Source organism: Manis pentadactyla, chromosome 2 (assembly GCF_030020395.1).
Source record: "Manis pentadactyla isolate mManPen7 chromosome 2, mManPen7.hap1, whole genome shotgun sequence".
In the NCBI taxonomy this organism is placed as follows: domain Eukaryota; kingdom Metazoa; phylum Chordata; class Mammalia; order Pholidota; family Manidae; genus Manis; species Manis pentadactyla.
In genome coordinates, this window is record NC_080020.1 from 195983210 (window position 1) to 196559925 (window position 576716).

The 576716-nt window shown below is 38.9% G+C and overlaps 5 protein-coding genes across 17 annotated transcripts; 1 reads left to right on the forward strand and 4 right to left on the reverse strand.

The window, feature by feature from the left end:
* The first annotated feature begins 135652 nt into the window (after window positions 1-135652).
* LHCGR (luteinizing hormone/choriogonadotropin receptor) lies at window positions 135653-191395 on the forward strand. Of its 5 annotated transcripts, none has more exons than XR_008995850.1 (11): window positions 135653-135888; window positions 152945-153016; window positions 154999-155073; window positions 158082-158156; window positions 160224-160298; window positions 160387-160464; window positions 169094-169162; window positions 174177-174251; window positions 177970-178155; window positions 180611-180699; window positions 181288-181330. XR_008995850.1 is itself a non-coding variant. In XM_036925876.2 (11 exons), the coding sequence occupies exons 1-11, from the start codon at window positions 135746-135748 to the stop codon at window positions 186632-186634; spliced, it is 978 nt and encodes a 325-aa protein (XP_036781771.2). In that variant the 5' UTR covers window positions 135653-135745; the 3' UTR covers window positions 186635-186754. The 5 variants fall into 5 exon arrangements, 4 of the variants coding, with proteins under 4 accessions (XP_036781771.2, XP_036781770.2, XP_057353213.1 ...); XM_036925876.2 differs by lacking the exon at window positions 180611-180699 and adding an exon at window positions 186586-186754 and having other exon boundaries at window positions 181288-181368; XM_036925875.2 differs by lacking the exon at window positions 180611-180699 and adding an exon at window positions 182509-185819 and having other exon boundaries at window positions 181288-181368.
* GTF2A1L (general transcription factor IIA subunit 1 like) lies at window positions 172161-231605 on the reverse strand. Of its 3 annotated transcripts, none has more exons than XM_036925880.2 (8): window positions 229123-231605; window positions 228810-228933; window positions 209202-209242; window positions 207212-207296; window positions 205423-206012; window positions 199299-199550; window positions 198514-198603; window positions 172161-173102 (listed from the first exon to the last, which is right to left on the reverse strand). In XM_036925880.2, the coding sequence occupies exons 1-8, from the start codon at window positions 229228-229230 to the stop codon at window positions 173094-173096; spliced, it is 1299 nt and encodes a 432-aa protein (XP_036781775.1). In that variant the 5' UTR covers window positions 229231-231605; the 3' UTR covers window positions 172161-173093. The 3 variants fall into 3 exon arrangements, with proteins under 3 accessions (XP_036781775.1, XP_036781774.1, XP_036781773.1); XM_036925879.2 differs by lacking the exon at window positions 172161-173102 and adding an exon at window positions 178173-178326; XM_036925878.2 differs by lacking the exon at window positions 172161-173102 and adding an exon at window positions 191493-192325.
* A 12843-nt stretch (window positions 231606-244448) lies between these two features.
* Window positions 244449-296935, reverse strand: STON1 (stonin 1). Of its 3 annotated transcripts, none has more exons than XR_005032777.2 (5): window positions 296841-296935; window positions 258034-259986; window positions 252947-253149; window positions 250162-250814; window positions 244449-248046 (listed from the first exon to the last, which is right to left on the reverse strand). XR_005032777.2 is itself a non-coding variant. In XM_036925872.2 (5 exons), the coding sequence occupies exons 3-5, from the start codon at window positions 259937-259939 to the stop codon at window positions 250740-250742; spliced, it is 2184 nt and encodes a 727-aa protein (XP_036781767.2). In that variant the 5' UTR covers window positions 259940-259986; window positions 296150-296208; window positions 296841-296898; the 3' UTR covers window positions 248151-250739. The 3 variants fall into 3 exon arrangements, 2 of the variants coding, with proteins under 2 accessions (XP_036781767.2, XP_036781766.2); XM_036925872.2 differs by lacking the exon at window positions 244449-248046 and adding an exon at window positions 296150-296208 and having other exon boundaries at window positions 248151-250814; window positions 296841-296898; XM_036925871.2 differs by lacking the exon at window positions 244449-248046 and having other exon boundaries at window positions 248151-250814.
* A 14775-nt stretch (window positions 296936-311710) lies between these two features.
* On the reverse strand, window positions 311711-381635 carry PPP1R21 (protein phosphatase 1 regulatory subunit 21). 4 transcript variants are annotated; one of them, XM_036926043.2, is made up of 23 exons: window positions 381413-381633; window positions 381086-381247; window positions 372645-372713; window positions 366093-366239; window positions 363886-363984; window positions 362584-362748; window positions 362341-362399; window positions 361242-361336; window positions 356771-356823; window positions 356116-356265; window positions 354675-354776; window positions 354501-354589; window positions 352288-352424; window positions 342199-342291; window positions 338086-338213; window positions 336832-336984; window positions 333531-333623; window positions 330075-330317; window positions 322365-322397; window positions 321099-321215; window positions 318847-318945; window positions 317706-317834; window positions 311711-312348 (listed from the first exon to the last, which is right to left on the reverse strand). In XM_036926043.2, the coding sequence occupies exons 2-23, from the start codon at window positions 381137-381139 to the stop codon at window positions 312319-312321; spliced, it is 2337 nt and encodes a 778-aa protein (XP_036781938.2). In that variant the 5' UTR covers window positions 381140-381247; window positions 381413-381633; the 3' UTR covers window positions 311711-312318. The 4 variants fall into 4 exon arrangements, 3 of the variants coding, with proteins under 3 accessions (XP_036781938.2, XP_036781939.2, XP_036781937.2); XM_036926044.2 differs by lacking the exon at window positions 381086-381247 and adding an exon at window positions 366342-366405 and having other exon boundaries at window positions 381413-381478; XM_036926042.2 differs by lacking the exon at window positions 381086-381247 and having other exon boundaries at window positions 381413-381630.
* Window positions 381636-429157: 47522 nt separating this feature from the next.
* Window positions 429158-530188, reverse strand: FOXN2 (forkhead box N2). 2 transcript variants are annotated; one of them, XM_036926040.2, is made up of 6 exons: window positions 530019-530188; window positions 475542-476092; window positions 457687-457811; window positions 448637-448701; window positions 435762-435830; window positions 429158-433509 (listed from the first exon to the last, which is right to left on the reverse strand). In XM_036926040.2, exons 2-6 carry the CDS (start codon window positions 476076-476078, stop codon window positions 432986-432988), a joined length of 1320 nt encoding a protein of 439 aa, XP_036781935.2. In that variant the 5' UTR covers window positions 476079-476092; window positions 530019-530188; the 3' UTR covers window positions 429158-432985. The 2 variants fall into 2 exon arrangements, with proteins under 2 accessions (XP_036781935.2, XP_057353215.1); XM_057497232.1 differs by lacking the exon at window positions 530019-530188 and adding an exon at window positions 529109-530000.
* Window positions 530189-576716: the final 46528 nt, after the last annotated feature.

The window sequence follows — 576716 nt, forward strand, 5'->3', positions numbered from 1 at the left end:
AGCTCAGGCCCGACAAAGGGAGAAAGGCAGAAATATCCACCAACTACTTCATTGCCATACTTTGGTTGTATCGTAGTCCATAGTATTGACCACCAAATCTAATATCAATCATGAACATGGCTGTCACCCTAGGGGGAAGAGCCAGAGAATTTTCAGGGAGCTTTTGTTCAAAGGACTGCTGAGAGAATCAAATGAGAAGAGCTCACAGTCAGCTCAGTACTGGTTAAACTCGTCCGTACTGTGTTGCCTCACCTGTGGACATCTGGAAGAGGACTGAAGGAGCAGGCTCAAAGGGATTCACTGCTGACCTGGCAAAGTCAGGCAGGAAGAAAAGCCCCCTGAGGACACATGTTTTGGCCAGGTGGGTTTTTCAGGGCTTCTCAAAAATCACATCCCAGAGATTACTGTCTCTTCATCTTTTTGTAAGGCTGTATCTGGGATGAATTTTTAAGAGAAGTTGATTCAAGAAGAAAAAAATTTTCTCTATCATGTCCTACCAATTAAGCATGACCAAGTCTAAATTTTATTTCCCAATTTCTCCCTAAAATACCAACTGAAACACTGATTTGTAGTCTTGTCTTCTACTATTTGACAGTAAGACAATAAAGATTTTTTTTCTAGAGACAAAACTAAGGCCTGATTGTTATATCCTATAATTAAGATTTCTTAAAAATGAAGACTACTTGCCAGAGTCCAGCTCCAGCGGGGTGGGTGTGAAGCCCAAAAGGATGAGACGGAGTCGGCGCGTGGAGAGACAGGACACGGAGTCAGATGGAGGTGGTCTCTCGACAAAGTACCAATGACAGCTTTATTTATACTATTTTGCACAAGGATATGATTATTTTTTATTATTCTGATGATTAATTAGTATAGGCAGTTGGTTAATAAGTATAGGCAAGCTTTTTTCTTTCTTTTACTTTCTAATCTATTCATGGTTGGTCAAGCATTAGACAGGTGATTGTTTTTCTGTTTTTTGACCAAAACTTTTCCTATCAACATGTACTCTATTGTGTTTTACGTTTCTATGCAACACAGTTTCTAAGTAGTGCGTGTGACTGTAGGAACGTGCAGTATGTAGCAGCGACTATGGAGTCTATCAGCTCAGGGTGAAATACAGGTCACCTAGTGCCACAGTTAGCTAGGATTCTTTCCCACAAAAATATTCTTAGAGGCTTTAATAAATTTATAATCAATCTAAAATCATAAACTCATATCTTCATCTTATACTCCTTTATAGGGCACAGTAGGCAGCACACTAAATTTCCCCTTTTTATCTACATTTCTCTTTCTTCTATGTGGATCCCAAAATCTCCTTGACATATGCTACACAGGTTTCCATGACTCCACTACTGCAGGGACTAAACAAGTTCTTACATGGTGAACAATGCAAGAGCATTCATATCATAGAAACTGTTTCTGTTTTAACTACAAACTTTAAACTATAAACAATTATGTCAAATATAATGTATGATTATTCATTTGATTTTTATACTTTATATGTGAATCTAATAAAATGTTAATGTAGTAGGTAAATGCAAGATATAGATAGAAAGCATGATTTAGAACTGTAAGAAGGCAGGTGTAGATGATCAAGTTTGTGCCTACAGACCAGGTCTTAATCCAAGCTGAACAAGGGCAACAAAACATCCACAGGTGTAGAAGATTTCTCTCAAAACTGGGGGGGTGAGGTTCTAAGCCTCACCTCTGTTGGCCTCCTTTTTCTCACCTGATGGCCCCCCTGCAACTGTGCCTGTCTTAGGTTGTTCCTCCCTTGAGGAATCTTACCTGTCTCTGGCTAACCAGTCATCTTACGGGGCCATACAGGGAGATGTAAAGCTGGTAAGTGAGAGAGAAGTAATATTCTTTGAAAAGGTTAGTTTTTCACTTCTTTGCAGATTTATGCTCCGTGGCTTCTATGCCCAGCACTTGTTTTGAGGTATCTTTACTTCCTGGAAAATTATGGTACTTGGTAATTTCTCATATGAGGCACAAATTCTAGTAAAGGGCCGTAATTAGGAAAGAAGAGAAACAAACTATAGAAGTAGTAGAGGGAAGAAAACATGAAATGATTAATTAAGTGTCAACAGAGTTATTCTATTCAATATTTTCTCATGACTCTATTTCTATAAAACTTTCCATCACTAGTTTCACTAGCATTGTAAACAAGGGGGGCATTCTCAGTGGAAATGGGGTGGTCATTGTTTGACTAACTAACAGCAGGTTTTGGTACTTTATGCTAAGATCACCATTTGGCCCCTGTGTGTTCTATTCTTCAGGAGCACTGTCCTGAAAAGCTTCTGGGAAGTTTATGTTCTCATCTTTTCTGTGCTGCTTAGCAAAGGTTAGCTTAATCTTTGGCAACAATGCAAGTAAAAACAAAGCCAATAGTATAATGGAAAATAACAAAATCAAAGTGGATAATAGAGGGAGCCAGCTGTGAAGGCCCCGGATTTGTTGGGGTCTTCCTCCAACCTGAGCTTTGCTACACAGCTTGAGTAGCATGGCTCCCAGCAACTACTGATGCAATCATTAAATGCCAGCTGAAGTGGGGAAAGTGGCAGAGCAGTGACGGGCCCCCATCTAAGCTGGCCATGCCAAGGGACATCCTGTTACTGCCAGATACCATCCTTCCTGTGTCTCCTATGGGGCAACCTTGAAATTATAATTTGAACATAATGGAAAAGATAAACATTTCCTTATTTTCCTGAAAACTGATACCATATCAAACAACAGTTGTAACTGAGAAGAGGCACATATATATATATATATATATATATATGTTCTAGAGAGGAAGAATCAGATGCAGCTTCCAAAAAGTGTGAGACAACATATAGGTGACGGGTGCATGGTGAAGGGTGTACACCATGGTGTAAATGTTAGCTTGTAATAGGAAGGACAGGGATAATAAACTGGGGGTATACCCATGAGACCCCAGAAATAGAGGAGGCCAAGATACATGAGGGAACCACCTGTCATCTTTCCAGTCTATCTCTAGCATCACAGAGAAAGAGAGTCATTCATTAAAAATAATAGTAAATAAAGAGCAACATAGCCTTTTCTTCACTGGGTGAAAAGAGGGCAAGTCTAAATGACCTCACACACAGAATCATTAAAAAAAATTCAACTGAACAGCTTTGCCTGTTCCCTTGTACATTTAGTGGGTCAAGAATAAAGTTGAGTGACTTAAAAAAAAGCATAAGATCTACAAAGATAATGTAAGAATTTTTTTAAAATGATGAAAGGATTAAGAAAAGAAAATGGCAATGAAGAACACAGAACAGTGTTGCTGTGGAGAAAGTGGAAATGGTGATGGAGATTTAACACATCTAATAAAGCAATTCCATCTATTAAATGTGAGTACAAAGCACAGATGTAAGAGCTTAGGGAACAAATGGCACAAGAAAAAGATTAAACATGGACTGGAAGCATTCAGGAATGAGTAGAAAAAATAAAAATAAAGCCATCACAAAAATAAGGCAAAAGAGCAGAAGGAAAAATGAATACCAGCAAACACATAATGTGACATAAAGAGAAAAAGAGAAAGTTAAATGGAAGTTTAAAAGGACTTGAGAGAAGACGGTTGATATGGAAGATAGTTAAAGGATAGCCAAAGTAAGCATAATTAGAATGTCAAGGAAGAAAACTTAAGTAATGGGAAAACTAAAAATTGAGAGACTGAATAGCCAGACAATATCCAGACCATACATAAAAATACAACTATGATTCACTCTCTGCAGCACAAGAAACGAAACAACCGCTTTTAAGTAATTAGCCCAAATGGCCAGGACTTGATCGATACCTGTCAGCTTTCTAAATTTTTGCCCCTACTTCCAATTAGAAACAATCAGAGAAAGCCAAATATGCTCCCCAAAAATCAATCACACAGGATGCCCCACTTCTAGTAAGTCTACCCACAGTTTCCTATGCCTATACCATCCTCCGATCAGGGAACACCTGAAGCCTTCACCTTTTTCTCTCCATCATAAAGCCTTCGCATGCCTCTGTCTGCCTCTGAGTCTGCCAGACTCAAGTGATGGTTGCTGACTCCCTTGTACAGCAAGCTCTGAACAAACAGCCTTTGCTTGTTCTCACCTGGGTGGCCTGAGTTATTTCCACGATATTGTAAGATGTGATTTTAAAAAACCTTGAATCTATCTACACAAAGGGTATACCATATCCTAGAGATAAGTGACTGAACAGCCAACACCAACACGTAGCCTAATAAAAATTCCAGACTTCAAAGATGAAGGAACCTTTTGGGCAGCTAGACAAGAGTCAGAAATTCAAAAGGGACACCAGCATGGTCTCAGACTTCTCAGCAGTGTTCAGCAGTAGAAAAAGAGAATGGCACAGCACCTATGAAATCCTCTTCAGCAGAATTGTGACTTAAGTTTAAATAAAACAAACAGGGTAATTTGCATAAGCCCTTCTTAAGGAATTTAGTAGAAGCTAAACTTCATCTAAACCAAGCGATTACAGGAAAAATTATGGCAAGAGGACTGGTAAAGTCACTATTCTTTAAATGAATCACTAAAACAAATGTGAGTTTAGGGTAACAAAACAAACTGTAAATGTTACACACTGGGACAGAGGAGGGAGGAGAGAAGATGAGAAGCAGGGTAGAGACAATGATTCTGCTTAAGATAATATTATTTAAGCTTAAAAAAAGGGGGCAAAACCAAATTATACTCAAAAGTACAAAGGCAAACAGAAAAACATTTAGACTGGGTTGCAACATGTAGTTCAAGTCTATGCTGAATACAGATTCCAGAAAAAGTGAATCGACAAAAATAAGTTATGCAAATGATACCAAAAAAAATCACACTCTGAATATTATACAAAGGTAGATTCAGGTCAAAGGGTATTTAACAAAGGAAGGGTATTCGTAATGCCAAAGGGGGAAAATCTTATGATAAAGCAGTGTGAACATCTATGAGCTCCAGAGTAATACTGATAAAACAAAATCTTTAGGAGATTGAAAGAGAAGTAGGGAAAAGCACATTAGTCTTTGCATCTCTAATCTCAGTACATAACAAACAATGGAATGAAAAATAAGGTTATAAAAGCCTTAAATAACATAATAAAGTAGATCTAATGAGACATTATAGACATACACACATACACATATGCATGTATATGTAAAATTTCTATTCCCTCAATATACACATATCTTCAAGTACTTATGAAAGGGCTATAAATTGGTTTGGTCACAAAGAAAATGTTAATAAATTCCCAGAAGTAGAAATAGTATAAACAATATCTTCTGATCCCAATGCAATGAGAAATTAATTTTTTAAAAAACAGGGAAAATCCTTTTCCCTAAACAATTTTTGGTTAAAGTAGAATATCCAAACTAAAATTGCAGACTATATAGAAAATGATACATATCAGAACCAATGAGAAAAACTAACCATGCTCAGAGGAATAACCATGCCTTATTTTTATTTAAAGGACAAAAAAATACAAAAGCAATATATTAATTTTCCTTTCCTTTTACCTCTGAGAAATATTAATTTCTCAAGCTTCCAACTTGAGAAAATAAAACCAAGTAGAAAACTACAAAAACAAAGAAAAATAAAACCAAAGAAAACTAGAGAGAGAATAAAAATAAAGGAAACAAAATAGGAATTAGAATATAGAAGTCAATACAGTGGCACAGAGCTGACAAAGAGTTAATTTATATCCAGACTAGATAAGAACACCCAAAATCAATAAATAGAAAAACAACCCAATATTAAAAACAGGGAAGGAACTTAAACAGTCACTTAACAAAAAAGGATATTCAAATGGCTAATAAATATATGTAAAGTTCTTAACCTCATGATCCCTTAGAGAAATTCAAGTCAAAAACACAATGTCATGTCAATTCATTCCTACCAAAATAGCTAGAATTAAAAGACTAACAATATCAAGGGTAGCTGAAAATAAATAACAATAAAAACATTCATATCTGGTTGGTAAAAGTGTAAACTTTACCAGCTACTTCAAAATAAGTGGTATGAAAAGATTTATTTAAAATAAGCATGTTGGACACACACACATGAAAATACCAAATATATGAAAAAAGAAAATCACATGTTTAGGCACCCAAAAAAAAGCAAGCCAATGATCTTAAGGATCCTTAAAGAGAACCTGATAGAATTTCTGGTTGTTTCTCTCCCAGTGAAAACCTCAGCCAGACCTAGGCAGTTGTTCTGGGTTTTTCCGTTAAGCCTTAAGTAAGATACCCATTAAAGGGTAAGAGAGTGGCCAAAGAGAACCTAACCCATCCACCATGTTCCCAAACCAGGGATGGCATATTCTAGGATATGGGAGTCAGGTGCAGAGTCCTCTAGGTGAGAGCTGGTCTCCCCACAGGGAAAACTCAGCAGAATAGGTTTGTGGAATAATGATGAAGCTAGACTTCCCAGTCTCCGTTTCATCATCCAGTTTTCTTGTACCTTGATATTATGGACTGTGGATAAAATGAGAGTTCCTATGGCCAGGATTCTCACTTGGCCCTGGTTGACTAGCTCACTGAACACCTGTGGGCAATACATGGCTGTTGACTCTATATAAAGAGCTCTGCCCAGTGCTCTGGGCACAACATGGTGGCAGGGCTGCAAGACTGCAGGAGAGCAGAGCAGAGGCTGGAGTGGTGGCAGCGCTGAGGACAGAGGCCCAGAGGATGGCTGTGCGGGACGGCTGTTCGGACAGAGGGACCCAGAGGCAGAGACCAGCTTCCTGCATGCAGACTCGCTCTGAGTGAACAGGATTTTAGTGACTGACCTGCCACCTGGAAATAAAGTTGGGTATAACCCTTTCACCCCAAGAACGTTTTGCTGTCAATTTCTTTGGTCACACTGAATCCATAGCGAACTTGCCCAGGGCTGAAATCCATTGGCAGGACATGGACTGAACTGCGTCCCCCTAAAACTCTTACAGTGAAGCCCTAGTTTCATAAAACAGTGTAACAGTTTTGGGATTTACGGCCATTAGGGAGCTAATTAAGATTTCTTAAAGTCATAAGGGTGCTGTCCTAATCCAGTAGAACTAGTTTCCTTATAAGAAGAGGAATAAACACCAAAGATCTTGTTCTCCCTCCTGGTGCACAGAGGAAAGTGCATGTGAGGACAGAGAGAAGGCTGCTGTCTTCAAGTCCAGAAGAGAGCTCTCAACAGAAATCAAATCAGTACCTTGCTCATGGGCTTCTAGCCTCCAGAACTGTGAGACCTGCCAACTAGACAACTGCTGTTGTCAGATCATCTTCAGGCAAAATCCTCCTCCCTTGGTGGTATTTGCATTTTTAAAGGGAGCACTTAGGGACCCAAAAGTCTTCAGTATCCAGGATGCTTGATCCCTAATGGTGAAATTCCAGGCACCACAACACACTTTGTAAGGAGTTATGTGTCAGAAATCAACTGGCAAGTTTGGATGAGGACAGATCAGAGAACCTTAAATGTCCAGCTAAGAAGTGTAGAATTTATTTTAGAGACAATGGTGAGTCACTGAAAGTTTTTTTGAGAAAGAGGTATCATAACCAAAGCTTGCCCAGGGCTGAAATCCATTGGCAGGACATGGACTGAACTGCCTTCAGGATGATAACTCTGCCAACAGCACAAAAGATTTTTATTATTACTATTAATTTCAGTGACTTTTATAATAGCTGGCATTTATTGAGCACTTACTCTTTGCCAAGCATTCTATATGCATTTTCTCTAGTAACTGTCGGAAAACTGTGAGAAAAACCTTGAAATGGACCAAAAAGATGACTGGGTTTTTTCAATAGAAAACTAGGCATGAATTGGGTTACCTTTCTGAGCTATTACACAACTCCATAAGATGCAGAAAACTGATAATGCAAATAACTTTTTCAAGTGAAATGCAAATGAAATGTGCCCAGTGGAATGCAATTGATTATTGCCTCATAGATAAACTCGGTTTGCACTTATTTTTAATTCTGGCATTTCTTATTGTCCATATGGTGTATGATTCTTTGAATTCTCCTTTAAGCCAGTTGTATCATCTTACAGGTTCCCTCATTAAAGAGTTTTTTTAAATTTTTGACACATGTTCATTTTATATTTGCATGTCATAATTTTACCTTTTCATAATTCTTACAACTGTGAAAGTGGTAATATTATTATCTCTAGCTTATAGATAAAGATATGGAGGCTTCAAGAAGGAAACTAACTACCAAGGTCACACAGTGACCTTCAAACTAGGATCAGGATGGAAGATTACTTGCCTTTTCAGACCACCAGATTGCCACCTTAACACCAGATCCCTGGAGCTTGTCTCTAAAGTCCTTCTCTGCTGAGTGAGAAGTCCCCCAGCTGCACCATATTGTTCCACTGCCCACACATTCCCACCATCATCTGAACCATCAGACCAAGTAATCACTGTAAACCAGTAATGGGAAAGCAATAGCAAGAATTAACGTTTTATGATGGGGATTTAGGGAAACAGATTCTCCATCTTTTCTGCATATCTGCCAGTCACCACCTTTTGGGCATGTGTAGGTAGGGGATGGCTGTGGGACAGAGGAAATGGACAGCATAGATGACCACTTACTCTGTCTGCTAATAAGCTAACACTGTCCACCACAATAAAGGTTCTGCTTCCAATAATGGCATTGAAAGTATTAAAGATATTGTTCATGATAGTGATTCCTAATCACTCACTTTCACATAACCCCAATAACAAGGATTTGTGAAAATACTGTCAGCCTTCCAAAATGAAATCACATGGTGACAAAGATAAAGTGTGCAATACTTTAAGTTTAAAGCCCTTTCATACTATTATGAAATAGTCTTGAAATAGGCCAAATTTATATCATTATCTCCATTTTAGAGATAAAGAAATTAAGTTGCAACAGGTGAAGTGACTTCCCCCAAGTCTGCCAGTAAGATAGTGCAAAACCTGGATTCCTCTCAGTCCAGATTAGGGCTCTTTTCACTATCCGGTACTGCCTTTCTCCCAACCCCTCTTTCTTCCCCCTTCCATGCATGTGTGTTTGTATATGCACAGTATTAATCTTGGTCCATGTCTATGGACCAGTACACACATCCTCTCAGCTGTCCCTCTCTTATACCCCCAGCCTCGCCTGCAAACCCTACTGCTCTAGGCTGGTTGTTCCTCCTCCTTTGGGATTTAATACCACAGGTCCCTTTTTCCACTGTCCTTGACTAGATCAGTTGTCCCTTCCAACGGCTCCCATGGTGCCCTACTTTTTCCCCAGGAAAACATTTGTCACACTATAATGTAATTGACTCTTCACTTATCTGTGTCACCTAGTAATTGTGAACTCTATAAAGGCAAAACTGTGGCACACTGGAGATGATCAACAAATACCTACTGAGTGTTGAAAAGAACCCAGATGTTGCTTCAGAATAGGTGCAACTCAGGTTAGACCCGGGTCCTGGCTGTGAGCTCCCACGTGAACCAACAGCTGGGCTCGACTTGGCTTTCAGTGAAGCTGAGCAGGCAAGCCTTGTGAATTTCCAACAAACTGTGTTTTCTAAAAGAAAAATGTCCCCCCTCAGGGCCAGCATTTCCTCAGGCTCAAATATATTCCCAAAGAGCAAATTAAGCTCTTCAGAAAACTGTTTTCCAGATTGTAGGCATCTGGGGAGCTGCTTATGCCTTTAGGGAAGTCAAAGGGTGAACAGTTTGCCTTGGCCGTGTCACCAATGAAATGGGATGAGGGGGCCTCCTGCCTTGGCTGGGAGGGAGCATAAATTTGACCTGAATTGTCTCTCGCCTGATCTGAGATCCGGCTTCTGACTACCAAAAACCTGACTCCTCAGGAAAAACAGCTAATATTTGTTGAAATCTTCCTATATGCTAGGCACTGTTCTCAGGCACTTGAGATGTACCAATTCATTTAATCTTCACACCAATCCTATGAGGTAGGTAGTATTGTTATCCATATTTTACACATGAGGAACTTTAAGCACAGAAAGATTAAGAAATGTACCAAGGTGACAAAGCTAGTAGAGCTGCATTTCAAAGCTAAACAGACCTTACAGACCAGGTCAGGGTTGTGGTCCTACAAGAAGCTTGACCAACCCAGCCCAGGTACAGACCCTGTGTCTCCTCTGTACAATTTATTTGATAGCTGGTTCCCCACCTGGTGTTCTTATATGGAAGTCAAGGCCAAAAGATGCTCTCCTCTCTCCTTCCCTCAGACCCAAGTTAGGACTTTGGTTTTCACCATGCATAGTATTTTGTCTTCACAAAGGGAACAGAAGGGGTGGAAGGTCAAGGAAGATGGGTTAGATGTGTGAAAGGAGAGCTAGATCATTACTGGCTAAGAGAACACTTGTCCCCCAGCAGAAGAGGCTGGATATATTCCTAAGGAAAATTTCTGAGAGATCATTCAGCAAGTTATCTCAGATCTGAGAGGAGAGAAACCTCAAATGCTTCTCACCAACTCAAAAAACCAAAACCAAGACAAAATGTACCTTGTCCTCTGTTAGACAGGACAAAAGCCCCGGAGCACCATTAGGAGGCAATAGAACAAGGAGGATAAGCTCTGGGCTCAGAGCCTGTTTCCTCATCTCCATTTGATAAACACTTCATAATTAATGATGTGGAGATGACAAATCTCTATCCTATTAAGCCAATTCTTTTGCAGAAATCAATAGCCTGTTAGAGGACATCCTTTTGGGCAGAGACTGTTTAATGATTTTCATTATCATCATTATCATCATGATAGGTAACATTTATTGAATTCTTATGTGCAAGGCTCTGTATATAAATTATCACATCTCATCCTCCTATTCTTAGAAAACTTTATTAACTATTGGATGGCACATGGTACTGATTCTTCACATTTAACCAAGACAGTGCCTGTCCTCGGAATGTTCATTTCAGGCAGCCTAATAGAGGACCCATAGAAAATAAAACCTCTGTCATGCACATTATTAAAAACAAGGTTTCCACATAAATGGTGGTGTGATTTATAATGGCCTAAGGAGTGGGTTCGAATCCTTCTTCAACTATACACTAATTGTGTGATTATAAGCAAGCTATCTAATCTGAGCCTCAGCTTCTCCAAACATAAAATAGAATATCTTAGGTGGACTGTGATGAACAACTGATACAATGGCTAAGAGCACCTAACTTAGTAAGCCCCCAGGAAAGGCTCACTCCCTCCTCCCCATGCAGGCATCCAGCCCTTGCCCTTTTACAAGCCAATAATTTGTTGACCAACTTCTAGAGAAATCTAAAATTCTTTCCTGACTTATTAAACAGAAAAAAATATATTTTAAATTGTTCTTGATATCCCCAGTCTTAATTTTATTGCTCTTAGTCTAATCTTGATATTGATTATTCTATGGTATCATAATTTCAGGAAGAAATAGATTCTTAAATAATCATACTGTTTTAATTACTATATCTTTGTAGTATAGTTTGAAATCAGGGACTGTGATATCCCCAGCTCTGTTCTTCTTTCAGGATTGTTTTGCTACTGGGGGTCTTTTATGATTCCTTACAAGTTTTAGGATTGCTTGTTTTACTTCTGTGAAAAATGCCATCGGAATTTTGATAAGGGATTGCATTGAAACTGTAGGTTGCTTTGGATAGAATGGACATTTTAACAATATCAATTCTTTCAATCCATGAACACAGAATATATTCCATTTATTTGTGTCTTCTTCAATTTCTTTCATTAATATTTTATAGTTTTCACTATATAGTTCTTTTACTTCCTTGATTACATTTATTCCTAGGTATTTTGTTATTTTTGGTGCAACTGTAAATGGGGTTGTTTTCTTAATTTCTCTGGTAGTTCACTATTAAGGTACAGAAATAAGATTTTTGTGTATTAATTTTGTATCTTGCAACTTTACTGAATTTGTTTATTAGTTCTAACAGTTTTTGATGGAGTCTAGGATTTTCTATATTCGATATGACATCTGCAAATAGTGACAGTTTCACTGCTTCTTTTCACATTTGAAACTTTTTTCCCTTGCCTAATTGCTCTTGGTAGGACTTCCAATACTTTATAATAACTTTTGCTTCCCTTTGGCCTGAATTAGTTATTCAGTTTCTAAGCCTTTTTGAGGGAGACAGAAAGGAGATGATTCCCCTCTTTCCTCGTGCTCCCAAATACTTGGTACAGGCACATGCCACAAAATCTGAGTATAGCTCTGAAACCTGTAACAGTTCTCTCTTTCAATGGCAGGCAAGTCCTGGCTGAAATCCAAAGCAAAAAGAGGTCTTTTTAATAGTCCTCCAAATAAAACTCATACTTCTAGGCCCAATTAAAACCCTGACTCTCCAAGGAGCTGTCCCTGACCACCCCAGTACACCCTGATCAGCCCTCCTCTGAAATTCTAGCTCTTAGTCTTTATGCCATTCAGCTCAGGTTCTCCTCTAGCTCACTTGGCAATAGTTTTATGTGCCAAAGTGAAAAGAAATGTACAAGTACCATCTTGATCAAGTTGCCTCCTATTGGTAATTAATTCTTCAAATTGAACCTTTCCTTATTGTTTCCCCCTCCTTCTGACACATAGAGCTTATACTACCTGCAAATTTTACAGTTAATCTTCTTCAACAACGAATTTATAGAAACATCTGTCCCACCCTCACCCCCTGTATCTATTTTCAAATTATAGAAACAGGACTTTCTGGTTCAGTCTATGTAGAGGGGCATACCTCGGTGGCTGCACCCTGGGGAAAGAGGATCCCCCAGCTCTGTCACACATGTACACCCCCACCTGTAGACCATAACAAAAGGGAAGGCTGCTAGCAGCTGAAAAGCTCTGGCCTCCAACTGGCCTGCTCTCTCCAGAGGGGAGTTATTTAGCTGGCTTGGGTACACAACTAACTTTGAATCAAAATGATACTGCAGGCTTCTGGAGTGTGAGGAGCTAATAAATCCTTAGTGAATAAGACTTTGTAAATTGAGTTGCTTTTATGAGGTAATCTGTGAGCACTTCTGGCTCTTTGCTACTAGAACAGCAAACTACAACTATAAATATTAACAAGATGGTAGGGTTGGGGGTGTGGAGGCAGAGAATTGGAACTCAAATTTGGTTGCCCAATTTAATGGGGTTCCTTCTCACTGACCCTTGCTCACTAATCCAGACTGCTTTTAAGGAAATGCAATTCCAAGAAAGAACAACCTGCACTCTGACAGAATAGCGCATCTCACTGTGTAAAAACCACAGAAGCATGAATATTGTTAATTCTGTAGTTCATTAGCAATTGTATGGTTGAATCTGTCCCCAGAACAGACTCTCCCACTACCTGGTTGCCTGTGGAGAGAGAGAATGTGTGTGTGTGCATGTTGCTGTTTTGTGCTTTTTGTTATACAATCACACAGGCCACATTTTCCTTAAATTTTAAGAATTCAAATAATTTAATGTTTTCATTTCAAATAACTCACTTGGCAATAGTTTTATGTGCCAAAGTGAAAAGAAATGTAGGGAGGCAAATAGGAGACACAAGGCCAAAAACAGCAAGTTCAAAAGCAGGAGCTGAGTGTTTCTGAACACCAAGTACTATCTTTCTGGATGTTTCCACAAAATTTCATAGAAGTATTGGTTACAGAGAGAGAGTTAATGTGCCACATGGTTTACATATATTAGCTCAATTAATCATGTTGTTCTTACTCCCACATGGCAGATGGGAAAACAAAGGTCCAGAATAAAGTCCTTCTCAAGGTTACACAATTTGTGATTTAAATGGTACAGATTCAAACCTAGGCCACCTCACTCCAGGGGTAAGGTTCCTAATCCTTGTGGGGTACTGCTTTCCACTGCAAGGAGCCAACAGACTAAAGCAAGGAGGTTCTGAAGGAGTTCAAGAGCCTCCTCAGGGCTCTGGACTATGGCCACACTCAACAGAGAGTAGAGCTCCCCGCTGGCAGAGTGCCTGCAAGACAGGGGGCATTTCTTGTGGGCCCTGCCCCCAAGAGCTGCATAAGCTCAGCCCATCTTTATTATTGATGTCTACAGGACAGTGATAGAACTCACCAGAAGCTGAGAAAGGACCAAGTTAACGCCGTGAAAGGGGATGTGCTTTAAGCATTAGCATCTCAGGAAGCCCCCTCCTCTCCTACATGGGCACTATGCCCTCACCAAGTGCCTACAGGTTGGAGATTTGGACTCATGCCCATCCAAGGATTATACCCCAACCCTAGGAAACTGCAGTCAGCATGCATGGGGTCAAAGCCTCAGCCAAAAGACTGTATCATCACAGGGGACATCAAGTGCCCTTTCCTCCATCCACTTAACCCCAACCCTGTTCACCTTTTCCCTTTTCAACTCTGCCACCCCAAAAACCCACTGCTTTGTGGTTGGTGTGGTGGGGAGCTTTATATCAATCAGTGTCAAGTCTCCTGTGTCTTCACTCAGCAAAGCAGCCTACTTGAGAAAAAACAGTCAGATTCAGATCGATCATGCACAGGGAATTAGAACAGCACTTTCTGCTGTACCACAGATACCAGGATACCAAAGGAAATGGATGGCAGGCCTCTCAGGCAGATGCACATTGTGCAAGAATTTACAAAGGGAATGAAGGAGGCTCTGGTCCATGATGACTGACCCCTCAATAAGATCAAGGATATGAAGCTGGGTTAGAGAAGGATTTTTAAGAGAAGTTAGTTGGAAGACTTCTTTTGAGTGAGGAGTTGTAGGCTGAAGTTCCCCACGCCACTCTCTGTTCAGGGACAGGATGTGCTGCCTCCAAGTTACCTAGAGAAGGGCTCCAAGGCAACCACTCAGGATGCTTTGAAGTGTGATTTCTGCAAATGAGGGATGACGTTTTGTGAGTCGGATTAGTACCTGACTCACTCCTAGGAAGACCATGAGGACTGTACACTGAGGTCTGCCTCCTGCCCAGGACATGCTGAAGTTGAGAAAAGAGCAGCTGCTTGGTGGGAGCTGAGAGTGGCTGCTGCGCTAGGACGAGCCTGCATTCCGGGAAATGTGCACTCTCCCATGAGCCACATGGGCACCACCCAGGAAAGAAAACGGACATAAGGTCATTGTGGGCCCTGAGAGGTGCGCCTGTAAGGGTGGGGTGACTTCAGCTGAAAGAGGCTGGATGTGTACCCCAAATCTGGGAGCTAAGGAAGGACTCTCAAGGGAATCCCTGGAATATCAGGACAGGAAAAGGGGCCGAGCAAGGAAACCTCAAAGAGCCTACAAACAGAGTACCCAACAAAGACTTAGCTACTGTCCAGGCCCAGAAAGAACACAGCCACCCAGCCAATGAAAACTCACCCTCCACCCCCCACCCCACTGCCCCATTCTTCTCACACCAATAGGGTGAGGGTGGGGTGGGACCAAAACAGCAGCAAACAAAGGACGAGGAGGAAAGGAGAAAAAGCATAAGGCAAGGGCCCCATTCCCTCCTGAAGACTTCCAGCGTGAGGCAGGTCCAGTCATGGGGGTGGGGCAGGGGACTATTTCATGTGGGCCAAATTCAGAGTTGTAATATATATTTTGAACTGGATATTCTAATTCCTGAATTGAATAACTGACAGAGTCCATTGTACCATATTTCCTACAGGTGAGCATAAAAGCCATGAGGTCTACCACCATGTTCCTCCAGAGGCAGAGAGATATCTCCCCATTGAATTAGAGATCTCCCCCACAGAATCAAATCTAAATGTAGGTAATGTGGTGGTCTCTTTCCCACGCAAGTTCCACTTCTTCCCACTTCTTCCACATGCTGGTTATAAATCAAAATAAATAGACCTGTAATCTGGTCCAATGGGTTCCCTCTCCACTCCAAACAAGGTCTTCAGTGCTTCATTTCCCCAACCCCTGTCCCAATCCCCTGGCAGCCCCGCCATACACACCACCCGAAAGCAGTTTCCTGAGGATCACTCATGGAGACAGTTGTCACCTGGAGGGTCAAGAAGGGGACTGAGGACTCTAGTTTCCCCAGTATGCTTTCCAAACCCTTGCTGGGCTCTGTGGGGTATGATTTGGGGGTGCTTCCAAGGAACCTCTGCTTCTTAAACTTCTCTTCCTCATCTCTCTTATTGGCCTGCCCCATGGTAGAAATCTATCATGGCCACATTTTAAAATTAAAATATTCTGAGAAAGGGCAGACATTTTATGTTCATCATTCATATCTTATTGTGAATTTTTATATTTCTCAAAATTTTAACTTATAAACCAACATTTTATGCCTGACTTTATTACTTAACAATTTAAGTATCATGACTAAAACAAACCACATACTGAATATGCTTTTTTAAAAAAATACACTCGCTCTCCAGAAATTCTGATACTTTCATCTCAGAGGGCTCACACATCCACCACACCCCATCACCCTGAAGGAGTCCCATCTTAGAACCAGGTGAGAGAGTAACTTAGAAGACAAGAAAAGGGAAACTACTTATAGTAAGGGTTGGTCAGAGGGCAGAGGAAAATGGGAGTGGGCTTGCTGAAGATTGTACCACAATAATGGAGTGCCATCTAGAAACTGTGATCTTAGGCCAAGGGGACACAGTAAGAATGTTGGGACCTTAGGTTTTAATTTTCTAACTACTGCTACAGACCCATAATTTTTTCCAAAAGAATAGAGGATGATATGTTTGGATTCAGGACTGTAAAGATCTGCCTCATAAAAGAGCATCCCAGGTCTTACATATAATAATTCATTGTTCATCAACAAAGGTGTTTTAGAACCAGCTGGGGATCAGAGCAGGAAGAAAGCAGCTTTGAAACCAGACCATCCAGCTCCTCTTAACAAGCTGCATGACCCTGGGCACATTCCTAAACTTCTCTGGGCCTGTTTTCTCATCTATAAAAATGGGATAAAAATACATGCCCTGAATGTCTGCTGTGGAGCTTGAATCATCATTAGAAAATATGCCAAGCACAACACGAGGTGCTTGATAACATTTCCAGCAATTTGTCTGAGAAATCACATAAGCTTTACCTGCAAACTCTTGCATACTAGCGGAGACAAAATGATGAAGGCTTAAGGACTCCAAAAAGTAAGTCATGAGGGAAACAGGGATTTTCCCCAGGGATACTGATGATACAGTCCTGCTGCCATCTGCCTGGAATGTGGGAGCCCCGTCAGCATCAACCCACCGGCAGTGGCCTCCATGCAAAAGGTGCTTCATCTTTACTGTCTTAGGATCCTAGGAGCTAATCACCCTACAGAAGCTTGGATAATCGCAGCCCCACCTCATCCAGGCCAACCCCCAAGAGAAGGGGTTGTGGGACAATCCAAAGGTGTCCAGGAGCTTTGGAAAGAGTTGTGAAGAAAGGAAATGGAAAGCCCCAAAAAACTTTGTCAGTTTCCTGCCCCAGCCTCTCTCCACCCTTTGCCACTGCCCCACACCCACCACAACCAGATGTATAGAATTAATTTAAGTCACATAAAGCCAGTCTTGTCACACTCCAGGATAGAAACTGACAGGCTATTATCTGCACCCAGCTATCCACAAGCACTCACAGGAAGGCTACCTGCTACCTCGGCGGTCTTCCCTTATTGACAGGCACAGCTGCAGCAACCCCCAGCAGGATGCCTCCAGCCAGGCTCAGGATGAGCAGCCCAAGCTGCCAGGGTTCTGGGGCAAGGCTCCTCCACAAGGGGGAGCTGGGGCTGGGGAATTCCAGAGGGAAGAGGAGGGGGCTCATCGCCTGATGCCCCTGGACTGAGAGCAGCTTGATCTTCACCCTCCCAGGAGGTCTGGTGGGGGACACCAATCCCATTATTCCAGTATGATAGAAGTGGGACCCTGACTCAGTTTCTCAACCTAGCAGTGAAACACAGCCTCTCTCCTTACTCCCTGATTCCCAGCCACTGCAGAGAGGCTTTCCTTCTCCCTTCAGTGAGGAGAGAAAATTCAACAACATTCCACCCCAGCCCTATGCCTGTCTATCCAGCACCATAACCAGGTATTATCTTATTTAAGACAAGGTAAGGACCTTTGCATTATGATTATAAGACCTTTCAACACAGGTGTAATTATATATATTTTACATTTGGGAAAAGTGAAGGTTACACATATTAATTAACATGCCCCAAATCACAAGTTTAGTAAGCAGTAACTTAGGATTTTAACCAAGTTCACCTGCCCAAGAAGTCACTCTTCATTACAGCCACAAACTATCTCCTAGTGCCAGGACAATGCGGGGACCATGGCTCACAAATCCAAAACAATTAGGTGGTATTCATTCTTCTCCCAACCCCCAGGAAAGACTCTTTGATGGACAACAGCTCCAAGCTTTGGTGCCCCAGATTAGGTCTTGCAGGATCTGAGGAAGTCAACCTGTTGGTTCCTGGGACACAGATAAATAACCATCCAAAACGCTCCCCTGCCACAGTTATAGCCATTGCTGGTAAAGAGCACCCAACCCAGGGCTCTATCTCACAGCCTACCTGACCCGCAGGGTGGTGATACAGCTCTCTTGCCCATGGAATGTGAGTTTAAGCAATGTCCACCAAACATGGGCTGAGGTTTTTGTGAAGTAAATGCACTCTCTTCTCTCTTTCCCCTTCTCATGGTCAAAAGTAGAGGATGCCAAGATGTGCTGGTGGTGCTTCAGCCTCAGCTACACATCTCAGTCTTAGCTATACTGTGCCTTAAAAAAAAAAAAATCCATGCGAAAGCCACACCAGAAACCAATTATATCAGAATTTCTGAGGTGGGAACCAAGGACAGGTCCAAAATCTCCACAGGTGATTCTAATGATCAGCTAAGATCGAGAACCACTGCCCCAAGGCAGATGGTGAAACCACAAGCTGGAAGAAAAGTGCTTCTAAACAGTGTAAGGGGAAAACCCACAGCATACATTTGACTATTAATGAGTGGGAAATAAACATCTAGTATTTTAAGTTACTGACATTTAGGGGTTACATTTCTTACAGCAGCCAGTATTACCCTAATATTACCCATTAGGAATCTAGACTTAATGAGGAGTTTCACTTTTTATGCCAAAGAAAACTCAAGATGTTCTTTGCTGGTACTACTTACCTAGCCATATGATGGGGTTCAATCTTTGATGTCTGGAAACTAAAGGGCACCTGTCTGTGTCCAGAGGCCCATGCGATCCAGCCAAACTGTGATGAAAAGGAAACATGCAGCAGTACTCACATTGTATACATGTATATTGCCTCAAATACCTTCTCATGATCTTGTTTTATCCTCCTAAGAGAGGAGGAGGATCACCTCCTAAGTTATCACTGTGATGATATCACTACAAACAGAAAAACTATGACCCAGAAAGGGAAACTGACTTGTCCAAAATTTACATAGCCATTGAGTGGCAAGACCTGGAAGTCATAGTCAAGTCCCTGGTGATGTCAATGATGTCAGTGTGGCCCACACCCAATCAGCTTTAAACAGTAACAGGATCCCAGTCAAATCCATTCCCTTTAGCAATGCAGTCTGTTCACAGTTTACTGGGCTGTGCCCTAGCTCTCCAAACAGGTCACCTGGACCAAGAAAATGCATTGGGAGGTGCCCTTAGAGGCTTTGTCTAAATTATCTCCAATTTTCCCAGCTCCTAGTGAAATGAATCAGAGATGACCTTAAAGGCAGCTGCCATAGGGCCACCACATTGCACAATTATAATGGCACCATTCCCATTAGACTACATTAATGGCCCCTTTTAGAGTTGTGCTGTACACAGCCTGAACAGCAAAACACTTACAGCCTCACCCTGCCTGCTCCTCCTTTTTGCAGGAAATTGTACTCCATCCAGCTAAATATAAGTTTATTCTAAAAGACAGGAATTTGCTAATTGAAGAGATATCAGGTGACAACACTAAATGAAAGTTAGGTAGCAACCCCTCAAAAACAGAGAGGTGCCCCCTCTACTCACCCCAGCACTTGGCAACACTATTAGACACATAATATTGAAATTGAGTTACTGGTTCACAAATTTGTTTCCCTCCTCAGATTTTGAGCTCCCCAAGGTCAGAGACTCTATCCTACCCCAGAATCTGACACAGAGTCTGGCACATACAAAGTACTCAATACACCTTTGTTGACAGATGAATGGATTGGTGAATGGATGCATTCATTTATAAATTTGAGTGCCTATTTTATACTAAGCACTGTTTGTAGGCACTAGGCAACAGTAAGTAAAATAGGCAATAATCTCTCCCTGACCACATGAAGTTTACATTCTAGAAATTAAGTGACTGACTAATAAATATGTGAAAGCAGTTGCTGAGTGCTAACCACATGTCAAGGGCTGAACTCTCATAATCTAGGAGGTGGTATGATGAACTGGTTGAGAGCATGGCTACCAAATCATACTGTCAGAGTCACTCACTCTGCCACCTTGCTAACCATGTGATCTTAAACAAGTTACTTACAGCGATGCTAACATCACTGAGCCTCAGTTTCTTCTGCTGCCAAATGGGGATATACAGTTGTTGTAAGGGTTAAATGGTATAATTCCAACAGAGATCACTTTCACTGGTTCCTGGTAAACACTAAGCAATCATAGGTAAACAGTTATTGTTACTATCCCATTTAACCTTCACATAAGCCCTAGGAGATAGGTACTGTAGAATCTTTCACTAAGAATTAACTTTATTGAAGATAGAAAGTTAGCATAAGTATAGCTATCTTAAAAGCTTAGACACTATTTTCTAACTTAGAAGGAAGAAAATAGGAAAATATTAGAACTTTGAAAAACAAGTTAGTCAGCCAGCATTGATTGCAGTGACTTTTAGTTAGCTAACTTCAATCAGTTAATCATACATACCAAGCTTACTTTACTAAGAACTACTTTAACATTCCGAGGGTGATCTTATTTCACTAGACCCCCAGGATGTGGCGTCAGCCAAAATGTATGTGTTTTTTTAGAAAAACAATGTGATGTGTTTGTAGAAAAATACTGCCCTTTTTGAAAATGCTATAAAAACCTCTGACTCTAAGTGCTCGGGGTCCTTGTTGAGACCCGCTGTGTCGGGCTGACACTTAGACCCCAGCTAGCTAGTCTCTGAATAAATTCCTCTTGCTTATTGCATCAAGAGACGCCTTCTGTGAGTGATTTGGGGCGGCGCTCTCCTCTGGGAGAATCCAACATTTGGGGGCTCGTCCGGGATTGTGCGCTCGCCCCGTTTCACTCCTGAAAGTCGCCCTTGGAGGGAGAGGTAAGACTAAGTGGCGCCTTGAGTTGTCTGTGTTCTGTGTTCTGTTTCTTGGTAAGACCGGTCAGAATTCTGAAAAGGGGTACCCTTGTCTGGCAGTTGTCCCGATCCCGTAAAGGGATCGAGACTGCGGTCGGTAGACGTACTTGGAGAACCACAGGCTGCAACCCTGGGGGACGCCTCAGGGAGACTGGAGGGCCAGGGACGCCTGGTGGCCTCTCATCTGTTTTTCCGGCAAAGTGAATCTGATGAGATAAAGTTGATATTCGGGCGCCAAGAGTATCAGCCCACTGATTCTTTTCGGTTTTTGGTCAGAAATCTGAAGAAAACTAAGTGCGGCCGCTGTGTGTCTAATCTCTGTGTGTCTCTGTTTTTTGTGCTCTGTACGTGTCTAATAATTGTTATACTGACCATGGGACAGACGATAACGACTCCAATCAGTCTGACGTTAGATCACTGGACAGAAGTGAGAGCGAGGGCACACAATTTGTCAGTAGAAGTTAAGAAGGGGCTATGGCAGACTTTCTGTACCTCCGAGTGGCCCACTCTTAACGTAGGGTGGCCCCTCTCCACTTTACTTGCAGTAAAAGCTGTTGTTTTTCAGAGTTCGCCTCAAGGACATCTGGATCAGCAACCCTATATTGTGGTCTGGCAGGAGTTAGTGGAAAATCCACCACCCTGGGTAAAGCCCTGGGTGCAAAAGAAAATGAGCTCTCGAGTCTTAGTGGCCCAGGCTCAACCTCAGAGCAAGGAAAAAGAGACTACCAAAATTCACCCTGACACTCAAGATTTACTTATAGTTGATGATCCCCCTCCCTACCCTCCTGCCCCAGCCCCGGCGCCCTCAGCCCCGGCGCCTCCAGCCCAGGTGCCCCCAGCCCCAGCGCCCCCACTGCCCCTAGCTTCAGGCACCGGGGCAGTGGGACCGCTTCCGGGACCGGCCCAGGGAACTCGATGCTGCTGAGGGGCCGCAATAGACCCAGCGGGTATTTTTCCCCTCCGGTCTTACAGGGCCCCCATCCTCGGAGAGGAAGGGGACCCGCCTTTCCAACCTCTGCAATATTGGCCATTCTCCTCTGCTGATTTATACAACTAGAAAGCTAACCACCCTCCTTTTTCAGAAGAACCACAGAAACTAACTGGACTGATAGAGTCCCTAATGTTTTCTCACCAGCCCACTTAAGATGACTGTCAGCAGCTTTTACAGGTGCTCTTCACCACGGAAGAAAGAGAAAGGATCCTCCTGGAAGCACGAAAGAACGTGCCTGGACCTGACGGACGACCATCACAACTCCCTCATGATATAGAAAGGGGGTTCCCACTGACCAGACCCAACTGGGACTTTAATTCTCCAGAAGGTAGGGAGCGACTAACCATCTATCGCCAGGCTCTGGTGGTGGGTCTTCGCGGGGCCGCAAGGCGCCCCACCAATTTGGCCAAGGTAAGAGAGGTCAGTCAGGGAGCCACTGAGGTGCCTGCAGTGTTCTTAGAATGCCTGATGGAAGCCTTCAGGCAGTATACTCCCTTTGACCCCACTTCCGAGGAGCACAGTGCCTCAGTGGCTCTTGCTTTTATTGGGCAATCAGCACCCAATATTAGAAAGAAGCTTCAGAGATTAGAAAGCTTACAAGATTTGTCGCTGAGAAATTTAGTGAAAGAAGCTGAGAAAGTTTATCATAAGAGAGAGACTGAGGAAGAAAAGGAATTGAAGAAGGAGAAGGAAAGAGAAAGTAAAGAGGAAAAAAGGGATAAGAAACATGAGAAAAATTTAACAAAGATCTTGGCCGCAGTAGTAGAAGGCAAGGGACGCCCGCCCTCTAGCGGCAGAACTAGAAAGGCAGGGCACCTAAGCAACCGGCCTCCTTTAGATAAAGATCAATGTGCATATTGCAAGGAAAAAGAGCACTGGGTAAAAGAATGCCCTAAAAAGCCACTAAAAAAGCCTCCGAAGAAGGTGTTGTCCCTGCTGGAAGATGAGGATTAGAGAAGACGGGGCTCGGAGCCCCTCCCCGAGCCCAGGGTAACTCTGAAAGTAGAGGGGCAACCCGTTGAGTTCCTGGTAGACACCGGTGCTCAACATTCTGTATTGACTCAGGCAAAGGGCCCCCTCTCTGATAAAAAATCTTGGGTAATCGGGGCTATGGGCCAGAAACAATATGTGTGGACTACCCGGAGAACAGTGGATTTAAGAGTAGGACGAGTAAACCACTCGTTCCTTGTCATACCGGAATGCCCCACACCCCTGTTAAGAAGAGACATCTTAACCAAAGTGGGGGCCCAAATATCCTTTCAAGCCAGGGAACCTCTGGTGACCAATCAAGAGAATAAACCTTTGACCTTAAGCATCCTGACTATAAGATTAGAAGATGAATACCGTCTTTTTAAGGAGCCGGAGCCCTCCAAAATTAGTCAGGAATAGTTTGACCGGTTCCCAGGAGCCTGGGCGGAAACGGCCAGCATGAGACTCGCCAAGAACCAGCCCCCTGTAGTCATAGAACTAAAAGCTTCAGCCTTACCAGTAACTGTGAGACAATATCCAATGAGTAAAGAAGCCAGGGACAGAATTAGGCCGCATATCCAGAAGCTTATGGAACAGGGGATATTAGTAAAATGTCAATCCTCATGGAACACCCCCTTGCTGCCTGTAAAAAAGGCAGGAACGAGAGACTACTGACCAGTACAAGATTTAAGAAAAGTTAATAAAAAGACACAGGACATTCACCCCACTGTGCCAAATCCTTATAACCTACTAAGCTCCCTGGCCCTGGAAAACACCTAGTATTCAGTTTTAAATTTAAAAGATGCTTTCTTTTGTCTGCGCTTGCACCAGAGCAGCCAACCGCTGTTTGCTTTTGAATAGAAAGATCCCTCCACAGGAACTACTGGACAATTGACCTGGACTCGTTTGCCACAAAGATTTAAGAACTCGCCCACCCTCTTCGACGAGGCTCTACATCAAGATTTGGCTTTCTACCGAGCTTCTAACCCACAGGTAACTTTGTTACAGTATGTTGATGACTTATTGATAGCCACCCCTACTCGGAGAACCTGCCAAAAGGCCACTGGAGCCCTTTTGGCTGAGCTTGCCAAATTAGAGTACAGAGTATCTGCTAAGAAAGCACAGATCTGCCAACAACAAGTGACTTATTTGAGATACTCCCTGAGAAATGAGAAAAGGTAGCTTACTGAAGCCCGAAAGCAGACTGTGACGCAGATTCCGGTTCCCACTACTGCACGCCAGGTTCGCGAGTTTCTGGGGACAGCAAAGTTTTGTAGACTATAGATACCCGGATATGCTTCTTTGGCAGCCCCTCTGTATCCCCTCACTAAAGGAGCAGCCCTGTTTGTTTGGGGATCTGAACAACAACAGGCCTTTGATGATATCAAAAAGGCCCTCCTCTCGGCACCCGCTCTGGCATTGCCAGACATAACTAAGCCATTTATCCTTTTCGTAGATGAACAGAACAGAGTAGCTCGAAGAGTATTGACCCAACAATGGGGACCTTGAAAGAGACCTGTCGCCTATTTGTCTAAAAAATTAGACCCCGTGAGTAGTGGATGGCCCACTTGTTTGAGAGTAGTGGCAGCTGTGGCCCTCTTAGTTAAAGATTCTGACAAGCTAACGCTGGGACAAAAACTCACTGTAGTTGCTCCTCATGTGCTAGAAAGCGTAATTCAACAACCACCTGAAAGACAGATGTCAAATGCCAGAATGACTCACTATCAAACCTTACTCCTGAATCGTGATCATGTAGAATTTGCCCCGCCTGCCATCCTAAACCCGGCTACTCTGCTCCCCGATGTGGGAAAAGAAGTGCTTCATACCTGCCAGGAAATCCTGGCTGAGGAGATGGGGACCCGTCGGGACTTACGAGATCAGCCCTTAGAAGGACCGGGACTCCTGACCTGGTACACAGACGAGAGCAGTTACATCATGAGAGGTAAGAAGATGGCAGGAGCTGCAGTAGTAGATGATGACCGAATTGTGTGGGCCAGCGGACTCCCAACGGGCACTTCTGCGCAGCGGGCAGAGCTCGTCGCCCTGACTCAGGCTTTAAAGATGGCAGAAGGTAAGAGACTTAACATCTATACTGACAGCCGTTACGCTTTTGCCACTGCTCATATACACGGGGCCATATATAGACAGAGAGGGCTGCTGACTTCTGCCGGGAAAGATGTTAAGAATAAACAAGAAATCTTAGATCTGTTAGAAGCCATCCATAGACCTAGAGAAGTAGCAATAATACATTGTCCTGAGCATCAAAAAAGTGACTCTCCAATAGCTCAAGGAAACAGAAGGGCGGACCAAGCCGCAAAACAAGCAGCCCAGGGAACGAACATCTTACCCCTCCAGGTGTACCCGGAAGCCACATGTAGTAAGAACTTTCAGTATACCCCCGAGGATCTTGCTCGGATGGACAAGTTGGGGATCCAAAAATCCCCACCCCTTGGAATGTATAAGTCAGAAGATGAGAAAATTATCCTGCCCCAGAAAAAGGCAGGAGAATACTTAAGGCAATTACATCAGTTGACACATTTGGGGGCCAATAATCTAAAAACCCTGGTTCGAGATTCCCCTTATCATGTCATCAGTTTAAGAAAATTGGCAGACGAAGTTGTAAGAAATTGTGTTCCTTGCCAATTAGTAAATGTGAACAGACATCAAGTAATATGCGGAAAGAAGCTTCGAAGAAATTGGCCAAGAGCCTACTGGGAAGTTGACTTCACTGAAATTAAGCCTGCTAAGTATAGATATAAATACCTCCTAGTTTTCCTAGACACCTTTTCAGAATGGGCAGAGGCGTTCCCCACCAAAACTGAGACAGCTCAGATAGTGTCCAAAAAGATCCTTGAAGAAATATTTCCCAGGTTCGGGATCCCAAAAGTAATCGGCTCTGACAATGGTCCTGCCTTTGTTGCCCAGGTAAGTCAGGGATTGGCCAAGATCCTGGGGACAGATTAGAAATTGCACTGTGCATATAGACCCCAGAGCTCAGGACAAGTAGAAAACATAAATAAAACTCTAAAAGAGACCCTGACTAAATTATCCATAGAGACTGGTTTATGTGATTAGATAGTCCTCCTTCCTTTCGCCTTATTTCGAGTCAGAAACACCCCCAGCCGTTTTAAACTAACACCTTTTGAAATAATGTTTAGAGCTCCAGCTCTGCTAAATACAGCTCACCTCCATACATCCTCTGAATGTGTGACTAATAAGTTTCTGCTTGAAAAGTTACGGGCTCTGGAAGCTGTGCAGAAAGAAGTGAGAGCCTCTATCTGAGAAGTCTATCGGCCAGAGGACATCTCAGTACCTCATCAATTCCAAGTGGGAGACTCTGTCTACGTGAGACGACACCGAACAGGAAATCTTGAGCCCCGGTGGAAAAGACCCTTCATCGTCCTTTTGACTACTCCCACAGCTGTGAAAGTAGATGGCATCTCCTCCTGGGTTCACGCTTCACATCTGAAGAGAGCACCTCAACCAGGCCCGGATTGGCGAGTAATTCGGACTGATAACCCTCTTAAACTTCGCTTGTGTAAGAATGATTGTGTCACTGGTGATTCTGATAGCCCAGCTACTCCCCACTCTTCAAGACCCCAACCCCCACGAACCTAGACTACTGACATGGCAGGTCTGTTCCCAAACAGGGGAGACAGTATAGTCCATTTCTAAAGTTGCTCCTCTTAAAACCTAGTAGCCATCCCTTCACCCTGATGTTTGCGCCTTAGTCGCTGGAATAAGAGGCTGGGATATACCTGAGCTTAGCTGAATGCAGGCAAACAGGGTCAGGCCCGCGACTTCGGCATATTACGTCGGAGGAAAACAAGCCCAGAGCCAAAGTGGCTTATAGAGCTTTGAGTGCAGAAATCCGGCCGCACGCCAGCAGATAAAGACAACTACTTTCTATGTCTGCCCCCGTGACGGACGAACCTACCAACAAACCCAACAATGTGGAGATTTGCAATCTTTTTATTGTAACTCTTGGAGTTGTGAGACTACGGGTAACGTTTATTAGAATCCTGTGTCTGACTGGGACCTCCTTAAAGTAACCCAGAACCGCACATCCCCCAACTGTGAATAGACAGGACTGTGCCTCCCCTTAAATATCACGTTCAGTGATAAGAGACGCCAGTATGACGGGTAGATCACTGGACGGCAGTGGAGACTTAGATATTACAAATATAGATATGACAAGAGCCTCGTATTTACTGTCAGACTTAAAGTTGAGACCCTTCCAGCTGCCCCAATCGGACCTAATTCTGTCCTAAGAAATCAACCGCGTCTCCCAACCTCGATCCTGAAGCAGACTCCGGTGCCTCCGGTAGACCCTATCACTATTTCTGCTGCCCTCACCCCTGACCAAATAGCCCCCTTTCCTGACACTAGACAACGCCTCTTCAATCTTCTTGAGGGGGCTTTCCAAGTTCTAAACACCACCAACCCTAATACTACTAAATCCTGTTAGTTTTGTTTCTCCTCTGGACCTCCTTACTATGAAAGATTAAGGCTGTTAAGAAATTTTAACAGAACGACCAGCCACAAGATCTGTAGCTAGGGAAGCCATAAGAAGCTGACCCTGACCGAGGTGACTAGAAGAGAAAAATGTTTAAGTTCAGTTCCCCCCACTCATGAAGCTTTGTGTAATAAAACCATATCCGTAAATTCCTCAAATGAAAATGAGTATCTAGTCCCTCCTCCCGAAGGGTGGTGGGCCTGTAATACTAGATTGACCCCATGTGTCTCTACTTCCGCCTTCAATTCTTCCCGCGACTTCTGTATCATGGTTCAATTAGTACCTAGATTAATGTATCATGATGATTTCTCATTCGTAGCTGAATTTGAACCAAAACACAGGTATAGAAGAGAGCCAATCTCGCTGACCTTAGCTGTATTATTAAGAATAAAAGTCACAGCTGGAGTAAGAACAGAGACAGCCGCCATTATCCAAGAGAACCAACATTATGCGGGATTGAGGACAGCAATTGATGAAGACCTAAAGACTATAGAACAATCCATTACCAAACTTGAAGAATCTCTAACCTCCCTGTCTGAAGTAGTCTTGCAGAACAGGCGAAGATTAGATCTGTTGTTTTTAAAAGAAAGAAAATTGTGTGCAGCCTTAAAAGAAAAATGCTGCTTTTACGCAGACCATTCTAGAATAGTAAGAGATTCAATGTCAAAACTTAAGAAAAAGTTAAATCAAAGAAAGAGAGAACGGGAAACCGGCCAAGGGCTATTTGAGTCCTAGTTTACTAGATCTCCGTGGCTTACAACCTTGATATCCACCTTGACTGGGCCTTTACTTATCCTTATACTACTCCTCACTTTAAGACCCTGTATACTAAATCGGCTGATAACTTTTGTTAGAGAAAGAGTGAGTACCGTTCAAGTGCTAATATTGAGGCAACAATATCATTCACTCGCACAACAAGAAGACACAAGCATTCCATGATTAGAATGTTCCTTAAAAAGAAGTAGGGAAATGTAGAATCCTTCACTAAGAATCAACCTTATTGAAGATAGAAAGTTAGCATAAGTATAGCCATCTTAAAAGCTTAGACACCATTTTCTAACCTAGAAGGAAGTAAATAGGAAAATATTAGAACCTTGAAAAACAAGTTAGTCAGCCAGTGTTGATTGCAGTGACCTTTAGTTAGCCAACCTCAATCAGTTAATCATACATACCAAGCTTACCTTACTAAGAACCACCCTAACATTCCGAGGGTGATCTTATCTCACCAGACCCCCAGGATGTGGCGTCAGCCAAAATGTATGTGTTTTTTTAGAAAAACAATGTGATGTGTTTGTAGAAAAATACTGCCCTTTTTGAAAATGCTATAAAAACCTCTGACTCTAAGTGCTCGGGTCCTTGTTGAGACCCGCTGTGTCGGGCTGACACTTAGACCCCAGCTAGCTAGTCTCTGAATAAATTCCTCTTGCTTATTGCATCAAGAGATGCCTTCTGTGAGTGATTTGGGGCGGCGCTCTCCTCTGGGAGAATCCAACAGTACCACTGATATTTTGGTAATACAGAAATGGAGGCTTAGAGAAGTACAAGAAGGTATCTAAGGTCACACAGATGGGAACTGGCAAAGCCAGATTCAAATCAAGCCTGTTCAATTCCAAAGTCCATGCTGTTAACCATTAGGACTTGTACAAGGCCCGCTTTACAGAGTAGGCATTACAGAGGGCCTGGACAGGCTCTGGAAAGAGCCTCCACCCAAAATATCTCCCATGAGCCAACCACAGTGCCTATTATCCCTTCAGGTAAAGCATCTCACACCAAGCTCTTTCTATATAGTAAGAACTCCCCCAACACCACCCCAGACTAATCAGTAGATGGCCAGCTCTGGATCACCTGAGAATGGAATTCTGAGGTTACTGACTTTGTTCTAAGTTTTATTTTGTTTTAGAGGTTGGACTGGAAACCAAGGAGTCATTTCAGACGATCAGGCTTGGGCAGGAGTTATACTGAGCTGGTAACAAGAGGGAGAAGTATTAATAGAACAGAAAATTATCACAAGGCCACTGCATGTGGTGGGGTGTCACCTTTTTGAACAATCTAGAGCAGAAGGAAAAGGAGGTAGACAATGGTGAGGAGTTGGTGCTACTGGGACACACATGTGGGCATACTCAGTGCAAATGGGCCCTAGAGAATTGCCTCTCATGATTGGTTCCTTACAATGACTTGCAAAGAGGGAAGAGGTAGGTTTCCACCTGCTTTAGGCACAAAGCATCCCAATCTTCCATTTCTGGTGTGGCAGGACAGGCACCAAGAGCACAGGGGAGAAGGAGACTGACCGGGCCCAACCCTCAGCTCTGCTGCGGACACCATTCATCCTGACTCCTGAGAAGCTGAGCTGGAGGGGGCCGGCAACTTACCTCTAGGAGAGAGCAGTGGAAGAGGCAGACAGGAGGAAAGAAGGAAGGAGGGAAAATAAAGGGATAGAGAAGGACCTCTAATTAAGCCCTGACTCCAAGGACCTCAGAACTAAGTAACAGGCCAGGCTGTTTTCTCCTTCTGTTCCTTTGGATAACTTCACCCCTGCACATCTTCCATATTACCCTTTTCAGGGTCAAAAATGAAAGCCCTATCCATTAAACAGTTCATCTGTTTTTAGACCCTAAATTAGACCCTCTCGGCTCATAGATCACCCACCCACATTAAAGATAATAATCACTATACTTTCTACGGACAAGGAAGTGATCAAGTTTTAGATCAGGTTCTGGGAATAAAAAAGGAAGGCTGGAATTGTTGAAGGAGGGGAAGAAATGAGGGAGGATCTGAACCTCACTGCTAAGGCTTGAAAAACATTTTCAGAGCTGGCAGCTGATCTCTGAAGACTCTGAAATCCCTCTTCTGGGTTATTTTCCCAGGGGCTGCAGAATTAAGGGGAAAAGGTCTGAACGTCAGTATCAGGGTTTAAGGACGCTTGCCGGTTTTGCTCCAAATAAAATTTCCTTTAATATCAACTGGGTATTAAGATTTATAAGCAATGCTAAAAAGTCTCTGTTCCTTAGCCTTTCCTAGAAAAGGCATTCAATAAATGTTGGAGAGGTTATATGTGGGCCAGTGGGTAGATAGGTAGATGGATGGGAGAATGAATGGACAGATGGCTAGGTAGAGGACATAAATGGATCAATGGATGGATGGGTGAGTAGAAAAGTGGGTACATGTCTATACCACATACAAAAATTCATCCTTTGTTTTCAAACAGCAGTACTTTAAAACAGTGATATTTAGGAAATGGTACCATAACTAACTTAGCTTTGTATGTCATTAAAGTATATTCAGACTAACCTGTCAGCCTCATATAAGGACTTAATTGTTTCTCATCAAGTCATAGTCTTTGGTTATTCTTTTATCTTCACTGCACTCTCTCAGATATCTAATTTTCTACCACCTGCTGGAAGAAAACTCCAGAATCCCCACCCCCAGCTCTAACCTCTGTCCTGATCTCCCATCCTTTCCTAGACACTTGCTCTATGTGTTTATCTGGATGCCCAGTATCACTTCAGTCTCAACATGCATACACAAATGTTGACATCTCCTCTCCCTATCTCAATCCACCTCCTTTATCTAACTCCTCTATTTCTAAAGACTTAATATCTCCATTCTCCAACATTTTAATAATAAACTTAAAATCAGGTTTTTAAATTATTTCCTTCCCTCCATATGTGATCAATCACCATGTCATTTCATCCCACTATTACAAAGGCCTTTTGAAAATGCTCCCAGCCTCTGATTTCTCTTCTTTACAGTCAGTGCCATGCACATATTTATTCATTCATTTGTTAATTAATGCTATTCAGGGTATTCATTCCTCTTTATGCTCTGTGCTGAGCTCTGCACTAGGGATTCAAAGATAAATAAAACACAGTCACTGACCTGAAGTATCTCCAAATCTCAATAAATACTTCATAAAGTAATACGTTTACTATATCTATCCCTCCTCAAAATTTTTGGCAGCTCCTTATTGCCAGGAATCTATAATCATTGCCTAAAACCTATCTTGTCCTTGGCCTTAGAGGCTGGATTTTAGTGCAAATTCAATTCAGTAAAATAAAAAATAAAGCAAAACAATTACTGTGAATTGTAAGCAGCTGTATTAGAGCCTGGGCCTATACCCTCTATTCTGGGCTCTCCTCTCAGAAATATGATCTTTAAGGCTTGGAATGCTGTCCTGAGCCTCAAAGAAATAGCAGAATTGGCTAAATTAAAATATTGGTGATAAATTAGATAGTCACTTAGAGCTAGGAATGCTGATGCTGAGAGAGCAGCAAAAAAGATACAAACAATAATAGCAAAAACACTATCCTGGAGTGTAAGAAATCAAGAGCTCGCCCTCAAGTTAGCAGGCCTGGCACTCCTCAACCACAATGCGCACAGACCCTAAAAACATCAGAACAGCTCCTAAGATGACCTCCATGATCCATCCTGCTTAGCATTCCCTCTGATGGGGTCGCATAAGAAAGATCTCAGTAAAAACTGCTTGGATGGAGGGAAGTGACAGGAAAGGAGGGGAAGAAGAGGAAAAGAAGAAAGGAAGGAAAAGAAAGTTGCCCCAGTATGAAGCCTGAGTAAATTAAAGAGGCAAAGTAGATCTTTTCAGACCAATGAGAATTTCCAGTCTCTGGAAAAAGCATTCTGTCTATCATTCTGAAACTCAAATCCCAGAAATTTTAAGACTGAGGGATACAGAGGGAGGGGAAAACAAAAAGAGAACATAGTAGAGAATGTAAATCCTGACAGCCTGAAGTCCCCCTTCCCTCCACACTTCGGATTTTCAGCTGCATCAAGGACTTTGGGCAGGAAATTCTCCAAGGACTGTGCTTGAGGCTGCCAACGGGAGGGAACTGTTGAACTGGGCAAGAACCAGCTTCCACAAACAGAAAATCTATAGACGAGCAGCACAGGCTTTGAGCTTCCCTTCCCAAATGGGGGCACGGAGGCCAGGCCAACTTGGATGATCTGTCACAGAAACATAGAATGTAAGAACTACAGAAGATCTTTGCATTATGTCTGAAGAATGGGGACCTAATGGATGAGGACTGGAGCCCCAGCCTGATGGCTGCCTGAATAGTCATTTCATTTTTTCCCATTCTGGACTATCTTCCAAAAAGAGATTAATCTTAGTTTACTTAGCCTTCATTAAAATCCAAATATAACCCAAAGGATTGGATTTGTTGCCCTTTATCTCTTTAAGACCTGTTTACTCTAATCAGATTTTGCTAAATTTTTAACGCTTGGTCCTGGGAGACAATGGGGACTCTCCCCAGAGGTATGGGCTCCCAGATACCATGGAGGAGAAAGGGCAGAAGCAAAGGTGGACAGGGGTCTGAGACCATGGGCTTCAGAGAAAGACTTCAACCCTAGCTTTGCCACATGCTCAGCTGCTGGATCCCAAAGATGCCCCTGACTCTCTCTGAACCTCAGATGTCCCGTTTGTAAGTTGAGACTCACCTACCCTGCAGGACTGTTAGAAGAATTAGCTGAGGCAATGTATCTGGCACAGTTTTGCTCCTATTGCATTCCTTTCCCTTCCTGATTTGAGAGCCTCCCTACAACTGGTCCCACTTGAACGTTGCATCTCTCCTGCTTAATTTTGACCACCTTGTTGCCCATTGAATATTGAGCTAATATATAGTTCTTCCAGTGACAATGAAGGAGATAGATTTAATCTTTTTGTTCCTTCCCAGCTGCAATTTCTCTCTTCAAGAATATGAAGACAAAAAAGAGGAGACTAAGAATCTGTATCATCTGCTGGTTGGTAGTGGGACCAATGAGAGTATTCCATGGCCAACAGGCTACCACTTTGATGCTAGAAGATGCCTTCTGCCTCAACCCAGCCCTTTTATCCTGAGAAGTGCCTTGACCACCAACCAGGAAACCTGAGTTCAGGTCCACGCTCTGCCACTGACTTGCTAGATAATCCTCAGCAATTTATTGGTCCTCTGAGAACTCTGTTTCCCAATGCATAAAATGGAGATAACAATACATCCCCATTCTGTGTGTGGCCCACCACACAGAGTAGTGACAAAAATCACACCAGACAACAGATTTTAAACCTAAAAATGCTTCAGAAGCATAAAACCTTATAAATGTTATTTTTATTTGGATGGCTTGAGAGAAGAAATGAAAACAATTTCAGGGAGAGAGTACCAACTTCAAGAGGAGCCTGCCTTTATGAGATGGAAGGAAGAAAAAGAAGAAAGGGCTTGGGCAAACTTCATCCCATGAACTGACAAACTGCTCTGTTTCTAAATGTGCCTGGGAGAGTTGAGAGGATCAGAGGAAATCTGTGTATTTATAAGCTAAGCAAAGAGAAAAATGCCACCATAAAACTGAGGGGGAGGGATAATATAATAAAACAATACGGAGTGTCCTATAACCACAGAAACAATAACAACGCTAAAACAGAAATAGCTTATTAAGTTAAAACAACAGTAAATCTGTCAGAACAGCCTATAGAAACTCTCATCTCATGATAGTAAAAAGCCTCTTTTAAGTCTATTGTCTTATACTTTCATTAAACTACAGTTTTATAAGCTAAATTATTGCCAATTCTTACCCCATTCCCAGAATGAAATCTAGTTAAACTCTTAATTTGGGAGATACATCTTTTGCAATTGACAGACCTTAATGGACAGTTTCCAAAGCCTGAAGACTTGGGAATGCAGGAAACCAAGGCACAGGAGAACTGAGCCCAGCAGTTTGATTTGAGATCCCACCCAGTGTGGCCAAGTGTTACCACCCAGAGGGGACTCTCCAGGCTATTCTCTTACCAGACCTCCAGGCTATTTATTCTCTTACCTTCCTTCTGACCATGGAAGCTGATGTTTCCCTCCTCCAGCTAAGAGGATTCAGATCTCAGGAGAAGTTGAGTTCAGAACTATTCCCTTGTTAGCAAATCAGGTCTACAGTTGCTGCAAAGTTCCCATTCCCACCTAGCACTGTGTATACCAAGCAGCAAGTAACTAAGGAATTTTAGTGTGCCCCTACTTGTTAAGCCTTTGTTTCTGAACTACTTACCCTAATTACCAAGTTCCTGAGCTGACTTGTTCTCAATTCTCCTTCCCTCTGAGTGGATGGCTTGCTTGTTTTGTTGTCTGTTCCCAACTTGGTACTGACTATAATCATGGTTTTCCTGCCACCATACCCTGGGGGTCTCCTGCCCACAAGCCACCTCCCTGGTCAGTGCAACCCCAGGAGACTCTGTTGGGCTCTGCCCCCTGAGAGGCCAGTCCTCCCCCTCCCAGGATTAGCCAGACCTGTTGGGCAGAGGCTGGCCATTAGTACTTGCATCACAGAGGAAGTGATAAAGGAGGAGTGGGCAGGGATTAGGGTATTGGGAGGGATCTCAGTGACGTATGTTGCCGCAATCCCCAGTGCAATGAAGAATTGTGGATTGGCTAAGTTAATATGAAGGAGTGTACTTAGCATAAAGTCATCCAAGCACCTGTTCATCTATGACAGCCTTGATTTTTTCCTGGCATCTGGTGGACCAGAATTTTTGTGGCAGTGTCTCAAGAAAGCATTGTTGTTTTCTGTGCGACCCATATGCCCAGTTTTAGAAGCTAAACCATTTCCACTACTTTAGAACTGCCGAGGATGAGCTCAAGTACTTGACATAGATAGCTATGTTATTTCTCAAACGACTTAGCACCCCATACAATAGCCCCCAACCCCTCTTCCACACATCCAACCTCAGCCCCGCTTCCTCCTCCCTCTTCTCCCACCCACCCACATGCGGGCCCAGTGCCCCCCTGGCCCCACTCCCTGCACTGCAGTCCTGGCTCAGGCTTTCCCCTTTGCCTGGATTGACCTTGCCTACAGAGCAAACTTCTCCCGTCCTTCACAGCTCTGACCAAGTCCCACCTCTTCCTTGCAGCCTTCCCTGGCTATTCCATATTCAAAGTTATGATATTGATTACATGTGGCTATTGAAACCCATGCTTGAAACCCCCAGGCACTTTGCTTCCAGTCCCTTTGTAGCCTTTATCCACGTCTGCCTAGAATAACTAGGCAAATTATTAAGAAAGAAACTGGTGTGAACATTGTTTTCCCCAATATAAAAATTATTAGTGAGATATTTTACTTTTTTTTTTTTACTGAATCTTTGATGTATTTAGAGGTATATTTTACATATGCAGCTAGCTCAGTTGGGACCAGCCACATTTTAAGTGCTCAATAGCCACATGTAATCAAGAGCATAGGAGAAGGGTGGATAAACAAAGCCACCTCAGGATGAAGAAGCCAACACTGCTTTTTTTCAAGCTCTAATTTGACCTTTACACACACACACACGCATGTGCACACAGACACATACACAGGAAATTCATATTTCAGACCCACTGAGGAAGTTTGAGCTGGGGTTGCTGAAGGGCAAGCATGGAATCGAGTGCTGAGAGGAGAGGAAGAGAAGCCACCCAATTGGAAAAAGCTAAGTTTCCTTTGAGACGGGGGTTAAGGCGACATGCCAATGGCTTCACTTGGAGGCAGCGCCCTGGATGGGTGGGGATACATCGGGGGCTGTTGGATGGCAGGCTGAAGTAATGGAAGGAACATCTCTGGGACTTCCCCCAGAGCATCAGAACTGGGAGACAGAGGGACAGCATCACTCTCTATGGGGCTGCTGTGCAGGCAAAAGGACAAATGTGAAAAAGGAAACACTATGGCCCAAAGATCTGCATCCCCCCACCCCCAGTTTAAGGCACCACGTAAGCCCAGAATTTGTCTACAATCTCATAGAGTATGGAGGGAACCCCAATGACTGAGATCTAATTTCCCACCAGACAGGCAGATGGAGACTCATGACAAATAAAATTTGATCTAGAGAAGTAAAGGATTATGGCATTGATTGTATTAAAAATTATACTTGATACATTTGTGTTAAATCACTCGTGGGCATGCTTGCCTTCCCCACTGGATTGGGAACCCCTGGAATCAGGAGTCTTTTCCTCCCTCATCACACCCTTCCCCGCCCCACCCCAAACTTTCCTAATCTAAATTATTGAAACCAATCCCTGAGGTGGCAAAATAAAAACTAAAGGAAATGATGCCATTTCAGTGGGCAGTTTGCAGTCCACAACCATTAAAGTGAGTGGCTAGGTCATCTTTCAATAAATTCCCAATTCTGCTGGAAAAGCAAACGCAGGCAGCTAGGGAGCCAGGCTACAGCTTTGTTTTTGCAACTCTTTCCATGGCAGTGCCCTTTATATATGCAGCCCGGGTGGAATGCATCATAAAAGGTGACATTTTATCACAGCAGTTTGTAAATTTTACAGAAGCAGTCTCCCTGTAAATCACCCAGCTTATTCCCTTGCTGACTTTATTACACCAAATCCAGTCATGGATAAACTGTACACCAGTTTACTTGAAATTTATCTTTTTTATTCAAGCTGAACTGAGTCCTTTTAATATTCTTCTCTCTTCTAATGATAAGGCATAATCATAACCTTATTTTCTATTCAGACAGCTTTAAGGACTCTCATTTCTCTGGAAATGCAGTTCCTATTCAGGGCCTCTTTTCTGCAAAAGCCATTAAGAATTTGTTCCTTGTGTCAGAAAATGTGGGTGTAACTCCCTGCACCAAATCTTTTAAGTGTCTGGAACTTATTTTTATGCCTCATTTTCTTACAGCATGTCTGCTTCCTCAGGTCCAGAGATTTTCTCTCCTACAACAGCTGTAGTGAGACCTCTGTCTACCCACCTAGCCCACTCCCCAGGGAGTTTTGTCCTCCAGATCATACACTTAAGAGTAACACAACTCCAAGGAATTGTTTATCTACCCCTCTCCTATGATATTGATTACATGTGGCTATTGAGCACTTAAAATGTGGCTAGTCCAAAGGTGAGTTAGCTGCATATGTAAAATATACCTCTAAATACATCAAAGATTTAGTAAAAAAAAAGTAAAAAATGTAAACTATCTCACTAATAATTTTTATATTGATTACATGTTTAAATAATAATACTTTAGATGTATTACATTAAATAAAACATATTAAAATTAATTTCACACATTCCTTTTTACCTTTTTAATGTGGTCACTAGATAACTTAAAATGACATTTGTGGCTTGCATTCATTATATGTACTATTCTTGGCCCATCCTCTCTCCTTGCTAGATAAAGTTGCACCCTCTCCAAGAAGGCTTCTCTGGTCTCACTCACCACAAGGTTCTCTTTCTCCTTTAGCTTCTATTTTACTTAGAGAGATCTCATTTAGCAGGTGATTGTTATTTTTATCATCCTAAATCCATAGGTTTCTCCATATAGACTCTGAGGCTCATGAGAACTGGGAGAGTATTTTTTTAGAGACTTGAATTCCTCTTAGTGTCTTTGACAATTCTTAGTGCCTGATGACGTGCTCAGAGAGTATGTATAAATGAAAAGATATGGAACCAACAGGCAATTCTGGAACCTCAATGGCACAGAGCCAGGAACACAGCTACTTACTAGACTGCAATCTTTTTGAAATAAGGTTAGCTATCCTGATTATCTTCATATCCTCTACAGAGCCTAACTGAATGCTGCAAACAAAGAAGTGCTTGAGTAGATGTGCTGAATTGACTGAAGACATATTGCACCAGGGAACCCAGCCCAAGGCATAGGGTTTTCATCAGGCCCAAGAGCAAGCGGGGCAGACTCTAAATTGGGTTCCCAGGATAGGAACCACAGCCACAGATTAACTCCTTGACTAATACTACATTTTCTTTCTCTCTTTTCTAGACCATTATATAAACCTCTATCCAAAACTATCTTCTGAGAACAATGCTTACATGATATTCCTGCCTCATTCAAGAGTCTACCATGGTTCCCTGTTGTTCAGGTAACAGGACATTGTCTGAACTCTAATATGTGGGTCTCCTTCTCCACCCCCATCTTGCACTCCCTGGTATGTTCCTTCTGGTTAGTCTCCTGCCTGTTGTACAAAAATTCCAGGATGTGTGTCCAGGATGATCCGGCTTCCTATATCAGCCTCCCCTTTAATCTCTGCCCATCTAACTTCTACCTATGGCTGGAAACTTAAAACTACACCAGCTTCTCCATGAAGCCTAACTCCTCCAGCCCATTCCAGTCTTCCCATCCCTGAACACCTACAATCCCATCTGGAATCCCAATTGAGTTTAATCTATTAATATTGTGTTTCAGCAATCAGATGGAAAGCCATTCATCTGCAGGAATCATAGCTCTTAAACTCCTGCAGAGTGCTGGATGCACTGTAATGCTGAATGAACTTAGGCCAAATTGAGTTAAGCCAGTTAAAATATTACAACCCTGAAAACAGTAATACCTAGTGGCTCCACATGACCAGGGGGAAGGAGGCAAACTCTTGAAGTGACACAAATGCCAGCAGCGGCTGTCCTATGGCACCCTTGAGGGGAAGAACACCATCTTGTGCCTCAAGAGGGGAATAAGCAAGGCTATACAAGGAGCCATGTTTCAGAGGATCTTTGGCAAAGGTGATTCTGAGGCCAGTATGAGCTTTCTTCAGGCCCACAGCAACCCTAGCCAAGTTGTAGGAACTTAAAACTATAAAGGGCCAAATAAATTATCTAACCTAACCCCTCATTTTTAAAGGTGTGAAAATAGAGGCCTAGGACAGGGAAATCAATCTGCTAAGAGCCCTGAAGTAAGTGGTAACAAGGGTCAGCCTTGATTGCAAGCCTGATTTAAGGGTTTTTTTTTCCCTTCTACACACAAGTTCAGGAGGCTGGTCCAAGAACCAGCTATATCAGCACCACCTAGGATGTTTTCTAAAAAGACAGGGTATGGGGGTCCCCATCTGCAGAGACTCAGAACTACTAGATGCGAGTGAGGGGAATCAGGACTTTTCTAAAGTTTCCCAAGTGACTGTACACATTACTAGGTCAGAGAGTCACCGAGCTCCCTTGTTTTTGCTGGTGTCTTCATGGGATCCCTGGGGAGCCCTGCGGTCTTAGGGTGTCCCTACTGTGTTGAGACATGAGTGTTGAAGCAATCCCTGCCCAGAGCTCACTGGCTGGACTTCGCCCCCAAGATCACACAGAGACCACAGGTGTGGTCAGGAGAAGGTAGTGTTGGGGAAGGGAGGCGAGTCAGGAAGCTGCAGAGGCCCAGGACCTCTGCCCAGCCCCATGAGGCCATTTCCTGGTATTCACCACAAACCTGAACATGTCTTTTGGTTAAGAGCTCAACACCCCAATCAGGAGAACAATGAATAAATATTGGGAAAGGGCTTTAAAAGCTATTAGTTTGTAGAAATCATAGTGGATTACATGGTCTGAATAATTCAAAGAAAATATAGAGCAGGTGAAGAACTCTGTGAACTTTACAACATACTTCCATTTAAGGTGTCTTGTCTTCCAAGGGGCTCTCATCAATTACAGCCAAACACACCACATACCCTTGAATGCCTTGAATGCCTCCTCCACAGTGCACTTAAATGGAAAGCATTTGTGGTAATTCAGGGTCTGTGGCCTGTTTAGGGTGTTAGTTCTATTCAGTCAACAGAACTGAAATACCTTGACCTCAGTGTGGTGGATAAACTCAGGATATGGAATGAGGAAAAATGAGTGTGAATTCTAGCTCTAGCTTATTATCAAAAAGTTTATCCTTTCTAATCTCAGTTTTCTCACCTATAAAATGGAAAAGAAAAAAAATCCTGTCTCTAATGTAACATGTTCAGAAAATATCAGTTCATTTTCTGGATTCTTTTTCTAGGTAAACAGCATTTGAAGAAATTCACATATATGTATACAGAGACCCTGATCACTAAAAATTATCTAGACATTTGCTACTTAAAGTGTGATCCATGGAGCTGCAGCATAAATATAACTTGGGAGCTTGTAGAACTACAAATTCTCAGGTCCTTCCCCAGACCTCAGGTATATCTCATGAATGATAAACTTTGAGAATCCCATTTCTATAAGGCTGATTGGAGCCAGAAGTTGGACATAGTTGAAGAGGCTAGGGGCATGTTTTAATATTGAATTTAGGGGATCAGAACGAAATCCAAAACCTTGACTTTCTCAGTACCCTGTTTTAATATAAGGGGCCTTTGAGTGACTCAGGCACTAGGCTAACCAGGCTTCAGACCAGTGTGATCCACTCTATTCCCAACTGCAATCCAACTGTAAGCTGGGTGAACCCAGGGCCTCAGCAAGTATTGTCTCCTTTCAAATAAATCAGGTCACACTCTTCCTTCTGCATAGAATGGATATTGGGTTTTAATATTAGTTCAGGTAGGAAGATGTACTTGTCCTACAACTGGAAAGAGTGGGTATCTGATTGATGATGTACCCTTGATGAATTAGTTTGTGACATATGAGAATAATTTCATAAAGATAAAAAGGAGATGAGGAAGACCACTCCAAAAGCAGAGGAAGACATAAACAAAGGCCATAGTGAGAGACTATATAGAAGGGAAAGCCAGCGATGAGAAAATCAGTTATGCCCAAGTGGAGATTTAGAAATGAAGAATTGTAGAAAGGGGACAGATAATGAAGGGCCTTGAATGCCAGGCTAAGGAGATTAGATTTTATCCTATAGTTCATGAGGGGTCTCAAATATTTAGTGCTTATGTACTCTTGGACTTTGATTATTTATTTGTTTATGAGAAAGATGTTTCTTACAGATATGCTGAAAGATAATTCTCCATGAGTCTCGTGTTTATCCACATCTCAGACTATCTCTTGAAAGATATCTGAATAGCAAACAACCTTAGAAGCTAGAGATAGTGTATCCCTCCAGGTCAGAGGAAGGATTTGTTTCCTGACCAATGTAGTGAAGCTTAAAGACCTCTCCCCAAAGACATTCTAGGGTAGTAGAGACTTCTCCTAGGGTAATAGAGACTTCTCCTTCCCAACCTAAAGAAGATGAGCTTAATTTTCAAAGAAAAATTAAGATCTCTGTCTCTTAGAGTAAGAGACGAGCAGGTTACCAGAGGCCCTATATGAAATCAGAACTTGCTTATTGTGGGGTTCCTCTCTGTAATGCACCCTACCACATGGGCATTCACCATCTGGCCCTCACCATATCACCTCACCACGAGGAGACTGGGCCTCAGAGAACTGGGGCTAAGAAGTTGCACTTTTTTCTGTGCATAATGAACTTGTCTTTGTCTCTGACCCAGAGGTCTTCTGCCTTCTGTTAGTTTGCATATATACATAAACACACACACATACATAACAAACTGTGTCAGGATAACTTATTAGCTTTCATGTAGAGTAAAATCTCAGACCTTTCACAATTTCTGATTTAACAACATAGTATAGTGGGTTTAAAATAACTAAATGGAAATACAAAACCCTGGGTAGACAAAATATATGATATCATTGTTCGTGAAAACCAGATGATAAAAGAATTTTTTTATAATCGAATGCTCTTTTATAGACAATGATTAAACTTCCCGGCCATTGTTCTCATTCGATCAGCAAAATTCAGGGAAACCTCTTGTTGCCACAGTGCAAGTCTGAACAGTTCAGCCTTGTGCAAAGATGCAAAACCCAACAGGCCTTCCCAATACTAGGTAAGTGGGAGGAATTTTTCTGTAGTGTGTATTAGAAGTTCTAGCATGACATGGAACAGTAGGAATAGGAATTAAGTTTCAGAGAAGCAGTACATTTAAAAATGCAGTCTGAACTTAGATACTTGCATGCAAAGACAAGGAAGTCTTCTTAGTTGATATTAAAGTCTATCATTCAATATAAAAAAATTCTAACACAGTTTAGTAAGGGGTAAAAACTACATAGATGAGAAATTAAAAATCAAGGTGGTAAAAGAAAAACTATATAGAAACTAGAAATGTCTAGAATTTTTTCCATTTCATAGTAAGGAGAGACAAGGTAATGAAAAAACCCCCATACTTTATCATATTTGTAGTTCAGCCTACAAGTTTTACCTAAGTTAACTCCTCTGTAAATTATATCTATTGCAGGGAGTGAGTTCAGTCATCCAAAATGAAACCCTTTATCATCTGTATCAAATCCTAAAGGAAAAGCACTCTTCCCACCAATTCTAAGAAAAAGATCCTGAAGCAGATCGACAAACCCAACCATCTAAGAGTTAGCAAGTGGTAACCACTAAAGGCTGGAGAAATAAAAAAGCATATTATAACTTACATTACAGGAACATGCTAATTAGAGGTCTTATAGACCATAGTTCTGTATTCACCACCCAGCTGCTCTAACCAAAGCCACAAAACCACCTCCCTTCATAGGATAAAAACTACTTGACACCCAACGTCTGCTGCAAAGCCCTAATAACTTCTCTCCCTCCATACAATCTCACGTCCCCAGACTACCACCACGACACACTGTGTAAGGCAAAGCCAACTCACCCTATGCTTTTCATCTTCAGCCCAAATTTTCACAATTCACCCAAGAAAGCTTTGCCTCAGTTCACCAAATGTAATGCTTGCCTCCTTCTGTCTTTCAGGTAAAGGAGCTACTGAGAAGCATCATCATTTAGATCTCCTCTAGGGAAAATATCAATATGAGAAAGAGTCTACTGTCCTCTTAGAGATATATCAATGAGAGTAGTTGGGTCCCTCACTCCATCCAGTCCTCAAGGACAACTTACTGTGATTGGAAAGGGCACTTGTTTGGAAGTTAAAAGAAGGCATTCTAAAAATAGCACTGTTACTGCCTAACTTTGAACCTTAGATAGACCACGCGACCTCTCTGGACCTCAGTTTCATTGGCAAAATGAGGGTATTTCATCAAAGACCCAGCCAGTTGTAACGTAAGTTGTAATATGCTTTTTTATTTCTCCAGCCTTTAGTGGTTACCACTTGCTAACTCTTAGATGGTTGGGTTTGTCGATCTGCTTCAGGATCTTTTTCTTAGAATTGGTGGGAAGAGTGCTTTTCCTTTAGGATTTGATACAGATGATAAAGGGTTTCATTTTGGATGACTGAACTCACTCCCTGCAATAGATATAATTTACAGAGGAGTTAACTTAGGTAAAACTTGTAGGCTGAACTACAAATATGATAAAGTATGGGGGTTTTTTCATTACCTTGTCTCTCCTTACTATGAAATGGAAAAAATTCTAGACATTTCTAGTTTCTATATAGTTTTTCTTTTACCACCTTGATTTTTAATTTCTCATCTATGTAGTTTTTACCCCTTACTAAACTGTGTTAGAATTTTTTTATATTGAATGATAGACTTTAATATCAACTAAGAAGACTTCCTTGTCTTTGCATGCAAGTATCTAAGTTCAGACTGCATTTTTAAATGTACTGCTTCTCTGAAACTTAATTCCTATTCCTACTGTTCCATATCATGCTAGAACTTCTAATACACACTACAGAAAAATTCCTCCCACTTACCTAGTATTGGGAAGGCCTGTTGGGTTTTGCATCTTTGCACAAGGCTGAACTGTTCAGACTTGCACTGTGGCAACAAGAGGTTTCCCTGAATTTTGTTGACCAATGAGAACAATGGCCAGGACACCTGTGTGAGTAAGAGAAGCGAGCAGTGACCTAGAATAGAAAATGAAAGCAAAAAGATCCCCTGAACCCCCAAATAATAAGAGAAATTAAAACCTAATACAAAGACATGCTTTATAGTTTTCTTTTCCTTTTTCCATATCCTTTGTCCATTTGACCCTCACAACTAAAGAAAATAAAAGAGCCACTTTTTAAGTACATACCCCAGGTGAGGAAACTGAAAAGTCATAATGGTGAGCAATGGTAGAACAGCTCCAAAATTAAGTGTGCTAACTCCCTGCCTAGGACATTCTGTCTACCTCTTAGGGGCTGCACTCAAGTTCTAAGGAAGGGGACATTAGAAGCTGTATCACTTCCTTCAATGCATCTCAAATGTGAGTCACTATTTATGGTTTTCTACTCCCCCAGTGCGACAGCTGCCCCCAGGTCTTAGCCTGTTCACACAGTAACAAGACATGCTGCTTTCTGGAAAAGGAATGAAACATTCCCCAAAGCTTTCTCAGTGCTCCTTGGAGAATTATTCTTGCAAATCCATTTGAAAAACTAGGGATCTTACAAATCTGGCACATTCCTATCATCTTGGATGCAAATAAGATGCATATAAAATACCTGGAAAATTAGTCAAACTCTAATTTCAAAGACTGATGATGTGACTTCAATGTTATTCATGAAGTGTTATTCTGGATTTACTTTTCTAAAATTCAAACGACTGTTTCCAAAACCTGCCACCTTCTATTTTGTGTGATCTGAAATGAAACTAGAATTTCTTTCCTTTCATTTCTCAAACACCTTAATTGATTTTTGAGTGATAAGTTACTTTAAAAAAAAAGTATGAAGGAACTGTATTTTAATTCTGTAGCCAAAAAAAAAAGCTTGATTTGAAAATCAAATACAAGGCTTTTGTTACCTGATAGAGGAAAAAATGTTATTAATAATTTACAGGAATAAAAAACACACATTCAAATTGGGGTAAAGTGAACATCTTAAATGACTTGTGTGTAGATTTGGGGAAACTATTAGACAAAACAGAATAAGAACTCCAAAAGTAGCACTGTATTTTCAAGTCTCTAATTACAGATATAGTTACTTAATTACATAGTATTGTTAGTGCCTGATTACATAAATCAGCACTAATTTTGTAGTTGTGTTTAGTTATGTTAAGCCAATAACCCACAAAATATACAAAGAATTTTGCATGAAGAAAATTCTTAGTAAACTGGATTATACTTGGCAAGAAATAGCCTTTTAAAGCAAAGCTGTTTTTCATTCTTGTCTACAACCTCCCAACCTTTAAATATTGCCCCAAAGTGTGACTCTACACAGATCCACTCCCAGTGGCAGACTCAGTCATAAGGTGAGAGAAACAGTGACTTAAAGCAAGAGAAGAAAACTTTGAGATCTACTCCAATTCTTTGCTGTACTACAAGGGAAATTAAGCCCCAGAGAAGCTATCCAACTTGTCCAAAATTACACAACTCATAAATGGAAGAACTGGACTTAAAACTCAGTTTTCCAAAAATTCCCAGTTCAACGCCCTTTTGCTTTACTTAGTCTTCATACAGGAAGCCAAAAATGCCTCAGGTTTGAGATTTCAGAGTCTCTGAAACCAGAACATTTGAAAATATTGACCTGACACATCAGAGCCAAGATCCTGCTTTTTCTGTTTAATTCAACACAAATCCAAATAGCAATGCCTTAGCAAGATAGGGATTTTTTTTTCACTCACATAACATAAATCCAGAGGAGATAGGTAAGAGCTCTGTAAAGGTTATCTGGACCCAGGTATTTCTAGCTTTCTGCTCTGCCATTCTCAGGGTATGAACCTTGTCCTCATTCTTTCAGAATAGATGCATGATCTCCATCCACGATGTCTGTATTCCAGGCAAGAGGAAGAAGTAAAAGGGGAAGCATGAAGGGCTGGTGCTTAAGTTAAGAAGTAGAACTTTCCCTAGAAAACTTCAGCTTACTTCTCATGAGCCAGAACTTTGTTATATGGATACCACTAGCAAATGAGGTTCTTTAGCTGAGCATATGCCTCTGAGAACAAACTGAGGTTCTATTAGTAAGAAATAGAGTATGAATATTGGTAGGAAACCAGCAGTGTCTGTCACATTCAGTCTGTACGTCCTTAGGAGTGTTAGAAAGAGAGGAAACAAAGAGATGCCAGTCCTGGTACCAGAAAGGATACTATGTTAAGAATCAGGGAAGCTGGGCCTCAATTTCTTTACTTAAAACATAAGATGGTTAAACAGGATCAGTGATGTCCAAAATTTTTTTAGCAAATAGAACCCATCTTTCAAAAGAACTCTTAAACAGAATCCTAACTGTAAAACAAATCAAAGCAGAGCTGCTTCTCTCTCAGTGAGGCTGGGTGGGGAAACAGGGAAGGAGATGGGGGGACATTGCTATGTGCTACCAATCCCCTAAGGAAAGACTTACTGCCACAGCTGCGGGGTTGAGGACAACAGACAGGCTTTAGCTGTCAGCCCTTCAGGGACTGCCACAGCTGCAGAGTCACTTTAACCAAGACAATACTTCACCTCTGAGCAGCCCACATTTAATGATGGCCCACTCGTCTTGGCCCAACTCAGAACTGTGAAGAGCCATTCTCGTTCCAGACTCCTGCAAGGTTAACTAACACTCTGGAGAAGCTGGGGTGCCTAGGAATAGACCCTCCTGTCCCCATTCCTGCCCAAGAAGAAATTGCAGGCCAGTGTGCAACCTAAGGCTAAAGGGTTGCCAAGGGTTGCTCCAGTAACTGCCTTCCAGGTATGGGGAAGACAGAGAGGGCTCCTTCGAATCAAGAGTATCAAGACTGGGAAGGACTTTAATAATCACCTCAAGAATCATAAACACCCTTCCTTGACTTGACTCTGCTTCCCCAGATAGATCTAAACAGCACTAGAAATGCACCAAGGCAACCCTATTCCACTTTTGCAAAGCTCTTGCTTATATTGATCCTAAATATGTCCTCCCATAGTTTCTACACATTGGGGCCAAAACAATCCAATTATGTTATTCCATGAAAAATAAGTTCATACCTCTTTGACTATCAGTGGAATCTTTTCCCCTCACCTCCACCTAAAGACTTGCAGTTTGTCCTTAAAACCCAGCTCAAGGCCTTCCAGGAATCCAATTACCCTGTCACCACCAGCATCATCACCAAGTTGTGCCCCTGGTGTTCTGTGTTCAGGATGATACAACCATCCTCATGCATATCAAGCTGCAGTCCCCACTAGATTATGAGCTCCTTGAGGGCAGGGTCTGTTTCTTTCCTATCAGTATCACCAACATATTGCCACATTAATAAATAAGTGTAAAGAAATAATTTCTTAAATAATGAATAATAAAGGTTACTTCTAAAACTTCTTCAGACTAAATAGATGGCAGTCACCTTTCCTGTGCTGAATGATGTTGAATTTTCTCACTGTCCCAGGCATCTCCTATAGGCAGCTATACGAGCCTTCCCATGCCCCAGCTACAGGGCATTTCGTCAGTCAAGAGCCCCAGCTGCTGCCTCAGAAATCCACCATCATGTTTGCACCAAGGCTATGCTTTCCCCGGGCTGTTCTCAGTCAATGATTAAGTGCATTGGGGATGTTAAATCCTGGAAAATGCAGGATGTTCAGACAGCTAACTTTGGCTGGAGGACTCCCCAAAGGCTTACATGACAGTTTAATATGCTCTACCCAAACTTGCTTCCCTCTCTCTTGCAATTGGAGTTAGACTTCTACTGTGGCCTAATGGCTCTCTCAGCCTTCCCTGCTCTCTCCCTAGTATTCTCTCCAGGCATTTCCTTTAATAAAATCATTACATGTTTAATCCCATATTGGAATCTGCTTCTCAGAGGTCCCAGATTAACATATCCATCCAATTCTACAAGTACATCCTCTTGGAGAGAGATGCCCTCATCTCTACATAACAACTCTGTAGTCAGGACAGCGCCACATGACTTTGTCCTCCTTCATTCTAGATGCTTCCATTAATGGGACCTAACTGCCACTTTCTGAGTCACACTGTTAAACTACATCATATTCAGTATAGCATATAGCAGCCTACTTTGGAATAGGACTAGTCCTAAGCCTAAAATCCTCCTCACCTTTGCCCCAGCCCATCCCTACTCTTGGTTAAGATCCAACACAAATTTCCCTTCCTCTGTGCTTTTCTGATGCACACTTTCTTTCCCTCCTTCCTTAGCATTCAGTATGTACCACTATTATGCAATATTGTACAAATTTTTCTTTTAACTTCTGTCTCCACAGAGCATGACCCTGTCTAGCACAAACATCATGCATATATTAATCTTCCCTTAAGTCCAGTGCCTAGATGGAAGAGGATGGCTGTCTATTTGATAATAAAGAAATGTCTTTTCTCTTTAGGTAATTTTAAGGCTCCTTGGGTGCAGAAATCAAGTCCTTATCTCTTGAATCCCCTACAGTGCCTTGCTCAAGGATGAGTGCATGTAGATGTTCAATAAGTATGTATTGCACTGAACTCCTGAAAGACTTTAGGGACACCTCAGTCTCATGTCAAACCCCAGATCAGAAAGGATGCTCAAGGCAAAAGAACCAGAAAGGAAAGAGGTTGGATGTACTGGGCTTTTCTCTATGGATGGGAGGATCTTGTCCCCAGAATGCCATCTAGGGCACACCCCTCCCACCTCCATCTGGACTCCATAAAATAGCTATAATAAACTTTCAAAATAATTTTTCACAATAATCTTTTCAAGAATCAGGTGGTGTCACTCCTTTGTTCAATCCCCTTTAATGGCTTCTCATTGCCCGAGGACAAAAATCTAAACTCAGCTCCAGGGTCACAGGCCTGCATGATTTGTATCCAGCCACCATTCCAACCTTGTCTCATGCTACTACCTTCCCATGTGCCACAGTCCAGCGCTCTGACCTCCTTTCACTTCCCAGGCTACTCTTTCTGTTCCCAGAGCCTCCACATATTGTTGTCTCGGTCTAGGACTCCTCCTCCTGCATGAATGCTCCTTCTCCACCTCCCTGCCTCCAGCCTAACTGCCACAGAGGCAGCCCATCACCCCTGTGATCTTCTCTCACCACGCTCGGTGCATCTCCCTCATGGCACTCCTCACGATGGATGACTGACGGCCCATGCTTACTTTCCTCAGGAGCAACTTGCTATTGCTTCCCTCAGCACACGCAACACCAGGGTGGCTCCCAGACGATTCGGAGCCCCTCCATCTCAGCCGAGGCCTTGGCTCTCCCTGGCTCCTTGACCCTCTCAGACCTGGCCAATCCTCCCTCAACTTATTCTCATACCTGGAATGTCCGCCTTATAGCGTCTGATTAGGCTTCCTGGCCTATCTCAGGATGAATCCCTGTCGAATCCATCAGGTTTTGAATTGCCAGTTAGCTTTTAGATCCTCTTCATGTCTCACAGGGACCGAATGAGACTTGGAAGGAAATAGAAGGTAGATATCTAATGAGGCCATCCTTTTGCCTAAAATTACTGTGCTGACAGTTTGGAAGCTGCCTGTTGGAGCAAGGCACCCTGCTGAGCCTCCTCCTCCCAAGGTTCCCCTCAGAAAGTAAGGTGTGTGACCCACTGAGTCTCAGGTCCCAAACCTACCTAGGAGCTTCTACTTCCACCCTCCAAGCCAGGGCCGAGCAGGATCCAACAGCAGTTCTAGACTCTTCCGCTCTCCTCCCCCCATCCTCTCCCTACAACATGTCACCAACAGTCCGGAAAGGATTCTTGCTACAAAAACTACTCGGTCACTGTCATGCATTCTGTCTTATTCTGTGCTTTAGGATTTAAGAAAACAAAAACTCGAAGTCATCCACATATCTTCCTTAATATTCAAGGCTTTTGGAATTTAAAAACAACAATAACTTTCTCCTCAAGCTCTTGGCTCTGTAAAAATTTTGGGCAAGGAGAAACAGTATAGGAAAAAGAAGATGGGGAGGGTGGTTCATAAAAAGGTAAGATTTGAGGCAGACTTTGCAGACTGGGTGAGACCTACTAGGTCGGCTGATGCAGGCAGAGGGGTGAGCTCATATAAATAACAGATATGGGGAGGGCATGACTGATATGGACAGTGCCATTTTAGGAGAGCAGGAAAAGGGACTGGAAAGATGTGAGATGGGTAGGTCACAGGACACACAGACTGCTGGAAGAGTATGGGCCTTATAGCAGAGTCATGGGCAGACCATGGTAGATGCTGGAGCAAGGAGGGGTATCGGGACTACAGGATCTTAGGAACATTAATTAGATGATTCTGTGGGGTGGCCTGGATGAACCAACCATTCAACTCCTTCCAAAGTGATTATGAACAAACAGACAGTTACCACATTGGCTAACAGCCCAGTTGTAAGATACTTTATGCCGAATTTGGTCACTGAAGCAGCGCACTAATTAGACACAGGCAAAGGTTATGTGGGCATGGACGGTCTGTGAAAGAGGGAGCAAGTGCAGCACAAAGCAGGAAAAGGGGGGAGATGTAGACAAGACATTGGTACAGATTGTGCAGTATTTTTTCAAAATAAAGGGCTATCACTAATCATAGGTAATAGCTGACTACAGTTCTCAGATTGGAAGGGCCCTTGCTCCCTCCAGAGGCTAGATTTCCAATTCTCTTTGCCCTGTTTTCAGATTCTAATTGGCCCATAATTTAAAATCACAGGGCTTCCTCACTAAGCCTCTCAGCTCATATTTAATGAAGTTTAAAGACCATCCTTGTGACTGCTAAGGAAAATGCTTGCCTAGTAGCCCATCCTTACTCTCCTTTAGCCATAAGGTCCAGCCAAAGAGCTAGTATAAGAAGGCTTTCACACTGAGCACCATGCAGTTTGCAGGGAAAACACAGCTTGATCCGTGGCTTCCAAATGACAGGCTGGCTCTGCCATCCACATCTACCAGCTTTCAGGAGCCATCATTTATACAGTTGTCTGATTGCTTGTAAACACCCCGCCCCACAGTGGACTTTTGGCAGACAGGCTCAGTAAAGGAACATTCATTTCTTGTAACGACAGCACCCCACATGGATTTATGTATTTGAAAGCACTCACACATAGGTGGTAAATGCCTCTGACAACAGGTAAAATGTTATTAACCACTTCTTTCATCCCTGTTTCTTGACATCCTTCATGCTCCTGAGAAGAGAATCTTCCAGGGCTTTGAGCAACTGAAGGACTTCAAGGTGGTTAATTCTCCTGACACATGCCACCAGGGAGCCAGCTATGCAATACTCAGAGGTGTTTCTAGCACACACAGATTTGGAAACCAAGGTGATTTCTTCTGAGCAAGAATGGGGGTAGGTTTAAGGCAAGCTGGGAAGAAGAGGAAACAAGGAGCTGAACTGGATCTGGGGCTGCTCAGTTCAGCCCCCTGTCCCTCAAACCTCTTTAAGAGGACAGCAGGGGCTCCCTCTTCCCAACACACAAAGGGGATTTCAGGGACCAAAGGCTCATGAACTACCTCTCTGCCTGAGGCTAAACAGACATTCAAGGTTATCGCTCATTTGCTACTGCCTTTAGCTTCTTCCTTCAGTCTTACGCATATTCATAATGTCAAATCTGGAAATATAACTGGACAGTACTTGCCTTCATGCTAACTTTCTAAATTCCTCTAGGCATTCAGTTTCTTGGAATGACACCAGGAGGAATACCCTCTCTCCCACTTACTCTCTCTTCCTTTTTCCCCTGGGTACATCAAAGATACTGGACAAGCCTGCATTTCACAGAAGTACACTATGATAATTAGTAGAAAATACAACATTACACATATTGCCATCCCTGAGGATTATGCTGCAAAGACACATGAGAATTCTTGGGATTCATCAGCCTGGAAAGTCCATTCCCCTCCCTCACATCTGGAGCAGGCAGAAGCACACAGCTTTTTGAGTCGCTCTTTCTTTAGAAATGATGTCTTCCAGGGTGAATTCATCTCTCACAGCACAGGCTCCTGTCTGCTGTAACTAGCACTTTACTAGTGGATCTAGGAATCATGCCTCACAGTGACCTGCTTGCTGCTTATCTCAGTTTATGACTTTTCATCATTGAACAAATCCAGTGGAAGAAATGTAATCCCCTTCATAGTAATGCTCTCTCTTTTCTCTACCCTTTCCTTCTCTTGTCAGAGAGTCCCAGTCTCCACTGGAGCCACTGAGGGGCCCACTTCTCTACAGTCTCCCATTTCACTGTATTAAAGCAGCCAATTCCTAGGCATTCTTGGAAGCAGTGCCCAAACTGCAGTCTCTGCTCAAGGGAAAGACATAGGTGGCCATGTTTTTTTCCACAAGTGTCTTCCCCAGCCATCCTTTGGCCATAGCTTATGCAGCCAGAGGTGAACTCCCCAACCAAAGACAACCAAATAGCAGGCTGGACAGCAGCCTATGCAAAACATTTTTTGTCCCTAAAATTTGAACTAAGAAACATGGAAAAGACTGCTCCATGATTAGTGGGAGTCAAAAACTGAAAAATACCTCAATGCAGAGATGGGGCCAAGTGAAAGCCCACAGCTATTAAATAGGAGAAACAATGAGCAAAAAAAATAGAGGACCTAGTGACAAGGAGATAGAGCAGTCATATAAGGGAGGCAATGATGTCATATAAAAGGAGAAGAAACTTTAGAGCCCATAGTGCTAAGGAGCTGATCCCTAGGCCTTGGGATGTTTTCCATTCACTGTGAGGTTCAGGTAAACCTGTCTCCTTATTCTTTTTCTTCTTCATTGGTGCTCTGCTCTTTGTAGTCAGAAGAACCATATTAGACACAGAGATACACACACACACACACACACACACACACACACACTATTATGTAACTCCTATATTTTGGTCTTCCAATATCCGCGTGTTCACATATGTCAATGAATTGAAATACACATACACGCTCCTGATTTGAGAGATGTGTGCATGGAGCTGGTTCCTGTTCTAGTAATATTATTAGATCAGCTTTAGTGCCTGGATGAATCCAATCTTAACACACAACCTACTGCAACAACACCTTCCTGGTCAAGCACATAAGGCACAAAGACTTTTTAAAGAATTTAATATTAAATACAAATTTAAAAAGTGATGAACTTACGCGTAACTTAAAATGTGTGCTGTCTGTGGAATGCATGTTATATCTCAATAAACAAAACAGTTTTTAAAATAATGAACCCAGAGATGCCACCAACTCTTTAGTAATATCAAAATAACACCTTATCTTTCTCTCACATTGTAAACTTTCTTTGATAATTTCACATTCAGGTACTACCAATTCTTGAGATTGCTTGCATCACCAATGTGAGTCTTGGTTTTAGAACAGAAAAAGGGTGACTCACTTGGTATTTTGGTGGAAGATTCTGCATTAGAAACTTTGTCTCCTTCAATTCCCAATCCAGTAGCAGCATTTTCATTATTCTTCCCTGGGTGATCCTAAATTGAATGCAACTCAACAATGCAGATAATGATAAATACATTAAATAACTTTTTCTTAAGAAAGATATTTCCTAGTGATGGCATAGATGTCCTGACATCCAGCTTTATGATTTATGCTTAGTATATGCTGAACTGCACACTTTTTTTTATCTGTCTAGGGGGTGTGTGTGGAACCACCTCTCACCTAGCTGCTTCATGGCTTTCTGGTTCCTGCTATAAACATCTCCTGGTACTGGATACCTCAGATGGCCTCAGATGACAACTTTGGCAGCTCCATAGCCATTCCTAACTTCCGCTGTCACCGTTAGAACCACTGTCCTTGCTAGAGCTATGATTCTGCAATGAGCTTCAATATGATTAACTACCTATGGTATGGATAAATGGAGTTATGTGTATATTGAGTTCCCCAGGTGAGAGAATTGTGGGTAGCACACAATTTTGAAAAATAAGAGATAAATCACTGTCAAAAAAAAGAGCAGATTTATTTTGGAGGAGAAACCAAATGTTGCTGGTTTTATTTTTAAAGTTTTATTAAAATAGTGTTGATTTTGAACCGGGTTTCTGAAAGTTGGGTATCAATCTGAAGACTGTATTGCTTTTTTCCAACATGCCTTTGTATAAAAACCTCACCTAAAATAATAGTACTGTTTGGATTTGGATCAAGTTTTTCCCATAGATGTCCTCCATTCAGTTTCATTTGACCCTCTCAAAGACTTGGAAGATGAGTACCATCCCCAGTTCACAGATGAGAAAACCAAGGACTAAGAGATTCACTGTCCTGTCCAATCACTCAGCCTACTAGTGGTAGATAGGAACAAAATCAGGACTCCCACTGAGTAAATATGTGGTGTTGGGCTTCTCCAACAATGCAACAAGTTATCTCTAAACCTAATGACAGAGAGACCTTAAAAATAATAATAGATTAAAGCCTGAGGCTAACGTAGGATCAGCACAAGCAGCCAGCAACACTACCATCTCTGGTGGCAGTGGAAACATATCATAGCCTTCCACAGGAAGAGCCCTGACATTCTAGAACAATCCTCAGCAAATATCACAAGGAAGGAAATCAGATGCTGTCCACCATGTACTTGGAGAGAGTCAGCTGAGCCTCCTTAAACATTTCTTCTGCCCCATACATGAGAAGAAATGGTTAAACTTTGAGGCCCTGTGGAGACACTATCTTGGAAACATGCTATTCACATCCTCATTAGATAAAAACGTTGCAATTCTTTTAGGGTTTGGGGAAGGGGGAATATCATATTGAGGCAATAATGACACAGAGGGACATTAGTATTTCTGTTTTTTCATTCAGTCCACAGTTAGCAGCAGCCAGTATCAATTTATAGATATGGCAACCCTGCTACTTAAGAGTCAAGGTAAATGAACCCTTCTGTGTGCTTACCACAGGTAAGCACAGAGCTGTAACTATATGCCTACACATGTATGTGCCTAGTGAATTAAAATGATAGCTTTCCTTGCATCAGTCTTATCTCCTGGCTAATGCCCATGATATGACATAATCAGAAAGTCAACAGCAAGTTCAAGTTGAGCCAACAGTTGTCAGTGACATATGGACATTCTTCAGATTGTTTTAATACCACTTCAGATAAAGGTAAATAAAATCCACCTCTAGATTTTATATAGTAATCAAACACTTGTCAACTGTTTCAAAATCAGCCAGATGGGCTTTAAAATTTTGGGTTCTTGAGCCCCAGCCCAGACCTACTGAATCAGTATCACTGGCAATGGGTCCCAAGATACTGCAGTTTTAACAGGAGCCCAAGAAATTCTCATGCCTCTAAGGAAGAGCTGGGAAAAGAGAGAGATGGCTAGAACCAGGGCAAGGCACAAGGAGACACAGAGAGCTGAGAGAGAGACCAAGAGAGAAGTCCAGTCATTACCCCAGCACACCTTCCCCAGTTGCCTCTAACACCCTCTGTCCCCTACAGGTTGAAGGTCAGCCTTGCCAAGGCCTGTGTCCACAGGAACCATACTTGGTGATCCTAGAGAAGCCCCTCCCCACCATCAAGTGGAGCCTAGGCATTGTCTGACTCCCCTGCACCTGGCCTATAACTTGGGGGCGACAATTTTTAGCCCCTGCACACCTACATGAGCATCAGACTACAAACACCCACCCTGTACTCTTGGGGGTGGCCTATCCAGTCTAGGCTCTCCTTCAACCTCAACTTTCCCACAAGGAAGCTCTTGACATTCTGCCCTAAACCCTGCCAGCCTCTCCTCTGACTGAGATCCACTTTTGGTTTCCTCTGTATCACCCTCTGGCAGCTGCTTGAGCATGGGAGAGACATCAGCTGCTACATGTGGGCATTGTCATTATGTGGATGTCATGACCATTACCTGGTCAGGTCTTACAAAGACCCCTCCCAGTGTGAAAGGTCAGGGAGCTCACCTACAGGCTAAATCACTCTTGGCTTTAATTAGTTGGGGATGTGACAGACTGGCTCTTAAATTGGAAGCCTGAGTCCTTAGGCTGCAAACAAAACAGTAAGGTGGCTGTTACCTATCTTAGAGGAAGGTATTAGTTGTCACCTCCAAGTGAAGAGAAATAAGGATATTGGAATAAAGAGCTCACACCTGAAAAGCTGCACCAATCCTTCCTTCCCTTCCTACTCCCCAGCCTCCTGTGTACACACACACACATGCACGTGCGCTCACACACACACACACACAGCTACAGTGTAAATTACTAGGAAGGATCACAGGACAGGTCCTGAAAGGCTTGAGTACAAAACAACTTAGGCCAGGATCATAAATCTGAAGTATGTAAACTATCCCTACTTCTGTTGCCCTAACACTTAGTAGTGCTTGAAAATGCCAGCTGCTTCAGCTGTACTAAGAGAATCAAGAGATGGGACTTTTATTCTGTTGGGAAAGATGCCTTCCCATAGAATCTGCTTAGGTCATGTACAAGTCAAACTTCAAAGCTGAGTGATGAGTGTATCCAGCTTGGGATAGGTAATTTAAAGTCAGAGGATGGAGGAGAGGAGGATATACTCCTGAGGCTGGTAGTGGCAGCAATCACTAAATTATAAGACCTCAAAAGGAAAGGTGAAACACCAAGCAGAATTTGAGCTTCTTGCTTCAACTGCCTCTCCATCACCCGCAGAAAATTGTGTTTTTTTCTGCTTACTAAAAGGGAATGAGGAATGAGGCAGCCAGTTGGGGAAGATGTGTGTGCCAGTGTAAGTCCACTGGTTTTGTTAAGTGAAAGAGGCAAATCCCCTTATACTCTGATTAGAAAAGAGAGAAAGAAGTTTACTGAGAACTAATAAGGTGTCAGGTATTTTTATAAAACTTCTCATACATCATCTCTTGTAATATATGCAAAAAACTCTGGAAAGTGGGTATTAGTATATTGATTCACAGAGAATACTGAGCCTCACAGAAATTTTAGCAAAAATAAGCCTAAGTTCAAACATCCCATAAGTAGTAAAATCAAAATTCAATCCCTGGTCTGATTCCCTAAAGTGTTCAATATGTTATATGGCTTCTACCAGGCACAATCTTAACCCAGAGAATCAATGAGAATCACTGCTGCCTGCCTTGGCCCCTAAATCAGAGTGTTTGGACACTGATGGCAGCCTGGATGGATGTGTGGTGGTCAAAATGCCTTGGATCCTCTGGCCTGCAATGCTGACTTCTGCTGCTTTAGTCAGCTTTCCTGAGCCCACCCTGTTTTTCTTGGCACGCGATACTAACTCACCCACCACCCCACTGAACACCTCATGCTAAAACTCCAGGAACAGGCAGTTTATGACACATAAGATGGTTTCACCCATAGCAGGGCTTGAAGTTCTTCCACAAATTCAAACGTACATATATGATCATGTTCTTCAACTTTTCTAAAACCATGACTAATAGGAAATTTGTTCTTACAAAGCTTGAGTGCTGGGTTGGTTGGCACTGTTTTTAAGAAGAGAGCCAATGGTGTGCAGCTAGGTTTTCTCTGGCAACATGCTTTCCTAGACAGTCAGCCAAGACCATGTGGAAGCAAAGAAGCAAAGATGCATCTGACTCATCTTAACTGACAGCATGCTCCCAGGCACTCATCTACCAGACAACCTACAATAGAATTCACCTTTCTTGCCTTCAAATCTAGGAAGAAATTTCTTGCTTTGGCTGAAAAAGGTAGGTTGGACCTTTCCACTTTGCTGCACATTTGCAGGAACCATCTAGATATCCACTAACTCATATGTTAAGCAATCAATACACTCACTACGCGGGAGATGCATTTCTACACTAAGGCCATACTGCACACACTCTCCCCAGGCTGAGAGCCTTTGCTTTCAGCAAATCACCAAGAGTCTGTGGACTCAGGGGTCACCCAAGGCTCCCCATGGACTGTTTTCCGTAATTTGTGCTGTTCCCCGTGTGCAGATGAGAGTGCTCCACAATGTGGGTTTGATAGTCAGAGCACATTAGGTGTGGTACCTTTGCAAATGAATATAGAGGAAAGTGGAAGTATGTGCATGGTGCTCAGGAAGTGAACTATCCTAGATATGTCACACATGAGACCACTCTCCCAGCTTCTCCTCCAGCTAATGCTGCTCAGCTTCAGCCCCTGACCTAGGGAAGTGGTGCTAAGGCTGACTTAGCACAGATGTGACTGCTGATTGCATCAGAGACCCAAGGGCAGCACATTCACATTCTTCTTAGTGGCCTTTGACTTGGCCTGGCACAAGATTCTGTCCAACCAGGGACAGTAGTTATTAGGTAATTCAGATAGAATAAATTCCTCATGAATTTGAATTGGAAAAACATAGAGAATTGGTCATTGTAGTAGCACAGAATTACACTCCCCCAAGTCAGTGGGCTTTATTTATGAGAAGACACGAGTCCGTGAACTCTACATGTGGTCAACTTAGAGCCTCACCGGAGCCTTCCAGTTCTTGAACACATCTCAGTCTCCATAAGGCCCAACAGTGTGATGGCCCTGTTTGTAGAAAGATTCATATTTTCTTATTCTTCCCTGTATCCTTACATTAAACAACCCCATTACTAAAGGGAGTTTGGAAAAAGCTGAACACTATGTCATCCTACTGGGAGATTCACAAAGTCAAACAGTATACTAAAGGCTCTGAGAATTCCTTCAGGGGAAAAAAAAACTACTTTTCATCTTTAACTCACCATTCCCCAGGGAAATTTGTTCATAATCCTTCTCTGCTGCTCTTTCTTTATCAGAATAACTATCAGTGTCTAGTGAAACCAATAGAAATCCTTCCTAAAATAACTGGATAATACCAGCCTGTCGGTTGAAGGTAGGGACACTGGTTCTAAAGAAAACTTCCAGGGATAGGTGGGGATAAAAAGGACTCTTTAGACCATCATGGCACAAAAAAGGAAGAGCATGAGCGGAGGCAGAAATGCAGAGATGAACACCACTAAGAGACACAAGCAGGGGGAGAGGAAGGATCACCCTCAGAGACAAATCAAGCAGGAAAGAGTGTGTCCAAGCCTTGCCGTTAGTGCTGCCATTATATCCCCGATTCATCAAATAATAGTCTTTTAACACATTTATGACAAAAAAAGCCCCTTTCTTCATTTTAGTCTGTATTCATGTCCCAGTTACTGTTTTAAATTCGCTGGGGATAATTTTAAACTAATTTTGTAATCTTTTTCCAAGAGCCCTCATCAATAACAACGGAAAGGATGAAGAAAATAACCCTCTGTGTAGAACAAACTAAGTCAAAATTACCACATGGAGTAAATTACTCTAACAGAGACATAATATCAATGCCATCATTTATAAATGATCTGTTGCCAAATGCTATCTCAATTCAAAAGTATGCCCAGGTTGTAGCCTGGCCTTTGCTAGAGTATCTGGGGAGAAAACAGATTTATGAGGCCTGGATTTTTGTCTCCATTGGCCCACCTGTGTTGTAGGAAAGACAGGATGGATGAAGGAACTAAAGTACTGCACCAGTGAGGGAAGCCCTAACTGCCTTCAAGCCTAGCTCTGTTCCGTAAACCCAGTCGCTTTACCAGCTCAAATCAGCCCCAGTCCCTGAAATGATCCCCAAGAGCATTCAGCCCCTTGAAGATGGTGGCTAATGTTGAGAGGTGAGACTGGCACAGTGAACACAGGTATCCATGGCCTCTGTCAGTGGACAGAGATTGTGCTGAGGCTGGGAATGGCTCCCCACAAGAGTGCTGTAGGCATGCTTCACACCAAAGGCTTCTGGGCTGCAGATAGAGCTACTGGGGGTTAGCAGCAAGCAAGGCAACATATGAGATGTATAGCAGCAGAGCAGGGAGAGAATAAAAACTGAGAGACCTGACAAGTCATGTATTTCATTCCCCTAAATTTGCAGAATGAGAAACTGAGGCCCAAATTGATTAGCAATTCACCCAAGGTCACACAAGCTAAGGCCAGAGATAGAGTTCTGCCTAAAGCTAAGATTTCCCACCCACGTTGCTCATAATCCCAACTAGATTGCCATGCTTGGTTTCACTCCCTATTCTGATCCTAAACATCATTTTAAATTAAAGCGCCCTCCTGACCCAGCCTAGGGCTACTGGATGGTCAGTGCGATGTATCTCAGTGAGACCAGGGCCTCGACTTGCCAGGGCTTGACAGGCTGACCACAGTGACCTACTGGTCCTCCCCATCCTCCCAGACCCGCTGAACTGTTCTGAAGCCTCAAGGGGACATGGGCAGGTTACAGACAACACCCAGCAAAGGCAATCTTTGTACCCTCGGTACTGGCTGAGGATTCAGTCTTAGTGGGAGTTAACAAGCCCCTAAAACAAGACATTTCCTCCTGTGAGGTGGACAGAAATATAAGGTTGAAATGCAAGCAGATATTTCAGGGCCCTAATCAAGGGGAAATATTATTTAATAATATAAGGTAATCACTGCCCTCTGAGAGCTTAAAGTCACCTGGGTGGGTGGGTAGAACATAAGACAGGAACCTGAACAGAACCAGGGAAGAGCAATGGATGGCCAGTGAGCAGTGCAGGCCAGTGGGTTATATTTGTCTACGATTCTATGGGGCTGGGTTTTCCTGTTGCTCTTTGTTCTTAAATCACTGTTGAATGTGTCAGACAGTTGGGGCTCAGACAATGAAAGATGTATTTATGGTCATGGAGCTGTGCCACAGCAACAATTCTAACCCATGTGTTCTAGCTTATATCTTTAAATCTGTTTCTCAAAAACGAGGTGAGCCAGACAGCATTTTATAAATAGCCATTTATGGAATATTCCAGTGAACTGAGGTGTCTGGTACTATGGTGGGATGTACAGGTTTGGAGGGCTGCCTCATGTCTGCCCTCTGGCTACACATCATCTCACCACCACTAGTTTCCCCATTCCCCTTCGCCATGGATGCCAGTGCATATACAAGCATGTGTGCACATGAGCACACACACATAAATACATACATATGCAATTATGTGGGGAGGAGCAAATTCTCAAATAAAACCTTTCCTGAGTTGGGACTCCCTGGTTGCATCAGAATGAAGGAGAGATGCTCAATTATTTTTCAATGTGAGAACTGATTTTCAAACATGCACAGTGTGTATGTGTTATATGATCAAAGGGAAGGCCTTTGATCAAATTCCAGATGAGAAAAGAACAACATGGTGGCTTATTTTAAATGATGTTCAATTATTTTAAAATTATGAGCCTGTCACAGGAGACTCTTGAGTATATAATTAATTTTCTTCTGGTTTTTTGGTTTGCCAAAATATTTGTTATTTTAAATAACAAACTCAGAGACACCTGATTTGCCTATAAAGAATAAATTAACTCAAAAGGAATTTTGAAGAGATACCCAGAGAAGGAAGTATATAGCCATGGAGTCAGAAAGTGATGGGTTCTATTCCAAGCTCTACCACTTACCAGGCGTATATCCTGGGTACATTAACCTTGAGTCTGTTTCTTCATCTTCACTGTGAGACTGGCAATGCCATGAGATTGTTGAGGGGATTAAAGGACAAAGTGTATATAATATCTGGTACATTGCAGGTTCTCAGTGTTGGTCTCTCCCCATTGATGAGTCCCTACATGCCCGTACCTGAGACCTTTACTTCCAAACTTAGACTTTATAATGCCCCAACCAATGTCTCTGGCTGCAGCTGGAATCAATTTGAAAAGCTTTGAAAAATCCAGATGCCCAGACTCCACTAGAAATGAATTAAACTAGAATCGTTAGAGGTGGGTCCCAGGCATAAGTATTTTCATATCTCCCCAAATGATTCCAATGTGCAGCGAAGGTTAACAATCACTACCTAGATTCCTTTTCCTGCACAATCAACCCCTTGCCAAAAGAGTTACATTATCATCCTAAATGATATTAAAGTTAGCTTTCCTCGACGTTTTTACTTCTAGAGAAATTTCTAGAGAAGCTGACTTTTACCTCCATGATCCCCTACCCTTCCAAGCCCCCAGTACCCAACCCTCTCCTCCAGGCCCCATCATAGCCATCCCAGATCAGGGAAGGGCAAGATGTGTCTGGACTGGGGGTTGGGGAGACGGAGAATTTTCACATGAAGAGAAAAATTTGGGGTGGCGTTTACTGGGATGCACAATACTAAGGAATTCTTTACTTTTCAAAAATATTTCTTTAAATATCTTTCCTAATAATAACTGTGGTTTAAGTTACTGCTAGGTGTTTTACAAAGGTAATGGGTATGAATCTCAGTTCAGACTTAAAGGTAAAAGAAATATTGCATTTTTTATTTTCTATAAACTAATTTAACTTTTGTTTTGAGCTCTTCCTACCAGGATGGCGGGAAACTTCACCTCCGTCATCTTTGGGCCTTTCCACCCCAAGAGGCCATGGTACTAGGGCCCTCTGGCTCGACCACCTGTGCACACAGGCGCCTTCAGGACCACCCACTGACCCAGCCGGCATGGCCTTTCAGGCCCAGTGACTCACTGCACCCGCAGAGGCACACTGGGTGGGGCCCGGGGCTCTCTGCCAAGGCAGGTAAGCCCGAGGAGTGCTTCACGCACCTGCAGCCGCTCTTCTCTGGGGACCCACCGGGACGCTGCTCCAGGGCTTCTGCTGTCGGAGACATGTAGAACCTCTCAAGGAATCTGGGGAATCTCCTTTTAGTCTGAGGAAATCCTCTCTTCTTCTTGATTTTTCTAACCACTTTGTTTCTTCCACAATCCCTCTTCTCTCTTCTACCACCTCTTGAACTTCCATGTTCTCTGACAGGCTCTGGTTTTGAAAAACTAAAGCTGGAGGGTCTCTGCAGACTACTTCTCCTTCCTTTCTCACCACCTAGCTACTGTTGGGCATTGTACTGTGCTTTAGTGGGTAGGAGGCAGGGAGGTAGGAGGAGAAATTTAGGCAGGAAAAGACATAAATTAATAGTTCAAAATATAATCCAGCTGTACATGTATTTCCTTAAACGTTAAAACATCATATGCCCCATTTTTACCAGTGGGGCTCAGAGCAGTTCACTTATTTTCCCAAGGCCCCCAAGCAGGCAAGGATGCTATAAATCCTCACCCACCTGTCTCCAAAGCCTACCCTCCTAACTGGTGCAGAGAGGGCAAACAGAGTCCACCTCATGGGCCCGCTCTGATTGGCTGGCACGGCTACCTAGAAACTGTGTTGAGAAGATTCTGATGCCAAAACTAGCTCACTGGGAGACAGTGCCATTATGGACTAGCATGACTTCTGTGAGTACAGAAGGCATATGTATTGTGAATCCTTTTACTAGAAAATAAGCCATTTCTTATATATAGAGAAATTAAATGAAAACAATTGTTTCGAATTTGTAAAAGTTCCCTTTACACAAAATTACAGGAGTACATCTATCTTGTGCAACATATCAACAGAACCATGAAGAGACCCCACAAGGAGGGTCTCCTAAGCATCAACAATCAGTGGCTCTTTTAGTCTTTATTTTAACTTTATGCTTCTTTTATTCAAAAGGTGAAAGAAGGCAGCCATTGTGCCTGCCTGATGTATCTTCCACTAGGAACAACCTTAGGAAATAACTTGTGGAACCTACGTTCTCTCGTCCTCCTTGCATCTCCTACCCACCCGCTCAACCAATCACCGGTCCCAAGGAAAGCAAACCAGCAAAGCATGGATTACTTCACTGCATTCTTTTCTTACATTCTCCTTTCAAAAACTCTTAATGCCCTTCCTTTGAGCATCGTAGGTTTGTTGCCTTTTGTTGATTTATGTGAAACTGGAGATCTTTAACAGTTTAATTAAGGAAAAAATTACACTGGTATATGTGCTTGTCAACTTAATTTTTAGGATTTGTCTTGTTTTACATCATAAACTTTGGGAACAATTTGTCCATTTGTCCTGTCTTTAATCAACACTTGAAGGTTTTGTTTTTCTTTTTCTTCTTTTTTTTTTTTTTTTGGCTTATTTGCTTCCAAGACCAATATGGACAAAATTGCTTCATATTTTCCTTTGTTTTATAACCAGTGCTATCATGTTTACATTCACTTTGCTTTGAAGAAAAAGGTAAACCATTTGTGTTTTTATTAGAGGAAATACATTGAGCACAATCTAGACAAAAATAAGTTCAAAGGGCATTGAACAGAGTCAAATGATCTAGTTCTAGTGCTCTCTCTCCCCATTTTCTGGGTTGCCTTAGTCACATGCCTTCTCTTTTCTGTAAAGTGGGTATAACTGAATTTCACAGGCTATATATGAGGGTCATGCTCACTTTGGAATTTATGGATCCTGCGTTAATGTGTTTTGGTTGCAAGCAACAGAAAATCACCCTGGCTAATGCCAATAAAAAATTGAAAGGAGCCTGAGATCACTTACAAAATTGCAGAAAGAAGTGAACTGTCAGGCCTACGGAAGACACAAACCAAAGAAGTACTGGAAATCTGAACCACAGAACTTGCACACCCTCACTCAAGGACTTTACCATGGAGTGATTCCACTCTAACAGCCTTCTATCCTCCCATATCTTGGCTCAAATTTAGAAGTCCCAGGAGAGAGACTGCAATTGGTGCAATTTACATCTGGAGCCAATATGATACTATTTAGAGGCCCAGCCTGGAACAGTGTCAAATATACAACTGTTACCAGAAGAAGGCATGGGAAGGGGTGGACAAGCATAATAGGCAGATAAAAATAAATTGTGACTTTGTTCCAATGCTTGGTACACAAACACACACACACATACACATATAGTTCTCTAGGTGCAAAACTCCTAGAAAATTTCATCATGACCATATCTATATGATAGCACTTATAGATTAAATGACAAACAATCCCAAATAACCTGAGAGGAAGAGAGAAAATGAAAGAAAAGAAAAGTGGTTTTTATATGTTAAACAGTAAGCAAGAAGATGCAAGTACAGGCTCTAATTTCGTCTCCCCAGTTGGCCATAAAACTACAGCTGATGTTCATGGCTTGCTCCCACCTCTAATATCCACTTCATATTCCTCTGACTTTGAGCAGAACCTCTGACAGAGCCAAGTGAGGTTCTTCCATGAGAGGAAGAACGACTTTTCTAAAGGATCTGATCCCCCAGTGGTCTTTCCTTTAGAGGGATATCCCTGTAGAGGGATACAGCAATTACATAATAATCTTGACAGCTTGGCATGGCACAATAATGGCTTCCTTAGATTGTACCCATTTTCTTTATTTAGTAGCCACCTGAATTCACCTTGATAGTCAAGGTGAATCACCCCAGTCAACTCCATCACCACCTTTTCCTGTTCCCAAATAGTGCGAAGAGCCTAAAATGGCATGGCTGGGTGGCAATGTCAGTTTCCAATTCAATGGATCCATACCTGCCCCTGATGAAAAAATACCACATTTAGTTTCTAAGACCTCTAAACCAGCAGAAGCCAGATTCCCAGAAACAGAGACTACAACTCAGAAAGCAGGTCACTAGATAAAATCATTCGATACTCCCCAGAATCATTAGATACTCCCCATTCACTGCATGAACAACAATGAAGGATGTGAATTAGGCAGCTAAGCATAACAAAACCTCACATAACTATACATGTAAGCAAGACAGGAATATATTCTCTCATGTAAAAGCTCAGGTAGGTGGCCCAGGGCTAACAGGGCACTCATGTCTGCTATCATGGACATCATATGCTCTCTCATGTCCAATAGGTTCCTGATGGTCCAATAGGTTGATGTGGTCCAAGCCAACATGTCTGAACTTTAATGAGTAAGGAGAAAGGAGAAGGAAAAGGGAAAATGCCCTCCTGAAAGTTGTACTAGTCACTCATATCCCATTTGCCAAAATGCATTCATATGGTCCCACTAAGCTACAAGAGAGCTGGAAAATGACACCTTTATTCTGGGCAGCCACGGACCATACAAAAAAACAGGAGTTCTATTTCTCTGGAAGAAAGGGAGAAAGGATATTAGGGGTAACCAGTGGTCTCTGCCACTGAGAATGAGTGGGAATTGCCAGTTTTCTCCCACAGGACAAAGGTCCCTGGGTATGTCCTAGAGCAGCGTGCAGATCTAGATTCTCCACATGCCCAAGATCCTCTTGGAGGTCCTCATCTCAGCTGTCCAGATTTCATTCCTTCCCAAACAATGTTCTAACTAGCTAGAGCCCTGACAGTGGTTAAGTCCAGCTCAAACTGTCATCCAGCAACCAGAAAATCTATCTCTGTGTTTTATTTTCAACATTCCCAACCCTGCAGAGTTAACAAACAGGAAAAGATTCTTTCATCATGACCACATAAAACCTTCAGATTCCACTCCCTGCTTTGTGGTAAGAATTGTGAGATAAGTGCTTATCAGAAGGGTTGTCAGAAGAAACCACCCAGGCCCCAGATGGGACATTTACCATCCCCCTTGCCTGCGTCTGTGCCAGCAGCTATCCTACCCATTCCCCACAGAGCTTCATCCTCCAAGAGCATGCAATCCCAGGAGAACAGTGCTGATAACTCAGTAGCTCTTTCATTATTTCATAGTCTAACTTATAGTTACCATCCTAAAATACAGAGGAGGAAAACGTCTCATTCCCTTTTGCCCCATCTTGGTCCAGAAACAAAGTCAAAGTGGTCCCTATGCTTTTTGCTTGCAAGCCTCTTGCTGGCAACTACTTTTGGCATCCAAGTGTTGTAAAGGAGTGTGGAGAGGAAATATCCTTGAAAAATCTTGCCATTGACCTCTATACCTCTCTATCCTTTCTGTACTGTCATTTTCTGACCTCCATATCAACCCTTCATTCACTGAAGATTTGGACAACTGGGCATCCTGAAATGGATGCAAAATTTTGTGTGTATACTCATATATTTTCCTTGAGAGGGAGCCTATACTTTTGATTTTATTTTTAAGGGACCCCAAAGATAGTTAAGAATAACTTTCCTAGATATTAAAATTGCCCTTAGGGTTTTCACCTGTGAAATCATTCATTCTAATGTCTTATTGCCAGTCCCTGCCTCCCATCTTTCTACCTGCTTAATCACAACTCTGGTAGCTGGGTCTCCATCACCTCTTCAAAGTTTCACTTTAATCCCCTTCGAACTTATATTCCATGATTCATTCTTTCAACAACTCTTCATTAATTTGTCAATTCATTAAAATAGGAAGATTATCTTGGATTACATTGGGTGGGCTCACAAGGGTCTTTAGAGGTGGAAGAAGGAATTAAAATAATCAAAGGGATGGCAGCTTGAGAAGGAGCTGACTCACCGTTTCTGGCTTTGAAGGTGAAGGAAAGGGTCATGAGCCAAGGAATTCTCCAGAAGAAACTCAGCCTTGCCAAAACCTTGATTTGGGACTTTTGACCTCAAGAACTCTAAGATAATAAATCTGCAATGTTTAAACCTTTAGTTTTGTGGTGATTTGTTATGGAAGAAATAGAACACTAGTATAGATAGACTGATAATTAAATGACAATTAAAATAGACTAAAAAATGAGTAACTGCCATGAGATTGAGGAAAACTGTTCAGGCAGAGGCAAGGGTATGTGCAAAAGCTTTGAAGTGGGAGATAGCTTGGTGTGTTTGCAGAACTGAAAGTAGACCTATGTAGCTAAAATGCAGAAACTGAGGGGCAAAGTTGCATATGGTAAGTTTTCGAAACTTGGGGCAAGATCCTGCAACTGGATCACATAAGGGAGAGTGATTTTTCTAAGACACATAACTGACCATGTCACTCTTCTGTTTAAAAAGCCTTTCAAGCCTTCCCAGAGTCCCTCAAGTTGATCCATATTTCCCAACATGTTTACTACCATCTGGCTTCTAGCCTGGCTTCTGCACCACCCCACTTCTTGTGCTCCAGTCATTTTTCCGCCAGCCTGCTCACGGCTCCATCAACCTGGGACGCTCCTTCTCCACCTCACAGCCTGCTTCCTCCCTCAGCGTCCACCTTGGGTGCCGTCTCCAGCAGGTCTGGGTTTGGTGCCCCTCCCAGGTGCTTCCTTAGCACCCAGCCCTTACTACCATCCAAGAGCTTATCATGGTGCTTTGAACCACTGACGTCACCTTGAACAAGCACCACTTGATGAATGAATCGTCGTTATTCTCTGTTTCCCCCTGTTCCTGAGAAGTTTATCATTGGAGAGTTTTGCTCCTTCCACTGTATGAAAAATCTCTGGCAGGCCCTCTGATATTTTTCATTCCTCTTAGGAAACAAGATGTAATTTAGTCACAAGATGTAATTTAGTCACTTTAAGTGGTAAAATATAGTCTCAATTGAGAAAGTCTAATTTACACTCCAATGTATTAATCCACATTCCTATCTTGGTTCATAGTTAAGACCTCTTTCCGTTTCTTCACCAGCGAGAAACCTCGTGCCTTAGAGGAAGAGTGTGTGGTTGGCTTCACCTCCCTTTCCCTTTCAGGAGCAGGAATCAAGGAGAGAGAGTGGGAACAGACACAGAAGGTTCTTACTTGGCTGGTGTGGTCTTGTATTGATGCCTTTCTCTTACTAGACTAATGTTTTAAGTTTGATTCATTCTTTGTGAGTGACTTCAGGGTCCTCTTGGTGTTCTCCAGCCGGGGTCCTGACTGACAACTCCAAGGATGGGGGAGGTGCCACTGGTCCATCTGCTGTGGCTTCTTCTCTCCACCTCAGGTTTTCTGGCTGTCCCCACCACCCAGACACTCTCTTCATCACTGACGTCTTCTTGCCCTGAAGTCTATTTGAACAGGAGTGAAAATAGCTCTAGGCAGGTTTTCTCGACTGCATGACCAATATCTAATCTACATTCCTTTGCCCTACCAAATTCTGGGAGTGCCGGCCAACCTCAATCTATTCATCCTTGTTCTGCTGCCACAGAGTCTTGTCCTTTAGATTCCTAGGACAAGGGTCAAACTCAAGTGTATAGTGTCCACCAACTACAGAGAGGATACATACAGCTCCTTTCAGGTTATCTTACTGATATCTTCCCTTCTCTAGATTTAAGGTGATAAGACATAATTAGTTTAGATAATATTAGCTATCTTAACAAATAAATCCACACAAATCTCAGTGGCTTAACAAAATAGAATTCGTAACCTGGGGTGAAAGGAAGTTCTGCTCCATGAAGTCATTCAAAGCTCCAGAGTAATGGAGGCTCTGCCATCTTCAACACATCGCTTTAAAAGTCATCCTGACTATCAATATCTTGTTAGCCAATGAGGGGAAAGGTTAAGGCTCATGCAGAGAAGTTTTTATGGACCAGGCCTGACTGTGAGCATTCATATTACCCATATTCCACTGGTCCGAACTCAGTCAAATGGCCAAGAGAAATTGGGAAATGTAGACTCACTTGAGCAAGAGGAAAGGAGTTTGGTGTGTAGCTAGCCAGTCTCTGCCACAAGGGAAAGCACACCTTGGCTTCTATCTGGAGAAGGGAGTGGTGATCTAGGAAGACACCTGGACTCAGAATTGGTACACTTGATTTTAGTCCCACTATTGACTGTCAGGTCTTGGGCAACCTAGTTCACCTCTCCCTGAGTTTTGGTTTCCTCATCTATAAAATAAAGGATTGGACTAGAGAATCCTAAGGCCCCAGCTCTCTTGCTCTGTGAATATATGACCCTTAGTATCACAGCTGAAAATGGGGCAAAGCCATAACTCTAAGGGCAGCTGTGCCACGGCAAAGGTGAGGGAAGATATTCTAGTCTCACAGAGTGCTATTGCCCTCAACAATGTCTTTAAACTGAAGGACAGGGATCTTGGAAGGTAGCACATACGGAAACTAAAATGAGAACAGAAAATTTAAAATATGTTTAGAATCCCACCTTTCTCATCATTTTCATCACTATCAAATTCATCTGAATCACCTACTCTCTCACCTGGATTATTTCACTAGCTTCCTCACTAGGGTCCCTCTATGCAGCTTCTTTAAAAGTTTTACACCGTTGAATTGCTATTGCATTACTCCAGATGATACTTATTTCAATTTAATTCAAAAAGCAATTGAAGAATGCACTATTCTTATTTCTCCCACCACTCAAGCTTGGCATACTCACCTACTCCCCCTCACCTGGATCTCTGCCATCAACTTCAACACATCATTCAAATCATCCCAGAAATAATTCCTGGAGAAAGTTATCTTCCCCTCTCTCAAATCCTACCCTTATTATTTGTCTTCCACTATATGCTCCTATATTAGAGCCTTGTTAGACATGTACATCTTAACTTCTCTATTAAATTGTAAGTTCCCTGAGGGAAGAGAGCATAGATTATACTATCTGCATTTGCACCATGCTAGGAACTTAATTATTTATTGAATGAATGAATGACTAATGACTGTAGAGAATTGTTAAAAGGCAGAAGCGAGGCAGCCCTGTTGGAAACAGCAGTGAGCCTGGTTCTGCTTGGCAAGTGCATTGCTTTCTGATTGTTTTTCTCAGAATCCACTGTGGTTGCACTGAACAATCTGTAGGAAGAACTGTAGGTGTGAATCTTCAGCCAAGATAATGATTGCAGTGGGCTCTGATTCAATTCAGTCTTGCCCAGGGGCAGTATTAGGAAGCAAGTTAAATGAGAGATCATATTCTGTCAAATCCTGAGAAAATGGCTGGGAGCCTGCCAAATGAGAAATTGCAGCTGGACAGTAATTTTTCTCTCTTTCTCTCTTTTAAAAGTGAAGCTGTGTGCTCAGAAACAAAACAGAGCAGGGAAATGAGAAGTTGTTTGAAGAATTCAATCAATGTGGACAATTCTTCTAAATTCAGACAAAATAAGTCTTTTTCCCATCAGTAACAAAATTATAAGCTAGTTATATGAATCCATGTTTCAGCCTCCATTTCCCTTTGGCCTGCCTGAATCAATGGTCTTAAGCCAGCTAGCTTGGTTGGACAGAGCTTAGAGTTGGCATCATGTCAGTCATGAGCCTGGTGCTCCTGGGGCCCCTTAGCTACCCTTCCTCCAATATCCAGATCATGCCCCCAGCCACAGATGTACAGCATACCATGGACGCATGAGTCCAGGTGAGGTAAAGGCTCAATATGAACCCATCCTCACTACTAAAGAGACAGCTTGGATTCAAATGGTGCATCCTACCAATACTGGCAGTACTTCTTAACAGTACTCGGCACAGTAACTTGCCCCTAATAAGGCTGTTGTAAGTATCCATCTGATCAGGTGTTTACCACAATCACCTTCAGGAAAATAATAACATTCCGTTATTGAGATTCACCTCTGGACCATGCATAGGCTGAGGTATTTCACAAACATTGTTTCCAGTCTATACACCAATCCTGGGAAGTAAAATCTAACCCATTTTGTTGATGGGGAAACTGAGGCTCTGAGTGGATCAGCACATGGTCCAAGGCCACATAGCCAGCGTGTGAGAGAGTCAAGATTCCAACTGATGACCACCCCCCAGAGCCATGCATTCTCCCACCGGAGCTCACTACCCACACTTTTTGCTGACACTACCCATCCCATTCTTGGGTCATGGTTGTAAGGGGTGCTCAGCAGACTGCACTGCTCTTTCATACATGTGATCTCATTTATTCCTCCTAGAAATCTGGTGAGGTAGATAAAGCAGATAAAACTCCCCATTTTATAGATCAGGAAAGTCAGGATTGGATGAGAAGTGAGGACTCAGTCCCAGTTCTGTCTCTAGTTCCTTCCCATTGTTATTTGATGTGGAAACTGAGGCACAAGCGTGAAAATTATTTTCACTTTCCCAACGAACATGTTACACTTCCCTATTTGAAAACCTCCCATGGTTTTCCATAAGTGTAGGATTCAATGTAACCACATTGCTGTATCATATAAGGCCTTAATGAGCTGGCATCCCCTGCTTCACCAGTCTCCTCTCAGCTCTCCTCCTGCCTCTCTGTTCTTACACTGCCATCTCAAAGTCAGATGTCATACATAGTGTCACACATCCCAGTCTTTGCCCCTCTAGTCCCTCTGCTTGGAAAACTCCTCACACCTGCAGACTCAGCTCTTCCTACTCCTACTCCCCCAGGCAGAGCTGGCTGTCCCCAGTCAGCCTTGCCACATGGTCCACATGTAGGGCACTGAGTGGTGTCCACCTCTTCACGAGACCTCCCCACTAACAGCGACTGTCTCCTCGGCTCACTAGCAGTGAGAGCTGAATGCCTCAGTGAGGGCCACACAGCACTGCACACGCTCTGGCCATGAACGACAGTACTGAGCTGAGGGCCCTGCCCTCCTCTTCTCTCACCTCCCATCCTGCCTTCTCGCTCTTCTCCAACATTCCAGACAAGTTATGACCTCAGAGCCTTTGTTCTTGCTCTTCTCATTGTCTAGAGTATCTTCCTCCCAAGCAATTCACAAGACTGACTCTCTGATGTGTGAGACCTTCTCTGAACTCCCTATAAAATTGCTACCCTTACTCCCATCTTGATGCCTTTTATTCTCCTTATGTTTTCTTCAAAGCATTTCTCAGGATCTGACAGACTGTATCTATTACATTTCTTTAAAATCTTCTGTCTTTGAATGAATGAATCTTTACAGCCCTAACTCCTCCCACCCACAATCCAGTCCCCAGCATGATGCCTGGCCGTGCAGTTATCTGGTGCCCTCCAGGAAATCCTACAGGGTTCAGCAAGCCCATTTTGTCTTATGGGCCAAGACAAAGCTAAAGAACCAAAGGCAAATCACAGTCCAGGGAGAGCTCTGGGTCATGGCAGGCTAACTGCATCAAAGTAGTGTCTCCAGCAACTGAGTCCTGCAACAATCACCCTCAGGAGCAAAGGTGCAAGATCCAGGGAGCCCAGAGCCATGGAAGATGGCAGAAAGCCAGGGACAATGAGTCAAATCACGCCGGGAAGAAGACAGTGTGAGACAATCACAGAAATGGTGGGCTTTGACATGTGCCTGGTGATGACTTCCATGGGAAGACCAGAGCTGAGAGAGAGGTAATAAATGCTATATAAATGAATAATCAGTGGAAAAGCCAAGGACAGTCCCAAGCACCTAGTTCTTAGCTCCTCCATTGAACAACCTTCCTGTGTGGGAGCTGTGGTTTGCATCCCAAGAGGTGCAGGTGCCATGCTAGGGCCAGCCTCTAATGACCATGAGCCAATGCAAAGCGCTGCAAGTTCTCAGAGTAAACTATTCATCTTATTCATCTTTATTCCTGGGAAATAAGGCCAACATCCCCAAAAGATTTCTTTGGCAGAACTCTTCCATTTGGTAAACGAAGTACATGGGTCAATCGAGCACAATTTAAATTCTGAAAGATAGTAAGAAATCAGCCTCCTAAAAGTCATCACAGCTGCTACTTTTTGTCTACTTTTTGGTTAGATTGTTCATCTTTTGGGGGTAATTTAAAAATGCTAAAATGCTCTCTTTCTCCTACTTTCTTCCCTCTATACATTAGAAGTTTATTTTCACAGTGGCTTTTTTCTCCTTCTTTCTTCTTATGAGTGGATATATTCTTTCTGCTATGTTATTTATACTTTTTTCACCACTAATACTTACTGGCTGCCTACTATGGATATGTCGTATACGGCCCCATGTCCTCTGGCACAGATGCAGGCAGAGCCAGCACAGTGAACTAGACTCTCGGTCCGGACGCCAGGACTCAAGCTTCATCTCTCCCCCAAGAAGCTGGAGACTTGGTCAAATCTCATGATCTCTCTAGTGTCAGTGTCCTTAGTTAGTCATAACCAACTCCCAGAGTTGGATCTACTAATATAAACACAAATTTCTATAATTATAGGTCCAGTTGCCTAAAAAAGCAGATGGCACAAGTTTACCTCATATCTGTGTCTGTAACACCTGCCCTAAGTCTCAAACTGAGTTTTGTTGCCACAGCTAAACTCCACATAATTACTTGCAGACTACATTTATGGCCCCTAATAAATTTGAGAGAAACTTGAGAACAGTAACTATGCCTTACTGCATCATAAAAGAAGAGATACTTTCATAGTTTTTATTTGTGGAGAGGAACTTCCACTTCAACTTCTGTTTCATGCCCAAAATATAATGTTCATAAGTCTATAAAATAATTACCATTCTTTTAAGTATTAAGAAATCAATAGTCCTCAAAATTTACAGTTTAGTTATACAAATAATAAATCAATGCCTATGATTTAACAAATTAAATTTTCCTCAACAGTCAAACATTGAATACAAATATTTTTGCTCAAACTCTCCTAAACATTTAATTATGATCACAAATCTGTCATATTCTCCAATATGCTTTAAATATTTTAGGAGTAGACAAAACCTTACAAAACATCATAGGTATTATAGAACTTGTTGTTAAACTTAAACTAAAACTACTTTTAGTGTTAATAACATTAATTTAAATTATATATCTTCCCAAGTTTGCAGTAAATAATGATATCAAATACACTCTCCAAAAAAATCTCAGATGAGTTAACTGAGTTTGCAAGTTCTGTGTTATTGATCATTTGGAGTTTTGGGGGGGACTGGGGATTGTTTGTTTTGTTATTTTTTGTTCCTTTTTTTGGGTTTTCTTGTCTATTTTTGTTTGTTTTTTCTATTTTAGAAATTAAACTTCCATTATTATGTCAATAAGACCCTAAGATCACACTTTTCACATAGATTTTAGTATCTTCCCTTGAAATAATGCACTGCACTCCTTAGGTTTCACTGGGTCAGTATGAACCTTTGTTCTAACATTACAGCTATAATGATCTGGCATATTAGCATTATTAGAAAAGCTTATATTCCTAATTATTATATTATTATGATTAGTAAGGCCATACAAGGGTTCTGTTTCCTAGGAGATGAAAGATTGAGTCTATGCAATCACTTCTCCTCCTGAGGATATCTGGACAATGGGAAGCCTTGCCAAAACAGCGGGTCAAACCTCTCCCTCAACCTAGTTCCTGTGGGTAATCATTGTGCCAATTCAATCTCAGACCCTCTTTCTATGTCATTTTTATGTGAGACAAGGGATGCTGACCACTTATTCCTCTTCTTAAAATTTCTACTATTTCTTCACAGACTGGAAATTTTTAACAATATCTCCAAGATGCTGTAAGAACAGATGCATGCTTAATAGAAGAAACAAAATGCCCATATATGTTAACACCCCGATTTTTTTGATGCTTAAACTGCTACAGCTGGACTCTGTATCCTGGTTCCTTTGTTCTTTCAGTGCCACTTGACATCCTTGAAAGTGCATTTTTTCCAGCAAACACAGAATATTCTCAAATTTTCCTGTGCCAAGACATGGAATCATTTTCACTCTAGCAAGCTTTGGCTCCTGTTAGGGGCTAGAACTTGAGAAATTAAGTGTGCAGGAGAGTCAGCAATGGCCAAAAGGGCTGCTTCTGATGCTGGGCCATTTTTGGAGGTGACAGAGCTGAAAACATATTCCTTTTTGACGTCATGTGTTCAATAAGATTTTTCTAACTTAGCACATTATGCTGATATACCCTACTTTACTTAGAGATGACTTTCTACCACCTTGACAATAAATACCCCTCCAAGGTCTAGAAAGATATTTATTCCACAAGTGCTTGTTGAGCTATATTAAGTTGTCAGTTATGCTGCACAAAGGTGTGGCTTCCCATCATCCCAGTGTCCCTAAGGTAAGGCTGATGATTAGTCTAAGTTCTCCTTATCACATGCCTCCCCACCTCAACCTTACACCAGCTATTCTCCATAGTTCACAAACAGAATAGAATCATCCCATCAAATAACTAACCTTCCACTGGGATATAATAAAAGCATCAATATCAGTTCTCATCTTTAGAAATGTGTGGCACAACCCATGTTTAGCTTGACTGATTATAGGTGGTCCTCCTTTCTTTCTTTGCCTTCATCCTGCCCCCCTAGGGAGCCCCACTCTAGAGACATAACAGAGTTGCCCCAAACTCCATGGCCATCCAGATGTATCTATTTTTGGACCTTCTGACCACCTTCACCCACTTTCCCTATGCACACACTCCACCTCTAACAACCACCAGTCTCTTCTCTGCTTCTGCGAGTTCAGTTTTTACATCCCACTCCTTTAGGCAAGTGCAGAATCGATTCACCTTAGCTCAGAATAGCTATGGCTAATGAAGAATTAAGCTATTACTTTTCCTGAGAAACTTAAGAACCCTGAAAGGAAGGGGAGGGGGTAATTTCTTGCCACAAATTCCATCACAATTGAGCTATCAACTTGGCTTTTATTTAGAGCTAGCACATAAAGTAGGCCCTTAAAAAAAAAAAAAGCCAAGGGAATGATCCCAAAGAGTCAGGTATAAAGATGGTGAAGACAAGGGTGGCAGGAAATGAGACTGGAGCGGGGCATCTTCCTCACAACCTATAGTAGCATTTTTATTTAATGCACAGAAATTTGTATTTTATCCCCTCAGAATAGGACTCTATTGAAGGTTTTTTAGTAGCTGGTATTTTCAGATTTTTATTTTAGAAATACTACTTTGGGAGTTATGTGGAAAATGGGCTGGTGGTGGTGGTATACAGGGCAATGGTCTAGACTAGAAATGTTAACAGCTGAACTAGAAGTGGAAGTGGAAAAGAATCAAGGAATTCACACTATATCTAACAGGGAGAATCAGTCAGATTTATACAGTTGGCTATGGAAGAACAGAGGGACAGACATGTCTAGGGTGTTTCCCAGTTCTCTGATGAGGGTGTCTTCAGGGATGGTGGCCCCATTCATTACAATGGGACTACATGAGGAGGTACAGGTTTGAGGAGAAAACACAGATTCAGAATTGGAGGGTTTTTTTTTAAGTATCATTGATATACAATCTTATGTTGGTTTTAAATACACAACACAGTGGTTCAACAGCTAACCATATTATTAAATTCTCACCCCCTCTAGTGTGGTCACTATCTATCAAGATAGTAAGATGTTACAGAATCATTAACTTTCAGAATTCAAGTTCTCAAGTGACATAACCTATGGGTTTGTGGCATGGAATTGAAATCAGATTTAGAGATGTGGATTTGGGAGTCACCCACAGGACTGGACACCATGAGACAGATTAAAGAGGAGATTGGTTATGGCCTAGGATGTAGATGAATGGCTTAAGGAGGATAGTAAGTAAAATAAGTTACAAAGTAGGCCAAAGTCAGAGGTTTGAGGGTCATGGCCAGAAACAGAAACCAGATAACAAGGCAAGCAATTATGACGTGGACAAGTAGTAAGAATGTCCTCTTCTGTGAAGAAAATATAACTCCTTTTTAAATTAATTCACTGGCTGATACTCTAGCTCATCCTTACTAAGAGAGTTTGAAGCAGCTTACAAAATATAAGACAATTTGGAAAAGAAAGAGAAGTAGGTAAAGGGATCAGAACAAAGAACGAAACAAGGGTAGAATACTATTTGAAACTATAAGCAAATTAAATATACAAAAAAAAATGGACATCAGAAAGTCATTTTGCAAAGGTTAAATGTCCCAGGTTCATTTCATGGCAGCCAAACCTAAAAGGGAAACATTATTAATTACAAAAATTACTGTGAACACATGATTTATCTAATTCAATTTGTTCAAGAAAAAGGTAGGCTTTCCTAGTATTCATATGTAGAAAAAATGTTTCCTATGGATTCTCCTACAGGGGCGTGGTATAATCCAGTTGGCAGTTCCCTCACCAACACTCCACTAAGAAGTACAACAGGCAACTTTGATATGTAGCATCCTCCCTGACTGACCCCAAAGCACACAGTTCTTTGATGGTTTGGCTTGATCTGGGTATAAATTTGGGGCTGCTGGAGGAACTGATAGCCTTCCAACAATCCTCTTAAGAGTTTTATTTCTCATAATTGAGCTCTCAATAAGAACTGGCCAACAGAGTTCAAGGTCATGGTATCTGGCAGCAAACTGGAATACAGAAATGATGAGAAGACCTGCATCCTTCAACAATCCACTGAGGTCTCCTCTTCATATATCTCTTCCATAAGAGACATTCTTTTATGAAAAATAAAGAGCCTGAGCAGGACTGAACCTGAAAAGAGGGATTCTCCTTCTCTCCCTATCCCCTGCCAAGGAAGCACAGTAAAACAAAGGTCCTTCCTCATCAAGTGAAGATTGTCCTACTGCACAAAGTAAATGGCTAATAAGGGCTCAGTATTCATGTAGGCCATATTTCACTGTGGTCAAGAATTCTAGTAACACTACATTCAGGTAATGTGACTAGATATTAGAAACTGTATGCTACTAATGTTGGATACTTGGTTTTTTGCCCTTGGAACCCTCAATATGGAGAGACAGCAAGGAAGGTTGAGGCTAATAAAAGTAGGAAGAAACTGTCTAGGTAGCAAACACATCAATTTAATACTGGAAAGATGATTGACAAAGAGGAAAAGGAATTATTTCCTTGTCACTAAAAACTGTAGTACAGAAAATCCTAACAGTTCAGCTCAGAATCACATTGATTGTGTTCCCCTCATCTTTGTAGGCTACACACACATTCTGCTTTTCTGCAAGAAAAAGCTTAGCAGCAGGCCCTCATTGGCAGGGGCCTACAGCCAGCTGGGACCAGACGAGAAATTCTGAAAAGTCTACTAGCTAGTAATCTAAGCTGTATATCTTCAATACAGATTTATCAGTAAAGCTGGCAAATGATCATCGTTCTGACTCCAAAGAGCTGCATGAGAATAGAAGAGGGTTACTTACTGGCCCCTGAAAACCTTGATGTAGGATGGGGATGAGAAAGGTGGTGAATGAACTCATGGATTCCATGTTCAGTCCTAGTAGACTGACAAACAACGGGAAGTGGTTACAGAAGCTGAAGCCCTACACCAGGAAGACAGTGGCTTAAATTAGCTGATGAGCCGCTGGCTGCTCAAGCACAATTAGGACAAGGGACATATGTGTACAGCATTTCGTATTCTTACTAGAATCTTGTAATGAGGGCAAGGAATCAGCGTTCTCATTCTTCAAACTGCGATTCAAGGTGACTGAGCCATAAGCTTTGTTGCTGCTTGCAATAGGCATGTTCTCCACAATCTTTGCTGCCAGTTTTTAGCTACTATTCTCAATTTAGGACAGGAAACTCTAAAGTTACTCAGAAAACTCCATGCACTGATAGGTACTGATAGGTCAAAGGAAGCAAAGGATAAAACCTTCCTGGTATTCCCAAGTATAAATAGGTCCAAGAAGCCTCATTAGGAGCCTTGCAGCTTTCTTCTTCTGAAGCACACAGATTGCATCTCAGTCTTTACTTGACTCTCAAGGGAAAAAACCAGAATACATTAATAGACTTGCCAGTTTTCTGGAAAAATCTTCTAAATCTCTCACTGGCACCCAACCAGTGCCAGTAATCTATACTCAACCCCATGCCAAAGACTTCAAAGGAATTGGCCTTTGTTAGGGGAAGTATTCTTGTGCCTTTTCCTTTAGTTATAGAAAAAAGAAATCAGCCTCATCAATAAGTTGCTCAGGACATGAATTCTGAAATGCTCTAGTCAGAAGGAACTTAGAGAACTATGTTAGCGCTTGGTTGCAAGCAACAGAAATTGACTTTGGGTGACTTAAGTAAAAAGAGAATATTCTGGAAAGCCATGGGGCAGTTCACAAGATTGAAGGGAAGACCAAGCTTGGAACAGACAGGTATGAGGAAGCTTCAGAAGGTTTTGCTATCAATTGAGTGCTGGCCTCACAGCTGGAATGATGAATTTCAACAGTTCCTCTGACCTCAGGTCACTCTACTCAAGATTCAAATCCTAAGAAAGAGAGAAACTAGTAGACCAAGCTTAGGTCCTATCCTGCCTCTTGCTGTACCTAGGCTGTAAGAGGAAGGTATGGAAGTGCTGAGCTTGGAGGGTCACAATTGGCTGCCATAATGGGACAGCTGGAGACTTCCCTACCTATCACAGTTGCAGCAAAGGAAAGAAGTAAATGCCCCAGGAGGAAATCAAAATGCTGTTAGGATGGGGGAATGCATGTTGGGTATTAAATATAAAAAATGTCCTTGAGAATGTTAAGGCCAATTCTCTTCTTTCACAGTTAAGGAAACTGAGATCTAGAAAGGTTAAATGAATAAAGGTCAATGAACAAGTCTGAGGTAGAGATGGAACAGAAATTAAGATAAATGTGACCCAAAGTACGGCCTATGGCACTTTATCACCAGGAAAGTGCAGACTCCCAGGTATAATCCCAGGCCTACTGAATCAGAATTTTCATTTTAACAAGTTTTCAGGGTGATTCACACGTACATTAAAGTTTGAGAAGTGCTGCTCTATGTTTATAGGTTCCAACCTTTGTGTCACCCAATGGTGTTGAATCCAGGTTTTCTTCACCTGAACTTGATCTATGATGGATGATATTTCCTCAGTTCATAGAAAAAAACTGACATATGTGTTTCTTCATCTTATTCTAGCCTCTGGGCCTATTCCTGTGTGCTAGTTAGCACACCTGACCCTCTGGCATCTTATGTAGTCACCAGAAGCTTACCAATAGGGTGTGTCCCTAAGTGAGACTCCAACACAGTGATGGAAGGAATTCTTAAACTCAAGACTTTATGAAGGCACTGTTGAGAATGACTAATTCGAGTATGAAATAAGAACCAAAAACCTATGATATAAATTGCTCTGTGGTACATGGGTGCAGGAAATACCACATTTCTTTATTGTTCTATATCAAATTAAATCTTGTTTGGTCCCACCTGGTGAGCAGGAAATCAAGTTGCAGTTACTTAGGAGAGGCCCTCCTTTCCTTGGTTGAATCAGAACCAGAAGGCCTATATAGTTTGACAAAAATCAGAAGAGGACCCTTTGTCCTCAGTCGGCCATGGCCACTGACTTTACCATCAGCCCTTCTACTCAGAGTCGCTGCTCTGGGAGGGTTGCAGGCATACCTGCTGTCCACAAACCTTCTCTCCCTGCATTAGCAGGCCACAAAAGTCATCCTCCCTCCAGTCCACACTGAGGTAATGTGCTTCATTTTGTATTAGAGGAAGTGTGCTTTTGATAGTGCATACATATAATATAAGCATGATTTCTGACAGCAACATGCTCCTTGTTTGCTGCTGGGGCAAAATATACCAACATTTTATGGTACTCCATAAAGAACAAGATGCAAGTAAAAAGCCCCAGTTTGTCTGGGGGCTCTGTCACCTAGACTAGTTTGAGGGGTACTGCTCTTGGCTGTCTGTAATATATATATAGCCTTTGCTACTATTGAGCTTTGTAATTCAAGCATTCCTACAGCTGTTACTCCTATACCAACTCCTAATCTTGAACCATAACATGTTGCTCATCCAGCTTCTCACTTCTTCCTACTATTGCATATTCTTTCTCTGCTGGAGAACATAATAACAGCGTGATGCAGCTTTTATGGTTCAGATTACTTGGGGAACCTGGAAAACAAGGGTTTCCTCAATTAATGATTAGTGTTATTAAGATTGTATAGACCGATTATACAGAAGCCAGTTCCAGCCACACACACACATTTGTGCGTGTATGTGTGTGTATGTTGGGAGGTGAAAAGGATGGAATAGATGTTAAATTACATGGTGTGATTTTTAGGTATAAGCAATTGGCCCCCTAAATTCTCTTCATATTATCAGATGTCAATGCCTGGACTATCTTTATGAGAAAACTAAGTTTTTCATACCATAATTAGAAATAAGACTTTAACTGTTAATAATCCTAGAATAAAAAATAGAGAGGTTGTCATTCAGACTAAGGCCTAAATAATTTTTATAGCGAAGATTTTCCTGAGTACAAATTCAGGTTAGGAGAGTGAATACCTGAGGCACATAATATCAAGAAAGAGGAAGTCTCAAGAGTAGAGAGAATACACCAGGAATGCACTCATTATCTTCATAATTTTGCCAAGATCTTAATCTAAGTGCCAATCCCTTCATTGCATCCCAAGATGCCCTTAAATGTCAAACATGGCCGGTTTTCTTCACTACCTCTGTATCATAAATTTCAGAGCCAGTGGCCACTCTGGCAACTACTCCAGTAACTTAAGAGATCAAGAGGCCTTCCAGAGTCATTAAGTTCTAACTGACTCATTGGACAGCAGAGGTCTCTGTAGAACATGTCCTATAGCAACTAGACAGATGAAGGGAAATCAGCCCATTTCATTCTTCTATATGCCTGATTGTATTCCTGCATTCTTATAGTCAAAGCAACATACACTGAGCTACATACAATTCCAAGAATTATGTTACAGGGCCTTATCTTCAAGGAGCATTCCATTTATGGGGAGAAATAGAGTATGTGCATAGAAAGAAACTAAACAATACACAGTGGCCTTTAGGAAGCACCAAGTGTATGGAAGTGACCACAATTCCAGTGGAGTTCAGGTGACAGAGGAAGGGATAGGAGAGTTCTCATCATTAGCCAGAATGATTTAGTAAGGCTTTACAGATGATTGGGGATTTCAGTTTGACCTTAAATGGATGAAAGGGATTCTGGAGGCACTGAGACAAGAAGTGATAAAATTTAATGACTTTCGGATATGGGAGGGAAAAGGAAAGAGCCAAGGAAACTCAAAACCCCAAACCTGGATGCCTGGCTGAATAGGGAAGAGTGGAGAGAAAGCTGGTTTCCAAAACGAATAGTGAAGACTTTGGCTTCAACATGAAATTTGAGGTGCTGTCCCAGCAACAGCTGAGACTCTTTATCAGTGATGCCAAATACACACCCAAATATAAGATCAGAGCCATACCCAGTTGTGTTCTTCCAGCCCAAAGCCCCCTATGCTAGACAACTGATTTGGTCTGATTTCTTGGGGATTCTGCACTGTTAACTTGAGGCTGCATCATTTTTGTTTTATATTAGCAATCTCTCCTAAAGCATTTTCTCTGAATGACGTTACACAGTGTGATTAGGAGACATGCAAGGACATAAACATTCCAGTAAGATAAAAGCAGGTCTGCTTTCCCTGTACTCTCACAGCACTTCAACTTCATTAGGCTCATGTTGTTTCATTAGGTTCAATGCCATTTAAATTTTTATGTTCATTTCAAGGCTATTTGTTTTGACAAAGGATTTTAAGAAAATGCAGTAGGAACTTCTGGGTTTTATTTAACTTTATAACCATCTAATTTACTCACCAATAAAGGGATAACTAAGCATTCCTGTTATGCTGCTAAAAACCTCTTTGCATAATTCTGAAATACAATGCAAGGCTTTGCAGAAGGAAATTCATGCCAAAGAAATGCTGACACAAGCTATACAGAGTTTGGTACTGGGGTTTAGGGACCCATCATTTCCTCTCTTCATCAGCACACACACAGCCTGTAAGACCCAAAGACATCTCCTCTACTTATCTTTTGTCATTTTTCCAAACAAGTGTGCCTGACCCTTCCACATACAGGATGATGAAGCCCAGGCACAGAGTTCCCCACAGCACAGGAAATAACAATGACTAACAAAGGACAGGGTGATTGAGAAGGGAGAGAAGCAGGAATGTATGGATTGCAGAATCATTTCTCATTTCTCCCCAAGATGACACTAGTTCAGACAGATCTTCTCACTTGCCCCATCATGAGTTAAGCAACTGCTCATCTCTTTATTCTGTACAACATTCCCATGGATGGGCAGGACTTCCCTTTTGTCTGTCTAAATGCAGCGGATCTTTCAATACCCAGGGTAAATTCTGCCTCCTCCCACAACCTCTGTTGTTATTTTAGGTCCCTAGACCATTGTCTTCTCTCAATTATTCAGCCAACAAACACTTTGGAGCACCTACTAATTGCAGGCATGAGTGTCCATTTTACTTACTCAGAGCTTTTTTCCTCTGAGTGATGGAGAATGTTCATCTCATCACTCTAATACAGATGATTGTTTAACTTCCTTCATATTTCTCACAGGGACAAATCAATTCCTAGGCAAAGGATTGATTAACACTCATATATTAAAATGTGCCTGTGTGCATGCTAAAAAAAAAAAGTAACAAAACCACTTAGCCAAATCCAGAACTAGCTGTCATTTCAGAACAATTAAAAAGAAAACCTAAAGTAATTAAAATACATATTTTTTAAACAAAAGGAAAAGAATGAGCACATTGGAAAATGTTTCTAATACAAAAAGCTAAGGAATGTGATTGGATGCCTATGGGAAGTAAGAGAAGGGAGCTGAACTACTCCCCATTCGGATCTCACAAAGAGTTACTAGTCCTGAGGGGGTGGTGTGGCTCAGGCTACCCTTTGGGTATGGCAGCCACTCATTCACCTCATCTACAACAGTGGATAGATGCCTCCAAAAATGGGCCTGAGATTCACATGTTCTAAAATTCATGCCCAGTAAACTTCCTCTGAGGTCACCCTCTAAACATAAAGTTTGAACTACCTAGGAAAAAAAAAGATCATAAGCGAAGAAAAAGTCATTATCCTTAGAATAAAAAAGATACTTTGAAAGCAGAGAGAGGTGCATGTTGGTGGATCCTCACATTTAGGTTTTTTCTAGTTATGCAGTCAGCGCCACTATACTCTTTCCCCAGTACAGATGAGGGTCTCTTTTTTATACTTCGTGGCTCCTAAGCAGCTCATATTAGCCTAGAGGAAGCAATAAATACCCACCTGAACTGCTAGCTTCTCATACAACATCTGGCAAGTTTTGTGGCCCTCTTAACTATTGAATTTCCATATCAAACACATTTTCTATTTAAATCTTTTATTTATAATACTTTTGTGTAAATCCAAACCAACAGAATATACTCTGAGGCAGAGATTTTAGCAGAGGAATAAAATTTTTAACATTTACTACTTTCGTAGCATGATTTTTATAACTCAGGAGGAAAAGCAGGGCAATTAAAAATATCGTCTATGGACTCAGAAGGAAGAAAAGCCTTTATTAAAGTAGCTACTGAAGAAACATGTCCTCAAACACGTGATTTATCCTTCTCCCAGAAGAGAGAGAAAAAACCATGAGTGTGCTCTTTAAATTAGAGGAGGGAATCTCTGTGAAGTGGTCCCAGAGAAGCTTATCTTTGGTTTCAGCTCTAAGAGACTACCAAAATTTCAATGATTAGTTGTGGACACTGAGGAAAAGTTTAACAACACATATTCCTCTGGGTTGTACAATGGTATAGTCATGGGGTCAAATATCAACTTCATGTCAATATTACCTGAAACAGACCCATTTAGTTTCAGCCACATGGTCTGGGTGACAATTGGAAAGTTTCACAGCCTCTCTGAGCTTCATCTGTTCATTGAAGATAAAAACACTAACCTTACAATACTGACTTGAGGATTATACCATAAGATCATATGTAATCTCTGGTGCAGTCGCTGGCTGTCTAACATACAATAGAAGCTCAATATTTATTGAGTTTTTCCTCCCTGTATCTTCATACCCCTTCTCCCATACTATAGGCCCAAACTGCTCAGAAATTAGGGATTCCATTCACATGCATCCTAATATAGCATTAAAAGCATCCTTGGGGTAACTATTCATATCAGTTTCTCCATCTATAAAATGGAAATATTACCTTCCATACCTACTTCTTTCAAAAACAGGATTTAAAAAAATGTCAGTTAGAAGGAGAAAAACTCTGGGCTGACCTGGATTCTAGTCACATGCTTTTGGGCAAGCTTCTCAGCTTCACAGTCCTCATTTTCTTTACACTTAACATATACATAATGATACCTACAGTTACTTATCTCATAGGTTGTAGTAAACCTTTCTTTTCCATTATCTATCTTGATTCTCACATCTGTGAAGCCAGAAAAGGTTTGGCTTATGGTCACCCAGCTATTATTTAAACATAGATTTTACACCATGCCTGGAGTCCCAAAGTCTTACTTTCCCCAAACCAGGACATTGACATTGAGAAGTAGCATTATTTCAGAGGTTAAATTCTTTAAAGGCAGGGACTATGTCTTTTTGCTTGAAAGCTGCACTCCTACTTCAGTAAGGATCTATATTGTACCTTACACAAACAAATGCCAAAATGTATTTTTCAAATTGATTTTAATGTATTCTCACTGAATATAAAAATTTTCATGCAGAATTATGAATGAATATTCATGCAGTTCCATACACTGAGGGAGTATAGTATATTAGTTACAGCATGACTTAAAAACCAGAACAGCTAAATTCAAATCATAGTTCTTTCCTTGCTACTGTGTTACCTGGGAAAGAGACTACATCTCTCCAAATGGTTTCTTTATCTATCTTTCATGTGGAAAAAAATAGGCCTGCCTTATAAGGTAGTATAGAAATTAAATGAGATACCAAATGCCTGTAAAGAAAACAACATTTTGTATTTTCAGATTTTATACAAGGATGGGGCAGAAGCAGAGAGCACTACCTGGAATGTAAGAATTAGAAGTTTGGGCAACCAAATAGCTCCAAGAAAGCCCAGAGGAATCAGGTGAGGAGCAGAGAAAGCTTAAAAGATGCTGGGGAGGGAAACAAAGTTAAATCTCATATTTCTACAGTGTTCAACCCAGCTCTCAGGGTTTCTGGTTTAAAGCAATGAACTGACAGGCCATGTTAGAAAAAGAAGGAAATATCGCATCAAGAGAGTATTCCCCCCTAACCTGCAGGTTTGCTTCCCTCCTCTTCTCTGCCCTTCTCCCCACACTCTGACTCCTTACATTCACCACTCCAGGTCTATTCCAGTTCCTCAGCAAACACACTTGCTCTCATTTTAACTAACACACACACACAAATTCAAGAGTAGCCTCACAGATACATAAAGAGACACAAATATATACAAATATACATACATCCTTTACTCCTGGCTCTTAACCCCTAACCAGTTCAAGGAACCCACATCCAAGTAGTAGGAATTGATTATATTCATGCTAGTTAAATACAGCTGATAGAGCTTCTAGTTATTGAACTCTGTCAAACTTGACAGATTGAACATGCACATTTTCCTCTACTTCTCCTAAAGTCCCATGAAAATGATGGGAATGCTTAAATTGTGGATACTGAAAAGTAGATGGATAGTAGTAAATGACTTAGACCAGAAAAACTGGACCTAAATTAAAAGGTGAACTGGTTGGTGCAGCAGACCCAAGAAAAACAGAACTAGAGTTACCAGGGACCTCTGAAGATTCCTCTAGTGCAAAAGAAAGGAGAGGTTTGTACAACAGAAGATGGATGAGTCACTGCATTAAATGCAAGAGGATATGTCCATTACACCTCTGTAAATCTGTTAAATGAAGAAAAGCAAAAGAAAGTCTACCCCCCTGCCAAGAAAAGGAAGAGTAAGTGGAAATCAGATTCAACAGTAAGACTCCAAGATACCACCCTACCCTCAGTTCCTAGAAACATTACAGCCAAGCTTATAACTCCAGGCAGAAAATACAGAGGGTTGTTCTGCAGAAATGAACCAGTCCAGGAACAAAAAACTACAGATGGTGATATTTAGAATCTTCCAGTGAAATAGCTAAGTCCCCACATTATTATCCATCCCTTGGTACAACCCTCTCCCCTCTTGCACATCTTCCTCTCATGTTTTTTAACACTTTCTTCTTAAATAAAATGGAAAGCCATTTGAAAGAAACCTCCAACAAAAAAGAGAGATCAAAACAAAACAAAAGGAAGTTGAAAGAAGAGATAATGCATGGAACAGAAAAAATTTCAACCACAATCAAAAACACTATCTCAAAGGTACTGTTAAAAGTGTTCCTACAGTGTCAAGAAAAAAGCATGGACAGAGTAGAAAGTGGAATCAAAAGAGAGAGATTTATCCTTTATTACCTTCAAGTTTGTGTGTATGTTTATGTATGTGTGTGTGTTAAGATTATGTGTACTGCATTGTTTTTAGGTATATTATGCTTTACCTTGTACTTAACTAATAGTCAACATAATAAAGATAATTAACACTAAAAAAAAGGGGGATCCAAATAAGGCATCCATGAATAAAGAACAAAATGCCATAATAATGTAAAGATAGATTTTTAAAAATTTAATAGATTGGAAGACAAAGTTGAGAAAATGTCTCTGAAATTAGAATAAAAAGACACAGATGGAAAATACGAGAGGAAGAAAACAGAGAACCAGTCCAGAAGATCCAGCATCAGACTTATGCAAGCTCCAGAATGAGCACAAAAAGTTCACAAGAAGGAAAATGATCAGATATAATAGAATTTCCTGAAGTTAGAATACCTGAGTCTCCAAGTTGGAAGAACCTAGTAAGTATCCCATGCAATAAACAAAAAAGATACAAACTATCCTTATAAAATTTCAGAACATAAGAAGAATCATATCTGATTTCTCAAAAGCAGCAGAAGCTAGACTACAAAATTCTGAGGGAAAATCATCTCTAGCCAAGAATTCTGCACCAGCCAAACTATGAATCAAGTGGGGAGGTCAAATATAGATATTTCCAAACATGCAAGTTTTTTAAAAAGAACAAAAACATATTGTTTCTTAGAAAGTATCAGAAAGATATGCTGCAGCCAAACAACTGAGAAGACCAAGAAATAAAAAGACATGGGGTCCAGGAGCAGGAACTCCAGCACAGGAAAGAAGCCAAAAGAATCCCAGGGCAGCAACTGAGAGGCAAACTACAGCAAACAGAGATAGCAACCAGCGCACACGGAACTGAATGGAAGGCTCCAAGGGAGATGGCTCCTAAAGGGAAAAAATTACCATTTGATTATTTCATGTGCTTAAATGGAACAAAAAGAGTTTTACAGCTCTAGTGGATTATATGGTAATGAATTATTGATAGATACATAGAAAACTCAGCAAATGAAAAAGCAAGTCAATTTAGCCAAGAAAAAAGTTGCAAAAGAGAAGTGGAATTTTAGAATACTATATGACTCATCTGTGAGTGATACTGACAGATTCATGATGAACAGAAATAGTGGGATAGCTGTATTGAGAGACAGAAGAGACTTTAGGGAGGCATGTAAAAGGAATGATTTAAGAAAGCAAAATCCTCATCTTTTTACTTTAGGTGTTTAGTTGAATGGCAGAGGAAAAAAGCTAAAAGTTGAAAGTGGTTCCCTATAAGACGCAGAAAGAAGGATGAATAAGCATGAGGCAAGGGAGTACTACTTTTTTTTTAAGATAAATTAATAAAGTTATTTTCAGCTACTGGCAGCAGGAAACTGGGTGGCTTCTCACATAAAGGCATTTGTTGGTTACCTAAAAATATGTGCAGAAGTAGATGGTCCCAGCATTGATTTGGAAGCTCAGTGACATCACTGATAGCTCATTTCTTGCCAACCTTCTACTCTACCACCCATGGTGTGTTTCTTTTTATCTTTGTTTACTCAGAGTCACAAGATGGCTGCCAGAGCTCCAAACATCATGTTTTCGCAGACAGGACATGGAGAACTGAACAGCAAGTGACTGAGGAAGAGACTCAGCTCTTATGTAACTCTCTCCTCTCATTAGAGTATTGGGATTAACCTGCTAATAAGGAACAGAGACTCAAAAACGAGTGGTTAGAACAAGGCAGAATACTGCGTCATGTAGAGTCTGGAGACAAGTGATGCAGGGCTGCTGTGGAAGTTCTGCATGTTATCTCCGAGAATGAGGCTCCTTCTCTCTCGGTGCTCCACTAGGCACAGGCTCCATTCCCAAGCTCACCTCATGGTTCCAGATATTACGCCAACACCAGTCATCATGTCAGTAATCCAGACAGCAGGAGGGAGGAATATGAATAAAAGGGTGTCACAGGAGAGCTTTCTTTTAGTGAAATTTCCTGAAAGCTGCCACCAAACACTTCTGCTTTAGCCTCTTGGACAGAATTTACTCACAAAGCCGTAAGTAGCTGTGAGGGAGGCTGGAGAATGTAAAAATGAGAGGAAGAACAAAAGAAACACCTGGCAGTCTCCACCACAATTAGAAAGGGAAAACCTTTCCTGGAAGATCCTTGGCAGAGTGTGTACATCTCATTGGCCAGAACTGGGTTACCTGGCCACCTTTAGCTGAGAATACCTAGTAAAGGCAAGGTCTGGATTTTTATTCTCTATGGTAGGAAGTGAGCAAAGGAAACATGGTTGAGAATAGCCAACTGGCAGAGCCTGCCTCATAAATCTTGTAGTAAAATTTGACCTTAAAAGCTACAAACACATATAACTCCTATTTTTTAACATATAAAAATAATAAATAAATTTAAGTTTCTATGGGAAAACTGTCAAAAACAGCTGCCATACCTCCCTCCATCTTCTTAGTAAATAAATACAAAGAGAAGAAAGTTATGAAGTCAAAATATGTACACATAAATGATAGCAAAAACTGCTCAAATAGTGTGTCTATTTAGTGCTTTGCCAGATTCGTTTTTGTCATTCATTCAACAAACATTTACTGAACACCTGATATGTACAAAGGAGTATGGACATGACTCAGTCTTGGTCCAGAGATCACACCTTAAAAAGAGAAAGAAGCAAACTATTTTTTACAATACAGCATGATAAGCACTATGATGAGGGATGTACTGATTGATACCTCAGCACCCCAAAGCAGGGCTGTCTCAGTTAGCCCAGCAGACAGGGAAGGCTTTTGTAAGGAAGTGATTTTTTGAGATGAGGTTTGAAAGATAGAAATCTGCCAGGTTGATGTAAGAGGCATGCAAGGTAATCTATCCCACAGAAGAGTGAGTACAAAGGCATGGATCATATGACAGCTTGGAAAAACAGGCCACACTGGTACCTTGTCTATCACAGATATGAGAGGCTCAGTACAGAGTTGGCATGCAATAAACATTTGCTGGACTGACACATGATGAGTAGAAACTCTCTTAATTTACCTCAGTTTACCAATATTCTAGATCAGGGATTGGCAAACTATAGCCCTCAAGCCAAATCCCTCCCAATGCCTGTTTTTGTAATAAAGTTTCCTTGAAATATTTCCACACATTTGTTTACACATTGTCTATAGCTGCTCTTGTGCTACAGTGGCAGAACTCAGTAGTTGGCAATAGAAACTGTATAATCTACAAAGCCAAAATCATTTATTATGTGGCCCTTTGCAAAAAAAAAGTTTGCTAACCCTGTTTAACACTACTGACACCTTCCATTCCCTTTAAAACAAACAGCACTCAGAGCTTAAAGCTAGTAAGCAATTAGCACACTCTTTCCACCCACCAATTGCATTGAACACTTTTAAAGAGTACTGTTTATTCCAAATGTGTTTTACCATTTATTGTGTTAATGTATTTAACATGGAAAATTAAAGTGTAACATTTAAATATCTAATTCAATGAAACATTGTATGTATTGATAAAATATGAGTGTGAAAAGAAAGTCATTTCTATAAAAAAACCTAAAGCAGAATGTTTTGAAAAATCTCAATCATAACATGTTAATAAAAACTGGTATTGAGTTAGATGTGAGTGAGACAACTACAAAAGATTGGGGGGAATGGTTAAATTTTAATATTCTACTTTACAAGTAGATACAAATTTCAGTCTACTTTTAAAAACCCTAAAACTAGAAATCAGATGATGCACTTGTGGGGGAATGGTTTATACGAGAAAGACAACACAGAAATCTAATCAGCAACATGCCTTCAAAAGGAGTCTTGGCCTTACTTCCATAGGCTGGTGTTCACCTGAATGTTCAGGTTTAAATGAGAATAAATATTTTAAGTAAGTGAATGATTAAGAAAATAAGGAGCTAGACAAGTAAACATTAATGCATATTTGCACCTTTATTTTTACAATTCCCTAATTTAACCAACTTTCTTTCCACTGTGAGGCAAGTTTAAAAGGAGGTAACTACAAAGTTTGTTTGTGCAAATAAGACACAAGATTACTTCTTAAATTTGATGGGGCCAACCTGGTTCTGCTAAACTCACCCTTCACTAACCATTGCCTTGGTGGTCCAGCCTGTAGGCACACATTTGAAAGTCTAGTGCTGGTCCCAAGAAAGACACTCATGTTTATGGATCAGGAAGGAAGGATAAGCTGGTACTGGCCCTGGTAAAAGCAAAGATTAATTAAAAAGCTAGCCTGAAAATGCCAACTCATTAAATCACTGAGCTGACATCTAAGTTCTGACAAGCCACCCTGGGAATAAAATAAATAAAGTAAGACAGTCTTTTTCCCTTTACAAATCCCACAAATTCAAAGTTCAGAAAACCTCTGATTTCGTCTCTTTGCCCATCTCCTCATAGAACCCTGAATTTACCGGTCAGTCTGAAACTTCAAACAAATTGCTCCTTCCCTGGGTTCCTAAAAATAATTGTGTTCCTTGTGGTGCATTAACTCTTCACAACAGATAACCAATTACATTTAATTAGTTCAAAATAGCTGGTTAGTTATCTCCTTGAGATCCTTGATTAAACACTGTTTTTTCAGAACTCACTTGTTTTGTTTCCTAGCCAATTTATCCCTTGCACCCAAAGATGATCCCTTCCAGGAAAAGAAAAGGGCTTCCTTGTTCAGATTGTGTGCTCCAGGAATCCTGGGACCCACAGGAAGTCCCTGAGGAGAACTTTATTCTTCAAGGTCACCACTGGCTCTTGGCTTCTCCACTGCCACCCACTACAGATTATCTTCAAACTGCTGTGCAATAGGGGAACACAGTGGCCTTCCCCAAATTCAGAAAACTATACAAATAGTTTTCATTCCTTTCTGATGTTCCAACTGCTTCAAAAACAAAATAAAAACTAATGTTTCAATAAATAATCCCACTACAATTATTTTCCCCAAAATATTCAAGAAAATATTTATGCCCCCAAAAGGATTACCATTCTTATCTTAGGGCTCTAATTCCACCCACAACACACATATAGACCTCTATAAAAAGCTCAACAGTGGGGAAACAGGAGGCTTCCTCATAGGAAACTATATCTCCTAACTCTCCCCTCACTCTATTACAGAACACCCCAAACAACCAACCATGAGACAGGCATTACTGAAATAAGGTGCTGCTTCTATGTATGATTAAATGGAACACGGAGATCTTTTCTTCAACCAAAATATCTCCCCTGTGTTCTGCAACAATGAGTGAATTCCACCTTTAAAACTTGACTCATTTGAGTTGAAAACACTGTTACTCCAAAGTTGAATTACCCATTGAGCTGTTTTTAGCCAGGAGCACATTCTGAAAGTTCAGCTTACCAGTTCTTTCCTAACAGGCAGCTTATTGAAAAGAGAGTCTGGGATTCATATATGAGTGCAGGAAGAGTAAGAAAGAGATTTTGAACAGCATCAGTAAAGGCATCTTGATGTAAAGTTCAAGGCAGCCACAGGGACAGAAAGAAGTAGAAAATGTCTCCCTTTACTATAAATGTGATATGACTATTGGGTTATGACAATATGCCCTATTATGCTTATTCTGTGAAGACCAGCAGGGATGAAGGAACCCCTGGAACTAGATATGGTCTCATGAAGGGTCATTGTTAAATCCAGTATTAGGGGTATAGGCTAGTCCTTGCAGAAGAAAAAATAAGAGCTCAAAGGTCTAAACATCAGGGTCTAGATGCACAGATCTTTTCCAAGGGTCCCCCAAAATGGAATAGAAACAGTCTGAACTCAAGAGCGATATATTGTCTAGACTCACAGTTCTCTCTCTGTGGTAGTTTTTGACCCTTGTTTGTGGTATAGCTCAAGTCAGTTGAGCAACTGCCTGGAGTGCCCCCCTAGAAGAGGCTCACCACCAGAAATGCCGCAAAGTGGCAACTGTATTTACTGAAGCTTCTGTTGAAGAGAAAGTATACTGACTGATAAATCACTTGGGAGGGAAGGGTGGGGACAGATCCCTGAGGGTCAGGTCTTCCAAAGATGGTAAAACCAGTTAATTATTAAATTTTTGATTTGCTGGATGGGATATGAAAATTTGGGTTAGTGGTTAAATTATTCAGGGATCATCAAGGAAAGGCCAAGCTCTACTATCAGAAGTATTCCTGTTCCCCAAACATAACACTTGAAAAGGGTACCAGGTTGAAGGAGTATCCTGCTACAATCCTCCTGTTGGTGGGTTTAGGTCTACTCCAGTCCTGCTCCTGCGAAGATCTGCTTGAATGTCTATTCTTGGCTTGGCTCAACTACTGAGAAGCAAAGGAAAGGACATTTGTATCTTACCTTGGTCAGAGTGCTAAGGGGAAGCAGTACTCCTGAGGCCCACTGTGCTTGTCTCAGCCAAGAAACCTCAAAAGGAACATATATCTATGAACAAGCCAGCCCCCTCATCCCTTCCTTCCTCCTTGAGGAGATTCTCCTCTACTTGGGGCCAACCTCAGAAGAACTGGAATTTGTCTGTTATGAACTGGAAGGTATTATTTCCTTCCAGGGGACCACTGGCCATCCATGACAAGAGAGGTCACAAGAGAAGATAGGAGAACTTTGGAGATGGATAAAGGTCATCTTGTTCCAACATTTTTGGACACCCCCTGGGCACAGACTTACTGTTTAGAAAGTGCTGTCATAATGAGCTTTCTTAAAAATGACAAAGGACTAATATTTCAGCTGTTCTTCTCCCCTCTTAACAAGTGAGGTTAATAAATGAGGAGGAAAGTTGAGGACTGGCTCAGGGTATATGTTTTTCCTCTCCAATGACATTGCACTCCCACTTTCTGCTTCTTCCGCTGGCCCCATTATCAAAAGGCACCAGATCTGAGATCCCGGGATAGCTCCTCCCCTTTTGTCCCCAAAGCAGACAGCCTCCGAATAAAATGCCCAGTATCGGGGCTTCCAAAGTAGCCCATGCCCATGTAAATTTTTCATTTTTTGATGGCCACCTCTCCTATTCCTAACCTTATTCCTAGACTAAAAATTATAACATTTTCAGAGCTTAAAGGGTCTTTAAAGAACATCTAACTCATCATTCTCTTTTTATACATAAAAAGAGTCACGTCTAGAAAGGAGCAGTGATTAGTTAGCTGTGGCCTCCAGCCACCTTCTCTGAAGGACTTGCTCAAGGTCACACTCTCTAAGAACACCCCAAAATTCTGCCTCTGAGAGACAAGGTGGTTCATGAATCATTCACTAACTTCCTAAATTCAAGGCTCCTAATGGGCTCTCAAGTAACATCCCCTTATACAGCTAGCAAAATTGGTCTTCCTTTTAAAGGTCAGCTCAGAGGGGAATAACAGCCCCTTCCCATACAGCCTGAGGTCACCACTGAAAGACAGCACCAGGCGAATGGAGTGGAAGTTAGCCTGAGTGGGAGACTTCCACAGAGCAAGTGTAGTCAGACGAAGAAGCATAGAATGAGGTGTGGGAAGATTCCAAACACAAAGCCTCTCAGGCCTCTGAGTATATAGCTTGGCCTGGATTAAGGTATGAAATTCCACCCTCCACATTTGATCTCTAGCTTTAAGACTTTCGTCCCTGGGAAAATGCAAATACCCCTGTCAACTTTCTCACAATTCCAGAGCATCAGCAAATGGAGAATCACAGAACGCAGGTGAAGAAAGATGGGGAGGAAGAGCGAAGAGCTAAGGGGCCTATTTGGGGGACAGCGAGGACGAGAAGGACAAAAGGGGAAAAAGAGTGTCTGCAGAAGCTGGCAGGGCAGAAGACAAAGCAAGGAACCCCAGGAAAGAGGGTGCCTCACTCACCCCTCATCATTTCCACTTCTCTTCTACAGATCAGGTTGCCTTCCCTCCTCAGGCATTCACAGTAACTTTAAAGAGGCTGAACCTGCAACCCCTGTGGCATTTCCATTTGCAAAAAAGGGAAGAAGCCCAATTAGCTCCATTGGGAGAAAAGAGGTGGAATTATTTCACATTCATCCCCACCTTCACTCTCCCACCCTAAACACCTAGAGGTGTAGGCAACTTACAAATCCTAGAAAAATAAATCTATCAAAAATTCTAAGCTTTAAGATGCAACAGAGGAAACACAAAAGAAAAATAACTTCCTGTTTTCACCCAAGTTTGTTTTAGGAGAAACAGAATTTAAAAAAAAACTTTTTTGGTCACCTGGGTTTCATTGTTTGACATAAATATTTCTGCTTTCTTTTTTTCTTCCTGATATCCTTTTATTTTTTGTTTCTTGATAGACTACAACAGTGGGTGAGACACACTACAGTCTCAGGATAAAGTCCTCACAAGTCTTCTCTCACTTCAGACACCAGTCCCAAGTCTGGAGGCCCTCAGGGCCACTCTAACTTCATACCAGCTGACTACACATACAAGAATTCCCACAACTCTCTGGTTTGATAATTTACCAGAATGATTCACAGAACTCAGGAAAGTGCTATATTGTGGTTTTGTTAAAGCAAAAGGATACAAATTAGAAGCAGCTAAAGGAAAAGAAGCATAGAATGAGGTGTGGGAAGATTCCAAACACAAAGCTTCTGTCATCTTCAGAGATGGGTTACCTCTTGGCACTGATGTGAGGCAATTCACACAGAATATTGCCAATAAGGGAAGCTTACCCTGGCTCACTTACACTTCACTGTCCCAAGTTTTTACTGAGGTTTCATTATGTAGGCATGATGGCTTGAATCATTACCTTTTCAGTTGAGTTCAGTTCCTAGCCCCACTCCATTCCCTGGAGCTCAGGCTAAAATCACCTCCCTTAAAGCCCCAGCCCTCCTAATCACATGCTTGGTCTCTTTGGTGTGACCAAAAGACTCTACCCTGAGTTACCTTGTTAGGATAAACTACCTAGGAGTCCAGCATGAGTCACTTCATGTGCATAGACTATCCCAGGTGGCCAGAGAGGCCCCCTGTGAGTATCAAAGACTCTTCTATCATTTGGGAATTCCGAGGGTTTAGCAGTTCCCTCTCAGTAACAGGAACAAAGCCCAGACTTCACTTTGGGTAAATTTACTTCTTTCCATGTAATTTTTTTTAAGGAATGTGTTAAAAAGGTACAAGTTACTGAAATCAGATGGGAAGCTCAACTGTATTTTAGGTTTAGGATTTTGATAAATGTCAAACATTCATTGAAAAAATGTATCATCCCATTACCTATGTAGAGCTTTGGGAGTGGAAAATGACCTGCTTTGGTCAACTATATACAGGGCTTTTTTTTAAAAAAGGAGAATCAAACCTAATTCTTCATCATTGACCTCCTAGATTAGTTAAAAGGGATGGGGATGGTAGAAGAAAGGAGCATGTGTTTCCTCAGAACCAAATAGTTTGTTTCACCTAAAATCTCTCCTAAAATATTCAAAGATTCTCTTTTTCTTTCTGGCAAAAAAAAAAAAAATAGCATTAAAATATGAAAATCAAATTACATGCCCCTTGTGTTGATACTAAGGAAAGATTCCAAATGTGTCCTGTCAGGTCTTGGAAACTGCAAGTTCATTTGCTCTGTGCCTAGGCCATCCATCACAGCCTCTCCCCCAAGGTCCTTTCCCTGCCTGATGATCCACACAAGAATATCGAAATTCTTGTCATGATAGATGCTCAAATTAGAATGCTTTTGTGAGGAAATGCAGCAGCACTGAGGAGCATTGCTTCAATGATTTCAAGATGTATTCTTTTTTTGTTTGTTTTTAAAGAAAAGTAATATCCCAATACTGCTTTCTTAAATACATCTCCCTCCGAGTCTTTCAAAATTTCAGTTCAACTCAATTTATATGATGTCTCTAACACTCTACAAAGAATACTGAGGAGTCACATAGAAAGAGAAGATACAGTCCCTATCTTCAGGGAGTTTCTGATCCAGCTCTAGAAATAGTACTAGCATAAATCTTGTATCAAAAAAAGTAGATGATGCAATGAGCACCTTAGGAATTCAAGGTGAGAAAAATTGGTGCTCAACTGAATGCAGAGAAAGGCTTCTCAAAGGATGTCAAATTCAAGTTAAGCTTTGAAAAGCTATAGGAGTCTTAGCCCATGTTGGGGTAGGGAGACATTCTAGAAAGATGAGCTAGTACAAGGAAGATGTAGACATAGAAAGAGGAAATTGTTTGATTATCTGGTAGGAAATTTTTTTAGTGTAGTGTGATAGAGAAGTATAAAGTATTGCCCCTGACCCTGAGGACATCAAAGTGTGTATGTGTGTTATTTTTTTTTTAATATTCAGGTTAGAGATAGAGGGAAGGATTTTTAATTCATTGTCTTAGTACTAAAATGGATGTGCAAATGCTTATGTGGTAGAAAAACAATGAGCAAATATTTGAATATGTACTTGAATAGGACTATATCCTGCCATTCTATTATGAAGAAAAATTACTTCTTAGAGAAACTACATTCCTTACTTATGTGTTAGCTCAGAAGATACTTTTCAGACTCCAAAATCTTGCTGTGAAATACAATATTGGGTGAAATTCAAACACATAAACAGATATTCACAAGGCAAATGACATCACAGGAAAAACAACTTACAAAGAGAATTCTAATTTGACAAATGTCCGTCAAAGCTCTAGTCACACTGAGTATAGGCCAACAACTCAAATTAACAGTGCTTTGATGTCACAAGTCTGAGATGGCCAAGAATACCCTGCGTGACAGAACTGAAATCCAGAGTAAAATACATGATTTTATGATGGCCCCAACATAATTGTATATACTTCAACAGAAATAAAACCAATTTTAACTAGGGGGGGGGGGGGGGGGGGGGAGGGGGGGGGGGGTGGGGGGGTGAAGTGGGAACATAAAAACTAGGAGTCACAAATATAATGTGGTTACCCCCAAAGAGAGCAAAAGCAAATCTGGGCTGTGTTAACAGCAAGTTGGTGCCCACAAGTAGGGAGGGGATTGTCTGACACCTTCTGTACAGGTAAAATTACCTAGTGTCACCACATACTTTAAATAAGGGTTCAGAGATCCAGAAGTGAGTATGAGAGCAATCCCATAAGACTGGAATCCAGAGTAAGATATGAGTATCAGCCCAGGGAAAAGAGGGACATAATGATCGACTTCAAGTCTCTGATGAGCTGCGCCAGGCAGAGGCATTAGATTGGTTCCCTACTGTGCAGGTCCCAAATTTCCCAAAACAAAAATCAGGACACATTTCATGACAAAGAGTAGTTGTGCCACTTCTAAGTTTGAAAGGCAACATAAAGCATGTGATTTGAATACTGAAAATGGAAAATTTCTAGGACCAAGTGATATTTTATAAAAGCAGTAAATATTTGAAATCAGAAATTATGTTCTATAAAATCTGGGGCTTATAGTTGAAGAATATACTTACAGTGAATGAATACAAATTCTAGGATGATAAATTCCACCATTTTCCAGTATTTCAATAGAAAGAGTTATCTAAAGACCAAATATTCTATCTCATCAGCAGGTAGAGATTTCTGCAATATTTATTGTGATATTTATTCACAAAATTGTGATATTATTCACAATAATATTTTTTGTGAACCTGTTGTGCAACAAACATAATCCTGCCCCTAAGTCATTCAAGGTCTAGAGTGGAAGCCAAACAAAGGAACAGGCAATTATAACGCCCAGGGTGAAAAACTGTGTAATAGAGGCAAGAAAACATAGGCCAGAAATTTGGGGTGTAGAAGGTAGTGGGAGCAATACTTGAGTTTAATCTCAGGGTTTGGTTGTAGAATAAAAAACCAATTAGACTGTGATTACCCAGAAATCAGAAATACAAGTGAAGAGGATACTGCCGTAACACAGGAAACATACAGCAATGACCAGAGCTGGGGCAGAGGCAGGGGAGAGAGAGCAATGGGTAGTTTTATGAATCATTAAAGAAATAGAATAAATAGACTTGGATTGGTGGGTAAGGAGGAAGGGCGTCAATGATACTGGGATTTCCTTGAAAGTTGGTATTACCCAAGACAGAGAACAGGTAACAAGCAGTTTTGCTGATGATGAATTCAGTCCGGAATTGGTTGAATTTGAGAGTAGATATAAAACACAACCAACCACATGCAGGTATCAAGCAGGCAGGATATGTGGGTTTAAAATTCAAATCGAGAAAAGAGCTTTAAAGGAATGTTGAGAGTATCTCCTCCTAGTCACCTCCAAGAGAGGTGTGCGCCTAATTGCTGTATGGGGCAACAGAGAGAAAGTCCCATAACTGTGTTTAGAGAAAGGAAAATGGCCTTCAGGAAACGTGGTCTGAGATAGGTATGACACCCTTGTCACCTAGGTCGAAACACTGAGCCAAAATGAAATAATCCCAATAAAATTCCATATGCTTTGTAAAATGTGATGCTATTGACTTGGAAAATAAAGGCTACTTTGGCATCTAGAAAGTTGAACTTTTTTATTCTACTGAAGTAACAACCTTTGTACCAGTTTTGGTATCAGAGAATTGGCAAAAATTTCTTCAAACTTTGACCCTTCATCAGAGACATGAACCATATCCTTTTATAAATAAATAATAGTAAGGGAACACCAGAAAAATACTGTAATTATTCTTATTTTTCAAACCCTTATATGCACAGCCACATTAATGTACTTTACTAATAGTAAGTACAATTATGGTTAGTTTGAAAGAGAAGATGTACCTCTGTAAATGCCATTTTTCTAGCCTTTCTCTGTGGACACTGACCTATACCTCAAATGACCTTATATATCTCCTAGTTTCCCTTATCCACAAATCCCAGGGACAGGCTTGGCCTCTGACCCAAGCAGGGTCTGATCCCAGCTCACTCTGGCAGGACTCAAGGTCCTGGAATCTGTGTTTCCATGACAACCGGCCACCATTACAGAGTTTACAGCTTCTTTCTGGAGAAAAATGAAAGAGGAAAAGGAGAGGAAGGGAGAAAGAGAGAGAGAAGCAGGTGGGAAAAATAAAGGACAGAAACAGGAGAAGAGGAAACACTGCCCTAAGGAGGAGGTAAAAATCCATTAAATATGGAACCAACACACCAAATAGCCTTGAAAATATATTAACATTATTCAGAAGCAGAAAGACTTTGGGGAACCTTTCTGTATGATTATTTTCCTTTTCTTTATTTCTCTCTCTTCACACTCTGAATTTCCCAGCACCCTGGCTTTTCTCAGTGTTTCATCTCCATGAAAGTCCTCTTGGAATTTTAATCAACCAGCACTCTTAAGTTTTCTCCCTTCCCTTTTTAGCACAATATATAAAAATGAGCAAGGGTCAACTATACCTGGATGAAATCACTAATCATTACAGTGCTCAAATTGCAGCCCCCTGGTGTATAGAAAATTACTTTTCACTATGGCTGAATGTGTGAAGGGGGCATCCAGAGCCTTATTATAAAAGGAAGTACAGATATTTGTCATGCCACAATCTTGCCGGCAATTTTAGAAAACTCATGAAATTGGTATGGCTCTTCAAGTGCTGCAGAACCAACACACACACACACACACACACACACACACACACAGTTTGTTCTCTGAGCAGTTTCCCCTGTCACTTAACAACATCCACTCTTTCTCCTTTTTTATTTATTGAAAGTGACACAGTGTTGCTCCAAAGTTCTTTAGTTCTTCATTTCCACTTACAAGCAATTACTTCAAAAACTGTATAAAAATTGCAATGAGATATTGCTCCATTCTTGAGAATCTGTTACTTCTCTTCTGAGGGAAGGTCAGAGTATAGAAGAATGGAAAGCCAAACTGGCATTCTCTTCAGAAATATCTGTGCTAATCAGTGTGAGATGAGAAATAGGCACCTCACAACTCGTAACAGTTAATATTCTTTTCAATTGTGTCCCTTTAAATTTCCAAAGAAACAGTGAGCTATTTTTCAACCTACTTATGTTTGGTTTTACATAGAAATTCAAGGACATCTGATTTAATGATAAAAACAAACAATTTAGGACCAAAAAACCCATTATGTTATGCTCCAACTTTCCTCTCCTCTCATACAAAAGTGCTGCAGAAATGTAAATGAGAAAGACAGACTGGGTGTTGTGTGAATCTACTCCCACCCCAGCCTCCTCACTGCAAGCTGGGAAATCACTGAGTCCAACCGGGGAAGAGGCAGGGCAGTAGGAGATGAGAATAAGGAAGAGGTGGAAGGCAAGTCCTCAGAGAGTCTGAGGAGGGTGAGAAATAGTAAGGAAGGGAGAGAAGGTAAAACAGAGCTATTAAAGGTAGGGGCAGGGGAGAAAGAACATGGACTTTTTGAGGGACAGAAGGAGGAAAGCAAAGTGGAGAAAAGGAAGGAACAAAGGGTGAAAGAGAAAGGAAGCAAATAACAGTATATAGAAATAGAAAGAAACAATCCAAAGAGAATGGAAGTATCAGGCAGTTGACATTGAATCTCCGACACATCCATGCATTCCAGTAAGGCCCTGCCCTCATCTAAAGTGGCAGGCACAGAAGCCTGCCTTCTTTAGGTGCCTTTGAATGCCTGAGCCAGCGCCCCTGAGGATGATCTGATTAATGAATTGTGGCAGGACTTCACTGCATCTTAATGATTTAGGATTTTCCTTTCACTTCCTGCATGTGGTTATAGATCTTTTATCTGCGTTATCTTTGGAGCCTAATGAATTCCTGTTAAGTCTTTATAGCAGTTGTCCTTTGCACTTAAATCTTCCCCCGATCCTATTTACCAGAGTTTACAGTTCAGAGTGTTATGTGCTAAATTGTTTGTGTTTTTACAACCATCGCTAAATAAATGCTGACTCTGGAAGGTGGTTAAGTCTCCAGGAGGAGAATGAGCCTGGTGGCTTGGTAGCGCTTCCTGTCTTCCGTCTGCTGTTGTCTGCCCTGAGTGCAGAGAGTCAGCATGCACTGAGGGGGCTTCCTAGGGTCTCAACTTCCCTAAGTTTTAAAGGGTAGGGAGGTCAAGGAAATGGATTAGCAGTCAGATGGTCTAAACTTGTCCCAACCTTGCCATGACTAACTAGGTGAGCTTGGGGGAGTCATTTAAGCTTTCTGAACTTCAGTTTTCTCATCTGTAAACTGGGATCCGTATACCTCCCTCTTCTACACCAAAGTTGGGCAGGGAACCTGGTATGACTGGGGAATGATAACAAGTGTGGTGTGGAAGGTGACACTAAGACATTGAAGATAAAGAGGAACAGGTAAGCTGCAGAGAGATGGCTTGAGTCTCTCTGTGCCTCTCAGTTCCTCACCTGCAGTAATGTGGGTAGAAATCATGCCACTTCTCTTTATAGGCAGGTTGAGTGGCTCCTTTGCTATTTGGATCAAAAAGTGCTAAGGAATCCAGAAGGACTGTGTCCCTGTTCTAACCACTGCAGCCCCGGTCCTTGAATGTCTTGTCCCTGGAGCTCCCCTAGCCCTGTAAATAGTCCTGTCTCTACTGTGGCAAAAGTATCCCCAAGGAAACCTCTGGCTTCTCACAGTTCCTCTCACCACAGAATATTTTGAATCATTTTCTCATGAGGTCCAGGATCCTTAGAGAATGATGCCAAACACACCTCTGTCAGATAGATTTCTACAAATAAGAGGCCTGTTAAGACAAAAGAGCAACATTTGGGAAGACTGCAGTATTTGGTGTGCTGTCTTTCAAGACTTTCTTTCCGTCCTTGCTCAGAGATGATAAAACTCTCAACTCTGGTGGCCACTTTGAGGCATTCCACTGATAGTGAAATTTTCAATAGGGAAGACACCCTGGTAATGTGACTTGCAGCATGCCATTCAAGATCTTACCAGCCCTGTGTGTTTAGGTTCAAACCCACTGGATAAAATTTCAGGAACATCAGCCTCATAATATTCTGTTGCTTAATTTTTAACTGTTAAATTAAACACAGTTTCTGGAACACATACAGGCCCACAAAAAATATCCATTGATATGAAATAAGGGAATGAATGATTGAGTGGATTTAGCTAGAATAAAATGCAAATTCCACAAAGAATGGTAACTCATTGAACATTCTTATTAGTCTTTAACACCTTGTTATGAAGACAAGCTTTTAAAGATACAAACAACAAACACTGAGAATGTGCTATATGTTTAGTGCTGTGTTAGACATGTAGGATTATATATTTAATTCTCACAACCACCCAGAAGGTCATTACTACAATGCCTATTTTGCTTTTAAGATGAGGCTGAGTTTATATGACTTGCCCATGGTCACAAAGTTGGTAGAAATGGGAAAAGTTGGAGTAAATGGTGGAAATGAAAACTAAAAACGATAATCTTATATCTTACACCTCTCTCTTATTCCACTCACAAAAACTAACTCCATATAAATTAAAGATTTAAATGTAAGATCTGAAACCATAAAACTCCTAGAAGAAAACATACAGGACAAGCTCCTAGGTATTGGTCTTAGGAATGATTTTTTGGACATGATGCCAAAAGTACAAGCAACAAAAATAAAATAAACAAGTGAGACTACATCAAAATAAAAAGCTTCTGCTGTGCAGAAGAACCAGTCAACAAAATGAGAATATAACCTACTTAGTGGGAGAAAATAATTACAAATCATAAATCTCAGAAGGGATTAATATCCAAAATAGATAGGAACTTATACAACTCACAACAAAAAATAGGCAAGGAACTGAACATTTTTCCACAGAAGATATACAAACGGCCACCAGACATATGAAAAGGTGCTCAACACCACTAGTCATCAGGGAAATGCATATCAAAACTACCAGCTCTCACCTCACACCTATTAAAATGGCTATTAACAAAAAGAAATGAAAACACTAACTCAAAAAGGTATCTAAGCCCCCATGTTCATAGCAGCATTATTTACAATAGCCAAGACATGGAAACAACCTAAGTGTCTATCAATGGATGAATGGATAAGAAGTTACGGTATACATGTAATGGAACATCATTCAGAAATAAAAAATGAAGAAATCCTACCATTTGTGACAACACAGATGGACCTTAAAAACATTATGCTAAGTAAAATAAGTCAGACAGAGAAAGACAATTACTGCATGATCTCGCTTATCTCAAAGCAAGATATGCCATCACTGAACCCTTTGATGTCATAGCAGGTAACTGAAGGGTAGCATGGCCAAAAATTAGGCAAAAACCTGTCAAGAGTTCTAGTGTCCTTCCAGGATCTGCTATCTAATGTGTGATTTGGTGCTTGCTGAGTGCTAAATCTCATAAAGAATGACCAATGTTCAGTTGATTCAAAGGAGTCATCATTGGGGCATTTCTATCAAGTCTTGTTGAATTTGTAAAAATCCATGTAACTGTCAGAGAAAGAATAAAGTTGTTGAATGAAATTACTAATATCTGAGTGAGAAAAATGGAGTTTTTATTGAAGCATCACACTTGGAAATCTCTACTTTCCATTTTTATTTAGAGCGACAAAGACAAAATATACCATGTTCCTGTTAAAATGTCACCAATAACTTAATTGCTTTAATCTTATTGTGGCACCACAGATTACCTACTAAGTATTTGGGACTCCAACTTGCACTAATTTAAACCCAGTGTTTTCATTTGGTCATTTGCTTTCAATCATGCTCTACAAATGAACTTGATTACCTTGGGTATTAATAATAGTGATCAACTTACTAATGACTTTTTTTCCCTGTTAGGATGCAAGATTAAGCACAGCCATTTAATCAGACCCATTACCATTTTTTCACTGGAGAAACTAAGTCAAATGTAAATGTAAGAGCTCAGTTTTCCATGCACATCCACACAAACTTGTCAGTAAATTTTTGTACTCTTTTCTTGTTTTTCCACATTTATCTCCAGGATCAAAGCCACCTACTGTACTCTCCATAATGCACTGGATCCTATGTCAGATAATCATCAGGGGAGAGTGAAGGGCTAGAGCATTCATACCATCATAATCATCATAAATTACAACAACAGTTGCTGTTGAACACATATTGACCAGGCACTGTTTATAAACTCCATATAATCTCAGATAAAACTTAAGAGTTTGATACTCAAAGTATTTCCATTTGACAGATAAGGAAATAGAGACTTAGAAAGGTTAAGTAAGGGGCAAAAGGCAGAGCTCTTGTTCTCTGAGTTCAAAGATGGTGCCATTAATCCCTGGACTGCCCCACTCACTCATTAAACATTCATGTTAGGTCACAAAATCCCTGGCTGTAAGCCCTTCAGAAAGGAAATGTCTTAGGCCAAGAGGTGCCTTGAACTAAATTAAGTCAAGAAAAGGGATGCTATTCTAAATCTATCCACAGTCAAGTTGGGTACCAGGTGGAAGGACCAGCTTCTGGTACCTAGAGGTTTCTGACCATCAGCAACATAAGCCTTAGAAGAAGTAGTTTCTACCCACCCAGTCCTTGATTGAGCCACAAAACAACCCAGCTGCCAGAAGATAGCTGCAGGGAGTATTCACGGGTTGAGAAAGACCCAGTGGCTGGGAGTGAGATATTGAGAGAAGTCTAGATCACTCTTGATGAGAAACTGGAACCACAATCTATTGAAATCCTAGTCCCAAATGAGTGGTATGGAATCTCTAAAATAACACTTCCTCACTTTCTACCTTGTCTTACCTCATCAAGTGTCTCCCACTCCAGTCTACCTGTTCTGCATTCCACTGTGCCCCTGCCCAAGATGGGCACCTGCCTATGAATCCCACTCACATTCAGCCATGAGCTTCAGGACATTTATGATTTCCTAGTTCTAATACCTTTGGCCATGCACCAGATCTAGCCCTGCTAATTCAATTCCTGATCCCTTGAACAAAACAATTGCTCATCTTATTACCCTCTGTCTTAGACCTTTCAGGCTGCTATAAAAAAAGTATCTTAGACTGTGTAGCTTAAACAATGCTTATTTTGCACAGTCTGGAAGCTGGGAAGTTCAAGATCAAGGTGCTACAGATTGAGTATCTTATGAGGACTCACTTCCTGATTCATAGACCACTCTCTTCCCCTGGTGTCCTCACATGACTAAAAGAAGTAATAGCGCTCTCTGGGATCTTTCATAAGGGCACTAATCCCATTCATGAGGGTTCTACCTTCATGAATCAGTCACCTCCCAAAGGCCCCACCTCCTAATGTCATCACATTGGAGGTTAGGGTTTCAACAGGTGAATGGGGGGCACACAAACATTCAGCCCATAACACCCCCAAAAGATACATAGCTATCAGATCCCAGTTTCTCCTGAGAGTGAGTCCCAGGGCTTGGCTCAGCAAGATATTTATACAGTCACCTTTAGTCTGAGCCTAATTCAAAAGTAAAACCCTGAAAAGCAACAGAAGACAGCAGCCAGGCTTTTCCAACTTTTTCATGGTCTTAGTGAAAAGCAAATGGGAGTTGCAAAGTTGGTTTAATATCCATATTAATAGAATTAAATGTAAGAACAGCACGATCATCTCAATAGATGCATAACAATTATTTGACAAAATCCAACATGTTTTCATGATAAAGCTTGTTACAAAGTATCAAGACAGTGTGGTACTGGCATAGGAATAAATGTACATATCAGTGGAATAGAATTGACAGCCAGAAATAAACTATCACATTTATAGTCAAATGATTTTAGACAAACATACCAAGACAATTGAATGAAGAAAGAACAGTCTTTCAAAAAATAGTCCTGGGACAACAGAATATGCAAATTGAACCCCTACTTCACAGCATCCACAAAAGTTCATTCAAAATGGATCATAACCCTAAATATAGGACCTATAATTGTAAAACTCCAATATGAAAATATGGGAATAAATATTCATGACCTGGGGCTACACAATGGTTTCTTATATATGACACCAAAAATACAACCAACAGAAGAAAATATAAGTAAATTGGATTTGATCAAAATTAAAAACTTTTGTTCATCAAATGATACTATCAAGAAAGTGAAAAGATAATCCAGAGAATGAGAGAAAATCTTTTAAGAAATATATCTGACAAGGAACTGTATCCAGAAATCTCACAACTCATCAATAAAAAGACAAATACCCCAATTTTAAAATGGGTAAGGAATTTGAATAGACACATTTCCAAAAAGATATACAAATAAGCCAGAAACCACATAAAAAGATGCTCAACAGCATCAATCATTAGTGAAATCTGAATCAAAGCCACAGTGAGATGCCTTTCCACTTGTATTAGGATGGATATAATCAAAGAGAGCCAATAAGGGTTGGTGAATTGTGGAGAAATTGGAAACCTCACACACTATTGATGGGACTATAAAGTGGCACAAATATGATGGAAAACAGTTTGGCAATTCCTCAAAAAGTTAAGCATAAAATTACCATATAACCCAGTAATTTCTCTCCTAGGTATGTACCCAGGAGAAATAAAAATGTATGTGCACAGAAAAAGTTGTACACAAATATTCATAGCAGCATTTTTCATAATAGTCAAAAAGTGGAAACAACTCAAATATCCATCAAATGATAAACAGATAAACAAATTATGGTATACCCACTCAAAATAGTATGATTCATCAATAAAAAAATAAAGTACTGATACATGCTCTGATAAGGAGGAACCTTGACATTATTATGCTAAATGAAGGAAACCAGACACAATAAAAACATGTTGTATGATTCCATTTACATATAAGTTCCAGAAGAAGTAAATCCATAGAAACCAAAAATAGATTAGTGCCTGAAGTTGGGTAAGGACAGTGGTGGGAAGGAGCAATAATAAAGAGTGACTGTTAATATGTATACAGTTTCTTCTGGGGGTTGTTCAAAATATACTAAAATTAGATTGTGATATGGTTTTATAAAGTTTTTAATTTAAAAAATACATAAATGAAAAAGGAAATGTAAGAAAAGTAATTGATGACATGCTGAACTTTAGGTTTTTCCACCAGACTGAAGACAAGGAACTAGACAGAATATGCAAAAGAAGACCACCATTTTACATTTAAGCACCATATAAATCTATATGGACCCACACTACATAGTCATTTGCTTTCCAAAATTGATAGAATAACAAACCAACTTGGGTCCATCAGGAATCTGAAATCTAATCTCATCACAGTTCGCTGTAAAAATTGTTCACATTAAAATTTGTATATCATTTCCTCATTAATACCTCATCCCTGCCCTGTGTGCCTGTACAAGAGTCAAATAAGTGGATATGGAGAAACAAGTGGAAACCTTTCATATGTTCTGAATACCCTGGACTAGGACAAACCCATCTAAATGTGCCTGAACAGTTGGTGAAAGAGCAACCAGGGTGCACTTGCCCAAAAGACCTGAGTGTGGTAGTGCACGGGAACAGGCTCACTCCACCTCCCAAAAGCCAATCCTGCTCCTCTCTTCCCTACTCCGTGCTCAATGACTTCACATTGAAATCAGCCTTAGTGGATGTTTTAGAATGATATCTATTTTCTTGGCTTATCTTAGTCCAAGATGCCTCTTGGTTTGTGACATTTCTTTTCTGAGGGCCTTGCAACTGGTAATCTTGTCAGTGATTAAAAGCATCTGCTTTGTTGTTAGCGCAACAGGGGCCCCTAGTCCTGACTCTGCCATGTGCTACTTAACCTCTTCTCTAGAGAGCACAGGCCTGGCAGCACAGGTATCATGGTTTACAAGCTGATTTAAGGACCATGGGTCAGAGCCTCAGGAAGGGGCCACTCTGAATATACAACAGTGTCTATCACTCCAAATTGTCCTCCAGCAGCAACTGAGTCCTGGAGAAAGAGGTGCTGTGATGAGAAGGTGAAGCCTGAAAAAGCCTTATAAAGATCCATGAGCCACATGGAACAAAAGCCCAGGTAGTCCTGGGGTTCCTTCCTGGGTGTGTAGGTAGCAGAAGATGAAGAGCCTTGTGGAGCACTCTGCACAAGTGGACCCCACACCAGCTTATTTATACCAGCCCACATTTGGAATGAATGGAAAGAAAAAAAGGAGACAGCCATTTATAGACCTGTGAATCGGTTTGCACATCTACATTATTTATTTTAACATGAACGACCTGCTTTAAGGGTCTACTGGCTCATTCTTATTCTGTGGAACTCTTCCAGCCTTTCCTCCAAAGCCCAGGAGACTCTTTGAGCCCTTAGATCAGGTGGTTGATTCTTTTATTGTTTAATAACAGCCTTATGGAGACATAATTTGCATACCATACAATTCACTCTTTTAAAGTGTATACTTTGATGGATTGTAGTATATTTACAGAGTCAGATAATCATCACCACTAATTTTAGAACAGCTTCGCCACCCCAGCAAGAAACCCCATGCATATTGGCACTCACTCCCCATTCCTCCCTCTCCTGGTGACTACTAACCTACTTTCTGTCTCTATGGATTTGTCTATTCTGAACATTTCACATAAGTAGAATAATCCAACATGTGCACTTCTGTGACTGGCTTCTCCCACTTAACACAGTGTTTTCAAGGTTCATCCATGCAGTAGCATGATATGGTCTTTCATTCACTTTAATTGCTAAATGATATTCCATTATACAGATATACCACATTCTATTTATCCACTCAACAGTTGATGTATATTTGAGTTGTTGCCACTTTTTAGCTATCATGAATCATGCTGCTATGAACATTCATGTACAAGTTGGTGGCCCACTCTTCAGGCATTTGAATCTCTTTCCTGGTTGTGCTCCTGGCCAGATGAATGCACTTGCAATAACAGGCCTCTCTTAGGCTCCCCTAGCACTGCCTTCTTCACTCTGTACTTTTTCAAGGAGATGAGTTTGCCCTCCTTGCTGCTCTCCCTACCTCCAAACTCTCTCTGACTACAGTTCTCCACATATTTGACACTAGTTTTACTTTTCTTTGCATTGATCTTCATGGTATCAATTCCAAGCTCAAGGTCCTTGACTAAGGCCTTAACACTCAAGGCATGGCATCCTCATCCTGAACCAACAACTTCACTCCCTTCTGTATTTTGTCCTGGCTACTGGATTGATAGTCCCTGCATCTTGACTCACTCCTACCTTCATCCAATCCCTATCTACCAGGGGTCACCTTACATATCTCTCTGCTATCTTATGCCCATGTCTTCATTCATCTAGCAAACATTACTGAATTCCTATTAAGTGCCTAGGCACAGTGCTAGGCATTGAAGACATCAAGAGATAAACTAGAAAAGACCCCCTGGCCTTGAGAAACTCATGATCCAAATCTGAGTGTAGCAGCACTGTGGTGGGGAGGGGGTTAGAGAGGGTGAAACTCATGTTTCAGATCTGAGAGCAGCAGCACTGGGTGGGGGTGGGGAGAGCGGGTGGAGAGGGTGAATAGACCTGTTAACAGACAATAAGAAGTAATATAGTTATGCAGAAATGGCCTATTTATCCAGTCCTACCAGTGATTCATCCAGTACTTGCAGAGTCTTTTTCTCACTCTAGATGAAGCATTTGATAAGATTTTTTGGTCCATGCTTTTAAAACTGAAATTTTAAGAACTCCTTTTTTGCACAGATTACAAAAAAAGGATTGCAGGCCCTATTTGCCCCAAGCAGTGGCTGAGGCTACAGAGAGGGAAGCATTCTTGGATTGCCCCAGTCAGTCATATCTGCGCCTTATCAGGATTATCAAAATTGCCATGACAATGACCAAAGGCTCTTCCTTGGATAAAGTCCATAAACACTCAGCTGATTTCAGCCAGACCCAACTGCATACCCTTGAGTTTTGTATTCTGTAAGAAGATGGGGAGGAGAAGAACCCAAAGTAAAGGAGAAGAGGCCAGCCAAGGCTGCTCAGCCTTGGAATAATATTGAGCTCAAATATGAGGAGAGCTCACTTGACATCCTGACTTCATCTTCCTTTAAAAATGTTAAGGTAGAGCTGCAACTAGTTCCAGATCAAACTGCAAGTATCTCAAAATCTCAGAGCCTTTTCTCACTATCAATCAGAGGAGGATTCACCTATGGAGAGGAAATAGATAATACAGAGTTTAATTCCCTACAGGTTCTTATTTAGACCTTATATCTAGAGCTTGGTCCCTGGTAGATTGTGATGTCATTACATTTAGTCTTCAGAGCTCTGACCTCTAGATTCTCAATGCTCCCACTCTTACCCTGGGCCCTGATTCAAACTGAAGATCAATTTCTCCCCATCATACAGATGGATATACTGAGGCCCAGAGAGCAAAAAGACAAGATACTCATCAGTCAGGAATACTGTACATGAAATGCCCTCATCAAAAGAAATGTAGACTAGATGACCTCTAATTTCATCCCAACATAAAGGCTCTACAAGTCTAAGACTTGTCCAAAGGAACCCAGCTACTCAGAGGCAAAGCCTAGACCAGAACCCAGGTCTGGCCCCTCCCAGTCCAGAAGCCACTGGAGGGTGAAAGGATGAACCTCTGGTCATCTTTGCCCATGAGCTCGTCATAAATTTGCATTTTTCAACTCAGAACTTAAACATCTGTTAGGCACCAGGTACACATTATCTTTGCCATTTTCATGGAAAGAGGAGATGGGTGGAAAAACAAAGAAAGAATAAAGCAAGAAAACATGCAGAACTCCCTTTTTGTAACATATTTTCCTTAAAAGCTGAAAATACAAATACATTTTGCAAACCAAATTCCACTTTTAAATGAAAGGCAACTGCTCTGTAAATAGATTTCACTGTGAATTCTTATAAAGGGAACAATCTTTTTTGTAAAGTGAATGATCACTTTTGTAAAGTGTTAATGGAGGATGTTTAGATGTTTGCATTTGGTTTTAATTAAAGCACTATCTATATTCTTGTGGTCATTTTATAAACAGTAAAACCAAGCTACAAGAGGGAGTTACGTTTAGTCCAAGAAAGCTCTGGGACAAACTCAGCAGTATAGTGATTTTCAAATCCCTTCCCCATCCACCCAACCTCAGGGCCTAGATCTGTAAGCAACTTCATGTGATCTTTCACCTTGCCAACATTAGAGCCCAGAGCTCCAAGATGGCCGGAATTTGAGATTTTTTTAAGCAAAGCTTTCAAACAACCTTGTGCTGGAGACGGGCATGGAAGAAGAGACCCAATGTCCCTGACACACAAAGCCACTCTGAGTTTCCCTAATCCCCAAGCAATCCCCTGCCTGCTGGGTCTTACTGCTTAAAAGAAACATAAGCTCCTTTGACACTGACCTAGACAAGAGCTGTGTATTTGGGAAAAAAGGAGAAAAGGACAAGCAGAAAACATCTTTTAGCGCATTATCAGCTTGCTTGATTTCTGCAGGCTGATCCAGTCAGCCTGACCCCATCTCTGGAGAAGGGACCCTTGAGACCACAGGCTGGCAAAGCATGGTCTCCCTGGAAAGTGGTGAGATGCAGGAACAGGACGTTCCTTTTCTCAGAAAAAGAAACATGAAAAAAGCATTATTTTTTTTCCTCTCATTTTCCTTTAATGTTACCACCATAAAATTCATACTGCTTATTGACCAGGCCATTCATTTGCCAATTAAGCACAAGTGGCAGTTCTTAAATTACTGTCAGATCTGATGATTATGTCTTATAAGGGTACTTAAATTCCTCCTAGCTATTTGACTCCTCTCTCCAACTAGGCTGCATGCTCTGGCAAGACTGAAGTAAAGCCCTATATGTCTTTGCTATAACCATAGAGAGTCTTGCTAATGTCTGGGATACAACTGGCACTTAATAATCTATAGATGATAATTTTTAGGGGTTTATAGCCATTATGAATCTCAATCCACAAACTAAAACATGCCAAAAAAAAAAAAGCAAACCCTTCTTTCGTTAAATCAAATTAATTTCTATTTTGAGTTCTTGTCCTCCTAGACTTGTGAGAATTTCAATCGTAGGCATTACTGGGGTCTCCTTCACCCTCAAGATCTCCCTAGAATCAAGCAGACTTCCATGGTACTCAGAAAATCAGAGCAAGAGTCTGTTGTATCCTCCTGTCCATCTTGATTACTGCTGACATTCTCATTGTCCCATCCCACAGTGAAGCCTTGAAGTCTGATATCTCTCTGCTTCCATTCTCAGACTGAAGAAAAGGAATTTTTGCCATTGAGAACAAAGGAACCTAAGGTCAGTCTTCCTAGGTTCACCATTCGTCCTCCCCAGAAATTCTGCCAACATTTTGGGCAAGGGGGCTCTCCCATTGCTGAGCCCAAGTCTCTCACAGGCTTTCTCACTGGCCCTCCCTGGTGTCTTACTGAAGTCTGAAGAAAATCACTCTCCCACTTTTCTTGTTGCTTTCTATGACATGCATCAGAGTCTCTTAAATAAGGTCACCAAGGTCACTCAGGGCACTTGGACCATAAGTAGGAAGTCAACCTGATTGCTAAAAGTTGTAGGAAACAGTCCTTTCCACTTTGGGGCAATGGGGTGAAGAATAGAAAAGTACAAATGTGGAAAGAAAAGTAGAGATACTTTATATGCAATTGGGTTCTTTGGTTGTAAGCAATTCAAACTGACTCTAAAAACATATACAAAATAATAATAATAATTTATTAGTACAAGAGAACACTGGGTAATGTCCTAGAACTGAAGGAAGATCTGAATAAGCAGTCCTCAAGAAGGACAGGAAAAGAACGGTTCCAAGAATTTCAGCCAGAATCTCAGAGGAAAGAATGACTCAGCTCCAGTTGTTGCTGAGTCATTCCACTGAAGAAAAAACTCCCTGGAGAGAGTTTGGTGGGCCTAACCCAGGTCATGCGCTTGCCAGCTCTTGGGCAAGAAAGTTGAAGGCCAAGGACTTAGATCAACAGGTTAAAAAACACACTGAAGAGGAGAAAGAGAGTTCCTTTAAAAGAAAAGCAGAGTGTTGCTATCAAATGAAAGGGTGACTAGGTAAGCAAGATAACTAGAACCTATCACAGACAGAAGTGAGGCTTTCGAAGCTGCCAGGGGCAATGCATTGTATATGGAGGAGAGCAAGCATTCTCACCAACATTAGTGACACTTGATACTTATATAAACTTGGAAAATTTGCAGATGGAAAAACCAAAAGCTGGCTGAGTAAAAATCATATAAGTATTAATATAAGGAAATGATCAACCACAGAGCAGACTATGTAGAAAAAGAAAAAAATAGGCTACAGTCTACAGGATCAGGGTATTTGGAAACAGCTAGAGAAGAAAACTATGAAACAGTCCAAAAAGAGGACTGTTTTCTTAGGAATAAAGACTAACAGTTATCTTGAAAGGAGTAATTTGAGATTTATTCAAGAATCTCACTCTAAAACCATGTGTCATTGCTGTATAAAAGTGTATGTAGGCTACCTATGAAGTAAACTATGCAAAATTGTCAAAATTATGTGAGTTCAATTATTGTTAACCAATTTATTTATGGTCTTCACAAAGTCCCCAGTTAAGGAATCCAACCTATTATTATGAAATACTGCTACCTTGATTGGATATCATTCCAGGGAAGATTCTGAACACCAACATGGGTAAAACCAGGTAAGCATGGCCCCTTGGAGATGGCACATCAAGATTTATTCTCTATGTGTGTGCACTGCATTGTGCATAGAAGTTGAAATGTAGAAATTAAAAACAGAACAGATAAGTCAGGGAAATACTTCTCAAACTAGTATCTTACAAATTAGCTCCTTTGAGATTTTCTTTAGTTAAAAAAAGAAAGAATGGGGTTCCATGAATTAAAGGGAGCAGAGACTAGAATAAGAAGTCTCCTATTAGCAGACCACTAGGTAGTTAACTGGCCAGGTACTGAGGACCATGATAAGGAAAGTGACCGTGAAAGCAAAACAAAAACAAGAAGATATGGAAAAGCTAAGTGAGATATCCCATCTAGGAGGAAAAGTCACCAAAGGGGTATCCAGCAACGACTGAGGGATCTAGAAGTCACATCTCTTTGTTCTCAACTTTAAGCTTATCTTTCCTTTTCAAGAATAAGTAGTTCATCCTGAACACATCTCCTCAGGCAAGGGAAACAAAATAAAAAATGAACATGTGGGACTACATCAAACTAAAAAGCTTCTGTACGGCAAAGGACACCATCAGCAGAGCAAAAAGGCATCCTATAGTATTGGAGAACATACTCGTAAATGACTCATCTGATAAGAGGTTAACATCCTAAATATAAAGAACTCATATGCCTCAATACCCCAAAAACAAATAACCCAATAAAAAAATGGGTGGAGGACCTGAACAGACATTTCTCCAAAAAACAAATACAAATGGCCAACAGGCATATGAAAAGATGCTCCACATTGCTAATCATCAGGGAAATGCAAATTAAAACCACAATGAGTTATCACCTCACACCAGTTAGAATAACCACTATCCAAATGACAAGAAACAATAAATGCTGGTGAGGGTGCAGAGAAATAGGAAACCTCCTACACTGTTGATGGAACTGCAAATTGGTGCGACCACTGTGGAAAACAATATGGAGGTCCCTCAAAAAACTAAAAAAAGAAATACCATTTGACCCAGTAATTCTCCTCCTAGGAATTTACCCAAAGAAAAAAAAATCCTTGATTCGAAAAGATATATGCACCCCTATGTTTATGACACACTGTTTGCAATAGCTAAGATATGGAAGCAACTAAGTATCTATCAATAGATGAATGGATAAAAAAGATGTGGTACATGTACACAATGGAATATTATTCAGCCATAAAAAGAAAAGAAATCCTCCCATTTGCAACAATATGGATAGAACTATAGGGTATTATGCTCAGTGAAATAAGCCAGGCAGAGAAAGACAAACACCACATGATTTCACTTATTTGTGGAATATAAAAACAATGCAAGACAGAAAGAACAAAATAGCATTAGACTCGTAGGCACTGAGAAGTGACTAGTGGTCACCAAGGGGGAGGGGAGTGGGCAGGCAAGGGAAGGGGGAGGGGGACTGTTGAACCACTGTGATGTAAATTTGATTAGTTTTTTAAAGTTATACAATAAAAAAAAAGTTCAGCAAAGACATCAATAAATCTCAAAATAATTAGGCTGAGTGAAAGAAGCCAGACAAAAAAACAATATAAGTTGTATGATTCCATTTATATAAAATTCTAGAATATGCAAACTAATCTACAGTGACAGAAAGCATATCAGTGGAGCCTGCGGATGACAGGGTGGGACAGATGGAAAGAGGAGGGCTGAATTACAACAGGACAGGGGAAACTTTTGGGAGTGATAGGTATGTTCACTTTCTTGATTGTAGTAATAGTTTCACATATGGTGATGTCAAAACTCATCAAATTGTATACTTTAAATATGGACATGTTATTATGTATCAATTAGAACTTGATGAGTCTCTTTTGAAAAAAACAGTAATAATTTATGAGCTTTAATCTACAGCAGAACTTCTCAACCTCAGCACTACTAACATTTGGGGCCAGATAGTTCTTTGTGGAGGGGTTGGGGGGATGTCCTGTGTATTTTCAGATGTTTGTCAGCATCCCTGGCCTCTACCCACTACAACCCAGTAGCACCATCCCACTCATAATGATAGCCAAAAATGACTCCAGACATTGCCAAATGTCCCATGGCAGGAGGGGGAAAGGGGGAGGAACACCCCCAGTTGATAACCACATGTCTATAAGGATTTAGAAGATTAAAAAGGAAAGGAGGTAAAGGAAGAGACTAACCTGAGTCTGTGGGAGCCAGGTGTGCAGTCAGACCTAACAAATCAGTGCTGTGGATTGAACAGAACTGCAAGCTAGATGGCAGGAGCAGGAGGGTGGCTGAGGGGCATGAGGCTCTTAGGGAAATGCCATGGAACACCAAGGCCAGAGCTGTAGCAGCAGAGAAGCTTAAAAAATGGCAAAGTCTGACTCCAGGGGGAAGTGAAAAGTTTTTCAATAATACCTTGAAATTTATTTGTATTTCCCACAGAATATTTATTCATATTATCTTACTGGGTCCTTACAAAGTGCATGCAAGGAGAAGTGGTGTAAATATTGCTCTTTCTGTCTTTCATACCCAGAAAGAGAGTCCATCAGCCTCCTAGTTCCTAGGTCTCTAAGCACAGTTAGTAAAGGAGAGTTATATAACCCCCTCTTCTAGTTAAAACTTCCAGATAAAATTCTGAAAAGCTATAATTAAAGATCCTTAATCTCTGATGGAAATCCAACAAGAAACAGGCTGTAAAGCTACAAGTGAGGAATTAATTTAAGAAGTTTAGCTTAAAAAAGCATTTCTGGGGTGAGTCTTGTCAGACAAAGAATGTACAATTGAAGAATATTGAAGAACATACTCTTCTTGTGCTTAAAAATAAGAGAAACTTATTTTCCTGGAATTAATTACTTATCAAGGTCAGGAGAATAATCAGAAGGCCATGCCCAGGCCCTTCTAGCCCTCTGATTCTTTGCAGCAATAAGAGGAGGGGAGAGAATCAGGAATGAGGGACCAGAGGTCATTTGAATTGGGAACCTATATTCATCCTCAGCACATTTAGGAAGGGGCAAGATTTCAGTGTATCCCGCCTCCCTTTTCTGTAACCTTTCCTTTCACAGATTTTGAAAACTTTCCTTTCAAAAGACAATTGTTTACATAGTGTGAAGGTCACAGTGCCTATCCTTGAACAAAAGAAAGCCTTGCTCTAAACTAGTGTCAAAATAAAATGGTCTCTCCTTGTTTTAATGTTGTACAGACCTAATTTTTCATAATTGCAATAAATGTAGCCATATTAAGGTTTTATTTTACTTAACATTACAGAATCAAACTTTTTTTTTTTGCATCCCTCCCTCATTTACATATTTGTAAAAGGTAATGTGATACTCAGTTTTTTATCATACCGGATTATTTAAACAAATTGCCATGGTTTGGTTACTCCCATTGATTTTTCACCGACAGGGAAAAGTCTTAATAGGAGTATTATAGTTATCTCCCAATATTTTGCTCATTCATTCATTCATTCATTTGTGGAGCAAGATGGAACAGAAAGATGGAAGGATCTTGAGTCCTTGGCAGCATCTTATTACAGGGACATACTGGCGCTGGACTGCCTACTACCTAAACACCTGCTTATTTAAGCCACAGTAGATTATTTTCTGATTCTTGAAGCTAGAAGTGATCCTAACTAATGCCACTAAAACATTATTTCATACCTGCACCTCCCTCCTTTCCTTTCCTAGATGTCAGGTCACTAATGTTAGAATTTTTTGTTTAAATACACTCTCCCACCCTCCCTACAAAAAAGGAATCATTGAAAGGATAAAGACAATGAGAGAAGAAATCATTTGAGGCAGCCATGAGACTGCTCAGGCCTCCATGTATGGGACTGTAACTGATCAAGTGCCCCACTTTGGCTTTGAAACCCACCTAAAATCCACAACTGAACTTGGGCTCAGGCCATGCCTCCCTGAGGCTGCTCCCAACTAATGACTGAGCATGGCAAGGACTGAGCATGTCAAAGAACTAAGGAACCCCCATTAATGACTAAGCATGGCCATTCTCAGGAGGCACAGGACTCCTAAAACAGCCAGCCTTGGCTCAAGGACTCCTGCCCAGTCTTGCTGAACACCCTGAGGTTGCACTTGGTTTTGGACACTGCCATCCAGCCTTCTTTCCTTCTCTCCTTCCTTCTCACCTCAGTCTGATGTTCTCTCAGCCTTTTCTGGCTCCCTCCCCATTTTCTCTCACACAGGCAGTTCCCTAACACAATCCTTGCACACTGAATATCATCTTGGAGTTTGCCTCTTGGAACACCCAGCATGTGAAAGATTTCAACAAATATTTGGAAGATAATAAGCAGATGGAGGAGGAGTACCTGATGTAAGCAGTGATCCAAAAGCCCAGCAGAAAGGGGTGTTGATAAGCATTAAGCCAATTCCACTAGCAGATCCAGAAAGTCTCAGGACTTGGAGATGCAACTTATTGCAGAAGGTGAGGAGGTACACTGTGGAGCTAAAAACAGCTCTGTTCATTGAAAGTCTGTATACAGAAAGATTAGGTTACCAAATCCTCTAAGCTAAGCCATGCTCAAACTCCTCACCCACAGAAACTGTGCAATAATAAATATGTTTTGTTTTAGGCTCTTAGTTTGTGGTAATTTGTCACACAGCAATAGGTAATTAAAACAAAGTGCAGTAAAAGTATATTATTTAGAAATGAAGAAAATGTCAGAACTGTGGAGGAGGAATATGAGAAAGTATTATATTTTTCAATATTAGGTGTTGAAAGCCATTTAGATAATTTCAGCAGGAACATTTATTTGATGCAAATTGTTTTTTAAAGTAAAAACTTAAACACATTATAGGATTGTTGAGGTGGGTGTTATTACCTGAAATTGTCTGAAACTGTGAGAGCCAGTCAACAGCAGAGTCTGAGGAGAAGGTAAGAGTCAGGAGTGAGAGAGGCCAGATGCTAATATAAAGTGCAGAGGGTCAGAAGTGGCATCCTAAACTCCATAAAGAAGCAAAAGATGAAAGGAAGAGCTAGAAACCAAACCAATGAAGAAAGTGACAAGGAGAGGGATTAGGAATTACAGGGCTATCTTGGCCCTCTGAGAACCATGTAATTGCTCAGGATACCAACTGATATCTGTGGCTTACTTTACAAGTTACCAGGTACACAATGCAGGATGCACTGAGCTGACTTAGAGGTGCAGGACTGGGACAAAAAATGACCTTCAATTTTTTTTTCTCCTCAAAGGAATATATTTATATTTATATTATGAGACTTGTAATGTAAATGTTACTTTGTATTCTTTTTTTCTTACATATCCAAATTTTGTATGTCTCCAAATTAGTCAATTATTTTAAATTACTGCATATTTCATTAAGTGATTCAGAATGTCTTTAAAACATTGTAAAGTTGCTGAATATTCAGGTTATCTCAAATCTGTCTATAACTATAGACAAATAGTTAACTATATTGAACATTTTCATTCTCATGGCATTTTTATTCTGTTCAATTATTTTCTTTGGAAAATTCTCAGTTCTAGAATCACTGGATTGAGTGGTTTACACATATGCCTGAATCTATACATAAATTACCATATTGCTTTCCAAAAAAGGGTTAAGACATTTTAAATGCATAAGTGTATTTGTTTTACAATTATTTCTCTACTACTTGGTGTTCCCTTTAAATAAGGTTTCTCTTGACTAATTTAGTAGAAGTCATACACAGCATTTCCTTTGATTTTCAAATCTTTAATTTCAAGATAGAAAAAATGGTTCCTTTGCATTTGCCTGTCATTTGTTTCTTGATTGACTTCCCTCGATTTTGCTTCTTGGATAGTCTGTTTCCTCGATTTTGTGCATGTCGAGCTCTCCTGTATCTCTCTGATGGTTCCTCTGATTCCTCCCCCTCCCTAACGCAGGAATCCTGCCTGCTGTCCTGAGCCCACTTCTCTTCTCTTCCAGCCTTCTCCCTCTGGGTTTCATCTGTCACTCTGAAACAGTGCTTCTCAGAAGGTAGACTGAGGTCGCTTTCCCAAGAAAAGCCATCTGAGATGCTTTGAAAATGCATATCTCCTGTCCTGATGCCAAATGTTCAGAAGTAGAATCTCCCAGAGTGGGGCCCCTGAATCTGCCTCTTAAACAACTTCCCCAAAGTGATTCTGAGAGTTTGACAATCACTTATGTTGGATCCCAACATTTGTCTCTCCCACATCAGTGTTTCCCTTGCTCTGCCCCAGCTTAGTTCAGCAGCTTCCTGAACCTCTCCAGCCAGATGGCTCCTCATACTCTGCACGGCCTGAGCACCACTTACCCTGCGGTGCTCCCTGCCTCCCACGAGCACCCAGCACTGCTGCCAGTCCATGCTCTCTGCTGAAAACAGCAGCACCACTGCCCCAGTCTGCAGGCTCCATGAGCACAATTCAGTTGACAGTTGTCTCCAAGTTCTTCTTTGAAGGAAATTTCCCTTTTGAAAAAGGTAATGACTAGCCTCTCTATTTGTCTGCATGCCACATGATGTCCAGAAAGCATAATTCAACATGACAGATGATCAGTGACAGACAGATGTTGCACTTCTCAGTGTTTCTCTTTCAGAGCCACACCCGAGCAACCAAGCAAGAGATTTCTCAGAGGGCCTGAGAGGACACCATGCATGCCAGCAACAGGATGAGAGCAGGAGGGTGAACAAAGAGGCCTCATGCCTCCACACGAAATAGCCAGGAAGCTATTGACTCTCTTCACTCTCCAAGCCCTACTCTGTGTTCTGGATGCATTTGAAGGGTCTGCCACTGGCACAGCTGTGCTGGGAGGAAGCTTCCTGTGGACTCCTTCCTCCCTCAGGTGCATCCGCCTCTGAAACCCCACAAACCCAGGGTCTTCACACCACCTCAGGCCTTCAAAAATTATCCAGAAAATAATTCAGATAAAGATACAATCAAATCAATGTGCTCCCATTCTAGGCTGTGTTTTCATTTTTAAAAAGGACCCTAGGAAGATGACTGGTTAGCCAGAGACGAGTAAGATTTCTCAAGGGAGGAACAACCTAAGACAGGCACAGTCGCAGGGGGACCATCAGGTAAGAAATTGGGGATCAACAGAGGTGAGGCTTAGAACCTCATCCCCCCTATTTTGAGAGAAATCTTCTGCATCCGTGGATGTTTTGTTGCCTTTGTCTAGCTTGGATTAATACTTAGTCTACAGGCACACACCTGATCATCTACATTTGCTCTCTTACAACACTAAACTATGTTTTCTACCTTTATCTTGCATCTACCTACCACTTCAGCATTTTATTAAAAATAATAATAATAATAATAATAAGGGAGAAATGTGGGATTCACATATAAATCAAGTATAAAAATCAAATGAATATTCATATTTGACCTGATTGTTTATAGTTCATAATGTGTGATCAAAACTGAAAGTTTCTGTGATGACTGCCCTTGCACTGTTCACCATGTAAGAACTTATTCACTATGTAAGAATTTGTTCATGATGTAAGAACTTGTTTGTTATGTTTCAGAAGATCGGAGACTGATGAGAATTAGGCTTGGGGTGGATTAATGATTGTGCATTGAGTCCCCTATACAGAATTTTATTGTTGTTAACAACCATTTGATCAATAAATATGAGAGATGCCCTTTCAAAAAAAAAAAAAAAAAGGACCCTAGGGAGGGCAGTGCTTAGCCTATTGGAATATATTGATAGTGTTGGGATTTCCAGACCTTGAGTATCCACTTCAAAGGATGGAGGGAGAAGAAGAGGGATCCAGGCAGCCTTTCCTCCCTATTACCATCAAATCCACACATTAGTAGGGTATATCCGTGCAAAGACCAGCTCTGTCTTGCAGTTCAGTAAAGGGGTTCTTTGCCATAAAAGTCAAAGCGCTTAAAAATTTGTGAATAAATCCATTTTCTCAGTGTATATTCCCAACTCAGTATTCTCAAAGTGTGTCCCAAAGAAACACCAGTTCCCCTGTACATACTATGGCCCTCTTAGAGATTTAGAATGTCTGTTGAAAGTTCTGTGAAATTGTCTAGTAGAGAGACATGTTTGACACTTTTAACCCAATTTTTCCCAAATTTCTTGAGCTTTGACACCTTCTCCCTACTTACTGCTAATTATCATGGCAGGCAACCAGTGTCCTGTCATACACACTTTGATTAAGTCTACAACAGTTTTTTGAAAGTCAAATTCTGTTTCCTTGTTGGCTTATTTCATCAGTTCAGGAAGTTTCTCTCTTTCCTTGTGTTGACTCCGCCTAACATTTTTAGCTTGAAATTTTATTTCCAACCCAAGGTCACAGTTTACCTAAAATGGAAATAATGGTTGGTGAATTATTTAGCAAAATGCAGCTTCTCTAAAAAGAAAAGTAACATTCTACTACCTCTTTGTTTACTCATTCATCATTCATTCATTCACTTGCTCAACCAGTTTATTCCCAGAAGCACAGGTGGTAAATGTTGCTGATCAAAGGAGGAAAAATTCACTGTGTTTGTGATGAGCCCTATGATGAAAATAAGAATAAAGAAGCCCTATTTCTTTCCTAGCTGAGAACAGGTTGGGAACGTAAGCAGATCAAATAAAGGTCACAGCAAAGCTGAGAGGAGAGTACAAATTTTGGTTGCCAGGTGCCTTGCCAATGGGTTTCAGCCTTAGGCAAGTTTGCTATGGATTCAATGTGACCAAAGAAATGACAGTAGAACATTTTTGAGGTGAAAGGGTTATACCCAACTTTATTTCCACAGTGGCAGGTCAGTCACTAACATCTCGTTCACTCAGAGTGAGTCTGCATGCAGCAAGCTGATCTCTGCCTCTGGGCCCCTCTGCCTGCACCGCCGTCCTCTGGGCCCTCTCGGCCCGCACAGCCATCCTCTGGGGCCTCTCGGCCCGCACAGCCGTCCTCTTGTCCTCTGTCCTCGGTGCTGCCACACCTCCAGCCTCTGCTCTGCTCTCTTGCAACCCTGCCACCTTGTTGCCCAGAGCACTGGGCGGACCTCTTTATAGAGTCAATAGCAACTTACTGCCCACATGTGTGTAGTGAGCTAGCCAACCAGGGCCAGGTGAGAATCCTGGCCACAGGAACTTTAATTTTATCCACAGAGGGACTCAACTCCAATCAGATTAAGCAAAAGAGAGAACGTGTTGGCTCATAGTAATGAGAAGCCCAAGGGAGATGCTGGCCTCATACGCTATTCACCTCCATCTGTGTCTCATCTGCTTCTCTCTTTAGTCGTTGCCAGAGCAGACAGGCTTTTTCCCTGAGAGGAGAGCATCCCCCAATTCATTCACATCCTTTCAGCAACATGCCTGGAAAGGCAAGGCCCCTGCTCTCTCTCTGGGAGGACTTTCATGCCTCAGACCTGTCCTTGCCTTCCATTCCCAGACCTGCCCCTATGGCCAGCAGCCTGCAGCTTCAAGTTAGTTTTTCTTTTCTTTTTTTTTTTTTTTAAATAATTATTTTTTATTGAAGGGTAGTTGACGCACAGTATTACATTACATTAGTTTCAAGTGTACAACACAGTGGTAAAACATTTATATACATAATTCTACGTTCCAGCTATCACCCTACCAAGCTGTTACAATATCTTGACTATATTCCTTGTGCTATACATTACATCCCGGTTACTTATTTATTTTACCATTGGAAGTCTGTCCTTTTTTTTTTTTTTTTTTTTGTGAGGGCATCTCTCATATTTATTGATCAAATGGCTGTTAACGACAATAAAATTCTGTATAGGGGGGTCAATGCTCAATGCACAATCATTAATCCACCCCAAGCCTAATTTTCATCAGTCTCCAATCTTCTGAGGCATAACAAACAAGTTCTTACATGTAGAACAAATTCTTACATAATGAATAAGTTACATAGTGAACAGTACAAGGGCAGTCATCACAGAAACTTTCGGTTTTGCTCATGCATTATGAACTATAAACAGTCAGTTCAAATATGAATACTCATTTGGTTTTTATACTTGATTTATATGTGGATACCACATTTCACTCTTTATTATTATTATTTTTAATACAATGCTGAAGTGGTAGGTAGATACAAGATAAAGGTAGAAAACATAGTTTAGTGTTGTAAGAGAGCAAATGTAGATGATCAGGTGTGTGCCTGTAGACTATGTGTTAATCCAAGCTAGACCAGGGCAATAAAACATCCACGTATGCAGAAGATTTCTCTCAGAACGGGGGGGTGAGGTTCTAAGCCTCACCTCTGTTGATCCCCAATTTCTCACCTGATGACCCCCCTGAGACTGTGCCTTAGGTTGTTCCTCCCTTGAGGAATCTTACCCGTCTCTGGCTAACCAGTCATCTTCCGGGGCCATACAGGGAAATGTGAAGTTGGTAAGTGAGAGGGAAGCCTTATTGTTTGAAAAAGTTAGCTTTTTACTTCTTTGCATATTTATGCCCTGTGGCTTCTATGCCCAGCATTTGTCTTGAGGTATCTTTACCACTTGGAAGAATTATGATACTCGGTAAATTCGATATGAGGCACGAATTCTATTTAAGGGTTGTAATTAGGAAGGAAGAAGAAAAGCTATAAAAGTAGCAGGCGGAATAAAACATGGGAAGATTGATTATTTCTTTGACATATCTTCTTGTAGAGTACTTCAGCATGTATAGGTTTTAAGCTACTACTTAAATTGCACACACACATTAACATAATAGGAGTATAGTTACATAACCAAAGCATATCTGTAATTACCAGCCATCTCCAGTGAAACCAAGAAAACCAGTTAGGCACCTTAGGAATTTGTGAAAACTTATCTATGATATGGTGGATATTGTCCAACTGAACTTGAACCGTCTGAGAAAAATCAGACACATTAAAACAACCCATTCCTGGGGAATGTTCACCTCCCTTATGTTCTTTTAACAGTAAATAGTCTGTAGTTGTAAGATTTTGGAGCGCTACAATTTGCACTTCTCCTAATTCTTGGTTGAGTTCCAACAGTATAGATCCAGTCAAATTTGTTGTTTTACTGTATGCACAGGCCAGCTTAGATATCTCCTTCATCATTCCCATGGCAAGTCCAGGAACTGGTGGGATGAGTGCATCTACAGCTGTGGCAGTGCGTGGATCTTTGTTGGGGTTTTTTGATGATCATCTTCTGGCATGAGTCTTCCAGAGAGTGCAGATGTTGGAAGTTCTTTTTCATATCGTATCTTAGTTCATTTTCGGGGTAGCCCAATTAGGCTTTGATCCTCTGTATAAACACAAACAGACCCTTTGCCTACACTTTTATATGCCCTTTATACCCTTGTGTAGAACTCGTTGGAGTTTACCACACAGGAACTGCCCTTTTTTTTTTTTTGCTTTGTTTTTGGTATCACTAATCTACACTTACATGACGAATATTATGTTTACTAGGCTCTCCCCTATACCAGGTCACCCCTATAAACCCCTTTACAGTCACTGTCCATCAGCATAGCAAAATGTTGTAGAATCACTACTTGCCTTCTCTGTGTTGTACAGCCCTCCCTTTTCTCCTACCCCCCCATGCATGTTAATCTTAATACCCCCCTACTTCTCCCCCCCTTATCCCTCCCTACCCACCCATCCTCCCCAGTCCCTTTCCCTTTGGTACCTGTTAGTCCATTCTTGAGTTCTGTGATTCTGCTGCTGTTTTATTCCTTCAGTTTTTCCTTTGTTCTTATATTCCACAGATAAGTTAAATCATTTGGTATTTCTCTTTCTCTGCTTGGCTTGTTTCACTGAGCATAATACCCTCCAGCTCCATCCATGTTGCTGCAAATGATTGGATTTGCCCTTTTCTTATGGCTGAGTAGTATTCCATTGTGTATATGTACCACCTCTTCTTTATCCATTCATCTATTGATGGACATTTAGGTTGCTTCCAATTCTTGGCTATCGTAAATAGTGCTGCAATAAACATAGGGGTGCATCTGTCTTTCTCAAACTTGATTACTGCGTTCTTAGGGTAAATTCCTAGGAGTGGAATTCCTGGGTCAAATGGTAAGTCTGTTTTGAGCATTTTGATGTACCTCCATACTGCTTTCCACAATGGTTGAACTAACTTACATTCCCACCAGCAGTGTAGGAGGGTTCCCCTTTCTCCACAGCCTCGCCAACATTTGTTGTGGTTTGTCTTTTGGATGGCAGTCATCCTTACTGGTGTGAGGTGATACCTCATTGTAGTTTTAATTTGCATTTCTCTGATAATTAGCGATGTGGAGCATCTTTTCATGTGTCTGTTGGCCATCTGTATTTCTTTTTTGGAGAACTGTCTGTTCAGTTCCTCTGCCCATTTTTTAATTGGGTTATTTGTTTTTTGTTTGTTGAGGTGTGTGAGCTCTTTATATATTCTGGACATCAAGCCTTTATCGGATGTGTCATTTTCAAATATATTCTCCCATACTGTAGGGATCCTTCTTGTTCTATTGATGGTGTCTTTTGCTGTACAGAAGCTTTTCAGCTTAATATAGTCCCACTTACTCATTTTTGCTGTTGTTTTCCTTGCCCGGGGAGATATGTTCAAGAAGAGGTCACTCATGTTTATGTCTAAGAGGTTTTTGCCTATGTTTTCTTCCAAGAGTTTAATGGTTTCATGGCTTACATTCAGGTCTTTGATCCATTTTGAGTTTACTTTTGTATATGGGGTTAGACAATGGTCCAGTTTCATTCTCCTACATGTAGCTGTCCAGTTTTGCCAGCACCATCTGTTGAAGAGACTGTCATTTCGCCATTGTATGACCATGGCTCCTTTATCAAATATTAATTGACCATATATGTCTGGGTTAATGTCTGGATTCTCTAGTCTGTTCCATTGGTCTGTGGCTCTGCTCTTGTGCCAGTACCAAATTGTCTTGATTACTATGGCTTTATAGTAGAGCTTGAAGTTGGGGAGTAAAATCCCCCCTACTTTATTCTTCTTTCTCAGGATTGCTTTGGCTATTCGGGGTCTTTTGTGTTTCCATATGAATTTTTGAATTATTTGTTCCAGTTCATTGAAGAATGTTGCTGGTAGTTTCATAGGGATTGCATCAAATCTGTATATTGCTTTGGGCAGGATGGCCATTTTGACGATATTCATTCTTCCTAGCCACGAGCATGGGATGAGTTTCCATCTGTTAGTGTCCCCTTTAATTTCTCTTAAGAGTGACTTGTAGTTTTCAGAGTATAAGTCTTTCACTTCTTTGGTTAGGTTTACTCCTAGGTATTTTATTTTTTTTGATGCAATTGTGAATGGAGTTGTTTTCCTGATTTCTCTTTCTGTTGGTTCATTGTTAGTGTATAGGAAAGCCACAGATTTCTGTGTGTTGATTTTGTATCCTGCAACTTTGCTGTATTCCGATATCAGTTCTAGTAGTTTTGGGGTGGAGTCTTTAGGGTTTTTTATGTACAGTATCATGTCATCTGCAAATAGTGACAGTTTAACTTCTTCTTTACCAATCTGGATTCCTTCTATTTCTTTATTTTGTCTGATTGCCGTGGCTAGGACCTCCAGTACTATGTTAAATAACAGTGGAGAGAGTGGGCATCACTGTCTAGTTCCCGATCTCAGAGGAAATGCTTTCAGCTTCTCGCTGTTCAATATAATGTTGGCTGTGGGTTTATCATAGATGGCCTTTATTATGTTGAGGTACTTGCCCTCTATTCCCATTTTGCTGAGAGTTTTTAACATGAATGGATGTTGAACTTTGTCAAATGCCTTTTCAGCATCTATGGAGATGATCATGTAGTTTTTGTCTTTCTTTTTGTTGATGTGGTGGATGATGTTGATGGACTTTCGAATGTTGTACCATCCTTGCATCCCTGGGATGAATCCCACTTGGTCATGGTGTATGATCCTTTTGATGTATTTTTGAATTCGGTTTGCTAATATTTTGTTGAGTATTTTTGCATCTACGTTCATCAGGGATATTGGTCTGTAGTTTTCTTTTTTGGTGGGGTCTTTGCCTGGTTTTGGTATTAGGGTGATGTTAGCTTCATAGAATGAGTTTGGGAGTATCCCCTCCTCCTCTATTTTTTGGAAAACTTTAAGGAGAATGGGTATTATGTCTTCCCTGTATGTCTGATAAAATTCGGAGGTAAATCCATCTGACCCGGGGGTTTTGTTCTTTGGTAGTTTTTTGATTACCGCTTCAATTTCGTTGCTGGTAATTGGTCTGTTTAGATTTTCTGTTTCTTTCTGGGTCAATCTTGGAAGGTTGTATTTTTCGAGGAAGTTGTCCATTTCTCCTAGGTTTCCCAGCTTGTTAGCATATAGGTTTTCATAGTATTCTCTAATAATTCTTTGTATTTCTGTGGGGTCCGTCATGATTATTCCTTTCTCATTTCTGATACTGTTGATTTGTGTTGACTCTCTTTTCTTCTTAATAAGTCTGGCTAGAGGCTTATCTATTTTGTTTATTTTCTCGAAGAACCAGCTCTTGGTTTCATTGATTTTTGCTATTGTTTTATTCTTCTCAATTTTATTTATTTCTTCTCTGATCTTTATTATGTCCCTCCTTCTGCTGACCTTAGGCCTCATTTGTTCTTCTTTTTCCAATTTCGATAATTGTGACATTAGACCGTTCATTTGGGCTTGTTCTTAATTTTTTAAATATGCTTGGATTGCTGTATACTTTCCTCTTTAGACTGCTTTTGCTGTGTCCCACAGAAGTTGGGGCTTAGTGTTGTTGTTGTCATTTGTTTCCATATATTGCTGGATCTCCATTTTGATTTGGTCATTGATCCATTGATTATTTAGGAGCGTGTTGTTAAGCCTCCATGTGTTTGTGAGCCTCTTTGCTTTCTTTGTACAGTTTATTTCTAGTTTTATGCCTTTGTGGTCTGAAAAGTTGGTTGGTAGGATTTCAATCTTTTGGAATTTTCTGAGGCTCTTTTTGTGGCCTAGTATGTGGTCTATTCTGGAGAATGTTCCATGTGCACTTGAGAAGAATGTATATCCCGCTGCTTTTGGATGTAGAGTTCTATAGATGTCTATTAGGTCCATCTGCTCTACCATGTTGTTCAGTGCTTCCGTGTCCTTACTTATTTTCTGCCCAGTGGATCTATCCTTTGGGGTGAGTGGTGTGTTGAAGTCTCCTAGAATGAATGCATTGCATTCTATTTCTTCCTTTAATTCTGTTAGTATTTGTTTCACATATGCTGGTGCTCCTGTGTTGGGTGCATATATATTTAGAATGGTTATATCCTCTTGTTGGACTGAGCCCTTTATCATTATGTAGTGTCCTTCTTTATCTCTTGTTACTTTCTTTGTTTTGAAGTCTATTTTGTCTGATATTAGTACTGCAACCCCTGCTTTCTTCTCACTGTTGTTTGCTTGAAATATGTTTTTCCATCCCTTGACTTTTAGTCTGTACATGTCTTTGGGTTTGAGGTGAGTTTCTTGTAAGCAGCATATAGATGGGTCTTGCTTTTTTATCCATTCTGTTACTCTGTGTCTTTTGATTGGTGCATTCAGTCCATTAACATTTAGGGTGACTATTGAAAGATATGTACTTATTGCCATTGCAGGCTTTAAATTCGTAGTTACCAAAGGTTCAAGGTTAGCCTCTTTAGTATCTTACTGCCTAACTTAGCTCGCTTATTGAGCTGTTATATACACTGTCTGGAGATTCTTTTCTTCTCTCCCTTCTTATTCCTCCTCCTCGATTCTTCATATGTTGGGTGTTTTGTGCTGTGCTCTTTCTAGGAGTGCTCCCATCTAGAGCAGTCCCTGTAAGATGTTCTGTAGAGGTGGTTTGTGGAAAGCAAATTCCCTCAGCTTTTGTTTGTCTGGGAATTGTTTAATCCCACCGTCATATTTGAATGATAGTCGTGCTGGATACAGTATCCTTGGTTCAAGGCCCTTCTGTTTCATTGTATTAAATATATCATGCCATTCTCTTCTGGCCTGTAGGGTTTCTGTTGAGAAATCTGACGTTAGCCTGATGGGTTTCCCTTTATAGGTGACCTTTTTCTCTCTAGCTGCCTTTAACACTCTTTCCTTGTCCTTGATCTTTGCCATTTTAATTATTATGTGTCTTGGTGTTGCCCTTCTTGGATCCTTTCTGTTGGGGGTTCTGTGTATTTCCGTGGTCTGTTCGATTACTTCCTCCCCCAGTGTGGGGAAGTTTTCAGCAATTATTTCTTCTAAGATACTTTCCATCTCTTTGCCTCTCTCTTCTTCTTCTGGGACCCCTATAATACGGATATTGCTCCTTTTAGATTGGTCACACAGTTCTCTTAATATTGTTTCATTCCTGGAGATCCTTTTGTCTCTCTCTATGTCAGCTTCTATGCGTTCCTGTTCTCTGATTTCAGTTCCATCAATGGCCTCTTGCATTCTATCCATTCTGCTTATAAACCCTTCCAGAGTTTGTTTCATTTCTGCGATCTCCTTTCTGGCATCTGTGATCTCCTTCCGGACTTCATCCCATTTCTCTTGCGTATTTCTCTGCATCTCTGTCAGCATGTTTATGATTCTTATTTTGAATTCTTTTTCAGGAAGACTGGTTAGGTCTGTCTCCTTCTCTGGTGTTGTCTCTGTGATCTTTGTCTGCCTGTAGCTTTGCCTTTTCATGGTGATAGGAATAGTCTGCAGAACTGGGACGAGTGACGGCTGGAAGGACTTCCTTTCTTGTTGGTTTGTGGCCCTCCTCTCCTGGGAGAACAGCGACCTCTAGTGGCTTGTGCTGCGCAGCTGCACGCAGACAGGGTTTCTGCTTCCTGCCCGGCTGCTATGGAGTTAATCTCCGCTGTTGCTGTGGGTGTGGTCTGGCTCCGGCAGCTACTCCAAAATGGTGGAGTCGCGTTGGAGCAGGAGCTGCTGGGAGGCTATTTATCTCCGTAAGGGGCCTCCCTGCTCCCTGCAGCCCAGGGGTTAGGGTGCCCAGAGATCCCGGATTCCCTACCTCTGGATTAAGTGACCCGCCCTGCCCCTTTAAGACTTCCAAAAAGCACCCGCCAAAACAAAACAACGACCACCAAAAAAAAAAAAAAAAAGAAAAGAAAGTTTTTTTTAATTAAAAAAAAAAGTTTTTAATTAAAAAAAAAAAAGGTGGTCGTTCGTTTTTCTTTATTCTCCGGTGCCAGCCTCAGGCCTCTGCTCACCGGTCTTTCTGCCCTGTTTCCTTAGTATTGGGGTCCCTATCCCTTTAAGACTTCCAAAAAGCGCTCGCCAAAACAAAACAGCAAAAAAGCAAAAAAAAATGGTCGCGCGCTTTTCTTATGTCCTCTGTCGCCCAGCCTCCAGTGCCTGCTCACTGTTCTTGCTGCCCTGTTTTCCTAGTATCGAGCGCCCTGCACTCTGGCCCGGATGGCTGGGGCTGGGTGTTCGGCAGTCCTGGGCTCTGTCTCCCTCCCGCTCTGCCTGCTCTTCTCCCGCCGGGAGCTGGGGGGAGGGGCGCTCGGCTCCCGCGGGGCCGGGGCTTGTATCTTACCCCCTTCGCGAGGCACTGGGTTCTCTCAGGTGCGGATGTGGTCTGGATATTGTCCTGTGTCCTCTGGTCTTTATTCTAGGAAGGGTTGTCTTTGTTATATTTTCACAGATATATGTTGTTTTGGGAGGAGATTTCCGCTGCTCTACTCACACCGCCATCTTCCGCCCCCCCAAGTTAGTTTTTCTTACAGCTGCATAGGAACCTCAGGGCACCAGTGGAGATGGCACAGCTGATCACATCTCTTATTTCACAAGACACAGACAGTGAAATGGAGGAGGGAATTTCTAAGCAAGCAGCAGAGAGGTTGCATGAAATTTCAGAGTGTAACTCTCAGGGGTCATCTTTTTGTTTTCTGTTTTGTTTTGTTCCAGGTGGCAAAGTGGACAGCTCACAAATATAACTGTATTTTTCTTTTCTTATACTTTTTTTCTTTTGCCCTACATTCACCTTTTCCCCTGAGAAAAAGGTAAAACCACTGCTTTTGAGAGACAGAAATATCAGTGATGGTATAGCAGGTATGTATTCAAAAATCAGAAAATGTTCCTATTCTACTTGAGGTATTTTTATTACTTTGCTCACTTCCTCCAACTCCAGTGTCTTAAAGTGACATCAAGTGCCATTGAGTTTTGATCTAGCGAGGCACAAAGAAAAATAGTATCCATGATGTTGTGAAATTGCTCATTACCGCCCAATTTAAAATATATTGCTCTTTAAAAAGAAAAAAATCTCAACATTGCAACCAATCCAGCAATTTTACACACACACAACATATGTGTGCGTATGCTTGCAGACATCGGGTTTCTTTTAAAAGGCATCAAAATTCCTAAGCTTCATTCAGAGTCCTTAGTAAGGATTCTTGAGCTTTGTCTTCCCAGGGCAAATTTGATTCCAGAATTTCCATTTTAGTGCTTCCTAAATTATGCTCTGGGAACCCCATGTATCAAAATTACATGGGGACTTGTTAAGTGCAGACTCCTGTATCCCACTCCATATTAACTGAATCAGAATCTCTTTGGGAGAGTGTCTCAGAAATTTCATTTTTTTTAATTTCCAAATGATACTTCTGTACCATAACATATGAGAAGCCGTCTTCAAGAATTTGGAGAGTTTTATTAGGATTTCTGAGTTGTGTCAGATATTTTTATACCTCTAAAGTAGGATGAACTTGATAATTTGTCATAAAATATAATAGTAATCCTTGTGGGTCATGTTCTTTTGAAGCTCTGTGATAAAAGTAACTATAAGCATAATTATATGACGCAGAAGTCCTTCAGATTTGAAAATATTCACTAAATAGGTCACATGTTAATGAATATGGTAGGTAAATTCTATTGTAACAAACTTTTGTAATTAAAACAAACAATTCAATGTGATTTGTTTTGATAGTTACACTATGAAAACTAACATGATAATTAAGAGCCAACTGAAATTAACTACAGGTATAAAAATTTTATGAAAACTCATTATAGTTGTGAGTTTTGTCTCCAAATGAACAACTTCACCTCTTTATAAACAGGATCTTGTTTCCAATGCAAGACAAGCAATAAGAATTCAATGTATACAATCTAATTCCTTCTACCACCAGTACAATAGGAATTGTCCACAAATTCCTAGCAATTTAGAGACAGAAGAGAACCAAAGCTAGAGAAGGCACATGGTTGATGTCAGAACAGGAGGAAAATGCTGATGTCCTGACTGCGCAGTCCTTTTCCTGCTGGACAGGAGGATAGATACCCTATCCTGCTTGGATATCCTCCGAACCTACCCTAGCCACAAGGGTACCTAAGCTCAGAATCAAATGGTTCTTTTGGGATGAGTGGAAGCAACCATTCTTTTCACATAACAGATATGCTATGAAATAAAAAGCCACAAAAACATAATACTTGAAATAAATACCACAGAGCCACCATGAGTTACTGATTCCTTCTCTGTTGCAATTCAAGCTAAATGGTGGAAATATTTGAAAAGCCCAGTGCTACCCCAACTTCCTTACCAAATCTGACAAATTAAAAGAGGAGAGAAAATGTGACCCCAAAGTAGTCATAGGCAATTACTTGATACCTATCCTGACCTGGTATGGTTGAGAATAAATCAAGCTAGGCTGTTAAGTCCTCTTAAATGACTTACTAAGCATCTGCTATTGGTCTGCACCTAGGTTTCATTTATTCATTCTGTTATTAAGTAGATATATACCTACCTAAGTATATATACATACTTATTGAGTACTAGTTGTTAGAAGCTATGACATGTCCTAGCAATACTAAGATAAAGAAAAGTAAAAGTAAAGCCATAATTACAATGTGTTATATTACAAGTTATAGAATCAAGTGCTGTGGGCACAACTACTCAGCTAGGTTGGGTCAGAGAAGCATTATAGTGGAAATGACATTGCGCTGAGTCTTAAAAGACAACGAGTTTACCTAAAGGAATGTGGGTAAGGAAGAGGAAATCATTCCAGGTAAGTGAATTTAATTTGCAGAGGTATAAAAGAATGAGAAAATTAGGTAAGCAGTAGGATAGAGGGACCCAGAGAAGAAAGTCAGTATTATAGATGTAGGCTTTGTTTTTTGGGCCATCTAGCAAAATGTGAGCAAAGCCAAATGATTTTTTTTTTTAATCTACCTTCCTTGGGCAAAAGACTACAAGAGACTACCGAATAGTGACAGCCAGTCTAACCTTGAGAGTTGGCTTCAAACCAAAAGGAGAAAGAAAGAAATCTGTTCTTTTACTTCCTGTTTAGTCTTAGACACCTTCCCAGCTCTCAAAGTCTACCTTTTCCAGCAAGTCTTCTAGGATTTCCAGAGTCCCTGGAAGGAGGAAAAGAAAAGTGTTTTAATGATGAACTAAATAGGGGCAATTTTGCATCCCTATGGTTAACCATAAAATTTTGTCTCCTTTCCAAGTCATTGGTATGCAGAAAAATAGTCATTTTTTGCATTGGTAAGAGAAAGTGTGTGATAGACATGAGCTCAGACAGGTTTTCCACTACTTAAGAGCTGTGTGACTTCAGGGAAGTCATGTAATCTCTCAGAACAGCACTTCTCTTATTGCAAACACCCTGCTAGTTTACTGTGAAACTTAGACAATGTGAGGGAGAGCATCAGTTACAGGGTCTAGCCTATCCTGGGCCTCCCGTTGGGGCAGCTGCTGTACATTATTACAGCAGTTTCATTTATTAAACAAATCTTTATTGAGTACTTATCATGTAGAAGTCAGTAACACAAAACTAAATTTGAACTGGATTTTTCTCTCAGGGACCTCACAACCTACAAATCGCCACACAATAAGGAAGAAAGTGGTTACCACCAAGAGAAACACAGAGAGATGACTTGGGAAGTTGGGAGAACAGAGACATTAGTTGGAGAATGAAGGGAGTTGGTGGGAGAGAAAGGGAAATGATTTGGGGCTGAGAGTGAAAGCAGCAGGGGACCTGGGCACTTTCACTCCTAATGTGGGTATGCAAGTACCCATCTGCCCCCTCACAGCTGAAATCATAGAAGTTCAGGGACTCACTCAACTTCCCACTCAGTTACAGCTGAGCCAGGACGAGAATTCACAACTCCCCACCCCTTATCCTATCCAGAGCGTTCACCACACTATCTCCTATGAGGGTCACTTGCAGACGTAGCGGGCAGGGCAGCGGCAGCAGCAGAAAAGAGGGACGGGGTCACTGGCCGCTGCAAATACCCACCGCGGGCGCCCGCAGTCGGGCAGAGGCGAGCCCGCGCGGGAGCGAGTGGGAGCGCGTCAGGGGGCGGGGAGCGCGGCGGGGACGCGGGCCGCCGTGCGCCCCGTCCGCGGCCCGGGCCCCGCTGCGAGAGCTCGCGCTCTGGCTCGCCGGCCATGCGGCTCCCGGCGCTGCTGGCGCTCCTGCTCCTGCGGCCGCTGACACAGGCGCTGCGCGGGGGGCGCTGCCCCGAGCCGTGCAGCTGCCTGCCCCGCGGCGCCCTGCGCTGCCCCGGCCCGCGCGCCGGCCTCGCCAGACTGTGAGTACGGCGCCCCCGCCTGGGACCCTCGCTCGCTCCGGGACACCTAGCATCCCTACTCTTTGCTCCCCTTAATCTGGAAGCTTGGAGAAAACGCTTCGCCATATCGAACGCCACCACCTTCTGGGATAAGGAGAAACCAAAGCTTGGGACTCTTTGCCGTCGGTGCCCCGCACTTTGGTTTGGCCCTGCCCGCTGGCGCGCCCTCCAGCCCCTGGCAGCCCCACGCCCGCTCTTTCTCCCTACCTGGGGCTGAGGCAAGGGGCGTAGAACTGCCCAGAAGCCACAGGGAAGGCCTTACTCCCTGAGGCTGAGGGAAGGAAACACGTATGATGCACTCAGTCAGCGGCTCTCTGCCCAGAGAAGTCTTGCGTGGTCTTTGACGCATGCGCCCACCAGACTGGCGAAGGTTACTGTGAGCTCTGGCACCCTGTGGTCCTCTAGGAATGGGGTATTCAGGCTCCATGGCAAGGGGTGCACCGGGTCACTCACTGTGAACTGCTGGAGGGCTGCCTCCCACAACCAGTGCCCACCTACACCTTAGCATGTAGGCCACTGCTCCACCCCTGCCCCAGATGTACTTGCGTTCCCATCTAGATGTCTAATCAACGGAAGGCCTTGTGTCCCACCCCCCTGCAGACCAGCGCAGCTTCTGCAAGCACAGATGGTTAAGGGAATTGTATGGAGGGCGTTGTTTGCTGAAGTGATGGGGTGAAGAGGAAAAGGGGGCACTTAGTACCAGTGTATCAGAGTGTCACCAGGTCTCTTTTCTTGCATTTAGAGAAAGGTACCACATATTAAATGATTCTGTTTATATAAAATGTCCAGTTAGAAAGTAGAAGAGTAGTCAACAGGTTGGGGTGAAGGCCTGGTGGCTGCTAATGGGTGCTGCTTTTTGTGGTGATGAAATTATCTAAAATTAGATTGTGGTGATGGTTTCACAATCCCATGAACACATTAAAAACCATTGCACTGTACATGGTGAATTTTAAGGTATATGAATTTACATCTCAATAAAGCTGTTTAAAAAAAAAGAAAGAAAGAATACCATAAAAGTATCCAAAAGACATCAGGCTGGCTGAGGTCTTGGTTATGGTCTAACCATTAGAGGTGATAGAAGGTTATGTTCTTCTATGCGGTGGGAAGAAAGAGAGCTCCCCATTTCCCTGGGCCCCTACAGCCTGTCAGGAGCCCACTTCATGGAGGGAACTGCCCCTTCCTCCTGAGACTCTCCCCTGGAAGAGTTACTAGGCTTCAGGGAACATTTGCGGTTGACAGACACAGTTTAAAGGTTGAGGCGTTTATATTAATTAGTTTCCATTAATTATCTTGTCAGCTCAGTTCCCTGAATGTGAGGACAATGCTGATAGAATTGGTTTCAATCAAAAAAATCAGTGGAACCTGTCTTCCAAGTCCAAGCCTTTGTCCTTCCCTGACACGCCTCCCATCTTGATCTTATGAATGACTATGCCACTAACAGCCTTTCTCATTTGCCTGGAACTTAATATACAGATTACAAGAACCTGAGATCCAAAGAGATGGAATAACCTGCCCAAGACCCCACAGCTATTGAGTAGAAAAGATAGGACTTTATGTGTTGATTATCTTTTTATATTTGCTTGTCTCTGTAAGAAGATTACCAGCTTCATCAAAGTTGGCACTAAGTGGAGGTCTCCCTGGGGGAAGGCAGGAATGAATGAGCCAAGTCCCAACTTCTTTCAGATTCAGCTTTTCAACTGAGACCTCTCAGTAGTTCCTGCTGCCACCCCATGTTGGCCCCAGGAGAGTACCTCTTACCTGGAGAAGGCTTAAGTGAAAAGAGCAAAACAAAACAAATTGCCTCACTGCCCCACAGCACAGTTCAAAGAAGTCTAGAACCCCCTCAATAAGATTTTATAGGGCTGACTAGGTTTGGGGGTGGAGGTGGGAAGCAGGCACACTGTAAGTACTGTTCACATGCTGAAGCTGGCTAGTCTTACTCCCAGAAAGGAGCTAGATGTCTAGGTTGTGAAGCCCTTTGCTATTCCCACAGGGATTCTGAAGAATCTCTGATGACTCCTTTCATGGGCACTATCTTGGCATCCAGACCAGGAGTGTCCTCTCCTAGAGCTTTAGACCTCTTAGGTCAGCAAGCATGCTGACCCTCACAAGGGGATCACAAAGGGATTCCTGAGGATCAGATAACTAGAGATGATCTCATCCCAATCTACTGAATCAGAAACTCTGAGGATGTGGTCCAGCAACAAGCTCCCCAGGTGATTCTGAAGCACGCTTAAGTTTGAGAACCCCGGTATTGCTCTCCATGGATGATAAATCTTCTGGAAAGTAAGAAGTGTGTTTTAAACTTCCTTGTGCCATATACTTATCCCCTCCTCTCCACACAGACATACAGATACACATACCTGTTTATTGCAAAAGATAATTATGATCAAATTAAAACCCCAAACTCTGAGACATGTGGAAAAGAAACAAAACTGAGAAAAGTTTCATTTTGTTTTGTTTTGCTTGTCTTCAGAGAGGAATAGGAATCTATGGAGAAGAACAGACTAAAGATACAGGGGATGGAGAGGAATGGTATTTGATGGAGTAAGATCTCAGTAAGGGTGGGCAGAGATCATCAGTCTCAGATCATAAGGGTTAGTCTTAGAAAGAGGATACTTCTGAGTCCTGGAGGAAGAAGACAGATAGGTAAAGGTGTAACTTAACATTGAGGTGAAGGACAGTATAACTGAATGTGTTCATATTGAAATCCTTTTTTCTTGACAATAAATGAAATGGTAAGCAGTAACTGCAAGATAGAAAAATGCTATAAACAACAAGTTGTCAGGAGTTCATAAAGAGAAGAGAACTGAAATTATGAGATAAGGCTTCCCAGAAGAGGGAAAGAGGGATGTGGTCTTGCATTAAGTTATCCACAGGGTTTGATTCTGCAGAGAGATGGGAAGCACCCTCAATTCTGGGGATTGAAGGAGGCAAGTGCCACAGATCATCATCAGCCCCTCCATAATTCCTAGTTTATGTTTTAATCGTTTCATGCCATGGTGGTCCTGCCCTCTGAGACTTCCATCTGAAGTCTACTATTTGGTTTTAAAAGAAGAGAAAGGAATGTGGATTACAAATTTTTATCATTGACAAGGCTACTGCTTGCAAATTTTGAAAATGTCATTGTTCAATCATTCATATCTTTCTATCCCTTCCATATTTTATGAAAAATTTAGGTATTTAAAATATAAAATATGACACAAAATATAGCCTGCCATGTGCTTCCTTGTTTAAATGCAGGGTGTGTTGGGGGGGGGGGGTTTGGGGGAGAGTAAAAGAAAAAAAACTGATTTAAAAATTTTCCTTTTCCTTTTTTTATTAGTTCCAGACAACTGCAATGAGGGAGAAAGAAAAAATAATCTCACCTTACCCATGGTTATATAAAGATCTTTATCTCTATGACAACAGAAAGGTTGATCTGCTTGATATGGAAACAGCTTCTGAAAATCTGTTAGGAAGAAAATGCTAATAATAATAATGGCAATTTATTTTTGCATGTTGTGACTACTGAGCAGAGATTAAACTTTTAGACTTTATTGTTTAGACACAATTCAGAGACTCTGCAAGGATAAAATGTGCTGTTTCCATTAGTCTAATGTCACAGGAAGATGTTAGTCTCCTGACATCGTTCCTGAATGTCTTTCTCCTTCTCCCACCTGCAATGGAAATCAGGGTCCAGAACAGTGTTAAATGCTGTAGAGGGATTTACAGGTGGAGGGCATGGTCCTTGCCCTCGAGGAGCCCACAATCTAGGTGGAAACACACCTGTGGGACTGGTACAGGCAGGGAGAGAGTCAACAAAGCTCTAAGGAATTCAGGGTTTGAACCATGAAGGAGAGAAGGGAAGAAGAGTCCAAGTGGAAAAACTAGAGGTTAGAATAGGCTAGAGAGTCATGCTGAAAAGCAAAGAATAAAGTTGAATGAATTCCTCCCTTTTTATGCCTCTCCCAGACTCTTTTTTTTAAGGGAATTTTTTTAAGGGAAAATACAAAGTCATCAGAAATATCTGATTAAGTAATCCAGTGGGTTTTACAAAAAGAAAAATCACAGTATATAGTTATTTACCCGTAAACTTTCAAGGTCATCCTTGGACAGTTGATTACAAAGGCGTTAAGTAAAAATCATGATTTGGAGTCACTTAACCATGATGCTCTCCCTAATGTCCCCTCCCTCCCATACACAGTTCTTGCTTTGATACTTGGTACTTTTATTTTGCACATACCCCACTATAATGTAACTATCTGATGGGTGCCTCTTTTGTTAGACCAGGGTTTTTCAACCTCAGCACAATTGACTTTTGGGGCCAGAAAAATCATTTGTTGTAGAGTGATTTTGTACCCTCTAAGATGTTTAGTGTATCCCTGGCCTCTACCCACTAAGTGCCAAATTATGTCAATCAAAAATGTCTCTAGACATTTGCCAGATGCCTCCTAGAAGCCAAATTCCACCACCATCACCTCCTTGGTTTGGATTCATTGTGCTAAAGTAAGAACCACTTGAGGAGGTCTTCCTCAATTCAGGATTCCCAGAATGTCACAGATAGTATAATTAAAGTGTTATTGAGCTGCATGATAATCAAACTGAGTAGATACCTGAATACAAACAATGAGCCAATGCAAAAGGAAGCACATATGTTAGTTAGCATGTACCACATCTAAATGTCATTTAAAAAATCTCCATCCTAGAGAATGGGAAGGTGAGGAGATGCTAGGGGTAGTAGAGGCAGTTCTTTGTGTAATGTCAACATCCAGGTCCCAGATTTTGCAGACCCCCCACTCTGTGCTTTGAATGGGCCATAGCAAACATTATCAGTTTCAGAGAAGACTGGAAACTTACCTATATTAGTATATCCCATCCAGATTGTTTTAATTTTTGTTTATTTTTTAAACTCACTCATCAGAGAAAAATTGATCCCCAGCCCAGTGTCCATTAAAACAAAACAAAACCACCACCAAGGCGGCATGAATTGAGACCAATGGTTACCCAGTCCAGGATACCAGGTAAGCATCCACAGGGCAGAGAGAAGCCTACCAAGCTCTTGCAAGTAGGACAGCTTGGCCCTACCCTCAGCTTCCCTGCAACTGGGCCAGACCAAAAACATGTCAGAATTCTGAAAGCTTGCGTCTCACCTCCCAACCCAACCCCCTCCCCAAACAAAGCAAAGGCCCAAGGCAGTGGTTGATCTTGAACCTCAGTTCTAACTCAGCTCTCCTTGCAATAATTTAGGGCAATTCTTAAGCCTGGCTGTGCCTATAAATGGACTTCTTAGGGAAAGCTTTGCAAGGACCAGATTTTGTTCATATAAAAGTCATTCTTTCAGGGAAAGTGAATGGTGGATGCTAAAAAGCAAGCAACAAAGTTCCCAAAACCTCAGTGGAACTGTTGAGCCCAAAAGGTTCACACACAGATCCCTTTGGCACTGGACCCAGCTCCCCCCTTGCAGAGCAGTAATTCCTTGAGTTTTTTTTCTGCCCAATATTTTTATTCCTAAAGCAGTAATTCAGATTAATTTAGGGCTCTAGTTCTATGCCTTTATCTACCTCTTTTTCCCAAGCCCCTTAATTTGGCTTCTTTTCATGTCTTAAAAGGAGGCACAAAAGCTTTCTTTCTAAAATATAATCTCCCAGAGTAGCCGCACCAAAATTGTCATGGCCATATGAAACTCTGATCTTAAACATGGAATTTTAAGGCCAGTTGAGTCATGGTTGTGAAGAAAGGCCCTGCTGTTCACTTCTAGAGCTGGGAGGGCTGGCTCCATGGAGCATATGTATTCTGTTCTGGAAGCTCACCTTGGTGTGCAAAAATCAGATTTAATGCAGATTTTAGCAAATTTCTCCCCAGCTCTTTTTTTTTAAGAAGGACATTAAAATAATCCCACCCACCAGACAGGTGGGCTTTCTGACTTGTTGGGCAGCTTCTAGCAGTTTCTCCACATGGTTCTCATTTACACCCAGCTTCAGCCTTACTGGGAAATAGCACTTCCTCCCAGCCAGCAAACCATTCACAGCTGCTCTTTGCAGCCCTGAACCACAGCTCTGTAATGCCACCTAAACCAAATTCAGACAAGTCCAATTTATAACTAAAAATCAACTTCCAGAACAAAGGTTTTATCCCTTGCTGCTGTTAAATTTGTCCTTGACTCTGATGAAATGAGGTGACTCCTGGGTCCCTAATTCTACATCAGGAGCAGCCACACACAGCACTTCTGAGCCCACAGGGGTGGGAATGTGTTAGTGTGACAGGGTAGGGTTTAACACAGCCCCCAAATTACCTGAATTGATCAACAGGACAGAGCCCAGGCAGACCTGAGTTCTAGCACCAGGTCTCCTTTCCCTAATTGGCCCTGTGGGTTCAGGCTAGTGATAAAACCTCTGTGCTGTCTGTAAAAGGGGTGTGATGATTCCTGCTCCTGAATGGAGCTGACTGTGGTGAAAATAAATGAGATAGCAGAGCTAAAAGTACTTCGAAATAAAGGTTTCACATAACTACAAAGTATTATTGGAACTATCTGATGATGCTGAAACTAGAAAACCCACTGCCCATGTATGAGGTTGAACAGTAAATATCTATCATGCAAGGGGCAGGCTTGATGGAATAGTTTTATCCCTGGAAGTTGTTAATTGTAGAAAATGACCCATGAGGTCTACTAAGCCTGGAAGGTGAATAAGTTAGAATTCCAAAATAGCAGAGCTCATTATTTCCTGAAGTCTGATATGCTGGTCTTTTCAGCCCAGGCTGAGCTGCTTCTCAAACATGCCACCTAACATCTGATCACAGGCTGTCTTCTAGTGTTCAATTACGTCAGTCCTATCTGCTCAGCTAAAGCACCCAAGCCTATTCTGAGTCCTTTCTTTCCCCATTCCACATCCCTAAGCGTCAGGCTGGGTACATAGAAAACCTTCAGGCCAGACTTGCTGACCGTTTAGGAACTATGTACTGAAATGTACAGGACAACATGCAAGATCCATTGACATGCCCCTGTTCCCCAAGAGTTTACTCTCTTCTGGCCACAAGAGAGAGAGAACTAGTTCTTAGATGACCACAGACAAGTGCAGGATATATAAAAGCCAGATGAAGGTTACAAAGTCTGGTAAGAGTTCAGAGGAGGGAGCCATCCCTTTTAGCCAGAATAACAAAGAAACCTTGGTGAAAGTATCATTTGGGCTGAAGTTTTTTAAGCCTCACTCTCTACAAGGGCAGCCAGGCTAACATGGTTATCCCAGAAGCTCAGTCCTGGTCTTGACACTAAATTACAGAGGCCACAGGGAATCACCATCCAAAGCCTTCTAGTCTCTAATTGACCACAGCACATGCTCCATCTGTTATGAATCATCAAACAGTGGATTGCTTCCCCCTGAAAACCTTGCATGGGGCTCTGAATAAGGCTTTTCTCATTTGCAAGCACAAGAAATCAACTCTGACAAATTTAACCACAAGAGGTTAACTTAGAAGAATAAAGAGGTAGGAGGATATGGGCAAGATCAGAGAGAATTTAGCATTTTAGCAGCAAGAGGTCAGGGAGCTTCTCTTTAGATTCCACCTTTACAATGAATCAGCTCCAAACACTCCTGTTTGACTATTACAAGTTTTAAATCTCCAAAGAGAGAATCTGATTGCCTCATACCCCACCCTGAAGCAGGAACATGGAGCCCAGTCAATGAGATGCTTCTACTCTGATGCAACCCAGCAATGACTTCCTTCCAGAAAAGACTTCTTTTTTTTTTAAGCCAGGAAACCATACAAATTGGTGTCTGAATTACTGAAAAGTGAAGGTATATGTGCCAATACTTTCAGGCACTCAAACCCATCCTCAGAAGAACTAAAAGTATGTGGTATATCGACTGCAACCAGGTTTTTACAGACTCACTAAAAAAAGAAAAAAAGTTTTTAAGTGTCTGGAAAGAGAAGCTTGTAGAGAAAGAGCTCCCTGAAGCATTTGTGCAGTGTCACTGCCCTGACAACATAATATGCTCTACTTCTAAAATATATTCTTGAGAAATCATTACAGATGATGCAGACATTCCCCAGGGAGAATTCAACATGTATTTTTATTTACCAGAGTTTTTCTTGTCATGTTATATTATTGCTAGAAGAATTCTAGTTTAGGGGGTAAAGATTGGGTCATTTTGCTTTGTGTCCCTAGAAAACATTAAATGGGTTTTGAATAAAGGCTTAGAAGTGTTTACTTTTTTCCTCTGAGGCTTTATGTTTTTTTATTTAGTTATTGCACAAATGACTTGGAAAATCCATTATCCAAGGAATCTTCTTGAAAATCTTGGTTCACGTTATAATTCATATACTCGCAGTTTCTTGGGTGCTCTGGAAAGGCTGTCTTGGAGAAGAGTCACTCAAATCGCACTTTCCAGGGAGAGTTCCAACAGACTGAACTTTTCCAAATCAGTGAGCAAATGAGAACTCTGCAGAGTAGCTCCCTAGAGTTGAAATATTTAATGCAAGTTTGTTATCATTTCTTTAAAAGGCTATCAGGTGGGGCCTATAAGAGATACCTGAGCCCAAAGGCAAAGTACCAAGTAGAAGTGTTTTCCCTCCCTCTCAGTTGTTCTGTGTATAATCAGCAGAGAGTCAGGACTCAGGGACAAGTTACAGGCATTTTATAGACTTGAGAGTGACCCATGACAAATAGGATTATGAGTCCATTCCAAAGTACTGAGCCCACCCTGTCCCATCCCCTAACCTCCTGCCCCAAATAAGAAAGTAGTTGTCACCAGGCATAGCTCAGGTAGCTTGAGTCCTTCACAGTAAGCAGCTAAGAATTAAAAGTCCTTACTGAGCTCTTATGCTATATTGGTATTATATAAACATTTTCTTATTTAATCTCAAAAATCCCTGGGGTAGTGACTTTCATCATCGATTTATAGATGTGGAATGAAGCTATGACTGGAACCCAGGCAGTCTGGCTCTAGAGTCTGTACTCTTCGCTATGCCACTGTCCTGCTTCCAGAGAGAAAGCACCTGTGATTGGTGGTGAAGACACATTCCATGAAGTCCACAGCACCTGAGACAGAGGTTTTTAACCAAGGGTAGAATGTGCCCAGCAGACTGAAGTGAATGAAAGCAGGAAAGTATGGAGCAAGTTCAGGAAATACAATAGTCTGATTCGTCCAGGTAGGGAGGCACTATCTAGTAGAAATATGTTGGTCACATGTAATTTTAATTTTCTAATAGCCACATTTTTTTAAAGTTTTTAAAAGGTCAAATTAATTTTAATAAACTTTTTAATTTAATCTAAATGTACAAAATATTATTTCAACATATAATCAATATAAAATTTATTGAGATACTTTACATCTTTTTTCTTGCCAAGCCTTTGACATCTGGTACGTATTTTACACTTACAATGCATCTCAGCTTGGACTGGCCATATTTCAAGCACTGAGTGGCCACATGTGCCTAGTGGCTGACTTACTGGACAGCACAGGTTTAGTGTACTGGTTATGTCAGGGGAATGGTGGGTGAATAGTGGCAAATGAAGTTTGAGCCTTTATTTGGAGGGCCTTGAGGGCAAGGCTGAGACATTTTTAGACAAGCAGACAGGCCAAGGGAAGGCAAAGAAGATACCTGAGTATGAGAGTGACCTAGACTTGGCAGGAGAAACCTAGCATGGGGTGAGGGGAAACCAATTCAGTGGCTATTAAAGAGTTAAGATGGAGAAAAGAATGGCCAAGAAGAGTGGCAGTGGAAAAGGAATAAAGGGGCTTGGAGCAAGAGACAGTGTTTAGGCAGAATCTACCAGGGGCTGGGTGTGTTCAGTGAAGGAACAGAGGAAACATTCATACAGGGCACCTGGCACATTCTCCAATAATAGTGCAGGAAAACCCTGCATAATCACTAGTACTGAGGAGTACAGAGGAGAGAGAAAACCACTCTGCTAGGCTCAGATGCTTCATGGACAAACTGGAGTTTGAGCTGTGTCTTTGAAGTCAAATTCTGTGAGCACATGCCTTCAAAAAGCTGATGGCTCTGTTAGAAACCTAGGTTTTCACATGCTAATCAGGGGCCTGTGTAGCAGGTGTGTCAACAAACCCCTAAAGGAACAGTGCTGATGTCATTTGATTAGTGAAGAACACAGCACTGGACTAGGAATGGAGTGACTTATGTTCTAGCTGAGATCTGCCCCTGAATTTCCATGTGGTTTCAGGGAAGTCATTTCACATTTCTAACTTAAGATTCTTCATCTGTAAAATAAGGAGTTGGACCAAACCACTTGTAAGCAGCCCTTTCACTCTGATTCCTTCAGGCAATACAGTAAGTGCCTAAAGGAGTGGTCAGACAATAACAAAACCACCTGATGTACTTGTGAGGAGTGTTCCTATTTTTTCTGATGTGCATCTATGCTGACTTGACATTTTGGTTACCACCTCCACCTCAGCTCCCTCCAGGCGAGTGCTGAAGAACAAGAGGCCAATACATGAAGACGTACCCAGTAATGAAGTTACTAAAGAGATCAATACATTTGAAACCACAAAGATTTAAAATCATCTGGCAAGGGGAAAGCCACTTTGATTTCAATTCCAAGAGGTTTATTATAATTACTGAGCAGCTTTGAAAAGAACACAGAAATTCTTAAGTATCTGTTCAATGTAGAACAAGGTATTATGTAATAAATAAAAACATTAACATTCTCTTGAATTTAAATAAATTCAAAAGAAAGTTTTGACCATCTCTGATTTCTGTTTTTCCCTCCCTCTGATTTTGAAGTGTTTTAAAATTCGGGGGTATATAGCTCTAACAACAAACTAATTGTCTGTGAAAGATGGATGGATGTTCATAGCTTTCTTAAATCAATAATATAGATGGTTTTCCTAAACAATTAGAGGGAAGTGAATAAAAGTATTTCATTGATACCGTGTGTCAACTACCCTTCAATAAAAAATAATTATCTAAAAAAAAAGTATTTCATTGCTGCTGTGCTGGGCAGGAAGTAAAGGCTACAGCAAAGTGACCGAAGACCCCGCCCAGGCTTTGGGGACTTCAGACTGATGCTGGACTGCTTTCCTGGCCCTTGTCTCTTTCTAGCTGCACTCAGCCTATGGGCTTCAAAAGGCGGTCCTGCCCCGGGAACCATTACGCACTCCAAGCTCTTAAAATCCAAGGCGAGGTGGGAAACCTACAGTTGTGACTGGCTGTATGCAATACCTGTCTTTAAAAGGAGAGAGTGTGTCAACTGAAGCACATTTCCCAGTTAACTAGGTAGTTTGCTATTTAAAGGAATCTTTCATAGAATCCTCTATAGAACAAAGAGCCCTCTGATGATGCAAATGCCTCCCAGTTGACAGGTTTTTATAAGCGCAGATTTCCAAATTTTGGATTTCTTTGAAAGAGGCACAGTGCTCTCCTGCCTCTGAAACTCCCCAGCTAAGATTATTTTGAGGGTTCATTAACAAGACAATGAACTAGATGAACTGGCTCCTTCCAAGGTCATCTGCATTATTAAACTCAGAATAAAAAGCAGGGCCCAGGCTCTACCCTTCAGTACTGAGACAGTACAAATAATTAGGGAGGACCTGATAATGTGGCACCATCCTCTTCAAGGTGATTAGGTTTATCTGAATGCTATTTACTTATCTATAGATTGTCCCATTTCTGAGCTCTGACACAAGATGTAGAGTGGCTTGACAATTGGGGTTGACTGGGAAGGGGAGTGAGTCAGGGGGCTGAGGTGAAAGAGTTAATGGAAAGAGGTGGGATGGACCTTCAGAGTATCCCATCTTGAGGCACAGGAGCAGGGTCTTTATTCTGTGCATTGACCAGTCATTGGATGTTGGCTGCCCAGGAGAGAAGACATGATCTTGGGTGACAATCTTATGTTGAGGCAATCTTATGTTGAGGGTAATTCCAGGAAAGCAACTCAGCTGAGAGGTTCAGCTGCCCTCTCTCTCAGGAGCTGGCAGATAAGCGCCTCAGTTCTAATGTGTGATTTTGGCAGCTCACACAGCATCCACTACAGGAACTAACCCAACTGTACTGGGCAACCCCAGCACAGGGTCCCCATTCCCGCCAGCAGCCCAGTCTGAAAGTCAGAACCCAGCAGTGATAGATACTAGGGTGATCCTAACCGACAGCAACTAGGAACTGTTCTGGATCAGCAGTGTCTTCTAAGAGACAGAGATACAGAGATCAAGATCTGGTGATTGAGAAGAAGGGAAGGCAGGGGCATCATTCCCAGATGACTCTGGGAAGACCAGGCAGGTTACAGGATAAGGAATCAAGGCAAAAACAAGCACCAGCATCAGCTTGGTATGAGCAAATGTAATTCAAGGCAGTGCAGCTGCACTCATGCCTCCAAATATTGTTGGATTTAGTGTAGACAATGAAGAAAGACATAGGATTTCACCTGAGTAAGTTCATCTAGCTCACTGGTTTGTTCATGAACCTTCAAATAATGTTTAAGATTAGAGACCGCTTCCATGTCAACTTTAACCAATAACTGGAAGGTTTGGGACTTGCCGACAGGATTAATGAGAAGCCTTTGTCATCAAACCTAAGTATTTGTTTTAAAGGCACTTGGGCAAGGTGGGATTTGGCCATTATCCAGTGTAACCTGGGTTGTATCATCCATTCATTTAAAAACCAAAGTTTAAAATTGTAAAAAGGATGGTCAAAAGTAATAAATACAAGTAGCTGAGGGCTCCACACCATATACATCCAAAGCCGTCTCACTTGCTCTTCAGGAGGCACAGAGAACTCTCAGTCCTGCCAGTCTAACCTGCATTCGCCCAGAATCCCTGGTTCATGACACACATTTGAGGTGAATAGTTTGGGGGTGTCAGACTCTTCATCTGAGACAGAAAAAGCTCTGCCCACCCCTTTCATTTTGCTTTGCTTTATGAATAGCTTTCATTCCATTTTTTGACCCTGGACTGCAGAGCTGCTGAACTGTCCTTGCCTTTGGCCTTTTTTCCCCAGTTATCCTTGGCTTCTGCTCTTTATCAAACAGTATTAACTCGATCTTTCCCCAAGAGTTCCTGAAGTTCACAAAATTCTTGGGGTACATGTAGGCCTAACTTCAAAAAGAGAAAGGAAGAATAGGAGGAAGGAGGGAAGGAAGGGAAGGTGGGGGAGGGGTACTCAAAACACCAAAATGAACATTTTTTCTTTTCCATTTGTCTCTCAGGTACAGAGGATCAAATTGATCATACTTCTTCATTCAAGGAACATTAGCATTGGTCCATTCAAAGTCTCTCTCTGTTTTTAGTTATTTATTCTCTCTCTTTCCCTTACTTCCTTTCAACTCACCAAAGGCAATCATCCTAATGTATATTTATGTTTTATTTTAAAATGTCTAACATTTGGTGTGTATATATTCTAATTCTATAAGTAATATTTTACATATATCATTAATTTCTCATTTTTCTCAGCACCATGATTCTAAGATCCACGCATACTGCTCTGGTGTGCCTTTAGACTCTTGCTTCTACCTGTTTACCTATTACTTAGGGATGCACTATCCACCCTTTACCATTCCTTCACTCAGTAGTAGACACCCAGGTTGCCTGATGCCACAATGCTGTGAAGAAAATTCTTGTATAGGTTCCCTTAAGTATCAATGTGAGAATTTCTTTGGACTGCATACAGGAGTAGAATTGCAGGACTATTGAGACAATTGTTCACATTGCTAAAAGTTTTATGACTTCATGGAAATAATCACAGAAGCATTCATTCATCAGGGAAGGGAGCCTCTTCAAAGGGAGTACATGCGAATGGTTATTAACAAATCACAAGCCACATAGACAAACATTTAAATACAGGAGGCAGATACTTGAATGCTTAGAAACTGCTGCCTGTTGAAGGCAAAGCAGAAATGAAGACATGGCATGTCAAAAATAAAAATATAAGTCAGTGGGAAAAATAGTTTTTAGATTCATAGAACCACACTCTCCACATCACTTTATGAAAATATATCTGTTCTGAAAAGCTTGATGCACCTGCCTAACCCTACTTCTCTCCCCATTTTCTGGCCCCCAGGCCTTCTTCTTGCTCCAGCCACATCCACAAAGCTATCTGCTAGTCTCCCAATGGCTCTTACATGATGGGAACTCTATTTTTTACCTCCATCACTGCTCCTTTTCCTGCTCGGCAGCATCAACATCAACTCTGAAAAATTTCGTCTTGCACTAGGGCTGTTCTGTAGTCACTGGGGTCGACCAGTGCATGATCTACAGCTTCTCTCACTTTTGTCCAACCTTTGCTCCTCATCTCTCATCCCTACATCAATCAAAGCTCAGGCAACCTCCCTGGTCAAATCTGAGCCAGAGTGCTCTACTGCGAACCATACTGTACTCCTTTTTGGAGGAAGAGGCTGCCTGTTGAGTAGCTCCAGCTTCTGGGCTCCATTTGCATGAATAAACACCTCTGAAGAATTCAGCTAAAGCTTTTATGTAAACACTCTCCAAAATATGTTCTTCACTGCATTATCCCCAGCAATAAAGATTCTGGAATCAGAATTTGGCTGTCAGTTTTATTGATGTTGCATGAGGTACAGTAGAATATAGCTTTCCTTCTGGAAATTTATTGACTTGGCAGTGCAGAGAGCAATAAAACTGTGTTTTTAATCAGAAAGCCAAGCAGACATGATTCCAGAAGAAATATAGGAAGCAAACATGCCATCGTAAGATTTCTGCCCCCCACTGTCCCTGTTCTTCTCAGATGCCCTGTTAAATAAGTTTGGGTATTGAACGATGTGTTTGGTGTACTGCCTTCAGGATATAAAATCAGAGAACCGAGTTTAGATTACTTCCTCTAGGTTATACCATCTCTAAGAGACTGTTGAGTAAAAGCATTTTTCTGAAATGAAATTTCTTTGCATTAGTCCCTAGAGAGGAAATGCTGGTAAGCTGCTTTGCAGGAGGAATAGCAAGAGTGAGCCTGCCTCCTCTCAGGAGAAGCAAAGTTACAATACTTATCCCTCCACCTTGCTCACTGAGAGAGAGAAGACTACCTGGGTATAATATCAGAAGGAAATGAAATCACTGTCTCTAAGAGATATTTGCATCCCATGTTCATTGCAGCATTATTCAAATAACCAAGATATGGAAGCAACCTAAATGGATTAATAGGTAAAGAAAATATGGTATACACACACACACACACACACACACACACACACACACACACACTCAGAATATTTTTCAGCCATAAAAAAGAAGGAAATCTTGCCATTTGTGACAGGATAGATGAACTTATAAGGCAGTATGCTAAGAGAAATAAGCCACACAGAGAAAGACAATACTGTGTGGTATCACTTATATGTGGAATCTAAAAAAGAAAGAAGAAAAAACAGATTTCATAGAAACAAAAAATAGAATGGTGGTTGCCAGTGTAAGGCAGGGTAGAGGGAATAGGGAGATGTAGGTCAAAGAGTACAAATTTTCAGTTATAAAAAAAGCAGGTTCTGAATCTCTGATGCATAGCATGGTGACTATAGTTACTATGATATTGAATACTTGAAAGTTGCTGAGAGTAGATTTTAAGCATTCTCACTACAAAAATAAAATTAACTATGTGAGGTGACAGATGTGTTAATTATCTTGATCTTTTAATCATTCCACAAAGTATGCATATATCAAATAATCACATTGTACACTTCAAATAAATACAGTCATATTTGTCAATTATTCCCCAATAAAGCTGAGTGGGTTAGGAATCACTTACTTTGGCCCACTATTACACAGTGGAAAGAACATTTGGGCTTAGTCTGCTTATCCAGTGTCACCTGTTCAGGTTACTTAATTTCTTCATGATCAATTTCTTCTGCTATCAAGGGAAATACCCACATCACATCACTGTTGAGTGTATAAAACAAGGTTGTAGTTGGGTGTGCATAACCCACACAGCATCTTATACCAGTAAGACAGGTCTGTAAGACATGTCATTGATTCAAATCTGTTCTTCATGGAGGAGGTGCTCTTTCCTAGCAGCTGAGTGAGTCTCTACTGCATAGACACATGAAAAGCAAAGCAGATCTCCCATCTATGTTCTCATAGTCCTGGTATTCACTTCTAACCTAAGATATCCTGAACCACTCCCCTCTTCTCTGCCAGTTGCTGGGTCAAAACCTTGAAACATCACAGATACTTGACAACTGCTGGTTGAACATTCATCCCTGCCTTCTAGATAATCTCTCCTGAGTTACCTTAACCCCAGGTTCCTTTAGCACTCATACAACATTCTGTTCTGATTTTGCTATGGTTGCATTAAAGCTCTATTCTCAAACTTTATATAATACATAACTTTGATCTCAATTCAAGACACTTAGATCATTCCTCTGGATTTAAGGGAGTGCCTGAAGGAGATGCTTTACAGATGTTCAGAAATGGCATGAGATGCCCATGTGATTTAACTGTAGGAGCAAAGTGATCTGATTGGGATAATATTGAAATCGCCTGCCTGGGGAATATAGTATAGATCAAAATAGGAGCAAGATCTTAATAAATCTTCCCTTCTCTGCCTGCCTGGCTTCCAATTGTATTTTCACCATTCAATTCTCTTCTTTAACCAAAATAGTTTCTTTTCCATCTTCTCACAACCAAGCCTATGGGGCTACTCTAGAACTATTCATTAACTATTTACTTGGTGCCAAGCCCTGTCCTTTACACAAGTTATCTTGATTAATCATCACAACAACATTGTGAAATAGGAATTATTCCAATTTTATAGAAGAAGAAACTGAAGCAGAGATATCATATCTCAGGGTCACCAGCAAAGAAGTGGGAGAGTAGGGAGGCAGAGAGAACCAGGTGTGTCTGATTCCAAAGTTCAGGATCTTAACTACAAAATTACAAACTCTTTGATAAAGAACAAGAATGAGTCATGGCATGTCTCTTTATTGCTACAAGATAGGATTCTTAACCTAATCCAGTTATTGGAACTCTGTAGTCACACACACATACACACACACACACACACACACACACACACACACACTTAATTCATGAATTTAAAAAGCACCCACTCTTATATCTTAAATTCTTAGTTTTCCTTTTTTCTTTTCTAGATCACTCACCTATCTCCCTATTAAAGTAATCCCATCTCAAGCTTTCAGAGGACTTAATGAGATCGTAAAAATGTAAGTAAGATACTGCATATCAAAAGAAATTCATAATTGGAATAATAAAATTTCTTCTAAGAAAAAACATAGTTAAAAGGGAATCATTTTTTTTTCTAGGAGAGAAACTGTGTTTAGGAAACCTTGGTATTTTTATCTTTACAATACAAATAATAACTAGAGACCTTTGAAGAAAGGTATGATTTTTCAAGAGTCATTAAAATCCAGATAATTAACCTTGCTTCAATGAACTGAATGCATTTTGATAAGTGATGATAAACTTCTCCAGTAGAAAAGAAAATAGGTTCCAATCATAAAAATTCTGCTAAAGTAGCTATTCCCTTGTGTCACATTTTTAGATAACACCCACACAGAAGAAAATGTGTTAGAAGTTTATTGTACATCCGAAGATAATCTTTGTATCTAAAATAAAAGTGTAAGACAGAAACAAAGTATTTGTAGCTGTACTGATAAAAGGCATTTATCAAAATTATAAAGCAGCCTGACAATGCAGGGTGATCTCACATTTGTGTCAGATGTAACTTCACTCCTTTTTCCCAGGTCTCAGCTTCTAGGGTGCAACACCCTACGTGTGGAGAGAGAACTTACTCATGAGTCCCAGTATTCGAACATCCTCCTTAATGTTAGTCTGAGCCAAAGGACCTCAGAGTCCATTTAGTTCCCAGAGAACATCTCCATCTTAACAATACAGTGGGATTTCTAAGCAGATTTGCATCTATAAAGAAGATGCTAAGCTGTGATGTTAGCTCCTTGGGGAACCCCTCACTGCACTTTAGGGTATTAGCAAGAATGAGGATCTTAAAAGTAATTCCACAAGAATGAGTGCATATTATAGGAAATTCACTGCAGGTTACAGAAATGACAGTTTGCTTGAACCTAACACTTACTCTTCTGCTCTCAAAGTTTAACTTCAGAATTTTGTTAACTTTTAACACATTAAGACCTCTTGGTGAGAAAAGCAACCATAACTAAATAAGTAAATCATTAGGTAGGAATAAAATGAATAGGCCCAGGAACAATCCATTACTGTGTTGTTCATAAAAGATAAAAGACATTAACTGCCTTAAGCTCTGCCTTTCTGTGGGCTAAAGCTCTTATCAAATCTGAAGCCTTCAGGGAATGTCAACCTTAGAAACATGCAAATGTACCATTTGTGAATTTGAGACTTTCTTCTCAGCTGTCAGCAAATGGTAGCTTATGTTAGGAGTTTGGAGTAACATTGACATTACTTACATGTTTGGGAGTGGTATATGGCAAAGCTGGTTCCTTTATGTTTGAGTTCTTTTAACAAATCTATTTATTCATTAATCCACTCATTCATTCATACCCCATGTGCCAGGCAACATGAAGTCACCAGGGATTCAGAAGTGAATAGGCATATTCCTTGTCTTTAATTTGCTAGCAGAGTGAGAAAAACAAATAAATAGACAGTTACAATCCAAGAAGGACATTGCAGGAGTTGACCCTTTGCAACAGCCTCAGAACAGGATTTTGGGAAAAGGGTAAAGAGTTACGAAGCAATTAATGCAACCCAAATTAAAACCTCACTAGAGTGATGGAGTTAGGAACACAGACATCTTGATCCTGGTCCTGAACCTTCCTCTAAGAACATTTGCCTGTCCTCTCAGATCCTCAATTTCCAAAGCTGTAAAACAAGGGAATCTGACTAGATTTTCTCAAAGGGCCTGTCCACTTCTAATAATCTGTGGCTCTTGAGTCATAAACAAGGAAAACACCTGTCACATAAACAGGTTACTGAAATGTGCATTTCAACAGCACCTGGGTTTTAGATGCCATCAGTGTTCTGAAAAGGAGATGCTGTTAGCACTTTATGATGCGAGGACAATTTATGGGATCCTTGTTCTTTTTTAAAAGGGCACAACGGAGCCCCCAGTTGTTGGGTCATACACACAGTTTATAATCATGTGGATATGGTCATTCCATTCATGTTTCTTCTTATACTTTTTTTTTCTCTCCCCTAGTGAAATCTCTCAGAGTGATTCCCTGCAAAACATAGAAGCTAATGCCTTTGACAGCCTCCTCAATTTGTCTGAAATGTAAGCATCAGCTAACAGTAATTATTGCTGTACATTATTACCTTTGCTGGCTGGAGCCCACTCAGTATTTGTGTTCGAGCATCCACTGCTAGGAATCCAAGAGGAAAAAGACTACAGCAATCTCTAGGCCTGGGCAGTCACTAATTTCTCTCACTGTAGTGGCCTGAAGGTTGCCATAGTGACACCCGCTTCTCCCTGGGAGCTGAATAAACTCTGAAACATCACAATACAAAGTTGGAAATTAAAATTGACATTGTGGAGTCCTGCCAAGGAGCTCTTACCTTATGGAAGGGAGGGTATAGAGTACTTGGGGAAGTGGAAAAATTTGGAAAGGAGCTTCGAGATCATGAATTAGTTCATAGGGGAGGGACTGTTTGGGCATATTGATTTATTCAGAAAATGGTTCTTGGGAACCTACCATGTAACCTGTGTTGGGCGTGTGTATAGTTATTGTTGTTACTGTGACGTTTTAGAATTAATTCTTAAAAATAATCTTTTCCAAATTATCATTTTCCTCCAATTTACAATTTCCTCTGAAGTATCAATTTCCTCCAACTGGCTCAATTCCATTTTCAAATGATGAACCTTTGGCCCAGAGGTTAACTGACTTGCCTGATGTCATACATCAAGTTAGTTGCCAGATCTGGGACTAGGAATCAGGTCACATAAGACACCAAGCTTCTTACTGCTGTTTTATTTGTCCCAAACCTGAGCTTCTACAAAGTTCATCTACATAGAAGTTTCAAAAGTTAAGAGAAGGAGAAAGATGATAGCAACAAATGTTTTCTGAGCACTTGTGCTTGGCATTTATTTCCTTCAGATTGTGTCATTTAATCCTCACAGCCACCTTGCAAAGTGGGATAATTGCGTCTTTTGTTCAGGGGAAGGAATGGAGGCTCAGAGCGGTTAGTAATTTAACCAATATGGCACATTAGACAATGGCAGGGCTGGGATTAAACCCTGGCCTTTGTTCAAAGCCTGTGCATTTCCCCCTATACCACAAGGCCTCCCTATGAATGGTCCAATTCACAATTATCTGAAGAGAATAATTAGTTGCTAAGTATGTGAGTACCCACCACATGTCCAACCTGCTAGTATACAGAGGAGGTAAAATAGGAATCTCCCCCTCAGGATGACAGTGCAGCCAGGCTGATGAGACTAACTCACCGAATGATCATGCAGAAATAAAAAATAAAGGGTATTTAAGATTAATACTAATTAATAATCAAAACTAACAAAAGGTATAGTCTGGACTTGGCTGTGAAGTAGAAGTTCATGAAGGGTTATTACTATTATAGATGAGAGTCTTATTCCAGACCTGGAAAACTGCAGTTTTAACAGACTTCCAACTGGTGCTGAAGCACAGCTTATACTGAGAACCACCGGAGCAGCTTAAGATAGATAAATAAATCTGCTCATGATGCAAAGAAACATTTATCAACAGAAAGAAAAATAAAGTGCTCTAAGGGAAAGTTTATGAACTTTTCCCAAGGAAGGCCCTGAGGCTAGGATGTTAGCTCCATACAGGCTCTTTGCTTTGCTTAGCTAGGTGTATGCCCAGCACCTAGAACAATGCCTAGCACTTGTAGGAGCTCAATAAATTTTGTTGAATGAGTGGATGGATGGCTAGATGAATGGATAGATGGATGAATAGGTGGATGGATGAGTGGTCTAAGGTCAGACCCCAAAAGATCCTTAAGAGGTAAAAGTTCCTTCCATCTTACCTACATGCTTTATGTGGCCCATAATTGCTTGACTCAACTGTTGTAAAAATAATTGCAACAAAACAACACTCACTTATAATGAATCAAAAGGATATACAAGATGTAAATAGGCAAATGACAAGTAACTATAGTAAGGCGGAATAAGCACTAGACTTAGATTCAGAAAAACTGAGTTCACTTCTAAGTTCTGCTGCCTCTCAGGTGTGTGACTAGAGACAAATCACTTCCTGATTTCAACTATAAAAATAATTGTTACCATGACTGAGGCCTTACTGTGGACCAGATATGCTTATTTACTCTACAAAACTGCCCTATGAGGAAACTGAGCCTTAACTGGTATATCCAAGGTCAGACAATTAGTAAAACCATATATATAACCATGCTGACTCCAGAGTCTGTCCATCTAACCACTACACTGTATTTTCTCTATAGAAGGGTAATTATCTTTTCCTCAGGTGGTTATTGCATGGGTTAAGAAAGCCAAAGGCATTTACCAACCTTTTACTGAATCTAAAGTAGACATGATCTGGCAAACGTGGCTATTTCTTAAAGGGTCAGGTCACTGGGGAACTAGGAAGAAGGGTACTAAGACCACTATGTTGTTATGGCTGTACTTTTATACTTTGCAAAGCCCTGCCTTGTACATTATCTCTACCTATTCTATGACTCAGTACCTACCAACCTATGAGTTAGTGAGAGTACGTATTATTATTCCAATTTTACAGAAGGGAACACTAGCTCAGAGCAGGCATTATCATGAAACAAATTATCTTTAGGATGGGTGTTAAGTCCCCAAAATTCAAGCCTCTGGACTCTGCCTTGGGCTATTTCAAAGACTGAGTGCCCATCTGGATAACTGGTCAGTGTGGCTGCTGGCCCAATAGGAAGACCAGTTGGCCTTCAAGGGAGAGTAGCCAATCTGCTCATCTCTCCTGGGAGCAGAATCTCCCATTACCCTCAGGTTCCATGGCAGAGCTGACTTGGCCAGGAGCCCTGGGTATTGGTACAGGCTCCAGATCTGGGGGTAGGGGATGGCACATACTGCCAGCTATGATGCTCACACCAGCCTCAGAAAGAGGTGGAGAGCAGAGCTTGCAGGCAATAGCCAACTGTCTCTCACCATGCCATTTCCATCCCATTTAGAGGGTCTCAGGTGCTCCTCTAAAGCATATGAACGTCACTTGACTTTGTTGATGCCATTTTCAACCAGCATCCATGGTCTTGTAAATTCCAAATAATACACATCTATTAAACTGCTGCCTGTTTTTCCCTCTCTCTTTACAGACTAATCCAGAACACCAAAAACCTAGAGTACATTGAGACTGGAGCATTTACAAATCTTCCCCGGTTAAAATATCTGTAAGGAATTTTCCTTTTTAAGCAACTGGGGAGGGGAATATGAGAGTCTGATGAAAAAACAATTAAAAGGTTGGAAAAAAAATTAAACTATAAACTTAGCATTATTTGTATGTGTGCTTCAGCAGTCTGATTAAAATTAAATCTGTATTTCCTGTCAGCCACCAAGCTGGGTGCTTTTGAATATGTCTAAGTGGTTCCCAACATTTTCTCTGTCCCAAACACACAAGAAGAATATCACCCCTTTGCAGTGATTTTTAAAGCTGTTGGTGGGAATGGAGTGGGGAGGTTATAACATTTTAAGAAGGCTAAGTCAGAAACTCTAAGGTAAGGTGGTCTACATCTAGACAGAGCATAGGTGAAAGTGGGAGAGTGAAGTCTGGTATGACCCCCATCCCTGGTTGAGAATTACTGATCTCCTTTACCTCATTTGATCATTCATTCATTAACTGAAAACTTTTTAAGTATTTCATTGAGGTAGGCAATGTGACATATAAACTAAATCATTTTTTTCTATTTCCTATTAACTCTTATTAAGACCACTAGTAAGAATTCTAAGTTAAATACCATTATACTCCAGCAAAACCAAAATTCCTGAAACTTGATATAATCCACAAATTTACCACTATGCATCTTCTCACATAACAGGTAATTACTTATTCACACACACAAAATTTAATTCCCTCTAACATAGATGTCTCTCTCTCTCTCTCTTCTTCCTGATAAATTTCATAAAGTCTGCAGAGGATGGGTAGTCCACAACTGCTACCACTTGCAAAAAAAAGAGGGAGACAGGGTCGGGGGGACATTTCTTTGGTGTTCCATGTCATCTGCACAGTCTTGCTCTGGGACCCCTATGGGAGCTGCTGCTGACACGAGAGTGGCTCCTTTGTCAACTCTAATGCTGGACTATTCCTGACCCAGGTGTTCTGCTTTTCCAGACCTCCAAGGGGTCTACAGGACCCATAAGCATCTGCAGCATCAACCACCATTTCCATCCCCAGGGTCTCAGGACCTCCTCTAAAGAAAATCCCAGAACCAAACTTAACTGCTGTAGCCCCTAAGAATCATTGTCTTTATTAAATAGCATTTTTACCCCCAAAACCGGATATTCCCGTAACTCCAGTATGCCCTGCAGTCTAAACGCACACTGCTGTCACTGCTGTCACCAGCCACAGACAGGGCAAGGACTCAGTGTGGTCTAGGGGAACAGGAAAGAGGAGAACCAGACAGGGCCAAAAAAGAGACCTGGCTCCCTCATATTGTTTCCATGGTGCCAGGAAGTTCCTATCAGTTTTCCAGAGTTCTCTGTCAACTGTCCATGGCTGGTGAATTTAAAGCTTGGTTGGGGAAAATCCAGATGCCTGGACTCCTCTAAAGGGGTCCCATTTTTGTGTAATAAAATATCCTTCACTTTAACCTATCACTGAAGCCTCTCTCTTCTTTGAAGTTCAAATAAAAGGTGAGAGGAAAAAAAGGGGACCCTCAAGAAGCTCCAATAACCAAAAGAATGTTTAATAATTTCAGAGAGATAGAAGAAAGAACTTTCTGAATCACAAAGTAGCTAAATAAAGGGAGATTTTTAATAATGAAGGATATGATTTTCTCACATGGAGATCAGTCATCTTTCTGAAGCATCCGAGTTAAAACCTGTTCCAAAGTAAGGATGCCTCCAAAGAGGGATGCTTTCTAGAATTATCAACAGGAGGAAATAAATTAAGTACCAAGAGGAAATGGAATGCAATACCATAGGAAAATACAATTGATATAATAGGAAAAGACAGGCTGGAAATATAAACATAAATGAAAAAGACCTGAAAGTTTAGTCCTAGCCCCTAGATCTCTAAATAAGAGTCATTAGAGCAACTTCTCCCATGGTGTTAGACACTATGAAATGCTGACAACCTTCAACAGCTGAAAGTGTTACTGATAAAACCAAACTCAGTATTTTTTCATTTAATGTGAAAACAGTATTTGCAAAGTGCCCTTCTACTGCTTTTATCTTTATGTCTCAATAACAATCACTTTTATATACTCTGCGCCGCATCCCCACCCTGGGCCAAATCACAGGAGCATTTGTAACACAGGCATCCGAAAGCTTCCAGATGTTACGAAGATCTTCTCCTCTGAATTTAATTTCATTCTGTAAGTACTACACTGATTGCTATGCATAACAGTTTCCTATTTGCAGCTAAAATTTGGAAAGTAAATATTTCTTGTTTCATTCCTCAAGGGAAATTTGTGATAACTTACACATAACCACCATACCAGGAAATGCTTTTCAAGGGATGAATAACGAGTCCATAACACTGTGAGTAAACTCCCAGATTCATATTCTGCCATATAGACTCTTTCTATTCTCACTTCTAGCTTGAGGTAAGCTTTTTCTTGTCTTTTACCATGTTTCTCACTTGCAGATGATATTCTTTGTGACCTACTATGCCAGTGGTGACAGGAGTTGTGTGGGATCACAGATGGATCATGATGGGTCATATATTCACATGACAACCAACCCACTCAGTCTGAAATTAATCAAATGGGCTCTGAGGATTTTCAGTGACCAAATTTTCAAATGATGAAATTTTTCACTGCATCAGTGGAATGCTTTGAAGCTGGGAATAGACAGCCTGGAGGGGAGTGGCTGTCCTGGTTAACAGAAAACACAGAAATTTCAAGTTTCAACTGAGAATACTTTAGTTCAGAAGGATATTCTCCAAGTAGGTAGAGTATTTGATCAATGGACTCTTCTGTCTCTCTCTCTGATTTTTCATTTTGCTTCTGAGGCAACACTGTCTATGCTCATTCCCTACATCCCTTAATATATGAAAATAATATCTTTTTATTTGACAGTCCCTCATCAGGTTACCAGGCTCATGGGCCCTATCACTTTCATGCTTTCCTAAGGCCTTGCTATTCAAAGTAACGCCCATGGACCAGCATCCACTGCATCTTCAGAAAGCTGGTTAGAAATGCAGACTCTCAGGCACACCCCACATTTACTGACTCAGAATCTGCATTTCTGCCTGTCCCCAGTTGATTCACATGTACATTAAAGTTTAAGGAACCTTATACTAAGAAAATCCAACCCATTCTCTTCACTGCAAACCTGCCTGACTTCTTTCCCTCTGGGATCCCTGCCATCTTCATGGGACATGCTCCTTTGCCCCACCGTTCAGGAGGAGTGTGCTGGGTACCATGTCTCATTTATATCCAGAGCCCAGTGACCAGTGACCCATATGCAATTCTGCTCCCCACATCCATATCCCTCTCACTCTTTCTCTTTGTGTGTAGCCCCCCTCTCACTCTTTCTCTTTGTGTGTAGCCCAATGACATGATAGTGATGAGGCAATAAATGAGCTTTCCCTTAAAGAAAGAGAGACCATGCACTGATGACCCTGAAATTCGGAGGCAATTGTGAAGCAAGAGAAGAGGCCATCTCAGAGGACTCTCTTTTCTATCAATAGATTCTAAAAATTGGTATCAATAGTATGCTGTATTGTATAATACTTTTACTTTGTGTGAGTATAATTCAACACATATAATTATCATGTTATAAAGTTATAGCCAATGCAGCCCTGGCTCAGAGTGCTGCAATAAAAAAAAATAAAGAGCAACAACCAGAAAAAAAATATTTCAAAGTAACTCGAATTCTTTACTTGCAACTCATGAACACTAGGAAGGAGACTATAAATCCTAAGAAAACTCGTCTACTATCCCTACACTTCCCTTACACACTACAGCTCTTCCAGCTGTTTATAAAGTGTTTCCAAATCACTGTTGCATATGGATCTGGAACTACTCATTTATCATGTCCCCCACCAGAAACTGTATTTACAGAGCAAACACTGAATGGGGAGGTACTGCATGCCTTAGGATTTGGGGTCTTCCATGTCTTTATTGAGAACACAAAAGATATGTAACACCCATGTCTTCAAGAAGCTCATAATCTCAATTATGAGGCAATTGAGAAATTATGGGCGGAAACATGAAATAATGAAAGTATAATGTAAGCAGTAGATATTCACTGTGAGACCATGTGGTATAGGAATGAGAAGTCTTAGGCAAGTCCTCCTTGGCTGGAGAAGTCGGAGAAGACTACATGGAGGAACTGAGCCTTGAGTTAGACCACATAGGATCAGTAACATTTGTATGGATAAGTGTGATAATAGCAGCTAAATATTTTACAGCACTTATTAAATGTCTGCTCTGTTTTTAAGAACATTTTTTTCAAAATTCATTTAGGTCTCACAGCAATCCTATGAGGCAGGGACGATCAGCTCCATTTTTAGATGAGTAAACCAAGGCATTGAGAGGTTAAGTAATTTGCCTGAGGTCAGGATTTAGACCCAATTTGGCTCCAGAGTCATGGTCTTAACCATTATGTGACACCACATACCAAGAAAAAGGGAGCAAGTAATCCAAGAGAAGGGACAGCATGAGCAAAAGCATGGCTGTGGGAAGGGGGAAAATAGGATGAGTCTTACTCATTGGGAGGAAACATCCTGCTTAAGGAATGGGAAATATGTTCAGGAAAATGGAAGGAATGAAGGGAACACCAGGTTGCAAGGGTCTTGAATGCTGGGATGAAGGGTTAAAGGCTTAGAAGGAAATCCAAAATAAGAGGAAAGCACCTGATTGAGTAGCCTTTATCCAATGATCACAAATAGCCAAGACTTCCTCTGATTTTTACCTAAATATAAAAATAATCAGGAACCAATAGATACTCCTCCCAGGTAAATGTACAGTGAAAGGAGTGGAATGGAATTGGAATGAAAGGGCAGAAGACATAGAGGAAGATCAACAAAACGAATGTTGGGATAATCCACAGCATTCTAGGAGCTCACAAGACAGGGCCAACCCAACAAACTCAAAGAACGACCAGGTTCCTTTTCACATGTCACATTTCAGCATGTGCACACAAGAGCTGCACAGTACTTCCATTATGGAGCCATTAACTTAACGTTAGTTATGATTTTAAGAAGAATAGTGCCTATCAGCAGGGTGTAATTGCCCCACCTCTGAAGTTAATGAGGATTGCTGATCCATCTCTCCCAGAGCGCCTGTGGGGGCACTGTGCTTCTGTCCCCCACCTCACTCTTGGCCCTTCATCTAGACAGGGAGTGATTAGTCATTTACTTGGCACTTGTTCTCAGCTGAATGGGCCCTTCTGTAAGCAAAGGATCCTGTGGAGCACCCTGCCTGAAAAAGGGTATTACCCTTAAAAAGGAAAGCCTTATTTTCTCAGCTATATAGTTCAACTCCCTAATTAGAAAATAATGAAAGCAAGCCTTCTCTCTTCATTATTAATAGTATTTGAGATTTTGATTTTTGTGGAACCTTTCCTGCCCTACCCCCACCCAAATCTTTACCAACTGTGAGCTTATTTAATGAAAACAAAACTCTTCACTTGATGCTGGAGAAGCTCAGTGGGGCTAATGCTAAAACTATGCATTATACTCTTACATCCCTTTATAGCCACTTTAACTTTTCATTAAATCTCCTCAAGAGCCACTTTGAAATGTACCCCCTGAGCAAGTAGGAATTGGCTGTGCTACCTCTAAAATATTCTAGATGACTGGTCATACCAGCCTCAAAGTCTCAATAAAGAGACAACTTTGATTCACAACTGAACTCCACAAAGAGAAGGAAAGGTTATGGCAACTGATTCTCTAAAATTGTTCAGGGAAGGGAAGCCTGACAAAGGATGACAAGATTCCAGGTGGCACCTGGACAGGCCACAGTGGAGAGACCACTGGGTTTTGGAAATGAAAGCCAGGGTTCTGGTCCAGGCTCTGCATCTAATCAGCCTTAGTCAAGTCATGCCACCTCAACATGCCTACGTCTCTGTCCAATGGGACTACTACACTCCTTGTGCAAACTCAATCGCATTGTGTCAACTATATTGTACTGCCACAATTAAAAGCTAATATTCAGCAAGCCAGTTGTTTTAGACTACCCCAAAACCATTATGTCTAATTACCTCTTCTTAAATATTTTTATTTTGAAGTTTTTATCTGACAAATGGAGAAAATTATACTATGGACACCCACACCCTACATACACTACATAGGTTCACCAAGTATTAACAGCTTGCCATACCCACTCCACCTCTATGTACGTACATATATACAATGCATTTCCCTTTTGCCAAATCATCTAAAAGGAGTTTAGGTAGACATCATGACACTTAATACCTAAATACTTCAGCACACATCTCCCCATAACAGGGACAGTCTACGTAACTACACCATTACACCTAAGAAAACAAAAATGAATTTAATGACATCATGCAAAATGGTAGTTCAAATTTTATCATTCCTTTACACTTACTAGTGACACTCTTCTGTAAAAAAGAGGATGTCTTTTTTTTCCCTTTTCCTCTCTGTCTCTTGCACTCTCTTTTTAAGTATCACTATGGAATGGGGATTTTTCAAAAATTTTATTCAATGTTATAATCCATTACTGTCATCATTTTCTTTGAAGCCTGTCACCTTATTATCACATATGGTAAAATCATATAAGTTGACATGAACTTGGCTGAGGTGAAAGGAAACATAAAAACTCAGTGCTGCTGAAAGGCAGGAGGTCTGCCCTTATCACAGACAGGGTTCCTTGCAATAGAGACTGTGAACCCCACAGAAATGGGGGAGTTCTGATGAACATTCAAAGCTAGGGGTGTGGCAGCATACAGTAATAGTCACTGACAGTTATCCATATAACCACTGCCAAGCCACCCACTAAAGAAGTATCTTCATACATGACGACTTGCTGAGATAGACGAGGACTTCAGTGTAGTACCACATGGTAAATAAAGGAGTAAATTTAGGATCCCTCTTCTTTAGGTGTTTGTATAGTCATTTGCTTATAGATATACTACTATTATATTTTCTAATATAGTATGCCTTGCCCTTCAGCAATGGGGCCAATTTTTGGGACCCTGAGAATCTGCAAACATAAAATAAGCTTTCTTCTTTGAAATCATCCAAAAACTAGGTGGCTACGTGATCCAAGAGGTAACTATGGCAGAATGTCTAATACTGTTAAAATAACCTCATAAATGCTTTTAGAGCCCAGGAATATTTGGAGTTTGTTATAAGGCAGCATTCAGAATTAGAGTATCATCTGTGATTAAGTTCTAAAGCCTGAATCTTATTTTGAATAAAAAGGTGACATTTTCTCTGTTTGAGTCACAATTACTGACATTTGAATAGAGAGCCCAGACAATGCTTTAAAGTGAGGTGCAGCTATTCTAATATAGGAGATGGGAAAAAATTAATTTCTGTACCTGTGACAGCATCCTCAAGGCAAAGAAAGCCCTCCACATTTAATTTTGACACCATGATGTTTTTGGGGAAAAAAAGTTATCTGAAGTGACTCTCCAGATGTTTTAAGGGGTGTTTAAAGCATTGTGCAGGCCTGACAGCATGAGGTCTCTCTCTCTCAGCATTTGTAATTTCTCTAAAGTAAGGAAGGCACTCTTTTAATCAAAACAAGGCAGCAAATTCTATTGTGAGTGACTGGTAAGAACAAAGCCATAGAGCAGCAGCTGAAAAGGCAACAATGAGCTGTGCTCTTTGGAAAGTTGGGACAAGCAGGACCCGGGCTATTAAGGAAAAAAGAGATAGAGAGATGAAAAAAAAAATCCAGAAAAAAAATGTCAATGATGCCAACACAGACCAAAAGTGGTTAAGAGCCTTCAAAGAGTGAGTATATTTAGAGCAGCCCAGGCCACTGAACTAATCTGCTCTACCTAGAACAGAAAAGCCTCTATCCCAGTGGAGGAGAACAATAGTTCAATTAAACAAGTTGCTGCATTTCATAGAAATCCTGTCCAGAGAATGGAATCTGTCCTGTTCTGGTCAGAGAGCTGGAAGCTACTATAAAATATAATCAGAGGAACAGGACATTAAACATTTCTGTGTTCCAGGACCTATTTCTAAAGGCTTAATAGATGTTTACTGTTTTAAACCTTACAACAGCCTTTTGAAGTGAATACTATTATTATCATCATCCCTATTTTTAGATTAGGAAGTTGAGACACAGAGAGGTTAAGTAACTTACCCAAAGCAACTCAGCTCACAAATAGCAGAGCTGGGAGTCAAGCCCAGGCACTTGAGCTCAGGGCTTGCAGATTTAACCATGAGGCTGCACTTAGAGCAATAACATTGTAAGCCCCACACCAAAAAAAGTATATAAAACTATAATAAGTATCAAAACTAGGATCCAGGGAGCATGTAAGAGTGACGGGATACAGACAACTGCTGGCAGCTTTGCTTTGCTAAAACAGAGTAGGGTCTACTTTTTCTTGCTCCATCACTTAGAAGGTTGAAAATGCCATAAGGAAACTAGACTATGGACTCAGTTCTGTCCAATAGATCATGTGATTTTCACTGTCAAAATGACAAGGGCATATCATCCTTTGACATACCCTAGGACAAGTGGTCCCAAAGTGGAATGCCCAACACTCACTGGGAGAGCTTATTATAAAAGTGCATGTTCCTTGATAGTACTACCAGATTCTGATTCCATAGGTCTGCAGCACACTTGGTCAGTCTACATTTTTGGCTAGGAGTTCCAGGTGATTCTGGTTCACTGGATGGAGGAGAAAGCTTTGACAAACATCAGCCTACACTCTAAGAAATCCAGTTTCAAAGACGTTTAGAGAAAAGACCGGTATGATTCTTTAATCTTAAAGAGATTGCTATAAAGGAATTCAACCCCCAACATGGTAAGAGACTGTGAAAAATTATAATCTAAGTGTAAAATAAAAAAAGAATTCTAGTGGGACTGAGCTGTTAAGAAGGCAAGAAGGTTGTATGTACTTATGTAAGACAACAGGGATAAACCAAGTACCTATTCCCTCAGATTCTACAGTATAAATGGGAAAGGAAAACTATTGAAAAATGGCATCCAATAATCCATTACAGAATATAGTTAAGAGCTCATGTGTGAAGCTATAAAGTCAGAACTATTCCAGAAGCACATGACAGCCTGACTGAGCAACTGCTGGCAGCCGTAAGCGTTCTGAGACCCGGGGGTTTACAAAATGAATCAAATGTACTTCCCTGCTCTCTCTGAACTCAATCTAATAAGGAGACTTTGCTAATTATTTTGTAATCTCTGTATTTTCTGAACTTCAGTGTTCAAATATCATGCTTCAACATTGAGTCCCACCTATATTTATTTATATGCTTGTTTGTTTAAGGTATGCTGTGGGTTGATGGAAAGAGATTTACACACACACGCACACACACACACACACACACTAATCATTCATATTGTACACATACACACTAAACACATACACCTACACCTACCACCTACACCACAAGGGGAAAATTCAATGCTCGTTTTACTAAACAAAGGCTAGAGGAACCTTATGGATAACAGCCACCTGGAACAGGAGCAGGTGGAGAATATGTCATCTAAACTGTTTCTCAAATCACACTACCAAGCCTGTCCCTGACAGCTGCCATCAACCCTATAAGGAGAAGCTAGGGTCTTGCCAAATGCAGGAGCTTAATTTTATACCATTACCCCAACCCTTTCTCATTTAAATCTTACATCATTGTTCATAAAGAACTTAGATAAATATTTCTATTTAAGACTATGGCTTTCAAATTTGCTTGGCTATGATTTACAAAAAGAAATTCATCTTATTTCCATTTGTCCATCCAATTCAGTTAACGTATATTAACATAATGCTCTCAGGTGCTGGGCACTATTCTAGATGCAGGGGATTCTGCAATGAACAAAACAGTTTGAAATCCTTGCTCTCATGAAGCTTACATTCTGCTGGAGAAGGCTGACAATAGACAAGTATAATATAATCATAGGTCAGATGTTAATAAAGTAACAGAGGAAAACAAATCAGAGAAGGGGAAACAGGGAATGCTAGGATACTAGGTGAGGTGAGGATGGCATTTTAAATAGGGCAGCCAGGAAAGGCCACACCAGGAACATGGTATCAAACACAGCCCCATAGGAAGAAGAAGAGGGGACATGGGGTATCTTGGGGAAGAAAAGTAAAAACAACCATCAAAACTGGTATGCTAGAAGTAACCCCAGAAAAAGTGTCTTCTGGTCCCATTTCTGCCTATAGTGGGCTTTAGAAAAGTCACTGTCCTCTCTGAGCCTATATCCTTCTATGTAAAATGAAGGAACACCATTTGATTCTTTCCAAGCTCTTTTCTGGCTGTAACATTTGCCAGCATCTGTGTTCTAAAGAGCCACTTTATCTCATTCTGGGCAGACATATATGTAAATACACACATATATGTATATGTATGCCTATATGTACATAACATCAAAAATGGTGGAACTAAATTCCATAAATATCCTAATTATATGCAACACACTCTTAATGTTTTCTGTTTTGTTCTATTCTGTTCTATTTCATTTTGTAAAATGCTGATTGCACCTAAGAAATCCAAGAAAAAGAAAAGTTAACTCAGTACTGGAGGCTTCCTCTGCCCTGAGCTTTGAGCAACCCGGAAAGCCCATGTGCCCACACAGGCCGATAGACCCAGAGGAGAGCTGGTCAGACAGCTCTGCCTCAAATTCCAACTCTATCACTGCTTTCTTTGACTTTAAGCAAACTACACAACAACCCTGAGGCTTAGGTTTCTTATCAGAATAATGGAAATGACAATAAGGACTAAACCATAAAATACAGTGTACTGGCTGATCCAGTATCTGGCACTTAATAAGTACTTAATAAATTGGTGGTGGTACTGGTAATAGAGGTTGAGACAAACTAGAGCAAAAAAAAAAAAAAGGCTTCATCTAACCAGGCCCATAGAATCAAAAATGTTAAAGAGAAACTGAGCTAGATACTATGAATAGCCAATAATTCTCTTGGCAACAAATGTCACAGAAAGAAGAATGTGAGACTCCAAACTGTTTCTCTCATTCCTAAACCCTCTTTCTTCCCTCTTCAGCAAACTGTATGGAAATGGATTTGAAGAAATACAAAGTCATGCATTCAACGGGACAACACTGATTTCCCTGTAAGTATGTGCTTATTTTCCCAGCTCATGAATAAAAATGAAATATTACTCAGGCTACCAGATCACATTCAATCTTCAGCAACTAATTCAGGACAAAAATAAACTTTCAAGTGGCTAGTCCTCAGTGTTTCATGCATGTTACTAGGCAACTGGCTGGCTGAAAACCCCAGAGCACCCTGATTTCAAAGACATATGCAGCCTCGATACATTGAAGTTGACAGTTTGCTGAAATATTCAACACCCTACTTTAGTCTCCGCTATCTCAGATTTGGTCTCTAGCTCCCTCACTCAGGCTGATGGCTTGTTAGAGGCAATACGATTTCAGTGAAGAAGTTCTCCCCCTGGCCCCACTCAAGAGAAACCAGGTAACATCATTTATTAGCATAATCAACCACAATAGGCCCACTCACAGTCCCATCACCCTCCTGCTGGGGGTAGGTTGCCCATTTTCCACAAGGTTTGGGAGTCTTGCATTTTCACCACACCCTATCCCAGTCCCAGTGTTAACAGCCTTTAACTGAAGGGGAGCATCCCTACTGTTCCCTTCATTGTTCTCAACCTCTCCTTTCTATGGGTCGTTTTCCAGAAGAGTGGCTCACTCACAAAGCATGCTGGACTAGGGCCATTTGAATCATAACAAGTACAGGTGAGGAATATCACCCTATATATTGTGTGTAATAAAAACTAACAGGACATCAAAAGCTCAACTGAAGCCAAAATTAAGGAAAATAACAAACGAAAGGTTTTTAATAATAAATAAGTTGTATAAACCATGGTCTACACCAGTACTTCTCCAATTTTAACATATATAAGAATAGCATGGAGATTGTTACAACACATATTTCCAGATCCTACCCCAGACACTTTGCTTCACCAGGCCCAGGGTAGGGCCCGAGAATCTGAAATTTTAACAGGCCCCCAGGAGATGTTGATGCTGCCCATCTGAAGGTGAGTTGCATTAATCTATATAATATGCTATTTAACTATCAATATAAACCAAAGACCATATTATAATAATACCTGCTCTACAGCTTGGTGGCTAAGAGAACAGATCTAAGAGTCACTGACTGGGTCTCAAACTCCAGTCCTACTGTTTATCAGTTTGACCTTGATCAAGTTAACCTATCTAAGTCACAGTGTTCTCATCTAAATGGAGCTGCTAATGGGCTTGTTTTGAGGATACCCCACCAAAATGAAATGGTCTCTTTTGTATCCTCAGTACTTAACACAGTACCCAACACAGAGTAGGTGCTATTTATTATTTATTGCATTACGTTGCTCATTAATCATGAATGAATGAATGGTGAATGGTAAACAAGATTATATTTTTATGCTCCTAGCAGCATCTGGCACATACTAAGTGCTCAAGAAATGGTAGCTTTTTAAAAGTTGTCCTTCCTATCATGCAGTGAATTTTTCCTCATTTTCTTGTTGATGTGAGTTTAACAAAGGGTTCACTCTAGCCAATTAAACCTGTGTCTGCCAAATTTAAATCACAAGCCTATCCTCCCCTTGCACTGTGCTTTCAGATGCCTCATTACATTACTCACTGAACAAGTGTTTGCCAAGCATGAGCTGTATTTGAAGGAACATGCTATATTTTGAGGGAAAAGGAAAATGAATACACCCTAGTGTTCACCTGCAGGAGCTTATTGCCTGGGAAGAAGCATCTCCAAATGGTATATGAACTGTACACTAAGTGGTAACTAAGAACACAAAGCACAATGCCTGCCTTTAGAGAGGTAAAGTCCTCTAGGATTTCAAAGCCTCATGAGAGAGACAGACTTTGAGTTGGGACTAACTTGGACAGGCAAAGATAGATGGAAAATGCATTCTGGACAGAGGACCACAAAAAGAAAGGCACAGGGGAGGAAGCGTGGGATATGGTCATAGATAAGCAACAGTGCCTTTTAGAAAGTTCTAGATGTGGGTTAGGGAGAAGCAGGAAGAGCCTGAGATGCTAAAGAATTTGGACTCTCTTCTGTAGAAAATGAGAAACCATTGAAAGTTCTGGGATGGGAAGCTTGGGGGGATGCTTAAAGAAGGTTCATCTGTTAGCAGGGGGGACAGAGGGCTGAAAGGGGCAGGCCAGGGCTGGAGACACAGGTGTCAGAGAGATCTGAATAGAGGGGGTGGCTAAAGTCCTTACTTTACTACTTGGCTGAGGTCACCTGGGCAAAGGGGAAAAATAAGAGAACTGAATATAAAGTTGGGGATAAAACAAGAGATGAAGAAGAGAAGCAAAAGCAAACAGAGGTAGAAGGAAAACCAAGAGAGTAAGTATATCCTTGGGAGGTCAGGAGAAATAGGACTTTAGAAAGGAGGGCATTGGTCAGCAGTGTCTCAGCTGCTTCAAAGATGCCAAAACAGGTGTGGACTTGGAAAAGTTCAGTAAAGATTCAGTATCCCCACACCTCACGTTTCGAGAAAGAGGAACCCAAGAACACAAATAAATTTATTTCATTTATTCATTCAACAAACATTCATTAAGCATCACTGATTAATTAGTCACTATGTTAGGGGCTGGGCCTAAAATGGTACACTAGAAACAGTCCCTGACCTCATGAAGTTTTTGTTCTAGCAGAGGAAACAGAGAAAAAGGCAGGTAAATAAATGAACTTACTGCAGATAGAGATAGTCTATTAAGGAAATAACCCACTACTGGAATCTGCCAGCATACAGGGGAGTGACTGACTTTAGGTTAATTAGGTGTTCAGGAATAGCCTCACTGAGGAGAGGATAGTTAGGCTAAGCCTAAAGGATGACAAGGAGTCCATTGTGGCAACAGTGAGGGGAAGCACATTACAGAAAGAGGGAGCAACATGCGCAAAGGTCCTGAGTTGGGAAAGAAGAGAAGTTGATAAGCTCTAGGAAGTGAGAGAGAGAGAGAGAGAGAGGCCAGTGTGGCTGGAGGGTCATCAGCAAGGGGAAGATTGTTATGAAATAAACCTGCAGATGGAGCAGGAGCAAATCATACAGAATTGAGGGGCCACAAAGAGGAGTTTAAATTCTCTTTCAGGAGCAAAGAGACACACTGATGGATTTCAGCAGGGAAGGGAGAGTAGTTTTCAAAACAGTCAAGCAAAAATTGCAAACTATACATTCAGCCCAGGGTCTGACACCTTCCTCATATATAGACCTGTCCAAAGTGATTCAGAACAATGATACCAGAGCCCCACAAAGTTCTTAAACACACTGCTTACGAAGGCAGGACAGGGTGGAGGGGAGCAGCACCAGAAGTTTGCCCAGGAGACTCCTCCAGGAATCTGAGAGTAAGTCCCTCATCCTTCCCAGCACACCCAGTTAGGAAAGTTTTGGATGGAGTTTGGGCGTTCTCCCACTGTGCTTCTCACACCTGGAGGGCCATGCCACCTGGGAGACTTCCCAAATACAACCCCCAGGAAAATGTGGGAGATGAATTTATTTTTGACCAAGTTACAGAATGCAGAGTTATCAGTATACAGAAAGATCTGAGTTTTAATAAAATATGTGAAATGCTCTGTCACAAAACTTGAACAATTAATTTGACCTGGCTAACAGGAGGATTATTTGTTCACAGAGCCTAGTTTCAACAATTTATGACCATAACTGAACACAATTAAAACAAACCCAATCAGGAAAAAGAGACATGGAGATTTGGAAAGGAAATTTTCTTTTGACTTTGATTTTAAACAGCAATTGACTCTGACAACCTCATCTTTTTGGAAGTGGAACTACACCTAGGGGATGGGACGATGTGAGACTGACAGGTGCATTCTGATGAAAGGGTTGAGGATTTCCAAGGAAAATGCTTAGTAGAAGCATGTGGAAAACAGCCACCAAGAGAGTGAGATGCAGGGGATTTTGCAGTTTTTAAGCAGCAGGTGTGATGTGGAGACATTCAGGAAGATGATGAAGAGGATGTAAAGCTATGAGATAGCCAGATAACTGCCTAGGCATCCTGCGAAGGAAAGAAGAGTGAGTGCTGGTATATTTGTTCTGCCAGGTAACACTAATAGTGGTACAGAAGATTCATGTTCCCGTACTTGAAATTACCATACCACCGCTAGATGTACACTGTGCTGTTAGGGTACTTGAATAAGCACCCTTCTCTGGTAAGAAAAAAGTGCTCAAAAGAAGGCTGGCAAGCCTGAGCCCAGGCACTACTCTCCTAGCTTCCTGTCTACTCAGAGAAGGGCCTGGGCTTGTAAATAACAGCATCAGGGCCAGGAGGCTGCTCATCAGGGCCAGGCTGAGCTGTGCCTGAGCAGTTCACCCTGAGCTGCTTTGAGCTAAAGGGAACAGAGCCCTTACATAGCTATTGCGTGGCAGCTTTGCCTTCTGCACAGTCCTAAGATCAGTAACTCTCAACCCTTTTGTTCCCACAACATGCACAGGAGGCAATGACCATAACACAGCCCAAGACCCATGGGGCACCCAGGATGTAGGGTAATTTGCTACAGGGCTGTCCTTCCTCCCTTTTCACATCCACTGAGAAATGCATACTTGAAAGAAAAACAGTGCAATTAGCTTGATAAAAGGGGGAACTCTGAATGGACCCTACTGTTTCATTTTAAGTAAAATATTTGCAAAGTTCAGTATATTACTTTTAACAAACTCTGAGGCCTCCAAGGTCAGTACAGCTGAGAGCCTGATACAGAGTAGGCTGCATTTCCACCCTGCAGCCTTGAACACTGACTGGTGCAGCATTTCATCCATGCCCAGCTATGTAAGGAAGTAAATTATTCTTTACTCCGGGACAGAGCAAAGCAGGCAAGTTCTTTAAGTTGCAGGACAAAGGGTTCCACTGAGTGAGGAGGAAATCACAGGAAAGCTGCGGCCAAACACAGTCCAGTGATTTCACAATTTTGCCCAGTGCTGGCATATCCTTTTTTCCACTTTCCCAACAGTTCCAATTTTTCCTGTCCAACCCTGAGCATCATGTACAGAGGCTGCTCCAAACATGTATGTACACACTGATGACTGTTAATATATAAGTTGCAAACTCCAGTAAGGACACTGTCCTTCCCCACAGGGAGCTAAAGGAAAATGTACACCTGGAGCAGATGCATGATGGAGCCTTCTGGGGAGCCACAGGGCCCAGCATCTTGTGAGTACAGTGGTGCTGCCCTTCTCCTCACCCAGGGTACCTCAACAGGCCTCCTTGGGGGGTCCAGCCACACTGTGCCCAACCTGGTTGTGGAAAATCAGCTCTTGTGTGAAAGGACTACCATAACACAGCACCACAAACTGGGGGCCTGAACAGCAGACATTTGTTGTCTCACGGTTCTAGAGGCTAGAGGTCCAAAATAAGATGTGGGCAGGGTCATTCCCTCGGAGGGTTGTGAGGGCAGGATCTGTTCCAGGTTTCTCCCCTAGCTGCTGGTAGTTGCTTCTAATTGTGGCAATGCAACTCCAACCTTCACATGGTATTCTCTCTGTATGTGTGTCTGTCTAGGTTTCCCTCTTTTAATAGGACATTAGTCATACTGGATTAGGGCCCATTCTAATGACTTCATTTTAACTTCATTACCTCTGTGAAGACCCTATTTCTAGATAAGGTCACTTTGAGGGACTGGGGGTTAGGACTCTGACATATGAATTTGGGGGATGCACAATTCAGCCCATTATACCAAAAATGGAGGACCATGTCATGTGCTTGCAGAGGGCATGGCTGCCCACCTGGCACCTGCCCATGGGCATCCAAGACCAGAGATCTGACTTGCCAGCAGCCCTTGGCTGGTCAGGGCTGAGCTGCAGTGTGTCAGGCTCCCTGAGGGTCCAAGGTTCAGAGCCAAATTCCCTCCAGTATTGGAAGTGAAGTGTATGGACACAAGGGAAAATTCAGAGAAATAGGAAATTGAATCAGTGGTCTCCTGACAAAGCCTTGGGAAGCCAGAAATATCCTGCAGGAAACAGCTGCAGCTGCAGTTAGGCTTCAAGGACAAATGCAACAGGATTCCAGATACTCTGCAGCTCTAACATGAGGTGCTCTCATCACCCCCTCCACAGAGGTGCCAGTCCATTACTCCTCATTCTAGTATGCTGTTGTTTATTGAACAAGCACTGACTGAACACGTCCCGTTTAGCAGGCACCATGTGGAGAGACCACTGTTGAGTAAAAACAGCTCTGGGTCCTGCCCTTAAAGAGATTACAGTCACACTGCGGAGACAACAATAAACAGGTAGAGCAATAAACGGACATGTAATTTTAAAATGAGAAAAGTGCTAGAAAGATAGTGTATTTGTTTGTTCATTCATTCATTTACCCAGTAACTATTTTATAAGCCCATACTATGTGCTAGGCACGGTTTTAGTCATCAGGGAAACAGCAGAGAACAAGAAAAACAAACATGTCTGTCTTCATAGAATGGGGGAAGACAGACAGGGATCACATAAGTAAATAAAATATGTAGTATGCCAGATGGTGTTAGTTGGGAAGGAGAAAAATTCAGTTGGTTGGGGGAAAAGAAGTTCTGGAGAGGGGAAGCTACCATTTGAAAGAAGAGGGTCAAAGAACACCATCTTGAAAAAATGTCATTGATGGGGGCCAGTTATGTGGATTATCAGCAGGAATAGCATTCCAGGTAAAGGGAACAGCAACAGCCAAGGCCCTGGGGCAGGAACTGGCTTCCACATTGGAAAAACAGGAAGGAGACTAGTGTGGCAGAAAGAGCAAAGAGGAGAGTCCTAGAACATAAGGACAGAAGATGACAGCCAGCCAGGCCACAGAGGGCCTGTGCCCATTATAAGGACTTTGCCTATTCTCTGAGTGAAATGAGGAGGCTTTAGAGTTTTGGTCAGAGGAAGGAATAAACTGACCCAGTTATCTTTTTTATCCTAGCCCCTGCCAGTATCATCTCATGATTCTATTTTCTATCTCCCACCATTACAAACCCCAAACTCTGTCTACTTCTTAGTTCTTGCCACATCAACTCCTATCTACATCCTAACTCCTCCTACTATCAACTCTTGACTCTGTCTACTTTCTACCCCTGCCACTATCAACCCCTGACTGTGTCTAGTTCCTAGCTCATACTACTATCAACTCCTGACTTCGTCTACTTCTCAGCTCCTGCCACTGTCCATTCTGCCTCTACTTCTTAATTCCTGCCACCATCAACACCGGACTCTGTTTATGACCTAACTCCCACCCCTAAAACTCCTGACCTTCTCCACCTCGTAACTTCTGCCACCGACAATCCTCTCTACTCTCCACTCAGCCTCATGACCTCTGCTAACTTATGGCTCCTGCCCACTGCTTTCTCTGCTCTCAGCTTCTGCCACCCTACTCCAGGGGTCCCTGTCTATATGTCTCTTATTCAAAGTACACAAGACTCAGAATCTTATTGGTTGGGTGAATATGCAGAGCTTTTACAGCATGCTGGCCACCTATCCAGCCACTGGACAACCAAAGAGAGTTGCCTCTGGGTCAGGTGTGGGATATGACAGTGTCATCATAACACCCTGCTTGACAGTCCTTGCTTAAAGACCTGCTTTGTCAGCCTGACTAGAAATGACTGTGAGCACTTGAGGCATGTACGCTGTCTTGTCCAGAACAGTGGGACCAGACCTAGGTCTCTTACCTCCCAAGCAGCTGTTCTCATGACATCCTTAGGATTTAAGTGCTGTCTAGAAGCATTAGTTCCACCTACACCTCAAAAATAGTTTGCCCACTGGTCTTACAGAAATTGAAAATCTATCATTAGAGATTCACTCCTTAGTAATGACTCCTTGCCATTTCTAGAATGCTAACTTAAAATTTATCTCCTCAGAAAATAAAAAATAAAAACCAAAACCACTAGGCCTGCAAAGTCATGTGCTCAATCCCTAACACATCTGAGATAGTAACATCATAGAGCAGGATGAGAACACGGGTTACCAAAATCAACAAGGACACAAAAGCAGCACGAATCTGCAGCCCAAGGTGAATTCTGCTGCCTTGATTGATCCACCAAGAAGGGGCCTCACTAGTCATCATTGCACGTTGTCAAGTTCATGTGTCCATCGGGCACCTATGGATCTCCTCCCATGTGCTGGGCCCTAAGCACTGGGGAAGGGTGCTGCTGGAAAAGTCTCTTGGGGCACCAGCAGCAACCTGGAAGATAGGAGGAATTTTTTTAATTCTCACACTCTCTTCATTCTCCTCACATTTAACTTGTTCCAAGTGTTCCCAGACATTGCCTCAAGTCTAGAAAAACCAAGAAGCTCAAGAGTTTATTTACAAAACCTGAGCTTTCTACCCAGTTCTGCTTGCATGATCGAGTGTATGCTTGCTTTGGATTGCCTTTAGAGAAAATGCATTCTGCTTCCCAAGTAGATGATGGTTAAGGCCACACAGTGGCTCTTAATAGTGCAACTAGCCTGTGCTTTGTGAAAACCTACCCTGCAGGGCTTGATCAGTCAAAGACCGAGGTGTCTGGAGCCCTAAATAGTCCCCTGTGGGGCAGAGCAGAAAAGCTGATGTCACTGCATATGCCTGCTGTCTCATAAAGTGAGCAGTTATTTCACTTCTCCTAAGTGGAGAGAGGTAGGGGAAGGGAGAGAGGAGAGGGCAAAATCAGGAGAGGGAAGAGACAGAAATGCTAATGAATACATGGCAGATACAAGGAGTTATGCTCAACCATGAAAGCAATGAAGCACATATAAAAAAAATACAACATAGTTTTTTTTAATTTAGAGCTTAATGAGAGTAACTAAATGGAGAATTAGGGCAAAGGCAAGATGGAGAAAAGATCCCTTAGAACCTAAATGATGCTATTGTTGAGGTTTTATTCTATGAATCACATGAAAAGAAATAGAAAGCCCTTCTCCCTTTCATTTTTCAGGGATATTTCTTCCACCAAGCTGCAGGCCCTGCCTAGCTATGGGTTGGAGTCCATTCAGACACTAATTGCTATGTCATCCTATTCTCTAAAAAAACTGCCATCAAGAGAAAAATTTACCAGTCTCCTGGATGCCACCTTGACCTACCCCAGCCACTGCTGTGCTTTTAGAAACTTGCCAACAAAAGAGTAAGTAAAAATAAAAAGCAAAGCCTGCCAAGTTGTGGCAGGAACTCGCATTTCAAATAGTCAGTTGGTTAATGGCTTACCCACCCCTTCACTCCTTGCCTTCTCCAGCTCCATAGCCATGGGTCATGTTCAAATAGACAAGAAGATAGACATCTTGTTTCTTCCTGAAAACTGATTTCAAACAGTTGATTCACCTTGCAGATAGAAGACTTTGTAGCCTATTCTGGGCTGGTTGAATTATGGCCTTAAATTAGGCTCTAATTGCAGCTGCAAAATAGAGTACAAAACTGGCATCTCAAAGATCAGTTAGTTCTAATCCTTACCAGAGAGCATTATTTTTAAAGAATCATGTTCAAGAGGATAAATTTTACCTCATGTCTTAACCTTTAATGCAAAGAAACAAAGGACACAAAACGCTGTAGAAAGTTTTTGTTTTCTTTTTTAAAGCTATTTTTATCCCAGCAGAAGACCATCATCCCTTTCAGAACAGAATTCTAGCTCCCTAAGGATTAGCTTAGTATGTGAACAAAAAAAGCACAAGCTCCTGGCTAGTACATGTCAGTGGGGGGCATGTTACCGATTCAACTGACTCAACTGATTCACTTCAATCCAGAATGCAAAGGCACCATGTGCAGGATTTCATTCTTTCCTTAAAGCATTGTTTTCCAAACTTGCTTTGACTGAGATGCATACTAAGAAACATCTTTTTACATTGCGTGTTGAATATGTAACTGAAATAAAACAATACCTAACTTTTCTACATGTGATATACTCTGATATTTTGTCTATTTTACTCCACTTTATTTCATGTGTGTTTGTTTTTAATCCTAGTCTTGATACACTCTATTGTTTTTATGACCCACTAATGGGTCACAACTCAGAGTTGGAAAAATATTGCCCTGAAGGGACATTATGTACCCTGAGAAAATACACTTAATCAATGAATTAGATGAGGACCTAAGAGAGTAACATTAGGATGCTGCTGTCTTTGTTTGAAATCAACTTATTTATGATTAACCAACCAGCAGGTATTATTGTACACCGACTTAGTGCCTTGCGTAGGTACAAGGAGCTTTTGAGGTAACCCAAAAATAAAGCATCTGCTGTGCTCAAGCGTCATGCACCATTCACTGAGTTTCAGAGAACATTAGTGGAGCCCTTACAATGTTCTAACCACCACACAAGTCTGAAGACATAAAGATGAGTAAGAGCTCAAGCCAACCATCACAGAGTCACAACCAGCTATGTGAGGGGACATACAAGAGAGCCAATGCTTAAGAACAATACAACAAATGTTATGATAGAGCCGAGGACAGAACAAAGTGCACTGGGAGCACAGCAGAAGAGTTTCTAAATGGCAGCAGGGATTATGAAAGACTTCTTCCTTGAGGAAGTGACTTCTGCTGAGCCTTGAAGAACAGGCAGTACCTGGCTAGAAGGTATGGGTAAAAGCATGCCCAGAAGACAAAATAGGTCCTGTGAAGGCAGAAAGGCAAAAGATGGCAAGATGACAGTCACTCAGAAAAACTGGAGCAAGAAGACTTATGAGTATATGAGTGAGGAGAAAAAACAAGGAGAGGTGGGGGCTATGATGGGCTCTGAGTGCCAGCCCAAGTTTTTAGCCGATGAGAAATCATTGAAGCATTTAAAGCAAAATTACTCAGATTTGCTTTTGTAAAATATCACTCTGGCAGCAGGGTGGATGGGTTGGAGGTGAGCAAAACTAATGAGAAACCAGTTAGGAGAGCAATACAAATGCTGGTTTATGAGAAAGCTGATTTTGGACACCTCCACTTCCATGGCAAAGAGATCACATCTCTTCTGAAATTACTGGCATGTAAAAACTTCAGTTCAGAGGCAATCGCAAGTCAGTATCAAAGTGAAATAGTCCCACAAAAGTTGTCTTGATTAGGGTTATAAGCTTGAACTGACTCCTGTTTTCCTAAAGCTCAAAACTTTGATTGCCAGTGAAGACGGAGAGCCAGAAGCCGGGCCAGTGGAATGTTTATGCAAACTCTGAGTCACCTCTCTGCCCTGCAGCTGCTGCGCCTGGATAACATACACAGCTGCCTGGGCAGATGGCCCCAAAAACCTCCTATGATTAAAATTTCAAAAAAGGTAGAGTAGATGGGACCCAGTGCTACTGTTATCTGAAGGCCAAGAACAACCACATGTCCTGTTAACTATGGATAGGTTCACACACAGTATCTCCAAGTATCAGACAGAACCTGCATTTGGATAAAAACACAAAATTTTATCCAAACTTGAGGATTTATAATCCTGACCCAAAATAACAAGCTAATTTTTGAAAGTGAGTCCAGAAGCTCTGATAGTTCTGATATATCCACCTTTGTGCTTTTATATAAAGTTACTCCTACAAGAAATTATCTTAATATTGGAGTATAATACATAGAAATGTCCAGTTTGAATTGCCTCATTTCTCCTTCCTCCTCAGGAAAGGTTGAGGTGTCACAGCCTGTTCTCTTTCCTCTATTTTTTCATCCAGTTTTCCTTTGTGCCTTCTTTTGGTTTCATCTTTGGAATGTAAGTATACCCCTTCTTTTGATTTCTTGATAGCTCCCCACTTTCCATACTCTAAGCTTCTTAGACGGATGAGTAGGGAGCACACACATATACTTCTGCACATAAGTGAACGAAGCAGAAAATTCACATCATAATGTCAAGTCCAGTTATTATGTTACTGGAAATCAAAAGAGATTTCCCAGTTACAGTTCAAAACCATGAACTCTGAATGGTTATTTGTTCATCAGGACCAATGTGGTAAGGAGAGTGATGAGGAGCAAACCTTAATATGCCATAAAGGTAGATTTTAATCAGCACTGAAAAACCCATGATTCAATATGATAAATTTGACTTTTTTTCATTTCGAGAGCCCACACAAAACACTTAGCATTCAGAAGCATTTTATCTAAGCGGGAAGCACTCTCATGACAATTCAGAAGCCTTTACTCTTTCCCCAGGAAGCGTTTCAGTAGGACAATAGCATAGAACATGACACATGTAATAGGTAAAGAATTTGGATGAACAAAGCATAGACAGACATAATCAGGTCTAGTTTAAAGACCAAACGCTCACTGCTTCTTTTTTTTTTTTTTCACTCTTCTCTTTCAGGCAGAATTTTTCATTTTCCATTTTTGAAAACTTTTCCAAACAATGTGAAAGCACAGCAAGGAGACCAAGTAATGAAACACTGTAAGTATCTGCAAGCAAAGAAACTCAGGAAGCCATATCTCATTCTGTGTGCACCTTATTATTACCAGTGCCAATGATTTTCTTTTGAAAAAAGTCTTGGTTGGGAGGATATTTGCAAAGCATTTTTAATAGCTTTAAAATGGGAATTTTTTCTTTGCAAGTAGCATCCAGTTGATCAGGTATCTGTTTCAACTGGTTAAAAAAAACTTTTAAATATGAACCCAGGTATTCATTCTACAATTACATTAAATTCTCAGAAGTTAAACTTTTATTTGCAGGTATTTTGATGTCACTAAGGGCTTTAAATGATAAGCTTCACTTGTAGAAACTTTCACGTGGTCAGCATTTTGCGAAGATTAAATGACACAGCTTCTAGAAATAGCCAATTCCCTTCAGAGTCTTAGCCACCTTGACCACTGCGCTCTAGAGCATGAAGTTATTCAACCTTAATGCTATCACTAACGTACATTGGATGGGAGCTCCATTTCTATTCTGATGACAGATTTTGTTAACATTTTTCCTGGCTGCCTTGGCATTTCACATGCTTTCAAATTGAAAAGAGCATGCCTCAAAAGATAATCCCAGTGTCCCTATGCCACATTTACTATGATTTAGAAATTATATTATTCCCTCTGTGTCCTTCAGGCTCCAAAACCAGATGCCCTTCTAAGATACATAGCCAATCTCCATTCTCTCTTCTGTATCTTTTTTCTTTCCTCTTCTTTTTTTCCTACCAATTTGTAAGTTATATAGAGACAGCAGGGTAGTATGATGGAAGGACCCTGAGCTTCAGTTAACTTATATCAGAGTTTGATATGAATCCTTGGCAGTAATATTCCTGTAACACAGGGCATCCCTGGACATACATATCTTTTTGATGCTATTTCTCATCTGTAAGGGATCATTTGGCTTTCAGAACCATAAGAGTAAAGGGATCTGTTAAAGAATGTGACAGCACCTAGGGTACATTAGAAATATTATACTGTGTATCCTTCTTTTCCTTTTCTTTCATTTAGGTCTGACACATCTATCCTCCAGTGATCCTTTTTCTCACCCTTCCTACTCTTCTCACTCAATATTCTCTATATCCATTACCTTCCACAGAACTCTTTTGCAATAAGGCTTTTTTCTCATTAACAGGAAACCACTTCTGGGTAGAGTCAATGGTAAAAAGGAGTTGTTTGAGGAGAGGGAACACTTCAGCCCACTCTCAACAATCCTCATCAGCCCTCACCCCAAGCCTTCCTTCCCAAATGAGCATGCAATCTTGAGTTTGCTATACTAACACTGCTTTAAACAAGTCCCTTAATCCCCAGCATCCCCACAACTACCTGAAATTAATAAATAATCTAAGTCAAAAGAGTGTGCTCCCTGTGAAAACCTTTTGTAGTAATTCCCCTTCTCCCCTTCCCACAGATTGCTATTCTTGAGTCTCTGGAGTTCAGAAATTCTAGAGCCAGCCACTAAGCCTTACCAACTCTGACCAAAATATCATGTGTGTCCTTACTGCTGTGACTGACCCTGTTGTCCTACAATTCCTGTCTTTTCTAGTTTCTTTGTTCATTGTGACTGGAGCAGCGGTGCTTCTGCGTCTCCTTCCTCTAACTCAATATTCGTAAGCCTATACAAGTCCATTCACCCTCACTTCGCAGCACTAGAGACAGCTCTGTGCTGGGTTTTGTCAGTAAGCATGCTGCTGCCCTCAGGAGCCATCCCAGCACACAGATGTTAAGTAGCAACAATAGGTATTTGGTCTGAATCCAAAACGCCAAAGAGAAAAATTACTAGACATATGCCCAGTAGGACAAAATAAAGGGCAAAGGACCAGGGGAATGGGAGAGGGAACATATTTGACCTCTTATTGATAAAAATTTATTCAGAAGTCATGGCAGAAATTTTAGAAGCTCTAAATTAGTACCTCCAGCAGCTGAAGGTTTTGATAAGGGGGAAAGAGGAAGGGAAATCAAGGCAGCAATAACTGGAAAATTCTTACCTGATTTAATAAAGGCAATTATTTCAGGAATCATCCAGGGAACTTGCTTAAAATGTAGGCTCTGTTCTGAGAGTTTGATTCCAGATTTGAAGTACCAAATTCCCTGGTGATTCTGATGGACAGGATCCAAGGACCACACTTTGAAAAACACTGACTGAGAGAAAGTGAAATAGGGGAAAGGCCCCTGGACTATGGATATGAAGAGCTAGCACTGCCACCAATGACTCATGCTCAGGGACCTTAGGCAAGTCACTCACTGCCTTTAATCTTGATCTCCTTACCAATTAAATGAGGGGTTCAATAAGATAGTCTTGAAGAACCTTTCTAGTACTAAGAAGTAACCTATTTTCTTTAATTGTTCTTTGTAACCACCATCTCTCTTTAAAGATTAAAAAAATAGATAATTATGCTGATGTGCATGAGATGAGGACAAACAAGTGTCCTACTTGTATTTGATAACACAGGTGGGAGATTCCTATGCAGTCTTCTGTACACAGCAGGTCTTCTCTAGCTCCAAATTAGTTTCTATGAAATTCTAGCACCTTTTGGGATCCTGGGTCATGGAATTCTTTTTCTAAATCTGTGTTCTTTCCCTTCTGTAACTGTATTGCTCAAATACATCATTTTATCCACTCAATGAATCAGGTACACACTTCCTAATACAGAACATGAGAAGCTAAGTTTGAAAGTTAGAGAAAAATCTTCTTTCAATGTGTGAGGCGCCCTAAGGCAAAATACATATCTGTAATGGCCTTGAAAGAAAAATTATACCCATTTCTTCAGCTCCCAAGATTATATTAGCAGACTGTGGGCAAAGAGAAAATTTACTGAACCTATATGCATCGTACTGTACACACTCATGGGCCCTATGTCCTCTCAAATCCTCTCAGAGCCAGGATCACCCTGGCTTATTCATTCCACAAATACTTATTGAAGGATACTTTGAGCCAAAACTGTGTGAGACACTGAGATTTCAGAAATAAGTAAGACTGAGTCCCCTGACTTCAGGACTACGAAAGACTAGACTAATGGACTATTAAAGAAGACATGTATCATCACTAAGGCAACACAGCCTGAAAAGTACAATAATACTGAAGTGCAGCCATGGCAGAGAGAAGGGATGACAAACACCTTGACGGTGTAAATCAAGAAAGGCTTCATACAGGAGCATATCTTTAATGAGAGGAGGAATCCAAGAAAAAGATGAGGAAAGGAAGAAGAAAAAAACAGAACATACAAAGAGGGATGAAACAGTAGATTCTGAAAGCCACAAGTCACTGCATGTGACCAAAGGGAAGGCTGCATAGGGGATTTGCAAGAGATAATTCTAAGAATCCATAATATTCACTGAGCACTTAGTATGTATCAGGCATTATTCTAAACATTCTATATGTGTTAATGCATTTAATCCTTAGGACATCCCTAACAAAGCATGATTATCATTCCTATTTGGCAAATGAAGAACTTGGTGTTAAGTAACTCTCCCAGGTTTGCACAGTCTGTAAAGACTGTAACCCAAACAGTGTTGCTCCAGAGCCCATGCTCTCAACTGTGCAGCATTACTGCTTCTCATGCTTCTCAGAGATGAGACTGGAGGACGCAGAACCCAGATCAAGTTGGGATGAGGAGGTCATCACAAGGAGTGTGGACTTTAGCCCACAGCTACTGAGAACCTAGGAAAAGGTTGTGCCTAAGAAAAGCCATTCCAGGAGGAATGTACAGGTGGACTGGGAGAGGCCTAAAACTGGAAGAAGGATGCCAGGAAGAAAACTAATGTAATAGTCCCATAAGAGGGGATGGAAACCTGACCTCAAGCAGCAGCAGTGGGATTGGCAGGGAGTGGCAGAAGTGGAACTGTTTCGTCACTAAAGACAGAGTTCTTTTCCAACCACTCCCTGAATTTGACTCATACCCTCATAGTGTATCTGTTTCCACCATTTCTTCCTACTGTCCATGACTATATTCTTCCTCTGCTCCTCAGTTTTTAGTACTCTATCTTTGGTTTATTTCAGCTAGCCTAATTGATTAGCCAGGAACGTTAAGCACCAGCAAGTACACCAATAACAGACAATCTTCATCAACGCGAGCCTCACAATCCCATCCGTGTTCTATGACAGACAGAAACAGCTTGAAAGCAGTTTGGCTGACAGCTAAACAAGATAAATAGCTAAAATAATACCAAGAAAAAATTATTTTAGACTTAACAAGCATGTATTTGTCTCTAAATTTGTTTTCCAAAGAAAAGCTTCCTCTTTAAATGCCTTAAGTCGTTGTATCAATGTGTAAAATCTATATATATCAAAAAAGTCTAAATGGCTTTCTTAAGGAACTCCTACATCAGTTAGTTCTCAGATAATTTAACAAATAAATGTAAGACTGAGGCTGTTGTGGCTTTGTTGCCTTTTGTTTTTTAGCCTTTTAAACAGGATGAGTCTTAAATTTTTTAATACACATAATCACGTAAGAATACACAGTCTCTTAAAGTTTACCTTGAGCAAAATATTTTTCTTACAGTTATTCTGCCATCTTTGCTGAGAGTGAACTGAATATCTGGGACTATGACTATAGTTTCTGCTCACCCAAGATACTCCGATGTGCTCCTGAACCAGATGCTTTTAACCCCTGTGAAGATATTATGGGTTATAACTTCCTTAGGGTCCTGATTTGGCTGATTAATATCCTAGCCATCATGGGAAACACAACTGTCCTCTTTGTTCTCCTGACGAGTCGTTATAAACTGACAGTGCCCCGTTTTCTCATGTGCAATCTTTCCTTTGCAGACTTGTGCATGGGGCTCTATCTGCTGCTCATTGCCTCAGTTGACTCCCAAACCAAAGGCCAGTATCATAACTATGCCATAGATTGGCAGACAGGGAGTGGGTGTAGCGTGGCTGGCTTTTTCACTGTATTTGCAAGTGAACTTTCTGTCTACACCCTCACAGTCATCACACTAGAAAGATGGTACACCATTACCTATGCTGTTCAGCTCCACCAAAAGCTGCGATTAAGACATGCCATTCCAATTATGCTTGGAGGATGGCTCTTTTCTACTCTAATTGCCATCTTGCCTCTTGTGGGTGTCAGCAATTACATGAAGGTCAGCATTTGCCTCCCCATGGATGTGGAAACCACTCTCTCACAAGTGTACATATTAATGATCCTGATACTCAATGTAGTGGCCTTCATCATTATTTGTGCTTGCTACATTAAAATTTATTTTGCAGTTCAAAACCCAGAGCTGATGGCTACCAACAAAGATACAAAGATTGCTAAGAAAATGGCTGTCCTCATCTTCACCGATTTCACCTGCATGGCACCAATCTCTTTTTTTGCCATCTCAGCTGCCTTCAAAGTGCCCCTTATCACAGTAACCAACTCTAAAGTTTTACTGGTTCTTTTTTATCCTGTCAATTCTTGTGCCAATCCATTTCTGTATGCGATTTTCACAAAGGCATTCCGAAGGGATTTCTTTCTGTTGCTGAGCAAATTTGGTTGCTGTAAACATCGGGCTGAACTTTATAGAAGGAAGGATTTTTCAGCTTATACCTCCAACTGCAAAAATGGCTTCACTGGATCAAATAAGCCTTCTCAGTCCACCTTGAAAATGTCCCCATTGCACTGTCAATATACAGCTGTCCAAGATAAGACTAGCTGTAAAGAGTGTTAACTGTTACATCAGTAACCACATTATTGTACTTAATTAGGTAAAAATAAAAAACCTGTACCAGTATTTTAACAAACAGTTCATTTTAGGAAGTTATTTATTCTTAGGTACATTGGGCAAACAGATACCTCTACCTAGCTCAAAGTGTGGTCCATGACCATTGCCACTCTGAAAACTATTTGTCATTGGTACGTGATGACATAAAATAACAGAAGTTGTGAGTGTTTACAAACTTTTATAGCAATTTTGACAGTGATTTTATGTCTGTTGAGACTAATATTTTTTAAAAGTTGGTATCTTGCACATCTTTGATGTTTTCCTCATTTCATCTTTGTAATAATTTTTATCACATTTTATCAAAATATTAATCCATAACAGATTTGAAATTTAAAATAGCTGGTTCTTTTCCTCAGATAGTTGAGAAGCACTCTACAGATGCACAGTCCAATTGCTGTCTCGCTCATTTTCATATCCTTTCATTCACTGACACCTACCAATTATTCCATGAATTGTCTTTCACATGAGTTCTTTATTTTACATCCCTACTGCCACACCCATATTTCAGGCCATTTCCCTTTCCCGCTAGAGGATTACCATATAGCTCTCTCATTTTTATTCATACCCAATCTTTTGCATGTCCACATACTAATACCCACCACTGATTAATCTCCTAAAATCCTATCTCATACCTGCCAAGAAACTTGACCAGCTTGTCAGTAACTATAAATTTAAGTTTTAGCTCCTCACCTAACATTCAGAGTTCCAAAATTCATCCTCAAATCTGCTCACTTTATCTCCTGCTGTTATTCTACATGAAACAAGTTGTTCCACTTTTCCCTACCCATGCCCTATGCATCTCTATTCTGGTACCATGCCACTCTTATAATATGGAACACCTTCTTTCTCTGTCCCCCTTCTGCACACTAAGACCCCAGCTACAGGTTTATCTTCTTTATAGAGCTCTCAATCCACTCCCTCCCTAATCCACTTTAGTCCAGATATTACTTTTACCTGAAATGAAGTAGGGAATAATAAATATGTAAACCACAGTGGTTTCTGTCTTTGGACTTCGTTAGCACCTGACGTCTGTTATCATTCGTCTTTTATTCTACACTGCTGGGTATTATTATTATCTTTACATGTACATCTCTTATTTAACCTATGTTATAAATTTCCTTAGTGATATACTCATCTTTACTCTGTGTGCCTCCCACTATATTTATCCTACAGTCTTATACGTGGGAGGTGATTAATAATGTTTTAGCTGATAACTAACATATAAAATAATCTTAAAGTATTTCCCCTTATGAGATGGTCTTACAGAGAGTGTTTTCTTAATATGTATAATCTTCACACACAAATCATAAAAACATCAAATAGGTGAAGGGGAAAAATAGAATGCTTGATATCTTGATCTATGTGATGGTTACAAAAGTGTATACACATGTCAAAATTCATCAAGCTGTATGCTAAGATTTGTGCATTGTACTGTATGTATGCCCCCCCAAAAATTTAATGAAAAATGCCAAATACTCAAGAAATTGCTATTTCTATCTTGGTTTTTGTATTTTTGTTTTGTTTTGTTACCATTTTGATATTATCACTGATAGGTTGCAAAATGCCCAAAAGGGTGAATCTATCTGGAATAACTCATCTAAATTTACAAAATATTTTTTTTGTCCTCCATTCATAACATTTGTCATAAAGGACCTGGTTTTAGTTTTCTCAAAACTTATTAAGTCCATGTATAAATTAGAAATCTTTATGTCACAAAGACACAAAGATTTCAATAAATGTGTCCATAATTGGAAATAATCTTTCCTTCAAAGTGTGCAATATTCTTCATTAATATCAAGTTTCCTCCTAAAAGTTATTTTCATAAGCTTCCTACTTAATTTAGCTTTCTAGTAATAAATCACAAAGTTTTCTAGCTTAGAGTATATTTACATAAAAAATAGTATAATATTAACCTAATAATATGAGTCAAAAGAAAATCCCTAACTAAATTCCCCTGCTCACCACCCCAATTAACTATTGCTATTCATTCTTAAGTTATTCGTTTTCCTACACAACTTACATAACTGAAACTGACTGCCTCAACCAGAATTGGAATCTCATTGCCTTATGGAGTCTGAGTTGTACAGATAATTATTTACACATATAATAGCACACTGAATAACATAGACAAGCAATATATTCCAGACAAGGTCATTTCGTCAGTCCCTAAGAGATTAGTTGTGCAGACTCAGCAAGATCTTTTTCACCTATAGGGAGAGGTGGAAAGATATAAGAAAGCACTGAAGTATGAGAGCATGAGAAAAAGTCTGAAGTAAGAATTAGGATACATGATACTTTCACAAATTGCATTTAACACGGCAAACTGTAACCTCTGTGATAGAGATACTTTCTTCATTAAAGGGTATAAGAAGACATTTTCCAAGGTATTGTGTTTATAAGAATTTAGAAACTACTTTATGTTATTTGTTATAATATGCAACAAGGAATGCTTAGCCTAGACGCGATAAAGTTCCTTAAAGTGAAGTAATATATCAAAGCCAAGTCTTGGGTAAACTATCAACTTATAGGGCTTAAAGAATAATTTTCTCTTTTAATGTGGACTAGGATTTGTCTCTATGTTTACCACATGGGTGAAAAATATTTTTTTAACTATGAGTCATAACCCATCACTAGGTAGTGAAATCAGTTTAGTGGGTCAATAACATCGATTTTTTTTTAATGCAACAGAGCAGAATCAAATAAAAAAATATAGGAGGCTATCATGTGCTAAAGGCAAGCATGATGTTCTGAGACTTCGGTTTAATCTGTCTTTTGTGTGCCTACATACATGCAAACATATACTGGTTATTAAAATCTATTTCTTAATGTGGAAGCTGTCCAAAAGTTTTTGAAAACACTGGTTTAGAAAACTTCTTAAGAACTAGGACTTTTTTCTAGTATTACTTGAGACTAATAAAAGGGCACCAGGTCCAAAATAATTTGAGGCACCTCTTAAGTCTCTCATCATTAATTCTCTCATCATTATATTAGTATGCAAGGATAATTATTATTGCTTTTATTTTGTGATAAGCATACTTTAAAATTGTTCGGGGTTTTTTTTGCATTTTGAAAAGATTAGGGTCATGAAGGCACACAGAGACACAAATGGAACTACTGTGACTTTTTCCCCCAATGATAAAATGTACCACAGATATAAAAAGGACCAATATAACAGCAGCTTTTGTAATGTGCCACTTAAAAAAGAAATCACTAAAGCCAACTGACAGTCTAAAATTCACAGTGGAAAAAAGGAAAGGAATTTTTGAAACAACTATTATTGCCTCTGCCAAATACCTGAACCAACACATCAAACCCCAGTTCCCAAGCACATGTGCTTTGTCAATAAACTCAGCCCTTGATTTGCAATAAGGCTTGCCTAGGGCAAATACAGAGTGACTGGGTGATCCAGGAGGAAGGAAGCAGCACAAAGACTAGAAAGTTTATTCATGAGCCTGGCAAGGGGGTACATTTTGGGGGCACAAAGAATAAGTCCCCCCCCTTTTTGCCTTACATGTAGAAAAGATGGACATTCATGGTAGGCAACATCCATGAAGAGAGCCCATAGCTCCTGAAGTTCTCAAGAGCCAGAGAAGGATCTGGAATAGCAGTGGTGGTAAGGAAAAAGACAGTTACTCTGAGGATGAAGAGACACAGATGGAAGAGTTTGATTAGGGAACTAGCCTACTCACTAGTACTAACTGAATTCTCATATAGCTGCCAACTAAGCTAATGACAGTATCCCATACATGTGGTCCAAGGCCCAAAAGATTTTGAAAAGATCTACTAGTACCTAAATCCTTTGGAAGGCACAGGACAAGTATTGAAATAAATTAAACCTCCTAAGTGGGGTTGCCTCTGAAAAAGAATGGGGAATTTGCCCTGTGACCAGCCAGATCCAGGTATCTAATCCTTAGGGGGCTTCCGCAGACCATAACCCACTCATCGCACCACTGCTTTTTGTGTGATGATTACTGTCCTGGGAAACACCATGCAAGCCAAAACTAGGGATCCTAGACATACAGACCATGTACAACCACCCATTAAGAGTAGCAGAATGGTGGAGAAAATGTTCCTTTGAGGGATCTGATTCTTCTAAGGAAGAGAGTATAATGGAATAGCTTATTGGGATATTAATTTGCTTTGCTTTTATTGCTACAGGAAAATGGGAGCTAAACTTTATTTTCTCTCTCTGATTTTAAGACAGTCATCCAGGTCTTTTTGTCTTGTCAAATGAGATTTCCTAGTCATTGCAGAAGGTTCCTAAAGAGAACATATCTTCTTGACTGTTCTTTTAGAAAGCCTAAACTCAATGAGGGGATTCCTTGTTAGGAAAAAGGAAGAGTGTCTTTGAAGGGGGAAAGAGTTTGCAAATGGGTCTTCCACTGAAAAAAAAAATTAGGGAGAGAAATTCCACCATGACTAAGAAAATAGAAGTCTGAAGTTTCAAGAAGTGGACTAGGAACCTAACACAATCCCTTACAATCCCCCAAGAAGATAGTAGGACGTAAAGAAGAATGGCCTGGCCACATGATAAGCCCAAAGAGCCTTATTCTTAGCTCCAGGGATCCTGGCTTCAGCAGATTTCCATGTTCAAGTATAGTATAGGCTCAACAGAGACATCTGTCTCCAACGGGCCACCTGGGCTCACACAATCAGCATACTGCTAGTGACAAATGCAGACTGAATACCCAGAGAAGCCTTCTTGAATATCCTGCTACTTACAAAAATCTCCAGGATCTTTTGTAACATGGTTTGGAGAAAAATGGGAGGAACAGTGGTCCCAACATCATACTGATTTTACTATGAAAGGGAATTTGGAGTTAGATTTATATTTTACTTCAAGATTAAAGAAATGTGACATTTCTTTATGCTCCATCATATCTGAGGCATCTATACTTTGTAATGATAGATGAGAGGGGTTTTTTTGAAAAAAGAAACCCTGTTAAAACAGTAAATGAAAGAAATATAAAATTGTATATTTGTATCTGCATCTGAATTATAATTTTATTAAATTCCATAAACAGTAAACTAAAAATATGAGCAGCTCTGTACTGGACTATATTTAAAATAAAAATAAGTTTCACAATATGTGATATAGTCCCACTGATGTTTATGATATATGGATCTCATAAGTTTTACCACTCTGCATCACCAATGGCTTTTGCAAATACATAGTCTTTCCCTCCAAAACACATAATACCATCTTTCAAATAGAATTTCCATTTGTTCTTGCTTCGATGAATCTGGAGGGAAAAAAATAATCTAAATTAATTAATTTTACAAGTTAAAGGATCATTTACATTTCTTTGTATATACATGGGTTTATTCTGACCCTAAATGGGAGTTCATTCAAAACTCAAATATTTGAGTTCCTGTGTCTGATGTTGTTTTAGGCACTGGAGATATATCAGTCTTTTTAAACATTTTTTTAAAATCAGGAAAAAATTACTATCTGAAGAGTTTGCATTTTATTAAGAATGGGGGAAATGGAAACCTAATGAAAACATAAAATTAGAAAGAATAGTAAAAGGTGGTAAGTGCTATGAAAAACAGAACAGGACAAGACCACAAATACAGAGGCGGGATTATAATTTTAAATAGGACTGTCAGGGTGGACCTGATTGATAAGGTATCCTTTGAGCAAAGACTTGAAGAAGGTGAGGGATAAAGCCAGGAAGACATTGACTAGAAGAGCATTCTAGGCAAAGGGAGCAGAAGTTCAAGTCCTGAGGAAAGGCATGCCTGCATTGTTCAAAACTAGCAAAGAGTTCAGTATGTGGGCAAAGGAATAAACAGAGAAGATATAATTATCATCATGAATGAAAAAAAGTAGTGCATTTTTTTTTATTTTATCATTAATCTACAATTACATGAAGAACATTATGTTTACTAGGCTCCCCCATTCACCAAGTCCCCCCGCCAAACCCCATTATAGTCACTGTCCATCAGCGTAGTAAGATGCTGTAGAATCACTACCTGTCTTCTCTGTGTTGCACAGCCCTCCCCATGACCCACCCCCTGACATTATACATGCTAAACGTAATGCCCCTTTTCTTTTTCCCAGCCCTTAGTGCTTCATTTTGAAAAAGAAAGTCAATAAAGCACCAAGCACGGTGAGAAGACAGAGTTTACAATCTATTAGATACTACTGGGCTATTCTTTGGATTCAATAAATAAGCCTACATACAGACAAAATAAAACTAGGAAATCCTACTACCTCAAAAAGTAAGAAATCATAAAATCATTATTAATTCTGGGTAAACCACAAGAGACAATTTAAACACCTTAGAAATCAAGGGTAAAAATTAAACCTATTTATTGATTGCAAATAGTTAAATCAAGGAAAGAAACATATGACTAGTATTCAGATGTATTTTGTGAAGCTTAATATGATTAATATGCCCCATAACTATTTCTCTGTGCTCATCTTTGTTCCCCCTTCAATCTATTATAAACATAGTAGCCACTATGGTCTTGTTAAAAACAAACCAGATGTCATTTCTTTACTCAAACCTGTCCAATGACTTCCCATCTAAAAACTAAAGTCCTTAAGAAAGACTACAAGATTCTGATTTTCCCCTCACTTACCGCCTTGGCTTCCTCACTGTTCCCTGAACACACAACTATTCTGCTACTGTTTCTTCTGTCTGAAATGCTTTCAACTAAATATCTTCATAAGAAAATATCTTACCTCCCTTTGATCCTTACACTATCATGTTCTCAGTAAGGCCTCCCCGGACATCCCATCTAAAATTCCAACCTACTCCTCCTTAACAACATTAAAACACCAAACTCTATAAATTCAATGTGATCTCAATGAAAACATAAAAAGGGTTTGTTTTAAACCAGACAAGCTGATTCTGAAGTCAATACAGAGAATTAAACAATAATATTCTGGAAAACATTTTAAAGAACTACCAACGCTACCAGATACTACAAACTTCAATGATTAAACCAATGTAGTATAGGCTAATGGACAGAGAAACCAAAGGTTTGAGAAATCAAGAAGCAGATCCAAACATATATAGAATTTAGTAGATGATAAAAGAATCATTCTCCTATAAATGGACATGAAATAGGCTTTTCAATAAATAATGTTAAGAAAGTTGGGTAGCCACCTGGAAAAAACGGTTGGAATCATATATCACATTATACACCAAGATAAACATAAAACCAATCAAGACTTACATTTTAAAAAGGAAACCAAAGAAATACTAGAAGAAAACATGGGTGAATCCCTATAAAATCTTGAGGTAAGAAAGAACTTTCTATTCATGACTCAAAATTCAGAAGCCATAAAAATAAAGGTTGACAAATTCAACAAATGCATAAAGGAATGAAAAAGCATTGAAAGCAAACAACTGAGGAAAAGTATCTCTGCATATACCAAGGACTAATCTCCCTAAAAATAATACAGAGTTCTTAGATATCAATAAATAGACCAATAATATAATTGTTTTAAAAAATAAACAAAGGCTATGAACAAGTTCACATAAAAATAAATACAAATGGTCCTTAAACACATGAAAAGTTAAAAATTTCACCAAGAGAGCATTTTTCACCTTTCATAACAGCAAAGATCCAAATGTTTTATTACACTTTATTGGCAAGGCTGTAGATAAAGAAGTACTCTCAAGCATTGTAATGAAATTATATACTGGAATATCTTCTATAAAAGAATTCTGGCAATATCTAACCAAATACATTTGCCCTTTGATCCTGTAATCCCACTTGTGAAAATTTATTTATAGGTATAACTACACACATATGTAATATCTTATGTACATGGTTACTCAAAAGCAAATGACTGAAAAGTTAACTCAAATATTCATCAATAGGGGATCAGTCAGATAAATTTTAATAATTCTACAATGGAATATTTTACAATTACAAAAATACTAGCATGAAGATCTCCAAGATACATTGTTAATATCTTAAAAAGACAAGGTGTAGAATATAGTGTTGTCTATGCTATCTATTAGACTGGTACTTGAATAAAAAGCTTCTATAAATATATTAAGATACTAATATAACTGGTTATTTGCATTCAAGGCAAGGACAGGAAACTACTGGTAGGAAGCACAAATGGTAAAGAAGTGAGAACCAAAATTTTTATGATATAACTTTTAGTGTTTTCATTTTTTAACATGTATGCAGTACCTATTCAAAAAATAAAATAGAGATACTATGCTACATACTTAGCAATCACTCACTGTACTAATATTTAAGGGACAAAGATGACTATAAGCAAAAGTTTGCTAAACTGTTAAATGAAGATGCAGTACATTCAAATAGTTTTACATTCTACTATAAATAGTATTCTATGTATAGCACAGGACATTCCCATCTATAGAAAAATGTTTCACTTCACAATTAATCTTCCCTGTAATATCCATATTACACTTTTATATTAATCTTAGACATTCTCCAGGTCTCTGAAATAACATATCCACACCCTTTAACTAATTCTCACTCAGCATGTTGACCTTCATTTAACACTTTTTCACTGCACATCTTAATATTTTGAAAGTTTTTCCCCAATTGTTAACTTATAAATTTTAAAGGTAAATTCTATGTTAATCATAGCCAGATATTAACAGAAAAAAAAGGCACTTCTCAAAGTTTAAAGAGTATGCAAATAACCTGGGAGTCTTGTTAAAATGCACAACCTGATCCAGTACTCCAGAGCAAGACACAAAATTCTGCATTTGTAACACTCTGCTAGGGGAACTGATGCTACTGGCCTGCAAAGCACACCAAGTAGTAAAGCTCTTAAAAGACTGTTGAAAAGTCTTTTGACTTAGTTGAGTTTATTTTCAATACTACTTGAAAGAAGCCAACCAATTACCAGAAATTCACTATAACACTGGTCCACCCCCCAGCCCCACTTTGACCTTATAGATCATTATCTTTGCTAGCTATCTTCTGGCTTCATTACCCTGCCTTCAAAAGCATTTCAATGGTTCCCCAATGCCCTTATTGAGACTAAAATTTTTAGTTCTGTTCTTAAAATATTAATTAGAGAACACTCTCAGACAACCAGATTTGTTAACACTATACATCTAATATCACTCCTTTTATCTACTCCACAAGATTATTATAAGAAGCAAAAGACAATGTGTGAGAAAATACTTTGAAAAATACAAAGCACTATATGATTAATTACAAGCTATTTCCCACAATGCAGTACAACAAAGGATACTATATCTATAATAGTCTAGAAAATTCTTTGTGACTGTATGAATTGCATATATAATTTAGTGCCTTACAGTTATAGAAGGCAATACACTTTTTATGAGAAAATGAAACGTTTCAAACAGAACTGCCACATGTCTATTACCTATTCTTTCTTATGCTTATGTTTATCATCATCTAAATTGCATTTCTATCTATATAAAATGTTATAGGGCATAAAATCTTATTTTTAGAGAAAAGAAATTTTTTTACAGCAATTCAAAACACCATCCTCTGCATATTTCCCTAGAGTACATTGAAATTGTTACTGAAAGAAGATCAAAGATATAAATATGCATTAGTCATCAGGGGAATGCAAATCAAAACTACAGTGAGATACCACTTCACACCCACTAAGATGGCTAGAATCAAAAAGTGTAAACAAGAATATGGAGCAATCTAAACCCTCATTCACTGCTGGTAGGAATGAAAAATGATACAGCCACTTTGAAAAACAGTCTGGTAGTTCCTTAAACTATTACCACATGACCCAGGAATTCCACTCCTAGGTACATACTAAGAGAAATGAAAATACACTATGTTCACAAAAAAATTAATTATATATGCATGCTTATATATAAATGCTTATTATAGCAACATTTTTATAATAGGAAAAAGGTAGAAACAACCCAAATGTCCAACAATAGAGGAGTGAATGAGAAAAATGTGGTATATCCATTCAACGGACTAGTATTCAACAATAAAAAGTAATAAAGAAATGTTATATGCCACAACATGGACAAATCTTGAAAGACTGTGTGAGGTAAAAGAAGGCAGTCACAAAAGACCACATATTATATGATTCCATTCATATGAAACTCCAGAATAGGGAAATCTAAAGAGATAGTAGAATAGTGATTCCTCAGGCCTAGGGGTAGGGAAGGGAGTAAATGAGGAGATAAGAGTGTGAGAAGAAATAAAGGGTATAGGGTTTCTTTTTGAGGTGATAAAAATGTTCTAAAATTGACTGTGTTAATGGTTCTACATATCCATGAATACATAAAACCACTGACTTATACACTTTAAATAAGTGAACTGTATAGTATATTAATTATATCTTTTTAAAAAGATGTAAATATGCATATTCATAAATATTAATTAAAGATAAAAACTGACCATTTCTACTACATAATCACAGTCATAGTGTTTTTTAAAAGGCAGTTTTATATTTTAGTTGCTAAAGTTAAATTGCTAATAACGTAAGTTCTAGGCTTGAAACCTGAGAGGTGCCTTCAACTCTCTTGTATTGATCATTCTCTAATGTCCAACTAATCACCAAGTCCCAATAATTGATCCATCATAATCTCTGACTTTTCTATGTTCTACACTGCTATCCCTAGTCTGGGATCTGGTTATTTCATGTCTGCACCAGCCCTGTTGTTCTTACCATTTGTCTCTTCTGAAACAGCAAACACTGCCCCTTTGCCAATTATAATTTTCTCAGTATCATCCTCAGAAATTGTCCACCTAATCAAGTTTGGACTTCTCCTACTAGGATTCTAGATTTTCCAATCAGTCCCAACTCTGTCCCTAACCCAGCCTCACTTCCTAACACATCCAAAAGGAGAACATTCAAGGCTATTTCTTCACTATACCTTGTACATTCTATACACATTCATTTCTCTGCCTTTTAGCAGGCTGTTCTACTCTGAATGCCTACTCTATACACTTATCTATATCTTACAAGTCATTCAAGACCTATTTCAAGGCCCCATATCACCCATGAAGGATTTGTGGAGAACTCCAAGTACAAATGATTTCTTACATCTCCTAGCCACTTTTAGGAGTTACTGTCTGTGCCAGATCTTAGCATTTGATTTACATGCCACTTATCTTAGCATTTCATTTATATGCCATGTATTTTACCATTTGACTTACCTGTCACATACCTTAGCTTTTGATTTACCTACCATCTTATTGTATGCTATTCTATTATTCCATACAGAAACACCTTGTTTCAGTAAGATTTTCACCTCAAGAGAAGGGCTTTTTTGGTATTACTTTTTTGGTATTACTGAGACCACACAGCACAGTGTTAGACCCAAAATATACCCATAAAACTTAACAAATTAACTAGCTATTTCAAGATTAAATTAACTGTGAACTGTAACTCAGCATTATTTCCAATCATTTTATATATACCTTTCTATTATAAATGTAATTAATCAACCCAAAGTCTAAAAGATGAATGCAGTACCTTGTCATACTGACAGACAATTACATTATCCGTGTCAAACAGGTCTGGCACATCCTGCTCACTAACATCATCTCCAGAATTTAAAGCCTCCTAAAAATGAAAGATGATCACATTAAGGAACTTCACGGTGCTTTGATTTTGTAAAGATGGAGAGACATATAGAGATAAAGGAAATCAGAGAAACAGAATAATTTTGTACTTAAAAGTTAAATAGTCTGGTTTTGAATCCCAGCCTGGCCACTGAGTAACTACAAAACTAACCTTCAGCAAGTTATTAAAACTCCTCATGCCTCAAGTTTTCTCATCTTCAGAATGAGTATAATAATAAGACCCATAGGGCAATGGAAATGTTAAACAACATAAGGCACATAAAACTTAGCAAGGGATCTGGCACATACATAGAGCCACCATAACAATAGCTACTACTATTTACATGCTTCTTAATTACCACATTTCACAAAGATTTTGCATTTTACTGTACTTATTAGGATTAGAGCAGATACTATATACTTCTACCCTAGCTGTCTTCTTTATGCTCACTCCCATCCTCTAAGCCTCTCACTATTCCTAGTTAAGATCACCAAATATAGTAGCTGATTCCTAAATACATAATACTGGTTTAAATTACCAGTAAGTTTCTAATTAAATGTTTAAATACTAGTGTACAAATAAGCCTCACTTTAAGACTAAAGACAGAGTTAATCTCAATGTCCTCTTGGTTCCAAAGTATATTAAAGTAGTTATACATTTAATTTTTAAAGTTTCAGCTCAAAAGTGATCCTCACCTCTTCCACAATGTCTATGTGAGGGTCTTCATTATCACTAGTGTTGGCAGTTGAATCTTCATTTGCTATACTATCAGCTTCTTCTTCAAGTACCTTCAGGTGTCTTGCATCAATAATTCCTAGAAATTCATTCTCATCTACATCTCTTGTACTTCCTATTCTGTCATTGGAAGATGTATCACCAGTTCCATCTACTTCATCAGTATCATCATCAGTTGTCTGAATGCTTAAATCCATCTGAGTATTAGAATCCTAAAAAGAGAAAAAAAAAGCAATAAAATTTTTCAAGTCAAATAAGGTGTATAAAACACTGAATCACACAAAATATAAAATTACTTAAAAATTTTACAATGGTCACTTAAAATATATTTCTTTCCTAATTTTGAATTTTAGAACACCACTAGCAATTTTATGTAATATGGAAACAATTCTTAAATTATAAGTAAACTTACACTTACAGTCATCTATAGACAGCAAATGAGCTTACTAGTTTCAGATAATATGTACAAGTTTTTCTATAACACCACCTTAATTTATATAATATAGTACCTGCTAAATTTAACTATTTCATTTATTATACTTTCCAATCTAAAGACTTGGATTGTCAGGATGGATTAAAAAACAGGATCTGACTATATGCTATAGATCTAAGGACACACATAGGTTGAAAGTAAAAGATGGAAAAAGAAACTCCATGCAAATAATAACCAAAAGAGTTGAGACAGCTATGCTACTATCAGACAAAATAAACTTTAAGTCAGACATTATTACTAGAAAAAAAAATTATATAATGAAAATCAATTCAGCAAGATTTAACAACTTAAAGCACATATGCACAAAACATCAGTGCTCCTAAATATATGTAACATTGACAGATTTGAAGGGAGAAATAGCTCTACAAATGAAGCTTAAAATATGAATAAAGTTGCTCTTTATAGTGTTATTTTTAGTACTATTTATGATAGCACCCAAACCCATGAAATACTTAGATAAAAACCTAACAGAATATGTGCATTATGTGTGTGTAAAGAACTACAAAACATTAATGAGAAAAGCCAAAGACCTAAATAAATAGTAAATGTATCATACCCAGGAATTGGAAGACTCATTATTGTGAAGGTGTCAATTCTCCCCTTTCTGATCAATAGATCCAACAAAACACAAATCAGAGTTCCAGCTGGTCTTTTTTGTAAAAATTGGCAAGCTCATTCTTTTATGTGAAAAAGCAAAGAAAGTAGAACAACCAAAACAATTTTGAAAAAGAACAAAATTGAGACTCCAACTCTCTGATGTCCACACTAACTATAAAGTTACCCTAATCAAGATAGTGTAGTACTAGTGAACAGACACATAGAGTAATGAAACAGTGACAGTTGAGAAGTAAACCAACACACGTACGGTAACTGATTTTCATTAAAGGTAAAGTGCTTTAGGTACTGGATGCACTTTAGACAACTCAATGGAGATAGGATAGTCTTTTCCACAAGTGATGTTAAAACAACTGAACAACCATATGCAAAAAAGAGTACCTAAATGCTAACCTTGCACTATATACAAAAATTAATGAATCACAGTCCTAAATGTAAAATCTATAAAATTTTTAGAAGCATGAGATCTTTGCAACCCTTGGTTGGCTAAGACACACAGCAGAAATCAAAAGGAAAAATAGTGAATTAAGACTTCATCGAAATCACAAGCTTCTCCTCCAAAATGCAGTATTAAATAGCAAGGAAGTGAAATAACTATAAATCTTACACATTGCTAGCAGAAATGCAAAATCCCACCATATATTGCTGGTGGAAATACAGCCATTCTGGAAGTGAGTTTGGCAGTTTCTTACAAGCATATATGTATCATATGACCTAGAAATCCTACTCCTAGGTATTTATTCAAAAGAAAAGAAAATCTAAGTCCACACCAAAACAAGCAAAAACCCTGCACATGAATGTTTTTAGGGGCTTTATTTACAAATTCCAAAAACTGAAAACAACCCAAATATCCAAATGGTGAATGGATAAACAAACGGTGGAACAGAATATACTCATATATGCAACATGAATGAATTAAATGTACTATGCTAAAGTTACATATTGCACGATTCTATTGTTCAACATTCTGGAAAAGGCAAGCTTATACCAAAAGAAAATAGATCAGCGGGTGACTGCCAGGGACCAGAGGTAATAGGAGGGTATGGACTACAAAAACATATCGTAAATGTTATCTCAGTTTGGTAGTGATTATAGAACTGCAAGCATATGTCAAAATTCATACTGTATATTTAAAAACTGTACACCTAAAAAAGGTAAATTTTAATTTTTGTAAATTATAGTTCAATGAGTTAGATTTCTTAAAAAGTAAATTATGGTAAGGTTAGTCCTAGACCTAAATTACAGGTTGGAATTGGCTTTTCATTTTAGTATCAACAAGTAGCGAAAATCTTAACCACAGATCTGCAAAATGAATCAGAGCTCCCATGGTACTTTACCAGATTAAGTATCTGTTTATTAAGGAATATTAAGTATTCTAGGACTCTTCTAATTGAATTCATGTAGCATCATCTTTATTTTACTTAAACTGATAAGGTCCTCTTTACTCTGGGAGAGGAATAAGATTACAAATACAAATTTAATATCAATGAACTGCAAAAGTTTTGTCATTCTCAACTTCTTTCTTCAGAAGCACTTCCACCAAGCATTGGAAAGTTCATATGATTTTCTGACTTCCATCTCTTTTTCCAAGGTGGTAATTTGACCAAAACAGCCAGTAGTTTTGCAGCAACATCCCTAATAGGTACTGCAGGACATCCCTAATAGAAAGACCCAAGTCTGTCATAAGGCCAAATATCTACTACATAGATCATCGATGAATTCCAAGTCAAATTGTTATGAGGAGGCTTTCATTCTCTCTCAAATAGTAAAAATCTCTCCAATGATCAATCAAAGACTTCAAACATTGTCTCTTTAAAAGCCAGAAAAATTCTGCATGAAGAACTTAACACTTTGCCCACATTTTCTAACAAATGTCTTGGAGAAGACAATTACTCAATACCTTCGCTCTAATGTATCTGAGTTTCACACCAGCCAATGAGACTTCTTTTAAAATTATTGGCTGTGTTTTACCATTAATGCATGCCAAGTGCTAAAAGAGAGAACAAAGCTTTCTTTACTGAAGCAGTAAACCATGTGTTGCCAAGAGCTCCATCAGTGTAAAGAGTACCACATTTTGCTAAGGAAAAAAATTTTTGTGACAAAGATGTCAGTTTCCAGCTTCCAAAAAAGGTCTCACAACATAGGAATTTTTGATGGTACCAATGTGCAAATAAAAATCAGATGCTATCTTACTATGCTGATGGACAGTGACTGTAATGGGGTATGTGGTGGGGACTTGATAATGGGGGAGTCTAGTAACCATAATGTTGCTCATGTAATTGTACATTAATGGTACCAAAAAACAAAAAATCAGATGCTAGCTATCCCAAGATGCACTAGTATTTTTATCCTGTGGAATGTTAAAGCAAAGTCACTGTTGATTCTTCTATGAATTCTAGCTGAATATGAAAAAAATGTCAACTGTTCTAGTGCAATGATGTCATCTATCAGAGGCACTGCTTCCATTTTCTCTCTCTGCTCTAAAACAAACCAGCTCAATGATTTCCAAGAGTCTCAGCTTCACTAAAGTCTCTTCAATTGTATAGATCCTCTGTGCCTGTGTAGTATAATAAGCAAATGCATAGGATGCTTCAAGATAAAACTTTGTCAAATCCAGCTTCCAATCTTTTCAATTTGAGCTTTCCTCTAATGAAAGAACCATATTTTTCAATGGCTGGTAAGAACTGACAGAACTTCATACCCAGATGTGGGGATAAATTAAAAAAAAAGAGAGAGAGAGAGAAACTTAAGCTATAACATACCTTCTTTTCACATTTTCAAAATAAACTATGTGAAATCCAGTTGCCTCTAATGATAATGGCAGGGCACATCTTCTTTAATTCTTAACAGAAATGTAATCCAGATATGTATCATGACATAGTGACAATAATGATTATGTATTACCTGGCCATGTACAGTAGAATCCCATGTCACTCTACTCTTATTTAGCATGAAATATACCTTCACATATTTGGGAAAATATAATATTTTCTTAAATCAGCTTTTTTCCTATAAAGTGTCTAATTAAGAAATAAAATTCTTACACTGAGGAATAACTTAACATAGTAATACACACTTTAAAATAGAAACACAACAAATATTGTCAGGAATATATTTTATGAAACAATAAGAATGTTAAACCTACATAGAAACTTTAGATCTCTGACAGCCTACACAAGAAAAGTAAACAAGTTTAGTAAGTTGTAACTTGTTTAAGCAATAAGAATTTCTGAACAGCTACTGATAAAAAAGAAATGCTATTTATAATTTTTTTGAAAATTTTATCAGCACAAAATTTACCAAGATACTATTTTAAAGGTATCCTATAGTAAATTATTTTTTAATTAATAAAGTAAATACTTTTGAATGTTTGGATTTTTGTTTTAAATACAGATTTTAAAACTGACAAGTTAAATGAAAAGTTACCCAATATATCACATGCTCATAAAGCAGAATAGCATTAATCTAAAGTTATTATGGTGCCAGAAGCTATTTAAAACTCTTTATAAAGCATCACTGATAATTCTAAAAATTATGAGGTTGGTTTAATACCCAGTTTACGGACTATATCTGAATTTTAGAGAATAACATTACATAGGTTGCTTGTAAATGGTGAATCTGGAATGTGAACCTATTGTGGCTTCAAAGCTTAAGCTCTCAATCTCTGTCCGCTAAACAATCCTTGACTAATTAATTAATCTATTTCCCCATATCAGAACAAAGTACATGATGACATCTAATAAGCAGAGTTAAGTCCTTGAATCGTTACACCAAATATCTGCAAAGTGCATTCAGAGTCCAGGAGAAAAATGCCTCCAAAAGTGATAAAGAAAGTGAACACTTATTTTAAATTTACAGTTATTTTTACTTCAAAACCAAATGTTTCATAATTATGAGTTTAACTAACATTTCTTAAATTTTATGTTATATGGAAAATATAATGAAAAAACACTCAAATATATTTTAATCTTAATACTTTATACCAAAACAAAAACTAAAAACAGAATGCCTAGAAGATTTTCAACAGACTTTATCAAACATCTAAAACATTCTAGAGGAGGTCAAATAGTTTCTGATGATCATTTTTGTTGTTGTTCATTATCCTTCACTGTACCCTATATTTTTCTCCTTACCTATGAAAATGTTAAGGTGGCACTTAACTATTCATTGCTGCAGATTTGTACAGTTCTAGAGAACCACTAAACCATTAGCTAGAGACACAAACTTATTTGTTATATGTTACTAAATTGTATAAATGGAATTTAAGACATTTTACATTTGTAAAAAGAACACAAAAGTTTTTTAATTTTACCATCTTTCTGCTTTCACTATAAATCCTTGAAAATATGTAATTCAAATCAATTTTTAATTGATTTAAATGTTACATTTGGTCTTGAAGTACAAATAACTGTAAATTTAAATTTGGAAAGACTAGAAGGTTTTTTTTCAGTAGTTTGAATTCCAAAAGAAATTAAGTTAACTAGTATTTTATGTAGCAAGCAAGGAGAAACAAAGTATTTATTAGCAAGATAATTGCTCAAGAGAGAAAACTTTCATATGGGAGTTCAGGAAAATTAGGTAGAACGAGAAAAAAAATATTTTGGATCTCTTTTGTACATGAAGTGTGATGATGAACTACCCCAAAATATTCATTTAATTACCAGGATAGATTTTCAGGTCTTTTAAATTTTACTGCAGAAAATAACAATGGATTACTTTTAAAAATATGGATTACTTTAAACAAATGCATTTTCTTTAAAGACATATCTTAATTCATTAATTGAAATTAAAAGTTCAGAAATGCTGAGCATACTTTAAGAACTGATAGTTACGATAAAAACAGCAAAGAAACAATCTTTTAAAGGAAAAAACAAAACACATATTTCTGAGTAACGTTACAGCTTAAAAAAACTCAGGATGTCTAATCACTAGCCACTCTTTGTTCCCCAATACCACTAAGCTGAACAGAGAACTACCTTCTCCGAGACAGGTAGGCTCCTAGGCTCCTCTTTATTTCTTGGCTGCTTTTCAGAATCGCATTCCAACATTCTGTTTTTAAGAACTTGAAGCTGAATATCAGACATGTGCTGGTGCCGAGTCCTCTGAGGACCTGTGGAAAGGGGCCCACTGTGCAGATTTTGGGTCATGCTAGCTGAAACACTGAGCACTGGCTCCATGTTAGAATTGGTTGGAGACACTGGTGGAGAAAATACAACACCTGAAAGAGTAATAAACTGTGAGTTTTCTGGCTGACTCAACAAAGCTTCAGACATGATTTTATGCTCATTTTGAGGAGGGAGATGTATAACACTGGTGGTACTGTCTAAATATTTCATAGCCAGTGTCCCAGAATGAAGAATTGTGGGTTGCTGGAGCATGGTTTCCATTTTCTGTGATTTTTCAGTAGTTGCTTGAAGAGAATATGGGCTCAGTCGTGGAACACAGGCCTGTATTACTGAAGGCTGCCCAAGCTGTTGAAATACTTGCTGAATTGGATGCTGAAGAATACCTGCTCTTCCAGAAGTCTGTGTCACCATAAGTGGTACATTGACTTTATAAAACTGACCTTAAAAAGGAGAAAATAAAACCATAAGTATAAAAGAACCCTAATTTAAGAAAAAATCTCATGCATGATAGGCTTGGAGGAAATATGTCAGTATGCTAATAGTGGTTAGTTCTAGGAGTTCTTTTATTTTTCAGATTTTTTGTATTTTCTACAATAAATATGTGTTACTCTTATTTTTAAAAATTATATCAGTATGCTAATAGTGGTTAGTTCTAGGAGTTCTTTTATTTTTCAGATTTTTTGTATTTTCTACAATAAATATGTGTTACTCTTATTTTTAAAAATTAAATAGATCTTGCTTTATGTATCTTAATATATCTAGTCTTTTCCTACTGTTACTTATACATTATGCACATTTTGAGATACATATAGGTCATCAATATTTACTCTATGAACCTCTCCCATTGTTTGATAAATTACAGTGTTACCAACCCAAAGCAGGATTTTAACAAACATAATCATGGAGAATGTACTTCATATATTTAAGATTTTAGATTTTATCACATAAAAACTTTAAGACAAGGTTAGTCCAGAAAGAGTTTAATAATTTCAAAAGTTATCGAAGTTTTCCCCCTTCTTTTCCTTTAAACAATGCTTAAAAGAAGAAAGAAATTTATTTGTTGAGCATTGAGTTAGATGCTTTGCTTAAACTTCACAACAACCCAAAGAGTCAAGAAACAGTACTCTGAAAAGCAGAAGTTGGTTAATCTCCAATTAATGCTTATATAAGTACATGTAGTATAATCCTTTTGGAGGCAATTTTCAGTATTTTAATTTTTCAAATTGAAAACATGCATGATATGTCCTCTATCATACCATGCAATCTCCAGTAAGAAAGGAGGCAAAAGTTAATCAATGTAATCTAGTTTTTCTTGAGTAGACGAGCAAGGACAAAGGTATGTTATTTTGTATTCATCAAAATTTAGATTACTGATTGAATTAGAGAAAACATTTAAAGCATCTTATACAATGCTGGGAAAGATAATTGAGAATGAAATACAGGACATATGTAGTACAGTGTCTTTTTGGAAGACTGCCTGGATAGCAATAATATTCACCATTTATTATCACTGTTAAAATAAGTTTTATTAAAAGTTCCTATAACCTCTGGCACACAGCTTATTAAAAAATCATGAAACTTAACATACAGAAGTCAGTACCAATGCTACAAACAAAATATTTTTGGACTATACTCTTACCAGATGCAGTCTGTAGTGTCACACCTGCTGGTACATGAATAGGATAACCAGGAAAAGTAAAGTTTACACTGAAGCTTGAAGTACCCTGTATATGAGACATTTATGTTAGAAAGTTAGAAAAGGGTTTTACTTGTATTTTTTCTCCTTGGTCTCACAAAGGGTAAAAAAATGTGACCTAGGACAACAGAACAATAATTTTACAACACTTAACATTAGGCCTGAGTTCTTTGAATAAAACAGCCTTTTAATATTTGATTTAGATCATCTCATTAAAGATAAAAGGAATTCTGCTCTATGACTATTAGCAATGAAGCCAGTAAGTCTTACTTAGTGAACAGTATGAACAATGACTACAAAACTTGCCTACTATGTGGCTTTACCTAGGCCACTGATCCTCAAGATGTTAAATAAAAGAACTACAACTGTTTATAGGAATCCTCTAGTCTATAAGTTGATTAGTGATATTTTAAAGTAGATAATATGACAGTGTATAACTTTCTCTAGAATAATTGAACCTTAGGGTTTTGAATTTTTTTAAATACTAAGTCAAGACAAAGGGACTTTTTGCCTATCAGACATATAAAAATTAAAAGACTGATTAGTAACACTGACTATTGGTAAAGATGTGATAAAAATCAGTTCTATCAGACCATTGCTTGTATGAGTATACATGGTACAATCCTTTTGGAGGGCAGTTTTACAATGTATACCAAAATTGAAAATATGTATGATCTCTGACCCAGAAATTCTACTTTTAGGAATTTATCCTGATTATCTAATTAACACACAAATACACAAAGGTATATCTACAAGTATAATCAATGGAATGCTATATTAGAAAAAAAAATTGAAATAATTTAAATGCCCATCAACAAAAGACTGGTTAATTAAACTGTGGCACATCCACTAAGGCTAATCAATATTTAACTAGCATGGAAAAGGATTCATCCATATTAGTAAGCTAAAAAAATTACAGAAGCAGTACAGAAAACAATCCTACTGTTAACCTGAAAATTAATATAACTTTCATGAAAGAAGTCTAGATGGATACAGATCAAATAGAACAGTTATCTTGAGAATATAACATTGCAGGGCTCTTTCATTTTTTACTTTATAAATTTACTAGTTTTTACTTTTTAGATGTATATTATTTCTTTAATCAGGAAAAAAGATAGTTCCAAGAATTTTAAAAATAGAGATTTCTTCATTTGTCTCCTATCAAAAGCAACATCATTCGTCCAAAAATCCAGGTGAGGGTGTGTCTTTTGTTTGTTTTTAATGAAGAAATGGAAATAAATGACCCACTGAACCTTTTACCTAGAAAGGTAGCTCATGGGCTAAAAAGAATTTTTTTTAACTTACTAAGGAAACAATTAGTGAATTACATACTATCAATATCATGGAAGAATAGTAAAAGAGAGAAAGTGCTATTCTTCCCCACCTGAAAACTACCTGATTTTCTTGTAAGTTTTAATTTTATTTTCTGCCCCCAAATCCTAAAGTGGTGGGGGGCAGAGGTTCGGTGGAATCTATACTCTAATCTCTACTACACAGAGGTAGAAAATGACAAAAATATTCCACTTAAATAAAATAAACACTGTGGTGTGGTTCAACTCCGGGGAGAAAAAAAATCAGAAAAAATACCATATCAAAATTACCTACTTAGGATTCACCAAGTATATGACATGTACAGTGCCTTAAAACTCCATACAATGTAACTCCAGCAATGTCCTAACTTCATAGGTACAGTCTTGGCAGATGCTAACAACTGCTCTAGAAGATAGGGCAACTTGGTAACAAAATGTGAATTCTGGAACATCTGAGTTTTTGTAACATCTATATCATGGAAGCTACTTCTGTCTTGCCATCCCTCAGTACATCTTTTACCATTCAATGGAGGGTTATGAATTGTATCTATGCCCAGCCTTCTGCCACCATTCACTAAAAGAGGAGCATATCTTTTAAAATGTATCTTAAATAAGCTACATACCAGTTCTGCTGTGGTTCTACCAGCAGGAATAACTAACGATGCTGCACAGAAAATAAAATAAACATGAGACATTCATTAGAATTTAACAATTTAGTAAAATTGCTAAGTATAACATTTTCAAAAAATGTTTTCCATCACTAACATGTTCAAGCATGGTGAATTCTAACCTTTCTGATTCCAAGTATGGTGAAAGAATTATATTTTTTTCCAACAACTTTAGACAAAGACTTTACAACTCACCTATTTTAAGTAGAAAAAGAAAATATCTCATTATTCTCAAGTATACTGTATATAAAGATCCATAACAAAACATCTAGGTTGTATTTATTTAGTAAGTCAATGTAGCACTAAATCTCCATTACAACTTTTCATAAGGGAGAAAAAGTAATAATTGTTGAAGTGGCATATTTCCAAGAGACTATACTATTAAGCAAAAATATGTAACCCAATATAAACCATTCTAAATTTTATAGGTTCAAATACATTTTAATTCATTCATTCATTTCATGAAATGTTATTTACAGTACTTTGGCCAAGTAAGCAAGCATAACTACATAGTTTTAGGAATACTTAATAAGAACATGTCTCCTGAAGTGTTTGCATGAAACAGGTATGACTGCTAAGAAAAATACAACTGAAGAAAGTCTTAGGAGAATACCAACTCAACCTGCATTAAAGCTGCAATCTCACATATTTTTCCTTTCTTACCTACCAATCTGCTATACTATCCCTTCATTTATAATACATCAAAAGGGTGGCCAAGTGGTTGTAAATGTAGTCATTAAAAAAAATAAGACTAAAGAACAAATAGTACCTCCAGTAGCATTTTAGTTGATTAATGTAATGTTAAACTTTACATCAAGGTTCAGTTTACCTAGCTGACCATGACTGTTAGAGTATCAATTTTGCTTTTTCTTTTATAAAAACAAGAACTTTTTAACATGTTTATGCAGCATCTAAGTATTAAATTTAATGTTTATTATGGCCTTTTTCTCACATATTGCACTAAGGAAAATTGCCCCCAAAATCTGTTTCTGACACTAGAATGGCTCCATCATGTACAACAGCTCAGAAGAGCAAATATTTTTTAAACTATTCCTTCCACATTAAGACAACAGAAGTAAGTCTACAGAGATTGGTGGTTAATGAAGCACAAAATTATTTTTATCCTCTGTTCATCTATGACTTTGCTTATTAACAGACATTCTTTTAGAAAGGCTAAATTAGAAAGAATTAGAGTGGCATGAACACAATGGTATTAGTCTTAATTATCTATAGTGAGCAAAACTTAAGCTGGTACAGCTTAAGCCATAGCCTGAGAGGAAACAAAAATCTGTTAACAAACTGTCTGAGGCAATTAAATGAATTTGAGGAAAAAGAGCAACAACCGTCCTCTTTTAAGTACCTTGCAATAAATCCTAAAGGATAATTCTCTATACTTAAATAAATCAAACAGAGCTATAAGAGTTTTAAGAGTTTCTTTATAGCCATCAGAATAAAAGAATGGAACTAACAGCTTTATAGTGAAGTTTCATGCAGCTCCTACTTAATCTTGATACTAAATTCACAAGTTATATGCACCATTTATACAAGCTCACAAATTACATATAGCATTATATGTGCCTGAAACACACTTTTTAAAATATTGAAGCTAGCTTCAATAACCATGTAAGTTTTAACTGAATATGCATTTTTACCTAAACTAAATCTGTCAGAACTTTGGTCTTGATGAATATTTTCTAGAAATATTAAATTTCATACACAATGGGCTTTAGAATATAGGAAGAATCCAACCCCAGAATTGTAATTTAACAAATTTTGTAAAAAAGATAATATTGCATAATAATATCCACAAGTGTTATTTTTCCCTATACACCAGAAAGCCTTTGATACATAAGGCAGTTAATAATTCCACAATTCGTGTTCCCGCTTTGAACCATTCCAAATCTTAGTATCCACATCCCATAATTCAAGAGGTGCAAGACTGGCCAGTCTCTTCTTTGTGACTACTCTTTAGCACATGGATGTCTCACGATCATCTGAACTGAATATTCTAACTCATATTACCTCAAGAACCAAGAGCACTGCTGAAATTTTTACCAGACCTAAGTTCAAGACCAATTGGACATACAGTTTGTACCTGAAGTTAGGAATTTTAAAGCACAGAGACGAAAGCTACCCCAAACCTCTCAATGTTCCTATTCTTCCCTTTCTTTCTCCCACAAGGACTGATGGCTTTACAAAGAAAGATCATATGACAAGACCAAGCAGCAGGAGCTGATCTGAATTGCTCTAGAAATAAGTCAACCATATACATATCCCAGGTTGCCCAGGACAGTCCTAGTTTACATCTGTCATTGTGAGGTTATTATTAATAGAATACCGTTTCTCTCTCAAAAGTAAATCGCAGGCCAAAGACCCAGAATAGCCAATACAATATTCAAGGAGAAAAAAGTTTGGAGAAGTGACATTATCTGACTTCAAGACTTACTATAAAGCTGCAGTAATCAAGACAGTGTGGTATTGGCAAAATAATAAAGATCAATGAAACAGAATAGAGAGCCCAATAATAGATCCACATAAATACAGTCAACTGGTCTTTGACAAAGGATCAAAGGCAATACAATGGAGCAAAGACAGTCTATTCAACAAATGGTGCTGGAACAACAGTATATTCAATGCAAAAAAAAATCAATGTACACACAGACCTTACATCCTTCTCAAAAGTTAACTCAAAATGAGTTCTGTAAAATGCATAAATTAAATGTAAAATGCAAACCTATAAAGTTCCTAGGAGACAACATAGGAGAAAATCTAGATGACCTTGATGACTTTTCAGCACAATGCATGAAAGAAATAGTTGATAAACTGTACTTTATTAAAATTAAAAGCTGTTTTGCAAAGAACAATGTCAGGAGAATAAGAAGACAAGCCACAGGCCAGGAGAAAATATTTGCAAAAGACATCTGATAAGGAACTGTTATCCAAAATACGCAAAGAATTCTTGAAATTTAACAATACAACCAGATTTAAAAAATAGGTGAAAGACCTTAACAGACACTTCAGCAAAGAAGATAAAGTAAACATATTGAAAAGATGTTCCACGTCATTGTTTGGCAATGATAAAACTCAAGTTTTCAGGCAAAAAATAGAAATGTGGAAGCTTTATATACACTACAGTGAGCTTGATAGCTTTCCAATACTTAAATACGTCTCTGATGAAATGTGTGGTGATAGTAATGAATATGACTTTTTAAAATCCTGTATAATGAACAATATGTCAACTATGTAACTCAGTGAACCAGTATTTTCCAAAGAAACCAACATCTGTTACAAAATTACACATGGGTTAGAGTCATTCAAATTGCAAGATACACCAGTGAACTTAAACATTACAAAAAGCCCAACTAACAGGGTTTCTAATTCTATCCTGCAGCTAACCTCTCTAAGAAACTACTTGTTCAGTTTTAGTATAGTATAAAATATCTGAAAATGCTATTAAAATACTTCTCCTTTTCCAATTATATATCTGTGGGAGGCTAGATTTTCTTCACATAGTTTAGCCAAAACCACAAAACAGACTGAATTTAGAAAAAGATGAGAATCCAGCGGTTTTGTCTTAAGCCAAACATTATCAAGATTTGCAGAAAAGTAAAGCCACTCATCTTGCTAAATATTTTTTGTTCTGTAAAATAGTTACTTTTAACCAATACATTATGTTAACAATCAATTTTTTAAGTTAATAAACCAAATTTTTTAAAACTTTCTCAGCTCTAATTTCTAATATGGTAAGTAGATACTTATAACCCATATAAAAGAAAGGTCTTTAATTAAGGTCCTCAGTTTTTAAGAGTGTAAAGTGACCCTGAGACCAAAAAGAAGTTGAAAGCTGAAGATACAGGAAATTATTAATCAAAAGAAAATATGATAGGGCAAACAAGTGTTAAAGGTGGAACAGATGAAGGCAAATGACTTACTCCATTGTAGATTAATTTGAACTCACTTCAAGAGATTAAAAGATTGCACAAATAAGTTTATTTTAATCAGGCTTTAAGCACATACAATGAAAATATATGATTATTAAGTACTTCAATTTTATAAAGCTATTTACTTTAAGAATCTTATTGCAGGGTACCTAGAAATTAACAGGGATGGAAACAAGGTCTCTAAAGCATTTTTAAAGGATATATATACTTCCTCTTAAGCCATTTAATTATAGATGATGTAGAAAAGAATAAAGAGGAAAACTGTCTTTTTTAAATGTAATTATTTCTATTGCTCTAGCTTCTAAGAGTAAAAATAAGAATAAAGTAGAATGAAAGCCAGCTAGATACATTAATTGCAAGACTATTTTGTGATTGAAATCACTGGTAATATTACCATCTTGTGACAAAATCAAGTATTGCAATTTTGAATGATAAAGAACCTGAGAAGAGTTAAATGCTCTCGATAAAAGACATTTAAGTATTTTACTCCTCTACCTTTGCCACCCTCCAAAACACTACCAAGTACTAAGTAAAATATCTTTCAAGTTCTTTTAGTAATGAAAAAAATTCAAAAGAATGTTATTTAAATATAGAAAAAAAGGGACCTCCTCATAAAATATTAAAGTTAAAAAGAAAAGCATAGTCCAAAACCCAACAACCCAAAGAAACTTTCAATGTGTCAATTTAGTAGTTAAAACTGCCATAGCTAATTCTGACAGAGAAAATTATTTACAAACACAGCATTAAAGTTATTTTCGGAAATTCAATATTCATTGTTAATTTATTTCATTTTTACAAATTATAATTGCTGCCACACTTAAATTTCCTCATTTTGTCATAGAAGTACTAACCTCTTTATTATTTTCTCTTCACCTTGGCCCATGTGATTTTCATAAGAATTTTCCCAAGTTTGCAATGAACAATGTACTTATTACTAAAATCTAATCCAAAATTTACTCTTACCTCTTGCACACATAACTCTACTGAATTTCAGCTAAACCCAATAAAGCCTATTTGCCTGCACACATGCCTGCATGCGTGCCTGTGCACAGACACATATATTCACAACATTAGGAAAATATAAAGATTACAAGGATCATAAGAGAAAAGAAGGCATAAAAGCTAAAAAGAGATTTAACAGTATTTTATTTTTGTTAGTGTTTTCCAGCTTTAAATTAATACACATAATTTGGACAAATATTTTCCTTAAAAGCAAAGGTCTAGATTCAATAAGTTCAAGAATAAAGGTAAAATGCATATGGTCAACTAAAGTGGACAAAAGATGGCAGAGTAGGAAGGCAAGGTGGAACTCTCCTCCCACATATACACCAAAGAAGCAACTACAGCAAATACAACTAAACCTGAAAATGACCTGATGACTGCAGAACAGCCCACCTACACCTGGGGAAGAAGACCACACAGAGAAGGGTGAAGTGGCAGAGCTGCCATCAAGAGGGACCCAAGCCCTTCACCTATCCCAGCCCACAGGTGGGAGGAAGAAGATGGGAGTGGGGAGGGAACAGGGGCTCAGGAACTCTTCACACCTAGCCCTGGAGATCTGTTCTGGGAATTCGAGTCCACACTGCACTGAGTTCTGGTGATTAGTGGGACTGGAAACCAGGGACAGCTGGAACACTCTGGGAGGCTGAGACTCTAGCTGCCTGTGGAGGATAGGTACACCCCATTGGTCCCGCTGAGACCCAAAGCAGAGGCAGCAGTTTAAAAGCTTTGCCAGCAATGGAAGAGGTGCCAGCGGGTGAGGGTTGGATGAAACTCTCTCTGCAGCAGAAAGGGCAGGTGGACATACCTCCCCAGCCCTCCGTTGGCCCAACATGTCAGACACTCTAACAAACCCAGACACTCCATCCCCCTAGATCAGCCCCAAGTTGCTTCCCTGCACACTGCTGGCACCCCAGCCCACTCGGCCCAGCAGCATCAAACTTTGCTGCCTGGCAGGCAGAGGGAGGTTCTCCCAGCTTTCTCAGCCCTATCTCAGCACAGCTGGGGTGGTGCGCGCAGGAGCCAGCTCCAAGACCAGTGAGGAGCACCTTGCCACAGCCAGGGGTTGCCTCCGCGATTCACCTGCAGCACATCCTGCCACCATGTAACTTGCCCCAGAGCCAACCAACCACAAGCACACCCTGTTAACCCTGCAGCCATGGCACCCTCACTGCAGGGCAGGCAGAGGGGAGCCCCATCCACAATGACCCAAAAAGGGCCAACTGAGGCAAACTGCCACCCACACCAGATTAAGATAAACCACTGTCAGCAGACAAGACAGAAAGGCAGACCTACCCATTGCCAACCAAAAGCAACTGGGGCTCCACTGCAAAGGAGAAACAGGCATTGGAGAGTAAAGAGTCCTGAATTTCTGAGTACCACAGGATGCCTTCTTCATAAAGCCATTACTCCCTAGACCAAGAAGCACAGCACATCCATCTACTACAAAGGAAGAAACACAGAAACCCTGACAAAATGAAGAGGCAGGAGAATGTTCCAAACAAAACTGCAGGATAAAATACCAGAAAGAGGACTAAACAAAATGGAGATTATCAATCTTCTTGATATGAATTCAAAGTAAAAGCCATAAATATGCTCACAATCTGTGGAAAAGTACTGAATATCTCAAAGAGGACTTCAACAAAGAGATACAAGAGCTGAAAAAGAGCCCCTCAGAGCTGAAGAAAACAGTAACTGAAATGAAATATACAATGGAGGGAATGAATAATAGATTGCTGCAAGTAAAGGAGACAATAAGATGGAAATTAGAGAACAGGACTACAACACTGAGGAACAGAGAAAAAAGGCTCTCTAGGAATGAAAGAATGATAAGACAGCTGTGAGAACAAAAAACAGTATTTGCATAATAGGGGTACCAGAAAGAGAAGAGACAAAGGAATTGAAAGTCTTTGTGTGTGTGTGTGTGTGTGTTTATTTTTTATATTGTATTTATTTTCATTTTTTTTATTAAGATACCATTGATATACAATCTTATGCTTGGGTTTCACATGAACAACACTGTGGTTCCTACATTTCTCCCGTATTATCAAGTCCCTACCACATACCCCATTACAGTCACTGTCCATCAGCATGGTAAGATGCTATAGAGTAACTACTTCTCTTCTCTGTCCTATATGGCCTTTCCCGTGACCCCTATATTATGTGTGCTAATCATAATACCCCTTAATCCCCTTATCCCTCCCTTCCCACCCACCCTCCCCAATCCCTTTCCCTTTGGTAAACACTAGTCCATTCTTGGGTTCTGTGATTCTGCTGCTGTTTTGTTGCTTCAGTTCTTGCTTTGTTATTATATTCCGCAGATGAGTGAAATCATTTGATACTTGTCTTTCTCCACCTGTCTTATTTCACTGAGCATAATACCCTCTAGCTCCATCCAGGTTGTTGCAAATGGTAGGATTTGTTTTCTTCTTATGTCTGAATAATATTCCATTGTGTATATGTACCACCTCTTCTTTATCCATTCATCTACTGATAGACACTTCGTTTGCTTCCATGTTTTGGCTATTGTAGATAGTGCTGCGATAAACATAGGAGTGCATATGTCTTTCTGAATCTGTGATCTTGTTTTCTTCGGGTAAATTCCTAGGAGTAGAATTACTGGGTCGAACTGTATTTCTATTTTTAGTTTTTTGAGGAACCTCCATATTGCTTTCCACCATGGTTGAGCTAACTTACATTCCCACCAACAGTATAGGAGGGTTCCCCTTTCTCTGCATCCTCATCAGCATTTGTTGTTCCTTGTCTTTTGGATGTTGGCCATCTAACTGGTATGAGGTGATATCTCATTGTGGTTTTAATTTGCACTTCCCTGATGATTAGCGACATGAAGCATCTTTTCATGTGCCTGTTGGCCATCTGAATTTCTTCTTTGGAGAAGTGTCTATTCATATCCTCTGCCCATTTTTTAATCAGGTTATTTGCTTTTTGGGTGTTGAGGCATGTGAGTTCTTTATGTATTTTGGATGTTAACCCCTTATCAGATATGTCATTTATGAATATATTCTCCCATGCTGTAGGATGCCTTTTGGTTCTACTGATGATGTTCTTTGCTGTACAGAAGCTTTTTAGTTTGATGTAATCCCACTTGTTTATTTTTGCTTTTGTTTTGTTTCCCTTGCCCAAGGAGATAAGTTCATGAAAAAGTTGCTCATGTTTATATTCGAGAGAGTTTTTCCTATGTCTTCTTCTAAGAGTTTTATGGTTAGAAAGTTTTTTTTGAGGAAATAATTGTTTAAAACTTCCCCAATCTGGAAACCCCAGGAATACAACACCAGGACATATAATAATTAAAATGACAAAGATTAAGGAAAAGGACAGAGTACTGAAAGCAGCCAGTAAAAAAAAAGATTATTTATAAGGGAAACCTCATCAGGCTAGCAGCAGACTTCTCAGCAGAAATTTTATAGGCCAGAACACAGTGGCTTGAACTATTTAATGCACTGAAACAGAAAGACCTTCAACTAGGAATCCTCTACCCAGCAAGATTATCATTCAGATTTGAAGCAGACATTAAACAATTCCCGGATAAACAAGGGCTCAAATTTAAAACCACTAAAACAGCATTATGGCATATGTTAAAGGGACTGCCATAGATGGAAGTCTTCCTAAAGCTAAATAGTTTTCACCAGTGAAAATAAACCCACAGTAGAGGTAGTAGACAAATTACTCACCAAGCAGGCATGAAATTAAAACAAAAGTAATGAAACCAACTATACACAAAATCAGTCAGGGATACATAAGAAGTGCAGATTATGACATCTAATATATAAAGTGTGGAGGAGGAAAAAGAAGAAAAAAGAAGTACTTTTAGATTGTGTTTGAAATAGAGCAATCATCAAGTAAATATAGACTGCTATACAGTCAGGAAGCTATCCTTGAACCTTAGGGTAACCACAAACCTAAAGCCTATAATAGAAACAAACAAAAAAAGAAAAATCCAATCACAACACTAAAAAAAAACGATCAAATAACAAGAGAAGAATATAAGAAAGGAAGAAAGGAATAGAGAGGAGATATACAAACAACCAGAAAACAATTAATAAAATGTCAATAGTACATACTTATCAATAATTACCTTAAATATAAATGGACTGAATGTACCAACCAAAAGATGTAAGAGTGGCAGAATGGATAAAGAAACAAGACCCATCTCTATGTTGCCTACAAGAGACTCATTTGTAAGTCTAAAAGTAAAGGGATGGAAAAGATAGTTCATGCAAATAATAGGGAGAAAAAAGCAGGAGTAGCAGTACTTATACAGACAAAATAGATTTCAGAACAAAGTAACATGAGACAAAGAAGGACTTCATATAATGATAAAGTAGTCAGCCCAACAAGAGGATATAACCATTATAAATATCTATGCCCCCAATATAGGAGCACCTAAATGTGTAAAAGAAATACTAACAGAATTAAAGGGGGAAATAGACTGCAACACTTTCATTTTAGAAGAATTTAACACACCACTCACATCGACAGATCACCCAGACTGAAGATAAGTAAGGAAACAAAGGCAGTGAACAATACATTAGATCAAATGGACTTAACAGATATCTACAGAACATTCCACCCCAAAGCAGAAGGATACACATTTTTCTAAAGTGTACACTGAACATTTTGCAGACAGATCATATACTAGACCACAAAAAGAGCCTCACTAAATTCAAAAAGACTGAAATTACATCAAGCAGCTTCTCAGACCACAATGGTATCAAACTAAAAATAAATTACACAAAGAAAACAAAAAAGCCTACAAACACATGGAGGCTAAAGAACATGCTTCTAAATAATCAATGGATCAATGAACAAATTAAAACAGAAATCAAGCAATACATGGAGACAAATGAAAACAAAAATTCAACACACAGAAATTTGGGGGACATGGCAGAAGCAGTTCTAAGAGGGAATTACATAGCAATACAGCCTTACCTCAAAAAACAAGAACAATCCCAACAGTTTAAACTCACAATTAAAGAAACTAAAAAAAGAAGAACAAGTGAAGTCAAAAGTCAGTAGGAGGAGGGATATAATAAAGATCAGAGCAGAAATAAATTAAATTGAGAAGAATAAAACAATAAAAGAATCAATGAAACCAGAAGCTGGTTCTTTGAGAACATAAACAAAATAGATAAACCCCTAGCCAGATTTACCAAGAAAAAAAGAGCAGACACACAAAAAAATCAACAACAAAGAAGGAATATTCACAACAGATACCACAGAAATACAAAGAATTATTAGAGAACACTATGAAATATTACATGCCAATAAACTGGACAAGCTAGAAGAAATGGACAACTTCCTAGAAAAATACAACCTTCCAAGACTGATCCAAGAGGAAACAGAAAATCGGAACAGACAAATTACCAACAATGAAATTGAATTGGTAATCAAAAAACTCCCAACAAACAAAAATTCCAGGACCAGATGGCTTCACAGCTGAATTCTATCAAACATTTAAAGATGAGCTGTTACCCATCCTTCTTAAAGTATTCCAAAAAGGAGAAGAGGAGAGAATACTTACAAGCTTATTCTATGAGGCCAGCATCACTCTAATATCAAAACTAGGCAAGGACAAAAAAAAATTATAGACCAATATGAACATAAATGCAAAAACCCTCAACAAAATATTAGCAAAACAAATTTAAAAATACATCAAAAGGATCATCCATCACAAGCAAGTGGGATTTATTCCAGGGATACAAGAATGGTCTAATATTTATAAATCAATCAGTATCATTAACCACATTAGCAAAAAGAAGAATAAAAAACCATATGATTATCTGAGTAGATGCTGAAAAAGCATTTGGCAAAATTCAACATCCATTCATAAAAACTCTCAACAAAATGGGTATAGAGGGAACATACGTCAACAGAATAAAGGCCATATAAGAGAAATCCACAGCTAACATAATACGTAATGGTGAAAAGCTGAAAGCTTTTCCTCTAAGACAAGGAACAAGACAAGAATGTCCACTCTCACCACTTTTATTCAACATAGTATGGGTGTTCCAAGCCACAGCAATCAGACAATACAAAGAGATAAAAAGCATCCAAATTGGTAAGGAAGAAGTTAAACTATCACTATTTGTAGATGACATGGTACTATATATGGAAAACCCTAAAGATTCCACCAAAAAACTATTAGAACTACTAACTGGATTCAGTAAAGTTGCAGGATACAAAATTAACACACAGAAATCTATTGCATTCCTATATACTAACAACAAACTAGCAGAAAGAGAAATAGGAAAATAATTTCATTTACAAATGCATCAAAAATAATAAAATACCTAGGAATAAATATAACCAAGGAGGTGAAAGACTTATACTCTGAATACTACAGAACACTGATGAGCGAAATTAGACACCAATAAATGGAAATCTATCCCATGCTCATGTATAGAAAGAATTAACATTGTCAAAATGGCCATCCCAAAGCAATTTACTTTTTCAGTGTAATCCCTACCAAAATATCAGTAATATTTTTCAAGGAACTAGAATAGTTCTAAAATTCAAATAGAACCACAAAAGATCCCAATAGCCAAAGCAATTCTGAGAAAGAAGAATAAAGCTGGGGGATTATACTCTCTGACTTCAAGCTCTACTACAAAGTTAAAGAATCAAAACAGTATGGTACTTGCACAGAACAGACACATTGATCAATGAAACAGAACAGAGAGCTCAGATATAAACCCACATATATATGGTCAATTAATACATGATAAAGGACCCATGAACATATAATGGGGAAAAAAGAGCCTCTTCAATAACTGGTGTTAAGAAAACTTGACAACTACATGCAAGAGTATGACACTGAATTACTGTCTAACTTCATCAGTAAAAGTAAACTCAACATGGATCAAAGACCTGAATGTAAGACATGAACCCACAGAACTCTTAAAACAAAAAACAGGCAAAAATCTCTTGAATACAAGCATGAGCAATTTTTTCCTGGACACATCTCCTTGGGCAAGAGAAACAAAATAAAAAATGAACAAGTAGTACTACATGAAACTAAAAAGCTTCTGTACAGCAAAGGGCACCATTGGCAGAACAAAAAAGCAACCTATACTATGGGAGAATATATTTGTAAACAATTCATCCAAAAAGGGGTTAATATCCAAAATATATAAAGAACTCATATGCCTCAACACCCAAAAAACAAATAATCTGATTAAAAAATAGGCAAGGGATCTGAACAGTTATTTCTCAAAGAAGAAATACAGATGGCCAACAAGCACATGCACAGATGCTCCACATCACTAATCATCTGGGAAATTCAAATCAAAACCATAATGAAATATAACTTCATACCAGTTAGAATGGCGACTATCCAAAAAACAAGAAGTAAAAAGTGTTGGCAAGGATGTGGAGAAAAGGGAACTCTCCAACACTTGGTGGGAATGTCAACTGGTGCAGCCACTGTGGAAAACAGTAATTCCAATAATTCCACTCCTAGGAATTTGCACAAAGAAAACAAAATTCCTGATTCAGAAAGATATATGCACCCACATGTTTTTCTGCCACACTGTTTGGAATAGCCAAGATATGGAAGCAACCTGTGTCCAACAACAGATGAATGGATAAAAAGGAGGTGGTACATATACACAATGGAACATTATTAAGCCATAAAAAGAAAAGAAATCCTGCCATTTGCAGCAACATGGATGGATCTAGAATATTATGCTCAGTGAAATAAGTCAGGTGGAGAAAGACAAATACCATATGATTTCACTTCTTTGTGGAATATAAAAACAGCAAAACAGAAGGAACAAAACATCAGGGACTATTATAGACACTGTGAAGTGCCTAGTGGTTACCATGGGGAAGCAGTTGGGCTGGGTGTTTGGGGAGGGTGAGAGGGATAAAGAGGCACAAAAATTCTCACTCATAATATAACTTGGTACAGCATGGAGTATAGTATGGCTTACTAGTACAGCATGGAGAGTAGAGTCAATGACTCTGTAATATCTTTCTGTTTTGACAGACAGTAACTGCATTAGTGGGGGTGAGGATTTAATAATATGGGTAACTCTTGAACCACTGTGTTGTATATTTGAAACCAATATAAGATAGTATTATCAGTGATGCTTCAATTAAAAAAGAAGAGGGATTAAAGATGGTGGCATGAGAGGTGAGACAGAGGCTTCCTCCTAAAACCACATATAATACGAAAATATAATTAATACAACTAACCCTGAGAGAGCAACAGTAAAGAGGACTGTGCCAGACTGCATACACCTGGAGAAAAGAGCAGTCCTCATGGAACAGGGTAACGTACTAAAGCTGTGGCCCGGTGGGTCCCAAGCCCTTCCCACACCCCAGCTCACCGGCGGGAGGAAGAGAAACAGAATGGGGGAGGGAGTGGAGGTCTGAGACTGAATACCTAATTCCAGAGATCTGCTCTGGGAGCACAAACCTGTATCTCATGGTGCTTTCATGATACTCACGTGATTACGAGGTTGGAAAGCTATGACAGGCAGAATTCCTGGAGAGACTGACATTACAGCTGTTTGTAGAAAGCACAGATCCAGATCTGGCTACTTTGGGACAAAAGCTTATAACTGTGTGCTCAGCCAACTGGTTCAGGCAGTGGAGACAGGCATAGCAGCCAGGAAGCAGGAAACAGCTCTTTCCTCCCCCCCAGGCACCAACACCACTTCCTTGTGACCCCCAACATTGCTTCAGGGGCTGAGCAGCTCCAGAGAGTAGAGCTTCTGGACACTAGAGGGCGCCATACACAAATATGAAACACCAAAGGAACCTGGTTCAAAGTAAAATTATTAACACAACTCCTAAGAAAGATTTAAATGACATGGACCTCATAACTATTACTGAAAGGGAGTTCAAAATAAAAATCATTAACATGCTCATGGAGGTACAGAAAGATATTCAAGAACTCAGGAATGAATTCCAGTCAGAGATCCAATCATTGAAGAGCACAATAGAGGGTATTAAAAGCAGGTTGGATACAGGAGACGATAAATGAAATAGAAACTAGAGAAGAGGAATACAAAGAAGCTAAGGCACAGAGAGAAAAAAGGATCTCTAAGAATGAAAGAATATTGAGAAAACTATGGGATCATTCCAAACAGAACAATATTCGCATTATAGGGATACCAGAAGAATAAGAGAGAAAGGGAAAGTCTCTTTGAGGAGGTAATTGCTGAAAACTTTCCCAATCTGGGGAAGGAGATAGTCTCTCAGGCCATGGAGATCCACAGATCTCCAAACACAACGGACCCAAAGAAGACAACACCAAGACACATAGTAATTAAAATGGCAAAGATCAAGGATAAGGACAGACTACTAAAAGTGGCCAGAGAGAGAAATACGATCACATACAAAGGAAAGCCTATCAGGCTAACATCAGACTTTTCAGCAGAAACCTTACAGGCCAGAAGGGAGTGGCAAGATGTATTTAATGTAATGAAGCAGAAGGGCCTGGAACCAAGATTACTTTATCCAGCAAGATTATCATTTAAATTTGAAGGAGGGATTAAACAATTTTCAGATAAGCAAAAGCTGAGAGAATTTACCTCCCACAAACCATCTCTACAGTCTATTTTGGAGGGACTGCTACAGATGGAAGTGTTCCTAAGGTTGAATAGCTGTCACCAGAGGTAATAAAACCACAGTAAAGAAAGTAGAACAGCTAATTCCTAAGCAAATGCAAAATTAAATTAACTAGCCCCAAAGTCAATCAAGGGATAGAAAAACAGTACAAAATATGATACCTAATACATAAAGAATGGAGGAGGAAGAAAAAGGAGGAGAAAAAGAAAAGAACCTTTAGATTGTGTTTGTAATAGCATAATAAGTGAGCTAAGTTAGACTCTTAGATAGTAAGGAAGTTAACCTTGAACCTTTGGTTAGCACGAATCTAAAGTATGTGATGGCAATAAGTACATACCTATCGATAATCACCCTAAATGTAAATGGACTGAATGCACCAATCAAAAGACATAAAGTCAGTGAATGGATAAAAAGACAAGACCCATCTACACGCTGCTTACAAGAGACTCACTTTAAACCCAAAGACATACATAGACTAAAAGTAAAGGGATGGAAAAAGATATTTCATGCAACTAATAGGGAGAAAAAAGCAGGTGTTGCAGTACTTGTATCAGACAAAATAGACTTAAAGTCACAAGAGACAAAGAAGGACATTACATAATGATAAAGGGGTCAATCCAACAAGAAGATATAACCATTATAAATATCTATGCTCCCAACACAGGAGCACCCACATATGTGAAACAACTACTAACTGAATTAAAAGGGGAAATAGAATGCAATGTATTCATTCTAGGAGACTTCAACACTCCACTCACTCTGAAGGACAGATCAACCAGACAGAAAATAAGTAAGATGACTGACGTCCTGAACAACACATTAAAACAGATGGACCTAACAGACATCTACAGAACTTGACACCCAAATGCAGCAGAATACACATTCTACTCAAGTGTACATGGAACATTTTCAAGAATAGATCATATACTAGGCCACAAAAAGAGCCTCAGTAAATTCAAAAAGACTGAAATTATACCAACCAGTTTCTCAGACCACAAAGGTATGAAACTAGAAATAAATTACACAAAGAAAATGAAAAAGCCCACAAACACATGGAGGCTTCACAACATGCCCCTAAATAAGCAATAGATCAATGACCAAATAAAAACAGAGATCAAGCAATATATGGAGACAAATGACAACAATAATTCAACACCGCAAAAATCTGTGGGACGCAGCCAAGGCCATGCTAAGAGGAAAGTATATTGCAATACAGGCCTACCTCAGGAAAGAAGAACAATCCCATATAAGCAGTCTAAAGTCACAATTAATGTAACTAGAAAAAGAACAACAAATGAGGCCCAAAGTCAGCAGAAGGAGGGACATAATAAAGATTAAAGCAGAAATAAATAAAATCGAGAAGAATAAAACAATAGAAAGAATCAATGAAAGCAAGACCTGGTTCTCCGAGAAAATAAACAAAACAGATAAATCCCTAGCCAGACTTATCAAGAAAAAAAGAGAGTTCCCTCACATAAACAAAATCAGAAATGAGAAAGGAAAAATCACTATGGACACCACAGAAATACAAAGAATTATTAGAGAATACTATGAAAAATTATATGCTAACAAACTGGGTAACCTAGAAAAAATGGACAACTTTCTAGAAAGATACAACCTTCCAGGCTGACCAAGGAAGACACAGAAAATCTGAACAAACCAATTACCAGCAATGAAATTGAACTGGTAATCAAAAAACTATCTAAGAACAAAACCCCTGGACCAGATGGCTTCACCACTGAATTTTATCAAACATTTAGTGAAGACCTAATACCCATCCTCCTTAAAGTTTTCCAAAGAGTAGAAAAAGAAGGAATACTTCCAAACTCATTCTATGAGGCCTGCATCACTCTAATACCAAAACCAGGCAAAGATGCCACAAAAAAAGAAAATTACAGACAAATATCCCTGATGAACATAGATGCAAAAATACTCAACAAAATATTAGCAAACCAAGTTCAAAAATACATCAAAAAGATTATCCATCATGATCAAGTAGGATTTATTTCAGGGATGCAAGGATGGTAAAACATTCAAAAATCCATCAACATCATATAACACATCAACAAAAAGAAGGACAAAAACCACATGATCATCTCCATAGATGCTGAAAAAGCATTCGACAAAATTCAACATCCATTCATCATAAAAACTCTCAACAAAATGGGTATAGAGGGCAAGTACCTCAACAAAATAAAGGCCATATATGATAAACCCACAGCCAACATCATACTGAACAGTGAGAGGCTGAAAGCTTTTCCTCTGAGATCAGGAACAAGACAGGGATGCCCACTCTCCCCACTGTTATTCAACGTGGTACTGGAGGTCCTAGCCATGGCAATCAGACAACACAAAGAAATAAAAGGCAATCAGACAACACAAAGAAATAAAAGGAAGAAGTTAAACTGTCCCTGTTTGCAGATGACATGACACTGTACATAAAAAACCCTAAAGAATCCACCCCAAAACTACTAGATCTAATATTTGAATTCAGCAAAGTTGCAGGATACAAAATTAATACACAGAAATCTGTGGCATTGCTATACACTAACAATGAACTAGCAGAGAGAGAAATCAGGAAAACAATTCCATTCACACTTGCATCAAAAAGAATAAAATACCTAGGAATAAACCTAACCAAGGAAGTGAAAGACCTATACCCTGAAAACTACAAGACACTCTTAAGAGAAATTAAAGAAGATACCAATAAATGGAAACACATCCCGTGCTCATGGATAGGAAGAATTAATATTGTCAAAATGGCAATCCTGCCTAATGCAATCTATAGATTCAATGCAATTCCTATCAAAATGCCAACAGCATTCTTCAACTAAGTAGAGAAAATCTTTTAAAAATTCATATGGAACCACAAAAGACCTCAAATAACCAAAGCAATTCTGAGAAGGAAGAATAAAGCAGGAGGCATTACGCTCCCCAACTTCAAGCTCTACTACAAAGGCACAGTAATCAAGACAATTTGGTACTGGCACAAGAACAGACCCATAGACCAATGGAATAGACTAGAGAGCCCTGATATAAACCCAACCATATATGGTCAATTAATATACGATAAAGGAGCCATGGATATACAATAGGGAAATGACAGCCCCTTTAACAACATGGACAGCTACATGCAAGAGAATGAAACTGGATTATTGTTTAACCTCATACACAAAAGTAAACTCAAAATGGATTAAAGACTTCAATGTAAGTCATGAAATCATAAAACTCTTAGAAGACAAGACAGGCAAACATTTCCTGAATATAAGAATAAACAACTTCTTCCTGAACGCATCTCCTCGAGAAAGGGAAACAAAAGCAAAAATGAACTCATGGGACTACATCAAACTAAAAAGTTTCTCTACAGCAAAGGACAGCATCAACAGAACAGAAGGGCATCCTACAGTATGGGAGAATATATTTGTAAATGACATATCCGACAAGGGGTTAACATCCAAAATATATAAAGAACTTACATGCCTCAACACCCAAAAAGCAAATAACCTGATTAACAAATGGGCAGAGGATATGAACAGACAGTTCTCCAAAGAAGAAAATTCAGATGGCCAACAGGCACATGAAAAGATGTCCACATCACTAATCATCAGGGAAATGCAAATTAAAACCACAATGAGGTATCACCTCATACCAGTAAGGATGGCCAGCATCGAAAAGACTAAGAACAACAAATGCTGGCGAGGATGCGGAGAAAGGGGAACCCTCCTACACTGCTGGTGGGAATGTAAGTTAGTTCAACCATTGTGGAAAGCAGTATGGAGGTTCCTCAAAATGCTCAAAATAGAAATACCATTTGACCCAGGAATCCCACTCCTTGGAATTTACCCAAAGAATACATCTTCTCAGATTCAAAAAGACATATGCACCCCTATGTTTATCGCAGCACTTTTTACAATAGCCAAGATATGGAAGCAACCTAAGTGTCCATCAGTAGATGAATGGATAAAGATGTGGTACATATACACAATGGAATATTATTCGGCCATAAGAAAGAAATAAATCGTACCATTTGCAACAACCTGGATGGAGCTGGAGGACATTATGCTCAGTGAAATAAGCCAGGCAGAGAAAGACAAATGCCAAATGACTTCCCTCATTTGTGGAGTATGAAAATGAAGCAAAACTGGAGAAACAAAATAGCAGCAGACTCAGAGACTCCAAGAAGGGACTAGTGGTTACCAAAGGGGAGGGGTGTGGGAGGGCAGGTGGGGAGGGAGGGAGAAGGGGATTGAGCAGTATTATGTTTAGTACACATGGTGTGGCGGACCACGGGGAGAACAGTGGAGCACAGAGAAGGCACATAGTGGATCTGCAGCATCTTGCTGCACTGATGGACAGTGACTGCATTGAGGTATGGGTGAGGACTTGATAATATGGGTAAATGTAGTAACCACATTGTTTTTTCATGTGAAACCTTCATAAGAGTGTATATCAATCATACCTAAATAAAAAATTTTAAAAAAGAAAAATGCACATGGTCAATTTCTAGCCATCATTATGTGTGTGTGTGTGTAACAGTGAGGTAGTGAATGATCTCTATATTCTTGTTAACTCTATTTTGCTTCCAATAAAATAACAGATTTATAATATATACAGAAAGCAAGAAAAAGAGAGAATGCACAAGCATGCGAGCACCCATCTTTCCCTCTGCTTGTTCAGCAATGGTGGCTGGATTACTCCTTGACTAAACCAAATCAAATTCTTTGACCAGTAGGTACTCCCAAAAGCCCAAAAATTATATAATTTGTTCCTCTGAAGTAAGGCTTTGTCACCTTTGTGGTCTTTAATATTTTTAAATAATAGTTTGTTAAAAAAAGTAGTTTGGATATCTAATATATTTTTTGTCTAAATTAAATGGAGTGGTGATTTATATTGTGTTCATTTAACAATGATTTTGAGGTCCAAACCCTCTCACTTTAGGATCATTATCTCCTCTAATTAAACCCACCACCAACGGAGAAATTGTTCTGAAGATCCAAGTAATACCAAGACAGTAACTTTATCCAACCTGTTGATGAATGCAATGTTTGGTGTAAGTTGAATGGCCACTGAAGGGTGAACAGAGGTGAATGGACACTATTTCTGAAGAAGCCTTCTGTTGCTTTTGACTGCAAAACCTTTGTTTCCCAGAGCTGCAAAGAAAAAATGTTTTAAAACATTTTTTTTTAAATAGCATTATTTTTATTTTTTTTCACTTTCTAAAAATAGCAGATGGCATGATGAATTGTTAAGTACTAACTATAATGAAGGGATTAGAACTATAATTTGAGTTTTTTTAAATGTAAGAACAACAAAAAGAGAAAGGAATATTGTCTACAAACCTGCTTCAAATCTTTTAAGACTTGTTCCTCTAGACCTTCTTCAGCAAATAAATACCGTGCTCCTTCAATTACATCTTCAATTACAGATCTGTAGAGTTTAGGCTTCATAAAAGCAATTGTTAAACGTTTTAAATTCTCACATTTTAATATCTCCAGCCTTAAAAGACATGCAGTGTACACTTTCTCAACTTATTGTAAAGAAAACCACCATGAGGAATTTTAATAAGTACATCCTACTCTCAGTACAGTCTTAGTTGTCCATAAATTGTGTTAGCTTCAGATCCATAGTCTCAACCTATCTAGAAGACTGAATTATAGGACTACAATAAAATATGAAATGATAATCTCATCAAGTTACTGTTATGTAACCGTTACTTGGTTTTTTGAGTCAGAATTTTAAACTACCCACTACTTTTAAAAAGGGAAATGAACTTAAATTAAGGCAGGTGAAAAAGAACCTTCTGTTTGCAATTTACCCTTTTCTCATAGAGGCCAATGGAGTTTTCTTAGTCTTCACTATATTATTTCCACGAATGTTAATAAATTCCAAGCCATAACACTGAGGCAAGCACTTAAAAGAGTAATCAAAACCTGTCCCACTTCAAAAACACACATAGCCCCCAAAAATATACTGAATCACTGTCAAGAGAAACTAAGGATATGAATGAACCTTAGCCTTCTACAATCTGCATATTGCAGAGAATAAGTAACATCCTAAAATGCTTCCTAACAAAAAAATACTATGACACCATAACATTAAAGAGATTTCTACCCAGATTAAATATTGGTCAATATTAATAGAAAAATACCCTGGGAAATAAACTCAATCTTTCAAATTCACATAAACTGTGCTCCATCTCACTCCAGTCCAAATGACAACGCTAAGTGTACTAACAATACTGACCTAGTGTAAGCTCCACTCATAAGAAATAGCAAAACAAGCATTTAGTTGAATTTTTCTTATTTCAAAGTGGTTAATCAGGCCAAAATGAAAAACTGTGGCATTCTAGGACTGCTTTTTCATACTACTCAGTAAATACTCTAAATACTCCTGCTCACTCCAAGAGTAGCTAGATTTCAGATTAATCCTTCTAAAGATGCAGGGTAAACCTATAGACAGGCCAATCAGTAACCTTTAAATAATACCTTAAAAGTATATGTATTAAGATTAAGTGCCCTAGATTAGTTGCTTCTTCTAAAACAGTTTACCGTGATAAAGGCACACTAAACTGATGCTGTAGTGTTAGTCTCAGTTAATGTAATCACATTTAAAACTACAGGAAAAAACTCTTGGCTCTAAAAACATCTTTAAGATTGCTGCCAGAGTGTAACAGCAGCTGTCAACAATAACCCATTAGAACACAATTTTTCAAAAGCAAAGTAGGTACTGAACATACTTTCTCTTTTAGGACTAGTTAGTCTTTATATTCTTTTCCTGTTATCTTTATTAAAACTATGTATAATCCAGGAAATCCATCATACTTCTCTGTTTAAAAGAAACACACACATTCCCTCTCCTTGGGATTAACCATCAGATAAAATGGTATAAATGGCAAGCTCATATTCAAGCATGAGTATTTTACAGATCTTGAAACACATTAATATCAGAAAGTAGATACACATTAAAATAATAACGTCTCTAAAAATGAACCTTTTTATGCTGCGTATGTACACCTGGAACCCATAAAATAACACAGACCTGGCCAAGTACACTGTCTTTCGCCAAATGTGCTGGCAGTTAAGATGAACTGAAAATGATGGTGAATCCTTGATATTTTTTTCTTTAATTCTGGTTAAGATTGGTAGAGGGTCTCACCAAGTGCCATTTAGCCTGTCAATTCTCTTTATAAGGTTTAGGTACCCCTTCGGGGTAGCAGAGCAATGTTCGTAATTTTTAATACCAATGGTACACTTAAGCATTCAGATGCTGAAGGAAGGGGAAATGAGGGGTGGGGAGAACTCTAAAAATATGTGGTGGGTCAACATGAAACATCACACTACCTGTTAGTTCAGGTAAATAATATAGCTTGGAATCAACAACAGCTATACTAAAATTTACAAGTATAACTGAACTCGGGAATTTTCTAAACACATAGGACACCAGGAGGGTTAAGGTGAGTTCCATCTCTAACCACCTTCCAAACACCTCATTCAAGACAGCCCAGGTTTGGGTGCGGAGTGGGGCGAAGAGGGACACTAGTTCTCCCGGGGATCCAGGCCCGGCCGGAGGAGCTGCGAGCCCTCGTCGGCCTCCTCCCACACTGCCAACTACCAGCGCCGCGAGGGAGAGGGTTTCTGAAAACGTGTGAAGAGCCAGAGGGGACAGAGTGTGCAGAGCGCAGCAGCCGTGAGCCCGGGCCTGTGCCCTCGCTACCCAGCGCAGGCCGACAGGCGGCGCGGCCTCCTCACCACGGGGTTGGCGCAGGCCATCGCAGCTGCTCCGGAGCCTGGGCCCTCGCCCCTGCGCGGGCGGTGCACTTCCAACGACTGCTCCGCGCGCACTTTGAGAGCCGGTTCCCGTTGCCCACGCAACTGCGCGAGGACGCTGGGGGCGGGGCCAGGGAGGCTAGACCGGTGAATGAATGGGCCCGGCTTACGGGAGACTGGGTGCCCAGGCAGGGAAGAGGTCAGCCCATCTCAAAACGGAGGGTTAAGTCTGACAACGAGCTGTAGGTCATACACATGATCCCCGAAGAGCTTTATTTGCTCAGTTTGTTAAATAAAGACTTAAAAAACAGGCTAGGGGCGATGCTGGTAGCTCCCAGTTCACCTTAATCTTTGAAGGGAGTTGAGCCAGGAAGGCGGGGAAACTAGTAGTACCTGTCCTCTCCTACCTATTTTCATTCCTCCCTCCATGCGCCACTCACAGCTGAATGTTAGTAAAAATACAACAAGAGCCAAACTGCTAACATTGATTCTCAAGGTATGGAATGGCAACTTCAGCAGCATCTGGGAACCTGATAAAAATGCAGAGTATTGGGTCCCACCCCAAGACCTACTGAAACAGAAACACTGAGGATGTGGCCCAGCATTCTGAAACTTTAACATGCTCTCCTGGTGATCCTGATGGGACCTTAAGTGAGACTCACTGTACCAAGACAAAGCGTCTCAGCTTTGGCTGCATATTGAAATCACTTGAGAGCTTAATAAAGGTTTAACACCTGAGTCTCACCCCAGAAAACCTGATTTGATTATGCAGCCAAGGTGGAGAACCACTGCTAGAATTAAGTCAGCACCCCAATACCACCCATGCTCCTTTTCCTCCTCAGGCAGAAATCACCATCTCTTGATCTGCAATAACTCCCTCCCACCCCTGGAAGGTAGAGCATCTAGGGGCAAACTCTGCACTAAGTACAGAAAACCTGGAGGGCTAGAAAAGGGAAGAAATCATCTATTGCCAATCCTTTGCCTTTTAAACAGCCTTTCTAGCCTGAATAAATGTCCTGACCTATCCAGCTAGCTCTTATTTAATGATTACAAATCTTATTATGTTTAAAATTGGCTATTTACTTATTTGTGCATGTAAGTTCAGTAGAACTATCTGTGCCTTACCATTCTGTATTTGCTTTGCTTTGCCTGGGTCATGACCCTTATATGATTTGTGAGTTTCAAGCAGCTGATTTATATGAACCCCTTCAGAAGACTTTCCTAAACTGAAAACTATCTGAAATTTAGTTTTTTAAAAAGCCAAGAATTTTATATAGTAATTTTAATGTTTGTATCTCTACCTGGAAATTTACTACCAGAAGTATGCAAAGTGACTTATATTTCCTCTAAAATAGAAAAGCTAAAAGCAGTCATTGATTCCGACTGATACTGTAAAATCCAATTAAATTATTCAAGATGGGAAATAAGAAAGCTGAAAGCTCTCTTGTTTTCCATCTTTTTCTCAGCCAAGTTTTAAAACTATTCTTAAATGCATAGGATTGGTAATCACCTTACAGCATACTGTTTTATATTACTTCATTATATATTTTACCTTTCTCAGGGTTATACTGTAGATCATACATACTTTTGAAATTAAGTTTGGACCTTGGTACCTGTAAAAAGTGTGACTAAGAGTTGAACTGTTATTGCTTAGTATATTTGGTAGACTCAGGTTACAGAGAGAAATGTCAACAACTTTCCATTTGCCCCTTATCGTCTATCTGTATGGAAACTAGTAGACTCGGATGTAATTTCTTCCCAATAACAGACAATGGCTTTTAAAGTAAACATAGTTTACCCACATTGTAGGTGACACCAAGTTACAAATCTCTGGACCTGCGGTAGCCACATTCCAAGATGGAAGATGGCCCCCCATGATCCTCACCTCCTGCTATTCACAACCTTGTATTGTCCCCTCCCACACTGTACCATGGTTTGTCTGGGTGACCAACAGAATAAAGCAGAAGTGCTGCTGTATCACTTCCAAGATCAGGTTATAAATGACTTTAGCCTCCTTCTTTTGAATTCCTTCAAATCACTCACTTTGGGAAAGACAGCTGTCATGTTGTAAGGACACTCAGACACTCAAGTAGCCTATGCAAATCCCATGTGACAAGGGACTGAGACTCTAGTCCACAGCCACCAAGAATCAGAAGCTTGTACACAATCACATGAGGAAGCTTAGAATGTGCTCCTTCCCCGTTTGAGCTGTCAGATTACTGAAGCCCTGGCTGACAGCTTGACTGCATTGCTTTGAGCAGCCTTGAACCAGAACTACACTTAAAGCATTTCCCAGATTCCCAATCCTCAGAAACTGTGTGAGATAATAAATATTTGTTAATTCAAGCAGATAAGTTTTGGGTAATTTTTTACACAGCATGAGGTAACTAATACAGGGGCTATTCACTGATTGGTCTGTGATGAGTGAAAGCTTGGTTTTCCCTCACTGTAATCTCAGCATTTAAGTCTCTTGAATACCCTCATCAGCCAAAAGAGCATTTGAAAAATATGTAAAGGAATCTTTGTAGACATATTTGATAGTGTTGACCTCAGGTTATCATCAAACAAGCAGACTGTTACAATCATGTAACAGTCACATTTCTTTTGTCAATTTTTCAAACTCAGAGGGGGAGTGGGTTGCATACACAAAACACTTTTGATGCTAAAATTGAAATTTAAAGATCCCAGAGCCTGAGTGAAGCAATTTTACAGTGACTATTTTTTATGTTAGTAAACAGAGAATAAAGAAGGAATGCTGAGCTGTGGTCCTTCTTTGACACAGTTCTTTGAAATTATACCTGTGGCAAAGCATAAAGTTTTCCCCAACTGAGCATCACAATTCAGATCATCAAATTTTCATTTTCCCCTGCTCTGTTTAGACACTATAATATATATTTAATATATCATTTGTAATCAACACAAGATTTGCAACATTTAAGCAAATTTTAATAATCAGATTAATTTCTTTGCAATCTGTATGTTCTCATCATTTTTACTTGGAGATTTCAGTGATATTACAAAAGTAAAGAAACAATTTCACAATGCTTATAATGAGAAAAAGTCATATCTATGAAGTCCTTTCTCTGAATAAGAATGTTAAAAAAAATGCATTTTAGAGACAACCCATTATCTTTTACATATTAAATTTTACAGGCAAATTTTAAAGTTAAATTTTAAAGACAGTAAAAAGTAAAAATTTAAAGTTAAATTAAATTTTAAAGACGAAACAAAACAGCAGTAGACTCAGACACTGAGAAGTGACTAGTGGTTACTAAGGGGGAGGGGCTGGGGCAGGTGGTGGTGGAGGAGCAGGGGAATAAAGGGGCAAAATAATTCACAGTCACAATGTAAGTTGATCATGGGGATGGTAGTACACCATGGAGAATATAGTCAGTGATTCCCTAACATCTTTCTACATTGATAGGTAGTAAACTCACTAGAGGGAGTAAGGATTTAATAATATGGGTAACTGCTGAACCACTGTGTTGTACATTTGAAACCAATATGTTTGTATATCAATGATACTTTAATTAAAAAAAGAAAAAAGATTTTACAGCCAAATACAGGAACTGTTTAGAACCTAATATATTTATCAGTATTGAAAAACACAGTTAAGTCTATAAGCATAAGTCTTAAGGCAGCAAATATTCATAATTAGTTTCTAAACATTTTGCAACCAGTGCACTAAACTCAGCAGTATTGTGTTTCTCGCTCTCTGTTTCATTCTCTACATCATCTTCCAGGAAATGAAAATCCAGATATTCTCTGCATCACAGTGTAATTTTGAAATGTTTACAATGTTGGTAGCTCTGATTTATTTATATTCTGTACTTTTGTAACATTTTCCATTTTCTAATACAACTCCAAAATCTACTTAAGTAATTTGAACATCAGATACTGTTCCACCATGATGAATTCTCCCCAAACCCTGACAGGATTTCACTGAAAATGATCACGTGACACATTACTTTGGCCAGATGGTGACTTTATCACACAGTGGAACACCATTAATAATCTTATTACTGCCTTTTTCACAATTTTTAATATATCAAAGAGATGTATACATTGTGTGCATATGAAAATTAGTCACTATAATTAACTCATGGAAAGTATGGAGGATGAACTCAAACAAAACTTATCCTATGGCTACTTTGTCAAAATTCTCATCAGGGTCTTGATAGGATTCAGCAATTTCCTAGCTAACAAATGATTCCATTTTAATTTCCTTAATCAATGTGTATAATCATACATGAACATGAAATATTAACAGGGATAATATCTATTGTCTCCGGTTAATTTCGCAACCGAAGTTTCTATTTAGAGAAGATGGAGATAAAGAACAATACGCTGAATTTAAGACTATGACCTGGTGAGAATGAACCAGCTTAATTTCCATAAGTGTACTTTTCTTCTTTCCTGATTTGTCTAATTTTATAGGAGCTAAATGAGGCATCTCAAATATTCTGTATTATTATTTTAGGTGCTTCAAATATCAGGAGAGGCAGGAACAATATGAAGTAGACACACTTCTTTCTATTCTTTCCGGTAAGTACAGCTAACAACTCTGGATATGATACATAAAATAAATATAAGAAGACCCTACAAGGTGGAGAGAAGAGCACAGAACAGTTAGGGACCTCACAATTCAAAAGCTGACATAGCAGAGAATTCCCTGGTTTCCTTCTTGTCTCTTGTATACAGGGCTAGGTGCTGGGGAAACTGTCAACCCAGAAACATCAACAGCCACAGATGAAAAAGAACAAAAGCCTCCTCTGTCTTTAGCCAAAGGACTAGGAAAGGAGCAGCAAGACAGAAAACTTTTAGACAAGTAACTACTTTACTTCAAACATCACAGAAAAAAATTGGCCCCCCACCCACCCCTGTCAATAAAGACTTCCACTCTTGCTCAGCTGCAAGGAAAAGCAGCCATCCCCACAAGTCATGAAGATCACATAAGATGCTTGGACTTGTTCTTCAACCAGCTATAATGAGGCATCCTTACCACCTGCTGGGGTGGTGTCAGAAAAGGCTGAGACTTCAATTCCTGCAGGGTGATAATGAGACCTCTCCCTTGCAGTGTCAGGGGAGACCATGTGGGAAGTAATAAGGCACCCATCCATATCCAGCCAGGATGATGTCATCAGAAGCCTGGTGGAGAGCCTGAACTTCCACTCTACCCAACAATATTGAAGAGATTCTCCCTCCCCTGGGGTGTCAACAGAGGCTGAGCAAGGAGCCCAGCCTTTCACGTCCTCTTAGCAAAAGTGAGATGGCTCTCTCACCTTTCTTCACCCTTTCAGTGTCAGAGGAGACCTGCTAAAACAGAAGATTTAAATAAGATACAGGGTCTCATAATAACCAAAATGTCCGAGATGCAACTGAAAATCATCTGTCATATCAAGAACCAGGATCTCAACTTGAATGAGAAAGGACAATCAATAGATACCAATATAGAGATGGTGACTAAGATGTTGGAATTATCTGACAAGGGTTTTAAAGCAGCCTTCATAAAAGCACTTTGACAAGCAATTAAGCAATCAACTTAATGAGTACTTTAAACAAATGAAAAAATAGGAAGTCTCAGCAAAGAAATAAAAGATACAAAGAAGAACCAAGTGGAAATTTTATAACTGAAAAATACAATAACCAAAATAAAAAATTCATTGGATGGGCTTGTTACGGCTTGAATTATGTCCCCCTGAAAAAAGGTATGTTGAAGTCCTAACTACCAGTACTGCAGAATATGACCTTGTTTGGAAATAGGGTCATTGCGGATGTAATTAGTTAAGGTAAGGTCATACTGGAGTACGGTGGGTGGGCCCTTAATCCAGTAAGACTGACATCCTTATTGGCAAAGGACAAAGACACAGAAATTAAACAGCCATGTGACAACAGAGGCAGAGACTGAAATGATTCATCTATGAACCAAAGAACACCAAAGATTGATAGCAAACACCAGAAGCTAGAAGAGGCAAGAAGGAAATTCTCCCCTACAGGCTTCAATGAGAATATGACTGTCAACATCTTGATTTCAAACATCTAGCCATATTTCAAATTTAAGACAATCAATTTGTTATTTTTAGTTACCCAGTTTATGGTAGTTTGTTGTGACAGCCCTAGAAAACTAATACGGGGCACAACAGCAGAATGGAGATGACAAAGGAAACAAACCATCAGTGAACTTGAAGATATAATAGAAATAACCTAATATGAACAGAAATAAAAACAGACAATCCAAATATAAATTGATTTCTCATCAGAAACCATGGAAGCCAGAAGGAAGTGGTCTGGAAAAAAAAAAGGGCTGAAAGAAAAGAACTGTCAACTCAGGATCCCATACTCATTGAAAAACCCTTAAAAAAGTTAAAATCAAAATATTCTCAGGCTTTTTTTTAAACTAAGATTATTTACCACAGCAAGCTACCCTAATAGAATGGTTAAAGGAAAGTCTCAAAATAGAAAGGAAATGATGAAAGAAGGAATATCAGGAAGAAAGAAGAATGAAAAGTAAAAAATGAGTAAATATAATTGACTTTCCTTGAGTTTTCTAGTATGTTTCAACAGTTGAAGCAAAAATTGTAACAATGCCTCATGTGGTTCTCAAATTCTGTTATTAATGGGAAGAAAATAAGGTTTCTTCAATTCACTGAAGCTGGTAAAAATGTTGACTGTGGTAAGTTATGTATGTATAATGCAATACCTAAAGCAACCCCTAAAAAAAGCCACACAAAGAATTACACTGAGAAATATTAAAGCTGAATCAAAATGGATTTCTGAAAAAAACAGACAAGTAGCCAACAGGGAGGCAGGAAAAAGAACAGAGGGAACAAACAACAAAAAGACAGGCACAAATCAGTACTGGTGAGGATGTGAGGAAAGTATAAAATTATGCAGCCACTTTGGAAAACAGTTCGGCAGTTTCTTAAAAGGTTAAATATAAAATCTACCATACAACCCAGCGATTCCACTCATACCCAAGGGAAATGAAAACGTGTCCACACAAATGCTTGTACATGAATGTTCATAGCAGAGCTGCTGACAATAGTGAAAAATAGTACTGATATGTACATGACCATAGATGAACATGGGCCAAAAACATGGATGAACCTCTGTAAATCCAGGAGAGGAATCCCGGGGCAAAATACCTCTAAAAACCAAAATCAGTCTAAGGGAGAAATAAAGTTTAAAACCTATTTATTGCTTACAAACTGCAGTCCAGGGCCGTCTCTCTCCTCTGCTCCTGAAGAAGTAAGCAAGCCAGCCCCTCCCTTTAAACTCTCAGGTTCAGACATGTTCTCGGTTACCCAGGTAATTACCCATTGACGTAGAGATGAACTTCTCTCCACCCCTGAGGATGTGCAAATGCACTAAAGCCAGGAGAGATACTCTGGAAATGTTACAATTTTACCCACAACCTCAAAAACAGAAAACAAAAGTGAAAGAAGCCAGAGACAAAAGGCCTTTATTGTATAATTCTGTTTACATCACACGTCCAGAAAAGGCAAATATACAGAGACAGAAAGATTAGTGGTTGCCTGGGGCTGAGATGAGAACAGAATTGAATGAAAATGGGCTTGAGGGATCTTTTGGAGGAGAAGAAAAGGTACTAAAATTGCAGTGATAGTTGTACAATTCTGTGAATATACTAAAAACCATTGAATTGTACACTTAAAACAGGTGATTTAAAAAGAAACATTTTTGGTTTTTTTAGTGAATAAATAGTGAGGTTTTATTTTAAATGATTCATACATGCTTTGAAAAAAACACTCAAGTATCTAATTGGAAAAATTAATATGTATTTGGTCAGACAATATGGTTTATGAGTTTTTCTGTTTATATGTATGAGAAATGTGAATGCTAGTCTAATCAAGTTACTACTTCCAAGATAGGAATATGAATTACAATACATAAACCCATTCATTAGTGTCTTGATTATTTTACCCAACTTAAAGGGTGGTCTACTGAAACTTTTACAACTTTAAAATAACATGATGGCAATTGGTCACATGACTGACTACAGGGGAAGGTTTCTTTTTAAATCCTCCTCCAGTACTGTTGGACTATCTCCTTCCTTTTACGGCACTTGAAGCTAGAGCATGTAGCTGTTTTTTTGTTTTTTTCCTGCCTTTTTTTTATTAAGGTATCATTGATATACAATCTTATGAAGGTTTCACATGAGCAACATTGTGGTTACTACATTCACCCATATTATCAAGTCCCACCCACACCCCTTGCAGTCACTGTCCATCAGCATAGTAAGATGCTATAGAGTCACTGCTGAGACACAGCTATTTAGGATGACATTAATGGATGATGTAATGGAGCCTTGGTAAAATTGATGCCCCCATGTCCATCCCCACAGAGATACCCGCTGCACTGGGCAAAGGCGAACTGGGGTGCTTTCTCCTGGACTGATGGTGGCGGCCTGCTTTCCCAATCAGCCTGCCTTTCTGTTTCCTAAGGCTGACACAACTCCTCTCTGCCCTCCACCCACAATGAGCTTTCATTTCTATAAATACATTATTACCTAAAAAGAAACTAATTTTAAATATTAGTCCTCAACAAAGCTGTTAAAATGTATCAGGAGAGGCTCTCTTCTGTGTGGTAAAATACACGTAACATAAAATTTGCCATCTTAACCATTTTTAAGCATATGGTTCAGTGACATTAAATATATTCACATTGTTGTGCAACTGTCACCACCATTCATCTTCATAACTCTTCTCATCTTGTAAAATTGAAACTCTGTGTCCATTAAACAATAACTCCCCATTTTATTTTGGATTTACATTTTATCCTTATGTGGGAAGGTCAAGGAAATTAAGAGTTTGGTATTGTTTCAAATGCAGGAAAATATCTCCAACAGCTACAATATGATTCCAAAATACTTTTAGCCAAACACAGTCTCACTTTACAACCAGGTAGGTGGTAGGTGCTTAAAAGCTAAAGATGCTTCCTCTTTGCTTTCAGCAGCTCTTGAAAACAAGATTAAATCAAATTTAAAAACAAACATTTAATCTTTTCAACCCTTTTCAAAGTATATTTGTAATTATAAGTATGATAGATTTTAAATTTCTTGAGGACCAAGGCTGTTTATTATTCATCCTCATGCCCCCAGAGTTTCTAGCATAGTAACTACAGTATGGAAAGCATTCACTAAACATTATTGATTTAAATTTATTGTTAAACTACTATGAATGGAATTTCTAGCCAATTTCTGTATAAAAAATAGAATTAAAATGCAACTATACTTAGGAGAAGTAGTGCATTGATCTAAATTCATCCTATAATTCATCCAGTGTTTTTTATTCAACATACACATCATAAGCTCTGGCTAAGGAATCAGCACCATAGCATTGACATTGATACTTACCATCACCTACCCACCACCCTTATATATGGTCCTCTTCTCAGAAAACAGGAAATCACTGAGGGCAGAAGCACCCCAATCAAAATTCCAGATGGAGGGGAAAAAGAAATGTATACAATTACAATATAATGGGATTATTACTAAAAATTACTTATGAGGAGCACCTAACCTGAAAAGGGAGGGTCAGGAAGGCTTCCTGGGGTGGGCACCCCTAAGCTTAGACCTGTGAAATGAGTAAGGGACAAAATAAAGGAGCAAGGAAGAGCGAGTGTTCGAAGGAGAGGATGCTGTACAAGCCAAAGCTTGGGGCCTAAGAGAGAACATGGTGGGTTTGAGGAAATGAGAGCTCTCTGGTGTGGCCAGAGGATAGAGAACAAGGCAAGCTGCGACAAAGCTAAGGCTGGCTGGCAAGTGAGAGCCAGATCGCCTGTTCTCCACTGACTGCAGCATGGAGGGTGAATCAGAGGACAGCCACACTGGAAGCGGAGACTGTCTGTGGGGTAAGGAAGTAGAGCAGCTCTGTGAGAAAAGCCTGCAGCAAAAGCAATGCCATGGGAAAGAACAAGATCTGCTCCTGATGCACACTCTTGCCTGGCACTCAATCATGAGGAGGTTTTGGGGGAAGGGGATGGAGCAGCCATCGATGGAGGCAAAGGCACTAAAAAGAGGATGATAAACACAATTTTACCCAAGGACACTTCTGGTCCCAGTGTGAGTTTAATATAGAATTTGTCCTTTTCCACAATGAGTACGAAGCAAAGCCTTTGAAAAGTGTTTCAGAAGGTCTCGAAATTATCCACTGGAGAGGCAGACTCTTGGCATTTAACAATATGTTCTTTCCTTGTCCTTTTTGTGGCACTTGAGAACCTCAGGGTGGAATTTTCTCTGAGCAGTGTGATATCAAAATAAAACCCTACAGAAAAGGATAAAATTGGGCACCATCTCCCACCCCCACACAGCCACTCAGATCCACAGTTTCCCTCTCAGAGATGAGAAGCAGGAAAAAAAAAGGCTAAATACTATAGGGTTCACCACTGGGTTTCCCCAATCAGAACATCTCTTTCTCTGTTAGAGGAGGTTGATAATCTCAGTTCCAAAATCACAAGAATGTCCCCATTTGGGTCAGGATAGTTGGTATTCAAGTATTAATACCAGTAAAGAGCATATAAATTGAAACACAAGACCAAAGTATTCAAGAAAACAAAATTAAATTTGGTCATAAAAGGTCCTTAAGGGAGTACAGACATCTACCTTCTGTGGGAGGGTAAAAAGTCTCTGAATCCAATTCAATTTTTGGAAAAGAAACTAAGAAATAAAATTTTGGATATATAGGCCTGCCTGCATCTGTACCCATAAACTCTGCCTTCCCTCCTACTACAGTGAGTGAACTGTTCATGCCCCCATCTACATCAGCCCCTCTGCTAGGGCTTCTGATGCCATCCCCTTTCCTCTAGCAATTTTCTCTCTCTCGCCTTCTGCACCATCAATTTCCTTTCACTATTGGAACACTTCCAACATGCAGAGACATCCCCCATCCACTGGTAATCCCAGAACAGAGAGGAGGCAGTCAGTTCTGCGTGTGGGCAGTAATGGCATGCATAGTTTGTAGAAATTTTATTTTATTTTAATTAAAATATTAACTTGAATACCCACTATTCTTTTACACAAAGAAACATCTTGGCCAAACACTTCTAACCCAGAAATGAAATGGCTCTACTTCAATGAATGAGGAAATCTGTAATCTTTGATACACCTAATACTTTAGAAGAAGACTCAAGGTTAAATGACCACATTATAATTTAAACTATCCTTCAAATATTCAAATTCTTAATACGAGTGTCAGAAACAGTCCATGAAAACCTCATTTCTAAATAAAGAATTTAAATACAATATGAAATTGACCAGAAGTCAGTCTTTCTATTATCACCATGTGCTAGCAGTGTCTAAGCAATGTCTGAGGCACAATGCCCTCCAACTTTTTATTGGCATAGTGTTATAAACAACTGCTGCAATTACTGTTGAGTTTTAATAATGCATATGTAAGCTTCACATGAGTACATTTTAATTTCTTAGCATTTGATAAACACTGTATTCTACATAGAATTTAATTTGGAAAACTCCCAGTTATACAGTTGGACTCAGGACACATGTGGACTCAGTTACACATACTCATTTTGAGAAATTAAAATAGTCCAGAATCATTCAAAATTGCTTCAGGTGTAGTTCTGGTCTCCATCCCCTTTGTTACTCCACATGCCTGGGTTTAAACCATAGATTCAAAAATCAACAATGATCATAAAGATGAAGAAACAAACTTGAATTACTTCCATTCTGTCATTCTGTGTGACTATTTGGAGTTGCTACTCATGTCTTTTAAATTCAAAAGAGTAAAACAGTATAAATGGCAACATAATATTTTTGCTTGGTAAGTTTTTTGGTCACTTTACACATGAAATATTTATTTTATATTTGAGAACTAATACCTTTAAAACTGAAGTTTCTTCTTCCATTTTAATCATTAATTGTTTTAAAACTAAGGAAGGAATCAAGAAAATATGACCTCACATTAGCAGTTGCTTAAATTGTACCTTTTGCAGATATTTTTATTTTATTAAAATTCACTTATTAGTTACTGGACTATTTACACAGAATGTTATTACACCAGACTGTGACAAAGAATCAAAGTACAAGCTGTTAGGTAAATATAAAACTACTGAATAAATAGTTGTGTTTTTTTTTATCTTGCAGGAACTTGGATGAATTTGCGAGTGTTCAAAAGATTGTGAAACCAGCAACTAGCTCATAATTATTCTGAATTTCATAACAAAATCTAAAGTGAGATCTCCATACCAACATGAAATGCCATGACTGGTGGAACTCAACCAAGAAAAAACTGTACAGCAAAACAAGAGGTGATTGAAACAATGGCTGAATTTATGTTGAAATACGTAATGCCTTCAACCCCACACACAGTCAATGAAAGCTCTGCAGAAATACAAGCTGGCACGTTCAAAGCACCTGTGACAGAAACAACACAAGATTCAGATGACATGGGGCTGAGATGACAAGGAATCAATTTCTCTAAGTGTTGACAATAAGGGAGAGAAGGAAAATATTGGCAAGAGGCACATCAAGAAGATTTTAAAAATTTTTAAAGAGACATTAGTAAAGATGAAGACCAAGACTTTGGTCTTAAGTTGGGAAGGGGTGTTAAAAAAGATCTCATCCTCACCAGCTACCGTCCCAATATTCATATTTACAGCAAAGTTCCTAAAAACACCACCATCCACTCGCTATTTCCACACCCACTTGAGTTGTCTGCCAAGGTCTCCAATGATTTCCGTGCTGCTAAATTCAATGGTCAATTCTTAGTCCTTGTCCTGTCAGCAGCATTTGAGGCAGCTGATTACATTTACTCTAGGTAGCTACTACTCCTCAGTCTACTTTACTGGATCCCCTTTGTTTTCCTGAGCTCTAACTTTAGAGTCCAAAGGCTCAGTTCTCAGACCACTTCTGCCCTTTATGTTCACTTCTAGGTGATCTCATCCAGCCTTACAACTTCATTACTGATATGTTTAAAAGCCACATTTCAGCCCAGCTCTCTCTTTCCTGCCTTGTATATCCAGTTGCTACCTAGTGTCTCCACTTGGATGTCTAATAGGCATCTCAAAGTTAACACATCCAAACCTGAATTACTGATCTTTCTTCCTAAATTTTCTTCTACAACAGTCTTCCATAAAAGACAGCTCCATTTTTTAGATGCTCAGGCCAAAAATCTGGGAGTCATTTTTGGTTTCCTTCTTTCCCTCACACTAGGAATCCAATCCAATCTACCAGCAAATACTATTAGCTCTGTAATTCAAATGGATTCTGAATCCACCCATTCTTCATCTCCCAGCACCACTCGTAGTCACCATCAGCACTCACCTGGGTTATCGCAATAGCCCTCTAACTGCTCTGTTCCTGTCCGTGATCCCCTTCTGTGTCCACAGAATCATAACACAAAGTTCATGTCACCCCTCTGCACAAAACCTACTGGCTCCCATCTGACTCAGAATACAATCCACAGTCCTTCCCACAGCCTACATAGTCCTTGTGATCTGCTCCCCTCACCTACCCATGATATCTCTGCTCTCTCCTCGAACCATCTCCTTGCTGACTCTGCTCCAGCCAGCTAGCAGCCATCTGCCCTCCTCAGTGCTCCTCTGAGAGGCTAAGCACACTCCCTGCCTCTGCACTAGGAGTTCCCTCTGCTGGATACACTCTTCTCTGGGAGATCTTTGTGTCTTGCTCCCTAACTTCTTTCATGTCTCTGCTAGAATGGCATCTCATTAGAGAGGACTTCCCTGACCAAACTGCCTAAAATAGGTTTCACCTGCCACTCTGTTATTTTTCTTTTCCTGCATAGCAATGATCACAACTTGGTATCTGTTTATTGTCTGACATCTCTCATTATTATATATCCTCTACAAGAACAGGAATTTACCATTTTGTGATTGGTTATCCCCAGCACCAAGAAAAATGCAGGCACATAGTAGGCACACAGTAAACATTAGAATCAGTAAGACAATTCATTGGAACAATGGTCACATAAGGTGTGAGGTCACAGGAGATGAAACAAAGGTCACATGAAGTGATTCAAAATGACCACTTGAAGCAGCCAGTGTCTTAAGCAAGCCTTTTGTACCTCAGAGCGTGGAAGACACCTTTGGGAAGGCCTCGTGTGTAGAGCCACATTCACAGACTTAGGCATGCTATAAGATTTGGGGGAACATATTGTTCTAACAGGCTTTGTAAGAGAATGACAACATGTTATGAAGAGAGTGCCCATTACTGATTTCTGAACAGGGTGAAACCTAAACAAGGTGAAGGTTTGTCCCTGTGTCCTGGTGGCATGGAATATTCTCCTGGAAGCATATATTTGCTTGTTCTTACCTAAGAACCTGAGAGTGCAATCCTGGTCTGGAGCTTTTAGAGACCACACTGACCTTGATACACGCAACTGAAGCTCAGAAGGCAAACAGGATGGATGCATTGTAGTATTTTTTTAATCTCTGAAAGTAAGCAGATTTAGAGTTAACTCTCATTAGAGAAAGGTTGTTTGAAAACCGTTGAGAAGGAAGGCACTATTTCCTGTCTCTGTAGTACTTAGAAATGTTTAGAGATAAAAGCATGGTATTTAAATCTTCAGGATGTATAAATTTGTATCCAACAACAGTTTTAGACAAGGCATTAAGAATACTTAAAGTGTTTGTCTACTGCATTAATTTTAATTATACTTCACTGGATTCACAATGCCTTGAAACACTTTACAAAATGCCCCCAAGATCTTTTATTAATCACAATGCAAGCACCACCAAATTCAAATGTGAGTTTTTAACTCTGGGTATGGGTAGCAGCTGCTTGCCTGCGAGCGCCCTCTTCTGTTTTAAGAGTTAACCAAAAATTTCAGTACACAGAGTTTACAGCAATTTTAGGCAGTACAAAATGGCTTTTCAGGGAAATGCCAACACACACAGTGATACTATTTTAATATGCTATCCTCCTACCTGAGGTTTGTAAGGCTGCTTTGGAGAAGGTAGATGAGGGAAAGATCAGAGTTCCAGTCTTTGATGTGTAATGGTGATTTGCATTTCTTCCCCAGGAAGCTCATAGAAATGAACTTTAATCTTTTAAAACCTGGGTAAATGAGTCTAATCTGTTTTTCTTTTCCTTACAGACAGAACATGAATTTAAAAGCATAATATTACCTGCAGCCTTTATTTAAGGTATTTTTTTGAAACTCAATTATTTGCTTTCTGGCCAGCAATTCTGCATTACTTTAAAATTTAATTTACAAATTCATATTTAATTGCCAGTTCTAAGAAGAAATGTATTAATACATTTATAATAAGAAAAAGCCTTTGCTTCATATAAACTGGGAAAATATGTGGGTCATTAGGTTTGAGCCCCATGAAACAGCTATCAAGAATGGTTAAATATTGACCAGTTCATACGGTTCAATCAAATATACCTGTGCTTTAGGACCCTGGGTGAAGGCACAAAGGTCCTCAGAGTGGAGTAGCTGCCAAAATGGGGGTGAGCCTGGGAAACAGCAAAATCTCGTGGAATCATCAGTGTTTGCACAAAGGGGTAGGGCAGTTTAGGTAGATTTGAAACAAAAGAGGTAAAGGATTGATGGGAATTTGAGGAATTTTGTTACAAATATCAGTTTGTGACACTTAGTCCTTCTGTTCTTTCTGCAGTAACAGAGCCAAAGTCAGCTAATTCCAACAGCTAAATAGTGCCTAAAAGTCTGGCCTCTTATCAAGTTTTATTTCCTGATACAGTTTTGAAATTTAACTTTAATAGTTAAATAAAAATTAAATTTCAACACATGGCAGCTTTCTTAGAAAAAGGGCAGGAGGAGAGGTTGTTAGATTGGTTTTTATAAGAGCTGATTTATCTTCATATTTTTTATGGCTCCCTCCCCCCAACACATACTTATCTGAAATATATTCACTACAATTGTATAAAAACAGTTTTCTAAACTTACAAAAATTGCTTTAAATGTATATCATTTCTATAATATTAGTTGCCGAAGTCTGAAAATTCCTTAGAATTCTCCTGTAGACAAAGTTTGTCCTGTTGTCAGGAAATTGTGAAAGACCGAATAGTAGGTGTCTTACTAGTTCACTAATCCAGGTATCAACATCTATCATTGTCAAGTTATTTTACAACTCTGTAAGTTTTAGAAAGCTGATAATAACACACATGATCCTGTATAGGGAATGCAAATTAATTACGTTGGGGCAGAGGAAATTCATTATTGATTATTGCCCTGTGGATAGATCCATTTTGCCACTACTCATAAATTCATTTCAGAATTCCTTATTTCCTATGTATGCCGCTGTTCTTTGAATTCTCCTTGGAACCAGTTGTAACATCTTACCAGTTTCCTCATTAGTTAATGAGTCAGGTAAAACCTTGGGCACATACACACATCTTCATGAGAGTAATGATTATACATCCTCTTTTAAAAATCATCCTTTAACATCACAAATTGTAGTTTGATGGGTTTTTTTTTCCAGGATGTGCCAAGATGTCATGTTCACTGGCTCCTTACTAGTGAGGCAGTATACATTTCCCTGACAGAAAGTCATTTTTAAGGTCATTGAAATTGATTTCATACCTTAAAAAAAATATCTCCAGACCTTGCAAAAGAAGATATAAGTTCATTGCACGGCAGGAATCATTTGAAATACATCTTTAATTTTAAAAAATCAATATGCAATCTACAAAATACTTTGTTACATGATTATTAAAGCTCAATCTGTTTCATATTTATACTGACATAAAATCATATTTTAAGATATAATAATACTTAGTCATCATTAAGGAAGGCCTTCTAACTGAATTTATAAGAAAAAAGGGCTGTACCTTAAGCACAGCTCCAGAATGAAAGGAACTAAAACCCAAGAACTAATACATAAATCAAGTCAAATATTTCAGACCTCATTTATGTGCTGGTGAGTATTTTTTTTTCCAGGCCTTTTAAATGGACAAACCATTTTTATTCCCATTAAGAAAAGGAAATGTCATTAAATTCAGATGTGTACAATTGATCAGGTAACCCTCAAGCCAGGAATTCATTTACACAGTTAATATGATCCTTCGACTGGTAAGGCAACCAGTCCGTAACAATTACAGAGAACAACTAGTCCCAAACTGGTCAACTCCTTGGAATTTTGCCATGTCAATCAAACAACTGACTCCAAACAGTCAGACTCATAAAGGGTTGATCTAAATTGACTAAATTAAAAATTTCCTCCCTTCCCAAACTTAAAAGCAGGGGGCTTTTTAGTTGTTTTGAGGATCATCATTTACTTTCTGGCAAAAAAGATTTTTCTTCTTAATTTATAAATCTAAGCAGAGCCTACTTGATTTTTCACTGAGAATACCACAGTCACATTTGACCTTCTGCCATTTCTGAGGTCAGAAGAATTGTATTAAAAAGCCTTTCCTCCCTACACAGAATGTTAATTTAATGCTAAGTAATGAATATTTAAAGTCCTAATAGATGTGCAAATTAACAATTATGCTGTAACACCCGCTGTTAATGCTATCAACCTTTGTATTGCTGCAGAAACTCAATTTCAGCTTTAGTCAGCCTTTTGTTGCTGTATTTCCAGCAATGAATTTTGCAATGTTCCTGAAGGCTGGATAGCTGGTGAGTAAATGACCCCAGTACCCCAGATACTGGGCAACCTCTGAAGCATAAGGGACAATTAATTGAACCCTTTGCTGAAATTATTTTAAGGTGTAAATATTCATTAAGTTCATCTGAATCAGTCTCTGAGTTTTTTATGGGCAGGGTGCCATGAAACAGATTTGAAAGGAATGGCAGTAATTAACCCAGCTGACATCCCTGGGATGTGGAGCAGCTTCAGGTCCAGACTGCCTCCATATTTGTTCTGAGCATGACTGAAGTCACTCCTGAATGTGCCACACCAGACAATGATGAAACATGGGGAATTTTTTTTTAAATAATGCCCACACATATTTGCCCTCCTATATACCAACAGTCTCAAGCATATGATATGATGAGCAATGCATCAAATGAAGTTAAAAAGAGCAATACCAACAGTCAACTTTTGCATTCTTTGCCTTTACAGTAAAATAGTAAAAAGCAATTAATCTGCTGATTGGTATAGACCATCATAAATGTTTGTTTTAATCTGTTTTTTGAACAGATTAATATGAGTGTAATACAACATTAAATCAAACATAAATGTCACCTCTTAGAAATCTAGGTAAAATAACCTAGTGTCTTTCATTCTGCTCATCATTAAAAAAAACAACTCTAAATTAGGCAGAATTGGCACAAACAGCATGCTAGCAGAACTAGCATAAAATAATCATAACATGATTTAGATTTCATCTCAAGAGAGGCTTGTGTTAATTACAAATAATACTTTATCAAAATAAATGCTTAGAGTCTGTACTTTTGGGAAACAATATTCATGAACTTTAAAAATTCATCTTTAATGTACATAAATATTTTAACTATTGTCTAATACTGAGATTCCATTTTGAAAGGAAACTCTCCAAGCAAGAGGCAGTATGTCTTAGTGACTTGTACTAAAATATGTATATCAATAGAAATAGGTTCTTTGTAACACACACCAGAATACGAATACATTTGGAAAATGATAATACTGTAGGGGAAAGACAGGTACCAAATATAACCAATGATCACTCACCAATGTAGTATGAGGACAGGAAGATAAATAATTCAAAATCACAGATACGTCCACATCTCTATTTCAGCCTGTGGTTTCAACATCATTTCACACCTAGCCACATTTCAGAGCTGAGCAAGAGGGAAAATGGTGTATTTCTGTTTATGTCTCCTTTTATTACCTCACCTCCAATAAAGGTGCTAATGTAGCCAGAACAGATAGGGACTGGAGGATAATAAATATGGCATCTAGGTAATGCAGAGTACAAATCAGCCACTAAGTAATCAAAAGTCAAAAATCCTTAAGCCAAGATGGCTATCGGGTCACACACTGAGTAACTGTGTCTTTGATTTTCAATAGTAAGTAAAACATGATGCAAACTATGCACACATTTTAGATCAAACCCCTAGGGCACAAGCATATTAAAAGCATAAAATATAGATTGTTCAGTTTCAGGTTTAAACTCTAAATACAGCCATTGGGCCTGCCCTAAGCCCTCTATTTAGAAGTCATTGCCACTGGGTAGTAGCAGAACTCTGGGTGGTTTCTGTGAATTACATATCTGAAAAGTGGGTCGTCAGCATTCACTCTTGCCACTCCTACTGAGTCACGCAGTCACCAGCTGTATCTGGGTCCTCTCCATCGATTTTAATCCACTTCTTTTCTATTTCAACCTGTTCAGCAAAAGCCAAAGATGGGCAGCATTAACAAAGGCCACACAGCACTACCACGTGTTCAGTACTATTTCCTTCAGGAGTTGAGGACTGCAACCACCTTGTCCTTTGGACACAGGCACAGCCCCTCCACCCTGCCATGCTGGCTCCACAGTGGGACACTCTGTTCTCCTTTTGAGCAACAGACCTACCCAAATCCTTCCCTCTAGCATCAAATCTTGAAGAGGACTGAAACTTTCCTCTCTTCTAAGTCTAACACAGGTTTTATAAAAGGTGGACAGTATACATATATTGATAAGACAAAAAGAGATGTTGCTAGACATGTGATCAATTATGCCCCCAAGTATCATATACCTAGCTTTTGACCTACCTGAGACTTAACAACAGACCCTAAATCATCTCTCTTATTAAAACAAACTAGTTTACAATCTAGTAAACCAGCTTGGCTGAACCATTTGCCTACCCCTCATCTTTTTCATCTTGCCTAAAAATTACCTCCTCACGGAGACCCTCCTGGACCACTCTAGATAAGGAAGCCCTCCATCATTCTCTATCTCGTTAACCTATTTTAATCTCTTCTTAGAATCTGTCACTATTTGGAATCATATTACTTATTTGTTTATTAATTATTTTCATTCCCTCACTAGATGGCAAGCTTCCTGAGGACAGGGACCTCTTGCTCACCCTTTTGTCCCCAGCATCTAGAGCAGCCCCTGGCACTGTCTAGTTGCTCAATAAATATTTATTCAATGAAGGACAACATTTTGAAACTAACTACTACCAAGTTCAGATCAATTAGTAAATGCTATGAAAGCTTTGTTACATATTTTTGAGCTGTCCTCTAAAACTACATGAAACTGGCACAATGCATAAATAGGAAAATAGGTATAAATGAAGTCTCCATGTATACTTGACCCTCATTTCAGTCACACATAATACTTATACACCTAGTGCTACAGGTCAGTTCCCCAAGAAGCAGACTGAGATGGAGATTGGTGTGCAGAAGGTTTACTGGGGCGTGTCAGTGGGGTTGACACCTGTGGGAAAGGCAAGGGAAGGAAGCAGAACAGGAAGAGAGAGAAGTAGGGCTGCAGTGCAGTCACAATAAGGCTTCAGCTGATCCCCAGGCAGAGCTGAAGCTAGGGCAGCCCTGAAGAGTCACCCCAAGTTGAGGGATCTTTTATACAGCTGCATCCACCAGCCACTGGACACAGGCTGCCCCAGGAAGGGGGCATGACCTGGAGAAAGGCAGCTGTCCTCAGCCAGGGCAATTCCCAGCTGCGGGGAGAATAAGTTCTTCAGTCCCGAAGGGGCTGCACAGGACAGCACCCACAATCATTAATTTTATCAAAAGAAAACAAAATCTCTAGACACAAACATATAGGATTCTAAACCAATGGTCAAAAATAAAAATTGACTTACATTATATTATACAAACACCAGTTGGTGTTGATGTCTTATAAAATCACAACATTTCAAGATATTATAGGAAACATGTGACAGAGGTTATCTCTATATCTACTAACTTTGAATATGAGAAGGAAAAGTGAGTTTAGAAACAAGTGCAAGTCACAATTCTGGCACAAGAATGTAGAAGAGTTGATGATGGACATTTAAAATTGTTGTGATAGAGTTAACTCAGCATTTCCCAAAAGGTGCTCTACAGGATACTAGTCCAGAAGATATTGATAGGTGTTTTACATGCCATAGAGACAAGATTGCATTATTAATGAGTTGGAAGAAACTGTACCAAGCTTAAGTTCCTTTAGTGAAGAAGTTATCAGAGCCTTCATTTAACATTAACTTAATATATGACATTTCCCAACTTATTTTTTTCTTGGATCACTATATGGCACACATACTCCATAGAACAAAGCTTGAGGATGGTATTCTAACGTAATTTTTATTAAAAGTATCTTTTGAAATATGAATTCTCTTTTAATGCTTTGTTTTTCATTAAGAGCTAAATTAGTATGTGACATTGTGTGCTCAGCCTCCTTTCCCAAGTCAGTCACACACACACACACACACACACACACACACGTCACTTAAGAGGGCAAAGCAAGTATCTAAAGCCAAATCAGTCACAGCTCTGGAAGCCCGAACTTGAATCAAAGGGCTCTGCAGTATACCTGCATATTGTAGCAAGCTCGCTGATGAATATGTTTCTGTGGCTGGACATCACTCTCCACCCCCAGAGACTTGACCTCTGTCCTTGAGGCACTGGTGTCAAGCATCCCAAACTGAATAGTAGCAAATGGATACCAGTCAGAGGGAATTTCTTGGTCTGATCCAAGTTCTAGTTTGTATGACAAACAATGGGGATGATCAGGACCTTGAAGAAAAAAAATCAAATGGTCAAAGTGTTTCAATGGCCATCAAACATTTCTCTGGAATGTAAGAGATACTCATCCCTCTCTTTAATAAGCAATTCCATTAGCACTATGGCAGTATACATTCCATTTAAACAATATACCATCAAAATTCATGATTCTGCATTAAGTAGAGGGAAATCTGTGTTAAAAGTACTAGCTTTAAAATAAGTATAATTTTATTACTACATATGTACATATATTAACTCCTAAAAATGTTTCAATTAGGCGTATGCTGTTTCTTTAATTAAAACATGAATAATATTCATATTAAGAATCATTATTTGGCTATAATGTAGATAGGATCTGTAAAAAACAAAAAATTTTTAAAAACATCTTAATCTTAAGTAGACTGAATAAGCTCTTACAATAATTCCTGATTTATTCATTTTTCTTACCACTCTGTTTATTGATAGGTAATACAAAGGTAAACTTCAGCCCAAATTAGGTCACATCATAAAAAATTCTGATTTTTTAAAAGTTCAACTTAATGAAATATTATTACATTACAGAAGCTACTCTAGGCAAGATTTATTTTTTCAGTAGAATAGATTTATTTTTTACTACGGTAATTCTCTTACTCTCCTTAAGCTTTGACTGGAACACATGTATAGTGGAGATGGGCATATTGGCTTTCAGTGTTTCAATCTAATATTTGTTTTCACTTAATTCTACTTGCCACGTATTAAGCATGTACTCTGTACCAGGCTAGGCTTTGTGCCAGACCCAGGGATGTTGCCTACATGCAAAGATTTTAAGTGGGGTCATGTAACCTGTGTGTGTGTGTGTGTGTGTTATAATAAAGTAAATATCTTCAATGTAATCACTGTAGTAACTCCACAAATGTTCTATGATTCTAATGCCTTGTCCACAGCATCCAGATATACAGTGCAGAATCTTTACTTAAATAAATGTATGAGATGACAGTAATTTCAAAACCCAGATTAAATTACTTTACCATTGACATAGCTTGAGAAAGAACATTTCCATCAGAATATAGCTTCAGGCACAAAAACAAGAGTTTAAAGGATTTCACTTAATTCTTAAAAGATAAATTGCCTTTCATTCCTTACAACCCATCTCTTGTAGAGCAGCTAATAGAATTCTAAGGCTGTAAAAGGCCTTAAGAAGTCATTAATCAATTAACCAACAGATGCTCATTAGCCACCTCCACCACTTACATGTAGAGTACAACAATGGTGGCCTCTGAGGTGCTCTCAGCTGCCCAGCTCACTGCAGGCAAGTGATAACTTAACTCATACATACCTAGGGGAGATTCCACAACCCATTATTCTTTCTAGGCTTCTGTCTGCAGCTGAGATACAGTAAATTCATTTAAACTTAATCCACGCACTCTTTAAGTCATTTGTGGCACAGTGGTTAAAAATACAAACACTGGGCCCAGACTGCCCAGGGTCCAGTCCCAGTTCTGCTACTTCATAGCTGTGCAGTCCTCTCTCAGCCTCAGTTCCCCATCTGAAAATGGGGATGCTGATGGTGATGTTGATAACAACAGAGCCTTCCAGGGCTGTTGTGAGGATTACACAAACCAGTTGGCAACTAGAGCCATGGTGTTCTACAGTGGTAGAGAAGGGCTGGACATAAATGTGATTACTTTGCAAAGTGCTCTTTGATTATAAATCCAATATTACTATTAAATTACTATAATTTTACTAATGAAGGCAACTGTGAATTCTGTACTTTTAGAGCTGAAAATGATTTTGGAGATGATCTAATGTGATATTCACATTTTAAAGGAAAAAAATCTTTTCAAACTTTTGCAATCAAAATTACCCAAGCTGAGGACCTACCACTTCAAAAATGTTAGAAACACAATCTTTCTAGCTGCTTTTCTAAAACATTGGTAAAAGATAAAGGAGAGCATTTTTCTTTGTACGTTTTCTAGCATATTTTTTCTGGCTTTTAAAAACTCTAAATACTCTACAAAGTTTAATGACACACTCCCCCTTTAGACTTTATCTCCATAAGGAGAGGTATCATGTCTGCCCCTAGCTCACTGTCTGGCACGTTTGGGGCTCAATGGGTATTTATCAAATTTAGGAATAACAAATAAAATGAAAGTCATATTATCCATGTCATTGCTATCAGGCAGGGGGCACTCTTGAGCTTTGGTAATTGTTATTCTATCACCATAACTTAAGACTGGGAACACAAATCTCAAAATGTAGTTAGGTCCAGTCAATATCCAGTCCCTTTTGAACCAAAATATTTTTTTCACCATCTGCAACTAAATTGTTGAGAGTTGGAGGATGAATGGTAGGAGGGTGACACTAGTGGAGAAGGAGAGAGCAGCCAAGGTGCTAAAGATAGAGCAAAAAAAAAAAATAAAGGGAAGTTATATGTAAAATTTGGTAAAATTGGAAGGGTAAAGAGAGATATATTACTTGACCCTCACCCATTTCACTTCCCTTTCTAATTCTGTGTCACCACTGCACCTCGTTTGGCTAACCAGCGTTCTCAGCGGTCCTCTTTCTCTTCTCCTTCTCGTTCTTCATCTTCTTCCTCTCTCTCCCTACCTTTTCGCCTCCAACCCTGCAACAAAGCCTGTGCTCAGGAAAGTCCACGTTCCTCTGTAGTCATTCACACCATAGTCTGAATGAACTATCTGTGCTACATGCCCACATAGTTCAACTATTGTTGTAAAATGAAAGATTTGCCCACTGTTAAATATTAAGCATTTCCATGCTAGTATAAGAGATGTTTAAGGACCAGCAGCTGCTTCTACCTCTCTTGAAATCATATCTAAAAGGAAGATCAGTCCTGATCTCAAATATCCACAGGAGGAAAGGCACTAATTAAGAGCATTTTTTTTAGTTAGTGCATAGTAAATTAGTTCATATATTCTCTTCAAGTTTCCATTATATAAATATTTTTTCTAACAGTACAGTTGTTTCAGAAACTAGCTTGAAAAGGGTAATGTTTCAAAGACTTTTTAAAATATCTCTGTTCTCTAAATACCTGATTTTAAAATTGTATAGAAAAACAGGGAAACATTCTAAGACCAGCAGCATTGGCATCACTTGAGCAAAAGTGGGAAACACAGCTTGGGGGAGAGGCAACACATGCTGAGTCAGAGTCTACATTTAAACAAGGTGATCCTTTGCACATGAGAGTTTGAGGAGCACTGCCTTAGGACAAAGATTTCCTCCCTGCCTCAACCTTACTCTTTCTCTGCCTCTACTCCAGAGGCAGATTGCCAGACACCCTTCAACTCTTTAAATTACCCTCCCCTAAGTCCATAATGGTGAAACCATATGACAGGGCTACATGATCCCAGAAGTGTCCTGCCCCAGCCCAGCTCAGAGCCCTGCCTTCCCCACCAGACTCTACCTGACAGCCCCACTGCCTTTTCCCTGGGCCTTGTCTTTATACATAGACCTGAATAAAGCAGCTTTGATTCCGAAGGATTTGTTAGTGAATCATCACCATATAATTGACTGGAATGTTCGTAAAACTTTATTCTGTGTGAGCCTGGTGCTATGACAGTCTTCCAGAAGAATTCCTGAAGGCCATGATCAAGTCCAGCCAGCCTCTCTGAGAATACCCACTTTTGTAATTTGATCTCAGTGAGCTCAACTACTAGTAAACAGGGATGGGAGGACAATAAGAGAGCTGTAGGAAACACAGGAATAGACAGAGAAGGGAGGAAAGATCTCTCCCTAAGGGACCATGACAGGTTCCACAGGAGAGATGTCAGGTCAGCGGTTTTCAACCTTGGCTGCAGGGGGGGGACCTTTTACAAGTACTTAAACCCAGGCCACTCCCCAAGAGACTCTGATTTAACTGGTGTGGAGTAGGGGCTGAAGAAGAAACACTGCTACAGGGCCACCCTGAATAAAAATGCTTCCCCTGAAGTCCACAGCCTGGAGAGCTCTAAGAAGAAATTATATTTCCTTGAAAGCCTAGACCAGTTGAGAGCTATTTGGAAGCTGGGAGAAGATCTTACTCATCTTTAGCCCCACCACTTGGTGTGGCACTTGGTATATAGTAAGTGCTCAATAATGGTTTGGGTGAATGAATGAATGCATCAACTCAGATCCACCCAATTTGCCCCTAACTTAGCTCTATAGGTCAGTGTCCCACAAGAAATAACTGAACTAAAATAGGAGCAGTCCTAATTTCAAAATTTGTTTTGCTCTACTGTATTACAGCCACTACTAATTTACTATTCTAAAATAAATGTGGTACTAAGACTGTCTTTTCAAAGTTCTGAATTTCTAGATTCATTGTTTATTTTTGCAAAAATTTAAAATGTTAACTAAATTTTTAATGCTTAGGTTGTGTCTACCTAATTCTGAAACAACTAGTCAAGATGGTCAAGTTGGTTGATTCAGCTAAAGAAATCAGTTTGGGTGACAATGAAAGGCAGTCTTATTTCATAAAGAGCAGGGAATAAAACCTAAGGAGGAAGTGGTACTCACAAAGAATATTAAAAAGTTCAGGTATACTCATGACAGACTTTAAAGGGTAATTAGGGAATCTAAGCTATAAGAGCAATATTAGTATTTGAGGTTGATGGTTGATATCAAGAAGTCCAAGTAGAAATTTTCCCTTGGTGCCACCATCCACACAAAATCCTAGCATAAGATGGTATTTCCTAAGGTATTTTTAAAAAATTGTTTTAAGTTAAACTTATCTGGCAGAAATAGGCACAAGGGGAAAAAGTCACTATTTGACTAAATGCTCTATCTCCCACCCAGCAGTGTACCCATGGCTTCAGCTGACTGAAGTTACCATTTATCTCAGCCTGGTTTCAACCCAAGAATTAGAGTGAAAACATTTAAGCTATTTCACATGACATTCAATTTGGGATGTTGAGTATTTACTTGAATTTTTATCAGGAAGCCGTTCTATCTTCCACACCACAGCCCGATAGGCACTCTCATATTTTGCTGACCCCACAGTGACCTGTATGACAGGTTCAGACTCAGGTTCATGTAAACTTCCCAGACATGCCCGGCGGTTCATTTTGGCTTTCAGGGACTTCTGCCTCTGGAGGTTCATGGTCCAGAGGGCCTTGATCCACTGAGATGGGACAGGAAAGTGTATCATTATGTTGTCACAGGACCACAAGGAACTGGTGTGGGATGGTCTCTGGGCCAATGGGGCCATGTTGACAAAGGCCTGAAGTTCCACATATGCCCCCTGGACAACCACTAAAGACTTCAGGGAAAAGGGAAGATCTTGCCCATTATACAAAGTCTTGAAACGCATTATCTCAAACCGGCAGGCATCCAAAGGTACAAACTTAATGATTCTTGATTGCTCAAATTCTTGTGTCTTCACACACTTATGAAAATGATAGTCAAGAATATCAATCCCTTTCCTTTCTGGGTCTTTTTCAAAATAGCATTCATTTTGCTTCTGCAGCTCAAGGTCATTCAAGGTTAAAAAGCATTCGGTATTCCCATTCACAAAACAGAGGCAACAGATTTGAGTTATCACAGTGCTTTCGACCAATTTTCCTTCTTTAGTGATTTTACCCCAAAAATTGTCCACAATTTCCAGGGAAATTTCTTGTTCCTCATAGTTCTTTTTTGATTTTGAAACTGATGGCAGCTTTGTCAGCTCCTCCTCCACAGTAGTCAGAAAGTCAAGGAAGTCATGGTACTCTGGGGACCCCAACTTCAGCATCTGTTCTATGTCTGGTTCATGAACTACTTCTGTTTTAGAATGGTATTTCCTTTTTTCTGTGTAAGACACATGTTCAATCTTCACAGTATGGATTTTTCCTGCCACACTAAAGTTCTCAACTTTGGGTTCAGAAAGCCTGCAATGTGAATCAAGCTGGAACTCTTTGAATGGTTTTTCTAGCCCCTTTTCATAATACATTTGCAAAATTCCACCAGGCAAGACTTTTAGAAAAATTGGTCCCCACTGGCGGGAAGACATCATGTTCTTCTTCTCAGGAATTCTCAGCATGAAAGACCATCCAGTTTTTGGCTGACTCCTGAACAGCATGTGGGGAACAAAGGAAGAGACAGTGTCTTCAGCATACAGACATTGCATAGATAAATTTCCAAATGAGTCTTCGTTCTCAGCTGATTGAAGATGTTCAAGCTTTTCACAGATATAGTTGAGTGAACATTGATTTAAGCTTTTTTGATCAATAGGCACCTCTTTGTCTCTTGATGGCAATGTCTTTCTGCTTCCTGGAAGGTCAAAGGTGAACTGGGAAACAATGCCTTCATCTTTCCAAAACGGACTTGAAAAAGCACAGTCCTCCTGAAAATATGGAAACTTGGGAGCATCACTCTGGAACCCTAGGCTTTCGGCTTGGTGAGGGCTAATTTCATCTGGATGTGCACATGAGTGGTCTTTGGGTAAGGAAGCATGGGATAAACAGGTTGGTTTAGTAGGCAGTAAGGAAGAATCTCCTCCTGGTGTTGTGAGTGGACTGTTTGAAGATGATTCTGGAATAGGATAAAGCACATGAGTCCCTGCTTTGGGGATGCCAGGAATACCTGGGAAGTCTTTGGTGGGTGTAGAAAGAGGAGAATTACTTGGAGGACCTGGACTGAAGTAACAGTCTATAATGGGAGAGGAGAGAGGGGTACTGCTGGTGGAGGAAGATCCACTTGGAAGTTCCTTAGGCCCAGAAAGATTCAGCTTAAGTCCATTTGGCCTACAGATGCCTTGATTCTCCACAGGGAAATTTTTTGACTTTTGAGAAGATTGAAAAGTGAGGTCATCATCAAATGTGACCCAGTTGCTTGGGTTTGTGGAGCACATCTTTGGGATCAGATTGTGATCTTGTCAATGAACTTGATGCGTTCTGTCTATAAAAGGGAAAGAGAAAACAAGAATATAAAATGAAGGGAACAAATTCAAGTTACTTTAGTTCTGAGACATATGTAGATTTAAAAGCATCCAGATTTACAGGTTAACTGAGTTCCAAGAAATGCTTAAAAACTGTAACACTTTTGGTGGTTGAATGGATTTAAAAAAAAAATCTAACTATATGCTGTTTACATAAGACTTATTTTATATTTAAAGACACACATAGGCTGAAAATGAGGGTATGAAAAAGATATTCTGTAGAAACAGAAACCAAAAGAGAGCAGGATATCCATACTAATATCAGACAAATACACTTTAAGTCAAACACTGTCATAAGAGACAAAGAAGGACATTATATAATGATAAAAAAGATCAAGTCATGAGGAAGATATGATATATAAACCCAACATCAGAGCGCCCAAATATATATAGCAAATATTTAAAAACTAAAGGGAGAAATAGACAGCAATACAATAATAGTAGGAGATTTCAATATCCACTTTTACAATGCATATAACATCCAGATAGAAGATCAGTGAGAAAATAAAGGACTTATAGATCAAATGTACCTACCAGACACATAAAGAACATTCCACACAACAGCAGAATATACATTCTTAAGCACACAGAGAACATTTCTCCAGGATAGATCACATTTTAAGGCACAAAACACATCTTAACAAATTTAATAAGATTGCAATTATACTAAGTATCTTTTCCAACCACAAAAGAATGAAACTGTAAATCAATAGCAAAAGGAAAACTGGAAAATTCACAACTATGTAGAAATTAAACAATACACTTTTGAACAACCAATGGGTCAAAGAAGAAATTGAAAAGGAAACTGGAAAGTATCTTGAGGCAACAAAAATGAAAATAGAGCATAACAAAACTTATGGAATACAGTAAAGGCAGTAGTATGTCAAAGAGGGAGAGTTAATAAACACCTGGAGTAAAAAAGAATGAACTCACAACTTAACTTTGCAGCTCAAAGAATTAGAAAAAGAAGACATACTAAGCCCAAAGTTAGCAGAAGAAAATAAAAAGATTTGAGCAGAAATAACTGAAATAGAAAATAAAAACAGAAAAAAAAACAATGAAACTAAGAGTTGGTTTTTTGAAAAGATCAACAAAACTGACAAAATTTTAGCTAGTCTGAGAAAATACTCAAAATCAGAAATGAAAGAAGAGACATTACAACTAATGTCACAGAAATAGATGATTATTATGGACTGCTCTAAACAATTTCATGTCAACAAACTGGATAACCTAGAAGAAATGGATAAATTCATAGAAATATATATCTAACAAAATTGAAATATAAATAAATAGAAATCTGAACAGACCTATAATTAGCAAGGAGATTGAATTGGTAGTCAACATCCCTCACACCCCAAAAAATCACTGTGCCAGATAGCATCACTGGAGAATTCTACCTAACCTTTAAAGGGGAATGAACATCAATCATTCTCAAACTATTCCCAAAAACTGGAGAAGAGGAACTACTTCCATACTCATTTTATGAGGCCAGGATTATTCTGATACCAAACCCAAAGATAAACAAAAAAGGAAACAGCAGTCTAATATCCTTTACAAATATAAATGCCAAAATCCTCAACAACATACAAGCAAAACAAATTCAACAGTAGACTAAAAGGATCACACACTATTCAAGTGGAATTTACCCTTGGGATACACAGTTCAACATATGAAAATCAGTCAATGTGACATACCATATTAACAGAACAAAGGATAAATATCACATAATTGCCTCAATAGATGCAGAAAAAGCATTTGACAAAATTCAACACCATTTCATGATAAGAAACCACTCAATGAGCTAGAAATGGAAATAAATTACCTCCACATAATAAAAGGCCATTTATGAAAAGCTCACAGCTAACATGATACTCAGTGGTGAAAAACTGAAATTTTTTCCTCTAAATTCAGGAATAAGGCAAGGATGTCCACTCTTGACACTTGTATTCAATACAGTACCAGGAATCCTAATCAGAACAATTAGATGAGTAAATAAATACATAAATAAAAGTCATCCAAATCACAAAGGAAGAAGACACATGTCTGTTTGGAGATGGTATGAGTTTATGTACAAAACCCTAAATATTCCATACAAAAAAACTGTTAGAACTAATGAACAAATTCAGCAAAGTTACAGTTTACAAAAGCAACATACAAAAATCAGTTTAATTTCTATAAACAATTAACAATCCAAAAATGAAATTTAAAAAACCCCATTTATCATAACAAAAAAGAATACTTAGACATAAACTTAACAAAGAGGCAAAAGACTTGCACACTGAAAACTACAAAGCGTTATTGTCAAAATAAATTAAAGAGGGCAAAAGTAAATGGAAAGACATCCCACATTCATAAATTGGAAGACTTAACATTGTTAAGATGTCCATACTACCCAAATAAATCTACAGGTTCAATGCAATCCCCATTAAAATCACAATGATATTTTTTGCAGAATTAGAAAAACAATCCTAAAACTCATATGGAATTTCAAAGAGCTTTGAATAGCCAAAACAATCTTGGAAAAGAAGAACAAAGCTGGGGCCTCACACTTTCTGCCTTTAAAACATAATACAAAACTATGGAAATCAAAGCAGTTTGGTAACGGCATAAAGAGAGACATAGAGACCAGAAATAAACCCACACATATATGGTCAAATGATCTTCAAAAAAGGGTGCCAAGATTACACAACAGAGAAAGGATAGTCTCTTCAACAAATGATGGTGGGAAAACTGGATATCCACATGCAAAATAATGACATTTTACATCATACACAAAAATCATCTTATGTCATATATAAAAATCAACTAAAAATGGATTAAAGACTTAAACTTAAGACCTCAAACTATAAAACTCCTAGAAGAAAACACAAGGGGGAAAACTTCATGAAATTGCTTTTGGCAATGCTATCTTAAATATGACACTAAAAATGTAGGCAACAAAAGCAAAATCAGACAAGTGAAATTCTGTATGGCATAATGGATTAAAGATGGTAGAATAGGAAGGCAAGGCAAAAACCTCCTCCCAAAAACACATAAAAGAAGAAAATACAGTAAATACAACTAAACCTGAGAATGACCTGAAGACTGCAGAACAGACCACCTACATCTGAGGAAGAAGAGAGACAGCACAGAAAAGTGGCAAAGCTAAGATCAGGCAAGACCCCAGCCCTCCCCCGACCCCAACCTACAGGCATGGGAAAGAAGAAGAGAGCAGGGACAAAATAGGAGCCCAGGAGTGCTCACACATGGCCCTGAAGATCTGCTCTGGGATCACAGGCCCACATTATACTGGGTTCTGGTAAGTAGCAGGGCTGGACACCAGGGACAGGAAGAACATTCTGGGAGGCTAAGACTCTAGCCAGTGTGGAGGGCAGTCATGCTCCACCAGTCCTGAGACCCATAGCAGAGGCAGCAGTTTGAAAAATTTGCCAACAGTGGAAGGGATACCAGAGGGGCAAGGGTTGGACAGAACTCTCAACTCAGGAGAAAGGGCAGGTAGACCATACCTTTCCAGCCCTCCCTCAGCCCAACAGATCAGGAACTCTTAGGAATCCCAGATGCTCCATCCCCCTTACAGGCAATGCAGCCCCAAGGCTCCTCCTTGCACGTGCTGCTGACAGACAACCCACTTGGCCCAGTGGCATCAGACTTTGCTACCTGGAAGGCAGGGAGAGACTCCCCCAGCTTGCTTGGCTCCATTTCAGCCCAACCAGAGAAGTGCCTATAGGAGCCAGTCCCAAAAGCTCCTTCCTTCCTGCGGTGTCCAAATCCAGTGCTGTACATCTGGCCAGAGCACAAAAGTCTTTCCAACCCATTAAGCCTGAAGACCCGCCATTGCTGCAGGCCAGGCAGAAGGCGACCCTGCCCACAGCAAGCTCAACAGCAACTCCTGAGCTGATCACAGAGGCACAGTGAAGCAAACTGCCTGCCCAGACTTAGACCATGACAGAAGAAGCCCACAGCACACCAAGAGGTGGGGCACCTGCAAAATAGAACCAGGCACTAGGGAGTAAAGAATCTTGAGCCTCTGGGCACTATAGGATTCCTCCTTCATAAAGCTATTACTCTACAGGCTAGGAAGCCAGCAGAGCCAACTAATACAAAGGAAGAAACACAGAAACACTGGCAAAATGAGTAGGCAGAAGAATATGATACAACAAAACTCCAAGACAGAACCCAAGAAAGAGGGCTAAATGAAACAGAGATCACCGATATTCTTGATAAAGATCTCAAAATAAAAGTCATAAACATACTCACTGATTTATAGAGAAAAATATTCAAGATCTCTGGGAGGACTTCAACAAAGATATAGAAAATCTGAAAAAGAGCCACTCAGAGCTGAAGAATACAGTATCTGAAATAAAATATAAAATGGAAGGATTTAAGAGTAGACTGGGACATGTAAAGGAGATGGTAAATGAAATGGAAATTAGAGAACAAGAAAACAAAGAAGCAGAGGAACAGAGAGAAAAAAGGAACTCTACAAATGAAAGAATGATGAGAGAGATATATGACCAATCCAAATGAAACAGTATTTGCATAATAGAGCTACCAAAAAGAGAAGAGAAAGACAAAAGGATAGAAAGTCTCTTTAAGGAAACAACTGTTGAAAACTTGCCCAATCTGGGGAAGGTAGTAGACACTCAGGTCATGGGAGGGCAGAGATCCCGTAACAAAAGGAACCCCAGGAAGACAACACCAAGACATATAATAATTAAAATGACAAAGATCAAGGATACAGAGAGTGTTGAATGCAGCCAGAAAAAGAAAAAAGATTACTTATAAAGGAAATCCCATCAGACCATCAGCAGACTTCTCAACAGAAACTCTTCAGGCCAGAAAGGAATGACATGATATATTTAATATACTGAAACAGAAGTTCCTCTACCCAGTGAGACTATCATTTAAATTTGAAGCAGCAATTAAATAATTTCCAGATAAAGAAAAGTTGAGGAATTCACCACCACTAAACCAGTCTTACACTATATGTTAAAGAATTGCTGTAGATGGAAATGACCCTAAGGCTAAAAAGCTTTCACTAGTGAAAATAAACCACAGTAATGGTAGTCGACTAACTGATAACCAAGCAAGTATGAAGTTAAAACAAAACAAAAAAAGCAAAATCAACTATACACAAAATCAGTCAAGGGATACACAAAAAGTACAGATTATGACATCTAACATGAAAAATGTGGAGGAAGAAGAAGAAGAAGGAAAAATAAAGTACCTTTAGATTGTGTTTGGAAATAGAGTAATCAGAAATTTAAAATAGACCCTTATATGGTAAAGAAGCTATCCCTGAACCTTTGGTAACCACAAAACTAAAGCCTACAATATATACACACACAAAATAAATAAATAAATGTAAAAAGGAGAGAAATCCAATTATGTGGATTGTTGTATTTGAAGATGACGTATTATACATAGAAAACATTAAAGAATCCACCAAAATAAAACTAGAATAACTGAATTCAGCAAATTTGCAAGATGCAAAATTAATACACAGAAACTTGTTGCATTCCTACATACTAACAACAAACTGAAAGAAAGAGAAATCAGGAAAACAATTCCATTCACAAGTGCATCAAAAAGAATAAAATACCTAGGAATAAAGCTAACCAATGAGGTGAAAGACCGATACTCTGAAAACAAGCCCCTCATGAGAGAAATTAAGAAAGACACCAGTAAATGGAAATCTATTGCACGCTCTTGGATAGGAAGAATTAATATTGTCAAAATGGCCATCCTGGCCAAAGCAATTTACAGATCCAATGCAATCCCTATGAGAATACCAATGTCATTCTTCAATGAACTAGAACAAATAGTTCTAAATTTCATATGGAGCCACAAAAGACCCTGAATAGCCAAAGCAATCCTGAAAAGGAAGAATAAAGCTGGGGGATTACACTCTTTGATTTTGAGCTCTACTACAAAGCCACAGTAATCAAAACAGTTGGGTACTGGCACAAGAACAGACCCATAGATCAATGGAACAGAATAGAGAGCCCAGATATATGGACAATTAATATATGATAAAGGAGCCACAGACATACAGTGGGGAAAAGACAGTCTCTTTAACAACTGGTGTTGGCAAAACTGGACAGCTACATGGAAGAGAATGAAACTGGATTATTGTTTAACTCCATACACAAAAGTAAACTCGAAATGGATCAAAGACCTGAACATAAGTCATGAAACCGTAAAACTCTTAGAAGAAAACATAGGCAAAAATCTCTTGAATACAAACATGAGCAATTGTTTCTTGGACACATCTCCTTGGGCAAGGGAAACAAAAGAAAAATGAACAAATGGAACTATATCAAACTAAAAAGCTTCTGTATAGCAAAGGATACCATTAGCAGAACAAAAGCACATCCTACAGTATGGGAGAATATATTTGTAAATGACTCATCTGATAAGGGGTTAACATCTAAAATATATGAAGAACTCACATGCCTCAACACCCAACCTGGTTAGAAAATGGGCAGAGGACCTGAACAGATACTTCTCCAAAGAAGAAATACAAATGGCCAACAGGCACATGAAAGGATGCTCCACATCACTAATCATTAGGGAAATGCAAATTAAAACCACAATGAGATATCAACTCACACCAGGTAGAATGGCCACTGTCCAAAAGACAAGGAACAACAAATGCTGGTGAAGATGCAGAGAAATAGGAATTCTCCTACTCTGTTGGTGGAAATGCAAATTGGTACAACTGTGTGGAAAGTGGTAATGGAGGTTCCTCAAGAAACTAAAAATAGAAATACCATTTGACCCAGTAATCCACTCCTAGGAATTTACCCAAAGAAAACAAGATCCCTGACTCAAAAAGATACATGCACCCCTATGTTTATCAATGCATTATTTTCAACAGCCAAGATATGGAAGCCACCCAAGTGTCCATCACTAGATGAATGGATAAAGAAGACCTGGAACACATACACAATGGGATATTATTCAGCCATAAGAAGAAAACAAATCCTGCCATTTGCAACAACATGGATGGATCTAGAGGGTATTATGCTCAGTGAAATAAGCCAGGCAGGGAAAGACAAATACCATATGATTTCACTTATTTGTGGAATATTTTAAAAAAAAGCAAAACTGTCAAACAAAACAGCATTAGACTCATAGATACTGAGAAGTGACTAGTGGTTATCAATGGGGAGGGATAAGGTGTGGGGAATGGGATAAAAGGACACAGTAATTCACAATCACAATATAAGTTGATCACGGGGACTGCTGAACCACTGTGATGTACATTTGAAACCAATATAAGTTTATGTATTAATGATACTTTGATTAAAAAATCATAATAAATTTTAAATAACTTCCACACAGCAAAGGAACCAATCAACAGAGTGAAAAGGCAACCTATGGAATGGAAGAAAATATTTGCAAACTATACATCTGATGAGGGGTTTAATATCCAAAATATATAAGGATCTCCTACAACTCAGTAGCAAAAAAACAAACAACCCAATTTAAAAATAGACAACAGACTTGAATAGACAATTCTCCAAAAAGCCATACAAATGGTTTATGAAAAGATGTTCAATATCACCAATAGGGAAATGAAAATCAAAACCACAGTACCACTTTATACCTATTAGGATAGCTATTACCAAAACAAAACAAAGAAAGAAAATCACACAAAAACAAGTGTTAGCAAGGATATTGAGAAACTGAAGCCCTTATGCACTGTTGGTGAGAATATAAAATGAAAAACAAAATAAAGCATTCTCAAGATTTTTAAATAGAACTACCATATTCCAGTAATGCCACTTCTTGGTAATTATCAAAAGAATTGAAAACAAGATCTCAAAGAGATATTTGCACTTCCATGTTCACTGAAGCATTATTCACAGTAGTCAAGAGGTTGAAACAATCTAAATGTCCATAGATGGATGAATGGATAAAGAAAATGCAGTATATACATACAATGGAATATTATTCAGCCTTAAAAAGGAAATTGTGAGACATACTACAACATGGATTAAACTTAAGGACATTATGCTAAGTAAAATAAACCAGTCTACAAAAGACACATACTGGTTAATTCCACTTATATGAGGTATTTAAAGTAGTCAATTTCATAGAAGCAGAAAGTAGAATGGTGGTTACCAGGGCTGGGGGCAGAGGGACCAGGACTCTTGCTGTTCAATTGGTACAGAGTTTCAGTCATGGAAGGTGAACAGTTCTGGAGATCTGCTGTACAACAACGTGCATATAGTTAACAATACTAAATTGTACACTTAAAATGTTAGTTTTTACACAATTAAAAATTTATCACTTCTGTATCAATTCAAGTCTTTATTTGAACCATTACTATCTAGTCAGACCTTGTTAGTTCTATAGAAAATAACAAGACAGAAGATAAAAACTCATTTATAATGAACTTATAATCCACTGACAGCCCCCAAATACATGAGGTTTACAGTTTAGAAGCATTTTCAAATTCATGATACAATGTATCAAAACAATGGGAGGTGTATATCATTATTCCCATTTTGTAGCTGAGATTAATTGGGGTTAGAATCATTGCCTAAAGTCACTTAAATGGTAAGAGGCAGAACTATGATTTTTAATGTAATAGCTTTATTGAGATATAATTAACATAGAAAAAATTAACCCTTTTAGAAAAATGATAATTCAGTGGTGTTTAGTATATTCACAGAGTTGTGCAACCATCACCACTAATTCCAGAACATTCTTATCACCCCAAAAATAAACCTGTACCTACTAGCAGTCACTCCTCATTTTCCCCTTCCCCCAGACCCTGGCCACCACTAATCTACTTTCTTTTTCTATGATATGCCTGGTCTGGACATTTCATATAAATAGAATCCACAACATATGGCTTTTTATGTCTGGCTTCTTTTCTTCAGCATATTGTTTTCAAAATTCATCCATGTTGTAGTACATATTTGTACTTCATTCCTTTTTGTGGCTGAATAATATTTCAATGTGAAAATATCCCAAGTTTTGTTTATCCATTCAACAGCTGAATTTGGTTTGTTTCTATTTTTTGACATGAATAATACTACTACAAACCACTATGTATAAGTTACTTCTTAAATCAAGGTATTGATATACAGTCTTCTGAAGGTTTCACATGAGCAACACTGAGGTTTCAACATTCACCCATATTATCAAGTCTCCCCCACCCCATTGCAGTCACTGTCTTACCAGCATAGCTTAAGATGTTATAGAGTCATTACTTGTCTTCTCCATGCTATACTGCCTTCCCTGTGACTTACCTATATTGTGAATGCTAATTATAATGCCCCTTAATCCCCTTCTCCCTCCTTCCCCCCAAGGAAACCCTTCCCTTTGGTAACTGCTAGTCCCTTCTTGGAGTCTGTGAGTCTGCTGCAGTTTTGTTCCTTCAATTTTGCTTTTGAGTGAAATCATTTGGTACTTGTCTTTCTCTGCCTGGCTTATTTCACTGAGCATAATACCCTCTAGATCCATCCATGTTGTTGCAAATGGCAGGATTTGTTTTCTTCTTATGGCTGAATAATATCCCATTGTGTATGTGTTCCAGGTCTTCTTTATCCATTCATCTAGTGATGGACACTTGGGTGGCTTCCATATCTTGGCTGTTGAAAATAATGCATTGATAAACATAGGGGTGCATGTATCTTTTTGAGTCAGGGATCTTGTTTTCTTTGGGTAAATTCCTAGGAGTGGATTACTGGGTCAAATGGTATTTCTATTTTTAGTTTCTTGAGGAACCTCCATTACCACTTTCCACACAGTTGTACCAATTTGCATTTCCACCAACAGAGTAGGAGAATTCCTATTTCTCTGCATCTTCACCAGCATTTGTTGTTCCTTGTCTTTTGGACAGTGGCCATTCTACCTGGTGTGAGTTGATATCTCATTGTGGTTTTAATTTGCATTTCCCTAATGATTAGTGATGTGGAGCATCCTTTCATGTGCCTGTTGGCCATTTGTATTTCTTCTTTGGAGAAGTATCTGTTCAGGTCCTCTGCCCATTTTCTAACCAGGTTGGGTGTTGAGGCATGTGAGTTCTTCATATATTTTAGATGTTAACCCCTTATCAGATGAGTCATTTACAAATATATTCTCCCATACTGTAGGATGTGCTTTTGTTCTGCTAATGGTATCCTTTGCTATACAGAAGCTTTTTAGTTTGATATAGTTCCATTTGTTCATTTTTCTTTTGTTTCCCTTGCCCAAGGAGATGTGTCCAAGAAACAATTGCTCATGTTTGTATTCAAGAGATTTTTGCCTATGTTTTCTTCTAAGAGTTTTACGGTTTCATGACTTATGTTCAGGTCTTTGATCCATTTCGAGTTTACTTTTGTGTATGGAGTTAAACAATAATCCAGTTTCATTCTCTTCCATGTAGCTGTCCAGTTTTGCCAACACCAGTTGTTAAAGAGACTGTCTTTTCCCCACTGTATGTCTGTGGCTCCTTTATCATATATTAATTGTCCATATATCTGGGCTCTCTATTCTGTTCCATTGATCTATGGGTCTGTTCTTGTGCCAGTACCCAACTGTTTTGATTACTGTGGCTTTGTAGTAGAGCTCAAAATCAAAGAGTGTAATCCCCCAGCTTTATTCTTCCTTTTCAGGATTGCTTTGGCTATTCAGGGTCTTTTGTGGCTCCATATGAAATTTAGAACTATTTGTTCTAGTTCATTGAAGAATGACATTGGTATTCTCATAGGGATTGCATTGGATCTGTAAATTGCTTTGGCCAGGATGGCCATTTTAACAATATAAACTATTCCTATCCATGAGCACAGGATAGATTTCCATTTATTGGTGTCTTCTTTAACTTCTCTCTTGAGTATCTTGTAGTTTTCAGGGCATTGTGTACAAGTTTTTATATGACCATTTCTCTCAGGTATATACTTAGGCTTGAAAGGAATCAGAATTTGAACACAGGCCACTTCATCCCAATCCAGTACAACATAAATTACTGAAATAATTCTAGTGACATGAGAGGCAACAAGCAGTATGAGACAGAGCACTAACCTGGGGTTAGGTACCCTGAATGCTGGGCATTGCTCTGCTAATCACCAGCTGTGTGCAGAGCCTCTCTGAACATTCAGCAATTAGAATAATCTCCAAGGTCCTTTCCAACTCTGAAATAATTCTGTGTTGGTTGACATCCACAATAGAAATTGTGTTGTTACTGGGATTTTTGACCCAACTTCCAAACTGACAGGAAGTAGAACTCCATGACAGCTCCTGATGTGAAAACTCAAAACCTGCTTGAAGAAGGCCCACAAGAAAGGCATCTATTTCTTCCTCCAGTTGGCCTTTCCACCTCCCCTTGCACATAATGAAGGCTCACCCAGTGTAATCATTCCACCTTGGAAAAGAGCCACCACAGAGAGGGCCTGGGACTCCAACCAGGGACTGGGAACCTTCACTGCTTTCATTTGCTGAATCCACACATTCCTGAGAGCACAAAACACACATTGGTGTAGCAGCCCAGGCCAGCTGGCTCTCTCTGGTGGGCATTTCACCATCACTGCCCTTGGGCTGGAGTTGCCATAATGCACTTGGCCTTCTGAGCAGGAAGAACAGTGTTCCGGTGCGACACCATCAGCAGGCTCACAGGCAGGAAGTCAGCAAGATTTCTTGACCCATCCCATCCCACCCTCTTCAGAAGGAATCCAGCCAAAATAATTCTTCATATAGGGTGAGAGATCATGTAAATATTTACTTTAATTGGGCTTATTAAAAAGAAGGAAGAAGAGAAGACCAAGAGAAGAAATAATTCAGCTTCAGACTGAATCCCAATCTGATATGTACCAAACATTTTGCCTTACCTGTTTTCCCCTGGTAGCTTCCAAATCTGGAACAGTGATATTCAGTCTGATAGTTTTTATTATTTAAAAAAAGTTATTTCCATAAACCAGATAAAGAAACCAATCCCATTACTTTTTTAGTCCTTGAACTTTAAAAAACAGACCTTGCAAAAAATCTACCTTGAACACAAAATCTATGCAAAGTACACCCTTTGCCCTGCGCAGGACTCTTCCTCAGAGCACTCAGCAAATGTAATCTGAATTTAATTCAGCCAAACAAACTTCTGTACCACGCCAATCAGAAGCCCAAACCTTGGTCCCTGTTTAAAAGACAGGACCCAGATGCTGCTCTGGAGTAGGTGGCTAAGATTCCAGCTGCACGGAGTCAAGGCAGGTTTCCACTGTGCTCTTTCTCTTCCCGCGTACCCCTCTTGCTGCCCTTCCCTATCGATCCATTTTACACTCTACCACTTCCCTTGGCCCTCCTTTCCGTATGACCTCATCTTCCCATTCTATCAGTTTTCCAAAGTCAACAACTGGAAACAATTCCATCCAGCACTTTCCTCCTCCTTCCTTCCCTCCTAAGCCATCCCCACCTTCAGCAGGGAAAGGCCATATGCTGTCTAGAGCATTGGTCTGTCCATGGCCCACTGGGTCTTGGGGAGGGATGAGAAAGCCCAGAGGCAAGAAGTCTAGAATGTGTCTTCCTGTATTTTCCTGCAACTTGACTCCATCTACCTCAAGACGCTGGAGTCCAAAAGTGTCTGGAGCCTACAAGTGTCTGACACAAATATACGGCTCAATATACTTTTGATTGAATAATTTTAGATGGCCTTTTCAGTTTTCCGTAAAGGGAATCTCTATACTACCATTCCCGGTTCAAAGACACACTGAATTTTGAGTTAGGCAGAAATTGAAGGTATTCTCTTCTTAACCACACCAGCAAATATTTATCAAGTACTTACTATGTGTTCATGGTGTTCTAAGGACTATATACACATGGCTTCACTTAATCTTCACAACCGCATGAGGTAATAACATCATTATCTTGTAGAAGAAAATAAGGTTCAGAGAGGTTAAGCTATTTGCCTGAAGACACCCAGCCAGTAAGAGGCAGACCTGGAATATGGAGAGGTGGGCCTCATCCTAAAGTCCATGCTTGATACCTTCCTCCCCTCCAGAGGCCTGGGGAGATCCGATGACCTGCTGGTGTCAGCATCTTCACTGCCATTTTGGAGCACTTTTTGCTGCTCTACCCCTCACCGAGGAGAAGGCCCCAGGTTAGGAGCCACCACTCCCTGGAACCAGGAACCCTTTAAACTGGAAGGTTCTCACTTGAAAACAGCTTCTTTCTCCACGAAGTCCACAACATGTGCCTGCCCCCCAGACGTCAGGCTGTGGGAAAGGCAAACTGTGACATTCTTCCCCATGATTGAGCTCAGTATCAATTTGGGTCAATTCTGAAAATGGCTTTTCTATTCCCTGCCCTATTTCCTGTCCTTCTCGATCACATCAACTGGCTGTCCCACCCTTAGTGATGAACAATTTGTCACACTTGCTGGCCAACAAACACATTTAGGCACAGCCCTCTCTCCCAGCGGCCATCCTGGTATCCCAATTCTCCAAACTTGTGCAGGTCCCTGCATCGCCCTGCCTTCCATACCGTTCCCTGCCCCCATCTATTCTCAAGGGTCTATGTCCGCTGTTCTGTGCAGTTTTCCTTTGCTTTTCTTCAGAAACCACTTCAATAAAGTATAAATATGAAGTTCTACCTTTTCCTGCAGATCGTCAAAATTAGACTAGATGCCAATTGGCTTTGCAATCAGCAGTCCAGGTCGCTTGCGGCTGAAGACTTTGTCCCCACACCAGTTGTGTTATCTGTGGAGAGCAACACCCTATAGGACGGTCCCCCCAGGGTCTGGCTCCTCTGTATCTGCCAGAAGCTGGGGCAGGATTGATGCTGAAGAGGTAGGTGCTGAGCAGAGCTCAGGGGAGACTTACCAACACCTAGCCATAGCGTCCTGGTATCAGCCTTACCCGACCGGCATTGGTGGGCTGACTCCTACTCAAGCCTCATGAGCACATCCGGACCCTCAGCAATGCCCTCGCCTTTGCAGAGGGCTGAATTTAGTCCTTTATGCCTGTGCCTCTTTGCTCTGTAACAATGCTGCATAATCTAGAGAAAGAATGTTTTCATGTCTGTATCTGGGTGGTTGCATTGGCTGGCCCCCAAATAAGGAATTCTCTGACTCTCCCAAGTGTTCTGACTCCTCAGCTACGACTTGGAACTAGACTGGGCTGCATTTACAAAGCCTCCTGCAGTTTTGCGTTGTTGGAAAACTGCAGTCTAGTTACCCTCCTTGTTATTCTGGGATGTATATCCCCAAAACAAAGCCAAAGTCAGGGACAGCTCATTATGCAAAGGTCATCCATGAAGCATTGTCTTAAAGGTTTTCTATGAAGTATTTAAAATATCATTCCTATAGAATTTTTCCCTTTAAAGGAGAAAAGAAAAGTTTGAAACAGAAAGGAATTGTAAGACACCACAAACCCCAAATAAAGGGAAAACGCTTGCAGAACACCCCTTCACATTAGGTCACAGGAGAGGTGCCCGCTGCATGGACTGCATATTTTATTAGCACAGATGTTGTGCAGCCCATAATGTTTAATCACAAACATGTGTGGTATTTAGTTCAGCTATTTAGACTGGAAATACCATTTGTAAAATACTAAGCTGCAGCAAAACCTATCCATGCCCTCAAATATTATCTGCTGGTTTCAGCTCAGCTCCTTGACCTCACTCCTTTCCTGTGGCATTTAACCTCCACTTTTCCACCATGAATTTGGGTCCCAGCTATTTTTCTAATCTTATTTTAATAATCTGCTCATTTCCTAAAATTAGAGAGTAGTCTGTGCAATCCAAACTGGCTAGTCCCAGGAGATGGTCTTTACATGAACAAAGAAGAGATTTGGGGCAGGCATTCTGTTTCTGTTTTTATTATTCTTATCATGACACTTTTATGGAGTATCCACACCATGTTCACGTCACTGTTGCAGATGCTATGGAAATGTGTTTAGCAGAAGTCTCTGAGCCTCAGTTTTTTCATCTATAAAATGGTGATAACATTTGCCTCAGATGTAAATTTCCTTAAAATACATACCATATATATATATATATATATATATATATATATACACATACATATATAGTAGTTTTTCTTTTTCTTTCTCTCCCTCCATTCTGCTTCTCTTCTCTCCCCATTCTGGCCCTCTTTACTCTAGTCAGGAAGAAATTAGAGACCAGATTCTGGAGCTTGCTTTAGTATCAGGCCAACTTGTTGCAAATCCTTTTCTAGAATGGTGTCCCTGTTCTGCCTAGCACATGACCATGCCCCAACTCTGGCCCCCAAATGTGAGCTGCCCCTATCAAGGGCCCTGGTGCCTGAGCCCCTGCTCCTTTGTGGGCAGCATCTCCCAGTGTGGAGACAAATTAACAGGCATGGGAAAAAAGATCCAGGGTCAAATGGGTCTCAGAGATCCTGGTTAAACAAGGGTGTATAGTCTCTTCAAGACAATCCTCCCGGGAGCCTGTGAGATGCTAATGTCTCACGCTCGAGGAGGGAACAACAGGCAGCTTTCCTCAGAGACCCACATGGAAGCTGTGGCTCAGAACACTCTGAAACATGCTATTCTAAGACGAAGTGCTGGTACTAGGGAACACAGTCCACCTTTAGCCTGGATACCTTCGCCTTTTGATTCTGTCGCCAGCTTCTTTGCTATGACCAGGAGGACCAGCTCCGGGCCCATCACAGCCTCTTTGGTTTAGCAGAGGCTCAGCTTTACTCCCAGGACCAGTGGCGGCCACAGGTGCCTTCCCTGGGACACCAGCAGCAGTCCTCACAGGCGTCTCCCAGACAGGGGCCCAAAGAGCTTTTGGGTAGGCCATGGCTGGAATGAACTCTTGCCTTTGACCTCAGTAAGCACGGGAGGGCTTCGGTGCTCGGGGCATCCTCTGAGCACAGAGAACAGCCTCCAGCAGCTCCCAGTAACACTAAAACCTCCCGCCCCAGTCTCACCTCTCCTGGCCAAGCCAGGGAACCCATCAGCAGGCTCAGACCCACCCACAGGGCTATGGGTGCTGCAGGATGCCCAGTGCACATTCTGCCTGGGGCCACGAAGCCGCAGCCTGTCTCTCCCCAACCCCACCCCTTCCCAGCATCTGGTCATCTACCCTTCCCAGGCCTCTGGGACGCTCCTCAGTCCCCCGCTGCAGAGGGTCAGGGAGGGAACCATGTGGGGCTGTCGGGTAAGGTCAGCCTATCATCCACAATTTAAGTGAGTGGTGGTGAACTCTTGGGCTGTTCTTTTGGGGAAAAGTGAGTACTCAGCACACTCTACAGCCAAATCTTTCCTTAAATAGGGTCTTCCTTGCGCTAGACATAGTGCTGGGACTCATGGTCTTAACCAGCCACCTGCCTGGCCTAAATGTCTGCTCTCCATCCTTAGGACCTGTAGGTGGCAAGATGGGGGCCTTTTGAGCCAAGAGTGAGAGGAACTCCTCCTTCATGGGCTCCTGCCCTCCAGCCACGGTAAAAGCTTAGCCCACAAAGCAGACGGGCATGGAGGTCAAGTGTACCGGTTTTCATGCCAGTCACCTGGCCCTCATCTCACTTCCTTTACTTATGAGCCCTGAGGCATGTTGCTTAATATCTTTTGGCCTCAATTTCCTCATCTATAAAGTGAAAATAAATAACATCTACTGCCTAAGGACCAAATTATTTAATGCTAAATCAATAGGCAAAATGCTACCTAGAAGGCCCTCAAAAAATGGAAGCATAGTGCTTGCAAGCACCATGAACCTATGAATCCAAATTAAGCATCGCTACAGCCTGGTGGGCCAAGCAGCGGGCTGTGGCAGGCCTGCTGGGGATGCTGGCAAGGGTCCTCTGTCCAACCCTGAATTAGTCTCTCATTCTCCAGCAAGAGAGAAAACCGAGATGCAAACTCAGCATGTGCTGAACTGAGTTGTGGAGTGACTACTTAAGCAAGGCAGCAGAGCCCCTGCAGACAGCAAGTGAGACCAGGAAAAAGACTGATCCAAAGCGATGTGGTCCCTGATGACTGCAAGGGGAAAACCTAAAGACTGGGCCCACGCCTATTACTCACAAGCCATGACTTAGCATCGCTCCACATCAGTGGTTCTCAAGCAGAGTGATTTAACTCCCCAGGGGACACTTGGCATTGCCTGGAGAGATCTGTAGTTGTCACACCTCAGGGCAGAGGCCAGGGATGCTGCTAAACATCCTACATGCACAGGACAGCCCCCATGGCACAGAGTTATCCAGCCCAAAATGCCAATGGTGCCAAGGTGAGAAAGCCCGCTCTGTGCTGAGAAGGTCAGCAAGCTGTGTGCCAAGCAGTATGTCTGCCCTTCTGTGTGTGTCTTCTTTGTAGACAGTGAATTGGAGGCCTAAGTTCAGTGACTCACTTGAGGTGGCATAACCAGAAAAAGGTGCGGTCAGAATGGAATCAGGTCTCAGGTCTCAAATTTCAGGCTCTTTCCACTTCACCACACTGACCACCAGGGTGGGAATGACAGCAGGAGAGAGGGCAGCAGATAAAGGATATTTTAAAAGACATGACATGAGTTGGACACCAAATGTGATATAGAAAACACAGGGCGTGCGACTATAGACTATCTACTGTTAAAAGAACATATGGGATGTGAACAGTTCCCAGGAATGTGTTGTTTTAATTTGTCTGATTTTTCTCAAACTATTCAAATTCAGCTAGACAATATACATCATATCATTGATAAGTTCTCACAAATGCCTAGGGTACCTAACTGGTTTTCTTGGTTTCACTGGAGATGGCTGGTAATTGTAGGTCTGCTTTTGTTATGTAGCTGTATTCCTATTATGTTAATGTGTGTACGCAATTTAATTACTAGTTTGTTAAAACCTATACATGCTGAAGTTACTCTACAAGAAGAGATGTCAAAGAAATAATCAACCTTCCCATGTTTTCTTCCGTCTGCTACTTCTATAGCTTTTCTTCTTCCTTCCTAATTACAACCCTTAAATAGAATTCGTGCTTCATATCGAAAATTACTGAGTATCATAATTCTTCCAAGTGGTAAAGATACCTCAAGGCAAATGCTGGGCATAGAAGCCACAGGACATAAATCTGCAACGAAGTAAAAAGCTAACCTTTTCAAAGAATATTGCTTCTCTCTCACTTACCAACTTTACATTTCCCTGTATGGCCCCGGAAGATGACTGGTTAGCCAGAGACGGGTAAGATTCCTCAAGGGAGGAACAACCTAAGACAGGCACAGTCTCAGGGGGGTCAGCAGGTGAGAAATTGGGGATCAACAGAGGTGAGGCTTAGAACCTCACCCCCCCTGTTCTGAGAGAAATCTTCTGCATACGTGGATGTTTTATTGCCCTTGTCTAGCTTGGATTAACACATAGTCTACAGGCACACACCTGATCATCTACATTTGCCCTCTTACAACACTAAACTATGTTTTCTACCTTTATCTTGCATCTACCTACCACTTCAGCATTTTTATTAAAAATAATAATAAGGGAGAAATGTGGGATTCACATATAAATCAAGTATAAAAATCAAACGAATAATCCTATTTGACCTGATTGTTTATAGTTCATGATGCGTGATCAAAACCGAAAGTTTCTGTGATGACTGCCCTTGTACTGTTCACCATGGAAGAACTTATTCACTATGTAAGAATTTGTTCACCATGTAAGAACTTGTTCATTATGCTTCAGAAGATTGGAGACTGTTGAGAAATAGGCTTGGGGTTGATTAATGACTGTGCATTGAGTCCCCTATACAGAATTTTATTGTTGTTAACAACCATTTGATCAATAAATATGAGAGATGCCCTCTCAAAAAATAAAAATAAAATAAAATAATAAAATAAAAATAAAAATAAAATAAAGCTTTAAACAAACAAACAAAAAAAGAAAACACAGGGAAAGGGGACACGGGGGCTGGGGGAAGTCTGGCACTTAGAAAAGTAGAGCCATAGGAGACGCAGAAAGAGGAGCAGGTTCTGAGGTATATCCAGGTGGAAATACCTAGAAACATGAGACAGAAAACATGAACAGTTAGGGAGGCAAGAGTGGATGCGGGAGAGACTGGGAGGTCACAGGGCACCCCAAGCTGTGGATGGGGTCACTTGATAGGAGGAAAGTAAGGCACACTTCAGAGGCTAAAGTACAACCAGAAAGTGCATGGACCCCCGCCCCGCCCCAAGGCAGGTAAAGCTGCAGAAGGCAGGGACAGCAGAGACAGAGACCAGGCCAGCAATGACAGGCAGGGGCAACCAGCAGCAGGTGGGGGTGAGGCCAGACTGCCAGTCTGGAAGCAAAGGCCACATGGATGCTGAGGCCCATGGGCAGATGCTGGGCTCAGCCATCTGTGTCTTGGCTACCTCGCCACCGAACCCCCAGTTCCTGGGTTTCTGCAGCTCAGGGCTGTGTTGTTTCTCGGGTGGACTGGTTCTGGCAGCCCTAGGAGCAGCTGCATCTTTGCACCCTACCTACCTTTTGGTCTCAGCAGCCGAAAGGGCCACAGGGCCTCCCACTCTCTGAAAAATCCAGCTCACCCCTGGCCCGAGGAAGGAGGCAGACAAGCAAGCCTTCGTGTAGGCAGGGGGTTACAAACAAGGCCTGCTTTCAGGGCTGCCTTCTGGTATTCATATTCCTGTGGGCTGTCCAGTGGGAAGAGTAAGGCACTCAAGTGAAAGAAATGAGAAAGGGCATTACCTCCCTAGGGGCCCCAGGACAGGGATAGGGTACAGGGCTTTGTGGTTAGTAGATGGTGGTTCCTAGATTTTGAATCTGAATTCTCAAATGAAACCATGAAAAAGATGTGGAACAGTCAGCTGAAGGGGGCTTGGCTCAGATTACACATTTAGACATGCAAATCTCCTCCTCTTCCAGGCAGGCCCAGGGGCCTCCTGAAAATAATGAGAAAGTCCTGAAAATTTAAAGAACTACAAAGAGGATCTCTCTATGGAGATATTTAGTGGGGTTGGGGGGCAGGAGCCAAAGTCACCACTTTGCTATGAAAACTGATCAAATAATTCATCTTAATTACTGCGTAAATTGCTTCTAGTGTTTTGAGGGTAGGCAGTAGCTAAATGGCCTAGAAAGGATATTTAACGCTTTAAAATGTGATTCTTTGCCCCACACCACTGTGTTCAGATTGGAATGGTCTGTATGAGAAGTTAAGGACCATCAGCTGCCAGGAGGAACCAAGGATCTCCACCTCTGGATGCTGGGACTTGGGGAATGTCTGCCCCATGTTCTGGTGCAAATCCGTGTACCACACACCCCCTGCTCACTCCTCCAGCAAACAGCTACACTGTCCGAGTGCTGGGTCCTGGCGGAGGCACCATGCAGACCGCAGGAACAAGTGGGACCTGAATCATTGGTCTTGGGGCAGAAAGAAGGGTTTAGAAGTTACAGAGAGACTTGTGTTTGGGTCCCAGCCCTGCCGCTGGCTAGCTATGCAACATGTTACTTCAATTTCTCAAGCTTCAGTTTCCTCAAGTGGTAATAGTTAACTTTTAGGGTTTGTTATGGGCTGAATTGTGTCCCCCCAATTCAGCTCTAATCCCCAGAAGGTGACTGTATTTTGAAGCAGAATCTCTGAAGAGATGATTTACTAAAAATGAGGCTGATAGGGTAGGCCCTGGGCCAACCAGACTGGTGTTCTTATAAGAAGAGGTTAAGACACAGAGAGACACCGGGGAGGTGAGGGCACCGGGAAAGGCCATATAAGGACACGGGGAGAATGCAGCAGTCTGCAAGCCCAGGAGGGCCTCGGGAGCAACCAGACCTGCCCACACCCTGATCTTGGACTTGAAGGCTCCAGAACTGTGGGAATGTACATTTCTGTTGTTGAAGCCACCCAGTCTGTGGTATTCTGTTACAGCGGCCCAAGCAAACTGAAACAGGATTCTGGTGCATATTGAGGGACATCTGTAAAATGGCATGTGCATAGGGGACATTATAAACAGAGGCTGTTATTACTATAGATTCCTGCTCCTAAGGTGCTTATAACTGGGCGGGAAAGACCAGAGAAAACAACCAATGAAAGGCAAAATGTACTCACCCTCCAGGGCTACAGTGCACTGGGAAATTCGGAGAGGAGGGCCCTGGCTCAGGGAGGGAGGTTTCATGGGGAGGAAGCATCTGCTTGGGTAGAGACATGGGGCAGCAAATCAGACATTAGTGACCATATCCGCTGCCCATGTTTGTGCATTTGGGTCATGTGTCAGGTACCGCCAGAATTAAGGGAATTTCTCCCACCTGGATTCATTCAGTCCTCTAAGCAGACACAAAGTCCAGTTATGTACGTGTCTATCGTCGCTAAGGCAGGTCTCCTTTCTGATGACACAAACCGGACCACAAGCCACAGATGACCTCAAGGGTGATCGGCGTTGTGTGCGTCCCCCAAATCAGATGCATTTTGATTTACCTGCAGCCAGTCTTAGGCTGCTGCTGACCCCCAAACTCACCGGGATACATCCACAGTACTGTGAACGCATAGGCCAGAACCACTGACTCACAAAGAACAAAAACATGTTTGCTGCACTCCTTGCCACTCCTAGGAATTCCATGAATGTGTATAATATGTAACAACTTGAGGAATTCCAAGAATAGGGAAACATTTTTTAAATCACTTTTGAAGGTCCTATTTACAAACCAAGTATAGATCAACATTTACTTGGGCCTTTCATCTCAAATGTAGGTATCACACAAAAATATTTGTTTCCACGTCCACAGGGAGTGCATGCAAAATATTTGTGAATTTTATCTAAAGGCTACTAAATGGTTTAACAAAGATTTTTGCACGTAGAGCAAAGTCTGACTAAAAATGTGTAAGTTGATGCAAATGAATGGATTTGCCAACTGACATCCTCAGCAATGGGTACTAGCTTATATTTAAACTTACAAATCTCTAAGCCAACTTGGGGTGCTTCAGCCTGTTGGCTGACTGACCTCCTTCATCCCAGTTCCAAGTCCCCACTTAAATGAGACATTCCCAGCCTCTTTGTGAAGTACCCCAGATGCCTCTGCAAAGCCCTGCCCAGTAAGGCCCCAAGATGCTGGCATGTCTCCACTGGGTGCCACCCAGGGTTCTGCTCCCTTGCCACACCCATATCTCCACCAGACCTCTGCACTAAAGCTCACAGCACACGAAGGTCCCTCTGGGTAAGTCCCTACAGCTGTTTGCCAGCCTGGGAGCCATGAGGCCAGCATTTGGGAGGTTTGCTCCAGCTCTGCCTCTCTGGCTCTGTGAGCTACAACAAGTGATTTCCAAGCACCCGTCAAACTCTAGCAATCTGTGAAGGTGAATTTTCCTAAAAGGGATCTGCAGAGAAGTATATGCTTTTTTGAAGATCCCTTCCTTCTAGACTTTTTAGGATTCCTGCAACCATGTTTCAGGCTAGAAGTTTTCCAAAGATGGCCACAACAGTATCTCTCATCTAATGCTTTTCTGAAATCACCTCATTCCTCCCCTGTTGAGATGGCGGGGGAGGGGGTTCCATTTCTCACCCCCACGCCCCACTTTGACTATGGGTGGGCCTGCCTGTCACCACTCTAATACAATGTGGCAGAACTGACAGTGACAGTTCTGGGCGTGAACCCAAACCAACCCAGAAGCAGCCACTTGCTGTTTGTCAGAGCCCTGAGCCAACACATAAGCAGCCCAGGCTTCTTGGAGGAGCCACAGAAAGCAACAGCTTGGTCAGCCAGCCACTTGAGCTTTCGGTGACTCTGGCCCCAGTCACCATCTGACTACAGCCACCTGAGAGATCCTAAAGACCCACCCAGCTGAGCCCAGTCAGCCCACAAAACCAGGAGAGAGAATATGAAATTGTGGTTTTAAGCCTCCACATTTTTTGTGTGCAGTGAAATATACATAAACATAAAATTTATCCTTTTAGCAATTGTTAGTGTTCAGTTCTGTGGCATTAAGTACATTCACACTGTATGTGAACTTTTGCATCTCCAGAACTTTCTCATCTTCCCAAACTAAAACTCTGTACCCATTAAACAGTGCTGTCCATTCCCCCACCCCAATGCCTATTATCCATCGTTCTACCTTCTGTCTTTAGGATTTTGACTGCTCTAGGGACCTCATATAAGTGGAATCATACAATATTGTCCTTTTGTGACTGGCTTATTTCACTTAGCACTGTCTTCAAGGTTCATCCATGTTGAGGCATGGGCCAGAACTCCTTTCCTTCTTAAGGCTGAAGAACACTGCTTTGTATGTAGACACTACATTGTGTCTGTCCATTCACCTATTGATGAAAACCTCTCAGTTTTGGAGTGGTTGTCCCACAGCAGCAGATAGTGGGAGTGGGGGCAGCGCAGTCCTGGGACAGCTGAGCAAGGCACCCAGAGAACCTGGCGGAAACACAGAGACGCAGGGCACTAACCCCAGTAGGTGACTGGCCAGGAATCTATGTTGGATACTCCCAATAGCACTTGTCACAGCAGACTGGGGTCTCCATTTTAGACTGGGAGCAACCCCAGCACAGGGACTGGCAGGATCTTGTAATTGCCCAGGTGTCTTGCCCTGGTGCAGGCTGATAGGCCTAATAAGTGTTTGGTGAGTGAATGACAAATGTACCCTGACACTGATACTGGGTTCTGACTCATCTCAAAGGTTCCTACAGGCTCCTTGGCAGGACAAGAACTGTGCCAAGGAAAGTGCAGGAGAGCATCTGCTCTGACTAGAAAGGGAGAGGGAGGCAGCAGTAAAAGGGTATTTTTCCTGTCAGGCTTCCCAGGAAGCTCAGGTCTCCATCAAACACCCACCCCAACCTAGAAAGCCTACCAGGTGCTTTAGCATCTGGAGGTGATGAGGTCCCATTAGGAAGGAGTCTCCATTAGGATGGGTGTGCTGGGCATCAGCCTGAGACAATAGGATGAGGCCTCTTAGGGATAAGCCTTGCTCAGCTTGTTGGGCCCAATTCCCAGGGCTCAGAGTGGTAGGGCCTCATCTGCCCATTACAGGGGCAAGGGCAGAGCTTGGGGGGGCTTCGCCCTTGGCTACTGTATAGGCTGTTGGGTAAAGAAGGGGACTTCATGAGCTGAGTTACACATTCAAGCCCAGGAAGTTTCAGAACAGTGACCTTTCTTCACTGCAGGAGGACCCAGGATGCTTGCACTATGACCTCAGCCCTCTCACCCATAACCACTTAACCAAGGAAATCCCACCCAGTCTTCCTGCTCCACATAACCAGAGTGCCCGACGCAGGTCAGGATACACAGAGAACTGATACTAATCCCAAATCTAAGGAGGGGTCTTGTTCCTGGTTGACTCAAAGATTGAATGCCAGCCACACAAATGCCCACTCGGGGTTTAACAAAGGAAGTTCATATTGCCTTTCAACTCTGTATTTAGGTTTTCCAGCCTCTAAAGATAAAGTGAAACCTTAATTAGTAACTACAAAGACGTTTTTTCTCTATTTCTCTTCAAAGCATACACCTCAAAGGTTAGGAACTGCTTACCAAGTGAAAAGAAGTTACAAGTACCAATGGAAACTCAGAAAGCATGGATTTTGGACTTGTTCAATTTCTAAGTAACTATGGTACTTTGAGCAAACCAATAACCTTTTCCTAGTCCATTAATTGAGGAAAATACATTGTATTTTCACAGTTTGATTAGTGAATAAGAATGAATATTTGGTATGAAAAAGAATAAATATATGTTAGATGATATAGATATACATATAGTTATACAGATATATATATACACATATATCTATACACACACACACAGTCCTCATAAGGAAAATCACAAATATGTTAGAGATTTACTTATGTTCAGTAGGTGCGTGCTGATACCTGCTGCATAAATGGCCAAACAAGCCAGATTATAACAGCACCCTCCTCTGGGGAGAGCAGGACTCTCTACACTTCAGATTCCCCAGCTAGTGTGTCTAGCAGACCTTCAAAGGCCACTCTCTCCTCAGGAGGCAGAACAAGTCTTAACACCCAGCTCTCTGAGCCTGCACACGTCCCTCCCGTCTGGCCTTATATTCTCCCAACCTGATGGAGCCAGCCTGACTTCCACAGGCAGAGCCCGCCCTCCTGTCCCCACCTCAGCTCCCTGGCCCAGCTCCCACCTCCAAACATGGCATGAGGCTGCTTCTTGGGCCAGCTACCAAACCCAGAACCTTACATCAGCCCCCAGGGTCTCCACTACCTTTGATACCAGATGAAGCAACTTACTCCCTTTTCCTGGTTTTCCTGAAGTGCAGCCACACGGAAGAGTTGGGAACCAGGAGCCGACATGTCTGCTCAGTGCCTCTTCTACCTCAGGCCCAGACTAAACCTGGGAGCTTCACCTGCAAAATGAGGCTCACTTGGGCTCTTTCACCTTGAAGGGCTATGGGGAGCATCATATATGGTGATGGACTGGAGAGTTTCTTTGAAAAGTATGCAGTGCTCTGTAAGTTGTTGCTCTTATTAGTTCACTTCAGTATGGTCTCAGACAATGAGTGTCTAGACGCCAGGACTGATCTCTGGGTAAATTCTTTTGGTACAGTGGACGCACACACAGAAAAAAGCCTGATGCTCTTTGTGACTTCAGTGCTATGAGCAAATGCACTGTGATCTCCAGGGCAGGGGCTGGGACAGAAGTCAGGAAACCGGTTTCCGGCCTCATTGGCTCTGCCAGTAAATTAAGCGCATCACTTAACCTCTCAGAGCATTTTTCTTCATATGCACAATGAAGCTGACAAGCTATCCACATTCCTATTCAACAGGATACTAGGAGGGCAAAGAATCTGAAAAGAAAAACATGGCACAAGTAGAAATGGATTCAGTGGGACATGGAAAGTTGAGAAAGATGAAAAAATGTAAGGGAGAAAAAAAATGGGAAAAGAAAAGAGAAAGCATATGGGGTGAAATGAGAAGGCAAGGATAGAATGCCATGGATGTTCCCAGTACAGAGAGCATCCTCCAAGCTTCAGTGTCAGTGTCTGGATTAGAAGATTTGCCACAGAGACAAAAGTTCCACTCCAGCAGAGAAAAGTGGATGAAAGGAATCTGTCCATCACTTGAGATAGCAAAAGACATACCAGAAGAAGCCAAGGGTCACTGCTGTTGGCTTTCACAGCTCAGCTCAGAGAAGACAAATGAGGAATTCATAGGCCCACTATCTGTAAAAATTGTGTAATGTCCCTAGAGAGACCCTCGCCAAGCCACCTCCTGGCACAGGATTTTCAATCCAGGGTGCTCCACTTTAAGGGGGACAAAGACTAAAGAGTTCCCAAAGGCTGGTCACCAGGACTGTGGGGTGTGCTGAAATCACAGCACAAAAGGAAGGGTTGTGAAATATGGAAGTGTTTCTTTTAACAAGATTTGGGGAAAGGGACTGGGGAGGATGGGTGGGAAGGGAGGGATAAGGGTGGGGAAAAAGAAAGGGGGCCTTATGATTAGCATGTATAATGTGGGGGTGCATAGGGAGGGCTGTGCAACACAGAGAAGACAAGTAGTGATTCTACAGCATCTTACTACGCTGATGGACAGTGACTGTAATGGGGTTTGGGGGGGTACTTGGTGAAGGGGGAAGTCTAGTAAACATAATGTTCTTCGTGTAATTGTAGATTAATGATAACAAAATGAATAAATAAATTTTAAAAAAAAGATTTGGGGAGGACATGGGAAGCATAGGCTGTCTTAGAATCAGAAAAAGACTTTAGACATCATCTAGTCCACCCTTCACAGCTGAGGAAGCTCTAACACGTCCCTGCTCGGGAATTACCCAGCTGCTGTGTAAATTCTTCCAGTAACAGAGACCACATTACTTTCTGAGTGAGTTCATCTCATTATCACTTGGACAGGAGTAAACTCTCCTGCTTCCTATTAACCCCAAATTAAGCTCCTCCCGGCTTCCATCTATGCTCTGAAGGGACAAAGACTAAGTCTGTACACTTTCCCCGATCTTCCTGCAGATAACTGGATGAAGCTGCTAGTCCTGGTGGTCTGACCGTATGGGGTATTCCCACAGACCTGCCTGAGATGGGGGCACATTCCCAGTGCACCCCTGCAGCACGCTACCAGCCCCCTTTGGCGCTCCTCCCCCCGTTACCTTGGCCAGCTCTGACCCCAGACCGCCATGGGACACCTTGCTCTGGGCAGCTCGTCCTGGCCATGCCCCCTAGCTCTGTGCTTGCTTTCCAACTAGGTCTTGGCCTCCTGCCTCACTTTGGACAAACTCTGGTCCATCTCCTGGTCTTGGTTCTGCTGCTCTGCCCTGTGCTGAGGGCTTGCCATGAACAAGTTTCATAATAAGAACAAAAAATAAGAGTCCCAAATTCCTGCCACTTAATGGAAAACAGCTAGTCATTTGGCTTTGTGACTTTTAATGAAGATTGAGCCTAGTATGTTCAATAGGCATTAAATATATTTTCTAACACCTCATTTGACAGAGAAGGACATAGAGATCCACAGAGGTAAAAGGATTTGTTCAGGTGACAGAGCTGAGATGAACATGCACTGTGTTGACTTTTCAGGCCCACATTCTTTCTAAAGCAGTTAAAAGGAAGTGAAGCTGTCTGTGGCTCTCTTCACAGTACATTTTGGAGTAAATTTTATAGGTTGTGTGATGTGCACTCATTCTTTCCTTGATTCAGTGGGCATTTACTAAGCACCAACTATGTGCTTTACAAATAATCTCCATAAAATTTGAAGTAAGCTTCCCATAGGGATCCATAGTTTGGGGGGTGTGAACACACAGCACATGTGTGTGAATTAATTCTTTCATGCATGCAAGTAATTCTTTCATGCATGTACGCATTGATTCAACAATGATACCTGGGCACTCTTAACACTATGCTGCCTATTAGTGAAGGAAACAACAGTCATAGGCCACTACCCAGAGCATTCTCTGTGTAGCAAGGACAATTCTCCAGTTTTGTTAACATGATAAAGCCAAAGGCAGGGTACTGTAGGGATCCAAAGCCAGATGCTTGACTGTGATCAGTGAGAGTGATGGTGGTACGTGTCTGTAGTTACGCTGGAGGGGATGAAGCTGCTAGTCCTGGTGGTCTGAAGAGGCTTCACGAAGAGCAGCCTTCTGTGCTGAGTCTTGAAGGCTGATAGGAATTGATGAAGCAGAAGAGACTAGGGAGAGATGAGTGTGTGTGCAGAGACAGGGAGGCAGGAGAGAGCCTGACTCTGCAGGTAGGAGTCCCTGGCTGCAGCCAGGAATTAACATGGGGGATGTTGTGAATGAGGCAGAGAGGAGAGTAAGGTACAGAAGCCCTTCGGTATCATGCTAAGGAGTCTGATTTTTATCCTACAGGCAACAGGGTTCAGTGAAAGAATTTAAAAAGATGATCAGGTCAGAATTTTAGCAGGAAAGCTAACAGTGGAGGCGCTGAGGCTAGAGGCAGGGAAACCAGGTAAGAGCCTATGGCAGGAATGCAGGAAAGGGACCAGGGTTGAGCCTGGTGGCTCCTGCCTACACACATTCAGTTTTAAAATCTGAAAGTTTGAAAGTCTGAAATATAAGAAGAGAGAAGAGACAGTTTTTCATATACCTCTCTCATGGCACGGGGAAAAGTTCCCCAAAGCTTTGCAAACTATGTCACCTCCCTCACTCTCCCCAGCGACTCGGAAACAGCAGAGAAGTGATGTCAGCTGTAGCACCACATTCAATCGTGATGTGTAGGAGCCTCACACAGAGTAGCTGCTCGGTAAGTGGCTTGCATGAGCCACATACATCAAGAGGGGGTGGGGTGGACAAGTCCTACAAAGTAAGGTCAGGGTCCCAGAAGCATGGGTAAGTCAAGTCCCAGCAAGACAGAAACAAGACAAATGGAAAAGTTCCTGCCTCCTGGAAAGGAAGAGTTTCTCCACAGGGACGGAGAGCCAGCACCTGTCTCAGGTGGTGCTATTCTGTGCCTCTGTGGATCTGTCTCCAGAGCTGACACCAGTTGAGTGGCCCATACAGCACCCTTGTGGGAATCCGGGAAAGGTGTCCCCTCTGGCCAGACAGGCAACAAGCAGACACAAGCATTGGGGTTCACTGCAGGTTCCCACACAGCCAGCCAAAGCCTGGGTGTGCATGTGGATGGGCATGTGTGAGCAGTTAAGCAGGAGCATCTGGTGGGAGGAGGGAATGTGTGGGCGGGGCGGAGGCAGATCCCGACAGGCAGGGAACTGTTTAAAGCTGGGTAAACACCATCACATGTGGTATAGAGCCATACACACTGGGACTTTATAGTCAAAGATAAATGATAAAGAGGATGAGGTCGCAGGCCTAAAATAATTTCCTTCCTTATGGGGAAAAAATGCTCATTGAGGCAAGTCTGAGCCATCATGGAACTGAAGGATTCTGATATTATCACCCAGCTCTCAGGAAAGCCTGATCACTCCTGTGTTTCCCAAGATAATTTCTGATTATCAGGAGCACCTGAACACCAGTGTGCTACTTAGAATGACCCCAACAAGGCACCTTCCACTGAAGCCACAACTAGCAGGGGCACCGGGGATTTTCACAAAATTTACGAGGTTCTGCTTCAAGTCACAAACAAGCAACAGGATGTTCTCAGTTGTAAAGACATAACATTAAAATATTTCTCTGTTTGTATTAATGCTAAACTGAGGCCAACAAAAACAAGGTTTGTGGCATTAGTTACCATCTTTTATGGCCTCCAAATTGGCCCTGAATATGAGTTACCATGATATAGCAAAAAAAAAAAAAAGGTTCAAAGGGATGAACAGAGGCCTCATCTCCAATCTTCTGTGCCATGGCTGTTTTTGATTAGATTCTCCATGCTGCTCCATGAAACTCTTGGCTTGGCTCCGCAATGGAAAAGCTATTTTTGTTTGGAAAAACTATCCAAGCCACAGATATTTATATGCAGGCACATCCATAATTCCAATTATGTTTTGTTTTCATGAGGCCCTTTTCCTCTATTTAAGACTAGTCATAGCTATCATTATTATTATTTCTGATAAGACACTTGCAAGAAGCTCTGGGCCAAGTACAGATTCCACAGTGCCCTGATAAGTAATTGCTGTAAAATATGATTTTACATCTTATGAAATCCTCAAGGAATACCTTCAGTTCTTCCACCCACTAGAGCAGCCTCTTCTTTGTCAATTCCCTACCCCCAACTACCCCTCAGTTGCTTAAGGTCTTCATGACCCCCCTGAGAAAACTAGTCCCAGAAGTGGTTCTGTTATTTACTCTTCATATATTCTTTCTGGGGTCTTTGCATGTGAAATGTTATCTTCAATAATGCAATGAAGGGTTTTTATCTTCTTAAAGGACAAGAGCACAAGCAAATAAAGCAAAGAGTTATTTCTGGTTAAGAGGAGCACAGTTCTTAAATAAAACATCATTATTCTATAGAAAGATCAAGTAGTAGGCTGGGAGGGCTACTAATAGCTGGCACAGATGCAAAATCAAACTGACAATCCAAAGTGTTAAGGAAATTCATGCAAGAGAAATCTAAATTGATTACCAAGAGAACATCAGCTATTAGGAGGTATACCTGTGGCCTCCCCACAGAAGTCTCTCTGATTAGAACCTTCTGAAGCACAATTTTGGTTCGAAAGAAACAGAGTGGGGGAGGGAAGTTGATGGGAGGGGACTAACATTTTGGGCATTAACATATACCCAATACTTGGTGGTCCATTTTATTTCCTGTTACCATACTTAATCTTCAGAAAAACTTTTTGAGGTAGATTTTATTATTACTAATTTATTTTTTATTAGTCTTAGAGATGTTATATAACTTCCCAAGACCACTGCTATGAGCTGAATGTTTGTGTCCACCCAAAACTCATAGGTTGAAATCCTAACCTCCAAGGTGATGGTATTAGGAGGTGGGGGATTGGGAGGCGATGAAGTTATGAGGATGGAACCCTCATGATGGGATTAATGGCCTTAAGAGAAGCCAGAGAACTAGCTCACCCCTTCCATGTGTGAGCACACAGAGAGAAGGGGACCATCTGCAACCCAAAAGAGGGTCCTCACCAGAACCATGCCAGCACCCTCAGTGGTGGTGGACTGGACTTTCAGTCTTCACAACTGTGAGAAATCGATTTTTGTTGTGCATCAGCCACCTAATCTGTGCTACTTTGTTATAGAGGCCTGAACACACTGAAAGAGCCACATACCTAGTTACCGGCAAAGCTTGGATTCAAACCCAGATTTGCCTGATTTCAAGGTCCATTTCTTTCCATTATCACATAGGACTGATGTGAGGCCCAGAGGAGAAGACCAAGGATGTTTGCTGATTTGGTTTCCTTAAAGGAATACAGTTTGTTGAGAAAGTATGGGAAAGATATGTTTCTGTAGATTTCTTTAAACATTATACACAGTCTCAGTTGGTACTGAACAACATTCCCAGAGATGCTGTCAGCCACAGGTAAAGCATCAATCAGTGTAAATGCTCTGCACTGTTCAAGTAAACACACACTTGCAGAGAGAGAACCTCACCTCCACAACCCAATGGAACAGGAACCTGTTTTCCTTTCAACATGATGTGAGTTAGGATGCTAGCTGATCATGGGAAGATTTTAATCTACTACAGAGAACCGAAGGACAGCACTTGGGGACTGGAACAGTATGTTTGGGAAATTCAGATCTCTTCTGGGCTGAACACATGTGGTCAGAGAATAAGACACCACACCAGGGAGGCACAGTCCCCCGTGGTGGCAGTGTTAACACAAAGTACTTTCAGGGCTCTTCTCCGCTGTATTCACTCAGCAGCAGTGTATTTCACATCCAGGGATTGATGTATATGCATTTACTTACTTGTATTCTACTTTACATATAACAAAATAACACATATCTAAATCTAAACCTTAAAAGTAGTAGTTAAAAACCTCAGTCAATATGATCTATTGGGGTTGACACAAGAAATTATCCTTTTTAATCCAAACTCTTAAAAACACTGAATAAATATATAACAAAAAAAGTACTAAAAACATAGATAAAATAGAAATCTACTGGTATCAGAAATAAAGAGGGAAATCAAAGTCAGATAAAAGAGTGGGAGCCGAAGCCAAGGGGTTCATGGAACGATCCAGACCAGTTAGAGGACTGGATGGCTGGAGGCTGAGATTTTAATGACTGTCATGCAGTGACGGGAGTCCAGGTGATGGCCACCTTGTGCCAGGAGCTCTTAGTGAAGCACTTACATAAGCTGCATGGCACAAACGACTGATTTATAGGTGAAATAGGTCTAAAGGAATATCATTTGCCAACCTGAGGCAACCACACAAAAGCCTGTCATCTGCTGCAGAGAAAAGCAGAAAACGAATGACTTAAAAATTTTTGAAGCCCAGGCTTGTACCACAATGTGAGAACAGGGTTTAAATGTATACAACCGAATCTTACAGGAACTATGTGCCAAGAAATTCACAAAAACGGTAAGTTAGAATGGGTAAAACCCAAAGAGCACCAGCAGAAGAAATGTGAAATTGCTTCATAAGGATGTAGAAATGATTCTATGGAAAAAAACTCCTGATGAAAATATAAAGCACAAGAGGGAATGACTCATCAGAAATAAAAGTCAAAAGTGGAGATAGTAAGTAAACAAAAGTATGTTTAAAATGCTGAAAGAGATACAAAAAGGACTAGAAATTATAAGGCAAAGAGACCATTAAAAAAAAAAAAAGAATGGGCAGATTCAAGTACCAAACAGAAATGCTAGAAATAAAAAATTGAGACATTAAATTAAAAAAATAAGCTAATGGATGTTTTGAACAGTAAAACTAAATGCAGTTGAAGAAAAATTTTAAAACTGGAAAACAGAACTGAAAAAATCACTCAGAATACAGTTGACAGATAAAGAGATACACAGTAAGAAAGAGAAATCTAAGTGAAGACACAGAAGATAATATGAGAAGGCGACTGGATGTTCCAGAAGGAGAAAACAGAGTATGAGGGGCTCAGTATAAGGGTAGGGGCTTTTTTATCTTTTATGTTTATTCCTATAGCTCTAACACCTAGAAGAATTTCTGACACATGGTAAGTCCTGGATAATTATTTTAAAATAAATTTGTAGAGAAAACAACTGAGAAACCTTTAGGTCCGAAAACTGAGATACATCTTCAGATTAAAGAAACAGACTGAATTCCAAGTAAGATATATAAAAATAGACTCTACCTGGACACATAAGACAGAGCACGAAAGACAAAAAAATCAGACAGAAATCTCCAAGAGAGAAAATGGATTACCTACGAGAGAATAACAAACTGAAAGAGATTTCTCATAAGGAACAATTGAGACAAGAAGATGGAATCATGTTACAAAGTGCTGAGGGAAAACATCTATCCAGAATTCTACATCTTGATAAATTATCTTTTATGGGTGACATAAATTCATTTTCAAAACAAAACAAAACCAAAATACCCACAAGACTGGACACTACAACTCAAAAACCCTCACTGAAAAAATTATCAATATGAAGAAAATTAACACAGAAGGGATATGCAAGGCGACAAGGAATTGGTAAATTTAAATAAATTTTGACTGTAAAAAGAAAGAAAGTAGAAATAACAAAAATAATGACTAATTGCAGAGGTAGGAAGGACTATACACAATGTGGGACTAAACCACTAGACAACAATAATAATTTCACAGTAAAAAGTACTGAGAGGCAATAAGCTATTCTCTTTCTTTCCTGTTGCATGGAAAATCCTTGACCTACCCATGGTGACATTCCACGAAGCATGTGAGTGAGGTGAACAGGAGCCTGGGAGCTCTCCCTGTCTCTCCCTAGCCATCACACTTCCCTGACAAGGCCAAGAACAATGGAAGCTCCTATTAACAGAACTCTGAAGACATAATTTGCTTGATGTACCTTAAAAATCCTGCCTTCTACCAGAACTGCTCCAGAATCCCATGGAGCTCCTGGAACACCACACTGGCTGGAAAGCCTCCAAGAAATTCTGGATACTTCTTGTGGATGCAGAGGGCTCCCAAGAGATGATAAGCTAACTCTAGCTACATCTGGAGTAATTTCAAAGGACTTCCAAAGAGAAGTGACCATAGGAGATGGAAGACAGAGGCATTTCGTAATTAATCAAAATATCATTTCTCCCCAAGGTACAAAATACTTTCCCTTTCCTTTTCAATTTTTTTCTTATAATTAAAATAGTAGTAATATATGTGCAGGGAGATGGTAGTCAGTAACGACTGACATGCATAGACTTTGGCCACTGACCTGAATTCAAGAGTTGATTCTAGCATGCAGCGGCCATGCAATCTTGGCAAGTAACCCTTCTGATTCCAGTTTCTGAATCTTATATCATGAGAATAATAATAAATACTTACCTCAAAGAGTTTTAAATGAAATACCATTTGTAAATGTTTCATACTCAATAAATGTTAGCTAATACTATATTTGAAAAAGTTGAGAAATAGAGATAAGCACAAAGAAACACAAAAGCACTTATAATCCCACCATCCATTTCAATGCATATAATTTCATATGCATAATTTGCTTTTAAAATTTCATACTTTGCTTTTAAAATTTAACACCATACCCTAAGCTTATCCTATGTAATTCAATATTCTTGTACTATATGATTTTAAAAGGCCACATTGTATTCCTTTAAGTTATTTTCTTCCTTAATGACCCTTGCCCACCTTCCGTCTTTGCAGGGTCCACACTTCATGGATTTCCAACTCATATGACCCATTCAGATGATAAATGGCTGCTGTCTATTGGCCAATTGGGGATGCAGCCTTCATCTCACCATCCAGACCACCTGCTCCTTGGGCCAGGGGAACCTTATTGGCCTTTGTTCCAACTCCAGCATCTGGGATTGCCAAGCAAGCCCTCCTGACTGATGGCGAACCCCCCAGTTTAACAATATTCCATGAGGTAGTGCAAAGGCTGAACAAGGCAGAAAGGGACCTCTTTCCAAACAGTATAAGGTTGACTTCTAGGATATTAAATACACTATTAAAAATTCTAAGCAAGAGGAAGAGACTGAAGATTTTTATCTGAGTGCATTATTTTTCTAAGCAACAGGGCCAAACAAACTCAAAACTGAAAAGCTTTCTATTTGAATGGAGGTCACAATAATTCCTTATCAATGATATTTTGAGAATAAAACCTTACTAATTCATACTAGTGGGGAACTATCAAACTGAATCAGTGAAGAAAATGAATTACATCCTTTAAAAAACAGACTCCTTTATTTCCAATGAAATTTACTTTTTAAAAAATATTATTCCACATAGTTCAATACCTTGACCTGTTTTAACAGATTTTTCAAAACCTGATCTAATACATTTGTTACAACCACATTTAGTGTTCACACAGAAATGTGAATGGCTAAAATTCTTGAGAAGTGCATTCTCCCTAAAAACAATACAAGTTCAACACCCCCTGCAAGCCTGCTCACACAGCTCTCCTTAGGAGAGCTTTTTCTTCCTAGGTCCTGTGGAAGCAAACCCCAGCTCAGGCTGTCCCCTTCCCCATTCCTCGCTTCCTGCTGCTCCAGTTCTGAGTAAGTGGGCAAAGGCTTGCAATATAAACCCAGATCAATCCTTAAAAAAGAAAACCCTCCAAATTCCAAGCTTGTTCTGACCAGACCCATCTGAGAATTAACATTCTCCTTTTAAGCACCCAGAGAACTAAGCCTGTCATGGAAACACTGATTCAACCATAATGAGAACTGACATAAAACCACACAAATGAACTAAACACTCTCCCACCCAATCAGAGTAAAGCTGAGGGAACAGCTTCAGGATTAAAATAAGTGTGGCTGCTTTTTCTTTGTGGTCCTGCTCATTTTAGCCTCTTCCATTGCCTTGTTTTCACAACCCCTGTTTATGAGAAAGTGGGATGGGAGAGTTGGGAGAGAGATGGAGGAGCTGCAGGAAGGGGAGAGAATGCAGAGTATGCTAGCTGGGGAATGCCAACAAACACTGCGGTTTGTGTCAAATTAAACGTCTAGCCCCGGAGGAGGCCATAAGAGCCTGTCTGGGGGTAGTCTGAAAACAAGCTATACAGAATTCCCACCTCCCAGAAAACAGTTAAGTGTGGAATGAAGTCTTTACTTTCCAAAGATCAGGTTCTGCACATTTTTAGCAAGCATTCTTTTCATTTACCTTCTTTTATTTTATTACTTTTTCCAGGCTTTTTTTTTTTCAGAGTTAGGTTAATTACATGAAGTATTATTACTGGAAGTAAGCATAGCTGGAGAGGTTTTTAAGAAAAGAAGCCAGACCAACAGAAATTGTAAAACGCTAAGGAGGAATATATTTAATTTCTCCTTGGACTCACAAGGTCCAGTTGTGGTGTGGGCCCAGGGATCCAACACCAAAGCCCCACGAACGGCATTCCTGCAGGAAATGTTTGGGCAAGTGTGGAGGCCGCTGAGGCCGAGGCTCCTTGGCCTGGGCCGCCACCTCCTACCGCTGTAAGGGACACCCGGCCTGGAGACACCAGCTGTAGCTGGAGCCTGGCGTACACAAGCTTCTCCTGAAAGGGGGCTGGGGGAAGCGGGAAACGGCAGCCTCAACAGCAGGAGCCAGGAATGACCTGGAAGGCTTAAGTTCTGGAGGTGAGGAGGATCCAGAGCCCCAGGGGGAGGGACTGAGGACGGGCGCTGGTGACCCAGGTCGGGAGGCAGGGAGTGCGCCCGGGTTTGTTGGAGCCGCGGACCCCGCCTTCAAACCTGAGTCTAGGAGGATTTTTGCTGAGTTTTCCTTCTCTTTAGAGCCGGACCAAGGTCCCAGCAGCCCGGGGTCGGGGGGCGGAGGGAAAGGCCCTGGGCACCCCTGGGGGCAAGGAAGGAGGGTGAAGGGAGAAGCGGTACCGCGCGCCGGGCGCCTAGCGCGCCCAGGGGGATGCCCGCGACCCGGGGGCGTCCGAACTCCTGCGCGCAAACTTTCCCAGCCAACTGGGGGTGGCCCCATCCACGAGAGGGGGCTCCCCATGCCTCCCCGTCTGTCCCCTGGGGCTGGTCACTCACCAGCAGCACTGCTGGGGCTCCGCCGCCGGCCGCCGTCCACACCGGAGGAGGAATAGGAAGAGGAGGGGGAGGGCCCTGGGCCCCAGTGGAGGGGCGGGGCGGGGGCGGCCACTCCGCAGGCACTCTGGTGCCCCTGCCCCACCCCCTGCTCTGCCCCTGCCGGAGCCCCAGTTCTCTCTTTCCTCCCTGGGTCTCCCCCAACGTCTTTCTGGTGTCCGGTTCTCCATTCTTTTCCCTCTGACACATCTTTCTTGAGTCTGCAGCTCCCAGGACCGGGAGAGTGCTCCCTCCAGCAAAAGTGGGGTATATGACCTTTGCTGCCCTTTGAAACAGAGGGCTGGGACCCTTGGTAGGTCTGAGGCCAATCTGCCCTCCCTAGAACCTTGTGGTCATCTCTGGGTGGTGGGGTATTTGGAGGAAGGGGGCAGGGCATTGTGGCAGTGCTTTCCATGTTGCTTCATTGACTTTTTGTTGTTCTCTCTTGTGATTACAACTAAAACATTATTTTTGAAGCCTCCATTCAGTGCCTCCTCTTTTCCCTTCAGTTGGGACCAGCCAGCCTTGATCGCAAGCTAAGATAAAAGGTAAAGATGGAACTTCATCCTCCTAGGTCAGTCTGGGGGGACACAGGATGTCTTTGAAGAGCCAAACTGTGGCTGGAGCAGGAGGTAAATATTTACAGGTGCCTCCTGTGTGCTGCCTGCCCAGTACAGAAGAGAGGAAGGGAAGTCGTCCTCCCAGGAGAAGCGACAAGAGTGGCTTCTAGTCCCTGCTCCATCACCTGCTAGCAGGTGACTCTGGGCAAGTTGTTTGGCATCTCAGCCTCTTCCCCAAGTTGGGCTTCCTCATTAGGAGATAGTCAGAATGAAATGGAGAAGATTTGCTGGTGCCTATTCCCCTGGAGGGCACCCAATCCCACTGTGGGAGGTTTCAACTGGGTTTGAACAGACTCATGGGAAGAAAAAGGCATTCTGGGCCCTAGGTTATGGTGCTTTGAAGGCCGGCAAGACTGGAAGGCTTAGGGTAGGTGGGAAATGTTTGGATGGGAAGGTGGTACTGGACATAAAGCAGAAAATAGAAAATCCATTAAAGTTTTTAAGCGAAGATGTACTTTGATTCTAGCGGTGTCCTATTCACTTTTGTATTCCCAGAGCCTGGCATACAGTAGGTACCAGTTTATCCTTGTGGACTCAAAATGACAACTGAGGAATACTGATTTAACAGTCGGAAAGCTGGACTATCTGGGAAGAGAGGCCTTGGTGAACATCTCAACTGGAAGTGCCATGCCTGATGATAGGAAGGAAATGAGCTTGAACACTTCTTGGCATTTGCGTTAACAATGTGATTCTTTTAAATGCTCTTCCAGGTGTAGTCTTGTTTCTGATCTGGGGGTTCCTTGGTGAAATGGAAGAGATGTTCAGTACCCTATTCAGCCAGCAGCCAGTGTTAAGAATCTGCACTGAGGGTTATGAGGAAGGAGACCGACATTCAGAGAGGGCACACAGTGCCTGAAGTCAAACAGCATCCTTTTCAGGATATTCTTCCCAGATAAAATTTCTAATTGTGTTTATGCTTGTGACACCCTAAACAAACAGAAAAAGGCACCAGGTCCTCCTCACTTCCTCATTCCTCCAGCTACCATCCCAGTGGTGGTCAAGGGTTGAGGAAGGGCAAGAGGGAGCCTGGAGCACAGAGAGAAAACTGACTGGTAACTTTTCAGACTCTTCTATGGAACTAGACAGGGACTGGGCCTGAGCCAGCTTTCAGGTAAGAAGCAGCTGAGAAAGGTGCAGAGTAAGCAGGACACAGGAAGAGGGAGGTAGAGAAAAGGAAGAAAAAGAGGCATTTTGGCTGAAGCTCCAAACTGAACCTACTATGTCTTGTGTCCAGCCACTGGACCTTCGAGGGAGGCCAGCCCATCTCAGAAAATGCCACAGGTAACAGCTAGAGAAAAGAGTCATACAGGAAACAAGAATACACCTGACAAATAGCAATCATTGTGTTTAAATAGAGTTCTGAGTACACCTGTTTAAATCTATCATCCTTGCATAAGCAGTATGGCCTTCATTGGTAGGTAACCCACCTAGTGAAATAAATCTCTTTTGGAAACTTTGACACTTCTGCAAAGCAAATAGAGCCATAATTTTCTAAAGACCAAATACATCTGGATGAAAACCAATGTATCTTTTGCAAGGGTTAGTTCCTCCCCATTCTGTGTGAATTGGTGTTTTCCCAAAGGTTGCCACTTAAATCAATGCAGATTTATTTCTTATGACTCCACTACGTATTTCCAGAGGACCCTTCTGGCAATGCCCCTTTGTATCAAAATCTGGTTATAACAGCTCAGCCTGGCCTCAGTAAGTTATCACTGCTGTCCACTGCCAGCTGTGACCTCATTTTACTCCAGCACCTGTTTTATTCTTTGCTCTATAATTAGTAGACTTCAGACTGTATCATTCTCCTTTTTATTAGCAGGTTTCCCTTTTCTGGCAGCCTTTTCACAGAAACCATTTAGAACTTCCACACTGTCAAGGCATCCCCAAAGTGTCTGTAGAAATGACCTGGTAGATTAACTTGAAATTCTTCAGAACTCCAATCAGCTGAAGCTGTCCAGATCAATTAACATATATTCAAAGTTTGCAAAAATGTCTGATTTCAAAGGTTGGGAAAAGTAAGGATTTCAGATTTAGGACAAGCTTAGCCATAATGTTTGATAAGAACATTCCCTCTCTAAAACTTTATAACAATTCTCTGTATTGAAATATTCATTCATGATAGAGTGAGAGGGCTTTTGGAAAATGACCCTTAAAAAATTATTACCCAGTAGATGGTTTCCACAAAAGTGAAAGTGAAACAGGAAAAAAAAAATCACTATTTTAGGTACCTGATACATTCTGGCATGATATTTGAAAAACATGCTGTTTTAAAAGAAATTTTTCCATGAGGAAACCTGAATATTCTGGATAGAAATTTCCAGAGATAAATAAAAAGCCCACATCTTCACAAGGAATGCTAACTGAAGTCAATGATATTTAGGGGGATGATCACTTAATTCCGAATGGCCCAAGATTGGCCATCCTTTTTACTGTAGATGCGACACACTTTAGTTAGACATGGCTTGACCTACATTTGGCTGGTGCCTCAGCCTGCTCCCTAAAATATATCCAATTGATATTTGTGAACACCTACTATGTACAAGACATCCCAGTAGGCACTGTGGGGCAGTTAAGTATAAGGCTGGTTCCTGCCTCACAGCATCTGTCACCACTCCGGAGACAGCATACATGAAAATAACTACATGAGATATGTTGACAGTTTAATACCACAACTATCCTCAAGAAATACAGGAAAGCTGAAGAGAAGAAGAATATTCTTTAGCATCTGAGCAAAATGTGACATTTGTTAGTGAACTGAACAGTGTGGTTTCTATTCTTGGACCTATGAGGTGTCACCACTCAGCTATTCCACTGGTGTTTAGGGAGTGGTGGGGTTGAGTTCAGAGATCATTAAAGCTCTTAGTAAAACAAACACAAAGTTTCTCCTTGAGGGAGGTGCCTTTGGGCCCCTACATCCACAAACAATAGCCTCCAGTATATTTCCAGGTAGGAGTCAATTCTTCTAATCCTAGCCTTATGAAAAGTTATTATAATGTTCTACAACTTTTTCTTCTAAAGATTTGGAAAAGCTATAATGGGTTTTCCTGCTCTAGAGCTTTGATTACCAGTTAATTTTCTAATCTGGAGCTAATTACTAAACTGCTTAAAAATTTAAAGCACAGGCAATTGTCTACTGACAAGCTTTCCATTTATCACCATAGTGTCTCAGAACATGGCCCTTAGCCAAGAACAAAGGCTGCCTTTTCTACCACAGAACAGAATACTCCTTGTCAGTGTGTCTCTGCCAAATGGTTTCTTGGCCATCATTATCCAAGTTGCTATCTTCATAAATTGAAGTTATATAGGAATTTGAAGTCTTTTAAAGAGCTGGGAGAAACTTTCAGAGTTAATGCTACATAAAGCAAAACTATAAACCACATATTTTTCTGTCTGGGGATTTTTACTATAAAAGCAGCTTAATTCATGGACATTTGGAGAGAGCCTTGTGTTCCAACTCTTTTTGGTGGCTTCCTTAGCTAATTGGTTCTTCATTTTACTTATTTTTTTCTCTCATTATTTTTGGAAATAGTGCAGCCCAGTTTTTGTTTTGTTTTATTCTAATGGATAATGAAGTTGGACAATGGTCATGCTGTTAAGAAGTATCTGTTAGCTTAACTTTGAGTTAGGTTCTTACCAAAAGTAATGGAAAATGCAGTTTTATCAGCTTTGAAAAGTGAGCAGTATCTCTGGTAACAAGATAATGGAGGTGATATTTTTAAATGATATAAAAAGACATATGCTATTTATCAGTTTCTCAAGCTATGTCTGGAGGGTCCTTTCCTAGCTCAGGCCTGCTATGGAACATGTGAACAGTGCCCCAGAGAGCTGTGCAACCAGCTAACCAACACCACCCCCAAGCTTACTATTTAAAGAGCCACTTTTACCTCATTTGGTATTTCTTGTAACATAATTCCAGTTTTTACTAAAAATACATATTTCATATATGCATGGAAAAAGAGTAGGAATAAACAAAAATGTTAACAGCTGAATCACTACAAAAAGAGATGTATGTTCTTGATGCTTTTCCTCATTTTCAATAAAGATCATATAGTATATAATCAGTAGAAAGTAGGACATGTCATTTCAGTAAGTTCTGAAAATCCCAACTTCTCCAGGAAGCAATACATGACTGAAAGTTTTTTGGTTTCTTTTTCTTTTTATGCTTTCACTCCAATGTGGACTTTGGGCAACTATCTGAGTCCCTGCTCTGTGCCTAGATTGAGAATTACCTCTCACTGTTCATTTTCCAGGTCATAAGTTGCCTCAATGGAATAAGCGAGTCTTTTGAGAAGTGGGCTGCGACAGCAAGTAAAGGGGTAGAGAAGTCACTGTAAGGGCTTGTGAAGTTGAGAGGGGGCTATTTAGGAGACTCTTGATGCTCAGCCTGGTGAGGAAGGGAGATCCCCAGAAAGCAGCAATACCACGGGCCTAGAGATCAACCAACATAGCCTGCAGGCCTGAAGGACTCTGGGAGAGACTTCTTGAAGATTCCGTTGGCTGAACACCCCATTGAATTTGACCACACTGAGTTATACACCTGGGAGAAAATGTGGGAACAAATTAGTGATCTAAAGTAGCATAGAAAACATAGTAAATAATTTTTTTAAGACAGTTATGACCTACAGGGAAAACAAACAGCTATACAGGAAAGGAAAAGTAATCATAGTACATTACATAACTCAGCTACCAACAGCACTTGAATAATCACAATAAATTATATACTAAATACTGACCTAACCAAAATGTTGATGAAATTAGTTTGAAGAGCAGACAGAAAAAGAAAGTGTATATTAGTAGTGGGGAAGGGAGGCAGATGAAACAGAAGCAAATGTTCATCTTCAATTGTGAAATCAATTTATAATGCCTAACAGGCAAAGCAAAAGTTAACATGCTATTTGGAAATACGGAGATAGGTACCAAAACAGGGAGTGAAAGTGGTTTTCTCTAGGGAGCATGAAATGGGGTTGGGGAGGACCAGAGGACTGTTTTTGTTTGTTTTGCTTTGTTTTGTTTTTTTCTTTGTAATAACCATTTAGAACAGCTTGACTCTAAGTTAATAACTTTGGTAAAAATACATTTAGTTTTTTACAAATTACAGCCTCCATGAATTCTCTCTCACTTGCTGCCTTGAGACAATCCCAAGGCAGAATGGACAACATATGACAGTTTGTTATTAGGCATTAATGCGATCACTCTGTGGTTTCACTAGTGGGCTACAAGCTCTCAAGAGGGCAGCCAGCATATCTGTTTTGCTTATCACAGTCTCCCCAGCACTGAGTACACAGCAGGCACTCAACACTTGTTGAATGAATGATGAAATGGGTTAAGACAGATGTAGAAGTCACTGCTGAACACCTTTACAAAAGAATGCATAAGTGAAGCATTTACAGGTGAAATGACCCAATGCCTGTGAATTGCCTTAAAATACTCCAGGAAAAAAAAGAAGTTTGGGAAAAAGATACAAGATTTACAAAGTGCTCATAATAAAAGAAGGGGAGATAATGGTTATATTAATTGCTTTACTTTTGTGTATGTTAGAAAATTCCTTTTAAAAAAGAGAAGTAATCACAAAATTTGTTTAGAAAGGGGCAGCAGCATGGCATAAATATATTAAATTCAGAGTTTGGCAGTTAGGAAGGTTTGTCTAACAGGGAATAAATATGTAAATAAAAATGAAGGGTCAGAGAAGAAATAAAAGCATGTTAAAGGCAAACATTGTGTGAGGACCATTAGCCCAAAACACTAACTAAAAGCTGTTTGAAAGAAAAGGGAAAGTTGAATGAAGTGCTGGAGTTCTTGTAGCCTCCAAATACACAGCACCTGCAGAACTAGAAGGAACAGTCTCCAGCTGAAGAGGTTCATAGTACAGCAGTGAGGAATCCAGGCTCTGCAATCAGATTAGCCTGGATTTGAATCCTAGCCTGTGTACCAGCTTTGTGGCTGCAGACAAGTTGCTTAGCTCTGCCAAGCCATAGTTTTCTATCTGTAAAACGGGAATAGCTATAGTGCCAATGAGATACAGTTATTGGAAGTTTAAATGAAATAATGCAAATCAAGTCTTGCCCATGCATGGCTCAGGGTAAATGGTTAACAAACTGTGCTTATTATATGCCTTCGGAAAAGATTCTGCCAAGAGAGCAAAGATTTTAGCAGTTACGTAAAAAAAGGCAGTTTTGCCAGGGAACCAATGCACCTTCCACAGTTCTGCCCTGAGCTTCAGCCCTTGGAAACCTGCCAGGACTCACGACCCTTAGAGAATGGCCAAATGGCCAGGCAGTCCACAAGTACTGCCTATGGGTCTGTGGGGCCAGACAACATGCAGGGCAGCAGGAGTGTGCTGGTCTGACAGCTGGTCTTGCCAATGGGTTTCAGCCCCAGACAAGTTTGCTATGGATTCAGTGTGACCAAAGAAATTGACAGCAAAACGTTCTTTGGGGTGAAAGGGTTTATTAACCGGCTTGTTCTCCAGTGGTAGGTTGAGCACTAGCATCTCTGCCTGCGTGCAGAGCACTGGGCCGAGCTCTCTATATAGCTCAGTAATAGCTTATTGCCTACAGGTGTGGAAGCGGCAGCCCAGCAACAGGCCAGTCACATCATCAGGTGGTTTAAGTTCAGTGAGGATCCTGGCCATAGGAACCCCAGCCTCCCCACACTCCACCCCTCCAGGATTCTCACCTTACAATCTACATGCTTTCAATCTTTTGCAATGGTCCCTGCGCGAGAAAGCTGGAGCACTGTAACCACATTCCACAACAGCAACAGATAACAACTTGGAGATAATAAAAATTAAGATACAGCAAGATTTTGATACAAAAATTATAATAATCCTCAAGCCAGAGGAGGTTCCTAATAACAAAAATGATAATAATCCTCAAGCCAGAGGAAGTTCCCAATCTACAAAGACTTTAGGGGTGATAGGACATGTTTTAATGTCACCAACATAGGTAAATCTTGTCCATCAGGTAGGATGCATGCAAGAGATAGGACTGCAGCAGGAAGGGGGTCCCTTCCAGGTCTAGTATACCATACTTTTACTCCTTTCCCTGTGGGGGTTACTGAAGGGTCTATATATTGTGCTACTGGAGGTGCATGCACTGGCCACAATGATAAAACAAAACTCCCCAGTAAGATGCTCTTACCTTCTGGCCATTCAGGATATACTACTGTGACCTTTGGCGGCCACTCTGCTGTTATTCCAGGAATACACAGGAGGTCAGCTTCCAGGCTTTGCCCCCAAGGTGCCAGGAGAGCCAGCCATAGTTGGTCCATAAGTCAAAAGGTCCAAGGCCACGTCCACTCAATGGAGTCTCTGGGGTTCAGTGCAGTTGGTGCTGACAGCAAGATGTTATTCTGGTGGCTGAACCTCGGCTTCAGTGATTCTTCCTTGGTTTGTACTTGCAGTTGTATAGGGGAGGCAGCCATATGTGTTAACATGTCTCTGGGGCTCAGAGCTCCCTTTCAGGGTGTCTCATTCAAACGCCGTAGCACGGTCAATAAGTGGACTGACCATCCCCGCAGACTATTGGTATCTGACTTTAGTCCGGATTTTAACAAGCCATTGTGCCTCTCTATCATGCCTGCTGCAGGAGGATTGTATGGCACATGAAACTTCCACTTGATTCCCAGCTGTCGTACCCATTCTTGCAGTGTATGTCCAGTAAAATGGGTGCCCTGATCACTCTTACTCACCTGTGGTCAGCCATAGGCAGCAAAGAGACGCTCCAGGCCTCTTTTGGTCGTCTGCTGGTCTGCACAACAGGTAGGAAAAGCATCCAGAAGTCCAGTAGCTGTGTCCACACAAGTCATCGCATACCGATATCCTTCTGACACAGGTAGAGGCCCAATATAGTCTATCTGCCACCTGATGAGGGGTATAGGCCCCTTAGCTATTGTTCCATGTTGCTGTGGAACTCGGTGTAAGTCCCTTTTGGAGCACACAACACACTCCTGCCGGGCTCCACTAACTTCTTCAAAGGTCAAAGACAAGCCCCACCAACGGGCTACAGCCCACATTGTCTTTTGCCCTGCATGCAACAAACGCTGATGTAGCCATTGGGCTACATCAGAGGCAGGCTTTCCTTCTAGCCAACGTATCTTTGCCAATTTATCTGCCTCATCATTTCCTGGGGATGCCAGTGGCAAATGACCTGTCACATGGTATACTGTAATTATTTTAGTCTGATCACAGGCCCATAAGTCTTGCCATAATTTTTGCCCCCAAAGGGGTCGGTGACCAACCAGCGAGTTGGCATGGTACCAGGTTGGTAGCCATAGGGTCAAGCCCCAATAGACAGCCCAGCTGTCAGTGCAGACAACTATAGGGGAGGGCTCCTTGCTGATCACAAGCCACACAGCCCACAACTCTGCCCACTGGCTGCTCTTCCCCTCACCATCTTCCATCCATATTGTCTCAGTCTTAGGATGGAAACCTATGACCCTTCATTTTGGGGGCTCCCCACGGCTGGAGCCATCTGTGTACCATGCATCTTTGGGTATAGGGGCTCTTCCCTCCCGATAGGGACTCTCTGCTACTAATGGTTCAAAAGTAAGTTCTTCCTGCTTTTCACTAGTAAATGTCACTGCCCCTAACAAGCGTTGGAGTTCTTCACTCAAGGGGCTACTAGAGAGGGCACTACGCTGCTGTAGGTAAGCAACCCACTTGGCTAGTGTGGGTGTTTGTGCCACACCACTCCTTGATTTTTGGGTCCAGTCTCATACCCACCCCAAGATGGGATAGGTGGTTATTACCTTTACTGGGGCCATTCCAGTGATGGGTTCTGTAGCCAGCAAGACATGATACACAGTAGCCAGTTATTTTCCTATCAAAGTGTATTGTACCTCTGCCCCTTTCCAGAGTTGTGACCAGAATCCAGCGGGTTGGCGAGTTCGTTCAAGCCGCTGCCAGAGACCCCAGCCATAACCATCTTCAGTGACATGAACATCCAGCTCACAGGGCCTTGATGGGTCTGTTACACTCAAGGCCTGCACAGCCTTGACTGGCCGTTTTGCTGTAGTAAAGGCAGATGCACATGTCTCATCCCAGTCCCACCTGACGCCCTTTTGTACCAACCGGTAAAAGGGCTTCAGAATTTGTGTCAAGTGTGGTATAAACACTCTCCAGTAGCCTAGAGGACCCAGAAACTCCTGTAGCAATGTTATAGTTGTGGGGTAGGGAAGGCCTGGACTTTGTCTATAACTCCTTCTGGTATAACTTTGGTCTTACCCGACCAGATGACCCCCAAGAATTTAAAAGATAAACCAGATCCCTGAACCTTGGTGCTGTTCACAATCCATCCTTTCTCCTGTAAATGTTGCAGCAGTCCAGGTGCTGCACCTTCTAGATCTGAAAGAGAATCGGACGTGAGCATGACATCATCAATATAATGGTACAGCCACACCGTTGGTGGTTTCTCCCATGTAATCAAGTCCTGGGCTACAAGTCCATGACAGATGGTGGGGCTGTGGAGGTATCCCTGTGGGAGGATGGTGAAAGTCCATTGCCGTCCTTCCCACGTGAAGGCAAATGTTCCTGACTTTCCTGCTCAATGCCAATGGAAAAGAAGGCATTAGCAAGATCTACCAAATAATGGTATGTTCCTAGTTCATGGCTGAGAGTATCCATAAAGCCTGCAATAGAGGGGACAGCAGCATGCATAGGGGGTATGACTTTATTCAGTTCTCTGTAATCCAGTCATATGCCAGGAGCCATCTGGCTTTTTTAGAGGCCACACTGGGGAATTGAAAGGACTATGGGTGGGCTTTATAATACCCACCTTTTCCATCTCCTGGAGAGTTTCTCCTATCTTTTTATGCCCTCCAGGTAGTTTGTATTGTTTGGTATTAGTCACCCGCCGAGGCACAGGCAAAGCTATGGGCGGGTGCCTAGCATGTCCCCTCAGAACTGCCTTCGCCACACATACTCTCAGTCTGAACTCGCCTGCAGTGGTCTGCAGGCATAGACCCTGCAGGATATCAATCCGCAAAATATACTCAGGGATAGGGGATGTATACACAGTATACTCTTTTGGGGGTAGACGCCCTATTCCCAAAGTGATGTGGGCTTTTTTTACTCTGATAGCCTTCCCCCCTCATCCACCTATGATAGTGGGGGTCCCTGGGAACTACTCAGGGTTACCATGAATCAGTGAACATTCAGCCCATGTGTCCACGAGAGCCAGGACATGTTGTATGTTCACTGGGGACCAATGGATAGCTATTTCAACATGTGGCCTCCGGTCCCCCCTGGTCCCTCAGGGCAGATACCTTGACCTTTCCCTCAGTCAAATCGTGTTCCCCAATCACCTTCCTGTGTGGGCTCAAGTGAGGTTGGCTTGTTCTCCAGCAGGAAGTGTTGCAAACACAGAGGCCGGACTTGTGGCTCTGTCTCTGACCTCTGCCTCTTTGGTCTTATGGCTGGAACTGCTGCTCTGGTTTTAGCTGTTGCCATAGCTCTAGTAAGATCCTACTGTACTTTACATCTAATTTCCTTCCATCTGCTCCTACCCATATTAAATCAACCCACATCTGGGTCCTTGTAACCTTCATAGGGCCTGGTAAATTCTTCTTATGAGTAACAGGTCTTATTTCTTTCCAGATTCTCATTGCTTCTGCCTCTCCTAAGTCTGCTACTGTACATGTCACCTCATTTATGGGATGCCCTATGAGGGAAAAGAATGGCCACTAGAGACCCAAAGAGGGATGTAGGAGCCATTTGAAGTACAATATTTCTCAACCCAGTAGTGAAAATCTCTTCATCTGGGTTATAATTCTCTGGACTACAGATGACATTTCTTATGCCTAGCTCTCGTAGCACCTGTTGGAGCTCAGCATATGTCTGCCATCTAACAGGAGAGGATGGCAGATCACCCAGATTGGGCCACACAGCACGAAGTGCAGCCATAAGCCAATCCAGGAGGGAGTGACTCCCTGGGGTCTGATGTGCATTTTGTAATCACTGCCTCAAGGCAGGCTGCACTGTCAGGGAAGACAGCTTTCCCATCTCTGATCCCGACAGAACAATTCCATCCACCCCTAAGTCCCACAGATGCAGGAGCCAAGCTGATATTGACTCCGAGGGTTTCTGCTTAACCGGAAGCCCAAATCCACCGGCTCAGCCTGAGTATAAGGGCGGACCATAGAGTGCTCCACGACCTGGGGAGGAGGCTGCTCCTCTCCTTGGGGAACTTTCAGCTGCTGGGTCTTTATTTTCTTTACAAGCACTGGGCATGCTTGCAATACAGGAGGGGCCAGTGCCTCCAGCACCACCCCTTCATCCTTCCCCAGCTCCTCCATTTCTGGGGCTGATGGCACCTTTCTCTCCCGTCTCCCGAGTGCCTCCTCTGCTACAACCTTTACCTTTTCTACTGTGCCTCATAGCAATGCTACCTCAGTCTTCAGAAGGTCTCTTACCTTCAGCTCAATGCTTCGCAGCTGATGTTCTTGTGCCACCTCCGCCTGTGCTTCCCTCAGGGTTCATTTTTTTCCTTGATGGCCTCTTGCATCAATGCCATTTCCCTCCTCAGGGAATCTACTGAAGTTTGCAGCTCGCATTCTCATGCCGCCATTTCTTGGGTCTCCTCTGTGGACCTTTTTAAGACTGAGAAGCAGCCAACCCACAGTCCCCGTTGTCTCACGGGCACTCTGCTTCTCAAAGGATCTGCTTACTATACCAAGGGCCACCCCTACTGCCTCAGGTGTCACCTCCACTTGCCTCCAGTCCTGGGGTGGGGTACAGTCCTCTGGGAGGCAAGCCACCTTGGACCACATACCCATTGGGGGATGATCTACTGTCTCCCCATTCACAGGGGCAGCCTGTTGAAGCACCCCTCCCATAAGGGCAGCCTGTCTTTTTCCTTGGTCAACAGTGAACCCTGCTGACTTTGGCCAACTGTCTTGCCAATGGGTTTCAGCCCCAGGCAAGTTCACTATGGATTCAGTGTGACCAGAGACAGACGTTCTTGTGGGTGAAAGGGTTTATTACCCGGCTTGTTCTCCGGTGGTAGGTCGAGCACTAGCATCTCTGCCTCTGCCCGGAGCACAGGGCCGAGCTCTCTACATAGCGCAATAATAGCTTATTGCCTACAGGTGTGGAAGCGGCAGCCCAGCAACAGGCCAGTTACATCATCAGGTGGTTTAAGTTCAGTGAGGATCCTGGCCATAGGAACCCCAACCTCCCCACAGAGCTCTAGCACCAGCTCACAGCTGGTGGGAGATACAAGTCTCAGCCACAAAAGCAGATGGGCACAATCCCAAGATTCACACTGTCTTGAAGAGAGAAACAGGCTCCTTGTTCAGGAAAGCAAACTTTTCCTGACCCGAGGCCTGCTGGTTTTCAGAAGGTAGAGGGAGAGTACACTGGGAGCATGGAGGAGACTGGGGAGAAAGTGAGTGCAGGTCTTACATGCACGTGCTACTGCTAGATTGTGCCCAACAGGCAGCGAGGAGCCACTGTGAGAGCTTTCCAGCCAGGAAGGTGGCTCTGCAGAGAGGTGTTTTAGAAAGATCTCTGATAAAAGGGGTGGCAGATCTGGAGTACAGGTAGAACTATTATCCAGACAATAGGTAGCCAGGACTTGATTTAAGGTATCAAGCAAGGAGAGGTTACAATTGAGAGATACTGCAAAGGCAGGAATATTGAAAAAAAAAAAAAGACAACCCATGAGATATGGGAAGCAAGAAGGAATCAGGTGACTCCCAGGTTTCTGGCCCAAGATACAACTAGGTGAAAGCTAGATGCACCTCCCAGTCAGGTTTGTACAGATCAAAATCCTTGACTTCAGCTCTGACTCCTCTCTTTCTCTCACACTCCCCATTCCACCCAATCAACATCCATTCAACGAATACTCACTGAATACCAGGCAGTATTCTAGGTACAAAGAATATAGCAGTGAATAAACTAGACCATGGAGCTCTATCTTCTAGAGGAAGAAACAGGCAATAAATAAGATAATTAAAACATATTATATGCTAGATTATGTTAAGTATTAAGGAGTAAAATAAAGCAGGGAAGAGTAATAGAAGTATAGAGGGAAAGAGTTGCAATTTTTGATAAATCTGTCAGCAAATCCTAACAACTCCAAACTCTACCTTCAAAACAAATCCAGGAACAGACTTCACACAAGTTTCACTGCCCCCAGCACCATCCAGGCCACATCATCTCTCAATATCCACCTATTATTCCAGTAGCCTCCTAACTGGTCTCTCTGCTTCCACCCTTGCCTCCTACAATCTAGTCTCAACATAGCAGCCAACCATTCCACTAAAACATAGTCATATGACATCACTCTTTTTCCCCAAAACCCCAAAGGAGGAAGAGAAATAGACTAGAAATGCCAAAAGGACTGTCATGGAGCACCGAAGGCCTGGCGGGGGCTGGAAACCCTAAGTTTATGATGGAGCTAACCAGCATGGCTATTTGATATTTCCCTCGCAGGGCTTAGGGGCCTGGGTGCAGCTGCAGTGGAAACAGCTGATTCAGTCAATAGAGAATTGGAAATGAGCAGGTCACAGAAAATAGAAAAGGCACAGGGGCTAGGGACTCAAAAGGCTGGAAAGAATGGGACTGGGCTGAGTCACCCAGAGATTCCCAAGGCAGGATCCAAACACTTTCATGACTGTGGAGACTGGGCATAACCACCGGAGTCTCTCTCTACAGGTCGCAGGGGATGTGGGGCAGAGGTCAAGGACTTGGCATTTGGGCTGAACACAGTGGGAAGCTGGTGATGAGCTCTCACGTGAGCCAGAACAAAGCATTTTGGAGGGTAACTAGCAACTGCCTACAGAAGAGGCTCTAGACAGATGGAGCTGCAGAAAGGGAGGTGGGAAGAAGAGGGTTTCAGGAACATCTGAGCTAATCTGGGGACTTGGACATGAGGAGAAATGGGCCTGTGAATGCAACTCAGAAAAAAGGAGCAATATATTTAGGACCTTGGTAATGGGGGTGCTGGAAGGGGCACCCCTGAGGTGCACACTGGAATGTCACAATGTTTATGAAATAAACCAAGGGAAGCATACAGGGTCTCTGCCTAAAGTATGGCTACAAGTACCTCTCAAGGCAAAACTGAAAGCCTTAATAAAGGATTAACTGGACAATTATTCTAATTTGGGTAATTAGAAAGATTATGTCTAAATCGATTGGGATTTAGTAACTTTTGAAAGCATGCTTTAAAAGGTTTCCATTTCCTTTATCGAATTTTCATAAGAGAGACTGAAAGCTGGATATAAGTACGAATTTATTGACATCAATTTCCTTAAGCTATTATTCCAACACACAGACGGTATTGAAAAGCTAAAGACGATAATAATAAACCCACAAGATGTGAAGTTTGCAGGCTCACTCTCTCTAAGAGAGAGAATATGAGTAAGTCTTCAAAAAGAATGTGGAGATTACTTTCAATTATAGCAAGAAGTAATGACAGCTTGACAATTTTACCATTTTATCCAGAAACATATATCTATTCCATAGATACCAAATCAATTACCATATAATTGAGTTTGAAAATATACAAAATATTTGTTATTACATACTGAAATTAAAACCTAATTTTAAAAAGTGCACAGTAAAAACAGCATAAGGAAACCTACAATATCCATGGTATGTGTACTGTCTTCCATTACTGTCAACATCAAATTCTGGATTTCCCTTACTGGTTACAAATGTATTTTAAATGTTTCAAGGCCATTTACAACACTGGCTAGTTTACTAGGTCCGACAACACTCCAGCTTCCCAAAGGCGGCCAGCACTGGACGTGGAGTCTCGGCCCTGCAGCTCCATGCAGCAGCAGCGGCTCTGGAAAGAGGTGGCCAACCAGCTAGGTGTAAACTATCGACTCTTGTTCTTTTTAGAATTTCCCTGTACAAAGAAAAATATCAACAATAAGAACAAACTTCTAGAAAAATAATTCACATAGTTTATAGGTCAGCCTGTCTGGAAGCCATACTTCACTTTGGAAAACATTAGCTCCCAAAAGGAAGAATAGCTGATGAACTTGAATTGCTAACATTTATTCAGTAATCACAAAGAATTTATTACTTCTTACACTCCTGCTCTCTATTTCCATGGGCATTATACCCTTGGGGGCTGAGGATAGGCAATAAAGAAAGAAAAGAAAGCTATCTTGAATTTACCAAACCTCAAATACTCATTTTATTCAAAGACAGGGAAGTTTATGATTGCATGAAACTGAACACAAAAATTTTGCCTAAACATGTTTCTTTTTCGTTTAAATAAATTCCTTTTGAAGATCTTAATAGATACTAATTTTGAATATGTGCCAATTAACACCCAAATAGCAATGATAGCTGACAAAAGGAAGCTCAGATACTAGTTGAGAATAAGCTAGAGGGAAAATATCTTAACTTATTCCCTAATTCCTTCATATATAGAGATTTGGACTTTCCAATTTTGTGTAACTTTTCTTCTTTCTGGAGAAGTTCACTTTTTAGGAAAACATACTAATGAAATTCCTGTACTTAATTATTATGTACAACTATATTTTTTTCATGTAAGTATAGAAACATTAATAGCAAGATAATAGCAAACAAATAGTTTCAGGATGTTTACTTGGTATCTAATGGAGACCATGTCAACTCAGCCATAAGATGATGCAATCACAATCTAAATTACTAGTAAACTGGAAAGGAAAAAAAAAAAAGCAAAACACAGGAAACCTAGAATGATCAAAGAAAGGTTACAGTATAAACTACAAAGTGAAGGATCTCTAACTCAGTGCTTTATTAATGACAGGTTTTTTTTTCCTGAAGAATGATGCATTTATTATGGTTATCATTCATGTTTATACAAAAGGATTCCAATAAAAAGTGTAGTGGAAAACAGCAGCTTACAGACCTTCATCTTATTTATTTTTTTATTTTATTTTATTTTTATTAGTTTTATTTTGGTATCATTAATCTACAATTACATAAAGGACATTATGTTTACTAGGCTCCCCCCTTCACCAAGTCCCCCCAACATACCCATTCACAGTCACTGTCCATCAACATAGTATGATGCTGTAAAATCACTACTTGTCTTCTCTGTTGCACAGCCCTCCCCGTGCCCCACACACTATACATGCTAATCATAATGCCCCCTTTCTTTTTTCCCGCCCTTATCCCTCCTTTCCCACCCGTCCTCCCCAGTCCCTTTCCCTTTGGTAACTGTTAGTCCATTCTTGGGTTCTGTGCTTCTGCTGCTGTTTTGTTCCTTCAGTTTTCTTCTGTTCTTATACTCCACATATGAGTGAAATCATTTGGTACTTGTCTTTCTCCGCCTGGCTTATTTCACTGAGCTTAATACCCTCTAGCTCCATCCATGTTGTTGCAAATGGTAGGATTTGTTTTCTTCTCATGGCCGAATAATATTCCATTGTGTATATGTACCACCTCTTCTTTATCCATTCATCTACTGATGGATACTTAGGTTGCTTCCATATCTTGGCTATTGTAAATAGTGCAGCGATAAACATAGGGCTGCATCTGTCTTTTTCAAACTGGAGTGCTGCATTCTTGGGGTAAATTCCTAGAAGTGGAATTCCTGGGTCAAATGGTATTTCAATTTTGAGCATTTTGAGGAACCTCCATACTGCTTTCCACAATGGTTGAACTAATTTACATTCCCACCAGCAGTGTAGGAGGGTTCCCCTTTCTCCACAACCTCGCCAACATTTGTTGTTGTTTGTCTTTTGGATGGTAGCCATCCTTACTGGTGTGAGATGATATCTCATTGTGGTTTTAATTTGCATTTCTCTGATGACAAGCGATGTGGAGCATCTTTTCATGTGTCTGTTGGTCATCTGAATTTCTTCTTTAGAGAACTGTCAATTCAGCTCCTCTGCCCATTTTTTAATTGGATTATTTGCTTTTTGTTTGTTGAGGTGTGTGAGCTCTTTATATATTTTGGATGTCAACCCTTTATCAGATCTGTCATTTACAAATATATTCTCCCATACTGTAGGATACCTTTTTGTTCTATTGATGGTGTCCTCTGCTGTACAGAAGCTTTTCAGCTTGATATAGTCCCATTTGTTCATTTTTGCTTTTGTTTCCCTTGCCCAGGGAGATATGTTCAAGAAGAGGTCACTCATGTTTATGTCTAAGAGATTTTTGCCTATGTTTTTTTCTAAGAGTTCTTTGGTTTCATGACTTACATTCAAGTCTTTGATTCTTTTCGAATTTACTTTTGTGTACGGGGTTAGACAGTGATCCAGTTTCATTCTCTTACATGTAGCTGTCCAGTTTTGCCAGCACCATCTGTTGAAGAGACTGTCATTTCCCCATTGTATGTCCATGACCCCTTTATCGAATATTAGTTGACCATATATGTTTGGGTTAATGTTTGGAGTCTCCATTCTGTTCCATTGGTCTGTGGCTCTGTTCTTGTGCCAGTACCAAATTGTCTTGATTACTGTGGCTTTGTAGTAGAGCTTGAAGTTGGGGAGTGAGATCCCCCCCACTTTATTCTTCCTTCTCAGGATTGCTTTAGCTATTCGGGGTCTTTGGTGTTTCCATATGAATCTTTGAACTATTTGTTCCAGTTCATTTAAGAATGCTGTTGGTAGTTTGATAGGGATTGCATCGAATCTGTATATTGCTTTGGGCAGGATGGCCATTTTGACGATATTAATTCTTCCTAGCCAGGAGCATGGGATGAGTTTCCATTTGTTAGTGACCTCTTTTATTTCTCTTAAGAGTGTCTTATAGTTTTCAGGGTCTTTCACTTCCTTGGTTAGGTTTATTCCTAGGTATTTTATTCTTTTTGATGCTATTGTGAATGGAATTGTTTTCCTGATTTCTCTTTCTATTAGTTTATTGTTAGTGTATAGGAAAGCCACACATTTCTGTGTGTTAATTTTGTATCCTGCAACTTTGCTGAATTCCGATATTAGCTCTAGTAGTTTCAGACTGGAGTCTTTAGGTTTTTTATGTACAATATCACGTCATCTGCAAATAGTGACAGTTTGACTTCTTCTTTACCAATCTGGATTCCTTGTATTTCTTTGTTTTGTCTAATTGTCGTGGCTAGGACCTCCAGTACTATGTTAAATAGCAGTGGGGAGAGTGGGCATCCCTGTCTTGTTCCCGATCTCAGCGGAAATGCTTTCAGCTTCTCGCTGTTCAGTATAATGTTGGCTGTGGGTTTATCACATATGGCCTTTATTATGTTGAGGTACTTGCCCTCTATACCCATTTTTTTTAGAGTTTTTATCATGAATGGGTGTTGAATTTTGTCGAATGCTTTTTCAGCATCTATGGAGATGATCATGTGGTTTTTGTCTTTCTTTTTGTTGATGTGATGGGTGATGTTGATGGATTTTCTAATGTTATGCCATCCTTGCATCCCTGGGATGAATCCCACTTGGTCATGGTGTATGATCCTTTTGATGTATTTTTGAATTCGGTTTGCTAATATTTTGTTGAGTATTTTTGCATCTATGTTCATCAGGGATATTGGTCTGTACTTTTCTTTTTTGGTGGGGTCTTTGCCTGATTTTGGTATTAGGGTGATGTTGGCTTCATAGAATGAATTTGGGAGTATTCCCTCCTCTTCTATGTTTTGGAAAACTTTAAGGAGAATGGGTATTATGTCTTCCCTGTATGTCTGATAGAATTCCAAGGTAAATCCATCTGGCCCGGGGGTTTTGTTCTTTGGTAGTTTTTTGAATACTGCTTCAACTTCGTTGCTGGTAATTGGTCTGTTTAGATTTTCAGTTTCTTTCTGGGTCAGTCTTGGAAGGTTGTATTTTTCCGGGAAGTTGTCCATTTCTCCTAGGTTTCCCAGCTTGTTAGCATATAGGTTTTCATAGTACTCTCTAATAATTCTTTGTATTTCTTTGGGGTCCGAATAACAGGTATTTTAAAGACTAAATTAAAAGGTTTTGAGAGGGCTTGAAAATTCCCTAATTTCTACAGTAGCTGCAATACAATTACCTCTGAGACAATGAACATTGCTGTACTCAACTTTAACCCTTCTCAATTCAGAACCAAATGCCTTCTGCAGCTCTGGAGTCTAAAAAGTTTTCCTACATTGACTGCTACTTGTTTTCAAATGTTAGGCACTAAACACACTTTCTCCTATTACTCAGACTAACATTATGTATCATCTTTAGGAATATAACCTGTGAATTAGCTCTTTCCTGGCTGGATTATCAAGAGGCCAAGAGGGTTAAAGGAGACATTATTCAAGAGGACCAACCCCCACCCTTTACCTCCAAGCTGAAGTTTCATGAAACACAAGTAACTGGAGAACCATAATCAGAACCATACTGTCTAGTTATAATCTTCACAAGATGTCCCAGCAAGTATCAGACATTCTCCTGAGTAGCCAGAGGCCAGTCAATACTATGAAACTACACTGAGAAACAATATTACATAATGTAGATACCAATGCATTAACACAATTTTCCAAGGAGACACCAACTGAGCACAATGCTGCCCTGCACCACCAATAGCAGATGCAAAAATAAAGCTACAGTTTATTCATCTCTATTTCCTCCTCAGTGTCAGTACATAGCAGGAACTCAATAAATGCTTACTCAGTCAATTGGGGGAAGCAGCGGATTTCAAAGAGCACAGGCTGGGGACAGCAAATCTCAGCTGGCTGTGGTACAGTACAGTACTGTCTGGGTTACCAAAAGTGCTAAGTATCTGAGATGATCCACAGAACAAAATCCCTGGCTTCCTGAAGCCTACCTTTCATGGTAAAGGAGTTTCTATATTATGTTACAACATAAAAATACTACCAATATCTACTGACCCCATCCTGGACAAACAGAGGCTTTATGAGAAATGACATCAAAGGAAATTTTTGGAATTAAAAGGACAAGACATTCCTAGGTTACATGCATATATATGAGAATAGATTTGCTAAAGAAGGTTACTCTTCAGCAGCACCATTACAGATTCCTATAAAAAAGAGCAATCCTCATCTCAATCCCCATTAGTCCCTCTAACTGATACAATAGTAGCAGAAATGCCAAAAAGCAAAGGACACAGTCCTTGCACCTTTAGACCTTGACTCAACTTACAGTTCAGTCAAAGAAACTTAATTTTACTTTTAGATAAGAGGACAAATAATATTAAGAAACATGATTTATAAACACTTTAAATCTCTTAACCTTTTGTTCCTGAAATGAATAGGAATGAAATATCTTATATTAATTACATTAAGTATGAACAACATATTGCAGAGAGACTACCTCTCTCCCCTACCTTACTGGACATCTTTAGTGTGTCAATCTCTTCTCTCTGTTTAGATAATGTTTCGTTCATGCTGCACAGGTGGTCACTCATCATACTTAACTGATCCTCATAACTCCTCTTGGTAGTTGTCAGCTCATCCTAAATGGCAAAGGAAAGAGGGAAAAAAAATTCAAAATCTCACTAGTCATATCACTCTAAATCTTTTTTAATTTATAAAAGAAATCTTGGAAAAGTAACCTATCAAGAGGACCTATCTGATCAGTTAACATGAAGGTTAAGCCACAGGACTAACAAGAGAACAAAGTTAAAAGACACGGGGAAAAACTTTCTTCTCAGCCTTTGAAATATGTTCTGAATTACTTTGCAAAAGGAGTTTCCTTCTATGTCAGGTATAACATTGTGACAAAAAAACAAGAGGGCTACATGACCCTTCCACCCCAAGGTTTTTCCAAGCCTTTGGTGAGGCGGGGAAGTCTGTGTCTGGCACATTCCCACCATCCCAACAACTCAATGGCCCACAGTCCTCAGGGCAGGACTGTCCCTGGAAGAATCCCCTTTGGCTCTCTCCCCATCTCCCAAGCTTTCTTCGGCCCCTTGAAATCTAATCCTGTGATCCTTGCTAATCTGATAAATTAACCTGAACTAGGAGGAAGTAGTGTTGCTGTGTTAATGTGTTTTTTTCTGTGTCTGTTTGTATTTAATATAGGCTTTCTGGAAAAGAGGCTTTAAAATGAAGTAAGTAAGGAGGAATATTTTGCAGACCTGTCAGTTTAGGTCTGTTTCATGAAACAGTAAAGAGAAGAAAGGAACAGAGTCATGTGAATAGAAGCTTTTATGGGATTCTGATACCACCCACCATGACAGGGATTAATAACAAGGAGGACAGAAGGGAAGGACTGTGGGTATTATTTAAGGAAATGCTGACTACAAAACTATTTAAAATTAAAATCAAGTCAGAGAAACAAACAATACAACCACTTTTACCCAACATAAGTAAGATGTTACTTTAAAATTAGTTAGAAATAAAGTGGTTAAAAAAATGTGTAGAGGTCGAATGCCACTACTTTAGAAAGGAAAGGCTGATTTTGCTGCCCAAGAACCATCCATGAAAAAAACACTACAAGTGCTTAGGTAACACTTACGAGCTCACCTGAAGTCTGCTGACGTTCTGACTGGCTACTTCCATCTCTTCTGTCAGTGCCTCTTTAGACTTTTCAGCCAAGGCCAGTCTTTTAGAGAGTGCTCGGCACTGTTAAATCAGAAAAGATTCCATTTTTCTGGAGAGCATTTTCCACAATCAATTTTACTTCAGAGAAGGTTACTAGAAAGTAATCCCCAAAGCCAAAAGTCCTTCCTCCCTCCCTCCATCCCTTTCTTCTTCCTTCCCTCCTCCTTCCCTCCCTTCCTTCCACAGATATCTGTTGAATACCTACAGGCCTTCTCCCGCACACCATAACACACATAAGGAGGATGTGGTCCCCAGTCTTATCATTTTAATAATGAAGAAAAAAATGTCCATTAACTCAAACTCATCATTGTTTTTTTCCTACCTCTAGCCTGATGACCAGTGGTTATGAAAAGGCATAAGAAGCTTGTATATTTACCCAGGATTCATTTATACTCACACAAGATAAGAAGAGAAGCAGTTATTCCAAAAGTTATCGATGGCATCTGACCATGCAATATGAATCTTACATAGAGTCCCTCATTAGAGACCACATTATGGGAGCAATAAAGGCTTTACAGTCCTACTCTACAGATTATGCTCTATCTACATGGAAAAAAACCATGAGTGCGGGACTGCAAAGATCTCAGCTGCTTTTTGGAGGGGTTCTACCAAGCCTAGGCTATCCAGAGACAGAGTAGATATCCAGAGGAAAAAAAGAAAATATCCTACTGCACACTATTATTCAAAGAGGGTGTGCCATTAAAAGGATCACTAAACTTTCTGATAAGGCCATGAGACTAACAAGGAGCATCTGTTGAGACACATTTGAATTCAGTATAGACATCAAATGCTCAAACTAACCATTCCAGTAAAGTCATACAGAAGGGCACCACTTCCTGTTTACAGACGAGGAAAAACTAGGACAATTTAAAAAATCGTGTATCATAATTGTGCTGAAGACATTTACTAAGATAAGCAAATCCCTTAGAAATAAAACAGCCTTAAGAATTCCCCAGTTACTTATTTCATTCCTCACAAGAGAATTTCAGGGAAGTTCAGCCAACCAAATCAACCACCCTCTATTAACCAAACATTTACTGTGTGCTCAGCACTGAACCTGAAAAAGAAGGAAAGAGTTTTCAAGGCACAGGTCCTCTTGAAGATGATAATCAGGTCTGGGACACCAACTCAGAAAACAGGGATCCAAACAAGGTCATGTTCTGTGGCTCAGAGGGAAGTACTCCTGCAGCTCTGTTGTAAATCATCCAGTCTGTTGTTCTCCCCATTTTCTACAGCCCAACAAACCATCACTATTGATCAACTTATCGAATAGATATGTAATAGCTGCCTGTGAACAACACTAAGTGAGGCCATCACCTATTTTAGCAGAAAAAAAGAAGCAAAGCCCTTCTCCACTTTTGCAACTGGCCTCCTCTCATCTCTCCATCTCCATAGTACAGGAGATAATAAAGTCAGGGTCCCATAAAGGGTATTGTCTTTCTTTTTAACTTTCTTTAACAATTCAAAGTGTTGTAATTCTCCATCTGACATCTACAACTGATATTTTATGATAAAATTTTAAATCAGAGACTTTACAGGTATTTGTATGTTGAGTGATGACTATTCTATCTTATCACTTGTTCCTACTCTTTGATATCTGAACTTTCTTCCTTCATTTTCTCCCCTTCTAATCAATGAATTATGTATAATTTTATTGATTATCCTGCAGAGTGTTTTCCTAATTCTTTTAAGAAAATGAATTATTTGGTTAGGGAAGAAGAATGTGTAACAGAAAGTAAAATTTTCTATCTATTAAAGGTTGAAAAAGGTTCTATTTTATCATTTATAGAAACTGATTCCCACAATTTGTCATTTAGAAATTGGAAAGTATTTTTTTAAATGTATATTTTGCTTTTTAATTTCCCTATATGAAAATTCCTTGACTTCTGATCTGCCTATCTGAAGACAAGTAATCTGTAATGAGAATGCTTCAAAACATATGTGACTATAGGAGAGGCTACCTGTAAGTCTCTCAACTACCCTTCAGTAACTTAGAAATGACATATCAGTCCTATATTTTTTGAAATGAGTATTTTTGGTTGGACTATAGACCAATCAATATGAACTCCAACCAAATTCACATGGACACACAGACACTGACTTCTCTCTTACAGTGACATAATTCCTAAAGGGGTTAGGAAAAAACTACCAAGCCTAATGAACTCTCCACTCACCTCAGCATAAAAATGCACTGACTTACTGTCAGCCAGCTGCAGTTGAGATGTCAGTTCCACTATCCTTGCCATGTAGTGATTTTTAATTAAGTCTTCACGAGATTCCACATCTGTAACCTAAATAGAGCACATATAACAAATTCCAGTTCTAGAAAATATATGGCCATTACTTAAGAAAAAAAAAATGTGCACATTTCATTTGAAATTTGATGGGGAATTATAGTTTCCCTACCCCTCAAAGAAACTTCTGATGGGACACATAAGTGTATATTATACATTTTATTCAGCATTCTGTCTCAGAATGAAGTTGTAGCTTCAAGAAAACAACAGAAGAAGTAAAGTATTGTTAAGCTCACTACCACTGGGGCCATGTCCCTCCATCTGGCTTTTATTAGCCACAAACCTGACTTTCAAATCTCCATCTGTCTGACTCCTATGCCCTATTCTAATTGGAAAAGGGAAAAAGAGAACATTTATTGGGCTTCTTAAAATCTGAACATTTTTTCCCCCCCAATTATCTTAAGATAGCTCTAATGCTCTTAAACATGCTAACCAATTAAACTATTGCTATAATGAACATTTATGGTCCTTGTCCAGACTAGTATTTCTTCTAGTTACTCTAGCAATGAAATACTATTAAAGTTTAAAAATTATACAGAAGTTCAAGATTACCTAAAATGTAGGGCCACTGAGAATATAAAAGTATTTACCAACCTATTTGAACTACATTTACCAGCTCGCCATACTGATAGCTAAGCTGAATGACTTCAGTGTTCTTTAAATGGTTATTTATGAAGTTATATCTTATAATATTTCAAGACTCAATTGAACAAACCTATCTGACAAACCAAATCTAACCCAGGTTCACTCACTGAAAAGCTGGGAAGAACTAGCAAACACACTGCTTGTCAAGGCCCTGAAAAGTCTTGTCTTCCCAGCCGGCTCACTGGGAGGGTTAACGGCTCTCAGCCTCCTGCAGCATGCCAGTGAGCTGATGGCAGAGCACGCACCACACCTTGGCAAACTGCCAAGTCAAGTCATTCAACAAGGCAATTACAAAAACAGGCTATAATTTGTTGGTGACAGTTAAAATGGAACCAGAAAGAAAAGCAACATGGATCCATCGACAGAGAGGGTAACCACTAGGTCCACATGTTGCTAGAATTATGAGAAAAAACAATTAGACAAAGCTGACTTTTGCAAGACTTGGTCAACAAACATGAGGCCAGATATTTACTAACAAACGTGATGCTAAGCACACATTACCTCATTGTCAGATGTCCTGGTTATAATCCCAATCTAGAACATAAGGGGAAAAAAATCTTTAGAACAGATTGTTTTCACTTCAAACACAATAGTTTAAACACTTGTAATATTGTCCCTTCTTGGCTCATACTGTTTTAAACCACCTTGCAAGTGAAGTACCAGATCACCCTTGGAAGGTCTTTTACTGCAAGGAAGCTATATCCTACAAAGAAGCAACCACATTCACCATTTGTGGCATGAAGTACTAAAAGATAATGATCATCACTATTATCAAAATACTGTTAGCCATTTACACTGAAAGCCAACAAACTGGGAAGAGAGAGAGGAAAAACAACTTTTGACTCATCTTGTCATTTCTATGCCTATTTCCAAAGCAGCAGCAAAGAAGGGGTAAAGACAGTTTTACAGTGACCATAATAACTAAACATCCAAACAGAAAACACAGATAATAAACACTCTGCTCAAAGTTCAAGAGGAGAAAGAAATATACTTTTCAGATAATGTTATATCATTCATAAATATTCATTTGATTTAAATTAATGAAAAAGAAAATGTAGTTTTAGACATATTAAAGTGCTGCCATGTGTTTTAAAGCTTATTTTTGTGGATTCAGTTTCAAAAACAGTCATGAATACTGATTTCAGGTTATTGTTCAAAGTGGAAGGGCATGTGCTTGGGCACAATAACTTAAGGAAACTATTGGAAACTCAGTTTCAATGGATTTTGTTACTTAGAAATGACACAATGAACAGTTTTTACAGATTTTAAATAATAGTCTCCAGAGTATTACTCTGAATAGACAGCAGTGTATCAACTGAATGTGTGCTAATGAATGTTATACCCACCTAGCTGTAAAAGCATCTTTTGTAAGGCTTTTTTAAAATAGAAGAGCATAACTTTTTACTCACTTAAGTAGGAATAGCAATTAGTCTTTCTCTTTCAGTTAAAAACTATTCATGGTAACATGCAACCATTTAATTTTATATATGCGAATATAGCTGTACTTTGCAAAATAAGCTATAAGCACTTATCCCCTTACTCCCAGCTTATGGTTTGAGAACGTGGTATAGCACAGAGCCCCACAAAGGAATAGTATTACATAAATGAAAGGAAAAGTTTTAGCATATGTGATTTCAAAATTTTCTCACATGCTGCTAATGAGAATATAAACTGATACACTCCTTTTAGAAAATAACTTGGCAATAAAGATTAAGGAACTGGAAAACATTCATGCCTATTGATCCAATTAATTCTAACCCTGAGAGCATACCTCAAACAAACCATCTGAGATATAGAATCTTATGCCTAAAAATGAGGTATTATTTAAAATAGTAGAAATTATAACCCACATCCAATCATAGGTAAACTAAGATACATTCTATATAGAATACTATGGAATCAATAATTAAGTTGATACAGAGTTTCTAATAACAGGATAAATACTTGTGTATTAACTTATGCTAAAAGATTTGAAATTTTATATAGTATAATCTCAACCATGCATGAAATTTGTAGAAAAAAATGTTAACAATGATTGCTTGGGTATTCAGGAGAATGTCAACTTTGTTTCTTCTTCTACTCTTCTACATTTTTTAGTATCTATAATCACCATGCATTTTTGTATATTCAAAATACATATTGAAAAATTTTATGAATTTAAGCAATGCTTTTCAACTCTAGCAAAAAAAACCCCAGAAATTTGTATTATTCTGTTTCTTCTTTCTTGAGGTTACCCACATCTTTATTACAATAAATAACAGGTGGCTGGAATGTTCAAATTATAATACTAGCTATTTTAATGAAACACAATAAGCATTTAACTATTGATGTGCTATAGGGTTAAAAAGAGTAAGTTTCTATCTAGTGTAACTTTTTCAACTTCAAGGTGCTTGAATCAAAGTAATCTTTTGGAACCTTGTTAGATGAGTTTTATTTGTTAATGAGTTGACTTTAAAATGGTCACAGACTTTTCCCAGTACCCAAGAGGAAGACAACAGAAAGGACATGCAATACACACAGAGTTACACACTTAGTTCACTTAAGTTCACTTGTGGTGGGAGGGAGAGGGAATAAAAAGAAAGGCTGAAGGAAGGCAGAAAACCATCTCTTTTCATCTCTGTTGTCTCCAGGTTATTTTTGGCAGGAACCTGCCATGCATAGAAGGGAAGGAAGGTTAAGTGAGGAGACCATTCTCTCAGTCTGAAATACTCTTCTCCTACCTTCTGCTCTCTTATGAAACCCACTCATGTTACCTCTTTTGTGACAGCCTCCCTGAGTTCTCCAGGGACCTTCTTTGTGACCCCACAGCACTCTGTACAGATGTCTATCTGAGCTCTATTCCATTAGATTGAAAGCAACTAAGGGAGGGGAATATATTCCATTACATAGACAAGACTGTGAAAAATGAACGGAAACCAACCATGTCTTGGTTCTCTAATCCTGACCATCAAAGATGATGCCTGATACTGGGGTTCATGGAGGATGAGGCAACTCAATTGTACCTTAAATGATGGGTAGAGTTCTGAATTCAAGAAACTCAAGGAGAATGAAAGAGGAGTTGGAAGGCAGAAGTATTTGAGTATATAGTTATTGGGAGTTATGGATAAACAGATACCCAGGCAAAAGAAAGAGCTTGAACAAAGACAAAGAAGTAAAAATGCAAGGAACATTATCTGGGAAGAAAGCTCATCTTGGCAGTGTACAAGGAAATGGAGATGAGAGAACTACAAAGGTAGTATGGAATAGGGATCCACAGACCCCGAATGCCAAATGAGTGCATTATATTCCATAGATAACAGGGAACCACTAAAAGTCTAGAAGCAAGAGGGTGGATAATCAGTAATATACTCTAGGAAAATTACTCTGTAGCACCTTATGAGAAGACTGAGAGGAAAAAGGCCCTTAAGAGATGCAGACAGAAAGTGAATAGATGAAATCAAGGTTATGTATGGACAGGCTAACTAGACAGACTACTTAAAGTAAGAGCAACTTCCAAACTCACAAAACCCAGTCATTATCAATAGTGCTCAGTATGAAAGGTTTTCAATGTCCCTGGAAATCTTCCTGGAAATCATGCTTTCCACTGAAAATGTTTAAATAAAAAGAAAGTCCTCAACTTTCAACAACTGACACTAATGACTTAAATATATCAGCTTTACTAACTTCCAGCACTTTAGAAAGGCAAGCAGTAAACAAAAGAGTTTATGTCAGCTGCCCTGTTTTCTCACACTGATCAGAGCACAAGGCCACGATGGTTAAGAAGACAATGCATAGACCCAGATGTCTTGGGTTTGAATCTTAGTTCCATCAACTCATCAAGTCTGTGACTTCAAGTTAAGTTATTTTACCTCTCTATTTGTGTTTCCTCATCTATAAAATGGAGATATGACAGTTTCTACTAAATCACACACTAAATAGGATGGTGTGAAGACTGAGTTAACATATTGAAAAATCCTCAGAACCACACCTGGCATCAATTCCCAGTCACTTTCACTGTCATCAGTGCCCTTCCTGGTCTAGTCTGGTCTTACAGTTACTCCCCAGCCTCCACCAACTCTACTGCTAGTGGAAGTGAGGGAAGTGGGAAGAAATGGACACATGGAAGAAGGGAGGAGGAACGTTAGAGAACAGCCTCACTGATGAATGAGACAGATACTGAAGGGAAGTCCATAATGAGTGGTGGCAGTGTTGCACCTTCCCAAATGGTACCTGAACAGGTATCAATATTCTGCTATGTTTGCTGAATGTCCCTCTAGGCAGTCAGCTTCTCCTATAAGAGGAATGTGGAGGATTTATGGCTGGGACTCAACTTGCAACTTAGAAGGATCATCCTATGAGCATGGTATCCATGTAAGTCAAAACTCTGAGAAGTCTGGTTTATGTTTTTGGCTTTTCTAAAAATGCTAATTCTTTCTTCCCCCTATATTTTATTATGAAAAACTCCAAACACACAGAAAGTTGGGGAAAAACATATAATAAACATCTGTATATCCATCTACATTCAATAATTAACATTTTGCTACATTTGCCTTATTTATCTGTGTATATATAATTTTTCTGAACAATCTGAAAGTAAACTGCAACTTTGTGACACCTTACACTGTAAGTACTTTGGTATTTATCTTCACAAATTAAGATATTCTCCAAAATAATCTTAATACCAGTATTCATACCTAGCAAAATAAATAGTAAGCTGAGCTTCTGACACTGCTAAGATGCAATGACATCAGTACATATCTTGAAAATTTTGTGTATTTTATTTGTATATGTTACTATTAGGTATGCTTTGAATTGAATGCAAGGTAAATCTAAGAAGGACCTTCACTTGCTCTTCTATAGCATCAGTGAGCTACAGGGGTAAAGTCACATGTCGTAGGACAGGGCCTTCAAAAAGCACCACAGCTCAATATATAACTTTCTTAAAAGTATTCCAAAAAGCAGAAGAGGAGAGAATACTTACAAACTCATTCTATGAGACCAGCATCACTCTAATAACAAAACCAAAGATACCACAAAATAAAGAAAATTATAGACCAATATCTCTCAGGAACATACATGCAAAAATCCTCAACAAAAATTACTTTTTATCCATTTATCTATCAATATCATACATCACATTAACAAAAAGGATAAAAACCATATGACCACCTCAATAGATACTGAAAAGCATTTGACAAAATTCATCATTCATTCATGATAAAAACTCTCAACAAAAGGGTATAGAGGGTATGTACCTCAACATAACAAACATATAAGACAAACCCACAGCCTACATCAAACTTAATAGTGAAAAGCTTTTAGCTTTTCCTCTAAGATGGGGAACAAGACAAGGATGCCCACTCTCACCACTTTTATTCAAAACAGTACTGGAGGTCCTCCCTATGGCAATCAGACAAGATAAAGAGCTTAAAGGCATCCAAATTGGTAAGGAAGAAATCAAACCATCATTATTTGCACATGACATGATATATTATACACAGGAAATCCTAAAGAATCCACCAAAAAACCATTAGAACTAAAAACTGAATTCAGCAAAGTTGCAGGATACAAAATATATATACTATTAATTCCTATATACTAACAACAAACTAGCAGAAAGAGAAATCAGGAAAACAACTCTATTCACACTTGCATCATAAAGAATAAAATACCTAGAAATAAACCTAACAAAGGAGTTGAAAGACCTATACTCTGAAAACTATAAGACACTCATGAGAGAAATTACAGAAGATGCCGATAAATGGAAATCTATCCAATGCTCAGGAATAGGAAGAATTAATATTGTCAAAATGGCCATCCTGCCCAAATGCAATCCCTATCAGAATATCAATGGCATTCTTCAATGAACTAGAACAAATAGTTCTAAAGTTCATATGGAACCACAAAAGACCCCAAATAGCCAAAGCAATTCTGAGAAAGAAGAACAAAGCTGGGGGTATTACACTCCCTGACTTCAAACTCTACTACAAAGCTAAGGTAATCAAGACAATTTGGTACTGGCACAAGAACAGACCCATCAATCAATGGAACATAATAGACAGCCCAGATATAAATGCATGCATATGTGGTCAATTAATGTACAGTAAAGGAGCCATGAATATACAATGGGAAAAAGACAGCCTCTTCAACAACTGGTGTTGGCAAAACTGGACAGCCATATGTAAGAAAGAACAAAACAGGATTATTGTCTAACTCCATACACAAAAGTAAATTTGAAATAGATCAAAGACCCAAATGTAAGTCAAGAAACCATAAAACTCTTGGAAGAAAAACATAAGCAAAAATCTCTTGAATATAAGCATGGATAGTTTTTTCCTGGACACATCTCCTCAGGCAAGGGAAACAAAATCAAAAGTGAACAAGTGGGACTATATTAAACTAAAAAAGCTTCTGTACAGCAAAGGACACCATCAGCAGAACAAGACATCTACAGTATGGGAGAATATATTTGTAAACAACTCATCCAATAAGGGGTTAACATCCAAAATATATAAAGAACTCATATGCCTCAACACCCAAGAAACAAACAACCCAATTAGAAATGGGCAGAGGACTAGAACAGACATTTCTCCAAAGAAATACAAATGGCCAACAGGCACATGGAAAGATTTCCACAACACTAATCATGAGGGAAACGCAAATTAAAACCACAATGAGGTATCACCTCACACCAGTTAGAATGGCTACTATCCAGAAGACAAGAAACAACAAATGCTGGTGAAGACGCAGAGAAAAAGGAACCCTCCTACGCTGTTGGTGGGAATGCAAACTGGTGCAACCACTGTGGAAAGCAGTATAGATGTTCCACAAAAAACTAAAAATAGAAATACCATTTGACCCAGTAATTCCACTCTTAGTATTTTACCCAAAGAAAACAAAATCCCTGATTCAAAAAGATATATGTACCCCTATGTTTATCACCGCACTATTTGCAACAGCCAAGATGTGGAAGCAAACCCAAGCATCTGTCAATAGAATGGATAAAGACATGGAACATATACACAATGGAATATCATTGAGCCATAAAAAGAAAAGAAATCCTGCCATTTGCAACAACATGGATGGATCTAGAGGATATTATGCTCAGTGAAATAAGCCAAGTGGAAAAAAGAGAAATACCATATGATTTCACTTATTTGTGAACATAAAAACAAAACAAAACAGATGGAATAAAATAGTATTTGACTCACAGACTCTGAGAAGTGACTAGTGGTTACCAAGGGGGAAAGACTGGGGTGGGTGGTGGGTGGAATAATGAAGGGGATAAAGGGGCACAATAATTCACAATCACACAAAGGTGGTCACGGGGATGGAGGTACAGCATGGAGAACACAGTCAATGATTCTCTAACATTTTACTATGCTGACAGATAGTAACCACACTAGAGGGGATGAGGATAATAATATGGGTAACTGTTGAACCACTGTGTTGTATATTTGAAACCAACGTAAGTGTATATCAATGATACTTTAATTTAAAAAAAGAAAAGTACCACAGCACTCAAGGTCCCCAAGAAATGCTTGTAAAAAGTATTCCTAATGAGGTGTATTTCTTATTATGAGGGTTTTTTTGTTTTGTCTGATTTCTCCTATCCTAGATTTTCAAATTTTTTGATAGTGGGTAGAATATTGTAGTTAGAAAACTTATCTTGAAGTAACTTTGAATTCTGTAACCCTAGTAGAAATGTTTCTTCACCTTCTCAATTATTGTAGTTAAATAAAAGGCAAGAAATACAAAGTTGCAATATCATCTGCCTTATAAAGTATAATTAATTGTCTTATGGAATATAATTAACCTGACAGGTTTCTGTATTATATGTATGTCACAGAACTTTATGCTTTTGGGAAATATACCATATAACTGGTTAAAAATGATTTTTGTAGTCATTTCTATAAAAGGTTAGACATTTAGCCTTTGGGCAGTAATAAAATCCTATATTACAAATATTTCTATGGAAAAGCAGAATCTTCTTAAACTTGACTTACTATGTATCTTTTCCAGGAATATAGCCCTCACCATGGGAAAGTCTCACATAAGATCAAAGGGAATTTAATGGAGGGGTTTTTTGAAAGAAGCATCCTGCTTACCAACCTGCTTTTTCTAGAACACAAGAATTATACCTATTTTAAACTGACATGTAATTTAGATGGTTGACACTGAACATTAGGTTGATCCTTACCTATAAGCGTTAAAAAGAAAGACAACACTTACCAGACTGGTGCTGTGGACAGACTCCAGCACAGCCTTAGCTGAGGCTTCTTCCTGGCCTGTAGCATTCACTACAGCAGAATTTTCCTGGGCCAGCCCAACCACTTGTCTGCTACTTGTACTCTTCAACTTTTCTGCAATTCGCTGGTTTTCTTTCTCCAGCTTGATTTTGGCTAACTGTGCTTCCAACATCCAATGTTCTTTTTCCTGCTCCAGTTTAGAAATCTTCTCCAAACTCTGCTGAACCTTGAAAAGCAACAGAATTCTGCACCTTAGAGGACAATGCAGACAGAACTTTAAGGTCAAAAATATACTTTAAGGGGGCATTACGATTAGCATGTATAGTGTGGGGAGGGCACAGGGAGGGCTGTGCAACACAGAGAAGACAAGTAATGATTTTATAGCATCTTACTATGTTGATAGACAGTGACTGTGAACGGGGATGTGGGGGGGACTTGGTGAAGGGGGGAGCCTAGTAAACATAATGTCCTTCATGTAATTGTAGATTAATGATACCAAAATAAAATTTAAAAAAAATATATATATATATATATATATATATACTTTACAGAATGTAAACCAAAACTACCTCACAGAGATGAAAACTTTTTAAAAAGGCTGACCCTGGAATAGGGAAAGATTTATTGAACAGGATACGAAAAGAACAACTATAAATTGAGAAAATGAACTATAGTAAAATAAAAAATCCCTATTCATCAAAAGGCATCAGTAAGAGAACAAAAAAAAAAAAGCCACAAAATGGAGGAAAATATCCACAAAGCATGTCCAACAAAGCACCAATATTCATAGTATAAAGAACATCTATAAATCAGTAAGAAAAAGACAACCCGATAGAGAAAGAAGGGAGGAAAAAGACTTGAATGGCCACTTGAACAAAACTATAAGCATAAAAAAGGTGTTCAATGTCACTATTTACCAAGGAAAAAAAATTCAAAACCATCTGAATGATTAAAATTAAAAAGACAGAAAATACAAAGATAAGCATGTTTGTGGAGCAAACTGGAGCTATTAAATAGTGCTGGAAGGACTGGAATTTATGACAAACACTTTGAAAAACTACTTGGCAGGTTCTTTTATTTTATTTTATTTTTATTAAGGTATCATTGATATACACTCTCATGAAGGTTTTACATGAAAAACACTGTGGTTACTACATTCACCTACATTATCAAGTACCCCCCATACCCCACTGAAGTCACTGTCCATCAGTATAATAAGATGCCACAGAGTCACTACTTGTCTTATCTGTGCTACACTGTGTTCCCAGTGACGCCCCCCACACCATGTGTACCAATCATAATACCCCTCGATCCCTTTCTCCCTCCATCCCTACCCACCCTCCCCTGCCCCTCTCCTTTGGTAACCACTAGTCCCTTCTTGGAGTCTGTGAGTCTTGTCAGGCTCTTTTAAAGCTGAACATATCATATTCTATGACCCAGCAATTCTACTTCTAAGTATAACCCAGTAGAGATGCATGCATGTGTACAAAAAGACATGTACAAGAATGTTCATAGTAGCACTATGACAGCTAAACACTTGAAACTACCAAAAAACTCATGAGCAGTAAGAATGGATAAATAATGTATATTCACACAACAGAACACTAAAGAACAATGAAAACAGACAGATCACAACTACATAACATGGATGAATACTACATAAATAATGCTAAACGAAAGAAGCCAGACCTGAAAGAATATATACTGCATAATCTCATTTAATAAAAAGTTCAGTCTCAGGCAACAAAAACTAATCTTTGGTGTTAGCAGGGTAACAGTTAACTTAGGGGAGAGAAGAGTAATAACTGGAAAGGGACGTGAGGAAGACATCTCAGGTCCTAATCATATTTTTTAAAGGTATACCCTATATAAGGAAATTTTCTTTTTTTGTAATTTACTTAAAATTTTATCTAGGTACTGGTTACATTCCTTGTGTTTACTTGTGAAAACTCACTGGGATATGTATTAATAACTTCTCTACTTTTAAGTATGTATACTTCAATAAGTTAAAAAAACTAATTCTCAGGGCAAGTAGAAGCTTGAGAATTACATAAGAATAAAAGCAATCTTATAGTGAATTCCAAATGCTTTACAAACTATCATGGCTGAGCAACTGCCATGTACCAGATACTGTTCATATTACTTTCCTGCCATTATCCCACTGAAGTCTCCTAACAGTGCTCCAGTTCTCATTTCTCTCATAGAGAATTAAAGCTCCCAGCAGCTCAACCACCTGCTAAGCAACAAAGAACAGAGCCAGGATCTGGGATCCCATCTGTCTGGCTCACAAATCTGATTCTTTTCACCGCATCACACTGCCTCCCATTGGCTCCATTAATCCCTACGAGACCCTGAAAGGTAGATACTATCTTCACTTCAGAGAGCAGGAAGTGACACCCAGAGAGCTTATCTGACCAGCCTGCAGCTGGTCAATGGCTGAGGAGGAAAGGCAGTAGCTCTAAAGTCATACTCACTGGCAACTTTGGGTAAAAGCTGCTTAATTTCTTTGAGCCTTGCTTTCCTCACATAAAATTTAAGAAAAAATCAAAAATTCGATTTTTAAGGAATTCTGCATTTTATTGTTTGTCTCAGGAATTATTCTGTGGACAGAACTTTTAGTTCCAATACCCTAGCACATGAATGTAGGAAAGATAAGTGATATGTGTTCAATGACAGCAAGGTCAGCACAGACAAAATATTGTCTCAGGTGAATTTATTTGTACTCTCTTTAAGACAAATATTTCCAAAACTAAAAGTAAGCCAGTTGTTGAATAAATCTCTGACAAAAGCTAAACTGGTATCAATTTATATCAAGTTCTGATAAAGATACTATCTCCCACCTCCATCTAGCCGTCAAATTCAATTGACCAGTGACTATTGGAAATTTTTCATTCCTGCTCATTTAAAAATAAAAATAACTCACTGAGTCTCTAGCCCTTTCTGCCTTATTTCAGTTATTTAAATCAGCATCTAAGTACAGCATAAGGGATATAGTCAATAATATTGTAATATCTTTGTATGTTGACAGATCATGATGAGCATTTAATAATGCAGATAATTGTCAAATCACTATGTTGTACATCTGAAACCAATACATTGTATTATCAGTTATACTTCAATGGAAAAAAAAAAAAACGTACGTTTAAAAAATTAAATAAAAAAAATAAATCTAGTGCCTAAAGAAAGAATTAGTCATCATGGTGAAAGTATTTTGATATTATATCAGTGGCAATTATAACACCAATTGAATCAAGATGACTTAAAGTATCAACAAACGTTTTTCAATGAATTATATGGTGCTTTTTAGCATGTGTTAAACATAATTATACATGTTTACTTATACAGCCTTTTAAATTGTTCTTTGTATATTAAAAACCGTCTCCAGGGGATCTAACATTTATGCTCTTTAACAAATACCATGATTTCCTAGGTGCCATACCTGTTGTGCAAGGCCTTCTCGACTTTCAGTAGAGCTGAGAAGGACCCGGCGGTTTGCCAGAGCTTCTTCATAAGGCACAGACTCCAAAAGGGGCTATGAAAAAAGCATCATAAGAATTAAAGAAAAAGATCATATGAATTCCCTGATCCTACATACTCAAATAAGAACGCTAAATGGGGTTCAATAATAAAGTCAGATGTATGCCAACACAGACTAATGCCCTTTAACACATGTGAAAAGGAACTTTTTTTTAAAAGAAAAATACTGAAAGGAATTTATCATTTCAGTATGAAATACATTAACAAAAACCATATGGACTTGTATCAAATACCACATGATTTCACTTATATGTGGAATCTAAAAAAACAAACAAAAACAAAAACAAAAACAGAAATAGACTCATAGATACAGAGAACAATCTAGTGGTTGCCAGAAGGGAAGGGATGGGCAAAATAGGTGAAGGAGATTAAAAGGCACAAACTTCCACTTACAATATAAATAAGGTGTGGGGATAAAATGTACAATGTACAGCATAGTGAATATAGTTAATAATATGTAACAGCTTTGTATGGTGAGAGATGGTAGCCAGATTTATCTTATTGTGGTAATAACTTCATAAGGCATATAATGTTGAATCACTATGTTGAACACCTGAAACTAACATAATACTGTATGTCAACCATACTTCAATTTTTAAAAAAAGCAGACTGTCAGGGGAGGAGTGGGGCACAGGTGTACGGGTGAGGATTACAAGGGGCATTGTCTTGATTGGGGTTTCATGAGAGTAGACATATTTCAAAACCTATTGAACTGTACACTTCAGTTATGTGCAGTTTTTGTATGCCAATTAAACCCTGAATAAAACTCCTAAAAACAAAAAAAAAACAGACAGATGAAGGAACAGGATAGAAACTCTAGAAACTGACAAAAGCATATACAAAAATGTACTATGTGATAAACGTTGCATTTTTAAGTGAACAGTGAAAGGATAGACTAGTTAAATGGTACATGGCCAACCAGCTAATAATTTAGAAAAATAACTACTTAGATACATAAATAAATTCAAGATAGAGTAAAGATTTCTATCTAAAAATTCAGACTGCAAAAATACTGGAAAAAATTTAGGTGAGCAATTCTATAATCTTAGAATCACCCTGGCTGAGAATCACCACCATAAAGAAAAAGACTGGTTTGATGATATAAAAATTAAAACTCCAATTTGGAAAAACTTTACAACAAACTGGGGGAAAAAATACTTTTAACACAGATGCAGGATTAAAATCCTTAATATATATGGAGCTCCTTCAACCCTAATTAGAAACATTTACTTAAAAATAGGTAAACAGAGAACTGACAGAATAAATACAAATGATAACTTTATAAAAGGAGTTTCACTTTAATAATAAGCAAACAAATGCATTCAAAATAACAATAAGAAACCTCTTATCTCTGAGATTGACAATATTCAATTTATTGGTTAAATTTAAACGTCTATTGCTGGTAAACTATAAATAGGTAACCTTCCTGATGTGTAGTCTGGAAAAATGTGTCAAAAGTTGAAACATTCACAGACTCTGACCCAGCAATTCTATTTTGGGGAATTCATCTTAAAGACATAATTAAAACAATGGGACAAATATAAGGAGATAGCCCTATATTGCTAGGAGTACAGTCACTCTTAAGGGCAATTGCAGTAAATATTAAAAATTTAAATGTGTAAACAACACAATCCAGAACACTACACTTCTCAATATTCCACACACGTGCCCCAGGAGGCATTTACAAAACTATCCACTGCAGTATTACTGTAACTGTAAAAAACTGGAATCAACCTAAATGCCGACCAATAAGGGAATACCTAAAAGAACCACAGAATATCCATACTACAGAGTTCTATGCAGTATTTAAAATAAATTTTAAAGAAAATTCTATATATTGCATATTGTCTATAGATTTATATAGATGGATATAAATGCCCCAGAAGAGTCTGGCAGGTTACAAACCAAACTGGTAACTATATCTCTGAAGAGAAACTGGAATTAGGGATTGTAATTTACCTGTAATGTGCTAATGTGATATAAGAATGTGTTTATGCATCATGTGTAACTAAAAGTTAAAAAGAAATGAGAAAAAAGGTAAAAACAAATAAACAAACTTGTATGTACAAGAATATCTACTGTAGCATTGCATGTAACAGTGAGAAACAGGAAACCTCCTAAATATCCAAGAGCAATGGATTAGTTCATTAAGTTATTACATATGTTTAGATTTAAACACTACAGATGAAATACTATAAAGGCATTAAAATGATAGGGATTTACAGAGAACCCAAAAAAGGCCTAACAGTTACCAAAGGGAAAGGGACTGGGGAAGGATGGGTGGGAAGGGATGGATAAGAGCGGGGGGAGGGGGGGAAGAAAGGGGGCATTACGATTAGCATATATAATGTCAGGGGTGGGTACGGAGAGGGCTGTGCAACACAGAGAAGACAAGTAGTGATTCTACAATGTCCTACTATGCTGATGGACAGTGACTATAATGGGGGTCGTGGGGGGGGACTTGGTGAAGGGGGGAGTCTAGTAAACATAATGTTCTTCATGTAATTGTAGATTAATGATACCAAAATAAAATTTTAAAAAAATGATAGGGATTTATATTTGCAGTATATATAGATACCCACAATTCATTTAGAAGAAAAATCCAGATTCTAAAACAGTATAGGTATCCAGAGACACTTTTCTTTTTATATCATTTGTGTGTGTGTGTGTGTGTGTGTGTGTGAGTGAGTGAGTGTGCCTGTGTGAGCCCCCCTGTGCAGTAACATTTTCGGATATAGCTACACTCTCATGAAGAGTAGATAGCTACCTTTGGGTGGTGGGATTTGGGGTGACCATTAAATTTCTTCTGGATGTACTACTGTATTTTCTAATTTCTTTTGCAATGACTATGTATTCTTACTATATTCAGAAAAAAATTACAAGAGTGTTTCCTTTTTTTTCTGTTTCTATAAATTTAAGATTTCTGAAGTGTGACACTCACTGGCTTATGGCTGCCTCACCCCAGACATTCTACAAGCTACTGTGAACATAGTATATATATCAATCCTGCATTATATTCATATATTAATTGAAGTTTGGGTCATTGTTACCTCCTCCTTCCCAAAGACCACCTCCAACACCCACGAACCACCTGTGCCCCAATTGCGTAGAATCTAAACAATATGAACTATGGAAAAACTCTTGCCATTCTCTGGAATTATTCCTTATTCTTTCCCTGATTTAAATGTTAGCAGCTCACAAACCTTTCTCAAAGCCTTCATATAGGCGGCAGCTTTTTTCTTGTACTGGAGCATGCATTCAGCTGAAAGAGGATTAATGAATCCACTCGCTGCCTTAGGCCCATAGCTCAGGGAGGCAATGAAGTTCTCCACATTGTTGCTGAAGAAAGATGCAATCTAAATGAAGCATGACAAGAGGATAGATTTTTTTGTTTTCCAATAATGTACCTAATATACATATCTAATAGTTTTCAGAGTAAAGTTAAAGATGCTGAGAATGAAAATGAAACTTCAACACCTGCTCAGAAGTCCACATTTATTTATTTGAGAATACCTAGGACAATGATTTATAATAAAAAGACAATACTAGTACAAATACTGAGACCAGACTTGTGACATATCCTAGACAATTTCTCTTCTTCCTAAAAACCAGGACTGATTCTGATTTGTCCTATAGACAATGTTCATGAGCTATTTACCTTATTGATTTCTGCCATTGCGCTCAAAATATCCATGTTTGGATTTATACATTCTATTTATATTTTAACTGAATACTTCATATCCCAACATGCAACATGACACAAGCATCTCGAATGTTATCTCTACTTATACTTAATTCTGTAAATCTCTATTTTTATTTTAATTGACTCAGTTAATTTGTGAATTATAAATAAGAAAAAGACTGAAAATTCAGTAGACCCTTGTCATTTACAGATTTAACACTTGTTAAATCTATGTAAGCAGCTGCAAAGATCCATGACTCTAATTTTGCTGAGCCATGACTTTTAATCCACAGTGCCTTTTGAAATCATGATATAAATAAAAATATCTGAGAACATTATTGGTCAGAAAATTAAAGGCTTGGATATAAAGGATATCCTATTTTGATAAATAAGAAAAAGTGACTTGTGAAACAAAGTATTCTACCTTGGCCAAAACTGCTCAAAAAGTAAGCCATCACTAATGGTCTGAAATGTTGTATTTTTTGTTAATATTTTACCATGTCAAATGAAATTCTATGTTAGATAGTATTCAAGAAAATAAGGGATCTAAAATCTTGAGCTGTACATTCCTTGTAAATGACATGGATAATCACATATCCATATACCCATTTGCTTTAAATATTAGGTAAGGAGGAAGAGAAAAAGGGAGACAAACTTACAGAAAAGTCTGACATTCCAAAATCCTTTTACAGATCAATTTTCCTATGTCATTTAATTTAAAAAGAAGCATATTTAAGAACTAAATTTAATGTCAATATAAACCAGGAAAAATTACCTTTCCTGCTCCATTTGTTAATGCCACCACTGAGGAGAGGATGCAGTCATTAGTTGTTATGAGCTTCTGTGTTGCTGTTGGAAGTTCATGCTCTATTGTCGCTTTCTGACTATAATGTTTGGAAATATCTGTAAAGTAATCAAAAGAAAACTCACTACTGTCTATGTACAAGTTACATACATATAACAAGCCTGTTAACTTCTCATGTATACTCCTACGGATTTACAAAGTAAATATGACAAAAAATGGTCCCAAATTACCAGGATTGTGCTTACTATTAATTAGGTCACAAATCCATGTGAGAATAGAGATAAGTGAGGGTCTCTTAACATCACAGTGTCTCTTCATAGCCATTAGCTAGTAGGTCTGGTTCTCCCTCATCTGAGTGTTAGCCCTTATTCTACTGCTGGGTAAATGACCCAGTGTTAAAAATCCTATTCTGGTAGTTCAGCAGGCACAAATGAGGATTTATCTTATACTTACACAAGCCAACCATGAGGCTGGAACACAACAGCCAACATTATGTCCCACAATCCTTACTGTACCTTAGCCAGTTTGCTAGTACACACCCTAACAAACAATGACAAGGGTCTGCACAGCAAAATAGGGACTGGATGCTGCAGTATCTGCTTTATGTGCCTCCAGTCTGAGAATATTACAACAAAGGCCTGTGGTTAGAAAGCACAGAAGAGAGGCTTAGATATAAAAGTGTAAAGAGAAATTAAGTTGGCCAAACAACTAAGCTTGGGGTTTTCTGGGTCTCTGAGAAACAAAATGATTTTGTTCTGAAAATAAGGGATAATGGGAAACTTACTAAGACAATGTTGATTTATGAGGGGTAATCATATTTTTAAATAGTGTTTACAGTTCAGCTTCCTTAGAATTTTTTAGATTACTTCAATTACAACAGCATTAATTATCACTACTAAAAAAGCTAAAAATAAACCACAAAATGTGGAAATTAACTTTCATAGTAGGTGTGTATACAGAGAATTTCACTTATGCAGAATCAAGACATTTAGTTGATTTTAGACTAATTAAGAGGAAGTAAGACTACAGTTGACCCTTGAACAATGCGGAGGTTAGGATCACTGACCCACACAGTTGAAAACCCATGTGTAATTTCTGACTCCCTCAAAACTTAACTACTAACAGCCTAATGTTGATTTTATGGTAGTAAACAATAAAATAGACTAGTATCTACATACATTTTATGCACTCATGACATACCTTTTTCTTAATTTTTTTGATATTTCTAGGCCATTCAGCCTGTCTGCAAGTTTTTTTCAAATTATCACAAATCTCCAAAAAATTTTTCCAGTGTATGTATTGAAGAACATCCATGTATAAGTGGACACACACAGTTCAAAACCATGTTGTTCAAGGGTCAACTATATTTAGAAAGAAATGGTATTTGAGATTTAACTTGATATAATATTTTAACACAAAATTACTGTTTTATGAATAAGATTTTTACTAAAATTTTTAAACCAAGGAATTATTTTATCTGTATATTTTACACATATACATATGTACATATGAACTTTTAATTTATGAGAGTTTAAGATATATAGAAAAGTTACAGTTTCTGTATAACCATCAGCCAGTTTTCCCTATTGTTAACATCTGCATTACTATGGTCTAATCACAGCAAAGGGACCAACTAATTGGTACACTGCTATTAAGTTTGTATTTTTAAAAATAAATGCTTATCCTCTATATTCATTAGATATCCAAGTGAATAAAAATTCAATTGGAACGTTGACCATTTTTTTGTATACTAAGAATTTACTAGCACCTAACAAAGACATTTTCTTTCTACACACCACTGGAAGTTTAATCAATATTTTACTGGAAGCATAAAACATTATAATACAAGTTGGTTGGTAAGCAATCTTGACTGATTGTTGGTGACTGAGATACTTATGAAAGATGTACGATGCTAAGAACATTTACATGGCCTCTACTGGATCAATGCTACTGTACTTTGACAATAATAATTCTCCCAATTCTAATTGTTTCCTCTTTATTGAATCCAATATTTCAATTATTTGGATGTTCCTTGACATTACATTTTAAATCCAAAAAGAACAAAGAAATCATGTGATCTAGATCAGAGTTTCATTTTCCTTTTATGTTTCCTGTGAGTCTACCTGCTTTAAACCTGAGATAAAAGATGAACAATTCTCACTTAGAACGTCTCTTATTAAAAAGATTAATTCACTCATATTTTAAATCCATGTAGGATACACATTTTTAAAAATCTCTATCTCTCACTGACACCTGCCTACCTGCCTGCCTTCCTTTCAACTTGCAATAATTCAGGGCAAAGCAGGTAGGGAAGCGCTTTGAAATGAGAGTTCTCTTAAAGACAAGGCTTCTTCTTTTAGTGCCCATTAATGCTCAAACTGTGTTTTCATGAGAGATACACAAGGGCCTTCCAAGCTAGGTAGGAAGACAAATTTGAACTATAAACCTAGGACATAATCTTGCCAACCATCCTTAACGTTTCCCAACATTCTCCCTTTATATTATAATGTTCCTTTTCAAGGACAGAAACAAGTGGAAGCACAAAGGGGGCTCGGGTCCTCCTGTAAGTAAGAGGCCTTTGGTCCTCTCAGAATTTCCATCAGCTTGTGGCAAATAGTAACAGTAACATTTTTGATTTGGACCATTTGTCATCTCAATCTTCTGTAATGTCTGAACAAAAGCATCTTGAGAAAACTTTGTATATTATAAATTAAAATAGAAGTATCAATAAAATCAAGATTTTAAAAAACATAAATGAAGCTTTAAGACCCTTCTCATTAGACAGCTACCCTCCACTGCTCTAGCCCCTCCTTTACAGGAATGCTGGAGAAACCTCTAGCAGGAACAAATCATAACATCAGCTTAGGAAAATTTAAAAAACAAAACCAAAAACTTGTCGTGACAAAGCTATTGTAGTTTCAATGGTATAGTTCAAGGTTAAGTAAACTTCTGGAATAGAGGACTGCAGCTAAGTCTGAGCTCCCTAAACCAAAGCTACAAAGAAAAAGGCACCATTCTTTAGTTTTTCTACAGACCAGAGTAGGTTGTGCAAGGTCGACTACTGGCACCTGCCACCAAGGCCATGTGATTCCTACAACCAGGGCTAGCTCTAGCGGTAGAGTGATTTTTAAAGTTCCTTAAATCAAAGACAAGCCACAGGAAGGACATTTTCCAGAATGAATGGTAATGTGGTGCTAGGTAATACTGCTGATATTAAGAATGATTCCCAGTGCCATAAGTTAGATGCAAATCTATAGAAGGGCACCAAATATACCCATCTTACACATGCTACCTACACAGTTTTAAGTTTTAAAAATTATACTCTGTGAACTAGTAATTGGTCACTGATTGTTAAGTAAACACAATGAATCATCAAGGAACTTGGGTTAGTTCTAATAGTCCTTAATAATTGCTCCCATCTTCTCCTGCTTTCTCTACCCCAGCAGTCTTCAAATGGAAAAGAAAGGAGAAAAAAACTTAGAGGCCACATAGAGCTATAGATTAAAAAGTCAGGACTCAGAATCACATGCTAAGAAGCATATGAAATGTGCTTCAGCAGACTATATTCCTAGGAGCACACAGCAATTGAAATCTGACCAAAGCTTAAAAAAAGACCCTCATTTCTTAAGATTCTGCAAACCAAAGAGGACTTTATATGGGCACTTTAAACATAGGAATGTACAGGACATTGGGAAGTGCATTCTTTCTGGGAACTTTAACCCTTGCTTTCCTCAATTCCTTCATGTTTGGGCTCTAACAAGCGCAAAGTATTTTGCTAAATGTGTCTGAATAGCACATCTAGTTTGATAAAATTCACACACCTGCCTTAAGTCAGTGTAACATATTTTTGGCTAAAGTACTGTGCACAAGGATTTCTCTTCAGCACTTTGTTTACCTTCAGAAATGAAGCAGATGGGAAAAGCAGAAGGCAGTGAGCTGTGAGCTTCAGCATAAGCCAACTGCTACTAAGCCTCTATCTGGGGACTATTAGATGTGGCAGTATTTGTTTAAATCTTATTCAGGCAGGTCTGAAACAGTAAGATGAAGGTTTAAAGCCTATTTATGTTCTTTTCCAAGCCTCACCTTTCATGACATCATGAAATCCATGCAGTGCAGCACCAACATTTGTTAAGACAGAACTGTAGTTTGTCCGAAGAAGTCCATCTGGCTCTGTACCTAGGAAATCAATATCACAAATCTAAGCATTTTCCCAGAAGACTTTTCCTGAAAATTTGACAGCCCACCATCTCCCTCTACTTTTGGAAAGAGAGAATGAAGAAGGCTTGTGATATGTGAAAATAATGGCTCTTAAAATCTTTGCAGACACATTCAGATAATAATGGTGGTAAACAGACACATCTAAATGATATGCCTTGACCATGTACACAAAATTAAATTGGTTTAAATTTTTTATTGCTTAAAAATCAAAATTAAATTGTTAAGCACGATTATGTCTTTCATGATTCTTGTTGAAATGCAAGTCTGTGAATTTTCACCTTTTTACTATACACCATATTTCTTATTTTATTCCCCACACATTATTATCTGCTGAGCATCACTAAAAACACTATTATTCAAACATCAGAGTTCTTCTGGCATGGCAGCATGAGCAGCTCCACAGATCGATTCCTCAGAAAAGCTGGTGAAAATTATTTTTCAAACAGCAATTTAAAACTCTGGAGAAGGTTGTGTAGGAAAAATGGAAGTTCCTATGAGCAGGATTCTTGCCTGACCCTAATCTACCTGATGTTGTAATTGGCCCACTGTGTAGGTTAATGCTTACACACCCGTTGGCAATGAGCCATTATTGTTGGTGTTACTATATAAAGAACTCCACCCAGTGCTCTGCCTGGAGGAGGCCATTAAGGAGAAGAACACACTCCTGCAAGAAGCACAAGAGGTAAAGATAATGAGGGAAGAAAAAAATTCATTGATGATTGAGATGGCATGGCTGCAGGTGCTATGGGGATGGTAAAAGATGTAATAGTAACACAAGAAGAAACAGTACAAGAATGCAGAATGCGAGGTGCTGTGGAGGAAGTAAAAGATTTGTTGAAGAATGAGATGGAGTTGCTGCAAGGCACCGTGAAAGAGGTAAAGGCCATAAAGGAGAAGAATGCACCCCTGCTTGAAGCACAAGAGGCAGTGCAAGAACACAAGCTGAGAGGTGTTGTGAGGAGGTAAAAGATTCTGAGAAGAATGACACAGTGGCACTGCAAGGTGTTTGGAAGAGGGGCAAAGACCATGAAGGAGGAGGACATACTTCTGTGAGAAGCACATGAACAGGCAGCACAAAAATGCCAGCTGTGAGGTTTTGAGGAGAAGGTAAGAGAGATGCTGATATTGAGTTAGTGTTGCTGTGAGGCACTGTGGAAAAGGTAAAGGATATAGCAGAGGAGGAGCTCAGGAAAACAAGACACTGCTGTCAGCCCCAGAAATGGAGGAGCCAGCAAAGAACAAGGAGGTAGAGGTGGTGCTGGAGGCAGCACCCCCTCCTCTATTCAAATTCTGCCCAGTTGTAGTCAAGAAAATAAAGACGTAGCAACTGCAGGTTCCTCCCAGAAAGGTGAAACTCCCTCCCCAGAACACAGAGCACTCTATTCTATGCTCCACCCCTACACACAGGTGGAGCTTGTGGATTTGGGTTCCCTATTTTGACAGAAACTCTCAGAGTCCATTATCAGCCTGCCTCCTGCGCCTTTGGGATGTAGGGGTGGATGGGATTATTTTGTCTGGATCAAAGATGGGAAAGCTGGCTTCCCAGACAACTCATCATATCTTGCAGAAGCAAGTGCAGAATGCACACCAGACACCAGGAAATCATTTACTTCTAGAGTAGGTAATGGCCACACTTCACACTGTATGGCCCAATCAGGATGACTTACCATCTTCCCCCACGAGAGAGCAGACATATACTGAGCTCCAACAGGTATTATAGGAGTTAGGCATGAAAAATACCATTTATAACTCAGTAAATTATGGCCCAGATGAGGAGCTGTTTATGGCAGGGATGAGGGATACAGTGCTGTAAATGGCTCCCTCATCCCTCTTTGGGGCCTTAGTGGCAAATCTTGCCCCTCACTTAGGGTAGCCCATAAATGTAGTTACTGGTACAGTGCAGATTTTGGGGAGGCTGAAGCAATGTGGGCACAGAAGGGAGTGCAGTCTGCTACTGAGAGGAAGGGTTTAAAGAGTCCCATGGAGGTCAAGAGGACCCAGATGTGGGTTGATTAAATAGGGGCAGGAGCTGATAGAAATTGGATGGGAAGTCAAACAGTATCTTACTGAAGTCAGAACAGCAGTTTCAGCCACTAAGGACCAAGAAGCAGAGGACAGAGACAGAGCCACAAGTGTGGCCTGTGCACCTGCAAGACTTCCTTCTGGAGAGTGACCTGATACTGCCTGGACCCACACAGGAAGACCAATAGGTTATATGGTTGACTGAGGGGAGGGTTGAGGCACCTGCCTTGAGGGACTGGGTGGGGACCAGAGGCCACATGCTGAAATATCAATCCACTGGTCCCCAGTGAATATACGTGTCCTGGCTCTGGTATACACAGGAGCTGAATGCTCAATGACTTACGGCAACTCTAAGTGGTTTCCTGGGAGGCCATTGTTATAGATGCCTATGGGGCTAAGGCTAGCAGGGTGAAACAAGCCCGAATCCAGCTGGGAATAGGGTATCTACCCCCAAAGGAGTATACTGTGTATATCTCTCCAATCCCCTAATATATTTTGGGGATAGATATCTTGAGGGGCATATGGTTGCAGACCACTGCAGGTGAGTACAGACTGAGGATATGTACAGTGAAGGCAGTTCTGAGGAGACATACTAAGCACTCATCCATAGCTTTGCCTGTGCCTCAGTGAGTGACTAATACCAAGCAATACAAATATCCTGGAGAGCCTAAAGAATCTGGAGAAACCATCCAGGAACTGGAGAAGATGGGAATTAATCAGCCCACCCATAGTCCTTTCAATCCCCAGTGAGCCAGTAAAAAAGCTGAACAGCTTCTACCATATGACTGTTGACTACAGAGAACTGAATAAAGTCATACCCCACGGCATGCTGCTGTCCCTCTATTGCAGGCCTTATGGACACCCTCAGTCATGAACTAGGGACTTATCATTATGTTGTACATCTTGCTAATGCCTTCTTTTCTATTAGCATAGCACAGGAAAGTGAGGAACAGTTTGCCTTCAAATGGGAAGGCTGGCAATGGACTTCCACTGTCCTTCCACAGTGGTATATCCATAGTCCCACCATCTGCCATGGACTTGTAGCCCAGGAGTTGGCAGAATGGGAGAAACTGCCAATGGTGCAGCTGTATCATTACACTGATGGTATTATGCTCACATCTATTCTCTTGAGATATAGAAGAGGCAGTTCCTAGACTGCTGCAACATCTACAGGAGAAAGGATGGGTTCTGAATAGCACCAAGGTTCAGGGATCTGGTTTGTTAGTAAAGTTCTTGAGGGTTGTCTGCTTACATAAGACTAAAGTTATCCCAGAAGCAGTCACAGATAAAGTCCAGGCCTTTCCTTTCCTACCCCCTACAACTATGGCATTATTACAGGAGTTTTTGGGTCTTTTAGGCTCCTGGACAGTGTTCATCCCTCACTTGGCACAAATTCTGAAGCCTTTATACCATTTGGTACAAAAGGGTGTTAGGTGGAACTAGGATGAGACATGTGCATCTGCTTTTACTGCTGCAAAACTGGCAGTCAAGGTCATGCAGGCCATGAGTGTGATAGACCCATCTATGATCTAGATGTTCATGTAACCAAAGACAGTTATGGTTGGGGTCTCTGGCGGCAGTTTGAACAAACTCACCAACCTATTGTATTCTGGTTGCAACTCTGGAAAGAAGCAGAAGTACAGTACATCTTAACAGAGAAACAATTGGCTGCTGGGTACTATACCTTGCTGGCTACAGAGCCCATCACCAGAACAGCCCTGATAATGCTAATAACCACCTATCCCTTCGCAGGGTGGGATGAGACTGGACCCAAAAAACACAGAATGGCATGGCACAGAAACCTACACTGGCTGAATGGGGCATGTACCTACAGCAGCATAGTACCCTCTCTACTAGCCCTTTGAGTGAAGAACTCCAACACTTATTTGAGCCAGTGACATATACTAGTGAGAGGCAGGAAGAATTTGCTTTAGAACCATTAGTATCAGAGAGCCCTTATCAGCAGGGAAGAGCTCCTATACCTGAAGATGCATGGTACACAGATGGCTCCAGCCATTGCCAGACCCCAGAATGGAGGGCCATAGCTTTCCATTCTAAGATTGAGACAATATGGATGGAAGATGGTGAGGGGAAGAGCAGTCAATGGGCAGAGCTGCAGGCAGTATGGCTTCGGATCAGCGAGGAGCCCTCCCCAACAGTTGTCTTCAATGGTCTATCAAGGCTTGACTCTATGGCTACTAACATGGTATCATGCCAACTGCTTGGTTGGTCACTGGCCCCTTTGAGGGCAAGAGTTGTGGCAAGACTTATGGGCCTCTGGTCAAACTAAACAGTTATAGTATATAATATGACAAGCCATTTGCCACTAGCATCCCCAGGAAATGATGAAGCAGATGAATTGGCCAGATGGAAAGTCTGCTGATGTGGCCCAATGGTTACATCATCATTTGTTGTATGTGGGGCAAAAGACAATGTGGGCTGTAGCCCACCAGTGGGAACTGCCTTTACCTTTGAAGAAGTCAGTAGAGCCTGGCAGGAGTGCACTGTGTGCTCTAAAAGGGACTTACACTAAGTCCCACAGCAACCTGGGATAATAGTTAAGGAGCTGATACCCCTCATCAAGCAGCAGATAGACTGTATTGGGCCTCTGGCCATGTCAGAAGGGTATCAATATGTCACGACTGGTGTGGACACAGCTACTGGACTGATGCACTGCACAGACCAGCAAATGACCAAAAGAGGCCTAGAGCATCTCTCTGCAGCTTATGGCTGACTGCAGGTAACTGACAGTGATCTAGGCACCCACTTTACTCGACATGCTCTACAAGAATGGGTGCAACAGTTAGGGATAAAGTGGACATTTCATGAACCATATAACCCTACTGGGGCAGGTATGATAGAGAGGTACAATGGTTTGTTAAACTCTGGCCTGAAGTCAGATACCAATAGTCTACTGGGATGGTCAGTCTGCTTATGGACAGTGCTACAGTATTTGAATGAGAACGCCCAGGAAGGGGCATTAAACCCCACAGATAAGCTAACACACATTGCTGCCTCCCCTTTACATTTGCAAGTACAAACTAAGGAGAAATCATCAAAGCTGGGGTTTGGCCACCAGAATAGTATTTTTCCACCAGCACCGACTGCAATAAAACCTGAAGACTCCATTCAGTGGACATGGCTTTGGACATTTTGACACATGAACCAGAGATGGTGGCCCTCCTGGCACCTTGAAGGCAAAGTCTGGAGGCTAGCCTCCAGTGTATTCCCGGAGTAATGGCAGAGTAGCACCCAAAGATCATGATAGTATACCCTAAATGTATGGAAGGTCAAAGCATCTTACTGGGGAGTTTTGTTTTATATTTATGACCACTGCATGCACCTAGAGTAGCACTATACACAGACTCCTCACTAACCGCCACAGGGAGAGGGGTAAAGGTATGGTATACTGTAACTAGACAGAACCCCCTTCTTGCCACAGTTCCATCACAGGACCACTCTCTTGCATGCATTCTACCTGATGGACAAGATTTGCATTTGCGTTATGTTGGTGTCACTAAAACATGTCTTATTGCCCTTAAGGTTAACCTCTTCAAATGTCTTTGTAGATTGGGCACACACCCTAGCAAAAACTGCTACTTGCTGGGTGTACATGGAGCTCCCTATCAGTTCCACTACAGGCCTCCCATGGACAAAAATGCGAATTGTGAACTGGGACTGGTATGAATACAACTGGAATGACCACTTGGTGGTAATCAATCTCCTCAGGCTTGAGGATTATCGTTATTTTTGTTGTTATCTGTATATTGTTGAAGCCTCTGTTGCTGTTGTGAGATCTGGTTACAATGCTCCAGCTTTCTCACACAGGGACCATCAGGAAGGATTGAGGGCACATAGATTGTGGGGCAAAAATCCTGGAGGGGTGGACTGTAGGGAAAATGGAAGTTCTTATGGCCAGAATCCTTGCCTGACCCTAATCAACTTGATGATTTAATTGTCTACTGTGTAGGCTACTGCTTACACACCCATTCACAATGAGCCATTGTTGTTGGTGTTTACTATATAAAGAACTCTAACCAGTGTGCTTTCCCTGAAGCAGACGGAGATGAACCGCAAACTTGCCACAGGCAGACATGATTTTAGCACTCAACCTGCCACTGTGAGAATAAAGCTTGGTATAAATCCTTCTATTTACAATGTTCTGTTGTTGTTATTCTGTCTCACTGAATCCAGAGTGAACTTGCCTGGGGCTGAAACCCTCCATTGAGACAGGTCATAAGTTCATACAGCAAATGAAGAAACATTTACTCAGGAAAATCGGTAACTCAGTAAGAACAGCCAGAGTCTATGGTATTTGAACCAACACTGCCCTCCTCTCACCAGCTTGGTGAGCTAAAAATCCAACTCCAGACTATTGCAGCCAAGAACACAGGTCTCCTTCTCCCCTAACTGCCAGCTGGAGGGCTGCATTTCTCTTCTTGACCCTTGCTACCTGTTGTTGAAACTAAGTTCTGAGTGAGTATAACTGGTAAGTAGAAATCCTCTTCTTTTACCAGTTGGTGGGATGGAACTCTACCTTGGGCACGATATTGGTGAGAATACTGGGGCTCTTAATAGCCTCGTTCCAGTTCATTGTCAAGAGTTCAACAACAAAAGAGGCAAGCCAAAGAGACCTGGGGCTGCTGTCCCATCTCCTCCACAAAAAGCTCAGCTAATAGTGCAGGGGTGTTACTCTGAGGGAAGTGCATCATTGTCTCCATCCCCAACACCAGAACCTGGCTGAGAGATTTAGCCCAAGGGAGAAGCAGGCCTAAAAACAAAAAGGTCTGGATCTCTTCCCAAAGGAACTGATATAATTCACAACAAAGTATAGAGAAGTTCAAGCCTAAGTGTGCTCTCAAAAATAATGAAACTTGTGGTGAAAGCAACTAACAGGAGATTAATAGATTCATTAAAGATATAATCTAAACAATAGGCTGGTTGGTGTATTGCCAGAGAGAACCGAAGAAAGAAACTGCTAAGGTCCTTTTGGGGTCAGAACAAATCTCAAACCAATCTCAAAAAATAAACCCACTAGGTATTTGCTAGTTCTATAACTATACCTATAAAGGAGCCCAAATTTAACTGGATCATCTATAGAGCAATTTATACCCCCAAGGCACTGCTGAAAACAAGAGAGCATCAGTCAGAAATTGGTGGAGATTTGACCTCGGTATAATTAGGAAACAAAACCGTGAAAGAGCCTGCCAAAATCAGTCATCCCAGGATTGCTGCGCATATGCCAAACGCTGAACCTTCTGAAAAGTAACATCAGAGTATAACACTTACTGTGAAAACTATAAAATAATGTTTAAAGAAATTAAGAGATCTATATAGATGGAAAAATACACCATGTTAATGGATCAGAAAACTTAACGTTGTTAAGACTGCAATACTCCATGCATTAGTTTTCTAGGGCTGCCATAACAAAGTACCACAAGTCGGGTGGGTTAAAACAACAGAAAATTACTCTCAATTCTGGATGTCAGAAGTCTGAAGTCAAAGTACTGACAGGGCCACACTCCCATTAAAGACTCTAGAGGAGAATCCTTCCCTGCCTCTTCCAGCTTCTGTTGGCCTCATGTTTCTTAGCTTATGACAATGTAACTCCAATCCTGCCTCTGTCTTCACATGGTCTTCTCTCTGTGTCTCTCCTGTGTCTCTAAATCTCTTCTTATAAGGATGCCAGTCATTGGACTTGTAGGGATCTCCCTAAACCAATATAACCTCTTCTTAATTACTTCTGCAGAGATACTGTCTCCAAATAAAGTCACACACACAGGTACTGGGGGTAGAATTTCACAAATCTTTGGGGTACATAATCCAACCCACAAACTCCCCAAACTATCTACAGATTCAATGCACTTTTTATCAGAAGCACAACTAACCCCTTTGCAGAACTGACCAGCTGATTATAAAATTCACATGGAATTGCAGGGGACCCAGAAGAGACAAAGCAATCTTAAAAAAGAACAAAGTAGGAGGACTCTCACTTCCTGACCTCAAACTTAGTACAAAGCAACAGTCATCAAGACAGAATAGGACAGAAATATAGATCAATGGAATTAACCTGAGAGTCCAGAAATCCATGCATCTATAATCATTTGAATCTTAAGAAGGGTGCCAAGACCATTCAATAGGGAAAGAATAGTCTTTTCAATGAATGGTGCTGAGCCAACTGGAGAGACACATGCAAAAGATGAAGCTGGGTCCTTACCTCACACCATATATAAAAATTAACACAAAATGGATCAAAGACCTAAATGTAAGAACTAAAACTATAAGATCCTTAGAAGAAAACATAGGAGTCTTTATGACCTCATATTTGACAATGAATTCTTAGATATGACACCAACAGCACAAGCAACAAAAGAAAAATTGGACTTCATTAAAATTAAAAACTTTCATGCTTAAAAGGACAATATTAATAAAATGAAAAAATTACCCACAAATGGGAGAAAATATTGTGAATCATTTATCTGATAAGGGATTGTATCTAAAAAATATAAATACTTACAACTCAATAATAAAAAGACAAATAATCCAATTGAAAAATTGAGAAAGGATCCAAATAGAACTATCTCCAAAGAAGGTATGCAAATGGCCAATAAGGACATGAAAAGCTGCCTGACACCATTAGACATCAGGGAAATGTAAATCAAAACTACAATAAGATACCACTTCAAAAAGTCGGATAATAACACTAAGACAGGTAAAATAAAAAAGGCAGATAATAATGGGTGTTAGTGAGGATGTGGAGAAATCAGAACCCTCACAAATTGTCAGTGGGAATGTAAAATGGTAACAGCTACCTTGGAAAACAGTCTGGCAGTCCCTCCAACAGTTAAATAGTTGCCACATGACACAGCAATTCCACTCCTAGGTATATACCCAAGAGAAATTGAAAAGGTATGTCCACTCAAACATTTGTTCACAAAAGTCTATACCATCATTATTGATAACAGCAAAAAGGTAGAAACAACCCAAAGTGTCCACTGATGTACACTTGCCCAAGGTCATAAATGTATAAATAAAGTGTGGCATATCCATACAATGGAATGTTCTGCAATAAAAAGGAATGAAATATTGATACATGCTACAACTTGGATCAATCTTGAAAACATTATGCTAAATGAAAGAAAACAATCACAAAAGACCATGCATTATTTGATCCTTTATATGGAATGTTCAGAATGGCCAAATCTATAGACAGAAAACAAACTGGTAGTTGCTTAGTGCTGGAGAGGGGTGGAAGGGGAGAATAAGCAGGTGATAGCTGAAGTATACAGTTTCTTCTTGAGGTGATGAAAACATTCTAAAACTGACTGTGGTGATGGTTGCATATACCTGTGAATATGCTAAAAACCATTGAATTGCATACTTTAAATGGGTAGATTATACGGTATATAAATTATATCACATTAAAGCTGTTACAGAAAAGAAACAAATCACAGTACCAGAAAATCATGGCATTCTCAAAAACATCATTTAAACTGAGGTCCCTTCAATTACTTAAAAATACTCTTCAAATTAGACCAAATGTAAACAGATGGTACTTTTACTACTAAACCTCCCCTACACTATTTGTTAGAAAGTTGCTATAAATTCTTAGGCTTTCCCCTCTCCATTTAAAAAAGAAAAAGGAGAGAAAGGGAAATAACAGTTAATGAACATTCTCAATGCTTCCTATTGGACATTCTTAATTTAACTTAATTAACCTCCATTTTTACCTCCATTTTATAAATGCAAGAATAGGTGCAGAGAAGTAAGGTGATTTGCCCAAGGTCATAAATGTATAAGGCCTGGAGGATTTGAAGTTTTTCTGACTCCAGATCCTAGGTTCTTCACACTCAAACAAGCTAAACCATCTCTCTTTTCCACCCTCTGCAGTCCAAGTTCTCAAGCTGAGCCATGATCAACAAACACACTTACTTGGCAAGGCAAGAAGACCAACGTAAGTCTGCAGCTTCTCAAACACAGCTGTCATCTTTTTCATGTCCTGAGACAGTTCTAGATTCCTGGCTCTTAACGCAGATGTGCAAAGAGAAGATTCACATTCTTCTTCTAAACTAGGAATGGGGAGATTTTTCAAAAGTGAGCATTCTGAATGATTTTCAATTAGCTATAAGATTAGCTACTAGCTATAGCTATTAATTAGCTATTAGCTATAGATTTTCAAACAACTATATCCAAGGAAAGCTTGCAAAAAAAAAAAAAAAACCTGATCTCATTTGTAAGATTCCATTTTTTGTACCAAGATACATACACCTACTTGCTATAAATGTCAGTGAAATAACAGAGGACTAAATGGAAAAAAGATAAAGGCAAGTGCCTATTATCTTTCCATCCTGAGAGCAGCACAAAATTGTTTCCCTTAAATGTATTCTCAAGAGAAAACTATTTCCTAGACTGAATCCCTAAAGAGAATTAATCCAACAGGAGCTAGCAGACAAAACCTTTTTATCAAAGACAAAAAAGAAAACTTTTTAGAACACATAGTTACAAAAACCAAATTAGAAAAAAACAATCTATAGACTCAAATCTAAACATAAACTTAATATTCATAAAATACATTTTGTTTTCTATTTTAAATGGTTACTTGGGAAAATTATATGGTTAGAAAAAAACACATGGACTCAACAGTGTTTATTAAAAATATGCAGATAAAATGCTTTCTACATGCTAGAAAAGTTACTATTACAGTAATGATAATCATATCTATTCCCTTGACTTTGCCACTTCTCCTCTTCTACTTTATTTATAGCAGACAGCTATAAATACTAAGCCCCATTTAATATAAAGAACAAGTCACCTTGTCAATTGAAGTGGTACTTAAACCAATGACCAAAAAATTGCCTAAAATCATGACTATTTGATAAGGCAGGGCTGGAAGCATATGGGACAGAACATTCCAAGAACAGGAATCTTATATCAAGAAAGGACTTCTCCAGTGTTTTGAAAAATGTAATAGTGAAACTAAAGTAAGATAAAATAAAAATGCATAACTGTTGCAAGCAGTAAATAACGCTTCTGCAATGGTTCTTAAATAGACTCTTCTTAAACAGAAGCCAAATCAATAAAGTATATTTAAGCTTCTAGAATCAATTTGCAAAAAAGGCTTAATTATACTGAGTCACAACATGTAAGGACCTGAATGAAACTATGACTCATAATTATTAAAGTCAGAATTCCCTGATTCCTAAAATTCTGTCATATGCACAAATCATAGAATTTGGTTATTGAAATACCCTGTGAGGTTAGAATTAGGAAATAAAATGGCTTTTAATACATATTAATTTTTTTTTGAGTAATGAAATTCTTTATATTTTGAAAAGCTATATCCTACTACTTTAGTTTTACATGGACTTATGAACTACAGTTATTTGTATATTTTCAATCTGTAAGTAATGAGGCATATTTTCTAAACTCATTCTGCAATATACTATAATACATATGTGTTCACATTTCTCTCATGTTCCAGTTAATATTATTCTTTCATTTATTATTTAAAGGCTAAATCTTGGGATGAAAAGATTTAGATGAATTAGGAGTCTTAGTAGTTTTAGACCAAAAGTATCAAAACATGCAAGCAGTAATATTAAATTTCCAGTTACACAGATTGTTTTCTCTTGCTTTTCTAGAAATATTTAAGATAGAGTATTTAAGTCTATTAAATGACATATATGAGGGCTGAAGTAGATACACCAAAATTTTATTTTATAACTTAAATAAGTCACCAGTAATAAGATACCATTTCAAAGAAACCTAAGGATTATAGATTCAAATGTAGAAGTTAACCATTAAAACCCTAGTCAAGATGTTTATAGCACCTTGAACGATAAAGTAAACCTGAAATATTTCTTTCAATAAATGTGTCATTCACAATCGTTGAAAATACTGGTTCACAGCATTATGTGACTTCAGTAGTAATCACAGGCTAGAACTACTAAAAACCCCTAGCTTATGAACAATGCAGTTTCCTTAAATGTAAGTCCATGCTGCTCAAGCCACGATTTTCCTTTTTCAGAAAAGTTCAAATTGGTTAGGGTGCAGAAAGGTCAGGCAGATCACATTTTATTAACTCCAGCACAAGTCAGGTGACACCCCACAATTTCCCAAGCTCCTTAGCCTCAAGGGGTAAGTACCTTTTTAACTGATAAGGAAGAATCTTCCTAAGAAAACATATGTAAGAGGTTAAATGCTCTGAAAAAGTTTTCAATTTCACAGTTGTCTCCTGAAAAAGAAAAACAATTTCAGGGTTAATAGTGTTATCTGACATAGAGAAGCTCCCATTTCCAGAAGTAAAACAAGAAAATTACCAGGACAGTCACAGTATCCTCAGTAATACTTTCAAATAAATGAAGCATTCCTTCCTCAAGAGGGCGGACATAGGACGCATTTTCATGAAGATATTGTGAGAACTAAATACAAGGGAAAGAACTGTGAGTTAAATCACTGGAAAATAATGAGTATCAACACGTTTGTAAAGGGACTCACTGATTTGTGAACCTAAATTCTTTTGGAAACATTTTTTGGGGAAATTTGACTTTTACACAGAGATGCTCCCCTCTAACAAGCCCAGATACTGTATCCAAGTCCCTATCCCATTCTAGAGGAACTAGGAGAGGGGTAACATAATTAACAACCAAGCATAGGAGGAAATGGGGAGGGGATGATACTTTATAACCCAGTATCAACAGGCCTCCTTCCCTAAACACCTGCCATAGGGGGTCTCAGTTTTAAAAAAAAGAGAGAGAGAGAAAGATTTAAAAATCAAAACTGTATGACAGATTTTTGTGTTATGTACCTCATTTTTAAAAAACAAGTCAATTGAAGACAGCTTCTTATTTTTACTGTGTACAATATTTTGGGTTGACAAATTCCAGGAATGTAATTATCATCAAAATGGGGGTAATAAGACTTTTATACCTTACTACTTACATATATATATATATATATATATACATACATATATACACCTTAGTATTTACAAAGGACTAATTCACTATGAAGACTAGATTCAGAAAAAGATCCTACAGGCATTTAGACAATTTAGAAGCAAAAAGTTAGTTTTCACTTACAAAGTATCTCAACTACCTAAGTATTGCAGAATGGCTCAAATTTCAGTTTCTCAGTATGGAAATGTGCAGTCTCGCTTTGCAGAAATGTGATTCAACTGGCTCCACTGCAAACTACACAGATATATACGGCCTTGGAAAACTCACTTCACTCCCCTGGGCTTCAGTCTTTACAGCTGTAAAATAAGTTGAACTCCAAGCTTATAGGTTTAAATATCTACTTTATGATTTTATGAGCAAATCTAAACACCCTAGTCCCCTTTTAACATATGGTTTTTGAATCTCATTCAATAATAGACACAGGGCCTTTTTCAGAGGCCAAAGCACCAAAGGTAAAAACCAAGAAATCTATGAATTATTCAAAGTGATGAAGTAGTAACAGATATGTCAAGGTTAACATATTTGATTCTCATCATATGAGCATAATATGACAACAACCTAAAATAAAATTCCAGTGAAGAACAAGTATTGAGTAGAAAGTGTTTTATTATACAAGGTAAAAGAAAATATGAATGATGAAGGTCATTAAAACATGGAGGTTGAGTAAGTATGAAGACTATGATTAGAGTTTCTTTCCATGCCCTACCCAGTACTTGGCTGGTGCACAAAAGCGGTCTGAAAATGAGTAACATGTCTTCCTACTTCTTCATGGCAAACAAAAGGTATCCTGAGTTAAATTTACCTTCTGATTCAATGGAGATATAGTGTCAATGGCAGAATCAATAGGAAAAATCTGAATCTTCTGTTCTGTATAAGTGTGAAAGTTCAGAAGAGCCGTCACAAGATCTTGAATGAAAGACAGGGCCTGCCCAGCAATGTCCCGCATCTTCAACTTTAAAATGAAAAGTATACAGTTATAGTCAACTATCAAACTGTTATTCTCAAAAGTTTCCTTTTGTAGAAAACATCTGAATTCTAGTATACTTCATAATTATTCCTTAATTTAAATTAATTTGCTTGCACTTGAATTCTAACATTCCCATCTAAGCAAATGAGAAAGCCACCAGTTTTGGCAAATACAGTTCTTCCACTTAACTGTTCAAGTCCAAGATTCAACAACCTAGAAGAAAGGTATGGTTCACAAAACTGGTGGAGCCCATAAGCAGACCAGCACCAAAGCACAAGGAATTCAGTTCTAATGTTATCAGACAAGAGACAGCAAAAATTTGTAATACTTAAGAATTCAATAAACAGTGTGCAATTTTAAACAAATGCATGAGAAAGTATAGCATGAGTTAAACATAATGGTTTAGTGCACTAAGCAAAGACCTAAACAACTAAATCTTGTTTATGAAAAGTCTGACATGCACATCGCCGAAAATAAAAACGGTCTTTACCTGATGTCTCCTATTGTGGAGTGGAACATTCAGAGCGTTATACCGACTATATTCTACAAAACAAAAACAGATGAACACTAAATCATTTTATATTTAGAGAAAAACAGCTTAACTGCAAAATAATGAATGCTATGCAAGAAAATCAGCTTTATAAAAGAATTTAAAGTGATTAAGGCCACAATTACAGTATAGGAAAATAATGTAATTCATAGAGAATCAGTTGTTTCTCAGATGAGGCAATACTTCTAATTTCTTTTTTTTTACCTTTAGGATAAAAAAAAAAACCCATGTTTCTGTTTTCTAAGAAATCATTGCAAAAACTTTTTTGGGGCCTATCACAATTACTTAGAAAGTCTCATGATGTTCTCACTATCTTCAGTCATTCTTCCTTTTAAGATAACCCTGCACACAACTGCCACACTTATCATCCAAGAATACACTGTTTTCATGATACTACAATATCTGAAAATCTATCAGTCTGCTGCTGATTCCAACAACTCAACCCTAACTTTTCTGGGTCGGTTTCCCTCTTTCTCACAGTCCTCCTCTCTCCCTTAGAATCGGTCATCAACCTCTGATAGCTTTCCAACAACATCTGGTCTCACACTTCTTCGAACTCCACATTTTAATGACCTTCATCTCTACTTATCTCTGCATACCACTTCAGCCACTCAAACCTTCCCTCCTCTGCCTCTGTCCTCAGTCAGAATTACTCTTGTGCCAAAACCTCAGAAAGTCCCCATGCCATTCTCATCCAGTTCTCTCTAAATTCCCCATTTATATTAAACCAGCTTGGTCTCCCATCCACAGCTGAATCTCTCTTTTCCTACTAGTCCTCTTTGAGCCTTGCCTGTTTTCCTTCCCAGCCTGGTCCATCATTTTCAACAATGTTCTTGCTAACACAAAACCAGGTCAGGGTCCACAACAATATATTCCACCTAACTTATGGGGGCTTCAACGCTACTCAGCATCCACCATTTCATTGTGGTGTCCCTATCGTACTTCCCCTATGACAATTACTCCAAAGCTTTTCCATTTAAGCCCCTAATACCATTCCTCCTCTCTCCTCTGCCCCATGGATGGGTTGGCCCTACAATGCCAAGCAGACCAGCACCAAAGCACAAGGGGTTCTTACAGTCCCTGCCCTCCATCTCAGAGGCTATAGATTCACATAACCATTCCTCAGCTAATCTTCCTCCTGGGCCCCTAGTAATAGCTCCTTCTGACCCCCTCAGGGCCCACTTTATCAATCATGCCTACTTCTTACATCCTCAAATTACATCATTTCAAAAAATCATTTGTTGCAGCTTGTTTAACTATTCCACAGGGACTTCTTCCCCTTTACTTTTATCATACTTAACTCTCTGCCCTCACCCATCCCCTGCACACACAACTTTTTTCTTTTACTCTGCTATAGTGCTCTCATCCTTTCCCATGTCCTTCATTCCCACTGCTCAGAAAACAGCATATCTCCGCTTGCTCCCTCAGCATCCATTCACCTCTAACCCCGGCTCTAGCAATCTGGTACCCACCTCTACTTTGCACAGAAATACCCCTCTCAAGGGCCACTACTCCTCTCAAAGTCATCAAGTCACCAAACCCAGTTGCCTTTTCTGTCATCATCACCCTCTCTGACCAATGAGTATAACTGATGAGCATCACCAGGTTGAATGCTCTCTCTCTTCTTCTATCTCACCCAATTCCCCGGCCCTGCTCCACCTCAGTCTTCCTCCTTCCTTATCACTGCAATGGAAAACTCTCCAACGATCCTGCACAGGCCTCTACACTTTGTACCCCTCATTCCCACCACTTCTGACAGAGGGGATCATCCACCCCAATAGTGTCAACTCCCTAGGTCTCTAGTTTCTCTCCCTAGGTCTATGCTTTTATTTATAAATGCATACACTAAGAGGTAAACAGATACATACCAATCTGTCAGAATATTAAACAACAAAATTAACTTCATCATCTTTCCCATAAATCTGCTCTTTGTCTGCCTCTTTAATTGCTGTCAACTACACCCCACATCTTTCCACCACACTGCCTCCACGACACTGCCTCCACCCTCTCTCTTGCCTCTTATATTTCCCTGAAAACTCAGGCTCCAGCCTCTGTAATAGCACAGCAGGACTATCACCACAGTAGTCTCCAGCCCCTTTCACATTCCAAGATGGTCTCCACTCTTTCCAGATTAACTTTGTGAGTGTACAGATCTCATCATTATATCCCCTGGATCAAAAGCTTCTCCAGCAACCCCTATGCCTTGTGAATTAAATTCAAAGCCCTTTGCCTAGAACTCTAGAGTCCAGTTCCACCCATCTTTTCATCACTGTCTTTCACCCCCCCCACCCCCTCTAGCCTCCTGTCATGCTTATCAGGCTGTGACAGCACCTTCTATCCTTCGTACCTCACTCCTCACAATCCCTGGCTCATTCTCCCTCATCTCTGCCCAATTAAACCTACTCATGCATGCAAGCCCAGCTCAAAGAATAATTCTTCCAGAAGACTTACCCAAACAACCTCTGTCCTTCCTTTGAAATCCCAAGAGGTTCTTTATGCAACTGTTTAACATATTTCAGACATTTCTATATATTATCTGTCCCACACTAGACTATAAATCCCTTGAGGGTAGACATTTTTGTCATATAAATTTTTGCATCCCCTATGCAAAAATATACTCATACATGCACTCAACAAATGATCTTTAAATATTTTGGAATAAAAATAAATATCATATCATATTGACATGTTAAGGACCTAAAGCAGGAAGACAAGTAGTATTGGAAAAGAAAGGATAAATTCAAGAAACTCAGATTATTAGAACCTGATGTCTTACTGACAGGAAGGATTAAAGGGAAAATGAAATGCCAAGGTTTCAAGTCTAGTGGATCAAAGGTATGCCAGTGCTATTTACATTAATGGAGAAACTAGAAACAGGTGTTGTTTTCAGAAGAATTTAGGTTTTTTTTTTTTTTTTTTTTTAGATAATTATTTTTTATTGAAGGGTAGTTGACACACAGTATTACATTACATTAGTTTCAGGTGTACAACACAGTGATTCAACATTTATATACATGATAATTCTAGGTACCAGCTATCACCATACCAAGTTGTTACAATATTTTGACTATATTCCTTATGCTATACATTACATCCCGGTTGCTTATTTATTTTACAATTGGAAGTGTGTACTTTTTCTTGGTTGTTGTTGTTAGGGCATCTCTCATATTTATTGATCAAATGGTTGTTAACAACAATAAAATTCTGTATAGGGGAGTCAATGCTCAATGCACAATCATTAATCCACCCCAAGCCTAATTTTCGTCAGTCTCCAATCTTCTGAAGCATAACGAACAAGTTCTTACATGGAGAACAAATTCTTACATAGTGAATAAGTTACATGGTGAACAGTACAAGGGCAGTCATCACAGAAACTTTTGGTTTTGCTCATGCATTATGAACTATAAACAGTCAGTTCAAATATGAATACACATTTGATTTTTATACTTGATTTATATGTGGATAACACATTTCTCTCTTTATTATTTTTAATAAGATGCTGAAGTGGTAGGTAGATACAACATAAAGGTAGAAAACATAGTTTAGTGTTGTAAGAGAGCAAATGTAGATGATCAGGTGTGTGCCTGTAGACTATGTGTTAATCCAAGCTAGACAAGGGCAATAAAACATCCACATATGCAGAAGATTTCTCTCAGAACAGGGGGGGTGAGAATTTAGGTTTTTGATGTAATAATGACATGCTGATTTTAGTGCCAGATCAAACTGCTACTCTTTTCTGGTGTCTTTTCCTTCCTCTTTTTTTAGGTTTTCCCTAAAAAATTTATAGGAAGCAAAAAATTAATTTCAATTATGTGTAAAAAAGGAAACGTGTACTTATCTGAACATAAGTTTCAAAGTCCAAACAAATACTTTGTTTTCAAAGTTCAGATTTCTTACCTTTAAGGTTACAAAATTGGTACCTATCACACACATAAGTTGATTTTTTTGAAGCTATTTTTATTGCTCTTGGCTGTGTAAATTACCAGACCACTCCCAGGATGAACTTAACTAAGTCGCTCCCTAACCTATCACCAGGGGTTGCCCAAGGGGCAAGAGATACCCAGCTAAGAAGATTTACATCCTCTCTCCCCCAACCATGAACAACTTTTCTTTTACAAATTTTTGGGTACTTTATGTGCTAGTTGGTTTTTTACCTTGGGATATGCTAAATACATGAAGTAAAAAAATGTGGTTGGGACTCCTTCCAAGAAGGCTGATTCTGGAGTAGTTATGACAATTTAAAATCTTCCTAGGAAATATGAGGGCCAAAGATAATCAAAAGAAAGACAAAGCAACCTTCTGTTGCACCAAAGAAGTCTTTTGCCAAATAGATTAGAAATTATTTTAATTAATTGGCTACCTCACAAAGGTTCAAAGTTGCAAATAATGGAAAACTGTACATAATACCTACTTGTATCATTAAAAGGTACTTTTTCATTGATGATTGATAAGGATTCCTCTAGTCTACCTGACAAATCTTCATGAAGATTCTTTAACTGCAATTGACTGCAAGAAAAAAAAAAATAGATGCACATTATCACCAATCAGCAGCAGATCCTCATTTACTTGTTACCTCAACAGCTGGCATCAGACTTTGAGAGAAATTGTCTGACATTGCGCCTGACATCTGAGAAACTCTTGGAGATAGAGTTATTAAAAGATGAAGATAAGAAAAATACTAAGCCTCGATTCTAAAGCTCCTGAGACTTCTACTGAGTGATGTTGAAGTTTGGAAGAATTTATCACAGTCCCAATATCTTTTACAATCTTATTTCCCCAAGCTCAAAGTAATCTTGGAGCCATTTCAAAATTACAAATTTTCTCTTTACAACACATAAATATATCTTCAAGTAGTAAAGTTCTTTTTTAAGTATTAGATCAGACCTTTTTTTCACTGAGCTCTAAATCTGATTATTTTTGGTTTTGATTCAATTATGAACAGGTATACATCTAAACCATGCATGTAATTCTATCAGTGCAACTAGTGTAAGAAGTTCCCTTGACTTTATTAAAACTTAAAACATATTATGTCATTTATCAAAAAAATGGTGTACGCTCTACCACCCACCAATAAGTAATATTTTAATTTTAAAAGTATCTCCCACTTAAATCCCTCTATTTTATTCATAATCTCTACTTTACTCAAAATGTACCACTAAAAGGTCACATCATGATTAGTCACTTTTCCTGCCTGGGACTAACAAAGGCTCCCTCTTGAGTGTAGTCTAAGACAGAAAGTTTCAGATACTACTAGACAGTCCACAGCACAGGAGCCCCGGAATGCTATCTGCCACAGCCCAGAACATCTGCAGGCTGAGAACTAGTGCACAAACCACTCTACCAAGAATGCAAAAGGCCCCAGAGATAACAGAACTGAAAAGGACCCTGGAGATTACCTACGCCTGTCTCATTTCAAATGGAAGAAAATTAAGACAGAGGAGGTGCTAAACCAAAACTCGGGTCTTCTGATTCTTACGTCAGGGCCCCTCGGATTGCATGTTTCCACATACCATTCTTCTGTTCGAAGCCGACATTCCTTGGCCTCCTTTTCTAGAGTCTGAGAGTTTACCTGAATTTTAGAAGAAAAAGAAAAGCAGATAGCAGATGGCTCAGGCTATAGATGACAGCACACTTAGAAAACAATACAGGCAACAGTCTCACCTTGAATGATTAATTTTGTGTTCTCTACGTACACAGACGATTTACAAAAGTCTACTATTTCTTAACATGCTATCATGAACAGCAGGGCTTACTTCTAGTTTGGCCTTGTCGTTCTGCAGTTTCTCGATGGTTTCCATGTACTTCCGTGTCAGGCCGTCAACCACGGCCTGATGCTGGGCCGCCTCCATCTCCAGAATGGCCAGCCGACTCCTCAGTTCTGCTTCCACATGCTTGTGCTGCTCGTCAGCTTCAAAAAACTGAAAAGAAAAGATTATTTTCTCTTCTCACAATATCTTTATATATCCAAACGAAGAGAAAAACAGCAGCAGTTTTAACTATCCATATGGTTCTATATGCTCACTAAGCAAACCCCCGCCACACACACGATCTCACTGCATCCTCACAGTATGTCAGGGTAGTGCTATTGTCATCCTTCTTTTACCAGATGGGGAAACTGAAGTTATGTACCAGAAGGGGCTACATAACTTGCCAAATGTCTCAAAGCTAAAATATAGTAAAATGAGATTTGAACACAGGAGATCTACTCCAAAGCCTACTTACCACACCTCTCAGTCTCATGAATTTCTATTCAAATGATTTCCGGCACATACAGAATTCAATGGACCACGGTATAGCTTTCCTACTAGGTTAACTTCCACAATTTTAATAATCAAAATTCAAGTAGATATTATTCCTAAAACAGGTAAAGCTCTTTTCCTTAGTGAGAATCTAATATGAATTAAGAATTATGAGTACTTCACATGAAATGCACTGAGGTCAGAAGTTCATTTTTTTTGATTTTCAAAGACTGAGAATTAATGCCTATTTATTTTCCATTGTTTGATATGCTCACCATTTCACAAAAAAATCAGGAGGTGTAGTTGAATACACTATACTGTTTACAGTATGATGAATGTTTGGAGGCAAACACTGATTATTCAACATTCCATAAATATTTGAGGACCTGCCATGAGCCTGTGCTGGGACTGGGCATATAAAAATGACATTACAGACCAACATGTGAACAGATAAAAACCAAACAGACAGTAATAAATTAAAAAACAAATACTACTTATTGATAAGCTCCCATTTAAATGATCTATCCAATCATTTTCTATAGAAAATGAATAATGCCCAGTATATTTCTGGTTTGTTAAGTTACAGTTATTCTGTTGCCCTCTAAACATATGCATACTTCAAAGCATATGTCCATATTAAGATATGAATGAGATTTTAAAAATGAATAAATGACTGTGATATATAAACTAAAAACCATAGGAAACATTAAAACACCCACTCATATATAAAACGTTCTATCCTGCAGTTGTTTTTCCACACTGCAGATCATATGACCCACTTCCTAATTCCTAAAGAAAAACAGGAAGTTTTCTCACTTGTATATGCAACCGTTCATTCTCTTCTATCTTCTTTTGCAGATCTTCATCAAAGACACTCTTCTGCTCTTGACTCAACTGAGAAGATTCTCCACTTTTCTGATGGAAAGAATAAGTTATGTCCACATACTTGCATCCTTTAGAGAAACATCCTAAGGTATAGATTCTCTATCACCTTAGTAGCTTGTCTCTTCTATATGTTCAACATTCTCAAACAATCCTTCAAAAGGTTACAGTCCATCATTTAACTTTTTCTATGTGACAGAAGTTGGAACTGTAAATATTGCAATGGGCAGGAAAGCTTAAGAGAGAGAGAGGGAAAAAAAGAACAGATAAGGTTCACTATTCCTTACAGACAAATTCAGGAGTATTCCCTTGGAAGACAGAGCAGATCCAGAAAGCTAGCAATATAAATGCACTAGATATATGTAATTTCAGTTTGATTTTTTGGTTTGGGAAATGACAGTTTTAGCAATTCCATGAGTCTGAGTTGTTAAATTCATTTAAGAAATCATCAATTATTCAACATTCACAAAGATAAATTCATATAAAAGTTCACATAAAGTTCTAATTTTTCAAACTTCACATAGCCAATAAAATAAATCTGTTATAAACAGAAGGAAAAAGCTCTAAAATTATGTTATCATACTTCCTTTTGCTTTTTTATTAACATTAACTTTTTCTACATAGAAGAACAGCACTATTTAAAAGAGCCAATAAAGAGCATTTGTTTTCATGGAATATAAGAACTGAGACTTCAAGGGACAGCCTAACAATGAAACTGTTCAAACTCAGTCACCACCCTTCTCTGCCTTTCCTGTGCCCTCACTCCTCACTTAAAATGAAGTCAGTCACTGAGCCAACGTGAACCAATGATTACAAAGCCCTTTGAAAATGGAGTACGTATGTAAAACAAAACATTAAATATCCATCGTGCTTGGGACACAAGGAGCGCACAAGGAACACTGCTGAATGACATATTCCATGTCTTTAGTGCTTCCAAATTTGGAGAGCTTTAATTAATATTAATTCACAAGTGTTGCACTAGAAAGAAGCCCTGGAAGAGGACCTTACTAACCTGGGGAGCAAGTCTGAAGTACAGAGGCTATTCTTTCCTAAAGGTCTTTCAGAATTTCCATAGCATGCATATTTTGACAGTTTCCCAAGTGATTCTAATACATACCTGTTTGGTCCTCCCTGTTCCTCATTTACTTGAAAATTACCACTCTAGAGAATTCTTCCACGTAGGGAAATACATATGAAAAGCTACTAACATATAATTATGTCACCTGCCCATCATATGACAAATAAAGTCCTATCTACTTTCACATGATCTTCACAACAAACCTGAGAGTATTATCCCCCTTTTACTGATGGAGCAACTGAGATTGCAAAGCTAAAAAATTTGTCTACTCATAGATCTATAAATGGGAGACAAATTCAAGCCTGGGCTTAGCTCCAAAGCCCATGCTGTGTTCTGTCCTCTGGATCATGCTGCTTCAGAGTTATTGTGTGCCTTCTTCCCTCCTACTACTCTATTATTACTGCCTCGATTTACACATCTGTGTGGCACTGCTCTCTATACACACAAACCTGAAAGATTCAAACCACTAGTCCCTACCCTGAAAAAAATGCAACTTCTTAATCATGGAATGTTCAAAAGTACCAGATCATCCTTAGAGCATTAAGAATCTTATCTCACTATATAAACCATAAGGGGAGAAGTTTATTTTTACATCTCCAGACAAGAATACTAAACTAGCCTCATAAATAGAAACACCAAGAACATTTATCTGCAGCAAATTTACAAACCTAACCTACAAGTATTTCAACTGCTACTTTCACAGGAGCCATTATACTTTGACAATGCTTCTTGTTTTCTTTGTCCTACCCTGCATCAATAGCAACTTGGAACAACAGAAAGATGTCAATAATTTTGACCAATATATGATATTCCTTTCACTTTCACTTTTCTCAGCCACTAATCAAATACTGCATGTTTGCTCCTCTTAAGTTCTTTAAAACTCACCTTCATATACTAATACTTAGTATATATTAATAGTGAACATCTGCTTTCTTAACCCAATACCCAGGTGTAACAATCATACATTAAAAAATGGAGAGCTGGTGTCTTCTGTTAAAATCAAGATGGCCCGTAGACATCTGCCCTTAACAAGGTCACACTAACTTGCTTTTATTTGACCCACCTTGTTTTTCTTGCCTCGGGGTTCAGTTAGAGCCAGTTCATCTTGAAGTAGTTCTACCCTCTTAGCAAGCTGCAGATTTCGAAATGTCAAGCTGTCCATTTCCTGCTGTAGTTTTCTCAATGACTGATCCTTCATTTTCAGTTGTTCCTACATCAGAGTGAAAACAGACCATTCCTTATAATTTAGCCTTAAGGTTTTAAAAAAATGAAAAAAACATTACTTTCGTTTCACCAAAATAACAATCCAAACCTTTTGCTTTAGGGAATTCACATGGCATGTTATCATTCCACTTCCTGTGTTTTTAGCTCTCTTTCTGTGACAAAATTACTTTTTAGCCAATCCAAGTAAATTTAAAAATAAAATAAAAAGAGTATATGTACTGAAGTAACAAGATAGTCATCAACTTAAAGTAAAATATCCACAACTGTATGTTGTTACATAATGTTGTTATATATGTGCCTGGAGGTGAGGAGACAAAAAGCCTGAGGCAACAATTTTATAAACTAAAATTTTTAAAGAGAACCTCAGACTCACTGATGATGCCCTTCAGTAAGCAAGAATGGGAAGAAATACATTTGTATTCATTTTTTCTATAAATCTTCCTGGAATTTAGGTCAGGCAAAATGAAGTCTTCTCAATACACTTAATTTTATTTTTATTTATTTATTTATTTATTTTTATTGAAGGGTAGTTGACAACAGCATTGCATTACATTAGTTTCAGGTGTACAACACAGCGACTCAACATTTATATACATGATATTTCTAGGTACCAGGTATCACCATACCAAGTTGTTACAATATTTTGACTATATTCCTTATGCTATACATTACATCCCGGTCACTTATTTATTTTACAATTGGAAGTGTGTTTATATATATATATATATATATATATATATATATATATATATAGTGAGGGCATCTCTCATATTTATTGATCAAATAGTTGTTAACCACAACAAATCTCTGTATAGGGGGGTCAATACTCAATGCACAATCATTAATCCACCCCAAGCCCAATTTTCGTCAGTCTCCAATCTTCTGATGCATAACGAACAAATTCTTACATGGAGTACAAATTCTTACATAGTGAATAAGTTACATGGTGAACAGTGCAAGGGCAGTCATCACAGAAGCTTTCGGTTTTGCTCATGCATTATGAACTATAAACAGTCAGTTCAAATATGAATATTCATCTGATTTTTAAACCTGATTTATATGTGGATACCACATTTCTCTATTATTATTAATTTTAATAAAATGCTGAAGTGGTAGGTAGATACGAGATAAAGGTAGAAAACAGAGTTTAGTGTTGTAAGAGAGCAAATGTAGATGATCAGGTGTGTGCCTGTAGACTATGTGTTAATCCGCGCTAGACGAGGGCAATAAACATCCATGTATGCAGAAGATTTCTCTCAGAACATAAGGGGGGAGGTTCTAAGCCTCACCTCTGCTGCTCCCCATTTTCTCACCAGATGGCCCCCTGCGACTGTGCCTGTCTTAGGTTGTTCCTCCCTTGAGGAATCTTACCCGTCTCTGGCTAACCAGTCATCTTCCGGGGCCATACAGGGAAATGTTAAGTTGGTAAGTGAGAGAGAAGCCTTATTGTTTGAAAAGGTTAGCTTTTTACTTCTTTGCATATTTATGCCCTGTGGCTTCTATGCCCAGTATTTGTCTTGAGGTATCTTTACCACTTGGAAGAATTATGATACTCGGTAAATTCGACATGTGGCACGAGTTCTATTTAAAGGTTGTGATTAGGTAGGAAGAAGAAAAGCTACAGAAGTAGCAGGCAGAAGAAAACCTGGGAAGATTGATTATTTCTTTGACATATCTTCTTGTAGAGTAACTTCAGCATGGATAGGTTTTAAACGACTAATTAAATTGTGCGCACACATTAACATAATAGGAATATAGTTACCTAACCAAAGCATACCTGTAATTACCAGCCATCTCCAGTGAAACCAAGAAAACCAGTTAGGCACCTTAGGCATTTGTGAAAACTTATCTATGATATGGTGGATATTGTCCGACTGAGCTTAAACAGTCTGAGAGAATTCAGATAAACTCGAACACCCCATTCCTGGGGACTGTTCATATCCCATATGTTCTTTTAACGATAAATAGTCTGTGGTTGTAAGATTTTGGAGTGCTACAATTTGCACTTCTCCTAATTCTTGGTTGAGTTCCAACAGTATAGATCCAGTCCAATTTTTGTTTTACTGCATGCACAGGCCAGCTTAGATATCTCCTTCATCTTTCCCATGGCAAGTCCAGGAACTGGTGGGATGAGTGCATCTACACCTGTGACAGTGTGTGGATCTTTGTTGAAGTTTTTTTTTTTTTTCTGATCATCTTCTGTCATGAGTCTTCTCGAGAGTGCTGATGTTGGAAGTTCTTTTTCATATCGTATCTTAGTTCATTTTCGGGGTAGCCAAATTAGGCTTTGATCCTCTGTATAAACACAAACAGACCCTTTGCCTACACTTTTATATGTCCTTTATATCATTGTGTAGAACTCATTAGAGGTCACCACATAGGAACTGCATTTTTTTTTTAATCATTAATCTACACTTACATGACGAATACTTTGTTTACTAGGCTCTCCCCTATACCAGGTCCCCCCTATATACTCCTTTACAGTCACTGTCCATCAGCGTAGCAACCTGTTGTAGAATCACTACTTGTCTTCTCTGTGTTGTACAGCCCTCCCCTTTCTCCCACCCCGCTATGGATGTTAATCTTAATACCCCCCTACTTCTCCCCCCCTTATCCCTCCCTACCCACCCATCCTCCCCAGTCCCTTTCCCTTTGGTACCTGTTAGTCCATTCTTGAGTTCTGTGATTCTGCTGCTGTTTTGTTCCTTCAGTTTTTCCTTTGTTCTTATATTCCACAGATGAGTGAAATCATTTGGTATTTCTCTTTCTCTGCTTGGCTTGTTTCACTGAGCAAAATACCCTCCAGCTCCATCTATGTTGCTGCAAATGGTTGGATTTGCCCTTTTCTTATGGCTGAGTAGTATTCCATTGTGTATATGTACCACATCTTCTTTATCCATTCATCTATCGATGGACATTTAGGTTGCTTCCAATTCTTGGCTATTGTAAATAGTGCTGCGATAAACATAGGGGTGCACTGATCTTTCTCATACTTGATTGCTGCATTCTTAGGGTAAATTCCTAGGAGTGCAATTCCTGGGTCAAATGGTAAGTCTGTTTTGAGCATTTTGATGTACCTCCATACTGCTTTCCACAATGGTTGAACAAGTTTACATTCCCACCAGCAGTGTAGGAGGGTTCCCCTTTCTCCACAGCCTCGCCAACATTTGTTGTTGTTTGTCTTTTGGATGGCAGCCATCCTTACTGGTGTGAGGTGATACCTCATTGTAGTTTTAATTTGCATTTCTCTGATAATTAGCGATGTGGAGCATCTTTTCATGTGTCTGTTGGCCATCTGTATTTCTTTTTTGGAGAACCGTCTGTTCAGTTCCTTTGCCCATTTTTTAATTGGGTTATTTGTTTTTTGTTTGTTGAGGCGTGTGAGCTCTTTATATATTCTGGACGTCAAGCCTTTATCGGATGTGTCATTTTCAAAGATATTCTCCCATACTGTAGGGTTCCTTTTTGTTCTATTGATGGTGTCTTTTGCTGTACAGAAGCTTTTCAGCTTAATATAGTCCCACTTGTTCATTTTTGCTGTTGTTTTCCTTGCCCGGGGAGATATGTTCAAGAAGAGGTCACTCATGTTTATGTCTAAGAGGTTTGTCAATACACTTAATTTTAAACCACTCTGACTTGTCAAAGATAAAAATCAGTATTATCCTAACACACATATATTTGCAGATACTGTTCAACATCAATTTACTTTAACGTTACATGAAAATAGAAACCAAATCTAAATGACTTATGTGCTGCTGACCATTCTATGCTGTTTATACAGTAATAGGGTAAGAAAATGGGAAATTAAAGAAATACGTAGTTTCACTCTATTTAAAAAATATATTATACTAACTGCAGTACTTATAATGTTCAGACAACTTTGTGTTCACTGGTAATCTAACACAGATGGCCATATACTATTGTGCATTTAAAAAATTGTACTTTTATTACTTTCACTGAAAAACCATTGTAAAGCTAAGAAGAGGTCAAGTTTTAATGAATAAGTGATTTAAGTGTATTGAAATAGCAACCTAAAAAACAAAGGCTGGTGTCTGCAATATAGTGACATTATTTGTGTGTTGAAAGCAGGGCCAGAGGGACGAAAAATATGTTTTCATTAGGTAGAAAAACACTTTGTTCTTTTCTATTATTTGTTTAGTAAGCCCTTAATTTTTACTTGAAATTCAATGGTAAGTTTAGGCCCAGCCTATATCCAAATGATCATGTTTCAAATTAAAGAAATCCAAATCAATGAATGCTTACTTACTGAAGCAGCAAACCCAAATATAATCTAAAGCTTACTATAATAGAAAACATCCCAACATTCCCACTGAGCAAACCAGCAAATTGTCATTCTTAATGTGATTATAATGACCACTGAGGTGAATAGTAAAACAAAAAGTAATTTCTTTACATCCTTATAACTAGTCACTAGTTAACTATGCCCTAACTCCATTAACCAATTGACTTCAGAAGACATCTATCCCAAGTTCTCTGTAAACCCTAGTGTCTGCAGTGGGGATGATAATGCTATCTGCTCTCACAGTTGTTGTAAAGACTGACGTGTTGGATATTATGTGCTTAGCACAATGCCTGACACACAATGAGTGCTCAATGAATAGAACCTGCTATCCCCATCACCACTGTCACCACCACTGCCACTATCACTGATTAATCAAACACCGCCAGTGACAGGAAGGTGTCAAACACCAGGGGTTACTAAGACAAGCTAGGAAACACTTTCCCAAGTAATGAGTTTTCAACATCATTGGGAGAGAGAATGATCATTTCTTCAATGATTTAGGTAAAATAGTAACTTGACTATCAAACCCTAACTATAAAGGTTATTTTTAATAATCTTGCCCTGGGCATAGAGAGCTTCAGAAGTCTGGGTAAGGTGCTCTGAACCTCTCAGGCCTGAGTCTGTGGAACACAACTGAGGACAGGGCACTCTCAAGAGACAAATTTCTCTTGGGGATCAACAGAGGTGAGGCTTAGAACCTCACCCCCCGTTTTGAGAGAAATCTTCTGCATCCGTGGATGTTTTGTTGCCCTTGTCTAGCTTGGATTAATACTTAGTCTATAGGCACACACCTGATCATCTACATTTGCCCTCTTACAGCACTAAACTATGTTTTCTACCTTTATCTTGCATCTACCTACCACTTCAGCATTTTATTAAAAATAATAATAATAATAATAATAAGGGAGAAATGTGGGATCCACATATAAATCAAGTATAAAAATCAAACGAATATTTGACTTGATTGTTTATAGTTCATGATGTGTGATCAAAACCGAAAGTTTCTGTGATGACTACCCTTGCACTGTTCACCATGTAAGAACTTATTCACTATGTAAGAATTTGTTCTCCATGTAAGAACTTGTTTGTTATGCTTCAGAAGATTGGAGACTGTTGAGAATTAGGCTTGGGGTTGATTAATGATTGTGCATTGAGTCCCCTATACAGAATTTTATTGTTGTTAACAATCAATAAATATGAGAGATGCCCTCTCAAAAAAAAAAAAAAAAAAAGAGCCAAATTTCTTGAGTGTGGGGTCCAAGACTGGCCAAATAACAGGATATATTTCTGGGTCTTGGTAACCTAAGTGGAACCACCTAAGATATGTCACTGGTTGGGGCTACTCCAGACAGAGATGAGAGAAAAGGGAATCCTCACCCCTTTTGACTAAAGAGGGAGCAATGGAGAGTGGAAAAGAATAAGGTGGGCAGTATATTTAATGGAAACTTGGCCAAAGGAATCCATACCCTAGAATGAATTTATCCAATTGAAAATATCTCTAAGCAACATTTATTATATGCCTACTAGAATGAGATAGAAACAAATTCCTTCATCTCCTATCATATATCTCCCCTCAGTTAACAAAGGTGCTGATGGTAAAATGTCTCAGAGCTTCCTGATTAACATAGGTTATTACTATTAATGGCTCAACCCAAAAGAAAGATTAATGCACTAAATGATTCACACTTTCAGATCCATTTATTAGGGGACAACCATCCACTGAATGCTGGGGATATAAATATGAATATGACATAGCCCTTCTCAGAGTGCTTTCTAGTGATGAAGACAGATAAGAAGCCCAATTAATTCATATAAATTTGGCTAAATAAAGGCCTTGAGGTGTAAGAGAAATGCATTAAAGTCAATATAATACTTCTTTGTACTTCTTAGCTAAGGAAATCAAAGCACTTCACAGTCATACCTAAGCAAGTAGGAAAGTTGAACACAAAAAACTCTATTGCCCTCCCTAATCTCTAGTGAATCAGTGTCAGAGCTGGGACTTTAACCCAGAAAACAAGCTGAATTCACTGCTTCGAGCATCACCAAAAACTAACTTAACCCTCACAATACAAATATTCTGTTACATACCTTCAAAGCAGCAGAATTTGCTTGTTCATCCACCACACCTTTTTTCAAGACCTGATTCTGAGCCCGAAGCTGAAAACAGAGTAAGCAAAAATTAATTTTAAATATAAAGCAATCCCTTATAGCAAGGAAATCACTTACCATTACTTTACAGTAATCACTACTGAGTAACTATCTTCACACATGTATATGAGAATAAAAATATTAGCCCAGAAAAGGACAGTATCACCATTCTGCCATTTTACAAATAAGGACCCAGAGGTTGAGCTGCCCAGTGACATAAAACTAATCAGTGGCAAAATTGAGTCTAGGTCTCAAGATCAAGGTCTAGATTTCTCAACTTCCAGTACATGGTTCTTTCTATGAAGCATCAGCTGAGGCAAGTGTACAAAAAGCAACAAAGAAGAGATTCACCTTAGAAGCTGGTAATCACAGTTACCATCTGAATGCTCACTATATACCAGGTACTGTCCTAAGACCTTGACATGTATTAGCTCATGAATGCTCACAAGTCTATGAAGTAGGTACTATAACTACCTCCATTTTACAGATAGGCAAATGGAGGTACAGAGAAGTAGCAATGCTGAAATCCAACCCCCAGCAGTTTGGGATCCTGAGTCATAATGCCATTAGACAATACTGGCTACTATTTTATAAAGTCAAATATAAATGAGAAAAGAGGTGGGCTGCAGACGTGGAAGAAGCCTTTGAAGAGGTAGGACTTGGTTTTTTTTTTCATAGTTAATTTTCTTAGATTGAGGTGTAACTTTATTTTAAAGAATACAAATCAAAAATTATACAGCACATTGAATTTATACTTATGTATACATCTATATAACCACTATTAGCAGGTTTTTAAAAGACAAAATCCATTTCCATAGTAAGAGCAAAGTTCTCATCAAGGATAACACAGAGCACGTAAGTATAAACACATATACAAGTCCAGTGCAGCCAAAGCCAAGAGTTTACAGGCTAATATTTGAGGGCTCAGTACAGACACCAAGAAAAGACCAGCTTCTTCTCTGAGAAACTGAACAAATAGATGATTTCATGTTAAGAACTTAAAAAAAAAAAAAAACCTACTTCTAATTCTGCATAGCACAGATCTGTCTTCTGAGAACAGAAAAACCCTTTTCTGTGTGACAACAGGAATATTTTAACACTAAACCTTAAACTGAGAATCAGACACTCAACAGAAAACTTAGCAAAGATTCTAAGAAAATCAGGAATACTGCAGGATATTTAACAGTTTTGAACAAAAGACAGACATAAAAAAATGAGCTTCTACTTTTAGAAAGTTAAAGGTCACAGTTCACTACCACAACAGAAAGAAGACCCAAATCTTGCTCCACCATTTACTAGGCAATATAAATTTGGGAAATTAACCTTACTAAGCCTCAGTTAAATGGTCTATAAAATGGGTGAATGAATGTGTCTACCCTACTGTCCTTCTGAGTCTCTTATAAGAATCAGGTAAGGAACCTACGTCAAAGCACTTTCTAAACCATAAAGTGCTCCACAAATGGAAGAAGAGCTCTTATTACTAGAATAGAATCAAAGGGCCAAAACATATATTATAGTTTTGGCTAGTGTAAGGCATTGTGCTACATAATATGCATGAGAGAAAAAAGTAAAAGATGATGTGCCCATTTTCAAAGAGCTTATAATTTAAAGGGGAAGATAAATGATAACTAACAATACTAGGATTTGCTACTTACAAGTAGTATAGATCTTAAGTTCTCTAGAACAAGGGCTGGCAAAATAAGACCTGTGGGCCAGACTGGCCTGCTACCTATTGTAAAGTACTACTGGGACACAGTCCCACTCATTTATGTATTGTCTATTGTTGTGTTAGAACTACAATGACCAGTAGCTGCAACAAAAGCCATATGACCCCAACCCTAAAATATTTACTGTGAGGCTTTTTACAGAAAAAGTTGGGGGACCTCTGCTCTGGAAGCTCCAAAGAGAGAAATACCACTTGAACGTTGACTTCTGCAAAATAGTATTTTACTTTTTAAGCAATATCCCACCATGCTCTTGGATAACATGCCACCTAGGTAACAGAATTCAGTAAATACTTTCAAACTTACACAGCCAAAGGGCAGCAATACTACTTGGGTCTTTAGGTTTTACTTCATGCTTCTGTCCTAACTTTAATCTATGATCGTTTACATGTCTTCTTTTTGTGGTGTTTAGCTGAATTTCCTGTAGGACCACAGCAATTACGAAAAGAAGAAGAACCTAACTCTCATTTCTAAGACACACTGAAAAGCTACTGAAAGCAACCTAAACAGCCTAATTTGTTAAAAAGCAAAACCGAACTTTCAAATTACTGCTGCTTGGAATCTAGTCTTATTATAATGAAAAATGATTTGGATTTTCCTTGGAAAATATTGGTCACTAAATTGTTAATTCAAATATGGTTTCAATGAAACTGCTTAACAGAAAATGTAGATCTTCTAGAAATATTTATCTAAAAAGCTTTCTATTATGTAATAGGTAGAAAAGGATGACAATGATAAACTCAGCAAACACCATTGCCAAGTTAACTACCCTTAGTGGCATTTGGCATTTTCCTGCACTTGAGCCTCATTACTGCCAAGCTTCTGCATTTCTGAACCTGCTTGTCAAATGTTGATACTGCTGTGATCAGTCTGGTCTTGGATAATCTATCTTCTCCTCACCAGCATTCACCAAGAGTGGGGAGGCAAATACACAATGTTTCAGTTTTAGAAAAGGTACAAAAGCCCCAGATGGCCACTAATGCCTCTAGGAGGTAAGCGTGCAGACTCCAGTGCATGTGGACATAACTGAGAAACAACCGCCCTGAAGTCTCTATTAGGAAAGAAGAACTCCCCAGATGATATTGCCTACTTACAACAGCTACACACCGAGCTCTTCTGTTCCGTTCACTAAAGGAGTAGTACCTCTGAATCCCAGCTCTGAAACTCTCTCAGACCTTTTAAACCTCGTTGTTCACTGTCTTGTAATCTGATGAGCTTTACCCTTACTTTGAAAGCACAGCCCTTCCTTATTTTGACCAACCAAATCCTCCCTATTCTATAGCCTACTTCTTATATAAATTTTTCTTACCCACTCCGTATGGTCTACAGTGAACTTGTCCCTCAGTTCCTTTGGCACTTAACTAGTAACATCTCTTACTAAACTGTTCAGGTTTAAATTTTTCTTTAAAGTACTAGGTTTTACATTTAGTAACTTATGTGTGACTTCTATACTCATCTGCCATCTGCCACCTAAGCTGTCCTTCAGGGTAGAGGCTCTAGTATACTTCCTTGTATCTCCTGCCTACAGTGCAAAATCAATGCTATGAATAGAGAAGGTACTGAATACATTTTTAGCTTATTAGTCAAACTAAATACTGTATATAAAAGGTATTTCAATATTTCAATGTAATGCACTATACAACTATTAGAAGCTGTCATTAACAGTCCCTCTCTGGCCCTTTGCCAAATGATCTGAACCTCATGGCCCTACTGGACAGCAAGAATCCTCAAAAGCCCTGAGCCAAACTCTCAAATGACCAGCGTCCAGACTATTCTATGTAACTTTGGTTCTGGAACAGCCCAGCCTGTCAGGCTTATCATAAAGCTGTTTCTCTAGGAACAGAGAGTCAACTATGATCTCTCTCATGCAATTTGGACAATCTGTGTTAAGACAATTGGCCCAAGATTAGGGATTTACTACTTTCAATCACAAGCTGTTGGAAGAGTTTCTGGGGAAAGAGATGAATCACATATATGCATTTCCTCATCTGATCCTTAATCTTCTGTGTTAGGACCACTCTTACATAGCTGTTTTCATGCAATGGACATTTTAACATTCATACATGTTTTATAGGCCTGTAAAACAAATATTTAAATATATAACTTTTCTTCATTACAGAGTAATGGGCCAAACATACAGCCCTGATTTGAAGCTTCAAAATACTGAAGTCATCTGCAAACTCCTGCTTCAGTATCTCTGGCTTGGACGATCCTTAAAATTCCTTCCAGTTCCAACAATTTAAGTATTGCAAAGTGCTGGGAATACCATTTAGTCCTTCTCTCTTCCTGTTTACTTGTTCCTCCCCCTGGAAAGGAATAAAGCATCTGTAGGTTATGTAGTACCAAGTACTAGTGGTTGGAGTCTTGTCAATGAGACAGGAAAAAAACCTTTCTCCTCTCAGACCTGCCCTCAAAGGGAACCCTGTTGTCTTAAGGGAAATTCCTTGAGACAAAACCCCACCACCAACCCTCTAGCTGCCTGATCAGTGACCAAATGAGTGGGACAGTTAAATTATTGGAAAAGTAGGACACCCCTTGTCTTTCTAAGGCCTTACTCTTCTAAGTGTGGTCTGCAGAAAGCTGCAACAGAATCAACTGAGAGCAGAATCTCATGGCCCACCCATTGCAGACCTACTGAACTAGAATCTGCAACTTAACAAGGTCTTCAGGTGAGTCACACAGACATTTACAATTACGATGCACTGATCTTGGGGCTAAGCTAGCACTGTCCAACAAGGCTGCCATTAGCCACGTGACTATTTAAATTTAAATTATTTTAATTAAATAAAACCTAAAATTTGGTTCCTTAGTCTCGCTAGCCACATTTCAAGTGTTCAGCAGTCACACATGACTAGGATTCGCCCTACTGGACAGCATGGATGCAGAACATTTTCACTCATGCAAAGTTCATTAGATAGCACTGAACACAAAGCTGTTTTCCAACAGGGTAAAAAAAAAGGCTGATACTTGATTTTAGTCCAAATGATAACTCATTTTTAATCTAGCTCCTGAGTCTCTTTCAGAAGGGGGCGATGAATCGGGTTCCACCAAGCCCCACAATCTGGAAAGCAAACACACCAAATCAGAACTGACCCTTTCCCAGTATGAGTACCTTTATACTAAGAGCATAAGCCCTGAAAGTTTCCAAAGGCAATCAATCTCCTTCAAAACTAAGAGAAGCATCCATTGCAAAGTAAACTGGTAAGAGAAATACTGGATGTTTGAATTTCCCACTGGTTTTTAGTGCCTCAAAAAGAGCTTTAAAACGTTTATCTTTACCTGAGCAAAAACTACTATACTGATACCACTCCTTGAGCAATGGTTCTCAAATTCTGGGATGCATTTAAACCACTGAAGAGGTTTGTTACAACACAAATTGCAGGGTATGACCACCAGTCTCAGATTTATTAAGTCTGGGATGGACTCAAGAATTTGTATTTCTAACATGTTCCCAGATGCTGATGACGCTGATCCAGGGGCCACACTTCGAGAACGACTAACCCAGAGTAACACAGACATTGGGAAGACAGTTAGAACATGAAACTTGCTTACACACATAACATGATGCCAGACAAGAGTGCAAGAACTCCTGCAAACAATACAGGCTCAAATCACAGGAGTCTGGACTCAGTGCTCTTCGCCTCTCTTCTCCATAATGAGACATACCAGGGCATCAGGAGAGCAGGCCATGGAAGAAACTGTCTTTGATTCCTAATCAACAGTGTAGTAACTGATTAGCTTTCCCTCACATCTCAAAGGGGCAGCTTGCATCCATTACCTATTAATTTCAGAAACCTCTGAAACCAGCCCCTACCCTCCTTTTCCCTCCCCCAAACTTTATTAAACCTGAAATTTTAATCTCTGCTTTTACTGACCTTTCCATAACACTTTATATTTTAGCAAACTGTCTGCCTCAGAAATTCTCATCTGCTTTGGGCTCTCCCATGGTTTATCTTTTATCTAACTAAACTCCTTAATGGGAGAGCTCCTCAAACCATTTTTTGTTTCATTTTGTTTTCCTTCTCAGAAGGAAAGATTATGACCACAGTTCTTAAGCAGGAAATGGGCTCCTTCCTGGGACACTGGTTGAGATCTGCATTAAACAAGAATGAGAAGATTCTGCAAATATCCTTGCTTTAGGAATCATGCTTGCCACTCTCTTGATATGTAGGCCTCCTTCTACAGATTAAGAAAAAATCTTTTGCCATTGTATCCTAAATAAGGAAAAAGATGTAACTGGATTTCAACATCAGCCCACAATTTCTGTACCAGGAAAGGTAATAAAAAGGTAAAACACCCCTTTCATAGACACAGTGCTGAAGGTAACAAACATCTTATCTAGATATTGCTTGACACTAGGATTGACTGGAAGTAAAAAGCACATGAAATCTTTTGACCAATCTCTGTTCCCTTAGGTTCTGAAATTTCCATCACATTGCAATTAAAGGATGCAAAATGGTCTGGCCCAATGTGGGAGATAACCTCAAGTTTGGCAGACCTACAGTCTCTTTAGCCACTCCTCCTCCTGTCACATCCTTCCCACAGGTTGTCCCCCAAGAGTCTACCTAAAGTGTTCTACCCCGATTAACCTTTGCAGTCCAACTATCATCTTCATGGAAATTATTCCAAAAGCTCTTGCCTTTTCCCTGACTTTCAGCCAATCCATCTCCACTAGAAAATTTCAGGGATTGCTCAAGTTGCTACGTGAATAGATAACTTTAATGGGTCTTCCAACCCTAAAATTCTATGACTGGATCTAACCTTGAACATGCTCCACTCCAAACTGGCAGCCCTCATCTGTCAGTGGCAGTCATGTTCCCTAACCTCAGAGCTTCAAGGTCAACCCTCAGTCTTTCCTCACTCACATGTCCCGCGGAATGAATGAGACACAAGCTTAGTGCTATGTGCAAAACAAGCACTCAAAAAAGAGGTCAGCTAAAAAGTATTTTTTAACCACAATTCTTAAATCTAGGCCCCCTAATCTCCAACTCAACAGTCACTAACTTTATTTAATCCTGTATTACTCTCCCCAAAGCTATTTCAACAGCCTACAGCTGGTCTTCTTTTCACCAGTCTTTCCCTATTTCAATCCATCCTTCACTGTTACTTTTCCTTCCTAAAAGTAATGTCATGCCCACTTAAAAACCTTTGAAGGGTGTGGGAGGAACCTCTGCCATCTCTTCATTTCTCAAAAGGTAGAGTTCAAACTTCTTATTTACCCATAACCATTCATGGTCAGGTCCAAATTACCTCTCCAAATTACTTGTCTGCCGTGTATTGTAATGTGCTTTCATGTCAGCAAACAGAGCCTATTCCCTCTGTTGGAGACACTACATCCTTCCCTCCCTCTTACCTACTCCCGTATCTGAGTTTCTTCCCTTACCCTCCATCTCTTTTGTGTTCCCACTGACCAAACACTCCTCATACTGTATCATAATTAGACAAAATGTTTGAACGTGTATTAAAGGGTTCTCCTCAAACTGGAACTCTGCCTCACTCAACAGACTGTTCACAAAGGACACATAATAAATATCTGTTTGAATGAAAGAGCTTATATATCCAAGAGTAAAATCTTTTATAGCTGTGATAACTTTTGGGGAGGCTATACAATTATTTCAGCAATGTAGTCGCTGTTCAAAACAGTTTTGGAAATCTCTTTTGCCGTTTGGAATTGCCTTCTGAGCTTGTTTACTCTCTGGAGAAGAAAATCAGGCCCTTGTTTTACACTCATGAAACATTTTCACCCAAAAATAGTATAACCAATTATAAATACTATCATCCTCTACCCACACCGTTTCATCATATTTATTTGTTCCAAACAACTTTTGGTCCTTTTAAACAAGAAAATATTCCTTCAAAGGATTAAAAACTTGCCATCACCATCATTGTGCCACAGGCTCTTAAGACAATTTCAAATGGAAATGCCAGAAGTTTTGCCAGTGATAGCACTGTTGGAATAAGAGTAGTATCTCAAAAGGCTCCCATTTTATGGTAAATAGACTTGTGTATATGTTACACACAGGTTTTATTTTTCAAAGAGTATTTCTTTTCACCTTGCTGAAATGAAATCCTAAGAAAAAAATGTCCGTTGCTCCAATTTGTAAAATAGCGGCTGTCTTCCCTTTGCCCCCACGAATGCCAGGCTACTGAAAACTAAGCTTAATGGTTGTTGAAATCAATTTCCAAAGATGTTAAGATTCTGCTTTTATAACTTCATTAGAATATTCTTAAGGCAGAAATATCCTACCCGGAAGCAGCACCGCCCTTTTCCAAGGAAAAGGCTCCATCATTTAAAAAACGGATGCCATAAATATGACAAAGGGGCAGGTCCCTATTTTGCTTAATTCAGTATGTATTTGCGCACCTGCTGGGTGCTCTGCCCCGCTCCAGCTGACCGAGGGAAAAGAGAGAAAAGAACACATCCCTAGCACTGAAGCTTTCAAAATAATTTCCAGACATCTTACCAAGCATCGAATACATTTGTAATCACCCATCCCGGGGGAAGCAGTTTACACGCACAACTCTATTTACCCTCCCGAATTGACGGGGGCAGAAACATCTCTTTATCTTAGCATCCCTGTGGGAACAGAAAGCTTGATCTTTCCCATCAGTGAGCTGGGAAAACTGAGGTAGCAGCAGTGGTGGGATGGTCTTCACCTTTTCCTTTCCCTCCCGACCAGCACTAGACGCAGAGGCCAGGATTTCTGACATCCCAGTCCCAAGCCCGCTAGTTTGAATGAGAAGACAGCATCAAACTCCTGCTCCTTGCCGCAGAAACGCACAACGACCCAGACACGGCCCAGCCCCATCGCCTGGGAGCTGCAGGTGGGCAAGCACGGAAATGGTGGACAGAGGAGGAGGAAGAGAGAGAAGGGGCGCGCTCGCGTGCCCGCTCCGCTGTCCACCTCGGTCCCGACAAGTCGCTGCCTAGGCAACCCGAGGCCGCAGGGCCGGGGACCCCCTATCCCCGCCCACGATGGGTACCTTCGAGTACTCCTGAGCCAGCTTCTGGTATTTCCCCTGCAACTCAGCCGAGGCCATGACCTCCCCAGCCCCGTCCAGGCCAGGCTGCCCAGGCCGCTCAGCCCCACCCCCCGCCCCCAACCCCTGACACCCTCCACGGTACGGCTCCGCCAGCGCCCGGCCGCTTAGCCACCGCCGCCGCGCCTCCTCCTCCACTTCCGGGTTCGCCCGGGTGGAGGAAAGCGAAGTGGGGCCGGGGGCGGGGCGACTGCCGGGGGCGGGGAGACGTCTTGGCGTCATCACCCCGCCCTCCCGCGCCCGAGCACGTGTGCGCGCAGCCTCGTGGCGGGCCTGGGCTCTTCCTCGGGGACGAGGGGGCGCCATCTTGACGCATGGTCCAAGATGGCCACCCTAGAATGGGGTAGGGGACAATCGGAGCGGGAGAAAGTGATGAGCCCACAGAATGGGCAGGGACTGAGGAGAGGGGCGGTGGTTACGAAGACCCGAGGACCGGAAGAAGACATATTCTAAGCGCGTGATGAATTCTGGCACACACCCCACCCCCATCCCTGCTGGTTTCCATGGCAACCACCCGGCGTTTGGTGGTTACATCTTTCCGAGAGTGCATTGAGGGAAAACACCTTTATATTCCGTTGAGGCGTTATCCGAATATGGTAGCACTGGACCTGCCCTGTACACTTTCAGACCTCCCCCAAATTTTCACGGTTGCTGCTGCCAGCCTCCCCTGCGTCAGACCTGACAAACCATTCTCTTATTTTACCATTGAAGTTCTTTGTGTCCGTTTCCTACCCAGTCTACTCGCCCATTCCTGACCACGCAAGCACAGCACAGCGGAGCGTTTTTCAGTGGATTGGATAAAAAGCCTTTGGAAATTTCAGGAATGACTCTTGCCTCGTATGCAGTTAAGGGTGGACGTTACCTGGAGAACTGAAGGAAAAACTAGTCTGCCTGAGATATTTTATTGCCAGTTTGCTTCTAAAGTCTTGCTTCTACTCATTTAAAATTTGTTGAGGACCTATTACATCTGAGATCTTGTTCTAGGCATTGCATTTATTGCAACATTGTAAAGTTCATTGACAGAGGAATGAATAAGAGTGTATATTTGCCATAAATTGCAACACTGCAGTTAAAAGTAATGACCTAGATCTATAAATATCTGCATATATTTGTACGTATCAACATGATAAAACACTATGTTAAATGTAAAAGAAATCGCAGTACACTATAACATGAAAAGATACACTTTGCATATACATGAAAAATACACAAAGCAGCAGTTGTATTCAACAAGCAGTTGTATTGTTCAAATAGAGAAACAACTGGGCAGATAACACATCAAATTCTGGATAGTGGTGGTCTCTGGTGAGAAAAGAGAAAGCTCAGTGAAATGGGAGAACAAAGGAAAATTAACTTTATTTTTATTTACTTTTTAAAATAAATATGACAGGATGTTAACATTTATTATCTATGTAGTAGGTATAGGGATCTTAGTTACATTGGCATTTCAAGATGCTTGAAATTTTCCTTCATTAAAAATACTATTTGTGCTATCCTTGTTTTATATTTGGGTATGAGTAAACCTGAGATTTTATAGTGAATTTTTTCTATTTTTTCAATTTGCTAATAGCCAAGCCCTTCTGTTTCGGCAAACTTTCAGAACAGTAGTTTTATTATTATTAGTTTTTCATGACACCACCAAGCGGCAGAATTAAATACTGTAGTGTATTTCTGTGGTTTGTAACATAATGGAATTTTCAATCACTTAAAAATAAAATGCCATCTCAGAAACAACATTCCGAAGAAAGAATGTGCAACTTTGGTTGGAGAGCCTGTGTAAGCTCATTTTACTAAATTGAGAGATTCATTTTCTGCTTAGTTTAGTTGTTCTGCTAGATGCATTGTTTTCAGATCCAATAGATAAGTCTGAATATTGTAAAGTCAATAATCTCTTCCTCAAAAGACAGCATTAAATGAGTGAAAAAAGCCACAGAATGGAAGATGTGTACAACGTACATATCCAACAGGTCTCTTATCCAAATATATAAAGAGCTCTTACAAATCAATGAGAACTATGGGCAACCAAACAGAAAAATGGGCAAGAGACTTAAACAGGAATTTCATGAAAGAAGACACACAAACGGCCATTAAATGTGCAAAAGTGGATTCATTTTCATTAGTAATCAGGAGGAAGTGAAATTAAAACCACAGTGAGATCCCATGCACACCCACACAAATGGCTAGCATTAAAAAGACTGACAATTATTGTTAGTGAGGATATGGAACAAAAGAAACTCATAAAATGCTGGTAGGATCTAAGCTGTAACAATCATTTAGGAAAATGATTTGGTATTATTTACTCACCTGAAAAAAATACATATTCATGACCTAGCAATTCTACTATCACATATACACTCAAAAAAAAGTGTGCATGTATTCACATTCTAAGAATATTCACAGCAATATTATTCATAAGAGCGAAAAAAAATGTCTGTCAACAGAATAAACAAATGATTGTACATTCAGATTACAGAATACTAAACAGCAATTTTTTTTTAACCGACCTATTTCTACAGTTAACTGGTCGATGAATCTCAAAAAATGATCCAGAGCAAAAGAATCCAGATCCAAAAAAATTTTATTGTGTGACTTCATTTATAAAATGTTCAAAAAACATCAGAATTCAGTTAAAAGGCTCAGGGATGTATGCTTGGGTAATAAAACCAGAAAAAAAAATAAGGAAGTAAAACATAAGTCAGGAGCTTGATTCCTTTTGGAGGGAAAAGATGGTAACTATTGGGAGGGGGAATGAGATGGGCTTTGGGGTGTTGGCAATGTTTTTTTTCTGTATGACAATTACACAGGTGTTAACTTTGTGATAATTCCTCCTGAGGTACATTTTTGTTCTGTTTTTGGGTGTTACATTTCACAATAGCGAAGTTTTAAAAAATCCCTATTATCTCACATGCTTGCCAGCAATAGTTCCCAACCTATGAACATAATATTTTTATGAGAAGGGGTATAAATGAAGGTCAATTGGAATTATAAATAGCAAGTGCTGTGATGATCATTAAAGTACTTAAAAGCATAACTGTTTTACGATTTTTTTTCAGTTGCATATTATCAGAAACTGAACTCAAATGAGCTGGACTCAAAGGTGGAATTTACTAGAAGGATGTGTGGAAAGGAAGAAAAGAGGAGCTGTGGGACCTCAAGTACAACTCAGACCAGGGATCTGAATGCTTCTGCAGCTCTCATACTCTGCCTGTGCCCTTTCCCACACTTGGGCCTGGCTCTACTTTCGCAAGGTAGCCAAACAAAGCAGCCCAGAGGTCTTGAGCCTCCCATCTCACAACTTTGCCTCCTGAGAGAAATTAGGCTTCTTAACTCCAGTTTGAAAAATCCCAAGGAAGGTTCTGTCTGGCCCAGCTTGGGTGAGATGTCCATCCCTGAGTCAGTCAGTTCTGGCATGAGGTCTCAGACACACACACTGACAGGTCAGCGAGGAGAGACCTAGCCCCTGACCAAACCAAAGAGAATAGATCACTCTTTCCCCAAATGAAGTCCCCTGTGGCAGATGCCCCCAGAGTAAGCAAGGGACACACCACCACAGAAGCCAGGGAGGCCAGTAAGCAACACCAGCACCCACCTGACGCAGATCCAAGGTCCCCTGCCTGGCCCTCCAGGGCACAGTGTGTTCAACACACACCAGGATGCCATCTTGGAAGGGAAGAGCAAGGAACAAAACTCAGGACTTCAAAAATGAGCATTTCCTGAATGGAAGGACTATTGTAAACCAAAAGAAAACTGTTTTGACTGAAGAGACAGGGAAATTATTAACTGATGAATTAGGCTTTCCCCTTCCAATGGAGAGGAGACTATGAGGAACACCAGATCTGTCATAGAGAAAGGAAAGGCTCCGTTTTCTCTGCACATCTAAGCATGGTATAACTCAATCATGGTCACAAAACATGAGCAAGAAAACTTTGGTTTCTGTCATTCATACTCCATCCTGAACAATAAAAGATCTGGCATAGTCGAGACTTGTTGACCTCCTTAGCATCATGAAGGGATAATGACACAGAACAGAACTGTTGGCCGTTAGTTCAATGTTGATAAATCAACTATATAATATATATAAAATAAGGTGTCCTAAAACAGAAACATACTTAAAATAAGGTTTATTGATTGGTTGATGAAAATGTTGTGAACAGACGTTTGCAGGAACTTAACCCTGTATTTTTCCTAGTAGCAATGCTATTTGCTAATTCAGTGTTTGTGGTAACTTCACAGAGAACAACTACTGCAAATAATGGGAATCAACTGTGTATAGACTGAGAATAGTGTGGAATTTCCTTTGGTCATACAGACAATGATCACTTATGCCACTGGGCAACTTAAGACAATATTGTCAGTCTCTGAGTGAACATTATTTCATGGTACAATGGAGTCATATGTTTTCTATCTTTGTATAGATCAGAAATTCAAGAACTCTTTCAAGCTTTAAACTTTATCTTTTGAAATCATACATTCTACTTCATAATAACCTGCTGTTTGTAGCAGCTACTACAGTGACATTGAAAGACCAGGTGGCCCCACCCGCACCTGCCCACACAATCGTTAACTAAATTTCACAATCCCCGTGGTTGGTCACCATACTTGATTACAGAGATAATTACAAAGAGTGTTTATATAGGAGGATACAAGGAAAAGATTAAAGAAGGCAACTTGTGGGCCTTTTATTATGACATATTGTCCTTCTTGTTATTTACATTTTTAATGCAGTGGGAAAATGCATATCATTTTATCATGAAATTAAAGAAGGGATCAAGAGTAGGGAGAGAAAAGAACTTTCCTTCACATGATTTTCTCTTGAGCAGCTAGCTCCAAATTTCAGGTTTTGTAATGAGTGTGCAATGAGGCAAAATCTGAACAGAATCTGATGATTTGCAACTTTGAGGAGCTCTACTAAAAATAGCAATTCTGGGCTTGGATGTTTTACAGTTCCTTCTTTTGACCATGCCCTAATGCTGTGCCTGTCTCAGTCACAACAAAACACAAGAATGGCAGAACAAGCACAGAGTCACATGGCAGAATCATTACTAGAGCCCAGGTCTTTTGCCTCTACTGCCTGTCTTTTCTCTAAGTACGTCTAAGCCCACATATGGCAAAACCTTTACTATTTAGCTTAAATGATCAGGTGGATGAGTCCTAGATTAGGCGTAAGGATACCAAAGAGTGCATTATTTTCCTTGGTATTTGGACTTGCATCCTCATGAAACAGATACCATTAGAGCTGTTTAAAGGGAAAGGGCCAGGGACTTGGACTAAGTGTCCTGGGATTTCTTACATAATCTAAAGCAGGATCTGGGGGACAGGGTGTAGGTGGGAAGCATTTACTGCTCATGCCTCATCTCTCATTCTTACTCCCCTCTGTATCTTCACTTCATTACTTTTTTCCCCCCTTCTTCTAAGACTGATTTTCTCTACCTCGCAGGCTAATGAATGGGAGGAAATGGTCACATAGAGTACCCAAATTTACATAAACTAATCTTTTTTTTTTAAGTTTATAACTTTTTATATGGACAGATTTTAAAACTTGTACAAAAAAAGTAGAGAGAATAGTATAGTGAGCCCCCATGTGCCCATCACCCAACTTTAAGAGTGATCAGTTCCTGGCCTATAATCACATCCATGTTTTCCCACCCCACTTGATTAATTTGAAACAAATCCCATATAACATATTATTTTAAATGAGACATTTCAGTATATATCTCAAAAAGAGGACCCCTTATTTTTTACATTATTATTAAATGAAGTGCATATGTTATTTATATTCCCTTGGTTTTTACCTAATGTCATTTTTCTGTTCCTCTTGGCTATGACAGTTTCTTGGACTTGTCTTGTTTTTGATGATTGGGACAGTTTTGAGGAGTACTGTACTGGTCAGACATTTGGTAGTGCGTACCTCACCTGGGATTTGTCTGTGTTTTTTCATGGTTAGACTGGGGTTAGGTTTTTGAGTAGAAGAGGCACAGAGGTGAAGTGTCATTCTTAACACATTACATATCATATCAAGGGCACATACTAGCAACTACTAGATGTTAGCAAAGGCCAAACATGGGGGGAGAGGATATACTGGCCTTTAAATATGGCTTTTTGCAGAAGAGTGAGGGGAGGTAGAAGAGGGGAACAGTGAAGATTTAAATTTTACATTTCTGGGAGCCCACTCCTCAATTCTACAGTATAGGCATTCTCAGTTTGCTTATGTGTGTGCATAGTAGAACATGTCTAACATAAACTTTACCATTTTAACCATTTTTATGTGCACAGTTCAGTAACATTAAGGTCATTCACATTTTGTACAATTGTCACCACCATCCATCTCCAGAACATTTTCATCTTTTTAAACTGAAATTGTATTGTTAAACACTAACTTCCCATTTCCTTCTGGAACTCTCCCTGCTCCAGAAGGGCTCTCAGGGCACCGTCTGTGCATAGATACTTGCAGATCTCTTTCAACAAAATGATATTAGACAAAATGATGACCTCCCAAAGATATCCACAGCATTGTCTCTTGCACTTTTGCGTATCATAGTTACATTGCACGTGGAACTAATGTTGCTAATCAGCTCTCCAAAGAGAACCAGAGAGACAGCAGTAGGAAAAGGAATTAGCCCCATATTGCTGGCTTTGAAGATAGAGGAAGGAGGCCACAAGCCAAGGAATGCAGGTGGCCTCTAGGAGCCAGTGACAGTAAGAAAAGGATTCTCCCCTAGAGCCACCAGAGGAACATAGCCCTGCCCACATATTGATTTCAGCCCAGTGAGGCCCCTTTCTGAGTTCTAGAAATTGAGATAATAAATCTGTGTTATTTTAAACCACTAAGTTTGTAGTGATTTGTTACACTACTAACAGGAAACTAAATAACCCCCATAGTTGAGATAAGGAAGTAACTCATAATACTACACTCAATTCCTTTATTCTACTGTGTTCTGAGGCCATCCTCAGCTTAGAGTGTCATCCCAGTCACATTATTTCAAGTTCCCAGTCACGTATTGTATATTACAATGGCTTCGTTGCAATATTACAATAGGCAAACTATGGTGTGCTCATACAGGCTCATACTGGCTTGTGAAAGGCAACTGTCAAATTTTCAAGAATTGTGCAAGCCAGTTATTAAAATGACCATCATTAAAAATTAAATTATATAAACTCACAGTGTTATTTTACAAAGATAAATACTCAAAACTCATCACGTCTTTATTTTACTATATTTATTATAAATGCTCTTGAAGTTACTTACTTTTATTGTATTTGTATGATGAAAATACTGTATAATGGCATGCTCTACATATCTTTGTAACTGCATTCAGTGACATCATGTTGGTGGCTTGAAATAGGCCATGATGGGAGTATTTACACCATGGAAATAGGAAAATGCTACAAATTGGGCTTCTCCCCTAGTCCCAGAGTTAGTTATACATCTGGCACCTGCATACAAAGTAGGTGATATTTGACTTTGGAATGTTACCTATAACTTCAGGGTGTTCTTTGTATGTCCTACAACAAAGGCCATAAATATCTATGCAAGGCAAGTCCCAGGAGCTACTGAAGCAAACTTCATCTGATCGGCCCCTTGAGACCCCAGAAGCTCTCTGTCTAATTTGTTTCCCTAAAGGAGTGAGTGCTCAGTAAATGCCAGCTGGATAAAGAAAGAAATCCACTGTTTCTTCAAAGTAAAAAGTGAAGTCTAATTTGAATAAAGCCCTTTGGATTATACAATGACTAGTTCTCTTCTTTTCTTTATAACTGTAAAGTTATGAAAATGATATAAATTTCATTATTAGCTAATTAATTCAAATTAATAGAAAACATACCAAAAGTGTTAATAGCTATTATCATTACAAGTATTACTATTTAGCCCACAGTCTATCCAAGTTCATTGACATAGTGATGTTCTTTGATATTGGGTATCTTTTTCTTAAAGCAAGGTGAGGGAATTCTAATATTTACATTTTGAATAAAACTTGATTGTCAGAGCTTTTCTCATCTTAGCCTTTCATAAACTTTTTAACAATCAATAAGCTAAAGTAAAACTTTTCACTAGCAAATTCAAGGCAAATAACTAAGTATTTTTCCTGGCTTTTCTATATGTCAGTGAGAGAAAGTTGATAAGGGAGGATTCTTCTTTAGAGAATTCCATATAATTAATGTGGAGGGATGATCAAATTTTTTAAAAATCATCTTTTTGCAATTCATAACAAAACTCAAGGCAAAAGTCATTTGAAACCATTAGATGAAGGGTTGATGAAGGGTTGAGAGTTTACACTAGGGGAATTATACTGTGATTCCCTGCATCTAGTGATCAGTCTTAGTATATTAAGGAAGACTGGGTCAACCACACCACTTACATGCTTTCTGATAAACTACATAGCATCACTTCTGAGACATTCTTGCCAAAGTATTTAAATTGGATCTCATTCAGATTTTAGACCAAACTGCTAGTTTATAGGAAACACAGAGGTTAGAGGGATGAGTTAAATGGTACCACAGGAAGCTGATGGACACACACGGAATATAGAACGATCAGACAACTGAAGAAGTGGGAGAGCTGGGAGGGCTTGTGAGAAGAGACTTAGGCTTTTCTTACAAAGTGAAACATACACATTCACAGTGACCAGGAATTCTATTCTGGGGTTTTTATCCAAGAGAATGAAAACATATGTCCAAAAAGAGTTATACAAAAATATCCACAGCAGCTTTTTTCATTAGAGCCCAAACTGGAAACAATTCAGATGTCCAGCAACACGAGTGTGCATAAACAAATTATGGCAGGGGCATAAAACAGATAATAATACCTCACAATACAAGAAACATGCAACTACATGGATGAATATCAAAAACACTCTAAGCACAAGAAGCAATACACAAAAAAGTACATACTGTATGTTTCTATTTTATGTGAAATTTGAGAATAGGCAAAACTTATCCATGGTGATAGAAATCGGAGCAGTGTTGCAGGTGAAGGAGGAGTTGACAGTGAAGACACATGAGGAAACTTCCTGAGGTGATGGCAGATTTCTCCATCTTGATAAGGATGTGAGTTACCAGTAAGATGTGTGCATTTATCAAAACTCGTATTTTTAATATCTTTAAAAATTAAGACTAAACTATATTTTTAATATCTGTGCATTTCATCATATATATAAGGATAAGTCAATTAAGAGGAAAGGAGGGAAGGAGAAAGGGAGGGGGGATAGAGAGAGAGAGAAACAAACCAAACAACCAAATGAACACCTGGACTTCACAAATTACTGCAAAAAGACAGTTTTATATTTAGGGGAACTTGAATGGAGACTGTTAGTATGGACATTTAGATGAAAGGTGAATTTTTAGATGTATTTATGGTATGTAGTTATGTAAGGAAGGTCCCGTTTTTTTAGAAATGCATACTGAAGCATTTAGGGTAAAGGTACATGATGTCTGGGCTATAATATTTAAGGGGAAAAAAGCAACTAAAAATGAATGAGATATATAAAGTAAGAGTGGCCAAATCTTGGTAACTCCAGAACCTGGGTGGTGAGTATATGGGAATTTATTGTTTACTTCTAAAAAAAAAGAATTGTCCCAGATAAACAAAGAGAGAATATAATAACCACCGTGTAAAAACAGAACGTATACAGAAGCTCTCAAAGCTATCTTTTCTTTCCTTATCAGACCAAAGATCAACTTTCCCCCTTTATCTTGTCTTGGTGAATTTTTCACTGTTGATTAAAATTTGGTGGATTTTTCACTACTGACACATTCCAAGATAAAAAATGCGAATGGATTATACTAGTCACATTCATTTCCTATTTCAACCAACAAATAGTTATTGAGAAATAACCATTAATACGCCCTGCTGAGAATGTTACAAACGCATCACCTGTGCCCATCATCCTATCCAGAGTCGCTCGCTCAGAGGAGTTTCTTTCTGCCTGGTACAATCGCAAGTTACCACCAGGGGGCGCGCCCTCACCTAATTTGCTTTAGGAAAGATAAAATCAGACCAACAGTCTTGAGTAGCTGGTTACCACTCATTTGGCGCGCCCCATAACCTGTGTTTGTAATTGTTTAGGCACGTCCCTGATGACATCATCCCACTACAGCTGAGTCTTTTTGAAGAAACAATTAGCTTGTTTGAACAGAACAGGTAAGGTAAATTAGTAACTGGAAAATTACTAAGTCGTTCCACAGGACGTGTTGGGACATCCTGTATCCCCTAGAGGCTTAGAGTCAGGCTGTAGGACCCTTCTTCCTCACCTGATGTCTGGGAAAGGAGACAAGACACCCTTCTTCTCAGGGAGCAGCCCCTTCTTTGTCCAGGGCAGGCTGGGCAGGCAGAGCAGGAGTGCAGCTGGCTTTCCTGGACGGGGCTTCACTAGACAGCCAAGTCCTCCCCCTCCCCGCCAGCTCCCAGCTCTGGGGCCAGGAGATAACAGTTTTCAGAAGCCTCTGTGGTGGGGAAGACCCCCAAAGAGGTGATAGAGTGCTCTAAACTGCCATGTGCTCTGCAAACCCCAGAAGCTAATTCTCCTGGGCCATTGGGTTCCATCTGGCCATGTGCTGAGAGACCCGTGTGTTCCCTACCACTTCACTTATACATGGAACCTAGAAGATACAAGTTGTAAGATAAATAAGTACTAGGGATGTAATGTACAACATGATGACTATGGCTAACACTGCTGTGTAGTATATAGGAAAGTTGTTGAGAGAAGATCCTGAGTTGGCATCACAAGGAAAAATAATGTTTTTCTTTTCTTTTCTTTTTTGTATCTATATGAGATGATGGATGTTAACTAAACTTATTGCAGTAGTCATTTCAAAATATAGGTAAATCATTATTACACTGTACACCTTAAACACCTTAAACATACAGTGTTATATGTCAGGTATATAACTAAAACTGAAATTAAAAAAAAAAAAAAGACCCCCAGGAAAGTGGGACCAGACTGACAAAAGTGTCTGGGGACAAGGAGCCATCCTGGAGTCATCAGACTACACTGCTGAGGCAGCTGTCTTTTTTCTCGAGTGTGTAAAACTGATCCTAGGCTGGGATCCAGAGAGATCAGAGCTTATGACAGGCAAGAGTAATGGCAGAGGAGAGAGAGTGTATAGAGCATAATAGAAAGAAATAATAGCCAGCCTGCTCAGAGCCCAGAAGACCTCTTTTGACACCCCGCCCTGACGCAATGCTGCTTCTCCCTCAAGAGTAGCCCCCAATCCTTCCCTGCCTTGCGCCTTCCCAGCAGAGCCACCTCAGAGAAAGCCTCTGGATGAGAAAAGAAGTCCATGTGAGAATTATATCCTGGTTACCATTCATTTCTACATTCATGTAATTCATTTAATGGATACTAATGGGGGTCCATACAGGCACTGGTGTACGTACTGGAGGTGCCTTTGAAGAGCTCCACACACAGCCATCAGGTCGGGGAGGCAGGTAGTAAGAAATTCATCATGAGACAGAAGTACTTTAGTAGCTACATGTACAAAGAGGGTTCTGTGCTAATATAGAGTATCTGACCTAAAGAATTGGGGTCTTTCATGGATGGAGTGGAGAAAAGTGCAGTTTAGGAAAGGTTTACAGAAGAGTTGGACACTTGGAGATTCATTCAGCCAATCTGCCAATAAGTGCTTACTGGCTACCTCCTTGTGCCAGGCACTGTTCTAGGTACTAGGACACATCAGTGAAGAAAACAGTCCCAAATCTCTCATTGAAGGTTGCATTCTATGGGGAGAGACATGTAGTATAAATAATAAATAAAATCAATAAGAAAATCCTACAGTAGATTAGAATGCTGTGGAGGAAAATAGAATAGCTAGGGAGGGATTTAGAGTTTATGGTGAGGAAATCAGTAAGCCTCATTGAGGAGGTAACATTTGAGCAAGAACTTCCAGGAGAAGGAATAAGCAGCCCACAGGGTGCAGTTACCTGGGGAACGTGCTCTAGGCACAGGGACAGCAGGGCCAAAGTCCCCGATGTGAGAGTGTGCTGGCATGTCTGAGGAAGAGGCCAGTGTGGCTGGAGCAAAGGGGAGGGATGTAGGAGGTGAGGTCAGATTGCAGAGGGGCCTGCAGGCAGTCACGACAACGCTGGCTCCCATTCTGAGAAATGGGTACTATTGGAGCTGTAGTGTGCATTAAACAAGACTCAGAAGAGAAGGCCTGTTTGTTTGTTAGCATTTACCAATGTCTGTGGTATAAATATTCCCACCATGGCCTATTCCAAGCTACCAATGTGACACCACTGAACACAGGGTAGGGAAGACAGGTGAAGGATTGCCTCTCACCAGGCGGGACAGGCCACCCAGCCCACCACTGCCTTGGAGGGTTTTGAGCTGAGGTGTGAAGTGGTCTGACTTGTGTTTAAAGAAGGTCACTGGCTGCTGTGTTGACAGCAGATCCTGGATGGGTGGGAGGGCAAGGGCGGAAGCAGGGGGACATTTAGGAACTCAGTGCCATGATCAAGGTGAGAAGACAGTCTCGGAGATTAGTTGTAGCGGAGATATTGAGTCCTAGGCACATTCCAGGCATATTCTGAAGGATGTACATTGAATCCACCTGGATGTGGGATGTAAGAAAAAGGAAGCAATACAGGATGGCTCTGAGGTTTAGTGGGAGGTTTTGGAGGGAATGAGAGGAAAGCTTACATTCATGGCATGTGAAAGCCGTGATGTAAGCACACGTTGCATTTGGGGTAAAGAAACAAGAGGGTGTGGCTACTGAGTCAGTTATGTGGGCAGAGGTGGCAACAGGGCCAGAGGAGAGGGTCCTGGCCAGGACTTGGGCCGTAACCAGTGGAAAATCACTAATGGGGTTTTAGCAGAGAAGTACGTGATTAGGTTCATAGTATTAAAAATAACTAGAGAAGCTGGAGGCAGTGGGACCAGCTGAGAAGCTGGAGCACTGGTCCAGGAGAGAGCAAGAGGCTCATCTGGACAGCGGTGCTGAGGCTAGAAAGAAGAGGAAGAGATAAATAGATCCTGAGGGTCATGGCCCCAGTTCCAAGACCAACTTGACACATAGATCTTGGAACACAGTGGGCACTCCATGCATGTTTGTGCAATAAGTTAACTAATCAGATAATTGATGTGAGTCTTATCTTTACAAATCTCCTCTTACCCCCAACTTAACTTCCGACTTTAAATGTCTTGTCCAGAAGACAAATATATATTTATTACATAGAAATATGGTTTAAATGTACTTGCTCTGTGAAGGAGCTAGAAGCGGTTTCACTCTCAATCTAGGGGGTGTCTGCATGGGTGTAACTATGTAAAGATTCTTCAAGCTGTACGACGCAGGTTTGTGGGCCTCTCTGGTTGTGTGTATATACATATTTGTGTGCCATGATTCACTCCAGCATGCAAATGGCAGGGCACAGAGCCCTTCCTTAGACTGAGCCCTCATTTCCAGGAGAGAGAAGAGGGCAGAGGTATCAGGCTAAGACCAAAGGAGGAAAGGGGAGTAAGCAACCTATAAACTTTACCCTCTCCTCTGATTGCTGTTGAAAATTCACGTGGCTGGAGTTATCTGTAATGTCCAAATCACTCAACTTAAGTTAACACCTTAGTTAAGGTGGTTGTGTGATGGGAGGAGAAAGGACAGGGTCACTACCTGGCAGCTGGCACGATACAAGACATGCAGAGCCCAAATGTGCCTCTTACCAAATATATGCAGGACTACCTATCCCCAAGCTGTTATTTTTTAACACCATAAAACCCCTGTCATCTGGTCCACCGACCTCTGAGGACACTGACCTTTTTTGTCCTTCAAATCAGTTCCCATCCCACGTGGCTTCTCCTTTCTTCCGAGGCCCGGGCACAGTGTACCTCTTCCACCGGCTCCTTTCTGCACAGCACTGGCAGCCACAGACTCCACGGACTGTTCCAGATGGATCATAAAGTGCAAACCCCACCTATACTGAAACATATGGGTTGTTATTCATACTTAGAAGGTTTGTTTCCCCACTTAGCTTGGACATGTGGGTTCAGGGGCTGATGTAGCCACAGCTGAACTCTCAGAGGCTTGAAGGGATATTTGCTGTTCTCCGACAATGACCCATACCCCAAAAGCAAAAAATTGGTTGACCACCTTTCATACTGTGACACTGAGGAGAGGATCCACCCATCTCTACCAGTCGGATTCTGTAAAAGGACCAGAGAAGTGCGTGTCTGTGTGTGTGTATGTGTGTGCCTGTTTGCAGGTGTGTGTCTGTTTTTGAGGGTATAAACATATTAATAACTGTTAGATGGTTGCTGGGCACCAAGAACTTGAAATTCTCATTGAATCCTCACAACAGCCAGTGAGGAGAATGTTATTATGGAGTCTCTGATTAATAAATTCATTACAAGCTAATTGTAAGAATGACATGACAGACTTTCTGATTCATTTCCTCTTTGGAGATGTCTGATGATTTTTATAACTAGATCGATTTTTTTCCACTTTACCATTTTTATAAGATTACAGTGTCTATAATTCAGACTAACTTATTAATGATAACCAAGCTTAATAAGAAAAATATAAATGCATTTCTGTGAAACATTTTTAATGAATGGTAATATTACTCATGAACAGCTCTAGGTTAAATGCTTTTATTAAAAGCAAATGCTTACTTGAGTAGCTGTTAGACCATGAAAAATAAATCTTGAGCAAAAAAGCAAAATGTAAAAAATAGTAATAATCACTACAAATGAGTATTCGGTGAGCTCTTATAACTTATCCTAAACTTTCCCTTAAGAACACAAGTTACTAAATACCTTGGTAGCTACACTGTTACTCAAGGAAGTAAAAAGGCTTGCCCAGGGTACACTAGCTTGGTCTCTTGACCCTCTTTGGGTCATGCCGGGCAAAGAAAGTCATGTAAGAAACCCAGCCGTCTCTGCCCTTCAGGAGGGATCGAGCTGGGGCCTGGGCTCCTTGCAATTCAGGTTGGAAATCCCCAGGAAACAGTCCTCATCAAACAACCCTAGGCCAGGAACAAATGAGGATCAATCTTTTTAAAGGGGATGCTACCCCCGAGTTCAAACTGGGAGTATTGCTGACTGATCATCATTTCCTTTCTGAACAGCAGCACATCTCACAACAAAGGGCTTTCTAAGAATGAATATTCCAAAAACTATCTGGAAAAGAGCTCCTGACAGTCACGGGGGCTCATCAGGCAAAACTTCACTTACCCCATCCTCAGAAATCATGACACCTTCACAGATGCTTGGTATCTGTTGTCCCAGCAATGGGCATCTTTAAACAGCCCTCTTCCGGCACCTAAGAAAGAAGATGGGTCACCGGCTGTGGCCGGAGTCCTGATCAGCATATCTCCCTACCCGAAGTGAAAGTTGGTAGAGATTTAAATGGGGAGAAGGTCAAGATTAAAACCACTCTGCAAGGTTTGTTCATATTGTTGGTTTGACACCCCTGTTACTCCCAAAGGGGTTCAAGGAAGCAGGCATAGTCCTATCCTGACAGAGAACTACCCACAGAAGAGGCAGTCAAGCCACGTCTGTGGATTGGATGGAATGGTGTAACATGATTTTAAGGGGATCGTAACTTTTTCCCCTCTCAGTTGTTTTACGGAGGAGGAAACAGATGCAGAGAGGTTAAATTATTTTCCAGTGTCACAAAGCAGCTTAACCACCGAGCCCTGTCCTAGAGCTTTTGACCATCATCTGCTCCCGTGATCTTCCCAGGAAGATTCCACTTGCCTGCGGGCTTGCACAGGGTCCTCTGCCCCTGCTTTGCCTCGGCCAGCCTCCACAGGAGACACTGCCGCTTTGTGTCTCCCTCCCTGGCACAAGATGAGATCAGGTGGTCTGCATTCTTCCTGTTCCACTCTGCCAAATCTGTCTGAACACATTTCCTGTGCACAAAGCCAGCTTGCCAATTATCTGCTCCAATTAAGGAGTGTGAGATGTGGTTAATTTAGTCACTCCAGCGGGGTGACCGCGGAGAACAGCGGGCTGGCCTTGCTGGCTGCAGGTCCCCTTGGTGGCCCAGGCCATGCTGTTTCCCCTGGCACTCTTCCCCTACCCCCAGATGGCCGGTGTGGTTTCCTCACCTCCCCTCGCCTTCCCTTCTGCATCCCTGGAGTTCCAGAACTGCGCCTGCCCTGCCTCCTTGTCTATCAACAGACAGTTGTGCCCTAATTCTGGGTCATCTGATAAACTAATGTGTACACAGTTGTCAGTGGTAGATCATGGATAAATGCTCAACTCTCTCAGAGATAATTAGCTTTCCAATGACTTTGCACATGAGGCATCTTCTGCATTTATGCCTGAAGCCAGGCTTGCCACAGATGAATGTAAAAATCACCCCTATTTTGCTTTGACAAACAGACCCCAAACACTGAGTTCTCTGTGGCCAGTCCTTTCTGCCTCTAGCACTAAAGCAAAGAAGGCAGACAAAGGCTGAGTTTGTATGAGTCTGATCAGTTAGGACAGTGAGCACTATAAGAACAATGTCCTACTCCCAGCTTTCTGGAACAAATATTATGATCCTGAGGTGACATGTTCAGGTAATATGAACTACCTACATATTCTTTGTCAAAAATAAAATCAGTATGATGCCTTGACTAAAAAGATTCAAAGGAGAAACAAAAGGGAGGTAATTTGTAATAATGTAATATGTACTTCAATATGGAAATGCTTGGGCCCAACTACCTTAGAAGAGTAAATGAAGGAGTCATATGCCTCAATTATTTGTATATTCACCATGAACGGGACAGCTATAAATATCGATCAATATAGTTGTTTTATATTGCATATGGCTAGTGTTACCACTGGTGAAATAATTTTGCAAATAGTGAACAAATCCTAGAAAAGTCCCAAAAAACAAAGAACACATTTCTTTTTTTTAAATTGGCAGTTGCATTCCTGGAAAACTAGGTGTGTCTGAATCCAGGCAAAAAAAATTTATTTCATTTATATGTAAAATATAGTTGTGTTTAAGGCACAGCTAATTATAAACATTTTGTTATTGTTCTTTTAATCTACATGAATATCTGGGGCAGGACATCCCAGGCTCTTATATACTAAATACAAGTAGTGCTATTTATTTTAACAACAAAAAAATATAACCTCCTCCCACAAAAATTTTCCAAAATACTCCTAGTGGGTAGTTTTTTGCCCTTCACGCCACAGATATTCATTCCATTAGCAATTACTTTTGGTCTCAAGTGACAGTAATTGAACAAGATAGGGGTTCGTTTTTCTCTCAAGTAAAATAAATCTGGAAGAAGGCAGTCTTGGGCTGGTTTTTCCAAGTCTCCTTTCCTTTCTGCTATAGCATCACTAGTATTGATTTCCATCTTCAAGTTTATGGCTACAATATGGCTGCTGGAGCTCCAGCTACTGTGTCTATGACCTAGGTAGGAAGAAAGGAGGGAGGAAGTCAGGAAGAGCAAAGCCACATAGTGGATGAATAAGATTCACTTGGCAGGGTTCCTGGAAGTCCCATCCAACAGCCCCCTTTATATCTCACTGGCTAACTCTGTCTGCCAGCAAACCAGGAAATGTAACTTAGTATTTAATGTAGATTCTTTGTTGTCTTTGATAATATTGGGTCTTAGAGTGAAGAAATAGGAGTGAATGGACATTGGGTAGGCAGCCAACCATCTCTACTACATTGTTTACCCACTGAAGATGTCCAGGAAAACTGTCAACGCCCCAAATGCAGATTGAACACAGAGGTCTTAAGAGAGGTTTGAGATCCTTTGGGTTGCTTAGCTCAGGTTCTCAAGCTTATATGCGCTTCAGTATTTGCCTGCTGTTCCATGCAAGGGAGCAGACTCAGGCGTCATCACAATGATCTGTTCTGGACTAGAATCCTGGTCCTAAACAAATGTGAAGACAGCAAACCAATCTGAGAAAGGGTTCAAAACCCAAAATATTCCTAAGCGTCTAGTGTGAGAGAGCTCAAGATGACAGTGGTTTGGCTCCTCACATTTGACATTAGTCACTGAAAGGTATGTACGTGTGTATGTTTTCCAAAGTCTGTGCCAACCCCTCTAAAATTTCCTAGGGGACTTCTGTTCAGTTTTACAAACATGTATTGCATCTACTGCATTTCTCCTGCTGTGTGTCAGGGATGCCAGATAAGCTAACAAAGGCTCTTCCTTAAAAGAGCTTACAGTCTGGGCATGGAGGATGGCGTCGGGGGTGGCAGTGACAGTGCAGTGGAGAGGGATGTGCTGGGCTGTGTCTGTCCATGACAGCCAGCACAGCGCCATATCTAGTAGGTACTCAATAAATAGGTGAATTTTGCTTGTAATTCTTCTCTGTGATGATTGGAGAGGAATCTGTTCTTTTACAAGCCCAGGCTTCCTGGACTGTGGAGTTGCTCACCACCACTTCTATTGCCGAATGCTCTGTTTTTCCTTCCATTTCGTTCAATCAACTATGTCCTAGAATAAGTTCCTGCAATATGTTTTTACTTTCAACTTGCAGAAATCCTTCTTGGGTTGAAGCCATGGCAAAATTCCTGGAACTGGGAAATATCCAGAGATATGCAAAGATAATAAAAATAATCTCTGTAGTCAGAAATTCTGAATTCTTTCTTAGCCTCAAAATCCCTCCAAAGGGCAATTTGGTAACAATTTTCAATGTTTTAATGAAATATTCATGCCCTTTGACCCAGAAATTCCTCCTCTAAGAATTTATACTAAGAAAATAATTAAAGATATGGGAACACAAAGATGCAAAAATAAGGAACTCTTATTTAGAGGCTGAATTATAATCATGAAAGAATAGAAACCACCTGGATATGTTTTTTCCAATATTTTCTAACTAGTAATAGAAGATCAATGAATAAATATAGTACATTCATAGACCAATATAGCATCTACTTTTAATGATTCATTTAACAATTGCATATTGATTATCTGCTATGTGCCAGGCACTGTTGTACATAGAAGGATACATTAGTGAGTAAAACAGACATTGTGGATCTCACATTCTGGTCATGTGCTATAATTTTATTTATTGATGTGAAAATATATCTAGGATATATAATTAAATGGAAAAAGGCATTTTACAAAATTATTATTAACAATAATAACAGCTAACATTTTACAGCTTTTTTATATGCCAAACATCATGATAGAAATCTTAGATATATTAAGTCATTTTATTTATATGTGAACATAGTATGATTCAATATTTGCTCACTTTTATATTCCTTACTATTTTGTTGATCAGGACAGGCACAAGTGCAACAATAAAGAAATAAAGAAATCCACACTCTGGATTTGTCCTTTTCCTGCCCCTAGATGAAATATCAGGCAGGTCTCAAAGTTTACTGGTCCCTTTTAGTCAGTTGGGTAGCCTTACTTCGATAATTAGGATATCCAGTCCGATTTGAACTTCTTTCCCCTTGAAGGGAATCTCCTCCTTCCGGGCAGCCTGCTGTAGCTTGGAATCCTGGAAGGGTTGGCGGTTGCCATCTTCCCTCTCAGAGCTCCTGCTCTTCCCTTTGTCTCTGACTGCTCCCAAGCTGGGCCCCTGGGATGGGAGTCTTTGATGGCAGCACAGTCCTGGACCATCAGTGGTTCTGTGGATGTGGCGCATGCACCGTTGCAGCCTCCTCCTCTGATAGGTGCCTTTCCAGGTTGCTCCCATTCTTTGCTAAGGATGCTGCTTCTCTTTCAGCTTGAATCTTCCAGTTCTCCCCTCAGCTCCTGGGGTTTCCAGTAGTCTACCTTACACTACTCTCCTTTTGGCCTTTGCCCTTCCTCTCAGGAGTCCTCCTGTGTGATTGCCTTTTAAACATCCCAGAGAAGTTTTTCCTCAGATCCACATGGCTCCTTGTGGTGTCTTTGCCTGCTGTTGTTGAACTGCAGCCCTTTTATCTCCTTGCTCTGGGGAAGGCTTAGGGCTGCCCATGATCTCTCATTTGTGGGCTTCTCTTGGCCAAAGGCAGACACTAGTCCTCAGACTCCAGGAGCAGGTCTCCAGAAGGTCTTCTCACTTGGCTTGGAATGAGGGGATGCACTCCTCTACCCCTGGGAGGTGAGGTGGGATCCAGCTCGCCAATAAGGCATTCCCTGAAATTTTTTCTCTCTACTCTTCAACCCTCCGTTTTATAGGCTGGAGGGGGGATTGCTTCATTCTGAAATAATTTGTTTCATAAACTCTCAGTCTATACTGCATAGGTTGCATAAAAATCATAGCATCTTAATTTGGATATTTAGAATGTAGAATCCTTGGGAAGCTATCGTTGTCAGCCTTTAGAGCTTCAGTCAAAAGTAAGCAGAAAGAATCCCATTTTAACATCCTGTTACAAACATACATACATACATGCACATTTATGAGGGTTTCACTTCAAAATGTTATCAGTTATCCTTAGGTCATGGAGTTATTTTCTTCTTTTTCATTTATCTGTACTTTACCTTTACTTGCATTGGAAACATATTAATAGAAAAGTTATTATAAAAAAAAAGAACCTAGACAGAGACCTTACACTCTATGTAAAAATTAACTCTAAATGGATCAGAGACCTAAATGTGAAACTCAAAACTGTAAAACTCCTAGAAGATAACATAAGAGAAAATCTATTTGACCTTGGGTATGGCAGTGACTTTTTAGATACAACACCAAAGGCACAATCCAGGAAAGAAAAATTGATAAGATAGACTTCATTAAAGAAAACCTCTTCTGTGAAAGATGATATCAAGAGAATGAGAAGACAAGCCACAAGCTGGGAGAAAATACTTGCAAAAGAAACAGCTGATAAAAGATTGTTATACACAAACAAACCCAAAACTCAACAATAAGAAAGCAAATAACCCAATTAAAAATGAGCCAAAGACCTTAACAGACCCTCACCAAAGAAGATACAGATAGCAAATAAATATATGAAAAGAGGCTCCATATCATATGTCATCAGGTAAATGCAAATTAAAACAAGATACCAATGCAAAACTAATTCAAAAATACATCAAAATGATCATCCATCATGACCAAATGGGATTTAGTCCAGGGATACAAAGATGATACATTATTGATAAATCAATGTGATACACCACATTAACAAAAAGGAAGGATAAAAACCACATGATCATCTCAATAGATGCTGAAAAGCATTTGACAAAATTCAACATTCATTCATGATAAAAACTCAACAAAATGGGTATAGAGGGTATGTATGTCAACATAATAAAGGCAATATACAACAAACCCACAGCTAACATCACACTCAATGACTAAAGGCTAAAAGCTTTTCCGCAAAGATCAGAAATAAGACAAGGATGTCCACTCTCACCACTTTTATTCAATATAGTACTGGAAGTACTAGCCACAGAAATAAAACAAGAAAGAGGAACAAAAGGCATCCAAATTGGTAAGGAAGAAGTGAAACTGTCACTATTTGAAGATAACATGATACTATATATAGAAAACCCTGAAGACTCCACCGAGAAACTGCTAGAAGTAATAACTGGATTCAACAAAGTTACAGGATTCAAAATCAATATACAGAAATCTGTTCCATTCCTATATTCTAACAATGAACTAGCAGAAAGAGAAATCAGGAAACAAATCCATTTACAGTTGTATCAAAAGAATAAAATACCTAGGAATAAACCTAACCAAGAAGGTGAAAATTATAAGACACTCATGAGAGAAATTAAAGAGAACATATATAAATGGAGATATATCCCATGCTCATGGATAGGAATAACTAATATCATCAAAATGGCTATCCTGCCCAAAGCAATTTACAGATACAACACAGTCCCTATCAAAATACCAATGGCATTTTTCAATGAGCTAGAGAAAATAACCTTAAAATTCATATGGAACCACAAAGACACCAAATAGCCAAATAAATCTTGAGAAAGAAGAACAAAGGTAGGAATTACACTCTCTGACTTCAAGCTATACCACAAAGCTACAGTAATCAAAACAGTATGGTACTAGCACAAGAACAGACCCATGGATCAATGGAACAGAATAGATAGCCCAAAAATAAACCCACCCATAGATGGTCAATTAATATATGATAAAGGAGCTATGAATATATAATGGGGAAAAGACAGTGTCTTCAATAACTAGTGTTGGGAAAAATGGATGGCTACATGAAAGAGAATGAAACTGTATTACTGTCTAACTCCATACACAAAAGTAAACTCAAAATGGATCAAAGACCTAAATTTATGAAACAACAAAACTTTTAGAAGAAGACATAAATTTCTTGAACACGAGCATGAGCAATTTTTTTCTGGATGCATCTCCCTGGGAAAGGGAAACAAAATAAAAGATGAACAAATGAGACTATATCAAACTAAAAAGCTTATGTACAGCAGAGAACATCATCAACAGAACAAAGAGGCAACCTACAGTATAGAAGAATATATTTGTAAACAATTTATCTGATAAGGGGTTAACAACTAAAATATATAAAGAACCCAAATGCCTCAACACCAAAAAAATAAAACCTGATTTAAAAATGGGTGGAGGATGTGAACAGACATTTTTCCAAAGAAGATGGCCACTAGGCCCATGAAAAGATGCTCCACATCACTAATCATCAGGAAAACACAAATCAAAACCACAGTGAGATTACCACATCACACCCATCAGAATGTTCACTATCCAAAAGACAAGAAATAACAAGTGTTGACAAGATGTGGAGAAAAAGGAATCCTACTACACTGTTGGTAGGATTGTAAATTGGTGTAGCCACTGTGGAAAGTAGTATGGAGGTTCCTCAAGAAATTAAAAACAGAAATACTATTTGACCCAGTAACTCCACTTCTAGGAATTTCCCCAAAGAAAACAAATTTCTGATTCAAAAAGATATATGCATCCACTGAGAAGATAATTAATGACTCTATAGCATCTTAGTATGCTGATGGACAGTGATTGCAATGGGGTGTTTTGGGGGACTTGATAATAAGGTGAATGTTGAAACAACAATGCTGCTCATATGAAACCTTCATAAGATTGTATATCAATGATATCTTAATAAAAAAAAGAGATAGGCATCCCTATGTTTATTGCCACATTATTTACAGTAGCCAAGATATGGAAGCTACCTAAGTGTCCATCAATAAAGGAATTGATAAAGAATATGTGGTACATATTTACAATGGAATATTATTCAGCCATAAAAAGAAAAGAAATCCTGCTATTTGTGACAATATGGATGGATCTAGAGGGTATGCTCAGTGAAATAAGCCAGGCAGAGAAAGACAAAAACAATATGGTTTCACTTATATGTGGAATCTAAAAACAAGGCAAAACAGAATGAACAAAACAGCAGTAGACTCATAGACACTGGGAAGTGACTGGCAGTTACCACAGGGGAGGGCTTATGATTGGTGGTAGGGTGGGTGAGGGAGATAAAGGAGAACAAAAATTATCAATCATAATATAAGTTGGTCACAGGGATAGTAGTACAGCATGGAGAATATAGTCAGTGGTTCTATAACTTCTTCCTATGTTGACAGATAGTACCTGCTTTAGTTAGGTGAGGATTTAGCAATATAGTAACCCCATAGATCAATGGAATCAAATAGAGAATCCAGATATAAACCCACACATATATGGCCAATTAATATATGATAAAGGAGCCATGGATATACAATGGGAAAAAGACAGTCTCTTCAACAACTGGTGTTGGCAAAACTGGACAGCTACATGCAAGAGAATGAAGCTGGATTACTGTCTAACTCCATACACAAAAGTAAACTCAAAATGGATAAAAGACCTGAATGTAAATCATGAAACCATAAAACTCTTAGAAGAAAACATAGGCAAAAATCTCTTGAATATAAACATAAGCAACTTTCTCCTGAACACATCTACTCAGGCAAGGCAAACAAAAGCAAAAATGAATAAGTGGGACTACATCAAGTTAAAAAGCTTCTGTACAGCAAAGGACACCATCAGTAGAACAAAAAGGCATCCTACAGTATGCGAGAATATATTTGTAAATAACATATCCAATAAGGGGTTAACATCCAAAATATATATAGAACTCACATGCCTCAACACCCAAAAAGCAAATAACGTGATTAAAATATGGGTGGAGGATCTGAACAGACACTTCTCCAAAGAAGAAATTCAGATGGTCAACAGGCACATGAAAAGATGTTTCACATTGCAAATTATCAGGGAAATGCAAATTGAAACCACAACAAGATATCACCTCATACCAGTTAGGATGGCCAACATCCAAAAGACTAGGAACAACAAACGCTGGGGTGGATGCAGAGAAAGGGGAACCCTCCTACACTGTTGGTGGGAATGTAAGTTAGTTCAACCATGGTGGAAAGCAATATGGAGGGTCCTCAAAAAACTAAAAAATAGAAATGCCATTTGACCCAGGAATTCCACTCCTAGGAATTTACCCAAAGGAAACAAGATCTCAGATTCAGAGAGACATATGCACCTCTATGTTTATCACAGCACTATTTACAATAGCCAAGATATGGAAGCAACCTAAGTTCTCATCTGTAGATGAATGGACAAAGAAGATGTGGTACACATACACAATGGAATATTATTCAGCCATAAGAAGAAAACAAATCCTACCATTTGCAATAACATGGATGGAGTTAGAGGGTATTATGCTCAGTGAAATAAGCCAGGTGGAGAAAGACAAATACCAAATGATTTCACTCATCTGTGAAGTATAACAACAAAACAAAACTGAAGGAACAAAACAGCAGCAGACTCACAGACTCCAAGATGGGACTAGCGGTTACCAAAGGGAAAAGATGTGGGGATGGTGGGGTGGGGAGGGATAAGGGGATTGAGGGGTATTATGATTAGTACACATAATGTAGGGGGGCACAGGGAAGGCAGTATAGCACAGAGAAGACAAGTAGTGACTCTATAGCATCTTACTATGCTTATGGACAGTGACTGTAATGAGGACTTGATAATATGGGTGAATGTAGTAACCACAATGTTGCTCAGGTAAAACCTTCATAAAATTGTGTATCAATGAAACCTTAATAAAGAAAATAAAAATAAAAAAACAATATGGATAACTGTTGAATCACTGTGTTGTATACTAGGAACTGATATAATATTGCATATCAACTCTACTTCAATAAAAAAATACACTTAGAACAAACAAACAAAAACCCTGAGATACCACTACACCCCTTTTAGAATAGCCAAAATCTGGAACACTGACAGTGCCAAATGCCAGTGAGGATGTGGAGCAACAGGAACTCTTGCACATTGCTAGTGGGAATGCAAAGTGGTATAGCAACTTTGAAAGAAAGCTCAATGGTTCCTCACAAAACTAATCATACTTTTGCCACCCTGTCCAGTAATATAGCTCCTTCATATTTGACCAAAGGAGCTGAACATTTATGTCCACAAAATACATGCACACAGATGTTTATACAGCTTTATCCATAATTGCCAAAATTTGGAGAAACCAAGATGTCCTTTGGTAGATGAATGGGTAAGTAAACTGTGGTACATCTAGACAATGGAATATTATTCTAAAAAGAAATGAGCTATTCTAAAAAGAAAAGTTGTGGAGGAAGCTTAAATGCATATTACTAAGTGAAAGAGGCCAATCTGAAAAAACGACATACTGCATGCTTCTAATTATAATACATTCTGGAAAAGCAAAACTATGGAGACAGTAAGCAGACAGACATGCAGGATTCTCAGTCTTTACCTTCCCTAGTCTTGCCACAACCCTTCACCCTGGTTCTGACAGCACTGGGCCATCCCACAGGAATCTATTTTACCGCAGGTTAAAGCACTTAACTCAAGCACCAGTAGTGTGGGTTTGTGTTCCAGGATCCTGAGAACAAAGGACCATGCAGCATAGGTCTGAAGCGAGGAGGAGGACGAAAAAGACTTCTGTTCCCATTTACTCGTTGTGCAGTTAGCCAAAACAGGGAACATTTTAAAAATAGGCAAATGTTATCATTGAATTGCTTTCCTCAACCTCTTTACAACCACATCTCACCTCTAATTGCCTCACCCCAAAAAGCTGGAGCCATGAGATATCTTACTCTGCCATGCTCCCCAGACCCACCCAATTCAAGTTGTCCACCCTAGCTACAATCTCTCATACTTCCTCTCCAACAAGGCCCCCGATTCCTCCAGTGTGTGGGATCCCTGCTAGTTTCAGGAGGACATCAGCCTGAAACTGGAGCCTCTCAACCTTCTTAAGGGTCTGCTAAGTGCTAATATGGTTCCAAGCACAGGAGACAGAGGCAAACATGACAAGTATCTGTCCTGCAGGAGCTCACAGCTTAAGGTGCTGCATTCCACTTGGCAGAACTGCCTGGATTTCCAATGGGCTATATCTGGGCATCTGGGCAGTTTTGGCAGGCGGTAAAAAGTCCCCCACCTGGTGGCCAACCCCCTCTGGAGAGTCAGTCCCCTCAGTTGGCCTTCCTCTGCATAATTCTCTTCTTTGCCTCCCAAACACACTGATTCTCTAGAAGCTCCAAGTCCTTGCTCTACTATTCAGCAACACAAGGTGTGAAGAAGGCCTCGCATGTGATTAAGTTGTTCATTGGTTGTTTGTAAGGCCAAGATGCTCATTGAACAAACTGAAATGACATTCAACCACCCCAGAAAATAGGCCACTATTCTGGCTAGGGATGTCTTGTTCCAGAAAAAGAAAAATACAAAAACAAAAAGAAAACCAAAGCTGACTAGTCCTGAAATAGTATCTCCATCTCACTAAATGGCAACTACTCTTAGAGAAGGACCTGATAAATGTGTGCATTTCTGGACTGTAAAAGGGGACAAATTCTGGAAACAGTGCTTCTCAACAACTAAAAAGACTTTAATGAGACAATTGGGGATATTTGAACACTGTCTAGATATTTGTCCTTATCTTTTTATATATACATAATGAAGTATTTATGGATGGAATATCATGTCTGGAATGATGTGGGAGGTGGTGGACAATAAGGGGGAATATAGATTAGCCATATGTTGATAATTATTGAAGTTGGGTTATAAGTATATGAAAATTCATTATCCTATTTTTTTGTGCCTTACTTTTTGGGTTTGCTTGAAAACTTTTATGATGGAACAATGAAACAGAAGAAAACCAGTGCTTCTCAGGCATCTATTTAGGTACCGCTGACCACAAGGGACAGCAGAAAGTGTACATGCCCCAGGAGGATTTGGGGAATATAGTGTGAAGTAGTCCCAATGTGATAATATGTTTCTTTGAGTTTCTTACTTTACTTGAAAAGTTGAGATGAATTTTATATTTTGCTAAATTAACATTTATTTCATATGTAAAAATTATTTAATCACTTGGGTAGAGGGAGAAAACACTTGTTGCAGCAAGCTGACAAAATAATTCCTCTCAGGAAGAGATCTGTCTTGTCTTGGTACATCCTTCTTGGAACATTTTTGTTAAGAAGATAAGGCTCTTGTTAGGTAGCTGGATGGCCTAATTGTAGACAGAGGCATAGGTAAACTGCTCTCCCTGAGAAATGAGCAGTCATTTGCGAGCTTTGAATTTAAGAGGAAAGAGGGAATCAAGGGAAGAAGAGAGAAGACCCAGAATCATAGCAAGTGGCTGGAGGCCAAGTAGAAGAGACCTGTTCCGAGTCTTGAAAAATGGCCAGCATGCATTTAAAGGTAAGGAATTCTAATATTCAACATTAGGTGGTTGTCTGTGTTTTATATGGTGCAATGCCTTCTTTGCTCTAAATCTTTAATAAAGCCTTCTATGGTCATTGCCTTGAGTCACACTGGTATTTAAAGGGAGAGACTTTGGAAAGGAAAAATATTCAGTTTGGTCACATGGTGTATAAAGTAGGGAACAGGTGTGAGAGGCAAAATGTGGAGTGGAGGTCAAGAAAAAAATCAGTAGAAATTTGGAGATGGATATTTCTAGCAAAAATAAAAGCATCCCCACACAACCTACACGAGCTTCAGAATCTTGGAAATATTAAGGACATTGATTTCTCATTATATATTTTAGTATAAGTGAAGTCAATTCTACTTCAATACTTACAATTTTACTTGATTAAGATGATCCCAGAAAAACCAGGGGACTTAAAGGCATCTATGCAGTCAGCATCTGGCTTACAATTACCACTGGACAAGAAGGGAAGGCTGTAACCTATGTCGCTAATCAATGGTCAAGACGCAGATTCACAAAGGTTATCAATTTTGGAAAATAGGGAAAAACTGAAGAGGCTCAACATACAAATTCTGATGCTTTCTCTCAATGCCATAATATATTTTGAGTCCCCAGACTCATAGAAATAGATTATTACAGATGAGACATATTTATTCTTTGCATTATTAGCTTTACTGGAGAAACAGACTGTCACTAAAGAAGTGATCTCATACTTCCAGGCTACCCTTGAAGAATAACTTAGGAAGTGTGTTTTCTTACTAAAAGATCAAATAGTTTATTGTTAATAGTTTCTATTGCTGCCATAAGAAATAACCACAAACTTAATCACTTAAAACAAAACCAATTTGTTACCTGGAGGTTGTACATTTGAAAGATGTCTCACTGGGCTAAAATCAAAGTGTAAGTAGGGCTGTGTACCTTCTGGAGGCTCTCAGGGGAGAATCCTTCTCCTTGCCTTTCCCAGCTTCTACAGGCTGCTGGATTCCTTGGTTCACGGCCCCTTCCATCTCCAAAGCCAGAAACAGCTGGTTAAATCTTTCTGACAGCACACATCACTCTGATACTGATTCTTTTGCCTTCCCCTCCTACATATAAGGACCTGTAATTGTATTCAGTCCACCTGGATAATCCAGGATACTCTGAAAGTCAGCTGATTAGCAAACTTAATTCTATATGGTACTTTAATTCTCATTTGTCTTCTAATGGGAACATATTCACAAATTCCAGGTTATTAGAACATGGACAGCTTTGGAGCTGCATTATTTTGCCTACCGCACCAAAGTTTCACAATATACTCATAGTCTCTGAATCCCTGATTGGGCTCATTTACTGTCTCTAGGAAAAACCAATCAAAGAATTTTTTCAACAAGGGCAGATTGTTATTATTTTTAACCACTGTTTTCATAATTTCAATGAATACACATGCTCTAGGTATTTCATAATACATAATCCCAATAATCTACCATTTCCATTCATATCTTAATTTTTAGTATAGCAAATTTCATTTAGAGTAAAATAATTTAATTTTCTTTTTCAGTTATTGATTAAGGCAGCCTTCCAAATATCTGCAAAATAAGCCAGATTTGTGAACCCTTATTTGTGAACCTTTATTGTTTGTTAATAACTCCCTATATTTTATTGTAAAAAATAGAATCCATTCTAAATGGATTTAAACAAAAAGAATCATTATAGGATATTAAATGACTTTAAAATCATTGGAAAACTGAAGAAAGAAAGAAATTTCAGGGAAAACCTTGAGGGTTGTAGCTTAGAAGTGAGCCTTCAAATGAGCTGTTTCCTCTTATTTTCTGTTTCCCTAGGAAGAAGGAACTAAGAAAAGGAAGACAGAAAGCCAAAGATATTGATCTAATGATAATAATGGAAAATAGTAGAGTCAAAAATGATATTCAGTCTCAAAGAGTAAGAGCAGGAAAGAGGAAAAATTTACCTATAGCTTTATTTATCTATTAATGTATTAATCTATTTTTCCATCTACCTATCTACCCACCTACCTATCTATTTACAAAAGTGATAATCTTATACTTAACTTAAAATTGAAACAATACAGAATTACATAAAATACCTTCCTGTCAATTAACCTCATACCCAAGAGATAACATCTCTTGAAACTTTTAGGAATCCTTTAGACTTCTTAATGTATATGTATACACACATGTAAGCACATTTTTTTAATGTATATTAAATAAATAAGTGCTACACATTCTGTTCTATAATATCCTTTTTTGTTTGCATTTAACAATACATCATGGGTGTTTTTTAATGTCAATATATATATTTTATCCCTATTGAAAATTTTTTGTTCCATTGTAATCAGTATAATTAATCTTAACATTCCCAATTGATGGACACTAGCATTATTTCCAAATTTCCTCTAGTGGAAACTATGCTGTAATGAACTTTTATACTTATGCTTTTTTTTTTGCACACTTATCCTAATATTTTCTTGGTATAAACTCCTTAATATTGAATGTTTAGGTTAAATATGTCCTAAAAAGGAGTTGCATTGACAGCCCTCCAGAATGTACCAATGTATACATCTACAGTACCAAACGAACACAAAGTTAGTAAACGTTTGCCAGTTTTATACTATGCTGGAGATTGATCTTCAGCATTTTTGTGATGATTTGCTAGTTCTGGTAATCAGGGATTTGTAACTTTGTAAAATAAATTGAGACACTATCCTTCCCTCCTCTCTGGATCCTTTGGAATAGCTGACAAGAGAGAAGTTATCTGCTCCTTGAAAGACTGGTGGAATTCACCTGTTCAACCATTAGACTGGTGTTTTTGTTGGGAATGGTGGTAGGAAGGTGTGTGACAAACGTTTCCAGTGATTTATCATAATTTCTCTGTTTGAAATTTTCTATTACATTATTCATCTTATCTAAATGTTTAGATTTATTGGCATAAATTTTCATATATTCTCATAAAAACTTTTTGTGCCTATCATTGCCTCTCTTTTACATCTAACAATGTATATTTGTGGTTTTGTGTGTTTCCATAACCAGAGTTATAAGACATGTGTCATTGATCGTCAAACTATTAACTCTTTGTTTTATATATTAAGCCTATTTTTGTTTTCCAATAAAGTAGATTCTGCTTTTATCTTTTTATTCTTACTTTTCCCTTCCTACTATTTTGATGTTCTTTCTACCTTTAATTTATTTCAACATTTCATGTTTATTAGTGAAAGCATTTAACTTTATTAATTTTCCCCTGAATACATCTTTTTACTGTGCATTTTCATTTAATAATGTTCAAATTATCTATAATTTCAGTTTTGACTTCCTCTTTGATTTAAATTAGTATGAATATTTCTAAGTAATTTAATTTGATGGGAAGGAAAGTTGCTTTTTCTTATTAATTTCTTGTTTTATTTCACTGTGGTCAGAAACTGTGACAGCATAACTTTTAACTTTCAAATATCTATTTGATTAGGACAGAGATTTTTGTATCTCTACAGGTAGCTACTAATTCAAGCTTTCTAAGTATATGTAATCCAAACTTTATCATAGTTATTTTGGTCTTTGTATTCTATAAATTCAGAGTAATATTTATTAAAATTTCCATTTGTGATTTTATTGAAATTGTGATTTTTATCAAATTCTGTATGTATTTCTAACAATTTTTGCTTTACTAATTTTGTCCATAAATATTTATAAGTATTATAACTTCTTGGTGGATTCTTGTTTGATATTTGCCCAGCCCTTTATTTTTAGTGTTTTTCTTTTTGTTTAAGTATGCCTTGCTAACAACATATGTAATTTTGTCCTTTTAAAAAAAGTTTTTGAAAAGGCTTTAATAGGGAATTTAATATGTTCACATTTACTGTGGTTACTCTTTCTTTTATATTTTAAGTTCCTGTGTGGAAACTTCCTTCCATGCAGGGATCTTTCATATAACTGGGGAGATAAAAAAGTAAAACATTATTTTAGCTCACAGAATGTTGGTCTTCCGAGTTCATCTCATCCAATCTGTTCTCTGACAGATGAGAAGTGTGACTGGGCAAGGTCACCCCATTTATAACAAAGATCGAACTAGCAGCTAAATTTGAACACAAAACGATATGTCTAGTATAATTTCATACAGTTTGTTAGGATCAAATGAAATCAGCTGTAGTTCAGTCTGGTTTTTCCCTCTTTTGACAATTTTTAGCATTGTTTAGAGCTTGACTATGTTTAATATCATTGTTCACTTAAAAACATGTTATAATAGAGTGTTTTTAAAGGAGTGGTGCAATTTTCACTGCAGGCTTGATATAATTTTAGGTGGCACACAGGCATTTTTAATTTTAGTAGTTACATATTTATTTTAATGTGAATTAAGAAAGATATCTAGTATACCCTTTAATGAGTATTACAAATGAGAATAACACTAAAAGTGCGACCAATTTAAAATACTAAAGAAATAATAGTATAAGTGACACTCAGATAATGAAAAATATGAATGACTGAAGTTTGGGAAATAATGATTTTAGGATAACAAAAGTTTTGAGTCAGCTAGCTATGGATTCATATCTTGGATATGACTCTTGTGAGAATAAGATACATAAAACATGGCTTAGTGAATCTTTGGCTGTGTAGTTCTCAAATTTATCCTGTTTCCATTCTGTCTCCTTAGTTAGATTGTAAAAAACCTTCAATGGCAGGAAAAAAAAACTTTGCAAAGTAAAAAAGCACTATAATACAGGATTTTTTTAATGTTCCAGAAGAAAAGTGGCCCCAGTGAGCCAAGCACAGCCTGTTTGTTTCTGAGCAGGATCTGAGTTTTATTTTTTCAACCTCAATGTAGTCATCAACTATATTAACACCAACACATCGAGGGCAGATTTCATGATACTAGGTAGAGTATATAGCAAGGTCAGTGGCAATGATCTTTGTCTTCTACATGATTACAATCTAAATTAGTCTTCACATTGACCTAATTACAGGGAAACCTAGCTATGCTTTTAACTAGATACATGAATTAGTTAGTCATTTGGGTCTCAGTTTCCTCAACTTCAAAATGAGTGTTGTACTAGACACTAGACCTGTAAGGTGTCTGACAGTTCTGATGTATTGTATATAACTCCCCTGTTGGATTCCCCCCAAGTGAATAGTTTAATTAATCAATTGATTAAAACTTTAATGCAAAGATATATGTGCCCTTACTCTGTGTGCCAGGCACTATTGGAGAAAACATGGTACCTGAGCTGTCCTTAAGAAGCTCATTTAATAAGTGTCTGCTAATTGATTTATTATCCTACCCCTCACTTTCTAAAAAAATAAAGATTTCTCTTCTTAACAAATTCATACTGTGTAACAGTTTGGGGCAACAAAAATATTAAACAACTAGACTCCTCAAATTAACAAAAAGTTGACTTTATGAAAGAAAATTTAAAAGACATTTTTCTGGAAGCAAACCAAAACAGTCTGAGGAAATGTGGGTAAAATTGTAACATTTCCAGACTATCTCACCTGGCTTGAGTACATCTGCATATCAACAGGCATTCAGAGTTGGAAAGAAGTATGGCTTTAGTGCATTTGCATCTTTCCTCAGGGGTGGAGAGAAGTTCATCTCCATATCCGTGGGTAATTACCTGGGCATCAGAAAGCTTATCTGTACCTGAGAGGTGAGGGGGAGGGCCGGTTTTGCTTCTGCTGGAGCAGGAGAGAGAGATGGCTTAGGACTGCAGCTTGTGAGCAATAAACAGATTTTAAACTTTATTTCTCCTTTTGACTGATTTCGGTTTTTAGAGGTATTTTGCTATGGGATTTCCTCTTCCTGGACTTACAGGAAGTAATTCTGGAAATCCAGTTCGGAAACAATACCACCGGTCCACCTCTGGCTCTGTCCAGCTCTGTGCTATATTCCAGCAGAGTCAAGTGAAAGGAGGCACAGTCTCTCTGAACTTTCTGACTAGTTGGAAAAACAAGATGTACTTGTAGGGGCCCCAACCCAAGAGCAACTTTGTGCAAATTGGGAGAGGTACACCCCCCAGGCAGATTACAAAGTGGCAACCCAGCAGGGCAACAGATTAGATAAAGAACCTTTCTGGAGACTGAGAACAAGGGTGCATCTTGGCAAATACAGCACAGGCTGATTTCAGCTCTATTCACCTTCCTGTGGCATGACTGCAAGGAGGCACAAGGCTCAGACTACACACCTGTGTGACAGCACGGATTATGGAGAGCAACTGAATACCCGTTCTAAACACACCGAGGAGATAATCATGTGGCTTTAAACTGTGAAAAAGAGGTTTTAAAATTTTCTAACTTTACCAGTTTTTCCAACTGAGTAATGAATGTCCTTCGTCTAAACAGGAAGTTTCCTCAAATTGTCTTTAGAAACATAGCTTTAGAAAAAAGCTGTGTTATTCATATTGCAGAGATTTCTGCCATATCAGCAACAAGAAGCCCTGACAGCGTGAGGGTTAAATGTTTTAAAATTCTCTTCCACTGAGGGCTGGATCTTGTTGCCTAGTGACTGCTGCGTTGCTTGCTGCTGTCACTCACCTTGTCTCCAGAGAGTTATCCCCCACTCTCATAAGGAAGATTATGATTGGACAAAGGTGACATCATAGCACAGAGAGAAACAGCATCTCTTTGTCAAGACAGCACCAATAAGGTGACTGAAGAGTTGGTAGCAAAGTGTTTTGGTTCCTTTGTTTTGTTTAATACAGAGCTAACAAATCTGAAGAAACACTGTCTTCAGTTTTGCAGGGATTAGGAGTGGACTTCTGCCCATAAAAATATTTCTTGACAGCAGATGGATTATCTTCAAGTCCATTTAATCAACGCTAGCCCAGCAAAAGCCTCCCCACACCATCACGCAAGCACTTGGTCAGCACTTGAGAAGCTGAATAGATTACAGGCAGAAAATGCCTGTCCTGCAGCTCATTAGCACACCATTGGTTTTGCAGAGTGGAATTTCACACAAGGCAACCTGTGCTTATCTGAGAAGTACCTAAAGGAGTACCAAAGCATTGGTTACAAGGACAGCCTGATAATAAGACTTCAGGGCACATACAGAAGCATCAAAAGAGTAAAGAAATTAAAAATATCAAAATACCAATTAATGTTGAAAGCACATATACTTTTAAAATCAAGCAGTTGCAGAAACCTCTTAGATAATAAAAATAAGCTCTCTGATTATTTTTGAAATTTACATCACACGTTTGCACTGCTTTGAAAATCAAGCCTGATAGTCATTATTTTATTTTATATTTTGCTTGACTGGACCTACACGTGCATTCTTAAATATTTCAGCCATGGGAGACGTCAGCTATGTATGCATTTGGAGTGTTGGTTGCAGATTCGTATGCCAGGCTGCTATATTAAATCATCTGTTAAATGCATTCTTTTCTTGGTAAATACTCAGTATACAGCATAGTCACAGCTGGTATAATTGGATAATTGCTTTCAATTAATGTTCTATTTTGAAAGTTGCAACTTCATATAAAGCTTGTAGTTGAGCTGTAACAAAGGCAAACTCCCTTGGGAAATAGAAGAGAGGGTGAGAATTCCTTCCTGCAGTTCTACTGGAAAGCAATTAGAGAGAGAGAGTACCAATAAATTATATATGGCCCTGCTTTTACGTACACTCATAAAGAACCTGTAGTGTGTCAGCTGACAAGTTTTAAGTACACCTCTGCCTCTCCCAAGAGCTGGCTGCAGATATTTGAATATTGTAATTTCTCATTTGAATAATTAACATTGTTCTTACAGTGAATTAAAGCTGACCATACATTTCCAGGGGCAAATTCATCTACAAGAAGGTAAGGTTAGTATTTGCACAGAATCAGGTCACAAAGAAACACTCACTCCCAGAATAATCATCAAACACATTCAGGAAAAACAAATTTCACATATAATATAATTTCCTTTAAGAATTCAGATTTGTGTTCAAGTAAAAGCAGAAAGCAGGTGAGAGTTCTTTTAACTGAAATCTTAGTAGATGTGAGGGAAAATTCTGCTGCTGATGTGGTTCTTGCTTATTTGACTGGAAAGATAGCAAACCTCTGGATTCTTCAAGTGTTTTTCTTGGTAGCAGCAAATCATGGTGTTGTAGAATTGATAGTGCTATGATTTATTAAGTTTCAGTTATATATATATTTTATTCTACTTATGAAGACATTTAATACCAGAAACAAGATCTTAACAAAATGCTTGAATTACTTGTGGATAAAATGAGAGTTCCTGTGGCCAGGATTCTTACCTGGCCCTGGTTGACTAACTCACTGCACACCTGTGGGCACTACATGGCTATTGACTCTATATAGAGCTTGGCCCAGTGCTCTGGGCATGACACTGCGGCAGGGCCGCAAGGCTGCAGGAGAGCAGAGCAGAGGCTGGAGTGGTGGCAGTGCCAAGCACAGAGGCTCAGAGGATGGCTGTGCGGGACAACTGTGCAGAGATGTCCAGAGGATGGCTGTGCGGGACGGCTGTGCAGAGAAGCCCAGAGGACAGCTGTGCAGACAGAGGGGCCCAGAGGCAGAGACTGGTTTGCTGCATGCAGACTCACTCTGAGTGAATGGGATTCTAGTGACTTACCTGCCACCTGGAAATAAAGTTGGGTATAACCCTTTCACCCCAAAGAGCGTTCTGCTGTCAATTTTCTTTGGTCACATTGAATCCATAACGAACTTGCCCAGAGCTGAAACCCATTGGCAAGACATCACTTAATGAAAGCTGTCAGATATGCTAATTATAAAATTATCCTTCTCTATTCCCTTAATGCCCTAAAAAACTTGTATGGCTTAGATCCAATTACATTTAAAAATAATAAATATGTATGTTAAGAGACTTTTCAGTAGTGTAGGTTGACCTTTATACTAATGAGAGGAGGTAAGATTTTTACCTTATGAAACAACTTTTTAATAAGATTAATAGTAAAATATGTACCAGTGTAGAGAAAGAAGAAACCCTTCTCTCTTAACTTCCTCGAGTATGCATTCCTTAGTTTTGGAATGACTTTGGCTTGAAGGGTAACTGTAACAGGTTACAGTGTGCAAAATGTACTGCTCTGAGAGAAGGTATTTGATTAAGAACTTGCATTGAAGATATTCGATGAATAATCTCCAGACCTCAAGGTGTGATAGTGATCCTTTGAAAACCTACATTTGATTCCATTATCCCCCAATCTTGGATTCTCAGTTCTTACATGGCACCTGCCGGGCTCTGCTTGATGTGGCCCCTGGAGTCTGAATGCTTCTCAGGCCTCATCTCCTCCTGTCTTTTCCTTTGCACCTGACGCTCCACGCACAAAAGTTATCCCCCTTGCTAATGCTGCAAAAACATCAAAGGGCTGCAGCAACCCCCATTCCCTCCTGAGAAGGCCCTTCCTCTGGATATTTGTACAGCCTGCTCCTGACTTCACTCTACACCCTGTTCAAGGTTACCTAGGGAAGTAGTCCTCCCTATCCATCCTGCCTAAAAGAGCAACTGTCCCATCTCCTTCCCCTTCCTCACCTTATTTTTCTTTATAGCACCTATCACTTCTGATATTTCATTTCAAATTTTTATTTTGTCAATTCCCTCCCACTAGAATGTAAGCTCCATGAGGGCAGAGGCTTTATTTTGTCTACCACCAGAGTCCCACACAGTTGTCGGCATTTCTTGAGTGTTCAGTGAAGTTTGTGGAATAGATGATAAAACAGCCAAGCATTCTTGGGCCTGGATATTCCTGAAGTCTATATGCAATTACACCTGGGAATTAAGGCTCACATTTAAGAATCATTCTTGGTTTAAACCATTTATTACCTATTGTAATTTAAGCTCCTTGACTGGATTTCTTCATCTGTAGATGATAACATTTACCTCATTAATCTCAGAGGAGAAGGATGTGAGGTTTAATAAAAAATAGCAACCAGTAGCTAAATGCTTGGCTTAGTGCTTGCCAGGCCTGTCAGGCAGAAAACACTCAAGAAGTAACAGTTATAACATCCCAGATAATACCCATAACAGACTACTAAATCAGATTCAGGTAATTCTTAATTTATATTTTCCATGATATTATTTATAACACCCTCTAGGTCTATACATGTTGTCATGAATGGCAACTTTTCATTCTTTTTCATGGTTGAGTAATATTCCATTGTATGTATGTACCACCTCTCAATCTGTACATTTATCGATGGACCAGTTAGCTCTTAATTTTTTAAAAAAGCCATTGAACTTATAGCTACTGGTCCCCCACATCCACCAACTGTCTTCAGAAATCTTTTAATATTTCTTTCTCTCGAATCCATCTCAGAGTCTATATGGGAACCCTCAGTCTGACTTGAAGGCTTTGTATTCAACCCTTATGCAGTTCAAATGACAAATTATTTTTGCTTTGCAAAAAAAAATTAGAATACCAAGGAGCTTTTTTCTCTTAAATATGTGTATAGTTGTTTGCTCTCACCTCTGCCCACCCACTCCTAACCCCTACCCTTACCCTAGGCAATCACTGATCTGCCTTCTGTCCCTATAGATTTGTCTTTTCTGAAGTTCCATATAAATGGAATCACATAGTGTGTATTCTTTTAAGACTGGTTTCATCTACATTGTTACAAGTATTAGCGGTTGTTTCTTTTTATTTCTGAGTAATGTTGTATTATAGGAATTCACCATAATGTATTTATTACCTATTGATGGGTATCTAGGTTGTTTCCATTTTGGAGGTATTTTGAATACAACCACTCTGAACATTTGCGGCTATGAACATTCAGGAACAAATCTTGAACTTCTCTTGGATAAATACCTAAGAGTGAAACCGTTAGGCAGGAAAATATACATGGGTGGGGTGGAAAGAGATTAAGGTCAGTAAAGCCCACTAGAAAGGACTCAATTAAACAGTTAAAACTAGAAAGCCAAAAAAGACTTAGAGTTAATCGGTTAAACCTCAAAAGGTCAGGAGCAACTTGGCCTTGAATGTTTAAATATTCCAGATAAGGAAAAGTATCTGAGCACAGCCCATGTCTTCCTTGTGTCAATTAGATCATGCCATCTTAAGACTTACTTTAGCCTGCCTGCTAAAAGGCCCAGCTATAAACAGCATAATAAAGACAGGAAAATTCCATCTTAAAGTTAAAATTGCATTTCAAAAAACCCAAGAAGTTAAGAAGTAACTTAACCCCTCTTTAGCAAACAGACAGTAACTCAGCTCACCTTGTGGGGACAGGGCAGGCAGTCTTAACTGATAGGCTCCCAAACCAGGAAGCTGCTATCCTGGGAGGGGACCGGAGTAAATTTCTTGCATTAAGCTAAGTTTGCAGAACTACCTGTAAGACTGATAAGAAACTTCACATATCTCATCAAAGATACTTGAGACCTCTTAATAAGTCCACACCCCTAGCCTTTTGTCACTTTCCTGAAAAATCCTTTAAAGGGGGAACCCTCAACCTTTCAGTGCGCCCCTTCCTCTGAGGTCAACCACACTTTCTAAATGCATAAACTTTTTTTTTTTTTTTAGATAATTATTTTTTATTGAAGGGTAGTTGACACACAGTATTACATTACATTAGTTTCAGGTGTACAACACAGTGATTCAACATTTATATACATGATAATTCTAAGTACCATCTATCACCATACCAAGTTGTTACAATATTTTGACTATATTCCTTATGCTATACATTACATCCCGGTTGCTTATTTATTTTACAATTGGAAGTGTGTACTTTTTCTTGGTTGTTGTTGTTAGGGCATCTCTCATATTTATTGATCAAATGGTTGTTAACAACAATAAAATTCTGTATAGGGGAGTCAATGCTCAATGCACAATCATTAATCCACCCCAAGCCTATAAATGCATAAACTTTTAAGTTTAAACTTTCTCTTTTCAACCTTTCAAGGCACCTGTCCTCTTTGAGGTCGCCTGCTGCACTTTTTCTCTCTTTAAGTAACTTTAAATAAAATTTTTACTATGCTTCACTACCGTATCTCTGCCCTTCAATTCTTTGTTGCAGTGGGGACAAGGACCGAGGAAGATATACAATGTCCCCCCCAACAAAACTGCTGGCTGTCATGAGCTGAACTATGTCCATCCCTCTCCCAAATTCAAATCTTGAAGCCCTAATCCCCAGTCTCAGAATGTGACTGTTTGGAGACATGGCCTGTATAGAGGTAATTTAGTTAAAATGAGGCCATTTAGGCTGGGCCTTAATCCAATCTGACTGGTGTCCTTGCTGGAAGAGGAAATTTGGACAAAAAGAGACACAGAAGGGAAATCGGGCATGCACATAGAGAGAAAAGGCCGTATGAGGGCACAGCAAGAAGGCAGCCTTCTGCAAACCAAGAAGAGAAGCCTCAGAAGGAACCTGAACCTGCTGACACCTTGATTTTGGGCTTCCAGCCTGCAGAGGTGTGATGATAAAATTTTTGTTTTTTAAGCCATCAGGTCAATGGAATTTCCTTGTACAGCCCTGGTGTTAGAGTAGGGAAGGGGGGTGGTGACTTTGGCCATTGTTTACATTCTGCATATGCCATGTGAGCTGTTTCCTCCGGGATATGTGAAGTGAGAATGTAGACAACAGACTAGCTAAAACTGGCTAGTTCCAAGATGGAGCAAAAAGTTTACCTAAAATTCACACCAAAGCCCATCATACTCTCATTACCATGACATTAGCATTGCCGTTTTGATCCCCCTTTCAGGGGCTTACTGCCATGACAGTTCTCATGAGAACCAAATACAGTCAAACCCCCACCTCCCTGGATGAGGGTGGAGTAAGCCTGAACTCTGAGAACACTGCCTGCTCCCTTTGAAACCTATCGTCCATTCAGTGAATATTCATCTCCCTTTACATAAAAAAATTCCCTACTGTTTCCTCAGCTTAACTTTCTCTTTCCACCATGTACCTTAACTTTTCTTAAACATTTATTTTCCAATAAATTCCTAAAGCTCAATGGCTTTTGCATTAAGAGCCCATTTCTGGTAAAATAAGCAAATTAATACACTAGGCTATGTAAGTGTATATTTAGTATTATAAGAAACTGCCAAACTGTTTTCCAAAGTAGTTGTGCTATTTTGCATTCCCACCAGCACCGTGAGATTTGTAATTGCTCCACATTTTAAAAGCATTTGGTATTGTCACTCTTTAATTTTAGACATTCTATTGGTTTTGTAGTAGTATCTCATTGGGTTTTAGTATGTATTTCCTTGATGACTAATGATGTTGAGCATCTTTTCTTAGTCTTATTAGCTATTCATATACCTGCTTTGTTTAACTCTCTACTCAAATCTTTTACTATTTTTTTTCTTTTTTACTGTGTTTATGTCTCCTTAATATTGAGTTGTAAGAGCTCTTTATATATTCTAAATATAATCCTCCATCAGATGTACATATTGTGAAGACTTTCTCCCAGTATGTTGCCTTTTCATTTTCTTAAAATGTCTTTTAGAAAGCAAGGGCTTTTAATTTTAATGATTAAAGTTTATATATTTTTCTATTATGGTTTGTGTTTAGTATGCTGTAAGAAATCTTTGCCTACTCTGAAGTCAATATTTTTCTCCTGTTCTAAAAGTTTTACACTGTTAGCTATAACATTTTAGGTCTGTGATTAATTTAAAATAAATTTTTATGTATGGTGAGAGGTTAAAAGTTGAGGTTCATCACTTTCCACATTTTGTATCCAACTGTTTCAATGCCAATTGTTAAAAAAATTACACTTAATTTTTGAGTTAACTTGGCACCTTTGTCAAAAATCAATTGTTCATATATGTGTAGATTTTAATTTTGAACTATTCTGTTTTCCCTTGATCTTTATATTTAAACTTATGCCAAATATCATGCTATTTAATTATTATAGCTTTATAGTAAAATTTGAAACCAGGTAGTATAAGCCATTCAACATTTTTTTGGAAATTATTTTGCCTATTCTAAGTCATTTGCACTTACATATAAATTTTAGAATATATTTGACAATTTCCTCAAAAAGCCTGATAGATTTTTGACTGGGATTGAGCTGAATGCATAAATCAATATGGAGAGAATAAACATCCTAATAATATGTAAGTCTTTAACTTCATGAACACAGTATATCTGTCCATTTCTTTAGACCTTCATAAATTTTCTTAGCAATTTTTTATAGTTTCCATAGTATAGATTTTGCACATATTTTGTAAAATTTGCTCTTTTCTATTTCATGTTTTGGTATACTACTGTAAATGATGTTGTTTTCTCTTAAATTTCATTTTCCAAAAGTTTGTTGCTAATATATTGAAGTACAATAAATTTTTAAGATATTGATCTAGTATCCTCTAGCCTTGCTAAATTTACCTACTAGTTCTAGTAGCCTCTTGCAGATTCCTTAGGATTTTTTTTACCAAAAGGTGGAAACAACCCAAATGTTCATCAGCAGTTGAATGGGCAAACAAAATACACACACACATATATATATATATATATATATATATATATATATATATATATATATATACATATTATTTAAACTTAAATAGGAATGAAATCGATGGAACTTGAAAACATTACTCTAAGTGAAATGAGCCAGGCATAAAAGGACAATTACTGTATAATTTCATTTGTATGAGGTACTTAAAATAGGCAAATTCATGGAGATAGATTTATGACAGTTGATGCTGACCAAGGTCACCTGGCTGAGGTGGTGTTTTTCAGTCTTCTCCACTGTAAAGTTATTCACCATTCCCACTTGCATACTGTACTCTTTTGAAAATAAGTCATTATGCACAGCCCACACCTAGGAAGTAGAAAGTTACTAATTTAGAGTGGAGTATCTACATAATTTATTTGGAATTCTTTTGCATGGGAAATTTGTCTCTTCTCCCCAATTTATTAATTTATTCAATATTTATATCAATGTGGACTCATGGATATTTATTTTATATTTTGGATTACAATCTAATATTATTGTTTATTTTGTTGCTCAAATTATTCCAGCTTTGGCCATTGGGAACTCTTTCAGCTGACTGCAGGCATTTGGCAGTTTTGTTCTGTTTTTGCTTTGTTTTTAATTAATAGACTATTTTTTCGGAGTGGTTTGGGTTACAGAAAAATAGAGCAGAAAGTATAGATTTCCCATACATCTGCTTCCAGCCCTATTTCCCTCTACTCCTAGTTTCCTCTATTATGGACATCTGACAGTGTGGTATATTTACTACAATCAGTGAGCCATATTAGTACATTATTATTAGCTAAAATCCATAGTTTACATTAGGGGTCACACTTTGCCTTGTACACTCTATAGGTTTTGACAAATATATAATGATATGTATCTACCATTTTCGTAACATACAGAGTATTTTCACTGCCCTAAAAAATCCTCTCTGCTCCACCTATTCATCCTTCCCTCACCCTGAAATCCCTGGCAATCACTGATCTTTTTGTTGTCTCCATAAGTTTGCTCTGTCCAGAATGTCAGATAGTTGGAATCACAGTATGTAACTTTTTCAGACTGGCCTCTTTCACTTAGCAATATGCATTTAAGTTTCCTTCTTTTTGTGGCTTGATAGCTCATTTCTTTTTTTAAAAAATTGTGCTGAAATATACATAAAATTTAACATTTTAACTGTACAGTGTAGTAATGTTAAGTATATTCGCATTGTTGTGCAAACAATCTCCATAACTCTCTTCATCTTGCAAAACTCAAACTTCATCCTCAATAAACAACTCTGCTTTTCCCTCTTCCCACATGCCCTGGCAAGTACCCTTCTACTTCCTGTCTCTATCAGTTAGAATACTCCATATGCCTCATAGAAGTGGAATCATATAGTATTTACCTTTCTGTGGCTGGCTTACTTCACTTAGCATAGTATCCTCAAGGTTCATCTGTGTTATAGCAGCTATCAAAATTTCTTTCTTTTTAAGGCTGAATAATATTTCACTGTATGTATAATACCACATTTCATTTCTCTATTAATCTGTCAATGACACTTGAGTTGCTTCCCTTTTTGTTACTGTGAACAATGCTGTGATGAGCATGGGAGTACCAATGTTCTTCAGGACCCTGCTTTTAATTCTTTTGGGCATATATACCCAGAAGTATAACTGCCAGATCATATGGTAATTTTAATTTCTTTGTAGGAATTTCCATATACTTTACATAGCAGTTGCACCATTTTACATTTCCACCAATAGTAGACAAGAGTTCCAATTATTCAACATCAACACTTGTTATTTTGTTATTTACTTTTTTGACAGTAATCATCCTAATGGGTTTGAGGTGGCATCTCACTGTGGTTTTGATTTGCATTTGCCTAATAATTACTGATGTTCAGCATCTTTTCATGTGCTTGTTGTCCATTTGTGTATCTTGTATGGAGAAATGTCGATAGCTCATTTCTTTTTATGGCTGAATAATATTTCCTCATATGGATGACCCACAATTTGTTTATCCATTCACATATTGAAGGACATTTTAGTTGCTTCCAAGTTTTAGCAGTTATGAATAAAGCTTTTATAACAATTCTATAACAAATCACAGATGTAGGTTTTCAACTCTTTTGAGTGAATACCAGAGAGCATGATTACTGGATCATACAGTAAGAAATGTTCAGTTTTGTAACAAACTGCCAACCTGTTTTCCAAACTGGCTGTACCATTTTTCATTCCCACAAGCAATGAAAGAGAGTTCTCATCTTCCACAATCTTGTCAGCATTTGGTGTTTCAGGGTTTTGGGTTTTGGCTATTTTATTTTATTTTATTTTATTTATTATTATTTTATTTTTGAGAGGGCATCTCTCCTATTTATTGATCAAATGGTTGTTAACAACAATAAAATTCTGTATGGGGGACTCAATGCACAATCATTAATCAACCCCAAGCCTAATTCTCAACAGTCTCCAATCTTCTGAAGCATAACGAACAAGTTCTTACATGGTGAACAAATTCTTACATAGTGAATAAGTTCTTACATGGTGAACAGTGCAAGGGCAGTCATCACAGAAACTTTCGGTTTTGATCACGCATTATGAACTATAAACAATCAGGTCAAATATGAATATTCGTTTGATTTTTATACTTGATTTATATGTGAATCCCACATTTCTCCCTTATTATTATTATTTTTAATAAAATGCTGAAGTGGTAGGTAGATGCAAGATAAAGGTAGAAAACATAGTTTAGTGCTGGGTTTTGGCTATTTTAATATGTGTGAATGATATTTTACTGTTGTTTTAATTTGCATTTCCAATAACATATGATGTTGAGCATCTTTGTATATGCTTATTTGCCATCTGTTTGGTGAGGTGTCTGTTCTGATATCTTGCCCATTTTTAAATTGTTGTTTCTCATTGTTGAGTCTTAAGAATTTTTTGTCTGTTTTTGATAGCAGTCCTTTATTACATGTGTGTTTTGCAAATATTGTGTCCTGGACTGTGGCTTGTTTTCTCATTCACATAACAGTAACTGTCATATAAGAAGTTTTTAATTTTAATAAAGTCCAACTTACTAATTTTTTCTTTCATAGATTGTGCTTTTGGTGTTGCATTTAGTTGGAAGGCTTTTAATTACTAGTAATTCAATTACAAACAGGTAGACTATACTTATTTTTATTTCTTCTTGACTTAGGTTTGGTAATTTTTATCTTTTAAGGAACCTGTTCATTTCATCTAAATTGCTGAATTTTAGTGGTATGAAGCTCTGATAATCTTTTGCTATCCTTTTAATATCTGTAGGATCTGTCCTTATGTCTCATTTCATTTCTGATTTTGCTAATTTGTTTCCTTTTTCTTCCCCTTATTAATCAATCTGGATAGTGGTGTATCACTCTTAACTGACATTGTCAAAAAATGTTTCATCAGTTTGTTTTCTAGTTTACAGAGGAGTGTCAAGTCTAGTCTTGTCACTCCATTATGGCTGCAAGTCAAAGTGTCAGGGTGGTATCTTAAACTGTACACCTTCAGTGGTACCCCTAGGTTCTTAAAATAAAAGCCCAAATCTTCAATTTGACTCACATGGCTTGGAAGAACTGGCAATAGCTCTTTTGCTTTGTAGCCACACTAGCCATTTAGTTCATTGAAAATCTCATTTTTTTCCTATCTCAGGGATCTTAGTGAATGCTGTTAATTCTGCCCAAAATAATTTGCCATGCTTTAATTCCCCAGTATATGCCTCCATTTCTTTTAGGCCTCATCTTAAATCATATTCCCTAAGGTAGAATCCCCTAAAACTCCAAATTAAATGAATGTTTTCATAGTTTTCTATTCCTTTTTCATGGCAATCATCACAATTGACTATTACATTTACTTTTTTGAGAGGGATTGTCTATTTTGCTTCTTGGTGCATATTGTTATGACCAAATCTTAAAGCTCAATGCTTGGGTTTAGGCACTGAAATGCTTGAGTGTAAAGATGCTCACTCAGTTCACCAAGAATTTGGAACTTTTCCTAATTCTTCTTGTGATATTTAAGATTACCATATGAATTTAAATCATTGCAGAGTACTTTACTGTGGCTACAGTCTCTGCTTAGAATTCTCAACCAGTAGACAGCAATTTTACTTCAGGTTCTTAAGTCTCCCCTCAATTTTCTCCTTTTTGTCTAATTCCTAGTTATCTTTTTTATTACATTTTCCCAATAAGACTGACTTATTATTTAATTGAATCAAAATCTCAAGGTTGCAAAAAACCTATAATGGAAGTAAATCCACTTACACAAACATTTCAGTTAAGAAGAGATTGTTGTTTATCCATCCCTCCCTTTGAACTAAACAAGACTTTATGACTTGCCTTAAAGTTCACTGGAAAATGCTCCTACTTTTCCAACAGTGTATTTGTAAACAAACATGCTATACTCTCTGTGTGGCATATGGCTATTTTTTCAGTTGATAGCTTCTAAACATTCTCTCTTTAAAATTTCATGGAGCACCACTGTGTTGCACATTTGAAAACAACATAAGATTGTATATTAACAATACTTCATTTAAAAAAATTTCATGGAGGATAATACTGCTATTTTTAAGAATAATAGTTTGCATTCTTAAAGACTTCCAACGCTTTTACATGTTTTTGCATGTTTTTATTGGCTTTCTCATTAGAAAAAAAAAGAAACTGTCAAATTATTATGTCCTGTAATTCTTGAGGGGAAAACCAGATGTTTTTAGTCCACATTTTATTAATAAGTTATTTTTCTAAAAATGGTTACATTTCTTTCCCCTTCAGAACAGTAGGAACTAGAAAATGGTGAATGCAATATTGAGAATAAAATTCTTTTAAGGAACAAATACATGACTCCCAAATGGCTAAGATTTTTAAATGACTTTGTATTTCAAAGAAATGCCTTGGAAGGAATCAGGGCCGAGAGCGGGTGGCTGTAGTTTAAAACTAATATGGCTGTCTCTTTGACTCATTTTAAATAAATAACTCTATGTAGATAATAGCATTTAAATTGTCAGCAGAAAATTTCAAAGGAAAGTGAAGGGGGAATTAAAATTAAGAATTGGTTGTATATTATTTCATGTTATAATGGATGGCCCAATGTTTAAACAGATGGTATTACTGGTATTTTTGAATCAACACTATTGTATTTAGAAATAACCTTTATAATTTCATATTCTATTCAATTTTTCTTATATTTGAAAATATCTCGTGTACATGTATATGAATACATGTAAAAGAAATAAAAGAAGTTCAACTTTAGGAAGAGACTAACACTAGCTTTCAAAATGATTAAATCAATAATTTAAAGAAGACATTAAAAACTTCTGAAAGTGGAACCTTTTCATTTATATGACTTCAACCTTGCATAGATAACCCTTGAACAATGTGGGGTTTAGGGGTATGTTGATACCCCATGCAGTTGAAAATCTGCATATAACTTTTAACTAACCAAAAACTTAATTACTATTAACCTGCTATTGATTTTAGTAGTAAATGGTAAAATAGACTACTGTCTATATACATTTTAAGCATTCATGTCATATCTCTTCTTTAAAGTTTTCAGTATTTCTAGACTACAGTTTGCAAATGTTTTCGATTGTTGCAAATCTCCAAAACATTTTCCAATACATTTACTGAAAAAATTTGCATATAAGTGGACCCACGCAGTTCAAACTTGTGTTGTTCCAGGGCCAACTGTAACACTAAAATGAAAAGTGTGTATGTGCATAGGAGTCTATAGAAGCCACCTTCATCTACAAAACCTGCCCCAGAAGAACAGAGAAAGCACAAAAATGTTATAAAACAAGGTTTATTCTGCAATACTTTATCATAATGAATTGCATCTCTTTGGTAAAAATAAACTTTATAAACATTTTAATAATCAGAGATTAGATACAAAAACTAAACATCTGTTAAGTTGTTTTTAATATGAGCAAAGACTGGCAACTGAGAAGTGGTCATCTACTGGCAGTGTAACTAGAACTCAGGGCAATTTTTATGCTACATCAGAAAACAGGATAAGGAAACAGTTTGATAACTCAAAATTTTTTGAAATCAGAAAGCATTCTTATACTTTCATGTAAAAATAAATAATAGTTACAATGAATTGGCAATTATACATTTTTATACACTATCTGATGGCAACATAATACTTTAAAATTAAGGACTTAGTTTAATAAGAAATATACAATTTTAAAAACAAGGTTTGACAATGGCACTGGCAGTTAGATGCAAAAAATTTGCTGTAAGAAAAAAATGGCAGGTATAACAATAAAATACTCTTTCAATAAATATTTTGACTACATCATTAACATACTGAAGTAAACTTTGTTTAAAACAAAGTTTACACATTTCAAACTAACAAAAAAAGGATGATAAAATATATGTAAATCAGAAAACCTCAAAGTTTCTTAATTAAATGCTATGGTCTTCAGAAGTTAAATTACTGTAGTATTTAAAACAACAGTCTTCACAGCTTTGTGAAGTATTCACATCTGTTGCTTAAACTTCTGGGAAGGGCCTCCTGGTCTACCAAGACATACACATCCTTTCTTAACACTTCCTCTATAGCTTTGAATTCATGCTAACATATATTTAACTGACCATCTAGTATGAACCCTTTATATAATGCCTCAGAAGTAGCAAAAGAAAAAATACGTTCTCAACTTTACTATACACAAAGGAATCTTAAGAGATGTATGTCATGCTGGCTATAGGGAGGATAGGAAAAAGCTCAAAGGTGGAAAAAAGGTTATCCACCAATAAGCTTTCCCATGAATACAAGTAATGTGTTCTTTCTCTGTATTTGGAAAGTAAAATAAAGTATTAACCAATTTAGTAATATATTGCACAAATAAATTAAAAAATCTATACTCAAAAACACTGGTTCTATTTGGGATATGATTCTAATTGTGCTAAATCAAAATTTTTACTAGGGGTATATTATAAACTGGAATTGGTTATAACACTTTCAATTGATATAAGGAAAATTATGTTAGCTTAAATCACAGTTTTAAAATATGTTGGAAAATATATAATCTCTCTAGGATTGCCAAGTTGTTTTTATTACAGTAAAATGTTATTAATATATTATTATAAATACTATTTCCAGTCCATAGGACTTGAAATGACTTTCCTTAATTGGTGGTTATTAGTCATGGTTTAATCTCAACACACCTGAAATAGGATAATGTCTACAGAAGTCATAATGGGGAACTGTAATTTAAAAGAGTTTCTTCCCCTTGAAAGTAACTGCCTTGGTAAATCAGCAAATGGGAAGTGATGCACTGACTTCTGTACAAGAATTAAGTGTAAAATATCATGCAACTTCTTCCTGTTAGTTTTCAGTCTGACAGTGTTTATTGCCCTTGCTAGTGATGAATATAACTTAAAACTTTTAAATGTATGGAAAGAGTCACAAAGAGGGAGAGAAGATCAAGTTTAAAGAGTTACTATTATTTGTAACAAAAAAATTTTGAATATCTCTATTAGAACTGGTAACAACTCTCCCCCCCTCCTTATCTTAGATGACTTTCCTTTACTTACAAAGGATAATTAATGGACAGGAACCAGAGAGAACATTTGTGGTACAGAATCTCAGTAGAACAAAATGAACTGGAACCAGATCACTGAAACACCGTTACTAAGGTCTATTCAGAGGGCCATGGTAAATAACTTAAAAATATTGTTATTAAAATGATTTTTTTAATCTGAGTGCAATTCATACTGTGATAAAAGCAATTTTTTGTCATATTCACCACCTACAGTAAAAAAAGTTTGACTAGGTCACCTATTTTCTATAGTAGATGTGACTATACGAAGAACAAAATATCCAAATACCTCAATCCTGCATATTTAGGGAATATTTTTCATTATCAACGAATTTAAAAATTACTATTTTTCAATAGCACCAATTCTATTATGTGGCTATCCAGGTTCAATTACAATTAACATGGAAACAGGACAAATAATGTGAATGTTATCCCTGGCTTAAAGTTTTGTCAATTGAAAAAGATGTTTTTATTATGTTTCTCATTTGACAGTTTTACCCAAATAAAATTTAGCAGTTAAAATAAAAATGTCTCTTAAAAAAATTCAAGAAAAAGCTTTATAGTCATAGAAACAGCTGAAAATGACAAACCAAAATCATGAGTGCATGTATCTATGTATTTGCATATTTAAAACTCAGAAAAATGAAAACAAGGTCACTGTCTACAAAACAGGATGTAGCATGAGTTAAGACTGAACTTTTGGAAAGTTGCTTCCACCATTGTAAAAATATATATATATAATGAATAAGTTTAGTTTTATTAGTATCCTTTGTTCTTTCTGAATGTTTCAAACTATACAAATGTGATTATGACAAAATGTCTCATAGAAGCAGATTTGTTCATACTTAAAATGCCTTAGTCAATGCAGTCAATTACTGTTTAGAACAGTAATACAAAATCTTGTAGTATGGATTGATGGCACGTAATATGTATTACGTTGCCTCCTCAAAAGGTATATTGTACAACACTTAATTTTATACAAATTTTGAAACCCATGAAGGTATTTTTGTCTCTGTAGTTCTGTTAAATTCTTTTAAATTTAATTATGTGTACATACAAATTTACATAAAAAGCTTGGACAAGTCTTTTTTACCTAAATGATCTACCTTTATTTATGATGTCATACGGAATAAGTATTCAAACTGTTTATATTAAATTACACTCCATTCCTACTTAAGATTCTCAGAATGCAGTACATTTAACAAGCAATTGAAAGACTCTTCGTGTGAAAGTGTGTCAGAATGGGTGTTAACTTCATAACACTCTATGGCTGTATCCTCCCATTGGATAGTTTCTATTCAACAAAGACAGTTGGTGAGAAAATTTTAAACAACGGTTGCAAAGCACTTTGGGAAAGAACAAGAGGCCTCAGTAAATGCTATGCAACATCTGGGAAGGAAAGCAATTTGAAAAAAAATATTGTAATAGGAATTGGAGTGTTCTTAGATGAAAGCACACCACAAAATTGCCTTTTCTAAATCTTAGAACTGCTGAACTCTGCCTTGTAACAAAAGACCTTCCTAGACATCTAGGATCTTTTCCAATTTACATTCAACTTTGTTCATGCTTCAACAAAAAATAATTAAAAACAAAAACTAAGACAAAATCAAAAACTTAAATCTCACCATACCGATGCATGTGTCAAGAGAGAAATATGAGAAAGACATCAAAGTTTTTAGCTGGATCAGCAACTATAGTTAATTACAGATAGGAAAAGAAAATGAAAGTTATATAGTTGCCAATTCTTACATTTTGACATATTAACAGAGTAAAAAATTTAACTTTCAGAGAGAAGCTGAGAATTTTCTTACATAAAAATTTCCAATTCTTGGAGATGCTTATCACAGAAATTATGCTTTTAGGACTTCAGATCATATTTATAGTTGGGCATGATTCTAACAACAATTACTTAATAAAAATTAAACAAACAATATTTTGAAATCAACAAGTAATTAGCACCCCTCCCCCACCCCAAAACAAAAGAAGTCCATTATGGCTTTGATATCCCTTGTTGAGAATTAGTAGAAGAGTATTGCCACACTTTAAAATACTTTCACGCTAATCAGTATTTCTATTTTTTCCGCTGCTTTTGATTTTGTGTCTTTGCAGTACTTATCAGGGAACCCAGACATGTACGAATTCCAGCAAGGTGGAGCAGAGATCCAGCTGCCTCTTTGAGCTCCTCATCAATTTCTTGACATGACTGTTTTTGCATCTTTTTGCCTGAATTCCCTTTCTCAGAGGAGTCTGCACAAGCCTGTGCGACATAGCCACTGTCTCCAAGAGGGTCATCTTCATAATCAACATCTGTATCTTCTTCACTGTGAAATCCTTCACTGCCATCACTTCCCACATGACTGCTCTTTGGGATAAATTCATATACCTCATCCACAGAAGACAGGGAAGACACGCTAGACCTGGATGCACACCGCTGCGCTGCCACACTACTTGCGCTGTAATTGTGGTCTTCTTTTGGATCAATGCTGGTGGCTAAAGAATCACTCTCTTGTAATCGCATAGCACTGGGATGATTAAATGCATTGCCATAACTCCTCTTCTTTTGCATTGCTGTTTTAAGAGGAAGAGGATTCTCGCCTGTGGAAAATAAAACTTCCATCAGGAGGTCAAATGCATTTTGATTGTAAAAACAGGCCATTTAAAACTATTATATCATCCCTGTGTAGTGCTTTAAATTAGTAATGTTTTGTAGGTTTTTTTTTTTTAAACACACCATTATCACCCTGTGGGTATTAATCTGAAACATTTTAAAATGATATGTCTTGACCTTTCCATGGAAAATATAATTATTTAGAGCAGCTTACACAGAATGCCTCAATATAAATGTACAAGTGTTTAGCTAACCATTTCCCCCATTGATATTTAGGTTGTTGCCAATTTTTTACCATTATACTATAAATAATACTGCAATAAAAATGCTTCCAGATGCTTTTTCTCACACATGTGCAAATATTTTTTTAGGATACCAAGAAACAGAACTACAAAGTAAAAGGATATATGCATTTCAAATTATAACTGGTATCTTCAAATTGCCCTCCAACCTGGTTATACCAATGAATATGTATTACAATGCCAAATTCCCATACTCAATACCTACTGTTATCAACCATTTTAAGTTTTCATAATCTCATGGCAAAATGCAGTATAAATCTCAATATTGCTTCATTTTGCATTTCCCTGATTTTCCAGAGAAGTTGCTTATATATATTTTTTCTTAATGCATTTTTATTAGGGTTGTTTAAAGGAACTGGGATGCTGTGGTGAGGAAGTCTACTGGAATCATTTTAAATTGCACTGTGTTGATTTTCTGGGTTTTTTTCCTCCCAGGTAAAATACTTAAAAAGAATTTTGGAATATAGTCGATATACATACAGTATTGTATTGGTTTCAGAAGTACAACATACTAATTCAACAATTATATACATTACTAAATGCTCACCACCGTTAAGTGTAGCTACCCCTATACCACTGGAAGATATTACAGTATGATTGGTTATATACTCTATTCTGTATTTCCACTCCTATGACTAATTTATTTTATAATTTAAAGTTTGTACCTCTTTATCCCCTTCACCTATTTCACCCATCCTCACCATACTCCCATGGTAACCAACCATGGTCACCAAACATTGTCAGTGTTTATGGGTCTCTTCTTTTTTGTTTAGTTTTTCACATTCCACGTATAAGTGAAATCTGACTTATCACTTAGCATGACCCTCTAGGTCCATCCACATTGTCACAGATCAAAAGATTTCCTTCTTTTTTGTGGCTGAGTAGTATTCCATTGTGTATATATACCACATATTCTTTAACCATTCATCTATTGTAGGGCACTTGGATTGCTTCCATATCTTAGCTATTTTAAGTACTGCTGCCATAAACATAGTTGTGCATATCTTTTCATATTAGTGATTTTGTTTGCTTTGGGTAAATTCTCAGAGTGGAATTCCTGGGATATATGGTATTTCCACTTTTAGTTTTTTGAGGAACCTCCATACTGCTTTCCACATTGGCTGGACCAATTTACACTCCCACCAACAATATAGGAGAGTTCTTTTTTTCCCACATCCTCACTAGCACTCGTTATTTCTCATCTTTTGGATAATAGCCATTCTGACTGCTGTGAAGTGACATTATCTCACTCTGGTTTGATTTGCATTTACATATCTTTTCAAATGTATGTTGTTCATATGATTTTCCTCCTCTGATACCTGCCTATTCATGTATTACTGGCTTTTCTGTTGAACTGTTTTTGTGTTTCTTCCTTGCAGGATCCTTTTATACACAGATACTCAATATTAACCCTGTGTTATATCTACTGAAAATAAGTTTTCTCCCAGTGTTTTGCTTGTATTACTTTTTTGTTTTTGTTGTTCTGTTACTTTTCTTAAAGATATATTTTGTTGTCAGAACTCTAAAATTTCAATGTTTAATTAAAATTTACCCATCTTTTCTTTTACAAAATTTGCATTTTGTGTCTTAAAGGGGGCTTTTCTTATTCCAAGGTTGTAAATATACTTTCCTGTATTTTCTTATTTACAGCTTTCATTTTTACTTTTAAAAATTCAAAATATTTAATTTCTAAATATGTTACTTATTTCTTATTTTTTTTGGTCAATGTAAAAAGATCTATAAGACCGTTAACCTTAATTTCTCAATTGCTTGTATCAATTAATGGAAATACTATAACAAAAATAAATTCAGATGAAAACACCATTTAGGTGGAAGGAAATAATTTTGCTTGTAACATTTAAATATTTTGCATTCTAAATTACATTTGAAAGGCACTCACGAAAATGTATTTTAAAAAGAAAAGTATGTTTGCTTACATTCTAAAATTCCTTGCTTTATAGAAGTATTTAAAAGCATCATTGCAGTGGCAGCATCAATATCAGATTCTGAAAAAGTAAAAAAGTGGTAATGTTACTATTCTTTACAAAAAAGAGGTGACTGAAGTATTTGCATGCACCCAAATGTAACCAATGTTGATTTTGGTGTATATTCTTCTACTCAAAAAATAAAAAATAAGAAATAACCATGTTTATTCAACAAAATGAGACATACTATTTTGCAATTTGCTTTTGTTCACTCAAAATTATGAACAGTCTTGTGAATAGTATTATATAAAGGAGAACTGAGACATACTATAGAGAACAGAAATACTTTTGTTAGAAGTTTTAATAAACATCTTTAATTTCTTTCATTTAAAATTTTTTTCATTTTCATTCAAACTTTTAATAAATGTTTTTATTTTAAGAAAATAAAAACCTGAACTACATTTCAATGAGGTCTGCCCTTAATTAGCTAAGACTACACAATAAGGCATTATTACTTTGTAGCATTTTTACCTTTTTAACATTTAAAAAATATCCTTACCTATGCATACCTGCAGTTATGAAGTACTGCATTAATTACATGTTAGTTATAGGGAACAAAAATATATGTAATTGATCAGTCTAGATCATGTGAATCTCTACATATTAACTGAATAATTATTGCTGGCACAATATTTTTAGTCATAATTATATACAAGCCTACAAGTACTGTAGATTTATCTAATACTCAAGAGGTCAAAAATAATTATGGATATTCCATAACAAAAATGGGCTTTAAGTCTGGTAAAATAAGCAGGTTCTATTCTAGATAAGGTCTTCATGATTCATATCTACTTTTATACTAAAAGTTCCTCTTCATCTTGGTACTCTATTAGTCTGAAGAACTGTAATTGAATACAAATAAAATGGTATAATCTAATATGTGATGAAAAAGATGAAAGTATTTATAAATTTTAGATTACAAAGGATAAGTTTAAAATAAGACTCAGATATGAAACTTCCCACTTCTATCTCAAAGCTAGAAAACATTTATTACCCTAAAGTTGTCCATCTTACTTGTAATATTTAATAAAGTTATTTTAAATAATAAAGCCATGAAGATATCGACTTGTTTTTCCCCCAATCTGACCATAAATTCTGAAGGCAGAAAATGTTACTGTTGCTGACTTTAATAAATGGGCTTAAGTAAACCAGAAGATGGTTGCTATGACGGAGCACATAATACTATAGCTCTTTTCCCTTAAATAACATGTGACTTCATGAAACAGTCTACATGAATATCTTTCCAGTTACCCTGTCAGCTTCTTTAAGGTAGGAACCATGTCTTATCCTCTATACCCATAATGCCTTGAGCAACAGCAGGTGCTTGATAAATATGTAAAGGGTATTACATCTTTGCCCTTCTATCCTTACATTAAGCTGACTATCACCAAATTACTAACTAACAGTTGAATATTTAAAATGGGCTTGGCAAGTCCACGGTATTATTAAATCATCTAATCCTCACAGCTTTATGATGTGGGTATTAATAGTACTTCCATGCTAAGAATGAAAAAAGAGATACAGAGGGAGCTCTAAAAGTGGTAGAGGTGGGAGTTGAACCTCAGTAGTCTACCTTTAGAACCCAGGCCTTCAATTTGTATTTTATCATTATCATTTAATACTGACTAAGCATACATGTTTAGAGTAGGATATTTTGCAGAAAGCTACAGAATATTCTGGAAATTCTCTATTCTATTATTCATTCAATAAACCGAGTATCCTTTAAGGAGCCTGACATCATTCCAGGTTGTGGGAATCAAACAGAAAACAAGACAAAAAGATCCTTAATCTCTCAGAACACATGAAAATAATTAAAACAGTATAGCAGAGTGATAAACACTCAGGAGAAAAATTAAAACGGAGACAGTACTAGGACAGGTGAATACAATTTTAAATAGAGAGGTTGGAGAAGGCCTCACAGAGAGGTAATAGTTGAACAAAGACCTCCAGGAGGTGAGAGAATGAAGCTATGTAGATATCCAAAGGAAAAGCACTTCATACAGAAAGACAGCAAGTAAAAACACTTTGAATCAATGATCCTCACATGTCATAGCCAAGAGGATAGCAAAACAAAGACCTCTTTGATTCCTGTCTTTTAGAATGAGACCTGCCTACAATTTTGATAAGAGTTCATTATTCTAACATGTCTCTGATGAAAAACAAAAAGTGTAGCCCTTAGCCCATATTGTGTCTCTGGATGAGTTGGAAAAAAAGCAACTCTGCCTCCAGGTGAATGCTTCCCTGTATCAAGGTACATAGCTTGAAGACTGGAGTGTGGGCTGGATTTCAGACCCCCCTCATTACCTCACCCAGGTCTCCTTGTGTAGGGAACTACTTGTATGGCATTATCCAAAAGCCCTAACAGAGAGAGATTCCTGTTCCATGAAACAATTTTTTGTTTAATAGAAAAAGGTCTACCTTGTTTCCAGTTTTATAAAAAAAGGGAGGTGGTGGTGAGAGAGAAATTTCAAACCTAAATTTGAAATGAATTATAAAGTGGAAACAGTTTCAGGAAATTCATAATCCTATAAATGAAACCTATAAAATCTTATTTTAAAAATCAGTGTATTTCTAACCTGACATTATTAATATTCATTACAATTCAAGGAGTCATATGTCTGAAGTCCAATACCTAAAACTAGAAAAAAAAGAGACTTATCTTGACAATTAAGACATCTGCATGAACACCATTTTTTCTAACATATTTAATTTTTTTCATAAAGAATGAAAATCTGGTTCTTTTATATTTTGTATATATTTCCTCTGACACCTGATTAAGCAAATAATTTATTTCCACCTAAAGTCATTTGTCATTGTACCACTAAGAGTCATTCCAAATAGTGATTTTTAAAAAATGTAGTACAAAGTCACATTTCCCTTTTTTATCCTTCATAGGTCTGCTTGGAGTTCAAACCATGATACTGATTTAACAACTGGTTCAAGTAAGTTTTTGTCAAAGTGTTAATTTGTACCTCCTGGTTTTTATTTGATGCTGAGAAATTACTAACAATTAAACAAATTAGAAGACATCAGGTTAAATTATGTGAAAATCAGGGTTAGAAGACAACTAACAAGTTTCTGTTATCTGATGCTGAGTCCATTTGCTTAAGGAGTAACAATAGAGCCTGCGAGGTAGAATTTCAATGGTTATAAAGCTAGTAATACCTGTAAGAGGATTTATTTCCTCTTTCAAAACTAACATACACATTTACAGAGCATCCAGAGAAGCTGTCTCTTATTCTTTACAGAAGTAGGAGAGCAATTTTAATAAATTATCAATACTTTATGTTGCTTGGACCATGGTTTACTTTCATTTCAATCAAGATACAAATTATGCTACACTGCAACTTTAAATTTGAACTTACATTTGCACTTAGTCCCTCCTATCATCAACTGTCTAAATTTTATATCTGCCTATATTATACTAGAATACTTAAGTATATATATTAAAATTTACTAACTAGAATGTGAGTTTCTTTTTTGACTTTCTTGTTCACTGATGTATCCTTGGTGCCTAGAACAGTGCCTAGAAGATAAGAGTGCTCCATAAATATTTTTAAAAAGATTAATTTATTCCAAACCCACACCAAATCAACATACTTACAAAAAAAGGTTTTATTTTGCTGTCTCAGTATGAAATTCTTGTGCCCGTTACCTACTTTAGTAAGGTAACAGTAAGTTAATAAGATTTACTTAAGCCTATTTATTAAAGTTATACAATAGTGTAACACACATGATGGCACATAAAATGAGCCATTGTAAGATGAACACAAGACAACTATACTTTAAACAAACTGTTGCATCTGTTTTGGCTGATAATTGGTTTCTGGAGTTCCTAAGACTAACTTTTCCTGCTACTTTAATGTGTCTAAAGATATATAATGGAGTCCAAAACTCTTAATATAATTAGTAAAGATGATTCTATGAAAGTGGTAGATGAATCTAATACTGGATTCTAATAATACAGTCCAATAGCAACACCTAAGTGATCTTTACAAAACACAAAGACAACAATGTTGCCTCATTCTTTAAAGCCCTTCAGCAGCTCCTCCAATGCCTCATACGTGGTAGGAGTGCAGACTCTGAAATCAGAGTTCCTGACTTTCTTCAATGCCATTTAGTTGTGTGACCTTGAGAAAGTTATTTAATTTCTCTAAACATCAGTTTCTTTGCTTCTAAAAGAGGGTTAGCAATACTTTCAAAAATTGCGGTAGGGATTAAACGAGATAATGCATGTGAAGTGCTATGACAAGGAACTCAATGCTAATAACTAATAATATAGGAAGAAGTTCAAACTCTTTATGATAAACAAGCTCACCTTGATTTGGCTGATGCCTGCTTAAACTTAGTCATTTTGCCTTGCCCATGCTAAATGACCACATTTACACCTAGTGAACCAAGGCTATCCAGTCTTCTGTAGGCTTCTGGTATAATAATCAGCCCACAGCTCCCAGCAAGTACCCAACACTAAACTTCTACCCAAGGTTGTATGTCCTTCCAACTTTTGAGGCCCAGCTAATAAATCATCAACACTTCTTCCCTAAAAGGCCTTTCCTGACCTACCTCTAAGCTTAATTTGCTACTTATTTCCTTTCCTCCCATTGTACTCAGCAAGATTCTAGTTGATCTTCTTCAATTAAACCACATATTTTCTGAAAGCAGAGCTTGGGTCTCTTTCATCTCTGCATATCCCAAAGCACCCACTACAGGGCTTGGCACCACGTAAAAACTTAATAATTACTTATAGAATAAATAGTTGAACATTTAATTCCTTTGGTGTTATGTTTTTCATAACTTTCCCTAGAAATAATATTAAGGAAAAGCAAATATCCTTAAAAGTCTAAGAATACGATGTGGGTAAAAGAGCAACACTTCCAGAATCTCTTCCCTAGCTTTAGTTCATCTCCATATGAATAGGGATTTCCAAGGGGTGGAGAGAAGTAGTCCCTCTCCAAATCAATAGGTAATTTACAAAGAGGAGCTAGGACATATCTGGACCAGATAGGTTGGATGGGGTCCATTTTTCAGAGATGTCACGAGAGACACTGCCTAGCAGAAGTGGACAACTGCTTGCAATAAATAAACAGGTTTCTCCAACTTTATTTCTCTCTTTGATTTCAGATCAAGAGTATCTTGCCCTGGCCTGGGAAAATATTTTCCTCCCAGAGTTACATGTGGCGGCAATCGACAGGCTGTGAACAGGAAATCTGTCTTCATGGGTGTGACCCTTGGGCAGGCTGCCCCTAGACATGATGGGGAGATGCCTGGAACCCCCACTGTAGATGGTGGGAAGGCCCCAGTGGCTGCAGCAGTGGAGGGTGCAACTTTACCCAGGAGCCCTCTACCTGTGGGGCTTCCAACTGGGGAGCCCTAGTGGGGAGCTGGTCTAGGGTAAAGCACCTGCTAGAAGGGTGGGGCATTCTGCAGAACCAGGTAAGGATGGAGACACCGTAAGCTGTGAATTAGCCCTCCGTGAGATAGAAGGCTGCTTATAGGCACCAAGTGGCTGTGTAGCAGCCAGGATTGTGGGATGTCTGTTACTTGAGACAGTGGAAAGGTTATGGAGGAGAGAGAAACTTTGGCAGGAAAGGGACACACTTCAGCATTGCTTGGAGAAGCTGGGTGATGACTTTGGTGGGAATGCCCTTAGGAAAGAGACAGTTATTGAGAAGATAGGTTGAGTTCCTGGAAGATACATTAGCAGCAAGGGAGGAGGCAGCAGGAAAAACCGTGTTGCAGGAGGCCGTGGGAGAGAAAAGACTGGTGCATTCAGCCAGAGATGGTAGAGGAGATGTCTAAAGAGGATGAGGAAGTGGGGCCGAGAGCTGATGTGTTGCTGAGGGCCCACATGAGGGACCAGCCTCTCCCAAATTAAAGGTCCAGCTGCTTGTAATTAAGAAAATACAAATGCAAAAACTGCAGGCTCCTCAGGGGGAGGAACCACCCCCTCCCCAGGTTATGGAGAACTCCATGCTCCGACCCTATATCCAGGATCACCTGGTGGACGTAAGCATCCAGTTTCAGCAGAAGCCTTTGGAACCTCTGCCTACATCGCCTTTGCATTTCTGCAATATGGGGGTGGAAAACACTGTTATGTTGGATTCTGAAATGGGTACACTGGCTTTCCTGATGACTCACCCTTCCCTCCGGCAGTGGCTGCAAAGTGCACGTCATACCTAAGGGAATCGGACACTTCTGGATTGGCTGACAGCAGCCATCAGGGCACTTTGCCCTAATCAGGGTGATTTAGCATGCTTACCCACTGGCTGGAAAATGTATGCAGAGCTCCAGCAGGTGTTACGGGAGTTGGGCAGGAAAAACATCATCTATAGTATGGAACCTCAGGGCCCCAATAAAGAGTTGCTCACAGCAGGAATGAGAAATCTGGTACTACATACAGCTCCTCCATCTCTCTTTGGGTCCCTAGTGACTATTCTTGCCGCCTCACATAGGGCAACCCATAATAAGTGAGGCTACTTGTTCTTCGGCAGATCTGGGGTGGAGGTGTTGAAACAATAAGAGCACAGAAGGAAATATGGGCTACGGCTGAAAAGAGAGGTAGAAAGGGCCCTGTGAAGGTCTCAAGGAGTCAGATGTGTGTTGATTTGATAAAAGCAGGGGTAGTGAAAGAAAAATTTGATGGGCAGCCCAATGGGATCTTGTTAGAACTCTGGCACCAATTAAAGCCAGAGCAGCAGTTCAGGTTGATGAGGTCTAGGACACGGAAACCAGACACAAAGTCCCATGTCTGGCTTGTGTCCCTGCAAGACTTCCTGGGAAACAGTACTCAGAATACAGCTGGCCCCTCACCCCCATAGGGTGTAGCAGTTTGACCGAAGGGGGTGATCAAGGCCCCCAAACTGGGAGACATGTGGGGACCAGAAGTCTAATGGAGAATTAGCAATTCATTGGTCTCCAGTGAATGTACAACATGTCCTGGAGCTAGTGGACACAGGAGCTCAATGTTCTCGGATTACAACAGCACTGAGCGGTTTTCCTTGGACCCCCCGCTGTGATAAGATAGCTATGGGGGTAAGGCAATTGGAGTAAAGAAAGACTAAATCCCATTGAGGATAGGGTGTTTATGCCCAAAGGAGTAGACTGTGCTCATTTCTCCCATTCCTGAATATATATAGGGGACTGATATTCTGCAGGGCCTGACACTGCAGGTGATGTCAGGCTGAGGATGTGTTTGGTGAAGGCAGTTCTGAGAGGACATGCTTAGCACCCACCTGTAGCTGTGCCTGTATCCTGGCCAGTGACAAATGCCAGCAGTATAAATTGCCAGGGGGACACAAGGAAATTGGAGAAACTCAACAGGAGTTGGAGAAGGTGAGCATAATAAAGCACCACATAGTCCTTTTAATTCCCCAGTGTGGCCAGTGAAAAAGCCAGACCGCTGTTGGCAAATGACCATGGCTTTCAGGGAACTGAATTAAGTCACAGCCTCTTCGCATGCTACTTTCCCCTCTATAGCAGCCCTGATAGACACCCTCAGTCATGAACTAGGAACTTATCATTATGTTGTGGACCTTGATAATGTTTTCTTCTCTATTGACATAGCACAGGAACATCAGGAACAGTTTACCTTCATGTGGGAAGGACAGCAGTGGACATTCACTGTCCTTCCACAGGGATACCTCCACAGTCCCATCATTTGTCATGGACTTGTAGCCCAGGACTTGGCCACATGGAAGAAACCACAAACAGATTGGCTGTATCACTACAATGATGATATTATGCACAGGTCTGATTCTCTTGCAGATTTAGAAGGGGCAGTTCCTAGATTGCTGCAACATCTATAGGAGAAAGGATGGGCTGTGAACAGCACCAAGGTTCAGGGACCTGATTTGTCTGTAAAGTTCTTGGGGGTTGTCTGGTCAGGTAAAACTAAAGTTATTCTAGAAAGTCACAGACAAGGTTGAGGCTTTCCCTACCCCTACCACTGTGGCAGTATACAATAGTTTTTGGGTCTTTTGGGTTACTGGAGAGTGTTTATCCCGCACTTGGCACAAATTCTGAAGCCCTTATACCAGTTGGTATGAAATGGCATCAGGTGGGACTGGTATGAAACATGTGCAGCTGCTTTTACTGCTGCTAACTAAGCAGTCAAGGCTGTAGAGGCGTTGAGTGTAATGGACTCATCAAGGCCCTGTGAGCTACACGTTCATGTAACCAAAGATGGTTATAGATGGGGTCTTTGGCAGTGGCTTAAATGGACACACCATCCTATTGGACTCTGGTCACAACTATGGAAAGAAGCAGAAGCAACTGGCTGCTGTGTATCATGCCTTACTGGCTACAGAGCCCATCAACAGAACAGATTCAATCAATGTAATAACCACCTCTCCCATCACAGGGTGGGTGTGAGAGTGGACCCAAAGGCCATGCAGTGCTGGGGCAAAGATGCCTACACTGGCTAAATAGGGTGCATATGTTCAGCAACATGGTGCCCTCTCCAAAGGCCCCTTAAGCGGAGAACTCCAACACTTACTGGGGCCAGTGACATGTACCAGTGGAAAGCAGGAAGAACTTGCTTTTGAGCCATTGGTAGTCAAGAGTCCTATCAGGAGAGAAAAGCCCCTATACTTGAAGATGCTTAGTATACAGATAGCTCCAGTCATGGGCAGCCCCAAAGATGGAGGGCTATGGCTTTCCATTCTAAGACTGAAACAATACGGATGAAGGACGGAGAGGGGAAGAGGAGCCAATGGGCTGAGATGCGGGCAGTATGGCTCATGATCAGCCAAGAGCCCTCTCTGATAGTTGTCTGCACTGACAGGTGGGCCATCTATAGAGGCTTGACCCTGTGGCTACCAACATGGTACACATGCTAACTGGATAGTTGGACACTGGCCCCTTTGTGGGCAAGAGTTGTGGCAAGACCTATGGGCCTCTAGTCAGACTAATAAATCAGTTACTATAAGTCATGTGACTGGCCATTTGCCGTTGGTATCCCCAGGGAATGATGAAGCAGACACATAGGCCCACATGTGCTGGCTAGAAGGAAAGCCTCCCTCTGATGTGGCCCAATGGTTGCATCGGTGTTTGTTGCACACAAAGCAAAAGACAATATGGGCTGAAGCCCATTGGTGGGGCTTGCCATTGGCCTTTGAAGAAGTTAGCAGAGCCAGGAAGGAGTGCCTTGTGTGCTCTAAGAGGGACTTACATCGAGTCCTGGAGAAACATGGGACAATAGTAAAGGGGCTGATACCACTTGTCAGGTGACAGACTATATTAGGCCTCTGCCCGTATCAGAAGGATATCGCTATGTGATGACTTGTGTGGACACAAGCTACTGGACTGTTGATTGCTTTTCCTGCACATCGTATAGATCTGCAAACCACCAAAAGGGGCTTAGAGCATCTCTTTGCAGCCTATGGCTGGCCACAGCTGATTGAGAACAATCAAGGCACCCACTTTCCTGGACATGCATAATGGATGCAGCAATTAGGAACAAAGCAGAAGTTTCATGTACCACATAACCCTACCGGGGCAGGCATGATAGAGAGATACAATGGTTTGTTGAAATCTGGCCTGAAGTCAGACACCAGTAGTCTATAGGGCTAGTCCGTTTGCTTATGAATAGTGCTACGGCATTTGGATGAGAAGTCCCGAAAAGAAGCCTTAAGCCCTGTGGTCATGCTAACACACATTGCTAAATCTCTTATAAAACTGTATATATAAACCAAAGAGGAGTTATTGAAGCCAGGATATGGCCAGCAGAGCAACATCCTGTTGCCAGCCCTAACTGTGTTAAACCCTGGAGACTCTGTTGAGTGGATGTGGCCCTGGACGTTTTGACACATGGACCAATGATGGCTGGCCCTTCTGGCACCTTGGAGAAAAGGCCTGGAACCTGGCCTCCTGTGTTTTCCTGGAGCAACAGCAGAGTGGTCCCCAAAGATAATGGTAGTGTACCTGAAATATCCAGGAGGTTAAGAGCAACTTACAGGAAAGTTTTGTTTTATCTTTATTACCAATGCATGTACCTCCCATAGCCCTGTATGTTGACCCATCTGTATCCGGGGGTTGGGGTGAAAGTCTGGTATATTAGACCAGGACAAGATCCCATTCCTGCCACTATCCTATCACAAGACCACTCTCTTGCATGCATCTTACCTGATAGACAAGATTTGCCTGTGCTGGTGTCATTAAAACATGTATCTTATTGCCCTGAAGGTTATTTTCTTCCCCGTGGCCTGGACCCACCCTCTTGTTGAAGCTGCCACATGATGATTGCTCTGAACTCCCTACCTGTTCAGCTACTGACCTCCTATGGAATGGGTGAGTGATGGACTGAATCTGTATAGAACTTTGAACCTAGCTGAATCCTCCAGCTTGGGAATTATCATGATTTCATTGCTGTTGACATTGTATGTCATTAGTCTGGTTACAGTGCTTCAGTTTTCTTGCAAAGGGGCCACTGAAGAAGATGGGGAGTGAGTAGATTGTGAGGCGAGATTTCTGGAGGGGTGGGCTTTGGGTACAGTTGTAACATTTCTAGAATCTCTCGCCTGGCCTTAGTGCATCTCCATATCAATAGGTGTTTCCAAGGGGTAGAGAGAAGTAGTCCATCTCCATATCAATAGGTAATTACAAGGGTGAGTTAGGGCATATCTGGACCACAGAGGTTTGGTGGGGTCCCTTTTTGCAGCCAGATTGCTAGAAACACAGGCGAGCAGAAGTGGATGACTGCTTGTAGGAAATAAACAGGTTTCTCCCACTTTATTTCTCCCTTTTACTGATTTCGGTTCAAAGGTATTTTGCACCAGCTGAGAAAATATTATCCCCCCAGGAGTTACATATGCCCTAAGGCAACCTGATTTAGACATAATTTTCCTGAGTTTTTGTGTGATCTTATACTTTTCTCTTAAACTTATGAGAATTTTATATTCTATTCCAGGACAGACCTGTGTTTGTTTTAACCTAGAATACCAACCACCCTTCTCACCAAGTTAATTATTACTAAGCCTAAGATTCAAAAATACCTACACAGAGGGAAGTAAATGTTACCAGTACTGAGGAGAAGATGCAAATATGTATGTCATTACATGAAGAAGTAGAAGTACTTATGCTCTAGTTGTAAGGAACTGTGGCTGAAAATAGTAGGACTAAATGACAGAAGTGCCTGCTCCTCAAAGGGAGAGGCAGAATTTGGATGGAATGGAGTAATAGTCAGATGAGATTCCAAATAAACCCCAGAATTCACAAATAAAATGTTCTCTAAATGTGTGTATGAACTGAGTGTGATAAACTAAGGGTCTTAATTTATTGTGCTAACAAAAGGATAAAGGAAGTTTCAGTAATACCTAAATGTAAAGAGAACCCAAATTTACCCATGCAGGTAACAAGAAAATAGATACCTGCTCTACATTAAGCCAGAGCATTATCTGAAGCAAACTCACAATCTGCCTAACTTCTTTGCAGGGTTCTCTTAAACTTTTTCATACCTTCTCTCACTTATTTTTACAGGCCATCATCACACTGCTTCCTAGGTTTGGTTTAATATAGATCCAAAAAGCCAAAATGTCTGTGATACACAGAATGGTTTTTAGTCTGATAATTTCAATTTTAAACATCATAGAAATGGCTGTAGGCTCCATAGCAAGAATGCTAGAAAACCTGAGGTGAATATACCACTAATCTATAATGTTAACTATGAGAAGGGGGGAAAAGACAACTAATTCAGAATTTTGATATAAAGTAGACCCTCAAAAAAACATGGGTTTGAACTGTGTGGGTGCTCTTATATGTAGAGTTTTTCACTAAATGCCACATAGTACTGTAAATGTCTTTTCCTTATGATTTTCTTAATAATTTTCTTTTCTCTAAATTAAGTTTTTTAAATTCTAATATATATATATATATATATATATATATATATATATATATATATATATATATATATATATAATGTGTTGACTGTTTATGTTATCAGGAAGGCTTCCAGTCAACAATAGGCTATTAGTGATTAAGTTTTTGGGGAATCAAAGTGTTATACTCTGAATTTTAACACATGTATGGGGCATGTCAGCATTGCTAAGCCTTATACTTTTGAAGAATCAATGTATATTTAAAAAGAAGTCCACAAAATTCTAAAAGTTAACTTACTGCTTTCTTAAACTAAAGTTCTATACATTTAACCTATAAAAGAAATATTCTGAACTATATTCTAATCCAGGTTTGGCAAACTTCTTTAAGGGCAATAAGTATGTATTTTAGGCTTTGTAGGCCAAGAGGCAAAACCAAGGATCTGATACAAAGGTCTCTGTTGTAACTATTTAACTGCTGTTGTAGCGATTTTCACATGCCTTCAAATATTTTTACTTTTTTTCAATCATTTCCAAATGTAAAACTATCCTTACCACACAAGCCATGCAAAAGCAGGTGGTGGCCAGATACAGCACATGGCCATACTTTGTCAAACTTGTTATAGCCTAAAATTGACTTGAAAAAGGTAACTGATGGTACTAGTAAAAAATATTTTCCTATTGTCAAGGAAAAATATACAAAAAAGGAAATGAAAGAGATATAAAATAGTATATACAGTATGAGCCCGGTATGTGGAGAAAAGTGTGTGTGCATATATGTGCATGTATGCAAACATATCTACTTGTGTATAAAGCATAAATAGGATCTAAACAATTATGTAAAAATGTTAACAGTAGATAAAGGGTATGTTCTAGTTTCTCTTTAAATGTTTTTCTTTTCCAAATCTACACTGAACATATAATACTTCTATAATTAGAAAAAATACAACAAACAAAAAAATCCTGATTTTTTATCTGACTTTTTATGATTTAAAATACTGATCTTACACATACCTTTGAGGGTTCGCACCTGGTTCTGCTTGAGTACAGAGTTTAAGTAGTGAGGTGATAAAGAGCCACTGAAAAATAAAAAGGTAAAACAAATATGCTTATAAAAATATTTCACTTTTTTATGGAACTTAGTCATAAATAAAACTAATCTGAATAATAAAAAACACAAATTATTTTTACCTTGTTTTTTTTTTTCTAATACTATGCCGTTTAGGCAGACTATGCCAAAGGAGAAAGAGAAAAAGATCCAAGATTAAATCACAACTATCTGGATGTTCTTAGGCAAAATAATTATTTCATACATTTTTCATCTGTAAAATAGTAATAATTAAACCTCCCACATAGGGTTGCTATGATAATTAAGTGAGAATAACACATTTAAAATGCCCAGAATCAGTTTGGGATGGTAAAAGGATGGCAGAGCAGGAAAACTAGGCAGAAACCTCCTTTCTCTGCATCACACACACCAAGGAAGCAACTACAGCAAATACAACTAAACCTGAAAGTGATTTGAAGGTGGCAGAACAGACCACCTACACCCAGTAAAGAAGAGAAGACGACACAGAGAAAGATAAAGAGGCAGAGCCATTATCAAGCTGGACCCAAGCCCTTCTCCCATCCCAGTCCATAGGTAGGAGGAGAGGGAACAGAGCAGGGAGGGAACAGGAGCCCAGGAACTCTGCTCACCTGGCCTTGGAGATATGCACTGGGAGAATGAGTCCACATTACATTGAGTTCTGGTGATTAGCAGAGCTGGACACCAGGGACGCTGAGAAGCCACCCACTTATGGAGGACAGGCATGCTACACCAGCCCCACTGAGACCCAAAGCAGAGCTGCAGTTTGACTTACCAGCAATAGGAGGGGTGCCCGAGGGGCAAGGGTTGGATGGAGATTTCTCCTCAGGAGAAACAGCAGGTGGACATACCTCTCCATCCTTCCCTCAGCTAAACAGGTCTGGCACCCTCAGGAGCCACAGATGTTCCATCTGCCTGGCTAGCGGCTGAGCCCAGAGACACTTCTCTCTGTAACTTACAGTAGGCCAGCCAGCTAGGCCCAGCAGCATCAGATTTTGCTGCCTGGCAGGCAGAAGGAGGCTCTGCCAGCTTTCTCAGCCCTGTTTCAGCTAATTACAGAAACACCTGTAGAGGTGAGGTCCCAGCGCATGTTCCTCCCTACAGGTGGCCAGGTCTGGTGCTACATGCCATGCTGAACCAGGGGGCACCCTTGCAGCTCACTGCTGCAGGATGTACTGCCATTGCAACTGGATGTGCCCCACCATGCCCCAGAGCTGTGCAATTTAACCCTGCAGCCCCGCAATCACCATTGTGGCAGGGCAAGAAGAGGGCGGGTACAGAGGATACCCCACTGACAACAATCCCAGCAGAAGCCACTGCTCTGATCAAAAAGGGCCAGCTGAAGCAAACTGACACCAGCAGTGGACTAAGATTAACTGCTGCCAGAAGACAGAAAGGTGGCCCTGCCCATTGCCCACCAACAGCAACTGGGGCTCCACTGCAACAGAGAACCAGGCACTGGAGAGTAAAGAGTCTTGAGTTTCTGGATAGAGTCACAGGACACCTTCTTCATAGAGTCATTACTCTCCAGATGAGGAAGCATAGCAGATCCCCCTACTACAAAGGAGGAAAAACAGAAATTCTGAGAAACTGAGGAGGCAGAGTATGTTCCAAACAAAATTACAGGCTAAAACACAAGAAAGAAGGCTAAATGAAACAGAAATTACCAGTCTTCTTGATAAAGATTTCAAAAGTCATAAACATGCTATAACAATCCAAGGAAAAGTATTTAAGATCCCAGGAAGGACTTCAACAGAGAAACAAAAGGTGAAAATGGGCCCCTTAGAGATGAAGAATACAGTAACTCAAATGAAATACACAATGGAGGGAATGAATAATAGATTGCTGCAAGTAGAGGAGACAATCAATGGGCTAGAAATTAGAGAAAACCAACACAATAAAGCTAAGGACCAGAGAGAAAAAAAGGATCTCTAGGAAAGAAAGAATGATAAGAGAGCTCTGTGACCAATCCAAATGGAACAATATTCACATAGGAGAGATACCAGAAGGAGAAGAGAGAGATAAAGCAATAGAAACTCACTTTGAAGAAATAATTATTGAAGACTTCCCTTATCTGGGGAAGGAAACAGACACCAAGGTCATGGAATCACATATAACCCCTAACAAAAGGAACCCCAGGAAGACAACATGTAGACATATAAAAATTAAAATGGCAGAGATTAAGGATGAGGAGAGATTACTGAAAGCAGCCAGAGAAAGAAAAAACATTACTTATAAAGGAAATCCCATCAGGCTATCAGCAGACTTCTCAGCAGAAACTTTATAGGCCCGAAAGGAGTAAATATTTAATGTACTGAATATAATACATTAAGTATATAATTGAGTATACTATATGGGCTATAATTTATGTAATGGCATGAAATATTTAATGTATTGAAACAGAAGGACCTTCAACCAAGAACCTACTAGCCAGCAAGATTATCATTCAAATTGAAGCAGAGATGAAATAATTCCCAGATAACTAAAGGTTCAAGGAATTTATAATCACTAAAACAGCATTACAAGATATGTTAAAGGGACTGCTGTAGATGGAAATGTTCCTAAGGCTAAATAGTTTTCACCAGTGAAAATAAACCCACAGTAAAGATAAATTAATTACCAAGCCAAGTACAAAACTAAAACAAAAATAGTAAAACCTACTATACACAAAATCAGTCAAGGGATACACAAAAAGTGCATATTATGCTAATATATGAAGTATGAAGGAGAAAGAAGAAAAAAGTACTTAGATTGTGTGTGAAGTGGAGCAATAATCAACTTAATATAGACTGTTATATAGCCAGAAAGCTATCTTTGAACCTTACGGTAACCAAAAATCTAAAGCCTATACTAGATACACAAAAAAATTAAAAAAGAGGAATCCAATCACAACACTAATGAAAAGCCATCAAATACCAAGACAAGGGTATAAGAGAGGAAGAAAAGAACTAAGAGGAGCTATAAAAACAACCAGAAAACAATAAAATGGCAGGAAATAACTTCCTATCAATACTGTCTTAATGTAAATGGACTGAATGGACCAATTAAAAGACAGAGTTGCAGAATGGATAAAGAAATAAGACCCATCTGCATGCTGCCTTCAAGAGACTCATTTCAGACATAAAGACATACACAGACTAAAAGAGAAGGGAAAGAAAAAGATATTTCATGCAAACATAATAGGGAGAAAAAAGCAGGACTATCAGTACTTATATAACACAAAGCTGATTTCAAAACAAAAAAAGTAACAAGAGACAAAGGACATTATATAATGATAGAGGGGTCAGTCCAACAAGAGGATATAATCATTATAAATATCTATGCACCCAACACAGGAGCACCTAAATATGTAAAACAAATACTAACAGAATTAAGGGGGAAATAGATGGCAACATCTTCATTTTGGGAGACTTTAACACACCATTCACATCAATAGATCAACCAGATCAGATGTACTTAATAGAAATCTACAGAACACCCACAAAAAAGCAGCAAGATACACATTTTTCTCAAGTGTACATGGAACTAGGCCCCAAAGAGCCTCAATACATTAAAAAAAATTGATATTGTATCAAGCAACTTCTTAGACCACAGTGGTATGAAACTTGAAATAAATTACACAAACAAAAGAAAAAAGACCACAAACACATGGACCCTAAACATCATGCTTCTAAATAATCAGTGGATCAATGAACAAATTAAAATAGAAATCAAGCAATACAAGAAGACAAATGAAAACAAAAACTCAACAGCCCAAAAACCTGTGGGATGCAGCAAAGGCAGTTCTAAGAGGAAAGTATACAGCAATACATGCTTATCTCAAAAGACAAGAACAGTCCCAAATAAACAGTCTAAAATCACAATTAAAGGAACTAGAAAAAGAAGAACAAATGAAACCCAAAGTTAGTAGAAGGAGGGACATAATAAAAATCAGAGCTAAACAGAGAAGAATAAAACAATAGAAATAATCAATGAATCCAAGAGCTGGTTTAGTGAGAAAATAAATAAGATAGATAAACCCCTAGCAAGACTTATCAAGAAGGAGAATGTACAAACATAAAACCAAAAACGAAGAAGGAATAATCACAACAGACACCACAGAAATACAAAGAACTATTAGAGAACACTATGAAAAATTACATGCCAATAAACTGGACAACCCAGAAGAAATGGACAAATTTATAGAAAAATATAACCTTCCATGACTGACCCAGGAAGAACAAAAAATCTGAACACACCAATTACCAGCAATGAAATTGAATTGGTTATCAAAAAACTCCCAACAAACAAAAATTCATGTCCCAGTGGCTTCACAGCTGAATTATACCAAACACTTAAAGAGCCAATACCCATCATACCGATCCTTAAAGCATTTCAGAAAGTAGAAGACAGAATACTTCCAAACTCATTCTATGAGGCCAGCATCACTCTAATACCAAAACCAGGCAAAGACACTACTAAAAAAGAAAATTATAGCGCAATGGCCCTTATGAGCATAGATGCAAAAATCCTCAACAAAATATTAGCAAACTGAATTCAAAAATACACCAAAAGGATTATCCATCACAACCAAGTGGGATTTACTCCAGATATACAATGATAGTATAAAGTCATAAATCAAACAATACTAACAAAAAGAAGGATAAAAAAACACTTGATCATCTCAACAGAGGCTGAAAAAGCATTTGACAAAATTCAATATCTATTTATGATTAAAAACTCTCAACAAAATGGGTATAGAGGGCAGTATCTCAAGATAATAAAGGCATATACAACAAACCTACAGTTAACATCATACTCAGTGGAGAAAAGCTCACCACTTTCATTCAACACAGTACTGGAGGTCCTAGCCATGGCAATCAGACAACACAAAGAGATAAAAGGCATCCAAATTGTTAAGGAAGAAGTTAAACTCTATTTGCAGTTGACATGATTTTATACATAGAAAAAAAATCCATAAGGACTCCATCACAAAGCTATTAGAAGTAATGACTGGATTCAGAAAAGTTGCAGGATAAAAATAAACAGAAATCCGCTGCATTTCTACATACTAACAATGAACTAGCAGAAAGAAAAATAAAGAAAACAACTTTATTTACAACTGCATCAAAAAGAATAAAATACCTAGGAATAAACCTAACCAAGGAGGTGAAAGACTTGTATTTTGAAAACTATAAGACACTCATGAGAGTTATTAAAGAAGACACAAATATATGGAAATCTATCCCAGGCTCATGGATAGGAAGAATTAATATTGTCAAAATGGCCATCCTGCCCAAAGCAATTTACAGATTCAACACAGTCCCTAGCAAAACACCACCAGCATTTTTCAATGAACTAAAATAAACAGTTCTAAAATTCACATGGAACCACAAAAGATCCCAAATAGCCAAAGCAATCTTGAAAAAGAAGAACAAAGCTTGGGGGTATTATGTTCCTTGTCTTCAAGCTATACTACAATGCTACAATAATCAAAACAGTATGGTATTGGCACAAGAACAGATGCATAAATCAATGGAACAGAATAGAGAGCCCAGATATAAAGTCACGCATAATATGGTCAATTAATATATGATAAAGGATCCATGAATATACAATGGAGAAAAGACAGCCTCTTCAGTAACTGGTGTTGACAAAACTGAACTGCTAAATGCAAGAGATGAAACTAGATTATTGCCTAACTCCATGCACAAAAGTAAACTCAAAATGGATCAAAGACCTGAATATAAGTCATGAAACCATAAAACTGTTAGAAGAAAGCATAGGCAAAAAACTCCTGAATGTAAGTATGAGCATTGTTTTCCTGGGTACATCTCCTCAGGAGAGAGAAACAAAATAAAAAATGAACAAGTAGGACTACATCAAAGCAAAAAGCTTCTGTACAGCAAAGGACACCATTAGCAGAACAAAAGGACAACCTACAGTACGGGAGAATATATCTGTAAATGACTCATCTGATAAAGGGTTAACATCTAAAATATGTAAAGAACTCAACACCCAAAAAACAAATAACCCAATTAAAAAATGGGCAGAGGACTTGAACAGACAGTTCTTCAAAGAAGAAATACAGCTGGCCAACAGGCACATGAAAAGATGCTCCACATCACATGCATCAGGGAAATGCAAATTAAAACCACAGTAAGACATCACCTCATACCAGTCAGAATGGCTACTATCCAAAAGAGAAGAAATAACAAATGTTGGCAAGGATGTGGAGAAATAGGATCCCTCCTATATTGTTGGTGGAAATGTAAATTGGTACAACTGCTGTGGAATGCAGTGTGGAGGTTCCTCAAAACACTAACAATAGAAATACGATTGAACCCACTAATCCCACTTCTAGGAATTTACCCAAAGAAAACAAAATGCCTGATTTGAAAAGACACATACACCCCCCCCCCATGTTCATCACAGCACTATTTACAATAGCCAAGGTATGGAAGCAACCTAAGTATCCATCAACAGATGAACGGATAAAGAAGATGTGGTATATATACACAATGGAAAATTAATCAACCATAAAATGAAAAGAAATCCTGCTATTTACAACAACATGGATGGATCTAGAGGGTATTATGCTCAGTGAAATAAACCAGGCAGAGAAAGACAAACACCACATGATTTCACTTATTTGTAGAATACAAAAACAAAGCAAAACAGAAGGAACAAAACAGCGGTAGACTCAGACTCTGAGAAGTGACTAATAGTTACCACGGGGGAGAGTTTGGGGTGCATGGGTGGAAAGGGTGAGGGGGATAAAGGCACACAAAAATTCTCAATATAAGTTGGTTATAGGGATAGTAGTACAGCATGGAGAATATTGTCAATGATTCTGTAACATCTTTCTATGTTGAGACAGTAACTGCACTATAGGGGTGAGGATTTAATAATATGGGTAACTGTCTAACCACTGTGTTATATATTTGAAATCAACATAAGATTGTATAACAATGATACTTCAATTAAAAAAAACTCAAAAAAAGCCAAGAACAAGAGAAAATACATAGTAGTTACTATCTGGTTTTATATTTGATGCTTAAGTTTGATATGATGTTAACATAGGTGTTACCACAGAAATAGAAGCATTTATGAAACATGTTTAAGGAGGAAGCAAAACAGATAAGCTCTTGATTTTATTAATAAATATCAATATAAAAAATAAACTCTTTATATTAATGAACAGAGACCATAGGTTTTTTTTTTTAATTCAAAAATTAAAACATTTTTGGGACAAACTACTTCTGTACTTGGAATTTATTATATGCTAACTAAAAGTCTATCTCCTATCCAGAGTTTTACAGATATTATTGTTATCATTTCTCCTCCTCAGAGGTACTAATTATGACATAAAGGGCAACAAAGGTCTATCAGATGGAATTGTCACTTTGTCAAACGATGAAAGAGTAAATTTTTCTAAAAATAGTAAGGTAACATTTTTAAAGTCAAAGATTATAACCTTTATGCTGTTATCATTTTATCATTGTTTTTAAACCATAAAACCATCTTTAACATCTAAACATATGATAAAGCTAAAAATCATAAATATGAAAATGAACCGTATTAAAGGCATGGTATATTTTTGATGGTATACAAAAAAGTGCCAATTCTCTCATTGAATCTTAATCAAAAAACAGCATAGCTAACTAAAACACATAAATGACCAATACTGAAACTTATCATTGGTTTCTAAATTATTATTTTTTTAACTAGGACATTTCATAAGCACCAACATTAATAAAGAAGACATCAACTCCCAAACAATGAGGTTATAAACTGTGATATCTTCTTTTCTAGGTTCCATTTCATAAATATAAACCACTCTGTTGTTCTTGTTACAATGATCCTTCTAATCTACTAATATGGTAAACAAGCTTAAAAACCCAGTGAGTGTGAATGTATTTATATATTATATGTAATTTATTTATAATTTGTATACATTATAAATATATATGTATTCAATATATATTATATAATATATATATTACTGACATTTCAACTTGAGCCATACTAAGTTTTTTACTGTATTTTAGGTATAACCACTCCTCCAAAAGTTATTTAATAATAACTTAAGAAATTAAACACTCTAGGAAATGCTGATAATCGTAGCTGGAAGTTCACTATAACTTTCTCCCTACTTTTGTGTATGTTTAAGAAAATTTCCAATTATTATTTTACTAAAAAGCTTTAAAAAATTTTCAAAAACCCAATTAACCATGTGTACTACTCTTAAAGGTATCCTGACAAAATCTGACATTTTCAACTCAAATAAATGTACATAATAGAATTCAGAAAAAAGATTCTAAAGGTTTCTTCAGGAAAAGGAAATAAAATCAGATTTAAGGTCATATCATTTTCAGATATGACTTAAAATGGGAAAGCTGTAAGATCAATGGGAGTCACTGAGTTGAAAACAAAAGCAAAGGAAATACACCGCACTTATATTTGTGACCAGAAAGAAAAGAAAATACTCCAAGGCATTATTTTAATTGTCAAGCATTTTAAAATTTGAGACTTGAACATAATTTTCAAATATTAAATGTGCTGTGAAAGAAAACTTAAAATAGAGAAAGAAATATAAATATGTACATGAAATGACAAACTTTTAATCACCTTATTTTAAAAAGTTTAAACATACTTTCAATTTCTTACATCTCAAGGTCAGCATTAGTATTGCAGATAATTAAAGTGATTTAACCTTTTTGTATCTGGAATCATATAACAACTTTCTTTAGCCTTCTGTTAAATATGTCCAGTATTGAGTAGATTTTCCAGAATTTATGTTCTCACCTATCCAATATCTTGTTTTCTAATGACCCAAGTTAGACTATAAGTAAGAATGCCTTATGCAATGTCTTATCCGTAAAGAATTCTCTGTACAATGCAAAACTCCAAAAACCTACAACTTTGTTAGGTTTCTTCATCTCATATAATGAAAACTTACAAATCACCACTGACACTTATATGGAAGATCCTGTACCTTTGTAGAGATGTAGGAGGGGTGTAACGTGTTAATGCTGAGGAGTAAGGTTGTTTCTTCAGTGCCTGCATTAGGTTGGGTTTATATTCTGGATCAACGCACCATAAGGAACCTTTTCCATTAACCTAGAATAAAATATACAAGAATTAATAACCTGGAACATTAGGACATATACAATCAGTTTCTGAATGTTTTTAATTAATCTGTATGGGGGGAAAAAACCCTATAGTACCTTTTGAGTACAGTGCAAAGGTTGAAGTAAGCTTGCTAGGAACGCGTTATGTGATAAAAAGCCCTGGAGGCAGACTACCTGGATTCTTATCTCCAGTTCTCCCATTTACCTGCTGTTTGACCTTAGGTAAGTTAACTAACCTCTCATCTCTATAGGTCATTATTCCTTCATTTGTAAAGTAGGGATGGATGATAACACTATCAACTCATAGGGTTGTTATGTGGATCAAATTATGCATAAAATATTGTGCACAATTCCTAGCACAGAAGGCCACAAGGCTGCACAACTCTAGGACATGCCATTTATATCAGTCTGTAAGACTGGTAGAACTACAAGTTGTACAGTGAACAGCATGGGGTGCTGTACAAGGTGGCCTTCCACAGGCTAAGACAAAACATGTTAGTCATTACTATTATAGAAAAACTAAAAAGAAAAGGAAAAATTAAACTTTCTGTTCAGCATCATTTCCTCAGAAATAATAAGCAATATGACATTGGGTGACACATCCAAAAAATGTTATTTTTAATGGCATTAACAGTAATGGAAAGTTTAAGTTTCCATTAGGTTTAGTAAGTTTAAATTAAAAAAATTTTTATTTAAAATTTTAATGAAAAGCATGGCAAAAGTCTCAAGAGTAGTAAGTCAACAACTGAGGTACAGAAGATTCAAAAAAAACATTAAGAAAGAGAAAGTAGAGTCACTTCCCTCAAGATGATTAAGTTACAACATTTGCGGGACTTCTGGATAATATGGCAATTAGCACAGAAACCCTGATTCCACTGAAATAATCAAAAGAATCGAAAAATTATGCAATTTGTATGATTACTATAACTAAGAAACCATAAACAAAAGTGCTTGCTAAATTGCAAATGGGAGGTGCCTGAAAGAAGGGCTTGCTTAACCCACAGTTCCCCAAATGTGAAGAAACAGCTTACCAGGGAGGTAAGCAGACAACGAAGAACCTCACTAATAATTATCTAACATGCCAAGCTTCAAACAGGCTTGGAAAATGATGCATTTTTACCTCCCTCCTCCTTAGAAGGTCACACTACATATCAGCAGATTATGGAATCGAAATAGTCTTGTTATTATTAAACCTGCTTTATGTGGTTTCCCAAAGAAAACACAAAAAGGTTCTCTATTTGACAGAGAACCTTTCTCTCAGGTAACATCTGTGGAAGCTAGTGCTTTGTGGAACATTTATGAAAAAACTGAATTAAGCAAATTATTGTAGAAGATACTTTCCAAATATAAATAGAAAAAACTGCAAACATTGATTAGTCCATGAAGGAAAATAAATTCCCCTTTAAAAATCACAATTTCATACTCTGGTGTGAAAAGAAAAGGTTAATAATCCCAACAATAACAAAATTCTCTCATTACACTGAAATTTATAAACACTTTTGGACTGAAAAAGTATCCAAATTACAATTATAGATTAATAAATAAAGGATATTAGAAACAAAGTTATATCAAAACTAGCAGATGTAGCCAAAGCTGTACTTAAAAGCAAATTTAAACCCTCACTTTCATTCTTAAACAAGAACTGAAATATCTGAAACAGATGTTTATCACATCTAGGGGGAAAAAAGAAAACTAAATAATATTATATAATATAAATATAATGTAAAAATAAAATTGGAAATAGTAAAAGAATGGAATTGACAAATTCAAGAGAGTATTCTTTTAAAAAAATCAATATGCTACACACCCAAGTTGAATTAGGCCAACAAAATAACTGAAGAACTTCAGGAGCTGTGATATCACTTGCTAACTCTTCCTTGAAGATAAATCTTTCCTACTTCCTTAGCTAAATATCCCTACCTGCTCATGCTGAACGGACGCCCAACTACAAGCACATGCCTATATATGTACCACATCCACATACAGCCTACACACAGAACTCCACAGCCATGAGAGGAGTAGGTCCAACTGTAATCACATCCCACTTCCTCAAAGCTCAACACTACTTGTGTAGTGGTTTAAGAGTGAAAGCTTTAGAGCCAGAATGCCTACTTTGGAATCCTGCCTCTGCCCCGTAAGAGCTGTACAAACCTTTAGAGAAACGTCTGTGTTCTCTATGTTAGTATGCTCAAAATATATCAATATATAAAATAGTACCTACTTCAAGAATTACTGTATTATAAAAACTAATTAATGTAAAGTGCTTAGAATACTGTCAGACACATAAGCTCTCAATAAACACTGGCTACTACTATTATGTTTTATATTTATTTTCTTTGTAGTTTTTAAAAACTTGTCCCTGTTTTTTCTAGTTTAACATCCAGTTTACAATGCAAATTTGTTTTTGTTTCTATTCTACTAGTTATTGGAATCAAATTTTGATATATATTTTTGAAGATATTTTTCTCTACAAATGTCAAAAATTAAATATAATAAGGTATAACCTACCCCCTCTCCCCCCACATGTTTAAGACTTCCTCAGAACCTCAGAACTAATTCACAAGATAGTGAGATTCAAACTAATATTAATTTTTGTTTTTGTATCACACCTTTTATATTTCAAAACTGTTTCTTAGAATTTGAATTATTTACAACTACATTAACACTTAGATAACAATAAAATATATGTGCACTCTGCTCCCATGCTCCTTTTTGTTTGTATAAAATCCTATGTGATGTAAGCTATTATAATTGCTAAAGATTCAATGTGTGAACCCCAGAGTGCTTCCACAAACTGTCAAGGTAATATTAGTCTATTCCAAGCTCTTTTATCTCTGAATATCATGTCATAATTATTATAGCAAAATGGCATAAGAACACTATTTACAGGTTTAAAAGCTGAGGTCCTAATCATTGCTTACTGACTGGCTATGTGACATTGAATAAATCATTTAATCTCTTTGAGTCTATCCTCTCATTTCCATATTTTATCTAGAAAATAAAAAACCAGACTGTTTCACTGAGTTGTGATGAGATTCAAATAAAGTAACTTACATTTAAGTGACATAGAGTTGCAAAGTAAGTGAATACTAAGGGGTTCTTCTGAAATTGGTACATAGTAAGAGTTTAAATGGTTTAATAACAGTATAGTCCTAACTCCTTTACTTCAAAGAGATGAGGGAGTTTAAAAATCAACCATAAAAACAAAATCAATTAATTCTGAATAAGACAAAAGTGAAAAACATAGGATAAACTAAATTTAGAAAGGAAAAAAGCTCTTGTCTGAGAAAAACTATGCTAATTGAATGTAAGGCAGTTTTATCATCTTAGCAACTTAAATATCTGGAAAAGAAAAATCATGGATCTTATCACATGGTAACACAGAAAGAAACATAATATATGTTACTCGGGCAGAGGAAATCCCAGGGCAAAATACCTCTAAAAACAGAAATCAGTCAAAGGGAGAAATAAAGTTTAAAACTTGTTTATTGCTTACAAATTGCAGTCCAGGGCCTTCTCGCTCTCCTGCTCCAGCAGAAGCAAAACCGGCCCTCCTCCTCACCTCTCAGGTACAGATAAGCCGTCTGGTGCCCAGGTAGTTACTCACAGATATGGAGATAAACTTCTCTACACCCCTGAGGAATGAAGTAAATGCACTAAAGCCATACTTCTTTCCAACTCTGAATTCCTACTGATTTGCAGATGTACTTAAGCCAGTGAGATATTCTGGAAATATTACAATTTTACCCACAATATACTATCAGGTGAAACTTTTACCTGGCTTTCAGCAGCAAGGTATCATATAAACTATACATATATATATTTTTATTAATTTTATTTTGGTATCATTAATCTACAATGACATAAAGGACATTATGTTTACTTAGGCTCCCTCCTTCACCAAGTTCCCCCCCAATTACCCGTTCACAGTCACTGTCCCTCAACATAGTAAGATGCTGTAAAATCACTACTTGTCTTCTCTGTGTTGCACAGCCCTCCGTGTGCCCCCCATGCACTATACATGTTAATCGTAATGCCCCCTTTCTTTTTTCCCGCCTTTATCCCTCCCTTCCCAACCGTCCTCCTCAGTCCCTTTCCCTTTGGTAACTGTTAGTCCATTCTTGGGTTCTGTGCTTCTGCTGCTGTTTTGTTCCTTCAGTTTTCTTTTGTTCTTATACCCCATATATGAGTGAAATCATTTGGTACTTATCTTTCTCCGCTTGGCTTCTTTCACTAAGCATAATAACTCCAGTTCCATTCATGTTTTTGCAAATGGTAGGATCTGTTTTTTTCTTATGGCTGAGTAATATTCCATTGTGTATATGTACCACATCTTCTTTATCCATTCATCTACTGATGGACATTTAGGTTGCTTCCATATCTTGGCTATTGTAAACAGAGCAGTGATAAACATAGGGGTGCATCTGTCTTTTTCAAACTGGACTGCTGCATTTTTAAGGTAAATTCCTAGAAGTGGAATTCCTGGGTCAAATGGTGTTTCTATTTTGAGCATTATGAGGAACCTCCATACTGCTTTCCACAATGGTTGAACTAATTTACATTCCCACCAGCAGTGTAGGAGGGTTCCCCTTTCTCCACAACCTCACCAACATTTGTTGTTGTTTGTCTTTTGGATGGTGGCGATCCTTACTGGTGTGAGGTGATACCTCATTGTGGTTTTAATTTGCATTTCTCTGATGACTAGCGATGTGGAGCATCTTTTCATGTGTCTGTTGGCCATCTGAATTTCTTCTTTAGAGAACTGTCTATTCAGCTCCTCTGCCCATTTTTTTAATTGGATTATTTGCTTTTTGTTTGTTGAGGTGTGTGAGCTCTTTATATATTTTGGATGTCAACCCTTTATCGGATCTGTCATTTATGAATATATTCCCCCAGACTGTAGGATACCTTTTTGTTCTATTGATGGTGTCCTTTGCTGTACAGAAGCTTTTCAGCTTGATATAGTCCCATTTGTTCATTTTTGCTTTTGTTTCCCTTGCCCGGGGAGATATGTCCAAGAAGAGGTCACTCATGTTTATGTCTGAGATTTTTGCCTATGTTTTTTTCTAAGAGTTTTATGGTTTCATGACTTACATTCAAGTCTTTGATCCATTTCGAATTTACTTTTGTGTATGGGGTTAGACAGTGATCCAGTTTCATTCTCTTACATGTAGCTGTCCAGTTTTGCCAGCACCATCTGTTGAAGAGACTGTCATTTCCCCACTGTATGTCCATGGCTCCTTTATCGAATATTAGTTGACCATATATGTTTGGGTTAATGTTTGGAGTCTCTATTCTGGTCCATTGGTCTGTGGCTCTGTTCTTGTGCCAGTACCAAATTGTCTTGATTACTGTGGCTTTGTAGTAGAGCTTGAAGTTGGGGAGTGAGATCCTCCCACCCCCCCCAACTTTATTCTTCCTTCTCAGGATTGCTTTAGCTATTCGGGGTCTTTGGTGGTTCCATATGAGTTTTTGAACTATTTGTTCCAGTTCATTGAAGAATGCTGTTGGTAGTTTGATAGGGACTGCATCGATTCTGTATATTGCTTTGGGCAGGATGGACATTTTCACGATATTAATTCTTTCTAGCCAGGAGCATGGGATGAGTTTCCATTTGTTAGTGACCTCTTTAATGTCTCTTAAGAGTGTCTTATAGTTTTCAGGGTATAGGTCTTTCACTTCCTTGGTTAGGTTTATTCCTAGGTATTTTATTCTTTTTGATGCTATTGTGAATGGAATTGTCTTCCTGATTTCTCTATTAGTTTATTGTTAGTGTAGAGGAAAGCCACAGATTTCTGTGTGTTCTTTTTGTATCCTGCAACTTTGCTGAATTTCGACATTAGCTCTAATAGTTTTGAAGTGGAGTCTTTAGGGTTTTTTATGTACAATATCATGTCATCTGCAAATAGTGACAGTTTAACTTCTTCTTTACCAATCTGGATTCCTTGTATTTCTTTGTTTTGTCTAATTGCCATGGCTAGGGCCTCCAGTACTATGTTGAATAACAGTGGGGAGAGTGGGCATCCCTGTCTTGTTCCCGATCGCAGAGGAAAAGCTTTCAGCTTCTCGCTGTTCAGTATGATGTTGGCTGTGGGTTTATCATATATGGCCTTTATTATGTTGAGGTACTTGCCCTCTATGCCCATTTTGTTGAGAGTTTTTATCATGAATGGATGTTGAATTTTGTCGAATGCTTTTTCAGCATCTATGGAGATGATCATGTGGTTTTTGTCTTTCCTTTTGTTGATGTGGTGGATGATGTTGATGGATTTTCGAATGTTGTACCATCCTCGTATCCCTGGGATGAATCCCACATCCCAGTTGGTCATGGTGTATGATCCTTTTGATGTATTTTTGAATTCGGTTCGCTAATATTTTGTTGAGTATTTTTGCATCTATGTTCATCAGGGATATTGGTCTGTAGTTTTCTTTTTTGGTGGGGTCTTTCCTGATTTTGGTATTAGGGTGATGTTGGCTTCATAGAATGAGTTTGGGAGTATTCCCTCCTCTTCTATTTTTTGGAAAACTTTAAGGAGAATGGGTATTATGTCTTCTCTGTATGTCTGATAAAATTCCGAGGTAAATACATCTGGCCCAGCGGTTTTGTTCTTTGGTAGTTTTTTGATTACCGCTTCAATTTTGTTGCTGGTAATTGGTCTGTTTAGATTTTCTGTTTCTTTCTGGGTCAGTCTTGGAAGGTTGTATTTTTCTAGGAAGTTGTCCATTTCTCCTAGGTTTCCCAGCTTGTTAGCATATAGGTTTTCATAGTACTCTCTAATAATTCTTTGTATTTCTGTGGGCTCCGTTGTGATTTTTCCTTTCTCATTTCTGATTCTGTTGATGTGTGTTGATTCTCTTTTCCTCTTAGTAAGTCTGGCTAGAGGCTTATCTATTTTGTTTATTTTCTCGAAGAACCAGCTCTTGGTTTCATTGATTTTTGCTATTGTTTTATTCTTCTCTATTTTATTTATTTATTCTCTGATCTTTATTATGTCCCTCCTTCTGCTGACCTTAGGCCTCATTTGTTCTTTTTCCAATTTCGATAATTGTGACATTAGACCATTCGTTTGGGATTGTTCTTCCTTCTTTAAGTATGCCTGGATTGCTATATACTTTCCTCTTAAGACTGCTTTTGTTGTATCCCACAGTAGTTGGGGCTTTGTGTTGTTGTTTTTGTTTGTTTCCATATATTGCTGGATCTCCATTTTGATTTGGTCATTGATCTACTGATTATTTAGGAGTGTGTTGTTAAGCCTCCATGTGTTTGTGAGCCTTTTTGCTTTCTTTGTACAATTTATTTCTAGTTTTATGCCTTTGTGGTCTGAAAAGTTGGTTGGTAGGATTTCAATCTTTTGGTATTTACTGAGACTCTTTTTGTGGCCTAGTATGTGGTCTATTCAGGAGAATGTTCCATGTCCACTTGAGAAGAATGTGTACCCTGTTGCTTTTGGATGTAGAGTTCTGTAGATGTCTATTAGGTCCATCTGTTCTAGTGCGTTGTTCAGTGCCACTGTGTCCTTACTTATTTTCTGTCTGGTGGATCTGTCCTTTGGAGTGAGTGGTGTGTTGAAGTCTCCCAAAACGAATGCATTGCATTCTATTTCTTCCTTTAATTCTGTTAGTATTTGTTTCACATATGTTGGTGCTCCTGTATTGGGTGCATATATATTTATAATGGTTATATCCTCTTGTTGGACTGACCCCTTTATCATTATGTAATGTCCTTCTTTATCTTTTGTTACTTTCTTTATTTTGAAGTCTATTTTGTCTGATACTAGTATTGCAACACCTGCTTTTTTCTCTCTGTTGTTTGCAAGAAATATCTTTTTCCATCCCTTGACTTTAAGTCTGTGCATGTCTTTGGGTTTGAGGTGAGTCTCTTGTAAGCAGCATATAGATGGGTCTTGCTTTTTTATCCATTCTATTACTCTGTGTCTTTTGATTGGTGCATTCAGTCCATTTACATTTGGGGTGATTATTGAAAGGTATGTACTTATTGCCATTGCAGGCTTTAAGTTTGTGGTCACCAAAGGTTCAAGGTTAGCTTCTTTACTATCTTACTGTCTAACTTAACTCACTTATTGAGCTATTATAAACATGGTCTGATGATTCTTTATTTCTCTCCCTTCTTACTCCTCCTCCTCCCTTCTTCATATGTTGGGTGTTTTGTTCTGTGCTCTTTTTAGGAGTGCTCCCATCTAGAGCAGTCCCTGTAGGATGCCCTGTAGAGGTGGTTTGTGGGAGGCAAATTCCCTCAACTTTTATTTGTCTGGGAATTGTTTAATCCCTCCTTCATATTTAAATGATAATCGTGCTGGATACAGTATTCTTGGTTCGAGGCCCTTCTGTTTCATTGCATTAAGTATATCTTGCCATTCTCTTCTGGCCTGTAAGGTTTCTGTTGAGAAGTCTGATGATAGCCTGATGGGTTTTCCTTTGTAGGTGACCTTTTTTTTTCTCTCTGGCTGCCTTTAATACTTTGTCCTTGTCTTTGATATTTGCCATTTTAATTATTATGTGTCTTGGTGTTGCCCTCCTTGGATCCCTTGTCATGGGAGTTCTGTGTACTTCTGTGGTCTGAGAGGCCATTTCCTTCCCTAGTTTGGGGAAGTTTTCAGCAATTATTTCTTCAAAGACACTTTCTATTCCTTTTTCTCTCTCTTCTTCTGGTACCCCTATAATGCAGATATTGTTCCGTTTTGATTGGTCACACAGTTCTCTTAAAATTCTTTCATTCCTGGAGTTCCTTTTATCTCTCTCTGCATCAGCTTCTCTGCGTTCCTGTACTCTGTTTTCTAGTCCATTAATGGTCTCTTGCATCTCATCCATTCTGCTTTGAAGTCCTTCCAGAGATTGTTTTATTTCTGTATTCTCCCTCCTCAGTTCTTGCATATTTCTCTGCAAGTCCATCAGCATGGTTATGACTTTTGTTTTGAATTCTTTTTCAGGAAGATTGGTTAAATCTATCTCCCCAGGTTCCTTCTCAGGGGAAGATGTAGAAGATGTCGAAGCTGTCTGGGTTAGTCTTGTCTGGATCAAATTTTTTTGCCTTTTTATGTTGATAGGTGCAGTGGTGTGCTATTGACTGTCTGTCAGCTGGGAGAGTCAAGACTCTTTCCACTTGCTCCTGGCCTTTCTTTACTGGGACAACTGCGACGCCTAGTGGCTTGTGTTGGGCAATTGTGTATAGATTGGGTCTCTGTATCTTGCCTGGCCGGTATGGAGGAAGCTCCCTTGCTGTGGGCATGGCCAGCCTCAGGCTGCTACTGTGCTATGGAGGGGCCCTTGAGGGGTAATGGACGGGGGGCTGTTTGGCTGTTGACCTCCATGAGGGGTCTCAGAGCCGTTGCCCAGGAGGTTAGTGTGCCCAGAGTTCCCTGGAATTTCCAGCTGCTAGACTGTGACCCAGGATGCTTCCGTCTTGCTGTGGAGTCCCTGTCCCTTTAAGACTTTCAAAAAGCACTTGCTTTTCTTTGTCCCAGGGGCGCCGGCTGCAGGACTGCTCACAGGTCTTACTGTCCTGCTTCCCTAGTTTCCAGCACCCCACGCATGCACTGTGTGTCTGCGCTCTGGTGCAGATGGCTAGGGCTGGGTGTTTAGCAGTCCTGGGCTCCCTCTCCCTCCCTGCTCCGACTCCTCTCCTCCCGCCGGGAGCTGGGGTGAGGGGCTTTGGGTCCCGCCAGGCTGCAGCTTGTATCTTACCCCTTTCACCAGGCGCTGGGTTCTCGCAGGTGTAGATGTATTCTGGCTGTTGTCCTGTGTCTTCTGGTCTCTCTTTTAGAGATAGTTGTATTTGTTGTATTTTCACAAAGATATATATGTTTTTGGGTGGAGATTCCCACTGTCCTACTCACGCCACCATCTTGGCTCTGCTTCCCTCATATAAACTATATTAAACAAGTACTTAAAATCTGATTTTTTTCCAAAGAAAGTCATATTTTACTAACGTATTTTGGGATTAAGTGATGAAACTTCTTAAATTATATATATTTTTAGTCACTTGACCCAAATGATAAATGTGTTTCAATGATAGGGAAATAAATGTTAACACCCACAATACCCTTTGCCCCCAAACCATGTCAGTTTCATATAGAAAAGATATGCATGAATTATTTTCATATATTAACTGAGACAATTATTTGAATAATTCTAGTCATGTTCTATCTTGGTATTCCTGAGATTCTCCTATAAACTGTTTAGTCCAAGTCTACTTTTCAAATTCTATTGTGAGAATTGTTTTGGTCATAGTAGAATTGCTATTACCTTAAAATAGCAAATTGGAATAACTGGTACTGAAACTACAGTTCAGCACAGTTAAGTATCTTGAGTAAGTTCTCCAAATAACAGTCTGGTTTATGTTACCATGGCAGCACTTCCTTTCACTGGGTCTGTTCATGAACTACCAGTAACAAGATATAAAACTACTATGTATTTGCTAATCTATATTTTAGAGTCTATAGCAAAAAGGAACTTATTTTTAACTAACTCTCACTTAAAAGCCTTTCCTCTTTATTATCGGGCTTAGTTTGATGGAACATAAATAACAAAGAGTTTCAAAAGTTAAGCATTGCTTTAAACTAAATTTGCCTGTAACAAGATAAAACTTTTGCACAATGGAAACAGGAAATGTGCATTCTCTCATTTACTCTTTTGCATTTTGGAACTCTAAGTCTTCTTGACTTATTAGGCAGAGAACCACTGAAAAGTTTTCAAGAAATGAGGAATATACCAAGAAATGAACTTAAAAAAAAAAATTATCTGAATGGAAGTTCTAAAGAATAGATTGAGAGAAGGGGCAATATTCACTATTTCTGAAATATTTTAATGTACTTGCCCTGTACATTTTAATAGAGCTTCCCACTTTGACTCCCTTTTCAGTGGTTTTTAGAACCACTGAATTAAAAAGAATAACTAATTAAAAAGGACATTCATAACTCTCACTTATAGCATGAACTCTTCTAGTGCTTAAACATGAAGCAAATTATCACTGTGCAAATGTACAGACTAAAATCCTACTAAACTAGGCAAAATTTCTAATTTCATGTTATCTAGCTGAAGTCTCAGTTTTAGTTTGGCATTACCAAAATTCAGAGAAGTAGATGTAAGACTTGGACATTGACATTTAAAACATAAAACCAAAACCCAAACAAACAAAAAACACTATGTCTAACTTCTGTAATTTTAAAATCCTGAGACAGGAAAATACCATACCAATATTTTTAGACCTGTCTTTTGAGAATAATAACTATGAGATGAATGATGGTGGGGAATCTAATCAGCAGTATACCAGCTGGTTGAAGTATCATTACCACTTTGTAGTTTGACCTGGACTTGCTATCTTGCCTTCTTTTTGAGATCTCTAGATAACAGCTATTCATCAGAAAATTGTTGTCAAGGTTGCCAAATTCAATTCCAACATTTAGTGGAAGTATAACTTACTTGTCTTCCACAGATTAGAAGAAAAATACAGTTATTTTGAGGCACTGAGTCAAAAAAATATTTCATAAATTAAAAAAAATACATAAGAATTCTCAGTCTCACTTGAATGTATCACTTTCTAGCCAAATTTCAGACATTTAAGCAAAGTGGTCTCAATTTTTGTTAATACCATCACCTACCAGCAGTTCCTTCCCTCTAGCCCTAACCTATGGTAATATCTTGCCAAGTTTTTGTCTCAATATATTACAAATCCTATATTTATCCTCATTTTATTTCTTATTAGATGACTTCTTTTCTTTATCACACTCTCCCTTACTCTGAACTATATGTTTTCCCATTCACTATCTCTTACTTCATTAATTATTTTCTTTCTCTGAGAATTAAAACATACTCAGGTTAATTATACAAATCATATATCTAAAAATTATGCAGAAGAACAAGTCCCTTTTGATCACTATTACCAATTGTACCACATTGGGGATACTGTTCTACAACGTTAATTACAAACAATACCACACTGAATATTCTTACTTACATTTCCTTATGTGCAAGTATGAATGTTACTCAAGGGGAAAAAATCAGAATGTGATGCACCAGATCAAAGGATATGCACATTTCTAATTCTAATAACTACTGTTAGGTTGCCTTCAAGAATGGTCATACTAATTTATACTCCTATCAATGGTGTGAAACTACTGACATTGATTTATTTCCCTATGTCCTCATCTAATATTATCAAACATTAAAAATTTTTGCATTCTAATAGGTAAAAACTGTTTTTTTTTGTTGTTCTTTTAATTTGTGTGTCCCTAATTACTAGTGAGGATGAACATCTTTGCATATGTTTATGGGCCATCTGTATTTCTTCTTCTGTAAACTGGCTGTTCATATTTTTGTCCATTTTTTTTATTAGGTTTTCTTTTTTTTTTTAATTGAATTATATGAATTCCTTACATACAGTGGTGTGCTACTAACTGTAAACATCTCCTACCAACTTAACATTTAATGACATAATGTTGGTAGCTTGGAACTGGTCATGATGGAAATATTTGTACGATGGAAATCTGCAAAAGCTTCATCCCCACCCACACCCATTTGTTAAACCCTAAACAGTACATCATTGCTTATATATTCTGAATCTTAATCTTTTGGCTGCTACTTGTCTCAATCACTCTTATCCAATCACTTTTAAGTTTTCTACAACTTTGATACTGCTGCTCATTTGCACTTAAGTTTATCCTCCTTGGTTTACATCACACCATGCTTTTCCTTGATTCTTCTACTGAAAATCAATGTTGATGACTTGCAAACTTAGAGCTTTAATCCCACATCATCATCACTATTTCTCTACCATATTTCTAAATAACTAGTAGACAGTTCTCTAATGCCCCACCATAAGTCACAATAGGTCTAAAGCCAGAAAAGACTAAAGTAATGTTGAAAAATTAAATCTAACAATGTACATTGGAAAGTATGTATTCAAAATTTCCTATACTTTCAGTCATCTGAAAGGGAAGTTTGACTGGGGTTGTGGTAATCTGCTTCCAAGATGACTCATTCACATGACTACTGGCAGGAGGCCTCATTTCCTTGCCACATGGGCCTCTCCATAGGGCTGCATTAAGTGTCCTTATGATATGGCAGCTGCCTTCCCATACAGCTAGTTACCTAAGATGCTGAGATGGAAGACATAATGTCTTTTATAACCTAGCCTCAAAAGGCATTACTCCATCATTTCCACAATATCCTCTTGGTTACACAATCAGCCCTACTTAGTATTGGAGAGGACTCTAATACTGTCAATTAAGGTATGAATACTAGAAGGTGGGGCTCATTTGGGGGCCATCTTAGAGGCTGGCTATGACAGAGGTTGATCCTTTGAAATTACTGAGGCTTTTTTTAATGGCCTAGCACATAGTTGGTCTTCATAAATATTGTGTGCAGTAGGGAACATGATACATATAGCAATTCATTACATTGCTATCTAAGTTAGCAATAGATAACTAATAAAAGCTCCTTTAAGTTAGCTATAAGATGGCGTGTCCCAATGTTTTGCTACTCAGGGTGTGTACATGGACTAGCAGCATGAGGATCACCTGGGAGCCTGTTAGGAATGGGAGCCTTAGTTCCCATCTTAGATTTATTAAACCCGAATCTGCATTTTAACAAGATCCCCAGATGATCAGGTTGTACATTCAAGTTTGAGCAGCAACTGCACTCGAAAATCCTTCAGTCATCTATAATAACTTGCTCTTTTAACTTTTACTCCAAATAAGAATAGGAGAGTTTTGCTATCACTTGGGAGTACAGAAAGCTGTAAGAGAACATCATTTCCAGCCTAACAATAAAAATACAAAGTAATCTACAAAACCACTATTTTTTATGATCACAACTGAGAGCCATGGCAGTAAGACAACTGAAAGAACTGAATTCTAAAGTGTGATAGAGCCCTGTGAGGAGAGGGAACATATAAACTGTTTCACCTTTGGGAGAACACAGAAGAAGCAGTCATAAAAGAAGGTTAGAAAAAAAAATATTCAAATTTTAACAAATTCTTAGAAGCCAAGTGTGAGCTAGCAAGATAATTTAGTATCCCTGGCATTCCCAGAAAGGGGTGTCTGAATCCAGCAGCCGGCATTTTTCCATGGGCCTCCATCCAGTGCTTCAGAGGAAGACTTTTAGGAGGGCAGGAGACTTAAGAGAGACACCCTTGGAAATGGAAAATAGATATGCAGAACCTACTAAGGTTTGAGGCTGGAGAAAGGATATCAGGCAAAGCTCATCAAGCTCCAAGCCCTGAATAAGCATAAGATGAAGTCAGGTGTTATGTGGGACAGACACAAAACCTGCTGACACCCTGGACAAAGTTCTAATATAAAGCAAACGCTATCTGTCACTAAGAAAGAGGCAAAACAAAAACACCCTCCCCACCCCAGTCCCAGGTTAAGGGACAAAACCCAGCTATTCTCATACTTCACTGATGCAGGGCAATGGCCACGTTATTAGGAGAAGGACAGGAATTCTGCTCATGTCCAGATCTTCCAATTATTCAAAGCAAAGATCTGCTGCCACAAGGAAAGGAAATGGTCTCTCACTTGTACCCAGCGCCTCACACTGAAACTAGGCAGACTTTACCTATTATGATGGGAATGTGCAGGAAATTGGCCTAAGCTCTGGAACAGCACTGTCCAAAAAGACTTTCTTCAATGACAGAAGTATCATATATCTCTGCTGTCCAATATGCCAACCACTAGCCACAAGTAGATAATTGGCTATTGTTGAGTGCAGCTCTAGACTACACTCTAAGTAGATGAGAAAGACTGTCTACTCCTGGAGGAGGCAAGGAAAGTTCCAGTCTTGAGGCACAGTATAGAAAGCCTGTATAAGACTAAAACTAGAGCAGAAGAACCAAGAAACTAATCCTGCCTGCACTCAAAGTCTTGCACCTGTAACAAGCAATAGCAATTCATTGCTATGGGAGGGGCAAAAGCACAAGAAATATCCAACTCCCCTCGGGTCCCCAAAGTTGTCACAAGCTGAAAGACAAAGGTGGAGCTGAAATGCTGAGAAAAACCATTTGACACTCCATGCCTTACACTAAGCATGAAGTATCGGCTGTCCATCTCTGTAGGAATTTGAAGCTTGACATGCACTTAAGATTAACTCTAACAACCAACAAAACTGAAATCCAGCTCAATTATTAACTAGATTGGCCAATACCTGTCCTTCATTCTGGGTAGAAATGTGATACACCTCAGTCTCTACCTTTCTTTTGTTATATCTGACACTTAATCCAAACTTATGAAACACCCACAAAAACAGGAGATAAAGCAGTCAACAAAACCAGACCAAGAGATGGACAAGATATTGAAATTACCCACAGGCACTGTAACTATAACTAACATGTTTATGGATCTAGTGGAAAATTTTAACAGAGAGGTGGAGACTACTTTTAAAAAGGCAAATGAAAATGCTAGAAATGAAAAATATGACGAGTCCTTTATCAGACTTATTGGGAGAATGTACACAATAGAGGAAAGGGAGAACTTGCAGAACAATCAACAGGAGTTGTCCAAACTGAAATGAGAGAAGAGTAGGAAGAGGGGCAGAGCAACAAAGAGGTAAGACAATAACAAATCGTTTAACACATTTTCACTTGGAGATGGAGAATTAGGAAGTGAACCACAGAAATATTTGAAAAGATAATGAGAAAAATTTCTCTAAATTTAATGAGCAACAACAAACCACAGATCCAAGAATATGTGAAAAACTAAAGCAGGATAAAAATAAAGAAAAACATATGAAGGTGCATCATAGTCAAACTGTTGAAAAGAGGCAATAAGGGGAAATAATTTTAAGACAATAAAAAAAGAGGAACAAAGAATAGCAGCAGACTTATCATCAGAAACTACGCAAGCCAGAGACAAGAGAGTAACATCTTTAAGATACTTAAGGAAAAAAATCCTGTTAACCTAGAATTCTATACATATCCTCCACAAAAAGATTTTTAAAAGTTCATTGCTAGCAGACCCGAACTATAAGAAGTGTGAAATAAACTTCTCCTGGAAAAAGACATTTATCTAGGTAGGGCCTCAGGATTAGTAAACTTTTTCTATAAAAGGCAGTTAATAAGAGAAATGGTGTATCATTTTTAGTATATTGAACATATACTAAAAACTGTATAGCAACCACCATAAAAAAAAAAAGGAATAGCCAATAAGCCAATAATAGAGATAAAAATGAATTGCAAAAAAAAAAATCTGTAAAAATGCCAGGAAAATGGGAAAAGGAAAAAGGATATAGCAAACAGAAAACAAATAGGATGATGATAGATTTAAATCTAAACATATCAATTACATTCATATTGATGTAGGGCAGAGACCTGGGACAAGCATCGTAGTTAACTTTTCCTGCTTATGATGAAAAATGCTGAGATATAAACAGTATAGTAAGAACAGGAAGGATTCCATCTTAAAACTAAGATTCCTTTTTAAAAACTAGGAAGTTAGGAAATAAGACTCCTGTCATATTTTTTAGCAAACAGACAATATCTCAATCCACTTTGGGGGCAGGGCGGGCAGTCTTGATTGATATGTTCCCAGAGGAAAGCTTCTGTACTAGAAAGGTACTGAACAATTTCGTGTGTTAATTTTGCAGAATTTCCTGGAGGATTGATAATAGAAGAGATTTAATGTCTCTCATCAGAGATAACCATTTTGAGCCCACTTTACAAGTCTATACCCTCTGGCCCTTTGAAAAATCCTTAAAAGAGGGAATGCCCAACCTTTTAGTGTACCTCCTCTTCGAGGACTCCACACTTTTTCTCTTTAAGTGCATACCTTTAAACAAAGCTTTCTCACTGCTCAACCCACTGCGTTTTGTCTTTTTGCTATTTTATTCTATTTCCAAGTCTCCATTTTCCCCGTAAGTAGGAAGGGGCTGTTGAGAGCTCTGATTTGGGCCTGCAAGTTCCTGTCGCTTGGGTGACTGGGACGGAACTGCAGCTGCAGGAGCCCGCCTGAAAATCTCCCTTCTTTGGGAAGTTCTTGGAACACAACCTCACTCTATTCCGTGCTCCACGGCTCTCCAAATCCTGGGGTGCTAGGGGCTAGTCCCTGCGCAGTGCCAACCCAAGCAGTACTCCATGTGACCCTGGCTTTAACAGATGGCAAGGAAATCTGTCCTATACCAAGAAAATGTTTAGCCAACTTTCCCTCTACACCTCTGCGCTTTCCTGCTCTCAGCTGCCTTTAAGGCCACTGCCATTCATTTCTACTCTAGTTCTAATGAATTCCTTCCTCACCTATACTCTTCAGACCTGCTGGAGTGGTTCAGAGTCAAGAATCCTCCCCCATCCAGGTTGAGGTTTCTCCTGGTGCGAAGGAAGAGACCTACCTAGACGCAGCTGCCCGGCAACAATATAAATGGTCTACATTTGAATTATAAGACACAGATTGTTATACTGAGTAAATAATAATATATATCATAATAATATGTTAATACAGTAACAGGAAAACTACTAAGTATAAGAAAATAAGAGTAGAAATTTAGAACATTAAGAAAACTAGATAATGTACCTATATAGTAGAATGAACATAATTTTGCTAGATTTATATTAATATTTAAGACATTTAAAAACACCTCAAATGAAAGCAATTAAACTCAAGCTGATGTAATTTAGGTATTTTTTGGTCTTCTTTTGATTTCCCCATATTTTAAGTCTTCCACGTTAATTTTTCCCAACCTCCCCAAATATGTATCAATGTTCATAAACACTGACCTTGCCATGGCTTCTTTCCACTTTCTGAAAACATTTATTCAGGGACAGATTATGTCGAACAGAATTCTTCCAGCCTGTGGGTGCAGTAGCAAAATAAGGGAAGCGGTCCAGAATCCAGCTGTAAATTTCTTTAACAGGCAAACATTTATTTGGAGACTGCTCAATAGCCATATAAATGAGAAGACTAAAGGAGTATGGGGGCTTTGAGGTTGCTGACTTTTTCTCTGTGTTCTGATAGCAGGACAGTCCTAGGGATGGCATGTCATCTCCCTCTATGTCATACAATGGCCTTACAATCGGAAGACCCTCACTTCCGAAGCTGAAGTTTGTTAGAAGATTAGTACTTTCATGAAGCCAGTTCAAGTTTGTGAGTTCATCATCTGCTGACTCACTATCCACTAGAGTGGCCTTTGGCCTGGCAGCATCAACAGCTTCAGGCAAGCTTCCCATTTTGTAAATCTGGCTTAATCCTGCAACCTTTGCAGCTCCAGGCGTTTCAGCTCTCTTTTCTGGAGTCATTCCAATTACTGGACCCATTTACTCTTACAATTCTGCAACAAATGAAACAATTATCAATCATTACAATACTTAAAATTCTAAAGTTCATGGAAAAAGAAAATGCATATTTAAATATCCCTAAATCATAGAAATTTTGCAATTATCCCATATATTTAAGCATGACATTCATGTCATGAAGACACTAAAGTTACAGTACAAGAACAAAACCTATTTCACCTTATTTAAAATGGCTATAAAAAAAATGCAGCATTATAACGCCATATATATGAGTGGTATTATCAGAATAAAAAAATGTATTTTGAATATGTTAAAGTCCTTAGCCCACAGTAACTGCCTAATAAGTTATTAAAAGTGAAAAGATTATTTCTTTGAATTGTAAGACTTCATAATCTACATATCTTAAAGATCTATGACCTACTATAATAGTCATACATATGGTTCAATAGAGAAAATAACCAAATTAAAAATATTGCTTACATAATAATCCAAATAAACTCTTCCTCCAAATCTGTTATGTTTACTGTAAAGATAAATATTTTTACAATATATCCAACTAAAAAAGATAACACTCACTAAATACATTTCCAACAAAATTATAGTTAATATAAATTTATTTTTCTTATGTAAATTCCAGTATTTCTAACTTTGATTCTGTATCACCTCATCAAGCACTGACAATGAAATGCTGATATTCTCTTAGTAAAATCTGACCTATCCATGTATTTTCAAGGGGAGGGAAAAAATGCTGTTTCTAAACTATCCTTTTTTATTTCTGTTTCCTCAAATGACTTTTGTTTTTGAAACACACTTAAAAATTTAAAAAATTATAATGGGAGAACTGGACAAAGAGGAAAATGATAAAGCAAACATGCTATTTAATTCCTTTACAATGGTTAATAAAGGTACCTCATTTCTGAATTCAGAGAAAAACCTTCTATGTCTTCTATTCAGTCTACTTATGCTTATACAACCAAAATAACAGAGATACCACCAGTTTTATTTTACTTAAAACATAGCTAGTAGGTTACTCCAAGAATTATGAAAACCAGTCAATATAACATATAGAAACAGATCTCAGAGCACTCAGTTATCTATAGCATCAGCTAATATTTAGGGGACCAGTCATTGTGGCAGATACTATATACTATATCCCAGTTAACAGGCAATTAAACCTATAAAGTAGGCCCTTTTATTAACCCAATTTTATAGAAGAGGAAAATGACTTAGATTAAGCATCCTATTGGAGGATGCCTGAACAGTAAATGGCAACACCAGGAAAACACAGGCAGACTGACTTCAGAACTGAAACTCTTAACCACTCACTATCCTGGTAACAGTATATATACCTATACCTATGAGTACCAATGTTCTCTCCAAAGCAATGTCCTATCTGTTTCATGTATACCTATATCTATAACTTGACATAACAAGACACTGTAAAAAGGAAAAAATAAAACTGTAACAAAGTTAGTTTCCATTTCAAATTAATTACGAAAACCACATACATCAACATATGAACCTGTGCAGATGTGCACAAGTATTATTTCAGAGATGTAACTGGCCAAAGTATTCATTTTACCACTGAAGTCTCTCTACTCATAGAGAATTTAAAAAATATGATGGATGAGAATTCATTGGTTGAATAAAGTCTTTCTTCCTTAAAAAAAAAAAAACTTTTCACACTCAGTGTTCAAAGAATGGAATGACTAATTTCTAATGGTCCACTTTTGCTTTTCACCTGTATTTTCATTTATCTTCAATTACATACAGAGGTTAGAGAGTACCAAATTGTAATGACTGACATTTACTGAGATTTTACTATATTACAGGCACACTGCTATGGGCTTTAAAAAACATCACCTCCCGTTACTCTACCCTACTACTGAGTCCTTTCTCCCCAAATGTGGATCTCATAAGGAATAGTATTTTACTTTGTATTCCTAGTAAATCTTAATGAACTGCTGGATATGCGTATGCACTCAAATCTTAATTATCTCAAATTTAAAACAGATAGATATTGCTAACAGATATCAGAATATCTGATTACAGACAACAATTCAGATGGTGGCAAATATGTAACTCCTCTGAGTCACAAGTTTAGAATAAAATCCCACTATTTTAAGATGCATAGCAATATTATGGCAGCAAATATTGCAATGACAACGCAAAGTGGACAGCCACACACTGTTAAATAATCAAGTACTGACATTCTCTTAGTAAGGTTTGAACTGTCACTGTATTTTCAAGGAGAGAAAAGTGATTTCTAAACTCTCCTTTTAGAATACTTTAGAACACCATCCACTTAGAACACTAAGTCCACCACAATAGGTAAGCGATCTTTCCACACAAGTTAAGTATATAAATAGCAAACAAATATTACAAAATATTCAACTTCACTGATGATCAAAGAAATACAAAGCAAAACAAAAATGTGATGTCAAATAGCATACTATAATGAGCACAGTACCTGGTATATAGGAAGCAGAAATACCAGATAAAAATAACAGTATCTATTTTTACCCAAATTAGCAATAATTTTTAAAAATTGTACAATTTTGGGCAAGGATCTAGGGGACATTTTAGAAAGTTAACTCGCAAAATGCACCAAGAATCATTAAAAATGTCATATTCTTTGACCCAATAATTCCACTTATGAATCACATTAGTGAAATAATCCTATGTAGGAAAAAGATTTTCTTCTCTTATAAACACACACATGCACACACACATAGATGTTCATCCACAAATTATGAACTTACATATTATAGAGAAACAGCCAATTAAACTAAAGCATATAGAATCTAATATTTAGTAGTCATTAAAAATGATTGTTGAAAACTGGGAAGTAAAAAATTATAGTAAAAACTGGTGAAAAAGTAGAAAAGAACAAAAAGCTAACAGTGGTTTATAAAAGTAAATGGTAATTTTTTCTTTGTTCTAGTTTCCATTTTTCTTTAATGTTTTAATATTTTAAAGTTAAAATTAAAACAACACACTCATGGAGAAAAGGTTGTGCTAGATTATTTTTAGTTGTGGTATTTCCATTTCACGAAGAATCAAATCACAAAAAGGTCATGGACTTATCAAAGGCCTTAAGTGAAAAACAGAAGCCACCTTTTACATTCAGCACAGCCTATTCTATTACCAAGGTTTCTGTAACACAAATTAGCTCACTGGTAAATAGGGAAAAGATTTTAGTACAATGTGAAAATCACATTGGTTTATACCTGATTTTTACCAGCTTATGTTTTTGCAATACTAAGTAATAACAATCTTAACCCAAAACAGCATAACAAAGTGGAAAGCAGCAAGCTGCTGAAAATACAGTACTGTACACAATTCTCACTCAATCCATGTTCTTCCTCTTGGCACAGCTTGGCCACATGCGTTTTCTTGGAAGTGCTTAAAAAGCTCTTCTCTCCAAATCTTTATACGATTTACTCTAGCCTCCATAGCCCTGTAGCTTCAATCCTTCCTTGCACACCCTTCCATCAGGCTACCTACATTTATTAAAAATCCTAAATTGCAGTATTTGTTATAAATAACTTAATTTTTAAATTGTAACAAATTTAGTAAGTCTTCTAAAATATTTTAGTACTTTTATTAAGACTTATTTTTATTAATGTTCTGGTTACAAAGCTTCGTATGTTTTGGATAAGTTGACCTATCAGTTGTGCACAGTATTTTAGTATTTTTAGAAATATATAATACATAACACTACAACAGAAAGATCTGTGTACTTCACACCAGAATCACGAAAACTTTCAGTTTAATTTATTCAGAAAATTCTAGTTCTATGAGAAACTACTTTTTAAAATGAACTGAAACCATTCAATAACAGATCATTATTAATGTGCATGGAAGTTTGCTTCATAAAGTAAAACAAGTAAAAGAAATAAAAGGAAATCTGGAAGAGGAGCCAAGATGGTGGCGTGAGTAGGGCAGCGGAAATCTCCTCCCAAAACCATACATATTTTTGCAAATACAACTACACCTAACAGAGAGACCAGAAGATACAGTACAAGAGCCAGGCTACATCTACATCTGCAAGAACTCAGCATCTCAAGAAGGGGGTAAGACACAAACAAAGCTGTGACCGGGTGGGACCCGAGCACTCCCACCACCCCAGCTCACCGGCGGGAAGAAAAGAGGTACAGTGGGGAGGGAGTGGAAGCATAGGACTGCTAAATAATGAGCCCTAGTAATCTGCACCTGGCAGACAGACACACATTGCATGGTGTGCTGGATATTAGGGACACCGAAATTAAATCTGAGATAGAGACTGCAAGTGGGTCTCCACAGCTGGTTCCCCTTGGATAAAAAGAAAAGCGGGTGCTTTTCTAAAGTCCTAAAGCGACAGGGGCTTAACAGCTGGACGGAATCATCCTGGCACACTAAGTCCAGCAGGCTGGGAATCCTGAGGAATTTCAGGCACCCTAAACCCCTGGGTGGCAACGCAGCTCTGAAGCCCCTCACAGCGATAAGCAGCCTGGCCATTTGTTCCCCCTGGCCGGTGCTGCCCCACCACAGTGGCCAAGCAGCCAGAGAGCGGCCCCACCCAAAGCAACTGCCCAGAGTCTCCGCCCAGCGCACAGCTACCTGGGCCATACGGAGAGGCTACCGCCGGCACACAGCTTCCTGGCACAGGCAGAGGAAGCAGGGGCAAGGCACAAAGGGGCGCCATTCTAGCAGGAGAGCACATCCGGTGCACCTGCCACTCCCCAAAGGGATCTGGGCTACCCCGAGGGCTGCCCCCACACATGGCAGCTCAGGAGATTGATCCAGGGGCAGCTCCCGGTATGGAGGTAACGGATACAGGTAGCAGAGAAAGGCAAGGCGAACAGCATACAGGAAGGGACTTGTTCTCCCAGCTGACACACGTGCCACCTGACTACGACTACCTCTATCGCCATGAAAAGGCAGAAGAATTTGGTCCAGTCAAGAATCATCCAGACAACCCCCGAGAGAGGGCCTGGGGAGATAGATATAACCAATCTTCCTAAAAAAGAATTCAAAATAAAGGTCATAACCATGCTGATGGACCTGCAGAGAAATATGCAAGAGCTAAGGGATGAAGTAAGGAGGGAAATTACAGAAATGGAAACAATCTCTGGAAGGACTTAAGAGCAGACTGGATGAGGTGCAAGAGCCTGTTAATAGAATAGAAATCAGAGAAAAGGAATACAGAGAAGCTGAGGCAGAGAGAGATAAAAGGCTCTTCAGGAATGAAACAATATTAAGAGAACTGTATGACCAATCCAAATGGAATAATATTCACATTATAGGAGTACCAGAAGAAGAGAGAAAAAATGGGATAGGACATGTCTCTGAAGAAATAATTGCTGAAAACTTCCCCAAACTGGGGGAGGAAACAGTCTCTCAGACCATGGAAGCCCACAGATCTCCCAACACAAGGAACCCAAGAAGGACAACACCAAGACATATAATAATTAAAATGGCAAAGATCAAAGACAAGGACAGAGTATTAAAGGCAGCTAGAGAGAAAAAAAATCACCTACAAAGGAAAACCCATCCGGCTATCATCAGACTTCTCAACAGAAACCTTATAGGCCAGAAGAGAATGGCATTATATATTTAAGCAATGAAACAGTAGGGTCTCAAACCAAGAATACTGTATCTAGCATGATTATCACTTAAATATGAAGGAGGGATTAAACAATTCCCAGACAAGCAAACGTTGAGGGAATTTGCCTCCCACAAACCACTGATACAGGATAGTTTAAAGGGAATGCTCTAGATGGAAGCACTCCTAAGGCTAAATAGATGTCCCCAGAAAAAATAAAATCACACCAAAGAAAGCAGACCAACCAAATACTAACTAAAGGCAAAAAATAAAATCAACTATTCACAAAAGCAGTCAAAAGGAAACACAAAAGAATACAGAATAAAACACCTAACATACAAAGAATGGAGAAGGAGGAATACGAAGGCAGAGAAATAAAGAATCATCACACTGTGTTTATAATAGCTTAATAAGCGAGTTAAGTTAGATGGTTAGATAGTAAAGAACCTACCCTTAAACTTTTGGTAACCACGAATCTAAAGCCTGCATTGGCAATAAGTACATATATTTCAAAAATCACCCTAAATGTAAAAGGACTGAATGCACCAATTGAAACACAGAGTAATAGAGTGGATAAAAAAGCAAGACCCATCTATAGGCTGCTTACAAGAGACTTACCTCAAACCCAAAGACATACACAGACAAAAAGTCAAGGGATGGAAAAAGATATTTCATGCAAACAGCAGTGAGAAAAAAGCAGGTGTTGCAGCACTTGTATCAGGCAAAATAGACTTCAAAACAAAGAAAGTACTAAGAGATAAATAAGGACAATACATAATGATAAAGGGGTCAGTCCAACAAGAGGGTATAGCCATTATAATACCTATGCACCCAAAACAGGAGCACCAACATATGTGAAACAAATACTAACAGAATTAAAGGAGGAAATAGAATGCAATGCATTTATTCTAGGAAACTTCAATGTACCACTCACTCCAAAGGACAGACCCACCAGACAGGAAATAAGTAAGGACACAGGGGCACTGAACAACACAGTAGAACAGAGGAAACAGGGGCACTGAACAACACAGCAGAACAGATGGACCTAAGAGACATCTACAGAACTCTACACCCAAAACCAGCAGGATACACATTCTTCTCAAGTGCATATGGAACATTTTCCAGAATAGACCACATACTAGGCCAAAAAAAAAAAGCCTTAGCAAATTCAAAAAGACTGATATTCTACCAATGAACTTCTCAGACCACAAATAAATAAAACTAGAAATAAATTGTACAAAGAAAACAGAAAGGCCCTCAAACACATGGAGGCTTAACAACATGCTCCTAAATAATCAATGGATCAATTACCAAATTAAAACAGAGATCAAGCAATATATAGAAACAAATGACAACAACAGCACAAAGCCCCAACTTCTGTGGGATGCAGCAAAGGCACTTCTAAGAGGAAAGTATATAGCAATCCAGGCATATTTAAAGAAGGAAGAACAATCCTAAATGAATAGTCTAAAGTCACAATTATTGAAACTGGAAAAAGAAGAACTAATGAGGCCCAAAGTCAGCAGAAGGAGGGACATAATAAAGATCAGAACAGAAATAAATAAAATTGAGAAGAATAAAACAATAAAAAAAAATCAATGAAATCAAGAGCTGATTCGTTGAGAAAATAAACAAAATAGATAAACCCCTAGCCAGACTTCATAAGAGAAAAAGAGAATCTACACACATTAACAGAATCAGAAATGAGAAAGGAAAAATCACGAAGGGCACCACAGAAATACAAAGAATTATTAGAGAATACTATGAAAATCTATATGCTAACAAGTTGGAAAACCTAGAAGAACTAGAAAACTTTCTAGAAAAACACAACCTTCCAAGATTGACTGAGGAAAAAACAGAAAATCTAAACAGACCAATTACTAGCAATGAAATTGAATCACTAATCAAAAAACTACCCAAGAACAAAACCTCCAGTCCAGATGGATTCACCGCTGAATTTTACCAGACATATAGAGAAGACATAATACCAATTCTAGGTAAAGTTTTCCAAAAAATAGAAGAGGAGGGAATACTTCCAAACTCATTCTATGAAGCCAGCATCACTCTAATACCAAAACCAGGCAAAGACCTCACAAAAGAAGAAAATTAGAGACCAATATCCCTGATGAACATACATGCAAAAATACTCCACAAAATATTAGCAAACCAAATTCAAAAATACGTCAGAGCAACATGCACCATGATCAAGTGGGACTCATCCCAGGGATGCAAGGATGGTACAACATTCGAAAATCCATCAACATTATCCACCACATCAACAAAAAGAAAGACAAAAACCACATGATCATCTCCATAGATGCTGAAAAAAGCATTTGACAAAATTCAACATCCCTTCATGATAAAAACTCTCAACAAAATGGGTAAAGAGGGCAAGAACCTCAACATACTAAAGGCCATATATGACAAACCCACAGCCAACATCATACTTAACTGGGAGAAGCTGAAAGCTTTTCCTCTAAGATTGGGAACAAGACAGGGATGCCTACTCTCCCCACTGTTATTCAACATAGTACTGGAGGTCCTATCCATGGCAATCAGACAACACAAAGAAATACAAAGCATCCAGATTGGTAAAGAAGAAGTCAAACTGTCACTACTTGCAGATGACATGACACTGTACATAAAAAACCCTAAAGACTCCACTCCAAAACTATTAGAACTAATATCTGAATCAGCAAAGCTGCAGGATACAAAATTAATACACATAAATCTGTTGCTTTCCTATACAGTAACGATGATCTAGCAAAAGAGAAATCAGGAAAATATCTGCATTCACAATTGCATCAGAAAGAATAAAATACTGAGGAATAAACCTAACCAAGGAAGTGAAAGACCTATATCCTGAAAACTACCAGACACTCTTAAGAGAAATTAAAGAGGACACTAACAAATGGAAACTCATTCCATGCTCTTGGCTATGAAGAATTAATATTGTCAAAATGGCCATTTTGCCTAAAGCAATCTTCAGATTTAATGCAATCCCTATCAAAATACCAACAGCATTCTTCAATGAACTGGAACAAATAGTTTTAAAATTCATAGGGAACCACCAAAGACCCCAAATAGCCAAAGCAATCCTGAGAAGGAAGTATAAAGCAGGGGGTATATTGCTTCCCAACTTCAAGCTCTATTACAAAGCCACAGTAATCAAGACAATTTGGTACTGGCACAAGAACAGACCCACAGACCAGTGGAACACAATAGAGAGTCCAGATATTAACCCAAACATATATGGTCAATTCATATACGATAAAGGAGCCATGGACATACAACGGGGAAATGACAGCCTCTTCAACAGTTGGTGCTGGCAAAACTGGACAGCTACGTTAAGAGAATGAAACTGGATGATTGTCTAACCCCATACACAAAAGTAAATTCGAAATGGATCAAAGACCTGAATGTAAGTCATGAAACCATAAAACTCTTAGAAAGAAACATAGGCAAAAATCTCTTGGACATAAATATGAACAACTTCTTCATGAACATATCTCCCCGAGCAAGGGAAACAAAAGCAAAAATGAACAAGTGTGGCTATATCAAGCTGAAAAGCTTCTGTATAGCAAAGGACACCATTAGTAGAACAAAAAGGCATCCTACAGTATGGGAGAATATATTCATAAATGACAGATCCGATAAAGGGCTGACATCCAAAATATATAAAGAGCTCATGCACCTCAACAAACAAAAAGCAAACAATCCAAATAAAAAAATAGGCACAGGATCTGAACAGACACTTCTCCAAAGAAATTCAGATTGCCGACACATGAAAAGATGCTCCACATTGCTAATCATCAGGAAAATGCAAATTAAAACCACAATGAGATATCACCTCACACCAGTTATGGCCAACATCCAAAAGACAAACAACAAATGTTGGCGAGGATGTGAAGAAAGGGGAACCCTCCTACACTGCTGGTGGGAATGTAAATTAGTTCAACCGTTTTGGAAAGTAGTATGGAGGTTGGTTCCTCAAAAAACTCAAAAGAGAAACACCATTTGACCCAGGAATTCCACTTCTAGGAATTTACCCTAAGAATGCAGCAGCCCAGTTTGAAAAAGACAGATGCACCCCTATGTTTATCACAGCACTATTTACAATAGCCAAGAAATGGATGCAACCTAAGTGTCCATCAGTAGATGAATGGATATGATGAATGGATAAAGAAGAGGTGGTACATATACACAATGGAATATTATTCAGCCATAAGAAGAAAACAAATCCTACCATTTCCAATAACATGGATGGAGCTAGAGGGTATTATGCTCAGTGAAATAAGCCAGGAGCAAAAAGACAAGTATCAAATGATTTCACTCATCTGTGTAGTATAAGAACAAAGAAAAAAACGGCAGGAACAAAACTGCAGCAGACCCACAGAACCCAAGAATGGACTAACAGTTACCAAAGGGAAAGGGACTGGGGAGGATGGGTGGGAAGGGAGGGATATGGGGGAAAAAAAAGGGGGCATTACTATTAGCAGACATAATGTAGGAGTTGGGGCACGGGGAGGGTTGTACAACACTGAGAAGACAAGTAGTGATTCTATAGCATCTTACTAGGCTGATGGACAGTGACTGTAATGGGGTATGTAGGGGGGACTTGGTGATGGGTGGAGTCTAATAAACATAATGTTCCTCATGTAATTGTAGATAGATAAGAAAAAAATAAAAAATTAAAAAAAAGAGATGACAAATCTCAGAAAAAGAACTCTTTTAATATTTATAATTAATTCCTTTTGTTTTGGGGGAATTAAAAAAATACAGAAAGGCATAAGTAAGATAGCAGGTATTAACAACTTTTCATACAATGCTACAAATATTTTTCTCTACTGTCTCTGTTGAAGTCATCATATGCTTATTTTTCCTTTTATAGATTTAAATATGCTGTCAGTGAGAATATGGGTGAGAATTGTCACCTTTTGTATCATTTGTTACTTTGAACAACTTTATGGAGGTGTATTATTCAGGGTTCTCCAGTGAAACAAAACCAATGGGGAAGAGAGAGAGAGAGAAAGAGATCTAGTCTAAGGAATTGGCTTATGTGTTCTGGGAGCTGGCAATTCTGGAATTTGCAGGGCAGGCTAGCAGGGTAGAGACTCAGGGAAGGGTTGATGTTGGAACTCCAGTCTGAAGACAGTCTGAAGGCTGAATTCTTTCCTCCTCAGGGTACCTTAGTCTGTAATCTTTTAAGGCCTCCAACTGATCAGATGAGGCCCACCCACATTACAGAGGACAGTCAGTTTTACTCAAAGTCTGCTGATTTAAATGTTAATCACATCTTAAAAATGTACCATCGTGGCAATATCTAGAGTGGTGTTTGACCAAATCGCTGGGTACCATGGCTCAGCCAAGTTGACGCATAAAATTAAACATCACAGGAGGCGTAACTAGCATACAATAAGCAATACAGGTTGAAAGTAGGAAAGTTGGTAAGTTTTGACTATGTCTATGCATGTGACACCATCTCCACAATAAAGGGAATGAAGGTCTACATACCCATCTCCCCAAAACGTTTCCACTGGCCGTTTGTAATCCTGCCATCCCACACCTCCTTGCCCACACTGTCCCCCAGCACCCTATGGTCTCTGTCATTGTGCATTAATTTGCATTTCCTAGAGTCTGTAACAGTGAAATCCTACAGTGTACCCTCCTTTTCTTCTCATTTCACTCACAAAATGATTTTGAGATTCACCCATGTTACTGTCTGTATAAAAGAGCTCATTCTGGGTGATAGCTGAGTAGTGTTCCGTGGCTACAGCAGTTTTTTTTTTTTTTTCATGAATTCACCTGTTGATGGACATTTGGTTTGTTTATAGTTTGAGCTGTTGCAAATAAAGCTTCTATGAACATAAAAATAAAGGAAATCTGGACTAGTGATATAATATTTCCTTTTAATAATCATTTAAGAACAATGTTTTAGCAAACTGCATATAATTGTTATACATAATAAATGTCACTCAAGCATTTAAGGTCAAAAGAGTATGATGTGGGTTTCTTAGGACTATAACTATCATAACTTTAGTAATGAATACATTAATTATTAAAGCAATTCTAAAACCAAGACATTGCTATAAAAAAAACAGGCAAATGTGTAAGATAATTTAGCAAAGTACACATTTGTGTTAAGACTCTAAATCTACATATCAGGAAGGAACAGAATTTCTTCTGACATGAATTTAAAAAGGGAAGAGTTCAAATAAGCCCTGCAAAGTCACTCTGGAAACCTTGTCTAGAACTTCACTGTATAATGGCTGTGGCAGTATCTTAAGAAGAATACTCAGGATTAAAATGTATCATTTTTCTCACAGCAATGCAGCTCATGTACTTCTCAAAGGTGTCCAACAGATACCTGCATATTATGTTCACTGTTACTGTGACACTCTACTCTCAGACAAGAAAAATAAAATTCTACATTGGGATTCTTAGATCATTTTCCAAAAAGTTATAGTAGCTCTCTTTGTTTAGGTCGGCATTAACACTGGTCTGAGAGGAAATGCCTGACAGAGAGACTAGATAAGGGAAACTGTGGTAGAGAATTTTCAGTATTATTAACTAAAACATAAGATGTTGTATTGGAGTAGTAGAGTTGTTACACTGACAGCTTTTTTGCCCTAAGTACCTAAGGAACCTCCTAAACACAAAATGTTGGTGATAACCACACGTTTTTGACTTATTTGCCCACATTTTTAATTGACTGTATCAAAGACAAAGCAAACAAAAAAAATATTTTTATAGTTTTATCATATGCTAGGATCCTTAAACATCGTTACTTAGTTTTCCATGTTTTTTGAACACTAAATAAAACTGCATTACACTGAAATTTGCTTCTTCCCTTGCCAAACTCATTAATATTGCAGAAGCAATTCTTTCACTTTTACAGATGACTACTATTGTACTTTAAGAATATACCACAATTGAGAGAGAGGATTAAAGATGGCGGCGTGAGAGGAGAGACAGAGGCTTCCTCCTAAAACCGTATATAATTAGAAAATATAGTTGGTGCAACTAATACTGAGAGCAACAGGAAAGAGGACTGTGCCACATTGCATACACCTGGAGAAAAGAGCAGACCTCACGGAACAGGGTAAAGTACCAAAGCTATGGCCCAGTGGGACCCAAGCCCTTCCCCCACCCCAGCTCACTGGTGGGAAGAAGAGAAACGGAGCAGGGAGGGAGTGGAAAGCCTGGGACTGCTGAATACCTAGCTCGGGAGATCTGCTCTGGGAGCACAAACCTACATTTCAGGGTGCTTTCAGGATACTTGCATGATTACAGGGTTTGAAAGCTAATACAGGCAGAATTCCTGGAGAGACTGAGATTCCAGCCGCTTGTGGAAAGCAGGATCCATATCCGGCTGCTCTGGGACAAAAGTTTATACCTGTGTGCTCAGCCCGCTGGTTCAGGCAGAGGAGACAGGCATAGGAGCCAGGAAGCAGGAAACAACTCTTTCATCCCCCCAGGCACCAATACTGCTCCCACGCAACTCCCTGCATTCCTTCAGGGGCTGAGCAGCTCCAGAGAGTAGAGCTTCTGGACACTAGGGGGCGCCATATACAAATATGAAACGCCAAAGGAACCTACTCCAGAGTAAAATTAATATAACTCCGGAGAAAGATTTAAATGACATGGACTTTATGACTCGTCCTGAAAGGGAGTTCAAAATAAAAATCATCAACATGCTAATGGAGGTATGGAAAGATATCCAAGAACTCTGGAATGAATTCCAGTTGGAGATCCAATCATTGAAGAGCACAATGGAGGGTATTAAAAGCAGGTTGGATATGGTGGAGGAGATGATAAATGAAACAGAAACTAGAGAAGAGGAATACAAAGAAGCTGAGGAACAGAGAGGAAAAAGGATCTCTAAGAATGAAAGAATATTGACAGAACTGTGTGACCAATCCAAACAGAAAAATATTTGCATAATATGGGTACCAGAAGAAGAAGAAAGAGAGAAAGGGATAGAAAGTGTCTTTGAGGAGGTAAGTGCTAAAAAATTCCCCAATCTGGGGAAGGAGATAGTCTCTCAGGCCATGGAGGTGCACAGATCTCCCAACACAAGGGACACAAGGAGGACAACACCAAGACATATAGTAATAAAATGGGCAAAGAACAGACTATTAAAAGCAGCCAGAGAGAGAAATAAGATCACATACAAAGGAAAGCCCATCAGGCTAACATCAGACTTCTCAGCAGAAACCATACACAGGCCAGAAGGGAGTGGCATGATGTATTTAATGCAATGAAGCAGAAGGGCCTGGAACCAAGATTACTTTGTCCAGTAAGATTATCATTAATATTTGAAGGAGGGATTAAACAATTTCCAGATAAGCAAAAGCTGACAAAATTTACCTCCCACAAACCAACTCTACAGTCTATTTTGGAGGGACTGCTATAGATGGAAGTGTTCCTAATGTTTAGTAGCTGTCACCAGAGGTAATAAAACCAGAGTAAAGGAAGTAGAACAGCAAATTACTAAGCAAATGCAAAATTAAATTAACTACCACCAATGTCAATCAAGGGATAGACAAAGAATACAGAATATGATACCTAATAAATAAAGAATGGAGTAGGAAGAAAAAGGAGGAGAAAAAGAAAAGAACCTTTAGATTGTGTTTGTAACAGCATATTAAGTGAGTTAAGTTAGACTGTTAGATAGTAAGGAAATTAACCTTGAACATTTGGTAACCACAAATCCAACATCTGCAATGGCAGTAAGTACATACCTATTGATAATCATCCTAAATGTAAATGGACTGAATGCAACAATCAAAAGACACAGAGTCACTGAATGGATAAAAAAACGAGATCCATCTACATGCTGCCTACAAGAAACTCACTTTAAACCCAAAGACATACACAGACTAAAAGTGAAGGGATGGAAAAAGATATTTCATGCAACTAACAGAGAGAAAAAAGCAGGAGTTGAAGTACTTGTATCAGACAAAATAGACTTCAAAGCAAAGAAAGTCACAAGAGACAAAGAAGGACATTACATAATGATAAAGGGGTCAATCCAACAAGAAGATATAACCATTATAAATATCTATTCTCCCAACACAGGAGAGCACCCACATATGCGAAACAAATACTAACAGCATTAAAAGGGGAACTAGAATGCAATGCATTAGTTCTAGGAGACTTCAACCCTCCCTCACTCTGAAGGACAGACAGATCAACCAGACAGAAGATAAGTAAGGACACAGAGGCACTGAACAACACAATAAAACAGATGGACCTAACAGACATCTTCAGAACTCAACACCCAAAAGCAACAGAATACACATTCTTCTCAAGTGTACATGGAACATTTTCAAGAACAGATCATATACTAGGCCACAAAAAGAGCTTCAGTAAATTCAAAAAGATTGAAATTGTACCAACCAGTTTCTCAGACCACAAAGGTATGAAACTAGAAATAAATTACACAAAGAAAATGAAAAGGCCCACAAACACATGGAGGCTTCACAACATGCTCCTAAATAACCAATGGATCAATGACCAAATAAAAACAGAGATCAAGCAATATATGGAGACCAATGACAACAATAATTAACACTGCAAAATCTGTGGGACGCAGCCAAGGCTATGCTAAGAGGAAAGTATACTGCAAGACAGGCCTACCTCAAGAAAGAAGAACAATCCCATATAAGCAGTCTAAACTCACAATTAATGAAACTAGAAAAAGAACAACAAATGAGGCCCAAAGTAAGTAGAAGGAGGTACATAATAAAGATTAGAACAGAAATAAATAAAATCGAGAAGAATAAAACAATAGAATCAATGAAAGCAGGAGCTGGTTCTTGCAGAAAATAAGCAAAATAGATAAACTCCTAGCCGGATGTATTAAGAAAAAAAAAGAGTTCCCTCACATAAACAGAATCAGAAATGAGAAAGGAAAAATCACGATGGACACCAAAGAAATACAAAGAATTATTAGACCATATTATGAAAAATTATATGCTAACAAACTGGATAACCTAGAAGAAATGGACAACTTTCCAGAAAAATACAACCTTCCAAGGCTGACCAAGGAAGAAACAGAAAATCTGAACAGACCAATTACCAGCATTGAAATTGAACTGGTAATCAAAAACGTACTTAAAAACAAAAGGCTTGCACCAGATGGCTTCACCGCTGACTTTTATCAAACATTTAGTGAAGACCTAATACCCATTCTCCTTAAAGTTTTCCAAAAAATAGAAGAGGAGGGAATACTTCCAAATTCATTCTATGAGGCTAGCATCACTCTAATAACAAAACCAGGCAAAAACCTCACAAAAGAAGAAAATTACAGACCAATATCCCGATGAACATACATGCAAAAATACTCAACAAAATATTAGCAAACCAAATTTAAAAATACATCAAAAAGATCATCCATCATGATCAAGTAGGATTTATTCCAGGGATGCAAAAATGGTACATTAGAAAATCCATCAACACCATCCACCACATCAAGAAAAAGAAGGACAAAAACCACATAATCATCTCCATAGATGCTGAAAAAGCATTTGACAAAATTCAACATCCATTCATGATAAAAACTCTCAATAAAATGGATATAGAGGGCAAGAACCTCAACATACTAAAGGCCATATATGACAAAACCACAGCCAACATTAGGCTTAATAGGAGAAGCTGAAAGCTTTTCCTTTAAGATTGGGAACAAGACAAGGATGCCCACTCTCCCCACTTATATTCAACATTGTACTGGAGGTCCTAGCCACAGCAATCAGACAACACAAAGAAATAAAGGCATCCAGACTGGCAAGGAAGAAGTTAAACTGTCCCTGTTTGCTGATGACATGACACTGTACATAAAAAGCCCTAAAGAATCCATTCCAAAACTACTAGATCTAATATCTGAATTCAGCAAAGTTGCAGGATACAAAATTAATACACAGATATCTGTGGCATTCCTATATGCTAACAATGAACTAGCAGAGAGAGAAATCAGGAAAACAATTCCATTCACAATTGCATCAAAAAGAATAAAATACCTAGGAATAAACCTAACCAAGAAAATGAAAGACCTATACTCTGAAAACTTCAAGACACTCATGAGAGAAATTAAAGAAGATACCAATAAATGGAAACACATCCCGTGCGCATGGATAGGAAGAATTAATATTCTCAAAATGCATATCATGCCTAAAGCAATCTATAGATTCAATGCAATTCCTTTCCAAATACCAACAGCATTCTTCAATGAACTAGAGAAAATCTTCTTAATATTCATATGGAACCACAAAAGACCTCGAATAGCCAAATCAATCCTGAGAAGGAAGAATAAAGCAGGGGAATTATGCTCCCCAACTTCAAGCTCTACTACAAAGGCACAGTAATCAAGACAATTTGGTACTGGCACCAGAACAGACCCATAGACCAATTTGGTACTGGCACAAGAACAGACTAGAGAGCCCTGATATAAACCCAACCATATGTGGTCAATTAATATACGATAAAGGAGCCATGGATATACAATGGGGAAATGACAGCCTCTTCAACAGCTGATGTTGGCAAAACTGGACAGCTACATGCAAGAGAATGAAACTGGATTATTGTTTAACCCCATACACAAAAGTAAACTCAAAATGGATGAAAGACTTGAATATAAGTCATGAAACCATAAAATGCTTAGAAAACAACATAGGCAAACATCCCTTGAATGAATCTTCCTGAACCAATCTCCTCGAGAAAGCAAAACAAGCAGAAATGAACTCATGGGACTACATCAAACTAAAAAGTTTTTGTACGGCAAAGGACATCATCAACAAAACAAAAAGGCATCCTACAGTATGGGAGAATATATTTGTAAATGACATATGCAACAAGGGGTTAACATCCAAAATACATAAAGAACTTACACACCTCAACATGCAAAAAGCAAATAACCCAATTAACAAATGGGCAGAGGATATGAAGAGACAGTTCTCCAAAGAAGAAATTCAGATGGCCAACAGACACATGAAAAGATGCTCCACATCACTAATCATCAGGGAAATGCCAATTAAAACCACAATGAGATATCACCTCACACCAGTAAGGATGGCCAGTATCGAAAAGACTAAGAACAACAAATGCTGGTGAGAATGCGGAGAAAGGGGAGCCCTCCTACACTGCTGGTGGGAATGTAAGCTACTTCAACCATTGTGGAAAGCAATATGGAGGTTCCTCAAAAAACTCAAAATAGAAATACCATTTGACCCCAGAATCCCACTCCTTGGAATTTACCGAAAGAATACAACTTGTCAGATTCAAAAAGACATATGCACCTCTATGGTTATTGCAGCACTTTTTGCAATAGCCAAGATGTGGAATCAACCTAAGTGTCCATCAGTAGACAAATGGATAAAGAAGATGTGGTACATATATACAATGGAATACTATTCAGCCATAAGAAAGAAACAAATCCTACCATCTGCAAGAACATGGATGGAGCTGGAAGACATTATGCTCAGTGAAATAAGCCAGGTGGAGAAAGACAAATGCCAATTGATTTCCCTCATTTGTGGAGAATAACAATGAAGCAAAACTGAAGGAACAAAATCGCAGCAGACTCAGAGAGTCCAAGAATGAACTAGTGGTTACCAAAGGGGAGGGGTGTGGGAAGACAGGTGGGGAGGGACGGAGAAGAGGACTGAGGGGTATTATGTTTAGTACACATAGTGTGGGGGATCACAGGGAGAACAGTGTATCACAGAGAAGGGACATAGTGGATCTCTGGCATCTTGCTGCACTGATGGACAGTGACTGCACTGGTGTATGGGTGGGGTCATGATAATATGGGTAAATGTAGTAGCCACCTTGTTTTTTCATATGAAACCTTAGTAAGAGTGTATATCAAGCATACCGTAATAAAAAAAAATTTTTTTAAAGAAACATAAAAAAAAAGAATATACCACAATTAATTACTCTTAAGGACATTTATTTGTTGGTTTTGGACAATTATAAGTAGTACTGTTATAGACATTTATTTTCCTATCTCCTGGAACACAAAACTACCAAGAATTTTTCTGGGGTACAGAATATAAAGCAGAATATATGTTAAGGAGCAGAATTATTGGGTAGCAGAATATTCTTCAACTAACTCTGAAAATGACAAATTGCTACCAGGAATGCATTTATATTTTGTCCGCTCCATGTATTGACTAAAAAATTTTTTTGCTGCCCTGATGACAATGAATTATATCTTCTTGTGGTTTAATTTGCATTTCTCAGATTGGTAATGGGGTTGAATCTTTTCCTATACAGGTATCCACTGCTTTTCAAAAGTTCATGTTATGCCACTCCACTTCTATGAACACTTACAATTTAGTATCTGTTTTCATTAACTGAAAGAAATACAGAGGACTTTCGCTTTTATGAAGAAGGTGAAGAGCAAAAAAACCACTCTCCATTTGTTTTGGAGGGAAATGTTATAGACGCAGTGTGCATCACCAGCAGCACGAATGGCACAACCAAGCTCCTTCCCTAGGAACTAAAGTCAGCATCTCAGCTTCAGGTTACCACAGCTTTGAACTGTGTCTGTGAGCATCTTTGCTTTATCTCAGTTTATTTGTGCATGTTAGCAAGATCCATCCTAAGGTATCAGAAAAGCCTGAGAGGTTATTTTTTGGGTCTGGGAATGCTCAAAAAATTTTCATTATAAATGAATGGTACTGCTTCATTTCACACCATTTGAGCTTAATCAAGTTTTCATGGGGAAGCTCTACTTTTGGATAGCAAGAGAAGTATGTATGAAAGAAACCTAAATGAGAAGTATATACTTTTGTTTGTTTTTTAGGTTTCCTCTTGTATTAAGTGTTCAATATTGAAGTCATTTGTATTGCTGGAATACTAATCCTTATGTGTGATGCAAATATCTTTCCCTAATAGATGGCTTGTGTTTTAGTCATCTATTAATGAAAATGTTCTTAAACTCAGTATAGTGGAGTTTATTAATCCTTTCCTTTATGGTTTCTGTGGTGTTTCTCATTTAAGAATTCCTTCCCTACATCAAATTCATAGATATTTTACCCAATATTGTCTTCTAAAAGTTTTACAGTTTTTACCTTTTACATTTAAGTCTTTAATATACCAAAAATGTACATATATATTTCATACAATTTCATTTTTTTGCATATGGATACATGTTTGTTCCAGCATCATTTATTTTTATTTTATTTTAAGAGTCAATTTTCTTTTATTAAGAGTTGGAAATAATAAGAAAACAATGATATTTACCCAGGTGTAGTTCCCATTTCTAGTGATCTTTTTTTTTTATTACTAAGGTATTATTGATATACATTGTTATAGAGGTTTCACATGAAAAACAATGTGGTTACTACATTCACCCATATTATAGAATCCCCCCCATACCCCATTGCAGTCAGTGTCCATCAGTGTAGTAAGATGCCACACAGTCACTATTTGCCTTCTCTGTGCTACAATGTCTTCCCCATCTAGCATCATTTATTAAAAATTTTATCCTTCCTGTTGGGAGAACCAATCTGCCACTGGCCCTTAGCATCCCTGCACAATCTTGCTGCGTATGACAAGAATGAAAGGCCTTTAAGTGGGCCTTTCTTAGGGTTGTGTTTACTACATGAAAACTTGATGACTGACCTAACATCTCCTTTTATTAATGAGGAATGTATTAGAATGTGTTTTAATTTCCATCTAAGGTTTTTTTTCTTACTGATTTCTAACTTAAATGAAATGGTCTGTAGGATGCTAATCCTTTTGAAATTTATTGAAACTTCTTTGATGGTCCAGTATGTCATTGATTTTCATAATCACTCAACTGATGTTTCCAGTGATTGGATGAAAATATGTGCATTGGATCAATCTTCTTAATTACATTGTATAAATTTTCTACATTCCTAGTGTTTCTTTTTTTTTTTTGGTCTGATTTTTTTTAAAAAATCAACTACTGAAGAAAAGACACTATACTCTCCCACTATGCTGATGAAATCTGTCAATTTTTCTGGTAGTTCTGTTAATTTTTGCTTTATTTGTGGTTATGGACATAAGTTGCATACAAATTTGAAACTTCCATATATCCCTGGAAAAAATAAAATATTTACCATTATATATCAGTTCATTTTATCTCTAGCAGTTCTACTTGTCTTAAAGTCTACTTCAAAAGATATGCCACCCGGAATGTAAATTAGTTCAACCATTGTGGAAAGCAGTATGGAGGTCCCTCAAAAAGCTCAAAATAGAAATACCATTTGACTCAGGAATCCCACTTCTAGGAATTTACCCTAAGAATACAGCAGCCCAATTTGAAAATGACAGATGCACCCCTATGTTTATCGCTGCACTATTTACAATAGCCAAGAAATGGAAGCAACCTAAGTGTCCATCAGTAGATGAATGGATAAGGAAGATGTGGTACAAATACACAATGTAATATTATTCAGCCATAAGAAGAAAACAAATCCTACCATTAACATGGATGGAGCTAGAGGGTATTATGTTCAGTGAAATAAGCCAGGCAGAGAAAGACAAGTACCAAATGATTTCACTCATCTCTGGAGTATAAGAACAAAGAAAAAACTGCAGGAACAAAACAGCAGCAGAAGCACAGAACCCAAGAATGGACTAACAGTTACCAAAGGGAAAGGGACTGGGAGGATGGGTGGGTAGGGAGGGAGAAGGTGGGGGAAGAAGAAAGGGGTTATTAAGATTAGCATGTATAATGTTGGGGGAGGCACAGGGAGGGCTGTGCAACAGAGAAGACAAGTAGTGATTTTACAGCGTCTTACTATGCTGATGGACAGTGACTAATGGGGTATGTGGGGGGGACTTGGTGAAGGGGGGAGTCTAGTAAACATAATGTTCCTCATGTAACTGTAGATTAATGATACCAAAATAAAAAAAATAAAGTGCCTAATTTCAAGTTGCATGACAACAAATAAATAAATAAATAGATAAATAAATAAATAAATCTTAACTTTCAACAACAACAACAACAAAAGATATGCTACCCTTATTCCCACTAGGAATTGCCTGGTGGTATGTATATCTTTTTCCATCATTTTACTTTCAACACTTTTCCTTTTGTTTCTGGTCTCTGTTATAAACCTTATATGGCTTAACATTTTAAATATAAAGCACAGATATATTGGGATTTACCTCTATCAACTTATTTGGTGCTTTACTCTATGTTTCCCTCCTTTCCTGCCCTCTTTGGGATTATTTTTTTCTGGTTCCATTTTTAATCATCTACAATTGGAAGCTATATATCCATTTCTATTACTAAATTGTTAACTTAAAATTTTTACTATGTATATTTATCAAAACCCAATGTTATCTTTAATCTCCTGAGTAATAAAAAGACCTTTCAAATATTAGCTCTTGTCACCTCCTCCTGGTTTATAAAATAACTGGTAGTTAGCACAGAAATAAAAAGTTATTATAGAATGGTATGAAAAATTATACGCCAATAAATCAGACAACCTAGAAGAAATGGACAACTTTCTAGAAAAATACAACTTCCCAAGACTGACCCAGAATAAACAGAAAATCTGAACATACTAACTACCAGCAATGAAATTGAATCGGTAATCAAAAAACTCCCAAAAAACAAAAGCCAGGTCCAGATGGCTTCACAGCCAACTTCTACCAAATATTTACAGAAGAGCAGATACTCATCCTTCTTAAAGTCTCCCAAAATGTAAAAGAGGAGGGAATTCAATGAGGCCAGAGTCACTCTAATATCAAAACCAGACAAAATCACCAAAAAAAAGAGAGAAAATTATAGACCAATAGCCCTGATGAATATAGATGCAAAAATCCTCAACAAAATAATAGCAAACTGAATTCAAAAATACATCAAAAAAAGATTATCCATCATGACCAAGTGGGTTTTTTTTCCAGGAATGCAAAGACAGTACAATACTTGAAAATCAATCAACATCATACACCACATAAACAAAAAGGATAAAAACCACAAAACCATCTCAATAGATGCTGAAAAAACATTTGACAAAATTCAACATCCATTTATGTTAAAAACTCTCAACAAAATGGATATAGAGGATACATACCTCAACATAATAATGGCCATATATGAAAAACCCATAGGCAATATCACACTTAATAGGGAAAGGCTGAAATCTTTTCCTCTAAGATTGGGAAGAATACAAGAATGCCCACTCTCACCATTTTTATTCAACACAATACTGCAGGTCCTAGCCAAGGCAATCAGACAACACAAAGAGATAAAAGGCATCCCAACTGGTAAGGGAGAAATTAAACTCTCACTATTTGCAGATTACATGATATTATACATAGAAAACCCTAAAAAATCCACCAAAAAATTACTAAAACTAGTGACTAAATTCAGCAAATTTTCAGGATACAACATTAATATACACAGAAATCCATTGCAGTCCTATATACTAATAACGAACTGGCAGAAAGAGAAATCAGGAAAACAACTACATTTACAAATGTATCAAAAAACAAAATACCTAGGAATAAACCTAACCAAGGAGGTGAAAGACCTATACCATGAAAACTACAAGACACTAATGAGAGAAATTATAGACACTGATAAATGGAAATATATATCCCATGCTCATGGATAGAAAGAATTAATACTATCAAAATGGCCATCCTGCCCAAAACAATTTACAGATTCAATGCAATCCCTATCAAAATACCAACAGCATTCTTCAATGAACTAAAACAAACTGTTCTAAAATTCATAAGGAACCCCAAAAGACCCAACAGCCAAAGTAATCCTGAGAAAGAAATAACAAAGCTGGGGAGATTATGCTCCCTGACTTGAACTCTACTACAAAGCCACAGTAATCAAAATAATTTGGTACTGGCACAAGAACAGACCCATAGATCAATGGAACAGAATAGGGAGCTCAGATATAAACCCACATATATATATGGTCAATCAATATATGATACAGGAGCTATGGACATACAGTGGGGAAAAGACAGCGTCTTAAACAAATGTTGTTGGCAGAACTGGATAGCTACGTGTAAGAGAATGAAACTGGATTACTGTCTAATTCCATACAGAAAAGTAAACTCGAAATGGGTCAAAGACCTGAATGTAAGTCATGAAACCATTAAAGTCGTAAAAGAAAGCATAGGGAAAAATCCCTTGACTATACGCATGAACAATTTTTTTCTGAACACTGAACACATCTTCTTGGGCAAGGAAAACAAAATAAAAAATGAACAAGTGGGACTACATCAAACTAAAAATCTTCTGTACAGCAAAGGACACCATCAGCAGAACAAAAAGGCGACCTACAGTATGGGAGAATGTATTCATAAATGACTCATCTGATAAGGGGTTAACATCCAAAATATATAAAAAACTCAAATGCTTCAACACCCAAAAAACAATAACCCAATTAAGAAATGGGAGGAGGACCTGAACAGACACTTCTCCAAAGAAGAAATACAAATGGCCAACAGGCACATGAAAAGACACTTCATATCACTAACCATCAAAGAAATGCAAATTAAAACTACAATGAGATATTACCTTACACTGGTTAGAATGGCCACTATCCAAAAGACCATAAACAACAAATGCTGGCAAGGTTGTGGAGAAAGAGGAACCCTCCTACACTGTTGGTGGGTATGTAAATTGATGCAACCACTCTGGAAAGCGGTATGGATCCAAAAGATATATAAACCCCTATGTTTATAGCCACACTATTTACAATAGCCAAGATATGGAAGCAACCTAAGTGTCCATCAAAAGATGAATGGATAAAGAAAATGCAGTACATCACACAATGGAATATTATTCAGCCATAAAAAGAAATCCTACCATTTGCAACAACATGGGTAGATCAAGAGGGTGTTGTGCTCAGTGAAATAAGCCAGGCAGAGAAAGACAAATACCATACAATTTCATTTATTTGTGGAATATAAAAACAAAGCAAAAGAGAAGTTACAAAACAGCAGTAGACTCACAGACACTGAGAAATGACTAGTGGTTACCAATGGGGAGGGGTTTGGACAGGTATAGGGGAGGGGGATAAAAGGGCACTATAATTCGCAATCACAATGTAAGTTGGTAACGGGACTGTTGACCCACTGTGACGTACATTTGAAACCAATATAAATTTGTATATTGACACTTCAATTAAAAAAAACTGGTATTTAGTAAAAAACTAAAATAACTGGTACTTTAGTTCTGGCCTTTCCTTTTTAAAACCCCACAAAACACTATTTTATTGTTTATAGAGTTAATTTTTATTTATTACCCAAACACATACCACTCTCTTTATTATTATTTCCTGAATCTCAGACTTTTTATGACCATCTTCCTTTTGCTTAAAAAGTGGTCTGTTAGTGAACTTTCAGATTTTATTTCTCTGAGCGTGTCTTTATTTTGTCCTTGTTCTTGCTAGTTACAGAATTCTGGGTTGAAGTAGAATAGATCACAGTTGTTAGATTTATCCCCATTGAGCATATCATTTCATGGTCTTCTACTTACATTTTTGTTACTGAAACCTGGTATTCCTTTGAAGGTATTTTGTGTTTTCTCTTAAAAATTTCCCCTTTATTAATCTTCTGTATTTTCCATCTTCTTGTCTGTGTTACATTCTAGATTTCTTCAGATTTATCTTTCATTATATCAATTTTTCTTCAATGGTATCTATTTGCTTTCAATCTATCCCTTGATTTTTAATTTCAATTATTATCAATTCAGTAACATCATTTCTAGAACTTCTGAATATTTTATGGAATGCTTGCTCCTTTCCTCATTTTTAAGCTTTTTTGAACCTATTAAATGTACTTATTTTATATTTTACATCTGATAATTTCAAGATGTAAACTATTTTCAGGTCTGATTGTACTGATTCTCTTATACGGTTTGTAAATTTTAAGCCATTCATTTTCACTGGAACTTTACCAACAGGGATTCTTTGATGATGATGATTTGTTTTATTTGTCAGGCCCCTGGGAGTAATAATCCAGAATCATATTCTATTCTTAGCTTGAGATTTAGTGTGAATTCAGGATGCAAACCAGTGTTAAGGACTAGTTTGTGATAACAGAGTTTCAGTTCAGATTTTGTTTTTCCCACTATCAGCAGTCTAGAAAGATAATTTTGTTGATATTTAAAGTAGCAGATTTATAAATGCTATATTTTTCAAATATAAAAATTAAGTGAAAAATCAGTAACAATATGTTTTAATGTTTAGAAATTTAAAAAAAAACATTCTAATATTAAGGATGGGTCTGCCTTATAACCAATGACACTCACTGGCAAGGCAGCCAACTGAAATTAGGACTTCTCAGGAGAGTGCTGAAATAAGTTTCATCATTTTCTTTATGATGTTACTTTCACTTCTTTGTCTATTTGTTTCCCAGCACTTTGTTATATTATGTTAACATTTTACCAGTCATGCTATACAACAGAACCGTCTTCAAATCTTTCTAGTTTAAATATGTAAAAGAACCTAAACCATATAAACTTTCATAACTTTCTTTTTATTGTTATTAACAGCCCCCAAAGTCTAAGTTTTTTATTAACAGCTCTGCCTGATGCTAATATTCTCACACACAAAAAAGAATCTATACAAAATAAAGAAAATCACTACACTACCTCTGAAATTAAAAATGTTCACTTTTCCCTAGTAATGACATTCTCAATAACAAAAGAAAAAGCAGTGGCAAACAGAATGCTAAAATCAAAACACGACAGGAAAATAAATTTCTCTCTCTCTCTCTCCATATATAGCTACATTCATTTGTATCAAGGTAATTCAGAGCCTATTATCCTGTTACAGAATTCTTATCCAGTTAAAATATTCAAAATAATAATCTCTACTACAATATTACTTATATTGTGATTTCATCATAATATTTATACATAACTTTAAAAGTATGGGTTCATGAAAATTTATTTAATCACTAAAATAAACTCTGGCTCTCAGTCCAGTAATTCTTATGAATATAAAAGTTTTTTGGTGTATATTTTAGTAAGTAATAAAGATCCATAGCAAATAAGGAATAATTGCAATTAACTCAGTTCTATTAAATGATGTGTTTAATACTTTTAAAAAGTGCTTTTCAAATTATATTATTGAATCTCTTCATGTTACATTTTTCAATTACCTATATTATAGTTCTTAGAGACCAAAACCCATAGTTACTGTTTGCAAGCTAATTTTTTAATTGTCAAAAATTTATATTTAATCCATTATATTACCTAAGAATTCTTACTAGGAAATTAAAAAACAGCACTAAAAAAAGACTCAGATCAAAATAAAATACTATAATTAGTTCTGGATATACAAAAACTAAATTATTCCAATTTATATTTTCTTCTTGTACCCCCAAGCCAATCATTGAATATTTTCTTCTTTCAAAGCTTTTATTACACTGGAGTGAAAAGACCCATGCCATCTGTTATGTCCTACTAGAACTGGGAAGAATGTGAAACCAGCACTTGAGCAATTGTCCTGAGAGGCCCTGAAGACTTGTGCTCAGTCCTGTGCTTAAAGCCAAGTGATGATTAACCTTGATTTATATGGCAGCATCTGACCTACAAGTAAAGCTGTTTTTTAACCACTTTCACCCTACTATTCTAGCTTCCTACTTAGAATCAGTCTCATTATAAATTCTTACTTTAAACATCTGAATTCCTGAAGCATGTAACAAATGAATATGATTTCTGTCCTATTTAATTAAATACATTTACAATTTCTAATTCTTTTTACATGGTCTTACAATATTTGGAAACTTTATGTATATTTACTCACCATTTTACTTCCCACCAAGAACTTGATGTCATCAGTAAATCAAATAATCTTACAAATGTTAAAAGAACAACCAGAGAGTAGCCAGCTCCATTTCAGATTTGTAGCTTTCCCATCCGATCATTTTACAGTAACCAATATTAAAAAAAAAATGTGACTTGGGGTAAGACAACTCTAGCAAAGGGAAATAGGCAGAGGCAGTCATTCACTTAGTTCAGATAACTAAATATTTTTTTATGGAAAAAATCTACAGAGCTAGAATATAGCATAGAAATCCAAAACGTTTTAATTTTATTAGAACTGCTGGGGAATTACCTCGATTATTTACTGTAATTGAAACTTCATTTCTGATTAAGATATACTGTACAATAAAAGAAATTTCCATTCAATTCCTCTCCTTTCTTTACCTCCAATTTCCATAGGAATGAACCACTTTTCTTAATTAATTATACTGGGGTACCCTTTCAATACTGGAAGCCACAGAATTGTTTTCTAGATTTATTCAACAATATAATAAGCTTATTGTAAGTTCAACATAAAATACTTTAGCAGTTTAGAGATACTAATTATTTTCTAAATCTTAAGAGAGCCTCATTTTTAAAAAAGGAAAGTTTTCTTCTTGTTTATTTATCACATTGGTAGCAAGAACAAAGTGTAACGTTTATTTAGCACATACTATATGCAAGGGACTGTGTAAAAAATCTAATAGATGCTAATAAACCTAACAAACCAAGTAAAAATAACTTTAAAGATGTTCTATTAACTCAAAATATCTGATAATATTGCTAACTCTCAGATAAGAGGAAAAACAAGACATACAAAAGGCAGGCACTCACAACCTTTCCTACTGCATTAACAATACCCTCTTTATTTTGATTACAATTATTATAAATACTGTTCATTCTATAAAATCCAATACTGAGATTAGAAGATACATGCAAATCCAAAAAGTACTGCAAAAAGATGTATGTTTGATTATAAAGCTACATGATGTCATGTATCCAGGACAACTGAAGCATTATGGTCTCTTAGGGAAAAAGTGCCTCTTGGTCATAGATTTAGGTGACACAGCATGTGATCCATTGTCTCTAAACAAAAAAATGTACGCAGCTGCATTTTCCAGTCAAGGCCGGGGGAGCAGAATACAAAAGGGTCAAAGATTTGTCTCATAGGGAAACTGCTTTTCAAAGAGGGGTGAAAAAAGAAATAAAATTTAGTGAGATAAAAACATTTCTCCAGGGGTGGCGCGGAAGATGGCGGCGTGAGTAGAGCAGCGGAAATCTCCTCCCAAAACAACATATATCTATGAAAATATAACAAAGACAACCCTTCCTAGAATAAAGACCAGAGGACACAGGACAATATCCAGACCACATCCGCACCTGAGAGAACCCAGCGCCTCGCGAAGTGGGTGAGATACAAGCCCCGGCCCCGCGGGAGCCGAGCGCCCCTCCCCCCAGCTCCTGGCGGGAGAAGAGCAGGCAGAGCGGGAGGGAGACGGAGCCCAGGACTGCCGAACACCCAGCCCCCACCATCCGGGACAGAGTGCAGGGCCCTCGATACTGGGAAAACAGGGCAGCAAGAACAGTGAGCAGGCACTGGAGGCTGGGCGACAGAGGACATAAGAAAAGCGCGCGACCATTTTTTTTTTTTTTGCTTTTTTGCTGCTTTGTTTTGGCGAGCGCTTTTTGGAAGTCTTAAAGGGACAGGGACCACAATATTAGGGAAACAGGGCAGAAAGACCGGTGAGCAGAGGCCTGAGGCTGGCACCGGAGAATAAAGAAAAACGAACGACCACCTTTTTTTTTTTAATTAAAATTTTTTTTTTTTTTTTTTTTTTTAAAAATTTTTTTTTTCTTGTTTTTTTTTGTGGTCGTTGTTTTGTTTTGGCGGGTGCTTTTTGGAAGTCTTAAAGGGGCAGGGCGGGCCACTTAATCCAGAGGTAGGGAATCCGGGATCTCTGGGCACCCTAACCCCTGGGCTGCAGGGAGCAGGGAGGCCCCTTACGGAGATAAATAGCCTCCCAGCCGCTCCTGCTCCAACGCGACTCCACCATTTTGGAGTAGCTGCCCGAGCCAGGCCACGCCCACAGCAACAGCGGAGATTAACTCCATAGCAGCCGGGCAGGAAGCAGAAACCCTGTCTGCGCGCAGCTGCGCAGCACAAGCCACTAGAGGCCGCTGTTCTCCCAGGAGAGGAGGGCCACAAACCAACAAGAAAGGAAGTCCTTCCAGCCGTCACTCGTCCCAGTTCTGCAGACTATTCCTATCACCATGAAAAGGCAAAGCTACAGGCAGACAAAGATCACAGAGACAACACCAGAGAAGGAGACAGACCTAACCACTCTTCCTGACAAAGAATTCAAAATAAGAATCATAAACATGCTGACAGAGATGCAGAGAAACACGCAAGAAAAATGGGATGAAGTCCGGAAAGAGATCACAGATGCCAGAAAGGAGATCGCAGAAATGAAACAAACTCTGGAAGGGTTTATAAGCAGAATGGATAGAATGCAAGAGGCCATTGATGGAACTGAAATCAGAGAACAGGAACGCATAGAAGCTGACATAGAGAGAGACAAAAGGATCTCCAGGAATGAAACAATATTAAGAGAACTGTGTGACCAATCTAAAAGGAGCAATATCCGTATTATAGGGGTCCCAGAAGAAGAAGAGAGAAGCAAAGAGATGGAAAGTATCTTAGAAGAAATAATTGCTGAAAACTTCCCCACACTGGGGGAGGAAGTAATCAAACAGACCACGGAAATACACAGAACCCCCAACAGAAAGGATCCAAGAAGGGCAACACCAAGACACATAATAATTAAAATGGCAAAGATCAAGGACAAGGAAAGAGTGTTAAAGGCAGCTAGAGAGAAAAAGGTCACCTATAAAGGGAAACCCATCAGGCTAACGTCAGATTTCTCAACAGAAACCCTACAGGCCAGAAGAGAATGGCATGATATATTTAATACAATGAAACAGAAGGGCCTTGAACCAAGGATACTGTATCCAGCACGACTATCATTCAAATATGACGGTGGGATTAAACAATTCCCAGACAAACAAAAGCTGAGGGAATTTGCTTTCCACAAACCACCTCTACAGAACATCTTACAGGGACTGCTCTAGATGGGAGCACTCCTAGAAAGAGCACAGCACAAAACACCCAACATATGAAGAATCGAGGAGGAGGAACAAGAAGGGAGAGAAGAAAAGAATCTCCAGACAGTGTATATAACAGCTCAATAAGCGAGCTAAGTTAGGCAGTAAGATACTAAAGAGGCTAACCTTGAACCTTTGGTAACCACGAATTTAAAGCCTGCAATGGCAATAAGTACATATCTTTCAATAGTCACCCTAAATGTTAATGGGTTGAATGCACCAATCAAAAGACACAGAGTAACAGAATGGATAAAAAAGCAAGACCCATCTATATGCTGCTTACAAGAAACTCACCTCAAACCCAAAGACACGTACAGACTAAAAGTCAAGGGATGGAAAAACATATTTCAAGCAAACAACAGTGAGAAGAAAGCAGGGGTTGCAGTACTAATATCAGACAAAATAGACTTCAAAACAAAGAAAGTAACAAGAGATAAAGAAGGACACTACATAATGATAAAGGGCTCAGTCAAACAAGAGGATATAACCATTCTAAATATATATGCACCCAACACAGGAGCACCAGCATATGTGAAACAAATACTAACAGAACTAAAGGGGGATATAGACTGCAATGCATTCATTCTAGGAGACTTCAACACACCACTCACCCGAAAGGATAGATCCACTGGGCAGAAAATAAGTAAGGACACGGAAGCACTGAACAACACAGTAGAGCAGATGGACCTAATAGACATCTATAGAAATCTACATCCAAAAGCAGCGGGATATACATTCTTCTCAAGTGCACATGGAACATTCTCCAGAATAGACCACATACTAGGCCACAAAAAGAGCCTCAGAAATTCCAAAAGATTGAAATCCTACCAACCAACTTTTCAGACCACAAAGGCATAAAACTAGAAATAAACTGTACAAAGAAAGCAAAGAGGCTCACAAACACATGGAGGCTTAACAACACGCTCCTAAATAATCAATGGATCAATGACCAAATCAAAATGGAGATCCAGCAATATATGGAAACAAATGACAACAACAACACTAAGCCCCAACTTCTGTGGGACACAGCAAAAGCAGTCTTAAGAGGAAAGTATATAGCAATCCAAGCATATTTAAAAAAGGAAGAGCAATCCCAAATGAATGGTCTAATGTCACAATTATCGAAATTGGAAAAAGAAGAACAAATGAGGCCTAAGGTCAGCAGAAGGAGGGACATAATAAAGATCAGAGAAGAAATAAATAAAATTGAGAAGAATAAAACAATAGCAAAAATCAATGAAACCAAGAGCTGGTTCTTCGAGAAAATAAACAAAATAGATAAGCCTCTAGCCAGACTTATTAAGAAGAAAAGAGAGTCAACACAAATCAACAGTATCAGAAACGAGAAAGGAAAAATCACGACGGACCCCACGGAAATGCAAAGAATTATTGGAGAATACTATGAAAACCTATATGCTAACAAGCTGGGAAACCTAGGAGAAATGGACAACTTCCTAGAAAAATATAACCTTCCAAGATTGACCCAGGAAGAAACAGAAAATCTAAACAGACCAATTACCAGCAACGAAATTGAAGAGGTAATCAAAAAACTACCAAAGAACAAAACCCCCGGGCCAGATGGATTTACCTCGGAATTTTATCAGACATACAGGGAAGACATAATACCCATTCTCCTTAGAGTTTTCCAAAAAATAGAGGAGGAGGGGATACTCCCAAACTCATTCTATGAAGCTAACATCACCCTAATACCAAAACCAGGCAAAGACCCCACCAAAAAAGAAAACTACAGACCAATATCCCTGATGAACGTAGATGCAAAAATACTCAACAAAATATTAGCAAACCGAATTCAAAAATACATCAAAAGGATCATACACCATGACCAAGTGGGATTCATCCCAGGGATGCAAGGATGGTACAACATTCGAAAGTCCATCAACATCATCCACCACATCAACAAAAAGAAAGACAAAAACCACATGATCATCTCCATAGATGCTGAAAAAGCATTTGACAAAGTTCAACATCCATTCATGTTAAAAACTCTCAGCAAAATGGGAATAGAGGGCAAGTACCTCAACATAATAAAGGCCATCTATGATAAACCCACAGCCAACATTATATTGAACAGCGAGAAGCTGAAAGCATTTCCTCTGAGATCGGGAACTAGACAGGGATGCCCACTCTCTCCACTGTTATTTAACATAGTACTGGAGGTCCTAGCCACGGCAATCAGACAAAATAAAGAAATACAAGGAATCCAGATTGGTAAAGAAGAAGTTAAACTGTCACTATTTGCAGATGACATGATACTGTACATAAAAAACCCTAAAGACTCCACCCCAAAACTACTAGAACTGATATCGGAATACAGCAAAGTTGCAGGATACAAAATCAACACACAGAAATCTGTGGCTTTCCTATATACTAACAATGAAACAACAGAAAGAGAAATCAGGAAAACAACTCCATTCACAATTGCATCAAAAAAAATAAAATACCTAGGAATAAACCTAACCAAAGAAGTGAAAGACTTATACTCTGAAAACTACAAGTCACTCTTAAGAGAAATTAAAGGGGACACTAACAGATGGAAACTCATCCCATGCTCGTGGCTAGGAAGAATTAATATCGTTAAAATGGCCATCCTGCCCAAAGCAATATACAGATTTGATGCAATCCCTATGAAACTACCAGCAACATTCTTCAATGAACTGGAACAAATAATTCAAAAATTCATATGGAAACACCAAAGACCCCGAATAGCCAAAGCAATCCTGAGAAAGAAGAATAAAGTAGGGGGGATCTCACTCCCCAATTTCAAGCTCTACTATAAAGCCATAGTAATCAAGACAATTTGGTACTGGCACAAGAGCAGAGCCACAGACCAATGGAACAGACTAGAGAATCCAGACATTAACCCAGACATATATGGTCAATTAATATTTGATAAAGGAGCCATGGATATACAATGGCGAAATGACAGTCTCTTCAACAGGTGGTGCTGGCAAAACTGGACAGCTACATGTAGGAGAATGAAACTGGACCATTGTCTTACCCCATATACAAAAGTAAACTCAAAATGGATCAAAGACCTGAATGTAAGCCATGAAACCATTAAACTCTTGGAAGAAAACATAGGCGAAAACCTCTTAGACATAAACATGAGTGACCTCTTCTTGAACATATCTCCCCGGGCAAGGAAAACAACAGCAAAAATGAGTAAGTGGGACTATATTAAGCTGAAAAGCTTCTGTACAGCAAAAGACACCATCAATAGAACAAGAAGGATCCCTACAGTATGGGAGAATATATTTGAAAATGACACATCCGATAAAGGCTTGACGTCCAGAATATATAAGGAGCTCTCACGCCTCAACAAACAAAAAACAAATAACCCAATTAAAAAATGGGCAGAGGAACTGAACAGACAGTTCTCCAAAAAAGAAATACAGATGGCCAACAGACACATGAAAAGATGCTCCACATCGCTAATTATCAGAGAAATGCAAATTAAAACTACAATGAGGTATCACCTCACACCAGTAAGGATGGCTGCCATCCAAAAGACAAACAACAACAAATGTTGGCGAGGCTGTGGAGAAAGGGGAACCCTCCTACACTGCTGGTGGGAATGTAAGTTAGTTCAACCATTGTGGAAAGCAGTATGGAGGTACATCAAAATGCTCAAAACAGACTTACCATTTGACCCAGGAATTCCACTCCTAGGAATTTACCCTAAGAATGCAGCAATCAAGTTTGAGAAAGACAGATGCACCCCTATGTTTATTGCAGCACTATTTACAATAGCCAAGAATTGGAAGCAACCTAAATGTCCATCAATAGATGAATGGATAAAGAAGATGTGGTACATATACACAATGGAATACTACTCAGCTATAAGAAAAGGGCAAATCCAATCATTTGCAGCAACATGGATGGAGCTGGAGGGTATTATGCTCAGTGAAACAAGCCAAGCGGAGAAAGAGAAATACCAAATGATTTCACTTATCTGTGGAATATAAGAACAAAGGAAAAACTGAAGGAACAAAACAGCAGCAGAATCACAGAACTCAAGAATGGACTAACAGGTACCAAAGGGAAAGGGACTGGGGAGGATGGGTGGGTAGGGAGGGATAAGGGGGGGAGAAGTAGGGGGGTATTAAGATTAACATGCATGGGGGGGTAGGAGAAAAGGGAGGGCTGTACAACACAGAGAAGGCAAGTAGTGATTCTACAACATTTTGCTATGCTGATGGACAGTGACTGTAAAGGGGTTTATAGGGGAGACCTGGTATAGGGGAGAGCCTAGTAAACATAATATTTGTCATGTAAGTGTAGATTAGTGATAGCAAAAAAAAAAAAAAAAAGGGAAGTTCCTGTGTGGTAACCTCCAACGAGTTCTACACAAGGGTATAAAGGGCATATAAAAGTGTAGGCAAAGGGTCTGTTTGTGTTTATACAGAGGATCAAAGCCTAATTGGGCTACCCCGAAAATGAACTAAGATACGATATGAAAAAGAACTTCCAACATCTGCACCCTCTGGAAGACTCATGCCAGAAGATGATCATCAAAAAACCCCAACAAAGATCCACGCACTGCTACAGCTGTAGATGCACTCATCCCACCAGTTCCTGGACCTGCCATGGGAATGAGGAAGGAGATATCTAAGCTGGCCTGTGCATACAGTAAAACAACAAAATTGGACTGGATCTATACTGTTGGAACTCAACCAAGAATTTGGAGAAGTGCAAATTGTAGCGCTCCAAAGTCTTACAACTACAAACTATTTATTGTTAAAAGAACATATGGCATGTGAACAGTCCCCAGGAATGGGTTGTTTTAATTTGTCTGATTTCTCTCAGACTGTTCAAGTTCATTTGGACAATATCCACCATATCATAGATAAGTTTTCACAAATGCCTAAGGTGCCTAACTGGTTTTCTTGGTTTCACTGCAGATGGCTGGTAATTACAGATATGCTTTGGTTATGTAACTATACTCCTATTATGTTAATGTGTGTGTGCAATTTAAGTAGTAGCTTAAAACCTATACATGCTGAAGTTACTCTACAAGAAGATATATCAAAGAAATAATCAATCTTCCCATGTTTTCTTCCGCCTGCTACTTCTATAGCTTTTCTTCTTCCTTCCTAATTACAACCCTTAAATAGAATTCGTGCCTCATATCAAATTTACCGAGTATCATAATTCTTCCAAGTGGTAAAGATACCTCAAGACAAATGCTGGGCATAGAAGCCACAGGGCATAAATATGCAAAGAAGTAAAAAGCTAACTTTTTCAAACAATAAGGCTTCTCTCTCACTTACCAACTTCACATTTCCCTGTATGGCCCCGGAAGATGACTGGTTAGCCAGAGACGGGTAAGATTCCTCAAGGGAGGAACAACCTAAGACAGGCACAGTCGCAGGGGGGCCATCAGGTGAGAAATTGGGGATCAACAGAGATGAGGCTTAGAACCTCACCCCCCCGTTCTGAGAGAAATCTTCTGCATACGTGGATGTTTTATTGCCCTGGTCTAGCTTGGATTAACACATAGTCTACAGGCACACACCTGATCATCTACATGTGCTCTCTTACAACACTAAACTATGTTTTCTACCTTTATCTTGTATCTACCTACCACTTCAGCATTTTATTAAAAATAATAATAATAAAGAGAGAAATGTGGTATCCACATATAAATCAAGTATAAAAACCAAATGAGTATTCATATTTGAACTGTTTATAGTTCATAATGCATGAGCAAAACCGAAAGTTTCTGTGATGACTGCCCTTGTACTGTTCACTATGTAACTTATTCATTATGTAAGAATTTGTTCTACATGTAAAAACTTGTTTGTTATGCCTCAGAAGATTGGAGACTGACAAAAATTAGGCTTGGGGTGGAATAATGATTGTGCATTGAGCATTCACTCCCCTATACAGAATTTTATTGTCGTTAACAACCATTTGATCAATAAATATGAGAGATGCCCTCACAAAAAAAAAAAAAAAGGACAGACTTCCAATGGTAAAATAAATTAGTAACCGGGATGTAAGGTATAGCATAAGGAATATAGTCAAGATATTGTAACAGCCTGGTAGGGTGATAGCTGGAACCTAGAATTATGTATATAAATGTTCTACCACTGTGTTGTACACTTGAAACTCATGTAATGTAATACTGTGTGTCAACTACCCTTCAATAAAAAATAATAATTAAAAAAAAAAAAAAAAAAAAAAAAAAAAAAAAAAAAACATTTCTCCAACTCATCCTAAAGCAGAAAACACTAAAATCTGAGGGAAAAAATTCTGTAACCTTTCACTGAATTCACTTTTCTCTTACCCTAACCTGCCCAGGATACATGGTGTAACATGGTTTAAATGCCACTCCTATCTAAATAATTTTGGGCTATTTGTACACAGTATATATATAGTTCTCCTACACACCACACTATTGCAGCATTTGTCTTAAAAAAAAAAAGTCTCAGCTGTTTGTTTCTTGGAAAAGTTAAAATGAAGCAATAGCTTTGTAAGTAAAAAAATCACACACATTTTGCTTCTTACCAGAAAACAAACCTAGTATTTTAAACCAAATACTTTTCTTTATAACGATTCTTAGCACATAACCCTGCTTTACACACAGAGAAATATGGATTTCCAAAAGTAGTATCATAAAAGATCTAAATTCAGTGAACTTGTTTTCTTTGAAAAGGAAAATTATTCTAAGAACATGTTTTTAAAAAGTTAATGACAAAATAACTTGTATGATTTGTTAGTATCTAAAACAGCACTAATTTACTTTACATGCTATTAAGCATAATGATAAAAAGCAGCACCACTAGCTCAGAGTAAATCTAGCTTAGAAAACCCATCTTCTCAACATTCAGGATTGCAATCAGTGTGGTATCTGAACAAAAATATGTTAAAGGCTGAAAAAAACTGACAGCCATCAAAAAACAATGATAAACACTAATGGAGAGAAATATCCTTACCATTTAGAATTAGAAGTAATATCACCCATGCTACAAACCATATTGTGACCAGTTAGCCAACCAGCACTGGTTCCTCTGACAGCCTTGTACAGTACTTCAAGGATAATGTTGAAAGACACAAAGTTACAGAAACCTGAGATTCAACAGATCTGATGTGTTCTAAAGTCCAACAGTAAACTTGGTTGATATTTGAAAACAAATAGGTGGTGTTCTTTGACACCAAATAGGAATTAATGTGTAATTAATGTGTATTCAATGCCTTGAATATAAGCCACAATTAGCCATGCAATAAATCTATACCCAATTAAATTGTTCCACTGAAAATAAGCATCTTTTAAAAGAACATTTATAATCAGAAATAAATTTAAAAAGGCAGAAAATGGTATCTTATTTTACTAATAACCCCCAACGTTAAATTTGGAAAGTATGAGTACAACTTAAGACTCTATACTGGCTGATTTAATATGATTTTATATATATTTCTAAAAACAACACAAAAGTACGATCAATTTAACACAGAATTAAGTCCATTTTAAATAGAACTAAACTAATATAATGTATTAAGTCATCAAAGGTATATATTATCACAACGTATAGGGTATTATGAAAGAATAGAACGTGGGGTGCTTTGATTTGAACGTTAATACACTTTGATTACACCTTGGTTCTAGCTCTTTACTACATTAACTTTGAATTTATAAAATGAAATGGTTGGACTTTGATTCAACAATAAACTAATGCTATTTATACACTTACTACAGTAAAATATATTTATGCTAAAAATTATTAAAGATACTTATGTTATTAAATAACTATCTCCAGAGCATTGTAGAAACACCTCAATACTCAAGTTTCTAAATAAACTTACAATGGAATATAACCTAAATTCTAAGTAGCCATATCATCTTTTTTTTTGTATCATTAATATACAATTAAATAAGCAACATTGTGGTTACTAGATTCCCCCTATTATCAAGTCCCCACCACATACCCCCTTACAGCCACTGTCCATCGGCATAGTAAGATGTTATAGAATCACTACTTGTCTTCTCTGTGCTATACTGCCTTCCCCATCCCCCACCCCCACATCGTATGTGCTAATCATATGTGCCCCTTTTTCCCCTTACCCCTCCCTTCCCACCCATCCTCCCCAGTCCCTTTCCCTTTGGTAACTGTTAGTCCATTCTTGGGTTCTGTGAGTCTGCTGCTGTTTTGTTCCTGCAGTTTTTTCTTTGTTCTTATACTACACAGATGAGTGAAATCATTTGATACTTGCCTTTCTCTGTCTGGCTTATTTCACTGAGCATAATACCCTCTAGCTCCATCCCTGTTGGTGCAAATGGTAGGATTTGTTTTCTTCTTATGGCTGAATAATATTACATTGTGTATTTGTACCACATCTTCCTTATCCATTCATCTACTGATGGACACTTAGGTTGCTTCCATTTCTTAGCTATTGTAAATAGTGCTGCGATAAACATAGGGGTGCATATGTCTTTTTCAAACTGGGCTCCTGCATTCTTAGGGTAAATTTCTAGGGCCATACCACCTTATAACTATTCATATTGCTAAGTGGTCTAGTTGGTAACTGATAGTAGACAGGATCAGCAACTGAATGGATGTTAGTTCCATTTGATAATATAGAGAATACTGAAGGAGAAAGTAGCTGTATTTCTTCTTAGAGGTAGATCAATGTTCATGGTGGTTTTTTGGTTTTCATGTTTTGTATTCATTTTTTGACCTGTTAAGTTTGAGATGCTTTGATATAGTCAAGTAGAATGTGCATTTGGAATATACATGATCTAAAGTTCAGAAGAGATGTCTGGTCTGGAGATCATTTCACCTAGCTTTGGCTAAGTGCTATTTATCATTCGCATCTCAGCTAAAAAATCTTTTAAGAGAAACCTTCTCTAACATACCAGACTAAGGAGCACCCCACGTTCTATTCTTTTGTAATACCCTATACTTTGTGATAACATATGTTACACCTTTGATGATTTAATACATTATATTCTTAACTGACTGAAAGTTCCACAGGGTAGAGCTACCTGCCTATTTTGTCTATTACTCAATTACTGTTGTCTACTAGACCTTGGTTCTAGCTCTTTACTACATAAATTTGAATCTATAAAATGAAATGGTTGGACTTTCATTCAACAATAATAAACTAATGCTATTGAAAACTGAAGTTCAAATTATTAGCTTTCCTTTAGATACATACAGAATAAAACCTACATTTCCTACGTGTATGTATATTTCCTATGTGTATGTATAAATTATGTTCACATAACCTATGTAAACAAGAATACTTCCATAAAAAAAAAAAATCCACTGAATGATTACTGATACCAGGCATAGTCTTAAGTGCTTTACTAGTATTCACTCTTAATTTTCTTAACCCTACTGGGTAGCTGCTTTGCTAGTGTCCATTTTATATGTGGAAACAGATACAGAGATATTAAATGGCATGCCCAATATCACAAAACTTGAAGTGACAGAACCGGGATACAAACTCAGGCAGTATGGCCCCAGAGCTCACAATCTTCACTACCAGACTACCTGCAATCCAGCCTAGATTGCCTCATAAGTATAAAAGAACTGACTGAAAAAAAAAAGGATACTGTCATCAATATATCTGACTCTACATTCTTAAGCTAATGCTCCTCTACTGTAAGTTAGTCCAAACTAGAACTTATCCCATCCAATAGTTCCTGTGCATGTATCTACTTATATGCTTGCTCCTGCTATTCTAATAACTGAACCATTTTCCTTACCACTATTCAGCTAAGACCCTAATATTTAATACCTAATTAAATGACAGCTCCTACGTGTTAATTCCCACCCAAACTTCCTTAATGGATTTAAAAAATTTCTCCTACTATGTTCCAATTGCATATTTGTACATCCCTTTTTTACTGTAGTTATTTGTGTCAACAGCTCAAAAGAAACAATAGCCTTCAAATCACTTTAGAAACACAGAACTTGACCCTTATGAAGAACTTAATCCAAACTAAATAAAAAACAAAAAAGGACAATAAAAAACTATGGACACAACATCCTTAAAGCTGAATACTTCAAGCAATAAACAACCTGGCTCTAACTTGCTGCCAACTACATTAGAAATGCAACAGAAAAACTATACCCAAATTATGCCATTTTAGTAAGTTATTTCAACTAAACAAAGGATATATTTTTATTAAACTAGATGGATCATAAAGTTGAAGGGTGAAATATGATATTCATTAATATTTACTGAGCAATTAACATTCAAACACAGAATACTATTCTAGATACTATGGTGCTCATTCTGCTTTGCTAGCTTTCACTTCCTAAATTTCAGTTCTCCACTTAAGAAGTATTTGGAAAACAGCATTAACACACAAAAAACTTCCAAAACATTAACTACTTTAATTCCATCTAAACAATATGCTATTTTGATGTAGTAACTGAAGGAAGTATACAGTAAATCCACTTGTATGAAGCATTACTAATGGAAAAGTTTACAAAAACAAGTAGAGATAATGAGTCTATTAAAGGTACTGATCTACCATTAATAAACTGCTATTATGACCATAAAATCCACCTTAACTCAGTCCTACTCCTTGGGGAAAGTTAGTTCCTACTCTCTGTGTTCCCACAGCATTCTTGAATGTCTGGAAAGGTATGTCTCACAATGCAATTATTTACTTACATGCATCTGATTCCTAACACATAGAAGCATTTGATATTTGTTAAATGAGTTAAATTTTACCTTGTACAAATTACTTAAATCTTTTTGTTCTAAAGATTAAGAGAATTTCCCATTAAGCTTTTTGATTATTTCATATTTCTGATTATCTTTATATAAATGAAAATCAACGAGTTCTCAAAACTTTAACCAATCAATCTTAAACTATTAAACTCAATTCTTTCTCCATAATTTAAGAATGACCCTAGGTGTACATAACATAAGTTAGCTTTTAAATATTAGAAAGAGCTAAAGCCTTAAATGTCAAAGTTCTAACACTTACATATTTGCAACAGAAAGATAGTCCCATTACCCTCTCACAATTTTCCAAAGGATCCTGAATAGATTTTTAAATGCTTTCTCAACTAAGAATAATCAGGGCAAAACAACAAATTTCGAGCACTGTGTCATGTAAAATCAGTGGACAGCATTAAGTGGCAATAATTTCAGAAGAAATGAAAGTTTTTTGCCAAGATCTTAGGAAAAAAACATGATTATTCCTCAAAATTAAAATTATCAGGAAGAGGATTATGGGAAGATGGCAGTTGTGATGGCAACAAATTTTTTAATTACTTGTGAATAAAAACAGACAAAGCAACTAGAGAATAAACCCAAAAGTCCATGGGTAACATTTACAACAAGACTATTTAACAAAGTCTCCTCACAAACCCCAAATACAAAGGACTGAAACAAACCACAAAGAGCCACACACCATCTTCTACTGGTGTCTACATTATAGAAAACAGGAAAACACTGAGCTATCTGAGAGACTTGAGAACAGAAGCACAAAATAACCAACAGGTATTCACTGGAAAGCTCTGACAAAATTAGTGGGAAGCTGAAACTACTCCAACAATGGGTAAGTGCAAAGGGTCCACATTAATAAGATCTACAGGACTGGAACAATCTAGTCCTTTAGAGCTCTTGAAACTGACATTTGGGGCTCTCTTCCAACACAGACTCTTTACTTAAGAGAAAGTGCTGAGAATGGAAACAAAATTGAGCAGGATAGGGACAAACAAGATGAAGGAAACAGAAGGTTCAGATAGAAATGCCAGAGTAGAACAGAGCCAGGAAATCTCAGAAAGCCATTCACCATTTTTTTAAAAATGATGTATGGAAACAGAACTCCAAGGTAGAAGAGTTATCTGAACCTAGCTTCTACCTAGAAGTTCAAGAAAACCAGCTTCCTGTAAAGCAATGAGTAGAAATATGGAGGTTGAATATCATACAAAGTCACAGTAACAAAAAAAGAAACAGAAAAATAGTGATAGTCATAGAAGCACGGGAGAAGGGGAAATGGTAGTTGTTCAATGAGTATAAAGTTTCCATTATGCAAGAGGAATAAATTCTAGAGATCTGCCATAGAACATAGTGCCTACAGTTAATGATAATGTACTATTAAAAATTTATTAACAGGGTAGATCTCATGTTAAGAGTTCTTACCTCAATAAAAAACATTTCTTAATGAAAAAATAAATAAAAGGGGGAAAAAATAGAATGAAACCACATCTTCCAGGCAATAAAAGCATGCCAAAAATATACTCACAGAAGAGAGAATGAGCTTGTATTTCAAAATGAGCTTAAAAATTATATTAGACATGAAAAATACATGGATTAGAATTTGAAAAGCTCAGAAATAAAGAGACAGAGCTCAAGGAAGAATCTGAAATAAAAAGGAAAAAGATCACTTCAAAAATGAAGACTTAAGTTAAAGGAATACAAGAAAAAATAAAGTTGTAAGATAAAAACTTAAGCGAAACAGAAGGTAAAAGGGAAGAGGCGCATGAAAGGGCTTCTAAGGTGGTTGGCAAAATTCTACTACTTAACCTAGAAGATGGTTATAGGGGTGTTGGCCTTATAATAATTCACTAAGCTGCACATTTGTTTTGTGTAGTTTTCTTCATCTACATTTTATTTTACAGTAAAAAGGATAAAAAAAGAATTGAATAAAATAAAAAACTACAGCTGATAATCATTTAAAACTACTTTTAGGTATCAGTAGAAAAGAGAGTAACAAAAAGCTCTTGGAATAATCTTTAAACCAACTGAATAAAATTACATGGCAAACCAAGAGTCCAATTTTCTCCAACTATTTCATCTTGATGTTTGGCAAACAGGAGAGTGAATTGAAAATCTACTGTCTTATTATATAGTACCTATCTGTTCTGTTTCTCACATGTAACACATGTGTTAAAAGTATCTGACACTGGCTCATTCTTAGAATAAACTGCAACTTGTACTTAAGTGTATAAAATGCTTTTCCAATAAAGAGGTACTCTAAAACTGCCAAGAGAAGACCTCTTTGTTATAAACAAGACAGTCTTAAAAATAAATATCATTAAATTCAAAAAGCATTTATCCAGCACACATAATGTATGAGGTACTTACAATTTAGTTGAAGGGGTAAGTAACACATATAACTAAAATAGCAAGCTGAATATAGTAAGTGCTCTGAAAAAGGTGCAAAGCGCCAATGGGTGCCAAAGGACATCTCAACCTGCACTACTGTATTAAAATTCTAACCAGACCTTTCTCACATTCCTAAAATCCATCATCCCCAATACTAGCAGACTGATCTTTCAAAAACAAAAATCCTCCTTTTAAAACTCTTCATGAAGTACAGTATACAGCAGGCATTTCAAATGTCCTACAAGGATCAGGCGGGCAACAAATGAGTGAAGCTGGTGTGGTGTAGACAATAAACATGGAGACTGCCAAAAAGAAGGCAGCTACTTACAAGCATTAGCCAATTACTGCCACATAGGAACGTGTAACCCAAGTTGCCACATTGTTCAGTTTTTCAAGAGATAACAGAACTCTAGGTATTTCATATAAAATGTACCAATATTTAAATGTTGGCAAATGGAAAATTTGAAAAAATATTATAAGCCAAACAAAACACAGCTGTACATAAAGTTTGCAAACTCTGGCTTACAGAAATGATCCTGATATTAATATTCCAATAACTGGCTCTTAAGTGTCCTCAAAATGGAAAAACAATTATCTTCCTAATTCAAAGGAAAAGTGAACAGATAACTCTCTTTCTTAAAAGTTTTTTTAAAACTTTATCATTAGTCTGTTGGCAATAGCCAGCACATGACAAAAGAAAAAGTAAAAAAGGAACACTGATAGTCACCTCAGAACTTAACTGTTTTTTGCTTGTGATTGTTTTTATGAATAGTTGTGTTCATAGTCACCATTTTATACTGCATACGTGTTACCTGGTCAAATTTTTCTATTCTTAAAGTTGTTTCTAGATTGTATGATAGAATCAAATATATAAACAGATTTGTTCTCTAACAAATGCCATGAGACTCCAGAAAAACTGTGGGCCGAATAAAGTATACAACTTTTGGTACAGTAGCTTACAAGTTCCTTAAAAAAAATCTGTCTCCACAATTTAACAGCACCCCAAACTTCTTGAATGTAGGCGTGCTTTGTCACGCCTTCATGCTTTTAGATGTATTTAAAGCTCTCTACCCCATGTGTTAGAACTGCTAAAGTCGTCTCTCTGGAAGCCCTTCCTTCAATTATCTGCTTTTTCCCTCATGCTTCCTTAGCATCCTGTACAGAACTCTATCATAGAACTTAATTGCTAGTTATGATTATTCAAAGTTGATGCTTACGGTCCCATCTCTGCAACTAAACCAGTAGTTTTCAAACTTGTGGTGCTATCCCCCAATATGTAATACATTTTTATAGAGATCCACAATATACATACACATAGAACTGAAACAAAATGAACACTTTTACCCTTACCATATACAACACTGAAATTTTCTACTTGAATTTTAAAAAAATATTGTTTGCAATTTACTACACCGATTCTATCATCCACTTAAGAAATACCGAACTAGAATATAAATCCTTGTAGGCAGTCCTTCCTAATTACAATCCTTAAATAGAATTCGTGCCTCATATCAAATTTACTGAGTATCATAATTCTTCCAAGTGGTAAAGATAACTCAAGACAAATGCTGGGCATAGAAGCCACAGGGCATAAATATGCAAAGAAGTAAAAAGCTAACCTTTTCAAACAATAAGGCCTCCCTCTCACTTACCAACTTCACATTTCCCTGTATGGCCCCGGAAGATGACTGGTTAGCCAGAGACGGGTAAGATTCCTCAAGGGAGGAACAACCTAAGACAGGCACAGTCGCAGGGGGCCCATCAGGTGAGAAACTGGGGATCAACAGAGGTGAGGCTTAGAACCTCACCCCCCCTGTTCTGAGAGAAATCTTCTGCATACATGGATGTTTTATTGCCCTGGTCTAGCTTGGATTAACACATAGTCTACAGGCACACACCTGATCATCTACATTTGCTCTCTTACAACACTAAACTATGTTTTCTACCTTTATCTTGTATCTACCTACCACTTCAGCATTTTATTAAAAATAATAATAATAAAGAGAGAAATGTGGTATCCACATATAAATCAAGTATAAAAATCAAATGAGTATTCATATTTGAACTGACTGTTTATAGTTCATAATGCATGAGCAAAACCAAAAGTTTCTGTGATGACTGCCCTTGTACTGCTCACCATGTAACTTATTCAATATGTAAGAATTTGTTCTCCATGTAAGAACTTGTTCGTTATGCTTCAGAAGATCGGAGACTGACGAAAATTAGGCTTGGGGTGGATTAATGATTGTGCAATGAGCATTGACTCCCCTATACAGAATTTTATTGTTGTTAACAACCATTTGATCAATAAATATGAGAGACGCCCTCACAACAACAACAACAAAAAAAGTACACACTTCCAATTGTAAAATAAATAAGTAACCGGGATGTAATGTATAGCATAAGGAATATAGTCAAAATATGGTAACAACTTGGTATGGTGATAGCTGGTACCTAGAATTATCATGTATATAAATGTTGAATCACTGTGTTGTACACCTGAAACTAATGTAATGTAATACTGTGTGTCAACTACCCTTCAATAAAAAATAATTATCTACAAAAAATAAAAAAATAAAAAAATAAAAAAATCCTTGTAGGCAAAACTCAAAACATTCATTTTTATGCTCTAGCACAGACCATTCAGTAAGCAAATGATAAATGAATGAATAAATATAGTTGCATCCTGTACTAGAAAAGTGAAAGATCAAGGCTTTTTGAAATCAACCAGACCCAACCACCACCAGTCTATTTAGGCAATCTTTGACAAATGAAACTCCTTGAGCCCCAAGTAGTATCACTTACTTAACTCACTATAACAATTAGTAGTGGCACTCTGCCACAGATTAGGTGTTCTATAAATATTAGCCTCTTCTCCCTACCCTGTATTCTTCCTTACTCCTTCCTGGGGACAGATCAAGATGCAAACATATCATACTGGCAAATACCCATTTTTCAAAGATTTCAGGTCACAGTACAAAGAATATGAATTTTTAAAGCCTGACAGACTTGGGCTTAAATACCCAGCATTGCACTTACATAACTTCTCACTATCTGTTTCTTTATCTATAAGAATAAAACACTCCCTGTCCAGTTGTCATAATTTAATTATATAATCATGTATCTAGTACAATATCATGCCAAATACAACTAAGCACTCTATAAAAGGTAGTAGGTGTTGGCACGATTATTAGTAAGTGTTGCTCTAGCAACATAGACAAGGTAGCATTTAAACTGAACTTTTGAGGATGAAGGAGTTGGAAAAAAAAAAGCATGGGGCAGGCAAAAGCAACAGTAGAATCTTAGTTTACAAGAATCTCTTCTTTTTCTATAGTCCCTCTTTTAAGATGAAGAAACAAACCACTAGGATACAAGTTTATCAATATCCTTATTCTCTGACTCCAAAGTTATGAATAAAACTCAAAAGTACTATATTGACTGTGTCTAAATTCTATTTTTTTTTTACCATTTTTAACATTTATTACCTTTACTTCATTTTTTCTATGCATGTATAAGTCATCCTATTTTTTCTTTTCAGTTTCTTTAAGTTATGAAATATTTCAAACATACAATATACACATTTTTTATTGAAGTGTTAATGATATACAACCTTATATTGTTTTCAAACATACAATACAGTGGTTCAATAGTTACCCATATTATTCAATTCTTACCTCCCCCAGTGCAGTTACTATCTATCAATGCAGAAAGATGTTACAGAATCATTGACTATATCCATGCTGTACTACCGTCCCCATGACCAACTTATATTGTGATTACGAATTATTGTGCCCCTTTATCCCCCTCACTCTCTCCCCTACACGCCCCAACCCCCTCCCCCTTGGTACCCACTTCTCAGTGTCTATGAGTCTACTGCTGTTTTGTTCCTTCTGTTTAGTTTTTTTTTTATATTCTACAAATAAGTGAAATCATATGGTATTTGTCTTTCTCCACCTGGCTTATTTCACTGAGCATAATACCCTCTAGATCCATCCATGTTATTGCAAATGGCAGAATTTATTTTTCTTTTATGGCTGAATAATATTCCACTGCAATATACACATATTTTGAAGAAATAAAAATTCTTATATTTTTATAGTATATATACAATTGGTATAGTTGAAGTTTCTCTTCCCTCATTAAAGACTAGCTCATTTTGAAGATTTTAAACATTTGAGAAGAGGAAGCTAGAATCATCCAAAACTCTTAATATTCCAGACATCAATGTAAGCACCCCCATGTACACCTTTTCTTAATGGGATCATATCATACTTGGTTTCACACTCTATACCATATCATGGACTTATTCTAAGTCAATAAAAATAGATCTCCATTACAACTTTGCATCCTGTTAAGATTGCTACAAATAAGAAGTCATTTTTTCCTCATATTCTCTACTATGTATCATGTCATAGCAGTTAATTAAGGAAAAAGATTAGTTTATTAACTAGTTGGGCAATTGGGCTATTCCTCTATCCATTCTTCATTTAAAAAAATCCTATTTTAACAGTATTAAAATACCGTACCCAAGTTGTGGTTCTTTCTATATGTTTAGAGAAAAAAATGAGAGTTTAGTTTTTAAAGGACAAGAAAAATTGGGGAAATGGTTATGGAGTTGAGATTGTGTTATGGGGAAAAAAGGGTAAATTACCATTTAAATTGAGCTTTAGCTCATTTTACATAGTATATTTCTAAATTAAACATTAAATTATGTTCAGTGGGCTATACAGTATCAAGTTCGAAAGGTATAAACTTACTAATACATTCTAGAAAGAATTTCAATAACAGTTCAAAAAGTGCTTTGTAGTTAGCCCAGTTAACTAGAAAAAATTAACTGAAATCCTCATTCAAGAAGTCTTGAAATTTTATTTGCCAATAAAATTGGTATTGTTTTGTTAATATTCCCAATAACATTTCCAATGTTTGAATGGCATAACCCATCTACTCCTCTATTAAGTATAAAGTGATTTCTCTCCAAAAAAGTATATCATTTTCAAAACTTCAATGTTCTTCATTTTCCTTAATCCTGTTTTCTTTTCCACAGATTAAAAAAAAAAAGCAAAACAGCCTCTCATAAAGAAGAGAGCACAGGATCTCTGTTCGTTTCCCAACTTGTTTTCCCCTACATACCCTTCCAACTACTTCTCAGAAGAAAAAGCTTCTAAGTGGCAAAAGCACCAAATACCTATGAAAAACCATAAAAAACCCAAAAGTTTTTCTTATACAATCTGCAAACTTTGTAAGATATAAAGATAATTAATGATAATTCAGCTATTCTAGTAATTTAACAGTAATACATCTACTGGGGAGAATCAAAGTAATTTTTTATTATCTATGTTGGTAGCAAAAAGGCAATTCTTTTTATGGTACATATATTTAATCTTTATGATAACAGCATATCCTCTAAATGACTACTAAAAGAGTTTTTTTATTTAGCCTTTTACCCCTTACAGTAATACTGTTTATAACTGTCAATGAAAGTAAGACCCATGTAGATGAGGGGATAAATTCTATTTTATGTTTACATCAGGCAAACTCCAAAAGAGTAAAATGACATCTCTTACTCACTACTATATCCTCAGCACTTAAATACAGTAGATGCTCAATAAGTAACTGATCACATTTAAATGTTTATTTATGGAAAAGAAAATTAGTTGAAGGAAATAAAAAAAATACATGAATCAAAGTTAAGTCCCTGAGCATGGGCAGTACTTAATGATTGCTTCCAAAGAATATGGAAGGGGGAGGGAGTGAAACCTGACAAAGACCTCAGTGATCAAGGTTAATATCAATTTTATCATATTGTTATACTATGCTTCGTACAATGTGATGAGAATGGCATTTTACCTCTGTTGTCTTCCTAAAAGTCATGACTTCAGTCTAATAAGGAAACCAGGAGATAAATCTCAATTGAGTAACACTATAAAATTTCTGACGAGTATTCCTTAAGATTATCTTAGTTATCAAAAACAAAAAGAGTCTGAGAAACTGAAATTCTGGAGCATTAAAGGGACAGTATGGAAAAATTAGTGAAATCTGAATAAAGTATGTATCTTAATTAATAGTAATGTAGCAATTTTGTTTCCTAGTTGTGACAGAGGAATTACAGCAATGTAAGTTAAACTGGATGAGGCATATACTCTGTGACTATCTTGCAACTTTTCTGTAAATGTAAAAGTATTCTAAAATAAGAATTTATTTAAATAAAAACAATTAAGGTAAGGGAAATGAGGAACACATGAATCAAAATCCCTTGGAAGCAAATGATGATAAATACTTTTGATTGCTTTATATTGGATGGTAAGACAGAGAAAGAATTCTCAAATAGTGGAAATAAAATTATTAATAAAACAATACCATAGGCATTATGCAAGTCTGTAGAATTAATTACAAAGTCACATATGACCAAAGGAAATGTTCCTTGAATTCTAGTTTCCCAAAGCATCATTCTTAGTCCTCAACACTTCAATTATTAACTCCATAACAAAAATTCATAACATTAGCTGGCACTTCTATATTGAATGGATTATCCCACACAGCTCATCTCTAGTCACTAAAGGTCATATCTACCTTGAAACCTCACCCACTCACTATATACTCAACCTAACTAAATTCACCATCTTTTCGATGATGTTTCACTTCCAAACCTCCTTATCAAAGTTATTAATTTTTTCTTTAATACTCTCTCCTTCCCATTCCTCTCTACTTCCAGTTAATTATTAGTTCTGCACACTGCTGTCAAGTGAAACTACCTCAAATAAGGATTTTATCATATAATTCCCAGGCTCAAATGCCATTCCTCTTTTTTTTGTTGGGGGGGATACTAAACCATATTTAGATTTAGAAGTAATGCTTCCGAGGCCATCTATAATTGGTTATTCTTTGTACGTTCACTTGTAAAGAAAGACCTTTCCATTCATCTATCTCATATTATAAATTCCACCTTTCCTTAATCCAGAAAAACAATCAATTACTAAGCATGTAGCATATATCTGAGATAGTAAGATTCCTTTGGGGTCAAAGAATTTAGAATCTTCTTGGTGTGATAAAACCTAAAAAGATAACAAAGAATATTATGATTTTTATTACTCAAAGCTGTGTCCTTAGTTCTTAAAACAGCAACTAGCACATGTAAGTGCTCAAAAAGTATTAAGTGAAAGCAAGGCAGTATAGTATGCTACAGCCCGAAAGAACCATATGCTATTAAAGATGGGAAAGAATTTTCAGCTGGAGAGGTGAAAGTAGGTCTAAAAATTCTATGATTCTAGGTTCACAGGGCAATCACAATTTCAGCCAAGCCTCAAGCTTAAATACATTTTCAGTAGTTAAGAGGATGTGTGAAGGTACTTTTCCAACAGAAAAATGTTACATCAGCAAAGGTAAAAAGAAGTAGGATTGTTATACCATGCAGAAGTAATGAATAATGAACAGTTCCTGTAGGTTAGTGGAAGATAACGTGGGAGAAGACGGGGACCAAAGTTCAGAAAGTCTGGAGAAGAAATCTGGTATTTATGCTTGATATGCGAAGTTTTGGTCACTAGAGTAATATAAACTTCCAGAAGATTAATCTAATAGGAGAAACATGAAGGTTAGATTTTAGAAAGCAACAGTCTTATTTCTTCAAGAAGCCTCTCCTATCTACTCAAACCCTCTAGTTTTTTTCTCCTCATAACTCTCCACAGCACCTGCCTGCATCATACAATTTAACTCCTAGATATATCTTCTCATGTTGTAAACTCCTATTTTCATGTATGTTAGTTTAGTCTCTTCAACTTGAGAACAGAGATCAAATCTTAGACCTCTTTTTCTTCCCTAAGAAATCAGCAAAGCATTGGGTCCTCAAAACTTTATTTCTGGAGGACCTTTTTGCTAAGCAAAACCCAGTTATTAAGATAACAACAATCTAAAAGCAACACAAGCTCATACATAGAATAGCTAAGCAAAAAGCTGCTGTAAGGACAAGATTAAGCCCTGTTTGGAGAGCACTTTTGAAAATTTCATTTGATAGTCGGATCCTTTAACTAATAATGTCCTCCAGCATATGTTTGCAGTTCTTCCTGCTTTATATAAGTGTTTCATCATCTTATTTACTTTTCTTTCTCAACTAAGTATTACTCTCAGTGGTCAGCACACATACCTATTTCTCAATCCCATTATCTTTTCTGCACTGAAGCCTCTCCAATCTTTTTATCTATTAACTTCACTGACTGAGAGAAGCATTGTTATGGCATAATTAAAATTCAAATAAATGGTGATGCTGAAACTTCTCTACACAATTCTTTTACACATTCTAAATGTTTCCTGTAGTTTAACACTCTTCAAATAAAAATATGTGTTACATAAATCATTCAAATCCACCAAAGCATTCACAAAATGAAACATGATGCATTGGTAACCAGGGATTGTACCTAAATTATAAAATTTTCCAAATTCCCCAAAAGTTTGGACTTTTTCTTTAATCCTATGACCTTTTACTTTTACATATCCTAAAAATTAGATTTCATTTCCTTAAAATAAAATCTGCTCATGTTAACATTTACATTAACTGTTAATATTTTTTTTAAAAAAAGCTTGAGAGAGTGCACACACACACACAAATCAACCAAGTATTTCATCCTTTAACAAGTATTTTTCACCAGCAATATATATCTTTTCAGGTGACATTTTTTATGTAGTAAGAAAAAAATTGGTATTTTTATAAAACTATCGAAAAGAAATTATTCAGAATATGATCATTTTTATTACATTAGAACCTGTCATAAACGGTTTGAAATTCTAACGATTTTTCCCCAGAGTTGGGAAACTCCATAATGTACTATTCTATTCCCCACCACTCCTGAATAATACCTAATACTGCTGAGATTTTAAAGATGAATCATCAAAAAGGCAGAGAAAGGCAAAAACGTCAATATATACCTTACAAGGACTGCAAGAAAATAAGAGATAAATCTTACGACTAGGGTCGAGAGAGACTTGAATAGTACAGCTTTTTCCACTTCCCCATCTCAGAAAACACCAAAATAAATGTGGATGCAAAGCTACAGCATAGTTACAAAGCCCCTGCCTCAGACCTAGTGGCGCTAGGGCACTCTTTCACATTCAGCCAGCCACGTGGCTGTCACAATCAAAAGGAAGACAGGAGAAACAATGTAAACTAACCTGGAAATAAATATTCCCCTCCTCCCCCCACCTAGGAGTTTGGGCAGAAGAAAGACTGTGTCATTTCTTTGCACGCTAAGACTTTTTTCCTGTTAGGAGAAAACGAAGTACGGGGGCTGCTTTAATGAGACTTTAAAGCAGAAGTCAGGTCCAATAAGATCCCGAAAGTGTGCCCCAATGAATTAGCTACCCTAACTCCCAGGAGTTGCGGTGGGTGTAGAGGCGTTTTGCAGAGGGGTAAAAGGGCTGGAGTTGAGGAAGAGTGGAGGACGCAACACTACGCACATGGGCGTCTTTCCCGATTCCCACCGTCCTCCTGGATTCCAGACTCGTTGCTGCTGCGGTGGGGCGAACTCAGAAGCTGAAAGGCCTCGCACAACGCCTTACGACCTCTCACCTTCCCAGGAGAAAGGACTTAAGGGCAGTAATCGGTGGCCCAAGAGAGGCGGAGAACAGGAAGTGTACATATTGCAGCGCTGAAACTCTTTAACTCCCACCACACCAAGACAGCCACTCTCGGAGGCACCCAGGGGGCGCACCGGAGGAGGGGCGGAGGGTACCGGGGTCCGTCACCCCCACATCCGGGACTCGCCCCTGTCCACCCCAACGCCTTGCCGCTCCGCTGCTCGAAGTGTAGTTTTGCACTTGGCAGCGCCCCGCGCCCCCTCGGGCACCATTCGGCCAGGCCCAGCCAGTCCGCCTGGGGTCCGACAAGGACTCCACGCCCCGCACGTTTCGCTCCACTTCAAGCCGGGGCTGGGGGCGTTGCACATATTCCCGAGAGGCTTGGGGCACTTCCCCCCAACAGTGGATTCGCTCTGAGTCAAGCCCTAAGAGTCCTCGGGGACACCTCCAAGCCTTCCCGGAGAGTCTGCACCCCTCGCAGCGGTTTCCGCCGCGCGACACCCGCTCCCGGGCAGTCACTGCCTCTCAGAAAACTCTAACTTCTCACGGGGCCGCACTCCCCAGTTCGACACCCCCCGGGAGCCCATACACGACCCAAAGCGCAGACAGGGAAGACCCCCTCAAAGGCACCAATTCCACACTGGACAAAAATGTCCGGGCGTGTCACGGGACAGGCGCCTCCGCGCCCCACGCCCGGCGCCGGCCGCACGCGCTGCCTCTGCGCCTGGAAGCGGTGCCGCGGGCCCGGGCGGGGAGCGCGGACGCCGGGCGGCGCCGGGCCGGGACTCACCGTCAGCTCGGTTGCCGCAGCGGAGAGGCAAGGGACGGCAGGGGAAAGACACAATATGGCAGAGCACCGCAGCTGCTCCCGGCTGCTTCCAGCAGCCGCCTCCGGGAAGACGCGGCAAAGAGCAGGCAGCGGCAGCTGCGGTGGCGGTCGCGGCAACACCACATCCCCCTCCCGCTTCGCTTCCTCCTCCTCCTCCCTCCGGCCTCCCCCCGATGCCATGGCAACGCGGCGCCAAGGAGATTAACCCCGCCCCTCGCGACCCTTCCGGAGGAGGACTCGGCTGGCCCCTCCTTGTCCCCTCCCACCTTCTACCGAAGGACCCGCCCAGGACCGGCGGGTTGCCCAGAACGGCGGGTGAGGGAGGAAGGCTGGGGCTGAGGGGATGCCGCGTTCGGCAGGGCGGGGCTCGCACGGAAGGCAGGGCAGAGAACGTGTGGGCCGGTGCGGGTTTCTGTCTGAGGACGGGCTGCGGAAGGCGGGAAAATGGAAAGGCCTCGCCTGTCCCGGGAAGGACCTATAGGAGCGCGGCGGGGTGCGGCGCGGCCGCTGACTGGCGGAGATGGCGCGGCGCGGGGCGGGGCGGGTGCCGGGGAGGGTGACCGCCGGAGTTGGACGGCCCGCGGTGCCTGCGCTGGGACTGCAGCTACGGACCCGACAGCCTGAGTGCCTGTGGGTTTCCCTAAGAGCTTTCCTCCATTGGCCAGGCTTTTGAAAGCACTTTAGGAACGGTAAAGCATTAATATACACTTAAAGATGTGTTACCTTCTCTTGACTGAAATTTTATGTGAAAACGGAGCTCAGCGTATCTGTGGTGAAAAAAAAGAGGACTTTGAAGTTACATGCAAAATTTAATAAGCATAGCATTTACTGAGCACTCACTAAGTGCTAGGGCCTGGGCTAAATTCTTCACATACGTTGCCATAACCATAATGCTAAGATAACGTTACCAGATAAAATACAGTATTTTATTCACTTAAATCTCGATGTCAGATAAACAAAATAATTTTTAAATGTAAGGATGTACCATTTTGACATATGTTTCCTGGCTTGTTTTGTTTTGTTTTTGCTAAATCTGCCAACCCTGTCCTAACTCTCACGAATTCCTACTTTACAGATAAGGAAACCGAGGCTTAGAAAAATGACCTGTCAAGTATAAAGTAAGTGGCAGAACTAAGGCTCCATTTTACTATCATTTTGATCCTGATAATTAAATCTCTGAATATCTATGTCCACATATTAAAAACCTAGAGTGGGGATACCTGTCTCACAAATGTGTTGACTGGATTAAAAGAAAGGATATATGAAAGACACCTGGACAGTGACTGATGCATAGTAGGTACTAAGAGAAGTTCATTTCCTTTCGAACAATGAATGTTAACATTGATATTCACTATGTGACAGGCTCTGAATATAAAGTGAGATGAGAATGAAAAAAGCTGCCTATTGACAATAAAACAAATCAAGCTGTGGGGATTATGAGAATACAGAATTATAGGTATCAGAATATATAAAAACAAAAATGAAAGTGTTTGACCCTCCGTCCACACATGAAAATGCTATGTTTATATGATTTGTCCATAGTCATCTACTAGTTACATTTGTTTTTCATTACACTGTCCTGAAGGACCTCATAGCTTACATTCAGAGTAAGAGATCAGAAGGCAGATATTCAGTGTGCTTCAACTGAAGCAAGGGTTGCTTCATTTTCTCCCTTCAGAGCAATGACTGTTGCCCCCTCATGTGGATAAACTGAAGGAAGTTCCTAAAGGAACAGTGTAGTAGAAAGGGAACTGAAAAGAGGAGGGGAAGATTGAGAGAAAGTGACTTCTGAAGAGCCACAGCCTCCTCAGACCTTAATCCTGTTTTATATCTCTGCTGGCCATCATCATGGTGGCCACTAACATAATATAGGTAGGTCTTCATCTCCTTACAAATTAGTATATTATTATCTTACTTGATATATTGAACTTTAGTTTCTGTTTTTCCTTCTAGCCTATTTTAAACTCAGGTGGCCAGTCTTCCTCAACTCTAGAAGAATCATAGAATTTGAAAGATGGAAGTTATGTATACTTAGAAATATCATGTAGGATCTCAGTCTATCATTGATGCGAAAACTAACCCAAAAAAGTATGTAACGTGTCCAAAGTCAAATAATGAATCTACTGCATCTCATCCACTAAGTTTTCTCTTCTGGTTTTCCCCACTGACTGATTCAGTCTGGAGAGGGGCATGTTAAAATAATCTCTGCTGGAAAATATAATCTCACATCTTTTAGAAAATCAGTCACACTTGGAGTACCTTAGAGTAGAGGGATGCTTGTATACCTAGAAGCTATTTTAAAGGACTTTGAACACCTACCATGGAAAAGCTCTGATTAAAAGTAATGATGACTCAGAGTGAGTAGCTTTCCCCAGGAAGTTACATGAGAAAAAAGGCTAGTAAATCAGAGCTCAACTCTTTGGGAAAAAGAGGATTCTGGAATTTAAGGTCTGTTGTGAAGATTGTATTCTTCTTTCTCCAAAATACTTTAACATATTCAATAATAAACTTTACTGGAAGACAAATGTTTAAAATGCTTGCATGTTTAGGCTAAAAAGTGATAGGAACCCAAATACATAAGTTTGTATTTTAAATGTGTTTATCATTGTGATATATATATTTAACAAAAGACTTTTGATCATAAATTGAGGAATCTAAAAATTACCAGTTTACCAAAAAGGAATCTAAGCTAAAATCCCTTGAGCTCAATGACCATGTCTTTTTCAACCTTTTGGTGTAATTTCTTGGAACAGCTTTTGGGACAAAGGTGATGTTAAATAATATTTGTCAATAAAAGAAATAAATTTCCTCAAACTATATGATATGAAGACTAGGATACAACATTCCTAAGTACTGGTCTGCCACTTGGGCTAACAATTAGAATTGTGAATGAAAGCCTGATTTTTTTTCTTTACGGATTTTTTCCAATGCACTTCCTAAGAGCAACTATCTGTACTTAATAATACCTACATTTCTGTAAGCCCTGGTACTGGCAGTAATTTGGACCACTCCTACTCAGGACACTAGAAAAATTTAACAAAATATCAGCTCAGAGGCACCAGAGAACTAATAAAATAGGAATTATCAGGCCATGATCTGAAGAATAATGGAGACCCATGGAAGTCCATTTATCCACTCGGTAGAGGATTGTTGAGAGATGATCAGGGATAGGGATAAGCAATTAGAGTTCTGGGTGTTGTAGGGGGAATGGAGGAGAACTCTGTGGAAGTCCCCTTGCTTGGATGGAGAATTCAAATGGCTGTATCCTAGAAGTAAAGGGGCAATATATCTCAGTTTCAAATCATCCTAACCTTGAGATTGGATTAAGGTAATTCTTTTAAGCAAATGCTCCCACCCCCTTGGCAGAAGCAAACTAAAATCCTTTTGTAAATACAGTGTTGAGTACACAATAAAAAATAGTCACATGAATCAGAATAACAGAACCATAAAAAAGATTCAGAAGGGATTCAGATAGTAAAATTACCAGACAGATTTAAAAATAAATAAATTATTTTTATTTAACTTTACTATGTATAAATCGATAAAACATGGCATTAAAAATTTATGCAGATGACTAGGAACCTGAAAAAAGAATCAGATGAAAATTTTGGAACCAAAAAATTGACTGATTGAAAATAACTTGATGGGTAGATAAAGAAACATAAAAGTAAAACTAGTGAAGTAGAAGAAGGTAAGTGAGAAAAACTGTGCTGAAAGAAGCACAAGGAAGAAAAGGGATGAAAAATACAGAATGCAGCAAAAGCATATAGAAGATAAATGATAATGTTCAATAAGCACTTGAATGGAATTCTAGAAGAAGAAAAACAATATTGGGCAAAAATACTATTTGGACTAATGAATCCCCAGCAAGATAAAAAAAATTTTTTTTAATGTACTCAGTTGACATATAGACACACCATGGAAAAACTGCTGAAATCCAAAGACAGTAAAATCCTAAGAGCAGGTAAAGAAAATAAAAGTTGACTTTTAAAGAAACAATAATTAGACTTATAACTGACTGTTTCACAAACAATCTGAATCCAAGAAAATGACAGAATGATAACTTTAAAGGACTAAAAGCAAATCTTTTAAGAATGAAGTTGAAATTAAGAAACTTTCAAACAAACAAAATAAAGTATTTGTCACCAGCAGATTCACAATGTCATTCTTTAGGCAGAAGGAAATTGATCCTGTTGTTGGGCAATCCAATCCACAGAGCTCTCCCTGCATTCTTGGTGAGACCTTGACCTAGGAGAGGGTTCTTCACTCTGATTGAGAAAAAATTCACGAACAAGTCATAGAAGTGTAGGTAAGGAAGGAATTCATTAAAGCAAGAGTAGTAGTAAGTGGCAGCAGCCTTGCAAGGAGCAAAGAGCAAGGAAGAACAGAGGGAGGAAGGTTCATTGAACTCCCACTCAGCATAGGTCAAATCCCTTGTCAACTCCTGAAGCCAGGGTCACCTGGCGTCCAGTGTCCACTTCAATCTGCATGGCATGGGTACTAAGCCCCTACCACCCCAGGATTTGGGGGAACTGCAGAACACTGGAGGGCCTGAGATTATGTTCTGAGAACTTCTCCAAAACAAAGAAAGGTGATTTTCGGGCAAACTACTAAAAGCATGATCGTATAGCTTCAGTCCCTATGGGTCACTGAGGCAACTTGTAAGTCCTGATAAGAGATCTTACTAGCCCTTCCCTACTTGTCTGAAGTAGAGCAGAGAGTGAAGACTTGTGCTTAAGTTTAGAAAATGTAATGAAATATAAAAGTAACAAAGACACTTAGCACTGGAAAAGGGGTCTCTTATTAACCTGAGAAGATTGGAAGAGCACAGAGACAAAACACAGCAAGGTGAGCAGCAAAAAGGCTTTATTTAAGGCAAAGTAGACACTTCAGGAGTGCTGGCAGCCTCAGAGAAGGTGTGCTTAAGGGCTTAGGATTTGTGTCTTTTAAGGATTCCAAGAATGGGATAAAGGGCCAAGGGAGCATAGGCTTGACATATGGTGTCATGAGGTATATCTCCAGTGAGAGACATGTCATCATCCATAGTCAGTCCTCTAGATGTTCTGTAAGATAAACTTAAGGATTTTATTGACCTGTTCTTCTCCAAGGTAGGGAGGGATTACCCTCAAGCAGTGGGAACATATCATTTAGGACTGCTTGCCCTGCCTTAAGATAGGGCTAGTTGTTGGCTAATTACCATAAAATATGTTAGGAATTTTAACTTCCTAGCTCCCTGGTTTTTAACACAGAATCTTAGCCTTAAGATGAAGTCCCTCCTGTTCTTACTATACTGTTTATATCTCAGCATTTTTCATCATAGGAAGGAAAAATTAGTCATGATGCTTGTCCCATGTCCCTGCTCTACCTCAATCCCAGTTGTAATAAGGTCAGAGATATATGAGGAAATAAGGACCAATTAAAATGATAAATATGTGGGTAAATCTAGATGAATATTGGTATTGTCTATATAATAAAATAATAGTAATGACTTCTGGATTTAAAAATAGATAACAATATTACACAAGTCAGAAGAGGGTATATGGAATCAGGTTCTAAAATTAGCTTTGCCAAGGAGAATGGAAAAATTTACAGCAGTAGACTCTGCTAAGTCAAAAATGCATCTTGTAATCTCTAGAATAACCATTTGAGAATGGTAAAACCCTACATGTGTTAGTTAAGGTTTTCCAGAGAAATAGATGTAACAGAATGTATAGTGTGTATATACAGAGAGAAAGCAAGAGACTTATTTTAAGGAATTTCTAAAGTGATTGTGGAGGTTTGGTAAGTTCAAAGTCTGGATAGACTCCCAGGTTGGAGACCCAAGGAATAGTTGCAGTTCTAGTCCAAAAGCAGACTGCTGACAGACTTCCTTCTTGTTCAGGGGCAATCAGTCTGTTCTGTTAAAGCCTTCAAGTAATGGATGAGGTCCACTCACACTGTGGAGGGCACTCTTGTTTTATACAAAGTCCACTGACTTAAGTGAAGATCTCATCCAAAACAGAACAAAAACATCTTCACAGAAGCATCTAGAATAATGTTTGAACAAACATCTGGGCACTGTTTCACAACCAAGTTGACAAAATTAATCATCATGTGAAATTTCCAATCTGAAAGAGGAAAGGAATAGAGTAATAAATAGTAATCAGTCTAAATGCAAGATAGGAGAAAAATGAGGACATATAACAGGCAAGACAAATAAAAAGTATTTAATAAGATGGTAGATTTAAACCCAAGTTTATCACTAATTATAGTTAAGTGAAAACAGATCCTTATTTAATGAGAAAGACTGTTTTGGTTACCTATTGCTGTGTAGCCAACTACCCCAGGCTTTCTGCCTTTAAACCACCACCATTGTATTGTATTTCACAATTTGGTGGGTCAGGAATTTGGGTAAGACACAAAGGGAATGGCTTTTCTCATCTCTGGATGACGTCTGCTAGGGCCAAAACATTCCAGTTAGCTTCTTCACTCTCATGCCTAGCATCTCAGGTAGGATGGTTCCAAAAGCTGGGGGTTACCCATATTAGCTTGACTTAAATCATATGTATGAGAACTTGGTTCTCATTGTTGATTTTTGAACAAGTAGTTCATCATTTCTTCCTCTCCACCATGGCCTCTTATAGTCTCTCTGGGGTGATAGGCAGGCTGACCCACAAACTTGGAGCTTCCAGAAGGATTAGGCTTGGAACTAGCATATTGTCACTTCTTATTCTGTTGGCTGTTGGATAAAGTAAATTACAGGCATATCCCAGAATGAAAGGTAGGGAATTATATAAGGGCATAAATATTAGTAGATGTGATAAACCTGAAGCCACCAATCAAGGTAACTAGCTAGCACAGAATCAGAACCTAATGATGTTCCATTTACAAGGGATATATCTAGAACATAATAATACAGTAAGGGAAGGGATTGGAAAAAATAAACCACACAATACTACTAAAAGAAAGCTGAAATAGCTATATTAATAACAGATTAAGTAAATTCTAAGACTATAAGAGGAAAAAAAATGTAAGTTTGTATATCCCTAATAACATAACATCATAGTACCTAAAGCAAAAATTACAGAACTACAAGGAGGAATAAAAATCAGTAATTTTAGCCAGGAGATATTAACATATTCAGTTACTAATAAAATAGGCAAACAGGTTGAACCTAGAGTGTATTATGCTAAATGAAATAAGTCAGAAGAGAAAGACAAATACCATATGATTTCACTTACATCTGGAAATATTCCTCTTATATATCTAAAAAAACAAAACAAATGAACAAACAAAACAAAATAGACTCATAAATACAGAGAACAAACTGGTGGTTACTATAGGGCAGGGGTTGTGGGTATGGATGAAATAGGTGAAAGGGATAAAGAGATAAAAACCTCCAATTATAAAATAAGTCACAGGAATGAAAAGTACAGCATTGAAAATACAATGATATTGTAATAACTTTGTATGGTGACAGATGGTTACTACATTTATCATGGTGAGCATTTTGTAATGTGTATATAATTGTTAGAACACTATGTTGTACACCTGAAACTAGTATAATATTGTATGTCAACTATTCTTTAAAATAGTTTAAGAAATCAGTAAGGACATAGATTTGAACAATACTATTAACAGGGCTGAATATAAAGGTATATTGAGTACATTTCTATAATCTTTTATATATGAATAAATGCAGTAGTTCATATTATTTCTGTTTTGGCTCTTGAAGCTGGAAGGGACATTTAAGGATCTTAAGCCTTCAGGTTGGTTAAAACCTATCTATTTCACAGATATATTTACCATTGTATTGCCTTTACCCCATTCATTAAATAAACATATTAAGTTCCTACTATATGCCAGGCCCTGTACTTAGCACAGAGATGAAAGCTATAGTTAGAGCTACAGACAAGCAAATCGGAAAATAGAATATGACATTATTTCAAGTGCAGTGATAGAACTTTACATAAGGAGCAATGGGAACCACATCCTAACTCAGCCACTAGAGATGATGCCTGAGCAAAGTATGAAGAAAGAAAAGACTGGGGAAGTGTCAATGTGAGGGTGGGGAGTGGGACGGCACCTAGCAAAGCCTAGTTGTGTGAGAGCATGACTGGTCAAGTCAAAACTGCCAGTCATTTGGAATGTCTGGAGTGTAAAAGGTTGCTTGAGTTAGAGTTTATCTGGTTGCAAGAAACAGAAACTCATGCTGGCTGGCTAAAGTAAAAGTTGAGTAAATACAAAACTAAGCAGACATAACTTGTGAGACATAACTGGGAAGCACAGCAACATTATAGGATGCTTCCCCTTTCTCTCTCTCTCATCTGGTCTCTAGTCTGGGGCTCTTCTTTGTATGGCTGCTTCATTACCTCCACAGATTGGCTTCTCTGCTCACTTGTCTGCTTGCATATGGCCTACTATGGCTGTCCCAAAGAGTGTCCCAGCTCTCCACCTCCAATCCCCATACAATTTACCAAACTTCCCTGGTTAGCAACCTCCAGTTATTACTTAGCTCAGTCTCAGGGTCCCAATTCCAAATTCCCAGGAGCTATAATCTGATTGATCCAGTTTCAACATGCATGTAGTTCAGAAGTCAGTGAACTATGGCCTGAGGGTGGCCAAATAGGGTCTACTGTCTGCCTTTTAAATAAAGTTTTAATGGACCACACATGCATTTACATATTGTCTACAGCTGTTTTGACATTACAAAGAGAGTCGAGTAGTTGTGACTATAGACTGGAAGCCAAAAATATTTACCGTTTAGACTTTTACAGAAAATTTGCTGACCTCTGCATCAGACAGTTGGATGTGGAGACCTAGGGCTATATAGAGGCTTAGGGAGAGTCAGCTCTGATAATTGAAGCTGTGAGAGTGGATTACGCCTACCACCTCTTTGCAGAAAAAGAATAATGTGGGGGAAAGGAAGCCAAGAAAGCATTTTGAGGAAAGAATTATTTGAATTCTCTAAAACAGGAAAGAAAATAATTAGTCTCAAGTGCATGTTAAATTTTCCAAAGAAAGTGTGGAAGAGTGCAAGACAGTTACTCTGTAATCTGCAGAAGTTCATTAAGATGCTAAATTTAGGAGAGTGTGTCACCAGAACTGCCTTTAAATAACTCACTTGTGGCAAATTTCCCAGACCCTCCATAGTTAGCTCTTGCTGAGATGAACTGGCTAAGGCACAATGTTCACTGTACATAGAAAGATTTTTAAATGCACATCCAGAAGGTTAAATGTTATTGCCTAATATCATTCTTGGTCTAAGGTCTTATGATCGTGGATATCCTCATCTCCCACTGCCCACTTATTTCCCATGGTGATTTTGCTCTCATTTAAGCAAGTTCTTAACAAGGACAATTTAGGGCTTTATTATTTTTTTTATTTTTGGTTAGGTATATGCAATATAAGGCAGATTATTAAGCCATGAGTAGGAGATAAATAAATCAGCACAGAGGATCCTAGTTTTCTACTTAAAGTTCTGGTTTAGAAGCACAAAGCACATATCATTGAAAGGTAATGAACAACAAATAGTGGTGAATAAGAGATAAACCACAGGTAACCTCTGCTTTAGAATAGTTGAGGAGGGCCATAATGCCTGAATGAAAAGATGGGATTTGATTGGACATTGAAGATTGGTGAGGATTACTAAATGAAGTGTGGAAGAGAAGAAAGAAATGACATTCCAGGTAGTAGAATAAATTGATAGTTCTGTAATTGATGATCTGAGAGCCTCCAAAAATTAAATATATAATCTGTATTTCATATAGTAGCTAAAATCCTTCAAAAATTTTAAGTATTTTGTACACATAATTTTCCCATCTGTTACTTAATCAAAGCTATACAATGTTTTTGGAAGAATTACCTTTATTATTTTGACTGCTTGGCACTATAACTTGAATTGAATCTAGCCAGCAAAAGTTTTTTCATCTAAGAAGATATTTCAACACAGATATAAACATTAAACATGTGCATACAAATTCACATAGGTGTTTGTGATTTTATTTTTGGTATGCTCTGGAATAACTATAATTCTGTAGGCAGGGCTGGTTTCATGGCTGTGTGATCAATACATTCCCATAGGGCCTGATGCCCAGAAAGGCCTGCTTCTGGGGTATAATGTCTGCACTCTCCTTTTAAAATTCTTAATTTTTATCTTTGGATTTGTGTTTTGTAAGTGAAGTTCAATACAATGGAGCACATGATGGGGGATTGGAGCCTTTGCTCACACATGGTTCTACTTCCTGCCTTCTGCCACCTTCCCAGGATGAGTACTCAGCTGCTGGCCTCTCCTGTGCCCTGGCATCCCAAGCTCTGTGCAGTGTCTTTGCCACTGCCTAGGTGGCAACCAGGTCATGGGAGAGAGGGAGAAGGTTGTATTCTGCCAGCACCTTCTAGCATGATACCTGGGTATCACCCTGCAGCATCTTGGGGCAGGACATGACTGTGGCCACCCCTGTTCTGGACTGACACTGTCACAGTGCACCAAGATACACTGGTCAGTGCCTTGGCAAGGACGATCTCTTGTCCACTCCTACTTGCATGCCAAGTGCTTCCTGGCACAGAGGTTGCAATCTTCTGGGGGTTGCCTATTTGCCTGGGTTAAGATGATGGGCAGTGGGAAAAGAGGTTGACGTCCTGCCCTGGTCAGGGCACAGCGTAAAGGTCCTGTGACTGGTGAGAGGTGAACCTGGCAGCTGATAGATGCTGAGCACTCATGTCGTGGAATGGGGTCCCGAGATGCCTGTGAACAGCTGCACTCACCCAGAAAGGATCTGTGTGTAAAGGAGCAATATTAATTAGTGCCATGATGAGCTGAGAGAGAGAAGAAAAAAATGTTTTCTGTTTTAGTATCTTTAGCATTGTAGTACATTGGCACTTTTTCTGCTTTTTGAACAGGGCACCACATTTTCATTTATCATTGGGCACTGCAAATAATGTGGCCAGTCCTATGTGTAGGCAATATACTACTTTTTCCTTTTTAAGTAACAGACTATAACATCAGAAATGGTGATGTTCTTCCATTAGTGAAAATAAGCCAATTTTTACAGCACATGGTATTATTAATCTTCAATTACCATTGATAGATTTAGCAAAGGGGAAGCAATTTTTTTCCCATACCCATAAGAATCATGGTATCATTAAATTGATTTTATTATATGATTTAAAATTAATAAGCAGGGAAGGAAATTTAGTAGTTGTCAGTAAAATTCCATTTTAAATTACAGTAATTTTTTTTCTGGATGTTCTTGATACCCAGCAATCATGATAGAAAATGTTGCTTATGTATAGATATTATATTACAAAGGAGAATTTATTTTCAGTTCTGAGGCAGTGAAGGCTTCTAAGAATAAAATAAGCATTAAAAATAATTGAATCTTTGAAATATGCATTTCTTGCTGATATTATTGCTTTCTTGTGTTAGGGAAATAGTATAGCTTGGTAGAAAGAACTCCAGATTCTGAGTTAGAACAAGAAAATGGACAGGTTAGTTTTTCTAGCTCTGAATTTTATCTTTCTTAAATAAAGACTTTCAACTACTAGATAATTTCTCAGTTTCTTCCAATCCTGGAGTCCAGGATTGAAATTTGAATAGCATGCTATAACCACACACACACTTTATTTATTTGAATGGATATTACTACCATTAAACTATCTTTAATAACTATGAGTCTTAGGACAACTGGGACATGTTTGCATGAGAGGAATAGAAACTATTGAATTTGCTCCAGTAAAAATTCTTTTTCCTTTTGAGAAATTGTGTCATGTAAAACACGAGTGTATAAAATACAAATGTGTGAATATTAAAAATAACCATCACCCAGACTAAGATATGTAAATTACACTGCCATCCCTTAGAAGCCCCTTGTTTGCATCTCTCTGAAAAGATCTCCCTTCCTCCCCTCCAGAGGTAACCATTATGCTCCTTTTTTGAGATAATCATTCTCTTATAATTATGTATAGATTTTCCATCTATATAGGTGATTTTAATATGTTATTTTAAAGGAAGCTGCATTATAAAAATATCCTTTTATAATCCACAAAACATAGGGAACAACTAACCTGAAAGAAGGATAGGACTCGATTTATTTTGGGACTCAGTTTCAAGATTTTAGATAACCTGTGCTCTAGTGCTCCACCATTAATGTGCCTCAGTTACCAAAGTATTGAGATAGGAAATCTGACTGGCTAAAATGGATTGTTTCTCCTTAGTTAGATGTCTACCTTTGATCTATCAACTTTGGCTGGGGAGAACACAAAGTAGAAACAGGACAGTCAGAACAGTTCAAGTCAGGGTTTATTTATTCAAAGGTTACACACTGATCAGGTTCCAGCCAATAATAATATCACTTTGGACAAGTCTGAACTACCATTGCTTTATTTTCTCATCAGCAAATAACAGCATTTCACAAACTTTTAAAAAATATCTTTAGTTTTTTTAGAGATGAAAATGTAACCTTAATTCAAATAATCTGGCAAATGAAATTATTTCCCTCTTTTACTGGGTCTTTCTTGGGTGTTTGTGTTACCAGTTTATGGAGATATGTATTGCTGCTTTGCATTGGGCTTCTGCTCTTTGGCCAGGCCCATGTCTTTTTCCTTTTTAACCAATTAAGAAGCTCAAGTGCCACATTTTCAATGAGAAACATGTGAGAGGATAAAGCACATTCTCTTCTATTTACCACATTACTTTAGACATAAATTGTATATTAGAGATGAAGATCATTGATTCCACCCATCTTCCATTCTAAAAGAGTCTGACTTCTCTATCACAGCAGTGCCCTTGCTGGCCTATTTGTACTATGTCACCCTACCCCTTTCCTGAACATTTGGCTGGCCTATTAAGGCACCCATTTCATAGTTAAACCAATCAAATTTTCCTTTTTGAAATTTTGAAAGGAGATGCAGAAACCTAGGGAGTAGGTAGTGTGTCCCTTTCATAGAGAGCCAGAGAGGGTGACTGCCCTATTCCTGGCCTTGCCTTCTTGAATTCTGTAAGATTAGTAGTTCTTACAGTACAGATCAACAGTATAATAAACACTTGAACTAATTTGAGTAGGTTGCTTGAAATACAACTTGCTTTAAAACAAATAGAAAAGAATTTTTAGATACTACTAGGTAAGCTTTTTCTTTTTTTTTTTTAAACTAATTTTTTCCTAAAACAGTGGTTCTGAAACTTTAGCATGTATCACAATTAGCTGTAAACTTCTTAAAGCACAGATTGCTGGATTCCAGACTTTCTGATTCAATACACCTTGGATGGTACTGAGACGTTATATTTCACATTTCTAGCAAGCTCCCAGGTGATGCTGATCTTCCTGGTCAAAGGACCCCTCCTTGAGAAACAATGCCCTAGGAATAATTTTCTAGGATGACCATATCTAACAGGACTTTTTTTTAAAAACAAAAATTAAGATTCTGCAGAAGAGTGTAGGGTTAAGAGTTCATGACCTGGATGAAACCATACAATCTAGATGCAGATCCTGGCTCTGCCACTTACAAGTGGGTGAGCTTGAGTAACATACTTAACCTTTCTGTACCTTTGCTCCTCTTCCTCTGTAGAGTGAAGAATATAACAGGCAATACCAACAGACAACCAAGCACTGTTCCAGGGATACCATTCATATAGACTACAACATGAACGGCATCTCCTAGAATTGTGCAAAGTTGCCATCCTGTTATGAATACCTAACTCATGGATTTGTGGTGATTAAGGGTTAAATAAAGTATAATGCATATGAAGGGTTTAGAATACTGTCTGGCATTGTTAAGGGCTCATTTGGTGATAACTGTGAGAAGATGGTCTGTGTCTTGGCTGTGAAAGAATGGTCATGGTAACTGTATCCTTAGTTAAGAACTAGAGGAGTGTAGATACCACTGTACAGGTGTGGTAGAGTAAAAAAAATTTTTTTCAAAAAAATATATGCTTTGGAGAACAGGGAAGAGGCAAAATAAAATATCCCAATTCTCCCTGAGTACAAAACTACCCTTTACCCCATAAACATACCTACTGTAAAATTAAGCAAATAGTCACTGCTGTCCCCAAATTATATTTTAGTACTGTGAAACATTAATATTCTAACCATCATGAAGTAATTGGTGCTCTATATAGATTGGACCCTAATGGTTTTTATAATTAAGTCACTTTACTTATCCAACATACTGTGTTATGATTTAAAATATTCCTGAAGGGCATATGTAGTATTCTGCCCAATTTATTTGCCAATATAAGAAAGTACTTTAAGTAAGAAAACAGTTAAAACCAAGGTTGTTTTTGGAATTGTAGAGATAGTACAAGTCAGGTGAGCTTGTTGTCTTAAGTCCTTTGAAAGATTCTCAAGATGGCGGCGTGAATAGAGTTGTGGAAATCTCTTCCCAAAACCATATATATACTTTGAAAATACAGCAAATACAACTATTCCTAAAAGAGTGACCAGAAGATACCATATACGAGCCAGGCTACATCTGCAAGAGCCCAACATCTCACAGAAAAGGGTAAGATAGAAAGCCGTGCATGACCGGTCGGGACCCGAGTACTCCCCGCACCCCAGCTCACCAGTGGGAGGAAGTGAATCAGAGTGGGAAGGTAGTGGAAGCACAGGACTGCTAAATAACCAGCCCTGGTGGTCTGCCCAGGGAGCACAGACACACATTGCATGGTGCACTGGATATTGGAGGAGCAGAAAAGCAAGGTCTGAGATAGAGACTGTGAACAGGTTCCCACAGCGGGCTGCCCTGAGACAAAAGAAAAGCAGGCACTTTAAAACTCTTAAAGGGACAAGGTTTGAACAGGGGGACAAAATCATCCTGGCACACTCAGCCCAGCAAGCTGGGAATCTTAAGGAACTTCACACACTCTAACCCCCTGGGGGGCAATGCAGCTCCGAACCCCCATGCAGTGATAAGCAGCTTGCCATTCCTTCCTCCCATTGGTACTGCAAGCAAACTGGCTGAACTGCCATTGCTGGAGAACAGCCAGGGAGCAGCCCTGCCTACAGCAACCACACAGCTTAGCAAGGAGGCTTCTCACTGCGCATGGCTAACTGGCCCAGAACCAGAGGCTGCTCCCTGCACGTGGTTGACTGGCACAGACAGCAGAGACTGGCAGAGTCTGGAAGGCACAAAGGGGCTTTGTTCTTATGGCAGAATACATGCTGCTTGCCTGCAACCCCCGCCAAAGCCCTAGGGCATCCTGAGGGCTGCCCCGCCCACAGCAGCTAGGGAATTAACCAAGAGGCTGCTCCCTGTGTACGCTTGACCAGCACAGAGAGTGGAGACAGGTGAAGAGTCCAGAAGGCAAGAAGGGGCTTTATTCTCGTGGCAGAATACGCGCCACTCGCCTGCAACCTCCGACAGTGCCCTAGGCCATCACGAGGGCTGCCACATCCACAGCATCTTAGGGGACTTACCCAGAGGCAGCTCCCTACACTCAGTTGACCAGTCTAGATAGTGCAGATGGGCTCAGAGTCCGGGAAGCACGAAGGGCCTCCGTTCTCACAGCAGAACACACACTGCTTGACTGCAACACCAGCCAGCAACCTAGGCCATCCCAAGGGCCACCCCGTCCATGGAAGTTCAGGAGATTAACCAACAGGCTGCTCCCTGTGTGCAGTTAACCGGAGACAGCGGAGATAGGCAAGGCAACTGGCAAGCAGAAAGGGACTTTGTTCTCCCAGCTGACACACACCCCATTCACTGGTGACCACTCCCATTGCCATGAAAAGGCAGAAGAACCTTCTTCAGCCCCCAATTCCTCAAACACCAGAGAGAGGGCTTGGTGGGACTGAAATCACCAATCTTCCTGAAAAAGAATCCAAATTAAAAGTCATAAGCATGCTGATGGAGCTACAGACAAATATTCAAGAGCTAAGAGATGAATTGAGGGAGATAACAGAAATGAAACAAACAAAGGAAGGATTTAAGAGCAGACTGGATGAGGTTCAAGAGACAGTTAATAGAATAGAAATCAGAGAAAAGGAATACAGAGAAGCTGAGGCAGAGAGAGATAAAAGGATCTCTAGGAATGAGAGAATATTAAGAGAACTGTGTGACCAACTCAAATGGAACATTATAGGGTACCAGAAGAAGAAGAGAGAGAAAAAGGGATAGAAAGAGTCTCTGAAGAAATAATTGCTGAAAACTTCTCCAAGCTGGGGAAGGAAATAGTCCCTCAGAACATGGAAGTCCACAGATCTCCCAATGCAAGGGACCCAAGGAGGACAACACCAAGACAAATAATAATTAAAATGGCAAAGATCAAAGACAAGAACAGTGTATTAAAAACAGCCAGAGTGAGAAAAAAGATCACCTACAAAGGAAAACCCATCAGGCTATCATCAGGAGGAAAACCCATCAGGAGGGATTAAACAATTCCCAGATAAGCAAAAGTTGAGGGAATTTACTTCCCACAAACCATCTCTACAATGTATTTTAAAGGGACTGCTCTAGATGAAAGTATGCCTAAGGCTAAATAGATGTCACCAGAGAAAATAAAACCACAGCAAAGAAAGTAGACCAACCAAATACTAACTAAATGCAACATAAAATCAGCTATCCACAAAATCAGTTAAGGGAAACACAACTAAGACAGAATAAAACACCTAACATAAAAAGAGAGGAGGAGGAAGAAAAAGAAGGGAGAGAAATAATCATCAGTCTGTGTAATAGTGTAATAAGTGAGTTAAGTTAGATGGTTAGATAGTAAAGAAGCTACCCCTGAACGTTTGGTAACCATGAATCCAAAGCCTGCAATGGCAATAAGTACATATCTATCGATAATCACCCTAAATATCAATGCACTGAATGCACCAATCAAAAGACACAGAGTAATAGAATGGATAAAAAAGTAAGAACCATCTATATGTTGTCTGCAAGAGACTTTCCTCAAACCAAAAGACATACACAGACTAAAAGTGAAGGGATGGAAAAAGATATTTCATGCAAATAATAGGGAGAAAAAAGCAGGTGCTGCAGTACTTGTGTCAGACAAAATAGACTTCAAAACAAAGTAACAAGAAACAATGAAGGACATTACATAATGATACATACAACAAGAGGATATAACCATTATAAATATCTATACACCCAACACAGGAGCACCTACATATGTGAAAGAAATACTAACAGAATGAAGGAGGAAATATAATGCAATGCATTCATTTTAGGAGACTTCAACACAACACTCACTTCAAAGGACAGATCAATGAGACAGAAAATAAGTAAAGGCACAGAGGCACTGAACAACACATTAGAAGAGATGACTAACAAACATCTACAGAATTCTACACCCAGAAGCAGCAGGATACACATTCTTCTCAAGTGCACATGGAACATTTTCCAGAATAGACCACATACTAGGCCACAAAAAGAGCCTCAGTAAATTCCAAAAGATTGAAATTTTACCAACCAACTTCTCAGATCACAAAGGTATAAAACTAGAAATAAATTTTACAAAGCAAACAAAAAGCCTCACAAACACACGGAGGCTTAATAACATGCTCCTAAATAATCAGTGGATCAATGACCAAATTAAAACAGATCAAGCAATATATGGAGAGAAATGAAAACAACAGCACAATGCTCCAACTTCTGTGGGACACAGCAAAGGCAGTTGTAAGAGGAAAGTATATTGCAATCCAGGCCTATCTAAAGGAGGAAGAACAATCCCAAATGAATAGTCTAAATTCACAATTATTGAAACTGGAAAAAGAAGAACAAATGAGGCCCAAAGTCAGCAGAAGGAGGGACATAATAAAGATCAGAGAAGAAATAAATAAAATTGAGAAGAATAAAACAATAGAAAAAATCATTGAAACCAAAGGCTGGTTCTTTGAGAAAATAAACAAAATAGATAAAGCCCTAGCCATACTTATTAAGAGTTAAAGGGAATCTACACACATAGAAATGAGAAAGGAAAAATCAAGACAGACACCACAGAAATACAAAGAATTATTAGAATACTATGAAAATCTATATGGTAACAAGCTGGATAATATAGAATAAATGGACAACTTTCCAGAAAAATAGAACCTTCCAACACTGACCAAGGAAGAAACAGACCAATTACCAGCAACAAAATTAAATCAGTAATCAAAAAATTACCCAAGAACAAAAACCCTGGATCAGATGTAGTCACCGCTGAATTTTATCAGACATTTAGAGAAGACAATACCCATTCTCGTTAAATTTTTCCAAAAAATAGAAGAGGAGGGAATACTTCCAAACTCATTCTATGAGGCCAGCATCACTCTAATACCAAAACCAGGCAAAGACCCCACCAAAAAAGAAAATTCCAGACCAATATCCCTGATGAACATGGATGCAAAAATACTCAATAAAATATTAGCAAACTGAATTCAAAAATACATCAAGAGGATCACACACCATGATCAAGTGGGATTCATCTCAGGGATGCAAAGATGGTACAACATTCAAAAATCCATCCACATCATCTACCACATCAACAAAAGGAAGGACAAAAACCACATGATCATCTCCATAGATGCTGAAAAAGCATTTGACAAAATTCAACATCCATTCATGATAAAAACTCTCAACAAAATGGGTATAGAGGGCAAGTACCTCATCATAATAAAGGCCATATATGACAAACCCAGAGCAAACATCATACTTAACAGCGAGAAGCTGAAAGCTTTTCCTCTAAGATCAGGAACAAGACAAGGATGCCCACTCTTCCCCCTTTTATTCAACATGATACTGGGTCCTAGCCTCAGCAATCAGACAACACAAAGAAATAAAAGGCATCCAGATTGGTAAGGAAGAAGTCAAACTGTCACTGTTTGCACATGACATGATATTGTACATAAGAAACCCTAAAGAATCCACTCCAAAACTACTAGAACTAATATCTGAATTCAGCAAAGTTGCAGGATACAAAATTAGTACACAGAAATCTGTTGCATTCCTATACTCTTATGATGAACTAGCAGAAACAGAAATCAGAAAAACAATTCCATTCACAATTGCATCAAAAAGAATAAAATACCTAGGAATAAACCTAACCAAGGAAGTGAAAGACCTATACCCTGAAAACTGCAAGACACTCTTAAGAGAAATTAAAGAGGACACTAATAAATGGAAATTCATCCCATGCTCTGGGGTAAGACAAATTAATATTATCAAAATGGCCATCCTGCCTAAAGCAATCTACAGATTCAATGCAATTGCTATCAAAATACTGACAGCATTCTTCAACAAACTGGAACAAATAGTTCAAAAATTCATATGGAACCACAAAAGACCCCGAATAGCCAAAGCAATCCTGAGAAGTAAGAATAAAGCAGGAGGGATCTCACTTCCCAACTTCAAGCTCTGTTACAAAGCCAGAGTAATCAAGATAATTTGGTACTGGCACAAGAACAGACCCACAGACCAATGGAACAGAATAGAGAGTCCTGATATAACCCAAGCATATATAGTCAATTAATATAAGATAAAGGAGCCATGGATATACAATGGAGAAATGGAAGCCTCTTCAACAGCTGGTCTTGGCAAAACTGGACTACATGTAAGAGAATGAGACTGGATTACTGTCTATCCCCATACACAAAAGTAAACTTTAAATAGATCAAAGACCTGAATGTAAGTCATGAAACCATAAAACTCTTAGAAGAAAACATAGGCAAAACTCTCTTGAATATAAACATGAACAAGTTCTTCATGAACATATCTCCACGGGCAAGGGAAACAAAAGCAAAATGAACAAGTGGAACTATATCAAACAAAAAAGCTTCTGTACAGCAGAGGACACCATTAGTAGAACAAAAAGACATCCTACAGTATGGGAGAATATATTCATAAATGACATATCTGATAAGGGGTTGACATTCAAAATACACAAAGAGCTCATACACCTCAACAAATAAAAAGCAAATAATCCAGTTAAAAAATGGGCAGAGGTTCTGAACAGACACTTCTCCGAAGAAGAAATTCAGATGACCAAGAGGCACATGAAAAGATGCTCCACATTACTAGTCTTCAGAGAAATGCAAATTAAAACCACATTGAGATATCACCTCACACCAGTTAGGATGGCCTCCATCCAAAAGCAAAGAACAACGAATGTTGGCGAGGATATGAAGAAAGGGGAACCCTCCTACACTGCTAGTGGGAATGTAAATTAGTTCAACTGTTGGGGAAAGCAGTATGGAGGTTCCTCAAAAACTAAAAAATAGAAGTACCATTTGACCCAGGAATTCCACTCCTCGGAATTTACCCTAAGAATGCAGCAGCCCAGTTTGAAAAAGACATATGCACCCCTATCTTGACTATTTACAATAGCCAAGAAATGGAAGCAACCTAAGGGTCCATCTGTAGATGAATGGATAAAGAAGTGGTACATATACACAATGGAATATTTTTCAGCCATAAGAAGAAAACAAATCCTGTCATTTGCAACAACATGGATGGAGCTAGAGGGTGTTATGCTCAGTCAAATAAGCTAGGTGGTGAAAGACAAGTTTCAAATGACTTCACTCATCTGTGGAGTATAAGAATAAAGAAAAACTGAAGGACCAAAACAGCAGCAGACTCACAGAACCCAAGAATGGGCTAACACTTACCAAAGGGAAAGGGACTGGGGAGGATGGGTGGAAAGGGAGGGATAAGGGGAAAAAAGGGCATTACGATTAGCACACATAATGTGGGGTTGTGGCGCACAGGGAAAGCAATATAGCACAGAGAAGACAAGTAGTGATTCTATAGCATCTTACTACGCTGATGGACAGTGGCTGTAATGGTGTATGTGGTGGGGATTTGATAAGGGAGGGAATCTAGTAACCACAATGTTCCTCATGTAATTGTATATTAATGATGTCAGAAAAAAATCATCCTTTGAGTCATGTGTGTGAACGTTCATAGCAAAATTATTCATAAGAGCCCAAACCCAGAAACAATCCAAATGTCTATCATCTGGTGAATGGATAAACAAAGTTTGATATATTAGTTATGTCTTGCTATGACCAAATCATGCCAAAGTGTAGTGGCTAGCAAGGAAGATGGGTGGGGAAGGAGGGAGAAGGGGATTAAAGGGCATTATGATCAACACACGTGATGTAGGGGTGCATGGGGAAGGAGCATAGCACAGAGAAGACAAGTAGTGACTCTATAGCGTCTTACTACACCAATGGACAGTGACTGCAATGGGTTGTGTGGGGTGGACTTGATAATATCGGTGAATGTAGTAACCACAGTTTTGCTCATGTGAGACCTTCGTAAGATTGTGTATCAATGATATCTTAGTAAAAAAAAATGTAGTGGCTAAAACAACAAATGTTTATTTTCTCACTGTTCTTGTGGGTTGGGAATCTGGGCCATGCTTAGTTGGGTAAGTCTACCTTAGTAAAGTCTCCTAAGATTGCAGTCAAGGTGCTGCCTAGTGCTATAGTCTTATCTGAAGACTGGACTGCGGGAGAGGTGGTATCTGCTTTCATACTCATGTGGTATTAGCAGGCCTCAGGTTCTCATTGGCTATTGGCTGAAAAACCAATTCCTTGCCTGTGGATCTCTCCATAGGGTAGTATACAACATGGTCATTCAGAGCAAGGGATTCAAGAAGAGAGAATGAGAAACCCCAGGAAAGAAGCCATAGTCTTTTTATCACGTATTCTCCGGAGTATTCGACCACATTCTATTCATTAGGAGCGAATCACTAGGTCCAACCCATACTCAATAGAAAGGAGTTAAACAAGGGCATGAATACCAGGAGGCAGGGAACAGTGAAGACCATCTTAGAAGCTACCCACCAATGTGACATACCTATATAAAGATACTATTAAGAAGGGGATTAAAGGGCATATCTACTATACAGAGATATGCTACAAATGTATATTTGCGCCTCAAAAACTGGGTAAGTAAAACAAGTCAGACATAAAAGACCGCATACTGTATGATTCTGTATATTTGACATGCACTATAAATAATACTGTATTATTTGATATTCTAAAAAGGCAGTACTACAGAGATAGAAAGCAGATCAGTGGTTACTTAGGGCTGGGGGTGTGAGTGGAAGGAAGGGAGATTTGGAAGGGGAATTTATGGACATGTTCTAAAACTGGATTGTGGTGATGGCTGTACAACTCTATATATTTACTAAAAATCATTAAATTGTATGCTAACAAAAAAGATGGCATGTGATACAAAACAACTGGCCTGTGCTTTTCAAAAAATGTCAATATAATGAAAGGCAGAGGAATTATGTCAGATTAAAAAAAATTGAAGAGGCATTGGATTAGATCCTGAATGTAGGGGGAGAGCATGGGAGGTATGCCATTAAAGACATTATTGGGAAATTGGAGAAACTACATATGGACTGTGGATTAGATAATAATGTATCAGTGTTAAATTTTCTCAACAATTGTTCTGTGGTTATGTAGGAGAATGCCTGCTGATTAGAGGTAAAGTTGCATGTTTTCTGTACCTACCTCTCAACTAGCTCAAGAAAAAAATTACATTTATAGCAAATGTGGAGGATAGAACAAGTGTAGTTAGTTGTTAACAACCGGTGAATCTGGTTGACGTATATATGGGAATTCTTTGTACTCTTCTCACAGCTCTCACTAAGTTTAAAATTATTTCAAAATAAAAAGTTTAAAACAAAAAATCTTTGAACAAAATTCTCCCTCTGCTTCCAGCCAGGATCAAACACAAGTACCAACACAAATAGAAAGGCCAATTGAATAAAAAGGAAACAATCTTTGACCTATTACTTGTTAGGTACTGTTTTTATTTTATTTAATTCTTGTAACATCTATAAAAGCACTGGGTTCTTAACTGGTTCTTGCATGTTACAATCACTTAGGTTTTAAATTCCCTATGCCCTGGTAACAACCACACTGATGAATTTAGAAGCTGTGGGGGTGGGACCCAGTCATCAGTATTTTTAGGGTTCTCTAGGTGATTTCACTGTGCAGCCAACATTGAGACCACTACCTTGGACCTAAAGCTTTATTAGCTCCCTTTTACAGTTGTCAAAGTTGAGGCCCAGGGACATCCAGTAACTTGCCTGTGATTAACACAGCATGTGAAAGCAGTAAAGAGGGTAGACGTGGATACAGGCACACTGAATGGTGGGGGCATCCGTGTGACCTTATTTTCAGGCTCTCTCTTCTATACCTCCTGGCCTTCTTGGGTCTTAACCAAGCTTTCTCAAGCCTGGCCTGTGGGCAAGGAGCTGAGCTTGATGCTGCAAAATACAGTCAGACTCTCTTTGGATTTTAAGGAACTTATAAAAAGAACCCAAACATATGAAAGGTGTGAATACTTATAGAAAAATTCCATGAAAGCACATAGCTGCTTCATAAGAAGGTGAAATCAGGTGATGGAGTGGGTTCAAACAAGGAAAAACTTGGATAAATGGTCCAGACAGAGAAGTCAACATCTCTAAGCATTCTTTCTCATGAAAACTTACCTCCTTTCATCTTTTTTTTTTTTCTTCACTGTTTTCTTCCTTGGCACCTCCTTATCCTTCAACTAGACAAAAAGGATCTATACTTTTAAAATTTCAAAATAAGAAATTTCAAAAAGACTTAACTCTAAATTTAGAATAATTAAATGTTTCCTTGAAGCCACATTTCTCAGTAATTTGTAAATCATTAGGAAGAATTATACCTCATTTTAGGTTAGTCCCATCTATTAATTTTTCATATTGCTGAACAGATAATGATCATGTAATAAACCTTAATTGTTGCTGCTTCTAGGTTTCCCAAACATTTAGAAGTAAGCCTTTCAAGTGCTATTTAATCTGAAGAAGGGGAAATTTGACCTGCAGCTTATCGCTTAGCTCATTACCATACTAATATGACTACAATTTGCATTTGACTAGGGGGTTAGTCTTTCACCCCTACAATCTTGATGGAGGAATTATCATAGTTTTTGGTTGGTTTTTAAAACAAATTGTCCATCTACACTAGGGAAATAAGGTGATGTTAATACAAGAAGCCTGGAAGTGAATTAATTGCTCTAAAACAGTCCATGTTGGTTTAGTGCCTTAGGTGGTGTTATTTGCACAGCTCTTGAAAATGCTAATGATCAATTCACATTGGCATTTAAACAAAGTCAACCCTAAAACATTTCTCATGCTTCTAATGAATTATTCCTTTTTTCTTAATCTCAAATTACTTTGGTCCTGTGCTGATCTAGGATAGCTTTACTTTGACAAGTGAAAGTGTGGCTGAGGCTTTCTAATAGCTTTTTCAGGTAACTAGTTCAGAATGAACTAGCTCTTTCTAGCCACTTATGCAAAGCAGTCACCTTCACGTGGATACACATAGAAAGGAAATTAATCCTGGACCATATTGATGGAAGTCTTACTGGTAATCGAGATTTTTCTTACTAAAAAATGTAATTGAATGTTTTAAGCAATAACGTATTATTCTAAAACATGTAGTAAAAAGCACACTCACTGTAAGAGTGGTGAAATTTCTCAGGTGAAATGACATCATTGTTTTGGTAAGTGGTATACACTGAATAATTGTGTCCCCCAGAATTCATGTGCTGAAACCTAATCCCCAGTGTGACAGTATTTTGGAGGTGGGGAATTTGTGAGGTAATTAGGTCGTGAGGTCTGAACCTTCATGAATGGATTAGTTACCTTATAAAAGAGACCCCAAAGGGCTAACTTCCCTCTTCTTCCATGTAAGGACACAGCGAGAATATAGAGGTTCTATGAACCAAGAAGTGAACTGATTACTAGACACTAAATCTGTCAGTTCCATGATCTTGGCATTTCCAGCCTCCAGAACTGTGAGAAATTAATTTCTGTTGTTTAAGGCACCTAGTCTATGGTGTTCAGTTATAGCAGCTTGAGTGAACTAAAACAGTATGTACCAAGTGTACCAGCATAAGGATCTATAGACATTGTGGGTAAAATTGAAGTATTTCCAGAATATCTTGCCTGGCTTTGGTACATCTGCATATCAACAGGCGTTCAGAGGTGGAGAGAAGTATGGGTTTAGTGCATTTGCATCTTTCCTCAGGGGTGGAGAAGTTCACCTCCATATCAATGGATGATTACCTGTGCAACACACAGCTTATCGGTACCTGAGAGGTGAGGGGGAGGGCCGGTGTGGTTGCTGCTTGAGAGAGAAGAAAGACAGCCTGGGACTACAATTTGTGAGCAATAAACGGGTTTTAAACTTTATTTCTCCCTTTGACTGATTTTGGTTTTTAGAGGTATTTTGCCCTGGGATTTCCTTTCTCCGGACTTACAGACATATATATATATATTTTTTATTATTAATTTTTAAAATTTTTTTATCATTAATCTACAATTACATGAGGAACATTATGTTTAATTTAATATATATTTTATTAGATAGTTTTATATAATGTATTATATATTATAATTTATGACATAATTATGTGCTATGATATTAATAATTGTCAAAGAGAAACATATCCTTCTTTTTTGGAGACATCAAATAGGTCCCTCAGACCAGCTAGTTAGATTGCCTTAGTAAGATGAGAGTGTCTCTTTCAGTGTCCCACTATATACCTTGGCAACAGGTTCACATCAGGTTCTCTTTCCTGAGAACAAACCCTATAAACCCCCTTACAGTGAAGAAGGGACTTACAATACCTGTCAATTAGAAGTCCAAAATAATTGGTGGTGGTAGAATTCCTGAATTCCAACAAAAGGAGATATTAATTTTGAGGGGCTGTGGTGGAGTTCTTCCCAGTCACACAGGTGACTTCTTACTCCATCCCTGCTTAAGAAGAAATATCAGACAGTAATTCAGGGAGAGGAAGGAGAATAAAAGAGTAATGACACTTACAGTAACCAAGCACCTACTATATTCAGGACTATGGTTAACATAGATTATCCTGTTTAATTTTCTCTGCAGCCAGAGAGGTGCTGATTTTCCCACTTGACAAATGGTGGAAGTTAAATAACTTAACTAACATATCACAGTAAAGTAATAGAGCAGAGATTCAAACCCAGTTCTGCTCCAAAGCCTACTTCCTTTTTACTATACTATTCTGCTGTCACAATGAAAGAAAGTTCAGTAAAATCTGATCAAATAAATTTGAATATCTGATTTCCTGTTGAAGGAAACACAACAAGGTTTGGGAATAGATATGTTAAAAGGGTAAATTGCTCAGGACATGGGAGGAGAAGATTAGAAGATAGCTACACATAGAAAACAGAAGGAACACCCAGACTTCTCAGGGACCCAGGACTAAGACTAGAGTATGTTTGGGTAACTAAGTGACTAAAGACTCTCAGAAATAGATTTCTTTAAAGTTGAACAAAGTTGAACTGTGAGACTGTATATGCTCACCTGTGTGTAGCTATGATTTTCAAAGAATAGTTTTATCATTTCTAGTGACTTCTTGGAGATTATCCTGTGTTTGTTGCCATAAGTGAGAATTTAGTAAGAGGAGGAATGTAAGAGAAAAACAAGAATACATATAAGAAAGTTTCTCAAGAGGATATACAGAGGAATAAAATTACTGGGGCAGTGGGTGTGTAGATCTGCATCTTAACTGGATATTACCAAAGTGAGGGGACAGCTGTTCCAAGGAAGTCACTCCAAGAATATGACCTGACCTTTTTATGGGAGGGAAAGGCCGCTGCCTCCACCCTATTAACAATTCACCAACCTCATCAAGAACCCATTATGAATGTGGCACTGGATGCTAGAAGACACCAATAAAGAAATCCTTAGGATGGTTCCTGCCTTCAATAGTTTGTGTGATATTTTATTTTTTAAGCTATGTGGTGAGCACATGGGTACTAACTTTGTGGACCTCTAATACTTTGTATACCTCGAATATTTCAACTTAAAAACAGAAGAGATAAAAAGAAGACTGAAAAGATACACAGTGAAATGTTTAATAGTATTTATCGGTATTACATGTGGATTAAAATGTCTTCTTTATATTCTTCCATATTTGCCAAAATAAATATATTGTTTTTATTTAAAATTTTACAAATGAGTTAAAAAAAACAGAGTGCATTACAGAGACATACTATATTGCAAGGGCCTAGAATATTAATTGGCATATATTGAAGTTTCAATATTTACTCGATGAATGAATGAATTAAATGGAAAGATAAGTAAATGAAATCTTAGCAATACAGTCCAGCAGGGAGAAAGAGAAAGTTAGGAATGATAGAGGCAGCCTAGTGCCTGAGGCAGGTAATAACATATGGAACAATATATAGTGGTCATTTTCCTGTTTCTAAGGAACAGAACCAATTCAGGAATAATAAGATTCATCCTGGCAGGTGGGCTTGGGCAGAGGCAGAAATGTTAACGTGATCACTTTTCTTCACCCTCAACCAATCTATTCCTAACTTCCTTCTCTTTCCCACCTATCAGTGTTGCTGGTATTATTCCTAACACCTGAGCCTGCCCATCACCATCTGTAGGACAAGTGGAAATGTCTATATGTAAACAGCATCTGTGGTCTAAAGAGCTAGCCTAACTAACTTGGGTTGGGTCAACACATAGAATGGAGAAAAACTAGTTAATGTGCACCAGTATTTTCTTAGTTTGGACTGCTATAACAAAGTACATTGATTGGGTGACTTTCAAACAACAGAAATTTTTTCCTCACAGTTCTGGAGGTTGGGACTCTGAGATCAGGGTGCCAGCATGCTTGGGTGTGGTGAGAGCCAACTTCTGGGTTGCAGACTACTGACTTCTCATTGTATTTTCACATGGTAAAAAGAGGGTGAGAGCTCTCTGAGGTTTCTTTTATAAGGGCAGTAATCCCATTCATAAGTGCTCCACCCTCATGACCTAACTATCACCCAAAGGCCCTGCTTCCTAATGCCATCACACTAGAGGTTAGGATTTCAACATATGAATTTTGAGGGGTACACAAACATTCACGTTATAATAAATATCAAACCCCCAAAACATCATCTCAAACATTTCAGAAAGCTAGGACTGAGGCACAGATTATATAAATTCATTTGCTTTAATTGAGTCCATATTTGCATTTGTACCAAAGTTCTTATATACCCAAGAGAATTATATATCACTTGATAAGATTCTGCATATTAAAAATTGACTAACAGGGTAATTCTTTGGGCCTATGAGGTTTGAGAAAGATACAACAAGAATCTGCACAGGAAATAGCAGTAATCTTCTAAATACAGCCAAGTCAATTGTATCTGTGATGCACTAACAGAAAGACTCCTGGGTTTTAGTAGATAGCCCACTATGTAATCATCCTGGCTGAATAGCCTTAGATACTTTGTTTTGAAGGGAGTGCAGAAATCCTGCAGGTTTAATTGCCAATAAATCAGCATGACCTCCACTCCCTGGCAGTCCTTTTCTATACTGATCTTTTCAACCAGAAAATGAAGAGATGGATTTTACAGTGTGTGCATACTGCCCATGGTAAGATAACAGAATTACACTTGCCATTTTCTCCATTACAGGCTACACTAGATAATGAAGGACTCTATTAATGACATGTTCTGTTTGCTGTTAGGCTATTTTCACCTTGTATTATAGTTATTTCTTTTTGTTATTATGGAGAGCTGTCTTCCTTTCCTTTTTAAAAAATACTTCTATCATTTGTTAGATCAATATTTTACCATCACCAGAGATTTTATTCCCTAGTTAATTCAGAAAAATTTGCCTTAAAATATTCTAGCTCACTCAAAAAGCTATTCATACGCAGACCGAATTAGATGTTACTCTTAGCTGATTATCAGACTTCTTTTAAAAAGTAGCTACTTTAAATAAATATTTCTAATTCATGACTATAACTAATACAGGAATACATCCATACCCAAATGTAACATAAATCTGGTGTTTGTAATTTTGAATTGTTTGTATGTTTATTTTAATCTGATTGGGTAATATTCTGTGGTATATATTTAGATTTTTGTATGAGTGCTGTAAGAAAACATCATAATTTATAACTACTAAACAATAGGTCCCTGCTTAATTTTGGAGTACTACTGCTACCTATTCTAAATTTAGCATAGTGCTTTCTTTGACCATAGGCATCTGGACTAGATGATTTCTTGAAGCTCTGAGGTCTATGATTCAACCTGCTGGGCCAGGAGACTATCTTACAGGCTATGTGCTGGACAAAATACTGTTGTACTTCAAATATACATTTAAAATAAGTTTTAGGATTGAGAAGCTTCTGAGATAGATGGAAGCAGTGCCATGGTTTTTTTTTTAATACTCTTAATCCCCACATAATAAATAGAGCCACTAGATACCAAAAACAAAAACATTTATGATAAAACTAGGTGACATGAAAAAAAAACCCCACAAAACTAGGTGACATGGTATCCCCAGAAAACCCAAAATGCAAGTAAATGAGAACAAGGCACCAAAATCCACAAGTCCTTCCATTTATGTGGGAGAAGGCAGAGGAAAGCAATATGGCCTCTGATGAACCGGAGAACAGAGTAGAGAAAAAAAAAGCCAACAGATATTTACTGCAAAGCAGTGCAAGAGGCCTACAGTGAGGATGGAAGGGACTATCACAGTTTGGTCCCAGTGAACTCATGAAACTGACCAGCCAGGGACTCCTTCCAAAGTAGAGCCTGACCCAGACTTAGCAAGTAGAATCAAAATTGATAAGGATAAAGGCAACAGAGACAAAGGAGAGCCACAAAAGGAAATCTAAGAGCAAGCAATTAATTTTTAACACTTCATGGAAACAAAAGAAAAAAGCTCTGTGAAGTTAGCAAAGCTACCCTGAACAATGCCTTTTAAAATTGCAGAAAAACTCTTTTTGCATAAAAATGGGCAACACATCAGTTACTATACAAAAAAAGAGAATAAGAAGCAGAATGACATCACTTCAAACAATGAAAGCACATGAGAAACATTGTGACCACAGGATACATCAAGTCTATATTGTTTAATTTCAAAGTAATCTAAAAGGTATTAAGACATAAACTATAAATCAGATTTTATTTTAGACTCAGAAATGAGATGATAGAATTTAAAGAATTAAAAATAGAAGAAAAATCATTTCAGAAATGAAGGTGACTAGAAAGAACACAACCTACAAGTAATATCTTAAGAGAAATAAAAGAACAAGTATTTTAAAAATGAAAAAGAAAAGAGATAGAAAAAATTCAAGACAAAGTGACAGATTAAAGGCAAAGAAGATTCCATACAGATAATAGGAAGTGCTCAAAATGAAATAAAAATGAGGGAACAAAAACTAAAAAACATAATGCAAGAAAACTTTCCTGAAATGAAAAAAGAATTAAAATAGTGTAGTGAAAGAGCACACAATGTATCTAAGAATACTACCTAGAACAATTAACACTAAAACATAATTTAGTTAAATTATTAGACTTCAAAGAAAGAAAAACCCTTTAGTATCTAGGCAAAATGAATGTGTAATTTATATTACAAGTACAATCAGATTATCATCAGACTAGTTGACACTTTATGCCAAACAAAAATGGAGTAACATATTTAAGGCACTCAGGAAACAAATGTAAACCAAGGATATATTCAGCAAAACTGACCATGAAGTATTAAAAGCACAGGCAAATGTTTATCAACGTGCAAGAACTCAGGGAGTATCACTCTAATTTTCTCTCTGAGGAGTCTACTAGAGAACAAGCTTTATACAACCAAAATGACTATATATAGGCCTGCTCATGAGCATTAAACAAATAATTATGTGTAGGACTGAGACTACATGAGGGTTAAAGAGAGAGTATGGTATGTGGTAGCTCTCTGACAATGTAGATACAGTACAACTATTAAAACTGGGAGGAGATGGGAGAGAGGAACGTGTAAAAAAATTTCTAAGTGATTGTATTTGTATTTTTCTGAGCCTGTGATGTATATAATTGTGGATAAACTAAACAACAATTTGGGGATATTTAAATTCTGCTTTACCCTCCGCCCTTGAGAACCAGAGTTTTCCAGAGCAGAAGACTAAATACAGGAGGGGTTAAATTTTTTAAAAGTCCTGAATTTGAATTAGAAATACCAGTATTAACTTAGAGGTATTTTATGTTTAAAATGTATGTTTTTCTGTATCTGTGTATTGTTTTACAATAGAAAGCTGTTTTAAAAGGCTTTCTTTTTAAAATTTCTATCTCTATATCCACTGAAGGGGCCTGAAAACAATTACCAATCTCCTAGCCAGGAGCATCCCTAGCAGTCAATTTGTGGTCTTAAAATACCGTAATACATTTCTCCCTAAAAGAAACCTGAATTTCTTGGGGGAAATGGCTGATTTCAGGTTTTGGGCAGTGTATTAGTTTGCTAGGGCTGCTATAACAAAGAACCACCAACTCAGTGGCTTTCAGAAATTTATTGTCTCAGTTCTGGAGGCTACATGTCCACAATCAGGCAGGGTTGGGTCCTTCTGAGGGTCATAAGGAAGGATCTTATCCAGGGCTCTTCTTGGCTTGCAGGTGGCAATCTTTTCTATATGTTTCTTCACATTGTCTTCTCTATATGTAAATCTGTGCTCAAATCCCACCTCCACTCCTTTTAAAATAAGGAACCAGTTATATTAGATTAGGGCCCATTCTAATGAACTCACTTTAACTTAACTGCCTCTGTAAAGATCCTATGTCCAAATAAGATCACATGCTGCAGTTGGGGTGTTGGGGGGTGTTGGGTAGACTTCAACATATAAATCTGGAAATCTGGGAGATATAATTCAACCCGTAACAGGCTCGTAAATATATAGGATGGACTTCAAACATCTTGTTATACTAGATAGTGAGGAAGTTATTAAGATTTACCAGCATCATGTTCAAAGACCCAGGAGCCAAACTAAAGAGGCTCCTACTGGCAAAAGAAAAGATAGAACAATTACATTTGACTTTCAAGTTAATTATATATAATTGGTCTCCTTTAAAAGATGATAGGGAACTAATTCATTGAAAACTTGATAATGCAAAAAAAATAAACTATTCCTACCTTTCCTATAGGAACAGTATCATTGTGTCACTAAATAGTAAATGAGAGGAAGCATTTTTTATAAAAATATTCCGACTAATAATTGAAAAAGAAATGATAGAATTAGAGTCTCACCATTTTTTAACTCTCAAAGAGTTAATGGGAATGGGAACTAAGCATTAATAAGCTGCTGACATCACACACAAAAAAAGAAACATGTGCCTCCTGGAGAAAAAGAAAATCATTACCTAGTGTCTTAGTCCATTTGAGCTGCTATAACAAATACCACAGACTAGGTGCCTTAGGAACAACAAAATTTATGGCTCATAGTTCTAGGAGTCTGAGATCAGGGTGTGAGCATGGTTGCACGAAGACTTTTGTCTGGGTTGCAGTCTCATAGTTGTACTCTCACAGGGTGGAAGGAGCAAGGGAGCTGTGTAAGATCTCTTTTATAAGAGCACTAATCCCATCCTTGAGGGTGCCTCCCTCATGATCTAATCACTTCTCAAAGTCCCCACCTATTAATACCATCATCTTTGGGGGTTAGGATTTCATCATATGATTTAGGGGGGACACAATATTAAGACCATAGCACCTAGTCTTCCCAAAGAAATCAAACTTGAATTTGATCATGCCTCTGGACACAGCTGCCCATGTGCAGAAAATGAAGAGGACAGAAATTTGTTGAACTGCACTATGGGTGTATCAGCCACATCTAGAGTGTAGGAAAGAATACAAGTCGAGTGGTCTGGGTCCTTCAACAGACAGTGTAAAGAAAAGAATTGGAGGAATTTAAAGAGACTTAAAACACTATTAACAGACAAGACTAAACGATGGGGTGCATACTTAGGTGATAATACTATAAAAAAAAGCAAAGATTGCTTTAATACTAAGAATAGTGATTACTTTGTAGAGAGGAGGTTATTGTTGAGCAGGTATGTCAAGGGGTTTCTGGGTGGGGACTGGGATTGGCAGAATTCTATTTCTTAGCCTGAATAGTGGTTTCAAAGTTGTTTGCTTTGTAATAACTCATTAAGCTATACATTTGTGTGTTTTTCTTTACCTATTTGTTTTTCAATTACAAAATTCATTTTATTTTTGTTTTTGTTTGTTTTGTTTTAAGAGTAGTGCAAAATATGAAAAACTTTAGAAGAGACTTGTGCTGTATACTGCTTTCATTTCAAGACACTTGTCAGTCTTTTCCAAAAGTCCTAGTGTGACCCCAAGGTAAGCAGGCAGTTATTTGAATCCTATCAATTATTTAAGTTCCAACTCAGCATCATCTCTGTGCTCTCCAAACCCCTTAAGAGCATTGTAGACTGAACCACTCATGACCTAGCTTTCATTATTGCCATAATTGCATATCTGTTTTCCAACTACTTTAGATTGTTAACTTTGTGTCCCTATCAGGTTACTAAGTTTCCTGAAGGTAGCAATTATATCTTATAATTTACTGTATTCTCCATATAGAAAATACTCAATACTCATTGATCTTATTGATTCATCTTTTAATTCACCCATTTATTCAATCAACAATATATATTAGGACCAACTATGTGATGTCCTTTATGCCAGGGTTATGTCTATGAGCAAGGCTGTGCTCTTGTGAAACTTCCATTTTAATAGTTGGAATAAGGAAAAACACCACACCCCGCACCCAAACCATAGACTCTAAAAAAGATTAACTTCCATTTTAATAGTTGGAATAAGGAAAAACTTCCATTTTAATAGTTAGAATAAGGAAAAACACCACACCCCGCACCCAAACCGTAGACTCTAAAAACGATTGACTTCCCAGCAGTAGCAGGGCAATTACACTTGGTCTGAAAGGAATTCCTAGTCCATTCTGCTTAGCGATAGGCAAACTAAAAGAAAAGAAAATTCTTTCTGATTGTTCTGTCCTTCAGTGAAGTGTGTCCTTCAAAAAAGTCAAGTAGAACCTTTCAAAAACATGGGGCAGGAGGGGATTCATACTTTCCCTTTTACTCCTATACTTCTCCCCATTACTTTTCCTGCACACATATACTATTTTATGTATTATATAGACATATGTATATAGTGTATACACATATGAACATGTAGGTATGTAGGTATAGACATATGAACATATGCGTATACTATGTGCATAAATGTGTATATGTATGTGTACACATGTGTGTATAATTTGTCTCTCTTTCCCACTTCATAGTGTTTCTAAGGAAACTTATTTTTAAAGCAGTAGTCACCCTAGTGCCCTTTGCCCTCCAGAGAGATTTCTCAAAGGCAGAGCAGTGCCAAAGCTGTAAACTTTTGCCTTTGTGAATCTCTTTGATGTTGGAGCTTTCTTACCACCTGCTTTTTTTTTGTCCAAGCAATTCCCAAGCTTCCATAAGCCTGGGTATTTGGCTACTTATTAGTTGTTGTTATTTATTTTCTCAATAGTGTTGGGTAGCAAGTTTTATAGTACTGTAACAGTAAAAGTAGGCATTTCCCTGATTTTGTTTTGACAGAATAGGAGAACAAAATTATTTGCTTCAGGAGCTGCCCAAGCTTTATAATGCCTACAGTATAAAAATGATACAACTCTGCTCTTAAAACATAGTTATGATGCAAATGGGTATAATGCTGCAGGTAATATTAAAAATGAATTAATTGATAGATACATAGATGCTGGTACCTTCTGAATAAGGAAAAAAGTGAGAAAGTCACAGGGTCTTCCCTCAATAAATATAAAATCACTCCTGCATCTCGGTGCTTCTGCCATACCAATATGAAGTAAGATCAATAATATTGTTGAATGAATGAATTAAATTCATTTCTTTTATCCACCACTTACAGATCCCTAATACTGAAAGAGTGAATTATCTATGAAATAAGGAAACATGATTATAAATAATAATAGTATTATAACAAATCATGCAACATTTTAAACCAGAATCACTATGGTCAAAATTTAGTGCTTTAAACTCTGGCTCCTGTAAATAATTGTTTACCTACTCTTTGTCATCATTTGAGTAATCTGATTATAGACAGATGGAAAGATTAAAGATTCCAGGTAAGGAATCAGGAGTATTCTTCTTGTGGAAATGCATGAACATTCTAAATACTTCCAAAATTTACTGTAGGCGATTCGTTCTTGATACCCAACAAATTGCTGCCAGAGGTGTTACTGCTTCAAGGTGGAGCTGAGTGTCTTTCAAGTAATATGAATTAGTGGATTTTCATGCGGAGTGATTGTTTTTGTTTGTCCAAGCAGAAAGGGCACACGGGAAGCATATGACTGTCATTCAGCACAGAATGACTCCACATGACTGTACAGTTCCCAAGCTGAGCTCTGAGGAAGCTCAAACCAAATGGACTGTGGACAATTGGTGAAGCTTGTGGGTAACCATGGAGAGTGTTTCCTATGTGCACTCTGACCTAAGCTTTATGTGGCACTATCTCCTTGAATAGAGAGATTTGTTTGCCTCACAGGAGACTTTTGAATTGATTCAAAGTCCTAAGGGACTAGTCAAACAAGTACAGTTCAGATTTCTTTTCTATACCAGTAGTAATAGAAAATATTGAAGTTCCCTAGGTTTCCTCTTTATTCATACAAATGGAACAAATGCAGTGATCCTGTAGAGTCTTTGGCTGAATTAAACAGTTGATCTTACCAAAGCAGTTTCTCATGGTGCTGGGGGATCGAGGACTCCATATGTTAGACAGACAGTTGAATGTTTCTATGCCTTAAAGATATGGTAGCTTGCAACCCTCAAAGTATAGGATACTCAATTCTATGTTAATATCTTGCTACTGAATTGTAAATTCAAGCTATAATTTTCTCATGTAACATATTTGGAATAACCAGCTTGCATATTTCCATAGCCCACAAAGCTAGAATATTCTTTCTAATTTGTCTAACAAGTGAGTGGAACCCAAAGTTTGGGGACAGGAAGAATTTGAAACTTGAACAAGTTTCCAGGTAAGATACATAATATTCGTTGCCTACTTAGTTTTATGGGAGATCAGTAAAAAACAGTGTGAAACAAAAGTGTATGACTTAAGAAATAAATATGTGTGTATACTTAAATAATAGATCTCTCTATATTTACCTCTACTTCTTGAGCTATATTGAGTCACATGTTCATTCATTGATTTGGGAAATATTTATCAGACCCCTACTATTGCCAGGCTGTAATATAGACACTGGGAACATAATAGCAATTGAAACAGATAGAAATTGTAAAGCTTACACTCTAGTATATTTAAGGGTAAGATTCAGCATATGATCTGCATTCATGGAATTTGTTATAAGATTGCTCCAACCAACCCGTTTTATTTCAGTCTGTCTCTGACCATTCTTGCTTTCAATTGTTCTTCAGTTTCCTTTCTGCCTAATCACTTTAGTTTGGCACATTGATTGACAAACTTCCACTTTGTTCTTGCTATTCCAAAAACTATCTTTCCTTTCTGGTGTGTCTTTCCTGATCCAAGAGAGAACAAGGAAAAAGCCACAATATCTTTTATAGCCTAGTGTTGGAATAGCATTCCACCATTTCTGCCATGTTCTGTCCATCATATAGACCAACTCTGATACAGTGTAGGAGAGAACTACACAGGGCATGCATACCTAGAGGTGTGAATCACTGGGGGGCTGGCCTCTTGGGGTTGGTTGCTACATCTTTTAAAGCTGAAAATCACAAACCAGTTCTCTTCTGTATTAAGAAAACAAAGTCTTGGAGTGTCTCTTGTTGGCTGGCAATAGCTGGCCTTAACAATTGGGTGTTATTTAAGTACTGGACTGGAATTGGTCTCTGCCCATTCCGGTGAAGTACCCCCCAGGATTTGGGCTGTCAGTTATTTCTGTTGTGTAAGCGAAATGTCCAATTGGGAATCACTATATCAGTTATTTATTTATTTATTTTTAACAGAAATCAGGTCTGTACCACTGTCAACCTGGCAATGTCAAGGATTTGTGGTCCCCATTTTATAGGCTTTGGGAATTTAGATATTTGCTCAAGGTAATACTACTACTAGTAGAAGAGACAAGGATTCTAATGAAGGCTGTCAGACTGTAGAGTGGGACCATTATAACCAGCGCTCGGTAGGGCCCTACTCTCAAGGGGGAGGCCACACTCTTATTGTTCCTCCTGCCACCAGCCCAAAACCAGGGAACAGGGGAATGGAGAGCTAAGGCAGGAAATGGGGTGCAATCAGAGTGTCTCTGAAGGTGCCCTTGAGGATATAATGGCAGGACATCCTAGAAGACTGGAAGGCAAATGTATGGTTAAGTCAGATGAACACTCAGGGCTGGAGTTGAAATGAGAGGATTGAAGGAAGGGATTTCCTTCTTCTGATGGGCTGATTGAGGGTCTTCACTTCTTAATATGTGTGAATGTGACATAAGAAATCTGGTATTAGTAAGAAGTATTGCAAGGATGCTTCTCATTAATGCTGAATAATTAACAGAATGGAAGGAAAAGATACAGGCACTCACCTTGGCAAGGTAAAAGGAACACAAATTACAGTCATTAATGTGAAGTGTTTGCCATTTGTGTCTAGCTAATATAATCACATCAGGAATAAATGCAAAGAAATCATGGGCTCTAAAGTATAGCTCAGAGACTCCAAGAAATTCTTCCATTGGATATTTCCCTTGGGACTGGCTCTGCCCTTACCTTCTCCTTGCAAAAACTAAATAGAAAATAGCTATTCCTTTTGAAAAATGATGTTTGCCCTGGACATCCTGTGGAAGCTGACCCAGAAGTGTGCAATCATACATGAATTCTGTTAGAGATGATGCCAAATTAAGAAGCTCATATGTGTCTTACTCTTCTGCAAAGCCTTCCTCGATTTTGCCACGAATGTCCAGGCACTCCCTCTTCCTCTTTTGCCCAAATGGGAGTTTGGATTAAACGTAAGAGAGGAAGGGTCATTTGAAAACATGGAGCACTAGGGGAGAACAGGCACTGGTGGGAGGAAGGTTGTACTACCATAGGGGTTGTTGGGGAACCTTCCCAGTTAGACTTTCAGGGACCCAATACCTTGAACTTCTTTTCTCCTTCACTTAGGTCTGACAAATTCCACTTGCTTTCTTTTCTTTTCTGATCTGATAGCACCTACTCTATTTCTTGGTTCTCATTTCCTCCAAGAGTGGATGTGGACTGGAATGTATCCCTATCTTACTGTGTACCAAAATAAGTACAAAGACCCCTTAAGTTTTAAGGGCTTTTTTGGGGGTACCAGGAGAGTCAGAAGGGGATAAAAAAATAACACAGTAGGAAGTTATAAAGTCTCCAAAAACTTTACACTGTGTCCAACTTTATCCTTATCTGGTATTCAGAAGCACAGATGGCTCCTTTTCAGAGCTCCTTCTTTCTGCACCTCTTCCCTCCCTTATCTTGTTCTCACAGACCCCTTCCTCCTTCCCTGAGGGCCTTTCTTTCAAGATGTGTAAGTACAGTTTGGGTGTGGACATGTAGACATTTAATTACTCCCAGAAGTAAGGAATCATTTACAGTCAGAGTCGGTCTGAGACAGTTCTCTTCATCTCTCTCAGTGTCTCCCTCAAGCCACCCCAGGAGTTCTTCACTAGAGCTAAGAACATAAAAGCTGCAGTTAAGGAGAAGGGACATGGGGAGAGACAAAGATGTGGGTTTTAGGAGGGCACCAAAGATACATCATACTTACTTGCCATTTTATTGTAGGCCCTTGGTAGCTGGTCTAGGTGCATCTCTAGGTGAAGCATTTAATAGGCTGCTCTAGGTGGGTGTTCTCAGTAAGTGTGCATCTGGACACTGCAGATGTTAAAGGGTGTGAATCAGAGGAATTCCACCTGGCATAATCAGTAAGCCAGTGCTTTATGGGACACACCAGTGACTCACCTCGACTTAATAAAATCACTTGGCAGCCTTGGTTTGCTAAACAGGAATCAAAATTATTAGTCATTTTTTATAGTAGAAGAGTGCATCCAAAGTCAACTTTTTAAACTGTGTCCAAGTCTTGGCGTGCTTAATGTATTCAACAAGAAGTTTAACGAAGAGTGGAAATTGGAAACTGAATATTGATCTTATCTGGAAGGACTCAGAAGTAGTTAAATAGGTTACTTAGGTGTAGCTTGTTAGTAGTTAAAACTTTAGTGATATGAAATATGCTTTATGTGAAAAACTTCTTGAAGGTTACTCATATAGCTTAATTACTCATTTACATTTGAATAACATCATAGTGCTGAGTGCCTTTCAGCATCATCAGTGATAGACTGGTCTCCCTCATACTCTGATTTCTTGCTTCTTCCTATGGGAGCAGTTATGTTCTGCATCCAGCTTTAAGGAGAAGAAACAAAGGTGGGTTCAGGGACCAAAAGAATTCATAATGGACAAACTGAATTGAAAACATTATATGTAAGTAATTTTGTATCTTTAAAATTATTTTATAGGGTATATTTTAATTAGATAAAATTTTTATATAACATGTATACTTAAATTTTTTTAAATATTAAATTTGAAAAAAAAAAACACTGTATGTTGGAGAAGGCAGCTAATGACACAGTTGTTTGGAGACATTAAGGAAGAAAACAAAAGGATTTTGAGGAACTCCAGATGGATTTGAAAAAGTTGATGGAGGCAGGGCCGCAATATGACAGATTAGGTCTGACTTGAGTATCCATAATTTTCAAAAGGACGTTTGAAATGCTCAGATAACCTAAATTTGCCGAAGGAAGGAAAAATCTCTAGAATTTATAATTCTTTGTCCACGGGTTTTGCAGAACTATTTGTGAGTATGCAACATCTCTAAGAGTGAAATGGGAGTGGATTTGTTGCCCTGCCAAGACTGCTGGACCTTCTGTTTTTATCCGGTCATGTGGAAGTGGTTATGGTCCCCTATATACTCCATGTTGTAACTTATCCCCTCATATCCTTGTCCCAGTCTTATCAACTCTGTTGAGTTCTCATAGCACCTTGAACTTTCCTTCGGTGGCAACTAACACAATTCATAATTAGGTATTTATTTGTTTAATAATTTGATTGTCTGACTTCACTGTACTGCAAATTTGAAGAACAGAGACTGTGTCTGTTTTGTTCAAAATTGTACCCCAATAGCTACCTAGTACAAGGTATCTAGTAGTAATCAGTAAATATTTTTTAAATGAATAAGTGAGCCTTAGCATATATATGTATTTTTCTCTGCTTATTTGGTTGGTGATCTCATATTTATGTTTTTCAAACCCAGCTGTATCAGTACTCCAAAATACTTCTCATACAGAGGAAATTACAGTCCCCTAGCTCCTTACATCTTCTAAGCGTCTGAATTGCTATACTTAAAACACTGTCCTGCAATTGTTTGTTTACATGGCTCTCTTGACCATTAGACTGTGAGCTCCTTGAGGGTAGTGACTGGGTTTTATTCATCTTTTTATTCCCAGTATGCAGCAGTATACTGTAGGTCCTTGTAGATGTTTGGGAAGTGAAGTAATGAATGAAACTTATGTTTTCTAGCTACCTCATTAAAGGAGAAGTCCATTTAGGGGCAATGGTGAGCTGTAGGTCAACAGTTCAGTGAACTCACATGAAGGTGTCCCCAAGGATGTCCCCACTGATGTTGTTTCTCCTTCCTTTAGGGCCTTGCCACTTTTCTTCCTCACACTTGTGTTCCAAACAGAGCTTACCTGGCTAAGTGCTGTAGGGCAAGTCCATGATACAAGTTGGGACAGTCAAGAATTTCTCTAGGTTTTTTCTTCCAATATCTGGGTGATGGATAGCAATTATTTCCTCTTTGATGCTACTAATGTTAAGCTATAAGAACAAGTCATTCCTCACTACTTGGAGAATGTTGCCATCTCTAGAAAGAGTCCTGAGAGGATCAAGTGCCTAGTTCTGGTAAGAGTCACCCATCCCTATCCTTGCAGTGGTTTGGTTATATAAGCAAATATACTCCTCTTGGCCTAAACTAGTTCAAGTTGTAAGACTTACTAACAGAGAAAGAGCTCAGCTTCTTTACCTTGTTGCTCCTCTTTCCCTATGTAGCCCCCAGTCCCTCCTCTAAAAACTTCTTGAATATAATAAGGAATATCTGTGAGATAATAGAAAATATATGTATTGGTGTCTGCCCCCAGTTCCTAGTAGAGAGCTTCTAAAACCTTGTAATTCCTAAGTGATAAGAGTACTAGGACCATCTTATATTCTAGTATTTAGTCTGTGTCCCTGGTTCCTGACACAGAGTTCCTAAATCCCTTGGAATTTCCTAGGTGGTAACAGTAACTCTGGGTAGGCTGCTGGATGGGAGCTAGTCACAAGAAAGACCTAACCATGATTAGAAGCTTGGGATTTTCAGTCCCACCTCCCATTATCCAGAGAGGGAAAGGGCTGGAAATGGAGTTAGTGATTAATCATGCTTATGTGATGAAGTCCCGAGAAAAATCCCCAAAGTATGGGGTTCTGTGAGCTTCCAGATCAGTGAACACATCCATATACCAGGAGGGTGACATACCCCAACTCCCAGGAAACAGAAGCTCCTGCACTTGGGACCCTCCCAGACCTCACCCTATATATTCACACTGCAGGAGGGCTGCCTTTCCTCCACTCTCAAAGATGATAGACAGTAGGGTCTCTGGAAACTGAGTTAGAAAGTCTCAGGCAATCAGGTATAGAGAGCTGATGGTAGACACTATTGAGTCTGAAAAGAGGGAAATGAGAACTCAATGCCAGGCTCTAACAGTACTTCTTTGAAATTTAGAGACACCAAAAGAAAAAGATGGCTAGCCACCTGCGTGTATTACAGTTCACTAGAAGATATACCCACCCTCAAATAAACAGCTTTTAAATACCTAATTTTAACTTATACATGGGTACACAAAGATCTCTGGAAATCTGAGGACAACTCCAACATGGAATAGAAATCAGAATAATAATAATAATAAAAACATAGAGTGAGGGAAAAGACCTTTCAGAGAGAGAAATAATCATTCCAAAGGATTGGGAAAAAGGATAACACTGAATTTCTCAACAACATTATGGCTAGAAGTGAATGCAGTAATGCCATTAAAAGTCTGAGTAAAGTTATTTTCAACCTAGAATTCCACACACCCATCCAAACAGACCATTGATTATATGTCAGGATAAGATATATACATTTTTATATATACAAAATCTCAGAAAGATATTCTTTTCACATATCCTTTCTCACATATCCTATATCACATTCCCTTATGATTCTGCCACTTTTAATTTCTTTGCAACTATTAAGTCCCAACATGTCTGGATGTGAAGCCATTCATGAATGTAGGGAGGGAGGAGTAAGAGTGGGATGTTGGAGTAGGGCTGTTAACACAGCTACCCTCCTTAATGGGGGCTCCAGGCAAGGCCCTAAAGGAACACAACCTGTATGATATGTTACATCAAATGAGGAAATAGGAAAGAACACTGTGGATCCAGGGGAACAGGGTACCAAATACGGGAGTGAGGCACAGGGCATCTCCAGGATGATGGCAAAAGGAAGTCCTCAAAGATCTTGGACTAGGTGATGGAGTAGGCTGAGAAGTAACTCATGTAAAATAAGTGGGATGGAGGGCTCCAGGAAGGATGCTGTCAGGGGGAACAAAATGGAACTATAGTTAACCCTTGGACAATATGGGGGTTAGGGGCACTGATCCCCCTGTACAGTCAAAAATCCATTTATAAATTTTGATTCCCAAAAAACTTAACTACTAATAACCTACTGTTGACTGGAAACCTTAACAATAATATACACAGTTAGTTCACACATATTTTATATGCCATATATATATTATATACTGTATTCTTACAATAAAGTAAGCTAGAGAAAAGAAAATGTTTTTTTCAAATTATTGCCAATCTCCAAAAATTTTCCAATATATTTAGTGAAAAACATCCACATGTAAGTGGACCTGCTCAATTCAAACCTGTGTTGTTCAAGGGTCAACTGTACTGGATTCCCTAACATGTTTGATCATGTGAAGATTTTTTGTGAGAAGCATTTTATAGAACTGTTAGTGGATACAGGAACACTTACAATTGGTTCAGTGAAATCTAAGCAAATGAAAAAGACAGGCAGTTAACAACTTCAAGAGAAGCAAAAAGATGTACAAGAAAGAAAATACAATCACCATATACTTCTTGAATCATTAGCAAACAGTACTTATAGTCATATTAATTAACACCGAATAGGGGCTTAGCCAAAAAAATTATAAACCTGTGTTGGGAGGTTGAGGAGAGGGGTGGGGAAGAGTAAGAGTGCTAATCACCTTGCCTACAATAAAAGGAAATCAATAGATAATATCTAACTTGATAAATACAGAAAATCACATACCCAGAAACTTGGAAGCAAATAGAAACAACTATGAAAGCTGGAAATGAATGTCTCTGGGTAATAGGATGGTAGGGATGGGATAGAGCTGTGTGTTTTTTGTTATAAGCATTTTGCATTACTTGGCCCTTTAAATTATGTACATATATTGCTTTACTAAATAAAAATTAGTTTAAGAAATATCACATTGAAGGGTGCCAAATAATTAGCTGGCTCAGTTGCCCACATGTGTCAATACAGCTCTTCTCTACACTTACAGGATTGAAGGTGTGGTCAGAGAGAAGATCAGAGGACAGGTTATGAAGTGCATTGTGTACCATGCTGAAAAATTCAGGTTTTATTGTACAGGGAATGGAGAGCTTTCAGGGATATTAAATAATGGAATAATAAGATCAGACATGCTCTCTGAGCATTATTTTCCTAGACTGGATTGACCTAGCAAGGACTATTCTGCCACTTTTTATCCTACTCAACATCTTTTATAAAAATTTTCAAATGTTTATTAGTTATTAGTTCTAAATTTTTATTAATTTTACTAGTATTTATTATATATTAAATAATTACAAATTATTTTATTTACTATGAAAAATTTTCATAAAAATTGAATTATACAGTATACATCCATATAACTACCTAGATTCTATAATTAATACTTTACTGTTTGCCTTCTCACATAATGATCCATCTATTTATCCTTCTGTCCACTCATCAGTCAATTTGATATTTTTGATACCTTGACAGATATGATTATACTTCATGTTATATATCATTTATTAGAATTCTTTTTTTATGTAGTTTTTTTTTGGAATTCACAAGCCTGAAGTGTAGCATTCCAGAATTTTGACAAATGTATATGCCTGTATAACCCATACTCTTCAATATATAGAACATTATCATCACCCCCTAGCATTCCCTTATGATTCTGCCACTTTTTAGTTTCTTTGCAACTATTAAGTCCCAACATGTCTGGATGTGAAGCCATTCATGAATGTAGGGAGGGAGGAGTAAGAGTGGGATGTTGGAGTAGGGCTGTTAACACAGCTACCCTCCTTAATGGGGGCTCCAGGAAAATCAGAGGCATTGATATAGTATGAGCAGTTCATCTTGGTTAAAGATACTAAAGCTTTAAAATCTACTTTTTGGCAAAGCCTATACTAGATGACCTCTAAGATCCCTTCCAGATCTGATGCTCCATCTGTGTTTCTGAGGTTTTGAAAGCTGACTTTGTTTTCAATGAATTTCACAAGCACTTATTAAGTGTACAATTATAACTGGCTGTAAAAGGCTCACAGTACATCAGTTACTACTCCTGCCATTTGTTGATGGGCAGAGTTAACTCGCTTTTGCTCTGGCTTGGGCTTTGGTTTTATCTGTCTGGTTTTATAAGGTGGAAATTGGTAAATCAAAGAGCTTCTGTAATATACCATCCTTGACATCAGGTGATGGCACTTCTTACCCACCTTCATAAAAATTACACAGTGAATAAATTATCCTGTTGTGACCAATAGTAGGTATTTGTAAGGTTGCTGGCTAGAGTTAGAGTTTCAAGCACAGAACCTTTCTCAATGTGAAATTAAGTGATCTTAGGACCGGTGGTCTCATGTCCTTCTTAACAAGGCAAGACTTTAATAAGCACTTAGTGAAAGTATTTGGTAAAATTTATTCAGAAATGTCTCTGGCACCTCTGTAAAACTACAGATTATTTTCAGAGTGTTTAAGATCCAGAAGTGCCTCGCAAGTATAAAATAAAAGACCCAATCAGTCAGGCAATGCGTTCTGAGCTGCTAACTACATCCCCTTGCTCTGAGTGAGGTCCTGGGGGGGATCCAGAATAACTGTGAGAATGACTCTACTTTCACATTGACCAGGCAAACACCTAAACACTCTGCTCAGGTATGTGCTAAGTCTATCCCCTGGGCTGGGGCAAGTCCACCCTGCTACAGACCCTGCCTTTTCTCTCTTACAACATTTTTCACACTTATATTTACTTCTCTAGTGTCAATCTCACTGCCAAAGTGTGAGCAAAGTTCTGCCCAGTTCACTGTTCTATTCTCAGGACCTGGGCCAGTACCTGGCACTGAGCAGGTCCCCAGGAGAAGGTGAGTAAGTAAATAGAAGATATAAAAATATATTTTTATTAAATAAAGCAGTTTGAAAATGCAATTTTTGTCAGATTAGGTTTTTCAAGTTCTTTTTTTATAACACAATTAGCCATTCTCTGAAATCCTTCCTTTATTCCTGATAGCCACTTCCCCCCCAACAAAGGCTGGTCCCACTTCTGTGCCTTGACCCTATTACATCTTAAGCATCTGTTATGCTATTTATCATTTTCTGATGTATATCTTTTTGTTTTCTTGCATGTACATGTACCACCACTGTACAGAGTACACCTTGAGGGTAAGCTCCCTGCATGTTTGCATCCTAGAGTCAAGATAATGCATTAAGGGAAAAGACAGTTTCTTTAATAAGTGGTGTTGGAAACTGGACAGCTGCATGCAAAAGAATAGAACTGAATCACTGTCTTATGCCATTCAGAAAAATATACTCAAAATGGATTAAAGACCTAAATATAAAACCTAAAACCATAAAACTCCTAGGAGAAAAACATAAGCAGGAATCTCTTCAACATTTGAAACATTATCGTTAGTAATTTTTTTGTGGGTATGTCTCTCCAGGCAAGGGAAACAGAAAACAAATGGGACTGCATGAGACTAAAAAGCATCCAAACAGCAAAGGACACCATCAACAATATAAAAAAACAACTTACTGTGTGGGAGAAGATATTTGCAAATGATACATTTGATAAGTGCTAATATCCAAAATACATAAAGAACTCATACAACTCAACACTAAAAAAACAAATAATCCAATTAAAAAATGAGCAGAGGACCCAAACAGACATATTTTCCAAAGAAGACAGATGACCAAGAGACAAATGAAAAGATACTGCATGTTCCTAATCATCAAGGAAAAGCAAATCAAAACCACAATGATTTATCACCTCACACCAGTCAGAATGGCCACTGTTCAAAAGACAAGAAATAAGAAGTATTGGCGAGGATAGGGAGAAAAGGGAACCCTTCTACACTGTTGGTGGGAATGTAAATTGGTGTAGCTACTACGGAAAGCAGTAAGGAGGTTCCTCAAAAAACTAAAAATAGAAATGCCGTATTACATTGTAATTATACTTTCGAGAATTTATCCAAACAAAATCACTAATTTGAAAAGAAATATGCACCCCTATGTTTATTGCACCATTGTTTACAATAGCTAAGACACAGAAGTAACCTAAGTGTCCATTGATAAATGAACAAAGATGTGGTATGTATATATAATGGAATATTCCTCAGTCATAAAAAAAGAATGAAATCCTGTCATTTGCAACAAAATGGGTAGAACTAAAGGTACTATGCTAAGCAAAATAAGTCAGACAAAGATACCATATAATCTACTTATATGTGGAATTCAAGACAAAAGACAATGAATAAACAAAACAGAAATAGACTCATGGACACAG

Coding starts and splice junctions, on each gene's coding strand:
- LHCGR (XM_057497230.1), top strand. CDS start 174,208: ATGCATGATGGAGCCTTCTGGGGAGCCACAGGGCCCAGCATCTT. Junction 174,252..177,969: donor GCCACAGGGCCCAGCATCTT/GTGAGTACAGTG, acceptor TTCATTTTTCAG/GGATATTTCTTCCACCAAGC. Junction 181,369..185,875: donor AGACCAAGTAATGAAACACT/GTAAGTATCTGC, acceptor TTTTTCTTACAG/TTATTCTGCCATCTTTGCTG.
- GTF2A1L (XM_036925878.2), bottom strand. CDS start 229,230: ATGAAGCCTAAACTCTACAGATCTGTAATTGAAGATGTAATTGAAGGA. Junction 209,243..228,809: donor AACATTGCATTCATCAACAG/GTTGGATAAAGT, acceptor TTTTCTGTGCAG/CATCGTTAGTTATTCCTGCT. Junction 192,326..198,513: donor TTGTCTGTCAGTATGACAAG/GTACTGCATTCA, acceptor TTTTCCCTCCAG/ATTCATCGAAGCAAGAACAA.
- STON1 (XM_036925871.2), bottom strand. CDS start 259,939: ATGTGCTCCACAAACCCAAGCAACTGGGTCACATTTGATGATGACCTC. Junction 253,150..258,033: donor GCTTCCTGATAAAAATTCAA/GTAAATACTCAA, acceptor TTTTTCTTCAAG/GTCCTGATCATCCCCATTGT. Junction 250,815..252,946: donor GAGCTTGCTACAATATGCAG/GTATACTGCAGA, acceptor TTTGCTGAACAG/GTTGAAATAGAAAAGAAGTG.
- PPP1R21 (XM_036926042.2), bottom strand. CDS start 381,469: ATGGCCTCGGCTGAGTTGCAGGGGAAATACCAGAAGCTGGCTCAGGAG. Junction 356,266..356,770: donor TCCACAATAGGAGACATCAG/GTAAAGACCGTT, acceptor TTCATTTTAAAG/TTGAAGATGCGGGACATTGC. Junction 354,590..354,674: donor AGGATACTGTGACTGTCCTG/GTAATTTTCTTG, acceptor TTTCTTTTTCAG/GAGACAACTGTGAAATTGAA.
- FOXN2 (XM_036926040.2), bottom strand. CDS start 476,078: ATGGGTCCAGTAATTGGAATGACTCCAGAAAAGAGAGCTGAAACGCCT. Junction 435,831..448,636: donor CCAGGTGCGAACCCTCAAAG/GTATGTGTAAGA, acceptor TTACTTTTTCAG/AATCTGATATTGATGCTGCC. Junction 433,510..435,761: donor AAAGCAAGGAATTTTAGAAT/GTAAGCAAACAT, acceptor TATTTTCCACAG/GCGAGAATCCTCTTCCTCTT.